This window comes from Canis lupus, chromosome 19, assembly GCF_011100685.1.
Source record: "Canis lupus familiaris isolate Mischka breed German Shepherd chromosome 19, alternate assembly UU_Cfam_GSD_1.0, whole genome shotgun sequence".
Lineage (NCBI taxonomy): Eukaryota > Metazoa > Chordata > Mammalia > Carnivora > Canidae > Canis > Canis lupus.
Window position 1 is genome coordinate 31,703,650 of NC_049240.1, and position 576,716 is coordinate 32,280,365.

A 576,716-nucleotide genomic window follows, 5' to 3' on the forward strand; every position below is an offset into this window, starting at 1 on the left:
GGGGCTCTGGATGGCTCAGTGGTTGAGCCTTTGGCTCAGGGAGTGATCTCGGGGTCCTGGGATCGAGTCCAGCATCGGGCTCCCCGCAGGGAGCCTGCTTCTCCCTCTGCCTGTGTCTCTGCCTCTCTCTCTGTCTCTCATGAATAAAGTCTCCAAAAAATTGAATTAATTCATTCTAATAACGTGTATAAATGTAATGTTATCACGTGAGGGTTTTTAGCCAGGTGCACTCATATTTTACTGATGGTACAAACTCATTTGTGATAAGACAGATGCATCCGGGCTGGGTGATCTCAGCTGAAATGATGGGAGGAGGGACTTGGGAGCGGCACCTCTTTTTGTGATCATTTTTGCCAAGTGCCCTCTCCTGTAGCCTAGTGCCTTTTTGCCCTTCCTCGCTCTTAGTTAGCTTCAGTACCCACCAGGGCCGAATTCATACAAGCGTTCTTTCAAGTATCGCTTTTTCTCCAAGCCAACAAAACGCCTATTTATTAATCAGGGCTGATTTTTACAAGATGAAATCCTGCAAATTTATACAAATCTGTGAAAGACAGTCATTTCCACTGACTCGTCTCCTTTGCACGCCCGCTCAGTTTTTCCATTTTTTAAAAAGGCAACTTGTCAGTCCACGTTTTTCCTGCTTTAACTCTTCAACTCACTTTCCATCCCAGAACTTCGTTCCCCCGAGTGCTCAATCATCCTTTCCTAAATAATGCTTTTCGGTTGCTAGCTTTCCATCTTCCATACCTCTGTTCAGACTGTTACCCTACTAAAATGCTCTTCACTTCGTCTCTGCCTATCAACATCCATTCATCCTCCAACCGAAGATCAAGTGGGACTTCCACCAGAAATAAGAATTCCTTCCTCCTTTGACATTTAGAGTTCGTGGCTTATATACCACCCCACCCCACCCCCCACTTTTTTTTAAACAATGCTTATCCCTATATGGGTCTTATCATCACTACTACCTGGTAAACCATTGAGAGCAATCATCTTTGTATCAGACTTCTAATATAAATACAGCTGGAGTTTCAACATTGGAGAGGCTGGAGGGGGACACCCTTTGTTTTGGGAAACTCCACAGGATGAGCTCGTTATATAAACAAATGTAAGCCTCATATCCATCTACTGTTCTTTAGGAAAACTATGAAGTCACTTTTTAAAAATTGATATTAAAAGAATCTCACAGACATCATTTACCTAGGAGAGGATATAAACACTCCCCACCACCAAAAAAAAAAAAAAAGTTTTTTATATATAATTCACTTACTATAAAATTCATCCTATACAAAGTTGTGCAGCATCACCACTATCTACTTCCAGAACATCACCCCAAAAAACTCTCTTAGCCATTAGCAGTTGCTCTCCACTCTTTCCTCCCCCAGCCCAATAACCACTACTTTCTATCTTTATAGACTTGCTAATCTGGACATTTCATATAAATGGAATCATACATATTGTAAATTCACTACAAAAGTATGTAAATTGGGCAGCCAGGGTGGCTGAGCAGTTTAGCACCTGCCTTCCGCCCATGGCATGATCCTGGAGACCCGGGATCTGGATGGAGTCCCACGTCGGGCTCTCAGCGTGGAGCTTGCTTCTCCCTCTGCCTGCGTCTCTGCCTCTCTCTCTCTCTCTCTCTCTCTCTCTCTCTCTCTGTGTGTGTCATGAATAAATAAATAAAATCTTTTTTAAAAAAGTATATAAATTTTTGCTCTTCTTTAAATTATGATCTTTCAGAACTAATATATGCCTATTCTAGGTCATTTTGATGACCACCTTATATCCAAACACTGCCCCTTGACTTTGATTTGGCACCAAGAACTGTAACTTTAATTTTCTTGGGCGAATGAGAAAAAAATGGACTTCTTGTGGAAATGACAGCATTCTGGCTAAGTGAAGATTAAGAGTCCTCAGGGCACACCATACAAAGTATCACAGAAATTCAAACACAATGTCATGATAAGTTGATTATAAATACGTCTTTTAAAACCCATTACAGGGCAGCCCCGGTGGCGCAGTGGTTTAGCGCCGCCTACAGCCCAGGGCGTGATCCTGGAGATCCTGGATCGAGTCCCACATGGGGGTCTCTGCATGGAGCCTACTTCTGTCTCTGCCTCTCTCTCTCTCTCTCTCTGTCTCTATGAATAAATCAATGAAATCTTAAATAAAATTTTTTAAAAAGGACTGTCTCAGTGGTTGAATATCTGCCGTTGTGGGATCAAGTGATCCGTTGTGGGATCAAGTCCAGTGTTGTGCCCCTGTGGGGAGCCTGCTTCTTCTCCCCTTGTGTCTCTGCCTCTGTCTCTCATGAATAAATAAATAAAATCTTAAGAAAATAAGAACTATACCATAGAAGTGAGTTCCATATTCTTATCACAAGGGATACTTTAATTTCAGCAAAACAACATCATCTACTACATTACATACATAATATTAATTGAATTTTTAATTTTGTTAATTTGCAAAATTGTTTTAATTTATAGGGGTAGAAAAGCTGTGAGAATAGGATTTTATGCCTAATCTTATGTTTACAAGTGATAAAGAAACAGAATTTAAATAATTTAATTTTACATTTGATTGTTAGATTTTTCTTTTCATTTAAAAGCAACCCACTAGGCAGCCCAGGTGGCTCAGCAGTTTAGCGCCGCCTTTGACCCAGGGTGTGATCCTGGAGCCCGGGATCGAGTCCGGCGTTGGGTCCCTGCATGGAGCCTGCTTGTCCCTCTGCCTGTGTCTCTGCCTCTCTCTGTGTGTGCCTGTCATGAATAAATAAATAAAATCTTAAAAAAAAAAAAAAGCGGCCCCCAAAAAAATTAAAACGAAAATTTAAACATAGCCCCAAACATTGCTAGATATTGGCAGACACTGCTATTGACTGTAATTTTTTTTCCTTTGTCTACAGCGTGCCCTTGGCTGTGCTTTGGGAGAGTAAGAGCAAGGGTTGTGTCCACACTTGGAGAGTGTTGGCAGGAGAGGACTAGCATTTCTAATCCTGGGTAGCCACAGCCAGGAAGGAACAGGCATTTGTTCTAGCCTATGCAGCCAAGCCATGCTGCTTGGGCCTAGGCGGTGACCTCTGGCAGCCACAAGGCAACAGAGAGTAAGGTTTAACCAGGCATTGTGGCTGGCTGAGAGCAGTCACCCAGCCATCAGCAACTTGGGAAGATCTCTTTGGAAGATATGAGTGACCCTTACGTCAATGGAGATATCTAGGGAGGAGAACTCCAAGGGAAACCTGGATGCGGCTTGCTAAGTAGACCTCAGAGTATTGTGAATTTTAACATTAAAAACACACACACACACACACACACACACACACACATGACTTGGGGCCTCTGGGTGGCTTAGTTGGTCGAGTGTTTGCCTTTGGCTCAGGTCATGATCTCAGGGTCCTGGGATCCAGTCCTGTATCGGGTTCTTCGAGCAACAGGCAGTCTGCTTCTCTTTCTCCCTCTTTTAAAACATATGCTTTTTGTTAATTACTTATTTTTTGAAATTAGATAGCATGTATCTCTGAAACAGTTGGCCCAGATTTGGTCACTCTGTCAACACAGCCCTCTCTTCTTCACTTGCCAGCAGTACTTCCATCTTTCCTTTCTTTCTTTCCCTTCTAAATTAGTAATTTCTACCCAAATTAGTAATCCCTGGAATCAAGAACTATATAGAAAAAATGTAAAACTTTAAAAATCAAAGACTTCTTCCAATCCCACTCTCTAAAGATAAGCACTATTAACAGCTTCTTGTGTATACTTCTAGAATTTTCTCCACATCTGTGGGCCAATTGTAGCTTACAGATGTGTAGATCCTTACACAAAAAGGATTATACTATACATATTATATTTCACTTACAAATATCCCTAACAAAACAGATAGATATGTCACTCTTCCTAAGGGCTGTGCCATAGTATATTTAATCTTGTCTAATAAATTGGCACTTAGACCATTCCAGTTCTCTGCTATTACATACAATGCTGTAAAGAACATTTTCACCATAAGCTTTGTACGCATAACAAAGTGTTTCTTTAAGATGAATTCCTGGAAATGCAATTGCTGGGTTGAAGTGTATGGGCATGTTTAATTTTGAGAAATGCTGCCAAGTTGCACCCATCAACTCTGTGTGAGCTACTATTATCCACCTCTTATTGTTTCTGGGTTTTGTATTTTCCTCAATCAAAAACAAAAACATATTTTCTTTGAATACTTTCAGTTGTTTTTCTTTTTTCTAATACTTAAATCTATGACCATCTGGAAATAATTCTGGTGAAAGGAAATAGGAATCAGCTTTATTCTTTTTAATAGATATTCACTTGTCCTAGTATCAATCTTATTGAAAAATCCATTAACAAACTACCACAACTTTAATGGCTTACAACAGTATGCACTTAACTGTATTATGCTTCCAGACATATGAAGTCCAAAATGGATTGATAGACTATATTCTTTCAGGAGGAGAATCTCTTGTCTTTTCCAGCTCTTTGAGGCCATGATGTTCCTTGGCTGGTGGCCCCTTCCTCCATCTTCGAATCCAGGAGACTGTGTCTTCAGATTTCTGTCTCATCACTTCTGTATGTTCCATGACCCTCCTGCCCCCTTCAGATAAGTACTCTTGTGATTCCACTGAGTGTCTGATATATTCAGACAGTTCAGGATAATCTTCCCATTTCAAGATCCTTATTTTAATGACATCCATAAAGTCTCTTTTGCCACGCAAGCTACCCTATTCACATTATCATTCTGTGCCAGACTGTGAACATCTTTGGAGGCCATTATTCTGTGTGCCTTGATACAGAGAACACAGACAAAAGAAATGTAGAAAAAATCAAATTTCCTTACAACTTGCATCCCATTAACAAGTCCTTGAGACAGAGTGACCTTCCTCCAGGAGCAATGTTAATACTTTGCTAGAGGCAAAAGGCAACTTTAGTTTGAAGTTAGCCGACTTCCTGGATCCTATAAGTCTTCTTTAACATATAAAAATCCCTTTGGAAGCCTTCTTTATCTCTACCTCCCCCTAAGATGTATATTAGCAATCATCCTCCAAGCATTTGGCCCACTGATAGACATCTGAAAGGCCTTATGACTCCGGTTTTCCCAGACAGTAGTAAATGACTTTAACAGCAGCTAGCCCCTCAAGGTCCTGAAAACCTTGCTTCCAAATTCCCTTAGAGATATATTCTATCTCTAACTTCCTCCCAACTTAAAAGTATATAATCAGGCACCCCTCACAACCCCAGTGTAGTTCTTTTTGCCCATGGGTCCTATCCCTATGCTTTAATAAAACTACTTTTTTTTTTTTTTTCAAGGAAGAAATCCTGACAATTCTTTCTTGACTGTTCCCTCCTGGACCCCAAAACACATCACATCATGTTGCAGCCTCTGATGCCAAGCTTTTTAACCATTAGGATTTCTAATCAGTTTTAATATCTGAAAAAAAAAAGTTAATTTCTCCTCATAACTTCTTTTTCCAAGATGAATATGTTTTTAACAAGATGAATTTAAAACGTGTGAGCCCTGGATTGTGACTTAAAATATTAAATGACATTGACAGTATATATGGTGTGCCTAGTGTATAATCTGTATATTATCTGAAAAAAAATATAGACATATATGAACAGAATCCGTGTAAATGAGTACATTCTTAGGACTTACCCATATTATCCCTATTACAGGCACTTAACCAGTATCTAAATTGTCTTAATTTATTTAATATTGATGCAAATTAGTTCTCATAATATTCATTTATTTAAAAAAAATATGTATTGCTCACTCACTATATGCCGGGCATCTAGAACATGGGTAAGAGGTGGCCTTTGTCCTCAAGGCAACTATTTTTCATTCTTGTGACTTATTAATGTGTGGAGAAATCAGTGTGGTAGACTGTAACTTGATTCTTAAAATAAAGGAAATGAATTAGACTAGCCTGGAAAATAGAGTACGCACAAAGTGAAGGTAAACCTGGTACTATGAAATTTTAATATTAGTTGCATGTTTGTGTGTTTTGTGTGTATGTGGGTAGTGATGTAAAGTGTCTTTCTTCCTTTCCATGTGGTGACCAGAAAGTTTGAGAACCTCTGGTCTGAGGGAGAATTAGTAAGTAAATAAACAATACCAATTTGTATAAGTGCTTTCATATATTAAATTCCATGAAGGCAGGACCTACGGCTCTCCATTATTTCATTATAGCCCAACGTAATGTCTTATAATTAGCCCTCAATTATTATTCTCAAATAAATGAAGGAATACAGGGGGCCTAGGATGCTAGGGAAAGCAGTGGAAGGAGACCAGACAGCTAACACATGTTGTACATTCAATTTAGCGTGGCTTCCACTGGGAGTGTGGATTGCAGGGACAAGATTTGGAGATGAAAATTATCTTATAGGGGTGCCTGGGTGGCTCATTGGTTGAGCATCTGCCTTCAGCTCAGGGCATGATCCCAGGGTCCTGGAATCGAGTCCTGCATCGGGCTACTGACAGGGAGCCTGCTTTTCCTTCTGCCTATGTCTCTACCTCTCTCTGTGTGTCTCTCATGAATAAATAAATAAAATCCTTTAAAAAAAAGAAAAAGAAAGAAAGAAAGAAAAAATGATCTGATAGAGAACTGATGGCAGGGCAGAGCCTTGAGAGGGAAGCCTGAGGGACCTTGAGTGACATCTAGTGGCTTTTTTTTGACCAAATGGGAAGCACTAGTGAGGAATCTCCCATCAGGTGGAATATTATTGGATGTGCTGTCTGTTTAAAAAAAAAAAAAAAGAAAGAAAGAAATGTGCTCCATCCATCCCTGCAGAGTATATAAATATTCCTTTATCTATAGATGAATACTATGGTTTTAATGGTCTCTACTCTTCTTTATGTGTTGGCTTTGTCTATAGGAGCTTTAACGTCAGACTAGAAAATCCTGATTAGGGGCACCTGGGTAGCATAGTCGGTTAAGCAACCAACTCTTGGTTTTGGCTCAGGTCATGATCTCAGGGTCGTGAGATCAAGTGACGAGCCCCCCATGGAACCCCATGTGGAGCCCCACCTCCCGCCCCACTTTGAGTCCTGAGTCAGGCTCCATACTCAGCCTGGAGTCTGCTTAAGACTCTTTCTCCCTTTCCCTCTGCACCCCTTCCACCCCACACACATGCACATTCTTCCTCTCTCTCTAAAATAAATAAATTATTTTTACAATCTTGATTAATCTTCACGACTTTGTAGCATGTTACTCAGCACCTGGTTCGGCAATTTTCGGTATGCTTCAGGTGAGTAAGAAACATCTGCTTCTAGCTGCCTAACATGTTTTGGTTATTCATTATTCACCCTGTGGTCATCAACCGGCTACTGTCCACATTAATATTCTCATTCCTGGCCACCTATTAGAAACAACAAGAGAGTTTTTAGTAAGTACAGAAGACTTTGCCCCTTTCTGATCCCACCTCTATTCTCAATTGGCCTAAGTGGAGCCCAGGCTTCTCTTACAGGTGTGGATATAGATAAAGAATTTTTTCAGTTCCCAAGGTAATTCTACTGTGCAACAGGGTTGAGACCCACAGCTCCCATTTGGCCAGGCAGCAAATATAATACAGAATCCATGCAAAATGAGGATCTCTGCCCTTTCAATCAGTGCTTGTCAAACTGCCTGGAGTGAAAGATCAACCTGTTGTGGCCCAATATTTTTGTAAAATATAAATAAAAATAAATTACTTAAAAGGTAAATGAGAAGACAAACATAGAATACAAATGTCAATTTTTATTAGATTCAATAGAAATCAATTTCTTTATTAAATTTCTCTAAAAGGAGGGCACTTGGGTGGCTCAGTGGTTGAGCGTCTGCGTTCGGCTCAGGGTGTAATCCTGGTGTCCTGGAATTGAATCCCACATCAGGCTTCCCTCAGAGCCTGCTTCTAACTCTGCCTGTGTCTCTGCCTCTCTCTGTGTCACTCAGGAATAAATAAAATCTTTTAAACAAATAAATAAACTTCTCTAAAAGGTTCTATCTTGGGGTCCCTGGGTGGCTCAGTGGTTTAGCGCCTGTCTTTGGCCCAGGGCGTGATCCTGGAGTCCCGGGATCGAGTCCCATGTCGGGTTCCTGGCATGGAACCTGCTTCTCCCTCCTCCTGTGTCTCTGCCTGTCTCTCTCTCTCTGTCTATCGTAAGTAAATAAATAAATCTTAAAAAAAAAAAAAGGTTTTATCTTGATCTGCATTTTTGGATTTATCTTACTGTGAACTGGTGACAAGCCATCTGCAGGGAGGCACTTTGAGTCATACCGTTCTAGATTATATTCTGGATGGAGGTGGGGGCAAGGTGAAAACAGCATACATGTAAAATACACAATAGTAGCAGATACACAGGTTGTTTTTGTTTGAAGAGGAGGCCCATTGACTCCTCAGAGCTCCCAAGGCATCAGAACCCAGTGGGGCCACCAGGTCTGAGGGCCCCACCCTCAGCTTTGTAGAGTCAAACTTTACTCTTACCAGAACACCCACGTGATGGGGCACTTAGTACTGTACTAGTACTGCTCAAAATTTTTTAGGAACTGATTATAAACCAATGTCATTTTTTTTAAGATTTTATTTATTCATGAGAGAGAGAAGCAGAGATACAAGCAGAGGGAGAAGCAGGCTCCTCTTCCTTTCTCTCTCTGTGTCTCTCATAAATGAATAAATAAAATCTTTAAAAAAAATACCCTCTTTCTAGTATGAAGGTCTGCAGGCATGAGAAAGTTATTTAGGGAACTGAGAATGAAGATCTCTCCCTACAAAAGAGCATTCCTCCCTAATCATGCAGCACTCATGCCCACTCTGTGCATTTGTCTCCCCCTTGAATAATGCTTAATTAATACTGACAGCCGTTGACAGCCTCTCACACTTCTAAGATGTCCTCTGTCCATCACTGCCTGCAGCAAGCAGGTTCAATACACCAGATTAAGTTACCACGTTCTGTTTTTACATCACTTCTGAGAATATTCCAAGTCACCTTGATTGGACTTGAGTAATCCCTGGTTTTCAATGGCATTATACTTATCAACTATCCCCAGCACATGTTTCATCCATAGATGACTCATTTTTATCATAAGGCAATTAATTACTCCTCCTCCTCTCATTATGTGCAGTCTTTCCCTTCTGCCTATAATGCCCTGCCTTTCCTTTCTTTGCCAAACTCCTACTCATCTTTTAGGTTTCAGCTCTCTGGTTGACTCCTCTCAGAAGCCTTCCTTGATCTTCCTCCCCCCACCCAGGGTGCAACTCTTTGCATCCCCAGGAAAGCGCATGATGCTGCAACAGGTCAGTTCCTCTCTTCTCCCCAGTTGACTTTTAAGCTTCGGAGAACATCTATCCTGGCTTTCATTTATTTTTGGATTCTCGAAAGCCATACACAGTAAAGACTCCCCCAAAAAATATTTGGTGAAATATAGTGAGTTTCTGGTTCCATTCTCAGAGAGTGGTGTTATGGCAAGGGACTATAGGATATATGATTAACTTCTAATCTCATAAAGCCTTGGTGGTAGGGGTGGAGGTGGGGGAATTGTTTCTTGAAAGTCAAGCTGGAGAATATGAACATTAAGTGGTAGATGATAAAAGTGTTTAAGGAGGGATGCCTGGGTAGCTCAGTGGTTGATTGTCTGCCTTTGTCACGGGTTGTAATCCTGAGGTCCTGGAATTGAGTCCCACATCAGGCTCCCCAAGGGGAGCCTGCTTCTCCCTCTCCCTATGTCTATGCCTCTCTCTGTGTCTCTCATGAATAAATAAGTAAAATCTTTTTTTTTAAGTGTTTAAGGAGTATGATGATGTAATCAGCTATTTAAGAAAAATTAATTTTATGCACTGAGGAAGGAGAGATTTGGTTTGGGCAGACTGAATCTAGAAGACCAGTGAACACAGTAACAATATTTCCCCATGAGGGGCATGTCCGAATCACCTGAGCTGCTGTGTCAGTACAGTCTGTCTCTCATCCTCCCTTCTCCCCACCCAGTTCTGATATGGCACCCACACCCTCCCGAGGCCCTATCCCTGATCAACAATCACAGCTGTGGGGAACCTTGATATTGAGAGGAGTCTATCCTATACCTCAGATGCAAGGAAAGGAAATTCAAAAGTCTGTTGTAATAGCCTAGATATGAAATACTAGAAATTGAGGTATGATTGGTATATATTTAACCCAAATGATGATTCCTATGTTATATCTAAACTTTTGATGGAGACAAGGCAAAACATCTAATGGAAGGCAGCAAATGGTTTTCTTAAAGCTCCTTATTAGTCACCTAGGTTTGTATTAATTTCTAGTAAGGGCAGTGAACCCCTGGATTGGATTTATTATATACAGTGATCTTTGATGGATTGTTTGATAAATAACACAGTATGTTACTAATGGTTTGGTAATTTTCATTAGAAAAACTGTCTATACTGCTCTGGTAGGAATTCCGCAGGTTATGCTTTTTTTTTTTTCCTTCAATCTCAACATCTAGTAATATATTAAACCCAAAATTAAGGTCATGCTTTGTTGTCTTCAACTCTCTAGGCTGAACTCAGAAATGAAAACAACTACCTACCATGAGTGAGACAAAGAATGTTTCTTTGACCCAAATCAATCAAGTATAAAGTCCTATAATTGCCAATCCAGGTATGCCAGTCCTAGTTCTTTAAAAAAATATTTTTTTTTTTACATTTTTAAGTAGTCTCTACACCTACTGTGGGTCTTGAATTCACAACCCAGAGATTAAGAGTCACAGGCTCTACTGACTGAGCCAGCCAGGAGCCCCTTTAGATACTGCTAAGCCACCCAGGCATCCCTGTTCCTTCCTTTTATTTTTTATTTATTTTTATTAAAGATTTTATTTATTTATTCATGAGAGACAGAGGGAGAGAGAAGCAGAGACACAGGCAGAGGGAGAAGCAGGCTCCATGCAGGGAGCCCGATGCGGGACTTGATCCCCGGTCTCCAGGATCAATCCCTGGGCCGAAGGCAGGCGCTAAACCGCTGAGCCATCCAGGGATCCCTGTTCCTTCCTTTTAAAGGCAATCTGTCTAATGGGCCAGTCCAAGTGGTTCTGTGTATCTTCCTGAAATACAGACTGAGGTGTCCCCTGGTATGTAAAAAGGACCCTCTAGTAAGAAGATCACATGTAAAGAGAATTTGCAATGAGATGAATTTGAGTGTCGCCTGGGTGGCTCATCGGTTGAGCATTTGCCTTCAGCTCAGGGCATGATCCCAGGGGATCCAGGAATCAAGTCCCACATCAGGCTTCCTGCCCGGAGCCTACATCTCCCTCTGCTTGTGTCTCTGCCTCTCCCTCTGTGTCTCTCATGAATAAATAAATAAAATATTTTTTAAAAACTATTTAAAAAGAGAGGAATTTGAAAGTTTTGATGAGCTATAATGATTAATCCAATAAGAATCTATAGTTTGTCAAAATCAAATTTAGGGCAGCCCCAGTGGCCTAGCGGTTTAGTGCCACCTTCAGCCCCGGCCTGATCCTGGAGACCCGGGATCGAGTCCCACGTTGGGCTCCCTGCATGGAGCCTGCTTCTCCCTCTGCCTGTGTCTCTGCCTCTCTCTCTCTCTTTCTCGTGTGTGTGTGTGTGTGTGTGTGTGTGTGCTTCTCATGAATAAATAAAAATTTTAAATTTTTTTTAAAAACTCAAATTTAAAATTAAATGAAGGACTATGGAAATGGGCGAAAAAAATACAGAATATTTGACCAATCAGTCTCAGAGGGTATCATTTGCCTTGAGTGGGCCTCTGGAAAGGCGTCAGTGGTATCAGCCTGTGTCTGACATGGGAAGTAAGGTGTGAAGAAGTTTGTGGGCATTTCCTATTTGCAATGATTCATTTTTTGAGAACAGAAGAAAACTTAGTCTAAAAGCCAAGTTGGGAGTTGAGGTTAAGAGGAACACAGGTGGGGAAGAGGGTAGAACAAGTATACTCATAGGCTAGAAATAACTTACAGATACAAGAGTTTCCAAGTATCTAACAGAGAATGTTAAAAATCACAGCCATTTTACCTACTTGTGGAAGCTGACACACATCCTTGGATAAATGCACCCTTAAGTTAAGGATGCTGGATTGAGTTTCAAGAGTCCCTTAGCCCCATCCCAGGACTTAAAAAGACCAACCTTCATGCTCAATAACAGGGGATAGGTTAGTTATGGTTCATCCATGCACACATGGAATATTATCCAAGCATTAAAAACTGTGTTTATTTAAAAATTTGTGTTTATAAATAAATTTTACTGACATAGAAAAATGCTTATTGTGTAATATTAATTAAAGAAAAATAGGATGCAAAATTAATATATGTAGTATGAGTTCCACTTAAGAATGACATGCATCAGGAGCTACCTGGGTCACTCAGTTGGTTAAGCAGCTGCCTTCAGGTCAGTTCATGATTTCAAGGTCCTGGGATGGAGCTTACATTGGGCTCTCTACTCAGTGGAACATCTGCTTCTCCCTCTCCCCATGCCCTTCCCGTGCTTGTGGGGAAGCGCTTTCTCTCTATCTCTCTGTCTCTCTCTCTCAAATAAATAAATAAATCATCAGGAGGGGTGAATAGATGGAGCACGGAGGCTTTGTAGGGCCAGTGAAGCTATTCTGTATGATATTGTAATAGTGGATACATGTCAGTATACATTTGTCAAAACCCATAGAACATACTATATTTTTATAGAATATATTATATTTTTCTGTAAACCTAAAACTGATCTAGAAAACAGTCTGTTAATTTAAAAAAAAAAAATGTATGCATAGAAAAAAGACTGGAGGGAAATACAATAAAATATCAGCCAGGGGATCCCTGGGTGGTGCAGCTGTTTAGCGCCTGCCTTTGGCCCAGGGTGCGATCCTGGAGACCTGGGATTGAATCCCACATCGGGCTCCTGATGCATGGAGCCTGCTTCTCCCTCTGCCTGTGTCTCTGCCTCTCTCTCTCTCTCTCTGTGACTATCATAAATTAAAAAAAAAATTAAAATATCAGCCAGACTGTGTAATCCCATAAGACAATGATCAAATAAATACTCAGGTTGTAAGACTCAGATTGCCTGGAATCAAATTCTGTCTCCCCTGCTTATTGCTTAGGCAAGTTACTTCAATTCTTTTTGTTTCAGTTTCCCCAACCATTAGAATGGAGATTAGAGGATCACTGACCTGATAAGATTTGTTGTGAGCATTAAATCAGTGAACATACATATCGTGCTTCAAACATAGCATTATCATCGCTGCAGGGGGGGAAATTGTGGTGATCTTAATTTACTATCTATATTCACTAACATTTTTCCAATAAATACATATTATTTTGATGCTATGGAATATCTTATATTTTGTGTATAAGATCTATCCATGGAGGGCAGTCCGGGTGGCTCAGCGGTTTAGCGCCACCTTCAGCCCAGGGCGTGATCCTGGAGACCCGGGATTGAGTCCCACGTCAGGCTCCACGCAAGGAGCCTCACTCTGCCTGTGTCTCTGTTTCTCTCTCTCTCCTTTCTGTGTTTCTCATGAATAAATAAATGAAATCTTAAAAAAAAAAAAAAAAAGATCTATCCATGGAAAATATGTATTTATTTTGTATTCGTTACTATTGTTGCCTGACATAGAACAACAGCAAATATTTATTATCTCACAGCTTCTACAAGTCAGGCATCTGAGAGTAAGTAGGCTGCTGTTGTCTGAAGCTGAAGACTTGAGTGGGGCTGGAAAATCTAATTCCAAGATGGCTCATTTGCATGACTGGCTGGCTGGCATGAACTATTGACAGGATGCCTCAGTTCCTCACTAAGTGTGAAACTCCCCATGGTGCTGCTTGAGTGTATTAATGACCTGAGAGCTGGCTTCCCCCAGAATGAGTGATCTCAGAGAGAGCAATGCAGAAGCCTCCATGATTTTTACAGCCCAGTCTTAGAAGTCACTCACCATCATTTTGCATATCCTATGGCCCGCACGGGTCACTCTGTTTGGTGTAGGAAGGAATGGCGTATGGTTGTAAACACCAAGGGGAAAGGACTAGGGCCCATCTTGGAGGCTGGCCGTCCCATATATGTATATGTGTATGTGTGTATATGTATGCGTGTCTGTACTTAGTATTTTTCTGTCAGCTGAAGCATTACCCCATTGTTCCACATGCACATTCTTGTCTCACATATTTTATTGAAGTAACCTGTGGTTCTCGACTCTTTCATGGCTGCCTATTACTTGGAATTCGAAATCTCTTCCTTTCCTTTCCTTTCCTTTCCTTTCCTTTCCTTTCCTTTCCTTTCCTTTCCTTCTTCCTCCTTCCCTCTTTCCTTCCTTATCTCCCCAACCCCTCCTCTCCTTACCTCCCTCCTGTTCTTCCTTCCCTCTCCTCCTCCTTACCTTCCTTCCTTCCCCCCTCCCTCTTCCTTTCTCTCCTTCCTTCCTTCCACTCCCTTTTTTTCTCTTTCCTTTCTCGCTGTCCTGTCTCCTTCCACCCTTCCTTTCTTCAGGAGATACTTATACCTATTATATGCTAGTGAATCACCTTTATCGACCCCTCTGACCCTATATTCCTCTCTTTCTCCCTAGTCTCCTTTAGGGTCCCCAACACCAGAACCTGAGGACCGGCCAGTTCAGCTTTCACAAGAGCATCCAAAGCTTCCATCTCCAAGTCTGCCTATTCTGAGATGTCCCCAAGCTCCTTTATTTTTTTTTTAAGATTTTACTTATTATCCTTAAAAAAAGGATTTAATTTATTTGTTCATGAGAGACACAGAGAGAGGCAGAGACATAAGGCAATTGGAGAAGCAGGCTCTCTATGGGGAGCCCAATGTGTGACTCGATCCCAGGATCCCGGGATCATGACCTGAGCCGAAGGCAGATGCTCAACCACTGAGACACTCGGGTGCCCTAGTTTGTGCACTGTTGACATCTGGGCACACTCAGTACAGAGTTGTAGGTTCTGGGAAAGTGTCCCCCAGGCTGCTGGTGGGTTTTTTGTTTTTGTTTTTGGTTTTGGGTTTTTTTGGAGGGGTTGGGGTGGGGGAGGGACAGGGAGGAGAACGTGTATGATTGTTGTTTGGTTGAGGAGATGAAGGAAAGAGTATATTGCTGCTTTAAAAATATTTGAAACAACTGATGTGGATGTTGGCTTAGGTGTCTTCAATTTTTTTTTAAAGATTTTATTTATTGGGCAGCCCAGGTGGCTCAGCGGCTTAGCGCCGCCTTCAGCCCAGGGCGTGACCCTGGAGACCTGGGATCGAGTCCCACGTCGGGCTCCCGCGGGGAGTCTGCTTCTCCCTCTGCCTGTGTCTCTGCCTCTCTTTCTCTCTGTGTCTCTCATGAATAAATAAATAAAATCTTTTAAAATTTTTTATTTACTTATTCATTTATGAGAGACACACAGAGAGAGGGAGAGAGAGAGAGAGAGAGAGAGAGAGATTGAGGCACAGACACAGGCAGAGGAAGAAGCAGGCTCCATGCAAGGAGCCCGACATGTGACTCGATCCGAGGTCTCCAGGATCACGCCCTAGGCGGAAGGCAGACGCTAAACCGCTGAGCCACCCGGGGATCCCCAGCTTAGGTGTCTTCTAAACTCAGCCTAGAATATACAGGAGGGAGATGGGTTCGAGAGGGTTGAATGGCACAGACAGGTGAGGGTGCCTTGTAGGATGCTCTGCACACAGTAGGCCCTCAGTAGGGGGAACCTGGAACAGAAAGGGAGAATAAAAGGGATATCTTTGACAGAAAAATCAAAATATAGTGGCTTTTATAAGGAAGGGTTCATTTCCCTCTCCTATGAAAGACTGAAGAGAGTCTGGCAGTCTTGGGGTGGCATGGTAGCCCTGCTCTGTTAAGTCCTCAGGGACCCAGGCTCTTCCCAGCTCCCTGGTCAGCCATCCCTGGGATATGGCTCTCATCTTTATGGTCCAAATTGGTGATTAGAGGGACGCTTGGATGGCTCAGTAGTTAATGACTAGAGCTCCAACATATCCATATTTCAGACCGCCATTGGATAAAGGGACAAAGAAAACAGGGCAAAGCCAGTTGCCTGCCACTAGAGGAAGGTTCCCCAAATCTGACACACATCTCTACGTCACTGCCTTGTGCTTAGTTTTGTGGCCATACCTAGATGTGAGGGAGCCTAGGAAATGGGGTCTTTATTCCACGGCTGCCATGTTCCCAGCTCAAATATGGTATGCCTTCTATGCTAATGCTGAGGGTTAAGGAGAGCCTGAGGGATCCCTAGGTGGCTCAGTGGTCGAGGATCTGCCTTCAGCTCAGGTTGTGATCCTGAGGTCCCAGGATTGAGTCCTGCATTGGGCTCCCCATAGGGAGTCTGCATGTCTCTCTGCCTGTGTCTCTACCTCTCTCTGTTTCTCATGAATAAATAAAATAAAATAAAATAAAATAAAATAAAATAAAATAAAATAAAAAGAAGGGGAGACTGGGACCTGGAAGATATGCAGCAGCATCTGCCACTGTGGAGAATGACAGATTGCCTGTAACACAAGCATCAGGGTCCCACTTTCTCCTATGCTTCTCCTTCTCTGTCAAGTATATTTACATTGTGTGTTACAATTGACAAAAAACTTTTACACACATGATCCATTTTTAAACTATTGCATTCTGGTTATCTCAGTATTAAAAAAATGCTCCCTGTTAAAAAAGACATTGTAGTGCATATAGGGCATATATCTCTGTTGATGGCCGGGCCCAGCTTTGGCCTTCCCCAGCTCTCAAGACTTGACTACTGTCATCAGACTGACATGCATTCTGCCAAGTGTCCTTCCATCAGGGACACCTTGAGGAGCTGCTGCTAGCCTTGGGAAGATGCCTGCAGTTCCTATAAAACGGGCTTTCCACCATGTGCCTGGCATTCAAAGAGTTACCCAAACCATCAGATGACCTTTCCCCCATGCCTGCTCCTCACTGCCTCCCCCAACCCTCCTGGTCTTTGTTGGATACCCACGTGGGCCCACCAGTCTCCACTGGCCCCACCACCTCGGATCCCTGGACCAGTTGCTCGGGTTGGAACAGGTTTTTATTCTGGTTTTTGCTTCTCCTTTCTGGAGCAGGTCTTTGAGAAGACAACTGTCAGGACAGCACATGCCCCATGGCCCCATATTAACCTGTGCTCTGAACCTCCTTTTCTGAGCACCACACCCACTCCAGGACAAACTGAATTGTCTCCTTCCATAAGAAGAATGTCTGCAAAAAGCAGCAAAAGTTCTTGAGTGTTTGCCACACACTCTGCAAGCACTGGCCTCTGTGCTTCAGACGTCTTGAGTCATTTGCTCTTCTTAACTCCGTAGCTAATAAGCACAGCTTTCCTGAAAATGCCAAACCCTTTTCCTGTCTGGGAAATATCAGCTCTGTGGAAGGAAGCTGGGCTTTGGATTATGCAAACCTACTGGTTGTATATGCTTAGGCAAATGTCTCAACCTCTAGGAGGATTGTGGACCCCTCCAAAGTTGTGAACATGAAAAGAGGTACTATGAACAAAGCACTTAGCCCAGTGCCTGGCACACACTGCTATAAAATAATGATAATTCTACCTATATAGATAAGAAGTAATTCCGTCCTGCCTGATGGAGAGTATGTCCAAGGCTTAACCCAACAATGACGAAGTGACTGGGGTGGGGAGGAGCTACCCCTCCAGGCGATGGCTCTTCAACTGCCTGTTTTACTTGCTTCTACACTTGGGTCTTTGCCTTAAGCTTGGTTGCTTGCTTATTTATTTGCTTGTTTATTTATTTATTTTCTTTAAGGTATTCCTGATTTAATTGTGGCAGTAAATTGAGAGTTTTTTCAAGGCTGTGCTTTGTTTCTGTTTTAGACTTGCAGCATTTGGAATGATCATACAGATATGAATCTTTCCATATATGGATGTTTGATACATTTAGGTAGTAAGGAAGGGTTTTACAGAATCACAGATCTAGTCTTAATAGGAAAAGAGTAGAAGAAACATTAACTGAAAGAGGAGAGAATTGGAATTGTACCTCCTTTTGATTTACAGGGAAAAGGAAGCATGTGTTATTATAAATTTTATGTGTGATAACTATAAAACATTTCTTTTTTCTTTAACTGAGCATATCAATAGCCTGTACATGTTGAATTTCCAGTCTTCCAATGTAGTCATTTCGGGAAGCTAGATGTTTTCCCAACAACTTGACTCTTACTCAAATACTGTCCACTCCCATTTAATTTCATGTCTACCGCTCAGGTTCCTGTATGGGAGGATGCTCTCTGTCCCTTGTCAGTGCTCTGCCACCCCAACCCATATTCTGAACCAATCTCAGTTGAAGCAGGAGGCAAACTAAGACCTCTAACCCCAGCAGCAGGATTGAGCATCTGGCTTGATGGAGTGCCGTCTCTGTGCCCAGCACCATGCTAGGATCTGGGTTTGCAGGGATGAATACAACACAGCACCTGTCCCCAAAGGACTTTGTAGACCAGTGGAGAAGGAGTTGATCTAAAATCCTGAATCAGTATTATCCTTTTCTTTACAAGGGATGAAATTGTCAGTGTTCATGGAGTCGAGGCCAAATACTGGGGAACCTGTTTGTATTGACGTAAGGCACATACTCCAGTTCCTGCGATACACCATTAAAGTCATCTTGTGAGTGTATTTGGACATTGAGTCTTTAATTTAATCCTGAATCAGTATTATCCTTTTCTTTACAAGGGATGAAATTGTCAGTGTTCATGGAGTCGAGGCCAAATACTGGGGAACCTGTTTGTATTGACGTAAGGCACATACTCCAGTTCCTGCGATACACCATTAAAGTCATCTTGGAGCACCGCTGTTGAAAGTTTGGTTAAAATCCAACACAAGAGAAACTAGGTAAATATTGTGGAGCACTTTGCTCTAGCTAATAGTCAAGTTAACCCAAATGAGCAAGAACAAGTACCCTTGTTTTAGAGCTCCTGCAAAATGAAGAATATGAAATGGCAATTTGGAAAAGAGCTAATATGTCAAAGTCTCTTTGAAGCAATTTCCAAATGACTTTCTTTACACAATAATAGATTTAACTTTGGTCTGAATTATTTTAGTATCAATGATATCAAACCAATGAGTTGTTGGATCAATTCAGTGGACAAGAAGAGCTTTTCAAATTATTGAGAAGTTGGTTTTTTGTGGCTGAGGACAACTGATTAGCTTTATAATAACATTCCAGAAATTAGTCCTTAGATATGTGTGTTCTTCCTCAGATAAGTTATAATACACTCATTAGGAACTCCAGTGCACGACACCTGAGTGGCTCAGTAGTTGAGCATCTGCCTTCGGCTCAGGTCGTGGGGTCTTGGGATTGAATCTCACATCAGAGCCTGCTTCTCCCTCTGGCCATGTCTCTACCTCTCTTTCTCTGTATGTCTCATGAAAAATAAATACATAAAATCTTAAAACAAAACAAAACAAAAAAAGAAACTCCAGTGCATATAGCTAAAGCCAATGGATTAATTGAAGTGGTCTCCAGTCATGATGACGTAGAGTTGCATAGTGTTTAAGTGCACAGTGCTTGGTGCTGTGCTGCCAGGATTCATATCCAATCTCTGAAATTCACCATTGTGGGGTATTGAGCAAGCTACTTGTAATGAGTTGAACTTGGTCCTCCCCACTCAATTCATATGTTGAAGTCCTAATCCACAGTATCTCAGACTGTGAGTGTATTTGGACATTGAGTCTTTAAAGAAGTAATTAAGTTCAAATGAGATCATTAGGGCCCTACTCTAGTATGATTGGTGTCCTAATAAGAGGAGAAAATTAAGACACACACACACACACACACACACACACACACAGAGGACCATGTAAACACACAGCAAGAAGGTGGCCGTCTGTAATCCAAGGAGAGAGACCTCAGGAGAAAACAAACTGCCACACCTTGATCATGGATTTCCAGCCTCTGGAACTGTGGAAATACATTTCTGTTGTTTAAACCCCTGCTCTGTGATACTTTGTTCTGGCAGCCCTAGCAAAGGAATTCACTACTCAAATTCTCTGTACTTGTTTCTCCATCCATAAAATGAGAATAATGCTACTAACCTCAAAGGACCATTATGAAGATCAAGAGAACCAACACAAATAAAGCACCCAGAACAGTCCTGATACAGAGTAGAACGGCTCCATGAGTAGTAGTAGCTGTTATCACTAATTGGACACTTACCATGTGCCATGCCTACTGTACACACTGCTGAATTTATACCTCCAGCTCTTCTCTGAGTATGTATTAGTGTCCCCATTTTGCAGGTAAGGAAACTAATGTGGAGGTTTCAGGAAGCCTAATCATATTTATTTATTTTTTTTTTAATTTTTATTTATTTATGATAATCACAGAGAGAGAGAGAGAGAGAGGCAGAGACACAGGCAGAGGGAGAAGCAGGCTCCATGCACCGGGAGCCCGACGTGGGATTCGATCCCGGGTCTCCAGGATCGCGCCCTGGGCCAAAGGCAGGCGCCAAACCGCTGCGCCACCCAGGGATCCCGCCTAATCATATTTAATATTGACTTCCCACAAAGAAGCTGTAAAATCCAAAAAGCGCTATACATAAATGCAAGCAGCTCAAGTCACTAAAGGTATAACAGTGTGATGTCAGCAGCCAGCACAGAGAGAGCATAAGCCAAGAAGAGAAAAGGACAGGAATAAGGATGGAGAGGTAAACAATCTTTGCATTTATAAGCCATAAATCTTGTGTTGGCAGCAGTGAAGAGCCGCAGAAGGAGATATGTTCATCTGCATATTTTATAAAGACCGTTATGAAGATAATGGAAGCATAGCCTGGGGGGTAGGGTAAACATAAAGTTAGGGAAATCAGCTTCAGATCCTCATAATAACCCAGCAGATTATGATAATTGTTCAACCAGGATGGAAATTGTGGATGTAAAGGAGAACAGAGATACTCAGAGATATTAACTAAATAGAAACAAGATGACTTGATCATTTATTATATGATTCAAGTGGGATCCAGGTTTCTGGCTTGACCAAGTGGCTGGATGGACAGTAGTGCCAGTCACCAGGATCAGGAGCACAATATAAAACAGAGGAGGTTTAAAAGACATGATGATGAATCCAATTTAAAAGAAATTGACCTCAAGGTACTTAAAAGATTCTAGGTAGAACCATCCAAAAGTCCATTAAACTTACATGTCTGGAGCTTAGGTCTTTAGTCTGCATTGGAGCTAGATACTGGATGTGGCAGTGCATGTCATAAGGACAGTGTCTGAAGAAAGAAGAGAAGGACAGGAAAGAATCCTGGGGAGTGAGCCCCATCATTTAGGAATAGTCCCCTTAGTAGACCTGTCAGGGTGAGGACAGAATAGGGTCACAGGCCTCAAGGGAGGAGAGCTTGTCAAGACCGTCGGAAGGGTTAATTGTGCCATGTGCCACAGGGCTGCGTAAACCGTGGATGGAAAAGTGTGCTGGGGATTGGGAGTTGAATATTCATTCATGACCTTTGCCAGACAGTTTCAAGGAAGAGGTGGGGGTGGAAGGCAGATGACAATGAATTAAAGAGGGAGTGGGAAGTAGAGACAGAATGAAGATAGGTCACAAGGAGTTTAGGTGATTAAGGAAAATGAAAGAAATGGAGGCTGTAGTAGGGGGGAAGCTTTTGTTAGAACACGGTACTAATTATACTATGTCATGGGATTCAAGTCTCCATAAAAGTCCATTAATGACCTCTTTTTTTTTTTAAAGATTTTATTTATTTATTCATGAGAGACACACAGAGAGAAGCAGAGACACAGGCAGAAGGAGAAGCAGGCTCCATGCAGGGAGCCTGATGCGGGACTCAGTCCCGGGACTCCAGGATCACACCCTGAGCCAAAGGCAGACGCCCAACCGCTGAGGCACCCAGGCATCCCAATGATCTCTTTTTAAAAATGATAGTTGATAAACTCTAATCCAAGGCAACCATTTGGTGCATGAATGATCCATGCTTCACTAGCTCCCCAGTGATACTGGAGCATCTTAAAGTGTTGTGATAGCTCCACTGATTACATACTCAACAGCCGTTGTCCCCTTCTTCTTGCTGACAGAACCCAATCTTATGGTGTGGCAATCTGCCAAGCCTCATAGTATAAATTGTGATTATTTTAAGACAGCTAATGCAATGCTGATTCCCTTTACCAGTAGCTAATCTGGGGTGTGTATGTGTGACCCTGTCCCAGTCAAAAGAATGTTGGAGGAAGTTTGCTGAGGGCTCATAGAAAAGGTTTCCTTCTCTCCACTCTCCCCCTAAAATGGAGAGGAAAATGGGAAGAAAGTCATTTTTCTACCCTTCCCCTTTTCATTCCATTTAAGACATCAAAATAATTGTAAGGAAGTCCAACAAAGTTCTGATTTTTCCAACAATGATTGCTTTTATGCATTCTTAGAAAATTCAAATTGACAATTTATTTATTAAGATTTTATTTATTCATTCATGAAAGACACACACAGAGAGAGAGAGACAGGAAGAGACACAGGCAGAGGGAGAAGCAGGCTCCATGCAGGGAGCCCAATGTGGGACTCGATCCTGGGACTCCAGGATCACACCCTTGGTCAAATGCAGGAGCCAAACCGCTGAGCCACCCAGGGATCCCCAAATTGACAATTTTTTAAAAGAGTTTTAAATATTCGTGCTTTAGATCTTAAGCAGACTTTTAGTTAGCTTATTTGACAATCTAACACTGACTTTCAGCATTATTATTTGACTTGTATGAGCCTCAATTTCCTCCCTGGTGTCCTGGAGGTGGGACTAGCATGTGGTGAGAACCAAGATAGCATGCATAAAGGGCCTAGGGTAAAAGTGATAGAGTCTAGCTCCTGTTTTCATGTAGGTTCTTTACACATGCCCTTACCTCTCACTTCTACCCCCTCACGAGGAGAGACTAGGAATGACCAGAGCCATGGGTAAATTACTGAGAGTCAGCCCCTCCCCAGGATTCCCTAGGAGACCCAGATCCCACTCTGTATGGCTTCAGGACGTCCATTGGCTGGCAGCTACATTGGTTTTCTTTCAGCTCAACCATAGCATGCTGACTCGCACACAAACCCCTACAGCCCGTCTGCCTGACCCCATCGTCCATACTGTCCTGGACTGGTAGCCTATTGAGCCCACAGACATATTGCCTAGGCCTTTACCCACACCTGCACCAGGCCTGTGGTAGTTCAGTTGCCCCAGCCCTTGCCAGCCTATTCCCAGCTTCCAACCCTGCCCAGCACCCAGTCAGCCAAATTTTCTGAGCATTACAGCAGGTTCCAGAGAGCCAGCCCCACCTTCTGACCAGTAAGACACAAAATCAACCAACCAACCAACCAACCAACCAACCAACCAACCAACCTCTGGTCAGAAGGTGACATTGACCAAATCCATACCCTTAGATACTTTGATCCCCCTTAAGAGGAAAGGATGTCTTTCTATCTTTCATCCTCAGCTTAGAAAGAGTGCTGAGTAATGAGGAGAATGTATTTTGGACTAAGAAAGTGATGAAAATCCAGCATTAGCCCTGAGTAACAATTTTAATTTGAGGAAGCTGCTTAACTTATTTAACTATGGGGGATCCCTGGGTGGCGCAGGGGTTTGGCGCCTGCCTTTGGCCCAGGGCGCGATCCTGGAGACCCGGGATCGAGTCCCACGTCGGGCTCCCGGTGCATGGAGCCTGCTTATGTCTCTGCCTCTCTCTCTCTGTGTGTGACTATCATAAATAAATTTAAAAAAAAAAAACTTATTTAACTATAACAATAATAACAGTACTTACGGGATGCCTGTGTGGCTCAGCGTGGGATCCTGGGGTTCTGGAATCGAGTCCCACAACAGACTCCCTGCAAGGAGCTTGCTTCTCCCTCTGCCTATGTTTCTGCCTCTCTCTGTGTCTCATGAATAGATAAATAAAATCTTTAAAAAAAAATAACCGTACTTAATATTTATTAATACTAAACACTTTGCAAAATATTCTCTCCATCCTCTCAGGGGGATTTTCTTGTTCTTCCCATTTTACAGATGAAGAACTCAGAACATATAGAGGTAAGTAACTTGTCAAAAGTCACAACTATTGGGTCAAGAGCTAGATCTTCTTTATTTGGAGTCTAGACTCTCTGGGACTCAGCTCCCTTATCTGTGAAATGTGCACAATAACAACCTCATAGAACTGATCAAGAGTAAGTGACATAGGGATGCCTGGGTGGCTCAGCAATTGAATATCTGCCTTTGGCTCAGGGTGGGATTCCACGGTGCCAGGATCCAGTCGCACATCGGGCTCCCTACATGAAGCCTGCTCCTCCCTCTGCCTACATCTCTGCATCTCTCTCTGTGTCTCTCACGAATTAAAAAATAAAATAAAATAAAAAAGTGACATAACTTCCATAAGGCACTTAATAAATGCCCAGCCATACTAGTTCCCTCTACTGTCTTCTCTTCTAAAGGAATCAGCATAAACCATTAGGACAGTGGGCTTTCAGTAAAGATTTGTCCCCAAGGCAGCTATTTCCAGAGATGAACTGATTTGCAATGAGGTATTGCTATTGTCATATTCATGGGCAATATTCAACAGCAAGAGCTTCATGAGCTCTTTTGAGAGTTCTTGCAGATGTAAACCCATTTTAACTCAGTAAGTTGGACAAGCAGAAACATAGGCTGTTTTTACATTCTAACATTTCTGACACCAGAAGTGTGGATTTTCCCTCCCAGCACCACCCTATTATCTACCTCTTCAGATACCAACTGGGTACCCCACAGTTTAAGTCAATTCTGACATTGACTACCTAGAGTGAGTATCAGATCCCACAGGTTAAAGGCTTAGTCCCACAAGACTGCCCTGGCTTCAGATGCCCATTGCAAGTCACCAGCCTCCTGCAGTTCTGGCTGACTGGCTACAATTAGGAGTTCCCATTACTCCATTCTTGGGTTTCACAATATACTAGAATAGCTCACAGAACTCAGGAAAACAGCTTACTTACTATTAATGACTTATTATAAAGCTACAAATGAGGAATTGCCAAATGGAAGAGATGCATTGGATAAGGTATTAGTGGGGCTTGGGCCTTCCATGCCCTCTTTGGGCACACCACCCTCCCGGCACCTCAGTATGTTCACTGATCCAGAAGCTCTCTGAACATTGTGGCTTAGGAGCTTTTTATGAAAGTTTTACTATGTAGGAACAAGTGATTAAATCATGGGTCAGGGATGATTAACTTAATCTCCAGCTGTCTCCCTGCTCACCTCCAGGAGTGGTGCCAAAAGTTCCCAGCCCTCCAGTTCAAGCTATGGAGGAGCCCCTCAGCCAAAAGTCATCATATCAGTATTCCAAAGGTTTTCGAAGCTCTTTGTGATAGGAATCAGGGGCAAAGATCAAATATATATTCCTTATTATACCACATCACACAGCAACATTGTTGTTGAAAATGATTTCTGGGGACACCTGGGAGGCTCAGTGGTTGAGCATCTGCCTTTGGCTCAGGTCATGATCCTGGGGTCCTGGGGTCGAGTGCTGCGTGGGGCTTCCCACAGGGAGCCTGCTTCTACCTCTGTCTATGTCTCTGCCTCTCTTTCTGTGTCTCTCATGAATAATAAACAAAATCTTAAAAAAAAAAGAAAGAAAATGATGTCGGTCGGAAACGCACTTACTCTTGGAAGACAACCCATACTAGTGGGGACAGGACACAGACTGTTTAGCCAGGTCTGTGGAAAGGAAGGGAATTTAGAGATTAATCTTGTGGGAAGTTCTTCAGAGTTGACTCAAGTCTATAATTTAAACCACACATAAAATTTACTTGAAAAAGACTCAAAATTCCTTCAGTGAAATTTCTTTCTTTCCATAATGTGAGAGCAAAGTGCACACAGACCCACCCACGCTCTGGTTTCCTCTACCTTCTCCTACAGTCATTTAGGGGTTTGTTCCCTCCCTGCTCATTCATGTCTTCCCGGCATGGTTAAGAATAGTATAATTAGGAATGGGGTTTTTTCCCTTTCTCTTTTGGTCTCTGTAAATTGTCTGCAGATTTATTTCATTCTAGATGCTTTTCCCCAACCTGCCTTTTGAAAAAAAAAAAAACAAAAACAAAAAAAACACAAACAAACAAAAAAACCCAACATTATTTTTAAACATAATTTGGGGGCTTCCAAATAAAACAAATATCCTAATTGCCTGTGGGTTCTTGAGTTAAAGTCCTCACTTAGTGGTGAGGAGAACAGAACATGAAGGCCAGCGGGACAAAGTGTGGCCTCTGAGGCTACCCTGTCTTCCCCTTCTCTCTTTTCCACATTTTGGGTTCTGTCATGGACTAATGTTTGCCCCCCCTCCTCCATTTCACTTGTTGAAGCCCCAATCTCCCATGTGGCTATGTTTGGATATAGAGCCTCTAAAGAGGTAATACAGGCAAAATTAGGTCATAAGAATGGGGCCCTGATCCCATAGGATTAGTGTCCTTATAAGGAGAGACACCAGAGAGCTCACTCTCTCTCCATGCACACTTAGAGGAAAGGGCATGTGAGGACAAAGTGGTCATCTGCAAGCAAGAAAGGAAGCTCTCTCAGAAACGGAACCCAGCTGGACCTTGGTCTGGGACGTCCAGCCTCCAGAAATGTGAGAAAATAAGTTTTGTTGGTTTAAGCCACACAATCTGTGGTATTTTGTTATGGTGGCCTGAGCTGACTGAGAGACAGATCAGAGTCCTCCAGCTGTCCTGGTGTGCCCTAATGGTGTCCCACAAAACACACCTCACAGTCTTTTGCTGAATTTCATCAGCATCCCTTGTCCCTAGGAGCTGATCTGAGAGAGTGATTCACACTTAGATAAAACCAAATCACCACCTCTCCCAGGTAATACATTATTGGGGACCGTTAATGCCTCAACCCAGTGGTTCCAAGTCTGGCTGCATGTGGCAATTGTCTGAAGAACTTATTAAAACAGATTTGCAGGGATCCCTGGGTGGCGCAGCGGTTTAGCGCCTGCCTTTGGCCCAGGGCGTGATCCTGGAGACCCGGGATCGAATCCCACGTCGGGCTCCCGGTGCATGGAGCCTGCTTCTCCCTCTGCCTGTGTCTCTGCCTTTCTCTCTCTCTCTGTGTGACTGTAATAAATAAATTTAAAAAAAAAATAAAAAAAAAATAAAAAAAAATAAAACAGATTTGCAAGCCTTCCTCACTCTGGATCTGCAGGTAATGCCCTGGAACCTGTATTTAAAAAAAAAAAAAGTTTCATTTTTTGTTATAAAGGTAACACATGCTCATAATTTTTGTTGTAATTTTATCAACATCACAGATATGTTTTAAGAAAAAAGTGAAAAATTTCCCTCCTTGCCATCCCACTCCCACTCCTTGGGAGAAAATGTTGTTAACTGTTTTACATGTCTCCTTTCGGAAGGTATCTCTGTGTGTTTTGCTAAATCGCACACGTTTATTTTTCACAAAATATTTTTTTACAAGATTTTTACTTTTTTTTCCCCAAGAATGTGATAAAATTGTTGCACTTGCTGATTTCATTTCCAATAAATCTTGGAGAACTTTCACATCGCTACAAACTAAGTGACCTCATTCTTCTTAAGATTTTCACTATGTTTTTAAAAAAAGATTTTATTTATTTATTTAAGAAAGAGAGTGAGCATGAACAGGGGTGGAGGGGGAGAGGGAGAAGCAGACTTCCCACTGAGCAGGGAGCCAGTCATGGAGCTCCATCTCAGGACCCTGAGATCATGACCTGATCCAAAGGCAGATGCTTAATTGACTGAGCCACCTAGGTGCTCGAGATTTTCACTACATTGCACCATGTGGATGGGCCTCACACCTCACTGGAGGGTAAAGCTCAGGTGGTTGAGGAGGGCCTGTGGATAGTGGGGGAACTGGATCAATGTTGTCTGGGACATCTTCTAACTTCAAGATCCTCTTAAGGAAATGTATTGGGCAGCCCCGTGGCTCAGCGGTTTAGCGCCACCTTACAGCCCAGGGTGTGATCCTGGGGACCTGGGATCAAGTCCCACATCAGGCTCCCTGCATGGAGCCTGCTTCTCCCTCTGCCTGTGTCTCTGCCTCTCTCTCTCTCTCTCTCTCTGTCTCTCATGAATAAATAAAATCTTTAAAAAAAAAAAAAAAAAGGAAATGTATCATTTGGAAGGGAAGTTTTTCCTTAAATTATACTGTGAGTGGCTGCCTGCTTGTGTGAGACCTTAGGTTTTCTTTTCTTTCTTAAAAAAATTAATCTCTACACTCAATGTGGGACTCAAACTCACAACCGCAAGATCAAGAGTCACATGCTCTACCAAATGAGCCAGCCAAGTACCCCAAGACCTTAAGTTTTCTGCTGCATTTCTTGAGCATCTTTCTTCCTTGGAAACTAATCTAAATGATTATCTAAAAGGTAACACCATAAGGCAATGGGGACACCAGGGTGGCTCAGCGGTTTAGTGCCACCTTCAACCCAGTGTGTGATCCAGGAGACCAGGGATCGAGTCCCATGTTGGGCTCCCTGCATGGAGCCTGCTTCTCCCTCTGCCTGAGTCTCTGCCTCTGTGTGTGTGTGTGTCTCTCATGAATAAACAAAATCTTTAAAAAATAATAATAATAAAAATAAAAGGTAACACCATAGCACCAAGATAACACCAGAGTGTAACATTCCTCCCAGGTAACATATTGAAGACAGCCTTTGTAAATTGGAGGAAGATATATACAGTTGACCCTTGGACAACATAGATTTGAATTGTGTGGGTCCACTTCGTTTTTTTATTTTTTTATTTAAAAAAATTTTTTTAAAATTTATTTATGATAGTCATACAGAGAGAGAGAGAGAGAGGCAGACATAGGCAGAGGGAGAAGCAGGCTCCATGCACCGGGAGCCCGATGTGGGATTCGATCCCAGGTCTCCAGGATCGCGCCCTGGGCCAAAGGCAGGCGCCAAACTGCTGCGCCACCCAGGGATCCCCACTTCATTTTTTTTAATGAAGGTTTTATTTACTTATTTATTTACTATTTATTGAGAGAGTGTGAGAGCAGAAAGATCATGGCTTGTTCATTTGAGTATAGTCCTCAGGACACGGTAGCAGACTGTGGGAGGTGAGGTTTACCTGGACAGTTCCTCAGCAGGAACAGAGGAAAGAGTGAGTGCATCTCAAGGGGGACTGTCTTGAGAATGAACCGGTGACTTCACAGAGACAAGAAGACTAGAGGAAGTGTGTGATTCCATTTCTTAGATAATTAAACTAATAATGTGGTTCTCCCTTGGGTTAGTAGGATTACCCTCTGGATTTTTGGACTCTTTTTCCTCCTTTCCCTTGGGAGAGAAAAGGTCCCTCTAGCTCTCACTCTGTCACTACTTTGGTGTGTGATATTAAATAAGTCTTTTAACCTAACTGGGTACCAGTTTCCTGATCTATGAAACAAGATGAGAAAATTAGATGATTTATTTTATTATTATCATTATTATTTTAAAGATTTTATTTATTTATTCAGGAGAGACACAGAGAAAGAGGCAGAGACATAGGTAGAGGGAGGAGAAGCAGGCCCCATGAAGGAGCCCTATGTGGGACTCGAACCCAGGACTCCAGGATCATGCCCTTATCTGAAGACAGACGCTCAACCGCTGAGCCAGCCAGGCATACCTTTTTTTTTTTTTTTTAAGTAGGCTCCACACCCAGCATGGAGCCCAATGTGGTGCTTGAACTCACGACCCTGAGATCAAGACCTGAGCTGAGATCAAGAATCAGAAGCTTAACCAACTGAGCCGCCCAAGCGTCCCAAAAATTAGATGATTTTAAGGTCCTTTCTGGCTTTAAAACTCTGCATTTTAGAATTATGACCATATACAAACCATATAGGGTTTCTTTTTTAAACTGCAGCTGAATTCAGTTATTTGAAGAACAGGTGGTGGGATCCCATTACTCAGATGGTGCTTCCTATTTACACTGTTGTTTTCCTGACTTGCACTTTTCCTCTCAAAATCTTTCTGTAAGTATGGAGATGTAGAGCATTTGACCTTCATGGCTCAAGCTTGCTTTCTTCTGGAATTGCCACCTCCCTGTCACTTACTTCATGAGGATATTGTCCAATTTATTGTATTGTAATAATATTCATGTCTTATATGCATATAAGCTTTATTTTTATTTTTATTTTTTTTTGCATATAAGCTTTAACGGTGCACTGTGAACGGTATGTTAGAAAGCACATGGGTGTTTCTGGAAGAGATACCTGGGTTTGAATTTCGCTTCTAGCAGCCAGGGATTGGTTTGCAAATAGAAACTGCTTAAGCAGAACAGAAATTTATATGCGGAGCAGCGGGTAATTCAGAGAATTACTGGGTGGTGGGAGAGCCTGGCTGGGGCAGGACCCAAAGGAAGTGAGGCACAGTTGAGAGGCTGCCTGGGGAGACACCAGCTGGATGAGCTGGGAGGAGCTCTTGTCACTGTACTTCAGGGCCACCTCAAATAATTCCTAACTGACCTGTGCCTTGGCTTGTCTGCCTCAAGAGTCAAAGTTTTGAGCAACCAGAGAATGGAAAGAGGGAATGTCTTCTTCCCCTTCAGCTTGGTTTCCATTGTGGCTGCTAAAACCCTCCTCCCACTCACCTTGTTCTTCCCCCCCCCCCAAAAAAATATCTTCAATTGGACATCCAGATGCAAAAGAAAAGAACCTTGCGGTTGCTCCTGAGTGACTATCGGTTAGGCATCTGCCTTGGGCTCGGGTTGTGCTGCCAGGGTCCGGGATTGAGCCCCACATGGGGCTCCCTGCTCAATGGAGAGTCTGCTTCTCCCTCTGCCTCTGCTCCTTCCCACCCACCCCCCAGTTCGTGCTCTCTCGCTTTCTCTATCTCTCAAATAATTAAATAAAATCTTTTTTTAAAAAAAAGGAAAAGAACTTTGATTTTCACCTGATATATACAAAAATTGAGATGGACCTTCCACATAATTATAAGTTTTAAAACCACAAAACTTCTAGAAGAATGCAGAGAATAAAGATACTTGGATGCTAGGCAGCCAAAATGACAAACGTTCACCCTATGGCACTACCACCTACTACTACCAGCTGAGTGACCTTGGTGAAATGAGGAAGGGGACAATGTTCACCTCTGGGGTAGCCGTGTAGATTCGATGGGAACTTGTGTGAGACCTCAGCCCAGGCTCTGATGCTCCCCGGCCCCTCTGTGTAGTGTTCTCCTGAGCCTAACCTGAAGCTTGGGCCTTTCTGGATTCCGGGGCACGTCTGGAGTGTTAGCTACACTCCCGGCTACTCTGACACAAAGAGGGTCCGAGATGTCTAAGAGGGAACAGATCATTTTGATACTTCTTGGGTTTTGCAGTTTTGAGAGCCCTGAAATTCATCTGCCCTGGGGATATGGGTAGTTGTACAGAGGGCCTCTCAGGCATTCGAAAAGTGTATGTGGGGGTCCTCTGGGACACCCCCAGGAGCTCCTGAAAATATCTCTGGTGAAATTTAGATGGAGAAGTGCTGGATGCTCTGTGTCAGCGAGTGGGAGGCATGAGCTGTGACATCTGTTAATGTGGATTCATCTGTCCAGTTGGCTGCTGGGGCCTAAGGGAGAGTAGGCTACACAAACACCCACTCTCTGGATTCTCGTTACAACCCTTTGAGGTCCCCAGAGCAAATACTAGTAGGCTCAGTTTTTCCCCTTGGAAGAATCTGAGGCTAACAAAGTAAAAGATACTCGAGGCCCCTCTGCTGCTCGGGCCACGGGGGCTTGTTTTCCTGATCCTGAGCTCAGCATCCTTTGTACCATTCGAAACTTTTTCCTGTGTCGGTACCTCCATTATTAGAACACCTGGATATTCTTAGCTAACAATGGGTGACATAAATAAACGCATGGCCATTTCCCCACATTTCCGCACAGATCCATGCAGATGGCAGAGGCTTTTCAGTGAATTCACTGCATGGAAAGGCGCTCTGCTGAGCTCAGAGAGAGCTTCGGCATTAATCATCGTGAAGCAGCGGAAACTGGCTCCTGGGGAGCGGGGGGGATGGAATGGACTTCAGGAAAGATGGGCATCCCGCGCTTGTTGTCAGGGAACCCCAAGTGATGAAAAGCCGGGGCTGCCATTCCAGGGCCTGGGAGGAGGGCTTCTGCTCCCCTCCCCCACTACCCAGAACAGGCGTTTGCACTCGATCCCCCAGGGAGAGCGCCTTCTGGACTGTACCCTGTAGAAACCAGACTGCAGCTCTGAGAGCTTTATTAGTAGGCCAGGATCCTGCCCTGGCCTTGAGGCCAAGGCCAGCCAGCTGGGGGTGTGGGGGGTGTGGAGGCGGAGGAGTGGCCGACTGGAATTCTCCATGCATTTTACTGGGCCAAGGAGGAGGATGCAAAATAGACCCTGGAAGAAAGCAGAGGTCAGAGGCTGAGAGAGGCCGCTTTTCGTGTCAGGCTAGAAGCTCAAAGTAGAATTGGGGTACGGGGCGCCTGGGTGGCTCAGTGGTGGAGCGTCTGCCTTTGGCTCAGGTTGTGATCCTGGGTTCCTGGGATTGAGTCCGGCATCAGGATCCCTGCATGGAGCCTGCTTCTCCTTCTGCCTGTGTCTCTGCCTCTCTCTGTGTGTCTCTCATGAATAAATAAATAAAATCTTAAATAAAATAAGAAAAGAACTAGGGCACAGAGAGAAGGTGTGAAGAGCTGATAAGGATGCATGCAGATCCAAGTGAAAAGCCCCTCTTTCCTAGGACTCTTGTGTCTAGCAGACAGTAGATGATCAATGACTGTTGACGGAATTACTTGAAGAGTTCAGCAACCACAGAGTCTTTTGGGGTGAAGGCAGTTCCTGAAAAGGCTGCAGGAGACAGGGTGGGCAGGAATGTCTACATGGCTGAGGCCCTTTGTAGCCCTTAAACCCTGGTATGGAGTGACCTCCCCATCCACTGGTTTTCACTCTGCCCTAGGGAAGTCGGGCCTCCCACGAAGTGTATAACCTTGTGGAGGAGGGGACCCAAGCAAGCCTTCATTTCTCAGCCAAAAAGGGAAAGTAGGCCTTGATCTAATGCTGTGAAATTTTAACTCAACAGCCTAGAAAGCACGTTTCAAATGGAGAGAGGAGAAAGAAAGTTGAATTCGCTCCATCACTCAGGAAATTAGCAGGTTGACCTTAATTGATGTGTTCAGTTGTTGATCTTTAGAGAACAATCCGTACCTGTAGAAACTGTGTGTACATTTAGTAACTCTGAACACGTTTACAATCATGGCATTTGATGGCTATTTTGGCAGAATGACGTGTGCTCACTCAGTCTGAGGTCCAGGCAGCTCTGTTTATCTGATGTGTGACCTTAGTCATGTGGTCCCTTTGCAGGGGGGTGACAGAAGCCGACTGCAGTACCAGCTCCAGCACTCCCATCTTGGCTGCTTGGCGCTCAGGCCCCTGATGGATACTGGGTGCTGATGGCTTTATTGGCCCTTGGGGACACCCTCTTGGCAGACTGGGCCCAGTGTCCTTTAGCTCTTAGCTCTTGCTGCCTCCTTAATTCCACTGTCATGCCATCCTTTGGAATCCTGTTGGCCAGACCCCCTGGAAGATGGGTTCTCTGGCAGTGGGGTTCATTTCCTTCTTTCCCTCCTTCCATGTAAAATGACATGGTGGGACTGGACTGGTTCCACATCCCTTCCTGCCCTAACCACCCTACAGGGCCAAGAAGGAGCCACTGAGATATCTGGGCAGAGAACCTCTTAGAAACCAGTGGGGCAGGTGTGTGGTGAATCCCCATGCTATGTCCATACAGCTTTTCTCTACAAGAGTTGAGGTGGCTTTCTGGATAAAGTTACACCAAATGAGCCAGCCAGGGAGCCATGGAAAATAAAGGAGGGAAAGAAGGCAAGTATTCAAGGACCAACTTGCCATCAGAAGGCATGCCTGTCCGACTCAGGCTGTTTGCAAAGTAGATTTGTCATCCTATTCTCTTTGGCTGACAAGCAATTCATTGTTCTCAGAAAACAGCAGCTGTTTCTGGGGACCTTCCAGCACTTGGGTGTGACAACCTAGGGAGGCTAGTTTTTAGCACCAGGCTCTAGCCCTTCCTCTGACAAGGAAGGGGGAGGTCCTTCTTGGCAGGGTATTCGTTTTTTGTTGCTGCTGTAACAAATCACTACAGATAGAGCAGCTTGAAATAATGCAATTTATTATCACGGGGTTCCACAGGTCATAAAGTCCCACACGGGTCCCCACATGGCTGCGAGGTCACGTACCTCTCTGGAGACTCTAGGGGAGGAAACTTTTGCTGGTTCACAGTTGGCAGAACCCCACTCCGTGTGGTTTGGGACTGAAGTCTCCACCTCCTTGCTGAAGACTCTCTCTGGTCAGTGGCCATGGCCCCCACATCTCTGAACCAGCAACAGCCCTTCTGACTTTTCTTCCACTGTCATATGGCTCCATCGGACCACAGTTGGGAATGGTGGGTTCTTACTCATGTGGTTACCCAGATAACCCAGGATAATCTCCTCATCTCAAAATCCTTGACTCAATCCCACCTGCAAAATCCTTTTTGCCAGGTGAGGTAATATTCATAAATTCTGGGGATTAGGACGTTGACATCTTTAGGGGACCATTATTCTGCCTCCCACATTCAAAGTTAGGCTATGTGGGTTGAGTTGCTTGGTGGGACCGTCAGCTTGGTGTCACACTGGGGAAACAGACCTTTATCATGTGACTCACACCTTTTATGAATGTTGAGAGACACAGAGTTGTGTGACCTACAACAAGATGGTGCCAGCTGGGCATTGTGCAAAGTAAGACTTGAATGTATCTGTCCCAGGCAGTTTGTGGTCAAGCCGTCAGATTCACTCAGTAATTAACGTTCACAGGGCTTTGTGAAATGCAATTATATAGACTAGCTCATAAAGTGCTTTTTTGTGTGTGTGGTGTTTTTTTTGTTGTTGTTTTTCTACAAGATTTGACAAAATGAAGCCCACTCAGCTTGCTTTTCTTGTTCTAGCTTTGCAGTCGTAGTCGGGACCCTTCTGGAACTTCTTTTTTTTTTTTTTTTTTTTTTTTAGATTTTATTTATTTATTCATGAGAGACACAGAGAGGCAGAGACAGAGGCAGAGGGAGAAGCGATGTGGGACTGGATCCCAGGATCCTGGGATCACGACCTGAGCCAAAAGCAGATGCTCAACCACTGAGCCACCCAGGTGCTCCCCCCTTCTAGAACTTCTACTGCCAACTCCTTATCCCCCTTCCACCAGTGTGGTTTGGTCTCTTTTAGCCTCTGACCTACAGACTGAACCCACAAATGCAGTGTTGACATGACCTGGACTCCTCTGCATTCACAATCACAGTTCTCTTGCTTGTAATGCCCAACGCAGCCACCTCCCCCTTCCCCCAAGGGCCTTAGCAACTCCTCCTACGCATCTTTCTAGCCCCTCATGGTTCAAAGTGAATGTGAGGACATCCTCTGGGAGCCGTGGGAAATGCAGAATATCAAGCCCCACCCAGACACGCTAAAGCCAAATCTGCTGTTTAATTCAATCCCAGAGGATCATGGGCATTGTAAAGTTTGAGCAGCACTGGGTGAGGGTAGGTGGCTCCTCTTCTGGGAGGCCCTGCTTGCCTGCCCCAGACCCAGCTAAAAAGGCTCCTCCCACAGCTCACATTGTGCCCCACTTGGAGGGAGTATAACTGGATGTTAAAAGAGACTTTTCCTGTCATCCAGAAATTTCAGAGACCTCAAAGCAGAGAACAAAATAGTTGGTGCCAAGAAACTCTACATCCACACAGAGTGCTGAGACCCCATGTAGGACAAGCTCAGAGAATGTGCAACTTCGTCTGTTGGCCTTACTAACCCTTCCCCACTTCCCGCCTATGAATGGCAGGCAGGGTGGTTTCTATTGAAAAGGGTGATTGGGGGTAGGGTTTGGGGGGGGTGGGGGAGGATATACTATATGTTCCCACCACCCCCAGTGCCCTTCCATGGGGCAGGGGAGACAGCGTGAGGAGGGTGTCAGGGGGAGATTTCCTTATACTTTTAAGTGTTTGGGGAAAGGTGAGGTCTGGTCCCAGGGGGGTGGATGGCACTGGACAGCGTTGCCCTGGCCCGGAGGGCAATGAGGCAAAGGTGCGTGGTTGCTGTGGACTGGATGTGGCTCAAGATGCAGCAAGAGTGCCTGGAACCTTCCTGAAAGGAACTTTACCCAGGGTGCTTGGCTGGCTCAGTCAGTAGAGCATGTGACTCTTAATCTCAGGGTTGTCAATTTGAGCCCCACGTTGGGTGTAGAGATCACTTTAAAAATACTTTTTAAGATAAATAAAGCAGAAAGGGATCTTACCCAAGAGGGCTGCCTGGGGTGGAAGTGGGGACATAGGGACCCAGCAGAGAGAGGGATCAATGGAAAACCAGAGGCTGAAGGGTTACTGCAATCCCTGTCCCCAACACACACACACCCCAACCTCATAATGAAAACTGTAGTTGGGATGGGGTTGCCAGAGTTAACAAATGAAAATATAAGATGGCCATTTATTTTTTATTTTTCTTTTAAGATTTTATTTATTTGAGAGAGTGTATGTGTGAGAGAACATGAGCAGGGGGAGGGGCAAAGAGAGAGGAAGAAACAGACTCCCCACTGAGCAGGAAGCCCAACGCACACAAGAATTGACCCTGGGATCATGAGCTGAGCCAAAGGCAGACACTTAACTGACAGCCAACCAGGCGCTCCAAATGGCCATTTAAACTCAAATTTCCGGCAGCCTGCAGCCCAGGGCGTGATCCTGGAGACCCGGAATCAAGTCCCATGTCAGGCTCTCTGCATGGAGCCTGCTTCTCCCTCTGCCTGTGTCTCTGCCTCTCTCTCTCTCTCTCTCTCTGTGTGTGTGTGTCTCTATGAATAAATAAATAAAATCTTTTTAAAAAATAAAATAAACTCAAATTTCATGGGATTCCTGGGTGGCTCAGTGGTTGAGCATCCATCTTTGGCTCAGGTTGAGATCCTGGGGTCCTGGGATCAAGTCCTGCATCAGGCTCAGGCTACCTGCTGGGAGCCTGTTTTTCCTTCAGCCTGTGCCTCTGCCTTTCTCACTCTGTGCCTCTCTCTTCGTGCCTCTCTCTCTCACGAATAAATCAATAAAATCTTTAAGAAAAAATTTAAAAACTCGAATCTCAGATAAGCAAAGGAGGAGTTTTTAGTATGTCACATGAAATACTTGAAATATACTAAAAAGTTGCATGTTGTTTATCTGAGCTTCTAATTAGCTGGGCATTCTGTATTTTATCTGGCAACCCAAAGTTGGAAGCTTTGCAGCAGAAGTTCTTGTGGCTTCTCCAAGAAATCCACAGAAATGCCCTAAATAGGTGTTAGTTATCAAATCCCATATGTTAGGTCACTGCTGATGCAATCAAGTAAGGTCCTTTCTGCTTCTTTATCCTTGTTCATTTCCCCTTCTCTCCCTCAACCCTCACCAATAAGTCTGACTAGTGAGGGGAAAATGAAAAAAGGGAAGGTGCCTGGGGGAGGTGGCCATACCCACACCTTTCCATCACTGCCGGCTCCCCAGCTGGAGGAAAGAGACACTTGACCATTAGGTGAAATTGAGCATTTTGATTATTACCTGAGCCAGAGTACTGAACAACTATTGTTCTTGTGACTTAAATGGACCTATGCATGATGCCTGTCTAAGATGTCATCCTGGGGTGGGGAAAGAGGAAACCCTGGAGCCAGGTTGAAAGACATAGTGGAAATAGAGTTGCTTTAAGATCACACCCTGCTGAGTGTCATTGGTTCACAAACTGACTTCTAGTTTGCATATCCATCTCTTTCACTGGAGTCCTAGTGTTCATCTCTGTCCACACTGCCTGGTGTATATGGTAGATGCTCAGTAAATGTTTGAGTGTTGAATGTCAAAAGCTGAGTGAATTGACCCTTTTTTTTTTCACCTATAGAACCTCTGGAGGGTTTTTTTTCTGGCATCTTACAGTCCTTCCTGAAGGAACTGGCTGTTGTAGGTTTTCTTTGTTGTTGTTGTTGTCGTTGTTGTTGTTGTAGGTTTTCTTGTTACAAAATATGCCAGGTATGATGGTAAAGATAACTGAAACTGGATTTGGAATCTTCTCTAAGTACATGTATATGCACTATATTCACAGAAGGGGGCATATCTAGGTTTTTTTTTTATTATTATTTATTCATGAGAGACACAGAGAGGCTGAGACACAGGCAGAGGGAGAAGCAGGCTCCATGCAAGGAACCCGACGTGAGACTTGATCCTGGGTCCCCAGGATCACACCCTGGGCTGCAGGCGGTGCTAAACCACTGTGCCACCAGGGCTGCCCCATATCTAGGTTTTTAAGAACCTGAAACCTGGGACCCTTTCTAAGAAAAAGATCAAACTCTGTAGATAAAATTAGGCATAAATGTCAATACTCATTTAGGGGACATCACAACAAATTTTAAGAACCTGACAAATACCACAAACATTACAAAATCCAGGGGGAAAAAAGCAAAATATTTGTAGTGGTTAATTAACTATTAGACATATCACTATAAGACATTTCTCTACATTTTTTGGCTGTATTTTTTTTTTTTTACATTTTTTGATCAGTATCTTAGTAGTAGTTGTCTATTATGAGTCTATGCTATCCTTGTTGATGTCAGTATTTTGTGGCCGAATCACTGAGAATGCCAATTTTTAAAATATATTCCTCTGATTCACTCTTCTTCATTAAATTGGGCAATTCAAAGAATTCATGCTTAAAGTGTATCTCCTACACTTAATGAAGTACTGCTTTTGGCATGTTCTAATTCTTTTTTTTTAAGATTTAATTATTTTATTTATTTCAGAGAGAGAGAGAGGGAGAGAAAGCACCCACATGCAAGAAGGGAATGAGAAAAAAAAAATAGAAAGAAAAAGAAAGAAGGGGATGAGCAGAGGGGGAGGGAGACAGAGGAGAAAGAATCTTTAGCAGACTCTCTTCTGATCAGAGAGCCCACATGGGACTTGATCTCACAATCCTGAGATTGTGACCTGAACCAAAACCAAGAGCCCGAAGCTTAACAGACAGAGCCACTCAGGCGCCCCTGGCATGTTCTATTTCTTATCGTCTTTCTTCTGTCATCATTTTCATTATTTTTTTCTTAGTAGTGACTGTTTTATTGATTATTTTCCTTAACGTCATGCTTTTGTCTATCAGACTTTTTAGACTGTTGTTATGATAGACCAAGAGAATGTTTAACATTTTGAAGCTTCTCCTCGTCTTTCATCTACTAGTTTGAGGCTTCCACTAAGATGCTTCTTTCTTAATACATTTGAATTTTGTGTAACCAGTAATTCTAAATAAAATATACAAAAATCAGAAATAAGACATGCTTAAGAACAATCATTCAAGTGCACTTAGAAATTACCAAATGGGGGATCTCTGGGTGGCTCAGCTGTTTGGCCTTCGGTCCAGGGCGTGATCCTGGAGTCCTGGGATCGAATCCCATGTCAGGCTCCCTGCATAGAGCCTGCTTCTCCCTCTGCCTGTGTCTCTGCCTCTCTCTCTCTCTCTCTCTCTCTGTCTCTCATGAATAAATAAATAAAATCTTTAAAAAAAAAAAAAAGATATTGCCAAAATGCTGTACTGAGAAGTTGCATAATCAAATTACCTGTCTGCCCTATAAACCGATCTATTGGTGAGTATGTATAGCGAGTTGGTAACTGTAGGATGCTTTTCTCCTCTCTCTCTCTCGTTTTAAAGATTTTATTTAAAAAAATAAAGATTTTATTTTATTTTATTTTATTTTAATTTTTATTTTTTTTAAGATTTTATTTTAAAGTAATCTCTATATCCAACATGGAACTTGAACTCACAATGTCAAGAGTTGTGTGCTTCACTGACTGAGCTAGCTAGGCACCTTTTTTTTTTTTTTTTTTGTCCTGTATCACTGGTAATTTGCGCAGTCTTGCCTGGAACCAGCAGATTTCATCATAATAGGAAGATAAGATACTCTAAAAGTGATCTGTTCATCTAGGACAGTAAACCTAAGGAAAGATATCACATGAGCAATATGATCTCCTTTCTTTGCAGAGAAAAGTGAACAAGCACTGATTCCAGACTGAGTTTCAACGTGTATAGCTATAACTTTGTTGGAAAGTAGTATGTGCTGAAAGCCTTAAAATATTTATATCCCTCTCAAACACACACACACACACACACACCTTCCTATACTTTGATCTAGTAATTTGACTTTAATTACTAGAATTAACAATTAATCTTAAGGAAATACTCCAAATATGGGGAAAAAAGTATTATGTACTAAGATGTTAATGCTATATTTCTAGTAAAAATCCACTTGGTATAACCTTTTTGACCAATAAATGATTGGTTATCTAAATCTTGAAACAGGGCAGCCCAGGTGGCTCAGCAGTTTAGTGCCGCCTTCAGCCCAGGGCATGATCCTGGAGACCTGGGATCGAGTCCCACATTGGGCTCCCTGCACGGAGCCTGCTTCTCCCTCTGCCTATGTCTCTGCTCCCCTCTCTCTCTCTCTCTCTGTGTCTCTCATGAATAAATAAAATCCTTTAAAAAATGTATACTTTCTAAATATGTACATCTTTCATAACATGAACAACCAAGTCAAAAAATGCAGATTATGATTTCATTCTTTTTTCTTTTTTTTTTTAAGATTTTATTTATTTATTCATGAGAGACACAGAGAGAGAGGCAGAGACATAGGCAGAGGGAGAAGCAGGCTCTCTGAGGGGAGCCCGACAAGGGACTCTATCCCAGGACACTTGGATCAGGCCATGAGCTGAAGGAAGACAGACACTTAACCACTGAGCCACCCAAGCGCCCCTCATTCTTTTTTCTTTAGAAAGATTTTATTTATTTATTTGCGATGGAGAGACAGAGATAGCAAGAAGAAGAGGGAAAAGCAGGGAGCCCCATGCAGGGCTCCATCCCAGGACCCAGGGATCATGACCTGAGCCAAAGGCAGATGCTTAACAGACTGAGCCACCCAGGTGCCCCTATGATTTCATTCTTAATTAGTTGCATGTTATTCCATTGTATATAGAAATAAACATTTAACTGATTTCCTATTTTAAGATCTTTAGATTTTCCTCTTTTTCTGTTCTCAGAAAAATTTTATTATTATTGCAATGAGTAATCTTGTACATTACTCTTTAGCCAGTTCTCTAATTATTTCCTCAGGATAAATTCCTAGAAGTGGAATTGCTGGGTCAAAGGCATTTTGAGGGCTTTTGAAACTTATTGCTAAATGACCTTCCAGAGAGACTATAAATTTATGTTCTCACCAGCAGTGTATGAGTGTCTGACTTTTCCCTGGAGCCTTTGCAACATTGACTCATTAATTTGCTTTAAAACTGAGAAAATAACTTGAAAAAATATGCCTGCAACAGATTTAAAACTTCATTAAAGTTTTTCTTACACCATTCCAGTTTGCTATACTAATGCTGATAGCAGCTAGCATTCATTGTGCCCTTACCAGGTCCCAGGCACTGTTTCATGAGTTAACTTTTATAATCCTCTGGATAATTCTATGAAGTAGGTACCATTATCAACCTATTTCACATGTGAGGAAATTGAGGCACATAGATGCTCAATAACCTGCTCAAGGTAACACAGCCCAAGGTAATGAAAGGATGAGCTAAGATTTGATCCCAGGCCATGACCTACACCAAGCTGCCCAGTTTCTCTTTGAGGGTCCCTGTTGAGATGTTTTAACACTCAGGGGGACCACTGAGTTCAGGGTTCACCAAGGCATTAGAAATTCCTCAAGTTCCTATTTGAGGATGAGTTTCAGCTTAGACAGAGGTCTCAAAGAGATTTCTGGCATTAGGAGATGCCAGAAATCTATGACATCTTAGAGCCGAGTGGACCCTCTAAGCAGGACCTACTACGAGAGCATCCAGTTGGCCTACCAGTTCTCCCCACTGGTCGCTCCAGGTCCAAGAGTCTCCAAAAAATTATTGCTTTGGAGGGAGCCAGGTAGAATGATGTGCCTGGGTAAGGTTTGCCTGGAGCTGCCCCAGTTTTAGCATTGAAAGCCCTGTGTCCTGGAAAATCCCACAGTTCTGGGCAAACTGGAACAGATCCACTCTGGAGCCAGAGGTCTGGACAGAAGTAGTGCTCGTGCATCAGACACCCAGAGGACCTAGTACCAGGTCATGGGGCTCTGCTTTCCTTCATCCTCTCTCTCTGTCTCTGGGAGTCTGACCTCAAGGGGATTGGGGGCAGAGCTGCCAGAGAAGCCAATCATACAGACCCCCAGCCCTCCCCTCTGTCACTTCTAAGCCCAAAGTAGGCCTCAGCCTGGGGGAGGAGGGAACAGAAGCTTAAAATCTAACACAGTTTAGAGTTTGATTGTTACACTGCCTTGGATATTTTAGTCACTGAAATGAGACTTGAAAGGGCCCAGAAGCATGGTGGGAGGTTGGGGAGATGGTCCCCGGGGACGGCTAAAGATGATTGCAGAGGGCGTCTGCTTTATGATTGCACGCTGCTGAATCTAGCCTTTCAATAACAGGGTAACACAGAGCAGTGCTGTGGGCCCCGCCTAGGGCCTCCCTCCTGTCCCTGGGGCTGGAACTACAGAGCAGCTGCCACTTCTACTGCCTGAGGGGCAGGGGTGGGGACCAAGAACCCGAGTCCCCTCCAGTCTCCTGTCCCTGAGGCGGGGGCAGGAGCCTTCCTCCACCCCAGAGTCAGCCCTCCTGTTCCCAGCTCTCTGAACGGCCAGAGCCCATCCTTCCACTTCCCCAAGCAGCTAGAGTAAGAAGTGATGGCTTGTTATGTATGCAGGACACTCTCATGAGTCCTTTTAGTGCATTGTCTTCTTTTGTCCTGATAACTTACCTGTGAGGTACAATAATCGTCCTGACTTTTCAGAGGCTCAGAGAGGCTAAAGAACTAGCCCAACTCTCATCTAGTGGCTGTGACTCAAAACTATTCCATCTCCATGCAAAGCTCATGGCCACTTCCTGGCCCTGTTGGGACTCCCCTATAGCTCAACTGGGAAGCATACCTTCCTGCTGGGGCAGTGGGGCACTGGCTGTGTTTCCACTACTCCCTCCTGGAACTCGGATAGTGCTCTGCTTGGAAATCCTTTGATGAAGAGTTGCTTGGACTTCAGTGTGGTTACTTACTGGTTAACTCGGCCTTTGTGACCTGGCTTGGGGTTGTACCCACACTTGATCATGTGATTTCCCGGGAAGAACACACATCCTGCGTTCTAAATAGCAAATTCCAAACGCACTGTTAGAACGTAGCTTATTTGTGAGTTAGGGAATGTCTGCCTGTAAACTATTTTATTCTGTATGACAAGAAAAATAAGCTGGGCTCTTGAATTTTACTATCTGGGTTGTTGGTTTAAAATAATATAGGAGGGGCGCCTGAGTGTCTCAGTTGGTTAAGCATCTGCCTTCCGCTCAGGTCAGGATCTCAGGGTCCGGGGATCAAGCCCCACGTTGAGCTCCTTGCTCAGTGGGGAGTCTGCTTCTCCCTGTCCTTTTGCCCCTCATCCTACTCATGCTCTCTCTCCCTGTCTCTCTCTCAAAATAAATCAATAAAATCTAAAAAAAAATAAAAATAACATAGAAGCACTGGGGCTATTCCCCTGCAAGAGCATCATCTATCTGAATTATTCAATCTCTTACAAGAATTTGTAGAAATGGTTTGATGAAAAAGTCTATCGTGTAGTGAGCAAAGACTGAATTAGGAGTCAGGAGATGTGTGTCAGGTCCTGCCCTCGCCCTGAACTAGCTGCGTGATCTTGGGTGAGTCCCTCTACCTCTCCAGGCAACTACTTCTCAATCTGTGAAACAGGAGGGTTTCCATTAGAGTATTCCCAAATTCCCTTTCTGTTCTCAGATTCCATGAAATAGAGCCCCTCAGGAGCAGAATTACAAATGAGGAGTCTGTTCCCCAATCTTGTTTCTTTATTTCCTTTTGCAGTTTTTTTTTTTTATCCCTTGGTGGTGGTGTTCTCCTCAAGCTACCGCAGAAGAGAAAAAGGGGAAGTCAGGTTCTTTTGTGTTAAATGGGGCATTTAATGATGGATAAGCAAAAAGATGCATGATGGGTCTTTTTCTCACGTTGGGTGTTTGGCTAATAGATCAGAAGATCCTGGCATCCGAGTGACAACCTGCATTGAAAAGGGCAGAACTTGGCTCTCCTGCCCTTCCAGCTGTGAGGGCTTGAAAGGGAAGCTATAGGGGGAATGCCTTTCATTTCTCCCTGGAAGCTGGGAGAACGTTCAGCTTAGCATTGCCAACTGTGTAATGTGGGCTCGCCTCTAAATGAAGCCTTTTTCCTTGGATGTCTTTCGCGCCGCAGCATTCCTTTCGGCGCTCCCACCCCCTTGGAACAAAGCCTAATATAAAGTCTGGGTGCTACTCAGACCAGCCTAGGAAAGAATTCACTTAATAATGGCAGAAAGTTCCCCATTTCTTTAGGGGCTTTTTTTTTTTTTTTAAGCTAGGATTTGGTTTGTCTATTTGTTTGTTTCTGCTTTATCTCTTTCAACGAAAATGGCTTAGGGCAAAGACACTTACAACAAAATGCTTCTGGGAAAAGAAACAAAAACAGAGGCAAACATTCAGGCCCAAGGAAAACAGAAATAGAAAATTAAGATCAAGTCAAAGAAGAGCTCAGAGGTGTCGACTCCAAAGGCCAACTAGTTATTACAGCTTCAGTTCAAATTTAGCCAGCTAAAATTTCTTAGTGTCAAAGCAAAAATGGGCTCCATGGTTAGTTGCATAATTCTTTGTATTAGGGAAGAGAAAAAGTTCCAGTTACTCAGCAGAACGTTCTTTTTTGTCTTTTCATCTAGCTAACATCTATTGAATGCCCACCAGGTCCTGGGAGCTCGTCAAGGTAATCAAAGAAAAAAGGTTACATTCAGCCCCCAGGAGCCCAGTGGCTAAAGGAGGCTGGATGGAGGAAAGGTATTTGTGGGCCTACTACACATCAGATACTGCGCATGTAATTATGTATGTACTAAATGTCAGGTACCATGCAAATAATTATGCACTAATATATGTCACACGCTGTGCATTTTTTGTTTAATGCAATGCCATTTACAAACAACTCATTCGGGTAGATATTTTATCTCCATTTTAAAGATAAGAAAACAGACTCTTGAAGTCAGTTCCCACAACTGGTAAAGATTGAAGATAAGATTCAAATCAAAATCCATTCTCGGGATCCCTGGGTGGCGCAGCGGTTTGGTGCCTGCCTTTGGCCCAGGGCGCGATCCTGGAGACCCAGGATCGAATCCCGCATCGGGCTCCCGGTGCATGGAGCCTGCTTCTCACTCTGCCTGTGTCTCTGCCTCTCTCTCTCTCTCTCTCTGTGACTATCATAAATAAATAAAAATTGAAAAAAAAATATTAAAAAAAAAAAAACAAAACAAAACAAAAAAAAAACAAAATCCATTCTCTTTTTTTCATATGATGCTATACTGTTGGTGGTCTCCCTGACATCCAGTATGGATTGGGCCTTCTCTTACCTAACAGAACCTCAACTTTGTTTGATTATTTACCACTCCTGAAAAAAACAGCTTATGTGGGCTAAGGGACGATGACTCCATTTCTTTTCTTTTTTTTTTTTTTAAGAAATTTTACAATTTTTTTTAAAAGATTTTATTTATTTATTCATGATAGTCACACAGAGAGAGACAGAGAGGCAGAGACACAGGCAGAGGGAGAAGCAGGCTCCATGCAGGGAGCCCAACGTGGGATTCGATTCCGGGTCTCCAGGATCACTTTTTCTTCTTAAAGATTTTATTTTTAAGTAATCTCTATACCCAACGTGGGACTTGAACCTACAATTCTGAGATCAAGAGTCGCATGCTTCATCAACTGAGCCAGTCAGGTGTACCACCCTGTTTTCAATTCTGGGTCGCAGGAGGGAAGATTTATTAATCTAAACCAATCACAGCAACCCTGTATGCTTGCCAGTGATTGCTTTAAGAAGTTGGGCTTAGGGACGAGGCACCTGGGTGACCCAGTCACACCTGGGGCTCCATTCTCAGCATGGGGTTTGCTTGAGATTCTCTCTCTCCCTCTGCCTCTGTCCTTTGTCCCTACTCTCACTTTCTCTCTCAAAATAAATGAATAAAATCTGAAAAAAAAAAAAAGAAAGAAAGAAGCTGGGCTTAAACCAATCAAACTGTGACATTCTCCTGGTGACTCTCTCAGGTCTAGTGTGATGTAAGTGGGCACAGTAAAATTGATGGGAAGATGATCTATTCCATGTTTGGGGAATAAATTTTTCCCTCCTTGCTAGAGATAAACTAGTAGGTATATTGCTATCAGCAGCCTTTTTGTGACTCTGGGGGAGGCTGACTACCCTGATACTGACTATTCTGACATCAACTGGTGTACTACAATACAATCCTCCAGATAGAAATACAAATCCCACCTGGAGTCAGTATGGACCTCACAAGTTAAAAAGCACAGTGTCCGGCAAGACTTTCCCTACTTCAGATGCCAGCTGCAAGTGGGGTCCCAGCCATTCATGCTTCTAACCAACTGGCTATAGATCTGTGGGTTCCCAGTTTTAATAACTTTCTAGAATGACTAATGGAAGTTGGGAAAGTACTATCCTTATGGTTATAGTTTTATATAAAGGATAAAAATCAGGAACATGGGGTAAGGTCTGGGAGGGTCCCGAACATGGAGGACCTGTCTCCCTCAACCTCCCCGCCCCTCTCCCCATCCCCATCCCCATTTGAATCGGAGTGCTTCAGTCTCCTTGTGAGTCAGTGTGTTCACCAACCAGGAAGTTCCACTGAACTTGAACTTCTGCATCTCTGGATTTCTCTTGGTGTTTCATTCTGTAGGCAAGATTTATTAAACATTGGCCACATTGGTTAAACTCAGTCTTCAGCTCCCTTCCCCTTCTTGGAGGTGGGACTGGCTCAAAACCCTAACTCTCTTATCACATGGGTGGTCTTTCTGGTGACCAGCCCCAGTCTAGGGCCACCTTGTTAGCGTAAACTCAGGTGGGATCCAAGCGGCTTGTGAAAGACAAAGACAGGGACACCTGGATGGCTCAGCGGTTGAGCGTTTGGCTCAAGGCGTGATCCCAGGGTCCTGGCATCAAGTCCCACATCGGGTTCCCTGTGTGGAGCCTGCTTCTCCCTCTGCCTGTGTCTCTACCTGTGTCTCTGCCTCTCTCTTTGTGTGTGTCTCTCATGAATAAATAAATAAAATCTTTAAAAAAAGAAAAGAAAAAGAAAAGAAGGACAAAGACAATCCAATCACCCAAGAAATCACAAGTTTTAGAAAGCCTTTGCCAGGAACCTAGGACAAAGACCAGATATATTCTTTATTATATGACACTGACCTGCATATAAACCTCTTGGAAGAAAGCATTGATAGGAGAACAGGAGAGACACAAAGCTGGAGCTCTGGTTAAACTGCATCCGGAGTCCACTGTAATTTGGACTCTATGAAATTTGAGACAGTGCCTTTCTCACTGTTTTAGGCAGTATCAGTTTTTTTCATTTGCAGCTAATTGATCTTGTATTTGTTATTACACTTTGAGCTGCAGTAAACAGACAACCTATCTAAAAATAGCATTTTATGATTCCACATAATAAAAAGTCTGCAGGTAAAACACATTTAGAGTTTTTCTTTCTAAGATTTTATTTCTTTATTTGAGAGAGAGAGGGAGCATGAGCGAGGCGAGAGGCAGAGGGAGAAGCAGACTCCCCACTGAGCAGAGAGCAGTGGATCCCAGGCTGCTGAGATCATGGCCTGACCCGAAGACAGCTGTTTAACCAACTGAACCACCCAGGTGCCCCTAGAGTTTTGTTTTTTTTTTTTCAGTTTATTTATTTATTTAAGTAATCTCTACATTCAGTGTGGGGCTTAAACCCATGATCCTGAGATCAAAAGTCACATGCTGGGGAACACCTGAGTGGCTCAGTGGTTGAGTATCTGCCTTTGGCTCAGGGTGTGTTTCTGGAGACCCAGGATTGAGTCCCACATCAGGCTCCCTGCAGGGAGCCTGCTTCTCCCTCTGCCTATGTCTCTGCCTTTGTCTCTCATGAATAAATAAAATCTTAAAAAAAAAAAAAAAAGTCACATGCTCTTCCAGCTGAGCCAGCTAGGTGCCCCTAGAGTTTTCATTTTAAGGTTGGTACTAGGTGAGATGAGTGAGGTACCTGCCTTGGCATAAAGTTTAAGGGGGTGCAAAAAATTCAGTAACAAAAATAAATAGTATTTAATGCAATATTTTTAGAAATGAAAATACACACACTCATGATGGAAAAACTATGAAGTTTTAAATAATAGCAGAATCAGCACTACTGATTTTTCCTCTTGCCTCAGGATTTCCTATTGCTTCATATGGTATTGTTACTTTCCTGTCTATTTCATATTTTGGTATTTTGTTCATTGTAGATTTTTTTTAAAGACTTTGTTTATTTATTTAAGAGAAAGAGAACACGACCCCAGAGGGAAGGGCGGAGGAAGAAACAGACTCTCTGCTGAATGTGAAGCCCAGTGTGGGGCTTGATCCCAGGACCTTACCAATCATGACCAAAGTAGAAGGCAGACGCTTAACCAACTGAGCCACCCAAACCCCACCTCATTGTGGATTTTTTAAAAAGACTTTATTTATTTATTCATGAGAGACACAGAGAGAGGCAGAGACATAGGCAAAGGGAGGAGCAGGGTCCATGCAGGGAGCCCAATGTGGGACTCGATCCTGGCACTCCAGGATCATGCCCTGAGCTGAAGACAGACACTTAACCGCTGAGCCACCCAGGTGGGGCTCATTCCACAATTCCTCATTGCAGATTTCTTGCATTAACTTTCATTTTCAAAATATTGCACTAAACCCTGTTTATCTTGATCACTGAGATTTTTGACACCCCCTTAAATTTTGCACCTGAGATAAACGCTTCCCTTACCTCACCCTTGTCTCAGCCGCATTTTCACTATTTCATCCTCAGAATGTGGTTTTAGACCTCAGATATTTCCCTTCATTATTGTAAAGCAACTGCTCCAAGAACAAAAGCATCAAATAGAAACAAAGGAATGTTTTTGTCTGTGCATCTTTTTCAGAAAAAAAGACTTTCCCAGAAGCCCCTTCTGGGAAAGCCTTCTTTCCCAGAAGAAGAATAAGGAAAGAAGTAGTCTTTCCTTATTGGCCAGAATGTTATCCACATGCCCACATCCATACCTATCATCAACAGGGCTGTGGAAGGCCCGAGCTTGGCTTGGAGCAATTAGGGTCTGGGCCTGGGGAGAGTGTCACTGGGCCTGGGGAGAGCATCATGGTCCCTGAGCACATGGCCTTGTGGTGTTGGATGCCTAATCAAGCTCAGGGCTTGACCTCAAAGAACACACTCTGTGTTAGTTAGTTAGCTTGGGCTGCCATAACAAAATACCACAGACTGGCTGGCTTAAACAGCAGAAGTTAATTTTCCCACAATCCCAGAAGCTGGAAGTCCAGTAGCAAAGTTCTGACTGATTTGGTTTCGGGGCAGACTCTCTTTCTTGCTTTTAGACAGCCACATTTCTCTATGTCATCATATGGTCTTTCCTAAGTGTGTTGCTGGAGGGTGGAGGAAAATCTTTCCCTGCCACTTGTCTCTTCTTACCAGGACACTAATCCTATGGGACCCAGGGCCCACCCATATGACATCATTTAACCTTAATTACTTCCCTAGAGGGTCCATCTCCAAATACAGCCAGCACTGTGGATTAACATTTCAACATACTCATTTGAGGGAGACACATTCTGTCCATAACACATGCTATATAAAGTTCAAACACAAGCCTCACTAACCGATGGTGTTAGAAGTTGGGAGAGGTGTCACCTTTGTTCTTATGGGGGTGGAGAGGGAAGCAGTGATTGGAAGGAAGCACAAGGCAGCTTCTGGCATACAAGTTATGTTCCATTTCTTTTCTTTTCTTTTTTTAGATTTCATTTATTTATTCATGAGAGACACACAGAGAGAGACAGAGACATAGGCAGAGGGAAAAGCAGGCTCCCTATGGGGAGCTCAATCCCAAGACCCCAGGATCACAACCTGAGCCAAAGGCAGACACTCAACCACTGAGGCACCCAGGTGTGCCCAAGTTATGCTCCATTTCTTAATCTGGGTTTTCTCTACAGGGATACGCTCACCATCAAGCCGAATGTGATGGTTTGCGCATTTTTCTGCATGTAGATTATAGCCGTGCTCCTTGAAGTGTGGTCCCCAGCCAAGCAGCATCCATGTCACCCGGGAGCTTGTGAGAGCTACAGAATCTCATGTTCCACCTACTGAATCAGAAATCGCATTTTAATAAGATCGCCGGGTGATGCACACATGTATTAAAGTTTGGGAGACACGATGTTAAATGTCAGTTTTTATTTATTTATTTATTTATTTATTTATTTATTTATTTATTTATTTATTTATTTTAATTTTTTCTTTTATTTATTCATGATAGTCACAGAGAGAGAGAGAGAGAGGCAGAGACACAGGCAGAGGGAGAAGCAGGCTCCATGCAGGGAGCCCAACATGGGATTCGATCCCGGGTCTCCAGGATCGTGCCCTGGGCCAAAGGCAAGCACCAAACCGCTGCGCCACCCAGGGATCCCAAATGTCAGTTTTTAAACTGCTTTTATAGGGACACCTGAAGGGTTCAGTCGGTTGAGCGTCTCACTCTTGCTTTCAGCTCAGGTCATGATCTCATGAGTTGTGGGACTGAGCCCTGTGTCACACTCCTCACTTAGTGGAAAATTCTCTCCCTCTACCCCTTCCCCCATTCTCTCTCTTTCTCAGTGAATAGATGAATCTTAAACACACACACACACACACACACGTGCACACACACGCACATACGTGCGCACACATACATACACACAAACCTGCTTTTACAGAAAACACCAGAGCTCTGCCAGCAGTGAAGAAGGTGGGAGGGAATGGGTTTGGGCAGAAAACAAACAGCAATGGCTTTCTGTCTGACACATGCATGTGCTGACTCTCAGGCCAAGTGATCCACTCTTGACAGCAATGAACTGTGTCCAGTTCCTTTTTGACCCTCCATGGGGCTCACCAAGAGGTGCTTACCATTCCCTATCCACTGGCAATTTTCCCTACTATTTCTCTCCCTATGTTTACCTTTTCTTCACTTCCCTTCTGTCTTAGCCCATCCGGGCTGCTATAACAAATAGACCTCAGATGAGATGACTTAAACAGCCGACTTGTATTCCTCACCTGGAAGTCCAAGATCAAGGTGCTGGTAGACTCTGCGTCCAAGGAGAGCCTGCTCTCTGATTCATAAAGGCCTGTCCTCTCCCTGTGTCTTCCCGTGGTGGAAGGGGCAAGGTAGCTCTCTGGGGTCTTTTTTACATGGGCACTAATCTCGTGTATGAGGGCTCTATCCTCATGACCTAATCACTGCCAACACCCCCCCCAACTCTTAATACCATCATACTTAGGATTAGGTTTCAGTGTGTGGATTTTGGGGCCGGTGGAGGGGGAGACAAACATTGAGTCTATAGCACCTTCCTCTTCCCTCACAATCAGTTTTTCTGTACCCTTTCAGGGGCTCACACAGCCACCACAGGCTCAAGACATCATGGATGCTAACCTGTTCTTGTGGCAAGGACAGTGAGGAAGTAGGTAGTCAGAGGGCAATTCCTTTGAAATGTGACCCTCATTCCTTTGATGATAGTAAAGAATCCTCCAGGGACTTTGGGGGAACTGGTAAGAAAATCTTTCCCTCAGTGAGAAACATGGAAGCAAAGGCCCCAAGTAACTTGTCTTATTGACAATAACCAAGCACTTGCCCACCTCAGCAAAGCCGTCAGATTGAAACCAGAGTCCTGGTCCCTGGTTAAATTGCTCATTTCAGGGCCAGTGGGGGTAGGGGTGGGGGGTGAGAGGAGGTGTCTGGAGGTGGGTGTATGGTGCCACACATGGCTAAATCTTTCACCCATGTGAATGGGGGGTGGGTGGTAGCATCTACATCCACCTAACATTCCAGAAACACTACTTTGTAAGGGATATTGGTTCTGCAAAAATATATGTTTTGCCAGAAGAAACATAAACTGGGAATTGAAACTCCAGAAACATGGGAATCATAGGAACTGTACAGTTTATTGCTTTTGCTCTGATTTAAAATAAAAATTCTGCTTATGACTCCTGCCTACAGTTTGAGCTCTCTCAGACCCATTTGGGACATTCCCCCCCTCACCTGCCATGTTGATGCTAAAGAGTCTGTAGCAACAGCAGAAGGAAATACTCAGATTTAGCCAAGCAGGCAGGCAGGAGCACAGAAAGGGGCTTCCAGTAATATGCATCAGGCACATCCTCCTTTTAAAGTCTTAGGTCAGGGGATCCCTCGGTGGCTCAGCGGTTTGGCGCCTGCCTTCAGCCCAGGGCATGATCCTGGAGTCTGGAGATCCAGTCCCATGTCGGGCTCCCTGCATGGAGCCTGCTTCTCCCTCTGCCTGTGTCTCTGCCTCTCTATGTGTGTGTCTCATGAATAAATAAATAAAATCTTTAAAAAATAAAATAAAATAAATAAAGTCTTAGGTCAGGGGTAAAGGTGGACAATGTGGTCAGTGAAAGAGGTTCCAGACAAAAAGGAGCATCACCAGTCAGGGTCCAAGTAAAGGTTCCTGAGTAACTCAGGACTCCTTCAGGGAGGCAACAGCCTGCCCCACACCCCCGGTAATCATAAGCTGTAGCATCTTCATGGGCATGTGACCTGTGTAGTCACACAGGGCTCCAGGCTCAGAAGAGCCCTGTCAGTGTCTCAAAACTCTTCCTAAGTTTGAAGGGCCCAATATTTTCACTTTGCACTGGGCTACACACAGTGTAGCCAATATCCCACATGAGAATAGCCAGCAAAGGGAGCCGTCTTATCCCCTCACTCTGAGGTCCATGGTGTCCCATGAAGAACCCAACTCAACTTATCCTGTGTCTTCCTGTCCCCAGAACTAACTGCCTTCTTGTTCTCCGGCTGACTGCTTCATGCCTTCTCCGAGTCTTGTTTCCAATCTTCTGCTGTACATCCCTACAGCATTTGTTTCTTGCTGCTGTAACAAGTTACTATAAGGTTGGCAGCTTAAACAACACAAATTTATTATCTTATAGTTCTGCAGATTAGAAATCCCATATGGGGGGCGGGCACCTGGGTGGCTCAGTGGTTGAGCATCTGCCTTTGGAGTCCGGGGATCAAGTCCTGCATTGGGCTCCCCACAGGGAGCCTGCTTCTCCCTCTGCCTGTGTCTCTGCCTCTCTCTCTATGTCTCCCATAAATAAATAAATAAAATCTTTAAAAAAAAAAAGAGAAAAAGAAGTCCCAAATGGGTCTCACTGGGTTAAAATCCAGGTGTCTTCTCGATATTATGAAAGGAGAATCCATTTCTTGCATTGTCGAACTTCTTGAGGCTCCTTTTTTTCTGGTTGATAGAGCCGCCCTCCATCTTCAACGCCAGCAAGAGTGGGTGGAGTCCCTCCCTCTTTGGAACACCCTGGCCTCCCTCCTCTACTACTTTCAAGGACCTTGGCACTCCAGTGGGCTCTCCTGCATAATCCCCCTATGTCAACTGGTTAGTGATCTTAATTCCCCTTTGCCATGCAACCTAATGCACTCACAGTTCTGGGTATTAGGATGTGGACATCTGGTCACTATTCTGCCCACATCACTATCTTCATCCTTTTTTCTCCAACCTGGAGTCCCAGTTTATCTTGTCCCTTGGAGTGCTTTTTGCCCAGGGTGCTTTTTTCGTTTTTTTAAAGCGCCTTCATGCTAGCCATAAAGAGAAACAGATGAAATAAAGAAGGAGAGGGAAAAAAAAGGAGAGAGAAAAAAGGGCACATGGAAGGGAAGGGACAGGTAAACATTCTAGCAGCCTCTCAGCTTGTGATTTTACATTTTACAATTTTTTCAGTACCTTCATTTATTTCTTCTTCTTTTCTTTTTTCAGTAGACTCCATACCCAACGTGGGGCTTGAACTCACAGTCCTGAGATGGAGAGTCATGTGCCTCACTGACTGAGCCAGCCAGGGAGCTACGATGGTCAGTGGCTGAACCTCTGCCTTTGGCTCAGTTCGCGATCTTGGGGTCTGGGATCGAGTCCCACATCAGGCTCCCGTCAGGGAGCCTGCTTCTCCCTCTGCCTGTGTCTCTGCCTCTCTCTGTGTCTCTCATGAATAAATAAGTTTTTTAAAAATCTTAAAACCAAACAAACAAAAAAGAGAAGGAAACTATAAGAGAGACTCTTATTAACTGCATTGTCCTCTTCCACTCCTGGATGGGAAATCTATGCTCTGGACCAGATGAATGACCCAAGACCATTAAGTTCCCTGGAAAAGTCTTTATTCAGTCCCTCCTTTCAAGATCAGGATCCCTCTTCCTTTGAGGGGTCCGGGGGTAATTTGTGAATTAGTGCGAATGTGCCCCTGTGTATTCCTTATACTGCATCTTCCCCCAGCTGGGTTTTGAGCGTTGCAAACAAGAACTCTTGGGCAGATTGCAGAAAGAGGATCCTGGCTTGGAAAATGTTGCCAGCTGGTCTCGTACCCACATCTTTTCAGTAAATTTCTCTCAAGCATATGTACACATACAAATACGCCTTCTGTTGAAGGCAATGAAATAATCTTTCACCATGGAGGCTGGAGAAAATATGCTGAACCATGAAACTGAGACAGGGCTTTGGGTCTGGGCATGTTTTTCATGGAGCAAAGACTGTTGCCACCGCCTCTGACCAGTGCCGGACTTGGATATTCAGCAGGCTGGAGTGGCCCCTAGAAGCATTATTCTGAGTGTGGAAGCCCCCCTGGGACGTGCTCATCTCCTTCCCCGCTGCCCTGGCTAAGGAGGCCCCACACTCAGCCCCGCACCGTCCCCGTTCACTACTCTCAGGGCGCAGACCATGGTTTGTGTGTTGTCTGTCTCCCCATAGGAATGTACGCACCACGATCTGCTTCATGCACGGATGAATCCCCAGCACGGAGATCTCGATGCTCAGTCATCCTGTCTTTGTTCAGGCTCATCGGTTATTGAGTCTGTCCTGCCCACAGGGATAGCGCCTGCTGGTCCAGTTGGATCACCCTGGCCCCCGGGCCCTGGGCAGTGGCTTCTGACCTGTAGGCTCCTTCTCTTGGGAATCTGACCTAAGACACAGGGAAAGGCTGTGCTGGTGAGAGGCCACCCTGCAGGAGACCTGGGGTGACCCTGAGTCCCAGGGGAGCAGGGGAAGCCGGCGCTGCCAGGGCTGGGAGAGAGCAAGGAGGAAGCCAAGAGTTTGCTCCAAGGGCATGTGCCATCCAGGCAGAGACAAGGAGCAATGAGCCTCTTAGAACGCAGCTCCGAGGGTGCTCTCCAAGGAGTCATTGGGGCTGCGGGGAAACACAGAGGAGCAAACTTGTCTTCACTCTGGGGCAGGCCAGGAAGGCTGCCAGAGGAGAGGCCCTTGTGTAGAAACTTGGAGAATGAGTGAGAGTCTCCCAGGAGCAAGGGGATTACTTTAAAGGGGTCTGGGTTCTCAATCCCAACACTAGCACTGTGGGAGACACTTACTCTTGGTTTCTTCCTCTAGGGCAAGGGCGATAATAGCCTCCACGCCTTAGGCTTGCAGAATTACAACCGAGAGCCAAAGGCCGCCTTCCGGACATTCAGTGGCAGGTAGCTCTCATTCAAGGGTAGGGGGGCATACGCTTCCTATCGTCTCTCTGCCCTCATTCTCTTCCTATTGCCTTGTCTGGGTTCAAAGCCTCTCCCCGCCTCCCAAGCTTGCACCTTGACTCTTGCCTTTGCCAACTTCATGGTCAAATCCCCGGGGCCTCAGCTAGGGCCCTACCCAGACCTTCTCCCAGCACCGCCCATGAACAGCAGCCTAAGCTTGCCTTTATCACCTGGACCTGGGGCTTCACTTGCAGCGGCCCACCCCGCTGCTGGCATGGTTCGTTCAGCTCTGCCTGGCCCCTGGGTACCCCCTTGTCCCCAACCTGCCACCTTGCCGCCACACATCTGAGTCCTTGAGCAGGCTGGGTCTCAGGCACAGGGAGGAGAAGCAGCTCAAAAAAGTGAACAGTCAAGTGGCATCCCATGATAAAAAAAATCTTCAGCTGCTGGTTTTGCTACTTTGGGGAAGTCAGCCACACTTTGTCCCCACCTTTCTTCTTGCCTATATTTCTCTCAGGGCTCTGGAAGGAGGATTCATGACCTCATGTCTCAGAAATGCTTTGAAGATGAGAAGCACTGAGCATTTTCCCAACAGCCCTCAATTTACTTTTTCAGCATTCTCTCTGGGTTGTCAAGCCTTTGTAGTTATTTTTATAAATAGCAATCGCTGGCTGCTTCCATTTTTACCCAGGGAAACTCCACCTCCAGCTGGAACTGGCTACCATCCTGCAGCAGACCAGCCACGGGGCTGGATTTGCCCCCATTTCTCCTGCCAATGTCTTCTTTCCATGTCCCTTTCAATACTGCAGACCCCCCCTCTCCTGTCTCTTTTGTGCTTCCAACGTCACCTGTCTCCCTGTGGCTAAGCTCCTGATCCATCACAATTACTCCCCTCTCCACAACAAAGGTCAAGTTCTCCAGTATGGCACCCAGCATCCTCCATGATCTGGCCCAGGCTCACCTGCTTGACCACATCTCTTGCCTTTACCTTACCATGCCCAGGGCTCAAACATCCTGAGCTACCCTGCTCTTCAGGAAAGTGTCAGGATCAGTCACACCCCCGGGTGAGGAGAGAAGCCAGTTCCCAGAACAAAGAATCTGGTGGCAGGCTTGCCCCAGCAGGGAAGGACAGTGGGCTTCTTGATAGACTGATGTGCCTTTTTTAATAAAATATTTAAACCCTACTAATTGTATGAAGGATCATATAATGAACCACCTGGCTTACGTAATGAAATGTTACCTTTATTGTCTAGTAAACTCTTTTTTTCTTTCCAACTTTCCCCACCAGAGAAAACTTCTATCTTAAATCTGGTGTCTGATATTCTTTGAAAATGTCCCTTTTCTACAGGTTTTCAAAGGGGAACGTGTTGGTATCAGTGGCATACCAAGGGGTGAGAGTAGGGGCAATGATCTGCCCTGATGTAGGCAAGAAGGGGTGTGTTGTCTATAGAAAATTATAAAACCAACAATAAAACCATTTGCCATGCACTGAATTGTATCCCCTGCCCAGATTTATATGTTGAAGTGCTAATTCCCAGTGGGCTGGTATTAGAGATTTAGAGGTGGAGTCTTTGGGAGGCTGTTAGGTGTTTTTGTTTGTTTATTTTAAAGATTCTAATTCTTTTTTTTTTTAATTTTTATTTATTTATGATAGTTACAGAGAGAGAGAGAGGCAGAGACACAGGCATAGGGAGAAGCAGGCTCCATGCATCGGGAGCCCGATGTGGGATTCGATCCTGGGTCTCCAGGATCACGCCCTGGGCCAAAGGCAGGCGCCAAACCGCTGCGCCACCCAGGGATCCCAGATTCTAATTCTTTATTTGAGAGAGAGAGAGAGAGAGCATGAAGGAGCAGCAGCAGAGGGAGAAGCAGACTCCCCTTTGAGCAGGGAGCCCAACATGGTGTTCGATCCCAGGACCCTGGGATCATGACCTGAGCTGAAGCCAGACGCTTAACCGACTGAGCCACCCAGGCTCCCCAGAGGTCATTAGGTTTCGATGAGACCCCCAGGATGGGGATGGGGTCAGAGAGCTGTCCTCTCTCCTCTCTCTCCCTCTCTCTCAGCCATGTGAGGACACAGCAAGAAGGCACCATCTGCAAGACAGTAGAGGGCTCTCACCAGGAACCAAATCTACCATCACCTTGATCTTGGACTTCTAGCCTCTAGCTGTGTGAGAAATAAATATCTGTTGCTTAAGCCACTTGGTCTATGGCATTTTGTTGCTTCAGCCTGAGTTGAACTAAGACTTCAGTAAAAGTAAGTCGGCTTTTTAGTACCAGCATATATGGGCAATTCTGAAGAATGTCAGTGATACAATAGTCCTCTGCAGCTGAGGCCACTCCGACCACTCCCCTCCTGGGTACATCGTGGGTTGAGGTGAGTCTTGCTAAGATGGTGATGAACTTGAATCAGCAAGAAAGCAAGGGTTAGTTTGTTGGGAAGGTGACTAAAATATTGGTGGGTAAATCTCATAAGGATATGTACAGTAACTTAACATTGATATAAAGTCTGAAGGCACACAAAACAACACTATATATTATTTAGATATATACACAGACATATATAACCAAAGCGTAAACATTTTCCTAGAAATCACCTAGAGCGCAGATAGTGACTGAACTTCGATGACTGTCAGCCCATCATATATTTATGTATGTAACTCCAAAGTAAGACAACTGTTTCTTTTAAAAATCATTGCTAATCCAGATTCCTCACTGCCATCATTATCCTCAGTGAATCCATATTCTGTAGCCACTGCTCCAAGAATGCCACTGGTTAACTCTGTACCCCACAGTTTGACTGTGTAAGGCTTGATTTCTTTGCTAAAAAAATCATACGATTGTCTTACCTTTGTATAGTCTTTTCATTTATTACATATTTTATTCTCACAGTAGATCCATGAGGGTGTTTCTTTGTTAGCGTCTTCATTAGACCTGAATGGTATAGGACAGCAAGTATGCACTTCTTTTGAATGGGCCTGTAGTAGCTATAAGGTGTCTGATCCAGGCCAGGCTCAGGCGTGGACTCTGGGCTCTGAACTCAGGGCTGACGCTGCCCCTTGGGTTGATATATGCTCCACATTTTTCCATTCCCTCCTGGGCCAGTGGGTATCCAGGGCCACTTCCTGTCATGGTGAATGTCAGGAGCACAAGAGCATGAGCAGAAATGCATGATGCCTTTCCAGGGCCTGGCTGGTGGCTGTCACTCTGTCACTGTGATCTGCATTCCATGCGACAAACAAGTCTAGACTATGTTAGTCAGCCCGGGGTGCCATAACAAAATACCACAGATCGGTGGCTTAAACAACAGAAATGTATTTCCTCATGGTTCTAGAGGCTGGAAGTCCAAGATCAAAGTGTCAGCAGGGTTTGTTTCTCCTGAGGCCCCTCTCCTGGGCTTGCAGATGGCCTCCTTCTATGTCCTCACATGGTCTTCCCTCTGTGCAGCTTTTCAATTAGTGAAGGAGACTGCCCTCAGGAAAAAAAAAAAAAAAAAAAAAAAGCCTATCCATGTTTAAAATCCCAGGGGACAAGAAAATCTGAGCCTTGTTCAAGAGCATCAGCATCCCCAGGATATGCGTGTTTCTGCCCAGAAGAGCTGCTTGCTTTCTGAAAGCTGCTGTTCCATTCCACATTTTATGGACTGCCTGTGTGCCAGGTGTTCTAGGAATATTACTCCATTGAACATTTGCAACCACCCAGCATGAAGGCATTATTACCCTCATCTTACAGATGAGAAAACGGGAAACTAGATGAAGCAACCGACTTCACATTTGGAACTCCGTGGGGGACAAACATGAAATGGGTTTTTTTCCCCCTTCAAATCTTCTAAAAATGTATATCAAATCTCCTTTCATAATCCTTTTTTTTTAAAGATTTTATTTATTTATTCATGAGACACACACAGAGAGAGGCAGAGACACAGGCAGGAGAAGCAGGCTCTCTGTGGGGAACCGGATGTGGGACTTGATCCCTGGTCTCCAGGATCACGCCCCAGGCTGAAGGTGGTGCTAAACTGCTGAGCCACCTGGGCTGCCCTCCTTTCATAATCTTTAGTAGAATCAGGCTAATCCCATGCTCCTAGCTTTGTGGTTGCTTTCAGGTATTAAACATAATCCTCCTGTCCTAGCTCGTTCCTTCTTAAAATCTTAAATGGTGACTCTGATGTCATGCTCCCTGCCTGCCCTTCTTGCAGCACCAGTCTGCTGGTAGCTGGGAGCCTGGGAGTGCAGGGGTGGGGGGTGGCAGATTGCTCTTCACACCTCTCCTCACTGCCCCCCATACCTCAGAGACTTGAAGAAGGGGTGGCCTCCTTCTATGGATAAGAGTCTTTTTTGCCTCACTGGGCCTCAAGTGCAACCTCTTCTTCTGTGGGTTTTGTGGCTTCTCTATTGCTGTTCTGAGGATGGCAGGTGTCCAAAAGCCATCTCTCAACAGGAATAACTGTGGGCCCCTCCCTCTGCCTCTTCTCAGAGGAAGTGCTGGTAGGACAGCTCAAGGAACCCATGGCCCCAACGAAACTCATGGGTCCCTCTTGGGCACACAAGCCACTACACTGTGACCTCTCTGTCTTGCCCCAAAGCCTCCCTCCAACCCAGGAACATGCTGCTTGCAGGCACCCCGCATCTCAAAGGGCAATTCTCTTGTAGGGCCTCCCTTAACTGAGGAGGAGCAGAGCAAAACATTCCTCAGCACGGAGCCTCCTGCAGCTCACTAGTTGTGCTCCACTCACACAGTCTGAGGTGGTGGGAAGGCTTAGATGTGGCTGGGACCCTCAGGGCTGAGTGGTGACATTTAACCCATTAAGTGTCATGTATTTATTTTTATTGCTGTGCAATTCACATAACATCACAGTGGAGCAGCTCAGTGGCATTTAGTACATTCACAATGTAGTGCAACCACCTTATCAATCTGGTTTCCAAACATTTACACCGCCCCAAAATAAAACCCTATACCACTAACGGGTTATTCCCCATTCCTCCCTCTCTCCCCCAGCCCCTGGCAACCACCAGTCTGCCTTCTGTCTCTACGGGTTTACAGGTCTAGTGTATTTTGACATTTTCTTTTGGGGACTGCTTTCCCTAAGACTAGCAGGCTGACTCCAGCAGTCATCACCAAATGGCTCCTGGTACCCAGTGGATCAGACTCCCTGAAAATTCAAAGGGATAGTGGTATGGGGTGGGATTTTTAGCCAATTGTTTGCTTTCAACAACCTTCTCTCAATGGCCACAACTGCACTCTCCTCAAGCGGTTAAAAATCAGATTCATAGCTGTAACAACCTGGGAGGCAACAGCCACTTTGGGGAGCATTTCCTGTGTTTTACAGTGTTAGATGCTGTCAGAGAATGGAAAGACAGAGGTGTGTGATCTCGTAGAAAATCCACCACAAGTGGGTGCCTGTCTGTTGGCAGCTTGCTGCATGTCCTCACATAAATTATTTAGTTTCCCCGAGTCTCAGTTTTCTCATCTGTGAAATGGGTGGTGACATACTACTGACTCAAGTTGTAAAGCTATCCAAAAGAAACACCAAGGCTTAGAATGAGATGACCTTTAAGATCCCTGTGTGGTTGGAAGCCATTAAGAGGTTTAGGTTTTGCTTCCATCTGTTTGGTTTTTTTGTTTTTTGTTTTTTTTTTAGATTTTATTTATTTATTCATGAGAGACACAGAAAGAAAGAGGCAAAGACACCGGCAGAGGGAGAAGCAGGCTCCCTGCAGGGAGCCTGATGTGGGAGTTGATCCTGGAACTCTAGGATCACGCCCTGGGCTGAAGGCAGCCACTCAACTGCTGAGCCACCCAGGGATCCCTCCATCTGATTTTAAACACTATTAGGGAAACAAAACAAACAAATGTAGAGGCCATTACAAAAAGTCAAGTACCAAGCTGAGTCATGTTGACTCCGACTCTGTGGTGGTCCAGAGAAGGGACCAGAGAGTCTGTGCCTGGGAGAGAAGGGGACCAAGCTGAAGAAGCAGTTTGTCTAGGGGGCTCTGTGAGAGGCGGGCACAAGCAGGGAGACCCAGGGGCTCTGTGCTGCTGTGCTAGCAATCCCAAGTATGTATGTGTGTGTGTGTGTGTTGTGCACATGCATGCACTCACGTGCAACCACATACCTAAGACACCCTGTATGAGGACTGTTCAAGATTAAAAGACAGTCAGAAAAAAAAAAAAAGACACTTAGGAAACATATCTACCAGATGCAATGTGTGGACCTTATTTAAATCCTAATTCGAGGGGCGCCTGGGTGGCTCCATGGTTGAGTGGCTGCCTTTGGTTCACGTCATGATCCTAGAGTCCTGGATCTAGTCCCGCATTAGGTTCCCCGCAGGGAGCTTGCTTCTCCCTCTGCCTGTGTCTCCTACCTCTCTCTGTATCTTTCATGAATAAATAAATTAAATCTTAAAAAAAAAATCCTAATTTGAACAAACCAACTGTAAAATAGACATCTTTGGAACAATTGGGAGAATTTGAATGTGAATTGGGTGTTAGATGTCCATAAGGAACTTTTGCTCATTTTGTTAGGTGTGCTAATGTGTGAACATAGGTGAGAACTATTTAAATATGCTTGTTATGTCCTTAATTGTTTTGAGATACATGCTGAAATCATTTAACAACATCAAGATGTCTGGGATTTTTTTTTTTTCCCACAAAGATAAAAATAGATGAAGGAAGGACGGCAGAGTGGTAATTACTGTTAAATATAAGTGATGGCTGTTCAGTGTTTACTGTATGGCTTCTCTAAGTCGGGCTCTAAGCAGAATGCAAACAGCACCTGATCATGTAAAACACAGGGACTTGAGGCCGACTATTGGCTACAAAGTAGATGGGAGACTGGGGAGCCCAGCTGAGGACCCAGAGATTAGTGTCGGCCACCAGCCCGGGGTTGGAGGGACAACACAAGAAGGTGCTACCTCTGGAACTGCTTAGCAAAGTGGGGTCACTTAGCCAAGTAGAAACTACAGCAGCCCTTTCATGGGGAAAGGGCACCAGAGGCATGGGGGGAGCTACCCCTACTGCGGGGACACTCTCCAAGGCAGAAAGGGAAAGAAACACCCTCTTTGTCCCTTCAACTCGCTCTCCAGTCTCCCATTGGTGCTCCCTCTCAGTCAAGCCCACGGTACGATCAAAATGAAGATGAGGGTCAGCCCCCTGCAACACAGAGAGGAGTAGGGTGAGGACAAGTGGCATGCATCTGAGGGCAGACAGGTCCAAGGCCTGTGCATTATTCCCTCTACATCTGTGCACATTTTTAAGAACAGAAGGATAAGAGACCTCTACCCTAAAACATTATTTGCACAATATCTCATTGAGGCTTGCCATGAAGACCCCTTGCTATCCTCTTACCAGAGCCCTGGACAGTAGGACTTTTGGGGAAGAAAAATCATTAGTTCCATTTTTTAAAAAGATTTTTAAATTTATTCATGAGTGACACAGAGAGAGATGTAGAGACATAGGCAGAGGGAGAAGCAGGCTCCCAGCTGGGAGCTGGATTCCACCCTGGATCATGACCTAATTCAAAGGCAGATGCTCAACCACTGAGCCACTGAAGTGTCCCCATTGGTTCCACTTTAAGGCAGCCTCTGGTTGCTCAGATAATGCCTTTCTGGCAAATAAACCAAGCCTGTTGACAAAGATCCAGAAAGAATCAACTGTTGTCATTTGGAAAACCATCAGCTTTGAGAAGCCATGAAGATTTGGCCTAAGACCCCACAGTAGCCCTGCTGGTGACCTACTCCAAATACATTTTGCATCTTCCTTTCTTTAAATATTTTATTTATTCATTTATTTTAGAGAGAGAGTATGAGTGGGTGGAGGGGCAGAGGGGGTTGGTTGAGGGAGACAGAATCTAAAGTAGACTCTGGGCTGAGCATGGAGCCGATGTGGGGCTTGATCCCATGACTACTTGGAGATCATGAGCTGAGCCAAAAACAAGAGTCAGACACTCAACCGACTAAGCCACCCAGGTGCCCCAACATTTCCCATCTTTCTACTAACAGTGCCTAGATTTTGTTCCTCCTGACAATGTGCTCCCAAATGAATTTCTCTAGCTCTCTTGGAGTTATTGCTAACTGTGTGATTACATTTTGCCCAATACGATATAGGTGGAAATCCTTGGGGAAGGCCATCTTTCCAGAATAAAAATGCAAGTCTCTTTGCTCTGCCTGCCTCTCCTTGTGTGGGATGCGGATGCAATGCTGGTGACATAGCAGCAGTCCTGTGACCATCAGGACTAAAGTTAGATGCTGGAGGAACAGCTGTACTAGCCATGGACTGCCTAGCCCCAGGCTTCTTGTTAGATGATTAGAAGAAATGACTTACCTGTTCAAGTCACTGGTTGCTGGATCTTGTGTGACTTGCAGTTGAAGACATACCTTGACTAAAGCAAGAAATATGCTCTGACTCAAGAAAAGTGAGTAAATTGGTTACCAAGGCAGAGATTAGCACGCACGCGCACACACACACACACACACACACACACAGGGCTCTGAGCAGACTGGAGTGAGAGAGTTTCTTTTATGCTGACTTTGAAGGAGGAAGAGGGCCACTTGGCAAGGAACCGTGGGTAGCCTCCAAGAGCTGAGAGGGGTTCTTTCCGACAGCCAGCCAGAAAACAAGGACCTAAGTCTACATCCGAGGAGATGGATCCTGCCCACGACCTGAATGAGTCTGTGAGATCTCCAGGATGGGCAACAGTGTGTGCCCAGGCTCTGAGGCCAGCCCCAGTGAAGCCTCCAGAGAAGAAGGTGGCCCACCAGCACCTCGGGCATCATCTGTGAGTACCCAGACAGCAGATGCAGTGGGTCTGTGCCCAGAAACTCTGAGGTGATAAATGCGCACGGTTTCAGGCCACTGGGTTTTTAGGGATTTCTTACACAGCAATAACCGATATGCTGGGATAGAGAATAAAGATACTGCGGTGAAAGAGGGGAGCTGGTGATGAGTCTTCCCAGGACCCAGCTAGGGGAGGGTCGATCTGGGCAGAACGTTCATTTGTTCATTCACTGATTTGCCAACCACTTATTAAGGGCCACTGCTATGTGCCAGGCGTGAGGCAACAGTATGAAGCTGTTGCGTCTCACGTCCCATTTCGTACTGTGCAGGCCTAGCAGGAGCTACCCACTGCGGCCGCGGTGGAAGGGATGAAACGGGACTCACAGGCGTGCAGTTCCCATGACGACCTGGGCCTGGGGCCAGATCCTTTACATATACTGACTCATCATCGATCACCACAACGGCTCGTAAGACAGGCATTAATATAATCATTTTACAGATTAAAAAAACTGAGGTCACACCGCGTAGCGCTGGGAGCCTAGGAAGGGAAGCCGGCTCCTCCCATTCTAAGTTGGGGTGGAATTTGCCGTAGGGAAAAATCAGGTCATCTGAGCGCCTGTGGCCTACTTTACCAAGCAGCCTCCTCCTCCTCCTCCTCCACTCGCTCTTCTTCTCAGAAGCGTATCCTTCAAGAGTTACAGTATCCTGCATTCACAAACTACAATCTGGGAATAGCTTCTGGAAATGCTTGAACGGAACAAATATCTGGTGGGCCCTCTTCACTTTTTCTTTGTCAGCATGTTCTTCCCCTTCCATAAAGACATTATTAGAATGTCCCTTTCAAATGCTTTCTAAATTTGAATCCAGTGTCAACCCATCTCTCCATTTCATTCCACCGCATTGCTGTGAGCGCTGTGAAATAGGAGGATAAAGCGCTGGGGCCTTTTTTTTTTTCTTCCTATATAAAGCTTTGTGTTCTTCTCTTTTCACTTAACGTGTGTATTAGTCAGGATCCTGGCAGGAAACAGCATTCACTCTGATGGTTCAAATGAAGAGCCATTTAGTGAGGGATGATTTACAGAGATGCAGGTCCATGTAAGGGAACTGGCAAGAGATGCTGGGCCCCCAGGAGCGGGCCAGAGCAGGAAGCTCTTCCTGCCATCAGAGCCAAAAGGGCCAGGGGAGAAATTGATGGGAAGAGAGCCCAGAGAGGGTGGCAGGCTGAGCAGGGAGTCCTAGAGGAGCAGAGGTGAGGAAAACAGGAGAAGACACATCCCAGCCTGTCTCTCCTCCTGCCCTTCCATCTCCTGCTGGTGTCTCCCCTTGGCTGAACCCAGCCTGCTGTCAGAGGGCAAAGGGACAGGGACGAAGCATTGCACTGGGCAGTTGTGGGGTACAGAAAATGATTCTGGAAGGACAAGTGGAGAAGAATTAGCATATTATATTATGAACACTATCCCATGGCATTAAATATCCTTTGAAGACAGTGTGGGGTTTTTTTTTTTTGGTTCTTTTCTTTTAAAGTAGGTTCCAGGCCCAGTGTGGAGCCCAACACGGGGCTCAAACTCATGACCCTAAGATCATGACCTGAGTTGAGACCAAGAATCGGATGAGCCACCCAAGCACCCCTGAAAGACTACATATTTCATCATGGGGTGAGTCTATAATTTATTATTAGAAGTATCAATATTAGTAGAAGTAGGGGCGCCTGGCCGGCTCTGTCTGTAGAGCATGCAACTCTTTCAGGTCGTGAGTTCAAGCCCCACATTGGACGTAGAGCCTACTTAAAAAAAGAAAATTAGTAGTGGAGGTAATAGCAGTAAATCAGAGGGTACTAAGATTGGTCTCTGTCCAATTACTGCAATGGTGCCTTTGCTCATCATTTAAGTTTCCATACCTGCCATTGTAAGTGACAGAATTCAGGGAGGTGTCTCCACAGTTGGAAGGCTTGCAGAGTCCATGGGAGAAGCTCCAGCTCTGCCTCCCTCCCCAGAAGCCACGTTGGGCCAGCAGATCTGACCTCTCTTTGGCTACTTGCATGCACAGGAGAAAGCTCCGGTGCCACCTGAAAGGACTGTTCTGAGAAATTGCAGGGTCGAGGGAGGGTGGATGGATGCCCAGGGGTGGGTCCGATGCTCAGAAAGGAGCCCACTCCCTAGGAGACAATTAAATATGGGGAGACTCAGCATTTGGGTTTCCCCCCATCCTCCTCCAGGGCTCCTGGTCCTCAGGTTGTGGCAGTCTTGCTCCCCCTGCTGGCCAGCCAGGGCACCTACAGGAAACTGCGCCTGGCCAGGCTCCTGCAGGTCCTGAGCAGTAGTGGCCACGCTGCGCGGTGCCCAGTTTGTACCCAGCCTCTGGGACTAGCCCCTGGAAAAGTTCCCACAGGGTTTCGAGCACCTGAGGGATGCTTTGGACTCACCTTCCTGGAACAGATAATTGTTTTGGCTACAACAGGATCTCTTGGACACTGGTGAAAATTTAAACCAGCACACATACGGAGAAACCTCAATTTTTTGCTTCAGCCTCACCTCCTCCAGGAAGCCTTCCATGACCACATCCACCAGCCTCCCAGTGTAATCGGCATGCTCCTTTCCCCCTCTTCCTGTAGCACTTTTGTTTGCCTCTGACTCAGGTGAACAAGAAAGGTACATTTCTCTTTTGAAGTCCAGTTCCTCCATGAGATCCCAGTAACTTGATTTCAATCACTTCAAAGTGTTGAAAAAAAAAACAAACCCAGAGGCCCAAAATTGTGTCACTTGGGCCAGGCGAAGTCACCAAACCAGGCTTAATACCTAACCTGATTGCAGTTTCAACCTCCCCCCAAACTAAGTTTGAAGCTTTCAATCAGGAATTTTCACCTGCAAAAGATGACCCTCTGCCCTTCCTCCTAAGGAAAAGTGACCTTGCCTCAAACGATCCTTTCTTTTGCTAAGAACTTTCTTGCCCCGCCCTCCTTCCTATAAACACCTCTCATTTTGTACAGCTTCTGGGAACTCCCCTCTAGGAGCTAGATGGGATGATGCCTGTTGGTTTTATTTTTTTTTTTAATTTTTATTTATTTATGATAGTCACACAGAGAGAGAGAAGCAGAGACATAGGCAGAGGGAGAAGCAGGCTCCATGCACCAGGAGCCCGACGTGGGATTCGATCCCGGGTCTCCAGGATCACGCCCCGGGCCAAAGGCAGGCGCTAAACCGCTGCGCCACCCAGGGATCCCGATGCCTGTTGGTTTTAATAAAGCCAATTAGAACTTCAAATTTACTTGATTGAGCTTTGTTTTTACTTTTCTTTTTTTAAAGATTTTATTTATTTATTTGTTTATTTATTTATTTATTCATTCATTCATTCATTCATTCATTCATGAGACACGCAGAGAGAGACAGAGACACAGGCAGAAGAAGAAGCAGGCTCCCTGCGGGGAGCTCGATGCAGGACTCGATCCCAGGACCCCGGGATCACAACCGGAGCCAAAGGCAGACGCTCAACCACTGAGCCCCCCAGGTGCCCCTGGTGAGATGCTCCTTGTCCGCGGTCATAGTGTCCTGACTTCGGGCTCCTTCACTGCTTGGCTTTGGACCCCTGGGACCCCCTTCTGTGCCCCCGTCACTTGGCAGGGGCACCGGCTTTTCTGCAAGAACCACCGAGGGCAAGATAAAGCCAAGCTCTTTCAGTTGGTCCCTCCCCCACCTGGGGCCTCCCGGGGCAGCAACCCCCCCCCCCCCCCCCACATCCCGTCGCTCCACCTGGTCCCGCCACACCCCTGCGCTCAGGGGCTCCGCTCAGGAAGCCGGGCCCAGCGCGCCTCCCTCCCCCCCCCCCCCCCCTGCATCGCGTCCCCTTGACCCCGCGGCCCAGCCGGGGAATCGAAGCGGGGCCGGAAACCTTGCTCTAATTCCGGGTGGTTTACCCCCCGGTCTTTTGTCCAAGCCCGAGGGACTCAGCCCCAACGGTCCGGGAGGGCTGTGGAAAACAAAAGCCAGGAAGTGACTGCTTTTATTCTGCTCTCGGCTCTCCCAGGAGCTGCAGCGGGAGCTGGTTAAATGGGGGAGGTGAAAGGAAGCCGGGAAAGGGGGTGGCGAATGTTAGAGAAATCACCAAACGGCCCAAAAGTGTCCTGCCACCCCGCCTTCTGGCACTTGATCTTGCCTCACCTGCCCTCGCCCATCCTGTCCCCAAGAGGGGGAGGGTGGGGCGGGGGTGGGAGTGGTCAGGGCCTGCCTTCTCAGGGAGAGGAGGCCGGGAACCCTTGGGGTCGCACCCCTGCATCTCCCGCACAAGCCTGGCCTGCAGCTCCTCCACCAATGGCTGTCCTCATAGAGCATCTTTTTTTTTTTTTTTTTAATTTTTTATTTATTTATGATAGTCACAGAGAGAGAGAGGCAGAGACATAGGCAGAGGGAGAAGCAGGCTCCATGCACCGGGAGCCCGACGTGGGATTCGATCCCGGGTCTCCGGGATCACGCCCTGGGCCAAAGGCAGGCACCAAACCGCTGCGCCATCCAGGGATCCCTCATAGAGCATCTTAAGGAGGCCGGGAGCCCTGGGTGGCGCAGCGGTTTAGCGCTGCCTTCCGCCGGGGGTGTGATTTGGAGACCCGGGTTCGAGTCCCACTTCGGGCTCCCTGCATGGAGCCTGCTTCTCCCTCTGCCTCTGTCTCTCTCTGTGTGTCTCTCATGAATAAATAAATAAAATCTTAAAAAAAAAAAAAGGGATCTTAAGGAGGCCAAAGTTAAGTGACTCTGAAGTGACTCCATTTGAGACACGGTCCATCTCTGCTGCTTTTCTGCTGGGCCTCATCGACTCATGTTCCACATTTTGCTTCTGAATAAGCCGAAGAGCTATGTTTCTGCTTCAAGGGGGAAGCGAGAAAGTGAATCATTTTTTGAGTTTTGTCCCAGGCCCCAAACACCTGATAACACCCAGATCCCAAACATGTTCAGGATGTTAGTACCAAACAAATCTCAGCTGATGCTGGCATCAGTAGCGCCACAGCAAAAGGAAACCGGATTTCATGCTGAATTTTCTTTTCTTTTCTTTCTTTCTTTTTTTTTTTTTTTTTAAGGAAATAGAGAGGGGCAGGGGCAGGGGCAGAGGAAGAGAGTCTCAAGCAGGCTCCATGCCCAATGCAGAGGCCAACGCAGGGCTTGATCTCACAACTCTGAGATATTCAACTCTCGAGAAATCAAGAGCCCGATGCTTAACCGACTGAGCCACCCAGGGGGCCCCGATTTTTGGTGATTTGTGGAGTAACACCTATTGTTCACCTGACACTCGCCTTTGATGGGACCGACCCTGGATTCCTGGAGGAATGCGTACCCTAGACCTTTTCTAATATAAATCTCTAGCCCCAAGCAGTGACAAGACTCCCTCTCCTTTCCTTTCCAAGTCTCCCAGACACTCCATCTGCTCTTCCCTACCTGTCACAGTATTCAATAAAGTCTGTTTTCTGTTTTGATCTCTATTCTGCATGAAGCCAAGGAGTCTCTCGGCTGGTCCTGGGGGACCTTCCCCTGGGGCCTCTGACCCAGCCTCACTACATCAGTTCAAATGTCTGGCAAAGCCAGGGATAGTGCTGCCAGAAGTCTCAGGCTCCCAACACAGGTAAACTGAGGACTCTCTGCTTCCGCTTGGAAGTCTGCAGACTCCCACCACGTACAGCTCCTTCTTTCCCTGTCCTCCTTCCTGGCTGGATGATGATCAGAGAAAAACTCTCTAAAGGCCATTTTAGCTTTCTTTCTAAGTTAACATGACTGTGTATAAACTTTGTTTAAACCCAAAGCCTGATTTACCACCCACCACCCAAGCGTCCTGCATCTGCTTTGTGAATGAGTAGCCTAAAGGAGAACCATCTTGTCCTTGAGAGAGCCATCAATGCTCCCACTACCTGCATTCTTTTATGGTCAAACTCAAGATCCCTGCCTACATGTGAATCTGTAACCTTCTGAGTTTTCGCAAGAGGGAAAAAGTATAGAAGTATCTAAAAAAGTATATAAGCCTGTCATAACTGCTCATTCTCCAGAGACTTTCTTCCCTGGTGAAGAGCCTGTTTCCCTGGGCAGCTGTCCTACGTTGGGCTTCCATAAAACTCTCCTTCTTACTTTTAGAGATTCTAAAAGGTGTGTTCATTTTGCATCAACAATGTACACTGGCTTCCTGTCCCATCTCCTGTTTCACTTCCACCCCTGGCTCTTCTCCGTGCTGAAGTCCGATTTCCCCTTTGCTGTTCAAGCAGAATTTCCTGAGCTCTTCTCATGCGGTGACAATGATGCTAGATGCTCTTGAACAGGGGACTGGGGTAGACATGTTGGGAGGAGAAAGCAGGGAGCTAGGAAACCACCCGACAGATGACCCAACAAAATGACTGAAGCAGGGGACTGTGGGGGGTGGCGTGGATAGGGGGGTGCTGGTGCCCAGGCAAGGGAGAGGAGCCAGGGTGAGGAATCAGGCTGGATTTCCTGGGGTGGTAGGACCGTGCAGGAGCCACACAGAGAGGAGCACTCTCCTGGGCCCACATGCTCTTGAACAGCTGGGATTTCTATACAACACCCTCGTCCAGGCTGCCCAGCCCTCACTCATGTATTTATTCACCGCATGCTTCCTCAGCTGGGCCTTGTAGGATGCTCTGCAGCCACAGAAAGGAGGTGCTGCAGGCCTCCAGCCTCTCTTCCTGGTCCCACCGGCCTCCAGGCCTGAGCCTGCCCCCAGCCTCGGGGCACCTGCACACCTTCTGTGCAGTCCCAGGTTTCAGGCCAAGCCAGGGCACTGCAGGACGGCTGTGGCTGCAAAGCCAGTCCTTTCCTTTCCTAAGCCAGGAGGAAGCTGAAGCTTCCCAAGGTTGCATGCAGGTTGGGGACAAAGCCAAGACTCAAAACAACAATGCATGGCCCAAGGTGGCTCCCCTTTTTGCTATACTGAAGTGGGAGAGCTTGGTTCTTGTCTCATGGAGTCGAAGAATGAAGCTCACAGATGAAGGAAAGCCATAGAATTTTATTAAGTGAAGATGCTGAGAAAGCTCTCAGGAGTGAGAGGGGTCCTGACAAGGTTGCCACTGGGGGCTTGTAGGATTGGTGTCTCACTGAAAGCCAACCAGGGAACCCAAATCTTTTAATATATTTATTGATATCACCATTGAGTAGGGACTAGTGATAACACTTTCAATGACTTACTTCCTTTTTAGGGTCCAGTAATTCTTTGTTGGTCACAAGTAGCTGTTATATGGGACGCCTGGGTGGCTCAGCTGTTGGTGCATCTGCCTTGGGCTCAGGGTGTGATCCGCAGCTGAGTCGTGCATCGGGCTCCCTGCATGGAGCCTGCTTCTCCCTCTGCCTCTGTCTATGCCTCTCTCTTTTTATTTTTAAATAAAAATCTTATAGAAAAAAAAAATCTTAAAACAAAATAAAACAAGTAGCCGTTATAACAAGACTCCACCTCTGGCACCTGAGTGAGACAGGATGGTCTGGTCTGTTTCTTTACCTCTGGTTTCCTTTCATCTCCACACTTTGGGGAATTTCTGTGAGGCTGATCCCATAGCCCCCTTCTTATCTCTCCCTACCTAGCCCTGCCTGCCCCTTACTCAATACCACCTATAAACTCTGCAAACTCACACCCTTCTAAAGTAAGACAGGATGACTTCTGTACAAGTTCCCTCATCAGTTTGCTGTGGAGTCAAAAAAATAATGCATATGAAAGTTTGTAAATGGGGCAGCTTGGGTGGCTCGGCGGTTTAGCGCCTCCTTCAGCCCAGGGTGTGATCCTGGAGTCCGGGGATCAAGTCCCATGTCGGGCTCCCTGCATGGAGCCTGCTTCTCCCTCTGCCTGTGTCTCTGCCTCTCTCTGTGTCTCTCATGAATAAATAAATGGAATCTTAAAAAAAAAAAAAAAGTTTGTAAACTGGTTAATGTTTCTTAGGAATCTTGACTTTTCCCCAAAGCCTTGCCGGGTGACTGCACACACAGTGGCGCTCAGTAGATGCTTTTGGATTGAGTTGCTGTCGGGGCCACAGGGTCTCCCCTCCGGGTGCTCCCCCCTCCTCCCCTCCCCAACCCCTAGAGGTAGGTGTTCAGCCGGGTGGCCAGGAGGCAGGAAGGGAGGCACCACCCTGCCCGCCAGGCATTCACAGCGCAGTTGGGGAGCCTGACAAGGAAGCAGACACAACGCCCAGTGTGAAGAGTGCGTGGTGGAGAGCGCCAGGCTGCCATGGGAACAGAGAGGGGCTTGTAACCGCAAGAATGAAAACAGCTCCTCGCATCTGTGCATTGCTTTCAGCTTTTCAAAGAGCTGGGTGTGAAGGGGAGGGGGGCTGGGGAATGAAGACTGGGAGCCTTCCCGGCCGGCTTTGTTGGAGCTGCAGGGCTGTCACCTTGGTTGAGCTTATGCTCTTTCGATGGGGAGAAAAAAAGAAGGACACCCAGCTGCTCGTGCCACCCCATTAACAAGGCATTTGTAGCAGCTCCGTGTTAGCAAGACCATTTCTTTCCTTCTTCACATGATCATTTTTTTGAGGTTTATTTTTCAGAAAGGCATTGCTGCATCAGTGGACACCAGGCTGGGAAGGAAGAACTGGAAGGATCACTTCCAGTGAGCAGGATTCGCACCTCCTACTAATGAGCCACTCCACAACCCGCTTCTAGTTTAGTGCCCAATAATGGGGCTTGTCTAAGCAGAGTGGATTTAACTCTTGTGGTTCTGTGTCTCTCAAGTGTAGTATAGCATTGGAAGGGGTAAGTAATGTGATGGAGCAAATGACCCCAAATCAATGCCTTCAAACCCCAAAGGTTTACTTTTTGCTCTCACTACACGTAGGTCCTGGGTTGCTGGGGTCTCTGTTCCATGTTGTCCTCACTTGGGGACACAACATCTGGAGGCCCATTGGGAGAAGGAAAAATGGAGACGCCCTGGCTCTCAAATGCCTTCTTGTGTAAGGGACCCCTATCACCTACCAAATCCACTGGCCCGAGAGGGTCATGTGACTATGGCTACCTTCAAAGTGGGAGTGGGAACAGAACCAGGTCACCAATGGTACTTGTGGCAGAGATCATAACACTCACAGCACGGACTCTGTCACTGCTAATCTCTGAGGGTCATCAGGCTTCTTCGGGTTCCACTGTGAACTCTGACCTTGCACCCCGGGTTTAACCATCCAAGAGAGAATGTGATGGGGCCTGTGAACTAACAGCACCTTTATTTGGGCTGGACTTCCAAATGTTTCCTGGGGCATGGTGTGTGTGTGTGTGTGTGTGTGTGTTGGGGTGAGTATGGCATGTATCTGTGTGTGTGATGTGTGTGTGGGTATGTGGTATGTGGTGGGTGAGGCTTTTGTGTGTGTGGTGTGGTGTAGTGCAGATGTCTGGGTGTGTGTGTGAGGATTTGGAGTGTTTGTGTGTGTGTCTGGGTGTATGTGTGGTATGTAGTCAGTGAGGATTTGGTTGTGTTTGTGTGTGCGGTGTGTGAGGGTTTGGGGTTCGTGTGGTGTGTAGTGAGGTGGTTATGGAATGTGTCTGCGTGTGTGATGTGTGTGGCTGGTTGTAGCTCCAGCCAGTGGGCAGAAGTCAAGGAGGCACATGGTTCCTGCAGGACACCTTTGCTTCAGGTGTGGCTGAGGCCTTTTCCCTCAGAAGGGGTTGCATGCCCTTGAGAGGGTCCATTCCTCAGGTATTTGAAGAACAGTAATCTAAATATTGGCTTATCCAAAGCAGTCATTCTCACACTTTAGGGTTCACACAGATGACCCTAGGGAGAAGCTTCCTGTGTCCTGTCCACAGACAGTCTAATCTGGTAGTGCTCAGGTGGGTCTGGGGATCTGCATTTAATGAGTACCTCAGGTGGTTGGGAAGTTTCCCTTCTTTCTTTTTTTTTTTAAAGATTTTATTCATTCATGAGAGACACACAAAGAAAAGCAGATCCATAGGCAGAGGGAGAAGCAGGCTCCCTGCAGGGAGCCCAATGCAGGACTGGATCCCAGGACCCCAGGATCACACCCTGAGCTGAAGGCAGATGCTCAACCACTGAGCCACCCAGGCATCCCCAGAAGCTTCCTTTCTGACAGTGGATTTAATCTCACTCTACCTGGAGAAAGTTTTACCAAGAGCCCACTTTTCAGAAGAGTCCGCAGGCCAGCATCCTATCCCCACAGGCCAAAGCATTGAGTCAGCGACTAAGACGTTCCAGTCGGGGCTCCAAGGTGCCCCACATGCTCCAAATCCATTCACCAAGAATGTGCCAACAGGGAGCGGGTCTCCCCGGGGTCTCCAGGAGGTTTTGCTGTTGTCCCAGATGTAGAAACCCCAGGTGACCCTACTTCTCCAGTGAGGCTGCAGCTTTGCTGCGAACACTGTGCAGACTTCTCCTTGGTGCTCCGGGGATCCCGTCCTGGCCCCACCGGCAACAGCTGTGTGTCTGTGGACAAGTTACACCACCTCTCTGAGCTGCTGCTTCCCACTGGACCAGAGGCTAATACCTGCCTCCCTTTAAGGGGTCCTGTGGTGAAATGAGGTGATGGGGGGAAGCAGCGTGCTCCGAGCAGCTGCTGCCCCCGTGGGAGCCCTAATACTATTCCTTGGAGGCAGTTCCATGTGGGGCAGCACAGAACAAGCTGAGGGGAAGAGTCCTTGAGGGCCTGGGGGAACTCGGGAGCTCTGCTCACCTTGCTGGGCTCCAAAAGCCATGGCCATCTCTGCTGAGGTGGCCCAGGGTTGGGCCAGTCAGGGGGACACGAGCCTGGTACTACCGTGAGGCGCCACGAGCCTGGAGCCACAGTGCCAGAGGGGCTTCCTCCTGAGGCCACAGGCCCTCCTGCTTGCTGGGCCTCCGTAGCCATCTCTAGGCTTCCTGCCCCTGCCCTTCCCTTGAGATGTCAGTCTCCCCTTCGTCAGGCTGATGTGACCACTGAGTAATTTAGCAAATCTCCCTTTGCTCAACTGAAGATCTTATCGTGAGGCCAAACAAAATTGATTTATATGTATGCAAGCACTTCCCCTGGCAGCTGCCACTGGCTCAGGCAACAGATGGCTCCTGACATCCATTTGGCTGGCAGGCGGCGCCTGAGGTACCAGATCCAAAGTGGGTCAGACAGGAGTTAGGAGGTAGAAGGAGCCGTGGGTCTGCAGTGAGAAGGAGGCACCGGTAGGCCAGGGCCGGGGAGGGGGGGTCTGCTGGGGCCCTTCTCCCACGGGGGGAGAGGGGTATGTCTCCAAGAGCCTGGGCTTCTCCACAGCCTGGGACAGCCACACCTGCTTCCTCTGCTGGGGCTGAGTTCAGACCTCAAGGCAGGGTCACCTTTCCCCTCCAGGGACCAGCCCAGGACAGTCGGCGTGCCAATTGGCCAGGTCAGGATCTGGGGATAGAGGCCCGAGGGTGGCCCCACTGCTGCAGGGAGCCCCTCTTGAGGTGACTTATCTAGGGGGACAAGAGACAGGACAGGGGTTTATTTTTTATTTCTTAAAGATTTCATTTATTTGACAGAGAAAGAGAGAGACAGAGAGAGCACAAGCAGGGGGAGGGGCAGCGGGAGAGGGAGAAGCAGACTCCCCGCTCAGCAGGGATCCTGATGATGCAGAGCTCAAACCCAGGCCCGGGATCACGACCGGAGCTGAACGAAGGCAGACACTCAACCACTGAGCCACCCAGGGGCCCTGACCTTGGTCTTTTCTTCTTTTTTTTTTGTTTTAAGATTTTATTTATTCATTCATTCATTCATTCATTCATTCATGAGAGACAGAGAGAGAGAGAGGCAGAGACACAGGCAGAGGGAGAAGCAGGCCCCATGCAGGGAGCCCGATGTGGACCCGATCCTGGGTCTCCAGGATCATGCCCTGACCCAATGGCAGGTGCTAAACCACTGACACACTCAGGTGCCCTGACCTTGGTCTTTACACATGCGGATGACCTTAGGGTAAATTCAAACCTGACAGTGATTTGAGGTCTTGGAAAACAGGGCTGGTGAGCACACAGTGCCTACTGATAGTGCTGTGTGATAGCAAGCATGACTCTGGCCAAGCCGTGAACCGGCCCAGCCTAACTGGCTGACCAGCTGGTCCGTGTCCAGGTGTCAGACTCTGGCAGGACTTGTTTGACGACAACAGTGAGGTCTATAAACAGAGAAGGTCTGATGATAAGGCAGTGAGATGCTGTCCTGTGGTGTGTGGATGCTCGTCCAGCCTGCAGGCACCAGCCACAGACCTCCACTGGCCTTTGCACTGAATAATCTGTGGGTGCTTTTTTCTTTTTAAAGATTTCTTTATGCATTTGAGAAAGATAGAGAGTCAGAGATAGTGACAGAGAGAGAGAGAGAGAAAAGCAGGCTCCTGGCTGAGCAGGAAGCCTGATGCAGGGCTTGATCCCAGGACCCCGGGATTGAGACCTGAGCTGAAGGCAGATGCTTAACCCATGGAGCCACCCAGCGCCCCATCTGTGGATACTTTAGAGAACCTTGTTCAGGTCTTCTCACTCAGGCTGCCTCAATCTGGGAGCTCTTCAATCACCACCACCACCACCACCACCAAAACTGTCTTTCCATGGAGGCATAGTCAGGAAGGAGGAGGGACATCCCAGGAGACAGAAAGGCAGTGGGACTTAGCATCTGTGGGCCCTGCACCTGAGAGAGAAAAGGCAGAGGGGACAGCCAGACACCCAGATGCCAAGCTGGAACCGGGGGACACTGCCTCCTCGACCTCTGACATTCCTCTCACACATCCCCAGACCCAGCCTGCCACCAGACCACCTCAATGCTCCCTCCTAAATATAGCCTGAGTCCTGCTTCTCTCCATCTCCACGGCCACTGCCCAGTTCAGGTCACCACCATCCTTCTTCGTTGCTAAATGGCCCCTCCCCCACCTGCTCTCTCTGCCTCCTGTCTGGCCCCCTCAACCCACTGTCCACACCAAAGTCACCTTCTAAGATCCAAGCATGATCATGTCCTCTCCTGCTGTAACATGATCCAAGGCTCCCGACTGCTGCCAGAATAAAGTTTAAATACCTCCCCGCAGCCCATGACACTCACGGACCCTGGTCCCCGCCAAGCCCTTCAGCCTCATCTCCCCCGACACCCTTGCTTGCACTCTGTGCCAGCCAAGCCGGGTTTTGCTCTTTGACCCTGGACCAGTTCTCTATTTATTGCCTCTAATACACCCTTCGCTGCCTGCTTTGAGAAAACAGAGGGGGACCCTTTAAATGTTTCTCCCCAGTGGGCACAGTTGAGTCCTGTCAGTAGGGGCACTGGAGGGGCGCTGGAGGACAGGATTCTTCTCGGCCTGCTGTACAGTGCCAGGGCAGTTTCTCCACCAGCTCCAGGGCTCCAGGGCTCCTCCAGAACGCGGCCTCCCCAGTGTCCAGCTCCTGGGGCTGCCCTGCCCCGGCAGCTGGTGGCCCCTCCTAGCTCTGCAGCAGGATGCTACTTAATGAAGCCCTCTCCACCGGCCGCCTCCCACACGTCCCCTCAGGGGGCGCCGCCTTGAGAACCCTGGTCTGAAACAGGATTCTGAGCTTCACGTGAATCACAGCTTCCTGTGGAACCCAGAAGTCTGTTTGAAAGTTATGACCACCCAGGTGCCCTGCGGTTATACAGGTGCTCAGGTACATGTTCCTGACTACACAGAGGCTTCTGAGTTCTGTTATGTTGAAATACAAGAAGTAACAGTGACAGCAGGAATGAAGGTCACAGAGAACATTAGGTAAATGGAGACCAATGATGAGGTCTGCGTAATTTTCTCGTAATACAGTGAGCTGATGGGAAGAAGGAATTCGGTTATTTACCAGAGTGTGTATGTGTGCACGCATGTTCGAATAGCACACACATGTATATGCAATCCATTCCTTTTTCCTTGAAACTCATAAGATTAAAATAGAGAAGGAGTGCTATATGTTGCAATGATAGATTTTTTTGAATATTTAGGAAATCAAAAATTCTCTAGGCTTTCCATCTTTTTAAAAAATATTTATTTATTTAAAGTAATCTCTATACCCAATATGGGGCTTGAACTCATAACTCTGAGATCGAGAGCTTCATTCTCTTGGACCAAGCCAGCCAGGTGCCCCTGGGCTCTCCATCTTCATTTACGCTTGATATATTATGTGCCATATTTGCTTTGAAATCTTTGATTCTCAGAAGTTTTACTAAAATTCTAAAGGAAAAAAACCCATTTTCATCAGCTCTCTAGATGTCTTAATATCAGTTCATAAAACAGAGCGTGTTGACAGCATGGTGGCCTAAATGCTGCAAATTTGCAGCCATTACCACTTCAAAGAGGGTTGAGTGAGGGATTATTTTTCCATGTCCAAATAGTTCCTGCTTTTTTTTTTTTTAAGATTTTATTTATTTATTCCTGAGAGACACACACACACACACAGAGAGAGAGGTAGAGACACAGGCAGAGGGAGAAGCAGGCTCCATGCAGGGAGCCCAACGTGGGATTCGATCCCGGTCCCCAGGATCACGCCCTGGGCTGAAGGTGGCACTAAACTGCTGAGTCACCTGGGCTGCCCTAGTTCCTGCTTCTGTAAAAACTTCATTTTTAGATTAATCTCTGAGGGATGAGCTATCATAATTCAAGTTAACTGTTCTTTGTTCTATCAATTGTCCACTGTTCACTGTCAGGCAATAGTAGTAGAGGCATTCAAGATGCAGCAAACTTGTACTATTTTCTAAGAGAAATTGGAGGCATTTTCTTTTTTTTTCTTTTTCATTTTCTTCTTTATTATTGTACTTTTGATTAAGCAGTTTGATGATATAAAAGTTTATGTTCCCTATAAATCTAGTCAGAAATCATTTTTCATTATGTTGGTTAAGTTAAATAGCCTCTGGCAGGGTAGAGTACTGGGTACAAAGTAAGCTAAAGACTACAATAAAATGCTAGCTGTTAAAAGAAAACTAGTTTATGCACTAAACATTTTGTGCCTTGGTATAACATTAACATGACATGTCTCTAAAATGCCAAAAAAAACACAAAAAACAAAAAACCCAGCGTTGAATCACATCATATTTTCCATTATGTCAGATTGCTAATTGTGCTCTACGAAGTTTGATTGAATCTGCGTCCACACTTACTGTCACAGGTGACAGTTTGTCATTGTTAGAGATTTCAGTAATTAAAACAGGAAACAGAAGCTTAAGTTTGTTTTTTCGTTTTTCTTTTTAGTAGGCTCCATCCAGCGTGGGGCTTGAACTCCCAGCCCTGAGGTTAAGACCTGGGCTGACATCAGGAGTCAGATGCTTAACTCACTGAGCCACCTAGGCGCCCAAAGTTATTTTTCTGTATAAAAATTATGTTCCTTGGAACCACATTGTGATTGTTTTTGTGCTCTTATGCACTGGATGTCTGAACCTGAGTGCAGTTCAGGGGACCCTTTCTAATTACAGGAAGGCACTTCTTTCCTCAATGCTGTGATCTGACCCGTGACACGTCTGTACTACACACTGGCCAATGAGTCAGTTGCAAACCAATTGAATGTACGAATCTTAGGCTAGTGGTGAAATCTTTTCAGAATAGTCCCCACGATTTGAAAGTTTGTTTTGAAATTTTCGAGCATCGAGTGTCAATCAGGACTGAAGATGAAACATCAATGAATGTTGAATCCTCATGCTTTATGTGTACTCCCTTTTCAGATTTTTCAAAGTCTCTGCTATTTTTACCATACTGTCGCATTTAAATTGCCTACACACTAACTTGGCACAATTAAAATAAGATGGTGCTACACATATGAAAAGATGAGTGGGCACCAAGTGGTCCTCATGCCTTCACTGCACCGATTTCACCATTACTTGTCAGTCTCCTCCGCAGGACTGCAAGCTCCCCAGGACCTCACAGCGCACCTGACCAGGAGCCAGCTGGTTAGTTCCCGGTCCTCTGAGAAGTAGACACAGGGGACACCTGGGTGGCTCAGTGGTTGGGGGCCTGCCTTCAGCTCGGGCGTGATCCTGGGGTCCCAGGATCGAGTCCCACATTGGGCTCCCTGCAAGGAGCCTGCTTCTCCCTCTGCCTGTGTCTCTGCCTCTCTCTCCCTCTCTGTATTATTGTGTAAATAAATAGAATCTTTAAAAAAATTAAAAAATTAAAAAAAAGAAAAAATAAATGAATAAAATCTTTAAAAAAAAATAAAGAAATAGACATGGAGATGACAAGTACTGGGGGAAACGCCTCCGAAGGGCAAAGGGCTTGGGAATAGGAGGTGGGGAGAGGCTTCGGACCACTTCGCAGGTCGAACACCTGGAAAGGAGTGGGGCATGCAGGAGGATCGGGTAGGCAGGGTCTCAGGCTTCAGAGCAGCTCTGAGAAAAAACCTGCTGGGCTCCTGGGGGGCCCCGGAGCCACAGCCACCCAGTGGAGGAGTCCCCCAGTTCACTGGAATGGGCCTTAGGCCTGCCACCAGGCCAGCCACTGGCTGAAAGCAGCCCGTGAGAGGCCCAGCTCAGGGAGAACGTGGTGGGGGATCTGGAGAAACGACAGCTGTGGCCGTCAGTCAATTCCGGTCCCCGCAGATCCGAGCGGCACATTTTCATGCCGGCCACAGCCACTGACAGAAGGTTGGCCACACCCCAAGGATACGGAGCCAAAAGCAGCGATGCCAGGATCTGTCACCTTGATGCCGGGAGAGGGGGTGGGCCCACGGCCCCTCGGAGTGAGGCTTCATACATATGCAGGAATAATAGAGCAGGGGGCCTTTACGTACACCCAATGCATAGTCATTCAAAGCTCCACCATCACAGATTTACTTTCAAGCTTGTGATTTCTTTCTCTTTTTAAATATTGTATTTATTTATTTGAGAGAGAGAGAGAGAACAAGCAGGAGGAGTGGCAGGCAGAGGGAGAGGGAGAAGCCGGCTTCCTGCTGAGCAGGGAGCCAAATGTGGGGCTCGATCCCAGGACCTTGGCCAATATCATGACCCGAGCCAAAGGCAGCCACTTAACCCATTGAGCCACCTAGGCACCCCTCAAATTTGTGAAGTTCCTTCCAAGTCTTACCATGGCTACATTATTGCAATTGTCATACAAGTAGTACTTCACCATTTTCTAAAGATTTGATATTTATAACTAATGTTTCTACCTTTCTGTCAGAATCTTAATAATTCTACTTTTTGGTGACCAAACAATATTCCACAGAGGGACATACCACATTTCCTAAGTCATGGCTGTTCAACATTTCCTGTTTTGATTTTTTTTTTTAAATTACCATAGCAAATGCTCTTCTGTACATCTTTGGACATATACTATTTGGTTTCCATTGGGTTATAGCTCCAACATAAGTTTCTAGGTTTCAAGTTACTGGCTCAAAAGATAAAGCTTTGCGATTCTATTAAGTTTTGCCCAATTGCTTTCTTTTTTTTTTTTAAGATTTTCTTTATTTATTCATGAGAGATACACACACACACAAAGAGAGAGAGAGAGGCAGAGACCCAGGCAGAGGGAGAAGCAGGCTCCATGCAGGGAGCCTAATGTGGGACTCGATCCCAGGTCTCCAGGATCACACCCTGGGCTGTAGGCTGTGCTAAACCACTGAGCCACCAGGGCTGCCCACCCAATTGCTTTCTAAACACATTATATCCATTACTTATCTGTTGCTATACAAAAAAATTACTGTAAAACTAAGTGATTAGTGCAGCTCACTGCTTTATCGTCTTACTGCTTCTTTTTTTTTTTTTAAGATTTTATTTATTTATTCATAAGAGACACACAGAAAGAGAGGCAGAGACAGAGGCAGAGGAAGAAGCAGGCTCCATGCAGGGAGCCTGGCGTGGGACTAGATCCCGGGACTCCAGGATCATGCTCTGGGCCAAAGGCAGGCACTCAACCGCTGAGCCACCCAGGTTTCCCAAGTCTTGCTGCTTCTGTGGGTCATGGATCCAAGCACAGCTTAGCTGTGTCCTCCACTTAAGGGTCTGTCACAGGTTACAATGAAGGTGTTGGCTGAGGTTGGGGTCTCTTCTAAAAGCTTGACTAGGGATGGATTATCTTCCAAGCTCACTCAGTTGTTGTCAGGATTCAGTTCCTTGTGGGCAATTGGACTGGGGGCCTCAGTTGTTAGCTGGCTGTTGGTTGGAGGCTGCCCTTAGTTCCTTGCTATGTGGGCCTCTCCAATATGGCCACTTGCTTTATCAAAGCATGCATCTAAGAAGACAACAGAGTCTACTAGCAAGACAGTCATCACAGAAGTGATAACCCTTGCTGTATTCTATTGTTTTGAACCCCGAGGGCAAGGGAAGAGGATGACAGGTCTTGCAAGGCCAAGTGCTCCCGAAGTGGGGACCGTTGGGGGCCATCTTGGAGGCTGTCTACTACTACAAATGTTACTAAGAGCATATGCTTGTACCAATTTTCCCACAGACACTCTAGCACTGAATGTTCTAGTATTTTAAAATTACCAGTAGGGAAGGTGTAAAGGACTATCTCCCATTTTAATGCCCTCTTCTCTGGCCTGGTATCTACCCCAAGGGTCCCTCTGCTCTCAGATGCTGCCAAGTAATTTCCCAAGAATTGTCAGCCAGTAGCAACTAAGACAGCTGAGGAACTGCCCTAATTGGGACATGGAAAAGCTGTAAATGCAGATGCGTAGTAGGCAGCGAGTCCCTGGGGAGGGTTCCGGTATCAAGGAATTGCTGGTATTTGGGCAGCAACTCCAAGGTCTGAATACCCTGGTCAGTACCTGTTCTACTTAAAAGCACAGAAAGTTAGGAGACCAATCTTCTTTTAAATCTTACTATATAGAGGTGCCTGGTGGCTCAGTAGGTTGGGTGTCCAAATCTTAAATTTGGCTGGATCTTATCTCAGCTTTGAGCGATCTCTTGGATTGGGCCCACCTGGGCTCTGCACTCAGCAAAGTCTGCTTGTCCCACTCTCTCTACCTCTGCTGTTTCCCCACCCATACTCTCTCTCTCTTAAATAAATGAATAAATAAATAAAACATTTATTTCAACAAAAGCTTACTATATAGGCTGGGCTCCAGCTTCCCATCAGCAGAGGACAAGGTGGTATGGACAGCAGCCCAGCATCCTGTGCCCTGTCCACCTGCCTGCCATGGCCCGATGAGCAGCCTCCATGCAAGTCATCAGGTGTGAAGCAGTTGGAGATGGAGCTGTACTTAAAACCTGCCTACTGGGACGCCTGGGTGGCTTAGCGATTGAACGCCTGCCTTTGGCCCAGGGCATGATCCTGGGGACCTGGGATTGAGTCCCGCAACAGGCTCCTGTGTGGAGCCTGCTTCTCCCTCGGTCTGTGTCTCTGCCTCTCTCTCTCTGTCTCCCACGAATAAATAAATAAAATCTTAAAAAAAAAAAAAAAAAAAAAAAAAAAAAGAAACGCTGCCTACAGTTACAAAACCAAAGCATTTCCTGGGGAATATATCCCCACTGTCTTTGACAACTACTTTGTCAGTGTGATGGTAGATGGAAAACTGGTGAATGTGGGCTTATGGGATACAGCTGGACAAGAAGATTATGTCAGATTAAGTCCCTTATCCAATCCATAAACAGATGTATTCTTTTTTTTTCTATTTTTTATTATTTTTTTTTTAATTTTTATTTATTTATGATAGTCACAGAGAGAGAGCGAGAGAGGCAGAGACATAGGCAGAGGGAGAAGCAGGCTCCAGGCACCGGGAGCCTGACGTGGGATTCGATCCCGGGTCTCCAGGATGGCGCCCTGGGCCAAAGGCAGGCGCCAAACCGCTGCGCCACCTAAGGATCCCAACAGATGTATTCTTAATTTGCTTTTCTCTTGTGAGTTCCGCATCATTTGAAAATGTTGGAGCATAATGGTATGCTAAAGTGTGACACCACTGTCTCAACACCTGCATCATCTTAGTTGGGACTAAACTTGATCTCAGAGATGACAAAGACATGATTGAGAAACTGAAGAAGAAGCTGACTCCCGGGCAGCCCCAGTGGCTCAGTGGTTTAGTGCTGCCTTCAGCCCAGGGAGTGATCCTGGAGACCCGGGATCAAGTCCCACATCGGGCTCCCTGCAGACCCGGGATCAAGTCCCACATCGGGCTCCCTGCATGGAGCCTTCTTCTCCCTCTGCCTGTGTCTCTGCCTCTCTCTCTCCATGTCTCTCATGAATAAATAAAATCTTAAAAAAGAAAAAAAAAAAAAAAAAAAAAAAAGAAGAAGCTGACTCCCATCAGCTACCTTCAGGGTTTGGCCATGACTAAGGAGATTGGTGCTGTAAAATACTTGGCACGAGTGCCTGGCTCTCATGCAGCGAGGCCTCCATACAGTGTTTGATGAAGCTATTTGAATGGTTCTCTACTCCACTCCTGTCAAGAAGAGGAAGTGCCTGTCCTTGGAAATGTCTGAGCTCCTCTACTGCCCTGTTTCCTTCAGAGCCTTTGTGTGTTTTGCTCAAAAATGGCAGTGGCTTTGCACTCATTGCCAAGTTTTTGTTACAGATTTTGTTACTTTTCCCATAAAACCATTTTGAGCCAATCAGTAATTTTTACATTTTTTAAAAAAGATTTATTTGAGAGAGAGAGAGTGCATGCATGAGAGAGCATGAGCAAGGGGGAGGGGCAGAGAGAGAAGCTGACTCCCCACTGAGCAGGGAGCCCAAGGCTTGGGACTGGATCCCAGGTCCCGAAGATCCAGACCTGAGCTAGAAGCAGATGCTTAACCGACTGAGCCTTCTAGTTAGCTATCTTAAAGCCTTCTTTTTCAACAGCCCCTATTCTTGTTCAGATTAAGAGTTGCCAAAATATCTTGTGAACTAAGTTGCATTGTGCTGAGAAAAACTATTCAAGATCTTTGTCTTTTCTTTAAGAAGAGATTGTAGGGGCAGCCCCAGTGGCTCAGCTGTTTGAATGCCGCCTTCAGCCCAGGGAGATCCTGGAGACCCGGGATGGAGTCCCACATCGGGCTCCCTGCATGGAGCCTGCTTCTCCCTCTACCTGTGTCTCTGCCTCTCTCTCTGTGTCTCTCATGAAAAAAAAAAAAAAAAAAGAAAAAAAAAAAAAAGAAATACCTGGATGGCTCAGTTGGATTGCACCTCCAACACTTGGTTTCAGCTCAGGTCATGATCTCAGGATCATGAGATGCAGCCTTAAATTGGGCTCCATGCTCAGTGGGGAGTCTGCTCTTTGTTCTCTGCCCACCCCCTTAACCCCCCACAGCCGAGCTCTCTCTCAAATAAATCTTTAAAAAAAAAAAAGTGCCTGGGTGGCTCTGTCAGTTGAGCATCCAACTCTTAGCTTGGCTCCCGTCATGAGCTCAGGGTCAACTGATTGAGCTCTGAGTTGGCTTCCCTGCTGCTAATGTTTCTCCCTCTCCATCTACCCCTCCCTGCCTTGTACTCTCTCTCTCAAATATATATATATAATTTTTTAAAAGGACTTCAGCGCCTCAAGCTGGAAATGGAGACCCTTCCTAGCTACTTTCTGATAGGTAAGCAGCACAGCCTTCATGAAATGCTGCCCTCTAATGCACCTGTAATTTATCGGCCTGTGTCCATTTCCCTAAGACTGTACTGTAGGTCAGAATGTAATGAGTAGAATGCCTCAACTCTTTGGATCAATCTTTTTTGATTTTGTAGTGCGGCTTTTAAAAAAAGTTAGTGCATTCACCTTTCCTGAGATTTTGAGCAGACCTCTTATTCAATGTCCCTCTGATGGAGTATCTGCTCTAGCTGTGGGTGTATGGGAGTGTGTGTGCAGCATGGGACGTGATCAAACAATGAGGACAGTATTTTGACAAAATATGGAGGTTAAGTTACAGTACATTGTAATGTCATAATTAAAAAAATTTTTTAAAAAGATTTTATTTATTTATTTGACAGACAGAGCATGGGTAAGAGGAGTGGCAGACAGAGGGAGAGGGAGAAGCAGGCTCCCCTCTGAGCAGGGAGCCTGATGCGGGGCTTGAACCCAAGATCCTGGGATCATGACCTGAGCAGAAGGCAGGCACTCAACCAACCGAGCCACCCTGGTGCCCCCATAATTAAAATTGAGTAAAAGTGTCACAGGTAAATTTTTAAAAGGTTAATTTCTGTCAAATACAGTAAATGATAAAGGTCATTATCACCAAAAATAAAATAAAACTTACTATATACTCTTGTTGGGCTTCACATTTTGCAGACTTTATTTTCCTTTCGTTATCAAAACAATGCTGTAAGCTACATGTTAATATCTCCATTTAATAGAGAACTTGGGGGCAGCCCCGGGGGCTCAGCGGTTTAGTGCCGCCTTCAGTCCAGGGCATGATCCTGGAGACCCGGGATCAAATCCCACGTGGGGCTCCCTGTGTGGAGCCTGCTTCTCCCTCTGCCTGTGTCTCTCCCTCTCTGTCTCTCATGAATAAATAAATAAAATCTTTAAAAAAAAAAAAAAAAGAACTTGAGGACAGAGATGTGAAATCACTTGGTCAAGGCCCCTCTGCTAAAGTGGTAGGACAGCATTTGAACTCACAGCTGGCTGCCCAGTCTGTTCTGCTTCCTAAGGTAAGCTATCCCCAGCTGGGCCCTCCCAGGGCTCTGTAACACTTGACCCTTCCACCCCATTCCCACCAAATCTGATACATTGGGTGTCTCTTTCCTTTTCAGTTAGCTGAAAGGGTCTCCTCTGGAAGTTCTAGAAAGGTCTCCTTGGTGACCATTTTTCCTGATGAGAGGTGAGGCCGGAAAGTCACCTTTAACCAGCAAGGGAGAAAGGCTGTAGAGGCCACAGTACAAATTTCCATGATAAAAACCCTCAGGATAGGGACACCTGGGTGGCTCAGTGGTTGAGCGGCTGCCTTTGGTTCAGGCCCTGATCCCGGGTCCGGGATGAAGTCCCACATCGGGCTCCCTGCATGGAGCCTGCTTCTCCCTCCGCCTATCTCTCAGGAATAAATACATAAAATCTTAAAAAAAAAAAAAAAAAAACAAAAAAACCCTTAGGATAAACAGGACAATGTAAATCAAAGCTTTGTAAGGGGATCAGGAACCAGGGTGCTGGCTTCAAATCCTTGTTCTGTCACTTTCAGAGCTTCATGGTTTGGGGCCCATTTCTTCACATTTCTGTGCAACTTCCTTGCCTGTAAAATTGAAATAACATTACCAGCTACCCGTTCCAATTTGGGGATAAATGAAAAAAGGTTTTAGGAATCTAGCATATGTCTGGTGCATAATAAAGGCCCTATGGACACTGCTGTAGGGATGTAGTTAGTGGGCAGGAGGCCTTACTGGGTAGGGTCTCCACTTGTGTTTCAGCCCCAGCTTGTGATACACACTCGCCTGGGGATGGGGGTTCCACACATATGCGCCAACTACAGGCAAGGGCTGCCTGGGGTGCAGCACTGTGGATACTGGATGGGGCCTGCTAGGTTCGGGAATGGGCAGAGCCAGGGATGGCATGATGACTCTGAGACTCCCTTTCCTGTATTGCAGCTGTGTCTGCGCATGTGCATGCATGGGGTGGGGGTGGGGGTGGGCATCTGAACCTGTTGATGCAGCCCTCTATCAGCCTATTTTGGAGTTGTCTGTAAGATTGTTCTGGGATGTTGGGTACCTTTGCATAATCACACTCAGAGAACTAGAGTCACGTCTGGGGGTGGGGGGGGAACGACTTAGTACAACGTTCTCCTGGGACTCAGCGCAAGGTGCTGACTCCCGGGGCACACCACAGACATCTGAGAAGATGCAGTGCAGCACGTATAGGGGAACTGCCTGCCACCTGGCCCATCTATGAAGCCATGGAGCAGGTTTTTGAATCTTTCTGGGATCAACCCCCGAATCTGCGTGTGGGGGTGCCACCAAAGATCATAAAACTTGAGGGAGTCCCCTTTCTCCTCCTTGGGGGCCCTGGTGGCCTAAGTGGTAATCTGTGCCCTACAGGATCCTGATTTCCCCTATCAGAACAGCAATCCCAGATCCCACCCGGGCCCTGCCCTTGGAAAGTCCCAAGTTGGGAAGACAGGACCAGGTCCCATAGGATTCAGATGGCCTCACCATGTGTGCAGCCAGCCTGACCATAATGGCTCAAGATCTAGGGAGCCAGGCCTGCCTGCCATAGCTTTAGGGCCTTGTTCATTTATTCAAAAGTGATATGAAAGCCTCCGTTCAGAGTGGCAAACAAGACAGACACACCCCTGCCCTTTCATTTCAGCAGAGGAGTGCTAAGCACTAACTGCAGGCTAACTTATTTACAGTTAGCACAAAAGGCTGGGGAGAGATACAAGCTGTGAAGTGGTGTGAACGGGGAAGGTTCCAGAAGTCAGGCTGCTGGGTTCTCCTGCAGGAGGAGCTCTAGGTCCCTAAGACAGGGCAAGCCAGGAGAGAGCACCCTAGACTGAAGCAGTGTGTGGGGATGGTGGTGGTGATGGGGGGACAGCAGCAAAGGAACCAAGGTGCTCCTGAGGTTACATCCATACAGTCCGGGGTCGGGGTGGGACACCAGGGCAGTTGCAGAGGCCATTCGGCCCAGGCTCAGAGATGTGGCTCTAGCCAGAAAACAAGTGGGTGCCCTCAGAGGGTTTAGAGGACAGAACCCAGTCAGACCCGTTCTTCCAAGAGCTGGGGAGGGCAAGGACTGAGCTGAGGGTTGCCAGGGCATGGGGGAAGTGCAGAATGCAGCAGGGAGGAAGGGGAGGGGCAGCTCACAGGGTGGGGGCCCTGGGCTGAGGTTTGGGGTGGGGCCACTTGAAGAGTGTGTGTGGAGACTGGGAGCAGCTCTTGAGTAGTTTGAGGATCACTCCCCTTACCACTGCGGCTCCCTTTCCTAATCTTTTGGGCAGGCCAGCCTGATGCCACTGTCCTGCTCCCACAGGACTGAGTAGTTTGGGCGGGGAGTGGTAAGTAGGTGAAGCTCACCAAACCCAAACCCCAAACTACACTTCTCCAGCCAAGATCAGACAGCAACACATGGTGGTGGCAGCTGGGGGGACAACCTGGGAGGCCCCCCTGAGCTGGTACTTCCCACAGTGGAGACTTGCTCACCTGCTCACTAACTCCTGCAACCACCTACGCGTTCATCAGGCATCCTGGGACCTGAGATGGGGTGTCTGCCCAGGCCTGACCTGGGAACCACAGGCTAGTCAAGTCGAGCCAGAGCATGACCTCTAGCCACTGCGAAGGACCCAGCAGGAAGACCTGCCACCCACCCTGCCCACGCCCCATTCAGTCTCTTGCAGGAACCGTCTGCCGCCGCTGGTCCTGGCTTTGTGGACCTGGGTGTGGCCTCATCACTGTGCCCTGAAGTACACTGGCGCCAGGCCTGAATTCTTCCATTCTTCCATGGAAAACATAATCAACAATAAATATACATGAATGGCCAAGTGAGCCTGGCTTGCTGGCCACAACTGTCCTCACCTTTCCTGGGAAGGGGTCTCCTGTCCAAGGATCAAAAGTGGGGTCTGCTCTACCTGCCACCAGAAAGCTTGAGGGAAACAAACAGGGCAAGGGTGCAGCATTCCGCTGGGCCCCGGGCATGACACTAGGCCCAGTCCACCTCGCCCACCTCCATCCTGCTTCTTCCCTGCCCCGAGAACCAAAGCTCCCCCTACTTCTTCCCCTCTTCCCCAGTGCCTCTTCTCTCCAGGCACTGACCATGCTCTGGATTACATCAGCAGGCTCCTTCCCTGCAGGGCCTTGGTTTTGCAAATAGATTGTTCCTTCTATCTTTGGCCAGAGCTCCTGCCAAGTCTCCCACGCCACAAGTCTCATCAGGGTCCAGTAACACTTTCTCTCTCCTTCCGGCCCCAGGGCTCTGAGCATGCCATCTGCACTGGATACACCACCCTTGAAGCACCCCCTCAACTCCCATCTCCCAACCTCTTAGGGCCACACTAGCTTCTCACCTGGGCCCTTAAAGCTTTTCCTGCCAGTGCAAGTTGAGATTAGACCACCAGGTGAACTACAGTGGTTCTTCAGTGTAGGAAAAGTGTCCACATCCTGTAAGCACCTCCAGTGGTGAGATGTGGCCTGATTCCCCCAGCCTGCTGGTATTCAAAGACCATGGAGGAATATCCCATTTATTTAACAGCACGTCCTCTTGGCCAGGCCCTTTTGTTCATAGCTCACGCAACCCCCAAATCCTGCCAGGTAATTTAAGCATCCCCATTTTACACCTGAGGAAACCAAGGCTCAGCTTTAAAAGGGACTTGCTCAAGGTCACTGGGACGATGGGCTGGGGTAAAATCTAGGCTGTTTAATTCCAAAGTCTATGATTCACTGACATGTGGCCATGGGTCCAGAGGCACCGAGAGCCCCCAGAGTCAACATCAGGGTGGTGCTTGCAGGAGCTGCATCTGTCCTTGTGATGAGTCCCTCAGGAGTGGCCTGGGTTGAGTGTTGCCCTCCACATCTGCAGCACAGAATCCCGGCGGGTTGTGTAGGGTAAATGTTTGATGCGAAACCAGTGTCTGGGAACGATGTTCCCACTGGGCGTATACAGCTGCTCTCCACGCTTGCCCAAGAGACTGCGCAGGGCTATGTTGCCCGACAAAATCTTCTCATAGAACTCCACTCCACCCTGGGCATAGGCTGCAGACAGTGCAGCTGTGCGGCGGTCGAGCCAGGCTTCCAGCGCATGAGTGAGAGAGTCCGTGGAGAAGGCATAGGCCACAAAGCCCGCCACTGCTGCTGCCAGGTTGAAGGCAGCCCGTAAATTCATGGGGCCTCCATAGAGCCCCAGTGCATGCTTGGCACCCACGCCCAGCGCCCAGGTGCCTGCCAGGCAAGCTGGGGCCAACAGGGCCTGTAGGGCGGCTGTACTGCTCTCCAGGTATACCACTTCCTTGGCCAAGGCAAACTTCTGGGCGTCGCGGGACAGGGTCAGGGCATCTCTCAGCCGGGTGCCTGCTGGGCTCTGCCAGTTGACTCTTTGCCCGTGTACAACTACTGGGTGATCACTGTCGATCAATGTGCCACCCAGGAAGGTGGCTGGGATGCCCACTATCGCCCCAGCAGGGAGTCGCGGGAAGCCAGCACTCACAGGCTGGAAGGTGAATGAGGTGAAAGCCTCATAGCTATGGCCCGAGGGGATACCCACGTCCTGGAGCACCTCTTGGAAGAGGCTCTGCAGCTCTGGGGAGAGCGGAGCTGGCTGGCCCTGAGGCCAGTACTGGTACAGCCACCGGATCACAGGATCTGGGAAGAGGTGGTATGAGATCTGGGCCCCGAACAGGCCGGCACAGGAACCCACCAACAGGCCTGCTCTGTGTCTCTGCACGAATGCTGCGGCCCGCCACAGGGGACCTGCCATGAGTGTGGCCACCGATGTGAACCTGGGTCAAGAAAAAGAGAAGACAGCCAATAGTTCCCTGGGTCGGCCTGCACACTGAACATATCCGAAGATCACATTCTTTTTAGTGGGGGCAATACAGCAAGGTGGTTAAGAACATGAGCTCTAGGGATGCCTGGGTGGCTCAGCGGTTGGGCGTCTGCCTTTGGCTCAGGTCATGATCCTGGAGACCCGGGATTGGGTCCCGCATCGGGCTCCCTGCATGGAGCCTGCTTCTCCCTGTCTGTCTCTGCCTCTCTCTCTCTGTGTCTCTCATGTATAAATAAAATCTTGAAAAAAAAAAAAAAAAAGAACATGAGCTCTAGAGCCAGAGTTCAAATCTAACCTCCATCTCTGTGCATCACCTTCTCCATCTGCCCAACAGGCTTCCGACAATGGCATCATGAGAGTGGCTGTGAGGAGTATACGACTGAACACACATAAAGTAACTAGTGTGGCACAGCAGCACACACCCCTTGTGATGATGCTGTGATTATTCCCATGGCTAGGCACAGCACGAAGTACCCAACTGCCTCACTCCGCTATTCATCCCATAGAGAAGCCCCCTATGATTGCTAATTTATAGGTGAAACCTAAGTTCAACTTACTGATTACTTCCTATATGCTAAACACAATTCTGAGAGCTTTATATATACTGTCTAATGACTGAATCCTCACAACTCCATAACCTAATTACTACTATTGCCCCTATTTTAAAGCCCTGGAAACCGAGGCACGGATAAGCTAAGCAAGTTGGAAACCCCAAAATCGCAAAGTGACAGTGCTGCAGGCTGAGTCGTGTCCCCTTCAAATTCATATGCTGAAGCCTTAACTCTCCGTCTCTCACAATGTAACTGTATTTAGAGATGGGGTTTTTATTTATTTTTTTTTATTTTTTAATATTTTATTTATTTATGACAGATACAGAGAGAGAGAGAGGCAGAGACACAGGCAGAGGGAGAAGCAGGCTCCATGCACCAGGAGCCCGATGTGGGATTCGATCCCGGGTCTCCAGGATCACGCCCTGGGCCAAAGGCAGGCGCCAAACCGCTGCGCCACCCAGGGATCCCTAGAGATGGGGTTTTTAAAGAGATAATTAAGTTAAAGTGAGGTCATTAGGTAGGTCCTCTTCTGACCGGTGTCCCTAAGGGAACAGATTAGGACACAGACACGTAGGGGGCAGCCCACGAAGGGACACAAGCCAGAAGGTGGCTGTCTACAAGCCAACGGGAGCGCTCTCGGGACCTTCATCTCGGACTTTGAGCCTCCAGACCTGAGAAAACAAGTTTCCGCCACCCAGTACTTGCCCGCAGCCTGGCTGGCTAACACTGGTCCAGTATGGGAACACAGGTTATCAAGGGTTCACAGCAAACTTCATTTCCGAAAAAACTTTGAATGCTAAATCACAAATATACACAAAGCAGACAAAATAGCACATTAGCCAGCTTCAACCAACTCGTGGCCAATCTTGTTTCCTCTTCTCCCACCCACATTCCTCTTCCAACTGGTTTATTTGGAAACACATCCCAGGCGTCCTCTCCCCTCATCCGTAAATATTGCAGCAAGAATTCGCAACTCTTTTACTCTGGCTGAAGCCTATGGTCTTCCTGCCTGCGACACGCGTTTCATTGGCAAGCAAGTTGCCGCCAACAAGAACGCGGGGCACCCCTGGCCTGTTTTTTTTTTTTTTTTTTTAAGATTTTATTTATTTATTCATAGAGATGCAAAGAGAGAGAGAGAGAGAGAGAGAGAGACAGGCAGAGGCACAGGCAGAGGGAGGAGCAGGCTCCATGCAGGGAGCCCGACGCGGGACTCGACCCCGGGTCTCCAGATCACACCCCGGGCTGCAGGCGGCGCCAAACCGCTGCGCCACCGGGGCTGCCCCACCCCTGCCTGTTTTAACAAAAACTCCCGGAAGGACACATCGCTTGGGGCTACCTTCCCGAGAGACAGGCGAGGACCGCAAGGGTCCTGGACAGAGCCCCAAGGCCCCCAGCGCCGAGGCCGCCATCCAGGCTGGGCGACGAGGGGCTGCGGCGCCCCTCCCGGGCCCCGAGGCTGCGCCCCGCAGTTCGAGCCGGCGGCCGGAGGCGATGCTGGGGCGGGGGCCCGGGCGGCTCCGCGAACTCCGCCGCCCACCGGGGACTCACCTCCGCCGCCGCAGCCCGGGACCCGGCGGCACGTGCGCCCGCGGGAGGGGGGGGCGTGCGCGGCGTACGTCGGCCCGCGCTCGGGGGGCGGGGACCATGGGGGCGGGGCGTGCGCGGCGTACGTCGGCCCGCGCTCGGGGGGCGGGGACCATGGGGGCGGGGCGTGCGCGGCGTACGTCGGCCCGCGCTCGGGGGGCGGGGACTATAGGGGGCGGGACCTGCATGGTGCACGTCAGCCCGAGCTCTGGGGGCGGGGACCATAGGGGCGGGGCGTGCGCGGTGCACGTCGGCTCGGCCCTGGGGGCGGGGACTATGGGGGGCGGGGATTCGGGGGCGGGGCGGGAGCCGGGGCGCGGGTACTAGCCCGCCGGCGACTGGGGCGGGCGCGGGAGCAGGGGGTTCCTCTGCTACTGCACCTTGGAGCGGGGCTGCAATATGCGACTTCTCGCGTCGGGATGAGCGAAGCGGGCTGGGTCACCCGAAACAGCGGCCCTGCGTGGGTCAGGAGGTGGCCTACGGCTGAGCCCCCATCGGAGCCCATGCCCACCTGACTGCCGGGTCCGTGGCCTTTTCTGTCTGGGCTGGTCTGGGATTTATTCTGTTAACAGTTGTAAATAAATTTTTTTAAAAAGATTTTATTTATTTATGATAGAGAAAGAGAGAGAGAAAGGCAGAGACACAGGAGAGAGAAGCAGGCTCCATGCCCGGAGCCTGACGCGGGACTCGATCCCGGGACTCCAGGATCGCGCCCTGGGCCAAAGGCAGGCGCCAAACCGCTGAGCCACCCAGGGATCCCTGTAAATAAAGTTTTATTGGGAAGACAGCCATGTCTGTTTCTTTAAAGTCACCTATGGCTGCTTTCCTCCAGAAGGGCAGAGTTGAGTAGCCAGGACAGAGACAGTCTGACCTAGAAAGCCTACACTTTTGACTATCTGGCTCTTAGGGAAAAGGTCTGTGGACACAGGAAGTCCATTATTCCCATTTTACAGATGAAGAAACGGAAGCATTTAGCTTGAGCAGGGTGCCCAGAGCACATGCACCTAGCATGCACCCGAGTGGCACAGGACTCCTGTCCCTGTACATTTCCCATGACATCACCTGCCTCCAGACAAATTCAGTCTAGTGGGTCTTGTGAATTCTCCCAAGAGGGCCTGGCCTCTGTCTCTGACTCTCTCTTCCATCCAAGCCCTGGGGTAAAGGGTGGGGAGGTCTTAGCTCCTGGGTGGAAAGATGAGGCTGCAAGGGAAGGTGAGGATGTATGGAGACCCAGAAGCCTATGGGCATTGGGATGGGGCTTTGGACAGTTAGCAAGCAGGCTGTGGACTCTTGTGTGTCCAGACAAGCCACCAGCTCAGCCCTCTCTGCAGGGCTTTTGACCACAAAAGGACCAGCTGCGATGATCAGTTGGGACCATACCTGATTCCCAGCTAACCCTCTGTGTGTAGCATCCCATGGCGTTTCCTGTCTCAGGTGTGGCCCAGCAGCCCCTTTTTGGAGCTATAAGCTGGCCTGGCAGAGATAACCCTGCTGATACTAGAGAAGAACGGAGAGGGTGGTCCTGGCTGGTCCCTCAGCCCAGAAGCAGTTCTTAGGGAGACTGCAGCCTAGGGAAAGAGACCTTTCTTAAGAGGCAGGGGGCTCTTGTGTAAAGGACATCACCCGTCTGGACCTTGGTTTCCTCATCTCATGCTTCATCCCACCTAACAAAATAAGTAGTGAAGATAATATCAGTTTCAAAGGACCTTATTACATCCAATCCTAGAAGTTTCCTAGATACTCTCATCTGTATAACTAAAGTGGGGAGGCAACTTCAAATCGCATGCACTTGAACCTCCCTTCAATCTTGGCCTTGAAAGGCTGTCATAAAGCATTCTGTGACCAGATGTAAATCCAGTACAGCTGCTGAAGCCAAAGTATTTGGGTTAGATCCTGGCTCCACCTCTTCCTAGCTGTGTGACTTTTGGAAAGTTAACCTCTCTGGGCCTAGTATTCTCATCAATAAGATGAGATGAGAGTACCACCTACCCCCGGGGTTATTATGGGGATTCAATGAGTTCATTTATGTATAATGCCCAGCACAGCGTGTACCATATAGCTATTAGCTAGGATTACTGAGAACTGTTCTGGTTCTGAGACTCCACCTCTGGCTGCCCATTTGTATGTAAATGTTGCTATAACATGCTTTCATATGTGATCTCAGCTAGATTTGGAATGTGGGATAGTCTACAGGGCAAATGATGTGGTTTCTCTAACAAATCAATGGCTTAAAAAACAATGGAAGGAGACATCAAATAAGATATGAAAGATGCAGCAGTTAAATGGAATACATGGCTTTTGCTGGGATCCTGAATCAATAGTTTACTTACTATAAAAGAGACACTTTTGAGACAACCAAATAGATCTGAATATGGATTGAATATCAGGTGATGTTAATGAATTGCTTATTTTGTTAGGTTGGATGATGTATATTTATGGAAACCAAAAAGTTCTTATCAGTTAGAGATGCATATTGAAGTATTTATAGGTGCAATGACATGATGTTTGCTATTTAGTTCAAAATATTACAGGGATCCCTGGGTGGCGCAGCGGTTTGGCGCCTGCCTTTGGACCAGGGCGCGATCCTGGAGACCCGGGATCGAATCCCACGTCAGGCTCCCGGCATGGAGCCTGCTTCTCCCTCTGCCTATGTCTCTGCCTCTCTCTCTCTCTCTGTGACTATCATAAGTAAAAAAAAAATATTACAGTCAAAACAAAACCACTACCACCACCATGAATACCAGGGGCATGGATGAAACAACATCAACACAATGTTGGAAGTTGTTTAAGCTTTGTGTCAAGTTTGGGGGATTCATTATACTGTGCTCTATGTATGTTTGCAAATTTCCATAATCAAATGTTATTTTTTTTAAAGATTTATTTATTCAGAGAGAGAGAGAGGCAGAGACACAGGCAGAGGGAGAATCAGGCTCCATGCAGGGAGCCCGACGTGGGACTCGATCCTGGGTCTCCAGGATCACACCCCGGGCTGCAGGCAGCACTAAACCACTGTGCCACTGGGGTTGCCCTCAAATGTTATTTCTTTAATGTATGTTTAAAAGTACGCTGACCAATTTGACTTCATCTATTTAAAAACTTTTGAGCATCAAAGAACATTATCAAGAAATGAAAAGATAGTTCACAGAATGGGAGAAAATATTTGCAAGTCATAGATACCATAAGGGCCTAGTTTCCAGAATATATAAGAACTCAACAACTCAACAACAAAAAGACAATTGACCCAATTTAAAAACGAGCAAATGACTTGAAGAGACACTCCTTCAAAGAAGATAGATAAACAGATGGCCAACAAGCACATAAAAAGATGCTCAGCATCCCTAGTCATTAGGAGAATACAAGTCAAATTCATAGGAGATACTTCTTCACTCATTGAGACAGCCATAAAAAAACAAAAGCAAAAACAAAAAACAACAGACAAGGGCGAGGATGTGCAGAAACTGAAGCTCTCATACGTTGGGAGAGCTCTTGTACAGTAAGAATGTGAAATGGCTCAGCCACTGTAGAACACAGTTCGGCAGCTCCTCGTAAAGTTAAACATAGAATTACCATATGATCTGGCAATTCTACTCCTATGAATACAGACAACCCTCTTAACTGTGAAGGATGGAGTCAAAGAAAGGGTTTGTTCTGTTTTGTTTGGCATGTTTACACGGATAATGATCTTACTGAGAAATATTATGCTGAGATTATCTCATTGAGAGAGACAAATTGATGATACCAGAGAGAGGGGATCCTTCAAGGAAAGGATTCTTTAGGTAGGTGAGAGGGGATGGGGTCCAGGGCATGAGTAGGAGGAGAAGTGGGATAAGGAGCAATTCTTCGCAGTAATAAGAGGAAAGTTGCCATCATATTACTATGCTGTAACCTTAAACTTACACAATATTATATGTCTATTGTATCTCAATAACGCTGAAAAAAGGGGGGGGAAGCTGTGGTTAGTGCACCCAGGCTAGTGATTTCAGGGTGGGAAGATAAAGATGAGGCTGTTCTTACCTGATTGCTACTTTGTTTTCTCAGTGACACATCGGGGAAACTCAGCTAAAAGCATAGTGGGTGGGGTGATGAAAGTATGAAGAAAGCAGAAAAGATGTGTAATTACCACATGAAGAGAAGGAAAGAACCCACCAGGAAACTGTAATGATTGTTGGATAGCATTGAGTGCCCATTTAAAATCTGGATCAAAAACACAGTATGAGACTGCAGTGCCTGGGTGGCTCAGTCAGTTAAGCATCCAACTCTTGGTTTTGGCTCAGGTCATGTTCTCAGGGTTGTGGGATTGAGCCCCACGTCGGGCTCCATGCTGAACATGGAAGCTGCTTGGGATTTTTTCTCTCCCTTTCCCCTACCCCCAATGCTTGAATGTGTGTCCTCACTCTCTGTCTCTCTCAAAAGCAATACAAAACATAGTGTGAGACAGTTATTGTGATTTTTTTGTGATTTTTTTCCAACAATGTTCAGGTGCTCAGGTGCAGGGAGGGGTGGATGGATAGTTGAAGGGTTTAGGCAGAGGTAGAGTTTGCCAGTCAAGCACAGGGTGGGGAAAAATAGACAAGGGAGGTGAGGGTGTTTGCAAAGAAGTGGTTATATAATGATGGACCATGAACACTAAGCTAGAGAAGAGGACAGTGAGGGCCCCTGAGGGTGATTTATGTGCTTAACACTTTAATTGTGGACACCATGTGGCCAACACTGTTTCTAAGCCCTTTGCAGAAGGAAGAAGTAACACGATCATTGTCCCGGTGGAATTTAAGGATTGTTGGAATTGGGCCACCATAGTAAGGCACATAGAAGTGTAAGGAGGTGGTGATTAGAAGGTGGGAGGCTGGGGATCCCTAGGTGGCTCAGTGGTTTGGCATCTGCCTTTGGCCCAGGGCACAATCCTGGAGTCCCGGGATCGAGTCCTGTGTCGGGCTCCCTGCATGGAGCCTGCTTCTCCCTCTGCCTGTGTCTCTGCCTCTCTCTCTCTGTCTATCATGAACAAATAAATAAATAAATCTTAAAAAAAAAAAGAAGTTGGGAGGCTGGAAATGTCCATTTCAGAGGTGGTGTCAGTATTGTGATGGCAAGGTCAAGAGTATGACTATAGGAGTCAATGACTATGGTGGGGTGGAAGAGATTACTGAAAATTAAGGAGATGTATGAATCATGTTTTTAAATTTTTTTCATATTTTATGATGTTTTGACAATTTAGGGACCTTGCTAATCCTGGAAAAACTCTTGGGACTAGCTAATTCCTAGAGAAACAAATGACTCCTCTCACTTCTACTGCAAGAGTACCTTTCATATGACAAACCAACCAATCCAGAGACCTTATCCCTACCCACCTCCTTCAAGTCTCACATGCCAAGCCAATATTTCCCCTGCTTTAAATGATCTGGACGACTGGAGACCACCTCTATAAGCCCAGAACCCACCAAAATTACTGAAACTATCCAATCCTAAACTTCTTCAAACTTCCCTATCCTGCCTTACCATTCCTTCCCATGGAAACCTCAGTAGAGGCTCTGGGCCATGCTTTCTGCTTCCCCCTTCTGCTTCCTGACTGACCCTAGTACCTCCCATGTGGCCCCACATGGCATGGTGTGCTTGCTCCCTTCTCTCAGGAAAAGTAAATAATAAATACTTCCTTCAGTGGCATTTACCTTTCCATGTTATCCCTCGGTTACTTCCAGAAATTATGTCTCAAGTACCATCAAAACCAGAGGCTCAGCTACAAAAGGCCAAGATGTTGGGTGGATTGTCTCTGCCAATGTTGAAATTGGCAAGAATGGTGAAAAGGAAAGTGGTGAAGAACACAAAGTCTAGGTGCTAAAATAATTCAGGAAGGAGGTAGAGTGATGAGGGGGTTGGTGGATCACTGTAGCAAGGCTGGAATAGTTTGATGGCACGTGTTTCACAGGAGTTGAGGTTTGTGAAGGAAATGGCCATGGGGGCAAAGAGGACACCAACTCTATCCTGATTTCCAGAGAGCATGGGGAAGAAGAAAGAAAAAAAGAAGAAATAAAAGAAGAAAATGATTTCACTTGAGAGAGCTAGGGTGTCCTCATGGAAGAGAGCCAAGCTTTGGTGAAAACAAGCAAGAGAAGCAAATGTTCAGAGAAGGAGGTGAAGGTATGTGGAATTTGCTGATGGTAGACCAAGCGTCCTAGAGGATGCAGTGAAGCTTGAGAGTCCCAATCATGCAAGGGGTGCATGATTGGGAGTAGATTAGGGTATAAAAAGGAAATAAATATAGGGATAGGGAATTTGGTGGTTGTTTTTTTTTTTCCCATTGTGGTAAAAACACGTATTTATCATCCTATTTTTAAGTGTATACAGTTCAGTGGTCTTTGTATATACATTCCTAATGCTGTATAACTATCACTACCAGACAACTCTATAATTCTTTTCAAATTGTAAAATTGAAGCTCTGTACTTAATAGCTCCCCATGTTTCCTGCCCCCTAAACCTTGACAACCACTGTTGTACTTTTTGTGTCTATAATTTTGACTAAGTATCTCATATAAGTGGAAACATACAGTATTTGTCTTTTTTGTGACTGGGTAATTTAACTTAGCATAATGTCCTCAAGTTTTATCCATGTTATAGCATGTGACAGGATTTCCTTTGTTTTTAAGGCTGAAAAATATTCCATTGTATGTATGCACCATATTTTGTTTATCCATTCATCAGTTGATAGACATTGAATTTCTTCCACCTTTTGGCTATTGTGAATAGTGCTGTTATGAGTATGGGTATTTAAATATCTCCTTGAGACCTTGCTTTCAAATCTTTTAAATTAGACCGAGAAATGAAATGGTAATGCCTTTTTTTTTTTTTTTTGAGGAATTGCCATTCCTCAAAAAAAAAAAAAAAAAAAAGCTATACCATTTACATTCTCATTGACAGTGCACCAGGGCTCCAATTTCTCTATATCCTCACCAACACTTGCTGTTTTCTGGGATTTTTTGATAGCAGCCATCCTCCTAGTGGGTGTGAGATAGTATCTCATAGTTTCGATTTCCAATTTCTTAAAGATTAGTGATATTGTGCTTCTTTTCATGTGCTTATTGATCATCATATATCTTTTTTGGAGAAATGTCTATTCAAGTACTTTGCCCATTTTTAATTGTTTTTGTTGTTGAGTTTTAAGAGTTCTCAAGAGACTCTGGATATTGATCCCTTATGAGATATGTGATTTGCAAATATTTTCTCTCATTCTATTGGTTATCTTTTTACTTGGTGGACATTGTTATTTGATTTTTTTTTTTACAAAGTTTAAAAAATTTTCATGAAGTCCAATTTGTCTCTTTCCTCTTGTTGCTTATGCCTTTGGTGTCATATCCAAAAAATCATTGCCAAATCCCACATCATGAAGCCCTATCACAATACAGCAATTATGTTTTCTTCTAAGAGTTTTACAGTTTTAGGTCTTACATTTAGGTCTTTGATCCATTTTGAGTTAATTTTTTTATACAGTGTTAAGTAAGGGTTCAATTTTGTTCTTTTGCATGTGGATATCCAGTTTGCCCAGCTGTATTTGTTGAAAAGACTGTCCTGTCCTCATTGAATGGTTTTGGCACCCTTGCAAAAATCATTTGGCTATATAGACAAAGATTTGCTTCTGGACTCTGTATTCTGTTCTATTCATGTCATGCTGGTACCATACTGTTTTGATTACTGTAGCTTCATAGTAAGCTTTGAAATCAGGATGTGTGAGTCCTTCAACTTTGTTTTTCTTTTGCAAGATTGTTTTGGCTGTCTCAGATTCCTTGAGATTCCCTATGAATTTAAGGATGGGTTTTTCTATTTCTGTTAAAAAATATCATTGGGATTTTGTTAGGGATTCACTGGATCTGTAGATTGCTTTTTTTTTAAAAAAAAAAGATTTTATTTATTTATTCAGGAGAGACACACAGAGAGAGGCAGAGACAGACGCAGAGGGAGAAGCAGGCTCCATGCAAGGAGCCTGATGCAGGACTCGATCCCGGGACTCCAGGATGACGCCCTGGGCTGAAGCAGGCACTAAACTGCTGAGCCACCCAGGGATCCTTGTAGATTGCTTTGGGTAGTACTGACATTTTAACAATATGAAATCTTTCAATTCATGAACATGGGATGTGTTCCCATTTATTTATGTCTTCTTTAATTTCTTTCAGCAATGTTTTGTAGTTTTCATTATGTCTTTCATCTTTTTAGTTAGTTCCTAATATTTTGTTTTTCTTGTTGCTATTATAAATGGAATTATTTTCATAATTTACTTTTCAGATCGTTTATTGTTAGTGTACAGTGCCTGAATTTTTGTGTTGACTTTGTTTCCTGCTACTTTGCTAAGTTCAATTATTAACTCTGACAGTTTTTGTGTGTGGGGAATTTTTAGGGTTTTCTATGTATAATATCTGTGAGCAGAGCTAATTTTACTTCTTCATTTCCAATTGGATGTCTTTTCCTTTTTTTCCTTGCCTAACTGAATTGTTCTGGCTAGAACTTCTAGTACTATGTTAAATAGAATCCAGGAAAGCAGGCATCTTTGTTTTGTTCTGGATTTTAGAGGAGAAGCTTTCAGTCTCTTGCCATCAAGTATGATGTTTGGTGTGGGTTTTTCATATGGCAGTTTACTTTAATTCCTAGTTTGTTGAGTGTAGGAGTGCTGGCAACACTGACTCCATCTTTGTTTGGCCCTCCATCTTGGCACAGATGATGCCACTTTAGACAACCAGTAGAGGGCCAGTGAGGCACACAGGTGGCACCACTTTAGATAGCAACCTTAGGACCTCACCACCATACCCCTCGTTTTATAAAAGCTACGTGTTGCAGTCAGGGCCTGGCAGAGGTTGGGTGGAGAATAACAGCTCAGTGCCACCTGGATTGGCTGTGGTGGCCAACCCTCTGGATTGCCCTTGTCAGTAAGTTATCCTAAATAAAGGTGTGTAAATGATATGGAGTGGCTTGCTTTGCATTTTGGTATTAAAGTGCCTTCTCAGTTTGGGGGATATGTTACTGACTCTCCTTCACCTTGTAACAGTTGAGTGTCTTTTTCAGGCAAGAGTGTTGAATTTTGTCAAATTTTGCTTCAGTTGAGATGATCAATTGGGGTTTTTGTTGTATTTTTTTAGTATGGTGTATTATTTATTTTTATTTATTTATTTTATTTTTATTTTATTTATTTATTTATTTATTTATTTATTTATTTATTTATTTATTCATGAGAAACAGAGAGAGAGAGAGAGAGAGAGAGAGAGGCAGAGACACAGGCAGAGGGAGAAGCAGGCTCCATGTAGGGAGCCCAACGTGGGACTCGATCCCAGGTCTCTAGGATCATGCCCTGGGCCTAAGGCGGCACTAAACTGCTAAGCCACCCAGGCTGCCCTGTTGGTCTATTTTCATATGTTGAGCTGTCCTTGCATTGCAGGAATAAATCCTACTCAGTCATGGTGTATAATCCTTTTAATGTGCTGCTGAATTTAGTTTACTAGTATTCCATTGAGGGCTTTTGCATCAGTGTTCATAAGGGATATTTGCTGAATTTTCCTTGTAGTATTTTTGTCCGGCCTTGGTATTAGGGTAATGCTGACCCACAGAATGAGTTAGGAAGTGTTCCTCCTTCTTAAGTCTTTGGCAAAAGTTTGAGAAAGATTAGTATTATCTCTTCTTTAAATATCTGATAAAATTCACCATCAGCTCTGGAGATATTTTTGTGGGGAGATTTTAAATCACTGATTTAATCTCCTTACTTGTTATTGGTCTACTTAGCTTCTCTCTTTCTTCATAAAAAAAGATGTCTGGGGGCCTTTTGGGCATGATAGGAATACTTAAAAGTGATTTGTGTTTTAATTATTATTTAGTTGATTAAAGCTTAACTATCCCATGTCTCTTTTTTTTTATCCCATGTCTCTTAAACCTAGAACCTCAATTTACAGTATTATCTTATTATTAATAAATCTAGTACTTTTTTTAAAATTAGGAATTTTTTCTACTTGTTCTTTCATTAACTTTCAATTAACCATGGGCTTTACAGATAAAATCTTCCTTAATTATACCATACCACTCCTGTACTTAATTGATCAAATTCCCTTAGACATTTCAAACCAAAAAAAAAAAAAAAAAAATTTCAAACCACACTTACAAATTTAATTTAGCTGATTCTTTAAATATATTACCCCCAAATGTAGCCTATCAAATCTAATAAGCAAAATCTTCCTAAACCCTTAAGCAACTCTTGTAAATCTAATAAAATTGTCACATAAATGTAACAGATTCTCTTACATGTTTAAACATCTGTAATTGAACTACATATAAAACCGTGGAATGAAGCTTGTTATTACAGATAACCTAACCAGCACCAAAATATCAATTCAGGTAGCTTCTTTTATTCATCCTGATATTACAAATGTAGTCTCCCAACCCTGAGGCACAGAACCATCCTGTTAAGGAACTGCACACTGTAGCGTTCTGGGTTGAACTTTGAGTGGTATATTCTTGACCAGGTTGGGGTCCAGAATGACTTCCAGGACAATTCATCCTGAGTTTGCGTTTATTAGGTTAAGTCTCTGTGGAGATAATTGGACTTTCCAAACCTATGTGGTTTTAAAAAATATTAGAGAGAGAGAGAGAGAGAGAGAGAGAGAGAAGGGCAGAGGGATAGGGAGAGGAAGGGAAAGAGAGATTCTCAAGCAGACATCCTGCTGAGCTGGGAGCCTGATGTGAGGCCTGATCCCATAACCCTGAGCTCATGACCCGAGGTGAAACCAAGAGTCAAATGTTTAACCAACCGAGCCACCCAGGGGCCCTTGTAGTGTTTTCTTAAAAATAGTAAATATTCCATAATTTTTCATTGCCTGAGTAGAATTGATGAGATTTTGCATCCTCTGCCAGGATTGCAATTAATCTTTTAGCTATTTGATTTGCAATGATGAAATTTTGATGTTGATCAAAACTTGAATATAGTATACATATAGTTTGGCTTTGTCAGCATTATACTATAAACATCATTAAAAATTGTATGTGCCTTTTTTTCTCTTTTCCTTTTTATAGTGTGCCTCATAGGGTTGTGCAGAGAACTATTGATTTCTTTCTAATGCCATAATTGTGACAATTTGCTCAAGAGGAGCCCTTTTAACCAGCTCCTGTATCCCTTAATTGCCCTGGATCATTTTGGAGGCATACTTTCTGGCAACAAAGTGATGCTCCAGACCCATTTGAATTATCCTTGCTCCAAGACATAGAATCAGAAACTTTCCAAGACTCCTTGGTGTCTACTGGGGAATTGTATTGGAGACCAAAATCTAGGTGCTTTGGGTACATGTTAGACTATTCTGTTGATATTGGGGGTGGGCTATAGCACAGAGACTACTTCAGGGGCAGACCCAGAAAAAATATCATAGAATTGTATTATTTTCAATTTAACTCTACCCTGAAGATGTCGATATTATTTTATTTTATTTTATTTTATTTTTAATTTTTATTTACTTATGATAGGCACACAGTGAGAGAGAGAGAGAGGCAGAGACACAGGCAGAGGGAGAAGCAGGCTCCATGCACCAGGAGCCCGACGTGGGATTCGATCCTGGGTCTCCAGGATCGCGCCCTGGGCCAAAGGCAGGCGCTAAACCGCTGCGCCACCCAGGGATCCCTCGATATTATTTTATTTTATTTTACTTTTTATTTATTTTTTTTCGATATTATTTTAATATAAAATATTTTCTTGGGGATCTCTGGGTGGCTCAGTGGTTTAGCGCCTGCCTTCAGCCCAGGGCGTGATCCTGGAGTCCTGGGATCGAGTCCCACGTCAGGTTCCTTGCAGGGAGCCTGCTTTTCCCCCTGCCTGTGTCTCTGCCTCTCTCTCTCTCTCTCTCTCTCTCTGTGTGTCTCTCATGAATAAATAAATAAAATCTTTTAAAAAAATATTTTCTTTTCAGAGGTACCAGCTTCCCTTATTGCCACAATAGACAACATGCTTTTTCAAAACTTTAACATGGCAAGCTGTATATTGTAATTCTGACCCACAGAGACCAAATTAGATCCTGGAACCCTCTCCTAGGGTGCACTGAGCACCCCCGTTTTTCACTTTCAGGATCCTATTTGTCCACTGACTATCATTCTGTTTGAGTCAGAAGTTGGGATTTCTGGTGTTGACTATAATGTGGATAGTTTGAGTAGTATCAGCTCATCGAGGGATAAATGAAATGAATTTATTTTCCCAGTAATTGCTACGAACTGTATTTAAACCATCTGATTTCCTGCCTACTAGTGAGCGCCCCTAATGATGCACAGTCCAAATCTATAATTTGTCAGTCAATATCAGTTACAAGTATCATTTTGGTTAAGACTCAGTTTCATTGTGTGTTTTATTTTTTTAAAAGGTTTTATTTATTTGTTTATTTAACACAGAGAGAGAGCATAAGCAGACAGAGTGGCAAGCAGAGGGAGAGGGAGAAGCAGGCTACCCACCAAGCAGAGAGCCAGATACAGGGTGCTCAATCCCAGGACCCTGGGATCATGACCTGAGCCAAAGGCAGACACTCAACCGACTGAGCTGCACCTGAGGGCCAGGTGCCCCTCATTTTGTGTCTTAAAACTTCAATCCCATATTTGACACAAGGTTACCTCTACCATGTCAGCATGCCATCCCCAGTGTAGACTAGACTTCTGTCTCCAACAGCTTGGAGTGGGGATGTGTGGTCTGCTCTCTTTCCTATAGCTTTCTCTTTTCCTCAGGCTTTCTCTTTTGGTAGGAAGGATGGAAAGAGAAACAAAGATGTTTGCTTGTATGTCTGTCCGTTGGTGGTCCTCCTACTTGTGGTCATAATGTGAACAGCTGATGTAGGTAGTAACCAAGTCACCTTTTGTTAGCCTCTCTGCTGGTCTAGCTTGATTTGTGGTGGAGGTAAACAGCACTGTGAGTCAAGATGAGATTTATCGGGCAGCCTTGGGTGCCTCAGCGGTTTAGTGCTGCCTTCAGCCCCAGGGCCTGATCCTGGAGTCCCAGGATTGAGTCCCACACTGGGCTCCCTGCATGGAGCCTGCTTCTCCCTCTGCCTGTGTCTCTGTGTATGTGTGTGTGTAAGGGCTTATACTGTTGGTTACTGGAGGAGTAAGCATCATCTGACAGCCTTCTGCATACATCTCAAGATCTTTGTTTTTGCACTGCTTCCTCTAAAGTCTTGTTATGGGGCACCCGGGTGGCTCAGCAGTTGAGCATCTACCTTTGGCTCAGGTCATGGTTCTGGGGTCCTGGGATCAAGGGGGCTTCCCGTGAGAAGCCTGCTTCTCCCTCTGCCTATGCCTCTGCCTCTCTCTCTCTGTGTCTCTCATGAATAAATAAAATCTTAAAAAAAAAAAGTCTTCTCACAATGGCTTTAACACACTTTTTTTTTTTTTTTAAGATTTATTTATTTATTCATTCAGAGAGAGCGAAGAGAGAGGCAGAGACACAGGCAGAGGGAGAAGCAGGCTCCATGCAGGGAGCCTGATGTGGGACTCGATCCTGGGTCTCCAGGATCACACCCCGGGCCAGGCTGCAGGCGGTGCTAAACCACTGCGCCACCGGGGCTGCCCACTTTAACACACTTCTTGCAAACGGAGCATCTGAAATGAAACATTTTTTTTTGAAGCCACTGCTATTGAGGAACGTGACACCAGACCTCTCTGCCCATGCCTTGGCCAAGTCTTGAGGTCTGATTAGGCTCTTTGGTATTAGGGAACAGATTCTCTTCTTAAGAAAAAGGGGTTATAGGAGGGCCCCCACTATTGAGACTGGCTGGGATTGGGGCAGCTCAGGGAAAAGCATGCTTGTGTTCTGTCCTGACTTGCCTCTTGTTGTCTCTGCTTTACTTCTTGTGTTTTCCAAACACCATAACCCACATCTTTTTTTTTTTTTTTAATTTTATTTATTTATTTCTTCATGAAGGATACAGAAGGAGAGAGAGGCAGAGACACAGGAGGAGGGAGAAGCAGGCTCCATGCAGGGAGCCTGACGTGGGACTCGATCCCGGGTCTCCAGGATCACACCCGGGGCTGAAGGTGGCGCTAAACCGCTGAGTTACCGGAGCTGCCCTATAACCCACATCTTCACTGCTTTCTAAGTTCAGTTGCTCAGGATCCATCACTACTGTCCCATACAACTTCTCTGTTTCATAACCATCCAGCTTCTTCTTTTTTTTTTTTAAGATGAGACACACACACACACACAAGAGAGGCAGAGACACAGGCAGAAGGAGAAGCAGGATCCATGCAGGGAGCCCGATGTGGGACTCGATCCCGGGTCTCCAGGATCATGCCTTGGGCCGAAGGCAGGCGCTAAACCACTGAGCACCCAGTGATCCCCACCATCCAGCTTCTGTTGCTAAGTAGTTCAGTATCTTTTTAACTTCCTGGTTCAGATTAGCTCAGCCTTTTTTTTTTTTTTTTAAAGTGGCTTCATATCCAGCATGGAGCCCAATGCAGGGCTTGAACTCATGACCCTGAGATCAAGACTTGAGTTGAGATCAAGAGTTGGATACTTAATCTACTGAACCACCCAGGTACCCCAGCTTGGTTTATCTTTTAAAAGACAAACTATTGGTCCCTGGTCTCCTGTTGACCAATAGCCTTTGGGTAAGGTGTTTACTTGCTCTGACTGGATTTAGGGGAGAGGTGTCATGGGCTCTCCACCTTGGAAGTGGCTGCCTCTTGGTTAAAGGGACCTTCTGGATGTCCTCTAGAAGAGGTAGTTCTCCTTGCCTTCAAAATGAACCCCTCTCTGTGATGCCATTTACTAGGAGGAGGGGAAATGGCCTATGATTTGACCAGGAAGGGGAAGGCTGCAAAATCTGGACAGAGACCCAAGATGAAGTACTCCATCTTTGGAAGGGACATGAGAGACCAATAGGCAATCAGTCCATTCCCCACTTTCAAGGAGGCCCACATCCCAACCATTCACATTCTTTAAATATTAACCTAAACTCATATTCCCAAACCCTGCTTGAAGAGGGAGACTTAGTGTTCTTTAGTGCAATGTTTCATCCTCCTCACCATCTGGAAGATTCTCTTCTATGTGCAGTTCTCAGCTTAGCCACTGGAGCATCAGAGATGATAGTAGATGGTGGCAAGGGGAATTGAGGAAGGTGGGGTAGTAGGTAAGGACTCAACTTCATTCCCTCAACAAATAAATACTAAGATGCTAATAATAGCTAATATTTACTGTGGACTCACTGACAGTATCATCTCATTTAACCCCACAACCACCCCATAAAGTTAATATTGTTATTTCCACCTGTTTAATAAAGGGCAAGGAGATTACATAGACTTGCTATTTGCAGACACATACCCATATTTACCAGGGTAGGATTAGATGATGTTCTATATCCTTCTATCTCTTATGTTCTAGATTCTAAATTCATCTATTATATTCAACTCCTACTTTTTTTCTATAGCAAATGCACTCTATAAACCTACACATCTGTGAGAATGTAAATGGATATTAGACACTTTTCATATTTCCTTCATATTATTTGATTCAACAAACATTTATTGAGAGCCTGTGTTGTACCAAACATCTTGTTGTATGCTGGGGACACATAAAAGTAGCTACTGTCCTTGTGGGGTAAACATACTGTCTGATTTCTTTAGATCCAAACTGATTGATTTTAGGGCCAGGAAATTTTCTCATTTTTGCTTTTTCCACATTACAAATTTTAAAGAACAAATAATTAAGTAAAATATAAATATCATTATGTGATGCTCAGAAACCCCAAATCTGAACATTTAAATAAAAAATAAAGAAATATTAAAACTGTAGGACATCTGGGTGGCTCAGTGGTTTAGTGTCTGCCTTTGGCTCAGGGCATGATCCCAGGGTCCTGGGATTGAGTCCGACATCAGGCTCCCTGCAGGGGGCTGCTTCTCCCAATGCCTCTGTCTCTGCCTCTCTCTGTCTCTCATGAATAAATAAATAAAATCTAAAAAAAATATAAAACTGTAAAACTCCCATTGATTTTCATGTGGTATAGAAAACACTGGATTCAGAATCAGGCAGTCCCAGTTCTGTCCAAACCTGGCTCTTCTGTTAATTGGGCAAGTCCATGAACCTCTTTGGGCCTCAGTTTCCCCATATATGTCTCCATAATAACAGGCAGTCTATGTCTCAGAACATTGTGAGGATCATTGAGAAAATACTTCAGAAACCGAAATCCCTAAAGAAGGAAGCAATTATAATTACTTGTAAAATGAAGCAATGGTAGTGACTTACCCTAAGGTTCTGTGGTTTTCTATTTCTCTGGCTTCAGAGGGAAAAGCTGAGATAATCCGAGTAAACACAAGAGAGAAGGAGCTGGCAGGTCTTGAGAGACCACTGTTTAACCCTGAGCTCCTCATTCACGCAGCCAACCTTTGACTATATCCATAATCCCTGTAGAACCTGGCTAACTGATCTGATAGGAAGTCCCCAAACTTCATGATGTCAGTGATTCTACTGAAGAAACTTTTTCTAATGGGGTTGATGGTGGAAAACAATACATATAAGGTTTCCTTGCCTTTTCCTATCTAAAGGTGGTCTGAAAAAGGAAGCAAAGCATAGAGAGACTACTATCTTTGGAAGTTGGTTTGTTTCATGGTGGGAATCTCGGGCTACAGAGTATTTGGGAAGCAGATGAGGCCTTTCTTGTGGCATCCACCAGGTGGCACCAGGTCCCCAACACAGGCATGCAATCTTTCAGAAGGCCCACCGCCATCGGATAGAGCCTGGGAAGGCAGGGGGAGAAGCAGAAGAAACTGTCCCTTATTTATAGATGGGGAAACTGAGATGGATATAAATATATACACTGACAGGAGCCCAGGTTCAGAGCCACATAACTAGCCCTGAGCCTGGGGCCCCTGGGTGGCTCAGTGGTTGACCATCTACCTTTGGCTCAGTTCTTGATCCGGGAGTTCTGGCATCAAGTCCCACGTTGGTTCCCCACAGGAAGCCTGCTTCTCCCTCTGTCTATGACTATGCCTCTCTCTGTGTGTGTCTCTCATGAATAAATAAAAAGTTAAAAAAAAAAAAAAGAAATGGGTTTTACAGACTGAAGCACACTTGTGTATCTATTATACTGACAATGACCAAATGGTCATTAACAACATTTAATTATCTAATGCAAGTAATTGCCTCAAACATACCGTAGCTGGAGTCCTGTCCCTAAAGGGTTTTGGTTTTATGATGGAAAAAAAATCCCAGAAAAAAATGTCAGAATCAATGAGTTAAAGAGGAGCTCTTTTAAAACTGTGCATATAGTCTGCTATCGGCTACTTAAATGTATGCACACACACACACACACAAAAAAAAGGGATGAAGAGAATACATCCTAATGTCCTTGGATAGTTATAGGTTGTCATATAACCCTAGTGCCATCAGTCTTTCCAGCTTGTACAAATGGAGTCCTGTTAACATACACAATCGAAATGCCTGGTTTTCACTGATGTGTTCACAGAGACTCCTGACCCCTTGGCAATGACCTTCTGCCTCAAGTGTTTCTGAGAGTTTCCAGAGGGATATTTTCCAGTTACTTCCAAATGGATCTGCAAGCTTGAGTCACCTGTAGTAGTGTCCCCCTCCATTTCCAGTCCATGCTCATGAGTGTGTGCTGTCACATACATGCCTGGGGAGCCAGTGTCCTCACGAGGGCTCTGATGCTCAGGGGCTGAGGGGCTGCTTCTATGCAGAAGGGAGAGAGCAGCCCCTCTCTGGCTCCTCCTACCTCTGCCCCCCCCCCCCCCCCACCTCGTATGTACCGCACCTACAAAAGGCTCTCAGGGATGCTGGTCAGCACTGGCTCTTGGCTCTTGGTCTCTCCACACAGTGGGTGGCTGGAAGCTTGTTCCAGAAGTCTCTGTGACAGCACTGAACCTTGGACCAAGAAGCTTCAAACACTGCTGTCACACTAGGGACATTTTATTTTTAAAAAGAAAAATTATCACTTAAAAATATATACATTATCTACATTTCAGGTTGATCCTCTAGGAAGTTTAATTCTGAAAATGGCTGGAATGTAAATGAACTCAGAGGACCACAGCGATTGGCGGAAAGCCAACAAGAGGAATGGACACTGGAGATTTTTATTCTAGAATCAGGTAGGAGTTGAGAGCTTTGCCCCGCAGAGTCTTCATCTCCTCCAGCACCTTTTCTCCTGCCTTCTCCATTGGCTGTGCTTGTTCTTTGGCCTCTCTGCATATCAAACACCCAACAAGGACACATTAGGGTACTTGGTGACAGCTCGGGTCACCCATCCACACCCAGATGCTGGTTTAGGATTGCAAGGGTTCAGTGAAAGGCTGGAGGACTTGTTTTATGTTTTTATATATGATTGGTATCATACATATATATATTTAAACAATATTTAGTGATAATTTAGTTTCCAGTGAAAACACTTGGCTGTTGTGATTCAAACCTGGCTTCTGATCTTAGCTATACGAATTCTTTTCTTAATTTTTTTAAAATTTAAATTCAATTTGTCAACATATCGTATAACACTCAGTGCTCATACCATCAAGTGCCCCCCTTAATGCCTGTCACTCAGTCACCCCATCCCCCCACCCACGTCCCCTTCTACAACCCTTTGTTTCCCAGTTAGGAGTGTCTCAGGGTATATCTTCCTCTCTAATTTTTCCCCACTCAGTTTCCCTCCTTTCCCTTATAGTCTCTTACACTATTTCTTATATTCCACATATGACGATTGTCTTTCTCTGATTGACTTATTTCACTCAGCATAATAGCCTCCAGTTCCATCCATTGCTACAAGAATTACTTAGCATGACCAAGTTCCCTAACTCGGGTTCTGTTTCCTGATGGACAGACAGTGGTCATTCCCTCTCTCCATGTTGTCAAAAAGATGACATGAGAAACTACTCATAGACATCTTAGCATGATGTCTTCTAAACGTTCAGTCAGTACTAGTTGCTTCTTCATGTCTGCAAATAACGTAGACCTGTAATAACTGTGAGTCTGACAGTGGCTCCAGAAGTGGGGGAATCAAGAGCAAGTGTTCTGTACCTGGACTGAGTGGTGCCTGGACCTTTGCTGGGTGTGGCAAGGGGGTTGCTGGGTAGAACTTTCCAGATATCTGGGAAGGAACTGAGGGGTGCATTTGGCTGAAAGGACAGATGTCTGAAGATTGTGAGCTCAGCTATATCATCTGCCTAGATGGGAGAATATTATATAATCTCAAGTACTTCTGGAACGTTTTCTAAACGGGGTGAAATGTAAAGTGCCGGCAAATGCCTGGCAGTTTTGAACAAGCAGAAATATCTGAAAATGAAGAATTAAAATGTCCCCTGATGCGTGTCATAAAAATATTAATTGGTGTCATTCAATGGAAGCAACTTTAAACATATATGGGTCATGTCTCCCTTTAAAGATACTAATGGATGAGTGATCCTGTGGAAATCGTCACTCTCGCAGTTTCTTGGATATTTTACATGATTCGCTTTAGTGGGTCTTGAGGTGCCTGAGATCACCACCAGGACAGAAAAGAATCTCTTGAGTTAATTACACAGGCATGGAGGGATGATTCTTTGCATCCACGAAAACAGAATTTTCCAAAGACCAAATAGCCTTCATGGGAAATGAAACATCACTGATATGTTCTTTTTGTTCTATCCAAGCTCTGGTTGTATGTGTGTCTGACAGCAAGGATGCTGGTGGCTTCTGGCTGAGGCTGAGAAGGTGAGGAAAGGGAATGAATATGGACACAGAAGACAAAACTGAGCATCAGATAATGCTTGATATGAGCTGAAGAGAATTTCTGAACCAATGGAACTTTCCAAAACCATCCAGTGGCTATCAACCTGTTGGAATATTCTTCAGCCAAGAAAATGATAATTATGTTGATAATTTTGACCTGAAAAAATGTACATAAAATAATTTAAACTGAAAAGTGGGTGAATTGAAAATGCCATGATATGTCTATTGAAAGTGGGTAGAACGTATCTGTGTTTTGAAAAAATTAGAAGCTAATTTGTCGTGCAGGTAATGCTTAGAGTTCACTATTAGTTTATTTTTGTGGGAAATACATAAAAAATACCATTTGGGTGAATACATAAAGTAATAACTTCTTTCATTTAGTAATAATTTGAGGGACGCCTGGGTGGCTCAGTGGTTTAGCATCTGCCTTCAGCCCAGGGTGTGATCTTGGAGTCCCGGGATTGAGTCCCATGTCAGGCTCCCTGCATGGAGCCTGGTTCTCCCCCTGCCTGTGTCTCTGCCTCTCTCTCTGCCTCTCTTATGACTAAATAAATAAATAAAGTCTTTAAAAAAATAATAAGTTTATAATCAAGTGGCGTTCAACATTTGCTCTGTAGTATAAAGGGTGAAAGCCACATTAAAGAGCACGTGTGAGCAGAGAGGGTATTGGACATTACTCCATTCACGTGGCAAGCATTATTTTGGGGGGGGGTAAGTTTTGAAATAGAAAAAAAAAGGTTTTTATTTAAAAGTCTCAGTCTATTGTTTGAAATCTAAAACAAAATGCAATGCAAAGTGCATCTAGCTGTTGAGGCCTATGGGGGTTTATGTGTTACGTATTATAACATGATATTTTATTGGTAATTACCTGATCAAAGCACACAGAGGCTCACTGAAATTCTATTTAATGTTTTTATTTCCTAAATTTTCTTTTCCTAGAAACCACTAATCAGTTTTCTGAGAAGTGCTGGTTCCTGAAGGCCTCTAAAACCATCACAAACAAGCCAAAGGAAGCCCATACTACTTTAAGATATGTGGGGAGAATCCCTTTCAGAAAAGGAAGGGCCTCCCCAAACTACTCCAAAGTTATAAGACAAACTGAGATATTTATAACATATCTAAGAAAGGGTAATTATCCTTAAGGTATGAGAGACTCATAAATGAATAAGAAATAGATAAATGCTTCCTACAGAAAAGGCAAAGTAAGTCCTTCATTAAAGAAAAAAAGTAATTGGTAAGCACAGGAAAATTTGTAATTTCTTTTTTTTAAGATTGTATTTATTTATTCATGAGAAACAGAGAGGCAGAGAGGTAGAGACACAGGCAGAGGGAGAAGCAGGCTCCCTGAAGGGAGCCCGATGTGGAACTCTATCTCGGGACCCCAGGATCACGCCCTGCGCTGAAGGAAGAGCTAAACTACTGAGCCACCTGGGCTGCCCAAATTTATAATTTCATTTGTAAACACAGAAGTTAAAGTTAAAATAATGAGAAGGTCCTTTTTAAATCAATCCTATTGCTAAAGAAGAAAAAAATGATAGTTTTCCACATTATTTAGGGCATTTGAATGTGGACAGTCATGACCTCTGCTGGTAGGAGGTATGTTGATGTACACTGAATGGCAATTAAACCATATACAATAAAATCTTAATATGCACATTGATCTAGCATTTATGTTTCTAGAAATTTATCTTGAGGAAATAGTTCCTAATAAGTATGCAAGGAATTATGGCACTATTGGTAACAACAAAACACTGAAAAGAGTTTACATGTTCATCAGAAAAGGGTTGGTTAAATAAATTATGGTGAAATATAAGGATATATAGCTATATATACCTATATTTATAAATATGTCCATAGTATATTGCTAGATAAAAGTGCAGAAGATAAAACAATATGAATAACATGATTAAATTTTGTCAAAACATGTAATAATATGTAATTAATATAATTGTATTAACATTAATATACATTATCATATTATATATATTAAATATATATATCAAATAAGTAAATATTTGGAAGACTTAGCATCAGAATATACAAGTTATTGCCTCTGGGTGGCATTATTGTTTTTATTTTTAAATTTTTAATTAAAAAAATTTTTTTAAGGGGAGCCTGCCTGGCTCAGTCGGTTAAGTATCTGCCTTTGGCTCAGGTCATGACCTTGGGGTCCTGGGATCCAGCCCTGTGTCAGGCTCCCTGCTCAGCAAGGAGTCTGCTTCTCCCTCTCCTTTGCTGGCCACTTCCCCTGCTTGTGCTCTCTCATTCTCTCTCTCTCAAATAAATACATAAATAAATAAACAAAATCTTTGCAAAAATCTTTAAAAGATAAAATCTTAGACTTTTTAAAATCTCTACACCCAATGTGGGGTTCAAACTTAGAATCTTGAGAACAAAAGTCACATGCTCTACAACTGAGCAGCCAAGCAACCTTTTTAAATATTTTTCTGTATTTCTGATTTTTTAGTAATAAAAAAGGCATTTTTTTTTCAAAGAAAAAGAAGTTTTATTTATTTTTTTTTTTAATTTTTTTTATTTATTTATGATAGTCACAGAGAGAGAGAGAGAGAGGCAGAGACACAGGCAGAGGGAGAAGCAGGCTCCATGCACCAGGAGCCTGACGTGGGATTCGATCCCGGGTCTCCAGGATCGCACCCTGGGCCAAAGGCAGGCGCCAAACCACTGCACCACCCAGGGATCCCAAGAAAAAGAAGTTTTAAAAGCCTATCTGGAATTTCAAACTTATAAGCCATTGGAACTATAATGTGGTTATTTCCATTACAACCATATTCATTGAAACCAATTTTTTGAGGGATGATGACGATGTGTTTGCTTAGCTCTTTGGCCCTTGATGGAGAGGGGGAGGGGAAGCATATATGTTTGCTGAGCATCTATTTCACATCAAGCAACTGGCTGGACATCCTTGCACTAATATCTCATTTAAACCTCACACCGCCTGTGAGGGAGACTATTTTGTGTAGGGCATAAATGAAGACTCTGAAGCTCAGTTAGTGAGGGAAGCAACTTGGCTGGAGATCTCACAGGTCATAAATGGTGGGGCTGAGACTTGGCCGCAGGTCTCCTCTGGCTCCAGAGCCCAGGTTCCTTATACCGGATGAAACTTATTCAGTTATCAATAACAAACACACCTCTGAAATTAGATGATAAGCAAGTGGGAAAACTAGGTTCAGGTTTTAAATATTTACTTGCCAACCACATTTGAGAGAACGTAATAGTGCATAAAATAAGATACACACAAACCTCTCCTTTTTTTAAGCCTGAGATATTTAGATTTAGACAACATGACAATTCTCTACTTCATGTAGGACAAATTCTATCAAAAGGCTGCCTTTGCCTAAGGCATAGACTTACTTCTCCTTTTTGGTGTCCTTGTGATCCAACATGGGGAATTCTGCTTCAATTATTTCTGGAGTCAACATAACTTCTATATTCTGTTCGCAGAGCTCACTGAAAAGGAAGAAGATGCTTAGCTGGAACGGGTTTTCCTTCCCAAAATAAAATAGAGTAATATTGTGATCATTTAAGAGTTCTGCAATTCTTGTGACTTCCTTTATTTTTAAGATTTTATTTATTCATTCATGAGAGACACAGAGAGAGGCAGAGGCTTAGGAAGAGGGAGAAGCAGGCTCCCCACAGGAACCCAATGCAGAACTCAATCCTGGACCCCGGGATCATGTCCCAAGTCAAAGGCCACCCAGGAGTCCCAATTCTTATGGCTTCCAATGTTAGTTCTCCCCACTTTTGTTGAGTCTATGTTAAGAGAAGCAATAAGGCTGATAAACTGCTTTCCACCAACAATGGTGGGAAGCATTATAAACAGAATAAAAAACAATTTTTATTTTATTAAAGATTTTATTTATTCATGAGAGACACACACACACACACACAGAGAGAGAGAGAGAGAGAGAGAAGCAGAGACACAGGCAGAGGGAGAAGCAGGCTCCACGCAGGGAGCCTGACGCGGGACTCGATCCTGGGCCAAAGGCAGGTGCCAAACTGTTGAGCCACCCAGTGATCCCCTAAAAAATAATTTTTAAAGTGGGGTTATAGAATGCATATTCTTTTCAAGTGCACATGATATATTTACCAATACTGGCCAAATCTTGGACTGTAAAGGAAACCTGAATGATTTCAATTTCTTGAAATCATTCACAGTATGTTCTCTGACCCCGGTGGAATTTTTTTTTTTGAAGAATTTATTTATTGTTCATGAGAGACACAGAGAGAGAGGCAGAGACATAGGCAGAGGGGGAGAGGGCTCTTCACAGGGAGCTTGATGCAGGACTCGATCCCGGGACCTGGGATCACACCCTGAGCCAAAGGCAGACGCTCAACCACTGAGCCACCCAGGCACCCCTGGCCCCAGTGGAATTTAAATAGAAATCAATAGTGAAGAAGACAATTACAAAAAAATCCACAACTGCTTTAAAAATGAAATAATATATTTCTTTTTTTTAAAAAAAAGATTTTATTTATTCACGAGATACACAGAGAGAGGCAGAGACACAGACAGAGGGAGAAGCAAACTCCTCGCAGGGAGCCCAACATGGGACTTGATCCCGGGACCAGGATTGCGCCCTGAGCCAAAGGATGCTCAACCACTGAGCCACCCAGGCATCCCTAAAAAATGAAATAATATATTTCTAAATAACTTGGTAAGGGAAGAAATTAAAGAGATCGAGGTGACTTTTATCCTGTGGTCTGCTATCTGCTAGAGCAGGGGTCAGCAAACTTTTTTGTAAAGCACTTTGCAGGTCATACAGTCTCTTTTACAACTCTGCTTTTGTAGCATGAAAGGAATAAAAAAAATTCATACACGAATGGGTATGGTTATGTTACAATAAAACTTTATTTACAAAAACAAGTGGTGGCCAGAGTTGGCCATGGGCCATAATTTGCTGACTCCTGACCTGTAGCTTTGTTGTCTGATGGTTAAAGCTTGTTTGCTGCAGGTATGGGTTCCAGCTGGAGGAAAGTGGAGAGAGAGAGAGAAAGAGAGAGAGAGAGAGACTGAGACCATGGAGGAGATACAGTCACTCCTCCAAGGGTCCTGATAAGAGTGGAATATCTCTCATCTCACATTCCTTGGATCAGGGCCTTGTCAAATGGATTACTTTCTTGCAAGGGAAATAACATTTTAGTTTCAACAACTCTACTATTTTAGAAGAGAATGGATATTTTGATAGTGGCTCAGCTAAGAGAAATGCTTCCAAGATCAACAAAGGTGTCAAAATTTGGAATTAAAAGCAGGAACACAGGGGTGCCTGGGTGGCCCAGTTGGTTGAGCATCTGCCCTTGGCTCAGGTCATGATCCCAGGGTCTTGGGATCAAGCCCCTTGTCAGGCTCCCTACTCAGGGGGAGTCTGCTTCTCCCCCTCTCTCTGCTGCTCCCCCTGCTTGTGTTCTTTTTCTCTCTGTCAATCAATTAATCAATAAAATCTTAAAAAATAAAAGCAGAAGACCATTCAGCCATGATACACAGAAGTGGCATAGCAAGGTTCTGTTATGGAAAGTACCCTTGGAAGACACAAGAGCTGTTCCAGTCCCATACGATTGAAAACTAATGACTGCTAAGCAGCCGCATGATGGTGCTTGGCAAGCATTAATTTTCCGTGAATAGTTTCCTGTCTCTAAGGTGGGGATAACAGCAAGACCTCACTGTGGGGGATAAATGAGACTGCATGCAAAGCATTGTGCTGGACACACAGATATTGCTTGGTAAATGTTTGTTATAATTACCACCCTTGTCATCAGAGTCAGCATGATCTCCTGTAACTCTGACAACTTGCAAGAAATAGGTTCTATTATTCTCATTTCAAAGATGGGGAAACTGGGTCATGATAGGCCCCACATCAGTGCTGAGTGGAAGAAAGGTTAGCTACGTTTTGGCTTCCTGGTCATCTCCCCATTGCCCCATTAGACTGGACTTGTTCCTCTGAACCTCATGCAGATGTGTACCATCCAGCACCCTCAAGGTGTCCTCGTATAATGGTTTCACTAGAAGGCACTTGAACCTTCCTGGTTTGGAGCTTCAAACACTCAGGGTAGGTATTGCCAAGTGTTGGTGTGCATAGGCAAGTCTTAGAACTGGATATATGCCTCAGATATTTAGGATTTCACTAATTATTTACATGTAAAAATGTTGGAATGGGCACAGCAACAGGAGATCCAAGGCTGTTGGATGCTCACCAGTAAAATGAAACATAAGCTGTTTGGCTTGAAGCCTATAGTTTTTTTGCTTCTCTAAATCCCATCTTCTTTCAAGTACTAACCCAAGTCCATTGAGCACCAGCTCTGCCCTTCCCTCCCTTGAGCTCCTGGAGTACCTAAGGATCGGCAAACGTGAGGCTGCAGAGATCGACTATTCCCCACCAAGAACTTAGCATGCTATTCCGTAGCTAGGGGTAGGGGTCAGTGTTGGCTTCAGCTCATTTGTGTTGCAGACTTGCACTGTGTGCTCTTTGGAAATCCCTCACAGCAGCTAGTGCATTTTTGTGGAACGGACCACTTTAGAAACCAAACATGGGGGCACCTGGGTAGCTCAGTCAGTTAAGCATCTGCCTTTGGCTTGGGTCATGATCCCGAGGTCCTGGGATCGAGTTCTGCATCAGGCTCCCTGCTCAGCGGGGGTCTGCTTCTCCCTCTCCCTGCTCTTGTGCTTTCAGTCGTTCATTCTCTCTCTCTTTCTCCCCCATCAAATAAATAAATAAAATCTTAAAAAGAAAAGGAAGGAAAGAAAAAGTAACCAAAGGTAAAAAAGTACCGTTCAGCTGTTTCCAATCTGTCTTCTTCTGGTAGGGCGTCAAGAAGGGCAGGGACATTTTTAGGAAGCATGGCTAAATTGAAGGAATCACAGCTGTAGAAAAATCACACAGGCAAGGATAAATGCTCACATCTGCATTCTTGGGATCTTCACACAATTTGCTAAAGCACTTTTGCTTTACCTCTGGAGAGGACTTTACCATTCCACCCCTCGCTCCTGAAAAGCTGCTCATGTTTCCCTACAAAGGCAAGGGTCTCATAGGTACCAGGCAAATCCTAGAGAATGTGGCCAAAGAAGCTATTTTTTTGAGTCTGGAAACAGAACTTTCAGGCTGGTAGTGTCTAAAATAATATTATTTCCGGAGGACACAGGATTATATTTGGATAGTTCACTTTTCTTAATATTTTCCCCCATCTTTACAGTCTTCCTTAGTTGTTTTATTCAATTTCAAACCCTCCTCCCCACCCTCTGATGTATTATTTGGTATTATATATTTAGAGCTTTATATAAAAATTCCTGGGTATTGAGCACATTAAAAGCATTAAAATATAGAGAAAAAAATATTATCCTAGAAGTTTGCAGAAGACTGTTTCAAGATGGTAGAACAACCATTTGCTTTTTTTTTTGTCTCAGCTACTTATAAACTTCTATTATTTAAAAAAATTTAAATTACTTATTTTTAAATTTGAAAAAAAATTTTTAGAGAAAGTGAGAGAGTGAGCAAGTGTGAGCCGAGAGGGGCAGAGGGAGAGTAAGAGAGAGCATCTTAAGCAGGTTCTGTGCTAAGCGTGGAGACTGATGCAGGGCTTGATCTCACAACCTTTAGATCATGACTTTGAGATCATGACCTGAGCTGAAATCAAGAGTTGGATGCTTAACTGACTGAGACACCCAGGTGTCTCTACTTAAAAACCTTCTAAAGGAATAAAAATGGAACACACAACAAAGAGAACAGGAGAAGAAATACACATAGATAAAAGTTTTCAACAGTATGCTGGAATAAATTTCTGGCAGCTGGGAAGAGTGTTGTCTTGTGAAAAAGAGTACACAGTGACAGCGTAGAACACACAGGAAGGAAACCAACCTCCTCATGGACTGTAGAAAGATTGCAAGCTGAGGGTAAGGTAGGAGGCAGACATGGAAAAACAGGAGGATTAACTGAAGTCTCTTTGGCATGTGCATATATGTCTCTGGGATAAGTTTTTTTCTCTGTTTTTTTCTTGTGCAAAAATGCACGGGCTTGTCAAGTACAGAGTATGAATAAAACAACGACGAGTAGTTTTGTAGCTGTACAAAAGAGTGAGAAAGAGAGCTATAAATTAATATCCAGTGATTTTCAGGAGATGTAATAAGTAAAAAAAGCAAAGTGCAGAAGAGCATATCTAGTGTGGTACTTTTTGTATAAGAAAGAAGGGGAGGGGCGCCTTGCTGGCTCAGTTGGAGGAGCGTGTTACTCTTGATCTCAGGGTAGTGAGTTCGAGTTCTACGTTGGGTATAGAGTGACTTAAATAAATACTTTAAAAAAATGAAGAAGGGAAGTAAGAAAAATAAATATATTCTGCTCAGCATTATGAAAACTGGAAAAATAAGTTAGGAGACTCAGTCAGCTATCGACAAGGATGGGAGGGAGGTGGGCAGCACTGACACCTCTTTGAGTATGCCTTTTTGTGTAGTTCTGATTTGGAGAGCATGTTATTGTTCTACGTATTAAAAAAAAAGATTAAAAAGATAACAGAGGGGCTGGAAAAACTCCAGAATGAAAGTAAACTGAAGCAAATACTATTTCATGTGGATTCCATCATTATGGTGAAGGGGAAGAAAGAGAGAAAGAAAAAGGAAGAGAGAAGGAAAAAGAGAAAAAAGAAAGAAGGAAAGGAAGGAATGGAGGGAGGAAGGAAAGAAAGAAAAAGAAAAAGAAAAAGAAAGAACTAATTCAAGAAACTTACAGTATTTGACTAGTCATAGATTTTTGTTGTTGTTGTTGTTGTTGTTATCTAGTCATAGTTTTGGTGGGATGTGGGTACAGGGGAACTGCAAATAAGCCTGAACTCTGTTTATCATGTTTATTAAAGTGGTTATAGGTGAAGCAGTTGTGAAACTATTTTGGACGTTCTATGAAACTGATTAATGAGTAAATGTGTTAGGAGCCAGGGATCTCACAGTGGAAGAGGGGACATACAAATACAGATTGGAGGAAAGCAGGCCATAGCTTCATGGATATGGACTGGAACCGTAAGCATTGGTGTGAAATTCATAATTTGTAAACTGCGTGCGTATGTGTGCTTGTGTGCACACTATAGGTACGTGTGTGTGTGTGTGTGTGTGTGTGTGTGGCTTGTCTGCTGTGGAGGCCAAGAAACAAACCCTCCCAGTGGCACTGTGTACACCTAGCAGCCAGGTTTTGGTTTTAAATTTTTTTTAAATTTTTATTTATTTATGACAGTCACAGAGAGAGAGAGAGAGGCGCAGAGACAGGCAGAGGGAGAAGCAGGCTCCATGCACCGGGAGCCCGATGTGGGATTCGATCCCGGGTCTCCAGGATCGCGCCCTGGGCCAAAGGCAGGCGCCAAACTGCTGCGCCACCCAGGGATCCCTGGGTTTTGGTTTTAATACTGTCCCTCGCTAAGGGGAGCTGGGTGCCACCACCCTGACTTCATGACAAAGCATGCACGTCCTACCAGACAAGGCCACCGCCAGTTTAGAGCAGGGTGGTCAGAGGGGAATCCGGCCGAGCAGTTACTGGGAAGTGGAGAGTCCGGACCACTCCCCGGGGGAGCAGGCTGGTCTGGGAAGCCAGCCTGGCCACCACCAAGCTCTTTTCATGAGACCAAACTTATCCAAGTTTTACATTCTGAGACCACGTTCCTCTTTCTTTTGAGTGTGTGTTAATACATTCTTCTGAAATTGAAATGGGGAAGACAGTAGATGGAGGTTGGGTACTTTGTTTTGCTTTCCTTTGTTTTAATGCTTTTCTTGGCAAAGCAAAACTCTGATAGCCCTAAAATGGTTCTCAAAATTCTTCTGGACAGGACTCTATGTTAATTAATTGAATTTAAAAAAAAGAAAATCAAAAAAATTCTTTTGGACATTTCACTCATCCATAAAATCCAGAAGTCAGGGTGCTACTGGATTAGATAATTTCTTCTGTTGGCTGCTGACTCTCAAGATTTTTATGGAAGTCCTGGAGAGACTTAGCAAGTTCTCACAGAATTTATTAAGGAGCAAAAAAGCAAAGTGGGCTGTTTTGCTTATTATGAATACAAAAAGGACTTGGAATAAATAAGCAGTAAATAACTACACCACGTGGTTTGACAACACATGGATAATTCTCAGGGGCAAAAGAAACATCTCATAACTAATAGGTAATTTATTCAAGCAAAATGACTGCGAGGTTGAAGTATCACTAATGGATTTATAGGAATAAACAAGAATACCATTATTATTTCATAACTGTTTTTTTAAAAACAAAGACATGGTCTAGAATCTTACATCATGGAAATCTATGATAAGGAAATGTAGCCTCCTCTCTTGAATTTATCATCTGTTATGCAATTATGGTTTATTTTGAAACGAATTGGCCCAACCGAGCACTCAGGCACAGAAGTTGAAAGTAACAACTCATAGTTGGAGAGTTTTCTTTAATTCACGTAGAATTCATGTTTAATTCATGGTTAATTCCAGCCCAGGTAAGTGCATGCTGACTGCTTTTTGAAAGAACAGCCTCAGGAGGTTTTTCCAAGGACATTGCTTTGGGAAAAAAAAATAGGATTTTTTTCCCCCTTAATTCTTGAGACTTGTGTGTGCCGACGGCTGGTGGCCACTTTTCGCCATTTATCCATTGTTCATTTTGCTTATTCAGTTTCCTGACAGCATCCCATAGACAGCTCCGCCTGGTTTACTGAGTATGTGGGTGAAGCCAGTAAAGTGTCCTCACCCCACAGGGAAGGCAGGCAGGGTGGCAGACTGTCGCCATCTGGTGGCAGCAGAGGCACCGCAAGGTTTAGTGGCTGGGGGCGGTGGGGGTGGGGGGCAAGGGGACACGCAGTTATTAAGGATGGTGCTGGATGCTCCATATCATCATTTCACTCTGATCCCCACAAGGGCCTGGTGAAGATGCCATCACCGTCTCTGCCTCACCGATCAGGGAGGGACTGTCCACAGGGCTTCCGTAATAAGTAACTTGCCCAAGGACCCAGAGCAGGTGACTCAGCTAGTGAGAAGCAGAGGCCGACTCCAAGGTCCCTCCAAGATATGCATTCTCTCTGCAGTGCCACTGTTTCCTCTGATTCTGGAGATTTCAGACTGTAGAAATACGCTCAAGGGAAGGGCAAAGATGCTGAACTTTTTCTAGATGGTTCCAGGATGGATGAAGCATGGATGAACCCACAGAAAAGAAACTTATATTTTTTGAGCCCCTACCAGGTCCCACACCCCAGGTTGGGTGATTTTTGGTATGTCTTCTGTTCATCTCCAGGCAGAGGATAGTAGCTTAGATGCGCTAACAGAAATAACCTGAAAGGGACAGTGTGTGCAAATGCCTAGGGGAGGGAGGCTGAATGTTGCTTAATTCAGGAGGGGCTTTTCCTCCAGCAATGAAGAAGTTAAATTCAATGTCCTAGAGTCACAGACTGGCTTTTCAGGGACCCCTCCAATACCTGGGGAGGGTGGAGAGACAGGTAGTATATACAGGGTCATGGCACATCCAGAGAGCTCTCTTACTCCTATAAAATGAAAATGTTGATCCCCTTGTTCTGACAGACAAGAGGACTGGGAGAAGAGACCGAGGAGCATGGCTGATGTCACACAGCTCCTGAAGGCCAGCGCACTCTGGGGAGGGATGGGCTTGAGTTCCTGCCTCAGAGGATCGAGGGGATGCTGCTGGGAGTCAGGGCGTGGGAGTGAGGGTGTGGGAGTAAGGGGGTGGGTGGTGGAGTGGTATCTTGCTCACCTGCTGATCCTGCATAGTGGCAGAGCTCAAGCTTCTTGGGGTAGGCTCATTTTGGATCAAAGGACTTGAACGAAAGGTGACTGCTGATGGCCATCATTTTGGACACTAGTGACACCCACTCGCCAATAACCTATTTAACTATGTTTGTAAGGACAATGGGCTAAATAAGCAAATTCAGAGGCTTAGGAGTGGATAACTAACCAACCAAAGTCCCAAAGAAAAGGTGTTAGACTTCTTGTTTGAGATCTTAGGGTTTGAAGAGGTGCTAAATGAGTAAACTAGCAAAAAATGTGTTTTCTCTAGATTTTTTCTTTGTTTCGTTCAACAATATTCTTGCCTGCCTGTTCCGTTTCTGCAGCTGAGCTCTGTCTGTGTATGACAGTAGTTGTGGGAACTCACAGAAAATGCCAGGCTGTAGAGGAGAGAGAAGTACCTCCTCTGGAATTGGATATAGAGGGTGTAGAAAGCTAATTTTGGCAATTCAAAAATGTTAAAAATTGACCATGAGTATTTCAACTGAATTACATGGATTGGTTGTCCACGTTTATCAAAATATAGACGATCAACCACTTGTGACATTAATTTTTTTTAAAAGTATATCTCAATTAAGATAATTCAAAATATGTGAATCAGTTATACATCATCATATCTCCCCAGCTAGCAAACTTCCCTCATGCACCTATAGTAGGATTTGACACAATATTGGCAGTTAACTTTGAGGGTCACGGCCTCTGTAATCTGTGGGGCAAACATATCTCTGGGAGACGAATAGTTGGGCTGTGGCTTACCTCTGTGTTGTGTCTATCTTCGAGGTTTCAGGCAGGGATGAGAGAGCCAGGGGCTGGAACTTCTTCCAGTGCATTATCCCCGGAATGATGTCCTGTAGTGAGAGTCAGGCATAGAGTCCCACATATAAGGGAACTGGCTGGTGAGGTCAGGTCTAGGAAGGACTTTCATTTCATGCAACTGACTTTTTGGCAGTCTTGAAAGCTTAGCTACAAAATTTATCATTTCATTAAATTCGACTGAATTTTTCTGAGGCTAAAAGACAACGTCTCTAGCAGAAGACATTAAACAAAGCTACATGGCACTTGTGTCAAGGGAAGATTTCCAGGGAGGGCCCACTGCACAGTGATGACTCACGGGGTGAAGTGGGAGATTTGCTTGCCCCTCTGTGTGTGGGGCAGACTGGGGGATCCAGTGATGGGTAGGTGTGAGGGATGCAGGAGACGGTAGGATTAAGGGCCACATGGGTCCCTGCACAAGAACATGTAGATCAGAAAGGGAAGTGGGGAGCCCAGGAAGAGGAGGTGGTATGAGGTGTGGTTGGCAGCAGCAGGGCAGATAGTGATCTGAGTTCGGGGACGTATTGAGTTTACATGGCCTGAGGGCCACCTCTAAGAGATGTCTCTGGCCATTTGGGCCAGGTTGGTCATCTAAGGGGAGAAGGAATTCTCTGGAGCCTCTTCCATACTGTGCATTGGTCACATCACCACCTCATCCATTCTGATGTTATACTCGCTGGAGCCAAAGAAAGAGGAGGTCAGACTAAGGGGTTTCGCCTGGCACGTGACCAGTTTTTACATGATTGAACTAGGACTAAAATGAATATTAGGCACAGCTTTCAAGTGCAAAATAGAGTAATAAAGATGGAAAGGAGGGCCACAGACAGCCCTTGGGAGGTGGGTATGGACAGGATGAGAGCAGAGCCGTGGCCGGCCAGTATGAGAGTGTTCTCTTTCTGCTCTGCAGCTCTGGCTGCAAATCTTTTTCTCAACTCCAGCTGTATCCCTGCATCCCTGCCCCCCTGCCCTTCCCTGAAGCCCAGGGCCAGCTCAGCCGCTGAGCCTGCCGCTGGAATTACCGTGTGATGGAGAAATTGCTTTTGGGTGAGAGGAATGCTGGACCCCCTGTGGGACTCCTTGATGAACTTGTACTTGGGGTGAGGGCACAGATGGTAATCTATCAGGGTTTCTGCGTAGGTCAGGGGGTGCATCACAGCAAATAATCCTGGGCTGGGATTCTGCAGGAGAGAGGGAGAAAGAAAGAGAGAGAGAGAGATAAAAAAAAATCTCTTTTGTTTACCAGTTTCTAAGCCAGGCCAGGCCAGGCGGGCGACGGCAAATGTCGTCCATGGCTCCTGCTAGCACTAACACTCTGCGTCCCTGTCAGTTTGTCTGGGAAAGAGAAGCAGCTACAGAGAGCGTCCTCAAACTGGCAGCAGTCACAGTTATTCATAACTGTCACTCTTCCTGGTTTAAGAGCTTCAGTGCATGCCATGTGGCTTTACTAAGTTCTCATGGAAACAACTAGAACTGAAGCCAGGACTTAGAAGACTTAAAACAGCTTAAAGTTCTGTATTTATTCTAAATTTGATGAATCGGGGAATTTATTAAATAAGCAAACTGGTTCTAAAAAGCAAATGAGCTTCTGGTTTTGAAAACAAAAATAGCTTCTTAAAAACTACTTTAAAGACAAGAAGAGGATGACATTTGATAGATCAGGAAATGTCAACATTTAATGTTGTTTTGGTAATGTTTTTGGTTCAGGAAGGCTCCATTTGGATGCAGTATCTGGTTTTAAGGGAGATCCTGTTTTTTCCCCTAATTTTCCAACAGAACTGATGGAAGCCCAGAGCAATTCTATCAAAATATGAAAATAGAGAGCCTTTCAATTTCGTGTCCTTTCTGGGGTTGGTCTAACAAATCCTACCTACTCTTGTCCCACACAACAACGGAGCTTTTGCCCCTCATGGCTGTTTCATATCAGATGTTTAAGAACAGCTAGGTTGCCATTTTGTTCTTTTTGTCCATTCTTATGATTTTTTGTGACTTTTTTTTTTCTCAAAACGACGAACTCCACATAGCTTATGTAAATCCCATCTCACTGCCAAGAACCAACAGTCTCCCTCGATGAATACAGCTAGACTGGGAGGGGTGTGGGCACCAGAGCACCCAGATGTGAGGGAAGGGAGAGCCTCACTGTGGCATAGGAATCAGGTGTGGCCCAGGCAGGAACACTGCAAGAGGGACACCTAGGTGGTCTACAGTTGAGCCTCTGCCTTCAGTTCAGGTCATGATCCCAGGGTCCTGGGATCGAGTTCCTCATTGGGCTCCCTGCATGGGGCCTGCTTCTCCCTTTGCCTATGACTTTGCCTCTCTCTGTGTGTCTCTCATGAATAAATAAATAAAATCTTTAAAAAAAAAAAAAAAAGGAACACTGCAAGAGTGTCCACTCTTGGTGCAGACAGGCTGACCTGTGGCTAGAGCTAGAGAGGAAGGTGGGGAGAGGACCCTTGCCTGAATTTGAGAATACAAAGGAAGCCAGAGGGCAGAGAGAGGAGGATGCCCACCTATAGGGGTCTGCATCACCCATAGCAATGGAGAAACAAGCAAAACTTTCAGGGAGCACTTGTGGTTGGAGGAAGAGTTAGGGTACATATCTACATATCTATGTTTGACAGCAGCAGATTCTTTGTGGGTTCCTCAAAGCACCGCCTGGGGACAGAGACAGAAGAGCATGTAACATTGGGTTCCACCCTCTGGAGCTCAAGGGAAGAACCCTTACCCAGAAGGGGGTTGGGGGGCTGGAAGGGAACCAGGTGAAAGGTGGGGGCCCTAGTGGGACAAATCTGAGAACAGATGGGAAGGTGGGTGGGGTGGAAAGAGGACAAGGAGGGTGGTGGCAGGGGAAGTAGGGGACATTTCCTGTTCCAGTGTATTATGGAAGAAGAACTCAAGGACAGAAGACAGAGAAAGCCCCCTCCCATCCTCTCTGGGTGGGCCAGGTCCTTTGCATAATTATACCCCAGAGATATCCAGAAGAAGAACAAGGAGAACTTTGGCCACCCCCTGGCCAGGAAGTGGGGGAGACCAGTGGGTCTGAGGAAGGGAAAAAGGAGTACAACTCCACTTCCTGGGTAGGGGGAGCCACTGGAGCATAACAGGCTAATAACTGCTGACTCTTGCTGCCAGGGAATCACCCCACCCCACCCCAGGTGATGAAAGGCCAATCAGGAACATGCCTGGGAAGGAACTCCAGAGGGAATAGGGTAAGAGTGATCGAGAACCCCCTGGGGAGGGGAGCTTAGCGCGTGACCTTCAGCAGTATCCCTTATACTGCTTGACTGAGGGTGTGTGTGAAGTTGCTATGTGGCCAACTCTCTCAATCTGTCCTGGGGGCCAAGCAGATTGAATGACATATTTTTGGAAATGGCAGTATCACTGTCTTTAGTGGTTGTCATATTTCACATTCCCCAGGCATGGCCTCTCTTACCAGAGCAAGTGGTCTGAGTGGTCATCCCATAATGGTTTTAATTTTTCTCAAACTGATGCGTGCATGTGGTAACAACTCACTCAGCCTGGAAAGATTTATGAAGAAAAGCAATGGGGATCCCGAGGACCCTTCCTGTCCCCTGGCCCATATCCCAGAGGCTGTTCCTTCCCATTATTTCTGAGTTTTGTGTCTCTAATGGTCACTACTCTAAACATTATACTTATTCTTCCATTTCTCTATTATTAACCTCAGACAGAGAGTATCCATTGACTCATTGCTATGCAAGATAAAGATTTTGTTCATGTACACAAATGCTCCTTCCAAACGTATTCCTTCCAATTTTGAAAATCATATTGTTATATTTAGTTCTCCTGTGAGTTACCTTTGAGACATGAAATGATCCTGATGTGGGACTTGATCCTGGGTCTCCAGGATCACACCCTCTGCTGAAGGTAGTGCTAAACCGCTGCGCCACCGGGGCTGCCATTTTTTTTTTTAAGATTTTATTTATTTATTCATAGAGACATAGCTAGAGAGAGAGAGGCAGAGACACAGGCAGAGGGAGTCTTTTTTTTTTTTGTCTGATTTATTTTACTTAGCATAATTATTCTGAGAATCATCCATGTTGTTACATGTATCAAGAGTTCACTTCTTTCTAGGTCCCTCAAAAAAATTAAAAATAGAAATATCATATGATCCAGCAATTCTACTTCTGAGTATTTACCTAAAGAAAATGAATATATTAATTTGAAAAGATATATACATCCCTATGTTCACTGCAGCTTTATTCACAATAGCCCTGATATTGGAAGCAACCCAAGTCAAGTGTCCATCAATAGATGAATGGATAAAGAAGATATATAAAATGAAATATTACTCAACTCTAAAAACACTGAAATATTGCCATTTGCAACAATATGGATGGACCTGGAGGATATTATGCTAAGTAAGTCAGATAGAGAAAGACAAACACTGAATGATTTCATTTACATGGAATCTACAACAAAACAAAACAAAACAAACAAGAAATGAGACTCTACAGAGAATGCACTGGTAGTGCATTAGAGGGGAGATGGATAGGGGGATGGGTGAAATAGATGAAGATTAAGAGGCATAAACTTCCAGTTATAAAATAAATAAGTTATGGGGATAAAAAGTACAGCATTGGAAATATAGTCATAACACTGTGATAACACTGTATGGTGACTACACTTACTGTGGTGAGCACTGAGTAATGCATATCAATGTTGAATCACTACATTATACACCAGATATTAATATCGCATGTCAAATGTACTTCAATTTTATTTTATTATTATTCTTTTTGGAGAGAGTGTGAAAGCAGGGGGGTGAGGGGCAGAGGGAGAGGAGAGAGGGAGAATCCCAAGCAGGCTCTATGCTCACCACAGAGTCTGACATGGGGCTGGATCCCATGACTCTGAGATCATGACCTGACCCAAAATCAAACTGACTGAGCCACCCAGGTGCCCCTATACTTCAATTTTAAAAAGAGGAATTCATTGCTTTCTATTACTGAAGAGTATTCCATTGTATAGTAATACTACAGCTTGTTTATCCATTTACCTGTTGGTAGATACTTGTTTCCAGGCTGGGGAACATATAAAGCTGCTATGAGCATTTTTGCATAAGTTTCATTCTTCTGTTTATCTTGAGTAAATACCTAGGACCAGAATAGCTGGATCATATGATAGGTACATGTTTAGTACTAACTTTTTAACTTTGTTAAAAAGAAGCTGTCAAACTGGTTTTCAAAGTAGTTGTACCATTTTACATTCCCACCAGCAATCTTAATTTTAGATATTCTAATGAGATCTATCTCACTGTGGTTTTAATTTGTATTTTGCTAATGATGCATTATTTTGAGTATTTTTTCAGTGTGTATTTGTCATCTGTGTATCTCTGGTGGAGATATTTTTCCAATTCTAAAATTGGGTTATTTTCTCAGTATTGAGTTTTGAGAGTTTTCTGTATTCTGGATACAAATCTTTTACCAGGTATAAAATTTCCAAGTATTTTCTCCAAATATGAGATTTATCTTCTCCTTTTCATATTTTTAAAAGATTTTATTTATTTATTCATGAGAGACACACAGAGAGAGGCAGAGACACAGGCAGAGGGAGAAACAGGCTCCCCACGGGGACCCTGATGCAGGACTTGATTCCAGGACCCTGGGATCATCACCTGAGCTGAAGGCAGATGCTCAACCCCTGAGCCACCCAGGTACACCTTTTCCTTTTCTTAGCAGTGTCTTTAGAAAAGCAGGAATTCTTACTTTGGACCAAGTCCAATTAGTCCAGTCCCCCCCCCATTCATGGATTGTGGTTTTGGTGTTGTATCTAAGAAATCTTTGTCTAATCCAAGGTCACAAAGATGTCCTCCTGTGTGTTTTCTAGTTTTCAGTTTTGTATTTAGGTCTATGATCAACTGACTTTTGTAAATGGTATGGGTTTCAGATTGAAGTTCTTTTATTTTCATTTTTGGTAAATGTATATCCAAATGTTCCAGCACTATTAATGAGGGATAGTCAGAAGGAAGGCAGGCAGGGACGGGGCCCCTGTCCTAAGATGAAATTACCCTTAAAAGGAAAAAGACCCCTTCCTGTTATTCTAAGGTTTACTCAGTGCCTCAGTTTTAAGTCTTCCTACCGGGAGGACTTATAACTTGTATGTGACAGGAAGGGAATAGCCTTGGGTGTCCTAACCCAGGCCTGGGGCCAGCTTACTAGCCAGTGGAATATTCAAAGAGCTTGATCTGGTGGCCTGTGCTGGCCAGCATGCTTTCAGGCAGTGCCTTTCCCAAATAGATGGATGAGTGTGCTGACAAAAACCTGATTGGGTGACAGGCACATGGAGCGCTAATCAGGTTAAAATAGCCCACACCAAAGAGCCCATAAAAGCTCCTAGATTTAAATGCCAAATTGGCAACTCGAGTCCCTTCCCTCAGTCCCTTCCCTTCCCTTTCCTTTGTATTATCACTCAATAAACTTTGCTTTCCTATCGCTCAATAAATTATGCTTTGCTCTCTACCACTCTTCGTCTGGTCTACCTCTTCATTCTTTGATGCAGAGTGACCAAGATTGCAAGCACCAAGAGAAATGAAATCCTGACACTATTTTTTCAAAAGACTATCTTTTCTCCCATGAATGTCCGACCTTTGTCAAAAATCAACTGGCTACGTATGTATGGATGCATATATTTCTGAATTCTCTATTCTGTTCCACTGATCTGTTTGTCTGTTTTTATGCCAATATACTGTCTTGATCACTGTAGCTTTATAGAAAGCTTTGAAGTATTTGTGCTTCAAAGTTGTTTTGATGTTTTTGCATTCCAAATAAATTTTAGAATAAGCCTGTCAATATCTACCAGAAAAAAAGGTGAGGGGGGGCTGCTGGTTTTTTACTGGGTTTGGTTTGGTTTTGATTAGTTTGGAGATAATTGACACCTTAACTGTATTAAATCTCCCAATTCACCAACATGGTGTATTTCTCCTTTTCTTTAGGTCTTCTTTGATTACTGTCAGCAACATTTCTTAATCTTCAGTGTATTAGTCTTATATGTTTTTGTCAGATTTATACCTAAGTGGTTCATATTTTTTGGTGCTGTTCAGTGAAATGGCTTTTTAAAATTTTGATTTTGGATTGTTTGTTGTTGTGTATAGAAATATAGTTGATCCTTGTGTCTTGAGCCTTTATCCTGCAATCTTGGTAAATTCACTCATTGGTTTTATCAGATTTTTGGATAGATTTCATTGTATTTTCTATGTAGACAATAATTTTGTTTGTGAATTTTTGTTTTGCTTCTTCCTTTCAAAACTGGATGCCTTTTATTTCTTTTTCTTGCTGTGTTACACTGGCTATAGTTCGATTTTTAATAATATATTCTTAGTAAGAGCAGACATCCTTGCTTTATTCCTAATCTCAGGGGGAAAATATTCAGTTGATTACCATTCAGTATGATGTTAGCTCCAGGTTGGTTTGTTGGGTTGTTTGGTGATAAATACATTTATTGTAAAAATATGGAATGCTTCAGGAGTTTGTGTGTCACCCTTGTGCAGGGGCCATGCTAATCATCTCTGTATTATTCCACTTATAGTATATGTGCTGCTGAAGTAAGCACCACTCCAGGTTTTTAATGGATGCTCTTTATCAGGTTAAGAAAGTTCCTTTCTGTACCTCATTTGCTGAGAACATTCATTAGGAATGACAGATCACTTCTCTGTACCTATTGCGATGATCATATGTTTTTTTTTTTATTTTAGCTTGTCAAAGTGGTGAAGTACAGTGAGGTTTCTTTTTTCGATTTGTCAACATATAGCATAACACCCAGTGCTCATCCCATCAAGTGCCCTCCTCAGTGCCTGTCACCCAGTTACCCCAACCCCCTGCACACCTCCCCTTCTGCAACCCTTTGTTTGTTTCCCAGAGTTAGGAGTCTCTCATGGTTTGTCACTCTCTAATTTTTCCCACAAAGTTCCTCTCCTTTTCCCTTATAATCCCTTTCACTATTTCTTATATTCCCCGTATGAATGAAACCATATGATGACTGTCCTTCTCCAATTGACTTACTTCACTCAGCATGATACCCTCCAGTTTCATCCACGTCGAAGCAAATGGTGGGTATTCGTCCTTTCTGATGGTTGAGTAATATTCCATCGTATACACAGACCACATCTTCTTTATCCATTCATCTGCCAATGGACACCGAGGCTTCTTCCACAGTTTGGCTATTGTGGACATTGCTGCTATAAACATTGGGGTGCAGGTGTCCCGGCGTTTCACTACATCTGTATCTTTGGGGTAAATACCCAGTAGTGCAAGTGCTGGGTCATAGGGTAGCCCTATTTTTAAGTTTTTGAGGAACAGCCACACAGTTTTCCAGAGTGGCTGTACCAGTGCACATTCCCACCAACAGTGCATGAGGGGTTCCCTTTCTCCACATCTTCTCCAACATTTTCCTGTCTTCTTAATTTTTGCCATTCTCATGGTTGTGAGGTAGTATCTCATTGTGGTTTTGATTTGTATTTCCCAGATGGCAAGTGATGCAGAGCATTTTCTCATGTGCTTGTTGATGTGTATGTATTCTTTGGTGAAATTTCTGTTCATGTATTCTGCCCATTTCATGATTAGATTGTTTGTTTCTTCGCTGTTGAGTTTAATAAGTCCTTTTAGATCTTGGATACTAGCCCTTTATCTGATACATCATTTGCAAATATCTTCTCCCATTCTGTAGATTCTCTTTTAGTTTTGGTGACTGTTTCTTTTGCTGTGCAGAAGCTTTTTATCTTGATTAAGTCCCAATAATTCATTTTTGCTTTTGTTTCCCTTGCCTTCATAGATGTATCTTGCAAGAAGTTGTGGTGGCCAAGTTCAAAAAGAATATTGCTTGTGTTCTCCTCTAGGATTTTGATGGATTCCTGTCTCACATTTAGATCTTTCATCCATTTTGAGTTTATCTTTGTGTATGGTGTAAAAGAATGGTCTAGTTTCATTCTTCTGCACATGGCTGTCCAATTTTCCCAGCACCATTTATTGAAGAGACTGTCCTTTTTCCAGTGGATATTCTTTCCTGCTTTGTCGAATATTAGTTGACCATAGAGTTGAGGGCCCATTTCTGGGTTCTCTATTCTGTTCTATTTTTCTATGTGTCTGTATTTGTGCCAATGCTCATTCCCCCTGAAAGTTATTAATGTCAGATATGAAATGAGATTTTTTATTTCACCTGCTTACTAATCCACAAAAGCTGTTTTGAGTGATGCAGGCTTAAACGCCAAAATTCGAAATGATATATTGCTATATCTGATAACATGCAAATATGTTCATTAGACATAATTTAGCAGGAGAGAATAGTAACACTTTTATAACAAGTCTAGGTCAAAAATGGTTGTTAATTAAACAAGTCATGAAAAATGGCATTACAAGGAGACTGTCCAGCAGACACCAGACTTTCTGATGTTCACAGCTTTGTAATACAAAAAGCAATGTGAAATCTGTCATTGTGATGCCCAGCATTGGTTTTGTTTTTCAATATTCCCCTGGCTATTCGGGGTCTTTTCTGATTCCATACAAATCTTAGGATTATTTGTTCCAATTCTGTGAAAAAAGTCCATGGTATTTTGATAAGGATTGCTTTGAATGTGTAAATTGCCCTGGCTAGCATAGACATTTTCACAATATTCATTCTTCCAATCCATGAGCATGGAATGTTTTTCCTTCTCTTTGTGTCTTCCTCAATTTCTTTCAGAAGGGTTCTGTAGTTTTTAGAGTATAGATCCTTTACTTCTTTGGTTAGGTTTATTCCTAGGTATCTTATGCTTTTGGGTGCAGCTCTAAATGGGATTGATTCCTTAATTTCTCTTTCTTTAGTCCCATTGTTAGTGTATATATACACTATAGTGTATATAGTGATTTCTGTGCATTGATCTTGTATCCTGCCACTCTGCCGAATTGCTGTATGAGTTCTCGCAATCTTGGGGTGGGGTCCTTTGGGTTTTCTATATACAGTATCATGTCATCTGCAAAGAGAGAGAGTTTGGCTTCTTCTTTGCCAATTTGAATGCCTTTTATTTCTTTCTGTTGTCTGATTGCTGAAGCTAGGACTTCTAGTACTATGTTGAATAACAGTGGTAAAAGTGGACATCCTGTTGTGTTCCTGATCTTAGGGAAAGGTTCTCAGTTTTTCCCCATTGAGAATGGTATTCCCTGTGGGCTTTTCATAAATTGCTTTTAAGATATTGAGGAATGTTCTCTCTATCCCTACGCTTTGAAGAGTTTTAATCAGGAATGGATGCTGTATTTTGTCAAATGTTTTCTCTGCATCTGTTGAGAGGATCACACGGTTCTTGTTTCTTCTCCTGTTGATGTGATCTATCATGTTGATTGTTTTAGGAGTGTTGAACCAGTCTTGCATCCTGGGGATAAATCCCACTTGGTCATGGTGAATAATGCTCTTAATGTACTGTTGGATCCTATTGGCTAGTATCTTATTGAGAATTTTTGCCGGTGTTCATCAGGGATATTGGTCTATAATTCTCCTTTTGGTGGGGGTCTTAGTCTGGTTTTGGAATCAAGGTGATGCTGTCCTCATAAAATGAGTTTGGAAGTATGCTGTCCCTTTCTATCCTTCAAAACAGCTTTAATAGAATAGGTATTATTTCTTCTTTAAATGTTTGATATAATTCCCTTGGGAAGCCATCTGGCCCTGGACTTTTGTGTCTTGGGAGGTTTTTTGATGACTGCTTCAATTTCCTCACTGGTTATTGGCCTCTTCAGGTTTTCTATTTCTTCCTGTTCTAGTTTTGGTAATTTGTGGTTTTCCAGAAATGCATCAATTTCTCCTAGACAGCCTAATTTGTTGGAATATAGCTGCTCATAATATGTTTTAAAAATCATTTGTAGGGCAGCCCAGGTTGCTCAGTGGTTTAGTGCTGCCTTCAGCCCAGGGCGTGATCCTGGAGTCCCAGGATCGAGTCCTGTGTCGGGCTCCCTGCATGGAGCCTGCTTCTTCCTCTGCCTGTGTCTCTGCCTCTCTCTCTCTCTCTCTCTCTCTCTGTCTCTCATGAATAAATAAATAAAATCTTTAAAAAAAATAAAAATCGTTTGTATTTCCTTGGTATTGGTTGTGATCTCTCCTCTTCAATTCATGATTTTATCAATTTGAGTCTTTTTTCTTTTTAATAAGACTGGATAGGGGTTTATCTATCTTATTAATTCTTTCAAAGAACCAACTCCTGGTTTTGTTGATATGTTCTACAGTTTTTCTGGTCTCTATTTCATTGAGTTCTGCTTGAATCTTTATTAACTCTCTTCTTCTACTTGGTGTAGGTTTTATTTACTGTTCTTTCTCCTGTTCCTTTAGGTGTGAAGTTAGCTTGTGCATTTGAGTTTTTTCCAATTTTTTGAGGGATGCTTGCATTGCTATGTATTTCCCTCTTAGGACAGCTTTTGCTGTATCCCAAAGACTTTGAACAGTTGTATCTTCATTTTCATTAGTTTCCATGAATCTTTTTAATTCTTCTCTAATTTCCTGGTTGATCCACTCATCTTTTAGTACGATGCTCTTTAACCTCCACATGTTTGAGTTTCTTCCAAATTTCTTCTTATGATTGAGTTCTAGTTTCAAAGCACTGTGGTCTGAAAATATGCAGGGGACAATCCCAATCTTTTAGTATTGGTTGAGACCTGATTTGTGACCCAGTATGTGGTCTATTCTGGAGAAAGTTCCATGTGCTTTTGAGAAGAATGTGTATTCAGTTGCATTTGGATGGAAAGTTCTGTATATATCTGTGAAATCTATTTGGTCCAGTGTATCATTTAAGGCCCTTGTTTCTTTGGTGATGTTCTGCTTAGAATATCTGTCATTTGCTGAAAGTGCTGTGTTGAAGTCTCCTACTATTAGTGTATTATTATCTAAGTATCTGTTTACTTTGGTTAATAATTGATGTACTTGGCGGCTCCCACATTAGGGGCATAAATATTCATGATTGTTAGGTCCTCTTGTTGGATAGACCCTTTAAGTATGACATAGTGTTCCTCTTCATCTCTTACTACAGTCTTTAGTATATACTTTAATTTATCTCATATGAGGATTGCCACTCCAGTTTGGTTTTAAGGACCATTTGAATGGTAAATTTTTCTCCACCCCTTTATTTTCAGGCTGGAGGTGTCCTTAGGTCTAAAATGAGTCTCTTGTAGACAGAATATAGATGGATCTTGTTTTTTTTTATCCAGTCCAATACCCTGTGTCTTTTGATGGGATCATTTAGCCCATTTATGTTCAGAGTAACTATTGTAAGATATGAATTTAGTGTTATTGTAATACCTATTCAGTGCCTGTTTTTGTGGATTGTTTCTTTGGACTTCTTCTGTCTTTTACAGCATCCCCCTTAATATTTCTTGCAGAGCCAGTTTTGTGGTCATATATTCTTTCAGTTTCTGCCTATCTTTGAAGCTCATTATCTCTCCTATTCTGAATGAGAGCCTTGATGGATAAAGTATTCTTGGCTGCATGTTCTTCTCATTTAGTACCTGGAATATATCCTGCCAGCCCTTTCTGACCTGCCAGTTCTCTGTGGAGAGGTCTTCTGTTAATCTCATATTTTTCCCCATATAAGTTAAGAATCTCTTGCCTTGCACTGCTTTAAGAATTTTTTCTTTATCTTTGAAATTTGCAAGTTTCACTATTAAATGTCGAGATGTTGAATGGTTTTTATTGATTTTTTTGGGGGGACCTCTCTATCTCCTGGATCTGAATGCCTGTTTCCTTCCCCAGATTTGGGAAGTTCTCAGCTATAATTTGTTTGACTATACTTTGTGGTCCTCTCTCTCTCTCTCTCTCTCTCTCTCTCTCAGCTTCTTCTGGAATCCCAATTAGATGTATATTCTTCCTTGTCAAGCTATCATTTCCCTAAGCCTTTCCTCATGGGCTCTTACTTGTTTTTCTCTTTTTTCCTCAGCTTCCTTCCTTACCATCAACTTGTCTTCTATGTCACTCACTCTTTCTTCTATCTCATTAACTCTCACAGTTAGAACATCCAATTTGGATCACATCTCATTTAATCTATTTTTAATTTTGGCCTGATTAGGTCTCAATTCTGCAGTAACGAAGTCTCTAGAGTCTTTTATGCTTTTTTCCAGGGCCACAAGTGGCTTTATAATTGGACTTCCAAATTGAATTTCTGACGTCGTATTGAAATCCAAATTCTGTAACTCTGTGGCAGAGAGTACTGTATCCAGTTCTTTCTTTTGTGGTGAATTCTTCCTTCTAGTCATTTTGTCCAGTGCAGAGTGGCTGTATGAGCGGGCTAAGTCAAAAATATCAACCATGACCTAAGTAAAATACACCCTAGATGATTCTGAAGAGGTTAGAGACCAGGAAAAATAAATAAAAAAATAAAAAAATAAAACAAAAGGACCATTAATGTGAAAAACAAATTTTAAAACAAAGTAGTAAAAATAAAAAGCCAAAACCTAAAAACAAAGAAGAAAAGAGAAAAAGAAAAAGAAATAAAGAAAAGAGGAAAAAGAAAAAATAAAGGGAGGAGATGGTGGTGGTGAGGAAGTGGTAGTGGAGAGAGAATGTAGTCTACCTGAGGAGTCCTAGAGGGTGATCCTCTTGGTTCTGAGTGTATTTTGTCTGTTAGAAGATGCTTAATCTCACATTTATATAAACCAGCAATACTTATATAAAGCCCCAACTTTGACAAAAACATAAACAAGATAAAAGAGGGGGGCAGAATGGGAAGGAAGAGAGAATATAATCTCACAGATTGCAACAGAGCAGTATTCCACTTGGTTCTGGGTGTATGTTGGTCGTGTTTTAGAAGGTGCTAACTTCAACCATTGTAAACCAAAACGAGGCAGAAAAAGCAGAAAACAAAAGAACAAAAACCCCTGTCTCATATATCTACCAAAATTAAATTGAATATGTTGAAGGGAATCCAGAAGTGAAAAATATATGTAACACATGTAATTGCAGAAATATTAAAGTCAAAAGGAAAAAACTTAAAAATGAAGAGCTGGTAAAATATTGTAGTTAAGATGGGAAAGGAGAAAAAATATTGGAAGTTCTTAGTTTGATATAAAAATGAGTCATAATGGAAAAGGGGAAAAAAAGGACCTTCTAGTTCTATATACTATTTTCCCTCAGTCCTGGAGCTATCCAGCACTGCTTGGTCAAGAACTTGCTCTTCCCCTGTCCTTCTAGCTGGTCTTCTGGGGGAGGGGCCTACTGTGCTGATTCTCAGGTGTGTGTACCTGGGGGAGATGCCCCACCCCCTTCCGGGTGCCGGGCTCAGTGGGAGCTGTTTACCCCCTGAGGACTCTGTTCCCTGGTGGCCTTGCCTCTCCCAGGCACAAGGCACAAAGAGGAAAAACAGCACTGGCAGCAGCCAGATTTCCAGCTCTGGAGTCAGCTCATCCCGTGTAACCAACTGCAGTCTCCCAGTCCGCACTGGCCTAGGTGCTCCTGGGGCCAGTGTGGTTCACTGATCTGCACAGCTTGGGGGCGCCCAGCGGCAGGAGAGTCCTCGCCATCCTGTGCCCTTCCTGCCTCCACCCTGGTCCAGGGAGAGTGCAGGATTGCCGGCTTTGTCCGCTGGGCGCCCTGGGATCCGGGGCTCTGTGCTGTTGGGCCCGCAGTCCCGGGCCGCCTCTCCCGAAGGGAATGGGGCACAGCCACCTCCGTCTGGAGCACCCCCCCTCCCCGCCGTGCACCACAAATTCAATTTTTAAATAGATATGGAGTTAGTAGAGTTATCAATCCCCTCTTGAATAAGATTTAATAGTTTGTGCCTTTTAAGAAATTTGTTCATTTAACCTGTTGAACCTACTGGCATAAAGTTTTTTATAATATGAACTTATTATCTTTTTAATATCTGTAGACTCTTTCATTCCTGATAGTGGTAGTTCATGTCTTTTATCTTTTTCCCCCTAATCTGTTAGATTATAGGTTTATCCATTTTATTGATCTTCTCAAAGAACTAGCTTCTCTCTGTTGTTTTTCTTTTTTCTATTTCATTGGTTTTCAGATTAAAGATTCTATTCATTTTTTATGAGAGACACACACAGAGAGAGGCAGAGACACAGGCAGAGGGAGAAGCAGGCTCCATGCAGGGAGCCCGAGATGGGACTTGATCCTGGGTCTCCAGGCTCACACCCTGGGCGGAAGGCAGCACTAAACGGCTGAGCCACCAGGGCTGCCCTCAATCTAATCTTTATTATTTCTCTTCTCTGCTTAGTTTGGATTTCATCTGTTGTTCTTTTTTGAGTTTAAAGGGGAGGCTGAGGACATTAAGTTCTACCCTCATTTTCTAATGTAGGTGTATAGCATTATAAATTTCGCACAAATTTTTTTGTGCTCTCATTTTCATTAAGTTAAAAATACTTTCCAGTTTTTCTTTTGACGTCTTCCTTGGACAATAGGCTATTTTAAAATATTTAAAATATTTAATTCAGGGTCCAAATTTTGGGGGGATTTTCTAGAATCTTTATGCTTTTCATTTTTTATTAAATTTCTTCAAAGTCAGAAAAAAATACTTTATATGATCTGGATATTTACAATTTTATTGAGCCTTGTTTAATGGTTCCAAATATGGTCTATCTTGGCAAACCTTCTGTCTATACTTGAAGAGAATCTGCATTCTATTGTTTTGGGGGATAGTGTTCTAGCAATGCCAATTAGGTCAAGTTGATTGATAATGGTATTTAAATCTTTTATATCCTTACTGATTTTCTATTTACTTGTTCTATCAATTATTGAGAGGGAAGTGTTGAAATCACCAACCATAATTGCAGATTTGTCTGTGTTTTTTTCCCCCTTTGCAATTCAATTAGTTTTTGTTTCACATATTTTGAAGCTCTGGCATTAGGTGCATAAATATTTGGAATTGTTGTGTCCCTTTGATGAACTGCCCCTAACCTTAGGTTCCTAACCTAAGGCATGCTCTAAGTATTTGTGGAATTAATGAATTAATAAATAACTGCTGATATTTTCTAAGGAAGTATGAGTGTGACTGTGGAAAATTCCTGTAACTCCTCTAGACCAGTTTCCTTACTTTTAGAATGGTAAGGGAGTGGTAATAGATGAATCTGGGGGTGGTGGTGGTAGATAGGAGATTGAAGAGTGTTTTTTAAACCTTGCTGTGCAGAACCCCATGGTTTAGCATGGACATCGTCCTCAGGAGAGCCCCCTACCCCACTGCCATCCCAGCAAGTAAGTGGGACTCTAGGTATTTTATATATTGACTTCCTATGTCAAGTTTCAGGTGACTGGAGGGCTCTTGTACTAAAGGAAGTTTGAAAAGCACAGAGTTAAACATCCTGTGAGGTTTTCCCAGCTCCAAGATTCTAAGTCTCCAAGGCCACTCCTCTCAACCAACAGGACTATGAGAAAATGCCTCATGATACCCAATGCAAACATTACAGCTCTCAATAGGAAGGCAGCAAAATTCAGAGGAAGAGCTCCTGAGGGAAGCAGCCACGAAACAGGCAGCTTTCTGTCCATGGCTCCTGCACTGACTGGCTGAGTGACTTTGAGTATGACCACCAGCATCTCTGTCCACACTAGAGATACAGATTCTCATTTGGAGAGTCTCAAAAAGAGACTTTCTCAATTAGTATTTAAGATTCTCCAGAACGGTGTGTATGTGTGTGTCTGTCTTTAAAAACAGGTATGCCTGGGTGGCTCAGTGGTTGATTGTCTGCCTTTGGCTCAGGGTGTGATCCTGGGGTCCCTGGATCAAGTCCCGCATTGGGCTTCCCACAGGGAGCCTGCTTCTCCCTCTGCCTCTCTCCCTGTGTCTCTCATGAATAAATAAAATCTTTAAAAAAATAAAATAAAAACATAGACCGTAACTTGGGCAACGACTATGGCATTTCACTGGTGATCTCACTGTTACATACAAGCTCATCAGATTTCCTGTCTGGGTTTCATTCATTTGGGACTTGGGTAACAGGAAATATAAGGGTTGGAGGGGGTGTCCCATGAGGGCAGGCTGGCATAAGTGAAGGCCTGGAGGAGGAGGGAGGTGTGTGATGTTTGGCAGAGACTTATGCAGGGGTGCAGAGAAGGGGGGGTGGTTCTGTTGTTGGCCTCACGCAGGCTTGGATTTAATTTAGAAGGAGATGGGGAGTTAGTGAATGTGGAGCAGGATGATGGCATGGTTAGGAGGTGCTTCAGGGAAGTTAATTGAGTGTGGCTACAGAAACGAAGTGGAACAGAAAATCTATAAGGCAGAAGCATAAGTATGGAAGGGACACACTGCCAAGGATAGAATCAGGGATCAATATAGCTCTGAGTGATGAGGTTTGGGCTGATTTTACTTTCTATTGTGTTTTCTTTTTTCTTTCTTATTTTTTTTAACACTCCATATATATATGTATGTGTCTATATGCATATATACACACATATATCATATATATAATTATATGACATTAGAAAAGGTCATAAAGCTATTGTCATAAACATTAATAAATGCTGAGATTGTTAAAAGGCTAAGGCATTGATATTCTTCAAACAATAAATGCTGGCAAGCAACTTCAAAGGTGAGATACCGTTGAATGTTTGTAATTCCAAAAACAGAAATATATTCCTAATTCATGCTTCTGTTTTCTTATAAAGTAAGTCCTGAAACAGGGGAACATAGAACATGAGACTTGCTGAGTGGTCACTTACGAATATATAAAGCGGGTCATAATTTGGAGACATGGCTAAGGCGTCAGGTGGTCTCATGCCCAAGACCGAGGTCTTGCCAGGGAGCTGGGGTGTAGAGTCCTGCTTGGGTAGAGTAATGATGGTGGCCTCATCCTGTGAAGGGACCAAGCATTGTGTTAGTCTTGATGTTAGGACAAGAGGGGAAATGTGAGGGCAATTCTTACAGGTGGGGATATATTACCTCTGCCCCTTGCTTCAGAACTCGAGCAAGCTTTTGAGGTTTGTAGCTTGTTGATGACTTCTGGACACAGAATGGCTGATACCCTTTAATTTTGTACTGTTGAGGAACCTGAGGTCAGAGAAGACAACTGATTGAATGTTCTTAAACACTCATCACCAATTAATGGGATTTAATTCTCAATAGCCACATTTTTGAGTTGCCTGATGATGATAAAAGGAAAATGACCACCATGTTGTAAACATCACATTGTGGGAACTATTAGTATGCCCAGCACTGGAGGGATGTTAGTACAAGTCCCAGACCTGCTCCAGGTCCCTGGTCTGGGTCCCAGCACACGTGTTGTATATTTGCAATTACTCTCGTGTACCATAGGGCTTCCCTGTAGAAATACATGGAACACTGATTTGTGAATTTGCAATATTGATATTTTCAAAACCAGGAGTGGCTATATACATCAAGAAAGGCTGACTAACTTTTGTTCAATTCACCTTGTGTTTTTTCTTAAAATCGCTAATAAATGTAGTTCAGATAGCTTCATGTATGCATAATACATCGTATATCCAGAGTAAAGATCCTGGTTTCCATAAATCACGTGTGTTATACTTTGCACATACATAAAATAACAGCAGAAAAATACATGTAGTATGCTATGGTGTATAATCTATAATAGAACAAAACTAATAAAATGATATAAGTTCAAGAATATTTCGTTTACTTCATAAGAAATCCATTAATTAATATCATATGACAAGTCTGACCTGCAGACTGAGGAAGGAATAACTCTGCTTGATTTGAGTTTCTGAAGATTTAATTGGAACTGGTCCAAGGCCATCAGGAGCCTAAAATGTGGAAATTCAAAAACATTGACACATAATCAATGAGGAGCAAAAGTAGCTGTGTTTCTATTGCCATACATCCTGTAACTTTCCCGTGACCACAGTTTCTACTTGATGTGTAGGGCATGGAGGCAGCATTGACCAACCTCTCCTCCTTGTCTCGTGGTGTATGTGATCCCTTTTTATTTTCTACTATTGTGGTTACTGCCACTGACACCCAGAATCCCCTTCAGGCTTAAAGGATTCAGTTCCGCTACTTGGAGGAGTCCTGTTAATGAAAACAATTTTCAAGGATCAGTCCTCTTCAGGAGTTGCCTTGGCTGAAGGGAGCTGCCTCACTGAGGTTATGTGTTCTTCCTAGGGCAGCCTGCCTTCAATCACAAGTTGAAACAAAGGTATAAATATCAGGTCCTCTGACTTCATTCCAGCTTTGGAGCTCCTCATGCGTCCAGCTGAGGCTTTTGTCCAGAATAGCCGTGCTCCTTCTCCCTGTCCACACTGGTTCCCACTGCTTCCCTTCCATAGGAACTAATCTCCAAAGCACTATTTTCCTGCATGCTGTTTGCTTTAGTCATCCAGAGAACCTGGAACAGTGCCTGACATACTATGGATACTCCATAAATACTCTACTTCACCTAATCTAGGACACCATCATTTTAAAAAAAAGATTTTATGTATTTATTCATTCATGAGAGACACACAGAAAGAGAGAGGCAGAGACACAGGCAGAGGGAGAAGCAGGCTCCACACAGGGAGCCAGACGTGGGACTCGATCCCGGGGCTCCAGGATCACACCCTGGGCTGAAGGCAGCGCTAAACCGCTGAGCTACCCGGGCTGCCCAAGGACACCATCATTAAAGTAATATGATATATTGCTAGTATGCGGTTGCTTATATGACATTTCCCAAATTCAAAGCCACTAAATATAAAAAGAATTGATGAAATAAAGTATCTATGGAGTGAACTACAAATCTTTATAGATGGGAGTGCTGAGCGTTCTTTCATCAACCCTAAGTTGATGAAGAGAAGTCTTTGTAGAACTAAGGCACCAAATGAAACGTGTAAGATGGGAACTCCTCAAAAATAATGAGGTGGGCAGTATTGTGCCCATAGGCAAGAAAATGAACTGTCACACCTCTTGCCAGAGAAAGACAGAATTGTGAGTCTCTTGGGTTGAGCATCAGATCTGGGGGCCACTCTTCTCTGGCATCTCCATTTGCCTATAAAGCAGGAGGGCCCAGCTGAGCAGGACCTGCCTGCCTAGGCCAGGCCCTCTTAGATTCTCCATCTGCCCTTTGTTTCTCAGGCCCTGTTCCTGGTCTATCAGGAGGGGACTCTTGTTGGGTTCCAGGCTGGAAAGCACCCAGCCCAGGTTACCAGGGAGCTCTGCACAGGTGTATCAGGTGCCAGGTAGGTGGCAGTAAATGATCTCTGGTTTCCCACTGATCATGAGTCCCTGGGCAAAGATGTCCCCTGGGAGCTTCTCAGGAGGAAGTGGAAGGACAGAGACTAAGGTAGGTCTCTTGCTTTGATATCTGCCTAACAACCATTTGATGGTTCCCGATCCCTACCCCACAGCCTAACAGCACCCACCAACTCATTGGAGCTCTGAGGAGGACTGTAGGATGGGAAGGCGAAGGGGAGCACTTCCTTAGGTGACACAGAGAACCTGCTGGAGTAATCATCTTGACTGATCTGACCCAGGAGGTATCTGGAAGCATTTTTGTCTGTGGGTGAAAACAAAAGAGCACTTTTAGGGGAGCTCATGGGGAGTATTTGTATGTGAAACCATCATCTTTATTTGCCACACACCAATCAGTGGGCACTTGTCTCACGCCATTTGGAGAAGAATATATATATATGTGTGCATGCATACGGTCCCATTTCTAGTTTTCTTTTGTTCTTTACCCCACCCTTTCTCCAGTTTTTTTTTTAAAGAAGATTTTATTTATTTATTCATTAGAGACACAGAGACACAGGCAGAGGGAGAAGTAGCTCCCTGCAGGGAGCCCAATGTGGGACTCGATCCCAGGACCCCAGGATCATGACCTGAGCCAAAGGAAGACACTCAATCACTGAGCTACCCAGGTGCCCTTCTTCTCTAGTTTTTAAAGACTTATTTACTTCCAAAAGCTACAATTCCTAACGAAAGCGTCTCTGATGAATATTCTTTGTCCTTGTCAGTAAAGAAAAAGATGATGTGAGAAAAAGCTCATGAAGACATTTTACAGGGGTCCTTACATAATTTCACAGATGAACATTACAATATTTTAAACAAGAATTTCTTCTTTAGAGACATCAATAATGGACATCAAAATAACATAGGAGGAATTTTTAAAAAGCATAATTAAAGAGCAAAAAAAAATGGCTCTGAAAAACAAAATACCCATCTAGATCTTGCAAGGGAGGAAGAAGAGGAACAGGTGCTCAGGGTCTGAGCCTGGGCACCAGAGCTCCTCCTTCCCTTGGAGCTGTGTGGATCCTGTGCCCTGGACATGGTTTGGGGGCACTGTTTATGAGGAGGGACAGGGTCCCACTGTATGTCATGCTCAGTGGCTGCTGGGTATGTTCACAGTGAAGGACTAGACAGGCTGCTTGTCTTCTATAGGACTCTAAGCCCTGCACCTGCTGCCCCCCAGCCCACTCCTTTGGTCCACCCTTCCATGGTGAAGACCAGCCCGCCCCTTTTTGTGATGAATGGCAAGTCTTTTTTTGCCTCTCATGATGGACTCAATAAACAGTACTGGATCAGGCTGAAAAACACCCCAACAGCATTAAAATACAATAAAATGTTTTGAAAAAAGTACCCATCTAGCTCTTGAAAGAGAGGAAGAATGAAGAGCCAGGCTCAGGGGTTCAGGCTAGGGAGGGCAGGAAGGGCTTGGAAGGACTGGTGCCAGCCTGTGGGTCTGCATACGAGCTGCAATCGCTTCTTGGCCTTTTGGCTAAGATCAAGTGCATACGAGCTGCAGGGTAAAGAAGATGGTGATGGGAGCCCAAACAAAAGCCATTGAGAGTGTGCCTCCAACGGCTTAGTCAACCCAGGGCATCCAAGGACTGGAATTCCTTTAAGTAGTGAAGATAAAATGAGATAAGAAGCTTTACATGCAGGACACCTCCATGGCTCAACTGGTTGAGTGGCCAACTCTTGATATCAGGGCTGAGAGTTCAAGCCCTGTGTCGGGCTCCATGCTGGTCATGAAGCCTACTTTAAAAAAATAAAAATAAAGCTTTACGTGCAAGTGCTAAATTGTGACAACACTCAATGCAGCCAGTCAGTCAACAAGTATGAATGTCGACCATCCTGGTCTCTCTGGTGTTGAGAACTGAGGGCACGAAACAAGAGGTCAAACCACAGCCAAACTTCACAGATTTCACAACTTGGCTGTGTCAGCTGGCCTAGCTAACTATCGGTTGGGCAGGCATTTCAGCCAAACCTGGCATGGAGGTCTGAATCATGTCCTGGGCGGTAGGCTTGATGGCAGCCCCCCTCCCAAGAGGTACACATTCTGTCCCCTGGAAGCTGTGACTTTGTTACCTTCCACGATCAAAGGGATCTTGCAGGTGTGAGTAAATTAAGGATCTTGAGATTGGGAGATTGTCTTGGGTCATCCGGGTGGGCCCAATGTTGTCACAGAATCCTTGTGAGGGGAAGGCAGGAGTGTCAGGGTCAGAGGAGATGTGACAAATGAAGCAAGAGGTCAGAGTGATGTGAGGAACGGGCCTCCAGAAGCTGGGAAGGCCAGGAACAGACCTCCAGAAGGAGCCAGCCCTGCTGGCAGCTTGATTTTTAGACTTCTGACCTCCAACAATATAAGATCATACATTTGTACTGTCTTAAGTCATGAAGTTTATGGTGATTCATTACAGTGGCCACTAAAAAAAAACCCAACAAGGACCTAATAGATGTGATTTACGAAAATGTTTTACGTCTATGCAGCTAACTTTATTATACAGAAAAGTTATGCTCAGAGGACTTAGGGTCAAAGCTTTGCTGCCCTTGGCAGCCGTGCTCTACCTGTTACTATAGACTGTCTTCCTTTGCTCAGCTTTCTGATTATGGTCTCTTTGTCTATATTATGAATAGCAGTCAGCATACTGAGTAATCTTCGATGAACCATGATCTGGAATTAGAAGAGATGATTTCAAATTACTAATTGGCACATGTTCAGTTTGACATTCAGTTTGATTCACGTTCCCCAGCCACGGCTGAGCCCCCTGCTCTAAGTGAGAATTCACAGGGGCAGTGGCACACTGCCCTAAACTGAGGCCATGGGGACTTCAAGGTCTTGGCAATGTTGACCGGCCTGGATACAAAAAAAGACGGAGTTGTCATCTGGCCTTGTCCCGCCCAATTTATGAGCCCCATTTTTCTATTTCCAGAGTGGAAAGACTGACTAGTTCCACATTCCTTCTTTTCAGTGTATCTGAATTATAATGCTCCCACCGTGTTATTTTCAAAGTGGAGGGACCAAATAAATGGATGATTCCATAGGACTAGGGCTGTGGATCATGGGCGATGCTAACTGTATACCACTGGGCTTTGCACTCTGAATGCATGCTGCTGGAAGGGACTGCTATCTGTGCACGAAGCTGTGGCTGAAAGGACCACACAATTAAAGGACTTCCACAATTAATACCACTTTCCATCCTCTCAGGGACTCTCATTTAACAAATAGATAGTATGAATTGCCAATGCTATGACCAGTTCTGTTCAAGGCATTACAGATACAGTGAGATCAAACAATTGCCCTGCTGTACCCAACTGGGGTGTGTGTGTATGTGTGTGTGTGTGTGTGTGTGTGTGTGTGTGTGTGTGTGTTGGTGAGGGGTGGTCGTGGTTTACAATAAACATTTAAATGAATCAACAAGATAACTACCATGAAGAAAAGAAAAAAGAGTAAATGCATGAGGGCATGCCAGAGGGGCTGGAAAGGGGGGGTGGTCTGGCCACTGATGCAAGGGTAATTAGTGAAGACCTCACTGAGGACATGAGGTTTGATCTAAGACTTGAATGATGAGGAGAGAATGATCTAGGGAAGAGAATTCAGAGCAGAGGGGGAGCAGCAAGGATGAAGATTCTGTTTCAGGAAGAAATGAGATATGTCTAAGGGACAGAGAGAAGTCCAGAGTGGCCTGTGCCCTTGAAAGGAGCTGTGCACTTCATTCCAATTGCAATGGGAAGGCTTTGGATGGTTTTACCTGGGAGGGGTATCATGGCCTTTCAGCCCTGGGAATACTGCTCCAGCTGCCGTGTGGGGACTGGAAGCAGAGAGAGCCATTGCACTGGCTTTGTGCCACCTCTCTCCACCACTTTCTTCCCCATGCTGAGCATCTTGTGACCACCTCTGTTCTACACATGCAGCCCATGCAGACAGGGCCTCAGCAGGGACATGGTCCTACAGGGCAGGTCACACTGAACAGCAAGTTCTGCCTCTCTTCCCCTTAGACTGTCCTCAGTCCAGACCGAAAACACTGCTTGAAGGATAACTTGTTACATAAAATTTGGAGTCCCTTGTACATATTCACCCAGTTAATCTTCACAACAACTCTGTGGGACAGGTCTTATTGTGCTCCCCAGTTACAGAGGAGGAAACTAATAGAGGTTATATAACTTGTCCAAGACCAGAAAGTTCATAAGTGGCATCAAGAATTAGGGGCAGGCAGCCTGGCTCCAGAGTCCAGATCTCAACCACTCTTCTCCCCGGCTTGAGGTGTGGCTTTCCTCCTCATTTGGCCACATTCCAGTGGCCGGGACAAGAGATCTACAAGCAGTATAAGATACAAGAAGCACCACAGGGATCTCTGGGAGCTAACACTTAGAGGGGCTATTTCTTAGAAGAAAATAAACTTCCACTGGTCCAAAGAACAAGTGTGCACTGATGAAGGGGAGATGGAGTGGCTTCTCAGTTGAAGGGTGAGGAGCAGAGACACGGGTTTGTAGCAGGGAATAGGCTTGTGTGTTTGGAAGAAGATGAGGACTGGGATAACACAAAGGGTGGAGGTGAGGAGTTGCGGGGTGTAGCACGTGTAGCTGAAGCCAGACCAGGGAGTCATTTGACACCTTTCATTTTTTATGCCCATTGCAGGAAGCCATTGGAAGCTCTAACAGGCTGGGGGTAAAAAAACCAATGTGAAAGTGAAAAAGGCATGGTAGTGAAATCACATGACTTGAAGCCTTAAGACTGGATGAGACACGATCCCACAGGAATTCTCAAGTACTCTAGAACTAACTGATCAAAATCCAATTATGCTAGAGTTTCCATATGACCCAGCAATTCTACTCCTATGTATGTCCCCAAGAGAATTGAAAACACATGTCCAGAAACATGTACATGAATGTTCATAGCATTATTATTCATAATGGCCAACAAGTGAGAACACCACAAATGTTTCAGCTGATAACAGATACGATATGGTGTAATCACACCTGATGGGATCCAACCATAAAAAGAAATGAAGTTACAACATGGATGAACCTTGAAAACAAGCCAAGTGGAAAGAGCCAGTTACAAAAGGCAATGTACTGTATGATTCCATGCATATGAAATGTCCAGAAGAGGCGACTCCATAGAGATAAAAAGCAGATGAGTGGTTGCCAGGGACTGGAGGATGGAGAGGACCTGCTAATGGGAACTAGCTTTCTCTTTGCGGTGATAAAAAATGTTCTAAGATTAATTGCTGAATCTCTGTGTTGTATATGCCTGAAACTGATATAACAGCATAGGTCAATGACAGACACTTCAATAAAATTTTTTTGAATGTTCTAAAGTGAGATCATGGTGATGGCTGTACAACTCTGTAAATATATTAAGAACCGCCAAATTGTGTGCTTTACAACAGTGAATTTTATGGTAAGTGAATTATATCTCGATAGAGCTATTAAGATTCATTTCTTGATTCCTTGTGAAGAGGACCAAACAAATTATAATTTCTGTCTGGTGCTGGGACTCACCTTGCGTGCTGCTTGTTGAAACCGCCTCTGCGCTCTAAACCTGTTGACCCAAGTATTATTAATGAGTGGGTCAAAATTAGGATGGAATTCCTTGATTTTCTGTGAAAATGGAACACAGGCACATCTTAGATTTAAATTTTAACTCCAGGTATGAGCACTTAACAAAAATGTTTTAGAGTCTGATCCTAAATCAAGTTATTATTTATTTGTTCTGACATGCATGGAATGAGCATTTATTCATCACTTTTGGTGTACATAGCAGTATAGGGAATCCTTCTTGTGTGGGGGTACCAAAAGTGGGATTTGAGAGCTGGGTTTTAAGAAATGGACAGTGTGGTTAGAGAAGCTCAAACAAACACATGCAGCCCTGAAGAAGAAGAAGGAAGTCATAGTGAAATCAGTCCTACGTGGTGGGTGCTGGCACTGCCTACATAAGCGAGAGGAGCAGACCCTATGGTCCCCACTTCGCCCACCCCTGCCTGGGATCACCACCTTGTGCCTGCGTATTGTGGCACTGAGTGCATACACTGTGGAGCCACCGGTGCCTGTGGGTACACTAGGACCAGCCAGAGCCTCAGGCACTGTAGGTGCTTCGGAGAGAAGCCATATGAAGAAAAAGCCATCAAAAGTGAATTAGGGGCACCTTGGTGACTCAGCTGGTCAAGTGTCTGCCTTTGGCTTAGGTCATGATTCCAGGGTCCTGGAATCGAGCCCAGAGTCGGACTCCCTGCTCAGCTGGGAATCTGCTTCTCTCTCCCTTTGCCCCTCCTCCTGCTTGTGCCCTGTCTCTTGCTTTCTCTCAAAATAAATAAATAAAATCTTAAAAAAAAAAAAAAAAAGCAAATTAGTCTTTTGAGATGCTTGGGTGGCTCCATTGCTGAGCATCCAACTCTTGATTTCAGTTTAGGTCATAATCATTGGGGTTGTGGGATTGAGCCCTGCATGCATCAGGCTCCACACTCAGTGGGGAGTCTGCTGGAGATTCTCTCTCTATCCCTCTTCCTCTGCTCATGTGCACACACTCTCTCTCTAATAAATAAATAAATAACCTTAAAAAAAAAGGAATTAATCTCACATTGGCACATGCAGTGGGCTAGAGGGGAGAGGGAGAAGGGGCAGATACATGAATAAACAATCTGTCCGATTAGTTGAGGGCAAGACATGAAGGCTGGACTCAGGTGTGGCTTTGTGCAATAGCTACAGGCAAGACTTTGTGGCCAGATTAAACGTGGGAGAGAAGAAAAGAGGTAAAAAAAATTCAGATGTGACAATCCCAGAGATGAAAATTGAGAATGATGGGGTCAGGGGGACATCAGGAAGAATTTTGTCACTGTTACAATTAATGATTGGGGTTTTAACCAGATATTATCACATGATAGAGGACTCTGATGAAGGGGCCACTGTTCCCATTTTATGTTTGGGACACTGGGTTTTTCCCAGGTCCCAAATCTGTAGGAGAGCTAGGTCTCTGCTTCTGGCTTCCTGTTGTATATCCTGCCCTCCAAGCCAGGGGACGAGAAACAGAGGCCCAAGGACCCACCAGGAGGACCTGCAGACAGAGGCTTGGAGAGCAAAGGAAAACAAGGAGACCAAGAAGGAGAAAGTATACAGGTGGAAAGGAGAAGCCAAAGAATTTAATGCTATTGATTTCAGGGGAAACATTAATAATGACTTTTGATGCCTCACTTGCAAATATATAGTAAAAAACATTCTGAAAATACAAATGAAAATGTAAATGCAAATTAAAACTTAGTAAACATCTCTTGGTAAAAGCATGTCTATAAAATTGTTTAGTGTTTTAAAAATAAGCACATAAAGGGTTGCCAATAATTAGCTCCCAAATAAAGGAAAGTTACTTACTTCTTCTAGGTTGTGAACAACACGTTTGTGGTGGACTTCCGTCGTGAGGCGCTGAAATTCCTCATCCAAAACAGGATCTCCCCTATCTAGCTGGGGTTTTTAATCATTGAAAATATTAAAATTGCATACAAATACACACAACTGTTTATCTCTTTAAAACTGATAGAAACCCATTAAAGGATTGGTCACATCCACCCATGAGGTCTGGTTGGGAGTGGGTGACAAGGTTAAAGTGACCTCTGTAATTAAATTCACTGTTTATATATAGGGGATTGTTGCAGACACATGGATTCAGCACTTTATTTTCATAACCAGGGGACAGTGGCTCTAGAAATCATTTCCAAGCCATTAAAAATTCACAGAAAAGATTTTAAGAAACTGAGTAACCATGGGAGTGGATTGATTTCATTTAAAAGAAACTTCTCAGTAAAGTTTCAAGCTCTTCAGAGCTGATTATCCCAGGATGGGGTTTAACAAAGGCGCGTAATTCCTGCCCTCTCCTGGGTGATGTAGCTGGATCAGGGTCTGCCCCTTCTCTGGAGTAAGTGTCCTCTCATAGGCTGCTCCCCTTCCCCACCTCTGGCTTCCCCGTGCCTCCTCTCCCACCCCCCAGCTCTCTCTTATTCCCCCAGAGCCACGAGCCATGGGACACTCCCCTCCAGGCTGGCTGGCTGGGCTTGGATTGGTGTCTACGTACACCTGCCTCCATGGAAAAGGGGACCCTATATGCTGCAATAGCTTGGTTTGTTTTTAACCTGTGGTTTTTATTACTTGTTTGTTAAATTACTTCCAAATATAGCTTGGCTTGTATGTATGCTGTTCATGGTCCATTTTTAAAACACTTAACTGGAAGAAATCTATTCTGGTCAGTACATTAACAAGAGAAGAGAGTTCTATTATGGTCACCAGGTGGTGAGCTGTCTAGGTCTGATTAGCACACTTCAGGGAGTTGAGTCTGAGACCGTGGACTTTTGCCTCAAAGTGTAGATTTTGTGGGGAGAGACTCAGACATCCACCACCACTGAAAATTAAACAACTTAGAAAAGGGATTGGGGGACGTCCGGGTGGCTGAGCCATTGAGCATCTGCCTTTGGCCCAGGGCGTGATCCTGGAGTCAAGGGATCGAGTCCCACATCGGGCTCCCTGCAGGGAGCCTGCTTCTCTCTCTGCCTATGTCTCTGCCTCTCTCTCTCTCTCTCTGTGTCTCTCATGAATAAATAAATAAAATCTTAAAAAATCATTACAACAAAATACTTAAATCCTCTGTCTATAACAAAACAGTTAAAAAAAAAGGGATTGGCAAGGTAGTTAACTAGAAGAGAGAGGAGGGTGGGGGAGGTCTTATATCTTTATCAAGGCTCTATTTATTTATGATGAATGTTCTAGAATTTACCATCACTGGTCATTTCCTGAGTGAAAGCCCATCATCCCACTGTAACGCCCACACCTGCCACTTCTTCCACATGCCCTGGGCCTCCAGGTGTTCCTTGCCACTGGGTCACCTGCCAGGATTCAGATGCCTGATGAAATCTCCCAGGCACACAGAATACAGTCTCTGTAACACTTGCTATCCATCTGCACTGGGGTTCGTCCTTTCCTGCTTCCCGTGGGCACCTCTGCAAATGCTCACTCCTCTCTGCAGGCCTCTCTCCAGCCCCTGCTCCTGGCTATCTCTGCAGCTGGGTTGGCTTCCTGGGCCACCCAGAAGGACAAGGCCACATGCAGCCTTCAACAGCTTCCTCTCTGCATGCAAATCTGACTACACCATGGTCCCTTCTCCTGGTCAGTGTCAACCTTTCTCTCCAACCACGGCCTACTCCCAAACTTCTTTAGCCTTTTCCTCTGTGATTGCTCTTTGCCCTCAGCATACAAATATTCTCAAGTTTTCCAACTTAGAAACCCCCTCCTTGACACCTTAGCCCCCTCTAATGGTCCACGTCCTGACTCTTCACCCCTAGTCATCTCAACTTCTCAAGAAACCATCTATTCACTTCCATGCATTCCGAGCCATGGCAGTTTGGCTTTTTACCTTCCCCTGTTTCCCAGGATTGGTATTGCCAAGGCAAACAAGGGCTTTCAAGAGGCCAAACACATCATGTGCTTCTCAGGCCTTGCCATCCTGGATCCCTCCCCATCTGCTTTTTCAGTGTCATCCAGTTCTCCTGACACCCCCTCCTCTGACCATTTCTCTCCTGTCTCCTTCATTGTCTGCTGCTCTCCCCTCAAATCATGAAGTTCTCTGGCTTTCCCACCTTCAGCAACCCCTCCTTGTGGCATTCACTTTCCCCAGGTCATGGCACTGTTTTGTGGTCTACTGTCTATGTCTCTGCTGAGGTAGACTTGATCCTGTGGCTGCCACCTGGATGCCCTCCAGTCCCCCCAGATGTAATATGTCCCACATTGAACTTTTCGTCTTCCCCTGTCTTGTTTTTAAGATTGTATTTATTTATTTGAGAGAGAGAGAGAGCAGAGCAAGAGAGAGAGCACAAGTGGGAGAAGGAGCAGAGGGAGAAGCAGACGCCCTGCTGAGCAGGGAACCCGATGTGGGGCTCTATCCAAGGACTCTGGGATCATGACCTGAGCAGAAGGTAGAGGCTTAACAAACTGAGCCACCCAGGTGCCCCCGCCCTTCTTTGATATTAGGAATCTCATTTAAAATCACCAGCATGGACCCAAGCTGGACACCTAGGAATCATCCTATCCTCTCCCTTTCTTTACTCCTCAGTCACTGCACTTGGCACATTTTAAATTGTCTCTTAATGTTTCTGTGCCCCTTCTGGACTGTGGCTTCTTGAGGGCAGGGATGGTGGTTTATTCACTAGCACAGAGTCTTACAGACAAAGACCCCTCATTAAATACACTTGCGAAATAAACACACAGTTGGGTTTGCCTGTCGACCAAATGCTGGCAATTACAGCCTTCACTGTCACATTGACCTGGTTGTCCCATGTTTGTGTCACCTTCGTCTTTAAAACAGCTAGAAAATATCGTCCCATTGTGGGGTAGACAGAAGACTTAATATTTTGTTTTAAAAAGTCAAATGCCAGGAAATGGCACTACAATCAAACTAAATTTAAATGCCAATCTAACAGGTGCCTTCCCTAAATGCTAAGATATACTAATGTAATCATCCTATATTCTTTCTTTTGTCTCTTACAAAAAATAAAGAAATGCAAGATAAATTTATTCAAATATCTGATTTGGACTCAGAAAGAAAATCTTGAGGGGGCATCTGGATGGCTCAGTCCGTTAAGCATGTGCCTTCAGCCATTAGCTCAGGTCAGGATATCAGGGTCCTGGGATTGAGCCCTGCATTGGGCTCCCTGCTCAGCAGGGAGTTTCCTTCTCCCTCTGCTTCTGCCCCCGGCTCTTGTACTCTTTTCTTCTCAAATAAACAAATATTTTTTTTAAAAGAAAAAATTTGGGAAGAAAAGGGTATTCTATATGAGAAATATATTCATATCCAACAAGATCCCTATTTTCCCCCAATCTCTCCTACCCAATGCCGCCTCTGTTTGTAGCTTACACACAGCTTACACTCTCAAGCTTAAATATGTGTATTATGGTTGAATTATGTCCCTCTGAAATTCATATGTTGAAACCTTAACTCCTAGTCACATCTTTGAAAATAGTTTTCGAAAATGTAATCAAGTTAAAAGGAGGTCATAGGGTGGACCCTCTTCCAATGTGACTGGTGTCCTATAATTTATAAGTGGAAATTTGGAAAAGACAATGTGAAGGCACAGGGAAAAGATGGTCTACAAGTCAGATTTGGTCTACAAGAAGACAGATCAGTCCCTTATACCTCTTGGAAGGAACCAACTCTATCAGCACCTTGATCTTAAGCTTCTAGAGTGGTAAGAAAATATATTTCTGTTGTTTACACCACCCAGTCTATGGTACACTTTGTTATGGCTGCCTGAGCGGACTAATATGATATGGGATGATTCTGCAAGTCCTACCCTGCAAGTTCTACAAAGGCTAAACCCCTGAGACAGGAAGCCCAAGCCAAGCCCTATCTCCTCTGGCCCATGTGTGTCCTGTGCTCCAGTGACTATGGGCCTGTCCCCAGTGTCCCCTGCCACCTGCCCTCAGGGAACAAGGTCTCTCACACCGTGGTGAGGTTGGGAGTGTGGCACCACTCTACCTACCATTACCATCTCCACCCTCCCCTCTCTGAGCCCACAGTTACTGCCTTGGGAACCCTGCCATGGTCCCTTCCCCTCAATCAGTTTCCAACCCCTTGCTCAGCCCTCTTGTGTGTCTCTGACTTAGAACTTTTGTCTGGCTCTGGCATCACTCCTGGTCACTGTCTTTGGGTCTCTCTTACTTTCATGCCCTGCAGATCATGGGATAGGTGTACATCATGGCCAAAATTCCAGCCTGAATTTGAGGCATTCCCCTCCCTCTGAATTGAATGCCTTTGTCCTTTTACTACCTTTCAAAATCATACCATGTCTTCCAGGAAGTTTTCCACTCAGATGAGCTCTCTCTCTTCTCTGGCTTTTGACACCCCACAATACTTAGTACAGGTCTCTTGTGACATCTACAGCCAGCCTTGATTTACAGTTAACAATTGTCATCAGCCTCCTTCCCTCCCAACCGAACTATGTTTTCTTTCTTCTGATGTGGCATGTTGCATATAGCAGGAATTCAAACTATTTAGTGCAATCAATATCATTGAATTGGCAGTGATTCTGACCTTATATTTGGCGTTTTCTCTTTGCCGTTGTTCAGTGAGGTCTTTTCTAAATTTAAAAGACATATGATCTTTACCAAGGTGCACCTGCCTGGAGAGAAAAAAAAAAAAACTTCCAGCTTCCAGAACCCGTAAGAATACCATGGTCAATTTGGAGATGGAGTATCTTGTTGATTCTCCACAAAGGGTGCTGAGGAAGGGTGCTGAGATTCTGGAGGAGGGCCATGGGGCAGAGAAGATGTAGAGACTACAGCAGCATAACTGACATGAAGACTGTTCTACAAAAGGAAGCTTCTCTTCTAGCCATGCATACTAAATATGTATAAGTTAAAAAAATCTGGATTATCAACATCACTAGTCATTAGGGAAATGCAACTCAAAACCACAATGACTGATGTGCTACATTACACCCACTAGGATGGTGATGATGATGATAAGAGTGAAGGAAAAAAACAGGCCTTGCCAAGGATGTGGGCAAATTGGAACCCTTGTACATTGCTGATGGGAACATAAAAGGGTGCAGCCGCAGTGGAAAACAGTCTGGTAGTTTCTTTAAAAGTTAAACATATAGTTACCATATGACCAAGAAATTCCTCTCCTAGGTATATACGCCAGAGAACTGAAAAGATATGTTCACACAGGAACTTGTATGTAAATGTTCACAGCAGCATTATTCATACTAGTCACAAAGTGAAAACCACCCAAATGTCCATCAACTGATAAATGGGTAAACAAAATGTAATATGGCCGTGCAATGGAATAGTATGCGGTCATAAAAAGGAATGAAGTCTTGATAGATGCTATGATGTAGATAAACCTTCATATCACATTAAAGAAGCCAGTTACAAAAAGGCCTCCTAGGTATATATGATTCCATTTATTTGAAATGTCTGGCATAGGCAAATCTATGGAGATATAAATCAGATTGGCAGTCATCAAGGGCTGAGAGGGGAGAGAGGAACTGGGAGTGACTTTAATGGATGTGGGGTTTCCTTCTGGAGTAATGCAAATGTTTGAGAGTCGAGTGGTGGCAATGGTTGCACAATCCTGTGAATAACTTCTGCATTGTACACTCTAAAACGGTTAACATGGTGAATTTTGTGCTTGGTGAATTTGACCACAGTTTAGACAACTCTAATATATAATATATCAATCATGAAGCCTGGCACATGTTCAAAATAAATAGTAGCTATGGTTTTAAAAGGGGAGAAGTTGTCTGGAGAACTGTTTGACCGAAGCAAACTAGAGAGACTTGGAAGCTAAATACAAATTGTCTGACCTTTGTTTGGATGCTGGATTCTTCTCCAAAAACAAACCAGCCAAAAGTACAGATAGAAAGGGCATTATTGAGACAATCAGGTAAATCTGCATATAGGCTGGTGATTATAATGTCATGGCATCAACACTCGATTTCTTAGCAGTGATTATGGTAATGTTGGAGCATGTCCTAGTCTTAGGAGTACGTGCTAATGTGTCTAAGAGCGAAGCTTCATGATGTCAGCAACTTACTTTCAAATGCTTCAAAAGCAGGTGTGTGTGAAGTGTGCATTTGTGCGTGTGTGTGTGTGTGTGTGTAGACAGGGGAAGTATATTTGGCATAATGTCAACAACTGGTGAACCTCTGTAAGTGTATATGGGTGTTACTGGCAGGTTTAAAAAGTTTTCAACAAAAAAAAGTCGGGGGAGAAAATATTCAGTGAATAACCCAGCAATCAAAACTGAATTTAGGCTGTGATTTCAGGTGTGTTACAAAGAAGCACAGGAGGAAGGAAATACACCAGTGTTAAAGTGGTCATTGCGTTACAGCAGATTTTTTTCCCCTTATCTCCACTTAAAAATATTTTTTTCAGGTTTCCTACAATGACATTGTGGCCATTTTTTTTTTTTTAATAATAGGGAAAGAGTATTTTAAGAAATGATCTGCAGTTACTTGGGATACTTCCCATTTACCCAGGGCCAGACCATGAATAGAGGCTGTTGTGGAAGGAGAAGGTACTTCTATGAGGAACAAAGGCCACTGTCCTGTGCTAGCAGGGTGGCTGGGGGACACCTGTGAAGGCCTGGGAGGTCGGTGCATATTCTTTCTGTGCAGAAATGTAGAGGTGGGGCATGGGCAAGGGGCCTCTCAAAGACTCCTTCTAAGAGTCTCTTTTTCAGCTCACGAGTTTCTAAAGTTTACTTCAGTGAAATCTCTGTGTGTGGATGCATCTGGTATGATCCAGTAGGACACTGTGGATAGGGCTGCCTTTGACTGCAGGAACACAGGACAGAGAGGTCTCACGGCTGAGTTTTGGAACATCCCCCGGGAGCCTCGCCCACCCCAGCCTGCACCGCTGGGCTCCCCAGAGACACTGGGGGCACACAGCCCAGGGCACAGGGGGCTGGGGCAGGATTTGGGACACCTGGGGAGAGACGGGGTGCTGGTGGCAGTGGCCAGCAGGGAGCAGTGTCCTGGTGTCTCCCACAGTTCACTCTGGTTATGCGACTGTCTGGTGTCACTTAGGCAAGAACATAGCTTGGTCACAGTGATTTATGCCCAATGGAAACTTCTAAGGTCCATTGGAGGAGAGGGAATAATCAAACTTTTCAAAGGGCATAAAAAGCTATTATGTTTCATCATGTCTCATGTATAACAAGCCATTACTAAAAACACTGTACTGTCCCTTGGTATAAATAATTGCTCAATATTTACCACTTAAGGTGATTTTCAATCTCTTCATAAGTGTCGTGTCTGACTTTCTGTTCAAAGAGTGCTTCCTTCATCTGTCTTGTTTTTGAAATCTCGTGGCCTTGGTCCAAGACTGAGGGCAGGAGCAAACAATGATTATACTAGTAATCAAATCAGAATCATTTGCTGAGAGAAAAACACATTTCTAATGGCAAAACATAACAGCAGTCTAACTCAGTTTTGCTGTTGTTGTTCATAAATAGTAAATGTGACAAGCAATAATTCTTTCCTGTTCTGCCAGCGGCTGATTTATAATGGATCAACTAGTTACCTTCTCTTAATTCTTTAATCTTCAATTTTCCTGGTTCTTGGTTTAAAACAGTTGCGACAGCAAATGGATTCGATAAATCTACTGGAAATCTCAGGTTCTGATAGTCAATTTCCTGAGACCAAAATCAGGAGGGAAAATTCATTATTTTGCTTCTCTATTCTTCCTTCCATCATGCTGAGAATAATGCCCAGGTTACCTTAATCTTTGGAGGCTTTAGTTTTTGTGGCATTCGCTGAAAATGTATCTGTGTCATCGCCTTTTCTGGAGGAACGTCCACTCTTTTAGAAAGAGCATTTAATCTTTCAAATTCTTCTAATCTATAGTTTAAAATAGGTATTAAATTACTATATGTTCCAATAACTCAAGGTTCCTATTTTTTAAGGCTTTTTATTTTTAAGCAATCTCTGCACCTAACATGGGGCTCGAATTTACAATCCTGAGATCAAGATTCGCATGCTCTACTGAATGAGCCAGGCAGGTGTCCCACAAGGTTCCTATTTTTATGTTCCTTCTGATAATATCATAACTTTCGGTCTGTTAATGACTATATCTAAATGAAAAATAAATCTGTGTGTTAAAACAGTGGTCTACTAAAATCAATGTAATGTCTATACCAGAGTGTAATCCTCTATGTCAAAATAGTGTACCAGCGGCTGCTATTCCTCACCTTCTCAAAGAACATAACAAGTGGACAATGTGACATGCTGAAAAATGCTCTCCTGGTCTAGTGTTATTCATTTCTAGGCTGTTGGTTTTCAATAGCTAAATCTACTACATTGAAAAAATCTTATAATGATTTATGCTCCTAGTAAAAGCATGATTATGCCCACTGTTTATAGTAAGATCTTTTTAAAAAGTGGTGCAGATTAATGAAAACTGACTTTGGACATATGGAGGTATAGACAGTGCTACTACCATGCCTAGAGAAATTCCTGGAGTTATTTATTATGAGCTGTAGTAGAACTACATCATGTTCAATGCCATGAAGCACTTTTTTTTTTTTTTTTTTTTTAGTTTTTATTTATTTATGATAGTCACAGAGAGAGAGAGAGAGGCAGAGACACAGGCAGAGGGAAAAGCAGGCTCCATGCACTGGGAGCCCGAAGTGGGATTCGATCCCGGGTCTCCAGGATCGCGCCCTGGGCCAAAGGCAGGCGCCAAACCGCTGCGCCACCCAGGGATCCCCATGAAGCACTTTCTTAAAGGAGAATGTGCGAACACTTGTTTTGCAGGATTACATATGTCCATTATATTACAGAAATAAGAATACACCAACATTCATTCATTCTGATGAATGAACATTCGCTGAGCACCTACTGAACAGGCTCCACTGCACAACATAGGAGACATGCCAGCAATCTCAAACTTAAGGTCGCCTATGTAAGAGTACCCTGAATGCTCAATGCCCGAGAGAACGTGTCCTTTGATGAGATACATACTGACCAATAGGCTATGATGTGCAGGGCAGAGACACTGGGTTATGGAAGTGGCTGTGGCCCAGCATCCACACCTCATCAGAGCTTACTTACATCACCTCTGCTATAAATATTGGGAAATTACAAAAATTTTTTGAAGGTGTTAAAAAATTAAGTTCCTTAGGCACCTGCATGGCTTAGTCGGTTAAGGGTCTGCCCTCAGCTCAGGTCATGATCTCGGGGTCCTGGGATCAAGCCCCACATAGGGCTCCCTGCTCAGCGGGGAGTCTGCTTGTCCCTCTTCCTCTGCCCCTTCCCTCGCTCACACTATCTCTCTCAAATAAATAAATAAAAATATTTTTAAAAATTAGATTAAGGAATCTAATTGCTGATAATGGAAATGAAGGGGTCTAAGAAAGTGATAAATTGTAATAAGGAGTTACTCATGGAACTTGAGTAGGTCCCTCACACACCATATTCTGAAACAACAACAAAAAGCAACCTGTGAAACTTTCAGAGAACACCGTGGCTAGGATAATTTTTTTCCTTCATGGTGCAATTCATATGTTACAGTACTATGCACAGTCTGGGGAGACATGCAGGTCTTGAGATGTAGTCCTTGCAAACATTAAGACTGTACTAAATGAGATGAACTGAACTCCAGCTGGGTGACCAAAACATAATAGTTTAGAGATAGTGTATGTCTGCATTTGCAGGGGGCTTCTTCCAGCTTCTACCAGACAACGCTCTCGTATATTTAAGAACATGTCTGTGGGAAGCAAAAATCCCACTCAAGTGATGTCCTTAAGAAAGCCATTTGTATATTGCAGCATATGATGTGACATGGTAAATAGCATTTTCTTGGCCAGTTATCTAATACCAGAAAAATTACTACTGTCTTTTATTTATATCCAATGCTGCTTGTTTATTGCCAGAATTAGTTTATATCTACCAAGGTTACTTGCAGGATTTGGGTTCAGCAGGTCACACTAACATCCTATAGTTGATTTAGGCTGCTTTGAATTTTTAGAAACAAAATCATAATATAAATATATAATAACATTGGGTGTTATACTATATGCTGGCAAATTGAATTTAAATTAAAAAACATATAATAAATCATGAGGTTAGTTCATATTTTGATATAAGAATGTTACTCTACTTTTTAAAAAGATTTTATTTATTCATGAGACACACAGAAAGGCAGAGACATAGGCAGAGGGAGAAGCAGGCTTCCTGTGGGGAGCCTGATGCGGGACTCGATCCCAGGCCCCCAGGACAAGACCTGAGCCAAATGCAGATGCTTAACTACTGAGCCACCCAGGTGCCCCTGTAACTCTACTTTTAATACACATAATGATGTTAAAATATGATGTGTATCTATATGTGAGGGGAGAGAAGCAATATCCAGCTATTTATCATTTTCAAAAATCTGTAAGGATTTCCCAAGGTTAGAATTTATACTGTGACAAGTTTTCCTTTAGCTTTTATAAAAATCATGCATACTAGGAGAAGCTTATCATTTTGACCAAGTACATTGGGATATAAAAATACAAGCTCACATTCAAAAGGAAGTAGAAGTTCAGAAAAAATTTGTTATGAAATAAAACTTAATCCCATTTCACACCTTTACTCTGACCTGAATGCTTATGATTCTTAAAAAAACAACACCCCCTCTCTGCCAAAATCCAACAAAACCTCCCATGTGGCACGTTTTCATTTTTGCCTTACACTGAAATCACTTGTTAAACATGACTTATTTTGGCTTCTCTGCTGTAAGCATCTTCAGAATGTGGACTGCGTCCCATGAGGCTTTGCAATGGACACCGCACACAACAGGTACTCAATTAATTATAATGTTGGGACGCCTGGGTAGCTCAGTGGTTGAGTGTCTGCCTTGGCTCAGGGCGTGATCCCTGGGTCCAGGATAAAGTCCCGCATTGGGCTTCCTGTGAGGAGCCTGTTTCTCCCTCTGCTTGTGTCTCTGCCTCTCTCTGTGTCTCTCATGAATAAATGAATAAAATCTTTAAAAAAATTAATTATAGTGTTATACTGGCATTTCAAAAATGGTTATGTTCTTCCTGTCTTATGATTTAAATTTGAAAGAGTGGGGTGCCTGGGTGGTTCAGTCAGTTAAATGTCTGGCACTTGATTTCGGCTCAGGTCGTAATTCAAGGGTCGTGGTATCAAGCCCCTTGTCGGGCTTTGTGCTCAGTGTGGAGTCTGCTTAAGATTCCCTCTCCCTCTGCCTCAGGCTCTCCCACTTGTACATACATGCACTCTCTTTCTCAAATGAATAAATAAATCTTTAAAAAATAAAATCGAAGGAGTGCAATACATATGGTCATATATATACATATATGTAACATACATATATATAATACATACATATGGTCAAAAGTTGACCAGCACAGTAGCAGTAATCAAGGAAAGCAAGTATCCCTCCATCCACCTCTTCCTGATCATCTTTTCCCCTCTTGGCAGAAATGACTGCGACAAGCCTAGAGCTATTCTATGCATTACTGTTATATTTTAAAGAGTATTTTCTGAAAGCTCAACATTTTAAGTACAGTTTTGATGGCATTCTGTTATAAGAAAGACAGAATGCAAGAAATAGAGATTTGGATTCTTTTTATAACAAAGTTTTAGGAAGAAACAAAGACATTCCAAAGCTGCCATACGGTAAAGCCACGTTGGGATGGCACGTTCCGGTGAAGACACATTCATATGGCTGAGAGTTGAACTGTGAGATCCACAGCTGCATTTTTATCTGTGCAATCCCATACTGAAATGGTGTGAATTTGACAGTCACGTTCATCTTCCCATTAGCTGGGATTATTCCTGAGGGGAAAGAAATGAGACAACAGGATTCTTTCTCTTGTGAAGCCCTGTCAAAGAGGCTCACACATGCACATACAGACACGTTCTTCCCGTGGCAAGCACAAGTATTTCTATTTTCTTTATATATAGTCTTTTCATTAAATCCATGTGAATCAACCTCTGCATGTTTGCATTGATCTTATTTGCCAATTGCTGTGTTAATTATTTATAATAATTATTTGACTGTCAGTTATATAAATACACATCCATTAGTGTGAGTCAGATACATGCTCCTAGAACTATAATGTTTAAGCCAATTACCAGATGTTGGTGTTTGGTGGTTTTTTTTTTTTTTAAGATTTTATTTATTTATTTTGGGGGGGGAGAAAACAAACAGTGGGGTGGGGCAGAGGGAGACAGAGAGAGAGCAGCAGATTCCCCACTGAGCAGGAAGCCTGATATGGGGCTCGATCCCAGGACCCTGGGATCATGACCTGAGCCCCAAAGGCAGAATGCTTAACCGACAGAGCTACCCAGGTGCCCCCAGATGTCAGTGTTAATGCTGTAACAAGGAAAGCTAGGAACATACATACAAGTTTCTGTCCAAATAATCCAGTTCCCAACATTTTGGTGTCATTTGAATCTCTCCTTCCAAATCTTTGGGATGAACCACCGCTCCCTCTGAAGTCCAATATCCCACCATGCCTTATTCCTCTTTTGCATCTCTAGTATCAACAGGGCTTGGAACATAGTAAGTGCTCAACAAGCATGAGAAGAAAGATAAAAGGGAGAAAGGGAAGGAGCGAGAGAGAGGGAAGAAAAGAGTAGTAGACACAAGACAGGCTAATGTTCTCTCTGATTGCCACTGAAGGCTCTTTGGTTTGCCTTCTAGATAATTCCTTATGCCCCTCCTGTATCTTGCCTTTACACGGTCCCTGTAGGGGCTCTACACAATTCCCTCATATTTACTTGGCATACCCTCCTTCCTATGTAGGCACTTCTCCAAATCTTGTACCACTGTCTCCTTTGTTCTCTATGCTCAACCACTTGAGCCTTTCATTTGGCTATCTAAGTATTCACTAAGCACTTACTGTGTGCCAGGCAATGTGTTAGGCACCTGAGAAACAGGAATAAACAGAACAAAGTCCCAGATCTCACAGGGTTTACATTCTAGCTGGAGACAGCAAACAAGCAAACACAAAATGAATATAAAATATAAAGTCATGTCATGAATACCAACAAGAAAAATAAAGCAGGGTATGAGGGAGGCAGGCAAAACATGTCATGCTATTTAAGAGGGGATGAACAAAAGGCTTCTCTGGTGAGAAGATGTTGCAGCCAAGACCTGAAGGAGGAAAAGGACCCAGGCACTCACCATCCCACAGTGAGCTCCTGCTGCCTCAGGGCCTTGGTGTTTGCTATTTCCTCAGCCTGGAAAGCCCTTTGTCCAGATCTTCTTTTAGTTTTTTTAATCCTACTCTCTTAAATCACTGTTTTGCCATCTTCCCTCCCCTAGGCTCAAATACAGTTTTACAAAAGCAAGGTACCTGCCTGTTACTATGTTCCCAGCCCAATAAACACTTGTTGAATGAGTGAATGAACCAAGTTTCACAGGAAACTCCTCCTGATTCTCCATCCTTAGGAGTCTTCACCCCACCACACACTTCTGTCAGCCCTGTGGTACCCAGGTGACACCTAGTCTGTTACCTTCTCAAGTTCATAACTCTCCCACTAGACTGCAAGGCCCTAAAGCTGACACTGGGCCCCAAAGCCCTGGATTCCTAGTGCAGTGCTTCAGAAATAGCTATTTGTCAACTTCCTGAAGTACCAGTCCAAATCTTTTTTTTTTTTATTCAATATGTTATTTATTTATCTGAGGCAGAGAGAGAGAGAATGAGAGAGCACAAACAGGGGGTGGAGAGAGGGAGAAACAGACTTCCCGCTGAGTAGGGAGTCCAATGTGAGGCTTGATCCCGAGACCCTGAGATCATGACCTGAACTGAAGGCAGATGCTTAACCAACTGAGCCACCCAGGTGCCCCCAGAAGTCCAGATCTTTAAATGACATCCATTAGTGACCCAAGAGCTCACTGCAGGGGTGAGTGAATCAGCAGAAAGGCAATGTTCCATAGGCCAACCTAGGATCAGCTGAACAGAAACTCCAAGGTGTGCTGTTCAGTACCTTGACCACCTACTAGGTCAGAAAATACACTATCTGACCTGTAGTTCACTGGGGGCTTTAGATGAAGAACATTCTATTGCTTCTGTTCTAGCTCATTAACTTACAAAAAAAAATAACAAGCTCTGGAGCAAGGATTAATGTTTGCCTTGACCCGGCTGATTTATTTTTAAGTGCTTTCAGCCCACACCTAATACATAAAGCACACTGGAGGTGTAGCCCGGGCAACCAGAGTACACTGCTTTTTTCTATTAGCAGGGATACCAGTTAGCACAGCTCTGTTAACGGAACTTGGCTGCAGCTGATTGTCAGATGTTAATAGCTCTTAGCGGTGTGCCTACCTAGCAGAGGCAGCCTACTACTTGGTGAAAACTAATGGTGGGAGAAGGGACTTGCTAGTCTCCTGTTTTGTTTTGTTTTTTAAAGCTTTTTTTTTTTTTAAAGATTTATTTATTTATGATAGAGAGAGAGAGAGAGAGAGAGGCAGAGACATGGGAGGAGGGAGAAGCAGGCTCCATGCTGGGAGCCCAACATGGATCTCAATCCCAGGACTCCAGGATTGCTCCCTGGGCCAAAGGCAGGCGCTAAACCGCTGAGCCACCCAGGGATCCCCAAGTCTCCCGTTTTTAAAGTGAAAAGGCTTCCCCTGTCCCCGAATTACAATTCTGTTTTAAAAAACCCAAACCTCGATTTAATGGCTTCAGTCCAATTTCAGATCACCACCCTTAACATCAGCAGGGATAATGTTAAATCACAGGGCAGGGAGGCTGGTAAGGCAGAGGGAGAGAGGAAAGGAAAATTAAGAAATAAACTAAAGGCTAAGAAAATCCTAGTCTATCAATAAAATGGGTATCATGAAGAAAATGTAGCAACCTGAAAAATGCCGTAATGATTAACGAAGTGACCAGAAATTATCACTGGATCTTTGCCTTGATGATAATTATGTAAAGTATGCATAAATACAGCCAATCACTAAAAGGAGATAGGAAAATAAAAGTATGTTATTTGCTAGGGCGGTTAGGCCCAGGATGGGGATCATTTTTTAAACATTTTTCTTTCATGTCCATACAGCATCATTACAATATTGTTATACTTTTAAAATAACTTTTTCTTCAAAATCCTCAGAAAGCACAGATTATCCTTCCTAAATTATCACAGAGTCATGTAAGCCACATGCTTGAAGTGTTAGTAAGTATTGGTTTTAATCTTCCAGGATTTAGGGTTTTACGAGCTGTGTGATTTGGGGTAAATTTCTTAATCTCTCTAAGCTTTGGGTGGGAATTTAATAGCTGTGTAGTTTAAAAATCGTCCATGAACAAGCTGTTGATGAACTCTGTTTTGAATTCACTGGGCTACAGAAGGGGGGGCTTCAAGAGTGTTCCTCCCATCTGACTCACCCCTATGAATCACATGCCATGCACTGGGACACTTGCAGGCCACCATCACTGCCCAGGGCGTAGGGACAACACTGACTCTGACTCGTTGGGCCCTGTATGAGCTCTGTGGCTTGGCTTGCTACTTCACCCAAGCCTCAGTTTTCTCATCAGCAAAATGGGACAAGGTTTAAAGGAGAAAAGAATGTACAAGGTCTGGGATAATGCTAATTACTCAGTACACAGTGTGTGTCCTATAAATGTGTCCTTCCCAACATTTGTGCCAAACAAAATGAGTAATAATTTATTGTGTCAGGAAGAGCTCCTGGCTGGTCAGTTGGTGGAATGTGTGACTCTTGATATTGGGGCTGTGAATTGGAGTCCCACATTGGGCGTGGAGCCTATTAAAGAAAAAAGTTACAAAATATAAAATGTCAGGAGGCTCTGGGTAACTCGGTTAAACAGCCAGCTCTTGATTTTGGCTCAGGTTGTGATCTCAAGCTCCCTGGATGGAGCCCCACTTCAGGCCCCACATTGGGCCCCATCCTCAGCAGGAAGTCTGCCAGAGATTCCCTCTCCCCCTGCCCCTCTCCTGTGTGCTCTCTCTCTCTCAAATAAATAAATAAATTTTTAAAAAATAAATAAAATAGGGAATCCCTGGGTGGTTCAGCGGTTTAGTGCCTGCCTGCAGCCCAGGACATGATCCTGGAGTCCTGGGATCGAGTCCCACATCAGGCTCCCTGCAGGAAGAGGAAATATTTCTTGGAAAAAGTTATATAGTTGACTATGAATCATGACAGCGAGGGGCACTGACGCCCTGTGAAACTGAACACCCATATATAACTTTTGCCTCCCCCAAAACAACAAATAGCCTACTGTTGACCCAAAGTCTTATCAATGACATGAACAATTAATACATATTTGTATGTATGTTCTGTGTATTATAGGTAATATGCTTACCATAAAGCAAGTCAGAGAAAAGAAGATATTAAAAGAATCATAAGGAAGAGAAGATACATTTGCAATTGTGCTGTACTTATTGAAAAAAAATCTGCATAGAAGTGGACCTGCGCAATTCAAACATGTATGATCAAAGGTTAACTGTACCTGACTCATTTGAGTTCTAAAGAAGGAAGACGCAATTGCCTCATGATGCCAAGCCACGGATGAGTTTCCCAAAGCACTAGGTCTTTCTTTTTGCAGCACAAAAGTGCCAAATGCAGGAGATTCTACTAGTCAAAACAAGGGCTGGGCTGCCTCTGGGAAGGTCTATTTTAAAATTTAGGCCCAGGGGAGCCTGGGTGTCTCAGTCGGTTAAGTGTCTCCCCTCACCCTCTCATCCCCAAACCCCAACCCTGCTCATAAGTATGCGCTCTCTCGGAAGAAAAAAAAAATTTAGGCCTGGGGACTTTCTGTAAAGGGGTGAAATATGAGCGCTGAGGCTTTCAGTTACCAGTGTTCACTTCTAAGTTTCCCTGGGGAAGAAACAACTTGCTCAGCTGATGCAGAAGTGGGACAGATACTGCTAATTACCCCAGGACTTATTTTATTTATTTATTTATTTATTTATTTATTTATTTATTTATTTATTTATGAGAGAGAGTGAGAGAGCAAGGGAGAGAAAGTGCACACACACAGATGAGAGTAGGATAGAGAGAGAGAATCTCCAGCAGACTCAGTGCTAAGTCCCCCTTCAATCTCACAACCTTGAGATCGTGACCTGATCCTAAAGCAAGAGTCAGATGCCTAACTGATTGAGCCACCCAGGCACCCCTCCTAGCACTTATTTTAATCTTTAATTCCCTTCTCTCTCCAGCAAACCTTGGTGACTGAAACCAGAAACAATCAGTAAAATGGAGTCTTTGGGGATCTTTTCCTCCCTGACCATCAAATGGCCAAAATGCAGACACTGGGAGCAGGAGCAGGACAGCCTGGGGGCCCTGCCCATGCTAATGGAAGCTGAGGAGCAGTCTGAGTAGACGGATGCTAGGGAGAGCCAAGTCAGGCCAGTAATTCATTTGCTGTCAAGCTGTAACCTGCAGGCAGGGAGCAGTGAGTGCAGCACACATGTATTACATGGCCACCGTCCTGGGCGCTGTCCAGCACACAAAGAGTTCTGGGAGGCCAGAGAAGCTGTATGGGTTGCTTATCACTGAATTTAAGAGCTGCATGAGGCATCATGCACAGCGCCTGTATTTCCCCATCACCTAGAGGGATGCCAGGAGCTATGTCCCCTGTCCCCAGCCTCACCAACCCTTCAGTAAAGCCTGATTATGCTACCATTTGCCATCCAGGCCAAGCTGGGCTTCCTTCCTAAGGCACAGTCTGTGTCTCATTGGTGCTACTTCAACCCACTATCCCCTTAGGAGCACAATGAGGCCATGCCACACCCCCTGCTGAAAACCCTCTCCTGGATTCCCTCCCAGCTCAGAACCAAACCCTAACTCTTACCCTTCTCAGGTCCCTGAGGCCTCTCCAGCTTGGTCTCCCTCCACCTTCTTCCCCTTGGGTGCACTGTCCACACACTTTGGGCTTTGGGGCTTCCCTCAAATGTGACCCTGCTAAGCCTGTTCCAACCTGATGGCATTGGGAGCTTCCTCCATTTGAAACCATCTTCTCTGGGTCCTGACCACCAGATAAGAGCAGTCACTTGGTCACATCCCTGTGTATTGTTTTTCTTCACAACCATTTCTACCCTGGGCACTATCCTCTTGGTGTGCCTGTCTCTCTTCTCCATACTGGGACCTCAGAGCCGGGAGCAGGTCTGTCTTGTTCCTGGGGCAGCCCAGCGCCTACCACAGCACCAAATGCACAGCAGGCCCAGAGTGCTTAGTTCTAGAATGAATGCAAATGTAGGGCCACAGGGCAGGATTAAACCCATCCACAGGGACAAACAAGCCCAGCAGCATTTCTGGTACAAGACAGTGAAGTGGAGCTATTTGAACTTGACTACCCTCCTGTAAAACTCAACAAAACAACAAGAAAAAAATGTTTAAAATGAAAGAGAAAGAAAATCTTCTGTTAAATGAGGGAAATGACTATACTTCCAAACCCTTGTACAGTAAGGTGTAGGAGAGAGATGAGAGCCGAGAAGGCAACAGATTTCCCCAAGGGTAAGAGGAATGGCCCTGAAAACAAACACCTACCTACTCTTTGTTTTTTTGTTTTTTATTTTTATTTATTTATGATAGTCACACACACACACACACACAGAGGCAGAGACATAGGCAGAGGGAGAAGCAGGCTCCATGCACCGGGAGCCCGACGTGGGATTCGATCCCGGGTCTCCAGGGTTGCGCCCTGGGCCAAAGGCAGGCGCTAAACCACTGCACCACCCAGGGATCCCCCTACCTACTCTTTGATTAAAGTGACAAAATAGGGAATGTGGCTGGACTCTGGAAAAGTGGGGATTAGGACAGAAGAGATGTGACCTCAGCATCCTGGAAGAACAGGGAGACAGCTTTAGAAGTAACTATGTTGACCTGACATTTCTATTGTTTTAGACCTGGGACTGGAAGGCTGGAGGTGACATCATGGGGACAGAAGGGAGGAACTGACCACACAACGGCAGCACACAACACTCATGATGACTCACCTGGCCCTTGTGAGCCTGGGGGTGGGGGGGCGGGCAGCAATGGGAGATATTCTCCCAGGATTCAGGAGACCCCAGACTATGTGCCAGACCCTGGCTTCCAATCCCAGCTCTGCCCTTGGACAACTTATCTAAACACCCCATGCCTTGGGTTCCTCATCTACAAAGTGGACACACTAATAGCATAGACTCATAAATACTGTTGGGAGTATGAAATGAGTGGTGCTGATGCTTGGCACATTGTAAGTGCCATGTAAGCATCAGCTACTATGATAATTATTATCACCATCATCATTCCTTTCCCATGTTATTCTTCTGCTGGCAGCAGGTCCTACTCAAAGGTGAGTAAGATGCTGAGTAGAACCAGTACCAAAAAAAAGGTATTTTTTAAAGATTTTATTTATTTGAGAGAGTGAAAGAGAGAGACTGAGAGAGACTGAGAGACAGAGAGAGAGAGAGAAAGAGAGAGAGAGAAACAGACTCCCTGCTGACTGGAAGCCCCATGTGGGGCTCAAACCTGGGACCCAGAGATCATGACCTGAGCCAAAGGCAGACGCTTAACCAACTGAGCCACCAAGGTGCCGCTAACACAGTTATTATGCATAAAAACTGCAAATTCAAAAATTAATACACTTTGAAGGAGGAAAAGGACATGAGTAAAAGCAGGTGAAGAACACACAGCACAAGAGGGATGACCTCAGAACTCAGAGGGTTCACCAGAGTCTTGAAAAAATTATAGACAGCCTGATCTTGCCACAGTGAGAGTCACCAGTTTCAAGGAAGCAACAGTAGAACACACTAAAAGGAGTGGCACTTTTGGTGGCACTTAGGAATCATGCAGAAAAAAGAAAAGGAACAGTCACTGAGGTAGACACTGTATTAGACAGAACTACAAAACCCCCACACACATACATATATGCACATGTATGGAAACACAGGCAGAGCCATGGCAGGCAGGAATGAGGAATCCACACAAAGTTAAAAAGTTAAATTAATTTAAAGAAGGTAACAGGGGCACCTGGGATGCTCAGTGATTGAGCATCTGCCTTAGGTTGTGATCCCAGGGTCCTGGGATCAAGTCCCATATCGGGCTCCCCACAGGGAGCCTGCTTCTCCCTCTGCCTGTGTCTCTGCTTCTCTCTCTCTCTGTGTGTATCTCTCATGAATAAATAAATAAAATCTTAAAAAAAAAAAACAAGGAAGATAACAGATACCAAGGGCAAGGGTAGCCAACACCTACATATAATTTATATTCCTGAGCAAGAGAACAAAGCAAATAGAAGATTGAAATATTCCTAATTTTAATTAGTTGAAAAATTTCCTCAAATAAAGAAAGTCCTTTTTCTCCACATCACATGCACATGCCATGGTCAAGGAAAACAAATGATACAGAGCAACACCAATATGTATCCTGGCAAAGTACTTAACTTCAAGACTGAAACAAAAACAAAAACAAAAAGAATTCTAAGGGCATCCAGAATTCACCTTGGGTGGGTAAAGATTCCAGGCAGCCTCTGAATTCCTAGCACATTCAAAGTAAAGAGCAGTTGAGCGATGTCTACCAAGTTCTGAGGGGAACAGAATTGTAAATCAAGACAAGTCAAGTTGTCCTTCAAGATGACAGACGGCAGAGACATGGTCAAACATGTAAGCATCCTCGGTATGTAGCCTCCGGGAATTTATGGTTAACAAGCTGCTGGATTACACAATCCAGACAAGCCAGGAACGGAATAGACAAAAAACTTAGAATGGAGAAAATGTGTATCAAAGAATGGAGGTGACACCCAGGTTCTACTGAAATAGAAACTAAGTAACTGTGGCATTTCTGGTCATAAGACAGATGCAAATGCTGTAAACCCAGATAAGGTTAGATAATCTCACGGAACACAAAGCCATTAGGAGGGAGGGAGGGACAGTGTGTGGATGCTACCTCTCTCCTTTCTGCACTGCCAAGTTTCTAGCTGAACTTCAAGTGTGCAGCTGAAGACAACAGTGGTTCTGTCCTCTTAATGTCTTTATAATCTCTTTTCTTAATTTGAGCAGTAAATTTTAAGAATATCACACATACCAAGGAAGTTCATCAATTCCTTTGGCTTCACCATTTTTTAAAACCACATCAAGTAACACATATTTTTATAACAAACATACTTGATTTTTACAAAGCCACTTCTTAAAGAACTATTTATGTTTGCTCAACCCACTATCTCCCACACTTATTTACACCCAGAGCTTTTCTCTTCTTTCTTTCTTTTTTTTTTTTTTTAAACTTTGTTGTTGCTATTACCCGGTTTTAGGTATATCATCTTTTTCAGACCAGCCCTGTGGGACCCACAGAAAGGCCTGCTCTCCTGCAAGCAAAGCTGGCATTCCCTTTCAGTGTCCTGGAAGATAGGATTTTCCAGCAGGATTTTCAAGCCATCCCTGAGCCTCAGTGGGACTGGCACTTCTGGATGAGCAGCAGAGGTACTGAGTTTGGTCAAGGTACAGGAATTGGTCTCTGGGTGAGGTTCACTGAACCCTGCTGGCCAACTGAACTCAAACCAGGCCAGACAAATGGTCATCTTGAACAAGAGATACCTAGGGACTCTGAAGGCAAGAACACACAAGGCCTGGTTGAGAGCTATTTTTAATCTCCTAAATTTCCTCTCACAAAATAGAATTTTCCTAAACTCTTAGTCTGTAATAAAGTTCTATTTGTTGTCCTCTCCTGTATCAAGGTGTCCTAGCATCGTTACTCTTCCAGTTTAGGGGAGAAGGTGAGATCTTGAGTCTGGAGTCAGACAGACCCTGTTGCCTTGAGCATGTCATCTGGCTCCCTGAGTCTTGGTGTTGATGGCTGTAAAAGGCAATGCTACTATCTCCTTCCTCATAGGGTTGTGGGATGCAATGGGGAGGTGCATGCAATATACTTAGCACAGCGACCGTCACGTGGTTAACAATTAGTAAATGGGAGCAATTATTAGCATTAGGCCAGCACCCTGTGTATAACCACTGCCACACTCAAGGAACACAGAGTATCAGGGAAAATACGGCATTGCTACCCATGTGACAGAGTCGTTCAGAGCCTGTGCATAAAGAATTACCACCTGCCTGTCTAGCTTTTCCTGCTTTTTTCAGAATGCTGCAATAAATCAATTATATATGTCCTTAAATAAGAGGCTTAGGGAACTCATTTGCATTTGATGTATTAACTGTCCCTAATTGTTCTCACTTACTCACTATTAAATTTTGTGCTTTAAAAAGTCATAAAAACATCTGATCTCTTGATTTTACTTCTCATAAGCATTCTATTCCAACTTGGCATATCGCTTCTGGCTCTTCTCTGGTTTGCTGAACTAGAAGGTGATCAGAAGCACTTTGCTGGTATATTTTACTCATTTCTATCACTTGCCAAAGATATAGCTGTATGTCTCCATTTCTCTATGTAGCCATATGATCAGTATTCTTTTCTGGGATGAAGCTATCCATGATGGTCCTAGCCACCAACAAGAAACATTTTATGGGGGCTTCTTTTGTGTGCTGAAGATCCAAAGACTGTACCATCGTCTCGACAATCCTGGTCTGTCCCCTGCACTTATACAACACAGGTGCATAGTGAGGTGGGTAGAAGAAGCAGGGGCAACCTTCCCTATTCATATTATGGGTTTGCTCATAGATTCCCAAAGGCTTCTGGAACCTGCTGGTAAGGCTTATAATATGATAGAATACCTCAGTCTGGGGATGGGGGAGGGATGGGGAAGAGGGCCCTTGGGAGAAAAAAGAGGCAAAAAAGAAATGAGTTAACACTCACTTCCTTTTTTTTAATATTTCATTTATTTATTCATGAGAGACACAGAGAGAGAGGCAGAGACACAGGCAGAGGGAGAAGCAGGCTCCACCTGCAGGGAGCCCGACGTGGAACTCGATCCTGGGTCCCCAGGATCAGGAGCTGGGCTGAAGTCTGCGCTAAACCGCTGAGCCACCAGAGCTGCCCAACACTCACTTCCTTTTGAAACCAGTAAATGCTGGGGTATGAGGAGCATCTTGGAAGGTATTGCAGGAGTATGAATGAATCGACTGGGATCACATGATTGGACTAGGAGTCAAGTCTTTATGCTCCTCCCGCAAGAGTAGGTATACAGAGGTGCCTTGGACTTTGACAGGTCAGCTGCAGTGTTTATGGCATTCTAGTGCTCATCCCAGGGGAAGGGAAGCTGTTCTTTGTCAAGATGTGCTGTCAGATGGGCCTATAGGTAACACTTACAAACAAAAAGTAGTGTAGGTCCAAAGAAGGGGAAGAGGTACTGGGATTATGCCCAAATCAATATAAAATTGTCATAAATTTGCATTTCATAAGAAAATGCAAAATATAAAATTACTTATGATGGCTGATGTATTCCTTGGTAACGAGAAAAAAGATAACAAAAGTATTAAAACTTTCTATAAGAACTCCACGCAAAAGTCCTCAGGGACTCTTGCTTAACTAGCCATTTTATGCTACAATTTGCTATTTATATGAATTGTATGCATTCCTCCTGGTGTATGTGACACCAAGCAAATGTCCAGGATCTCAAAGTGGTCCAAAGTAAACAAGTCCAATTTTGTGTGGCATTTGGCTGTTCTCCAACACTAATAAGATCTTGGCCAAAGTCATGTAGTGCTGGCTCTTCCAAAATGATCAACAGAGTGTTCTTGATGTTTTAATTGCATGTGATTTCTTGTCAGCCATATAAAGAAGGTCACAAAATCCTGTACCTCTTGTCCCCAATCAAGAAGATCTTGGCACCATCAGCAGATCCAGCTTCTGACAGCTGTAGTGCACTCATGCATCTTAAGGATGCCCGGTGGGCAAATGGCCAGTTGAGTTAAAGTCGGGGGGGGTACTATGTCAGATTCACAGCTTGTAAATGGAATTAGCTTAATTCAAATTTTTTCATTTGGCAAGCCTGAGCACAAAATGCCTGGGAGGCATGGATAAATGATGTTTCTCATTCCTAGAGAAGATGTTGCTTTATAACCCCATGGACCACAGATGTCTCCATGGGGTGTAGACAATCAGTTACGAAAATATGCCCAAGAGTATGTATATTTATACATCCTAACTGGGTAAAATCTGCCCATGGTGCTTTGTCTATCAGGGCCCAATGTGTAAAATGGGGGCAATAAGGAGTTACTGGCCAAAAAATGATCCATGACTGTCCAACTGTATAAAATCTATGAGTCAAGTCAGATGCCTGGCAAGTTGCAAAAGCCCAGAATCTGCCTGGGCCACATACCAGCCGAACTGCATTCACTGTCCTTGCAGTCAGAGCTTTTTACTGCAGGTGGGTAAAAGTCATTGTAAATCCCATAGCCTCAAAAAAAAAAATTCCCATAGCCTCAAAGATGTATAACAGGTGTATATAGAGACCTCAACAAAAGGAAACCAAAGCAAGAAAGTGCCTGAGAGACCAGTGGACCAAGGAATGCACTAAGCCTCATAAAATGACTCCTGAGAAGGCTGAAGGATCCAGCTTAGACCAGCTTGTAAAGCCACATCAGCAATGCCATCCACATGATGCAGAACATTTAATATCATAAAGATGGGGTCTCCATTGTTAAAGAGCCCTGGCTTGTTCTCATTTGTTCGTTCATTCATTCACTTGCTTGCTCACTTACTGTCTTCCTCCTTCCCTCTCTCCCTCACTCATGCCTTCACTTGCATCACACTCTTCTGATTTTCCTCCTAGGTCTCTGTCCCAGACCCACTTCTCCTTGGTGTCCTCTGAGGGCCAGTGTGTCCAGGGCTTGGTTCTCCATCCACTCCTCTTCTCTAGCTAAACCCACGCCTTGGGCAACCTCATCTCTATCCCACAGCTGTACATTCCATCAGTACCTAGGTGACACTGAAATTTATGCCCCTATCTCACACCTCTCTCCTGTCTCCAAACTGGTATATTCAATTTAATTTCACTTAAAGGAGGAATTTAAAAGACATGCAACAAACCAATCACTGGGAACAACCAGAAAGCCTATCAGATGGATCAAAGTGCTCATGGATCACCCATTTGTCTGAATCATGTGGCTGTGCAATTTATAATCTGAGGGCTCAGAGAAACGCCTGTATGATTTTGAAGTGTTTTGTGTATAGTTGTCATCCATCTATGTTCAACACTGTATTTGTTTATTGTGTATGCAGTCTTCAGATTTTGAATTGGCTGTGTTTCAAACGCTTTTAGTAGATTAATACTCTGTATCCTGGGACATAATTCTTTGTAGAAGTACAGCTTGGCCATAAGAATCTCTAGCTTGCTTTCAAAATCTCCCTGCCTTTTCCTTGTCATTGACACCAGCTCAGTTCAGGCTCTCAAAGTCTATGTGATTTCATTCCCAACACACTGGTTTCCTGGTCTCTTGCCTGTATTCACTTCAGTCACCCCTGCACACTGCAGCTGTGCTGACCTTCCCAAACAACAGGTGGTTCCCTTCTGCCTATGGAGCTTAACAGAATTATAGACCATCAAGTGGGGCAGGATCATTTAGATGAACCTAGTCCAGTGATTGCCAAACACCACTCCAAGGAATGTCCCCATCAGGATCACTGGGGGAGGGGGGGATGCTTGTTACTGGCACAGAAAACCAGACTCATAAATCACTGGGGATGGGTTTTTTTGGCTTCATCACTGTCTTAAGTGTTCAGCATCTTGGGGTAGTGTCCAACTCTAAGCCCCATCTGCTGACTCTCCTCTGCAACACCCACCAGTCTTCACTGATGGTGAACTAGCTACTGAATAAAACATCAATTCCATATTTGGGCATCTTTGATGATGCACCAGGAGCTGCCAGGCCCAAGGCTTTTCCTTTCTACACCATAGGGATTCTTCTTACTGACACATCTGGCCTGCCTCCAGTACCTTTCTCTTCTCTACGTTCCTACAGTGACCTGATACCCTTTTACCAGGGTTTATCTGGATATGCTTAGTGTGTCTTTCAGGGACAGTCCCAGGGGGCCAGGGTAGTCTGATGGCCTAGAGTGGGCCAGGAGTCTCTTCTGTCTTGCTATCATCTCTTAAGTCGAGTCTAGACTAAGATCACAGGAGATAGCTCACTTTACCAACTTACCTCCTAGGTCAAATTCTTACAAGATCTTCAGAGTTAAGGTAAAAATTCAATTTTATTTTATGAGGCAGTACACAGACTTTGGAACCAGAATGTCCAGTTTCAAATCCTACCCCTGACACTTAACTGCTGAGTGTCCCTGGACAAGTCATTTAATCCCTTGGTGCCTCATTTCTAGGTCTATAAAATGGAAAGAATAATTATACCAATCTTACATAATTTTGGTATGGATTAAATATACATGTACTTATATAAAATGTATCTATATCTGTCACTTGGAATAGTACCTGCACATAATAGTCACTAAGTAAGGGCTACTATTATGATTCTACCAAAAGACAGTGAGAACACCAACTATAATTAAAAGTAGAAATATAATCTTGTTTAGTATAATTCTGGTAACTACTTATTCTCTCTTTTTAAAGCCTAGAAATAATAGAGCTTCTCTCTGGAAAGAGAATTGAGTCTTGCTTTTACAATATAAATAGTAAGCTAGCTATATTGTATTTCAAAAATCTCAGAATGGCTCCTGGTTCTCTAATAAATAATCTACATACATCTCATAATTTAGAAGTAATTCAAAATTTCTGCTTTGAACACTCATAGATGTACTTGGAATCAGGATATTAATGGCTACCTACCCAGACATTCAAAAACAAAACTATTTTTGTGTTCATAATAGAACACTGTAGACAGATATTTCAAGCCCAAACCCAAACATCAAGAGACAGATACTGGGAAGCAGAAATCACTTCAGATGGAGATTTTGTTTTCAAAAGTTCTGAGCGCATTAGGATCTATGCCTTTTGGGGCAGGCAAAGACAGACTGCATGCATGCAGTAAATTCATGACAGCTTCAATTATATTGAAAGTTTAGTTAGAGATAGTATTCCCATTTTATCTGAAATTGAATAAAATGGATACACCAAAAAAAAAAAATAAAATAAAAAAATAAAAAAAAAATGGATACACCAAGGATACACCAAGAGCCAAAATTAGAATAGGAATGGTTAACTTCAGATTTCAAGTTTTGGTCTTAGAAGAAATTTATCTGGACACTATTATAAATTATCTGCATGATACAAATGATCTCAAAGTGTCCTCACTCTCAAGTGTCCAATCCCAATTTACAATATGTCAGACACATCAAATTTGTTATTGTTACACATGTGAAAATATCATATTGAAATGTAGTTTACTCTCTTTAATAACTTGAGGCCTACTCTCCAAATCCTCTTTGATCTGAGAATTCTAAGGAAATTGGAAACTTGAAATCTTGACTGTCCTTACCTGATACTGGGTCAATAGTAAAGGCTTCATGAGACTGAACCAAAGTGATATGAAACTCGAAGTCTACAGGGCAGTTGCACTGCAAAGGGAGAACATATTTTTTGCTGCAAAAAAAAAAAAAAAAAAAAAGGAAAAAATTTCTTTATAACTAGTTCTTTTGATATCAAGTAATAGAGACTCAAGCTACATAAAAACAACCACAACAGGGATTACAATCAATGCAGGTATAATAATTCCTGGGTGCCACCTATCACACATGTGTCCTAGATATTAACTCTTCTGATCCCATGATCATCCCCACTTACAGACAAGGCAAATGAAGCACAAAAGAGGGTAAGTGTTGTGCCCAAGGTGACTCGGCTAGTTAGTGGCAGAACTGGGATTCAAGGCAGGTCAACTGTGCCCAGTTTCTAACACTCCAAGTACTTCTGTCCACACTGCCTCTTGTGTACTGTCAGGTTTATCCTGTGGATACTGTGAGTGACAGGGAAAGGGCTTCTCTGCCACACAATGGGCTCCAGGAAACCTAGGGAATGCTGAATGAGCAGGCTTTACACAAAGAAGCCTGAGAAGCCCCTGGCCTTTGCAGAGCTTGGACCTAGACGGTGTTAAAGAAACCACACTTCCAGTTGTATTTGACCGCAATGTACCAGAGACTCCTTGTTTGATAGGAAGGCCAACAAGCAGTAGAGGACCTGGACAGCTCCCTCTCCCAAGACAAGTCCGACTTCCAAGTGTGCTTGAAGTTGTCCCTTATGGCACTGTAGGAGTTGCTATGGCTGTGGCATTTCTCAGAGAGCCCTGAGTTTCTCCTCATGTCTTCTCCTTCTATCTAGGGGGCCAGAGTTTGCAGGATGAGTGAGGTATGGAGAAGCTGAGTTCTCTAGTTGTCACTTGGCATCCCACAGACGCAGAGCTGGGACAGGTGACCAGAACTCCTTTCAGCAGCTGGGCACTGAACTCCTCCCCTAACAGACTCAGCCCTGCCCTCCATCCCTGCCTTTCCTTCTGCCTCCTCCCTTATCTACCTCATAACTCCTGTGCCCCTGCAGTCCATCTTGCCCTCCTGCCCATGGTTGGTCCCTACCTCTTAACATTTTGATGAAAGCCTTCCTGCCAAATGCCCTTCTCCCTCTCATTTTCCAGTCCATGTGGAAGAACGTGACTGTGATTAGGTTCAGCAGAGCTGCCAGGCCAGCTAGCATGCTGCCTTCTGGGTGGTGCCCATCCCGACTTAGTCTACCTGGAAACTTCTCCTGTCAGGACACACTTCCTTACCTACCTGTCTAGTAGGAGAGTCTAAGTCCTATGAAGACAGAGCTGAGCCTACTTGCTTCTCCAGCATAACCTCAACAAAATTCCAGAGTCCTGCACAGGCCAAGTACTCAATGAATATTTGTTGGAGCAAAGTAAAATAACTCTTTTTCAGTAGTAATTCTGGGGATACGGTATAGTTTAGATGTGGTTTTAAAAATTATGCCAAGAACATTTTTATTTGGCTTTAAATTCATTATCTTTAAAAAATTTATGGACTATTCCAAATGTAAAGAAAAATATAGAGAATAATGTAATAGAGATCCCTTTACTCACTGCCAAGCTCTTGAATCTTCTGCTTTGAGCAAATCAGTGTTTTATTTTTAAGGTTTTTTTTTTTTTATTTGAGAAAGAGAGAAAAAGTGAGAAAGAGAATAAACAGAGGGGAGGGGTAGAGGGAGAAGAAGAAGCAGATTCTCTGCTAAGCAGGCAGCTGGACATGGGGCTTGATCTCAGAACCCTGAGATCATGACCTGAGCCTGTCAGAGGCTTAACCAATTGAGCCACCCAGGTGCCCCCTGTGTTTTATTTTTAAAGAAATAAAACATTACAGAACACTTGAAACTCCCTGTACACCTCTCCCCATCTTCTACTTCATCCTTCCCCAAGGGTAGGGGAAAGGATGTCTCATGCCCATGCATTTTATAACACCACAACATATGTAGGTACTCACAAAATACATAATATTGTATTATTTGTTTTCAACAATATCGCTCTAAAACTTGCTAATGCTGCTTAATGCTATCTTTCTGAGATTTATCCACAATAATCAATTTTTATCTACGACACATGAAGTATTGTTCATTCATTTTACTAGTGAAGAGTATTCTATTCCATGACTATATCATTCTTACTTACCTACTCTTTTTTTGTTTAAATATTTTATTTTTTTAATTTATTTATGATAGTCACACACACACACACACACAGAGAGAGAGAGGCAGAGACATAGGCAGAGGGAGAAGCAGGCTCCATGCACCGGGAGCCCGACGTGGGATTCGATCCCGGGTCTCCAGGATCACGCCCTGGGCCAAAGGCAGGCACCAAACCGCTGCACCACCCAGGGATCCCATTACTTACCTACTCTTGCTGAAGGGCATTTAGATTGGACTTTTCCACTATTGCAATGGCCATTCTTGTGTGTGACTCCTTATGGCTCTGTACCAGAGCTACCTTAGGTGTACCCGAGAAATGGAATTGCTGGGTATTAGTAAAGTAAAATGATCAGTTTTACTAGATATGGCCCAAATGCTCTCCAAAGCCCTTTTACCGATGTATACGTCTATTAGCAGCCTACGAGAGTGCTTGTTGCTAACTAACACAGGATTTTCAGACATTTTAACTTCTACTGACCCAATGAGGGTGAAATGGTATCTCATTTTATTTTCATATTCATTTTTCTGAGGTTGAACTTCTATTCATATGGATCCATTTGGGTTCTCTCCTTTATCAATTACCTGTACAGATCCTTTACCTATTTTTCTATGAACTTGTTCTGTTTTCTTATTATTTTGTAAATTTTAGATATTAATTTTGTCAATTATATCCAGTGATATAAATTCAAGATAAGGGTCATTATATAGAGTAATCTCTTCAGCCAACAGTGAGATGAGCCCTCCATAGGCTTTTTAACCAAGCTCATAAATCCTGTGCTCAGTCAGGCTCTCTAGAAGTACCTAGTCCATTTTAACTCACTGAGATGCTTCCTAATTCTGAAACACAGAATTAATGAATGAAGGTCATTACATTTTCAAGCCAATTTACCCTAATAGACTCTCGGGCCCCACTGAACATCAGCTATGCCACAGCACTGGGGAGATAAAACTAACAGTACAAGTTACAGATGCCCGCCAAGAAGTGAGTCTTGGGCAGTGGTCAATGTGAAGTCTAAACTGCTCAGACATGATCTCTGAAGATCAGGCCAGTAACTCTCATAGCCACCAGAGCCAGATAGCGCTTGGGTTGGTAACCCCAGTGATCTACTCAGAGCTGCCCATGGGGGTAAAGCCAGCTACTCAAGAATGTTTTTGCTAAGAGCTGAATATTTGCATTTTCCTGAACTAAAACAAAAAAAGACTACTGGGCTTTTTATATATCCCCAATTTTAAACTAATTTGAGCTCTGATAATTCCCATAGAAAAGGTGTCAAGGTGTTTGTTTAGTGATGATTACATGAAGCCAAGTTCCTGATGCAGTAACTAGTCTGGAAAAACAAACAATTCCTTAAGGGTACAGAATTCCAAGTAACCTGATTCAGAATGAGACATGGCAATGTAAATAACACAGATTTGCTTTCATTACTGCAGCTCATATTATGGAAGTTGAATAAGCATAGATGATCACCATAATCATAAATCACCATAAATCATAAATCACAGTCTAGATGAATTTGGGTCGCAAGGAATTTTGACAAATATATGGTTTGATTAGAAAATTTTCATATTTGAAAAAACCAGGATCCTGTTAGAATCTAAGAGGACTTAGAAATTCTAAACTAGGAACGCCTAGGTGGCTTAGTGGTTGAGCATCTGCCTTTGGCTCAGGGCATGATCCCGGGGTCTTGGGATTGAGTCCCACATCAGGTTGCCTACAGGGAGCCTGCTTCTCCCTCTGCCTATATCTCTGCCTCTCTCCTGTGTCTCTCATGAATAAATAAATAAATAATATTATAAAAAAGAAATTCTAAACTAAATACCCATCCTAAATACCATTAAAACTGATCCACACTGAAGAAACATGAATAAATACATATATCTTATGCCTATGGTTCCTCAGGCACAAACAGGACCCTGAGTTCTCCTAACTTTGAGGAAGCAGCCAGTTAAAATATCAAAGCAGATATAAGCAGGTACTTTTGAAGTTAACCACAATTTTTATCCCCGTTACCTTATCATTTAAACATTTTATCAGTTATGCTAAGGCTACATATAAAGTACTTTTAAATGATGTATAAAAATATACCAAGTTCTGGGCAGCTCTGGTGGCTGAGCGGTTTGGCGCCGCCTTCAGCCCAGGGCCTGATCCTGGAGATCCAGGATCGAGTCCCTGCATGGAGCCTGCTTCTCCCTCTGCCTGTGTCTCTGCCTCTCTCTCTGTGTCTCTCATGAATGAATAAATACAATCTTAAAAAAAAATATGCCAAGTTCTATAAAAGAATTATTCCCTATTTTGAATAAAATTCAACACAAACCACTTATTTTTTTTACTATCTTTAAAATTTAAACTCAATTAATTAATATAGAGTGTATTATTAGTTTCAGGAGGTAGATAGAGTTCAGTGATTCATTAGTCTTATATAACACCCATTGCTCATTACATCACATTTATTTTTTTAAATATTTTTAAAATCTCTACACCCAATGTGGGGCTCGAACATGCAATCCTGAGATCAAGAGCTGCAGATTCCACTGAATGAGCAAACCTGATGCTTCCCAACCCAAACCTTTTAAATACTATACTTACATCATAATTACATACAAGTTGTGTGCCTATTTTTTTTAAAATTTTTTAAAATTTATTTATGATAGTCACAGAGAGAGAGAGAGAGGCAGAGACACAGGCAGAGGGAGAAGCTGCACTGGGAGCCCGACGTGGGATTCGATCCCGGGTCTCCAGGATCGCGCCCTGGGCCAAAGGCAGGCGCCAAACCGCTGCGCCACCCAGGGATCCCCAAGTTGTGTGCCTATTAAAAGAGGAGAGTGTACATTTTCCTTATGGAAATTGGATATTTCAAAATAACAATATAAATTCAAATTTCTTCCTTCTTCCTTCTCTAAATAAGTACTAATAAAGGGCCAAACATCACACTGATTTCCAGTTAATTATATAACATTCATTTTTACCTTAGTCTTATTTTCATCATTTACCCTAAAATTTAACATTGTATTTGTTGAGGAAGTAATCAAGGCTTTTTTTGAGAGAAGGAATGATCTTGTGAATTTGTAGACAACATAAAATCAAATTTTCTCCCTAATTCCAAAATCTCAGTATGCAGAAAGTGGAATAAGCACCTTGCCATACATAGGATTTAACTTCTTTTTGAAGAACGAAGGTTAACTGGCAACAGCATGACAAATGCTAACTTATGACAAGATTTTGGACTCAGATGGCACAATAAATTAACCATTAGCTATGATGCCTGTATAAAATCTGAGGGTAATATCCTCAAGATAAAGAAAGGCATCCCTACAAAGACGTATGGAGAATTTAAACTATAACATTGACTATTGCTTGTCAATTTTGTAAGACTTTTTCTTTGTCAACTACTCATTGATGAAGGATCCTGAATAGATCAAAAGACATGTGTGGTAACGATGTATTGATGTCACATTCCTTCCCTTGGAGATGTACAGGAGACTCATGAAAAAATCAGATCTGGGCAAGCTTTGGGATCATACACTGTGGCAGCTTTAAAACAACTCTATAAACTCTTTCCAAACTCCTTCCATTGACAGGGGGATCCTAGGCCTTCTTGCCTGAAATCTGGGCTCTATGACTACTTAATTGCCAGAATGCCATGGAAGTGATGCTGTACTGCTTTCCTGAGACCAAGCCTAAGAAACAGGTACCTCTAGCTGCTCTTGAGATACTCACTCTGCAACATACTGACCATGTTGTAAGAAAGTTCAAGCACCTGTGGAGAGAACCAAGGCTCCCAGCCCTCAGCCCAGCTGAGTACCCAGCATGTGAGTGGAGCATCTTGCAAAGTGGAACTCTCAGCCCCCAGGTGAGCAGCCCCAACTGACTCCACATGGAGTGATGATCTTCTCCACTGAGCCTTGCCCACATTGTATACCCACAAGCAAAGCAAGTGATTGTTGTTCTTTTAAGCCACTACTTCTAGGGTGCCTGGGTGGCTTAGTCAGTTAGGCATCTGACTTCAGCTCAGGCCATGATCCCAGAAGCCTGGGATCAAGCCCCACATCAGGCTCCCTGCTCAGGGGGGAGCCTGCTTCTCCTTCTCCCTCTGCCTGCTGTTCCCCTGCTTGTGCTCTCTCTCTCTCTCTCTGTCAAATAAATAAATAAAATCTTAAAAAATAAATCACTACTTCTAGGGTGGTTCATTACAAAGCAATGGAAAATAGACACAAATGGCATTCCCTCTTTCTTGTTTCTTCTTTAGTGAATGATTACCCTCATTTCTGATTATGGTCTTAATTTGGCAATTTTAAGGTTTGTTTGTTTTTTTTTTGTATTAGCCCTTATACATACCAATCACTATACTCGTATTTTGATTAACTCTCCTAACAACTTGCTAAGTACAATTACTACGCTCATTTTATGGACAAATGAGCTGACCTATAGGCTAGTCCAAAGGCACGCACTTCATAAGAGATGAGTATAAATTAAACGAAGGACCACAGAACCTGAGCTGTTCATTGCTATGCTACATTACCTATCTGTGGGCTCTAATATCAAGGAATAGCTAATGACATACCATTGTTTGCACTGTAGTCCTCTTCTCTATTGACATTCTCTATGAAACTGAGCCCTCTGTGCTTTATTTATTGAAATTTTTAGAAGGTGTTTCCTTTAATTATCCTGTCAGCAAGAAAAGCCTAGAAAATCCCAAGACCTCTTCTCAAATGTTACAACCTCCTCTCAAGCACTGTATGCAATATAGAGTCAAAGGAAGAAATTTGAGGACTGGCTAGTTATTTTCCTTGAAGTTTTAGATGTCAATTGTTGTACCCAGAATACAATCCAAAACCAGAAAGAAATCAGATAAAGTGATTAGTTGCCTGATGAGCCAGACCCATCCCCCCACCCTCCCAAATAGGCAACGATTTGAAAAGATATAAAGAGCTGAGGGTAAATTATGTTTCAAATTTCAAAGTATGCCCTTTTATCGAAGATAATTTATGTTCTTATGAACTTTCATGTGCTGCTTATCTTATTTTCAAAGACACAATTAATCTCACCGGGATTGGAGCCTCAAACCAGAAGCAGAGTGGGCCCATGATACTTAATGATAGAGTCAAATAAAGACAAACATAAAGAAATATTCAAGTAGCAGGCATTTAATTATTTTTTATACCTGGAGAATGAACATCACCCTCATTTGAGCCTATGCCTAGGCCAATATGGGAGGCAAAGAGCAAGAAGGTGGAGAATCAGGGAGGTTTGATGTCTTTCTCTTGCTGACCTGGGCTTTGCGCTCTTTTCTTGCCTTTGGTTCAACTCTTTCCTTGACCTACTTACTTAGTCCTCCCTGTTGGTAAACCCCCCCGCCCCCCCCCCCCCACTCCCTGCCTTTACTCACGCCTCTGTAGTTTAGGAAAACTGCTCCTAAGGAGCAACCAGAATTAAATGAGGTCACTTCTGCATTTTTGGTAAAAGAAGCTAAGGCATTTCTCTAGGGGCTGTAATAGAACTGACTTCAGAAAAAGTTAGAGGTGGCCATGACGTGTTATCCACTTTTTGCAGAGATAATCTATGCCTTATTCATACTTTAAAACACACACACACACACACACACACACACACACACACACTTTAGCAAAATATGATAAAACAGGGCACCTGGGTGGCTTATTCGGTTAAGCACCTGCCTTCACCTCAGGACTTGATCCTGGGATCAAGTCCTGCATTGGGGTCCAGCTCAGCAGGGAGCCTGCTTCTCCCTCTGCCTCTCTCTCTGACTCTCATGAATAAACAAATAAAATCTTTAAAAAATATATGGTAAAACATCTATAACCTAAAGTTTACCATTTTAACTATTTTTAGGTATACAGTTTAGCACATTTGCATTGTTGTACAACTATCACTTCCATCCTTCTCCAGAGCTCTTTTCATCACACAAAACTGAAACTCTGTCCCCAGTAAACACTAACTGCCCCTTGCCCCACTCCCCAGTCCCCGGCAATTGCCATCTCTTCTATTTTCTATCTTTGAATTTGACAACTCCAAGTACCTCATATAAGTGGTTTCATACAACATAAAATAGCTTTTAAGAGTTAAACATTAACTTCACTAAAAAGTTAAAGTATTCATATAAATAATAAATACTAGAGAAAACAGCCATTACAACTCACTGGAGTTGCAGATAATGTGGAATAAGATGGGGTAAGGAGCAAAAATCAGGGGTGGCTCCTCTGAGTCAGTGCAGGGCCCCTGGCCGAGACCACAGAACACAGGGGCATCTGGCATCAGGAAGGAAGTCAAACTCAAGGGAAAGGAAGCAACTGAGCTGTGATGTGAAGGGAGATGAAAAGCCTCCTGCAGGCTGATTTCTTCTTTTATTGAGAAAAATATAGCATTTATTCAGAGAAGATAAAAAGATACACTAAAGACTACTGTTAGGCCTTTTCTTCATTTAGAATAGAGGGCACAAGAAACCGCATGCTGACTGCCTTCAAAACATACCCCCTCAGAGCTCTGTGACTTACAACGTTGGGCCTGACACAGTCGGCAGGGCACCCAGCTGCTGGCTTATGGTCTTGCGGCTTACCCATCAGCAATTATTAGAACAAAAAGCTCACTTGGAAGAGGAGTCAGAGATGAATTTTTAAAGCAAAGAAACTTAGGTGCAAATAAGTTTGGTCTTGAAATGATAGTATATAAGGATTTTTTGTGAGAAAGATGGGGCCTATTTAAGAAAAAAGAGGCAATTCAGTTGACTGGTTGCTAGTTACCCTTAAGTATTCTTACAAGCATTAGATAATCACATTCTAGAAACTGTATTCTGTTTTGTTTTTAAATTTTATTTATTTGTTTGAGATTGATTGATTGATTGATTGATTTATGTATTTGAGGGAGAGTGAACATGTGGGAAGGGACAGAGGGAGAGGGAAAGAATATCCAAGCAGACTCCCCACTGAGCATGGAACTCAACTGGGGCCTTGATCTTACGACCCCGAGTTCAGGACCTGAGCAAAAACTGAGTCAGATGGAAAAAAAATGACAATAACAACAAAAAACTGAGATGCTTAACTGAGTATGTCATCCAGGTGCCCCTCTAGAAACCATGTTAAAAGCACCTATGTGTATGCAGGTATCACAAACCTGTGGAGCACAGAAGCAGTGGTGACCAGATGTGGCTGCTCAGTGTTTGGTATGAGATTTGACAGCTGCATAAACCAAACAAGGACAAGGGGTGCCCAGAAAACACTTTCCCCTTAAGAGCGTCTCTCTAGCATTGAAAACAATCCCATGTTTGTCTTTGCTTCTTCCACAAATGTGCTTTGGGTAGATATGGAAACTCCTCGTGTTTTTTTTTTTTTTTTTTTTTTAAGATTTTATTTATATATTCATGAGAGACACACAGAGAGAGGCAGAGACATAGGCAGAGGGAGAAGCAAGTTCCCTGTGGGGAGCCTGATGAGGGACTTGACCCCAGGACTCCAGGATCATGACCTGAGCTGAAGGGAGACGCTCAACCACTGAGCCATCCAGGTGTACCCTCATGTTGTATTCTTAAATATCAGAATTAGGAACTGACCCTGAATATTTGTTGTAGAATTTAAAATGTAGAACATTTTAAAGTTCTTACAGCTTAGTCCATGACACCAGCTTGGTAGTTTCACATAAATCACAAAATATATGTGCTATGGAATTTAAGGAATCATTCCAAGAACGTATACAAAGCCTAGAGGACCCTCAGCAACAGAAATACCCCACCTTTAATTACTGTCACTGATACACACACTCATTTGCTCAAGATGCTGGCCAAACATTGGTGTCACTCTGTCCCTTAACCCCATGCAAACCAAGTGAGTAATTTTCCAAATCAGATTTGTACAAAATCAAAGGGAGAAAAGCAGAGTATTATAGTCTCCTAGGCGGGCTTTAATAAAGGTCAGTATTGCCTACCCCATTTTCAGTTTTCTATCCTTTCCATCACTTTTCCCAGGAGCCAAAAATTTAGAATTCAACATTTTGTAAGAAAAACTTTAAAAAGACATAATTCAGGCCTTCCATGGAAAGTTCCCTTTGTTGACCGTCTCAAGTTGGCAGTCACTTCTGCTGAATGAAAGGGGGATACATTTATGCCCTTTCATTATTAACATAAACCCCTATGGTATAGGGGATAATTTTCTTTTCCTGCTAAAATTCACTAAAAGAGGCTGGGTCAAGATAGTAGGTCAGCAAAGGGTTATTAAATCAAAGCAATTTTAACTATAAAATATAGTAGAATTTTTCATATAGGAGAAATTCAGGCTATTGGTAAGTGACAGTGATTTTTTTTCTCTGAATACCAATTTTGAAGCAATTTGGAAATATAAGTTCACTATTGCTCAATAAACTCAAGTAGGAACTGGAATAAAGCACAAGTGTGTCAATGACCTCAAGTCACCATTGTCAGAATATTTCCATAAATTGCTGCTGCTCCTTCAAGTCAACTTTGGCTTAGGGACATAAGAAATGAGTCCCTAGTGTAAGGAGTGTGTTTCCCTGGATGAGTCAAAAAATGTGAACTTACTCTCTTTGAGTAGGAAGGGCTTCATAAAATCCTTCTGAATATTGATGTTGTAGTCATTCTGACCCCTTCATTCTAACCCAGTTAGAGCTGGTTCATGGGCCCTTCACACAGAGGCTCTTTACTGGCACAGTTCAAAACGGGACCTGGTAGCTGTCTATGTCCATCACCCTCACTGTCGACCCTTCCCTCCCAGTGCTAGTTTGAGGATATACATCCTCTTGTGATCCACATGCTTTCAATTCTAGGCGAGTGAGAGAACTAGGTTTCATTTAGACATCTTATCCTGACCTTGACTACCACATTTTCTGAAATGAGCCATGAAGTTCGCTGCCTAAGGAAAAACATCCTTTGGTAAGTTCTTAAACTTATAATATAGAAGTTCCAGAGATAAAAACATTCTGACTTGGGAATGGTGTAGCCAAGAACCTGCTCTGCCAGTATTGTTAATGTGACCCTGTGGTTTACACAGCATCTGTAGCCCTGAGATGAACTCACAGTACCATGTGCTTTGGAGCCATAGGACTGCCTGACCCATGGCACCAACCAGGTCCAGAGTGGAAAATGGGGAAATGACAGGGAATCCAGGAGAGGACCCACGTGACTTTCATGTAAGCTTGTCTATAGCACACTAATTAACAAACAGGTTAATAGTCAGCTTTGGTGCGAGGAAGATCAGTTGATGCCCCATGGAGAGAACTGGTCAACTGACTGTGTTTGTTATAGATTTTGACCAGTTATTTGGTACCAGGTAGACACTGCTAGGGACACTACAGGGCTTGATGAATCTATACAAATCTTTTTGAAAAGATACCAAATTTCAGCACCTAATAGAAGCATGTTCTTACTTACTTGCATCTATAGGAAGGAGAAAATTAAAAAAAAAAAAGGAAGGAGAAAATTGTATTTTATCTGCAGTATAGATATGAAGTGATTATGAAATTTAATCAGCCATGGTGGTTAGACTACTTATAAAGCAGAATTTCAACCTACAAAAGGGAAAGAGAGCCAAAAGTCTTCTGCACTCTACAGTGTTTAGTTTAGAGATGTTGGACAGAAACTGGAATGCAACTCTTTGTTATTTACAGAAGCTGTCAAAATACATTTTGCCAGATCTTAAGCCACCATGGTTGTTTATAGGTAGCTGGCAAATGTCCATGTGGAATTTACTTTTAGCAAGGAAAATTTACAACCAATCCAGCCAATGAAAATGTAGTTGATGAATGTATACAAGTCTACTTCATGATCTTGTAGGAAAGGTACTGAAGGCTATTCAGTCCTCTAAGAGGCACTACCCAGACCATGGCTGCCTCTCCCCAAAGCAACATCAAAGTAAGAAAGCAGACTTGGTGTATTAAATGCAGATCCTATAACTTCTGGAAGTTTTGTCTGAATGGGTTCGGCATGCAAGGAGAAAGCACATTCTCTGAATCTATCTTCTGTTAGATTTGTTTTCCTATAACCTTTGTCTTTTCCCATAACGCACAGTAATTTTTCTTTAGTTATAGACATGGTTGCTTTCCTCTAACGTTTACAAATATAAGTGCCATTGGAACTCATACATTGCTGGTAGAAATTGTAGCATGCAGTTACTTTGTAAAGTGGTCTGGCAGTTCCTCAAAATGTTACACGTAGAGTTCTCCTATAACCTAGTGGTTCTACTTCTAGGTATATACCCAACACAAATGAACACATATCTCCAAATAAAAACATACACACAAATGTTTACAGTGGTATTATTCAAAGTAGCCAAAAGTGTGGTATATGCACAGATTGGAATATTAAATGGCAATAAAAAAGGGACGCCTGGGTGGCTCAGCGGTTGTGCGTCTGTCTGCCTTTGGCTCAGGGCGTGATCCTGGAGTCCTGGGATCAAGTCCCACATCAGGCTTCCTGCATGGAGCCTGCTTCTCCCTCTGCCCATGTCTCTGCCTCTCTCTCGTTCTGTCTCTCATGAATAAATAAATAAATAAAATATTTTTTAAATAGCAATAAAAAGGATGAAGTACTGATAGAGGCTGTAAGTTACATGAACCTAGAACATTATGCTAAGTGAAAGGGGTCAGTCACAAAAGCTCTTCTAATGTATGCTTCCACTTGTATGAAGGTCCAGGACAGGCAAGTTTATAGAGATAGAAAGTAAATTAGAGTTTGCTTGGGACTAGGAAGTTTGAAGGAGGAATGAGAAATGGGTAATGCGTTTCCTTTTGGGGTAATGAAATGTTCTAAAAATTGATTGTGGTGACGGCTGCCTATACTAAAAACCACTGAGCTGGACATGTTAAATTAGTGAATTTTATGATATGTGATTTGTATCTCAGTAAAACTTTTTTTTTTTTTTTTTTTTTTTTAAGTATAAAGGCCAAGAAAAAGAGAACCTCCTCCTGGACTTGCAGCCACACTCTCCTCCCTGCCCTGCCCCTCTGAGGACCTGCTAGTGGGCTGGCTGCTCTCCTCAGCTGGAGCACAGTCCTTGACTGGCTGTTCTGGAGCTTGCCCCTCGGCTATCAGCCCCATCACTCAGTGTTGGAAGCTTACCTTCAACTTGGCCACTGGCCTTCCCATTCCAAGCTTCTCATTGCAATTTCTCTATATATTGTCTACCTTTGCTGAAGTGTGAGCCAACCTGTCTGGGTCTCACTTGTGTGTTACTTAGGGAAAAATCTCTTTGGTGATGATGATGGTGATAGCTACCACAAATCAGTAGCTACATGCTAAGTGCTGTTTTTACTACTATTATGTATTAAAATTTTTCAAATATTGTTAACTATTGATATGTTCTATTTTAACCTGTTTAATCCTCAGAGCAATTCTACAGGTAGGTACTCTTTTTAAAAAAGATTTATTTATTTTAGAGAGAAAGGAAAAGAGAGAGTGTGCACAAGTGTAGGGGAGGGGTAGAAGGAGAGAGAGAATCTCAAGCAGATTCCATGTTGAGCACGGAACCCAAAGTGGGGCTCAATCTCATGACCCTGAGATCATAACCTGAGCCAAAATCAAGAGTCAGATGCTGAATCAACTGAGCCATGCAGGCGCCCCTACTAGGAACGTACTCTGATTTTTTTTAAGGTTACTTATTTGGTTGACCACTTCTTCCTTGTCTTCCAACAATCTAAAACTTCCCTAGAAAACCATGCTGGGCTTTAGGTTTCCCATGAGGAGGTACAAATGGAAAGGCTAAGGCTGAACAGCTATGATGGGAACAGGAACAGCCAGAAGCCAGATGGCAAGCAGCCAGGGGTCCCATCTCTGAAAGACATGGTGATGCATGGGTGAGAGTAACAAAGCAGAAGGAGCTGCTCACTGGATTTGCCCCAGGGTGGGGTGGGGTGGGGAGGAAAAATGGGTGAGATGGGACACAGAAGCCGCCAGGCAGCTGGGACAAGTGTAGGGCACAGCATGGGCAATGCATCTACTTCTGCCCACGTCCACCCCCCACAATCTGATCTCACAAGCAGCCCCTGCAGAAATGAATGGAGCCATGTTGGGGGTGTTCATGGGCACAGGGGGTAGGGCCTCATGCTGAGGCACAGGAAGAACAGGAGCCCACTGCATTCAGTACCGCTGGAGATGGTCTAATGGGCCCCCTGGAGGGGGGCGTGGAAACACTGTGATAAGAACAAAAATGAGGCCTCAGGGAGACCAGAGATCACAAATGAGGTGATTGCTTCTTCCCGTGTGTCTGGGCGGTGGCTGGGAGCAAGTCTGCCCTTTAGGGAGGAGTATTTCATCACCGGTAATATTTAGAGTTGTTGGTGCATGGTGATATTCAAAAGCAGACCGATTACTAGAAGGTTTTGTTGTCTTTAAATTTTTTTTGCAGGGGCACTTGGTGGCTCAGCAGTTGAGCATCTGTCTTTGGCTCGGGTTGTGATTTTGGGGTCCTGGGATTGAGTCCCACATCGGGCTCCCAGCATGGAGCCTTCTTCTCCCTCTGCTTTTGTCTCTGCCTCTCTCTGTGTGTCTCTCATGAATGCATAAATAAAATCCTAAAAAAAAAATTTTTTTTTCTACAGACAATGATCTCATATTATTGCTTATGTGTGGTGAGACCACTCCCGCGACCTGCCTCTTGCTGTGCCATATAGAGAAACCTCCTCCCTAGGCCCTGTCCTGTCCTGGGGAGGGAAGGCAACCCGGAGACAGCTAACCTGGTGCACTACCCAGTTACAGCACAGTCCACCAGGAGATTGTCACCTGGTACAGCTCATATCAGCTTAACTGGTTATGGAATCCACACCATCAGTCAGAAGTACAGCTTCAGAGCTAGATGAAACCAGATGGAGTACTGATGAGGGGACATCTAAGTCAAGGACCAGTTTGCTTACTGTAGGTTTCTAGTAGATGCTGTTGGCACACTCCTTCCCCAGCTGGTGTACTCATCACCCAGCTCTGGAACTGCTGTTGCTTGACCTTTCACCAGTGAAATACCCTTGGCTGGGATCTGGGCAACCCCCATCCCTATCCTTCACTCATTTGTAGGTAACACCTTAATATGTCATATGCAAGGAATCCTTGTTTCTGCTTCTAAGAAAACTGGCCTGAGGGATCCCTGGGTGGCGCAGCAGTTTGGCGCTTGCCTTTGGCCCAGGGTGCGATCCTGGAGACCCTGGATCGAATCCCACGTCGGGCTCCCGGTGCATGGAGCCTGCTTCTCCCTCTGCCTGTGTCTCTGCCTCTCTCTCTCTCTCTCTCTGTGACTATCATAAATAAATTTAAAAAAATAAAAAAAAAAAAAGAAAACTGGCCTGAGACCCTCCTGCTACATATACATATTTGCAACTAATGGCTATGTTTAAACTGTCCCAGGTGTCCTGGGGGAGTAGGGGGGTGGGGATGGTCCTGGCCAAGCCCCCTCAATTCCCTGCATGCGCCCAGTCACCAGAGTGAGGTTTCTGAAAAGTGGATCTGACCATGCTTAAATATTTCAGTAGTAAAAATCTAAAATTTCCCACCAAAGCCTATGAGGCCCTTCTTGCTTAGCCCCTGCCCTGCTTCCCCTGCCATGGATCTTGCAACTCAAATCCAGTTGCACGAATGTTTTGGACAGGCCTAAATGTGCTGTGCCATTTCACACCTCTGACTTTGTGCAAGCTAGTCCTGCCTGGAACACCCTTCTTTTCTCCTATTCTGTTCCCTTCTTCTGCTGGCTGATTTCTGGTTGTCCTTCAAAAACTCAGCTCAGACATGTTCTCCTCTAGGAAGTCGTGTCTGAGCTCCTCCATCCTGACTGCCCCCGACTCACTTCCCACTGCACTGGGTTAGGTGTCCTTCCTCTGAATACACCACATTAGATGTTAGTATTGTCTGCTTAGTCATGGTATCAGCTCTCAAGCATCTCTGCATACTCAATACCTAATGTGGTGCCTGGCACATACTAGCATTCAGTAAACCTCTGAAGAGTGATTGAATACTGAATAAGGAACCAAATCAGGTGATACCTTCAGCCTTCAAAGTAGCCCACAAAGAACTGAGAACATTTCAGGTGAAAGCCCTTTCAAATGCTTTCCTTCCATCCTGCTACCCAACATTTTAAGAGTGAATGCAGCAGAGGACAGTTTGGATGGTTAACAGTTGGTAAAAAGCCATTAAGTAAAGTGCATTAAGTCTTGGGAAGACATTGCCTGCTGCCAGAATGTTTATAGGAAAAGAGGAGCATGCTTATCTTTTGAAGGATTTTTAAAAATCTCATACTACTATATACAATAACTTAGTTTAATAAACTGTTTGGCTGAGATTTTCATTCGATTATAAATGAAGGGCATTATGTTCAGAATAGTTTGGGAGAAGTTTCTAGGGAAGTTGGTAGATTTATGTATTAATAACGAAGACTAATGTTTGCATTACAAGCCACATCGTTTCCACCAGCTTATTAGATCATTGTACTCAACTCCTAAGCCTACTTTATTACCCAAACAAAACATAATGTGAAATTTGTGGAGGTGAGAAAGAAAAGAAGGAAGGAAGAAGGAATGGAGGGAGGAAGGAAGGAATCATGAACTAGGAAGCTATTTGTTTCCTTCCACTTGGGTTTTTGTAAAAGTTGCTATGTTTGCTCATTTAAAGGAAACAGCTATGTTTGGCCTCAAAACACATAGAGTGAGTGGGTCCTGCCAGGAGGGATTCACCTTTGCAGACCACTTAGTACTAACAGGCCTGGGTGAAGACGGGAAGGTTGAGGAGGGAGAGGGAGAAAACAGTAGGATAGAGTTCTGGCAGAAAATGTCAGGGGAAAATAAATAGAGGAATGGGAGAGCAAGAGGCCAAGAATATGTGTCAGTGAACATGTCAAAGTTGATAATACCCATTGTTGGCAGTGATGCAGGAAATCAGGAATTCTCATGCACTGAAGGTGGGCCTGTGAATGGGTACAACCATTATGAAAAACAATTTGGCATTACACAGTAACACGGAACTTGTGCTAGACCTACAATTCCACTTCTGGATGTATACACTGGAGAAAATCTAGAATACGTGCCCCAGACCACAAACAGGAATATATAACCACTGTGCTGGTCATGGCCAAAAAAAAAAAAAAAAAAGTGTTAACAACCCATAGGTTCATTTGAACTAAAGCAGATAAAAAAAAAACTATGGTCAGTCCATTCAGTGGACACCCCAGTAGTGGTGAGTTAACATGGCGAAATCACAAAACCACAATGTTGAATTAAAAAAAGCAACTTACAGAAGAACTTACATACAGTATGGTTCCATTTATATAAAGAACACACACTGGTAATGTGAAACAATGTGTTATTTAGAGCTGCTTAGGTATGTGTCGAAACTATTAAATCAAAGAAATGATTATCACAAAATTCTGAGTAGAAGCTGCAAAGTTACTGGTCATGTTTTATGTCTTAAAGCCAGTGTTCATTATATTATTACCATTCAAACCTTACAGATGATTAGACATCTTTTTGTAGGTATTATTTATTTATGGAGGGAGGAGAGCTCAGGACATTATATATTTCCCAACCAGTATAGAAGTATTAACAACTGGCATGGTCATTATATATCTTTATCTAACAGTTCAATATCCATCTTTTTAGATCTCGAGAGACAGGTAGTAGGTATTTAATAAATATTTACTGAAAAAACAAACCCAAGACATATCTTTTTTTTTTCCCAAGACATATCTTAAATTACAATTGGAATCTTTAACTATTTTTCCAATAAGACAGAGGTGAGGAATCTGAGATTTCGCTTGAATAATGACTTTCTATTCTCTCTGCTTTCTCATTCAAAACAGAGATTGGTTAATGAACGGGCATGTGATCCAAGTTAGTCTAATAAGACTTAATCCTGGGACTTCTGCTTGAACACCCCCAACCCCTTTAGCCCCTACCACCCCCATTGCCAATAGTATTTGAAACTTCTGGCAGCTTTCTTACCCCTGATAGGGGAGTCTTTTGTGAAAGGTGACTGCACAGAGAGAAGCAGAACCAAGAAATGAAGAGAGTCAGGTTCCCGCAAGCTGATTTAAACCCTTAGATCCAGCCATGCCTGAAGATACACCTCTTGGTTATATGGCCCAGTGTATTCCCTTTCTATTTAGATAGGGCTTTTGTTTTTGTCTTGCCTTTTCAACTATAAGTCCAGTCTAACTCAGCCACAAGCATAACCTGGCATTAGGAAAAATACAAATCTAAGTTTCGATATGCATGTCTCTTAACTTTTCATGACCTATGACATTTTGGTAGTTCATGTTTGTAACTCACCTTTCACCAAGGAGAACGTTGGATAGATTTATAAATGAGGGAAAGTCCAGTGTGTTGGTGACAGGATAGGCATGGATGGGAATAAGCAGAGTCTCATCTCCCTAAAATTAATGGGGGAAAAGAAGGTGAAGTTTACCATACTGGAGGCTATAATTTTCAAAGATGAACTTGTAGATACTTTATTTCTTATGTTTTCTATCACTAAAAAATATTTCCTGAAGAACCCTGAGTGCTTACTTATAACATTAGAAATACTGAACTTTCCTAGCTATAAACCAAGTGTAGGAAATTTTAAGTACATTTCCTCCAAGCAGTATTCATTATTACCCAGGAAAGCTAAAGATAATGATGCCTTCATGTAGATACAAAGACAGTAATCTACCTGCTTCTATTTGAGAAAATTATAAGCAAACACAATCTTTAGTAGCCTGAGACATAGAAACCATCACAGAGTTAGCTGATCCAGACAACACCCGTTGGTCAACAAGGAACTGACATTGGGTACAGAGGGCTGCTGGCTGTCCTGGTTAATATATGACCTTGAACAAGACCTCTCCAGCCTTGTTTCTTCCTTTGCAAAATGGGAATATTTCTGCCTTCACTTGAAAGGTATTCTTAGGAATTGAAGCAGATGATGGCCTGAAAGAGTTAAGAGCACTGTGTAAGTGCAGATAGGTATGATTAGCATTACCATTGAGTAGCAGGAGATGTGCCCTGGCACTCTGTACCATACTTGTCCCTGAGATTCATCTTCTTGGTACAAATACTCCTTCTGAAAGAGAACTCTAATATTGTTTTTATTTTTTTATTTTTTAAAAAGATTTTATTTATTTATTCATGAGAGATACAGAGAGAGAGGCAGAGACATAGACAGAGGGAGAAGCAGAAAGCCCTATGTAGGATTCGATCCTGGGACTCCGGGATCATGCCCTGAGCCAAAGGCAGATGCTCAACTGTCTCTCAAGATATAAAAAGATGGATATTGAGCTGTTAGTTGTCCCATCTAATTTTGTTTTTAGTTTAGCTTTTTAATTTTCTTTTTAAAGACTGAAACTCATTGGTTACTAAAAGATAATCTTCTACTTTAGTTCTAAAAATTTAAGTTTAGTTCATCTTAAGGCTTCTTGACTTGTAAGAGCTGGACCTAGGAGAGCAAAGGGAAGCAAAGGGAAGTAGGGGGTATTGTCTGGAGAAAGGGATTGACAGCATGCAGAGCTGGCTCTGGCTGGAGGCCACAGGATGAACTGGGCAACCTAGAAAAGTCTCATAGGGACTCACATGGCACAGCCATCTGGGGTCAGGCCACACAGGCTCCTATCTCCCTGCAGACCCCAGAATTGCTTCTGAGGATATTCTTACATGACACCATCTAGTCCCTAGAGTTTATCATCACAATTCGGGGGTGTTGCTAATTTGGTAGCCTAGCACTTAAAGGAGTTTATTTAAGCTCTTTGAAAAAGACTTTCTCAACTCCTAGCACTACATGATAAATAAGGTTTCTGGGCCAGGGCAGACAGAAAACCTGAAGCAAATGATATCTTATGGCTCTGTCCTTGTTCTTGGTGGCTTTTGTACCTGGAACCCATGTCACTGGACAAGGACCCTCTATGCCACTCACACTGGCTGCCCAAGGAACCCATGCACTGGGCGAGAAACCAGAGAAAAACTACACAAAGTTCTCATTCCATTCCTCTTTGTTCTTCCCTCAGGATATAAGTTTTGACATCCTCCCCCTCCCTTAACCCCCCAAAAAACAATTTTAAGAAAACTTACCTGACAGTGAACCCGAATACAGTCATAATAGTATCGCCACTCATCTGGAGAAAATGTAATGGTGATTGTGAGGGACAAGCCGGGGACAAGGCAGTGTTCCTAGAAGACAAGTGGGTTCAGGGCACACAGCAGGGCTGTGGATGCAGCACACTACATGCTCCCCTCTTCCCAAGTAGATCCACCACACAGAAAGCCACAACTCAACAAAGAACACCACAGAGAAGAGGCAACTGGATGTGCTTACCTTTTTCACATACTTGATCTGAAAGTATTTGGTTTGAGGGGGTAAGATATGCACATGTATGTCTCCGTTGGAAATATTGACCAGATTCTACAAGAGAAAGAAGCACTCAGAGAAAACATTGTTTTATCTATCTGCATATTCACTTCATTTATTTATACCTCCTCTTGTTTCTAAAGGGATTTGAGGAGATAGAACTTGTTTAACTTTTTAAAAGATTTGAAATGCACTATACACCATTTAAAGAACAATGAACACAACACTATTTACAATTTCTTAAAAGTAGGCTCCCGCAATGTGGGGCTTGAACTCATGACCCTGAGATCAAGAGTTGCATGGTCTACCAACTGGGCCAGCCAGGCGCCCTGAAAAGAACACCCTGTAAAGGATAACAAAGTATACTCAAGTGACTTCTGCCTAGATTAGGGCATTTACCAGAGCCTCAGTCCCCAGGCATGTATCCTACTTATGTACCTATCATCTCCAATCCTGACCAGTTACCATGTGTGCCTTTTTGTTGAGCTCTGCTAACCTCAACAATAAAACTTCCAGTTATCTTGCCAGCAAAAGTGAGTTTATTCAGGAATAGCAGAGAATTGTAAACCAGAACAAGTAGGATACTAAAAAAATCATACACAAGTCCCCAGACCAAGGGAGAGGAATGGTCTTTTATTGGGGGGGCAGGCAGTATTGTTATAAACACAAAGTCCATTGGAGTAAACTGGGAGTTTGAAGTATAGGGGCTTAGTTGTGACCATCCCTCATTGGCTGGGCTGTTGCTGGGGAAGAAGGAAAACTTTCCTTCTTCCTGCTAGGATAGTCAAGCAATACCTAACGTATGGACTTGCAAGTAACATCTCTTCCTATTGGGTCTGTAATCACAGAGGAGTGATGGGGCATGACAGCTCTCCCTGCTAGCCTCCTACCTCCACTATGAACCATGTTGTCTTTCATTAATGAATTTTCACAACTCCATTTCATTCTGTGATTCAACTAAGAAGCCAGCCACCCACCAACTTCCACAATTTCTCAAATTATATGCCACTGATCCTGAGGGCCCTGCAACACTTAGGTGGTCAAAAAAAAAAAAAAAAAAAAAAATCAGGAAAAAGCATGTGGCTAGCGTAGCCTCCAATCCATCCCTGGGGCAAATGGAAAAGAAGTTGGAAGTCAGGAGTTCTCTGATGGTGGCAGGAGAGGGCCACTCCTGTGAGGCAGGACAACCTGCTGCATAAATTAACTGGGTCTCTCAGTAGAAGTGTTTCCCCCCTTTGCTTGAGATGGGATCAAGAACCGTGGGATCTGGGGATTTGAGCTTCACCTGGGCCAGGGGACAGTTAAGAGGCCTTTGGTTTCCAAAGTCCAGGCCAGAGGACGGGCCTGTCACGGGGCCCATTGCCCAAGGCCTCATGTTCATTGAATCCATAAATTAAAATTCAGACATTATTCCTGGATGAGGTTACAGTGGTGTTTGCATTTGTTAAAAGTTATTTGTCACCTGTAAACATTCCTAAAGTGACCCTGTTCTGTACCCTGTTTTGGCATAGCTTTTCTTTTTTTTAATATGCTAAAAGTTAAAAAAAAAAAAAGTTCTCCAGGCTGCTCTGGACCTCCAAAGTGCCCTGCACAGGGGCAGTGTTGGGGAAGGTGTGGGCTCTTGGGGCCCTACCCACAAGATGGTCCTTCCAAGAGAGACTGGGGAGACAGGTATGCTGGGACCCAGGATGTCCGGGGCCTGTGCCCATCACACCTAGAATCTTGGGGTGGTGGGACCTGTCTGGGGATGGAGAAGTAGCCATGCAGTCCCACAGCCTGGATGTCTTGACAGAGAACTCTGTCCCCATGCTTGTCATCAAGGGAGGCCCTCAAGTTGGAGACCTTGAGCCAGAGTCCAGGAAGAACTGGGAGCAAAGGAGGTTATATTGGCTGTCACTTAAAAAAAAATCCAATAAGGACAGGGAAACAAACAAGGGTATAGGGATTGCTTTTAAATGCATCTCAAGGGTGGTTAACCTTAGAAGAAATCAGTAATCCACACTCTGGGAGTGCTTAGTACACACTGCAAGATCCTAATCTAGAGTCCTTACTCCAGAGGTGGCTACTAAGAGCATGTCAGTCCTGCTCACCTGAACTGACACTGGAAGGTCTACAATATTAGCATAGGGGATGTTCGGGATATACGTACTAACTAGAACTTTCCCATACAGGCATTCCTGCTCTTAAATAAAAGAGATCTGAGAATCTGATGAGCCCAGAGCCCAGTATTCTTTAGAGTGACTTCAAAGACCCAGAAATCCCTTTTTTGCACAGCACAAAAAATTCTGTCAGCCAGTCGGAAGGCTGGCCAACCCTACCAATGGATGATACTACATGTGTTGCTAGCAAAGCTTCCTTGCAAGGAACAGTGGCTGGGCTTTCCTGGAGCTTGCAAGTATGGCCATTCTTTTTTGCCTGCTTGCTCGCAAGTGTCATATGCATGCAGAATTTCTTCTCAGACCTGTTTTCATTGCAGTAGATGTACCTAGTAGCAAGGTTGGTGGGAGGTTACGTATGGCTCCCACCTCTGGTCAGAGTTGGATTCTCATTATCTATCTGACAATGAGAAATAACTTCATAGGTTTAGGTCAATTTGCAACAAGCAGCATCATAGTCTAAAGACCAGAGGTCTGTGCTCTAAGCTGCTGAGCCAGCTCAGCTGTTCCAATATTCCTGGATGGTCCCAAGGGAGGAGACAGGTGCTGGCTCTCCTGAGACTGGAGATGCAGCCAGCACCTGTGGGTGATGGCTGAGCCACATCTTGATTTAAAAAAATACAGAAACCTCAAGCTTCTTCCAACCTGACTGTGGCAGAGCAAATTGAAACACGCCCAACTACTCATTTGTATGTGAAGGCTGAGCATTGGAATTTAGTATAAATATCTACATTGTCAAATGAATACAAAATTAGCAATAAGAAAATATTGAATTAATTTCTTAAAGATTTAAACAACATAAGGGTACCTGGGTGGCTCAGTCAGTTAAGAACCCAACTTTTGATTTCAGCTCAGGTCATGATCTTGGGGTTAAAGATCCAGAGCCCCAAGTTGGGCTCCACACTGGGCATGGAGCCTACTTAAAATTTTTGCTCCCCATCTCCCTCTCCCACCACCTTCTCCTCACACCCCACCCCTGCTTGTGCATTCTCATTCTCTCTCAAAAAAAGAAATTTAAAACTTAAAAATTAAATGGGTGCCTCAGTGGCTCAATTGGTCAATCCTCCGACTCCTGATTTCAGCTCAGGTCATGATCTTGGGGTCCTGGGATAAAGCCCCACATCCAGCTCCACACTTAGGGGGGGCATCTGCTTGGGATTCTCTATCTTCTCTCCTTCTGCTCCTCCCCACAACTGGCTTGTGTGCAAGCACTCTCTTTTTCTCTAAAATGAATAGATGTATCTTTAGAAAAATTTTTACAAAGAATTAAAACAACATAGATCCCATTCATGATAATAAAAGATGTATTTGGCTATGTATTGAGGGAGTGGTGTTAAAGGCTGCAATAGGGAATTGAAAACTAATATCATTATTTCAGAACAGATCAGCCTAAGGAATTGTTAATTTATGTGAGATGAGGCTGTATAGGCTAACAACTTTGTTTTGGGTTGGCAACATCAACACCGGTTGTCTCATGAGAAAACTAATTATTTACTTACTAAATACAGTTTTCCAGACAAACAAAATCTTTCTACAGAGGGGAGAAAAACAATTTAAGAGATCTTGTTTTGAGAAAATTGCAAAACATTCTTTCAAATTTTAAAGTAAGTCAAAGCATTGATCTCAATAAGAATCCAAATAAAACACTTTAAATCCTTTAACCATCTGGATCAATCTCAAATGTTAATGAACAATTTATTGTGGTTTTAACCCCACATTCAATCATTCCATTCTTGGGCAATTTGCATAGTTTCCTGTAGCAAAACCAAGATAAAAGCAGAGCTGGATTTTCCCTCTTGTTTGGCAAGAATCTCAAGGTAATTGCCTTAGCCTTCCGCTTAATTTTGCTGGTGGAAATAGGAGGCTGGCCCTCCCAAGATTTCCCAGAATGTTATAAAGATGAAATCATTTTGTACTTTTATCTATGCCTGTTTGTTTTAATGTCTGATAGAAGCAGTATGATTATTTAGACTTTACACTGCATTTACTTGGAGTGAGTCTTCACCAAGTCACTCTCTTCCAGTAAAGTGAATTCAGTGTCATTCACAAGTGTTTACTGAGTGCCTCCTATGTGTTAGGCATTGTGCTGTATAAAAGAGATGGTGTCTGCTCTACAACAGAATGAAGCTTTTATTTTCCTCCCCAAACCCTGCAATCCAGGTAAACCAGATGGTATACTAGTGCCCAAATATGCAGCATGCACCATGAACCTCTCTCAACATCCTCCTTTATGCCCTGAATATCTCCTTCCCACTTCTCTTTCCTTTTAGGCTATCTCTTAGGTTTCTCTTCTATAAGCTTTCTTTTCTTTTTTTTAAGGTTTTATTTTTAAGTAATCTCTACATCCAATGTGGGGCTGGAACCTATACCCCGAGATCAAGAGTCACACGCTCTACTGACTGAGCCAGCCAGAAGCCCTCACAAGCTTTTTTTTACATCATGACCAGTAAGCTCCTGGTCTAAAGATGTTCAACATCATTAGTCATTAGAGTAATGCAAATGAAATGTACAAGTAAAAAAATACAAATAGCGAGTTGAGCAGACAGCATCTGCTCTGCTGTCCTGTCTGCTGCTCCCTTGTGGTGTATTCAGTAAGCTTTTATTTCTTAAAAGAAAAATAAAAATTATATATATATATATATAAAATGAGTTGAATGGTGGCCTCAAGAAAGTATGTTCACATTCTAATACCTGGAACCTGTGAATGTGAACTTATTTGGGAAAAGGATCACTGCAGATTTTAAGTTAAGGACCTTGAGGTGAAATCATCCTGAATTACCTGGGTAGGCCCAATCTAGTGATGTATCCTTTTAAGAGAAGAGAAGACAGAGAATTAGAGGAAGCCATGTGAAGGTAGAGGTAGAGAATGGAGTTATGTAGCCACAAGCCAAGGAACATCTGCCAGAAACTGCCAGAGGTGAAACAAGATTCTCCCCAAGAGGCTCTGGAGGGAGCACAGCTCTGCTGACACCTTGATTTTGGACTCTGTCCTCCAGAATAAATTTCTGTTTTTTTTAAGATCCTCAATTTGTGGTAATGATAGCAGCCACAGAAAGCTAACATATTATACAACCCAATAATTCTATTCTTTGGTATATATCCAAATCTAATTCTACTGAAAATATGTCCACACAAAAACACATGCACGAATGTCCAGATAGTGTTATTCATAATAGCCTCAAAGTTGAAACCCAAATGTCCATCAATTGTTGAATGAATAAACAAAATGTGGTAGAGCAATATAATGGAATAGCATTTGGTCATGAAAAGGAACAAAGTACTGATAGATGCTATAAGCTGGATGAGCCTGAGAAACGTTATGCTAACTGAAAGAAGTCCCACAAGATTACATGTTATATGATTCCATTTGAAATGTCCTGAACAGTTAAATCCATACCAACCAAAAGCAGATTCATGGTTGCCTATAGTAGGAGTAGACTGGGTGGGGGGAATAAGGAGATTGAGGGAACTGGGGGGTGGGGAGTGAATTGTGTATTCATTACATTCATTATTTATTATAAACAGTGAGCAATTACAAAAGATAATGATTTTAGATATACCCTATCGCCATTGAGATGGCAAACCTAATACCAGGAAAAATAGGCTCCAAAATGAATTATTAACCTTCATCTTTGAGGCTGTATTCTAAGAAATACATCCTTGTAGGCTGATGGGTGGATTTCATAAATCGCTGTTTTAAATTGTAACCCTTTAAAAAATAAGTAACCCTTTTCCTTAGGGGAAACACTTGGCACCTAACAGGTTTGTCTCTGGATTTATTCTCTCTCTACCCACTTCAATGCACAAAAATGGCATCCTCTGTTTGTTGGGAACTGCCTGATAGAAACCTAACTTCACTTCCTGACAGCTTTAGCATTTGTCAGCTTCTTCCTCTTGCTCAGAGAAATCTAGCACAAGAGTTAGAATTCTTTCTTAAAATGATCCACTTTAAGACATGGCTTCTAAGAATGCATTACATCTAAAAGTAGAGACTCTCGTGGTGTCTGGAGACAGAGCCAGAGGGAGTACATCGTGTACAGAGCCAGAGTCTCAGAGGGCTCATGTGAAGGGAGCCTGCCTCTGCCCCGCTCCAACCACACACAGAGGTCATTTTACTCAGATCCAGAGCCCAGTGGGAGTAGTTCTGAGATGTCCTGCTCAGTGTGACCTTAGGGGATCGATGTGAGGTCACCAAGGTTGTAGAGCTGACTTAAATCTTCAGGTCTTGGGGCACCTGGGTGGTTCAGTCGGTTAAGCATCTGACTTTTGATTTCAGCTCAGGTCATGATCTCAGGGTTGTGAGATCAAATCCTGCATCAGGCTATGGGCTGGGTATGGAGCCTGCTTAAGATTCTCTCTCTCTTTCTCCTTCTGTCCCTCCCTACTCTCTCTCTTAAAAACAAACAAACAAACAAAAAAACAACTGTTCAGGTCCCTATAAGCAAAGAGGTTAGGAATGTTATAGCCACCCAGAACCCACCCAGTCTGAACATGCAGGTCAATGAAGGGGACCCAGGAAGCTCTGTGGTGGACTGCAGCCCATCCTTTTAAATGTCCCTTCTGGAACCTGTTCAGTAGAGCTGACCCTTGCCACCCAGACATGGCTAAAATCTATCTGATTTCTAGACCTGACCAGAATGGCTGATTTAGGCATGGGCATTGGACCTGAGCAGGTGAAACAGAAAGCTGACTGGAGCCTCCTAGAAGAGGAATACCCCTTTCCCTGGTGGTGTAGGCCTTGACCAAGCAGGCACTAGTTTGGAAGAGGGCAGCTTAAGAGTCAGTTGGTCTCTATCACTTACGAGCTGTGTATTCTCGAGCCAACTATCTAACCTTCTGGAATCCTGGTTTCCTCGCATATATAATGAGAATAATAGAACAACCTCCACAGAGCTGGTATAAAGGATGAAATTGCATCATGTGAGACATAAAGCATAGTTCCTAGTTCCTAGCCTCTAAGAGTCAGTTAGCCATGACACCTCTTGGGAAAGAATGCTTTGAGGAGCCTTTGGAAGGGGGAAAGTAGCTTCTCCAAGGACACTGGTGTTACTTAAGAATTTCTCATCCTAGAACCCCCTTTCTGGACCAATTTAACATCTGCACTTCTGCAGATGCTGCTGTTCTTTAAATGAATGAGTAATATAAATGCAGAACATTCATGTCATTTCATTACTATGATTAATTATCCCACTTAAAAAATACCTACCAGAATCTGTTGGTGTTGTTTGTCTACTTGATAGCCTCCAAAATGCAATATGCCAGGTTTTGCCTGTATGACCTTATTTTTCAGAAGTTTTGCATAAACCTCTATAAAAACAATGTAGATAAGTACACCATGAGATGAGACATAAAAGAAAATATTAAATAAATGAAGATCCTATTAATGTGGGCTCTCTTTAATTTAGGATATTTTAAGCATATGAAAGTTTCAAACAGAGGATACAGCTGTCAACAAGATTAATGACCTATTCCAAATGAACTGTACTGCTTCTCCCTCTATTTTTACACATCATTTGGGAGATGTTATCATCACAATGCAAATTCTCATGTATTGTTTATTACCTACTAAAATAATCAGCTCTTCACATTTTGTACAAGTCTTCATAATAAAACACGAGCTTGTAAGAGCACGCACCCTATCTTTGCTGCTCCATATAACACTGAGATTACTTATTATGTAATGAATGCACAGTTCAAAGAATCCAAACACCAACTGCTTAGTTTTGTTACTGTGTATTTACCGGTTATCATTTGATTTCCTCTGAATAGAATTACAATGTGATAGAATAATTGTAAAGCTCTGAATAATTATCGCTCTGGACAGTAAAGTCTCAAATTGGATTAGTGTAATGTGAATGTCTTTCTTTTTTTCTTCAGTTTTGAGAACAAGGTTAAAACAGCCGATCTCACAAGAGTGTCCAGATCTAACTTGGACTTTTCCCAGCTCTTTATTTAGGCAGGAGCAGGGGCGGCACTGAGAACCCACTACACAACTGTCTCTGTGCTTCCGCTGCTTATGCCGGGCATTTGTTCTTAATCCTCACTCCAGCGCTATGCAGTAGGTACTATTTCCATTGTGCAGGTGAAGGTGCTGAGATGCAGTGAGATTAATCAACTTGCCCATAGCTGGTAGTTTAAAAATTAAGCCTCAGTCTGTTGGATTCCAACCACTAAACTGCCTTCCTTAACACCAATGCATTGTCTGGTTTCTTACAAGTCATGACCTTTCACCTTTGGCTATCACCAAACCCTATGAGCCACACACACCCTCCCCCATTGTTTAGCCTACTGTGATTCTTGTAAACATCTGGAGTGCATTGGTGTTCTTGCTCCTTACCAGGTGAGCTGACACTGTCATGGCTTTGGGCCAGAACAAAAGGCTGGAATGGGGTAAAGATGATGTTTCTGGGGGATGGGTAATTTCTGTAGGTTATTTGATCATTTTGTAAGTATTGAAATGAACATTATTTGGTAAATTTTTTAAATGCTGAACATTTTCCTTCGGTTTTTAGGGCTGCAAAATAGACATCAAACAGGTATTTTTCTGTTAATGCCCAGAAGTAGTCAAATATACTAATTTGCACTCAATAGGTTCTACAGTGACAAAAGCCACACCAAAATATTACATTTCCAGAATTTTCAAAGGGCCTGGAAAGATGTGAGAAGTAACCTAGTGTGATGGTAGAGAGGTGGACTTGGGCTACTGTGATTGAACACCACCTCTCCATCCAGCTGTGCCACCTTGGGGAATTCCTTTGACCTTTCTGAGTTTCGACTTCCCCAACAGTAAAATAAAAACGGAGGTTGATGTGTGTGTGGATTAAGTGAGAATAATGTAGGCAAAATGATTTTTTTTTTTTTATGTAGGCAAAATGATTAACCTCTTATATAAAAGCTAGAGGATTTTACTAGGCTTTCCAGATGCATGGAATGGAAGGGGTGCACATGGGAAAAGGCGAGGTGGTATAAGGTGGGTGTTGTCTTGAAAGAGGAGGAGTAATGGTGTGGTTGGAGCTGTGGATGAGAGGAGCCGGAGCATGAGGATAGTGCTGGGTAGGCAGTCTTACAGCCACAGCAGAGGGAGCCAAATGTCAAGTGAAGGGAATGCAACTCTCTTCCATATGCATGGGGAACTGCTGAGAGTACCTGAGCAAGATAGGGACAGAGCCAGCCATGATTCCATAAAGGAAACTGACAGGGTGTGAAGGGTGATCTAGAGGAGAGCACTATGATATCCTAGTGACCTGCTGAGGATGAGGAACAAGGCGATGGGGACAGATAGGTATGATGTTTGAGGAAGTGGAAGCAACAGAACTTGGTGACTCATTTACACCACAAAACTCTACCACCTGAGTAGATGGACCTAAATAGAACCATTGTTCTTAATAATAAAAGCTATTGTGAGCCTATCAAACAATATAGAGAAATCAGCACCAAAAATCCCATTATACTTTCTGGACTTTGGGTCCTCTGGGAAGATGTAAATTGTAAAGCAAATCTCTCTTCTACTCACTTACTTGATTCTAGAAGGTGATTAGGTACTTCTGTTCTTTTCTTGGGCTCCTCCACTAGGCTCTTCAGAAGGAGGGGGGATATGTTAGTAAAAGGTTCTTCCGCACTGTTTAGTTCTCTGCTGGGGGTTTTCACCACTGCCATTTTATCATGAAAAACGAGTCTTCTTTTTAGAGCCAAAGGTCATTTCCTGGGGAAAAAAAAACAGAGGCAGTATGAGAAAGCACACACATATTTTTTTTCTCAGTCTTTGACAAATGTACCTCTGTGACTGCATGATTTACTGTGAACCAGACCCTCTCTACCTCCCTACCTCTCCTGCTACTCCGTTCCCACACAGGGATGTCCTATTAATCTTGTGTCACACATCATGACCCAATAACATGCCATTGCTCAAAACCCACCCATGGTCCTTAATTCTCCTCAAGAGCTTTTCCCAATGGGACAGCCCGGGTGGCTCAGCGGTTTAGCGCCGCCTTCAGCCCAGGGTGTGATCCTGGAGACCCGGGTGGGATTGAGTCCCACGTTGGGATCCCTGCGTGGAGCCTCCCTCTCCCTCTGCCTCTTCCTCTGCCTCTGTGTCTCTCCCTCTCTCTCTCCTCTGTTTTCTCGTGAATAAATAAGTAAAATCTTAGGAAAAAAAAAGAGCTTTTCCCAAAATGTAGTCCTGAGATGCTCTCGAGATATGAGGAGCAGCAAACTGAAGGGAAAAATAAAGGCACTCATAGTCAAATAAAATTGGGAAATGCTGAAGTAAATCATTCAACAGGCCTCTTCTGAGATTTCTCCAAATTGGTTTCTTCATTGCATGTGATCATGAAACCCTTTAATATTTGGAGACACTGGCATTTTGTTGTTGTTTTTATTTTATATATACACTTCTTAATTTAAATCGAAATAGCCAACACAGTACATCATTAGTTTCAGATGTAGAGTTCACTGATTCATCAGTTGCATACAACACCAAGTGCTCATCCCATCATGTGTCCTCCTTAATGCCCATCCCCCAGTACCCCATCTCCCCCAGCCACATCCCTCCAGCGACCCTCCCTTTGTTTTCTAAAGAGTCCCTCATGGTTTGTCTCCCTCTCTGATTTCAGAAATCAGACACTGGCATTTTTGAGCTACCTTCATGTGCCTGTCTCTGGAGTGATGAGGAGGTGGAGTAGCCAATCCACCTCCTCTAGCACCAACAGAGGGGATTTCTAGGACTTCTGTCACAGGATCTAGGGTTCCCTTCATGTGGACCCTTTGTCAGACTTTCTTTTCCTTAACATTCACGTTAAACTCTACCCTCTTCATAAAGTCCCCACCGACCTCAACACTCTTCAACACTCTTTAGCAACTACTGCCTCTACTATTCATCGGTACTAATGATTCATTGCCGTGTACATGGCACTTTACAGAGCCCACACATCTTGCTATCTTCCATAGCTAAGTCTCTAAACTTGGGGTCCTTGTACATGCTTGGGAGTGCAATTCTGTGATGCCACTGAGATTGAACGTGAATCCTATGTGGATCTTTATGTGTCTGGTTTTTGTTTTGTTTTTTTCTGGAGAAGGTCATAGCTTTAGATTCCCCACGGTCCACAACATCAAGCAGAATACACTGAGTACACTGAAGAAAGTACTTAACAACCATTTTGTGAAAGTTTCTCCTTTCCCCTTACTCCCACTCCCTCTCCCTAGCATCTCTGAAAATTCCCCACTCCTCAGCACAGCCTCCACACCTGCTTGGTTCCCCTCCATCCGGCCAACACCTGCCTCAAGTTCACTTCCCAGCTCCCTCTCCTCGGGTCCCTCAAATTCCCTGCAGGTACTTCGGGCAGGAACCACTAGAGGCTAAACCATTTTCACCAGAGCTCCTATCCCAGTTCACTCACTCCAGGGTGATGCCTTGTCTCTTTTCACACCCCCCACCCTTGGTCCCCTCGCTCCATCCTCTACTCGGCAGCCCTCTCACCCCAGCCAAACGCCTGCTCCCCTCAGCGCCCCTTTACTCCATCACCTGCTGGGGGTAGGGGTCGACCCCAGACCCACGCACCATCCCAATCCTCACTTAACCTCTCCTCTGACCCCAGCTCAGGCTGACCGGAGGCTGGACACCCGCCCGGGGTTCCGGCTGCTTCAGCTGCAGCCCAGGGGGGCCCCTGGGCCCCAGGTCCCAGGCTGCTCTCACGGGAGATGGTTCCCGGGCGGGATTCCGCGGGCGCCGGCGGCCGCCGGGAGCGTCGCCATGACGACGCGGACGCGCTCCGGGGAGGGGGTGTGGCCTGCGGTCGGACGCTACCAAAGCCCCGGGCCGTGGGGCGGAGGGGAGCGGGCGGCAGCGGCTCCAGGTCCGGAGGCCGCGGGCGACTTCTGGGGACTCGGAGCAGTCTGTGGGGCCTGGGGAAGAACAGAGAGAGCGACTTAGGGGTGCGAGGGCAGTGGGTGCCCGAGGAGAGGTGAGAAAGTCGGGAGACACCATAAACTGGCTCCCCGCGAGAGCGGACGGCGGGAGGGGGCGGGGCCGGGGCGGGGCCTCCCCGGGCAGGGGGCGGGGCTTCCCGATCACCTCCCTTCACCGGATCCCCGAGCACCTCAATAAGCTTTGCTGTACGCTTTCTGTTAGGGTAAATTTCAAACATACGCGAAGGTAGGCCGAGTATTATGATGAACCTTCAACAGCCATCTGTAACAAGGCTCAAATCACCATCTTGTTTTGTCTATACCTTTCCCCTACTCCCTGTATTAGTATTATTTTTATTTTAAGATTTTGTTTATTTATTGATGAGGCGCAGAGAGATCGATGTGGGACTCGATCCTGCACACCGGGATCACGCCCTGCCGCTCAACCGCTGAGCCACCCAGGCGTCCCCAGATCTTTGTTTATAGTGATCACCCAGTAACTGTTGGTCAAGTGGGTGAAAAAATCCATTTGCCTATGTTAGTAGGTTGTTTTAGTTCTGTTTTGTTGACCCAACAAGGTTGTAGATTTTAGAATAAGTACTTTGTTTCCCACAGCCCCAGACTTTTCCACTGCAGCTTAAATCATCTAATGCTTGTGTCCGTATACTGGTTAATGGGCATTGGGTAACACTTTTTAATTTGTCCTAATTTTTTTTTCTTAGAAAAAGTGCCACATTTCCTATTTTATATGTAAACATAGACATAAAAATAGATACATAGGTATGGATCTAGATATAACATGTAGATCTCTGTGCAATTCACCAAATTGAGTATGACAGTGTAGTGGACACTGCTGGTTGTCTACTCCCACCCTCCAGCTTTGCTCAGACTTCTTCCCAGTCCCAGTTCCCCAGACCCCACTTCCAGCAGTACAGACTGATCATTCTACACCAGTCATGGAACTCCCCATCCTCTTGCCTACAACTGATTTACTGTTGAGTAAATAACCAATTCTGGCCACAGAGACATTAGGGAAAGGCTTCTGAGGAACCTCTGGAAAAGCCTTCCTCTCTCCTAAGAAAGAGACATAAATAAATACATTGTAATATCCTGAAGTGATTCTTTGGAAGTGCAGAAGCCATCAGAAGCCAGAATGGACCTGAGTGTGAAGGTGACACTGGTGAGGAGGATTGGCAGAGCAAGGAGACAGGAAGAAGATTCTGGACCTGGATGACATAATCTCACCTTTGCTTGCCTGGTACCTGCATCCGTTCTTTCTTTCTTTGAACTGAAAACATTCTGGCACACAATGATTTCTAAACAGTAACTACTCAAAACGTGAACTGTGTGCACAGGATCTTGTCAGAAATGCAGAATTTCAGATCACCCCAGACCTACTGAATCATAACCTGCATATTGATAAGATCCCCCAGAGATTCACAGACATATTAAAGTTTGAGAATCACTAAGCTGATGCCCTGCAATCACAGCTGTCTTCGATGAGCAATTATTTAACCAATTCATTTATGTATTTCTTACTTATTTTACCAAGAGTTTGCAGTGAGCAGAATACAAAGGTATCCTAGCCTCTGCCAAACTAAGTCAATGAAATGGTGTGAAAACAGGCAGAGAAGCTATAAACTAGAAGTTTCAGCAGCACAGGAGGAACAGTTAATTTCCTTGCTTAAAACTCCTCAATGTCTTCATGTCGAATGGAAAAGAAAATGTAAAATTCTTAACACAATTTTTAAGGCTCTACAGGAAGTTACTTAGGGCCTTCTCCCTCCACCTTCTTCTCACCAAACCCCCTGCCTGTGCTCCACCCCCCTCCCACATCCCCTTTGCCTGGTGTAATGGGTAAAAGCTGGCTAAAAATTCTGACGCCCCTCTCATGGGGTCCTTTTGCTCTCCCTTTGAATGTAGGTGGGTCTGTGACTGCTTTAACTCCCAATCCTGTCCTGCCTGAATTTCTGACCCCAGCAATCATGAGAAATAATAAAATGGTTATCGTTTCAAGCCTGCAAGCTTTGGGATTGCTGCAATGATAAACAGAAACTTGGCTAATTTCCACTCAGCTGAAGAAGGATTTCTTTCTTGGGCTTTCCATGGCTTCTTTTTTTTTTTTTTTTTTTTTTTAAGATTTTATTTATTTATTCATGAGAGGCCCAGAGAGGGGCCCAAAAGGAGCACCAAGGGCAGGCCACTCCAAGATGGGCCACTTTGGCATGAAGATTATTTTGAGTTAAAAAGCAATAAATACCCAGCAGATTGAAGAAAAGCTCTTTATCTCCTCTTCAACTGCCTGAAAAGAATGTAGATGGAGGAATTACTCTGGGAAGGGAGCTATCACCATAGGCAACTATGTTATACTATGAACTAGGCATGGCAGACAGGGAGGGACCTAGCAAGGCCTGTTTGATCAAAGTCCTCCAACTCCCCTTGGTCCTGAGGGGCCCAGCAAACATTTGTTTACCAAACATTTACTCATTTTCATCTTCCTGTGAATTGCTTTGCTTCCCTTTGAAGTCCCAGATCCCTACCCCCTTCTCCTTGGTCCAGAATTACATATGTAATTTATTTTGCCTGTCTTTGGAATGTCTTGTCTGTGTGGATTCCCTGGATGTATGATATTAAATTTGATTTTCTCCTGTTATTCTGTCTCATGCCCATTAGATTCTTAGTGTAGCTAGAAGGACATCGACAGGTAGAGTAACTCTTCCTCCCCAACAGATTCCGCCTTTCAACGGAGAAGTGTCAGTATCTTAAGAGAGTACCACATTCTCTGTTGCTCGGGCATTGACTAGATGGTGGGGTACAGAACTGCTGTAGTCATCTTACGACCAGCCTTAGCTTATGCAACTCAGAGGAGGGCAGAACCACGAGAACCATGCACAAACAGAACCTGAACCATGCGTGAGTCCACCCTGAAGTGTGTTCGGTCTCTGGACACTCAATCATATGAGCCAGTACTCATCCTTATTGCTATTTCAGCCAATTTGAGTTGGTTTGTCTGTTATATGGAGCCAAATGCCTCTCAATTTGTACATGCAGACCATTTAATTGCACTGATTTTTTTTTCAACCTCATGATAATGCTGAAAAATCAGGATTATTTGCCCCATTACACAGATGAGGATTTTAGCCCTGGAGGGCTAAAGTGACTGCCCAAGGTCACATGGCTAATTGATGCCTAAATCAGGATTTGAACCCAGGTTTGTTTGTTGCCGGCTTCTTTTCTGTATGCCAAGCTAAACTGCCTAATTAGGCAGAAATGTGGGGAGCTCTGGGAGGTCAGGGTACCCCCTGATCTTTCTTTGTTCCTTCCAGTGAAGATAAGGCCTTGGGAACACTGGCAACATTGTCTTTCAGATATGGTTTTATTTGCTCTCTTTTATTTGACCTGTTTTAATGATAATATTTCATATAAATATTTAAAAGGATGCTGACAAATGGAGAGGGAAAATAAGAAAAGTAAAGGAAAACTGCTTTCCTGAGAAAGCCAGCCCACATTTCCAGAGTGTAAACAGTGAGCCTGGACTATAAAAACCTCATTAAAATGTCAGTGTTATACCTTTGTACTTGAGCACTGAATAGAAAATCATCCTTGCCCCATTATTTATGGCTCATCAATAATACATTAGCTCGGCTCCAGAAAAGCTCACATTCAAGAGAGGACAGACCTCTTTGTTTGGTTTATTGAGCAGCTGAAGGGGCGGAACAAGTTCATTTCATTGGTGTGGTCATTTGGTGAAGGCCTTAAACCCAGACATCCGGGGACAGCTAATTTCTCACGCCTTCCCAATGCTCTCCTCATCCCTTACCCCCAAACCAATCCCTTCTGCTCAAATGTCACTTTTCCGGGACGCCTTCCTTAAGCATATACCAGAGGAAATTGTTACAGGTGACAGAAATGGATCTAAGTGACAGAAATGGATTACAAGCAACAGAATGAACTCAAAAGTAAAAAAAAGTTAAAAATCTTTTTATCTACCTATCTCTCTTCTATCAAGAGAGACTTCAGTCACAGCTACATCTAGATGCCAGAGGATGGTGTTAGGATCTTGTCTTTCTGTCTCTTGGTTCTCTACTCCATGTTGGCTTCCTTCTCAACCAGGACTCTTCATCACGTGAGAGGGCTGCCATCTTGCTATGAGTTTTGAGAATAATGCTAATGCATAGGTCTTGGTGATGCCCCTCTTATTGGCCCAGCATCAATCATGTGTCCATTCCTGAACAAGCTACTGTGGCAATTTGGTGGAGGTGCCTCTCCTCGCATAGGTCTGGGTCATGTGCTCACCCCTGGGCTGCTGTTGGTGAAAGCCCCACTGAAGCCACAAGGTCTGAGAGTGGGAGAGAGGAAGGGAGATCCTTGTACCAGAAGAAGGGAGAATGGAGGCTAGCCAGACACACCATCCAATGTCTATTAGATTGAACCTTTTTTTAAAATGCTTTATTTATTCGTGAGAGACACACAGAGAGAGGCAGAGACATAGGCAGAAGGAGAAGCAGGCTCCTCACAGGAAGCCTGACATGGGACTCAATCCCAGGACTCCAGGATCATGCTCTGAGCCAAAGGCAGACACTCAATTGCTGAGCCACTCAGGAGTCCCTATATGGTTCAATCTAGGGACTCCTCAGTGGCTCAGAGGTTGAGTGTCTGCTTTTGGCTCAGGTTGTGATCCCAGGGTTCTGGGATCAAGTCCCACATTGCGCTCCCTGCATGGAGCCTGCTTCTCCCTCTGCCTCTGTCTCTGCCTCTCTCTCTGTCTCTCACAAACAAATAAATAAAACCCTTTAAAAAAAGCCTGATTTAACCTTATAAAATCATTGATATTCAACTACATTTTACCTATAAGAATGGTGACTGATATGGCTCAGCCTCATACGTTAACCCACAAGGTTTGGTCTGGTCCCTTGGTACATGCTGCTATAGCATGTATCATAGTTTACGGTATCATCCCACCATACATTCTGCAGTTGCTTACTTCAGCTGACCAATCAGATTGTTCACTATGTGGTTATGCAAGTCTCTGAAGTCTTGCAAACCAGCTTCCATCATCTTGCTTGGCCTCCTGGGAGGGGGTGCAATTGTAGTATCACAGGCTTTGTGCACTAGGCCTCTATCATTCTGGCACAGTCACCTGGAACAGAGTAAGTACTCAAGGAATATTCATTGAATGAATGTGCTTAATTAGTTCTCCAACAAGTGTTTATTGCTCCTGGAAAAAAATGCAAAAAAAAGCAACCTAATTTCTTGTTGGAGAAGTTATTTATTTATTTATTTATTTATTTATTTATTTATTTATTTTAATGGAGAAGTAATTTAAAATAAAATCTCTAGTCAACCAAGTGAACCCTCTTCACAAAATGAAGAAAAGAATGAATCAGTTTTATTATTAAGCATTAAACCAGACTGAGATGTGCATCATTGACAATCCACAAAGAGATGGCAAAGACAAATAAAAATCTTACCGTTTGATAGAGCCTGGCACAAACAATCCCTTACACACAAGTTAATTGTCTTTATCCAAAGGAAAAATGAAGCTCCTCATATCTTTTTGACAAGCAGGAAATTACAACTTGGAGCCAAATGTCTGAGCTAACCTCCCACAGTGACAGGGAGCTGGGGCATCACCGTGCCTTATATCCACATTTCACAGAGATGGATCCAACGCCTTCAAGAAAAACATTTCCTGACACAAAGCTGGCAATAGGCTTATTTCACTTTTTAAAAGATTTACATACATTTCAGAAAGATGGAGGAGATTTCTAATTACAAGTTTTATAAAGGAAATACTAAAAGAGAAGGAAGAGGAGAAAAGATCTCTTTCCCTTCGGGCACCAGAGATTTTTAAAATCTAGCTTTTGGGGGGTTGTATAGAAGGGGAGGAAAAATCTTTTATCCCTACCCTCCCGGGTTCAATTGCAAATCAATTTGTTAGAAGACAGATGAACAAGAGCAAAACAGTTGTAATGACCTGCAGATGCACTGACGTTTCATAAGGAAATGAGATTCAGAAAGGTGGTCAGATGATTGTAGTGTATTTATCATTTTAGGCTAAGCAAAAGAAAAGGGGGCTTGGGAGCTTCTGGGCTGGGGAGGCAAGTATAGGAAGAGGAGGCGAGAAAATGTATGATAAATAAGATTTGTCCTGTTATGTGGCTAAGAGTCTCTCAGGTAATACGAGTAGTCTTGGGTGCATAGCTCTCTTCCTGGTATAGACTTTTTTTTTTTTTTAACAAATGGAAATTTCCATTATAAGTGTAAATTTCCTTTACAAAAAGGCATATTTATACTTTATAATTTAGGCAAAGGGGAGGGGAAGTGGGTAAAGAGTTTTTCCCGTGGCTGCTAGTTCTCAATTGCTTTTGGCTCAAAATAATCCTTACGACCAAAGTGGCATGTTTCGGGTCCCATATTCTGGTTACCCTTCAGTATTTACCCTTACATTCTGTCTCACTGGGATAAGAATATTTGTATGAAACCAATGGAGAACTAGTTATCTTAGAATCAAATATAAGAACTTCCATCATCAGGGTAACTTCTAAACTACTGTTACAAGAACATGAACTTCTAGAGTTTGGGGTGGTCACGACTTAGGTTTGTATGCCCCACTCTTCCTGTGGGGGTACTAGGAGAAAAGGATTAGAATCAAGATCTAGATAGAAAATCATCAAAATCAGAGAGATGGAAAAAAAAAATCAAAGAGATGGGTGCTTGGGTGGCTCAGTTGGTTAAGCTCCTGACTCTTGATTTCAGATCAGGTCATGATCTCACAGTTGGGAAATTGAGCCCTGCACTGGGCTCCACACTCAGCAGGGAGTCTGTTTGAGATTCTCTCACTCCCTCTTCCTCTGCCTCTCTCCCTTTTATTGGTAAATAAATCTTTACAAGAAAAAAGAGAGATAGCCCCTCTTCATCACTCATGGGGATTATAATGCAGTTTAGAGGGTGTATAGTATGGCATTTCCCCACAATGGCCATAATATTTGTGGTTTCACAAGTTCTTCTAGAATCTTCTCATTCTCTCATCAAGAGGTGAGTGTATGGTGCCTTCCCTTGAACCTGGGCAGGCTTTTCTGATTGTCTGGATGTCAGTGAGCCCTCTTGCTCAACTATAGACCCCCAACAGTTATAACCAGAAATAGTAAAGACCCCTTAATTCAGCTCTAACTTAAACCTATTGTGCTTATTTCTTATCACACTTTCTTGAGGCATTGACAAGACATTTTGCAATGACCTCATTCCAACTGCCAGACCAGAAAAGCCTTCATAGCAATGGAATGCCTAGAAGACCACACCCCAATGTCTCCTTCCCCACCATGATCAAGTGCTGAACACATACTGACCCCCATCCATGACCAGGTGCTCTCTACCTGTTTTCTTGCACACACACCCCAACCTCTCTCTATAAACTCTAGATGTCCATCTTGATGTGGAGAACAAAGACAAAAGAAATGTAGATAAAATTAAATTTCCTAATAACCTGCAGCCCATTGACAAATACTTGAGACAGGCAGAGTTTGACATTCCTCCAGGAACTCCCAACTGTCTTAATATTAATGCCTTGCTAGAGGAAAAAACAACCTTAGCTTGACAATAGCCAGGCCTCCAGGATCCTGAGAGTCTTCTTTAACATATGAAAGTCCTTTTGGAAACTTCCTTTGTCTCATAACTTAAAAGTGTATAATCAATTGCTCCTCACAATCCCAGGGCAACTCTTTGTGCCCACAGGTCCTGTCCCTGTGCTTTAATAAATACAACTTTCTTGCACTGAAAATGTCTCAAGAATTCTTTCTTGGCCATTTGCTCCTGTACTGAAACATCAAATCACATCACATCTTGAGGGCTGGAAAGGTTGGTTGAGCCTGCTACCTCCCTGCTGCTGCAGGCACCCAAAATAAATTTCTCCCTTTCTTTTTTCCGAACTCTTGTCTCCTGAGTTATTGGCTTCTCTTGCCACGAGTTTATCGGAGTTTGTTGAACAATAATGCTAGCAAACCCAGCCAGGAGCTCTCCTTTCAATTTGTCCGCCCGTCTTGGGATCCCCACCCTACCAACCAGTTGGCTGAGGAGCGTGCCAGGGCTCACCAGTACCTTTTCTGAGTTAGCAACTATGATAGATCAATTGGTAATATGGACAATTCAAAGCAACAGAAGCAGCACTGTGTGATTCCCAAAGCTGCATCATCAATCACAATACAGTTTCCACATGCTCTTTCTTGGGATGCACACTTTTGTGATCATGAGCCACTCTCGAAGCTCCCTGTCACCAAGATCACGTGGAGAAAGCACACAGACAGTGGGAGATGCATGAGGAGCCCCCGTTGCTCCAGCCCCAGACATTTGACCAAGCACATCTTAGGATGACTCTGGTCCTAGCCACTGTCTGACTGCAACCCTGGGAGACTTTTTTTTTTTTTTTTAGATTTGTTTATTTATTTGAGAGCATGGGGAAAGGGGCAAAGGGAGAGGGAGAAAGAGTCCCAAGCAGATTCCCCACTGAGCTTGTAGCCCAATCCGGGGCTCAAGCCCATGACCCTGAGATCATGATCTGAACCACCTGAGTCAGCGCTTTACCAACTGAGCCACCCAGGTGCCCTGGGGAGAGACTTTGAATGAGAACTGCCTGGTTGAGGTCAACCCTAGAACTGTGAAATGATAAAAAATAATTGCTGAGGTTTTCCATCACTAGAGTTGAGTGTAAGGGGTGTGGGATGGAAACAGTTCAAGGCTGGGGACCCAAAGTCCAGAGTTCTGGTACCAGCGAGCCTACCTCCCAAATGTGTGATTGTTGAGCTACAGTCTCATCACATCTCTTTTTCTTCATCTGTTAAATGGATGTAAGATTTCCAAGTGGGGCTATCCTTTCTCCTTTTGCCTCCTCCCTCCCAAATCCATTTTCTCCCTTCTCCATCCAGCAGGTAGACTGTATGGATAGTTTCTCTATCTCTCATATGCCTGTCTTGTCTCTGGCACTGGGTTGTGTTCAGCTAATGGAGACATCACCAGGAGATCAGTGGACAGGAGAAGAGAAGTCAGGGTATTTATCTGACCACCTAACCCCCTTCCAGGGCTGCAGTTTTAACAGTGGCCACATTCCTTTCTGGTTAAGTTCCTAGCGTGACTCTAGGACAGCTCTTGCCAACTTCTGGGACACTGCTTTTTCTCCTTGCCCCTTATTAAAGAAAACATTTTAACACTTGTTAAAATGGTTAGAAAGACTTTATTCAAGACAGTTAGTAAAGGGGTATTGCAATAGGGGAGAGAGACCCAGCTCAATTTGGAACACAATAAGGACAAGTGGGGATTTATGGCCTAGGAGCAGGATGAGGGGGCAGTGGATGGAAGATCACTAAGAGGAGACATCAAGAGTGGGGGATTCTTGCTAGCAGGACTTAACAGGATCCTTGCTGAAGGCAGGCCAGGATTGAGACAGCAGAGGTGGGGAATGAGGAACTTGACCAGATATCAAAGATGGTCAGCTATCAAGAGTTGGAGGGGGGAAAAAGAGTTGGAGGGATTCTTACTAAGCTGAGGACGGTGGGACTCTTGCTGAGACCGGGCTGGGCAGGCCAGAGACAGAGGGGGCCAAGATCCAGGCCTAGGTGAGAATAGGAGAATTCTATTTAGGAATTGGCCAAGGTCCTGTCCCTGTGCTTTAATAAATACAACTTTCTAAATTCTATTTAGGGGCCAAGATCCAGGCCTAGGTGAGAATAGGAGAATTCAGAGAATAGGGCTCTGAGGAGTTAAGCTCAAGTTTTGTCAAGGGGAGAGTCTTTGCCCTCTACTTGCTAGTTGCTAGTCCCTGCTATCTCACTGTCCCTCACTGGCTCCCTTAACCTTGCCCACAGCACTACACCTCCATTGTCCTTTCATTAAACACTCTTTAGTGAAACCACCCATGCTTTCGGTTCTCCATCTTCTGCCAGGCATGGCTGTTATCTTGCCAACCCCATAGGGCTGTTTTAAGGGACAAATGAGATGATGCATACAAAAGCACTTTGGAAGCCCAAGAGTAAGGAAGTCATCTTCATGACGGACAAGAACCCTAGTACAGTACAAAAGGTAAAGGCAGAAGCTTTGAGCTCAGTCCTGGGTTCAAATCCTGCCCCTGCCCCTTGTTAGCTAGTCCCATCTCATTGATCAAAGAAAGTAAATATCTCTCATATAGTCCTGGAGGATTGGCTATGGTAACACACTCCAAATGCCTAAAAAGGGTCTCTAGCACATGGCAGGTATTAAAAACATTGTTAGTTCCCAACCTCTTTCCTTCCACCCCTGTTATGAAATCATTTTCTCAGGCAGGTTTTACAAAGCCACTAACTGCATCCATGACTTGAAAATGGGCTTCTCATGGAGCACCTCAGACCCTTTTCTCAATACTCAGAGAGGCAGAACCTCCCATTTAAGGAAGAATGGCTTGCCACAGGCCAGAAATTTATTAAGTTGCACAGAACCAATGTGGTTCTGCTATTTTCCTGGAGATCATGAGGCTCTGATATAGAGCACAGATTCTGTTTTTGTACTGTTTTCTTGAAATTTCTTCCCATCAAAGAACCAATGCATACAGTGGTTACAGAAAACACAACACAGAGGTCTATACAGTAAAAATGGCAAGTCCTTACGGCATGGTTTTTCTGATGTACGTTTAGGGTGTTGGGGCTTAAGGGGCCAGGGAAGCAACATTCTTTCCAGCCTGAATTTTGACCCATTTAATAAATAAGATTAAGACAGATGAGGTCAAGTAGCACTTTCATGAGTGATAACTGGGAGACTGCGTTTATACTTGAGGGCAAGTGGGTTTTCTGACTTTGAACTGCAGAATTACCACTGTCCCTGGTGACACTGGTTCCACACAGGCAGAGCCTTGACCAGCAATGAGTCCGCTGGGACAATCCACTTACAGGCTCTCTGCAGATGAGGGAGCTGTCAAAGGGAGGCAGGAGTGCAGAACCTCATGCAAGTCCTTACCACATATGTGTGAATCACATAGAGCTCTCTCTACCTGTGTGTGTGTGTGTGTGTGTGTGTGTGTGTGTGTATGTGTGTCTGTGTGTTAGGGGGAGAGCCTTAATGAGGGAGTAGAGAAAGGTCAGGAGGATTATACTAATGGATGCACTCCGGGAGGAAGGAAATCAAGGGTGGGGTTGAGTGTTCCCCTTCCACATACATTATCTCCTGTTCTCCACTACTGTACTAGTGTTTCTACAAACATCCTTGCACATATTTCATTGAATCTTTGGGTGAGTATTTCCGTAGGAAAAGTTCTTAAAAAAGGAATTCATGTGGGGCACCTGGGTGGCTCAGTGGTAAAGCATCTGCCTTTGGCTCAGTGATCCCAGGGTCCTGGGATTGAGTCCTGCATTGGGCTCCCTGCAGGGAGCCTGCTTCTCTTTCTGCCTAAGTCTCTGCCTCTCTCCCTGTGTCTCTCATGAATAAATAAATAAAATCTTTAAAAAAAAAAAAAACTGAATGCATGTTTCTGTATACTTTAGGCTGATATACCCTGGGTATTGACTGTGGACCTGAGAGCTGAAAGTTCTTTCTCCCTTTTATTTTTACTCTGATTTACCAGCTTTGCCCTATCAATAGCTTCTTCAGGTGAGGAAGGCCGCTAAGGACTAGCATATGCTGCCTTAAGAGCAGGTTAGCTAAACAAACAAAAAAAAGCAGGTTAGCCATCTGACCAGAGGCCAGTCACAGAAAATCAGGGTACCAGGGTTAGGCAGGCTTTCTGATCTGACCTTCTGAGTCGCAGGTACCCAGCAGCATGGTTGATCCTCCTGCACCCTCAATACCCTTCTCTATCAAATGGGCATATTATGACTAAAGGGCTTGGGGGGGAATTCAAGGAGCTGATGTGTACTTAAAGTGCTGGGAGAAAGGTCAAGATAGGAGAACCAAGAGAAGAGGAGTGGAAACAAAAACAGAGAAAGAGAAAACTGGGCCTGTAAGAGCCATTTGAGGGTACCCAGTACTGAGAGGCTAAAAGCCCACCTCCAGGTCGTCTAGGCACTCACTCTGGTTGAGCAGCTACTGGGGAGACCTGCCTGGTGCTTAAATAGCTTCACAGGGACACCAGGAAGCACAAAGCCTCCAGGGGTTCATCTTCAGCGCAGCCCCCATAACACCTTGGGTGTACCACGGGGTCCTTTCCCGTCTCACCTGATCATCCGAACTTCCTCATGTGATGGTGCTCAGGGGAATGAAATTCCCTAGAAATGAGCGTTATGACTTATTTATTTATTTTAGAATGACTTTATTTTTTTTAAAAAAGATTTTATTTATTTGACAGAGCACAAACAGAGCAGCAGAGGGAGAGGGAGAAGCAGGCTCCCTCTCTGGGCAGAAAGCCCGATGTGGGGCTCCGTCCCAGGACCCTGGGATCATGACCTGAGCCAACGGCGGACGCTCAACAGACTGAGCACCCAGGGGCCCCTCAATAATGAGGAAATATAAAGTGAAAAATCAGAAAGGAAGTGCCAAGTAGCTACCCCCCCCCCCCCCCCCCCAACAGATGCGATCTGCATCCAGGAGCAGCCGCTCAACCTCCCTTCAACCCGAGGGCGGGGATCAACCGATGCGAGACGCAGAAGGGGGCGCACGGTGCCCTCCGCGGCAAAGCCAGGGAGCGCGCCCTCGGGACTCGGGGGGCGGGGGGCTGCCTCTCCCGGGGCCTCCGCCCCCCCCACCCCCACCCCCACCCCCGGCCCGGGCCCCCCTCCGCCTGCTCGGCCGCGGCCAGTCGGGGCCGGCTGGAGGAGCGCGGGCGCCCGCGCCTTATCCATGGGCTGGGCGGCGTAGCGGGCGGCCACCTCCGGGAGGAGGAGCAGTCCCGGGGCCGCGGCGGGAGGGCCGCCCCGCAGGGCTCCTCCGCACGCGGCGGCCGGCCGGGGCGCGGGCCCCTGCGCAGGGCGCTGAGCCCCCGGGCCGCGGGGCGCACACGGGCGGCCGTCGAGGCGCCCCCGGGGGCGCGCCGGGCACCATGCGTCCCCGCCTGCTGCTGCTGCTCGCCTGCGCCGCGCACGCCGTGAGTACGCTCCGCTCGTGGGCCCCGTCCCACGCCAGGGGGGCCTGCGGGGTCCCCAGATCTTCCGCGGAGAGGGGGAAATCTGACACCCCGTACCCCGCCCCCATCCCCCCAGAATGAAAAGAGCAGGTGCGCCTGGCGAAGGCGGGCTTGGCCCCCCTCCCGTCTGCACACCGACCCCTTCCTCCGGGCTGTGCCTCGACGGAAGCCCTGCCGCGCCCCTGGCAGGGCCCACTGTGTGCCGGGCACGCCGCCTCCAGTTTTTCATTGAAACCTCACGATCGGCTTTCCAGGTCGATATTGTCACCCTCGATTTTAGGGACTGGGAAACAGGGACTCTAAGTAAGGCCAAAAATCTTGCCCCAGGAAAAGATGCTTGGAACCCACATCCTTCGGTCCCAAAGCCTTGACATTTTAACACACACACACACACACACACACACACACTCCGAGGGAAACCTCAGAAAGTTCTGGCTGGAGCTTCTGGGTCTGTCTGTGGTGGGACGGTTCACAGCTCCCTCCCTCTCTTTGGGATTTGGCTCCCTGAAGTCTGTACATCTGAGGGGTCCTGGGAGTAACTGGTCCCGGCCAACCCTATCCAGGGAGGAGCTGGAAAAGAAAAGAGAAAGGCAAAGTGGGTGGCTTGTTTTCCTTTCCCACAGAAACTCCTTGGACTCCAGAGCCTCTCCCACTGGGATTTGTGAATGAGTGGCTGCACCCAGATAGCCTGGATGGAAGGAATGGTGGTGGTGGGGGGGTTGGGGGGTAGGGTGGGAGGAGGGCCCAGGGGGTGCAGATTTCCAAAACCACTTCTTCCCACCAGCATTCCAAACTGGCCTTCAAGGCCCCTGTCCTAAGAAACTCCCCAGGAAAAGTGCTTGGGGACCTAATTCTGCGTCTCCAGTCTCCATCCTGGGTGAGTCCTTTCTGATGTCCAAATGACCTTGCCTTCCAGGAGTCCTCTCCTGTTTGATTATAAGAAAAACCTTCACCGCCAGAGCTGATGGGAGTGTTCATACTCAGGGGATGCCCCTTGGGCAGCTCTGTGACATTCCAGCAGCAGTAGTTTGGAAGAGTGGGATGTGAGACTCTCATTCCCAGCTCCCTTGTAACCCTGGAGTCTCTTCTCATCCGTGGCAGTGCTGGTGTCAGAAAGTGCTAGAGCAATAGTACCCCCTCACTAATCTGAACTCCCAACTTGGGGAAATACCACTCAGGACACTGGGGACAATTCAACGCCTCTAGGTATGTTGCTATTCAGTGCCCAGGATGAGAGAGGCAGTAGCTTCTTCCTATGACCTTCCCCACCTACTTCTTAACCCTGAGGTGGTCGGAAGAAACCAACGTGTGGCTGAGCTTCAGGACTGAGGTTCAACCTACATTTTTAATCTCAAGGGGATCCCCAGGTTACGTCAGGAATAAGCAGAGGGGGCAATGAAAGCTTCCACTTGGCTTGAATCTTCAGTGTGCCTTGGAAGGCTTTTCATGATGCTCTGGTCCAATTCCCTTATTTTACAGATGAACAAACTGAGAACCACAGAAAAAAAGAGACCAGCCCCAAATCAGCAAGTTAGCGGTGGAGCTGGGACTAGAACCCAGCTCTCTCGATCTCAGTCACCCATAGCAATGCTTCCTTATGTCCTTTGTCTTTACATGTCATTTTCATACACTCATGTCCTGCTTTGTATTATCCCAAGATGGTTTCCTGTGTATAAGTTTCGGTCCTCTGGGCGTTTTATGGGCTTATCTGGACCTGAGGTCTCATACGTCTTGGCAAGAACTCCTTTAATAAATAAGAATGGAACTGACCTACTTTGGTTGGAGTATTTCCCAGCCTTTGAAACCCTGCTTACCTTCTGTTTCTTTGACTCTGAATGGTCAGACATTTGATTTGGAGATTTAGGGCATTTAAACAATTTTTTAAAGTTATTTTTAAATTTTATTTATTTATTCATGAGAGACACAGAGAGAGAGGCAGAGACACAGGCAGAGGGAGAAGCAGGCTCCACGTGGGAAGCCCGATGTGGGACTCAATCCCAGGTCTCCAGGACTATGACCTGAGCCAAAGGCAGACACTCAGCCACTGAGCCACCCTGTTGCCCCTAAAGTTATTATTTTTTAAAGATTTCATTTACTCATGAGCAACACACACACACCCACAGAGAGAGAGAGAGAGAGAGAGAGAGAGAGAGGGAGAGAGAGAGAGAGACAGACATAGGCAGAGCTGGCTCCCTACGGGGAGCCCATACTGGACTTGATCCCAGAACCCTGGGATCATGCCCTGAGCCGAAAGCAGATGCTCAACCACTGAGCCTCCCAAGCATCCCAACAAATTTTTATTCATTTTGGGGACCCCCCATTGAGTAAGATCACGGATATCTTCCTAATGGGACATCATTAAGCCAAATTGCTTATTACTGCTGCCTGCCCTGTCCCCTCGCCTTTCCATATAGGGAAGCGTCAGGAGGGTCCCTTGCAAATTGAAACCAGAAAGTGATGATGACTGAAGGGGCCAGTTTTCTGAGACCTCCATAGAAACATGGTCTTACCTCCCTTTGCTATCCCACCCCCTTGAAGCTCATGAGGACTTTTCCCTGGAACGATATTGAGATTATTCACTAGCATATCTGTACTCCTCCTCCTCCCCAATACACACACTTTGAGATGTTGTCTTATTCATCTTCTATCCCTAGAGCCTGCCACAGTGTAAGGAGGAGCTCAATGAGTGTGTTGGTTGAGTGAAAGAGTGAATGAGTGAATGAATGAGTGTCATAAGCTGTGGCACTTTCCTGTAGCACCAAGTAATAAACAATGACATCCTGAAGGCAATCATTACTTACAAAATTGTACATAACTGTGTCAAGTAAATGAAAAACAGTCATTCAAGGAAGGGCTTTTTAATCTGTGGCATCTGGCAAACTGCCAACTTCATGACCTTAGTGAGTTAAATGGGGTGTAGAGAGCTACTTTCTCCTTCGAGTGGGGTTTCTTCACTTTGACACACTGTAACCCTGGATATTAAATCTGGGCTTTCAGCAAAGGGTGCCAGGAAGGGAGTGAGCCCCTCTCTCAGCTTGGAGGAAGTGATAGGGTAGGAAGAGTGGGGACACGGTGGAGAGAGGAGAGTCACAGAATTCTTTGTTATGGGGGATCCTGTACATCGTGTGCCATCTAGCACCATCCCTGGCCTTTACCCACCAGAAGCCAGTAGCACCTCTCTGCGTTGTGCCAACAGAAATATGTCTCCAGACATTGCCAAATGTTGTCCGAGAGGCAGGGAGGGAAGAACTGCTCCTGGTCAAGAATTGCTGCCTCGAAGCTTGTCCTGTTTCAGGGGAAATGCATTAGCAGAACTAACAATAGGGGTTTGTTGCATATGGGATTCAACACGGTGGGATTGGTGACAGGGAATCGGAGCCGAAGACAGAACATGTGTACCTGAAGAACACACACTTCCAGACAAAATGACTGGTGCCAAGAATGGGCTTAATCTTCTCCGGCCTCCCTCCTCTCTCCATCCTGTCTCAGTGGACAGCTCAGAAACAGAAAAAGTCTTGGCACAGCCGTCTGGCACATGGTGCTACTGCCTCCAGGGCGCTGACAGGCTCTGTGGCAACCCGGGGGAGCAGGATTTTAGGAAGACCTGCAAGGGTCACCTGAGGGGCTGGCTCTGGACAACTCTTCAGAGGAGGCTCACTGGGATTTTTTTTATCTACCAGAAAAATCACCTTCTCATTTTCTGGGGGAAATATTTGTGGATTCCTTTTGAAAACTGTTGCTCTCTCTAAAATTAATGTGGATGATGATGATAATGATGATGAAGGCTTCCTTTATCGAGCACTCACTTCATACCAGATACCCTGCCAGAGCCTTGCCAGCACCATCCGACTTTATTCTCATAACCCTCATCGTGCAGAGAAAGAAGCCCAGGCTCCAAGAGGGGTGAAGCCATTTGTCAGGGCCACTCACCCAGACATGGTGTGAGGACCCAACCCTGGGATTCCTAACGAGCACCCACATCTGCTCCTAGAAAGAGGCCTGCATTGGTTTCTGGTGCCCAAGGGGGCTGTCACAAAATTTTCTCCCAAATCTCAAAGTGACATTAATTTCAGTTTAATCTAATCACTTTATAAGACATACAACAATTACTGAATTACACATACCATTTTATTATGGGCCCCAGAGATGATCTTGAGAAGTCATAAAATCAATCACCTGGAGGTTACACCTCCCAAACTCTTTAAGAGGCTCTTTCTCTTAGCTTTGACCCACCTTTCTATGCTCCCATGGGGCCTTTCTCCATGCACCCTGTTCCCATTATCCCTGCCCTACAGCTTCCTCCATGCCCGGGGAGGACGAAGGGTGCCCCACTTGGAAGCCTAGACTTCATAACCAGGATTAGAGTTTCACTATCACAACAAGCGCCCTCCAATGTCCCCTGACTTGCTCCTCACTTTCCTGCCTTTAGCAAGCTGAGCTTTCTCACCACTGACCTTCACTCAGGCATTGGGACAACCTGCAGGGTAAAACCCACAACACTCAGATCCTATCTATGTGCTTACATTACAAACAGAGGGCTACTCGGCATTCATGTGGACTCCAGAAAATAATAATATCCTGGGGCCCACTCAACCTCAATGTTCTGTGTCCGGCAGATTCCAGGGGGCATTTGGGGCAAAAACGTCTTTTCTTGGCCATGTGCTATAGTCCCAGCCCACCCTGCTGCCAGGGTTCCTGTTTTCCTGTCTTCTCCAGAATCCCCACATGTCCAACATCCTCACCTGTGGGCTCTCCCTGATGTCTGTGTTCCTGACCTTCCTGGCCCTTCTTTCATTGTCATAGACAAGCTTGTCTCCTATTTCCTGACAGCCATGAATGAACTTCCTCCGACCAGCATTGGGCTCTTCTAGACGTATCTAAATTGTATCCACCTGTTCCCTTCCTTCGCATGTACGTCAGTCAGCTCTGGCTGCTGTAAGAAAGTACCACAGTCTGGGTAGGCTCAAACAACAGAAATGTATTTTCTCACAGTTCTGGAGGCTTGATGGCCCAGATCAAGGGCCGGTGGGGCTGGGCCTTGTGAGAGCTCCCTTGCTGCTTTGTCCTCACATGGTCTTTCCTCTGAGTGGGTGTAGAGAGGCAGATAGAGAAGGAGCTCTTTGGAGTCTCTTCTTATAAGGACACTAATCCTATCATATTAGGGCCCCACTCGTATGATCCTGTTTAACTTTCATTACCTCCCTACAGACCCTATCTTCAAATATAGTCACTCTGGGGGAATAGGGTTTCAACATGAATTTGGGCAGGATAACATGGATATTGAGTCCATAGCACCATCTGAGTGGGAAGAGAGCCTCCTCTCCTGCTTGTGAGGCCAGTCCCTGCCCCTGCGCTCTCAGTCCTCCCACCCCAATCCACTTCCATCCTGAGAGGACACAGTGAAGCCACTGTGCCCTGTCTTTATCTTTCTTCCTCTTAACTGGCCTTCCCCATCGGCTGGTCTGTCTGGGTCTTGCCCGGGTCTGGCCAGCCCAGATGGTCAAGAGCCCTCCCTCTGCACTCGAGGCCTTCCAGATGCAGTTCCACCTCTGCCCCCTGATGGCCAGCTTCTTGGAAGAGGCATCCACAATGATTGCCTCCACTTGCAATGATTTCTCAGCCCGCCACAACCTGCTCCCACCCCACCACCCACTGAAACCAATCTCTTACATGGCCTTCGTTTTGCTGTCTTCATTTCACACCTTTTGGCCTTGGTCCCACCTAGAGTGACCACATGACTTAGAGAGATGGGAGGTTGTAAGTAATGATGTCGAGACAGCAGGCATACACCTGACTGTCTTGGGCAAAGTGGGGACAGGACCCTGGCCTCTCAAGGCATCCAGTGGAGGACCCTCCTTCCTTTCCACTCCCCACTCCCTTGGCTTCTGCTCTTTCCAGGCTTCCGGTCCCCATCCTTGTGCCCTGTCTTCTCAGGCCTATAAGGATCTCTTGCCCAGGCTCCCTCTTGCTCTCCTCACTCTGCCCACTCTTACTGTATGATCCTCTTTAGCAGTCCTTTTTTTTTTTTTTTTTTTAAATTTTTATTTATTTATGACAGTCACAGAGAGAGAGAGAGAGAGAGAGAGAGGCAGAGACACAGGCAGAAGAAGAAGCAGGCTCCATGCACCGGGAGCCCGATGTGGGATTCGATCCCGGGTCTCCAGGATCGCGCCCTGGGCCAAAGGCAGGCGCCAAACCGCTGCGCCACCTAGGGATCCCTCTCTTTAGCAGTCCTACCACGTCAGAGATCCAGTCTTCCAAACTCATCTTACCGCGCCCCCCCACCTCCCATGCCTTCTTCTTCTTTCCTCATTTTTCCTATTCTTGAGGCAGCCTTGTGGGAGTCTCACTGTCCCCCATCCTCACCCTGACATTCAATCCACTGTCTGCCGCTGCAGAACCTACCTGCTCACTGTCACTCTGGGCCCTACTCTTCCTGGGATGTTCAGGTGTTGCTGTTCTGGGTCTAACAATTCTCACTTCCTCCCTAAGTGGTGGGGCCACCTCCTGGAGGGTCCCAGGCCTCCACTTTTGGTCCATTATGGCTGTTGCCTTCACTGTGTACTGCAGCTGTTGGCCTCTCTGGACCCCTTAGACCACGAGCTTGAAGAACAGGAGCTATGTCCCATGCACCTTTGTGTCCCCAGTGACGAATCAATTGCTGGGCAGAGAAGAGGTGCCCAATAAATATTTGATGAAATTTTGCATTTTGAACTGGTTGCTTGATAATGAGTTTCCTCTTCTTAGCTCTCATTGTATAAACTGGCTGGTATCATATCTCCATTTATTTCCCCCTTGAAAAAATTTCTTTCAGCCTAAGTTGGAAGGCAAGTAATTATATCATAAGGTGTGATTGGCAGAGCGATATTGAGTCTCTTCACCTTCTTTAGAATCCCGTAGATTTTTACTTCATCTCCTCCCAGATACTACCTTTTCAGATGCAAGAGTCCAGAGTTAAACTAGCAGAACTCGCTCTCAACATCTTTCTCCTCTTTTTTTTTTCCATCGTTCTCCTCTTATTTTGCTTTAGTTATTCTCTCTGTAGACTAGAGTTTCCTGTTGCTTTCTGAAGGCTAGAATGTGGCTGCCCCCTAGCTTTCCAAGATTACATGCTTTAGAAATGGGAGAGATTGACCTTACTCCTCCTTCTAATACCACATATCCAAGAGAGGAAAGCACATTGTCCCAAAATGGGTTAGGTTTTCTCCAAAGGTCTGATCATTGCAATGGGACCTCATGGCATACCTCAGGGTGAAAGGGTCTTCCCAGGGAAGGGTTAATGGCTAACAGGTTGAACAGATACCTCAAAATATGCCCACCATCTGAGAAAACCCTGTGAAAGGGACAGTGGAAGCTAATCAGACAGTCACAAAGCAACAGGTATGAACTTGTACATGGTAGTAGACCAGCCATGACTAGATGCTGAGGTCAATGCTGGAGTATCAAAGAGTGATACTTGTACAGAGACACTACTAGATACTCAGTCTTAAAAAGGATACTACTTAAGTGCCTTTCTTTAAAAAAAAATTACTGTGGGTTATGCCCAGCAAAACCAAAACTGCATCTAAAATATAGGACACAGGGGCACTTGGCTGGCTCAGTTGGTAGAGCATATGACTCTTGATCTCAGGGTTGTGAGTTTAAGACCCATGTTGGGCATGGAGCTGACTTAGAAAAAAAAATTAAAATAAAATAAAATATAGGATGCAAAAAAGTGGAATTTATCCAGGATGGCAATGGGCAGATCAGTTCCACAGTTCTGAAACACAGAGGATTTAGTCCAGAAAGTCAAAGGACTCCTTGAAGTCAGTTCCAGAGAGGCTTGTTGGCAGAGCTGCTCTATTTAGAAACTTAGAATGCAGCTATGCTATGCAGTTGATAAAGTGAAGGACTACAGATTTTGTGATCAACAAGAAAAAAGAAAGTGAATTTAAATTTCCAGCGAAAGACAAAAGTTATATGAAAACTTTCATGGTGCAAGTATTAAAAAAGCCAAAGTTTGACATGATTGCAGCAATATTTTTCAAACTCCAGATGTAAAAGTGGCCTGGACTCAAAGTCTGAAAATGAAGAGGAAAGTAATGTAATGTTTCTCTTTGGCTAATTAAAATAATAAAGAAAAGTACCATTTAGTAAATTTTTTTCTGACAATACTTTAGTGAATTTATGAGGAATACATATATTTAAGTGTACTTAGGTTGGAAGTGCCTTTTTAAAATACCAACTAGCATCCCATTCTTGGTACCAACTATTCTGGGATTTTTCTGTTCAAAATATTTTGCTTATGATGCTAAATATATAGGGTTTTTCCTCACATTGACAACCAATTCTCCAACTGGCCCAGCACCAGCTGACTATTCTAAAATTTAATTCAGTTCTGACTCTAACCATCTGGAATCAGCACAGATCCACAGACTATGGGTTAAGGACATAGTCCACAAGACCGCTCCTACTTTAGATGCCAATCCCAAGTCAGGGCCCGTACTTCTGGCTGATTGACTGTATACTGGAGGTTCCCATGACCTCCTCCTTTGATTTGATCATTTGCCAGAAGCATTCACAGAACTCAGGAAAGTACTTTACTAGCCATTACTGGTTTATTATAAAGGATACAATTCAGACAGCTGAGTGGAAGAGATGCAGAGGGTGAGGAAGGGGACACGTGGAGCTCCCAGCACCTCCATGTCTTCACCAACCTGGAAGCTCTCCAAACTCTCTTGTTTAGAGTATTTACGTAGGTTTCATCACATAGGCATGATTGACAAAATCACTGACCATTGGTGACTCCATCACTGCCCTCCCTCTCATCTCCTGTGATCAAAGGGCAGCTGGAAGTTCCAATCTCTAACTACATGGTTGGTCTTTCTGGTGACCAGCCCTGATACTGTAGTTATCTAGGGGGCCCCAGTCATCTTATCAGCATATACAAAGTCACTTCCCATCACTTCGGAGATTCCAAGGGTCTTAGAAACTTTTGTATTATTAGGAACTGAGGAGTAAGACCCAATATTAAGATGCTTCTCTCACCCTTGATGCTCAGGAAGTTACAAGGATTTTAGGCACATGATGCCAGGAACCAGAGATGAACACCAAATCTATATTTCTATTATATCATAATATTGCATTAGACATCCAGTTTCAAATGGCAAATTAATCACAGGTGTTTATCTACTCTGCCCCTGGTAGTGTCCTTAAAATGATAGTAGAGGAATCACAAAGGTATAAACCCAAAAATCAAAGGGAACAAGATGAGACAACAATGAAGCAGAGGTTTCAAGAAATCTTTGGAGATGGAAAATGAATGAAATAGTGGTAGCAGTGTGGGAAAATACCAACCTATGTGCTTGCACCAGGTAGAGTGAGATTGATGACAAATGGTCTGATGGGCCTGCAGTGCCCTAGAAGGGATCCGAGCATGGAGGAGAAACATAGATCCTGTCTTGGGAATCCTGATTATTTATTTTATAGCAAAAGCCACAAACTGTTCAGACCCACAGTGGTTCCAAGGACCCCATTAGTGAGTGCTTCAAGCTTAACTATGTCATAGTACACAGCACAGTGACTATAGCCAATGGTATTGCCATAGTGTTCTGTGGGGACACATGGGAGCTACTCTAGCTACACTTGTGAGCACAACAATAATGTATAGATCTGTAGAATCATGTTGTGTACCAGAAACTAATGTAACAGTGTGTGTCAACCATACTTCTAATAACATACATGCATATATATGTATATGTAATAATATACATGTATGTGTGTATGCATATATATATATAATTGAGGAAGGCCTCCAATGTGAAAGCAATGAACAGGAGAAAAGAAGGAAGATATATCCACCATGCAGAGAGGAGCAAAGGTCACATGACTACAATTAATTTCCTAAAAAACAGTTCTTTATTTTTTTTAAAGATTTTACTTATTTATTCATGAGAGACAGAGAGAGAGAGAGAGAGAGAGAGAGGCAGAGACACAAGCAGAGGGAGAAGCAGGCTCCTTGTGGGGAGCCTGATGTGGGACCCGACGTGGGACCTGATCCCAGGGCTCCAGGATCAGGCCCTGGACTGAAGGTGGCACTAAACCGCTGAGCCACCCAGGCTGCCCTAAAAAAAGTTCTTTAAAAAGATCTAAGGGTGCCTGGTAACTCAGTTGGTTAAGCATCTAACTCTTGATTTCAGCTCAGGTCATGATCTCAGGGTCCTGGGATTCAGCCCCACATGAGACTTTGCACTCCGTGTCTGCTTGAGGATTCTCTCTCCCTCTCTCTCCCTACCCTACTCATTCTCTCTCTTGGTCTGTCTCTCTCTCATCAATCAATCAATCAATCAATCAATCAATCAATCTTTAAAACAGAAAAGATGCCAGGTCTAAGAAGGAGGAGTATGGGAAAGAAGGTGCTGAAGAAAAGGAGTCACCAGAGAATTAGCCTGCCTGGAAATTAAGTGTACGATGACAAAGCATTTATTAGGATGCTCAACAGATGATGTCAAGGAAATGCCTCAGAAAGAAGAGCATCTGACACAATGGTGGAAGAGTAGAGAAAGGTGAAAGACTAGAGAGTCCATCTGAGTTGTCCATTAATCAAATAATATGAATTTTAGGAAGACAGAATAGAGAAGATGAAGGTAGGAAATAATAAAATAAATCACATAGCATTTAAAAAATTCCCAGACATGAAGAACATAAGTCTTCAAATAGAAGTGTCCCCTGAGTATCTAACCAATGAATAAAAAAAGAAACGTTTCCTCTAGGAATTTAAAAGCAACTAAAAACAAGAAAAATTCTAAATATTTCTACAGAGAAAACAAGTCACATGAGAAAGGTTTGGAAGTACAACTGGATTTCTTTTTGATCCAGAAAGAGAGGAGAAAGGCCTTCAAAATTGGGAAGGAAACTTATTTTCAACCCAGAATTCTCTGCCTGAATGATTAACTTGATAATTCATCAAATTCATAAAAGCCTTTTCACTTCTGCAAAGATTTTGAAGTTTACCTCCTACATACACTTTCACAAGAAGCGGCTAGAGAATGTGCTAGAGAACAAGGAAGTGAAGCAAGAAAAAGACGTCAGATCTATGAAATCAAAGTCTAGTCAGAAGAGCTGAAGAGAGGGTACCCAAAACCACAGCTAGGAATCAGGCCCACATTAGAGCAAGAGGAACAAGGACCAGCAGAGAGGTCTCCAGAGGTAAAACAAATACAACTGTTGATGGATGTCTCACAGAGCTGTTGGAGCACTTAGAAAAATTAACCATATGTACACAGAACACTAATCAAATGAAAAAAACAAAGTAATTATTGACCTCAGGAAAAACAAAATGTACGAGAAGAGACATAATCATTTTACATGGCTAGACTTAGCAATGAACAATATTTCATAGTCAAAACAAGACATTATAGACCATTTATTTAACAAAAAATTAAGTCAAGAGAAGTATATATAATATATGAGGGACAGAAGTATATATAGGGAGGTTTAAAAACATCTAAATCTTTATCTTCCATAACAGAGTTTGGAATAGTGTTTCAAATTAATAATCTAAGAATTAGCAGTAGAAGAATATAATTTTTAAATATGGAAGGGGGCTTGGCTGGCTCAATCAGAGAAGCATGTGACTCTTGATCTTGGGATCATGAGTTTGAGCTCCGCATTGGGTGTAGAGAGACTTTAAAAATCCTTGAAAAAATATGGAGATAAAACCAAAAATGAACAGCTAAAAAGAATTGAAATAGTTGCCTCTGAAGAGCAGGTAAAGATTAGGGAAGGGAACTGCTACTTTTGGTGGCAAACCCCTTGGCACTAGTACAAGTAAAAGAGAAAAAAAATCCACGTACATACACAAATTCAATTTTTAAAAAATGTTTAAAGAGACTTTTTAAGGACTAATAATTCTTGTTTTGAGGACAGTTTTAGAAGTTCTTTCATCTTCATCTGTCTGTTTCTCCTGTGAACTTTATTTATATATTTATTTTTAAAGATTTTATTTATTTTAGAGAGAGAGAGGATGGCAAGGAGGAGCAGAAGGAGAGGGAGAGAGAGTCTTAAGCAGACTCCATATAGAGCATGGAGCCCAAATTTGGGCTCGATCTCATGACCCTGAGATCATGACCTGAACCAAAGCCAAGAATTGGAGGCTTTAACCGACTGGGCCACCTAGATGACCCTCTTCTGTGAATTTTAAGTAAAATTATATTTAATAATTATATATAAATATAAATATACATGTAGCTTCTCCTCCCCTTCTCTAGGTTAATTTAGCTAATAAGGGGGCTTGTTTCCCACTTATTTTCCTTCCGATGCTTCTACCACATGGTTGCTCCATTGACCACACTCCTCTCAGCCACTCCCAGCAACCTGAAGGGCCACTTTTCTTCACTGCTGGTCACCATCTGGAGCCACAAGCTCAGTCCTTTCAGCAGAATGCTTCTGCTGTCTTTAGTTGGCATGCCACCACAATACAAAATTATTTTGGTTTATTAAATTTTAATGGAAGGACTAAGGGTAAAAAATGTGGAATGAACCACTTCACATCCATCAAGATGGCTGCTATTAAAGCAAAATACAAAAATAGGGGCTCCTGGCTGACTCAGTTGGTAGAGTGTGTGACTCTTGATTTCAGGGTCCTGAGTTTGAGCCTTACATTGGGTGTAGAGTCTACTTAAATATATATATATAAAGTAAAATAGGGGTACTTGGGTGGCTCAGTTGGTTAAGCCTCTGACTTGATTTTGGCTTAAGTCATGATCTCAGGATCATGAGATCGAGCCTCTTGTTGGGCTCCACATTCAGCAAAGAATCTGCTTGAGATTCTTTCCCCTCCCTCTGCACCTCCTCTCTCTCTCTCTCTTAAATAAATTAATAAATAAATAAAATATTTAAAAATATATACAGTAAAATAAAAAATAACAAAAGTTGATGAGGATGTTGAGAAAATGGAACCTCTGTGCATTGCTAGTGGGAATGTAAAACTGTGCAGCTGTTGTGGAAAACCATTTGGTGGTTCCTAAAAAAGTAAACATAGAATTACCATATGATTCAGCAATTCTATATCTGGGTATACACCCAAAAGAATCGAAAGCAGGTACTCAGATATTTGCACACCCATGTTCATTAGCAGCATTATTTACAATAGCCAAGAGGTGGAAGCAACCCAGGTGTCCATCAACAGAAGAATGAAAGAACAAAACGTGGTGTATATGCACAATGGAATATTATTCAGCCTTACAAAGGAATGAAATTGTGCTAGATGCTACAAGGTGGATGTGCCTTGAAAACACACTAAGTGAAATAAGCCAGATATAGAACAAATATAGTGTGATTCCATTTATACCTACAAAAGCCAAATTTGTAGAGTCAGAAACTAGACTAGAAGTCATTAGAGGATGTGGAAGGAGGGAAATGGATATTTATTGCTTAATGGGTACAAGGTTTCTGTTGTGATGCTGAAAAAGTTCTGGAAATAGTAATGATTGTTGCACAACATTGTGAGTGTACTTAATGCCACTGAATTGTACACTTAAACATAGTTAAAGCCCTAAATTTTATGTTATGTATATCTTACAAGATTTTTTAAAAAAAGAAATTATAGGATAAGAAGAAAAGGTTACTATCTTCTATTTTTTCTGTAGTCCAAGGGAAAAGCACCAAAGAGGTTGACATTGTCTTGGAGGGACAGTCCTAGTACAGGGGTTCTCTCATTTCTAACCTTGCTCCATCTTTTTCTCAAGAGTCCTCTCTGGGGGAGGACCCCTTTCTTGAATCCCACAGTGCAAATTGCCACCTCTTGGGGGAAACTTCACTCCCTAAATTACACACATTGGTACTGCCCTAGAATCTCTTCCCTACCCTGTGTCAGTCAGTTATGCTGTATAACAATCACAAAAAAATCTCGGTGGTATACAGCAGTAAGTGTTTATTTGTAAACTCTCTTTGTTTGTAAGTGAGCTGGGGTTTAATTGATCCAGGCCACGCTCAGCTGGCTTGGCTCCAGCCCCTGGGTTAGGTTCAAGTCTGCTGTGTGTGTTATTCATTCTTTCAAGACCGGCAGGATACCCCAGGTGGCAAAAATGCAAGAGAGCAAGCACAGCTGTGCAAACATATTTCAAGCTTCTTTTCATATCGGATCTACCTAATAGCCCGGTGATCAGTCACATGGCCAAGCCCAGTGAGAAAATATACTCCACCCACCATGAAGTCATTTGTATAAACTCCTATAGGAAATTGAGACCAATAATTCTAATTATGATAATTCCTCTTTCCCTGTCCTTGGCAGTAAAACTCCTAAGTCTGTTATGAGTTACATTGTCTATATTAATACCCAAAGGATACTACAGAATGTGGAAGCTGGCAAGTACAGTCCAGGATAGATTTTGTCCTCTGAATCTGGCAGCATAATCAAGCCTGAAATGTTGCCCTCATCCCCATAATTGAATATGGCACATCACTATATCCACACATGAAAGAGAGAAGCGTGTTTCTTTCCTTTTAAGGGCGTAAGATACCACTTGCACATGTGTGTTTTGCTCTAATCCATTGCTAGAACCAAGTCACGCGGACACACGTTAGTTGCAGGGAGATGGAAAATTCTAGTCTCCAGATGGGCAACCATATATGCCCAGTTAAATTCTGATTGTAGTAGAGGAAGGGAAGAATAATTATAGAAACAAAGAGTAATCTCTGCCAGAGAGGTTATAACTGCAGATAGGAATGGGAACAGAGACATGGAATGAAGTATCTACCTTCCTCTATGTATTTACATAATATTTTTAAAGTTTCATATAATTTTCATAATACTGCCATGTATTCTCTTCCAGATTTTCTTCTGAAAATATGGTACATTCTACATCCTTACAATCATACAGTGTATACAACTTTGTGTCATGCTCTTCTCATTTAATATCATGGTGTTACCATTAACAATCTGTACTGCTGAATAGTCTTCTGAATTATCACAGGTAATGGCTGAAACTATCATGTTGAATGTAATTTCAAGATTTTAAAAAATATATTTCATTATTTATTTGAGAGAGAGAGAGCATGAACAGGGTGAGGGGCAGAGGGAGAAGCAGACTGCCTGCTGAGCAGGGAACCCGACATGGGGCTTAATCTAGGACTCTGAGATCATGACCTGAACCGAAGACAGATGTCTAACCAGTTGAGCCACCCAGGAGCCCCTAATTTCAAGATTATAGTATTATATATTATGTTGAATGTTAGCTGAGTGTTCCCTTAGATGTTTAAATTGTCTCTTTTTAATATTTAAACTTTATTTTGAGATCATCGTAGACTGTATGAAATAATACAAAAAGCCCATAGCCTTTTGCCAGCTTCTCCCAGTGATAAAATCTTGCAAAACTATAGGTAGTACAGTATTACAATTCCAGCATTGACATTGACACAGTGAAGATACAGAACTTTTCTACCACCCCAAGAATCACAGTGCCCTGTTACAGTCACAACCACTTCCCTCCCACTCCTAACCCTTCCTTAATTCCTGACAACCACTAATCTGCTCTCTATTTCTGTAATTTTGTCATTTCAAGAGCTATATGGATAGAATCATATAATATGTAACCTTTTGGGATTGACTTTTTTTCATTCAGCATACTTCTCTGGAGATTCATCTAGGTTGGCATATGTATCAATAGTTTGTTCCTTTTTATTGCTGAATGGAGTTTTATAGTATGGATGCATCATAGTCTATTTAATCATCCACCCATTGGAAGACACCTGGATTGTTTGAGTCTAGGGCTGTTATGAATAAAGCTGCTATAAATATTCACGTACAGGTTTTTGCATAAATAGAAGTTTTCACTTCTGTGGGATAAAGGCCTAGGAGTGCAATTGCTGGATCATATAATAGTTGTGTATTTAGCTTTTGTAAAAACACTGCCAATCTGTTTTCCAGAGTGGCTATATCAAATTACATTCCCAGCCGCGATGTATGAGTATTCTAGTTTCTACACAACCTCGCCAACACCTGTTGTTACTATTCTTTTTAATTTTAACTATTATGATGGGAGTATAGTGAAAACACATTGGGGTTTCAATTTGCATTCACTTAATAGCTAATGATTTTGAGAACCATTTCACATGCTTATTTGCCATCTGCATATCTTCTGTGAAATGTCTTTTCATGTATTTTACCTATGGTTCTAACTAAATTTTTTGTTTGTTTACTGGTGAGTTTTGAATGTTCTTTATAAATTCTAGATACCAGACGTTTCTTGAATATGTGACTGCAAATATTTTCTCTTTCTTTCTGCAACTTGTCTTTTCATCCACTTAATATGGTTTTTCATAAAGCAAAACTTTAAAAAATTTTTCTGAAGTCCAGTTTACCTAGTTTTCCTTTTATGGATTGTGCTTCTATTGTCACATGTGACCCTGAAAGTCTGCTCATTTTTTGGATCCTTGGGACTCCAGGATCATGCCCTGGGCCAAAGGCAGGCACTCAACCGCTGAGCCACCCAGGCCTCCCTACTTTTAATTTTTTTAATGAAAAAAATATTTTAAGCTCCAACGAGGGGCTTGAACTCACAACCCTGAAAGCAAGAGTCACATGCTCTACAAGCTGAGCCAGCCACATGTCCCAAAGTCTGTTCAATTTTATTTTCAGTTTATTTTTTCTCTGTGTTGTACAGATAGAGTCATTTCTACTGTCCTGTCTTCTGGCTCAGTGACTCTTTCTTCTGTCCCTCCCCATGCCACCACCATTCTCCTGTTGAACCCTTCCACTGAGCTTTTTCCTTCAGTTATTGTCTTTTTCAGTTCTAGCATTTACATTTGATTTCTTTGTATCTTCTATTTCTTTGCTGAGACTTTCGCTTATTGCCGAGGTTTATATCCCTACATTTGTTTTGAGTGTACTTATAATTGCTCATTGAAGCATTTTTATGATGGCTGCTTTAAATGAAGGTCTTTGTCAAATAGGTCTAGATCTCTCCACCTCAGTGTAGGCATCAATTAATCATCTTGTCTCATTCAGTTTGATGTCTTCCTGGTTCTTAACATGATGAGTGATCTTTTATTGAAAGTGAGACATTCTGTATTGCTGTAAGACTGCATCTTACTTAAATCTCTCTTAGTTGGCTTTTCCTGATGGGAGAAGGGGATGGGTGCTGCCTCATTTCTGCCAGGTCCAAGTAGAAGTCCAGCTTCCCCACTCTGCCTTTTTTGACAATAGCAAAGGAGAGAGTTTCTCCCCTTACTGATGAGTGGAAGGTGGGAGTATCAGCTCCCTATCTGGTCTTATAACATTGCAGTGGGTGAGATCTCATCATCACTGGTGCTGATGAAAGTTGTGAGTGTCCATTAGGCCCCCTCCATGTTTAGAGAACCTTTTTTTAGCCATTCTTTTAGGATAGGAGGCTGGCAACGAGTTCCTTCAGTCTTTCTTATCTGAGAGTGTCCTGATTTCCCTTTCATTTCCAGAGATATCTTCTCCTGAGTATAGGATTCTAGGTTAACTCTTTTTCTTAAGTACCTATGACACCACCCCAGTGGGGAGATGGAGGAGCACCTCATTACTTCTGGATTGGGATGGAAGTCCCGTCTCCAAAGACATCATAGGCTGGGGGGACCTCTGTTAGCACATAGCAGGGAGAAAGCACCAGCTCGCTACTTGGCCATCTCTGTCACCACCCTGGCAGGGATGCTGAGGCCATATGTCACAGCCTGGGGAAGGCAGAAGTCCTAGTTCCCCAGCTGACCACAGTTTTTTCTGTGGTATTTGGCTGGAGTAGGGCAGTTGTTGTCTATACATTTTCTGCCTTGCTAGACTTCCTCTTTCCTGATCCTTGGCTAGAGAGAGCAGGCTTTTATTGGGGCTATTTTTGTTGCATATGGCTACATTTCCTTACTGCTGACTTCTTCAGCTCTGGTAATAGGATCTAGGAAGTGAAAAGAAACTTCAGAGACATTACGGCTTCCTTGGGTCATGAGGTCTTCAGCTACTTTGCCTTCTCTCCACCTTCCAGAATCTTCCTAACCTTGCTTTGTAAATAGTGTCCAGGATTTCTTGTTGTACTTAACAGGAGTAATAGGGAAAAGCTTTGTGTACTATATCTTCCTGAAGTCCATCTCTTTGTTGCTATAAGACGTAAAGCTGCAACAGAATCCTTCCATAAAAAGCTTTTTACACATAGATTACTAGAAGTAAAGTCAGTTGGCCAAAAGGTATGAACATTTTTGTGACATTTAATGCATGATGACATCACTTAAAAGATTGTACCTGTTTGCACTACCTCCAGCAGTTTCTCACCTTTTAAGAGTGATGTTAGTCTCAAGGTAGCACTGAACAGAATGTGTGTCTACTTGAGATCTTTGGTGAACTAAAGGCAGCTTGCCAACCTGCAGGTGGATTTTTCCACTCAAGCTCTTCTACTGGCTCTGCTGAAAAGCTAGAGGGTGCTGGTGTTGATGGACTTCAGCAAGGACTGGGAGGGAATCCCATGAGAGGATAAAGGCATAAGTATGTGAGGTTGCATGCCTGTTCTCCCAACAATGACTACATTCTTAGAGAAACTTGTTTTAATATGAGAATCTAAATATAAGAGTCATCACAAGCAATGTGATGAAGTCGTTTTGCTATATTGTCAGGTATGAGATGGAAATTCAGGGGAGATGAATGGGGAAAGAATGACCATAGCGTGATTTTTTTAAAAAAGATTTTATTTATTTATTTATGAGACACAGAGAGAGAGAGAGATAGAGAGAGAGAGAGAGAGAGAGAGAGAGAGAGGCAGAGACACAGGCAGAGACACAGGCAGAGGGAGAAGCAGGCTCCATGCAGGGAGCCTGACGTGGGACTTGATCCCGGGATTTCAGGATCATGCCCTGGGCTGAAGGCGAGACTAAACCGCTGGGCCACTGAGGCTGCCCAACCATAGTATGATTTTAATGCTGGACTGGCACAGGCATTCCTGCAGCAGCTCTGTTGTGGCTGATCACAGGCTCTGGGCCAGGGGATGTGATGTGTGTGTTTCATGGGGATCATGGGCCCAGTTGCTTGGTATTGGGGAGTAGTTGGAGAAGAGCAGTTGCTGACAGCTAATATATTCCTTTTTATTTTGAAAGAGAGAGAGAGCGAGAGAGATTGAGGGTAGGGGTAGGGGCAGAGGGAGAGAGAGAGAATCTCATGCAAACTCCATGCTTACCGCATGGAACCCTACAAAGGGCTTGATCTCACAACCCTGAGATCATGACCTGAGCTGAAATTTAGAGTTGGATGTTTAACTGACTGAGCGACCCAGGCACCCTGTGGATAGATACTTTCTGACTGTAATAGCGAAGGGTCATAAGATGTGGAGGATCCAAAATAAGAGATAACCAGATAATTTATGTTTGGTTTGCAATCATTTGAATACTGTACTACCTTAGCTGCCCTTCTCTGGCCCAGAGCTTTTGTTTATTTGGGCCATTTTGGAGCATGGCTTTGTCCCTAGGGACTTCTCCCCCTCTCCATTATGTTGACATTTTCATCTACAACACAGTAGTGCAGGATTGACAAGAGGATATGAAACCTAGCCCTTGACCTCTTGGAAGGCTGGTCTCTGAAATCAGGAATCCTGGGTGTCAGACCTTGGTCTCATGCCCAAACCACTATGGGCATCAGTTTCCTTTTCTGTGTCTCTTTACAGGGTTATTTTGGGATTAAACAAGGTATTATATGTGAAAAGTCTCGAATATTAAAATTCATTACTCTGTAAAAGGTAAAGAAGAAATCCAATTCATTTATCTTTTCAGTTGTTCATTCATTTACTCATTCGTTCACTCATTTACTCACATATTTATCAAGTGTCAGGCACAAATAAAAGAAGGGAGCCGTGCTCTGGAAATCTACTCTAGGAAGAGCTAGGAAGTCAGGACTATATGCTAATTCTTCCTGTCTAGCTCTTTCCTCAGTTGCTCTTTGCATGGGGTGAACATGTGCTCTCTTCTGGGGAACTGGGAGATAGTTAAGTATAGGTTTCAAAGACCTTTGAACCAAAACTAAGCTTGCCAAACCTGGGAAATAAACACTGTTGGAATAAATGAAGTCCTACTGACTAATAATGGTGAGATGTCCAGAAAGCAAGTAACTCACTGGGCTCGGGAGTCTTGGTAAACTTAAGAGCATGATTTGCAGTGGACAAGCTACAGATTGAGTGTCCTGGCTGTCCCAGCTGTGTCCTGAATTCTCTCTCAGGAGTGGCTGCCTCCACCTCTCTGTGAGGAGCTCCTTGGTGGCATGGATTTTCCCCTCCTTATTTTGAATCCCACTGTCTAGTCCCACTCTTGCTCACAGAAAGTCTTTTTGTGATACACTGGAGTTAGTGGCCAACATGAGCATTCTGGGTTTTGGACTTGCAGGTGGGCGCCCTCCCCAGACTGTGTGATGTGCTGCAGGTGCTGCGGGAAGAACGGGACCAGTGCCTCCAGGAACTCTCCAAAGAGAAACCAGGAGACCTGGGCATGGAGCAACCAGCCCCAGGTATGTGGCCCACTTTAGTCCACTCATGGATGTGGATTGTGCCCAGTCCCACTGGGGTAAGGCGGGCTGGGCCAGTTGAGGATGTAAGGTACTGGACTAGCTGTATTCATTCAGATAATCAAGGGTGGAGGTGGGGAGGGTCTGGAGTGATCCCAGTGAGCAGTTGACACACACTCAAGAAGTCAGATCATCACCACTCACTGTTTCTCTGGGCTTCTGGATACAAGTCTGTGTTTTCAAACCACCAACTTGTGCATGATGACTTCACCAAGGTAAGAGTTTGGTGAGAATGACTAGTCAAGGCAGTGTACCTCTTATCCATTCTCTCACCTCCTCTGCCAGTTTAATGAGTGAGGTAGCCAGAAAGGCAGCAAGGGGTCAGAAGAACCGGGGTCCAATGTTGGCTTACACTCACTGGCTGCGTAACCATGAACAAGTTCTCTGAGCCTCAGTTTCTTGATCTACATAATGGAGATGATAATGCCTACTTTGGGACTATAGTGATAAATAGGATAAAGTATGTTCAATACTATGATTCTCAGGGCACCTGGGTGGACCAGTTAGTTAAGCATTTCCTTCACCTCAGGTCATGAACCCAGGGGCCTGGGATCAAGCCCCGTCTAGAGTTCCCTGCTCAGAGGAGAGTCTGCTTCTCTCTCTGCCCCTCCCCTTGTCCATGCGCGGGCTCTCTCTCTCTCAAGTAAATAAATAAATAAATAAATAAATACTAAAGAAAAAAACAAAATAAATACTGGTGATTCTTAAATGTCATTATTTTAAGTATTACTATTATTCACTTTAAAATACCATTAATTTGACATTTAAATGTTAATTTTATTTCTATTCTACTTTTTTAACTTCCTCTCATTTAAGGATTAGGAGGCATGTAGCATTAAGAAAAGAATCCATTACAGGTATTCAAACAAAAACTTGTACACACATATTCACTAGTCTCAGTAGCAAGAGGCAGAAACAGCCCAAGTGTCCATCATCTGATGCATGGGTAAGGAAATGTGGTCTATACACACAATAGAACATTATTCAGTCTTAAAAAGAAATGAAATACTGGTACACGCTACAACATAGATGAGTCTTGAAAACATGGTAAGTGAAGAAAGCCAGTTACAAAAGGCCATGTGTTGTATGATTCCATGTATATAAAATGTCCAGATCTGGCAACTCCATACAGACAGAAATTAGATCGGTAACTGCAGGGGCTAGGGGAGGGGGGAGGGGGAGTAACTGCTTAGCGGTTCCCTTTTGGTGCTGGTGAGAATATCTTAGCTCCAGATAGAGGCGATGAATGCATGATGCTGTAACTACTAAATTCCACTGAATTGTACACTTTAGAATGGATAATGGTTAATTGTATGTTATATGAACTTTTAAATAGACTCTTTTTTTTTACAGCAATTTACTGCAAAATTGAGCAGAAAGTGCTGGGTTCCTATATACTCTCTGCTCCCCACCCAAGCATAATCTCCTCCCCCATGAACATCCTATAACAGAGCGATTCACTTGTTATAATCGATGAACCTGCATTGATACAACATTACTACTCAAAGTCCAGAGTTCATATTAGGGTTCACTCTTGGTATACATTCTCTGGGTTTTGACAAATGTATAAGGACATGTGTTCACCATTATAGTATCGTACAGAGCAGTTTCTGTGCCCTAAAAATCCTCTGTCCTCTACCTATTCATCCCTCTCTCTTTTCCCTAATCCTTGGCAACCACCGATGTTACTGTCTCCATAGTTTTGCCTTTTCTGGAACCTCATATGGGTAAAATCATACAATATGTAGTCTTTTCAGATTGGCTTCCTTCACATTGATATGTATTTAAGGTTTTCTCCTTGATAGCTTGATAGCACATTCTTCATAGAGCAAAATAATATCCCATTGTCTGGATTCACCACAGTTTACCCATTCACCTACTGAAGGACATCTTAGTTGCTTCCACATTTCGATAATTATAAATAAAGCTGCTATGTGTGGACATAGGTTTTCAACTCATTTGGGTAAAATACCAAAGAGCTTGATTGCTGGATCATATACATGGTAAAAGTATGTTCAGTTTTGTGAGAAGCTACCAAACGGTCATCCAAAGTGGGCGTGTAATTTTGCATTCCACAAGCAGTGAATGAGAGTTCTTGTTGCTCCACAGTCTTCACCAGCATTTGCTGTTGTCAGGGTTTTTTTTTTTTTTCAATTTAATTTGTTAAAATGCATGTAACATAAAATGTACTATCTTAATCATTTATAAATTTAAAAAATTTTAATTTTAAGAAAAATTGCATAACATAAAATTTACCATCTTAGCCATTCTCAATGTACAGTGCAGTAGTGTTAAGTACATTCACCTTGTTGGGCACTTGGTCTCCAACACTCTTCATCTTGAGAAACTGAAACTCTGTATCATTAAAACAACTTCCTTGGGGTGCCTGGGTGGCTCAGTTGGTTAAACGTACAACTCTTGATCTCAGGGTTGTGGAACCTCCTGAAAAACAAACACCCAACAGCTCCCTTTTTTTCCCTTAACCCATCGCCTGGCAACCACCATTCTACTTTCTGTTTCTATGAATTTGACAATTCTATTAAAAAAAATTTTTTTTAATTTGACAATTCTAGATACCGCATGTAAGTGGAATCATACAGCGTTTGTCTTTTTGTGATTGGCTTAGCATAATGTCCTCAAAATTCATCAATGTTGTGGCATAGAGCAGAACTTTCACATTTTGTTTATCCATTCATTCGTGAAAGGACACTTGAGTTATTGTCACCTCTTATCTGTTGTGAATAATGCTGCCATGAACATGAGTGTGCAAGTATCTCTTCAAGTTTCTGCTTTCAATTCTTTCAGATATATAACTGGAAGTGAAATTGTGGGATTATATAGTAATTCTATTTTTAATTTTTTCAGGATCTGGCATACTGTTTTTTTTTTCATAGTAGCTGTAATATTTCACATTCTCACCAGCAGTGCATATGAATTCAAATTTCTCCATATCTTCACCAATATTTGCTACTTTATTTTTTTATAGTAGTTATTCTAATGGGTATGAGGTGATGTATCATTGTTTTGATCTGCATTTTCATGATGATGAATGATGTTGAGCATCTTTTCATGTGTTTGCTGGTTATTTGTATGTCTTCTTTGGAGAAGTGTCTATTCAAGTCCTTTGCCCATTTAAAAATAGGGTTGTTTGTTTTTTTGCTGTTGTATCATAGGAGTTCTTTATGTATTTTGGGTCTTAACCTGTTATCAACTCTATGATTTGTAAATAATCTTGCCTATTGTGTAGGTTGCCTTTTCATTCTGTTGGTTGTGTCCTTTGAAGAACAGAAGTTTTTAAGTTTGATATAGTTCAATGCATCTATTTTTTACTTTTGTTGTCTGTGCTTTTGAAGTCATATCTAATAAATCATTGCTAAATTGAATCTCACAAAGCTCTTCCTGTATGTTTTATCTTAAGATTTTTATAGTATTAACTCTTATATTTAGGTTCTTGGTCCATTTTGAGTTAATTTTTGTATATGGTGTCCAACTTCATTCTTTTTCATGTGGATATCCAGTTTCTCCAACAGCTTTCATTGAGAAATGTCTTCCCATTGAATGGTTTTGGCACTCTTCTCAAAAATCATTTGACTATATACGTGAAGGTTTATTTTTGGGTTCGCTAGTCTATACTATTGGTCTGCACAGCTGTCTTTCTGCCAGTGCCATGCTGTTTTGATTACTGTAGCTTTGTAGTAAGTTTTGAAATCAGAAAGTGTGAGACTTCCAACTTTGTTCTTTCAAGGTTGATTTGGCTATTTTCAGGTCCCTTGAGATTCCATATGAATTTTAGGATGGATTTTTCTATATCTGCAAGTAATGCCATTGGGATTTTGATAGGGATTGCATTGAATCTATAGATTGTGTTGGATAGTATCAACATCTTAACAATATCAAGTGATCTGATCCGTGAACACAGGATGTCTTTCCATTTAGTTGTGTCTTTAATTTCTTTTAGCAATATTTTGTCATTTTCAGCATGCAAGTCTTTAACCTTGTTGGTTGGGTATTCCTAAGTGTTTTATTTTTTTATGCTATTGTAGATTGCTTCATTTCCTAATTTCCTTTCCAGGTTGTTCCTCATTAGTGTACAGGAATACAACTGATTTTTGTGTGTTAATTTTATATCTATCCTGCAACTTTGCTGAGTCCATGTATTAGTTCAATAGTTTTTTTTTGTGGAATATTGAGGATTTTCTACATATAACATTATGTTGTCTGTGAACAGAGATAATTTACTCCTTCCTTTCCAATTCAGATGCCTCTTATTTCCTTTTCTTGCCTAATTGCTATGGCAAGGACTTCCAGTACTACTCTGAATACACCTGGTGATAGCAGGCATCCTTGTCTTGTTCTTGATCTTACAGGAAAAGCTTTCAGTCTTTTACCAGTGAGTATGATATTCACTGTGGGCTTTTCACATATGGCTTTTATTATGTTGAGGTAGTTTCCTTGTCTTCCTAGTTTGTTAAGCGTTTTTATCATGAAAGGGTGCTGAACCTTGTTGTATGCTTTTTCTACATCAACTGAGATAATCATGTGGTTTTTGTTCTTTACTCTGTGAACGTGGTATATTACATTGACCGATTTTCATATGTTGAGCCATTCCTGTGTTACAGGGATAGATCCCACTTGGTCATGGTACATAGTCCTATTAATGGATTATCCTCTTCAATTAAGTTTCCTGGTATTTTGTTTAAAATTTTTTGCAATAATGTTCATCGGGGATATTAGTCTGTAGTTTTCTTGTCTGGCTTTCTGTCTTTGTCTGGCTTTCGTAGCAGGATAATACTGACCTCGTAGAATGATTTACCCCCTTTTCCCCTTTTTTAGAAGCATTTGAGGAGGGCCAGTGTTAATTCTTTTTTATTTTATTTATTTATTTATTTTTTTAATGTTGATTCCTCTTTAAAGGTTTGGCAGGATTCACCAACAGGGCCCTCTGGGCTTTTCTTTGTTGGGAAATAAAAGTTTTTTTTATTATTATTATTGACTCGATGTCTTTACTAATTAGAGGTCTGCTCAGACTTTCTGTTTGTTTGTCTCAGTAGATTGTGTGTTTCTAGGAACTTACCCATTTCATCTAGGCTATGCAGTTTGCTGGTGTATAGGCCATGCATACATATCCTTTTGCAACAGTCTTCCCTCCAAGTCATGGCCTTTGTTCTTGAAATTCTTGATCTGTTGGTTATCCAGTTTCTCACTGTGTACCACGGCTGGGTCGGGGGCTCCTTCCCCTGCTCCAGCACCATGCAGCATAGATACTCCCTGGATCTCAGCTGGCACTCCAGCAGCTCTGCCTGGTGCACACTGCTTTTTCGCTCCTCTCGTCTCCTCCGCCTCCACCTCCTCCTCCTCTCTCTAACTTTCCCACTTCACATGGTGCCTGACTACTGGTGGCAATGATGGTGGAATGTGCTGTGAGCTAGAAGAGGAGGCAGCCTCTATCTCTGTTTTGTGAATTTTACCTCAATTTTTAAAAAGGAAGAGGAAGAGGATGAGAGTGGAGGAGAGAGACCCAGACTTTTAAATTAGACAGTCTGGGGGCACCTGGGTTGCTCAGTTGGTTAAACATCTGACTCTTGATTTCAGCTCAGGTCATGATCTCAAGATCATGAGATAAAGCCCTGCATCAGCTCCGTGCTCAGCGTGGAAACTGTTTAAGATTCTCTCCCTCTCCTTGTGCCCCTCTCCCTGCTCACTCTCTCTCTCTAAAAAGATAAAATAAAAATAAGTTAATAAGTTAGACAGGCTGTGTGACCTTGGACAAGTTACTTAGTGTCTCTGGGCCTCAATTCCCAATTTTTTTTATGGAGTGGTGTGAAATTACAAGCATTCATTTACAAAATATAGCACTTACTGTTATGAGGTGGGAATGGTGAGAACAAAGTATACAGTGATGAGAAAAAGGAACACAGATTCCTCTCTAATCACAGAGGGATCTATTTTTCCACATGTAGTAGAAGTTTGGTAGCCTAGTTTCATCAAATAGGAGTTGGCTTTTTTAGCACATTATAGGAAGTCCAGAACTGGACTTTTTGTGCTGTTTGCCTCATGGTCATAAAAAGGCTGCCATACCTCCAGGCAGGAGGGGGAGAGTACCTGTCTCTGGCAGGAAGAATAGAATCACCAGTAGAAAGGGTGAGATGTACTGGGAAGTCCTGAAGTTCTCTAAGTGACTTCTGCTTATATACCTCATCTGCCAGAACTGGACTGCATGGCTACCTCTGGCTGCAGATGAGGCTGGAGATTGATTTTTAGCTGTGCCTGTGGCCACCTTGAACACAATCACGCTCTGTCAGTGAGCAAGGTAGACAGTCTCTGCTACAGCCGTTATGACTAGCTGATGAGGGAGACATTACTCAAATATCACAAATTATTGTAAAACGGAAACAAGATGAGTAGAGTGTGATGTTCGGCTCTGTGTAAGTATGAAGTGAGGGACTCTGACCTGGTCTGCAAACCCTGGGAAAGCTCCCTGAGGAAGCCATGTTTGAGCCCAGACTAGGGATGAGTAAACTTTCCTATGCAAAAAGGAGAAAGAGCAATCAGGGCTGGGGGAACAGTGGAGAGCACACCTGTGGTGGGAGGAAGGCCGAGGTGGCCAGAACGCAGCCTAGGGAGGAGAGCGAGCTTGTCACAAAATGGGCTCGAGAGGCAGCAGGGCCATGGCCATGCACAGGAGCACACTGGTCACATAGAGGATTTTTAGCCTGATCTTATGAGCACTGGAAAGCCCTGAAGAGTCTTCAGAGGGGAGCTATGAGATCCTCTGTTTATGCAAAGATCACCTTTGCTGCAGCATGGAAGGTGCATTGGAGAAGGACAAGAGGAGGTTCCCAGACCCCCCCTGGAAAGCTAGTGGTCTGGGCAATGGATAATGGTCCTCTGGACTAGCAGGGTTCCTGGGAAGCAGGTGCCGGGAAGAGGGTTCAAACGCAAGTAGCTAATTTGGCAGCTATCCCAGGAACGCCCAGTATGGGGAGCTGAGGGAAAGGAAGGAGCCCCTAAATGTGGCATTCTTTTCATTCACTTTTTTTTTTTTTTTTTGGCATTCAGAACAGGGAGGGAGCTGGACGTGGGTTCCAGCGGCTGGAGAAAGCCTTCAGATAATGGGATTCAGGGGCTGGCATTTGAAAATGAGGTTGGTGTGTGCAGAAAGGGGAAAGAGCAAGGCCACACGAGAAAGGTCTGCTCCTGAGGGTAGGTGGAGGTGGAGAGGAGCGGACACAAGTAAGCAGGTTCAATGCCAATGCAGGCAAGACGTGGTGGAGATTCGACTCAGGGGCTAGGTGGGAGAGGGCACGTCCAGGATGGCTCCCAGGTGTTCCACTTGAGCAACAGGAAGATAGGGCAGAGGAAGACCGGGTGTGCAGAGGGAGGAGCGACACAGATCAGGAGGTGTCAGCCATGCAGAGGAGGGGTCAGGCTGGGGAGCCCCTCTGTACAGGTGACAAAGGGGTTGAGGCTGAAGGAGGTGAGGGTGTGAGGGGGGAAGAGTGCCCAGGAGCCAGCCTCAAGCTGCCCAGCAGGCATTGTCAGGAGCAGCCAGAGGCAGGAGGAAGATCAGGATGTGGTGGGCAGCCTGGACGTTGCTATGTGCTTTCAGCGATTTGCCCATCCTCTGCATCAGGGACAGGGACAGGATGACCTTCACCCCCAGCCCAGCCTTTCCTTCCTCTGCCAGCTGTGAAAGCCACTTGCCGGAGGCAGACCGTGGTCTTACAGTGCTCACTGGGGGGCACCATTGAGCCTGAGCCTCTTGATTTCCCGGAGCCCCTCCTGCTACCCTAGAAACTGTGTCTGGAAGGGCAGAAAATGAGCCACCAACTCAGCCAGCCTTGGGTGCTGCAGTGTTGGCAGCTGACCTCTGCCTGCATGTCCCCAACACGAATGCCTACAATTCCAATGACAGGGCATGGGCTTTTCATTAGCCCTAGGAGAAAGGCCTAAAATGCCAGGCCTCTGGGCAAGAGACAGTGAACTTCAGCTCCTACTGAGAAGTAAGGGGCACTTATCTTGAGAATTAGTGCCTGATGTGTTTGGAATGTTCCATTGCTCTTCAGTGGGTCCAGGATGAGGTCCAGCTCCTGACTGGGCTCTCGTCCATGCCTCCATCCCAAACATTTCCCCATGGCTCAACCAAATTGCTTACAGTTTTACGATTGTGTCAGTTTCTCTGGGCCTCCAGGCCTTTGCACATGCTGATCCCTCTGCTACAGCACCATTCCCTCTTCCTCACTCTGCCAACTACCCTACTTTTTAGACACTTCCCAAAACAATTTCCTGAATGCCCACAGCTCCGCTGGTTAGGTGGCCACCCTGACCCCTACAGGGAGCCTGCTTGTCTCCCTCCTGGCACCTCGGCACTGCACTACAGAGATGTATTTGCTAGACTGTGTTAACTTTCCTCCCCTTCCCTGATGCATGGCACAGGGCTTGCACAGACCAAGTACTCATTGTGTGTTTGTTGACTGACTTACCAAGTGAATGAGTGAGTACAGATACTGACTGAGAGCAAGGAGAGAGGAGAAAACAAAAGAGCTGGCCCTGAGTGGACAGTGGGAGATGAAGCAGAGCCATCCACGAGCCAAGGCCCCTGCAGGCCTGACCTGTCACAAACTAGCTAAGGTGGGGAGTGTGGCCCATGCCACCCATGGAGGGATGCAGAGAGCCTGACCCAGGAGCAGAGACACAAGCCCTTTGTCCTCAGGGAATGCCCATAACAAGCATCGAGCTGCTCTGCTAGCCCCATTCAGCCTCCAAGTGACCCACATCGTTGGCTGGGCCCCCTGCTTGGCCTTCTGGATGCCCCAGTGCTCCTGTTGGCTCCCGCACCATGAGGGCACATGTGCTCCTGTAACCGTGGGGGGTTGTGAGCTGAGCACCAGGGGTGCACACCAGGCCGCAGGACAGACAGAGCCAGCCAGAGTCTCAGTGCTGTTGCTTCCTCTCCGTGATCTTGGGCCAGATCTCTCCAACTTGCCCATTTAAAAATGAGGATATCATGGGGACCTCACGACACCGTTGGCCATATATAGAGGCAGGGGTCTCATGGTGGCAAGGGGCTTCTCTTATGGCCCCTCTGCTAGGTCCACAGAGACCAGGCTGGCCTCTGCTGTGGATGCCTAGGCTCCACCTGGGCCTGCTGTCCACCTGCATGCTCAGCCCTGCCCGGGGAGGCTCCACTATCTGGAACTGCTACCCAGATGCTACGGACGCCGACCTCACGCACACAATGCTTGGGGTGGCTGTGAACGTGCCCACACCGGGTTCTGGGTTGACTGATCTGGAGCAAGTCTGCTCATCCTTTCTCCTTAAGGCTCCCACGTGGTCCTAATGGTGCCTCCAGGTCCGAGAAAGCTCATTAGGAGCTCCTGCCCTGGTTCTGCCTCTAACTCCCTTGGAAGGCCCTGAGCATACCCTCCTTCTGGACCCACTCTCTCCGTATGAGAAAGGGACTATGCTGGATTTGTGGTGTTCAAGAATGTTTGGTGAGGCCAGGGCAGGTGAGTGAGAAGGTGGCCAGGCTCCTCTCCTCGACCCCCCCCCCCCACCCTCCAACACACACACAGGGCCCTGTGGGATCTGTTTGGCATGTCGGTCTTCTGCGATTTTCATTTGGGAAAGCGGATCCGTGGCGTGGAAAGCCTAGTTTAAAAGCCCTGGAGGCGCAGGATGTCCGAGCGCCTGGCCTGCTGGAAAAGTCTTCAGGCTCGCTCTGCCGAGAGGTTGGGAAGACAGAGCAGAACATGCAAGCTGGCCCAGGCCTTGCTCTCGAGACTGCCCGGTCCCCGGGCCACCCAGGCCACAGGCCCACAGGCCCTCCGTCCCCAGCAAGGATCCGTCTCCTCTCGGTGCCTGAGGCAGGAGGGGCTGGCCGACTCTCGGTTGGGGGCGTGGGGTTAATGGTTAAGCTGTCCAGTCCTCCCTGGGGAGGAGGTTAATGTTTGATCACCAGACGAGTCACAGGAAATGCCACTCACGGAGCTGTCCCCGAGCCTGGCACACTTATCACAAATAAAAAATTAACTCTTCAGCTATTCCGGGTTAGGTGGCCAAGGCCTTCCCAGCATTTTGTGGGAACATTTCAGGGTCACCCTAATAGCTGCATGAACCACTCTACCAGGCTATTTATTGCTCTGTTTACAGAAGCTGATACCCCCTTGGAGCTGGCTGGTGGAAGGGCTTTGACTCCATGGGGAAGAATGTTCCAGAGAGTTGGTATGGTGGCAGGAAAGGTGTGCGCTTGGCAATCACAAAGACATGTGCATTCCTCTGTCACGTAGGGGCTGTGTGACCTTGAGCAAGACACTAATCCTCTCTGGGACTTCATGTCCTTGCCTTCAAAGTGGGGACTTGCCATTCATTCCTTCCCTCTTTCTTCTTGTCTCTGCTAGCTGGTTGCCCTGTCCTGAAGAACATGAGCAGGAGGGGACAGGCTGACTTCTTTTTGGGGGGCGGGGAAAGGGGAAGGAGTGAATGAGGTGAAATTCACATAACTTAACCAAACTGAACCAGTATAGAGTGAACAGTTGATCGGCATTCAGGGCACACAGTGCCGTGCAGCCAGCATCCCTCCAGTTCCAAAACATTTTCATTGCCCCAAAATAAAACCCCATCTCCAGTAAACAAACCCTGCTCACTGCCCCCATCCCCTGCCCCTGGCAACCACAAATCTTCTTCCTGTCTCAACGGATTTGCTGACCCTAAATTCCTTTTTTTTGTTGTTTTTTTACCGATTTTATTTATTTATTCATGAGAGACACAGAGAGAGAAGCAGAGACACAGGCAGAGGGAGAAGCAGGCTCCCCATGGGGAGCCCGATGTGGGACTCTATCCCAGGACCCGGGGTCACGACCTGAGCTGAAGGCAGACACTCAACCACTGAGCCACCCAGGTGCTCCTGACGTTGGATTTCTAAACGGAATCCTACAGTATGTGACCTGTGTCTGCCTTCTTCCACTGAGCATGTTTTCGAGGTTCATTCACACTGTAGTCTACACCAGTATTTCAGACATGCTGCTTTTAACAGTTTTTTTCTAGCAAACATTCCCAGCTCCTTTTCTGGATTCTCCTCCTGAAGGGTTCCAGAAGCCAACTGTCTCCCCCCAGTGCCTGACACGCCCACCCTGCCCACAGCTCACTTCCCCTCTCCTTTGCTCGGCACAACAAATCTTGGCTCATTTTTCAGAAATAAGTAACTTATGTTTGTGTAACATTTCAGACTTCTTCTTTTTTTTTCTTTCTTTTTTATTTTTTTTATTTTTATTTTTTTTAGTTTTTACCCTATATAGTAAGTACTGTGATTAACCCCAATTCACAGATGAGGAAAATAGAGGCCCCAAGAGACTCAGGATCACCCAGAGCTGAAATAGGACTCTATCTCACATGTCTTGACTCTAAATCCAGAGAATTTTGTAGTTTGCAACCCTGCCTGAGCTGTGAATGATTGATACCCTCACACTCCCAAGAAGGGATTTAGAAGTTAGAAAAAAAAAAAAGAAAAAGACAGACTGTTGATGCCAATTAATCTTTAATTCATGGGAGAGGCAGCATGAAACAAAGAGCTTTAGGCCAGGTGAGAAAGAGCTATTGGGGTGGATGAGAGGATTCTGCAGGGCAATGTACAGTTTGCCCAGTGCCTGAGAGGGGACGGGCTCAGCGCACAGTGCTCAGGAGCTCACCTTAAGGAAAGCAGCCTTCAGCCTCAGGCTTGAAGCGTCCTTCCTCGTATCTCTCGAAGCCTCCATGCAACATCTAAGGTATTTCCCAGTCTGCTAATTCCGTGCCCTGCTTGAATACTTTTAGTGATGGGGAACTCACTACTCCCAATGCAGTGTATTCTGTGGAACAGCTTGTGCTTCCTGGTTTTGGGGTTTTTTAAAAAAGATTTTAGTTATCTATTCATGAGAGACACAGAGAGAGGCAGAGACATAGGCAAAGGGAGAAAGCAGGCTCCCTGCAGGGAGCCTGATTGCAGGACTCGATCCCAGGATCATGCCCTGAGCCGAAGGAAGATCCTCAACCACTGAGCCACCCAGGTGCCCCATGCTTCCTGGTTTAAAGAGAACTGCCCCCCGACCTCCAGGCTGTTTAGCTGTTCCTCCCATGCTCTGCTTTGAAATGTCTTTTTCACCTGGGACTTTAGTTCCCTTGACCCCATCCTGACCACTCCTGTGTGTGGTCCAGCCATCACCTAGAGGGCAACACCTTTCCTGACCCAGATACTGGATACTGTAGATCAGCTCATTAGCAAAGCCCAGGAGGCCTCACCGAGTTGCCCAGTGGATGGCCTAGGGATGGGGCTGGGGTAGCTGAGAAAGGTAAAGAGAGACGCGATGAAGCCGAGGAACAGGCGGGTGGCAGTGGCAGGACACAGGGTGGGTGGCAGTGAGCAGGGTCAGGAGGCACCTGGAAGATGGCTACGGCAGCTCTAGTGGGAGGAGAGAGTTAACACTGATGCAGGCAGAAGCTAGGGGAGGACCCGAAGGGCGAGGCCAGGGGGAACTTGGGTCCTCGTGACCTCCCTTAGCTGGCCCAGCAAGCAGCAGGGGTGGTGTGGGGGGCTTGGAGGGCCGGAGGACCCACTGCCCCCACCCAGCACATCCCCGGGGGCCTGGCTTGGTCCTGGCCCCATGGCACTGCCGCCTGACACAAGGCTCCGGAAATGCTCCCAGGTTATCGTCAGGCCATCTGAGCTCATTTATAAATAAATCAAGGCCTGGAAGATGGATGCTCCCCTCTGGGTGGATGCAGGGCAGACATGCAGTTGGCAGAAGGCTGGCTGTTTGTCAGGCACTGGGCTGGGTGGGGATGTAGAGATGCCCAGGCACTGTGCTGCCCTCTCTTGGATCACCTTTACCTGTAATCCAGGCCCTCCCCGTTGCCAGACCTGCCCGTGGGCCACCCCTCTCTACAGGGGCAGGGGGTGAGGCAGGACAGCAGGACTGCAGGACAGAAGGAGGCTATGTCACCGAGCCTCGGCTGGCCCAGTGCCAGGGGCTTCACAAGTGCAAAGGAGACCGATGTCTGTCCATCAACTCCAGTGGGCAAAAAGAGAACTTTCTCAGTTTTCTGTAACTTTAATTCTGACTCCATTCTCCTGGGGTGAAGAAACCTAACCTAAGCCTTGGGATTTTGTGGCTCTTCCCCACATCTTGCCCAGGGTATCAGAGATCCACAGGGCACCCTGGTATCTGGGGGAGCCCACGTGGTCCTGAGCTTGGTGGCCAAGAGAGTGGTCTTGAGAGCGGTGGCCAACAGATTTCTGTGCTTCGCTGGGAGGCATGGGCTCTGCAAGGCTTGTCTGTGGTCCTGCTGGTCTAGACGGTCCCTACAGCCTCTCCTCTCCAGGGCTGGCTGGACGGCAGGGCTCTCACACCTCTTTCTGGAACCTTGTACGTCCCACTCATCACTTGCCTTCCTTTTCTTCCCAGTCTGAGGGAAGTCTTGCTCCTTTTCTGTTTTCTCCCAAGCATGTTGTTCACACCAGAATTCTTGTTTACCACAAGTCACAAGTGGGAGGATTTCTTTAGTTTTTAAGGCTGAGTAATGCGCCATTGTAATCTTCCTTATCCAGTCATGGTTCGGTGAACACGTGGGCTGCTTCCACAACTTGGCTATTGTGAACAATGCTGCAGTGGACACGGGAGTGCAGAGATCTCTTTGAGGTCCTGATTTCACTTTTGGGGGGATATACCCAGAAGTGTGATTGCTGGATCATGCGGTAGTACTATTTTTATTTTTTGAGGCGCCTCCATACTGTTTTCCATGGTGGTTGTACCAGTTTACATTCCCCCAACAGCGTATGAGCGTCCCTCTTATGTTTTTTTTCCTCCTACGTTCTTGAAAAGATGTATTTACTTATTTTGGAGAAAGAGAGAGAGAATGTGAGTGGGGAGAGGGGCAGAGGGAGACGGAGAATCTCAAGCAGACCCTGTGCTCAGCCTAGAGCCCGATGCCGGGCTCAATCTCCAGACCCTGAGATCATGACCTGAGCCAAAAACAAGAGTCAGATGCCCAAATGACTGAGCCACCCAGGTGCCCCAAGGATTCCCTTTTCTTCAATAGACTTTTACTTTTTAACTTAGCCTCATCCTAAATAATAACAGGTATAAAATCACAGCTGTGACATGCTAGTTCTATAACTTTTTAATGCATATTAAATCCTCTTTAAAAAAAAAAAAACGAGTAACCTATTAAAATGGAAAGCATTTAGCCATGTACCAGCTAGAAGAGCATGCCACTGGGGATGTGCTCCTCATACTGGGAACACTAGGTCTGTTCCAACGCCCTCTGAGTTGAGGCTGGGAGAGAGAGTGTGGCTGCATCATAGCACATCACAGTGCTCAAGACACGAGCAATGCCCCGTGGAGGTAGTAGCATCAGGTCTGCTGCCACCAAGCAGCCTGGAGGGTGGGATTCCGGCTCCACCAGGATTAGCTCTGTCCTCTTGCTCATGTCATTTTGCCTTTTGGAGCTTGGGCTCCTCATCTCCATCACCCATGCTGTGGGGCAGTGACCTTACCCAACCCCTACGGGCTCCACAGGGTCTGATGCATGTGCAGCGCTGATCTGGGTTGGCCCCATCCCCAGGCTTTTCTCCTGCAGGGCTGATATGAGCCAGCTGTCAGGGGGACCCTACTCATGTGGAGGGGAGCCTGCTCCCACCTCACCACCAGCCGCTCCTCTGCTGCCATCTGCACCAGGGCAGTGTCCCCATGGGCCCAGCCTGATGACCCAGGTCAGGAATCCTGCCAGATGCCCTGGCACCCTCTCCATCTGTCTGGCCAACTGGACGTGGGTTGTCTGACCTCCTGGGCAGGAGCCGTGGGCCCATGCCTTGGCTGACCTGGCCAGGCCCAGCCCTGAATTCATTTCTCCCAAAGTGAGGAAAGAGGCCCTTGAATTTTTCCACAGCTGGAAAATGCCCCAACTGCTTCGAATACAAGAGATGTGGCTCATTGTAAATGAGGCATCCTGCAGTCATATATGGAGACTTCTGGAGAAGAGAAAGGACATGGGTCAGCCCCATCTTCCAGACTCCAGAGGCTAGAATAACTCACGTAGACACAGCGGATCACCTGTTACGGGCCTTCCCAGCGCAGTGTCGCCGTCCCAGGGGCAGCTGGGGAGGCCAGAGTCACTGGGAGCCCGCAAGCTCTGGCAGTCTCTGCTCTGGTCTGGTGAGCAGTGTCCACAGCTGGAACCTGGCTGACCAGATCCTGGAATTCAGGAGTCAGTGCGCAGATGCAAGCCTGTTTTCCAAGGGATGCACACCGGGAAGGGCACAGGAGCCTGTGGTAATGCAGTGTCATGCCTGGGCCCCTCCCCAGACCGGTTAAATCAGGATCCCTGGGTGTTTTTAAGGCTCCTTAGATGTAAAGCTTTAAAGGTGTATGTTTTTAAAGCTCCTTAGATGGTGAAACTACGCAGCCAGGCTAGAGATCCCCCGCTCCCCAGTCTAATGCAAGCTGCCACCAAGAGGTATTCGCTCTTCTGTTCTAGAGAAATCCAGACCTGCCCTTGTAAGGCTGATATCAGATAATATGTGTTCTTTCCTTCCTTCGTGCCTTCAGCGTGAGTGCTTACTGTGTAGATGGCCCCAGAGATACAAAGGCACATCAGACAGCCTTTGGTTCCTGACCCGGAGAGTCACTGCCTAATGGGAACTCTGAGCAGGCCCCGGAGCGCTGGGGACGGTGACAGGTGGTGGGGGAGGCCCTCGGCCCATGCTCCATCCTGTCTAATGCTGCGGCTCCTCTTGGCAGGTTGCGAGGGGCTGTGGGACAACATGAGCTGCTGGCCCTCCTCCTTTCTGGGACAGACTGTGGAAGTGGGGTGCCCGCAATTCCTCCGGATGCTCACTGGCAGAAACGGTAACCACTCAGTGCAGGGGGTGCTGGCTGTGAGGCAGGAGGTGGCCCTCTTGTGGGGGCGCGCACTGGCCTGGAGGCCCAGGAACCTCTGGGGACAAGTGGTGGATGGAATGGTGGGAGGTGGTCCCTGCTGGGGATTGGAGGCCTTGCTTGGGGGTATGGGGTGGGCTCGATTGCAGGGTCCTAAGGGAGGGGGCCAGGAGGCCTTTACTAGGACATGATAAAGGAGACTGGGCTTGCTTCTCTCTGTCCCGTACCCCCATATAGGCTCCCCCATTTCCTTCCATGCTTCTGTCCCCTTAGCAACCAGACCGATTGTTCCAGGCCCTGGGTCTGGGTCCCACCCCGGCACAACCAAACTTTCCAGAACACTTCCTTCCTATCTGTCCATTCTACTAGGTCCTGCTGATAAACTTGCCCTCTCTGAAAGCCCCTGGCCTCCTGGGGATCTCTTGCCCCGGGGAATACTGCAGTTTACAAGGTTTTTTTTTTTTTTTTTTTTTTTTTTAAGATTTTGTTTATTTACTCATGAGAGACACACAGAGAGAGAGAGAGAGAGGCAGAGACATAAGCAGAAGGAGAAGCAGGCTCCATGCAGGGAGCCTGACATGGGAATCGATCCCAGGTCTTCAGGATCAGGCCCTGGACTGAAGGCGGCGCTAAACCGCTGAGCCACCCAGATTGCCCAAGGATTTTCTTAATTTGAGGCAGGGAGGTGGGACTGTCTCCGACAGGGAATATTCAGGGACTGACATGGTCTAAAGCCCCAGTCCTTGCTGGGCATTTTCATAAACATGGGCTCATTTTACTGTCACAACTGCCCTGTACATCAGAGACCTTGCCTCTTCCCCTTGACCCAATAATGAGCAAAAATAACAGAGACTACGAGAACTTTAGCACTTTGCCTAAGGTTCAGAGCTAGAAGGTGGAGAAACTAAGATTCAAACCCAGATTTCTCCAACTTCAAAACCAATGCTCTGTCCTTGAAGCCATGGTCAAGGTGGGACTCCAACCTCGAGATGGGGGTGACGCTGGCTGGAAGCAAGGTAGTTTCATGGCCTTTGCCCCTGCCCTCCATGAGGTCATTTAAAGCCTAAAGCCTGGCCTGGCCCTGCTGTCCTTTTTCCCTGACCAACGAGGACCTTAATGAGAATGAACCAGAAAAGATGGTCTAACACTGAAACCCACCAGCATCCCAAAGCCAGGTAAGGAAAGGATGAGGGATCCCTGGGTGGCGCAGCGGTTTGGTGCCTGCCTTTGGCCCAGGGCGCGATCCTGGAGACCCGGGATCGAATCCCACATCAGGCTCCCGGTGCATGGAGCCTGCTTCTCCCTCTGCCTGTGTCTCTGCCTCTCTCTCTCTCTGTGACTATCATAAATAAATAAAAAAAAATAAAAAAATTTTAAAAAAAGGAAAGGATGACTGGGGGTGGGGGACCAAGACCATGAAGTGTGGGAGAGGAGTGTAAATTCCTCACCGTGTAATTCTCCAGTATGCAGGTGCACACACATGTGCACATAACCCCTACCCACCCCCCCCAGATCTGAGGAGCACACTCTCCCGCTCAGCCATTGATGCCCAGCAGACGGGAACTGCAGGGGACCAGGAGACAGGTTTGAGTCCCCCTTCTCCACTTACGGCTTGGATAATGCCAGCTGCTGACACAGGTGTCCCAAATCTCAAAGCCTTCATACAGACACTACCTGCCTGCCTGACGTCCACACCAGCTGTCCCTGATTAGCACCAGGCCTGCACATGATCCTGCTTCTGCCCACACTGCCTTTGCCAGAACTCAGTTGGGTGGTGACACCGACCTGCGAGGGACATGGGAAAGCATGGTCCAGCCAGGTGTCAATCTCCGCCCGAGAGCCCAAGTTATTCATTCTCAGCCTTGATTTTCTCCTCTGTAAAATGGGGAGAATAAACAAGACCAATCTATAAGTCTGGGCTTGGAAATTAATTTTAAATATCTTTCTTTTCTTAAAAAAAAGATTTTATTTATTTATTTGCAAGAGAGAGAGAACGAGCAGTGGGGAGGGATGGGGGAGAGAAAGAGAGGGAGAGAGAGAGAGAGAGAGAGAGAGAGCAGACTCCCTGCCGAGCAGGAAGCCCTGACTCACAGCTGGATCCCAGGACCTGGAGACCACGACCAGAGCTGAAGGCAGATGCTTAGCTGACTGAGCCACCCAGGCGCCCCTAAATATCTTCCTTTGTCCTTTCTCTCCCTCTCTTTTCCCTTCTTGCCCTCCCACAACCTCCATCCTGCACACACAAGCCTGCAGGCTTACCAACAGTCTTTTCCTCCCAGCATCACCGTTCCAAGTATGTGTCGGGGGTCCCTAGAGCTCGCAACACACAAGATTGATCCACACATGGTTGACCTGGAGCAATGTGCTGGTCAGATGCAAGGCCAGGACCAGATCCTGGACTCCCTGTCCAGTGCTCCTTCCTCGCTGACCAAGTTCTCCTGTTGGAGGGACTTGAAGCTCTCCTCCTCTCCCAGCCTCTCCCTCACGGTGCTCGCAGCACCTCTGCCTCCCCCACCATCATCCCTCCTACCTTCCTGCAGCCGGGCCAGTTAGAGCCGTGCTCATGGCCAAATCCTTCCAGATCACTTGCTAGAACGCCTGCCTGCCTCATTAACTAGTAGCCCACTGACTCCTTCTGGAGGATCCCCTACGCTTTAATTGCTCAAGACCCACTGGAGAGAAAATGAGTGGGAAATATCAGAGAGGGAGACAGAACATGAGAGACTCCTAACTCCGGGAAACGGAGTAGGGGTGGTGGAAAGGGAGGTGGGCGGAGGGTGGGGGTGACTGGGTGGCAGGTACTGAGGGGGGCCCTTGATAGGATGAGCACTGGGTGTTATGCTATATGTTGGCAAACTGAACTCCAATTAAAAAAAATACTTAAAAAAAAAAGACCCACCGGAGTTCACCGGGGGTGCAGGTCCAGGTCTGCTCCCTGCGGGTGAGGAAGCTGGGGTCCCGCCCCTACCTCTGCTGCAGTTTCTTCTTGCTGCCACGCGGTGTCGCTGCGGGGCCGCAGGAACCACCCGTCTCGGCGTCCACGGGGAGGCCCAGCCCGCTGAGAGCCCTGCGCCTGTTGGGGGGCAGTGTCGTCTCACCCTCCCCCGCAACCCCCCAGCCCCAGGCCCAGGGTACCAGCCAGTCCAGGGGCGCGGGTCAGCACTAGTCTGGGCTCAGCCACCAAGAACCATCTTCTTAGCACCTCCTTCCCTCCCCAGAGATCCCAGATCCGCCTACCCCAGTCAGGAAGGAAAGCTTCCCTCAGTCCCGCAGGATTCCAGGGGCCCCCAGCGCAACGCACGGAGGAGCACCCAGTGAGGACATGAGGACAGTCGGGTGTTTTGGACCAACCCTTCCTTTTGAAAGAAGAAAATAATAATCATAAGTTTAACTATTTCTCAGGGCACCCACTACAGGGGCCCAGGGGTTGGCTGTGCATGTGACTGAGGAAACTGCCGGCCGGAATCTGCCCCCAGATATTTTTCTGTATGTGCCAAGGTCTAGAATGTTCCCTCCAGGATGCATTCCTGTGATTCTTAATGGAGCACCGGTCTTCGGAGTTCCTAGTTAGAAAACACACCTCCCGGGCAGGGGCAGGCTTTGGCCTTTCCCTTCTGTCTTGGGATTGGAGTCTTAAAGCAGTAGAGGTTCCTAGCCTGATTAGGGTCCTGGAGCCTTTTGAGAATTGGATCAAAGCTGCGGACGGGCTCTTCTCCAAACTGCACATATGTATATGCACAAAAATACTGACTGTACCTGCAAGGAACCTCAAGGTATACAGTGTCCTGAACCTGGTAATGACCCCTGACCTATTAGAAATTAACTCCAGAGGAAGTGGGTGGGGTTGAAGGGACTCTAGAGAGAGCCCAACCCTTGTCTCTGCCACAGTTCTGCAAAGAGCCCTGTCAGCAAAGGGCACTGCCTTGTTAGCCACACCAGGGCCTAGCCTGGATCACATGCAGCCTCTGTCTGGGGCATCCCACTGGGTCAGTGAGGAGGAGACCCTCAAACAGGCAGCCCAGGCCAGCCTCTAGGCACACACTGATACGATACCTAGTTCTGGGCTCCAGGGAGTTTGTGTTCTCTTAATTCAACTTCCCATCCAGCCGGCCTAAATCTGACCACCATTCTTTCCTGTTGCACAGCCTCACTCCCTTGACTTAACTGTGGAAATCTCCCACCCCCTCCTAAATTCCATGACTCCAAGCCCTACCACCCCTGGTCTATTTTGGAAAAGCTAAAAGGAGGAGGGAGTCACACTCTGGTGTTCACTTGTGCCTGGCACCAGCCTGGGCCCTTTCCGCATGCTATCATGTTTCCTGCCCAGTCTTGCAGAGTGAGTGGTTATTCTCACTGGCACAGAGAAGTGATGCCCCTAAGGTCACACCCAGATGGCCAAGAGGCAGTGCCGGGTTTCAGACTCAGATCTGGCTAGTTGGAAACCCGTCCTCCAGGTCTCAGGAGCCCTCATGGACTGGCATTCCCTAGATCCAGAAGTCCGTGGTCTCCTGGTGCTAGAAGCTTCCCCGGGACTGCAGAGTCACATCCTGGCTGGGGACTGTTGCTCAATTCTGGGGCTCGGTTTTCTTGTCTGTAGAATAAGCTAGTGGTACCTCCCTCACTGGGTGCTATGACGATTCGATCAGAATCTGTACATTAGCATCGTGGCTGGTTCTAGAAATGCCAGCCAGATTTCTCTAGTTCAGTGGAACCTGTTTGACCCTGAGCCCTGTGAACCATTCAGTCAATGGAAGGCACCTCCTCCTGGTGGCTTCCCAAGGCTTCCTTCTCAGCTGGCAGCTCCCCTTCCCATGTCTTCAGGCTGCTGTTCTAAAAGGTCCTTGTAGGCAAACTTCCCTGTTCTCTTATAGAAGAGTTTAGAGAGGGCGCTTCATCTGCACTCAGTGGCTCTTCTGGCCAGCTAGTCAGCAAACAGATGAGCAAGGGGTCTGGGTAGGCACCTGGAGCCCTCAGGAACTCATCCTCTGCCAGGGGAGGCGGGAAAGCCAGCCACCACTGTGTGTGGGGCTCTGGACTTGGCTTTGGCCCTGTGCTGGAGAAGGGCAGTGAGCTCTGCGGGAAGACTGCAGTTATCCTGTGATTCACAATGCAGAGAAATGCAGACGTGTGGCCTGAAGGACTGAGAAGACCCTCCTTTCCATGAGGGGTGGCCCCCTGGGAGGTTGACCTCAGTGCCGCTGCTCTGGTGGTGGTTTTCAGGTGTTGGTTAGCAGGTTGTGGACTTAGATTTGAAACGGAACTTCCTTGGTGCAGCAGTAGCACCAGGAGCCAGAGGAAATTTCACCATGGGTGTGGCCAGATCCTTTCCAAGGGTGCCAGATTCTCGGGGAAGCCACCCATGAAACGACAGTGCAGACCTGGGATCAGGATAACCAGGAGAAAGAAAGGGGGCCAGTACATAGTGTGTGGCTAAGATTAAGGGTTGGAGACCTGGGGTCAAATCTCATTTCCCCCACATCCTATGCTGTGATCTTAAGCAGATTATTTAACTGCTTTTGCCTCAGTTTCCCCAACTGTAAAATGGATGCAGTATTTACATGTTATAATTTATTTTACAGGAAAAGTAACTGCCTAGCTCATAGTCTTGCTAGGATTATGAGTTGCTACCTGCCATAGGCTTAGAACGGTGTCTGGCACATAGTAATCACCATGTGTTATTATAGTAGAGCTCAGAATTTTATAATTGAGTAAATAAATCATCATTAGTGAGGTGAATGGGTTTTTTTTGGTTAGGGTTGTATAATCAAAATTGCTTGAGGCTGTTGTCCTTGAGCACGACACTTGGCCTCTTGAATCTTATGGGACGCTGCAATCCCTTGAAAGAGTACTGGTGTCCTCCCAGCGTGAAGGTTTATTATTCACCTCCTGTGAACACCCAGCGGATTGGGGAGCAGCCCCTGTTTTGGGAAAACCCTCAAAAAGCCAGAAGTGGCACCCCAGCCAGTAGGGGTGGAGTATGGGGAAGTCCCTCCTGGAGCGCCAAGGGACCTTGGAGCTGAGATTGGAGCCTGGGAAGGGAAGGTGAGGGGTGGGGTGGGGGTGGGAATGGAGGTGAGGGATGGGGTGACCTCAAGTCCTATGGGGGGCTTGGGGTCCAGCGGAGGAAAGCTGCTGGGACCATAGGGTGCTGCTCACCTGCAGGATGCTTGGCCCCCATAGGTTCCATGTTTCGAAACTGCACGCAGGATGGCTGGTCGGAGACCTTCCCCAGGCCGGACCTGGCCTGTGGGGTTAACGTGAATGATTCGTCCAATGAGAAGCGGGTAAGCCTGTCTGCCCCTCTTTTCCAGGTGGGGGCCTGTAGGGTGAGAAGCCCTCTGGGAGAGGACAGAGTAGGGCCAGCCCTGGGTCAAGATCAGGGGACTGGGAGCTGCTCCTGTTACCCCCCATGTCCCCTGCTCATCACCTGGGGTTCACAGGGCCTGCCTCGCTGCCCTGGTCTGGTGTTCATGACGGAGATGGCGTTCCCGAAGACCCAGACACGGTGAGAACTGCCCTGTGCCACCACGAGACGGGGGGTGATTTAGTCATGAAAGCGAAAGAGAAGCAACATGGTGGCTAAATGCCTGGACCCAGACTGGAGAGTCTGAACCCTGACTGTGACCTTGGTCGGGGAGGGAAGGACTTAACTTCTCTGTGCTTCAGTTTCTCCATCGAGGAAATGTGGCTAATAATGGTTGTGACCTCACAGACTTGTCAAGAGAACCAAATGAGGTAACCCAGGGAAGTGCTGAGCAGGGTGCCTGGCTACAGTAAGTGCTCAATAAATGTTTGCTCTCGGGGTGTCTTGGGCTCTGATGGGAAGAAACGAGCAGACTGGTATAGGGCTGGCCCATTTAAGAGGGGATGCTGACCAGTGGGCTGAGCTTCTCCGGGTGCCTGGAGTGCCCAGGAGTTTCAGAGAGCCCCTCATCCTTACTTTTCCTGCCTGATTTGTACACATCCTTCAAGACTCCACTCCTGCCCATCAACTCCAGAAAGCCCTTTCTTCCCACCTCCCCACCCCAGGATGGGCTCCCTTAATATGTTTCATTGGCCCCCACCTACTACCTACTACGTTAAATGAAATTGTCAGCATGTGCCATGGGCATCCATCTCTCTCACTAAAATGCGAGCTCTTCAAAGGCTTTAATTCACTTAACCAACATTTATTAAGCACCTACTATGAGCCAGACTTGGGTCTAGGTGTAGGGATATTACAGGGACAAATCAGTAGCTTGTTCACTTCCAGGCCTCCAGACCCCAGCACAATGCCTGGCACCTACCAGGTGCCCAATGAATGTTTGTTGTTGTAGTGACCACCTACCGTGAGCTGGCTGCTTGATACAGTTACACGAAATCCTCAGAAAGATTCATTGTAAAATTGTCCCTATTTTGCAGATGAAGAAACCGAGGCTCAGAGGGGTTAAGGAACATGCTCAGAAACTAGTGGAGGCAAGAGTCAAACCAAGTTAATTCCAAAAAGAGCCTGTGTTCTTTCCTCTAGTTTCTTTTTTTTTTTTTTTTAAGATTTTATTTATTTATTCATGAGAAATACAGAGAGAGGCAGAGACACAGTGAGGGGGAGAAACAGGCTCCCTGTGGGGAACCCAATGCAGGACTCGATCCTGGGACCCCAGGATCACGACCTGAGCCAAAGGCAGATGCTCAACCACTGAGCCACCCAGGCGTCCTATCCTTCCTCTAGCTTCTGCTACCTCCCTAGTACAGTGCATGCCCCCTGTGAGATGCTCTTTTGTAGCCCCGTGGGCTAAACTCCCCAGTGGGAGTCCAGATGGACAGGTTTACTGGTCCCTTGGAGGATGGGGTGAGGGTGTTAGAGAAGCATGGGTGGGGAGGAGAGAGCAGCAGAGTGAAGGGAGAAAGGATGAGGTCTTGAGACAGACTATACCCACTTCTGAATTTATTCTAAGACTCTTACCTCTGGCCAGTTCTGCTCTGTATGGAGACCAATTGGGGAACCAGAGTGGAGACTTGAGTTTCTTCCCTCCCAGGGCTTGTCATCCTGTTTGGGGAAACACACGAGGTCTTCAGATCTGGCCAGAGCAGGGTGCTTTAATAACGAGACCAACAAGCATTGATCAGTGGGTACCGATGGTTTTGAAGGACCCCTGCAGGTTACCACTTCTATCATTGAGTATCTGAGGACAGGAAGTTTATGTGATCACATTGTCAAAAGCCATAAAATTAAGAAAGAACCGTCTTATGATGGATGGCATCTTAAGGTTCAAAAGGATGCTCTGGGCTGCAAGAAATAGAAATTTCCAACTTGCCTAATAAACAAATGTGGCTCGTAACTGGGGGTGCAGAAAACAGGCTTCAGAATTCTTTAACAAAGCAGCCCTAAGAAGCTGCCGAAGGATGAGTTCTTTCCATTTCTCCACCTGCTATCCTGATGGCTTCTTCTTGAGGCTGGCACCTCTCTTGATGGAAGGTGACTGCCATTGGTGATGACAGCCACAGACTCCTCGATGCCTGCTTGTCCAGGAGGAGGGACAGCCTGATTTTCTATGGCTCTTTCCTAAAAGTAGGAAAACTTCTTTACCCAAACCCCCGCAAGCTTGTCCTCATATGACTTGAGGCCCCAAATGACTTGAGCCTGTCCACCCCTGGACCATCCTTGGCAAAGGGATGGGACACAGGATTGACCTAGGCCAGTGGTTCTCAAACCTTTTGGCCTTGGAACCCTTTTACACACTTAAAAATTATTGAGGACCCCAGGGAGCTTTTGTTTTTGTGAGTTATCTCTATTGAAACCACATCTGAGACACTGTTGGCTTAGACCAGTCAGCTGGGAAAGGACAAAGCCCAGGGCCTTAACCATGATATTCATCCAGGATTGAAACTAAAATAACCGGGAGCTAAAATTTAACAAAGATAAGTGCAAAGTTTGGACTTAACTCAGAATTTTAATTGACCAAAAATAGTGGAAAGGAGACCTACCTTGGCTTCAATGCCCATAAAAAAATTTAAAAAAAAATTAAAATCCCTAAGATCAGAAGGGTTTCCAGACTGTGTGATTTACTGGAGCCTAGATTCTGGTCCATGCTTTGTCTTTTACTCTGAGATCTGAATCATCCTATTGACTGAAAAAGAAATGTCTTTTTTCTTTTAATCAAATGATGATGGAAATGTGCATTTGTTGGTTGTCTTTTTTTCAATTTCCTTACTTGGCACATGCCACTCTACTTATTGACAAATGCCCATAGTGGACTCCAATTGGCAGAAAGACCAGGCTGCCGCTTGAGTGAATAAAATGGGTTTGCTTACCTACAGCAGAGGTTGCCACAGCCTTTGCAAGTAAAGTTTTATTGAGACATAGCTACGGCCATTTGCACTACAAGAGCAGAGCTGAGCAGCGGCAAGACACCAAATGGCATCCAAAGTCTAAAACATTTATTATCTATCCTTTTACAGAAAAAGTCTGCTGACCCCTGATCTAGAGGATGCAGAAGGAATTTGGCCCAGTCAGGAAATACAGCAGAGAGACACGCAGCTTGATCTAGGACAGACAGCAGTGAGGCTTCTGGATCCCAAGCCCCCTGGGGGGTGGCACCCACTGCAGATGTGGAGGGCTGGCATACTGAGGACACAGCAGGCCCAGCTCTTTCTGGGTCAGAACTTAAACACACAATGCAGGAGCAAGTGGGGTTGGCTGGCGTCCTGAGGGTTCCCTGGCAGACAAAAAACCCGACCTCAGGACAGTGCAGAATATTCAGGCCAAACACCCCATACTTGTCACCCCCTGCCTCCTCATGCTGTCACAGACTGGCCCAAATCTGCTTCTGAACTGGGAGCTGCCAAACCATAGTTCCTAGGAGTGAGGCTCATGCCCTCAGGTATGGGGCTCATCCTGCCCATGGCAAGATTATAGGCTGACATTTATTGGTCCTCTGATTTCTTAACATCTGACTGCTCCTCGATGTCCCAAAGTCCAGGCACGGTTAATTTAGCAAAGGCAGCTTACTGCCTTTTTGGCTCTCTTCCTCATTCCTGGGAGGTGGCTCCTGGTTTCTGGGATCATAGTCACCTCAGCGGGGAAGCTCAATGTCACATGGCAACCATCCCATCAAACACTACCTCTTGCTCTCAGAAAATTTTTGGTCACCCTGAGTCAGATTTCTTTTTGGTAACTTCCTCACCCTGGAGCTCACACACTGGGTCTTATGCATCTACCTGTCAGTCATTCTAATACTTTTCTCCCCCAAGTTTGTTTGTTTCCTTGGGGCGTAATATACCCAGTTTTTTCACGCACTCTTCCCTTCTCCTGAAATGTTCCAGTTTATCAATGTGCCTCTTAAAATACCATGCCCAGAATTGGACATAACATTCTAAACACCCCCAATGTTTCCTGCTGTCCCACAGCACTCCATTATTGTAACTGAGATTGGCCTAATTTTTTTAGCAGCTCTCTCATACTCATACTTCCTATGACCGATGACTTGTGTTGAAGGGTGGAAGGATGATGGGGGTGGAGGTGGAGGTGGGGAAAAATTAACACGCTCCAAGTGTCTTCTAAGTGCCAGGCATTGTCTAGATACCCCACCTGATACCTTATTTGTTCCTACAAGCCTGCAAAGTAGATATTATCTACATTTTGCAGATGAGGAATCTGAGGCTCAGAGAAGTTAAGTAATTTGCCCAAGGTCACACGGCTGGTGAGTAACAGCCCTGGGTTTGGAAACCTTGTCTCTGGGCTCTGAAGCCGCATTCTTTCTCTGCAATATTAACACCACGGAGCTTGGGCCATTTGAACTTCAAGGTCATTTTCATATGAACAGCTGTCAGCAAGGTTTCCCCAAAACTATCCTTGTGCCTGTTTTTTCTTTTCTTTTCTTTTCTTTTTTAAATTAATTACCCTTTTCTTCTGGCTATAAAATAGTACTTACCCACTGGAGAGAAATGAAAAGTGTGGAAAAAATACAAATAAAAATAACAACTATGTCCACAAACTTACCACCCCAAGTTAACCATTATTAACATCTAATACATCTTTTTACAATCTTGTGATCTATGCATGTATGAGATTGAACCACATGAAATGACCAGTATTCAATCATTTGACCTACAAAAAAAAAGGGCATTTTCATGTCATTCAACTTACCACTTTTTTAAAACAGATGGCAAGAATCACACTGTACATGTAAAATTTGAATTCTGCTTTTTCGCTTAATGTTACATTCTTAGCATGTGCTGACATCTTTTAAAACTCTTGGTGAGCATCATCTTAATGGTGGCATACATTAAAATAATTTAATTTAAAATAATTTTGTTAATTGTTCTTCTATTGTTGGACATTTGAGTGTTTTTCATCACAATGATTCTGTGATAAATATCTTGTGATGTATAAATATGCTTTTCCTTTTGTGTTTATTTCTTCTTGTGTGTGTGTGCTCATTTCTTAGAACTAATTGTTAGAGGTAGAAGGGAGGTCAAAAGGAGAACACTTTTTTTTTTGGAATACACTTTTTAAAAAAGATTTTATTTATTCATTCATGAGAGACGCAGAAAGAGAGGCAGAGACACAGGCAGAGGAAGAAGCAGACTCCCTGCAGGGAGCCTGGTGTGGGACTCGATCCCAGGATCCTGGGATCAGGACCTGAGCCAAAGGCAGACTCTCAACCACTGAGCCACCCAGGCATCCCGGAATGCATATTTCAAAGGTTCTTGATACATGATACTTTCCAGAGAGATTGAAGCAATTTTTACTCCCACTATACCATCACCTGCATAGGATATTATTGCCTTTAAATATTTGTTAATTTGGTTGGGAACAAATGGTATATAACATTATTTGTTTAATTTTCATTTCTCTGATTTCTTTTTAAGACTGTCATACTAGTTTTTTTTTATCTAAAAGATGCAAAGTTTATATTTATATTTATATGTCACATTTTTCCATCCCATTGAGATCTTTCTGAATCAAAGAAGAGTCAGTAGTGTGAGGTGGTGGTTGGCTGCATTAATAGGCGTGCGGTGTACAGGTCAGGGGAAGTGATGATCCTCCTTCCTGGTCAGAGAATACATTGGAGCTTTCCAGCTACCAGTTCTGGGTGTCTTATTTAGGAAGGATGTTGACAATAGAGCATATCAATTGAACAGAAGGATGAAGGATTGTGGCAAGAGATTGAAGACACAGGAAAAATGTCATTCTGAGAATGTATGTGAGAGATGAGTGAGTAGAATAGCAGTATTAAGAAATGACAGATCTCTGTACGATATTTGCAACTCTTCTATAAGTCCAAAACGATCTCAAAATGACACGTTTATTTTTAAAAATAACGATAGGCCTTAGGTACGGACAAATTCAATTTATTTCAAGTGGCTCCAGGAGTGGGTCCAGAAGAAGAACCAATAAGTACAATTGAAAAGTAATAGATTTTAGCTTCACAGGAGAAAAAAACGATCTAATATTTTTGCACTGCTGTATAGCAGCTGACTTCCTAAAAGGCAGTGAGCCTGTATTCCTGGAGGTGTTCAAGCAAAAGGCTTGAATTCAGGGTGGTGGTAAGGGGCGCTATACATGGAGTAGAAGCTTGAGTTTGGCAGCAGATGATCCCCGAGGCTTTCTCCAAAGCCAAGATGTTCCCAGTCTATGAATTGAGGCCCATGGAGTGATCAGTGTAGCAGTCCCTATTGAAAGGTTCAAGTGGCCCCAGCAGGTATCTCTGAGGCAGAAAACAGCACAGGCGGCCGGGTGGGCGGGTGGGTGGGGCTGACACACGCCTCTCTCTGCAGCACGAGTACCTGATGAAGCTGAAGGTCATGTACACCGTGGGCTATAGCTCCTCCCTGGTGATGCTCCTGGTCGCCCTCAGCATCCTCTGTGCTTTCCGGTGAGAACACATTGCCAGCCCTCTGTCTCCCCAGCCTTCTCCAGGCACAGAACTTGGGTCTCTTTAAATTACTTGGGCCAGAAAAATGAAGGTATGGGTGGGCCACCTTGTGGCCTCTTGCTCTCGATCTTACCTGTGGCAAAACACTAATATCCCTGTGGCCTTATTCATATTTCTATTCATTTAGCATTTCCTGACCATATCTAGGAACTTACTGCACCACTTGCTTTACATGTGCTATTTGTAATTTTCACACAACGCTGTAAGATAGGTATCATGAGCCCCATTTCATAGGGATGTTAGCCAGACTCTTGGTTGCAAGAAATAGAAATCCACCTTAAAACAGTTTAAGGAAACAAAGGTGACCTGACCTACATAATTGACAAAGTCGGGAGTATCTTCCCGGCTTTAGGAATGGCTGGATCTAGGTGCTCAAAGGTATCAGCAGAACTAGATTGTCTCCCTCCCTTTCTCAACTCTGCATTGGCCTCATCCCTAGGCAGGCTCTCTGCAGGGGTGGCAGAGACAACCACCAGCAGCCCCAGGGGTACATTCCACGGGCTCAGCCACATCAGGACAAGGAGAGCCGCTTGCCCATTAGTTGCAGTGAAAGTCCTGGGGTGGGGTGGGGGGAGGTTCTCATAGGTCGCGCTTGGGTCGCACACCCAGCCTGAGCCAATCACTGCAGCCAGGGGTTGGAGTACTCTGATTGGTCAGGTCTATCAACAGGGTAGGGGGTTTGGAGCCACCCCCACCCAGCGCTGGGATGGGTTCCCCATAAGAAAGCCTACTTCTGGTACCAGAAGACTGAACGAGTATCCGACTTTGACCCTTTCTGCAGAGGAGGAGGCTCAGGCTCTGGCAGGTGAAAAGGTTTGCTCAAGGTTGTAGAGCTAATGTGTGGCAGAGTGCCTGTGGCTCTGGCCCCACACCCTTGCATTCTTTCCCTCCAGGAGGCTCCACTGCACCCGAAACTACATCCATATGCACCTTTTCGTGTCCTTCATCCTGCGTGCCCTGTCCAACTTCATCAAGGACGCGGTGCTCTTCTCCTCGGACGATGTTGCTCACTGTGATGCCCACAGGGTAACACACCTGCAGGCCCCAGCGTGTGGCCAGGCCTGCCCGCCTTCCCCAGCCTAATTTTTGAAAGGGTGGCGGCCCCATTGCCCCGCCCCCAAGTACCTACTTTGGCTGCACTTCATGCCTAGAGCAGAGGGGCCGGTGCTGGACTAGACCTGGGGATGGGGGGAGAGTCCTGAGTCTCCAGTGCACAGTCTGGGTCATGTCTGTGAGCAGTTTGTCAGGAAGCTGCTGGAGGCTGCCCTTTGACTCCCAGCATCTAGGAGTGGATTAGCCACTGGAGCAATGAGATAGGTAGCGAGGCTTTCCCTCCACCTGCCAAGTCCCAGCTGTGGACAGATGGCCAAGTCTAAAGAGGATTGAGGTTGGTTGTAGAAAGCAAAATGGGAGCACACGCCTGTGTGTCCACATCTGCAGGTCTGTAGTAAAACTATTGTTTTGTTAAATCTAACCCCCTTCCTCCTTCTGCAGGCTCAGATGACGACTCTTAATTCTTTGCAATATCACTCTGTGTATCAGTTGGGAATTCCTTTTGCCGCATATAACAGAAAACTATGCATCAGTGGCTTAGACAGATGGGGGTTTCCCACATAAACAGTCCGCAGATGGGAAATCTGGAGGTGGCACAGGGGCTCCATGATGCCATGGTGGACACAATCATTTTCCTTCTTTATGCTCCACCGTGCTTGATTCCGTGCTTTACACCACATGTTTACAATATGGCTGCTGCAGCCCCAGGCCTCACATCCATGTTCCAGCCAAGCAAGACAGTCAAGGTTAAACAGCTTTTGTCTTTGGGCAGCTTTGCCTTTTGTGGATGGGAAAGAATGTCTGCCCCCAAGACACCTGTCTACATTTCATTGGCTAGAACTGTGTCATGTTTCCATAGTTAACTGCAAAGGAAGCTGGGAGATTGAGGTTTTTACTATCATAATCTCCACAGCAGAGGCAAACAAAGGAGAAAGGGATTGGAGATTGAGATTGGTTTGATCAACCTGCCTGTCACTCCCCTTCCCTCCCTGGCTCGTATCTGTAATTCCTTACAGATCTGTTAAGGTTTATAATTCTGTGTGTGTGTGTGTGTGTGTGTGTGTGTGTGTGTGTGTGTTTTCCGACTCAAACGGAATCTCCCAGGGAGATTGGCAGGATGAAGGAAGAGTACCAGAGTGAGAGTCAGAAGACTTAAATTCGGGCAGCCCAGGTGGCACAGCGGTTTAGCGCTGCCTGCAGCCCAGGGCGTGATCCTGGAGACCCTGGATCAAGTCCCACATCAGGCTCTCTGCATGGAGCCTGCTTCTCCCTGTGTCTCTGCCTCTCTCTCTCTCTGTCTCTATGAATAAATAAATAAAATCTTAAAAAAAAAAAAAAAGACTTAAATTCAGGCCCCCCACCTCAACTAGCCAGAAGTCTAGCAGTGCCAGCAGGGAACCTCCTTGGGGCCCACTAAACAGCAGACTCACAGGCCAAGCATGAGCCCTGCCTAGAATCAGAATCTATGGGTGGCTGTAGGCCAGGAACCACAGCTGGCCAGCAGGGCAGCACTGGGCGCTCCTCCTCTGTGGATGTGACCTCGAAGCAGTCCATGTAGCAGCCCTTGGGCTATCCCAGAAGCTGTCTTCTCCCCAGGGAACAGCTCAGTGAAAGCAAAGGAGACCCTTGTAGTGTCGGAAGGGTTGCCTTGCTGGCAAGGGAGCCTTGTGCCCCATAAGTCCCCAGGCATGGCTTCTGGTGATCCCTGTAAGAGACATGCCCATAACCAGGCACAGGCAACACCCATCCCCATCCAGTAGTTAGAGGTCTCCAGAACAGACATAGTGTGCCAATGAGGGGCTGTTTTCACTATAATCAATGTTGCCTCCTGACATAATTGGTACGTCCCTTCTTTTCATCTGTTTCTGTGGAAATAGCTTGGAAAGGATTTTGTTAGGCCATTGCTCAGAAATCCCTTTCCTTCTCCAGATGTGTTCTCAACTGCAAATGAGGAATGTGGGATTTGGGCCCTACCTGACACAGGTTTACAACTGGCAGCCAGTTCCAGGGTTTGAATACAACTCCTGCTTCTGTGATGGCCCATTAGCCTTCTTGTCTGAGCCTGTTGGCATGTGGACTTCCGCCCTCTAGACACCTCTGTAGGCCTGGTCTTTTGAGAGTGGAAGGTCACAGCGGATGGCCATGAGCCCCAGAGACTCCCTCTGTGACCTGACCCTTACCACACCCTGTCACTTCCTTTGGGGGTGGCCACTAGAGGGAGGCCCACTGTCACCTAGCCTGGGGCTCACCTGCCTCTCTCTGTCCAGGTGGGCTGTAAGCTGGTCATGGCTTTCTTCCAGTACTGCATCATGGCCAACTACGCCTGGCTGCTGGTAGAAGGCCTCTACCTTCACACACTCCTCGTCATCTCTTTCTTCTCGGAAAGGAAGTGCCTCCAGGGATTTGTTGCCCTCGGATGGGGTATGTTTCTCCATGGGTATAACGGCTGTGGTATAAGGGGAAAGGTACTGAATTAAAGAATTTGGTTTCTAGTTCCAGCCACACGCTTAGTTAGCCAACTTGTGGAATCAGGCAGGTTGCTTCTTATTTAGCGCCCTGGTTCTAGTTTATTTGTATGTCAAATGGGAATTAAAAGCTAAAATATATCCCCAATTTTGGCTACCCAAAGTCTCTTACCATTCAATACCACCCAACACTTGTCTTCCTTAGACATTCTACTGACATATTTTCATTCTTGCTTCCTTTCTATATCAGTTAGGGTATTTTTGACTGTAGGTATCAGAAAACCTGGCTTAGATCAGCTTTAAACATAAATCAATTGGCTCCTATATCTGAAAAGCTCAGGGACTGCCAACTTCAGATGAGGCTGGATCCAGCAGCTCAATCACGTTTCTTTGCGTCTGTCTTTCTACTTTGCCTTCTCTAACATTGGCTTTATCATTAGACCAACAGCTTCTGGTCTGCCAGATTCCTTGTTATATCCAATGAGAGAAAAAGGCTGTGTCCGAGCATTCCCAGCAAATACTCTGAGGTTCACTCTGATGAGACCGGCTTATCTCATATACATCCTTGAACCAATCACAGAGGCCAGAGTGAGGGAAATACACTGATTGGCTTAAGCTACTCAAACCACATAGTTTCCCAAAGGAAATTCAGGGTTTGTTTGTGGGAAGGAGGGGAAATAGTAGTAAGAGAGCCAACTACGGGCCCCATTCCTTCTCTTCCCCCTTTCATTTCTAATCAATGAAGATGATAACTTCCATTTCTTGAGCAATTACTATGAGTACAGTGCTTTACATGCTTATTTAATTGCCACAACAACCTCCAGAGGCCTCTCAAAGAAACCTGCTCAAAGAAAGGATGTAATATGCTCAGCTCACACTGCAGACAAGAGCAGACCCAGGATTCAAACCAAGGCTTGTGTATTTCCAAAGCCCCTAAATTCTTATTCTGCCATTAACAAACATCCATCCATCCATCCATCCATCCATCCATCCATCTATCCATCCACCCATTCATCTATACATCGAATCATCCACCCATCCATCTATGTACCCATCCATCCATCCATCCATCCACCCACCCATTCATCTATAAATCGAACCATCCACCCATCCATATATGTACCCATCCATCCATCTGTACATCCATCCATCCATCCATCCATCCATCCATCCATCCATCCATCCATCTGTATTCATTTGATGAACATATGTAAGTTACCCACTGGGCTCTAGAAAGATAGCCAGGTTCCTTTGAGTGACTCATATGCTAACAGGGATAGTCATGTGTACCAGCCATTAATTTCACTTGCTTTCTTCTTAGTGTCTTTAATTAAGAAGTGCCCTTGCCAGGAATGTCCTGTCTTTTCTGCTTGTCTGAATCCTTACATTGCAAGGGCCCTATCTTCTCACATCAGGAAAGTCACCTGAGGTGCCAGAGCTCACTGAGCCCTCCTGTAGACTTTGGCAGCCTGATTAGCACATGACCCTTGGCCAGTGGGAGCTGTGGGGCTCTGCAGATCTTTGGATTTCTGCATAGGACAATAGTCCCAGAGTGCTGGGAAACCAGGGACTTGCTTTATGCAGGTGACCCCAAAAAAGCACCCAGTTTCTAACCTCATTCACTGACTTTGGCTCCCAAATCTGCCAGGATCTCACCATATGAACATGGGCAGTTTCATTATCTGTAATACCAGGATCACAATTTATTTGGCTTCCTTCGAGTATTTCTTTGTGCTAGGAGGGGCTTCTAGAGATTACAGAAACAAAACCAAAAACAATTCCAGCTTCAAAGGTGTCGTAGTCTAGCAATGAGACAAAATTGGATTGTGACGTCCCCATCACAGATTTTTTAGGAGGGTTTATTTTATTTTATTTTATTTTATTTTATTTTATTTTTTAAAGATTTTGTGTATTCACTTGAAAGAAAGAGAACACAAGCTGGTGGGGAGGAGCACCTGCTCAGGGCTCAATCCCAGGGTTTAAATGAGTTTTTAAAAGAGTTTAAATGAGATCATGAGAGCCATCCTTTCTTCCTTAAATATTTACTGAGCATCTACTATATGCCAGGCCCTCAGGGTAGAACAGCACATAAAACAGCAGTTAAAACAGCGGTTCCTCCTCTCTGCTGGCATAGTCCCGAGGAGACCGTGAAGGGACTCAGGAAGATCTAAGGTGTTTTGTCTGGGTGAAGCCGTTCTCTTGCAAAAGCAGGGGCCCCTCCTAAGTTTATATGCAACTTGTTTCCCCAGAGATAGGTTGCTTAAATGAGTCCATGCTCACTGTAAAAGTGAAAAAACATTTTTTTAGTAGAAAAAAAATTACCCTGGTCTCATCTAATGAAAAATTTTTTTTGGTTTCCCTCCAGACTATTTTTCCTATTCAGTTTTTCTCTGCAATTTTGTGGTCATTCCATATGTAGAATTCTGAATCTTGCTTCTTTCCATTAACACACAAGCGTACTCTGTATTTTTCTACCCTTTCCATAAACATTTTTAACTAGTCCATGGACATATTTAACCAAATACCTATTATATGGATATTTAAGTTGTTTCTAATTTTCCACTATTATAAATAGCACAGTGACAAATATTTCTGTGAGCTAAGCTTATTTCCATGTAATATGGAATCCTAGAATTGGGATCGCTGAAATCAGGAGTGAGCACTTTTAAGGTTTTTTTTTTTTAAGATTTTATTTATTTATTCATGAGAGACAGAGAGAGAGAGAGAGAGAGAGAGAGAGAGGCAGAGACACAGGCAGAGGGAGAAGCAGGCTCCATGCAAGGAGCCCGATGTGGGACTCCATCCTGGGTCTCCAGGATCACACCCCGGGCTCTGGGCGGTGCTAAACCGCTGCGCCACTGGGGCTGCCCACTTTTAAGGTTTTTAATACTTATCCAACACTTACACTTTTTCAAGGTGGCTGGGGTGTCAGCCTGTACCCAGAAAATGGTGATACCTTTGGCTTTTAGAAAGATGAACCAAGCTCCCACTCACTGAGTTGGGAGCCAGCATCAGAGTCACGTGGAGGGTGTGTCAAACCCGGCTGGCTGGACCCCATGTCCTGTGCCTCTGAGCCAGTTGGCCTTGGGTGTAGCCAGAAACTTTTCCTTTCTACTAAGGCCCCAGTGACTCTGATACTGATAGTTTGGAGACCACGCTGAGAAACCCTAACTCAAGCCATTATCGGTTCTCCCACTTTCTACCCACTCTGTTGAAGATGGAAGACAATGAATAGGTGGCCCTTCAGAACCTATGTTCTTTGCCCAAAGCACCCAAAAATAAGGCAGGGAATTTTTGGAAAAATGTTATTTGTATTAAAGTCATGCACATACTTGGTTTAAAGAATTAAATAGGACCACAAGACTTAGGATGACAAAATGCAGTCTCTTGCCCCACTGCCCAGAGGTGACACCATACAACTCCTTAGCTGGTCCTTCTAATGTTCTCTCTTGTGTTTCTAAATAAGATTCTACTATTCCCTGATTTGTCCATCTGAGGCACTATTGGTTGACTCTAAATGATGGACAGTAAGAATGTAAAATTCTCCATCCACTACCTCCATCCTATCACTAGTTTTTCCACTTTTGGTTAAGTCCTATTCGATGTATATATCAGTATGTCTATGTAAATGTTTACTGCCGAGCCGAGTTGTGTACAATGATTTTACTTCCAATGTCTAACCTTTTGTTTTTTATGGAGTCACTTTTAATTGACTTACTTGTTTTATGCTCCTGTACTTAATTCCCCCAAATTCTCCCACAGAACTAGAAGACGCTCCGATGGCTGTTTTCCAAATCATCCAATGTCAACAGGAAATCTATTAGTTCCTATTTGTTTGGTTTCTTCCTGCTGTCTTAGTTTCCTATGGGCTGTGTAAACAAATTGCCACAAACTTGGTGCCTCAAAACAACAGAAATTTATTCTCTCACAGTTCTGGTGACCAGAAGTTCAAAATCAAGATTCGAGCAGGGTTGATTCCTTCTGGAATGCCCCATGCCTCTCTCTCTTCTAGCTTCTGGTCATTGCTGGCAGTCCTTGGTGGTTTTTGGCTTAGGGATGCATCCTTCGATTTCTGCCTTTGTCTTTATGTGGCCTTCTTCCCTCTGTGAGTCCTTTCTCTCTGTGTCTCTCATGGCCTTCTTTTTTTTTTTTTTTTTTTTTTAAATTTTTTTATTTATTTATGATAGCCACAGAGAGAGAGAGAGAGAGGCAGAGACACAGGCAGAGGGAGAAGCAGGCTCCATGCACCGGGAGCCCGACGTGGGATTCGATCCCGGGTCTCCAGGATCGCACCCTGGGCCAAAGGCAGGCGCCAAACTGCTGCGCCACCCAGGGATCCCTCTCATGGCCTTCTTATAAGAATGCCAGCCATATTGGATTAGGGCCCCCATATGACTGGCTTCCTTATAAATATGACCTATGACCTCCTTTTACCTAATTACATGTGCAAAGACCTTTCCAAATCAGGTCATGCTCTAAGGTTCTGGGTAGATATGAACTTAGGGAAGATGCTATTTAACCAAATAGACCCAACAATGGTCTTTTAAGAGACTTCTGCCTTCCTGCTCTATTTGAGCTGGTTGTTCTCTAGACTTGCTCAATTCCCTTACCCTTCATGCTGAGAATTTCTTTCGTTTTCCTCTACATAGCCTATTCCTTTATTTCTTATCTCCTCTGTGGTTTGCTCCTGGTGGTGTTGGAGCACACACTCTAGTCCTTGTCTAACAAAGAGTACATGGAAGGTACATGTTTTTGCATTGCATTATCTGAAAATATCTTTTTCAACTTTCACACCAAATTCATAGTTTTCCTGGGCATAGAAATTAGGTTGAAAAACTCGTTTTCTCCTAGAATCTTGGAGGCTTTCTGTTTGGGCATCTGATGTTACAGGATGTGCTGTGTTATTCTGTTTTGTTTTGTTTTTTTAAGATTTTATTTATTTATTTGAGAAAGAGAGGGAGAGAGGAGAGAGCATGTGTAAGCAGGGGTTGAGGGGTAAGGGGCAGAGTGAGAGGGAGAAGCAGGCTTCCAGCTGAGCAGGGAGCCTGACACAGGACTTCATCCCAGGACCCCAAGATCATGATTTGAGCCAAAGGAGGATGCTTAACCTGCTGAGCCACCCAGGCACCCCTGCTGTGTTATTCTTCCCCCCACCCCCATGAGCATTTTTATTCATCTTTTTCTACGTAAGCTGGAGGGTCTTCTCTCTGTGCCCTGTGTTTTGAAATGCCCTAGGGATGTGCCCCCATGCGAGCTGATTTCATCCTTTTCGCTGACATCCGGTGGTCCTTTCATCTGGAAACTCACATCCTTCATTTTCTTAGACAATGTTCTTACATCACCTATTTGATTTCTTTCCCCTTGGTTTTTATCCTCTCTTTCTAAAACTTTTCATCAGATGGCGCACATCCTGGAATTGACCTCTGATTTTTTTCCTGTCTTTCCTCCTACTTTTCATTATCCTCTTTGTGTTCTGCTTTCCGGGCAATTCCTGGTCTCTATCCTCCAACCCATCTATAGAGTCTTTTATCTTGGTTATCATATATTCAATTTCTAAGACCTCTTCCTGGTTCTCCGACTGCTCCCTATTTTCAGCATCCTGTTTGGGTCTTGCAGATGTAATCTTTCCTCTTATCTCTCTGATGATACTCCTTAGAGTTGTTTTGTTCAAGTGCCTCCTGCAGCCTGCATGGTCTGCTTCCTTTGAGTTCCTTCTCTCTGATTATTTTGGTCCTTGTCTTTTATGTAATCAGCTTTCCTCAGATGTCCGTGACCTTGACTGTCTGTTCGTGTTTAAGAATGAGTCATTTCAGTGCTGACTGAACATCTTGTGTGTGGGGTAGAGGGGTGTGTGTGTGTGTGTGTGTCATGTGTCTTGAGGGAGACGGGGCTGGAGGTGGCCACTGTGTTGGGGGGTCCCCAGCCTCATGATCACTAGACCCTTTGTCTGGGGCTGTTTGATTCTTCCAGAGAAAAATCCTTTAATTCTCTGCCTGGGGATGAGGGGCTAGGGTGTAAACCTGGCTGCCGGAGGTCTGAAAACTGAGCAGCCCAGGGGCAGGGCTGTTACTGTGCAGGTGCACGTGAGCATGGCCATTAGAAACAGAATGAGCCATGTATAACCTAAAATCTTCTAGTAGCCACAGCAAACACAGTAAAAAGAAGCAGGTAAAATCAATCTCAATAACATATTTTAGGGCACCTGGGTGGCTCAGTGGTTGAGCATCTGCCTTTGGCTCAGGCTGTAATCCTGGGGTGTTGCTGGCGAGTCCCACATCAAGCTTCTCACAGGGAGCCTGCTTCTCCCTCTGCCTGTGTCTCTGCCTCTCTCTCTGTGTCTCTCATGAATAAATAAATAAAATCTCTAAATAATAATAATAATATATTTGCTTTAGCCTGGTGTAAAAATATTATCATTTCAACATATAATTAATATAAAATTAGCATATTACACATTCTCTTATTCCTACTAAATCTTCAAAATCTGGCATCTTGCACTTACAGCACATCTCCACTGGGACCAGCCACGTAGCAAGTACTCGATGGCTACGCGTGGCGAGGAGCCACTGCCCAGGACAGTGCAGGTGTAGATCATCACTGTCCTCTTCTCTCCCTGCAGTGGGCCGGCCGGGTCTGGCCCAGGCTCCCAGGACACCCTGGGCCCACTGTGGTGTTCAAGATCCTTCTGATTCTGCCTCAGTTGCCAGGGTGTGCCTAGTACCCTAGAAGCAGGAGTCTACCCATTTGCACAGGATTTCCAAGGGGGTTTCTGTGACACCTGCTCACTCCTAGGCCGGGCTCACCGCCCTGTTGCTGTATGGGTGTTGAAAATTGAGTCCCCTCTCTCCCACCCCTCCCTTTATTTTTAATCCTCAGGTTCCCCGGCCATTTTTGTTGCTTCGTGGGCTATCAGCAGGCACTTTCTGGAAGATGTCGGGTAAGCTGTTTGAAGGAGAGGTAACAAGAGTGTATTTTATGTTGTCCAGCTCTTCAAGCAGGATGGACACTTCTAGGAATGGCCTGTTTTTCAAACTGGGGGCTACAGGCGAGTACCCCGGAGTGCTGGGCTAGTGGTGTGGGTCGTGGCCTTCACCACGCCCGCACCCTCCTGGGCCTGCCTCCCTTCCTGCCCACCCCATCAGCTCCTGCAGGTGCCTGGCAGGAGCCGTGAAACTCCAGGCAGGTGCTGCTCAGAGAAGGAGCTCTGGGCCAACCCGGCTTTTCCTTCCTCCTGGGGTATCTCTCCTCTGCTCCTCCCTACACCCCGGTGTTTGAGAGTCCAACAGAGGCGGGCACAGTTGTATTCCTGTAACCCCTGATGGGGATAAAGAGATCTAACTTTGTTCTCTGAGGATGGAGGTAAACCCAGGTGGGGCTGCTGGGAAGTAGGCACGCAGAGAGAAGCTTGAAAGAAAGCCGGAGAGGGACGTCTGGCTGGCTCAGTGGTTGAGCGTCTGCCTTCGGCTCAGGGCGTGATCCTGGGGTCCTGGGATCGAGTCCCACATCGGGCTCCCTGCATGGAGCCTGCTTCTCCCGCTGCCTATGTCTCTGCCTCTCTCTCTGTCTCTCATGAATGAATAAATAAATAAAGAAAATCTTTAAAAAGAAAGAAAGCCGGGGACAAAGTGAGGCAGTGTGACAGAACAGAGGCAGTTGCTCATCAGCACACTGATGCACCCGAGCCAGTATGAGGCTCTTGCAGTCCAAATGTGCCTCCCAAATAATTGTTTCAAAGTAATTATTTTCATTGGGTGAATTAGATTTTTTTTTAAATCGGGATTTTTAGCTTCTCTGGAAAACATGAGACGTTCTACCAACATCTCTCATTTTCCCTTGAGGCAAAAATCAGCGGGAGCAGAGTCGGGGTTGCCTTAGGCCACACTCATGCTCTCCAGTTTGCCAAGTACTCCCTTCACCTGGTGTCCCAGGGTCCTGAGGTCACATGGCAGTCACCCAGCCCCTTCACTCACTGATGTCACCTGCCTGGCCATTCTTGGCAGTTTGTCACTGTGCTGGCTTTGGGCTCTGGGATCTTCTGGCTCTCAGGTTCCATGTACTATCTACTGCCCCAGACACTCACTGGACATGCACGGGGACAGGGAGCTGCTCCAGTGGCCTCAGAAACGCTCCTGGGCAGCAGAACAGGGTCAGTTAGAACAGTCCTGGGCACACACCCACAGGGTTCAGGGCCACCAGCGTGGGGAACTGGTCTTTCCTGGTCACCTTGGCTCTCCACTCCTAACCATGCCTGGCCACCCCTCTACAGGTGCTGGGATGTCAATGCCAATGAGTCCATCTGGTGGGTCATTCGGGGGCCCGTGATCCTCTCCATCCTGGTGAGTAGCCATCCTCCAGGGGGAGAGATGGAAAGGGTGACTGACCTGGACAGAAGGCCAAAGGATAGGGCTAGCATCACTCCCTCCAGGAGCTGGGAGGGACAAACCACAGAGCTTCCCGAGATTGGCCAGTGCCTTGAGGGTCTAGATGATGGATGGGAGAATGGTGGGTGGTGGATAGGAGTGAGATGAGGTGTACTTAGGAAGCAAAAGTTGATATAACTCTCTTTGGTCTGTGAGTAGCCACTAAAATGTGGTGAGCAGAGCTCCTTGCCCTAAACTGGCCTGAAATCCCTCCTTCAGGTCTTTGGGTCCTGATCTTTTTTCCAGGCAGGCTCTTGTTAAACAGAAAAATCACTGGGGCTGAGGAAAGCCAAGTGAAACTTGGTCTTGGGTCTTTGGGATGCTGTTGTGGGGGAGGGGGGCAGGCCTTGAGGGGTGGCTTCCAGGGAGGAGATACAGGAGTGAGTCTCATGGACGGGGAGCTCAGAGTGTCTTAACTGAGCTGGCCTTCAGAATCACCTGGGAGCTGTTTAAAAATTCTGATAGATTTGGGCTTTTTTTTTGTTCTGGGGTGGGGCCTGAGCACTCATTGGATGTCAAAGTTCTCAGGAGCTTCTGCTCTGCAGTCAGAGTTGGGAGGCCTGGAGCTGAGCCTGTGGGAAGGGATAGGAAATAGGTGGGCAGAAGATGGGGACACCCTGGGGTTATCCCCTGGAAGGAATTAGCCCCTCAGCTGTGTGCAAGGCTCCAAGGGACACCAGGCACGGCTGCAGGACCATTTGACAGGAGGAGTCCTTCATGGGCTCACTGGAGGGGGAAAGCGTGCAGCACAGGGCAGTGGCCACCTCCACACCCCCCCTACCCCACTTCCACTGGCTGGCTGTGACCTTCCAGGGGCAGTTGGAAGGAGGGGGCCATTCTGGGACCCCTTCTTTTTACTTTACTTTTTTTTTTTTTCCAAAATAGAATTCATGTAAAAAAATTTGGAAGATACAAAATGTACCTTTTTTCAAAAAGGGAATAAAACCACATGAACTTTTAGCACCGAGACACACTGGAATACACATGTACTTTTCCTTCCTCTCTTTTTTTTTTTTTTTTTTTTTTTTTTGAGCACACATACTTTTTTTCCAAATGCTCAATATAGTTTTGCATACTAGTTTTCAGTTGCCAACCTTAGCAATAGATGTGAGCTATCCCATGTTCTTTGAAATTATTTGACCAGCCAATGTGCTCTGGCTGCATAATGTTCCCATAGGAGGTCTTTCCTCATTCAGTTAGGCCAGTTTCCCTACCATCATTGTGGGCATCTGACAGCCCAGCCCATGAGAACTCCGGCTGAGGGGTGATGGGCCCCGTGCCCTGGCGGGTTTCACCAGACTAGTGATGTTTGGTGGGCACTTCTGATGCAAAATATCTCCCAACAGAGGCCCCTGGCTGGCTCAATTAGAAGAGCATGCAACTAGGTCTCAGGTCATGAGTTCAAGCCCCATGTTGGGGGTAGAGATGACTTAAATTAATAAATAAGAACTTAAAAAAAAAAAAATCTCCTAACCAGTAGGTCAAGGGCATCAACTTTCACTATTTAAGACTCATTCTTGGGCTCTTAAAGATGTTTTTCTTTTTCTTTTCTTTTCTTTCTTTCTTTCTTTCTTTTTTTTTTTTTTTTTTTTTTGCCTTTCAGTGCTAGGGAGCACTGAAAATCAAAAAAATCAAAATGCACCTCTAAGACAAAACAAATAAATGAAAGTAAAATAACCTTTATTCGTTTAGGCCACGCATAATCAGCTGCGAGCAAGATGCATAAACAAACAACAAGCTGAGAAGCAATGTTGCTGAAGAGGCAGCTGGGCTAGAAGTCCTGGACAGGCCACTAATCCTTGTCTTTTGGCCAGCATTCCCAGGCCCCAGGCTGGTTGTGTGAACAATGAGGGTGCCTGGCTGGGCGATTCCATGGATCCCTGCTTCTGCAAATGGTGCTGTAGCCGGTGGGTGGGTGAGAGAGGTGGAGAGGTGCCGGCTGGCTGCCACGTGGGCACTTTTATAACATTCTGGCACTGGGCTTGGGGAAAAGGACACACAAAAAATAATGAGACTACATTCTTGTCCTTGAGGAAGTTATGATTGAATTGGCAGATAAGTAGATACATGTCCAAGTTTGACAGATGGATGCGTTTAGCCTCCCTCAAATATTTCAAGTGCTTGCACACCAACATGCCCCCTTAACTGCAATGTATCAGGAAAGAGAGGTAATCAAGGGTGGCTTCCTGGAGTTGGTAATTAAACTCCAAAGTGATTCTAGAAGACTCTGAGGCAGTGGTACTCAAAGTGTGGTCCCCAGACTGGCAGCTTCAGCATCACCTGGAAGCTTGTTAAAAATGCAAATTCTTGGGCCCCACCCCAGATTTGTTGACCTGTATCCCCTGATGGAGGGAGCCCCCCCACCCCCGACTTGCCCCCAGAACTTTAAGAGTCTCTGCTGGAAGAAAGCCTTGCTACTCAAAGTGTAGTCAGGGACTGGTTTGGGCATTATTTGGAGCTTAATAGAAATGCAGACTCTCAGGGATGCCTGGGTGGCTCAGTCAGTTAAGGGTCTGCCCTTGGCTCAGGTCATGATCCCAGGGTGCTGGGATTGAGCCCCACATATGGTTCCCTGCTCAACAGGGAGCCTGTGTCTCTGTCTGCTCTGCCTACTGGTCCTCCTGCTGTGCTCTCTCTCTGTCAAATAAATAAAATCTTAAAAAATTTTTTAAAAAGAAAGAAATGCAGATTCTCAGGTCACCTGTGACCTGCCTTTTAACAAGGTCCCCGAGGGAGTCCAATGCACTCCCGGTGTGAGCCATCGCTGCCCCAAATGAGCAGACCTCAGACCTCCTGCAGCCAGTGCCAGGAGCAGGCGCTGTGTCAGTCAACATCTCCAGACAGTTTGTTCTTCCGGGCCCATGGGGATGCCTGGAGGGCAGGGTGGTGCAGTGATATGCACCCTGGGTGTGGTCTGCAATGCCTTCTCCGAACTTCTCCCAGGGGCCAGGGCCAGGAGAGGTGGCAATCACCTTCAGCCCCATGTCCCTCTTGTGTTTTCCAGATTAACTTCATCCTTTTTATAAACATTCTAAGAATCCTGATGAGAAAACTTAGAACCCAAGAAACAAGAGGAAAAGAAATGAACCATTATAAGTAAGTAGAGGGCAAAGGCTGTCACTCAGCCAGTCAGCAGATATTTACAGAGCACCTATGGTTTTACCCAACTGGCCCTGATTCCAAGGTTACAATGTTCTTGGGAATAGAGGTGGGGAGGGATGGGCCCACTGGGAAGCCTTAGACATTGCCCAATGGTGGGAAGATGGAAATCTCTCAGGATCCCAGGAGACAGATATCTATGTTTGGGGAAACGCTAGGGCTTCAGAGGCCCAAATTCAGAGAAATTTGTACAGGTATGTGTATTTTTCAGGGGAGAAAGGCTCTAGGTTTCATCAGATTTTCAAGATGTGGGATCCAACAATACTTTAAAACCTTTAAAAGATGTTAAAGGGAGATGCCGTATTAGTTTGCTAGGGCCACCGTAACAAAATAACCACACACTGGATGATGTAAAGAAGAGACATTTATTTTCTCTGAGTGCTGGAGGCTGGAAACCCAAGATTCAGGTGTTCACAGGTTTGGTTTCTTCTAAGGCTTCCTTCCTGGCCTTGTAGATGGCTGCCTTCTCCCCTGTGTCCTTACTGGACCTTTTGTCTGTGTGTGGGCATCTTTGGTGTCACCTCCTCTTCTTACAAGGACACCAGTTGATTGGACTAAGGTCCCACCCTAATGACCTTATTTTAGCTCAATCACCTTTTATGGGCCCTACGTGCTTGTACAGGTAGGTATTTCTGAGGTCTTGCACCTAGGACTTCAATTTGTATATTTGGCTAGAGGAGACATAATTCAAAACAGAATAGTTAAAGATAAATCAGTGTCCAACCAAGACTTTCTCTGTGATGTTCTGAGCTTTGAGAATCTGGCAGTGACGCGATTACTTGGTGACAGATTCTCCAGGACACCTTTAGGGCAGTGGGCTCCACAGTAGGGTAGAGCTGGGGATCCAGGATAAAGTTGCCCAATAGAGGATGCCCAGTTCAGTTTGAATTTTGGATAAACAACAAATAGTGTCTTAGCACTTTGTCCAAAAAAACTATTATCCATTGTTTATCTGAAATTCAAATTGAACTGGGCATCCTGTATTTTTTATCTCTAAATTTAGCAACCATAATCTGGGAAGAAAATAAAAGAATGTCTCCTTATAGATAGTTATTATCAAAAAATTAAGAATGCTGGCTTTGTGAATAACAGGTTTGATGACTTATGCATGTAATTAATAAATAATAAAGTTATTTGGGTGGCTATGTGTTCAAATTTTTCTTTTCCTGATGGGTGCACGATCAGAAAGCTTAGGGGACTGGCCCTGGGGGATGGGTACGTGGGAGTTGGACATTCTCCAAAATGAAAGATAAAACCACAAAGATTGGGGGGCACCACTCCAGGCCTCCTACAATGAGGTAGGTTGGGGTGTGCGGAGCTGTGCCTGTGGGGAGAAGACGGGACACGACAGCGGGTCTCTGTCTGCAGGCGCCTGGCCAAGTCCACCCTCCTGCTGATCCCGCTCTTTGGAGTCCACTACATCATCTTCGCCTTTTCCCCAGAGGACGCCATGGAGGTCCAGTTGTTCTTTGAATTGGCCCTTGGCTCCTTCCAGGTAAGCTTCAAGGACTGTGACTCTTGGGGGTTCTCTCTTTCAAGAGCATTGTGGGAATGGGGGGCGGGGGAGGGCATCTGAAGGAGAATAAACTCTTTATTCTGGGAAGTCCATGAAATGCCCCAAACTGAAAAATCCAGAAGGAGCAGCATCAGCATATTATTCAGAAGCTGCAAAGAGAATTCCAAGTAGCTGCCTCTGAGGAACAGGAAATGGGGGCAGGGGTGTTGGGAGGCTGCCCTTGTTTTGATGAGAATCATTTGACTCCTTGAAACTATGTGCACACACAATGTATCAAAAAGAAAAACCAACTTTAAAAAAAAGGAAGGAAAGTGAAGGGGGAAATCACCTACCCCCAACTCATAAGATGTTGTGAGGCTAAAAAAAAAATGAATAGTCAAAAACAAAAAACTCCAACAACAAAAAGCAAATAATAAACACCTTCAGACAGAAGGACTCTTCACATGAATCCCAAACTTCAGAATGTTATTTGTTTACACTCTCATAGCTGTCTCCTTCCAAAAATAATATGATGTAGCTTTCAGGAAAACCACACAGAGGATTAAAAAAATAATAAGTAGATGAAGGATCAGCGAAAAAATAATATAAAAACCCAAACTGAGTTCATACAGAGAAGCAAATCCAATAGAGTGCCACGAAGGTGGGAGAGATGGGTCATACATTTGGTTTGGAGCTCCCCAGTAGCCAAAGCAATCGGTTCCAAAATTTGTAATATCCATAGATGGAAACAAGCCAATTCTCAGGAAAAGCCTAGACATTAAAGACTTGGGGGCCTGAGAAAAATTTCTCCCAGTGGCTGTTCCTCAAGAAGCCAAGCTGTCCTCAACAGCACTGATTATCCTGAACAGTCCTCCTTATGGCAGACGCTTTGGTCTCGAGAAGGGACCCTGAGTCTCCCTCGGTCCCTGAGTTCAGTTCAGGGCGAGTGGGTGAGTCAGGGTCATCCTCCTGTCACTTTCAGGTTTCAGGCAGGACACATCACTGGAGACACATTATTGAGCAGTTAGGTCTTGCCCTAGCCCTGCCTTCAGACCCCACCCAGGGGCTGTCTCCTCTGCCCTCCCTGAGCTTCTCTCCTCTGCCTGGAGCTCCCTGCCAGTGCCCCAGGCCTCCAGGGAACCCAGCCTCTTGCATAATCCGTATTCTTTGTTTCTAGACCAGGGAGTTTTCATGCCCACCTGCTCTTGTAACATGCAAGGAGGCCTGGGTCACGATGGCCCATTAGCAGGTAGGGGATTCCAGGTCCACAAGGATGGAAGGCCTTGGCCTGGCTTCCAGAAATCGGTAGTGACCACACTGCGAGCAAGGAGACCCAGGTCAGCCTCCCAGCCGAGAAAGGGAACCGACTTCCTGTCCCCTGGAGCTGGGGCTTGTGGTTGGGGCTGAGGACTGTCAGCGGAAGGCCATTCGGCTTCTAAGGAAATGGCTTGTCGAGAGAAAACCAAAAGCACTTTCCTAATGTGTCCATAGAAATGTTTATGCAGAAAAGAGATCTTTGAGGTTTTTTAAACCCTTGTTCACAAACATATTATCAGTTTATTATATATTACACATATATATTCTCTATGTGTCTATTTTTAAAAGTCTGTATTGTAGAGAATGTCTTCACATATGAAAGTGAAGAGAATAGTAGACAGTGAACCCCCATGTGACCACTGCCCGCTCAAGGTGCAGCATGTTCCAGCTCTGTCCCCATCTGTTCCCTCCATCCCATCCCCCATCATTTTAAGCCAATCAAAGGGATGATTCTTCTCAAATGTAAATATGCAAGTATGTATCTCTAAAAGACCGGGCTTAAGGAAAAACATACCCAGAACCACAATACATTATCACCATCCTGTTCTTTTAGAGACGCAAGTTGATTAGCTTTTTTTCCGATTGTAGAAATGATACTTAATATAGGAAATTTGGAAAATAAGGAATAGTTAAGAAAGGAAATCATCCACAATCTCATGACTGCAGAAATAACCTGTTAAAATGACAGTGGGTTTACTTGTAGTCTCTTTTCTCTGCAGGAAGACACATACACATGTATACACGTCCCGTAAAATTGAGGTCATGCTGCATGTGGTTTTTTTTATCTTGCTTGTCCCAATATCTCTATCTTACCTGTGGTGAACATTTCCCTATGTCATTAATTCTTCCAAGACTTCATTTTTAATGATTGTATAAACACTGTGGAATTTCTTTAACTTGTCAGCTGTGGGAGACAGCTCTAGATACCTGGGGTACAACTAGCTTTCCCTCACCCAGGACTCCTGCTGTCACCTGAACTGTGAAAATGTGTCCCAGGATCTTGGCAGCGCAGGCACTCCTGGGCCCAGGGAGAGGGTCCGCACCTGCAGCCAGCAGCCTGACTTCCAGCTCGGGCTTTGGCAAGGATTCAGTGATACACCTGGAAACCAGAGCCCCACAAGTATGCAAGCCAGGTGGCACACCACATCCTGTTCCATTTCATCCCAAAGCCTTTCACACCCTCTGATGGTGGTTTCCAATTGGGAATACCTGTTAGAACCATCTGCGATTTTTCAAAGCTGCTGGGGCTTCCATCCTCAGACATTTGGACTTGGGTATGGAGTGCAACATAGGCAAACCCTCCCACGTGATGCTAACATGCTACAGACTTTAGAGATTGGTACCTTGTGTAAGTGTTCCTGCTGCCCACCTCCCCCATATAGTCCTTGTTCTGCAGTGGTTCTCGATGCCTGATAATTCTTTGAGGTCTGTCACTAACTCTTGTTAAAAATGACCTTAGCCCTGAGCAATGGTACATATTAAGCCCACCATAGTCAGGCTGGCTCATCATTCTTTTGGGTCCTTTCCAATGTAGTAAGTAGGTGAGGGCAGGCTTGGATGGGACTGGGAAGTGTGTGTGTGGGGGGGAGGGTGCAGTTTAGGGCCCCCTGAGGTCAGAGCTATGACACCCAGGCCTCTGAGGGCGAGGGTGCTCACCAGCTAGGGAAGCCTCAGGGCAGAAGCAAGGGCAGGTTGGCTGGAGGTGTGTCCCTGAGATGAGCATAAGCACTGTGGTGACCCCCCCCCCCCCATAGCTTATGGCCCCAAGCAGGCCTCTTGGCCTCAATCCTGCATCTTGAGACTGGAGTCCCTGCCCTGGCAAAGCTCCAAGCCACGACTGGGGGTAGGGGGAGGCGCCACTGGGAAACAGGAACCCCAGAGACTAGGGAGCGAGGGTCCTGATAGGTACACACCCCCACCACACCAAGGAACGTAAAGTATATATAGCCCCAAGGTCCCTAACCAAGGTGACATAAACAGGAAGTCATACCTCACTGGCCCGGACCTACATGTGGGTTTTGTTCTGACATCATGCTCACGTGCTCGTGTTTCAGTTTGAATAGTTGCCTGTGTTGGAACATCTCCAGGTTTCCAGTTTATCTTGAAAATGAGCCCACACAGGGCCCAGGGGGTCTCACATGGGCTGTCCCCACCCCCTACCTGAGGGACAGGTGCACTTCAAGTGCCACCACTCCTTGCTTCTCCCAGACGGCCTGCCTTACTAATTCCGGTGACTTGCTGGGTCTCCACAGGCCCAGGTTAGCCGCTTCTGCGCTGAAATCACATGCATGCAATGCCCCATGCTGGACCCTGCCCCTGCCCCAAGGAGCTGAGCCTGTGCCAGATGATGCCAGCACAGCCAGGGGCACTGTGGGCTCCCCACCCAAGAGGTAGCCCCAGTCCCCCTTGGAGTGAGAGGTGTGGGAAGGCTCTGGGGCACTCTCTGGGGAGAAGTGAGCCTGGGGCTGGCAATTTTAAGGACATAGGGAAGAGGTTAAAGGAAGGAGGCCGGGTGCCCTAGCACCTGCACTGATCCCCTGCTGCCTCTGCCCCCTCTGCAGGGCCTGGTGGTGGCCGTCCTCTACTGCTTCCTCAATGGGGAGGTGAGTGTTCTCTGGGTGCCCAGATGGAGGAGCTCCCTAGCCACCGGATTCCTGCTCAGAAGCTCCCTGGAAAACCAGGGTGGTGGGGAGAGATGGGTGGTCTGGGAGGGGGAGGTCTCCTGAGCCCACTTCATGGAAGCACTGAAGCACCAGGTCTCATTAAAACAATTGCTTGGCCCTACCCGACCCACACCACATCCCTCCCCCCTTCTAATTCGACAAAAGGATTGTTATGTCTGGGTAAGAGCCTGAAAATGTTTAACAAGCATTCCAGGTAATTCTTATCCTTGAGCAAGTCCTGAGACTAGAGCAAAAGTTGCAGGCACCCCAACAAGAACTCTGGTTCCCAATGGCTCTGATGCTTGCCTGATGGGTGATCCAGGTCACTGCCCTCCTCTAGGCCTCAGTCTCCCCATTTGTAAAATGAGTGACTCGATGATGCAATCCCTAAAGCTCAGTGCTCACTGACCTCCAAATAATCGTTGACTCTTCGGAGGGCTGCACACTTAACCTTGCTGTCTCTCTGCTCCCTGCCCAGAGCATTTGGGGGGGGGACACACACAAGCCATGCAACCAACAGTTGAATACAGTATTCCACCCAAGTCGGGCCTTCCTGTGACTGTTGACCATTTATCTGGTTCACCACACTTGAAGGGGAATAACCTGTTTTCCAGAACTCAAGCCCTGAAGCCTGGCTTCAAAGGTTTGGGCTGCTACAGCTTGGGGACCGTGAAATTAATATCCAAAGAGCCACTCTAAGGTCCCCAGATTTAAGTTCTGAGCTAGGCTGGCTTTATGGGAATGGGTCCGGTGGTCCCAGGTCATGATCTGGATGTCATTCTGCAATTCGTAAAATAACCCCAAGCCCCTTCTTCAGGACACATGCAGTAAGGTGGCAGGTGAAAGTGTCCAGGTAAGGTGAGGGGGTTCGATCCCTACTGGATATTGGAGCTGGAAGGGGTCCATCTGAGTGGCCTGCAGGAAAGGCAGGGCCTGTACTGAGGGGGCAGTGAATGGGGCTCTGGGGACAAGGTGAGTTGTCTTCCCCAACTGATGGCTGGTCTCTGGGCCAGGTGCAGCTGGAGGTGCAGAAGAAGTGGCAGCAGTGGCATCTCCGCGAGCTCCTCCTGCGCCCCGTGGCCCTCAGCACCTCCTTCAGCAATGGCACCAGCGGCCTCACTGGCTTTACCCACAGCACCAAGGCCAGCACCTCAGAGCAGAGCCGGGCCGCCTACAGGGCCAGTGTCATTTGAGGGTCTGGAGCAGGGCCAGTCACAGGACAGACAGATGCCAAGACAGGTCGTGAGAAGGCCAGACACTGCTGCAGGACAGTTCTCTGCAGACATCATCTGTTCCTCCTGGGACCCATCTGTTCCTCCTGGGACCCATCAACCCTCCTCTGGGCCTTGGGTTGGAGCCCAAGGTGATATGTTCCTCAAAACTGAAGACAATGAGGGACCACGGGGCAGGAAGAGAGGGCCTGGGTCTGTTGTATTTGGGAAGGGCAGTTCGGGCGCCCCGGAAGAGGGCAGGGAAATAAATGGTAGTGGGGATGGGTTTGGTCCGTAACTGACCACTCTTTTTGCCCTTGAGACACCAGGTGGAGGAGGACCCTCCCACTCGCTTCCCTACCCCTTCCTGGAGTTTTCAGGGATAAGTTCAACACACAGGAAATGGGAGAAATGGAGACCCTTGGCTCTAGGTGGACCCTCCCTACCCTTCACTACAAGTCACCTCTCTGGTAGCTCTTCCCCTACAGCGTCAAGGCAGCTGGATTAATCTGTCCCAAGTCAGCACGGCTGACAGTCCTAAGATTCCTAGCTTCCTTAGTAACCCTAGTGTGGTGCAAGCATCCCTCTGGGAATGGGGTGTGATTCCGCTGGACAGAAAAGAAACAGGTTCACTAAGGTCCTGTGACTTGCCTGAGATACCCAGCAAGAAGGGACAGAAGTTCCATTGAGGGCTTTGGTGTCAAATCCCTGTGCTCCGAGCCTATATCTGTTTCTTCAGTCCTGGGCAGGGGACAGGGGGTCTTCTGGGGGATGTCTCCCCTTTATTCTCTGGATCTCAGTTCCCCTTGACTATCAGCACTCCCTCACCACCAGCCACATGAGGATGAAAGTGAACTGAACATTTGAGCCCTTTTACAAAACAAAGCCTACCAGTGTTCAGGGGAAAGCGTGGTGTACAGGAGCTCAAACGTAGAGGAGACATCTTGTTGCTGGGTGACCCCGGACAAGTGCCATCCCCCTCTGGACCCTGGCTTCCCACCTTTGCACCTCCCCATTGCAGAGACAAGGTCACCCGTTTGCGCCTGGTGAACGGCTCTTGAAATGAAAGGTCAGGTGCTTCTTTGCCAGGGCTAAAAACCCAGCCCATAGGGTTGATGAGCTCTGCTCTCTGAAAAACTGATTGGCCCGTGACACCTTTCTTCAGTGATCTCCATGGACTCCATTGGAAAAGCTTTGAAGAACCCCAAGAGATAGATAAACGCACCCAGCCCAGGCCAGGAAGGGGACCTGCAGTGACAAGGATGGGGCAGAGACCCAAACCCATGCCAGGAGCAGCAGTAGTGTGGCCCAGGTGGAGAGGGAAGGGGGGAATGAAGTGGCGGCTGAGGGGCGAAACCCCAGCTATGGGGCAGAGAAGAGACTGGAAAGGGGGCAATTGGCACAGAAATGCACATCTGTGGGCAAGGATGGAAATCTCCACTGGTTCCTGGTCCCCTTCACCCGCACTCATCCCCCGGGCCGGCTGTTAATCATTACTCAAGGCCCTGCAAGTCCTCTTTACCCCTTGGAATTTAGCAGGTCCAGATCTGTGCTCTTTGGAAATGTGCTCTAAGATCAGAAGTGGTACCCTGAGGCTGTCCTGACACATCAGAAGCAGACACGCAGGCACGCTGGCCTCAGGGAGGACTGCCTTGGAGGGCTGGCGGCCACCCTGGGAAGCTTGCTGGAAGGGTTCAGGGCAGGGTCCCCACAGACAGGACAGCTGGCTGCTGGAGTCCACAGTTATTCAAAGATTACGCCCTCCTCACCCCTGCCCCAAAGGGCAGGGTTCAAAGAGAGTCAAATGGTTTGAAAACCTAGTATGTACAAAAAAAAAAAAAAAAAAAAATCAAGGGAATCCTGAATTCTGCTTCCAAGCGTGACTGAAGCTACGGCAGGGCGATGGGCCCAAAGGCCCTTTGAGCTGGTGGAAGAGAAGTCTGAGGCACTGGCTGGATATGCTTAGCTGGAGGCATGATCCACTCTGGTCAACCCCAGGAGACCCCGGGGACCCGACAGCCCCCATCCTGGCACACAGTCAATAAAACAAGTGTCAGCTGGGCAGCCAGCCGGGCACCAGTTACCCACGCTGCTTCCCAATCTATTCCCATCCCAAGAAGAAGGATTCAAGGAAAAGGTTTTAAAATATGTTACTTCTTCTAAAATCAACATCCTAACAACTTGGCTAAGCCTGTGCAGCTGGTGGCACTGAGGCACCCTGGCCTCTGGCCCTGCAGGCCAGCTGCAAAGGCCACTGGGCTGATTGTGGCCAACCACCCAAAGGTTATTGGCTAAGCAGCAGCAGTTTCAAGGTCATTGTTCCGCCTTTACCCCCACCAGAGGTCACATGTTGGAAAAGTCGAATCTTGCCCACACTTTCATGTAGAACCTGATGTCCTCGGATGTAAGCAAGAGGCCTAAAATTTCCTTGGTTGGCCCCAGGGATGGGTGATGCTGTTGATGTGAAGCCCACTGATGGCATTCAGAAAGAAGAGGAAGGAGGCTGTGAACTCGCACCAGAACATCAGGGTGAAGCCAATGAGCGTAACGTGGTTCCAGAGGAGGATCACAAAACCCAGGAGCCCTCCAGAGGAGAGGACGAAAGAGACGAGGAGGAGGACGGAGCCCATGGCCCACTTGCGCCGCGAGTGGAGGTCCTCACACACCTGGGACACCATGAGGAGCTCTAGGCCCAAAATGGCGACCACCACGGCCAAGGCGCCCACGCTGCGGGCCAGGACCATGCCCACCACCAGCCCAGGCACACGGGCTTGACTCAGGTCTCTGAAGCAGTGTGGCCCCGTCTGGTTGGAAGACGTGCAGAAGTGCCAGAGCCCAAAGAGGCGGTCTTCAGCCAGCAGCCAGTGGCCATCGCAGATGGAGACGGAGGAGAGGACCAAGGCCAGAGCAGCACACACAATGATGAGGGCCCGGATGAAGGATTCCAAGAAGGGCCGCTGGGGCCTCCTCTGGGCCAGGAGCCTCTGGGCCTGGAAGACACCAGACAGCATGTCAGGGAGGGCCCGGCTCTACCCCTCCAACCTCTGCAGGGAAAACCCTTGACCATGTCCCCGTCTTCCCAAAGCCTCATTTTCAGCTGCAGTCTCCTTGCCCACCTTTGCAGGCAGCTTCTTTCCCAACTCCTCACCTTTCAGCCGACTCACCTTTCTTGGGGAGTCCTTCCCCTATTCCACCTGCTGCGTCCTCCATTCAAGACCTAGAAGCACTGCCTGTCCAACTATTCACCAGGCACGAAAGGTTCCCTGACCTTTCTTTCTTCAATGATCTTCATGAATAAGAAATCCAAATTCTACTGACCAGCAGGTTGGCAGATCCTAGTCTGTTCTGAATTCAGAAAACTTGTCAGGCCTGGCTCGTGTGACCTTGAGCTTGCAGTACCCCCTGGGTTTCTTTGTACACACGGCAAGAATCCCAGCACTGGATTATTAGTATTCTTTTTTTTTTTTTTAAATTAGCATTCTAATACAAGGCTACATTCCCAGTACACTTCAGTTTTACCCTCATCTCCACCCAGCGGCTTCTGCATGTTCCAGACTCCATGTTATTACCTTGTTTTCCTTGGTACTGAAAGTGGTGTTTGCACTTTGCCCTTCAGTCTTGAACCTGCACCCCTCCCAGAGTTGGCCAATCAAGATGTCTGTCTAGAAGCTTCTGGGTGTGGGGAGGCCGCTGAGCCTCTAGTTTCAGCCCTGAAGGGTGCACCTGCCCCTTTCTTCTGCCAAGCTGGGCCAGACATCCAATGAGGTGTCCCTTATCTCATAGCTGCAGGACGCCACCCAGGCATGAGTTCTATCCCCAACCATAAAGCAAAAAAAAGAAAAGCATGTCAAAGAATCAAACTCCTTACCACTACCCACAAGCCCTGCACCTTCTGCCCTGCCTCGCTCTCCAACTTCACCCCCAGCACACTCTTCCTGGCCCCCTTGCTCTGACACAGCAGCCCTCTTTCCAGACCTAAGGATAAGCCTAGAACTTTCTTCCTCAGACCTACTGGCTCCTCCACCTGAAAACTTCTTCTCCAGGTTACCTCCTTTTCTCCATTCTTCATGTCTTAATGGAAATGTCCCTTTCTCACAGAGATCTTGCCTGCCTCCCTGACCCAAACCAAACCAGGACTCCTCCCGTCAGGCGCCGTTTTCTTCACTGTTCTGACCATAGTTGTACTTAGGAGGGCACGGCCTCCCAAGTAGGCACTGCTGCATCCCTGGTACATGGCACAGGTACTTGACCTGGGCATTCAGTGAGGCCCAGCGAGAGCTTGAGAAGCCACAGGAAAAATGGTCATTGCAAGCACTGTCACTTCCATCAGAAGCTCCCTTTAAATGAGTCTCCTACCTGGTCATAAATTACCCTTTACAGTGTATACAGAAGCAGCCCAGGTTACACTTCAGTTTGGGAGGCAAGCAAAGCAGGCAGCTCATGCGCAGCTCTCACTGCTGGGAAACTGAACAGGGACTATGAGGTGCACCTTATACCATGTGCAAATGGAAGCTTCCAGAGGCAAGTCGGTAACACCTCTCAGTGAGGGACAGAAAGCAAAGCCATGCTCCTGGGAGACTCCTGTGGTCAGAGCCCCAGCAGGAACATCAGGGCGCCTGCTAACCTGTCCATCGGAGCAGAAGCTACTGCTAAATCTCAGCCCCCCTACCCTCACCCCGCCCCATACACGAATAAGGACCTGGTTTGTTTTCAGCACTTCTGCCTAAGCAGGGACCTGTTTTACTCAAACCTGTGAGGTGGGGAGAGCAGGGAGCTCCACAGGGGGTGTGTAAAGAGGGAAACTATGTCATGCAGAGGTCAGATGACTTCCCCCAAGATCACTCACCTAAATCACAAAGCTTGTTCCGGCTTCCTGGACAACTGAATAATGTGCAGGGTGCGGGATGCATTCAGCCAATAAAAACTGACTAGGGCCTTCCAAGTATGGGGCATTCCTATCAGGGGCTCATTACTACTGGTGGGGAAAAGGAGTAGAGAGTACAGAGGGATGGATGCCGAGGCGGGATCAGGGCCCCAGCTCACATCCCCAGACAAAAGTAGCCCAGGACCTTAGAAAGAACACTGTGGTGGAGTCGGCTGGGGTTCTCAAACTGTGACCCCCTGTTTGCTAAGCGGCCTCCAGGTGCTAAGTAGGGGGAGCAGGAGAAGCTGGGCTGGCCAGCTAGGATCACTTCCCTACTTCAACCACAACAGGTACTTCTTACCTGCTGGAGACACCGGTAGCCTAGGTGTCTGTGCTGGCTTTCATCAGAAAAAAACGGTTTTACTGCTAAGAAGCAAACTAAGGAAACCTTTGTCTACAAACCATTCAAGGCCTTTGTCTTTGGGTGGCTTCTGAACCTCTGTGGCCCTGGGTTTCCCATCTACAAAATGAGAGTTAGCGACCCCTGCAGGAGAGTGGGAGCCACGAAGTTACCTGGCCAGGTTACAAGGCTCCTAGAAGTTGGTTGGTAAGGTCCTGGAATAGGAGAGCCCCAGAGGCAAGGCCCCAGTCAAGTCACAAAACACCAGAGGACCCAGGAACTAGAGAACAGGTATGCACTGTCCCTCACTCGGCCCCACCTGCCCTGGGCACAGACTGGACTTTGGCCTCCAGTCCTTCAGACATCACACTGGGATCAAAGAGGAGCCAGTTCATGTCAGTTCATTTCTTCCCCCTCCCAACTTCAAAGCTGGCTTCATTTAAACTCTCTCTAATCAGCAAGAAAGCTCCCAAGGATTAAGTGAGATCATGTACGGAAAGGTGCTTGGGGGCCTACTGATAATATGACAACAATAATAACGCAGACTGGAGTCTTCATTCCTAACTACGCTGCACTACACTGGAGCTGCTCTGCTGGCTGTCAGTGACAGGGCCTGAACCACCTCCTGGAGGGGCGCGGGCGGCAGTGTGGTCAGTGGAAGGCCAATGCACAAGAGGAATCAAGACTGTCTAGTCCTGCCCCTGCCTGAGGGCCTCGGGCTTGGGGACCCGGGCCAAGACACTAATCTCTTCTCCATGAAAAAAATGTTTCTCTTTTCCATCTCTAACCCCGAATGATTTCTATGAGCTGTAGGACAGGGTCACTTGACACTCCTGGGCCACTGAGTCCAATCCCAAGGTCTTCTTTTTCTCTACACTCCTGGACCCCACCTGCTCCCCTCAACCCCCAGAGGCCCTGCTCACTATTCCTTCCTCACATCCCCAGCCCTCCCTCCCATACTTGCCTCTAGAATCACTGCCCACTCCGTGCAGGCCCAGGTCAGGCCCCTATCATGATCAACCAGAAGTATCTTTTTTTTTTTTTTTAAGATTATTTATTCACCAGAAAGACAGAGGCAGAGACACAGGCAGAGGCTCCATGTAGGGAGCCCAATGTGGGACTCCATCGCGGGACTCCAGGGTCAGCCCTGGGCTGAAGGGAGGCGCCCAACCGCTGAGCCACCGGGGCGTCCCAACTAGAAATATCTTGGCCAGCTTCCTGCCACCATCCCTGGAACCATAGCCCACGCCTGCCTGCACCCCCCAGCCAGCCTGCTCTTGGCTATGCGTCCTCTGGCATGCAGGTATCCCCTTTCACTGGGTTTCCTCGCCTATACATGAAGATAGGGCATCTCCCTCCCAGTGGTGGTGGGTGGGTGGGTGGGGCTGGAATGAGTTATCACAAGAGCCTAGAACAGCCCCTGGCAGGGCTTTAAGGCGCTTCTGAAGAGCAGCAACCGCAGTCAGGCAGGGACAGCCTGGGGCGCGCCCCACCCCTGGGGCAGAGCCTCGGGGCCCCGCTCGCCCCTGCCCCCTCCCGCTCCGCCACCACCGAGGCCCCCCACCTGCTGCCAGTCTTCCAGGCCCCGCACACAACGCCCCGCCCGTTAACCCAGCCTGCAGCTTTTGCACCTCTTAATTTAGCCCCCACTTCCCGACTGGTCTTCTAAATCCTTGTTTACAAGCCTCTCCGCAGCTGGACCGCGGGCTCCGGGAGGAGAGCGACCACACCCGGTCCCACCCTCCTCCCTCCCGGTCCCCTTCTCCCCAGGGGCTGTCCCGGACGCTCGCTCCTCGAGACTCCGCATTCTGGTCCCGAACAAAGAGGAGGGGCTCGCTGCGACCCGCCCCTGCTCCCCGAGCGGCCGCGCCCTGAGATGGGGTCTGGGGGTGCCCGGCGGGGAGGGTTTCTTGTTAGTAAAGAGTAGAAAGGGCAAGTAGGACTTGGAGTAAGAAGCCGAGCGCCGGACCTCGATTCTGTCGCTTGGCTGCCTGCGGTGGGCGGGCTACTTCCCTCCGAGCCTCAGTTATTTTGTCCATAAACTGGGTGAAAGCGCACGTAGGGGGGTCGGTGTTGGGGCAGGGGTGGAGGCTGGGCGTTTGCACCCAGAGTCAGCGCGCCTCTCTGGGCCTCTCTGGGCCTCTCTGGTCGTTAGGACGGTGGGGCCAGGAGACTCGGACCGGGCGGGCCGGGAACCGCCTCCTCGGGGAAGCGGCTGGCTCGCAGGGGACCCGGCGGTCCCGCCACCAAGTTGCCTTTGGACGGCAGCGCGCCCAGGGGACGCGGCAGGAACCGGCAGCTTTCTCCGCCAACAAAAACATCTTCTCCCAGTCTGAGACCTCGAGCCTTCGGGGGGATGCGGCTCCCTTGCCTCCCGGCAGCTTTTCTCTTAAGCATCCGCGCGCCCCGCGAGTGGGTCCCCGCCCCGGCACCCCAGAAGCGTCTGGGAGACGGTGTTTCTAGCCCCTGCCCAGAAAGTTCTTCTGGCAAATCCTCACCTTACATAAGACAAGCCTCCCTTTTGCAAGTGGACTGTGTCCATCCTCCACCCCGGACGCGCCTCTCCTTCTTAAAAAGGAGGGACCCCCCATGGTTACTGGGGACCCCAAAGAGAAGCAGAAAAATGTCCCCTAAGAAGCTTGGGAGCCACGGCCGCGAGCAGAGGCCCTAGGAGACCGCGCGCAGGGGGCCCTGGGGTCGGGGAGCGGGCTCCCCCAAGTTGCTTCCCGCCCACTTTCCTCCGCACCCCGCAAGCTTGCAACCGAGGGCGGGCACCACGGGGCACTGGGCCCCCGCGCGCCCACCCCGCCGCGGCTGGGCCGGGCTCCGCGCGCAAAGTCCGCTCCCGCCTCCCGAGGGGCGCAGCCCGCGCGGCGCCGCGGGGCCCCGGGTTACCTGCACGGCGATGGCCGTCATGCTGCGCCCGCCCCGGCCGCGCTCCGGCCCGCGCCCTCCAGCGGCTCTGCGGCGGCCGCGCCAGCTCCGGGCCCGGACCTCTCCCCGGGGGCGGGGCGGGGAGGCGGGGGGCGGGGCGGGGCGGGGCGGGGCGGGGGGCGACCCGAGCGGAGCCGGGGAGCCCGGGAGCCCGGGGCGGGCGCGGCTCGCTTTACGCTGAGTCAGCGCGGGCGGCGCGGAGGAGCCCCGGGCAGGGGCGGGGAGGGAGGGCGCGGGACGGGGTGGGGGGGCAGGGTCCCCCGGGGCCGAGGGCGGAGGACCCGCGGGGACCACCTCCCCGGGGCCCGGATTCCTCGAGGGAGGGCGGGCCGGCGCCGGGGGAGTCGGTTCCGGGCCCGGCTTGTCGGGAAGAGGCCGTGAGGTCCGGAGGGTCTAGGCCCGGGCCCGGTTCTGCTGCCTTCGGCACCCGCTGTGTGGCCTTGGGCTGCTCGTTTAACGTCTCTGAGCCAGGGGCAAGGAAGAAAGTATCTGTGAAAGGTCGGGGTCTTGCAGGCCCTCAGTAAGTGTAAAGGGGAGGGGACCTTCACAGGGCAACCCTGGCCACCCTTTTTCTCTGCCCTGAAGGGGGGTTGTACAAACCGGCCCCATTCCTGGCTTCAGGGATCACCGAAAAGGCAAATAGGACGAAACAGAGGTCGTTGTGCTTCCTTGACTTTTGATGGGGACTGAGTTCGAGAGGAGACCGCCCTAAGTCCCCACCCCCAAAAGAAGTGGGAGGCGGGAGAGGGTCCAAGGGCAACAGATGCCAACTAAGACCTTTCTTTCTCTCCTCAGGTGTAGGGGGGTGTTGATGAGGAGGGAGACCTCTGCTTGGGGAAAAGCAAGATCCTCTTTCCCCTTAACCAAATGGAGAAATTAAATTATTTGGCTCAATTAGGCAGGCAGCTTCCCTGTGACTTTACCCGAGGACCTTCAAAATAGCTACACTTCTTCCGGACCAGAGACTTTTCCAGCTGCTGAGAAGGAAACAAAACAAAACGAAAAGAAAAAAAAAAAAAACCAACCACTAACAAAACCAGGGCACTTCTCTCTTTTCTAAGAGCCATGTTTTGAGAAAGGGGGAGAGTTATCACAGGTAGTCTGCATCTCCCAGTTAGATGTTGATTTGACTTCATTACTGCCAGAGAGACCTCATAAAATTCTTTATTTAACCCAGTGGACAGCCAGGACTGGACTTAACTGCCCATCCCCATCCGGTTTCACCTGTCCCACCATTCTGTACCAAAATCACCCAGAGGGTTTATTAAAACACAGATTGCTGGGCCTCGTCCCTCCAAATTTTCTTTTTTTAAAAGGTTATTTATTTATCAGAGACACAGATTGAGAGGCAGAGACATAGGCAGAGGGAGAAGCAGGCTCCCCGCAGGGAGCCTGACGCAAGACTTGATCCCAGGACCGCGGGATCATGACCTGAGCTGAAGGCAGCCGCTCAACCACTGAGCCCCCCAGGTGCCCCCTGTGTGTTTCTAACAGGGGGGCTGCTGCTGCTCCTGGTCTGGGAGCCGTGCTTGGAGGACTATTGAGCCAAGGCGAAGGGCAGCTGGCCAGGCCCAGCCATGTCAGCCCCTCTCTGCGGGGCGCCTTCCCTGCATGGCTCTCTCCTGCCTTCTCCCCCACTCACAGGTCCCAGAAGCCAGGTTCTCCTTCCTCCACAGCCCCGGGCTCTAGACAAGGGGCTCACACAGGGAAAGAGGAGCTGCCCTGTTAGGGATTCCCTTGCAAGACCCTAGGATGCTCTGTGGGAGGGACCTTCTGGGTTTCTGGGGCCTGAAGAATCTCACATGACCAGGAGGGGCGTGCCTGGCTGAGAATCAGGAACAATTGGCAGGTTGGGTGATCCCTGCCCATCGTGTGCCTCCGCGTGCCTTCTAAGGTTCCATGTGTGGTCAGGCATGTTTGGGGATATATTGCTGTTATACTTTCCTGGTAAGAATAGAAAGTCTTGAATCAGTGGAATTTAGAACATGTCTCGTCAGCAAGATTGCTGGAGAAGCAGAAATGGTTTAGGAATCATAAGGAGGAAGTGACTGTCATTTTGCTGTCATAGGAAGGCCCGGACACAGCCAGGAGTCTGGGTGCAGTACCAGCCATCAAGTCTGGGCTGGTCCTTTGCATTCTAGAATCCCAGATTTTCCTAGGTATCTCCTTGGTGGCCAGAGGTTGGGGCCGAGTAGCGGACACCCTCTTGGCATATCCTTAGTCCCTGGGGAGATGATGAGTGAGGCAAATGACTCGCAAGCAGATGGCTGTCTGGAGAGGTAAGGGGTTCCCCCTGACATGGGGGCCATGTCGGGGGCAGAGCAGAAGGGCCAGGTGACAGGGTGGGGTCCCCAAAAATAGCATGGGAGTGAGTGGTGGCCTCTGGGATAGCACAGAACCAGCCCTCTTCCTTGACTTTCTCTGCCTTTCCTCCAGGCAGTGTGACAGCTTCAGTATCTGTCCATCCCACTTCCCCTGCTTCTAGGCCTGGTCAGTGCTGGGAAAAGAGGGACAGCATTAAAAAAAGGAAGGAATTGGCTCCCATTCCACCCTTCTGACCAGTCTTGTTCACTGGGAAAGACCCAGGCATTGTTCTCAGAGGCTTCCAAAGCAGAGACACAGGTACTGATTAATGAATCAACAAGTAAGAGATCTGCTGGTCGGTCAACAAGCACTCCGCCACCTCTGGGCCTTTGTACCTGCTGTTCTGTTTGAAATGTACTTCCTCAAGATACATGTAAGTCTCCCCACCTCACTCTTTTGAGATCTAGGCTTAGAGATCGCCTCGTCAGGGAAGCTTGCTGTGACCACCACATTTAAAACAACCTCCCCCCCTCAACTGAGGCCCCTTTCCCTTCTCTTATCACCAATCACACACGTGTGCACACACATGTACCCTCTCCCTCTATAGTATAAGCTCTGAGGGGGCCAAGGACTTTGCCTGGTTCACTGGTATATCCCTGGGGCCTAGGACAAAACCAGGCACACAGTAAGTGCTCAATAAATATTCACCGAATACGTGCATGAGTTGATTGACTACCTACTATGTGCCTGCCACTGTCATGGCCAATGAGGGCCAAGGAAGAAAAAAAGTCACTGTCAGTGGTAAAATGTTTGGGCTTTATTTATTTGTTTTTTAAAAAAATACTTTATTTATTTATTCATGAGAGACACAGAGAGAGAGAAGCAGAGACATAGGCAGAAAGAGAAGCAGGCTCCATGCAGGGAGCCTGATGTAGGACTAGATCCCGGATCCTGAGATCCCACCCTGAGCAGAAGGCAGACAAACGCTCAACCACTGAGCCACCCAGGCATCCCAAAATGCTTGAGTATTTATTTATTTATTTATTTATTTATTTATTTATTTATTTATTTATTTTTAATGCTTGGGTTTTAGGGTCAAAATCCTCCCTACCATGGGCCCCATCATCTCTGAGCCAGATGCCCTATGGAATAGCCACTCACTTGGCCTCCCTGCCTCCAATCCCACCTCTTCTAACCCTTCTTGCAGCTTCCCATCCTCTTTTGCCCAAAGCCTGAAGATACCCAACTCCTGCCTACCCCCCTTCAATGTCAGATCCAGTTCTGCTTGCCCACTTGCCACTTGGGCAGGAAGGGCATGGCAGGAAGCTCCATCTGGTCTCAGGGCTTCCATGCTCACCCTTCTCTCTGTATGGGAGCTATCCCACTTCCCTACTTCTAGAGTGTCTGCTGAGCAGGGGTGTCTGCTGGGCAGGGGCCTCCCTCGGCTTCCCAGCCTGAGGAGCAGCCCCCACATGCTTGCCCCTCTCTATTTGCTTTGTATGTCCTTCATCATTAGCTCAACCTCTCCATTTGCTTCTTGGATTTTTTGTCTTCCCCTGTAAAAAAATACCAGAAGCCCCCTGAGAGCTGGGGGGCTGTCTCTCACTGCTGCATTCCCAGTCCCCAAAGCAGGGACTCTCAGTAAAGCTCACAGAGCGATGCACCAGGCTTCAGATGTGTTCTGGCCCAATTATTTCCCCTCTGGAAGCCTCTCTTTGATGTCAAATGGGGAAACTCTCCCTCCTGGTGTCATAAAGGTCACGGTGGGGGGTGGGGTGGGCGGGGCAACTGTAGTGAAGTGTCCTGCAGACTGCTTGGCATACGAGTGCCCGACAACCTATGGTCTGGACCATCCAGTGTCCCAGTCCCCCAGGGAGCCCCAGATGGGAGAATGACCCCATGCCTGTTAGGGAGCTTTGGCCCCAAAGACGGAGATCCCTACCCTGGAGTTTCTCCCTTGAGGGGTTGGGGTTGGGGCTGGTGGCGGGGGGGGGCGGGCTCCTGGTCTCAGGGGCAAGGCCCGAAGACACTCTGGAGACCCGGAGGCACTGAGGGAGTCTGCCCGGAACGCCGCAGTTGACTGAGCAGCTTGAAAGCCAGTGACTAAGCCTGCCAGCCCCTTCCCTTGTACTTTGGACTTCTCCGACTTTTGCCTGCTTTCGCCTTAGAGACAAGCAGCATCCCCCCCAACCCTCCCCCTCCTGCGCCTCCTCCCCACTGTCCTGCCTTCGCCTACCACCCACCAGATCTTCCTCTTCTCCCAGCTCTGTCCACCCTCCTCCCTGCCAGTCCCACTCCCTTCCACACCAGGCCTCCTCCTGCCCTTTGCCTCCACCGCTCCACACCCCGGCCCTGCATTCTGACCTTGTCGCAGGCGCCTGGATTGCAACACAGACCTTGTTTACCTCATTCTAGTGCAGCTGGGGGGCAAGGGGCTCCTTCTGTCTCTCCTTCCTTCCAGCCAGGCTGCAGGTGTAACATTTACTCTGCAGTTGAGCAAGCGCCCTGGCACCAGGAGGACTGGCTGTGGTTGAAGCCATGAATGAATGAAGCAGGAACCCCCTCCCCGCCCAACACACACACACACACACACACACACACACACACACACAGAGGCACACAGAGGTGCATGCGTTTTGAAGGTGGTGGGGTATCTGTGGGTGGGACCTCTGAGGGTGACCTTTCTATGGGGTCTCTGTTTCTAAAGCAAGTCCTTCCTTGAGATGGGAAGCCTCTACGGTCCTGGGATCTAGGGATTCCCAGGCAGACCTCCCACCTGTGCTGGGGATACTTCTAGCACCTTCTTTTCAGAACTGGACACTGGACTTGTCAGCATCCTCTGAGGCACCCAATCCCTTGGGGACGGTCCCCTATTAACCAAATACACTCAGAGGTTGTATGGAGCAGGATTGCCAGCCCAGTCCTGTGTAAAGGGTGGGGTTCTTCCCTAATCAGGGGACCCCATTGAGACCAAAGTGCCCAGGAATCAAGATTAGGCAGCAGGAATGGTTGGTGAGCACAGACCATGATGAGGGGGATTAAATGGTTTAGACAGGGCTTTGCCTAAGCTCTGGGGAAGCCCAAGAAATACCCCTCCGCCCAGGTTTTTAGATTCTATGTTTACAAGGAAAGCAGCCTGGGTCAAAGGATCTGGGATGAGTGACAAAAGACACAGAAATCTCTAGGGAATTCACCAGGGGAAGATCATCTCCCCAGCAGAAGGGCAGTGGCCTCTGCGTGCTGGCTGCTTACCATCCTCCGTCCGTGGACACGTTTTGTCCACAGTGTTTTCTTGTTTTGTTTTGTTTTTAAAATTTTATTTATTTCAGAGAAAGAGCACAAGTGGCCCGGTGGGGGGCGGGGAACAGAGGGAGGGAGAAACAGACTCCCTGCCTAGCAGCGAGCCCCGCAAGGTCTCAATCCCAGGACCCTGGGATCATGACCCAGGGTCTGGCTTAACTGAGCCACCCAGGTGCCCCATCCACAGTGTTTTTTAATTAAAAGCAAAAAAATGTCAATTCAAGAATTAAGGAGCTTTCAGCTAAATTCTTGATTTCTGGCTTTTCTAGAAAATGCAACAACCTGGAACCCTGAGGGTCCTTTTCCCACGTAGGAATGATGTCCACTTTGGGGGGATGTTGTTAGGACGGTGTGTGCTCTGCGGGCCCCACTGATCTTACCCCAGGGTCTGTCCATTCTGTGTTGCCTGCCTCGCCCTCATAAGATTTCAGTTTGCAAGCCCAGCTCCGGGTTGTGCTGGTAAAGTAACCCAGCCATGTTTCCAGTGTCTGCCTATTTCTACCCCACCACCGCTGCCTTCTCTTGCTTGACCCTGGTTTCTGTTCCCTTTAACCCTGACACCCACCCCAGGCTCTCCGGCCCAAATTCATGACCGCCCTGCAGCAGCTCTCACAGTGAGGTCTCCCTTCCTTGTTCAGGGTCTAGAGACAGAACCACCCCCCCCACCCCCCGAGTCCAGGAGAGCCAACCTGCTCGGTTTAAAGGGAACCTGACAGCCTAGTGTTGGTTACTCTGGGGCTCGAGGTCAACCCAGCGCAGAAAAGCTGTGACCAAGGGCTGGGCACAGGGTCACACAGTATAAAATACGCCTCCTGGGCAGCAGAAGCTGTAGGCAAGAAAGGGTTGGGAGCAAAGCAGGATATATACTGACCAGTCATATCTCCGATTTTCCTTTTTGCAAGTTTCCAAGCCCACTGCCTCCTTTTCAGGTGGCCTCTCCTTGTTGATGGTGAAGGGACCCTATTCCCTCTCTTCTAAGTGAGCCCTGGATAACATTTTGTCTCTGACCCTTATAAACTGATTTTATTAATGCATTTCAAGAATTCTAAATGTGGCATTCTCCAGCTTCTACGTATTTCTGGAGATTTATGTGATTCTCAAACTTTTCCAGCAAGAAATTCATCCCCATCCCATCTCTGTTTTGTCAGACCCCAGTTTAGGACACAGTCAACCATTCTGCTCTGAGCGTGGCACAGTGGCATGATCCTTGCACTCAAGATCTTCCGGCCATTTACTTTCTTTTTTTTTTTTTTTTCATTTCCCCATTGGCACTCCCTTTAATATATTTGCTATATCTCCTTAACTATGCAGGTCCGTGTGTGTGCAGAAGCGTGCTTTTGGCTTTAAGTGGCACTGACATAAATCTTATGTTTCCCATTTTTTTTTTCACCCAGCAGCTTGATTGAAGACCATCGCTGTTAATGTATAGAGATCTAATTCACTGTTTTCCAAATGGTAAGTTGGATTCCAATAGTGGCAACTGGAAACAATTTGGCAGAGGCATAACCAGAATGTATAAGAAATGAATAGGACTTAACAGAAGTTATCAGAGTGCCTTGAACATAATTAGGGCAGATATTATCTCATGATTTTTTTTTTTTTTCAAAAATAGACAGACTGGAGCGTCTGGGTGGTTCAGTGGCTTTAGCACCTGCCTTCAGCTCAGGTCATGATCTCTGGGTCCTGGGATTGAGGCCCAGCCTCTACCGCATTGGCGGCATTGGCATCCCTGCTCAGCGGGGAGCCTGCTTCTCCCTCTGCCTCTGCTCCTCCCTGCCTCCCCTGCTCTTGCTCGCTCTTGCTCTTGCTCTCTCAAATAAATAAATAAAATCTTAAAAACAACAACAACAAAAATAGACAGACAGATAGCTATAAATTACAATGGGAAAAGTATTTCTTACTGTGGGTCCCAGTAAGAAAAGCTTGAAAGCTCCTGGTCTAGCTCACTGCTTCTTACGGCTGCAGGGTCCTCTGCTCCTCCATTACTTAGGGTCACTTCGGAGTCCCCACCCCATGTCAATCACACTGATGAATATCTTGATTCATGTTTTGTCATGTGGGGAATTACTTTTATGCTACGAAAACCTCCAAGTACACTACCAAGCATGTTGATCCAAAGATCATACAATGGAGAGGTTCACAGACCAAATTAGGATGCCTGAATCATAGGGAGTATTAAGTCAATGTAAAGCCACAAAGGGAAGATGGGAAGAGATGGAGGGGGTTAACATACCTAGGACAGGTGCAAGAAATCTGGAAGGCAGGTATTACCTGGATCCTGAGTATGTAATCAATGCTTGTTTGTCTTATCTCTCTCTCTCTCCCTGACCTTAGCCTTTTCTATTGAAGGTGAATTATACTGTCTAGAGTTGAGGCTTGAGCAAAGGGCCCAGCAGACAGAGGTACTCTAGGGCAAACACATACCCTTGCTCTTTTGAGTCAAAGGAATCGTGGGCCTGACCCAGCTGTAACTCACCACAAATCTGCTGCACAGCCCTGGGCTTTCTCTGGCAGGAGACCCCTGGGGCAGAATGGGTCACCAGTGAGAAGCCACATCAAGATCATGAGTATCAGGTACCTTGTATGCTTTGTGTATATCTAGTGTTTTAGAAATAGTCTGTGCCCCCTGGAAAATGTTAACATACCAGGAATAGTTAGCATCTCCTGCTCCTTCCACCCCTTTCTGTCTATATTCACAGTATGATCTTCTGGTCTGTTATGTCCAGAAGATGTCTGTCTGTTATGTCCAACCTGTCTCTACTCAACACCTTCTAAGTTTCATCCTTCCCATTTTTCTGGCAAAATTGAATGTTCTTAAATTATTTTAGTAGATGCACATGACCTGTTCCCAGGATGCCGGGCCACAAAGCACATGTATGGATTTGAATTTGTTAAATGCACCTGTTGCTCCCCAGAATGAGTCCTCAGTGCATACCAGCACCAGAAGCTGTGCCAGCTTCCGTTTCCCCACATCATTGTTGACATTTGATTTTATCCTCTTTGTTAAAGTTTGCTATTTCAATGGGTATAAAACAGGGTATTTTTATAATTTCAAAAACTTTTCAGAGTCCTACATGATGGTTTCTTTTTTTTTTTAATGATTCTTTTTTTCTAAGATTTTATATATCTATTTGACAGAGAGAGAGAGGGAGAGAGAGGGCACAAGCAGAGGGGTGGCAGGCAGAGGGAGAGGGAGAAGCAGGCTCCCCACTGAGCAGAAAGCCTGACATGCTTATGGATCCCAGGATCCTGGGATCATGACCTGAACCAAAGGCAGACGCTTAACTGATTGAGTCACCCAGGTGCTCATAAATGATTCCTTTTCTTCTTCTTTTTTTTAAAGATTTTATTTATTTATTTATTTATTTATTTATTTATTTATTTATTTAAGAGAGAAATAGTGAGAGAGCACAAGCAGGGAGGAGAGGGAGAAGCAGGCTCCCTGTGAGCCTGGCGCCTGACACAGGGCTCGATCCCAGGGCCCTCAGATCATGTATGACCTGAGCCAAAGGCAGATGCTTAACCAACTGAGCCACCCAGGAGCCCTTACATAATAGTTTCTTTTTTTTTTAATTTTAAAGAATTTTTAAAAAAGATTTTATTTATTTATTCATGAGAGAGAGAGAGAGAGAGAGAGAGAGACAGGCAGAGGGACAAGCAGGCTCCATGCAGGGAGCCTGACGTGGGACTCGACCCCAGGTCTCCAGGATCACACCCCGGGCTACAGGCGGCACCAAACCGCTGCGCCACTGGGGCTGCCCAATTTTAAAGAATTTTAATACAAACTTAATACATAATAGTTTCTTGATTGAGAAAAGTATGTGTTTGCATGTGGATTCCTAGACTCCTCCTTGCAAAAGGCTCCTCCAGTTCTCCCTCCCATGATTGCTGACCACTGGTCTGAACTATTGACACTATCAAAAAACCACTGTTCTCAATTTTTAGGGGTCTGAAGACCTGTTGTTATGCTCTGTGGGGGTGGTGGGGTGACAAGAACATGTAGGGACTGAGAAGGCCCTCCCTGCACTCCAACTTCCAAATGGACTAGAATTCATGCTTTAGGTGTATATTACACATTTACACATTTATTTGTAGGTACAAAAAGTTTCCCTAACCATGGAGGTGGTATGTTCCAAACTTTCTCTCCCCTTATGTTTTCCAAGCTTTTTTGGGGGAAAGTTTCTTGCTTTGACTTGGGTGTGCCTCTGCCAGAAGTTGGGTAGACGTAGTGGTGAGGTGAACGGGCTTGGCCCACTAGAGCTGTATAATGGCCCCAGGACTGCCATCTTAGGGGACTGGGGTACAGGAGGGGAAGAAGAAATTTTCTATCATTTCCCCTGAACACACACTCAGGTCTCAAAGAGGTTAAGAGTTTCGTATTGAAGGGATGCAGAATTCACCACCAGGACATAAAACCTATTTTGAGCTGGAGTTGTTTGAGAATGGGTTGTTCCATTTGTTTGTTTTTCTGAACTGCCTTATCCACCTAAAAGCTGAGCCCCAAAATAACTTGAAAGGAAGGAAAAACTGTTTTCCCTCTCCCCATCTTTAGTTCACTGTCTGGGGCTTCACCAGTTGGACTGACAAAAGACAGATCAAGAAGAGAATAAACAAACATAAGTTAGTTAGCATGAGTATCACCCACACACACTGGGGGGCACTCAGTGATTAGTAACTCAAAGGGGTACCTTGGAACTTGGCTATGCAGCATTTTAATAAAAGAATAATACATTTTTATTTCATTTTACTATTATTTATTATTGTAGTATAACTGATGTACAATGTTATGCTAGTTCAGGTGTATAACGTAGAGATTCGACAGTTCTATGCATTCATTGTGCAGAGCTCACTGTGTTAGGTGTAGTCACCATCCGTCACCACATGACATTTTTTTTTATAAGATTTTGTGACATCCCAGGAGCTTTTTTTTTTTTTTTAAGGATTCATCTATTTATTCATGAAAGACACAGAGAGAGAGAGAAAGGCAGAGACTCAGGCAGAGGGAGAAGCAGGCTCCATGCAGGGAGCCTGATGCGGGACTCGATCCCAGGACTCCAGGATTATGCCCTGGGCCGAAGGCAGGCGCCAAACCGCTGAGCCACCCAGGGGTCCCCACCACATGACATTATTACAATATTATTGGCTCCATTCCCTATGCTGTGCTTTTCATTTTCATGACTTATTTATTTGACAACTGGACATTTGTACCACTGAATCCCCTTTGCCTAGTTCATTGATGTCCCCTCTCCCAACTACCAGCTTGTTCTCTGTGTTTGAGTCTGTATTTGTTTATCCTTTTCTCTCCCTCTCTTTTTAGCTTCCACATTCAAGTGAAATAAAAAATGACAAGACAGGGTGCTTGGGTCCTGGGATCGAGTCCTGCTTTGGGCTTCCGGCTCAGCAGGGAGTCTGCTTCTCTCTCTCCCTCTGCCCCACCCCCTGCTTGTACTGTCTCTCTCTCTCTCTCTCACTCTCTCATACTCTCCCTCACAAATAAATAAATAAAATCTAAAAAACAAGACAAAGGAAAAAGGCTGAGTTTCCAGGGCAGCAAGTTGTGAGGAGGCAAATCCATGGGAGACATTTGTGGAAGGTAAGGGCTAGTCAGTAAGTTTGGAATGTAGCTGTAGCTGGGCTGCTAAGATGGTCTACAGTTGTCTCCTGTGCTGCGATTCTGTCCTTCAAGGGGGCAAGGGGAGGAGGGACACCTTTGTAAATTTGTGTTTGCTTTTAGTAAAGGGACAGAGAGCTTTTCTTGTCTCTGCTTTTTCTCAGGTTCCTTCAGCTCAAAATAGTCCTTATTATTCTGGGATGGCATCTTCTACTACCCCTCTAACCTAATCGTCATGAATCCCCTCCCTAGGAGCCATGAGGGAGGATGGACTCTTATCACTAGAACTAAAAATCTGCATCCCACACAAACAGACATTGTCACAGGACTATCACATCTCCCATCTGCTCTCCTAAGAGCCTGTTTATCTTTCCCCAAAGTCATTTGTTTTCCCATAAGTACTCTCTCTCTTTCCTTTCTTCTTTCCCTATTAAGAAATCATTTGGGTTTTTTTTCCAAGAGTACCTTCCTCCTCTCTCCCTTCTCTATTTGGGTGGTATATAAGCACCAAATTCCAAATACCTCTTTTAGTCATGTTTTGTGTGTGTGTGTGTGTGTGTGTGTGTGTGAATTTTTGTTTGTATATGGTTAAACTCTGTCTTTTCTGTTGCTAAGCTGTCATTTGTCTGTTTCATTCACAGGCCTCCATGGCAACATGGGAAAAGTTTTTTGTCCTTCAACAATATCTTTTTTCTTTTTTAAAGATTTTTATTTATTTATTTGAGAGTAAGAGTGAGTAAGAGAGAGAGAGAGAATGAACAAAGGGAGAGGGAGAAGCAGACTCCTTGCTGAGCAGGGAGCCCGACTTGGGGACTTGATCCCAGGACCCCAAGATCATGACCTGAGCCAAAGGCAGAAGCTCAACAGACTGAGCCACCCAGGTACCCCTTCAATAATATCTGCTTTCTTGGACTGGTCTGCTTCCTGGTGACTTTCTCCTCCTAAACCAGTGGGCCCTAACTTTGGCTGCTTAATGGATGGAAATTCAGATTTCATGGTCTGGGCTGGCCTGTTGACGACATTGTCCTAGTCTCTAGAGTTGTGACTGGGGCACACCCAGCCCAAGTACCCTCTCTAACTTCCCTTTCCTCAACTTCCTTCCTTCATTGACCTAGAACTCAACTGGGTGTGAGGAACTGATTAATATTAAGTGGAAAATGGTCAATTGACTTCCCTTAAGGAAGTAAACTTTTAACATGAAGATACTGGTTTATGGAGACAGATCCATAATTCAAACATGACTGGGCAGTTGTAGAAAAGTGGAATTACAGAGAGTTTTAGGCTGATGTTAGACCCTAATCCAGGATTATCAACCCTACGCGCATACAAGGATCACTAGGGGAACTTGTGAAAAGACATTCAAGGCCAGCCCCCACAGGAGACCCATCAACTCTGTGTCTCTGTGGGGCTGGGCATGGGTGCCCAGATGATCTTTTTAAATTTTTTTTTTTAAACAGATTTTATTTATTCATGAGACACACACACACAGAGGCAGAGCCACCCCAGGGGCCCGCTCCAGATGATCTTAATATGCAATTGAGATTGAAAATCTCTGTCCTACGGGCTTTCTGCTTTCCTTAGTTTCTCGCCTAATTTATTCTCTTCTGGGTTCACAGAAGATGTTTTGACCTGGGAGTTTTGCTTGTTTGTCTGTTACCACTGCTCACAGAGCAATGTGGGCTCAGAGGTGCAGGTGGGGGGCATCTGGGTGGCTCAGTGGTTGAGCATCTGCCTTTGGCTCAGGTCATGATCCTGGGGTCCTAGGATTGAGTCTCTCTTTGGGCTCCCTGCAGGGAGCCTGCTTCTCCCTCTGCCTCTGTCTCTGCCTTTCTCTGTGTCTCTCATGAATAAATACATGAAATCTTAAAAAAAAAAAAATGTGCAGGGTGGGTGTTGGCTCTTCATTTCAATAAATGCTGTAAGTCAGGGACTGTGCGTGTGCATGTGCAATGTGGATCTATATAGCTGTACCTGTTTACACATTTCTCGGGAGAGACAAAAGTCCTTGCTTATCCACAATGTCATTTACTTGGCAGTGTCACATGTCTCAAACACTAGTGAGACCAGGAAATAAGCCCGCCAAAAGTTCCTCAACAGTCAGACAGAGTCCCTGAAATCATTACTGAATCAACTTGCACTGATTGGCATTCCTGTGTCCTCAGGTCAATGGGAAAAGTTGCTTGAGAGGACAGGGAGCCCACAGGGGACTTAAAGGCACTGGTGCCTGACAAGGCCAGCTGCAAATATTTGGAAGACTGATTTATATGCACTCAGATAAACAAGGTGTTAATGTATGGTTTGTGTTAGAGGCCCAATAATATAGCAATATTTGTTGAGCACTTATTATGTCCTAGGAACCATGCCAAGCTTGCCAAAAGATATTGTTTCACTTATTACTCATATTGCCCTTTTAAGGCAGGTACTGCTGTTATATCCGTTTGGAGAGAGGAAACAAGCACAGAGAGGTTAAGCAACAGACTTAGGCACACACAGCCAGTACTGGCATTTTGGGCGATTTAGATCCAGGCCTCTCTGCAAAGTCCGCACTCTCAACCTTAGCATGACACACACAACCCGGACTCACTGCTCACATCCTGGGTGCTCTGAAAGAGGGTTTATTTAGAAAATCTCCCAAGTCTGCCACAGACATTTTCTAGAGCTTTTCCAGAATGCCCAGCTACCAAGATGGTGAGCAGAGAACCAGGAAGCACTTCTCTCTGGGGCAAAATGTAATGGAAAACTGGACCAGGCTGGAGAATTATGGGGCTCTGGCTCTCTATCTGCTCACCCCACACCCCCGGGCAGGGTGGCTGGGCTAGGCTGTTCCACCACTTACCCCAGCTCACCACTGTTGGGGGTCAGAACGAGTCGCCCCAAGATGTACCACTTTGGTTTACAGATTATTTCGAGCTAAAACTAATCAAGGTACAAAAAGACTTAGGAAGAAATTAGGCCCTTCCCCCTAACTGCCTAAAAGTATTTAGGTAGAGGACCTGCTGCAGGAAGGGAGCTATCACCCTAGATACCTACAGAATGATATGACCCGGGGGGTGACAGGGAGAATTTAACAACTTGTTTGTTGAAATTCCTCTCTCTGTCTCATGGTTCCTGAGGGGGCCCAGCAAACATTTGTTTAACAAATGTTTACTCTTTTTCATCTTCCTGTGAATTGTCTTCCTTCTCTTTGAAGTCCCAGACCCCTACCCACTTCTCCTTAGTTGAGAATGACATGTATAACTCATTTCTGCCTCTTTGGGGTCTTGTGTTCCTGTGGGCTCCCCATATATACATACTTATATTTGATTTTTTCCTGTTAACCTGTCAGTTTGATTCTTGGGCCACTAGAACCTTGAAGGGTAGATGAAAATGTTTCCAGCCTAACACCACCAACAAATTCGTCCCAGCCAGGCAAGAGACTTGGCTTCCCAAGTCTTGGCTCTGGGCAGAGAGGACCCCAAAAATCCCAGAAAATCACAACATCTCCCTCTGCTGACCTCTGCCTGAGGTTACAGTCAAGGGATTAATGTTTCATCCCCCCACCAAAGCATGGCACCCTATATACACATACCTCCTGGTAACAGTTCTCTTCGTGGGAGATTGGCTCTCTCCCATTTCCATGTCCCTCGATTTCAATAGAGCCACAATCATGGAATCCCATGTGTCCCCCCCCCCCCCCCCCAGCCAGGCAGTGGGCATGCAGCCCAAGGCGGTGAAGGGCCTTAAGGGCAGGCACATAACCCAAATTTCTTCCTTTTTCCTTCTTTCTTCCTGGGGCATTATAGGCCTATGCTGTGCAGGACCCCCCCCTTCTGCTGGGGTCTCCCTGGGAGATGCTGAGAGCCTGGGCTCCCTGTGGCTTGGCTCTCTTTCCACATAAAGAAAGCCTGCCCACCCCTGTAAGGCCCATACACAGAGAAAGCCACTGGAGATGGAGCAGGAGCCTCATGGGAGTTCTTAGATGCAGAGAGGGCTGGTTCCTTAAATAGAGTGCAGGCTTTGCTGTGGGAATTGAAACCAGTGGAAGATAAGGCCCCAAAGGAAGAAGTTGGGGTTCCTTGGAAGGCTTCCCATCTTCCAACTTCCCTGGGATATGGCTGAACCAACTGGCCACGTGTTCCCAGGATGCCCTTGGTCAGTGAGTACATTACTTGTTAGCATTCACTGAATTTGTGTTTTTCAAAGATTTCTCATATTATATCCTTTTATCCACCCCTCGCTGAAAGCCCCGAGCTTTCTCTCTCTCTAATGAGCTGGGGAAGATACTTTTCTGGCTTCTAGTGGTTTTGGTCCTGTGTTTTTAGATTGGGAGGGCCTCATGTGAAGCCTCAGTGTATGCAGTATGTGGCCGAGGGCCCGATGGCAGGAGCACACCTCTCCCTCCTGTGTCCACACAGCTGCTGGCTGCAGTGACTTGGGAACCCACAGAGGCAGGATGTCCTGCAAAGGGCAAAGGTTTGGCTTTCCTCTCCCTGCCCTTAGAGCTGGGGTCCCAAATGCAGTCAGGCCTAACAAGAGTGCAGATTTTAAGGCCTGCATCATTTCTGCATTCCCGGGTTGCCAGGCAACCCGGGGTTGCCTCTTCTACAGGAGATTTCTTTCTTTTTCTTCCTTCCTCCCTTCTTCCTTCCTCTCTTTCTTTCTTTCTTTTCTTTCTTTCTTTTTCTTTCTTTCTTTCTTTCTTTCTTTCTTTCTTTCTTTCTTTCTTTCTTTCTTTCTTTCTTTCTTCCTTCCTTCCTTCCTTCCTTCCTTTCTTTCTTTTTCTTCCTTTCTTTTTCTTTCTTCTTTCTTTCTTTCTTTCTTTCTTTCTTTCTTTCTTTCTTTCTTTCTTTCTTTCTTTCTTTTCTTTCTTTCTTTTTCCTTCTTTCTTCCTTAAAAATAAATTGTCCTTTACTGCAGAGGGTGAGCCAATGATAAGTGACTGAATTTCTGCAGTCATCTAACCTTAACTTTCTTGTTTTCCTCTCCTAATTTTCTCCAAAAGGTTTGGAATAAGGATTGTTAGGGCAAGACACATCAGAACAGGACCAAAATGGAACCTCCCATTGGTGGGCCCAACAGCAATTTCTACAATGGAATGTAGACATATGGTGTGGCTTTTTTCTCTTTTCTTTCTATCTCTTTGTTTCTTTGTTTTCCTTCCTTCCTTCCTTCCTTCCTTCCTTCCTTCCTTCCTTCCTTCCTTCCTTTCTTTTTTCTTTAATAATTAGAAACCTATTTTTCCCTCACACATCAAAGAAGCTGATGTTGGGGCATCCACGTTTGATATGGCATCTCCATGTTGCCACTGGGGGCTCAAACTCCATCTTTCTGCTCGGCCATCTTTAGCAAGTACATTTTGGTCACAAGCTTATTATCTCTTTGTGAGCTCACAGTAGATGCTCCACCTTCAACATGGTGTTTCCATTCTGGACAGAAAGGAGGGGCAGAGCTAAGAGCAAAAGGCATACACCAGCCCGGTCTCAAAGGATTTTCCAGATGCCTCATCTAACAACGTTGGCTTTTCCTTAGCCAGGACTGGCCATTTCTAGCTGTGAATGGGACTGAAATTTATAGTTTTTCACTGCACTCTGCTTTCCCATACAAAATTGGTGTCCTATTGTAAGATGGAAAGGGTGAATGGATATCAGGTGGTGACAGGCAGTGTCTGCCTCTGGATCACACTTGGTCTGTACTGGAATGTTCTGAGATAGCATTGCTTCTTGAGTTTCTACTTAATGGCTCCTCTCAGTTATTTCTGTACCTGATTGGAGTCTCAAATACAGAATTTTATGCAGGTGGCTGGATGCCATTACTGATCTAAGTAACTTACACAAGACAGACACATGTACAAGCTATTCATCTGTAGCTCACATCCATTAGGATAGCTACTATCAAAAATGTAGAAAGTGGGGTGCCTGGGTGGTTCAGTTGGTTAAGTGTCTGCCTTCTGCTTAAGTCATGATCTCAGTCCTGGGACTGAGCCTCCTGTGGACCTCCCTGCTTAGCGGGGAGTCAGCTTCTCCTTTTCCTCCCTGCTCATGTTCTCTCGGGCTATCTCTCTCTCTCTGTCTCTCTCAAATGTAAAATAAAATCTTTTATTTTTTTTATAAATAAAATATTTTTTAAAAATGCAGAAAGAAACAAGTGTTGGTGAGGATATGGAAAAATTGCAACCCTCGTGCACTATTACTAGGAATGTAAAATGGTGCAGCTTCCATGGAAAACAACATGGTGGCTCTTCAAACAATTTAAAATAGAATTACCATATGATCCAGCAATCCCACTTCTGGGTACACACCCCAAACAATTGAAAGCAAAGTCTCAAAGAGATATTTGCATACCCATGTTCACAGAAGCATTATTCACAATAATGGAAAGATGGAAGCAACCCAAGTGTCCATCAATAGATGAACACGTAAACAAAATGTGATGTACATATACAGTGGAATGTTATTCAGCCTTTTAAAGGAAAACATTCTGACACATGCTACAACATGGATGAAACTTGAGGACATTATGCTAAGTGAAAAAAATTAATCATAGAGAGACTAATACTACATGATTCCACTAATATGGGGTATCTAAATTAGTAAAATTCCTAGAATCAGGGACGCCTGGGTGGCTCAGCAGTTGAGCATCTGGCTTGGGCTCAGGGCATGATCCCAGGATCCAGGATTGAGTCCCGCATCAGGCTTCCTGCATGGAGCCTGCTTCTCCCTCTGCCTGTGTCTCTGCCTCTCTTTGTGTGTCTCTCATGGATAAATAAATCTTAAAAAAAAAAAATCCTAGAATCAAAGAGTGGAATGATGGTTGCCAGGGGCTAGGGGAAGGTGAAATGGGGAGTTAGTGCTTAATGGGTATAGTTTTGCAAGACGAGAAAGTTCCAGAGGTGGTTGGTGGTGATGGTTGCATGACGCTGGGAATATACTGCAGTCTGTACTTAAAAATGGTTAGGGTGGTAAATTTCATGTTATGTATATCTTACTATAATTGATCTGATTTGAGGAAATCTCAGAACTGTTCAGACCTGCCTTGGCAACTGGCTATTCCTGAGCTTGTGTCTCTGGCACTCCAGCCACCATGGAATTGTCCATATGGTGTGGAAGTCCAGGGGCAAAAGACCACTTCCTTTGCTTACTACTCTCAGATATTGTGTCAGTGCTCTGATCGGGGACAGGAACTAATCACTATTTCTTGGTAAGAACTTTCCTGTCAAGGGACACCTGGGTGGCTCAGTGGTTGAGTGTCTGCCTTCGGCTCAGGTCATGATCCTGGAGCCCTAGGATGAGTCCCACATCAGGCTCCCTATGGGGAGCCTGCTTCCCTCTTCCCCTCTATGTTTCTGCCTCTTTGTGTCTCTCATGAATAAATAAATAAAATCTAAAAACAAACAAACAAACAAAAAACTTTCCAGTCTAAACATTGTACCAAACATTTGTCAAAGCTAGCATTCTGTTATGTCAAGGGACCATTTTAGGACCAGTAACCTGGCAGTGTATTCCATGAGCCCTTCTTGGGTGAATGAATTTATTTGCTTTACAATTCTTGGAAGAGTCTGTCTGTCTTTCTAGGTGTTCTCCATCCTCAGTCACCCACAACACTGAATCTGTACCACCGTCACGAGCACCTTAGGAAGGCACCCACAAGAGCTGCATCTTTCCACAGCATCAGCTTTATTCGGTCATACAGCAGGGTTAATGTAAGTGTAAAGCAGATTCAGGATTCCAGAGTCAATGACATTTCACTACCCATTTAACTTGGCTTCACGCAGGCCACACAAAGCAAGCACAGGACAAAGTCACACAACAAACAAGATATGATAAGGGGTAAGAAGGTAATGATCCAAACGTGCAGGGAGTCCGTGAGCATGTGAGGTGGAGGCAAGGACTGGATCAGGTGCAGTCGGGCTCGGCTCTCAGCCCGCAGCGGAGGAGCTCTGCTCTGTTCAGAGGTCAGTGCCTCTGGTGGCAGCTGCCTTTCCAATGCAGTCATATGGGGTCAGGTCAGCCTCTGGAGAGTCTGACAACTGGCTGCAACTCCCTTTTTGAAGGAGTTCCGTTAGCCTTGGGCCTTTGCAGACCTCCTCTGGTGGTCATGATTGCCAGCTCCTGGTTCTTCCAGGCTTTCTTGGCTTTCCTGGTTATTGGTCGAGGGTGCTGGCAGCCTCTGCTGATCTTGCTGATATCTGGTCTTAACTGCAACACCCTCGGCTGCTTACATCACTGCTTGACATAAGTCATTGTTTGACGTGAGTGATTCCATCTTGCTCTCTACAACCATCTTCAAGGAATCTTCTCTGATGCTCTGGAGGCCGCAGCACCTGGCTTGAAATAGCTTCCTGAGCATTCCTTCAAACCCCAGAAAGAACCTCTAACCTAGGAGAAAAGTGCAAGAGTTGGAGAGGTTTGAAGGAGTTGGGAAGATTTGAGTAACTCAAGAACATTTATTCTTTACCTCTCTTGCTAACCAGAGTCTCAAGAAACCTGTTGTGACGTTATGATTTATAATAAGAAATGTATATTTGATCTTTGTTTCCATTCTGGCACAGAGCTCCTAAAACTCTTGGAACTTTCTAAGTGATGAGGGTGATAAAGGTGTCTTTTGTTAGATTAATAAGTGAATTTTGGGTGCTCCTAAGGATGGGCGCTGGTTGTCAGGAGAACCAACTGCGTGATTGGAGGGTGGGAACCTTCAGTCTCCCACTCCTGCCTCCCGCCTGGGGTGGGGTGGGGGAGCTGGAGGTTGAACAGGTGTCAATAGCCAATGATTTAATCAATCATGCCTATGTAATGAAGCCCCGGTAAAAGTCCAAAAGGACAGGGCCAGAGAGTTTCTGTGTTGCTGAACAGAAGGAGGTGACGGAGAGTGGCGAGGCTGGAGAGAGCACGCAGTGCCCTGCCTTTCCCCGACCTTGCCCTGTGCATCTCCTCAATTTGGCTGTTCCTGACTTACATCTTTTCACAGTAGGCGGGTGATCTAGTAAGTAACATGTTTCTCTGAGTTTGCTGTGCAGCTCTAGCAAATGAATCGAACCCAAGGAGGAAGTTGTGGGAACATCTGATTTAAATAGCCAGTGGTCAGAAGCACAGGTGACAACCTGGCTGTGACTGGCATCTGAAGTGTGTGTGGGGGAACGGGTGGTCTTGTGGGATCGAGCCCTTAGGCTGTGGAATTGAGGCTGCCTCTGGGTAGGTAGTGTCAGAACTGAGTTGAATTGTTGTGCTGGTGTCAGAGAATTGCTTTGGAGGTGAACCTCCTCTGTCCTTCCGCACATTGCAATTGGATGCAGAACCCCAAATACCCGAGTACCCTCTGGTCAGATTAAGACACAAGAGCTGGTTGTGCATTTTAATGTGTCCTTCTAGGGGAGTCCTAGGTCCAGTTAAGCCCAGCTTAAGGGCTTGGGCTCCAACTTCTAAACAAATGTTGCAGACAGAAAGTGTGTTTGTTTCTCCTCTATCTCAGGGAAGTGAATTAAGGAAGAGAACCAAAGGGTCATCAGGAAAGGGCGAACAAGAGATTAGGGAGAGTGGGGGGGGGGGAGGAGATCCTGCCGTGACTGGCTGGTCTGCTGGCCCTGCTGCTACCGAGGTGGTGGTGACCTAGCCCTCTGAGTCAGGGGTCACTCCGGCTCCTCCTCCTCCTCCTTCTCCAGCTCACATTCTGCCTTTGAGGGACTGGAATGTCGCTGTTGAAAGATGGGCAGCGATAGAAAGAAAACCACAGGTCCAAATGCTGTCACTTAGGCTGAGTTACCACATCTGGCTAAATAGCGAACCTAAATGCAGTTTTCACCTCTCCCCAAAAGCTAAACCTTAACCTGTCAATCAGGAATCTTCTGATAAGCACCCAGGAAGTAATCTGTCACTTGGGCCCTCTCTATCCCCTGAAAGAAGATGAGGTAATCTGTGTAAGACCCTGTGGCCCTTCCCCCTAAAATGTAGAGGGCTTGGTGTCTTTGCTAACACCAATTTTAAACTTACCCCATTCCTACATTATAAATGCCTTCAGATCATAAGGTTTACTGCCCATTCAAACTCAGGAGCAGTCTGGAGACGGGAGAGACCACCTCCTATCAACAAGTGCGATACAGCAGAAGGCACCAGAAAAACCCATAGTGGCTTAAAGACTGGTTATAAGGATCAGAGAAGGCGAAGTCTCTCCCACAAACCCCAGGAGAATACAGGGCCACACTTGAGTCCTGTGTTTGGTGTAGGCCAACTGTGAGTCCTGGCCTGGGCCTGGGCCTGGGCCTGGGCACCCACCAGCAATCACGGAGTAAGGAATGGCTCCTAACTTGGCTACTGTCCTTGTCAGCCACAGGGCTCCAGAGGCAGAGCTTCCTGTCTTCCAGGCACCCCGATAGCATGAGGTAAGGCATGAGCTCCACACAGGGAGTGCTCACTGTGTGACACCTTGCTCTTCACTGGGGTGGCCGGATTCTGTGAGATGCCACTGGACCAGAGCTGGCCCACGCAGCCACAAGGCACCCTATGCTCAGAGGGCTCGTGCTTGCTTCAGTGCTGTCACACACGTCCTGAAATTCTCAATAGCAGCTGAAAAGAAGCTCCGCATTTCCATTTTGCTCCAGGCCCACGGCTTAGGCAGCCTCCTGCTCTCATTGGAGGTGCAGACCCTGGCGCAGAGCAGGATGGGAAGCCAGGACTGCAGGGCTGGGGGATCAAAATCCTTCCTACCCCTTCCTTTTGCAGAGGAGGAAACAGAGGGGCGGGGGTGCGGGGTAGGAGGGGTGGAGGAGGGCAGGAAGAGGCACAAAGGAGTTTGGTTAGGTGCAAAAGCAAGGCTCTTCATTTCCACACCAGAGTCCTCATAGCAGAAGTAGTTCCTGGGGATGTTATGCAGGCAAAGGCCCAGTGTCCTCTTCCCGCAGCCCAGCCCAGAGCAAGGGGCCTCCCAGTAGTGGTGCAGTGCAGATGGGCTGGAATCCAGTGCTTAGCTGTGGAATCTTGGGCGACACTCTGGGCCCTCCCGAGTCCTCATGGGAAAAATGGGAATAGCACTGCAGGGACTCTGTGAGGCATGGAAGGCGCCGATCACACCCTATGGGCCATTTTATAAGTGTTAGTTTGCCTTGCTTGTTCCTCCTCCTGAGGACAAGCCACTGTGTGCAGAGGTTGGATGGCTGCTGGGCCCAGAGCATTCCGTGGGGGCTCTTGGACTCTCAGGGTCGGGGCTGAGTGGCCTCTGCCGGGGGCTAGCCCTGTCCCTGCTCTGCAGGGTCTATTTGCTTGTGTCTCCCCTAGCATCTCGTGTCCAATAAGGGAGACAACTGCATGGACCGGGCATCATGGAGGTGGGCCCTGGGGCTTTGTCACTGGGCTGGCCTTTATGCTCTGTCCCTGGGTGTTGAGGGGCCTTCAAGAGGGAGGCTGCAAGGGCAGGGGCCAGGGGGATCACCACCGGATGACCTTGTACTAAAAGCAGCTGATCCATCTGGGCTCAGTACACACAGCAGCAATCAGCAAATGCTTGATGGGTTGAATGAATGGAGACCTGAATAATCCCTGGAAGGAGCAAAAGCTCCTTCCAAATGCTTTCAGGCTGTACTATGGTTTGGGGTCTGTATTTTCAGATGCTGAGCAGAAATTCCCTGGAGGCCCTGTATGGGGCAGCTGGAGGGGTCAGGAACCAGGAACCTTTGCCCAGCACCGTGGGTGTTCTCCAGACTCCGGCAAGTCGGCAACCTTTAGTGCTGAGGAAAGCACAACCTTATCACTCCTGCCCTCTCTGCCCCCGGCCGCCGCCGGGGAGTTCCAGCTCCAAGCTGCTTGGTTTCTTCCTTCTTCTTCCTTCCTACCAAGTGGATGCTGCAGGACAGGTCAGAAAGAGGCAGTGGAGTGTAGAGCAGCGATTCTCAAACTAGTAGAAAATCTGACTCCATGAGGCCAATATATAGACGAATGTATATGGAGAGGCCACGAGTATATGAAGCCCACTCAGAAAAATGGGCCGTCAGACTAACATTCATCACTGGTGACAGAATGGAGGCCAGCTGAGGACAAAACAGAAGCTGACACTCCACAACCCACCCCCACCCCCCCCGTGTGAGGTTCCTCAGACATCCTGGCTGCCCTAAAGCTAAGGAAAGGAAAAACAAATAGCTAACTTAGAGATCACGATCCTGAAAGACTGGAGTCTCCCTCAGTTTACAAATGTCTTACTAATTTACAAGAACAAAACATGTTTATCAATAACCCAGCTTCTAGAAAGAAATGTAGATACAATGAAATGTCCCTATAACCTGCAGCCCACTGACAGATACTTGAAGGGGGTAGAGTGTCACGTTCCCTGGGAAGCTCCCAGCTGTCTTATTGTTAGTGCTTTGCTTAGAGGGAAGAAGAACCTCAACTAGGCAAAGGCAAGGCCTCCAAGTACCCTAGGAGTCTTCTTTAACATATGAAAATCCTATTGAAACCTCCTTTGTCCTTACCTCCCCCAACGTCTGAGTTATACAATCAGCCACCCCTCACATTCCTGGGGCAGCAGCTCTTCCTGCCCATGGGTCCTGTCCCTAGGCTTTCATAAAACTATCATTTTGCACCAAAGATGTCTCAAGAATTCTTTCTTGGCCGTTAGCTTTGGACCTCACTCTACCCAACTTCACTTACATTCCAAAAGAACAATCACTATTTTCTCAGTTTTCTATTAATATTAATTTCTTCATTTAATTTTAATTGGTTGCCACTAAAAAAAGGGGGGGGGGGGTTAAGGGAAAAGCACTTGGCATTGGGAACATTCTACCCAAAGGGGAGGTGGGTGGGGGAATGGGGTAACTGGGTGACAGGCACTTGACGGGATGAGCACTGGGTGTTATACTACATGTTGGCAAATAGAATTTAAATTTAAAACGGGGTGGGGGGTGCACCTGGGTGGCTCAGTTGTTGGGTACCTGCCTTCAGCTGGCGTCATGGGATCAAGTCCCGTGTGGGGCTCCCTGCTTGGCGGGGAGTCTGCTTCTCCTTCTCCTCCCCACTCATGCTCTCTCTCTCTCTCTCTCACTGTCTCTCTCAAATAAATAAAAATAATTTTAAAAAGAAAAAAGAACATTCTACCCATCAACTTGGGAAACTTGGGAAAACCATGTTTCATGGTGGAAAGACCATGAGCCCCTCAGGAGTTGGCTCCGGGTGACCAACTGTCCAGGTGTGCCCAGGGCTGAAGAGAGTTTGTTTTTTAGGATGCGGGACTCTCATTGCTAATACCAGGACAGTTCTGAGCAAACTGGATGAATGGCTTGCCCTACACTAGCTGCTTCTGTCTTCCAGGCCCGAATGTGCTTCCCTGGAGAATCACTGTGAGTGCTCAGTGACCACAGAGCCAGGCAGGTGCAGAGCACTCAGCAAGTGCTCACTGTTAGGAACCAGCGGGCGGGGTGGTACATGGGTTTGGCCTCTGCAGCGCTCAGGCAATGTCACTGTTCAGTGTAGTCCAAGAGCGACCGGGTTAAAGAATTCTAGAGTTTTGGCTCCTCAGGAAGTCAGGGGGCTAGTCCAGGGTGTTGGGAGATGCAGAAGCTCCCTGGCTTCCCCACAAGAGGCAGGAATTTAGAGAAAACTGAGCTCCTGATTGTGAGGGAGGCCTAATTCCACAGATGGAGGATTCAAGCCCAAAGACTGGGCTGCAAGTAGGGTCATTGATTCTTTACATGCCTGTGCCCTTAGCCTTCTATTTCACATGTCAATTTTTTGAAATTTCTTTTTTTTTTTTTTTTTCTTTTTTGAGCAGCTCACTCTTTATTAATGGAAGGTCCTGGGTCACTTGGAGCTGGTGAACTTGGTGGCAGCCTTGGTGCCCTCAGATATAGTGTGCCTGGCTAGATCCCCAGGCAGCAGCAGATGCACTGCCCTCTGGACTTCCTGGGTTGTCAGTGTGGTTCGGTCTGAGTACTGGGCCAGCCGGGCAGCCTCGCTAGGCAGCCATTCAAACACATCATTCACAAACAAGTTCCTGATGCTCATGGCCTTGGAAGAGACACTGATGTCATGGTGCACCTGCTTTAGCACCTTATAAACATACATTGATTAGGTTTCCTTGTGCCGGCTATGCTTTTTGGACTTCTTATTCACCAGAACTATGGCACCTGTGGCCCTCGAACAGAGGCAGAGATAAAACCCCATGCACCTATCAGCTCCTTTCAACAACTATTAATTCATGGCCATTCTTGTTTTATCTATATGTTACTATCTACTCTCCTTCCCCAGTGATTTTTAAGCGACTATGTCATATGTCATATATAAATACTTCTGTGTGTATTGGTAAATGTAAACATAAGAGTTCTTATATAAAAAAATGCATAGCCCACTATCATTATCATGCTCCCCCCAAAATAGTAATTCCTTATACCATCCAATCCATCAGTATTCAGATTTCCAAATTATCTCATAACTTTTTAAAAAGATTTTATTTATGAGAGAGAGAGAGACATGGGGAGTGCGAGCACAAGCAGGTGGGGGGCGGGCGGAGGGAGAGGGAGCAGCAGATTCCCCGCTGAGCAGGGAGCCCACTTGGGGCTCCATCCCAGGACCTGAGATCTTGACCTGAGCCCAAGGCAGATGCTTAACTGACAGCCACCCAGGCGCCCCACATCACTTTTTAAAAAAGAGTTATTTTATTCACATCAGGATCCATCAATTGGATGGATCCAATTGATCCAAGCACAGTCCATCAATTGCACTCGATGGAATGATCTCGTAAGGGGTCTCCCTCCCTCCTTATTTTTCCCCTGTAGCATTTTTTGGACAAAGTTGGGTTTTTGCCTGGTAGCATTTGTCTGGATTTTGCTGGTTGCCTGCCTCTGGGGTTGCTTACCACATTCTTCCTCTGTCTCCTATACTCCTTGTAAGCTGATAGTAGGATCTGGAGGCTTGATCAGATCGAGGGGAGATAGTTTGCAAGAACCAGAGGTGGAGCTGTGGTTCCATTTGCATCATCCCCTGGTGACTGAGAACTCTTGAAGACAAGGATGAATCAGATTTAGCAGTGTGTGGCAGGACCTCCACACAGCTGTGTGTCCAAAGACCAGGAGTCTCAGCAGCTGCTGCTCACAAGGTAAGAAGAGCCTGGCCTCCTTTTGCTGTACACCCCTGTGCCCATCACCGGCCAAGGGCACTCGAATCCCCTCTCCAGGTGGTTGAGTGGGCTCCAGGGCAGCTCTTTCCCAGAGTCTCCCTGCCCCCAGGACCGACTGAGGTAGGGACAGGAGGCAGTGTAGAGGCACCATCGCTATCTCTTGCCCAGGAGGAGGCCAGAAGGAGGCTGGGAGGAGGCCAAGCAGAGTATCAGGGGAGGGCTCTGGGGCCAGACACCTAGGGCCAGAGCCACTCTGCCCCTTATTGTGCACCTTGTGTAACTTACAGAACTTTCTGGGTCCCAGTTTCAGAGCCTGTCTCATGGGGATAATAGAATCTCCTCTGCATAAGGGCTCAGAGAAGGCCTTCCTGGGACACAGCTGCTAAACGCTCCCAAGGTTGGTGATCCTTCTTGTGATCAGCTTACTCCATCTGCCTGAATACCCAGGCGAACCCCTCAGATGGTGCAGGTGGGAGAGGCCGTGGCTGGCCTGGGTTGGGAGGGGCCCCGGGAAGGTGACATCACGCAGGCACCACTTCCCTGGCTCTCTGATGCCTGCACGAGGAGTGAGTCACCTCTTGGAGTTAACCATGGCTTTGTTCCTCATTTCTCCTTTTGAAAAGCAAATATTCCAAGGTAGCATTAAATTTCTGGAGAAGGCCTGAGAGGAGGGGGGAAAGTCCAGAAAATGGAGATAGGGCAGGGAGTGTCCATAAAGGCAGGTCCCCTCCGGCCTTGGGGCAGTGGCTCACTGGCCAGAGGCTCTGCATAAACTGAGCTCAGAAATGAGCTCGGCTGGCCCACGCTGTCCCAGAACGTCCCGGGACGCCCGGGGGAATGGCCGTTTTGGGGTCAGGCCTTCCAGAGTCACTCTCAAAGGCCTGTGCACGCGCGCAGGGTTAGGAGAATCTCCAGGGTGGCAGGGGACGCCCGCGTCTGGACTCCACATCAAGGGGGCTGGCAAGTTGCGCGGCCTGGAGGCCTCGGCGCGCCCTCTAGAGGCCCGGAGCCCAAAGCACAGCGCAGGCCGCTGCCCGAGCGCCCCGCGTCCCTGCTCCGGCCCGGCCCGGCCTCCAGGAGCCTCCGACGGCGCGGGCGGGCCCAGCAGGCAGGCAAGACCCACGCGCGACACAAGGCTCGGGGGACGAGGTATTGGCGCAGGCAGTTGTTCGTCTTGCCTCACCTCGCTATGCCCCCGGCCCACCGCGGGTGGGAATCGAGTGATGGGAGCTGGCAACTGGCAGATCAAAGGGACTGAGTCTCTCTAGGTCTGCAAGAGCTTTTGCAAACGCTTAGTTTTCAGATTTAAGCCTCCCTATCAGGCCTCTTCTCTGAGGGAGGCTTCCCTCCCACCCTTCCTAAGAGGTCAGAGGCAGAGGATGAGCTGTGGCCTGGGCCTGTGTCTGGGGCAGCCCTGAGTCCCTTACTGGTGTGTGGGGTGGCTCGGGGAACTCAGGACTTGCTGCTGCCTTTTGTCCCAAGCCCTGCCCCTGCCCCCAGCTCGCCTGCCCTCACCTGGTGCTTGCTGACATTGTCATCCTTGAGACCTGGTGGTGGCCTGGCTTACAAGTTCTGCCTGTGTCCCTTTTTCTCAGATCCCCTTTGTGCCTTACTGAGGCAATCAGCACCAGGTTATCCTCCTGGGACCACAGGGAGTCTGGGTCCTGGAGCTGTCCTATCCTGGCTCTCAACATGGGCACACTGTTTTCCTTGGTAGAGGTCTTCAAACTTTCCCAAGATCTACCCATGTGTCATGGGCAATGACACATTCAAAAGACACTTATAGGGCTCTAACTTCAAAAATGAAGATTATTATTTTGCTTAATTTCTAAGTAGTCAGGTTTGGTACTTTCGTATAATTTTGCACTAAAGGGAATCAGGGCTCCATTAGAAGGTAATGAATTCCATATCCAGGGAGGAGAAAAAGATAGGAATGGGCCTAAACTGTCTTGCTGCTGGCCTCCAACAATAGAAGATTGCAGAGGTGTGGGGTGGGCCAAGGGGGCAGCAGGTAGTGTTAACAGGACAAATGGTCTGCTTGGTCAAACAAACACCCATTTATCACAGTTTGAGTGTCAAAGTTGAATAATAATTGTAGTTGTTAAGAGCAAGTCGGGTCTAAAAAGACCCTAGAGGAAATGGTAGTTGGCAATGTTTACATGAAGTATACAAAAAGGCAGTATTTTAAATGCATTTCAATGGTGAGAAGAATCTTATGTATGGCTTTCTTATTTCTTAAGGTTCTGTTTATAACACTATGTGTTCTTTATGTTTGGAATGGGTGAATATGGGATATGTGAGCAGGCGAGAGGTAACCCGGAAGAGTAGTGTTGATAGTCACACAGTCACACAGTAGAAAGAAGCCTGAGAGTGTGTTGCAAGTTGGAGGATGAGGTAAGTCTCCAGAAGGAGAGAATTAACTGGCTAGATGTTATTCATCTGGGAAATGAAACCTCTAGTTGTCCAACTTAATTTTTTTTTTTTTAAAGATTTTATTTATTTATTCATGATAGTCACAGAGAGAGAGAGAGGCAGAGACATAGGCAGAGGGAGAAGCAGGCTCCATGCAGGGAGCCCGATGTGGGATTCGATCCAAGGTCTCCAGGATCATGCCCTGGGCCAAAGGCAGGCACCAAACCGCTGCGCCACCCAGGGATCCCAACTTAATTAAAATGAGTCCCCAGAAAGCAAGAGTGTTTCCCCCCTCCCTCCTTCCCCCCCTTTTCTGGTTCTTCCCCTTTCCATTGCCTCCCCCTCATTTTTCAAGGTATTTTGCTATATTCCTAGAAGGTATCAAAATAAGGACCGCCATGATTGTAAAAGAACAAGTGTAATGGTGATGATTATAAGATAAATCCCATGGTGCTGATATTTTAAAACACATTTCAATGTAAATGTAGTAGATAGTTTCGTAGTCATTGGGTTTGTGGATATTTTACATCAGTATAGATCTTTTTTTTTTTAAGATTTTATTTATTTGAGAGAGAATGAGAGAGAGAGAGAGCAGGAGCAGGAGGGTGGGGCAGAGAGAGAAGGAGAAACAGGCTCCCTGCTGAGCAGGAAGCCTGACATGGAGCCCAGTCCTGGGACTCTGGGATCATGACCTGAGCCGAGGGTAGATGCTTAACCGGCTGAGCCACCTGGTGCTCCTCTTTTAATTTTTAAAAAGGTTTTCTTTTTAAGTAATCTCTACACTCAATATGGGGCTAGAACTTACAAGCCCAAGATCAAGAGTTGCATGCTCTACTGATTGAGCCAGCCAGATGCCCCTATATCTTTTACTTTATATTTATATTTAAAATTTTAATTATTTATTTATTTGAGAGAGAGTGCACACATATGCATGTGCAAGCACTACCAAGTGAGCTGGGGGCGGGCCAGGGGAATGGAAGGGGATAAGCAGACTGCACTGAGCACAGAGCCAGCCAGATACATGACCAGATTCACAGAGCCAGATACCCATGGCCCCAAGATCATGACCTGAGTCAGATGTTCAACTGACTAGGCCATCTTGACACCCCTATCCTTAGATCTTTTTCTTAAGGGGATAGATAGTAAATGTTTTCAGCTTTGTGGGCCTGTGTTGCAACAAATCAACTTTGCTGTTATAGAGCAAAAGGAGCCATAGACAATTTCCAAATGAAGGGCATGGCTGTTGGCCATGAGAACCAGCTTTATTTGTGTGCAAATAAAACTTGATTTATAAAAGCAGCCAATGGGCCGTAGTTTGCTAATTCCTGGACTAGAGTATTTATTTTCTATTTATTTTTATTTATTTATTTATATTTTTTGAAGTTTTTTTTGTTTTGTTTTTATATGTATATTTTTTATTGGAGATCGATTTGCCAACATATGGTATAATACCCAGTGCTCATCCCATCAAGTTATTTTTTAAAAAAGATTTATTTATTTCTTTTAAAAAGTGAGGGACAGGGAGGAGCAGAGGGAGAGAGAGACAATTCCTCAAGCATACTCCCCACAGAGCACAGAGCCTGATGTAGGACTCCATTCCAGGACCGTGAGAACATGACCTGAGCCAAAATCAAGAATTGGACCTTAACCGACTAAGGCACCCAGGTGCCCCCAGATTAGAATCTTTAAAGCTTCAGATAATCAGTTTGTGATAAGACTATAATTTTAGTGTTAGCCATTTAGGATATTTATTGAATTGCCTTTGTAATGACTGTTCAAATGTTTATGAAAAATTGTTCTTCAGATGTGGTTTATTAAAATTGTGTTGTTTAATAGAAGTATGAATTCCTATACAAGTGATGGGAAGAGTTCCTCTCTACTCAAAAAAGTCTGTCTTTTAAAAGACTTCATTTATTTATTTGAGAGAGAGAGCAAGCACAAATGGCAAGAGGGATGGAGGGAGATGGAAAAGGAGATGGGGAGAGAGAAGCAGACTTCCTACTGAGGAGATAGCCTGATGTGGGGCTCCATCTAAGGTCCCTGGGATTATGATCTGAGCCAAAGGCAGACACCCCAAAAAAGTGATACTAAAATTTTCCACCCTGGTAAATGACAGAATCTAAATCTCCACATCTTTCCATTAGTAAAAGAATTCCTGGGGCACCTGGATGGCTCAGTGGTTGAGCATCTGCCTTTGGCTCAGATTGTGATCCTGGGGTCCTGGAATCAGGTCCTCACATTGGGCTTCCTGCAGGGAGCCTACTTATCCCTCTGCCCATGCCTCTGCTTCTCTTTCTGTGTCTCTCATGAATAAAATAAGTAAAATCTTAGAGGAAAAAAGAAAAAGAATTCCCATTAAGGTGGTGTGGCAGAGATGGGCTGGGTACCAAGATCCCCTTATCTCTGAACACACATAGCCAGACTACATCTCCCCGCCTCACCTACAGTTAGGGTCCTGTGAGGCTGAATTCTAGCGAATGGATTATCAGCACAAGTGATGCATGTCAATTCCAGAGCTGGCCCATAAAAGCCTCCACATTTTTTCCTAGTCCACACATTGACTGTGGACAACTCTAGGCTGGGGAAAGGAGGGCAGAGCCAGGACCAGACACTGAGTGGGAAGTCTGCTTTGGGCTTCCCATTAGTGAGCAATAAAATTCTATAGTACTGAGCCACTGAGAGTTTTGGTTTAGCTGTCACAGCCAATAACGTATCTTAATTATGTTAATGGTGGGTAGCAATGGAGATTTATGAATTTATTTTGGAATATCTTTGAAGGGCGTGGGGTGGAGGAAGGAGGGAAGAAGATGGAATTTTATATCTATCCGTCCATTCATTTAACAAGTACTTATTGAGGATTTACTTGACTAAGCTCTGAGGGTACAAGACAGAGAAGACACAGTACCTGTCTTCGAGGGCCTTGTATGGCAGGAAGCTGGCAGTTGTGCTAACAAATAGTCCTACGGCACTTAGAGTGTCCTGTGATAGAAATACATGATGTGAGTGGGTGGGATAGAGGAGGGAATTCCCATTTCTGGGGGAAGGAGGGAGCTACTTCTTTCAAGGGCATACAAAGCCACCACAGCCTGGGGCCAGCTGGATCTATAGTTGGCTGAGGGGAGGTTGGGGAGGGCAAGAGTACCAGGAGGTGGGCTGGAGAAACAGTCATCCCTTATGTCCTACCAGGCGGTGGCAAGAGGCAGGTGGTGGGGTCCAGGATTGAGTTCTGCATAAAAAGGATTTTCTGCTGAGGATTCAGCAGAAATCTACTGTCACAGTTTTACCATAAGAAGAGGCTGCCCGGTGAGCTGAGCTAGGGGTTTATGGGATTCTTAACAAAGCTAGTTGGGGACTCTCACAAAGTTAGCACAGTCATAATTCTTTTTTTGGCCTCCAGAGGGTGCACCAGTGCTACCTATAAAGATTCACTCTTGGAATACAGTAGTCTCCACTTAGACTAAGTTTTTCTGTGGTTTTGTTTACCCTCAGTCAACTGCCAGCAGATGAACCTGTTTCTGATGAATAATCAGAAGGCCAACAGCAGCCCAATGCTACGTCACGATGGCTGCGTCATTCCCATCACTTCGTCTCATCGCCAAGCATCACAAGAAGAAGGGTGAGGACAGAACAATAAGGTATCTTGAGAGAGAGGGAGAGACCACATTCACACAACTTTAAAAACAGTATATTGTTCTAATTATTCTATTTTATTAGTTATTGCTTGGTAGTCTCTTATTGTGCCTAACTGATAAATTACACTTTATCAGGGGTATGTCTGTATGTATAGGGAAAAAAACACAGTATACATTGGGTTTAGTACTATCTCTGGTTTTCAGGCATCCACTGGGGACCTTGGGATGTATCCGCCATGGATAGGGAGGAATTGCCGTATACACAGAATGTGTACCGTGTGTCAGGAACTGCTCCGATCCCACAGTCTAGTAGGCAGTGGGAGCCACAGACACAAACAGATCCTTTAGATGCCCTGCCTGTGATTACTCCACCAAGTGACACACATGTAAGATATCTAAGGAGCTCAGAGAAGGGCTTGGCTATGTATCCATAATAAGTAAGGACTCCTTGTCCTCACCTTCTGGAATGTGTATACCGAGTCCTTGTTCCCTCCACACAATAAAAATTGCCTGATTTATGGAGCAGATACTGGATGCCAAGCACTGCATACATCTAAACACATCTGATTTTGTTGAATTCTAATAACAACTCTCTTTCCAGATAAGTAAATGGAATCATGGAGACGTTAACTAGTAGGTGGCAGAGCTAGGGTTTGAATTCAAACCTGCTCACCCTGAAATAAATTTCATGCTTTAGGCTTTCTGCTCTAGGGCACCCCAGGAACTGCACATTTTGCTCCTCTGGCCCCTAGGCCTTCTTTGCAGATCAGGGCCCATTCCACCCAGAGATCAGTGATGCCCTCTCTCTGCGTGTCCCTTGGAGAACCGTGGTTGGCTCTCTGCACTGTCTCCATCCCTACCTCACCTTCCTATGCAACAGTGGGGAGATCTGCCCAGCCTTTGCTTGGGACGCTGGGCAGTCAGGTCTCCTTCTGACAGCCCGGCCTTCTCCTACTATGGGTGTATCATGGCCACTGTCATCTACACGGCTTTAGGCTTGGGGTTTCTCCCCACTCCAATGCTGTCTGCCTCAAATTCTGCCTTCTTCAGGGTGATAACTTGCTGGCTCACAAGACCTCTACCTGTTATCTTCATTTCTGAAACACCAATTAAATGGATTTATCAAATGTTGCCACAAGACATATCTCTCCTATAATAATTTATTTTAGGGTAGTTGTCATATATATGATAACTTTTCCTACTACTGAAAGACTGGAAGGGTATCCAAATTTGAATAGGCTTAAAATACAAAATGTAATTAAAGTACAACTTTATATTTGCCTCTAATAGTGAGTTTTTGTAACTTTAAAAAATATTAACTTTATTGAGATATACTTTAATACTATAGATGCACTCAGGTATATATTTTGATGAATTTTGACAAATTTATATAACCACATTAGACCACTGTAATCAAGATAGAGGACATTCATATCATCCAAAAGAATTTCCATGTGTCCCTTCTCAATCAACCATTCCCAGCTTCCATTTTGGCCCAAGGTAATCACTGGTCTGGTTTCTGACCCTACATATTAGATTTGTCTTTTCAGAGTTTCATATAAGTGAAATATAAAGTATGTATTCTTCTGTCTGACTTACTCCAGCATAATGTATTGGCTATTCATCTGTGGACCAGTATTTCTGTATTATTTTTGAATAGTAGTTTCAGGGCAGCCCTGGTAGCTCAGCAGTTTTGCACCGCCTTCGGCCCGAGGTGTGATCCTGGAGACCCGGAATCGAGTCCCATGTCGGGCTCCCCATAGGGAAACCTGCTTTTCCCTCTGCCTCTGTGTGTGTGTGTGTGTGTGTGTGTGTGTGTGTCTGTCATGAATAAATAAATAAAATATTTTTTAAAAAGAATAACGTTTTCATTGTATCAATACACCACAATTTGCTTTTCCATTCTTCTGTTATGGACAGTGGAGTTCTTTCTTGGTCACTGAGAATAAAACTGCTAAGATAGAGAGGTGCCTGGGTGACTCAGTTGGTTAAGCATCTGACTTTTGATTTCAGCTCAGGTCATAATCTCAGGGTTCTGGGATTGAGAATCTTGTGTTGGGCTCAGCATAGAGTCAGCTTGGGATCCTCTCTGTCCCTCTGCCCCTCCCTCCACTCGTCCTCTCCATGCCTCTCTAAAATAAATAAATAAAATCTTTAAAAAAACTGTTATGAACGTTTGTGTACTAGGTTTTTTTTTAAGGGTTTTTAAAAAAAGATTTTATTTATTTATTCATGAGAGACACACAGAGAGAGTGGCAGACATAGGCAGAGGCAGAAGCAGGCTCCATGCAGGGAGCCCAACGTGGGACTCTATCCCAGGTCTCCAAGATTAGGCCCTGGGCTGAAGGTGGCACTAAACCACTGAGCCACCGGGGCTGCCCTGTCCTGCCCTGTACTAGGTTTTGTGTGGACATACGTTTTCATTTGTCTTTAGTCAATACCTAACTTTATAAGAAACTACTACATTTTTAATGGTTGCACCATTTTACATTCCCATGAGCAATGTATGAGAATTCCAATTGCTCCACATCTTTATCACGTAGTACTATGAATCTTTTATAATCTGAGCCGTTTAGTGAATATGTAATGTTATCTCATTGTGGTTTTAACACAACTCACTAACTCTGGTGACTAATGATGCGGTTAAGCAGCTGCCTTTGGCTCAGGTCGTGATCCTAAGGTCCTGGGATTGAGCTCCATTTGAGGCTCCCTGTCAGTGGAGTGTCTGCTTCTCCCTCTCTCTCTGCTCACCCCACCCTCACCCCAAGTCATGCTTTCTCTCTCTCACTCAAATAAATAACATCTTTTAAAAAATCTTAAAAAAAGAAAAAGGTTCTTCTTAAAAAAAGAAAAGAGATTAATCCTCTTAATCTCAGGATTGTGAGTTCAAGCCCCACACTGAGTATAGAGATTACTTAAATAAAGAAAACTTTATGAAAATAAATTAGAAAATGAAAAGAGGGCAAAAGAGCTGAAAAGACACCTCATCGAAGAAGGTGAGCAGATGACAAATAAATATATGAAAAGATGCTCAACATCCTAAGGCATTAGGGTATTGCAAATTAATACAACAAAATACCACCATACACTTATTAGAGCAGCTAAAATCCAAACACAGACAATACCAAATGCTGACAAGGATGTAGAGCAACATGAACTCTCATTCATTGCTGTTAGGAATGCAAAAATGTTATAGCTACTTTGGAAGACAGTTTGGCAGTTTCTTACAAAGCTAAAGATACTCTTATAATATGATCCAGCAAATGCTCTGTTTAATATTTACCCAAATGAGGTGAAAACTTAGCTCCACACAAAGCCCTGCACATGGATATTTATAGCAGGTTTATTCATAATTGCTAAAATGTGGAAGCAACCAAGATGTCCTTTCGTAGATGATGGGATAAATAAACTGTGGTACATTTATATAATGGAATATTATTCAGTGGTAAAAAGAGATGAGCTATCAAGCCAGGAAGACATGGAGGAAACTTAAATGCATATTACTAAGTGAAAGAAGCCAGTCTGAAAAGGTTACATCCCAAATGATTTCAACTGTATGATGTTCTGGAAGGGCAAAACAGTAAAAAGATTGGTTGTTGTCAGGAAGCAGGGGCTGGGGAGAGGAATGAATAGTTAGGGACCAGCATATTTTTAGATCTGTGAAACCGTATTGTCTGATACTGTAATGGTGAATACATGACGTTACGCATTTGGTGAAACCCATAGAACCGTACAACATTAAGAGTGAACCCTAATGTAAACTAGGATTTTAGTTAATAACAGTGTATCAATTTTGGTTTATCAACTGTAACAAGCTACCACACTAATGCAAGATGTTAATAATAGAGTGAACCAGGGCTGGGTGTATGGAAGGATAGGCATATTTGGGAGCTCTTTGTATTTTCGGTGTAATTTTTCTGTACATCTAAAAATGTTCTAAAAATTAAATAATACTTTAAAAGGACTATACACCATGATCAAGTGGAATTTACTCCAGGATGCAAGGATGGTTCAACATATGTAAATCAATCAATGTGATGTATCACATAAACAAGATGAAGGATAACAAAATGATCATCTTGGGATGCCTGAGTGGCTCAGTGGTTGAGTGTCTGCCTTTGGCTTGGGGTATGATCCCATGATCCCGGAGTCCCAGGATTGAGTCCCGCATCAGGCTCCCTGCATGAAGCCTGCTTCTCTTCCCTCTGCCTGTGTCTCTGCCTCTCTCTGTGTCTTTCGTGAATGAATAAATAAATAAATAAATAAATAAATAAATAAATAAATAAATTCTTTAAAAAACAAAACAAAAAACCCATTATGATCATCTCAATAGATAGCCTGAATATGACAAGCCCACAGCTAACATTGTAATTGACAGTGAAAAGCTCAAGGCTTTTCTTATAAGTTGAAGAACAAGACAAAGATATTCATTCTTACCAACTTTATTCATAATGTTGGAATAGTATTGGAAGTTCTTGCCTCAGCAATGAGGTAAGAAAAAGAAATATAAAGCATCGATACTGTAATGGAGCAAGTAAAACTGCCATTATTTGCAGCTGGTGTGATATTATATGCAGAAAACCTGAAAGACCCCACCAAAATACTACTAGAACTAATAAACAATTTCTTTAAAGTTGCAGGATACAAAATTAACATACAAAAATCATTTGCATTTCTATATACTAATAATAAACTATCACAAGAAGAACTAAGAATACAATCTGATTTACAATTAAATAAAAAAATACCCAGGAATAAATTTAACCAAGGAAGTAAAAAGCCTGTACACTGACTATAATGCATTGATGAAAGAAATTGAATATGACACAAATAAATGGAAAGATATTCTGTGCTCATGAATTGGAAGAATTAAAACTGTTAAAATGTCTGTATTACCCAAGCAATCTACAGTTTTGGTGTAACCCATATCAAAAAAAAGTTTTTAAAGATCTTATTTTTAAGTAATCTCTACACCCAATGTGGGGCTCAAACTTACAACCCTGAGATCATGAGCCAGTGAGGGAGGAACCCCGCTATCAAATATCTAATGACATTTTTCATAGAAATAGAATAAACGATCCTAAAACTTGTATGGAACTACAAAGGACCCCAATTAGCCCAAGCAATCTTGGGCAAGAAGAACAAAGCTGAGGGTATAATGCTGGATTTCAAAGTATTTTATAAAGCTGTAATAATTAAAACAGTTATGGTATTGGCATAAAAACAGACACATAGATCAATGGAACAAATAGAGTCTAGAAATGAACTTACATATAAGAGTATACAACAAGGTAGTCTCTACAACAAATGGTGCTGGGGAAACTGGACAGTCACATGCAAAAGAGTGGAACTGAATTACTATTTTACACCATATGCAGAAAATGAACTCAAAATGGATCACATATTTGAATGTGAAACTTAAAACTCTAAAATTGCCAGAAGGTAGTAAACTCCCTGACATCAGTCTTGGTGATGACTTTATGAATTCGGCATCAAAAGCAAAGGCAACAAGAGCAGAAATAAACAAATGGGACTCCATCAAACTAAAAAAACTCTGCACAGCAGAGGCAACCATCAACAAAATGAAAAGCCAACATATTAAATGGGAGACGATATTTTCAAATCATGTATCTGATAAAGGGTTTAATATCCAAAATATATGCAGAATTCATACAACCCAATAACAAAAGCCAAAACAACACCCTAAAACCCCCAAACCCCCAAATCCAATTAAAATATTGGTGGAGGATCTGAATAGGCATTTCCCAAAGAAGACATACAAATGGTGCAACAGGTAAATGAAAAGGTGTTCACCATCGCTGATTATCAGAGAAATTCAAATCAAAACAATAATGAGATATCTCCTCACACTTGTTAGAATGGCTAGTATCAAAAGATGAGAAATAACAAGTGTTGGCAAAGATGCGGAGAACAAGGAGCCCTTGGGCATGGTTGGTGGGAATGTAAATTGGTGCAACTATTACAGCAAATAGTATGGATATTTCTCACAAAAATTTAAAAAGTACCATATGATCTAGCATTCCGTATAAAAGTATTTATTCAAAGGAAATGAAACACTAACTTGAAAATATATATGCACCCTATGTTCACTGTAGCATTATCTATAATAGCCAAGAAATGGAAGCAAGCTAAGTGTTCTTCAATGGATGAATGGATAAAGAAACTGTGGTACATATGCACAACAGAATATTACTCAGGCATAAAAAGAAGGAAATCTTGTCATTTGTGACAACATGGATAGACCTCAAGGGCATTATGATAAGTGATACAAGTCAGAGAAGAAAAATTCTATGTGGTCTCATATTTGGATCTAGAAAACAAAAACAAAAAGCATACTCATGGATACAGAAAGCACTTATGTGCTTTATGTGCTTTTTTGTTATCAAAATGGTAGTTGCTAGAGAGGAGTAGAGATGGATGAAATGGGTGAAGGTGGTCAAAAGGTACAAACTTCCAATCATAAAATAAAGAAGTCCTGGGGATATAGTATACAGCATGGTGACTATAATTAATAATACTGTTTTGTATATTTGAAAGTCTGGTTGCCAGAAGCAGGGGGTGATAGGTGGGTGAAGTGGGCCAAGGGAGTAAAAATGTACAAACTTCTAGTTATAAAATAAGTAAGATAAGGGATATAATGTGCATTACGGTGACTATAGTTAATAATACTGTGCTGTATAATTGAAAAGTGATAAAAGAGTAAATCTTAAAAGTTCTCATCACCACTAGCAAAATTTTGTAACTGTGTAGTGATGGACGTTAACTAGACTTATTGTGATGATCATTTTGCAACCTATACAAACACCAAATCATGCTGTACACCTGAAACTAATATAATGTTATTTGTCACTTATATCTCAATGAAAAAGATAAAAAAACTTCATTGATTATATAAGTGTAGCTCAATTTCTGGACTCTCTATTCTCTTCCATTGGTGTATCTGTCTACCCTGATGCTAACACTACTCACTACTGTAGCTTTACAATAAATCTTAAGTAAGTAGAGCAAGTCCTTTAATACCTTTTCCCCCAAGATTTGAATTTCCATGTGAATTTATTAATTTATTTATTCATTCATTCATTCATTTTTCCCAACACCACCTCCTCCCCCCCACCATGTAAGTTTTAAAATCAGCTTGTAAAGCCCGATGAAATTTTGGTTGGAATATATTGATTCTATAGATTAATCTGGGGAGAACTGACATTTTAACATTGAGTTTTCTGATCCATTAATATTGTATATCTCTTTATTTGAGTTTTATTTCATTTAACTTGCAATGCTTGGATATTTTCATTGTACAAGTTTTGCAGAAAATTTCTTTAAATCCATCCCTAATTATATCATATTTTTGGATGCTACTGTAAAGTTTCTTTTTATTTTGATTTTCACTTGTTCATTGCTAATCCTTAGAAATAGAATTGATTTTTTAATACTGACCTTGTATCCTATGATATTGCAGAACTCAATTACTAGTTCTTGAAGATTTTGGTAGATTCTTTAGGTTTTTCTTTGTACATCATTTCATCCACAAATAAAGACTTTTATTTCTCTCTTTCCAATATAGATGCATATTTTAGTTTCTATTTCCTTACCACATGGCTTTGCTAGAAGCTACAGGACGCTGTTGAACAGAAGCGGTTAGAGTGGACATCTGTGCTGTGTCCCTGTCCTCAGAGGGAAAACCTTTAGTCTTTTTCCATTAAGTACGTATGATATTAGATCGAGTTTTACCATCAGCGCCCTTCATCAAGTTGGAGGAAATTTCCTTATGGTGTTAGTTTGTTCAAAGTGTGCATCATGGATGGGGAATGACATTTGTTAAATGCTTTTTCTGCATCTACTGAGGTGATTACGTTTTGTTTTTTCAATCTTTCAGTATGGTGAATTGCAGTGATTTGTTTCTGAATGTTAGGCCAACCTTATATTTCTGTAATAAATCTCACTTTATCCTTTTTATATATTGCTGGATTTGATTTGCTAATATTTTATTAAAGATTTTTGCATTTACATTATGTTTTGTGTCTATTCCCCCCACTCACTGTAATATTTGTGAGATTCATCTATATTGTTGTATGAGGTTGTAGTGTGTCCATTCATTACTGTGTATTATTCCATTGCATGAAAATTCCATATTACTTCCCCCTTCTCCTGTTGATGGACATGTGGGTTATTTTCAGTTTTGGCTATTACGAATAGTGCTGTTACGAACATTTAAAAAAAGATTTTATTTATTTATTCATGAGAGACAGAGAGAGAGAGAGAGAGGCAGAGACACAGGCAAAGAGAGAAGCAGGCTTCATGCAGGGAGCCCGATGTGGGACTTGATTCTGGGACTATAGGATCACACCCTGAGTTGAAGGCAGATGCTCAACCACGGAGCCACCCAGGTGTCCCTATGAACATTTTTATACAAGTATTTTTATGATGCATTTCAGCTGTGTGTATACTCAGGAATCGATTGCTGGGCCCTATGATATACATATGTTTAGCCTTAGTAGATATTATCAAATAGTTATAAAAGATATTTGAGGTGAAATATTTGAGCTAATGGAACATCAACAGTATCTTGTCTTATTTGACATGTGACTTTTTTTTTTTCAGTTTTGCTATTCTGGTGGCTGTGTACTTGTATCATACTGTGGTTTTAAATTTTTCTGATGACTTGAGCACCTTTTTGTGTATTATTAGCCATTTACATAGCCTCTTTCGAGAAGTTCAAGTCCTTTGCTCTTTTTTTCCCTTTGGATTATCTGTCTTTTTATTATTGATTTGTGAGAGTTCTTTATATATTCTGGATATGAATATTTTGTAGGATAGATGTATTGCAAAAATTTTTCCCAAAATGTTTACCATTATCCAAACTCTGTGGTTTACCTTTAGATTCTCTCTCTTTTTTTTAAAAAAATGATTTTATTTATTTATTCATAGAGACAGAGAGAGAGAGAGGTAGAGACACAGGCAGAGGGAGAAGCAGGCTCCATGCAGCGAGCCTGACATGGGACTCGATCCCAGGTCTCCAGGATCACGCCCTGGCTGTAGGCAGTGCTAAACCGCTGCACCACTGGGGCTGCCACCTTTAGATTCCTTTAATGGTGCTTTCCACTGGTTTCTTCTTTTTAAAGATTTATTTATTTATTTATTTATTTATTTATTTATTTATTTATTTATTTGAGAGAGAGAGAGAGAGGAAGAGAGAGAGCAAGGGGAGGGACAGAGGGAGAGAGAGAGAATCTTGAGCAGATTCTGCACTGAGTGGGGAGCCCAGCCTGGGGCTTGATCTCACTACCCTGAGATCATGACCTGAGCTAAAACCAAGAGTTGAATGCTTAACTGACTGCACCACCCAGGTGCCCCTTTACTGTTGTTTTAAATTCTATAAATGGAAAACTTTTTTTCATGTTTGTCCCACAGCTGGGTTCTCAGTAGGCCCTATAGTTTGCTAGTTTTTTCCTACATTACAAAGTGTTCTTAGCTAAGGTGGAAGAAACCTCCCACAAAGAGTACAAATGTATGAATTCACCTATATGAAGTTGTAGAATACATAAAGCTAATCTAGGGTAAAAAGAAATGAGAGCGTTTGTCTCTAGGAGGATGATGACTATTGACCAGGAAGGGGCATGAAGGAACTTTCCGGATTATAGTAGTGTTCTGTATTTTGACAGGGATCTGGGTTGTACAAGTATGTGCATTTGTGATATATCAAGTGGCATGTTTAAGATGCTTGCTTTTTATTGTAGATACATTTTACCATAAAGAAATAATAAAACTGTAACAACTGTTGAACTCAAGTTAATAACATACCCGTTTAAGTACTTAGGGGGAAACAGATTAATGTCTGCAACTTACTTTGAAATGCATAAAATATTTCAGGTTATAGGATAAAGGGGTAGGTGGGTTACTATATGAGAAAGTGACTGGAATAAAATGCTGTGGTGAAAATCTAGGTAGCAGCTACGTGGGTGCTCACTGCAAAAGTCTTTTGCCTTTTCTGTATGTTGGAAAAGTTTCCTAACAAAACGGAGAGAAATAAGATAAATAAGATGAAAGCACTCAAAGTCCTTTAATGTCTGGTGAGGCTGGAAGGAGGCCAGCTTTTCTTGCTTCCTGTCACCAGATTCTGCAGAAGTGTCCCCCCGCCCCCATTTGTGAGTCTGTGTCACGCTGTTCTGTCCTGTGGCTGTCTGTGCTGGAAAGCAGCATCTTCCCTCAGAGCCCCCAACACATTTCTCTCTGTCCACGCAGGCACTCAAATTCCTTTGTGAGCATTTGAGTCTTGATCATGTGCACCATTCAGGAGGGTGACTTTATCACTACAGTGAAGCCAAAGAAGGCTTTGCATTTGGTCCCCCCTGTGTGTAGCATCTGGCCTGAGAGGCTGGATGGGGATGCCTCAACCCCACTAAGCTTCCTGGACACCCCTGCATCAGGGCTTCCCTGGTTAACCCTTTAACACACACAACCTTGGTTCATGGAAGATGTCAGATCTGCTCCCTGGCGGAACTGGACTTTGCGGAGCAGAGCTGAAACTGAGAAAGAGCCTCAAACTGCAAGACACCATGTTTTACACTCCAATTTATAAAAACAAAAAACTTTTTGAGATGGTAATACTCAGGGCTGGCAAGGATGTGATGATGACAGGGCACTTATATGCATGACCAGTAAGAGCTTTTTATGGAAATAATTTATATATGTATGAAAAAATTCTGTGTTTTGAATCAATAAATTATATCCAAGATTTAAGTATAAGTGAAAAATCAAAGTGTTTTCAAAGATCTAAATATGAAGATATTTTATAAGTTATTATAATAGTAGCAAAAACTGGATATTGCTTATCAGGATACTAATTCAATGGCAGCTCAACAACGTGATACAAATATTACCCAGACATTTTTCATGATATACTTTTAGGGGGGAGAAATGAGGTTATAGAACTTTATACACAATGTGAGCCTCATGATATGCTAAAAGACTATGAGACATTATTTGTTCTTTTTTTAATAGTTTCTGGTATTTTCCAAGTTAGCTGTAATCCATGTACATTGTTTTTCAAATTAGAAAAAAAATTTAAAGATTTTATTTATTTATTCGTGAGAGACAGAGAGGCAGAGACATAGGCAGAGGGAGACACAGGCTCCCTGCAGGGAAACCAATGGGGGACTCAATCCCAGGACCCCAGGATCACACCCTGAGCTGAAGGCAGACTCTAACCACTGAGCAACCCAGGTGCCCCTAGAAAAAAAAATTTCAAGGTGGCAGTTTGGAGCTGGAATATGAAGGAGAAGTCTACTGGGGATTCATGGTATGATGCATTTAAAGAGACCGTAACTTAAAAGGTTTAAGAACTCTTAAGATCAGGTTGCAAAATCTTTTGCTTACAAAATGAAGACAGGGCAGGTCCCCACTGAGGATCAAATTGTTGGAAATGTTAAGTCAGTGGGTGGAAGGAAGACGAACCACAGCTGAAGAGTGGAACTTTGTCTGCATTAGGCTGGAGAAAATGCATTACAAAATTCCCAAGAGTGTAATTGCAAGCAAGGGGTGTGAACTGTCCATGGTGGTAAAGGTTGCTGCCATTGCTGCCAGTTCCTACCATCCACAGGGATGTGAAGGGTCACTGGAAAGGAAGGAACAGGGGGAAGGAAACTTTCACTTAGGGAGTCCCTAGAATGTGCGTTGTGCTGTGAATTTTGCAAGCATTACCAATCATCTTATCTTAGAGTGGCCCTGTGAGATGGGCATTATAATGCTGTATCCAGGAAGTGACGGAAACCCGCACCAGACCAGCTCAAGCAGAAAGGGGATGTGAGCGTTGAGTTATCTAGGAAGGACAGCTTGATGGAGGCCTCATGTGATAAGGTCATGAACCTTGGGCAGGTTGTACTCCACCCCGCCAAATGACTGCAACAGTGTCCTCCATCTCACAGGCCTTTCCAACGATGGGACTTTGATGCTTCTCCCATTAAAAAAAGGTTCCCTGTGGGCAGCCCCGGTGGCCCAGCAGTTTGGCGCCGCCTTCAGCCTGGGGTGGGATCCTGGGGACCTGGGATTGAGTCTCGTGTCGGGCTCACTGCAGGGAGCCTGCTTCTCCCTCTGCCTGTGTCTCTCTCTTTATGTCTTTCATGCATAAATAAATAAAATATTAAAAAGAAAGAAAGAAGAAAGAAAGAAAGAAAGAAAGAAAGAAAGAAAGAAAGAAAGAAAGAAAGAAAGAAAGAAAGAAAGAAAGAAATAGAGCCTGTGTTCTCTCTCCCTGAATTTGGGTTAGCTTATGACGATGGCAGAGGTGATGCTATGTGGCATGGGAGGTGAGCTGATACAGATTCTGACAGGGTCTTTTCGGACACCCACTCGGGAACTCATGCTGTTAGGAAGCCTACCCCACATAGAGAGCCCTGTGTAGGGTCCTGGCTGACAACCAGCGTCGACCACCAGGCACTAGCATGAGTGACAAGGCTCTCAGAGGACTCTACCCTTGTTATATCTAGCAGCAACCACGTGAGCCATTCTGGGCAACAGCCATCCAATGGAGCTGGGCAAGTCCAGAGCCATGAGAATGATAATGAAATTATTGTTTTTTTAAGCCACTGATTTTGGGGGTGACTGTTTTTTGTCCAGTGTCCAGTCTTCCTCTTCTGAGAAAGAGCTAGTCTGTTGAGTCATGACCATGCTGGATAATCACTGTGGCCCAAGGAATGGGGTTCTGTGACCTAGGTTGCCATCTGTATACTCACTCTCCCCTTCACCTGTGAATGACATCATAATTGTATTTGGGTTGACAAGGTGCCCAGTCTGTCTCATAGCTAAGTACAACTACATGGTTAAATCTGGCCAATGAGCAGAGGTTTTTTTTAAAGATTTTATTTATTTATTCATGAGAGACACACAGAGAGAGGCAGAGACAGAGGGAGAAGCAGGCTCCTCACAGGGAGCCCAATGTGGGACTCGATCCCAGGACCAAGGGATTATGCCTTGAGCCAAAGGCAGACACTCAATGACTGAGCCACCCAGATGTCTCTGTATGTGGTTCTTTAAGGATAGATCCTGTATTTATTTCCTATAATCCTGCCTAGTCACCTGTTGCTCTAAGATTATTATAAATTTAGTAGCTTTAAAGAACACAGACTTATGGCCTTACAAGTTCTGGAGGTCAAAAATCTGACATGGATCTCACTGGGCTAAAGTCAGGGTGTGAGGGAGGCTGCATTCCTTCTGGAGGCTGTAGAGGAGTCTCTCCTTCCTTGTCGTTTTCAGTCTAGAGGCTGCTGCATGCCTCGGCTCATGACTCCTTCCATATTCAAAGTCAGCAATATCACATCATTCTGACATTGACTGTTCTTGATTTTTCCACATGTAAGAACCTTGAGATTACATTGTACACAGCTAGATAATCCAGGATCATCTATTTTAAGGTCAGCTAAAGGTCACATAGAGTGAGGGACACGTAGGTGCCTCAGTGGTTGAGTGCCTGCCTTCTGCCCGGGGTGTGATCCTGGGGTCCCGGGATTGAACATTACTGTAATTAACAACTTTACTTCCATCTGCGACCTTAATTGCCCTTTGCCATGTAACCTAACATATTCACGGATTCTGGAGATCAGAACATGGACACCCTTGAGACATCATTATCCTGCCTACCACAGATCTTTAGATGGGAAGGGGTGTCTTTTTTGTCCTTTCCTCCTCCTTCCTGCTATCTTTTGTTTTGTTTTGTTTTTTTAAGATTTATTTATTTATTTGAGAAAGAGAGTGTGAGAGGAGGGGCAGGGGGAGAGAATCTCAAGCAGACTCCCCACTGAGTGCCAAGCTTGAAGTGGGGCTTGATCTCACAACCCTGAGATCATGACCTGAGTTGACACCAAGAGATAGATGCTCAACCGACCGAACCACCCAGGTGGCCCATTCCCACTGTCTTGAATGGACTCAGATATGTCCACTTCTGGGATGAGGTATTGTGGTTGGCAGCCTTCCAGAACCACCTTTCAACAGTTGCTCAAATAAGACAGGGAGGAGATGCTGGACAGAAAAAAAACATCAAATGTCCTCTGAACATCTGCTACAAAAATGCTGCATAACCAACAACCCCAAGACTCAGGACCTTATAACAACATTTATCATCAGTATGTAGTAGCTCATAGATCTTCAGTTGATGGTGGCTCTGTGGCTTCTCTGCAACCAACTGGATTTAACTTTAGGCTCTGGGTTAGGTTCAGGTATGTTCTACCTGTCTCTCACATCCACCTGGGACAGTTGTTCCTCAGGAATATTCTTCTCATGGTAGATGCAAAGTATATGAGGGCAAACCAAGCCAAGTAAGCACAATTACAAGTCTTGCTTGCATCACATCTGAACGTATTTCATTGGCTAAAGCAAGTCACATGACCACACCCAATATCAATGGAGTGGAAATGAAAATTTTGCCCATTCTAGTGAGAGGGTCTCCAAAGTGATGCACAAAGTTGTGTAGATATGTACTTCTATTATATGAAGGATGTAAAGGATTGGGAGCCATCATCCACTATTTAAAAAAAATACTTAAAACATATAGAAAAGACTAATATATCACATATTGAAATATGTATTCATAACCCAAATCTAAGAAGTCTTTTTTACTTGAAAGAACCCCCTAAATTCCTATTCTATTTTTATATATGTATAATTTAGGATATATATTTTATATATTAATATATACTTATAATGTATATAATATATATTTTGTTTATATTTATGCAATATAATTATATTTACATAATAAATTTATAAATAAATTATATATAACATATTTAGATATAATTTAGGATATATATTTTATATACTTATAAATAATATGTATAATATAGATATTTTTAAGTAGTCTCCACATGTAATGCGGTGCTTAAACTCATGACCCTGAAACCCAGAGTTGCATGCTCTACTAACTGAGCCAGTCAGCTGCCTCTTATTCTTTTTCCACTCTTTTTGAGAACCCCAGATAAACTATAAATGCATCAGTTTTTGTTCCAGAATCCTAGGTCCCTTACACTAGGTTATTACCATACCTATATGGAACACAGTCCTGACTATTCACAGTACCTGTATCACTTAGGAATTGCATTTGGCTGCAAGTAAGAGTGCCCTGAAAAAAAGGGTGTTTAAACACACAAGGGAGCAATGCCTGGGTGGCTCAGGGGTTGAGCGTCTGCCTTTGGCTCAGAATGTGATCCCGGGATCCCGGGATCCCGGGATCGAGTCCCACATCGGGCTTCCTGCAGGGAGCCTGCTTCTCCCTCTGCCTGTGTCTCTGCCTCTCTCTCTCTGCATCTCTCATGAATAAATAAAATCTTAAAAACAAAAAATAAAACAAAACAACAACAACAAAAAAACACACAAGGGATTATTCTCTGACAGAAGGAAGTCTTCAAGTAAGCAGCCCAAGGATAATCCAACACTTCTTCAGAGTCATCAGGAATCAGGATCCTTCTATCTTTCTGTGTCCATTTTCAAGTTTTCCTTATGGTTCGATATGGCTGCTGGAATTCCATCTATCATATCTGCTTGTGCGTCCTTTTTTTCCCTCATCATTCCACGTGTATCCTTTTTTTTTTTTAAGATTTTATTTATTTATTATTTATTCATGAGAGACACAGGCAGAGGGAGAAGCAGGCTCCATGCAGGGAGCCCAATGTGGGGTTCAATCCCGGGACCCCAGGATCACACCCCGGGCAGAAGGCAGGCACTCAACCACTGAGGCACCTAGGTGTCCCTCACTCTATGTGCACTCTATGTGTATTCTTCTAAAATTAGGTACTTGGTTGGAGAGGATGATCTCTGTGGACCCAGGAGAATGTCTTTTGGTCAAATATATTAGCAGAGGAGTATGTTTGTCACATAGGACTTCCAGGTCTCAAACCTATTCTCTAACTTATTGTTCCCACTTTTTCTCTTCCTCCCTGTAACAGAATTTTATGTCCATGCTCTTTGCCATAAAACTCTGTAGCGCCTCCCACTGTAGTAAACAGAATGAATATCCTTTTCCTGTTGACTTTGGACTGCCATGAGACTTGTTTTGATTCATGAAAAGTGAGCAGCTGTGATCCAAGTGGAGTCTTTGAATGTGATTGCACAATTTGGTTCAGCCCCAGCAGAAGAACATGCTCCCAACACTTGCTAGTTCAAGAATAAGGAGATATATGTGGAACAGATCCAACTCACCTCAACCTGGATTCAGGTTCAGTTGATCTCAGAAGTCCAACAGTAGACCCATAAATGAGAAGTATATGCTTATTTTTATAAGGCAGAGTTTGAGGAATTATATGTTACAGAGCATTATGATGGTAAAAAAAAAAATTGAGTAATATACCCTCCAGGCTGGTCAACTCCAGAGAGAGTTAAGGATACTATTTTATATTCTGTTGAAAACGACAAGAAGTCAAGGAATGTATGGGTCACATTTCTTAAAAGCTCAGGGGCAGGTCTGGCATCTTGAACAGCTGAATACAGAACCCAGAAGATGTTGTAGGGCTTTGTGTTTCTTTCTACCTATCCCTTGCTTCTGCTTCTCTCTCTCTCTCTCTTTCTCTCTCCATGCAGGGAGCCTGATATGGGACTCTGTCCCGGGCCTCCAGGATCACGCCCTGAGCCAAAGGCAGACACTCAACCGCTGAGCCACCCACGTGTCCCACTCCTGCTTCTCTTTGAATATTAACTTCATTCTTTGCTATGGTAAACCACTTCTTTCGTGCTGCCGGGAATGTGGCAGCAAGCAGCTCAAGCTTAGAATGTCCCTGCAACTAGGATTCCTATGGATGGGGAACATTGCTTTGAGGCCTGGCCAAAGTGCTCCATGTTCCCAGCCATGGAATTGGTTCAGCCATGGCCAGGAAGCCCAAGCAATCATTCTTCCCTATGATTTTCATGCTAGGTTCCTCAGGAAAAAGTATCCCTTTTTCCTAGGGTTCTGATGGGCCAATTCCTCAGGAATAGGGAGGGGAGGTATTTCCTTGAAAGAAGGGATGCTGGTCCAAGTTCACAGGAGCACAAAAGATATACAATTTAAGATTGGAGAAGAGTCTGGGCTACTTTAGCCAAACCTCTCAAGTCTTAAAACCCTGGAAAAGGTTAATTCATTCTTTATTTAACTCTTGTGTTGACTAATAATAACTATCATGTATTAATTTTTCTTCTGTGTATTAGGCATTTATTCAATCTTCCCTCATAGAGATTATCCTTTTTTATATAAAAAAATCTCAGGCTCAGGGAAGATGAAAAATTTGCTCAAGATCACGAAGAACAAAAGTGGTCAAGCTGTGATTCAAATTCAAATCTACCTGCAAAGCCCATGCTCTTTCCACCCCAACGAATCACCTGATGAATTGGCAGCAACCCTCAGGGTCAACTTAGGCAAAACTATGTTAAGGGGGGGCGATAATTGCCTCCCTCAAACCCCTCCCACTTTGCAGTCCCCTTCTTTTGACACCTCTCCTACTCAACGGTGATGCCCTGGGATTGCTGTGTGATTTCTCAGTGTGATGATTTCCATCAAAAAAAAAACCCTGCCAACTCCCATGCTTTTAATGCCCCAGATCTCTAACACAGATGAACCCAATCATGTTCACAGGAGAGTACTCCAGGTAATGGTGTCACATTTGTACGTGACAAAGACCCTCAGGGTTTTACTTCTAAAGAAGGGCAACTGGTGGAAGGGACTAGACCATGTGCAGCCACACAGGAGTTGGCAGGCACATGGGTTTCCTGGGGTTCCTGCAACAAAGCACATAAACTGGGTAACTTAAAACAATAGAAATGTATTCTCTCACAATTCTGGATGCCAGGAGTTCAGAGGTCAGTTCCTTTTTGAGGACTCTGAGGGAGAATCCATGCCTCTCTCTCTTAGGTTCTGGTGTTGCTGGAGAACCCTTGGCATTCCTGGGCTTATGGCTCTTCACTTCAATCTCTGTCCCCATGTTCACAGGGCCTTTCTCCCTGTGGACCCCTGAGTCTCAAATTTCCCTCTTTTCCCTCTTAAAAGGACACCAGGCATTGGTTTATAGCCCTAGATCACCCAGGATAATCTTTTCTTGAGATTATAAAAAAAAAAATTTCCCCCAAGGGTAGGAATGTCTTTAGTTGAAGAGGGATACTGGGACATACGGGAAGGAGACTCTCAAAGGCCCAGTGCTCTCCCAGTACCCAGCTGCATGTTCGTTCCACTGTGGCTGGCTTGTCCAAGTGGCTGAGATAGCCAGTGTCAAGGGCCCCAGAGATGACCCCTTCCCCAAGTGCAGTGGCCTGTGCTTGCGATCTCCCAAGTTTCCCTGGAAAGGCTTTATGGGGCTCCTAAAAAAGGAAAATATTTGCAGTCTAGAATTATGTTCATCATTACTTAGAAAAACCACGAAACAGGGATGCCTGTTTCAAACAGGGTGGCTCAGTGGGTTAAGTGTCTGACTTTGGCTCAGGTCATGATCCTGGGGTCCTGCGATGGTGCCCCTCGTCAGGTTCCCTGCTCAGTGGGGAGCCTGCTTCTCCCTCTCCCCCCATCCTTGTGCTCTCTCTCACTCTCTCAAATAAAAAAAGAAAAGAAAGAAAGAAAAATCATAAAACATAAGAAAAAGCTATTGGTTAACTAATTTCTGGTCTTCCAGGGGTTGAGTTGTATCCATGCCAGGGATGTTGTAAAGCAGAGAGGACGGATTCTCTGTTTGGATGACTGCAGAGAGAGCATTCTGTTGCCCTACAGTTTGCAGTTTCCAGCCCTTTCAGGGCAAAGGTGGCATCTGAATGATCATCAAACCCTAGGCTCCTGAAAGAGTTTTGCTTATTTTGCGGTCTGTTCTTAGCTATTCTGTGTTCTTTCAAAAGAGATGTCATGTACAACTGTACAAATAAATAAGAGGAAACATTCTGATATCTTCCTTGGGAGCTGCCAAGGGCAGAGGCGTCTTGCCTTGACCCAGGCCCCCAAGGCACAGCTCTGTGAAAGGCAGCCTCTGCTGGTTATTTTTCCTGGCTTGTCCTCAACTCCTGACATCTGTAATCTAAGTTTAAATACCTTTAGTCATCTGGCTACTTAAACCACCCCCTCACAACTTCCCAGACTGGCTCCCATCAAGTCGGCCATTTCTGGGGACTTCATATTCCCCTCCTCTGGCTTTCCTTCCTCCCTACCCTGGGCAATGGCCTTTAGCTCAACCTCATTTTACTGATGAAGAAACTGAGGCTTACAGAGATGACCTATGTAACTCAGGCAGGGGCTGAGCCAAGTCCCCTACTGGCTCTGATCTACAGCAGTGGTTCTCCAAAGCTTTTGGTTCTTGGAGTTACTCTTGTGCAGAGAGAACATTCTATGACAACCCACACTTATTTGTACAGCTGACTTCTTTCCTATTGAAGCATGGTCAAGGTGGGCAGCAGCAGGCCAGGACCTGTTTGGATGGCGGGGAAGGAAGTATCAAGAGTGAGGATGCACACTAGGGAAGGCCCCCGGGCCTCTAGAAATTGTTTGCCAGGCATCAGGTGAAGTTCTTTACCCATTTTATCAACCATTTTCTAGATGAAGAAAGTGTGTCTCCAAGAAAATCTGTGATCCAGCCCCTGAGAGACCACAGTGGGATTCACAGGGAGGTCCATCACCAAAGGCAGATTGAAGGTAAGCAGTACGACAGGGGGTACTGCGGCTGCCTCACAGGGGAGAGGGTGAAGCCTGGTGTCCTGCCCTGCTCCCCACTGCCTGTCTCATTGGTTTCCGAATGACAGCCTGCATGTGAAGCGTACGTGGACTTCTGCAGCAGCCCGCGGAGCAGGCCCGGCCCGAGGCTACTGGTGACGTGTTCTCAGAACACCACAGCTTCTTACTTTCGGAGAAACCAGTACTACTGCTTTATAGTATGTGTATGTGGAGGCGGGGGAGGTGCTTACAAACCCAGCAGAGGCTCAGAATCACCTGAGAGGACTAGAAAAGTATTGGCTCATTGGTCCCCCTGCACCTCCTCCCCAGCCTGGGAGATGTGATCTGCTTCCCTGAGCCCCTCCTCAGGAAGACTTGCACCATGGGTAGGGGGTTTCCCAGCACCTTCTGTGAGCCTGGTGAGACAAGTGAGGCAAGGGTCATCCTTGTCATTGGATGGGCAGGGGCAATGCAAAGCTGAGTGGCAGCCAGTGGTCATGAGAGACCATGTGATAGAAGGGGACAAGCAGGGCCTTCCTGGACAGAGAGCCCTGGGTCTGGATCCATTCACATCACCTAAGTCTTAATCCCCCCATCTGAATAACAGGTCCAGGAATTCCCATCACAGAGCCTACTGAGGTGTAGTACCTACTTCAAAGCACTGCAGGACTCAATTCACCGAGCAAAGCAATGAACCTGAGAGGGAGGCTCACCCTGCAGGTTCTCAGCAACTGACATCTAAAAACCGGAGGCCGTGCCAATTGTGGGCAGATGGGCCTCTCTGGTCCCATGGTGGTTGTCCCATCTGTATCCACACCTGCATCCACGGGAGGAGAAGGAACATGGAGTAGTAACCTGTAACTGTAGACGGCCAGGCTGTACAGGCTCTATCAGGGCTTCCTGAGGCTGAGGCCCATTCTCTGATGCTGCCCAGCAGCTGTGCAGCCCAAGCACACATCTGCCAGGGCCCGGCTTCCTTTCACAAGCTAGAGTACCGGGTGGGCTCTTGTCCTGCCCACACCCCCTCCAGTGCCACCACAGGGATGATCATTTGCTTCTGGGCTCTGTCCTAGACTCTGACAGACATGGCAAGGGATGTTGCCAGGGACAAGAGTTGGTTTAGAATTGCGGGAGAAAAATCCTGATGGAAGGGTCATGCACCAGGGACCCACTCTGTGGCAGGACTTTCTCAGTGTCATTTCACACTGACCACCGCTGTCCCATGAGTTGTCCTAGGCCTGATCCCGGAGCCAGGTCTGTTTGGAGGAGAACCACGCCCTGGACTCACTGAAGGTGGTTTTTCCTTTGGCTTACCCCTGAAGCAGCCAGAAACTGATCAAAGGGGAGAATCCAGATATGAATATAGGTGAGTGACTCTGGTCTCTACTGCCTCCCTTGGGCTCAGAGGTGCCTGGGAGTTCTGCGGCCTTGGCAGGCTGGTGCTGTGGAGGGGTGGGGGAAGAGCAGAACGGAGGGCCTTCTGCCTCGTATGCCCGCTCACATTAGTGTCTGGGGAAGGCTAACTCCCATCAAATGACATCACTATTCAAGAAGTCACTTTACTTGGGTCACATGTCTCAGTTTTGAACTTTGACCCCATTGGGAGCACCCCCCCACCATCTACACCAGAACTTCTGGGCATCATTTTCCATGTGCAGGCTGGGCTGGCACTGGGCTATCACCATTCTCAGAATCCACTGACACAGATCAATTCTCTGAATGCCTTTGACCATGTCTACTTCCCAGCAGCCACCAGCACCTTTGAGGACTGCCAAATTCTGTACTCTTCATTGGCAAGACTTCTCACTATCCAGTGCCACTTTCCATCAAAGGTATGCTGCCGCCACCCATACCAAACAGTTGCCCTTCCCTGCCGTTCCGGTTTCTCCCATTCCAGCACGGAGCACGCCTGAGGCTGCCTTGTGTGGTGCAGGCACTGAGCCAGGAAGATGTGCGTGTGAATGCTAGCTCTTAGGTTACTCACCAGCTGAGTGGCCTTGGCCAAGTCACTGCACTCTGATGCATCCCTGCACTCTGATGTTCTTCTGGCTGAACTAGGTCTAAGACCAGGACATGGGCTTCGGAGAGAAGAGAGAGCTGGCTGGCCTCAAGGAGCTTCTCCCTTGACCCCTTTTCAGCCTTGCATCCTTACCTGCATAATGGGAACAGCATCTCCTTCCTCACCAAGACTGTGGGAGTGATTGGAGTAGAACATCTAGCAGGGAGGGCCTGCCAATTGTCTTTTTTTTTTTTTTTTTAAGATTTTATTTATTCATGGAAGACAGAGAGAGAGAGAGAGAGAGAGGAGAGAGAGAGATGTAGGCCAAGAGAGAAGCAGACTCCGTGCAGGGAGCCCAATGTGGGACTTGATCCCAGGACTCCAGGATCACGCCATGGGCTGAAGGGAGGTGCCCAACCGCTGAGCCACCCAGGCATCCCTCTTTATTACTTTCCAACAACCTACACCCAACACAGGGGTCAAGCTCTAGCCTCTCTTCGTGTGACCTTAAACCCTTGCCTTCTGGGTCCTGGTCTCCCCTCTCCCTGCTGAGCACCTGTCTCCCCACTCGGTTTTGTCTGCTGAGCTGCCTAGGGTCTGGCTGCCCATGGGCCTGGGACTGTGGGAATGCTCTTTGGCAGATGCACAGTTTATTCCTGCCTGGGGCTTCTAGCCTTGCTCCTTTGCTCTGGAACTGTGGACTAGAGGGGCTTCAGACAAACCTCAAATACTTGCCAACTTTGCTTTCCTCAGAGCTTGAGGTCAGCAATGTCCCCAGCAGAGGGCTGGCAGTCCTTTGGCCTAAAGTCTCAGCCAGCCCACCTGGTCAGTGTGGCTGGAAGGGGGAGGAAGGGGAAGGAAGGAAGAAGGAAGGCTAGTTCTGTAATCCTTTTCCTCCCCACCAAAGGTATGCTTCAGGCTTGGAAGAGGCAGGCCACCTGCCTTGCACCCCAGCAGAGTAGAGGGCGAGCTCAAACACTTCCAGACACCATCTTTAGAAGAAGGAAGTGAGGAAGAGCGATCAGAACAGAGTAAACTATTTCAAGGACCCAGACTACCAAAGACTTAAAGTAACAAATGCAACTTTAATTGATTTCTGGATAAAAACTACTCAGTGCAGGTCAGTAACCATGGCAGCCCCTACTCTGTTGGAGCCATGTCCTGCATGGTCTTCAGGACCTAGGTTAACGGGCTATTTGCATGATTTCATGTCATCTACAGTATTAGAAAAACAAGGCATTAGATCAGTTTAGACAAAATGCACTGCTGGCAGCCAAATCCAGTTGTTATATTCCGTATTTTTTCTTTAGATCTTCTACTTTGTTGACGTAAGCTTTCATGGCATCTTCCTTGGAAGTCCCTGTAAGAGATCAACAGGATTATTTATAGAGGAGCAACATGGTAGAAAAACAGCAGACTTAAAGCCCAGTTTCTCACCTGTCAAGTAGGGTTTCTATTCCCTGCACCTCACAGACTTGGCCAGAATTCAACTTGAAATACTTAAGGAGTTCAGCCCACAGTGGATGCTCCATAAAGCACTGAACCCGTTACTGTGTCCAGCTGTCCTGAGGACTGTCATTGGTCTACTGGCCACATGAGTCTCCTAATCTGAGTGAGTGTCAACCTGAGCCCTGGAAGAAAGGCTGGACAATCCAGACAGGTAGGAAAGCTTAAAAGTGGGGAGCGGCAGTGATTTTACTGGTCCTGTGGACTCTTGTGGTTGGCTCTGACCTCTCTCTCTTCGGGGCTGATTTTCTATCAGAGATTTAAGCTGGTGGTGAAAAAGAAAAGCCAGGAACCCTATTCTCCCTGGAGAGAAGTTGTGAGAAAAGTTTTGAGAACTCTGAGCAAAAGCAGCTGGCTTGTGCAGGAAAAGGAGGCAGATCTTCACTTTTACACTGCAGTCCAAAGGGCACAGACCATGTCCCTCAGAGGCAGTAATACCCAGTTTCCTGGATTCTGCAGTGGAGGAGAGACACTGGGGATCGGAGAGCTTTCTGAAGCACTGCAGAGTGCCTGGACGCTGATGTACGAATGGCCAGTGACAATGGGCAGTCAGATGGGCATTCCTGTTCTAGTTACTTGCAAATCCTAGGAGTGTATTTATTGTATTCTGGCCTTTTTTGAATCCCAGGGTTTTTCATTTGCAGGAAGACAGAGGACTTATTCAGAAACTAGCTAGTGAGAACACAAAAGCTGGCAGGCACTTCAGTGCCAACTTTTGGGTCTTGCTGCCGCAGGTGGCACGTGATGAAGTCGGAGCTGGGATACTTCTTGGCTGCTGTTGCTTAGCATATAATAGCTCCATTCATGGGGCCTACGATGTGCCAGCAGCTTGCCACACATTAGCTCATTCCTTTCCTTTATGTGCCTTTCTGGTTGCAAAGGAGCTGGGGAGGGCTGCTTGAGCTGGGGGGGTGGGGGTGGGGATGGGGTCACTGCCTGGCCTTGTGAAGAAGAGGAAGGTATGGGCAGGAAACCACTCCTTCTTGTGAATACATATAAAGCCCAGGCCAACTATTTCACCCCCACTCCACCCCAGTCTGTTTTTAAGTAACCTGGTCCCCAGCCCCTCCTCTCCAGATGATACCACTGCTCAGAGATGGTGTTCTTGGAGAAGGTAGACATGATATTAGGAGAAAAAGTAGGTGGCCCAGTTTTTTTTCCTACTCTGGCCGGGTCAGGCTGGTTTCTAGCATGTGCCTTCATCCACTCTGTTTTCTCTCCTCATCCCTTACACTCCATAAGGGAGAATATTTTATCCCTGGGCTTCACAGACTAGGGAAATGGATTAGGAACAATTACCTTTCAGCTGATTCCAGGCATCCCACTTGGCCTTGCCTCTGAGATCCAACAGCCCAGGCCGTTCTGAAACAAGAGAAGGAAAAGACATTAGATCTGCTTCAAGGTCTAATGGAGAACATTATTGTTCCCTGGCTCTGTTAAGTGGGTCTAACATAGCGGGTTCTGCCTTCAGAAACCCAGATGTACAGAAATCCAAATTTAAGCTCTAGAGAAAACAGGGAGAAAACTGTTCTCATTACTAGGCAGTCTTTGTCTTAAAAGTTAAATAACACCGGGGATCCCTGGGTGGCTCAGCGGTTTAGCACCTGCCTTTGGCCCAGAGCACGATCCTGGAGTCCCGGGATTGAGTCCCACATCAGGCTCCCAGCATGGAGCCTGCTTCTCCCTCTGCCTCTCTCTCTCTCTCTATGTCTACCATGAATAAATAAATAAAAATCTTAAAAAAAAAAAAAGTTAAATAACTCCAAAATTTCTCCTTTTAAACAAATACTACAACCTTCATAAGGCTTAAACTTCAAATGCTAAAAAGGGAATACCATAAAGCTTCCCTCCCACCCATGCTCTCAGCCACCCAATTTCTCTCCTTCAGTTGTTACTGCTATCAGTTTTCTGGTGACTCTTTCTGTGAACAGTCTGTTCATATCCTGGCCCCATTTTTCTACCAAATTGTTAGTCTAATTCTTGTTAATTTGTGGGCGTCCCCTCACCCCGCCCCAAAGGCAAAGTATTCTTTAGGTTATATCATGATTTTATGCTTCCAGACCTGTCATCAGCGGCACCTGGGAACATACTCACTACTTCCCTGCTGACCTATTTTACTGCCATGCTGAGAAAAAAAGGCAAGAGGAGCAATCTCAGTGCCTGAGGCCTGGACCACGGTGTCTGAGAAACATCAAGGCTCCCCAGGTGCTTTCAGAGAAGCATTCCCAGGGATGCTTGAAAAGGCACCTACAGAGTCATCATGTAGGAAGAGTGAGCACACTCCAACCGCCCTTTTTGTGATGATGGAAATATGCACATTTGCACTAATTCAGGGTCACTGGCCACTTGTGGCACTTGATATGTGGCTTGTACAACTGAGGACTGAGCTCTGGATTTTACTTAACTATTTTCAATTTAAATTTAGATAGCCACACGTAGTAGTGACTATATTGGACAGTGCAGCCCTAGAATGAGCTGATGCCTTCCCAGTCAGGAAGCGACAGATTTCCCGAAGCCAGTCCACATACTCATCATGTAAAAGCAGGGCAGAGGCCAGTGTCTGGGAAAATCTTGTTTGGCAGAAAAGCATCTCAGCCCCTCTGGTCACCCTCACTTCATAGGAGACCTAATGGCCTCCTCCTCCTTAGGAGAATATAGAGTTTATAAACCCAACATAGAACTCACCCTTGCCCCAAAGCCTCTCTCAGCTAAGCCCTTTCTGGTAACTTTGATTTGGCACTGCTCATAATCCTTAGCTCTGGGCACCATTTCCTGCTTCCAGATGGCTGGCAGGCACCCACATGCTCCATCCACTGCCCACCCCAAGTATAGTGGAATTGGCCATACTCACCCTCCTCCTGAACAGAGGAGTGGAGTGACCTCCTTCTAGGCTGCCACGGCCACTGCCTCTGAGTCCCTGCATAGATTGCATCATGCTGTTGCCTCAGTACACACCTGAGCTTCAGGCATTTAGGAGGCAGAATAAAAACTGTCCAAAGCAGGAAAGACTGTATTCAGAATACGGTAGTCTAAACTACGCATCAAAATCTGCACCAAGAGTTTTCAATATGGAAGAAACAGTCAGGAGGAACCATGGTCAGCAAAAACGCTTCTGATCTGCCACAGGAAGCCAGCTGCTTCTCTGCTCCTGATATCTGAACTTGGCCCAGCTGCCAAGTGCTCTGATTTTGATCCTGCCTATCTGGGGTGGAAGTAGTATGGTTCAACAGAGCTGCTACTTGCTGCTACAACAGAGCTGCTACAAAGCTCTGTCTAGTAACAGAGCTGCTACAGAGTTGACAGCTTGGACCACATCTCTTCCAGGCTGGGGTCTCTGCTTCCTCCCAAGCTGATAGAAAATGCTGGTGGTAACTGGTAAAGCCCTTCCAAAACTAGGATTTGAATTCTGGTACCTGAGCCACCAAGAACAGTGCAGGGTCTATGAGCCCCATTCAGGAACATGATCTTTGGGGGAGGACCCCATGGGCCATTACCATGTCCCACCTGAAGAGTCGGACTCTGGGTGGTTTTGAGTGTGCAGTCCCCACAGATTAAGAGTACTAGCACTCATCAAGGCTGCTGAGCCTGCTTTGATGAGTAGGGGCCTTCCCAAGCTCATCTCAGCATACCTGTGTTTATGTCACCTACAGTTGCTTGTTTGTAGTGGCTGTAGATGTACAACATCTCATCATCTGCTGGCTTGGTCTTGAGGTGCTTAACATCCTCGGCAGCTTTGTCAAACTCAGCCTAAACATGAGGGAGAGGAGAGGGCTAAATAGAGCTCAGTAACGGGGAGAGACGCGTTGGAAAGGCAGCGCTCCTGCCATGCCCGTGAGGAAAAGCAGGGTCTTATCTTCCCAACAGGGCAGGCAGAAAGACCCAGCAGAACGAGGAGGGGAAGCACATCGGTTCACTCGTTTGATGGACAATAGGTACTGGACGCTCTCACCGCACCATGTGCCAGGTGCTAGGAACGCAGTGGTGAAGGAAGCATGTACTTCCCTGAAAAAACCAGCGTGGTCACTGCCTGACCACTCCTGGGTCAGGGCGGGGTCCCTAGAAAGCCCTGCTCTGTGGATAGGGCTAGCACCGCGGGTTCGAATCGGGTGAGAAGGGCACGGGCCTGAGGGCGGCGGTGTCAGCAGCCCCCGGGACTGGGCGCTCAGCGCTGACCTCTATCCCACTGTTGGGACTGGAAGGAGGTGGGACGAATCGGAGGTCAGGCCTCACAACCCCATCTCCGAAAAGCGGCTGTACTGGAAGAAGGGAAAAGGCCTCTGGGTTATCTGTCCCCAAGCCCTCCCCTTCCTGCCCGCTGCACGCTGAGCCCCTACGTGCCCTGACCTCCAAGCGGTCAGCCGGGACTTCCTTACTTCTCCGCTCCGCATGGCGTCCCTCCTGCTGCCCTGACCTCCCGGATGGAGAACTTCGTCCCCTCGCTCCTTCAGTCCACGGAGCCCTGCGACCTACCGTCTTTCCACCTAGGACCCTCCCCTCCGACCCCTGACCCGGCTTCCCCGCCGAGTCCGCCCCCCGGCAACTTGGCAGCAGCTGCGGGTGCGCAGCGGCGTCCGCGTCCCTAAGTTCCGCTCCCCGGGCCCCGTGCAGGGAGTCGGAGCTGGGCGGGGGCCAGCAGGCGCGGCGGGGCCGGGGGGCGGAGAGCCCGCGGAGCCGTGCCCGGAGGTGCCTCGTCCCCCGCGGCCCCCGGGCGAGGCAAGCCCTCTACCTGAGACATGCTGGCGGGTCGCGAGCCCTCGGGACGGCGGGCGGGGCGGCGAAGAGCAGGAAGCGGCGGCGCAGCGCTCGGCTGGCAGCGCCTTTAGAGGCGCAGCCGCAGGCGGCTCCCGGGCGGCTCCCGGGCCGGCGCCGAGCAGCCAATCAGCAGCCAGCTCCGGCCGGGGGGCGTGCCCAGCGCCGCCGCGCCGCCCGACTCGCCCCAACCCACGTGGGTTTGCTCGCTCGCGCGCTCGCAGTGCGGAGCCGAACGGGACGCCGGGAGCAGGTGGGGGGCGGGGAGGCCGGGCGCCGGGTGGGCGGGGGCCGGAGGGGCCGGAGGGCCGGCGGGCAGGAGCCGGGTCGGGGGCAGGAGCCGGGTCGGGGGCCGGGGGCCGGGGGCCGGGGAGGGCCGGGGGCGGGGTGGAGCGGGCGGCGGCCGAAGGGCAGAGACTTCTACGGGTCTCGTGTCTCCCGGAAGTCGCGCCTCCGGACGGGTCGCCCCGCGGGCCCGGGGAGGGTCCGGAGATGCCCCGGGGCGGCGCCTGCGGCCTGCGCGGTCGGGGGATGCGGGAGCCGAGGCCTGCTCCGCCCGAGCTTGGGGCGCGCTGCGACCGGCCCGCGCGTTTGACCGTGAATTGCTCTACCGGGTGCCGTAGAGCCCGTGCCCCTGTCTTGTCTTAGCAAACGTGACCTGGAGCCGGTTCCCAGCAAGTCTCTGTTGAGCGAGTGGCTCTCCTTCGTTCGTAAATGTTTACTGAGCTCTTTGCTGCCGGACTTGCCCTCGTTTAGACCGTGAGGTCACAGCAGTTAAGGAAACCTACATTCCTGCCACTTACGTTGGGGACGAGAGTGAAATAAGTAGAAACATTGTTAGGGGGTTAGGGAGTTGGAAGTTTACAGTTTTCCACGGGAGGTGGAGGGTTAAGGGAAGACAACACTTGGGAAAAAAAAAAAAAAAAAAAACCCTCGAGGAGGGGAAGGAGGGTTCCAGGCAGAAAATAAGGGTAGAAGTGTGAGCGAGGAGTGGAGTCAAAGGGTAAAAGAGATGAGACCGCGGAGTTAAAGGGGCGCAGGCCGGCTAGACGATGCAGAGCTTGCGCTTTATAGGAACTTTGGGGATTTTGACTTTTATTTTGAGATGGGAAGCCAGAGGCTGGTAGGCACAGAATGATGAGACTGAGGGGAAGCTCATCTTTGCAAAGCTGTCACGGAGGCTGATGTTCTCTATGGGGACAGAAAGAGCAGCACAGGTGGATGCCAGAATTTGAGGTTGATGAGAATTTTCTGGTGGTTCCAGAGCTGGGTGAAGGGAGGAAATGGATGGAAAATTCTCTGGAGGTCATTCCTCCAATTTGCATCAAGAGGACTAGACTATAAATCCTCTTCCCCTCCCCTCATTTACAGTGACAGGTGTTTAGAAAGAAAGGCCTGGCGGAAGCTTTCAGATACAACTTCCTAACTAGTGGTAGTCCAGCCTTTATAAAATGGGAAGAAGTGGAGATGCAGTAGCAGACAGCAGATCTGGAGGCTTCAGTCTGTGAATAATTTTGGTAGAGAAAGCAAAGCCAAACAAGTATCAACAAAAAGTTTGGAGTTAAATTTGGGGAGATTACATTTAAATCTTAAGGAATGTAGCCGCCCCCCCCCCCCCCCCCCCCCCCCCCCCCCCCCCCCCGCAAAGTGACAATTCAAAGCTGTTCTTTTCCCCCTCTGAGGTACAGATGAAATCTGGATTCTTTTTTTGTTCCATCATTTAGTGCTTACAGATTTCTTGATGGAAATTCAGATTATTGTCTGTGTGGGTCAGATGTATAGTCAAATGTACCTTAAAGTCCATAGGTTTTAACATTAGGTTATTGTGTTTAGCACACTTGAGAAGATTAGGTAACTCCAACAATGTACTTTATATTCCTCAAATATTGGTTGATGTGATGTAGTTTTGTCTGGACACCGCAGAAAGCAAGGCTAGTGTTTTAACTTGGCAATCGCCGGTTTAAGTGGAGTTGATTTGTTGCTTACTTGTTTGGAATATACTCCACTTTCCTAAAAACAACACCACCAACAACAAACCCATAACCAATTTTCCACATGGTGTTTCTGTGCTGGGGTGAGTCCACAAAAGTTCCTTAATGCAACTTAAGTATGTAGCTAGTAAGGATTGTGGGTCCCAGGGAGCAGGGTGCTAAGTGATTTTCCTTGCTTGCATGGGGCTCATCTTAGGCCAGGTTTTATTTTTTTTATTTTTTAATTTAATTTTATTATTATTTTTTTTAGGCCAGGTTTTGAAATAGCTGAGCATATTCTTCAGCCCACGTCCTGCTTCCTTCCCTCATTCCTCAGGGACTCATTTTGGGTAATTTCCACTTACAGAAATGCTCCCTTAAGGCCTCCATTTACTGTTTCTATTCTAGGCAATTGGAATGACATTTGGCTTTTAAAATAAAGAGATGATAATAAGCCACCGTCTTGAGATTTATTTTCTAAGGTAAATTTTAGAGCATATTGAGGGGTCAATAAATTACGAATTTTTAAAAAAGATTTATTTATTTATTCATGATAGAGAGAGAGAGAGAGAGAGAGAGGCAGAGACACAGGAGGAGGGAGAAGCAGGCTCCATGCTGGTAGCCCGACATGGGACTCGATCCCGGGACTCCAGGATTGCACCCTAGGCCAAAGGCAGGCGCTAAACCGCTGAGCCACCCAGGGATCCCCTAAATTATGAATTTTTATTCCTACATTTCCATAGCATTGGAAAGGAAATTGCTCTTCACATCCTCAGAAAATGCAGGTTCCTCAGCTGTGTTTATATCCTTGCTAGCAATTAGCACACTTTGCAATAATTTTATTTATAATCATTTTTATTCATTTATTCTTCTGTCTGATCTTTCTCCCCTATATGAGCAGGGAAAATAGGGATCACCTTGTATTGGTCAGTACTCTGTCTCAAAGTCCCTGGAACTCGTTAGGCACTGAGCAAATAGCAGGTGATGAATAGAGTTCTTTGCTTTCTCTGAAATGTAGTCATTCTGATTAGCCATGAACTTGGAAACTAAGTTTATTAGAACTGAGGGCAGCCTAGTTGGCTCAGCGGTTTAGCGCTGCCTTCAGCCCAGGGCGGGATCCTGGAGACCCGGGATCAAGTCCCATGTCAGGCTCCCTGCATGGAGCCTGCTTCGTCCTCTGCCTGTGTTTCTGCCTCTCTCTCTCTCTCTCTCTCTCTCTGTCTCTCATGAATAAATGAATAAAATCTAAAAAAAAACTGAATGTGCAACTATAGGCTATGGTAAATAGCCTTTAGCCTATTTTAGTAGATGAATTCTGGTGCAGAGACCATGTAATCTCTTTGTGTCACTCCCAGCTGGAAACAGAACACCTGAAATATTAAGGGAAGATGGGGAACCTGATGAGCCCCTATGCAGCCTAATTACTGTCCCCATTCATAGAGATGCTCTTGTCATTGTTGCAACCTGTCCTCACATCCTTGGGATGCCTATTTCAACTACTCACAGCTACTGGGTCTCAATGTAAAGCTAGATGGGCAAAGTATGTTAACAAGTGAAAGCTGTTCATGCCCAGTGGGTGTGAATAGTAGTTTAATATTAAGTTTCTTGATATAAGCTAAACCTCTAATTTCTAAAAGCAACCTAATCATTAAAAAAAAAAAAAAAGGACTACAGTTACAGTAAAGCTTTACTAGAAGGCAAGGGCTGGAGTACTCACAAATGATGAATTACATCCATTTGGTATTTATTTTCACTTCTTGAAATGTGATTCCTGAGGCAAGACTCAAGCAAAGGTGGGAGGAAATTAGTATGTTTTAAAGGAAAGGAAGCACTTGGAAATACTTCTGGGGTAGGAGGTGGGCAGAGTTGGGGGCGTTTGTTTTGTGAAGGCAGAGTGAGGTAAGAGCTGAGATGGGATGAGAATGCAGCTTGGCTTTTCTCTCCTTTCCCTCTTTTTATTATTTTCCCCCATTTTCTCTTCCTCTGTCTCTTTAACTTTTCTGATGGCATAACTCCTTTTCTGGGGGCCAGGCATCTGCACATCTTAACCAGCCCTTACCCTCTGCCGTTCTTTTGTTCCTTTTGGGTGTTTATATTGGGAGGGCTTGTAGCAAGCTGGGTGTGAGTGAAGCGTGTGTGTGACTTATTTGTGTATAAGCCACTCCTTTCCTGAGTCCTGTTTCTGTCCAGTTAACGTGGTTTGAGCTGAGCTGAGACTTGGAGACCAGGGCTTAGGAGCAGGGGGTTGTGGAGAAGTGTCCTATTCTAGCTGGGAGTAGAGGAGAGAAGACTTACTTAAACTTAAGTAAACATAAACGCTGCTGAGACTCCTGTATCTTGTTTAGAAATACTTAGGATTATGGATAGGAGTAATGAAGCATCTTAGGAAGATATCTTGAGTTCAGTACTGTAGTTCTTATTCAACCTCATTAGAAGTATAAACTCTTCTACATCTACATTTTCATTTTGCCTGTTTCCCTAGCTCCTACTTGTACATGACAGACCCTTGATTAATGCGTTGAAACTAGGTTGTCAGGTGAATTTTCTATTAAGCTTTTTTTTTTTTTTTTAAGATTTTATTTATTTATTCACAAGAGACACACAGAAAGAGGCAGAGACACAGGCAGAGGGAAAAGCAGGCACCCTGGGGAGAACCTGATGGCAGAACTCAATCTCAGGACCCCAGGACCATGCCCTGAGCTGACGGCAGGAGCTTAGCCACTGAGCAACCCAGGAGCCCCTCCAGTGAGCTTTTTTATTGCCTTTCAACAAGAAAATTAGAAATATTAAAATCTGATGACAGGTATTTTGGCCGATAATACTTTTGGAGATAATGCCATTTTTAAAAACATTATTTTGAGATAATGCACTAAAAACAAACAAACAAAAACAAACAAACAAACGTGGATCCCTGGGTGGCTCAGCAGTTTAGCACCCGCCTTCTGACCAGGACGTGATCCTGGAGTCTCGGGATTGAGTCCCATGTTGGGCTCCCTGCGTGGAGCCTGCTTCTCCCTCTGCCTGTGTCTCTGCCTCTCTCTCTCTGTGTCTCTTATGAATAAATAAATAAAATCTTTAAAAAAAAAAAGAGCTTTTGCAGCTTTATTACTGGTTACATAAACTTGGCCATTATTATGTGGAAGCAAATGGAAAAAAAGTCAAGTAAATACTTGTTTTTCATAGCAGTTCTCAATAAAAATGTTTATATGATGTCTATAAACAGCATCACTTTGATTATAGTGGATGTAGCGTTGTGATAAATTGTTTAATGGGGGGAAAAGCTTTTTATTATTATATTAACTGTGGGTTTATTATATATGGCCTTTATTGTGTCTCCCCACTTCATTGAGAGTTTTTGTTATAAAGAGATGTTGAATTTTGTTAAATGCTTTTCCTACATCTATCAAGATGATCATGATTTTTATCTTTCAATTTGTGGATTTGCTGTATCACATTGATTGATTTGTATAAACTCTTCAAAGTGAGTTAAAGAGACAGAGGAAGAGAAAATGGGGAAAAATAATGTTAAACTATCCTTGCATGCCTAAAATAAATCCCACTTGATTGTGTGTATGGTCTTTTAAGGTATTGTTGAATTGGGTTTGTTAATATTTTGCTTGGGATTTTTGCATGATGCATGTTCATCAAGGATATTGACCTGTAATTTTCCTTTTTTGTAGTATCTATCTGGTTTTGTTATCATAGCAATGCTGAATTTCATTAAGTGATTTTAGAAATATGTCATCCTTTTCAATTTTTTGGAATAATTTGCAAAGGGTGGGTACTAACTCTTCCTTAAATGTTGGTAGAATTCATCTGTGAAGTGATCTGTTTGAGAATTTTTGGTTTTTTGAGAGTTTTAAAGTTACTCGTTCAATTTCATTACATATAATCAGTTTATTCATATTTTCTATTTCTTTGTGAGTCAGCCTTGGAAGGTTGTATGTTTCTTAGAATTTATCCATTTCTTCTAGGTTTTCCAATTTGTTGGCATATAATTGTTCAAAGTACTCTCTTTGATCCTTTGTATTTCTTTTTTATTTTTTTAAAAGATTTTATTTATTTATTCAGGAGAGATGCAGAGAGAGAGAGGCAGAGACACAAGCAGAGGGAGAAGCAGGCTCCTCACAGGAAGCCTGATGTGGGACTTGATCCTGGAACCCCTGGGATGATGCCCTGAGCCGATGGCAGATGCTCAATTGCTGAGCCTCCCGGGTGTCCCAATCCTTTGTATTTCTGTGTTATCAGTTGTAAGTTCTCTTTCATTTCTGAATTTATTTGGATCCTTTCTTTGTTTTGTTTTTTTTGGATGAATTAGTCTCACTAAAAGCTTGATTTTGTTTATCTTTTCAAATAACCCGCTTTTAGTTTTGTTCATCTTTTTCTTTTTTTGTTGCTATTTTTAAATTCTGCTCTGATTTTTATTCTTCTACTGAATTTGGACTTTGTTTCTTCTTTTTCTAGTTCTCTTCAGTTTAGACTGTTTGTTTGGGATTTTTCTTCTTTATTGATATAGGCCTGCATTGCTATGAAGTTCCCTTTTAGAACTGCCTTTGCTGCATCCCATAGATTTTGGAAAATTATGTTACCATTTTCATTTGTTTCAGGTATCTTTTGATTTCCTTGTTTGACTTATTGGTTATTTAGTCTCCATGTGTTTGTGTTTTTTCCAATTTTCTTATAATTGATTTTTAGTTTCATACCGTTGTGGTCAGAAAAGATTCTTGATAGGATTTTCTTTTTTTTTTTTTTTTTAAAGATTTTATTTATTTGAGAGAGAGAGAACAGAGTGAAAGCTAGAGTTTGAGTGGTGGGGAGGAGCAGAGGGAGAGGGAGAAGCAGCCCCCCCCCCCAACCCCCCCACTGCTGAGCAGGGAGGCCAATGTGGGACTCTATCCCGGAACTCTGAGATCATGACCTGAGCCGAAGGCAGACACCTAACCTACTGAGCCACCCCAGGCATCCCTGGGTTTTCATCTTCTTGAATTTATTGTGACTTATTTTATAGGTCAACATGTGATCTATCCTAGAGAATGTTTCATATGCACTTGAAAAGAACGTATTCTCTGCCTTTGGATGAAATGGTATATCTGTATAGTCCATCTGGCCTAATGTGTTGTTTAAGGCCAATGTTTTCTGATTGATTTTTCTCTTTGGATGATATATTCATTAATGTAAGTAGGGTATTGAAGTCTCCTACTATTATGGTATTATTATCAATTTCTCCCTTTGTTAATATTTGCTTTATATGTTTAGGGGCTCCTATGTTGGGCCCATAAATATTTATGAATGTTATATCCTATGTTGGATTGACCCCTTCATCATTATGTAATATTCCTCTTTGTCTTTTGTTACATTTTTTGTTTTAAATTCTCTTTTGTCTGATATGTGTATTGCTACTCCAGCTTTTCATTTCCATTTACATGGACTATCTTCTTCTATTCCTTCACTTTCATTCTGTGTGTCTTTGAAACTGATGTGAGTCTCTTGTAGGTCATATATAGATGGGTATAGTTTTTTTTTTTTTTTTTTTTAATCCATTCAGTCACCCTGTCTTGATTGGTGCATTTAGTCTGTCTGCTGAAGGACATTTATATTGTTTCCACTTTTTGGCCATTACCAATAAAGCTGCCACTTGTCATTCATATACATATTTTTTGTGAAAAAAATCTTTTTACTAGCAATGAATGAGAGATCCAATTTTTCCACATCCTTGCCAGCCTTTGATGTTATTACTTTCTTTCATTTTAGGGATTTTGATTTGTAGCTGTATCTCATTGTGATTTTAACTTGCATTTCCTAATGGCTAATGATGTTGAGCCTATTTTCATGTGCTTTTTGCCATCTGTATATCTCTTCTGTAAAATGTCTCTTTGTGTTGTTGTACATGTTTTAGTTGTATTTTTTCAATGTTGAGTTTTGAGAGTTCTTTATGTATTCTGGGTACTAGTTCTTTGTTGTATCTATGGTTGGCAAATATTTTCTCACTGTTTTTAGCTTGTCTTTTCATCCTTTTTTTTTTTTAAGATTTTATTTATTTGTTCATGAAAGACAGAGAGAGAGAGAGAGAGAGAGAGATTGAAATTGAGAGGCAGAAACATAGGCAGAGGGAGAAACAGGGCCCATGCAGGGAGCCCGATGTGGGACTCAATCCCGGGACTCCAGGATCATGCCCCAAGCCAAAGGCAGACGCTTAACCACTGAGCCACCCAGGCATCCCTCTTTTCATCCTTTTATAGAGTCTTTCATAGAGCACAAGTTTTTAAAAATTTTGAGTGAAATCCAGCTTACCAATTTTTCCTTTTATGGATCACACTTCTGGCATCTAATAACTCTTTGCCTAGTCCTACATCCTGAAAATTCCCCCCTCTTTTTTTGGTAAGTTTTATGGTTTTGCATTTATAAATGCAAATAATACAAATAACATAATTTTTGTATATGGTGTAAGATTTGGATTGAGGTTCTTTTTTTTCAAGTTTTTATTTAAATTCCAGTTAACACACAGTGTATTTATTAGTCAGATTTAGAATTTGATTCATTACTTACATATGACACCCAGTGCTCATCACAGCAAATGCATCCCCTTAACCCATCTCCCCCACTCACTTGAGGTTCTTTTTTTTTTTTTTTTCCAAAACTTTGATGTCTAATTGCTTCAGCACCATGTTGAAAAAATATCTTTCCTCTACTGCTTTTCACCTTTATCAGTACTCTGTTGTGCATATTTATGTGGTCTTTTACTGGGTTTTCTCTCTGTTTTGTTGGTATCTGCATCTGTTCCTCCATTAATACCACATAGACCTGATTACCATAGCTATATAAGAAGTCTTGAAAGTGGGTAAACAGATTCCTCCAACTTTATTCCTCTTTTTCAAAATTGTTCTAGCTATTCTGGTTCCTTTATCTTTTCATATAAATTTTGCAATAGTGTGTATGTCTACAAAAAAATCATTTTGTGATTTTGATAGGAATTGTATTAAATTCGTATATCAGCGTTGGGAGAATTGATATATTTATTCTCAAGTTTTCTAATGTATGAACTCCTTATGTTTTAACATTTATTTTGACCTTTTTTATTTAATCAGTACTTTGTATTTTTTAGCATATAAGTCCTGTACATGTTTTGTTAGATTTGTACTTATTTTTTTAAAAAGATTTTATTTACTTATTCATGAGAGACACACACAGAGAGAGAGAGGCAGAGACATAGGCAGAGGCAGGCCATGCAGGGAGCCTGATGTGGGACCCAATCCCGGCACTCCAGGATCATGCCCTGAGCTGAAGGCAGACGCTCAACTGCTGAGCCACCCAGGTGTCCCATGTTAGATTTATACTGAAATATTTGCTTTTGAGTGATTGCAAATGGTATAGTATTTTTAATTGTATGCATGTGTTCATTGCTAGTGTGTAGAAATACAGTTGGTTTTTGTAGGTTTATCTTGTATCTGTGACTTTGCTGAACTCACTTTTTCTAGAAGTATTTTTTTCTTGTAGATTCCTTTGGATTTTCTCTATAGATAGTCATGTTAAAAATCTGCAAATAGGTACAGTTTTATTTCTGATTTATGTGTTTTTTATTTGCTTTTTTTGTCATATTGCATTGGCTAGAACTTCCAGTATTGTGTTGAATAAGAGTGATGAGAGTAAAAACAAAATTAAAAGAGTGATGAGAGTAGATATCCTTGCATTGTTCCTCATCTTGAGGGGAAGGCAGTTAGTCTTTCACCATTAAGTATAATGTTAGCTATGGGTTTGTTTTTTGTGGATGTGCTTTATCAAGTTGAGATAGTCCCCTCTATTCCTATTTTTTGGAGAGTTCTTATCATGACTGGATGTAGACATTTGTCATATGGGTTTTTTTTTTTTTTTGCATTAATTGATGTGATTTTTCTTCTTTAAACTTTTGTTTTAAAATTTTTTAAAAAATATTTTATTTATTTGAGAGGCAGGGTGAGTGAGAGAGCATGAACAGGGTGAGGGGCAGGGAGAAGCAGATTTCCCACTGAGCAGGTAGTCTAGTGTAAGGCTCTATCCCAGCACTTTGGGATCATGACTTGAGCCAAAGGCAGGTGCTTGACCTACTGAGGCACCCATGCACCTCATCTCTAGCCTTTTAATGTGGTAGATTACATTGATTACTTTTTGAGTATTGAACTAGCTTTTCTTCCTTGGAAGAAACTTCACTTGGTCATGACCTATAATTCTTTGTATATATTGCTGAATTCTATTTGCTCTATCTTAAGGATGTTTATATCTATATTCGTTTTTTTTTTTTTAATTTTTTTTTATTTATTTATGACAGTCACACAGAGAGAGAGTGAGAGAGAGAGAGAGAGGCAGAGACATAGGCAGAGGGAGAAGCAGGCTCCATGCACCGGGAGCCCGACGTGGGATTCGATCCTGGGTCTCCAGGATCGTGCCCTGGGCCAAAGGCAGGCGCTAAACCACTGCGCCACCCAGGGATCCCTATATCTATATTCGTAAGGCATGTAGTTCTGTAGTCTAGAATGATTCTGTCATCCATAACAAGCCTGGCTGATAAGTGATCCTGACCTGAATGCCCTGTACTGCAAAGCAGTTTTACTGATGACTTTAGCTAAAACTGGGGACAGATTTAATACCCCCATTTTTCTAATTAGAAAACTCATTGTAGGGTACACTTAATGAATCAGGTAATCTTCCTGGAAGCTCCTCCTGTGTAAGATTAGTTTTGGAGTGATTGCTACTGTTGGTCTGCTTGTTGGTTACCTGAGAGCTTGCTCATGGTGTTTTAAAAAGCACCTGCAGGTCTAAGATGGAAATAACAGTGTTTTGGGGAGGAAGTCGAGTTAATAATACTGACTTCTCCAAAAATCATAGGCCTGGGGGTGCACATGTATCCTTGGAAAGAAATTCCTTTACAGTTTATGACTAGGACCCTTGTGGCTCAGAGAATACAAAGCGTCGAGGCCTCCAGTGTAACCTTTTGGCCAGCTAGTAAGCATTAGGTTTTTCACTTGAGTACACACCATTGCATTTGGAACTTGTTTTTGGAGGGACTGCCTGAGGGCAGTCTGATCTGTCTTGTTTGTCTATGCTACCAGCTGAGTGGCATTTGTCCCACGGGATGGCTCGGGGGGGGGGGGGGGCAGGTGGAGAAGACACCTAGAAATGTTGACAGGTATTTAGCATGGGAGGCATAGAGCTGAGATAGGTTTCTGATAGACCGTTCTGGTGACGGTGATCATATCGTGGTCAGAGCCATCTTTCAGGAGTCGGCAGATTCAGGTACCAGTAAATGGAGGTGCTTAGAATAATTTGAGAGAAACTCGGCAGGTGGTTTTGATTCATGAGGACTTTCGTAGGGGCAGGTAGTTCTGAAAGACAAAAGATCTCTAATGAGTGATCCTCTCCACCTGTATTTCCTGGGGTATAGTTGTTTTGTGTGTAAGTGCTGAGGTTATTTCTCTCCCTTCACCTCTACAAAAATTGTTATGTCTCATTCCAGTAGCTGTAATTTTACTTTTCTTCTAATCAGCTCCCTGAAGGGACTTTTTTTTTTAAGATTTTATTTTTAAGTAATCTTTACACCCAATGTGGTTGGTTCAAACTCGCAACCCCAAGATCAAGAGTCGCACATTCCATCAGCTGAGCCAGCCAGGCACCCCCCTGAAGGGAGTTTTTATAAAACCCACAGAGAGACATTATGTTCCCCACTGTGACCTATAGTGTATTCAAGTGATCCTTATTCTTGTGATTTAGAGTCTGGTCAGCTGAGCAAGAGAATCCAGGTAGCTGAACCAGAATTCAAATCCCTTAAGCCCCATTGTCTACTTGTCTCATGGAGGATATACCAGTTAGGCTGGCAGGGGGGTTTCTGTAGATGAAAGAAAGAAGCATTATACAAGGGAATGACCAGGGTGGAATCACAGGATTTCACGTTGGTCTGTATATGCGCCCCCACTCCTGCTGTCCCTACCCCAGTCCTGTTGGCTCTGGTCATTACCCAGGAAATGGCTGCGAGAAGATGGTACTTTTCTGGGGGCAGCCACGTTCAGTGAACGGACTGCTGTGCTACGTTATGTGCTCCAGGAGGTTAAGCAAAGACGGTTAAAAAATATATATATATATATATTATATTTTTTTAAGATTTTATTTATCCATGAGAGACACAGAGAGAGGCAGAGACATAGGCAGAGGGAGAAGCAGGCTCCGCACTGAGCAGAGAGCCCAATGTGGGACTCGATCCCAGGACCCCAGGATCACGACCTGAGCTGAAGGCAGACACTCAGCCACTGAGCCACCCAGGTGCCTGAGAAATCTTTTTGAGTTGATTTTTTTCAGGACGCTTTTTCAGGGCGTCATGATACCAGATGGCTGTGGATGGTAGAGAGGAGTGGGAAGTCTATGGAATACTTCGACTTTGAGCCCATCGTTCCTCAGTGTTTGTCATAAAAGATGAACCATGATCAGGCTGCAAATAGGATGGGAAACCAAACACACAGGATGGGTTCATTTCAAGGGTTGAGGTGGTATGACCAGAGTCAGTCAGGTGATTTGGAATGTTAACACTGAAATCCAGACAAAAAATGTTCCCGGGAGTGTGGAGTCCTGAGAGAAGGTCAAGGTTGAAAGTAGTCCATCTGCCAGGAGTGGGTTGGGGCAGCAGTCTCTGTGATGTGGCTTCTCTCACCACGGGACCAACGTGTCACCTTCTGGTTGGAGTCACAAGTTTGGTGGTGACTCCGCTTCAGAGGTGGAGTTCTTTTTGCTGTGTCCGTGCACCAGGATGGACCAAGGCAGCAGCAGTGGTCGGGGTGGTGCAGGCTCCAGCAGCAGCTGGAGTCCAGGGGTCTCATCAGAGAGCATCTGGATGTGTGGACATCTGGATGAGTTGCCCAGAGGCAAGTCAAACCACTAGGCCTTGAGCGACACCTCAAGGGTCAGTAAAAATATAAGATCCATTTGTGGGAACATGAGCCAAAGCTATGGGGAATGGCCTTGAGTTTTGCCCACTGAGCAGAGTGACTGCTTCCATTTTTCGTTCTTCACAGGGAAGGCAGGGGAGCTTGTCATGGTGGTATTTCTCTACCTGTAGCTCTTCCTGATGGGGGGAGAATCTCCTCTGGCACTCTCTAAGTTTGGGGAAGTGTAAGTAAATGTAACATGCACATTCATACATTCAAATGTCAAAACAACAGTACTTTGAATTGGCCTGAAGGGCTCTATCCATTGGGTGGCATCTATCTCTTTCTCACTGTGGATCCTGTTCAAATCCCATTGGCTGATCTGATACTTCCTCCCAGCACAGGACCAGGTATGATGGTACCTAGGTGCCTGTATCCAGAGCCGTAAAAGTTGGAGTCCCTTCCCTCCCTGAAGCTCCCCAGCATAATTGGGTGCATAAGGCCTTTAGTCTCTCTTGGGGACTGGGGGACCTCAGCCTACCCATAATATAATCATCCTCCTTCTTAAAGCAGATGTCTGGGTAGAGGGTGAGGGGGAGGATTGGAGATGCACAGCAGGAGAGCAGCTCTATGCCAGTAAGCAAGGCACACTTTTAGTTCCAAGTGGCCTGCTGGCTATTCATGGCTCAACTTAATGAACTATTCAGTCACCCAAAGCTCTAGATCCTCATTGCCGACTTCATTTGTTTAGGCTCTGGGGACTCCTTTACTGTGCCACAGCCACATTGCCTCTCATCAGAGAGGTGAGGTGATGTGCAGCATCGCCAGGCAGAGTGATTGATAGCCAGAGCACCACTGGACAGCTTGTTTCAGTCCTGGCCTTCCTGCTCATCCTCTAAAAGTTTAATTAACCCCTTTTCCTCCACACCCACCACTTGGACAAGAGCATATGCTATCAGATCCCAGGGGATCTTCTTATAGCCCCTAAGCCCTTTTTGATCCAAAAAGTACAAAAGTCTGTGCCAGCATCCATTCTTGTCAGCAACAACTGCCAAGAACTGTGAAGAATCTGAGATTTTACCCTACTTGAAAGCTGACAGCCCATCACAGTCTGCCAGACATTGGCAGAAGACATGGCACTCTGGGGTCAGAGACAGAGGACTGTCGCTATAGCACAGCCAGCAGCATGAGTTGCATGTTTGTGTCACTGCCTCTTGCCCCACAGATCCCATGGGGGCCATGTGAAGTGGCTCAGAAGAATGCTGCCCATGCATGGGTTTGAGTCAGGCTGTAGAGCCCTGAGTTTAGGAAATCCCAATCTCAGTGCTGGCAGAAGACTCGAGACTCTTGGATCAAAGAGGACTGTAGTACAGCACAGCCAACAGCATGAGCACCATGTGTGTGTATTTCCTTTTGCCCTATGAGTCTGCAGCTGTACAACCCTGAGTGTAGGTAATCCTGATCTCTCATAAAGTGCTGCAAAGAAACCTGCCCAACCTCAGCCTGGAGGGAGACACTACTTTTTTTATACTGGACAGTAAACAATCCTGCCTTTGCCTCTGGAGGGAGAGGATATCTCTGTGTTTCTAGCTTGTTTGCTAGACACACACCCTTGCAGAGATAGTTCAGAACTGAAGCAGCCAGTTCCTCATAAGAACTGCAGAAGTGGGAAAGATCTGTGGAGAATCACCTCCCAACACACAGTACGAGGATTAACATTCTCACTGATGATTGTGAATCAAGAAAAAGAGAACTTGTATTTGGTATACCTTGTTTAAGAAGGGAAGCGTGTGAACTATTCTTTCCAAAAAGGTAAGTGTCCAGGAGTGTCAGTTCCCTGGGAGTCTTACTTGCATTGGGCAGAGAACACAAATTGTGATTTTGTGTATTTGCCCCACCTTGAGGGTCACAAAGGCAAGTCTATGGAATTATAGGTGTTGGTTTTTCAGGGGTCATAAACTCAGAGTGAACAGCTTTCAACAGTTTGTTGATTAGAATTGCTTATGACCCTTCTTCAGGAAAGGGCAGCTTTGATGGCATTATGCAATGAAGTACTTACAACACTGAAGCATTTTGGTAGCCATCAGATTTAGCTAATATTTATTTTGTATGCACTGTGTTATGTAAACACTTAAGGAGGAAGGCTGTTTTTCTTAACCTACCTAAAAAAAAGAAAAGGTTGAGGTTAAAGACTTTAAAAATCATTCATAAGTTAGGGGCACCTGAGTGGCTCAGTGGTTGAGCATCTATCTGCCTTTGGCTCAGGGCATGATCCCGCATCAGGATCCATAGAGGGAGCCTGCCTCTCCCTCTCCTCATTATGTCTCTACCTCTCTCTCTGTGTCTTTCATAAATAAATAGATAAAAATCTTAAAAAAAGTAATAAAAATGTTTCCCCCCCCTCCCCTGGTCTTAAACAATTTTTTTTTTTTTTTTTTTGGTGAAATGACCTATTTAAGATGATATTTAGCAATACATACGATTATTTACTCCACAAATAGTAAGGTGCAATTTTAGGATCATTTGTGTTCCAGTGATTGTCATCTTAACAGAATTCCTTCGTTATCCTGGTTTTATACCTAATTGTCTATGCCACTTAAGTTACCTCACATAAAAGAACAATAAGCTGTATTTCCTATCCTCTTTTTATTGATTTGTTTTAAAAGGAAGGCAAATAGGCTTTTTGCCCTGTAGTATTAGTTCCTAACTCTAGGGGAAAACTAGGCATTTAGTGCAATATGCATATATATTTTTTGTATTTGGTTAGAACAGTACTTTTTTGAAAGTTGTACCTTTTTCATGTGCGCAACGCAAGCTTTTTTATTTTTATTATTATTTTTTTAATTTTACTTTTAAGTAACCTCTACACCCAACGTGGAGCTTTAACTTACAACCCTGAGGTCAAGAGTCACATGCTTATGGACTGAGCCAGCCAGGCCCCATGTGAATAAGACAAGCTTTAAAGCAAACTTCTTACATGAAAATTTTGGTTTTATAATACTTTGATTTGGGAAGGAGATACAACTTTATAAAGATTTTTAGTTTTTCCTAAATGATTCACCATTGGAGTTCTGTTAAAATTCAAGTCCTATACACTACTTCTCAGAAACCTGCAGGTTGCAGAAGGGAAGGTCACCTGGTGCCCTCTTCTGTCTGGTGGTTATAGAATTTCCTCCATGTTAGCTGCTTGAATGTTGAGTGCTTTCATACTCTTAAAACTTCTAATACTTAACTCATTTTGGATTCCATTCTCTTATAAAAAGGTCAAGAATATGCTTCCTTCAAATGCTTTCAAAGGCTCATGTCCTTTTTGGGGGGGGAAATAAAGTCAGTCTTCATTATTTGCATATTCTTTGTGAATTTGCCTACTCAACCAAAATTTATTTATAACCCTGAAAGCAATACTCAAAGTATGTTTTTGGTTGAAGTAACATGTGTAGAACAGTGAAAATTTTAAGTTACTTATCAATGTTCCCAGCTGAGGTCAAACCAGGGGACCTTTTTGTTTCAGCTTTCATGTTGTAAATAAGTGTCTGGTTTGTGTTCTATTTAGTGCCATGCTTTTCACATTTTTGTACTTTTTGTCAGTGACCCCGCTATTTAAAATGGCCCCCACCTGCAGTGCCCAGAAGGCAATGATGTGCCCGAATGAGAAAAAAAAAAAAAGTGCATTAGGTAAACTTTTTTTCACACTCGATTTATAATGCTGTTAGCTGTGAGTTAAATGTTAATAATGAATCAACAATATAAAATAAGGCATCTTTAAACATAAACACACGTAAAACAAGGTTATGTACTGATCGGTTGATGAAAGTGTTGCTACCAGATGTACCAGAGACTTATGAGAACCCTAACCCTATTTCCCTAGGAGCAGTGTTTCAGTATTCACTAATTCAGTGTTCGAGACCATTTTATAGATCTTATCCACTGCGAATAACCAGAATTGGCTGTAGTTAGTTTTTCATTTATTTCCTTTGAGCTGATGGAGGTCAGCCTAATTCAACAACCGAGTATTCTGTGGGTATGCATGTTTTGTAATGGTCACAATACTAGGCTCTGAGCTTTTATGTACTGTGCCTATTTTTTCACTTCAGGAGCTTATGCCAACCGGTTTAGAGTCCTTTGGCTCAGAATTTTGCCATGAGGAGAGGAGCCAGCTTAGAATGAGAGTAGCTGGGCCTTTAGGGAGGCTGCCATGCTGTGTGGCTTGCCTTTCCCTGTCCATTCCACGCTGAATTTCCACCTTTGCTATTTATTCATGATGCTGGAGCCTGGGCCATAAAACAAAACAAAACAAAACAAAACAAAACAAAACAAAAAAACCACAAAACAAACAAACAAACAAACAAAAAAAAACAGCTACAACCTGTCCTGTAAGGACCAGAGAGAATTAGTTCAGGAGAGGAGGCTGCTGGGCTGCATCCATCCTTGGCTCTGATGAGACACTGGTTACCTGTCAGGATCCTGGGAGCTCCCTGAGAGAGGTTCCTAAGCAGATCTTGTGTTTGTTTTATTTATTTGTTAGTTTTGAAGAGTTTAGTTTACTTTGGATAGGGATGCTTCTTCTTCATTATCTCAAACCAGCTGGGTAAGTATCAGCCAGAACAGGTTTTTTATTTTCTTTTTTAAGGCAAGGAGGTTTAAAGACCTTCCTAAGCTCTAGGCACTGTCACTTTGTTTTTTCTCTCTTTTTTTTTCTTTTACGTTCCTCACCCCTAGTACTGTTTCTTTTCAAATCTCCCCCCTAAATCATATAAAATATATCCATATCCTATATTAAACCTAACATATAATTATGAATAAAGTTGAGTTGGTTGTTGAAATGTTATATGTTGTAGGTATTTAATTGTTAATTTTGGTTTTGAAAAGTTTTCATGATCTGAAGCAATATGTCTTTTTTTTTTTTTTTTTTTTTTTAAGATCTCAAATATTTTCATGGACCGTGACAAAGCTCATAGACCTGAGGTACTACGACTACAGTGTAGGAAAGGGTTCAGACTTTCCTCAGCCCCTTGGCTGCACTCAGTTCTGCTGATGTTGTTGGAGGCTCTGATGTGCCTCAGGCCGCACATGTTGCTGGGTATCAAAAAGAAGCCAAATAGTATTCTTTCCCTCAAGGGGCTGATAGGCCAGACCCTTTCAATGCTGTCTTCATTGTGGCATGACCAGGTGCTGTGGGCAGCCAGAGGGGCTGGTAGCTGAGCCTGGGGCAGAGGAGGAGCTGATAGCAAGGGTGTTGTGGAGCAGATGGTACCCACTGAGTATTGAAGGATGCCTGCTTGGTGATGCAAAGAGGTGCAGGACAGAGGGAGTTTGGGGAAAGCTGGAGGCAGAAGGGTATGGCCGAGGCTTGGAAACAGAGTGGTATGTGTGGGAAACTATGGGCTGTATTTGATGCTGGAGTGATATATGGAAGGTAGATTGTGGTTGTGACAGATAGCATCAAGAGGAGGGAGGGACTGGGTATGGAGGGCCTTTGTGCCCTCTTAGACAAGATTAGACTCATCCTGGGTGTGTGACCTACTTCTGGGACCTCTGACTACTGCATGCATTTGAGATTTATTGGTATCCCTTACTGCATGTCAGTTGCATAACTAAGTTTCTCGCTGTCTCTATCCTTGATAGTATTGAGAAGTTCTGTGTTGTTTGCTTTTGTTCTGTTATCCCTTCTAAAAATGGCTTAATTTAAAAAAATAACTTTTTGTTGATGCATAACACACCAGAGAAGCACAATTGTAAGTATACAGGGAAACAGAGTAACCTAAAAATGCTTACTCATTATTAACACATCAATCAATACTAAAAATATAAAACAGATGAGTCTTTTCTATTTCTACCATTCAGAGATAGCCACTGTCAATATTTTGGTAAATGCTACTCTGGACCTCTCTGTGTGCTCATGGAGGTACTACATCCCTGGGGTTTTCTGTCTTGTGTTTTCATTCACTAATGTGTCCTAGCCATCTTTCAAAGTAGTATCTATGGATCCGTATTGCCTTTTAATGGCAGAAGAGGATTTTATCTTATGGTGACCGTGTGACAGAGTTTACTTAACCATTTTTTCGTTGATGGGCATCTAGATGGATTCTAATTTTTGTTAACTATTAGAAACACTTCAGTGAAAACCAAGTTCCTTGAATGTACATGTTTGTGTGCTTTTCTTAAAATGTTTTTATTGTGAGAAATTTTAAACATATAAAAAATCGAATAGTATGATGAGGTCCCATATATGCCCAGCTTAAGGAGTTAATAATGTTATACCATTCTTTCTTTTAATCTGTGCTCTCATACTGTTCTTCCTCTGCTAGGGCATTTGAAAGCAAGTAATTTATACCATTTCACTTATATATGCCTTACTCTTCTAAGACAAGAACTCAAAAACATAATAAAATCGAATAAAAAGAACTAATAGTTACTAATATCTAATATTATGAAATCAGAATCCATCTAAAATGATGCTTTGGTTGATCTCTTTAAGTCTCTTTTAATTTATAATCTTCTTCCCCTTCTTTATTTCTTGTGTTACTTATTTATTGAAAAAACAAGTCATTTACTGAGCAGAATTTTCCAGTCTGAACTTGGCTACTGGCCTCTCTGGTGTCATTTGACATGTTCTTCCACACGTCGTCATAGCCCATAAACTGGGGATTAGATCTGGAGACTTGCATCATTTCATAAGGTTGATGAGTAAGTTCATGGGCTATCAACTCCAGTGTATCTATTCTAACATTTCCTATCAGTCTTGTACCTAATGGTTTTGGCACCCCTTTACAATCTTTGCTTACATGTATGACTTCATTAGAATTTTCAAAATGATGATTTTTAGGAACTTTAAATTTTGAGATAATTGTAGATTCACATGCAGTTGCAAGAAATAGTGTAGAGGGCTCCTTTATGCCCTTCACCCAGTTTCCCCCAGTGGTAATCTCTTGCTTAAGTATAGTCCAGCATCACAACCAGGGAACTGACATTGATATAATCCACAGACAGTATACAGATTTTGCTAGTTCTATATGCACATGCAATTTTATCACCAGTATTGATAAATGTGGATTAATACTGCAGTCAAGAATCAGAGCATTTCTGAGGCACCTAGTTGGCTCAGGTGATTAAGTGTCTGACTCTTGATTTTGGTTCAGATCATGATTTTGTGATTGTGGGATTGAGCCCTGCATCAGGTTCTGTGCTCAGTGCAGAGTCTGCTTTAGATTCTCTCTTCCTCTCACTCCCTCTCTCTCTGTCTCTCAAATAAACAAAATCTTAGAAATGCTGTGATTCTTTTTCTTTTTTTTTAATCATAAGGCTCTCTCATGCTACCCTCTTAAAGGCATAGCCAATCCCTTCTCTCCTCTCCTAACCCTGGCAACACTAATCAGTTCTCCATTTCTATAATTTTGTCTTTCCAAGAATGACTTATAAATGGAATTATGCAGTATGATATTTTTGTGGTTGGCTTTTTTCATTCAGCTTGATTTCCTTGAGATCCATCAAGATTGTTGCATGTATTAATAGTTTATTCCTTTTTATTACTGAGTAATATTTCATGATATGGATATACTAGTTTATTTAAGCATTTACAAGTTGAAGAATGTTTGGGTTGTTTCCACTTTTGGGGTATTAAATATGAATATGTTATGAGCATTCATATTCAGGTTTCTGTGCAGACATAAGTATTCATTTTTCTGGCATAAATGCCCAATAGTGCAGTTGACGGGTTATATGCTTAATTTTGTAAGAAACTGCTATATTCTTTTCCAGAGTGGCTATACCATTTTACATTCCCACTAGCAATGAATAAGAAATCTAGTTTCTCTGCATCCTTACCAACTTTTGGTGTTATCACTACGTTTTATTTTAGCCATTCTGATAGGTATGTAAATCATGATTTTAAAATTCTGTCATTCTTTCTGTGCTTTTTGGCTATAATTCTTCTAGAAAAAAACAATAACTTTTCTTCATCGGCTGTTTGGTAACCTTAAAATAGTCTGTATAAGAAGAGCATAAAATATTTTATTATTTTTTTCATTTGTATGTCCCACTCCACCTTGTTAAATCAGTTTAAAAAAAAAATAAGTGCCCTGTTAGCTTCTTGAGTGACTAATTGGCCTTTTAAAAAGTATCATTATGAACTCTTGGATTTTTAAAATATTTGATATGACTATCTTCTCAGGGTAAGTTAATAGAAGAGAAACTGCCATGTAAAAGGGTGTGCAAACTAAAAATTTTAATTACCTCACTCCTCTCCAGAAAGGCCATACTCGTTTTAGGTTCTTAGCAATAGCATATAAAAATATTTTTCCATGTTCTTGCTGACACTGGTTTGGCCACTTTTTAAGCTTTTAAACATTTTACCAATCTGATGGCAAAATTGATATCTTACTATTTGCAGTTCTTCACTTACGAGTAAAGTTGATCAACTTTTCACATTATTGACTTTTTTTAAGATAGCCAATTACCTTTTTTAAAAAAGATTTTATTGATTTATTATATATAGAGAGGGCACAGACAGGGGGAAAGGCAGAGAGAGAGAGAGAGAGAGAGAGAGAAGCAGACTCCCTACTAAGCAGGGAGCCTTATGTGAGGCTTGATTCCAGGACCTGGAGATGATGATCTGAGCCAATGACAACACTTAAGCACCCAGGAACCCCTAAAGATAGCCAATTACCTTTAGCCATGTTTCTACTAAGGTACTGATTGATCTTTTCTTACATATTTTTGTTTTACCTATCAGCACTTTTCTGGATGGTTGCTGATTTTTATTCACTTAGGAATAGGCCTTTCTTACCTTAAGATTATAGAAATATGTACCCATTTTTCTGATGCCTCTCTGTGATTTTATAGTTAAATGTAAATATTTGTTCCACATATAATTTATTTTTGTATAAGGGATGAGATAAAGATATTTCTCTGAATATATGACCAGTTTTCTCAATGCCATGTATTAAATATTAAATTATCTTTTCCCCACTTTTATACCAAATTCCCTAATCTTGAGTCTGAGTTTCCTGTTGTGTTCCACTGATTTGCTAGTTTTTCCTGCTTCATTGTCACAGTTTGAATTACTACAGCTTAATTGTCCTTTAAAATTTTTATTGCTGACTTTAGTGAATGTATGAATCATACCAGCTTACTCATGTCTATTATATGTCTGGCTATTGCTTTATAATGTGTTTTAATAATTGGTGCTGCCTCGTTTTTTATGATTTTGCTGACTAAGCTCACAAATTTATTCTTCCAGATAGATTTTAGAAATATTTGTGACAGGTCCTCCAACGCACACTTTTACATTTTGATCAAGATTTTATTCAGTTTATAGATTAATTTAGAGGAGAATTGATTTCTTTACACTTTAAGCCTTCATAGTTAACAACATGGTCATGGTCATTTATTCAAGTCTTTTGTCCATCTTTGAATATATTTTATTAATTTCTTCCAAAGTTTTTATTGGTTTTGGCTTCTCTGTTGCTTCAGTAGGACGCCTTTTAAATTTGGCCAGATCCTTTTTTTTTCAGTAGGTTGAACTGCTGGGAAAATGTCACGTTTTATAATCTGTAATATTAGCTTTTTAAACTACCTCTTCAGTATGTCCACCTCCCTAAACTAACAAGCTGCAATTCCTTTTTCTAAAAGAAAAATATTTTATTTATTTGAGAGAGAGAGAATACAAGAGAGTGAGCACTAGTTGGGGGGTTAAGTGGGGGGTTGGGTGGGAGGCAGAGGGTGAAGCTGATGCATGGAGCCTGATGTGACTGGGGGCTTGATCCCAGGACCCTGAGATCAAGATCTGAGCTGAAGGCAGACCCTTAACAGACTGAGCCATCCAGGTGCCCCTACAAGCTGTAATTCCTGCAGTCCTTAAGACAGATCAAAAGATGGTTGCCGGGGATCCCTGGGTGGCGCAGCGGTTTGGCGCCTGCCTTTGGCCCAGGGCGCGATCCTGGAGACCCGGGATCGAATCCCACATCAGGCTCCCGGTGCATGGAGCCTGCTTCTCCCTCTGCCTGTGTCTCTGCCTCTCTCTCTCTCTCTGTGACTATCATAAATAAAAAAAAAAAAAAAAAAAATGGTTGCCTTCTGACAGTAGCTATAATTCTTTAGGGACTAAGTATGAATTATAACAAATTTCTGATGAAGATGACAATGCATTGCTGACCAAAATTAGATATTAAAGCAAATTCAAACTTTCAACTATTTATGACATTTGGGCAGCTTTTCATTAAGTGAAAGGAACAAACCTCTCATTAAAAAAGTTTCATTAGGCAGGCATGTGCCAGTCTGCCCGGCTTCTTAGACCATTTTTATGACTTATTTATTGCACCTGAGAATCTAGCATCTTCTCCTGCCTACATGAGCTGTTCCCAAGTTGACTGTTGCTAAAAGCGGCTACTATTAATTGAGATTCTATATGAAGTCCAAATATGTGTTGCAGCAAACACGTGGAGTTGATTTTGAGGTAGATCTGTTCATGTCTAAACTCTTTAGGGACTTGGACTACACTATAGGCTTCCTGGCATGTGTGGTTGGATGTGTGTACCTATGTTTTGGAGGGCTTCTTTGTTGTTGTGGGAGCTCGATGACAGGAGGAAGAAGTCATGATTTCAGTTAACACTGCTTCTAAAATCTTTTACACTATGCCTTTTTCAAGAACTATATTCAGTACTTCAATATATTTTATATCATAATTTTGTAGATGTCTGCTGAACTGCTTTTTAGTAGATTCTAGGATCAGAATTTTTTAAGAGATTTTATTTATTTATTCAGGAGAGATGCAGAAGGAGAGGCAGAGACATAGGCAGAGGGAGAAGCAAGCTCCCCAAGGGGAGTCCGATGTGGGACTTGATCCTGGAAATCTGGGATCATGACCTGAGCCAAAGGCAGAAGGTCAACCACTGAGCCCTCCAGGTGTCCCTAGGATCAGAATTTTGGGGGAGCATCATAATCCAGATTTAGGAAGAAATAGTGTCATAGCTAATACTGGAATTATCTATTCCAATTATTAATTTGAGGTCATTAAGCACTAAGCGTGATTATAAGGTGAACCCTTACCTAATATTTTAGAGGGAGAAAATAATTTTCAGTTTATTAAGAACCATTCATTTAAATACAATATAAATAATTTTTAATACAGTATAAATTATAATTATAAATTTATGCATTTAGACAGTTTGAACCTTTGCTTTTCACACATAATGTGCTATATATTCTTTGAAATATTATATAGCATTATAGCATTATATAAGCATTGTATGATACAGAGAGACTTTCTAGGCCAAATTAGTGTGGCTTTTTTGTGTATATTATGAAATAGTTCAGACACACTAAAAGCCACAAAGAATAATACACTATCCATATACCTAACGTCTTGCTCAAGATATGAAATTCTACCGATATAATTGGCCCTTGTACTTCTCTCTAATTGCATAATCCTTCCTTCACCTCAGAAATAATAATTGTCTCCTTTTATACATAATAAAAGCTATGTTTTTTAACTTTGTATAAGTGGTGAGATCTCTGACTCTTCTGCCACTTTTTTTTTCATTTGCCATAATATTTCTGAGATTCATTTTTGTTGATTATAGGTCCATTCATTTTTACTGCTTGTGTTCTTTCACTGTATGCCATAAGTTCCTTATCTCTTCTGTTGACAGAGATGTTGTTTTCACAGGGTTTTTTTTGCAATTAAGTGCTTTTCTTGTACACGTATTTCAGTTTCCCTAGGGTACCTTTGGGGATCCCTGGGTGGCGCAGCGGTTTGGCGCCTGCCTTTGGCCCAGGGCGTGATCCTGGAGACCCGGGATCGAATCCCACATCGGGCCCCCGGTGCATGGAGCCTGCTTCTCCCTCTGCCTGTGTCTCTGCGCCTCTCTCTCTCTCTCTGTCTGTGACTATCATAAATAAATAAAAATAATAAAAAAAAAACCTAGGGTACCTTTGAATGAAATTCCTGGATCAAAAGGTATCTGTTGGGGATGCCTACCTTCCCTGATTAAATTCTCATGGTTCTACACCCTTCTTTGCCAACACTAGGTACTATCAGATTTTTTTTTTTTTAGTTTGTTACTTCAGTGAGTGTTATGTCTCATAATTTTGAATTTCTCTGATTACTAGGGAGGTTGGATGTCCTTTCTTATGTGTAGCATTAGAGGTGTTTTTTCCCTAGTATAGTTGTATATTATGGCAGAAAATTATTTGTAAAGTTGAAGGTAGCATGAAGTACTTCTACTAGATAGGAATGTACCATAATCGTATCCTTAGAACATTGGCAACTTTGTAGATTTTTTGAGAGGAAATAATATGGCATGATTTTCCAATAGTACATTAGAGCATGGACTTGGGAATCAAACTGATGCTTGAAACCTGGCTGCATCATCTTTTTTTTTTTTTCCTGATTTTGTTTTGTTTTGTGTTTAGAGGGGATGGGAGGGGCAGACAAAGAAAGAGGGAGAGAATCTTAAGCAGGCTCTCCGCCCATAAAACCCTGACATCATGACCTAAGCCAAAATCGAGAGTTAGGATGCTTAATGGACTGAGCCACCCAGGCACCCTAGGCTCCATTGTTCATCCACATTATGACCTTAGACGATTTGTACAATCTCTCTGAGTCTGTTTCCTCACCTTTTTTTTTTTTTTAAGATTTTATTAAGTAATCTCTACACCTGACATGGGGCTTGAACTTAAAACTCCAAGATCAAGAGTTGCATACTCTACTGACTGATCCAATCAAGGCACACCTGTTTCTTCATCTGTAAGGTGAGTATAATACCTCGTGGTTTGGTGATAGAATGAAGGAAGATAACATAAACAGCGAGCACATAGCACTAGCATATGGTTTTAGGATGAAATAAATGTGCTTCTACAGTAGTGTGGAAGATGGATAATACCATGGCAGAAAATGAAGTTGACACTGAAATCTGGCACTATTTGTGAGTACAAAATGTGATCTGTTGATAATCTGTTGTTAGTTTACTCTAAGGCAAATGTACTCCAAATCAGGAACAAGCAAGAAGACACCTGGCATGGCAAATCCAGATGAGTCATGTCTATGCCATGTATCTGTGTTTGACAATCCCACATCTCCCCACACACAAACACCCACCCACACCACTTGTGTTCATCTTCTGGGCCCTGTCAGTTAGTTTCGTTTTTCTTTTCTTTTCTTTTCTTTGGATGTAGTTATGGTATTTTCTGTTGGGGGGGTCGTTTGTGGGGTGTTGAGTTTGGTGATTTGTAGTTCTGTTTTGCTTGATGTGTCTCTTTCTTTTTCTTTCTTTTTCTTTAGTTGTCTTTTTCGTTCTTTCTTTCTTTCTTTCTTTCTTTTCATTTCTTTTCTTTTCTTTCTTTCTTCTTTCTAAGATTTTATTTGTTTATTCATGAGAGACACAGAGAGAGAGGCAGAGACACAGGCAGAGGGAGAAGCAGGCTCCCTGCGGGGAGCTTGATTCAGGACTTGATCCCAGGACCCTGGGATCACCCCAGGATCACTCCCCAAAGAGGAACACTCAACCACTGAGCCACCTAGGCATCCCTGCCTTGTCAGTTTCATGCCAGTCAGGACATCAGTGACTGTGACAAGGCTGTCCAGGGTCACAGTGGATAGGTAGGAGTAACCTTGGGATCCTTGTGGGTGGAAATGTAGACTTTTAGATAATTGTGAATTGATGTTACTTAGACTCTTCTCATGTCCCTTGCCACAGGAATTTCTCCACATGGCTTCCAAAGAAGTGACCATTACAGTTCGCCTCATTCGTTCATTTGAGCATCGCAATTTCAAGCCTATAGTATATCATGGAGTTAATTTGGACCAAACTACAAAGGAATTTATAGTCTTTCTAAAGCAAGGTATGAGATGTCTTAGTCGTTTTGCTTTATTAGTATTTTGAAAAATGTAGATGACTATTACATTGATGGTAATCATTTATTTTTTTAGAATTTATTTATTTGAGAGAGACAGAGATAATGACAGAGCACAAGCCAGGAGGAGAGGGAAAAGCGGGCACCCCACTGAGCAGAGCACCTGCCTAGGGACTCAGTACCAGAACCTTGGGATTATGACCTGAGCCAAAGGCTGATGCTGATGGTAATCTTTTAAAAATACTCTGAAAGATGCTAATCTAGGTTCTCAGCCAGGTGCTATGTCAGCTCTTATTCTGGGCCTTGTTATCAGTTGGAAGTATCTTCCTGAGGCTCATTTAGCTTTGTGTGTGCCTTCCTTAGGAATTATTACCATCGTGTTTGGCTTCTCCCTTTTTTCCCTGCCTTTTTTTTTTTATTAAAGAAATATTTAGATTTGCTTCTAATGGGCTTATGTATTTGGAGGTTGATTAACAAGGGAATGCAATGTAGCTAACTGTATTACCTGGCTGAGTATACAGAGGACCTCACAAGAAGTACAGTAGGAAAGTGGCAGGTCTCTGTCTGTACAGCCAGAAAATCATGAGAGCTATTGGTCATTGTGATTATAGAAATAACAACCAGACCAACTGGTGGTAGTTTATCATTTTTAGCTTAAAATTCAATAGGCATGTAGTCAGCAAAGGCTTTTGATAAGACTTTGATGGGTTTCTAACCTCCATTTTTAATTATTGACATGTTCTAATCACCAGCATTTGATAAAACATCTAGAATGAGCTTTTATTATTTTAATTGAAATGTAATTTACATATGGTGTAATGTACAGATCATAGTTTTGACAAATATATCACTTTATTTTTTAAAAAAGATTTTATTTATTTGAGAGAGGGCAACAGAGCATGAGTAGGGGGAGGGGCAGAAGAAGAAGGAGAAGCAGACTCCCTGATGAGCCTGATTCAGGGCTCGATCCCAGGACCCTGGTATTACAGCCCAAGCTGAAGGCAGATGCTCAACCAGCTGAGCCACCCAGTCACACTACATGTATCACTTGATATGTCTTAATCTTTTCTTTTTTTCAACTTTGACAAAGTTTCAGACACAGAAAAGTTGCAAAAATAGGATAGAATTCCTGGATGCTCTTACACAGGTTCCTGAACTGTCAGTATTTTGTTACATTTATTTTAACCTGCCCCCCTACCTCTTTTTTCCCTTTTTCTCTCTTATTCTCTTTACCCCCTCATTGTTTTCTTTCTGAATTTAGAAGTACATTGCTGCCATGATTCTCCTTCCTTTCTAAATATTTAAGTGTTTATTTCCTAAAAGCAAGGAATTATCTTACCTAATTACAGTACAGTGATTAAAATCAGGAATTTAACATTGAAACAATATTATTACCTATTCTGTAGACCTTTTTGATATTATCATTATTCCAATAAGGCCTTTTGTAACCCCCCCCCCCAAAAAAAAAATTCCAAGGTCGCATGTTACATTCAGTTCCTTTAATCTGAAATGAATTTCTTTAATCTGGAGTCTTTATTTTGTGTTGGCAGTTTTGAACAGCACAGGTCAGATGTTTTGTAGAATGCAACTCAGGTAGATTTTTCTGTTTTCTCACAGTTAGATTTAGGTTAAATGTTTTGGCAGAGAAATCATAGCAGTGATGCTAACTTCTCTGTGCATCACCCCAGGAGGATCTACCACTCGCCAACTCTGTTACTGGCAAATGGTAACTTTCATCAGTTGGTGAAAGTGAGGTCTGTCAAGTTTCTCCACTGTAAATATTAATTGTAATGGACAAGTGATTTGTAGGAACATATCCTGAGACCATCCTGTAACTATCCAACTTACACCACCAGTTTAGCATTCTTTTATGATTCTTGCCTGGATACAATGATAATGATGATAATGGGCAAAATGGTAATTTTTCTTAATCTGTCATTGCTTCTGCATATGATACCTGTTTTCCTACACTAAGGAAGAGGTTTCACACCCCTATTCCCACCATCCCATGTATTTAATCATTTGTTCATAGCATTGTGGACTTGTGGATTCTTACTTTATTCAAAGGATTATAATTCTTTACTATCAAGATTTATTTGGATGCTCCAGTTATCCCTATTTTAGCCAGTGGTAGCCACTTTAATCTTTCCCCACGTCCTTCTATAACATGCCCCCATAATTCTTTGAGTGCTTCTTTATTTTTGGTACAAGATGTTCCAGACTTATTCTATTTGTTCCCTCCGTCAGCCTTGGGATCAGCTGTTTCTCTGAGGAACTCTGATTTCATTCCTGGAGAATGATCTTGGAAAACCAGTATCCTGATCTATATATATGCAATACAAATGTATATAGCTAAATTTTTAAAATGTGAATTCTTGACATTTTACTTTTTGATTGACTTTGTAAATTTCTAAACTCTTCTCTTTTATCTTCCCACCTACTCACCAACTTTGGGTGGTTTTACTTTACTCAGTATTACCTAAGTAAGGAGTAGGCAAGGTAGGAAACCTACACAGAAGATAGACCAGGCTTTACTTTGTAGTGACTGTAAAATATTTCATAAGAACAACATAATTACTCCTTAAAGTAACTATAAGCTGACATATGGAGCATATGTTGTTATTGCTATGTTCTTAATTATTAGGGGGAAATTGAGAGTTGGTACTAAGATATTGCCAATTACAGAGTGTCTTGCTTTTGAAAAGATAACACCAGAAGCATATTTGGATTTTGAAATAAAAACAAATCCCCATGTTTCTTTTTTTTTTTTTTTTTAAATTTTATTTATTTATGATACTCACAGAGAGAGAGAGAGAGAGGCAGAGACACAGGAAGAGGGAGAAGCAGGCTCCATGCACCGGGAGCCTGACGTGGGATTCGATCCCGGGTCTCCAGGATCGCGCCCTGGGCCAAAGGCAGGCGCCAAACCGCTGCGCCACCCAGGGATCCCCCCATGTTTCTTATTTTGAAATCTTTATGCATATTATGGATTATAGTGCTCTTAGTGTTGTGGTAGTAAGTGCCATGATGTCCTTGGTACAGTACAGGATAGGTTCTTCTCATAGTCCTTCAGAATGAAGTATAATCTTCAGGCTGCTGCAGTGGCAGGGGAAGATGTTACCTCCCCACACCACCACCACCACCTGGGTTACTGTGTTCTTCCCTTCCAGGGTACCATAGATGCCTTCTCTGTTAGAGTAGTTGTACGGATCACGGTTAGATGCTCAGCCCTGCCTGCCCACATCTTTCACCTGTGTTAGTAATAACATAACTCCTTGTTTCAATTGTGCATGTGGGAAATGTGTCCCACTGACTAAAAGGTGAACTTTTGGGGTGCAGACTCTTTTCATTTGTGGGCTCTGTGCCCAAGCCTATCTGATTAGAGGCACTGTGGAGCTTCTCTGAAAGGTTAGGGAGCCATATATCTACCTTTTATAATTTTGTACATAACAAAGACCAAAGAGTTTATTTCTGGCATTTTTTCAAGTAATAATAACAGCAAACATTACTGTATGTCTGGTACTTTACTGAAAACTTAAATTAGATGATCTCATTTCATCCTCACAGAATCCTTCTAAAGTAGGAACTGTTGTATCCCCATTTGACAGGTGAAGAAACTAAGGAACAGAGAGGTTAAGAAACTTGCCTGAAGTTACATGGCTAATAAAAGGCAAAGCTGCAATTCAACCCTGGCAGTTTAACTGTAACATGTACTCTTTTTTTTTTTAATTTAAATTCAGTTATCATATGGTGTATTATTTCAGGGGTAGAATTTAGTGATTTATCAGTTGCACACAATACCTAGTGCTCATTTCATCATGTGCCCTCCTAAATGCCCATCATCCAGTTACCCCACCCCCCACCTTCCTCCTCTCCAGCAACCCTCAGTTTGTTTCCTGGAGTTCAGAGTCTCTTACGGTTTGTCCCCGTCTGTTTTTATGTTATTTTATTTTTTCTTCCCTTCCCTTATGTTCATTTGTTTTGTTTCTTAAATTCCACATATATGTGAACTTGTATGGTATTTGTCTTTCTCTGACTGACTTCGCTTAGCATATGTACTGTTAAACACCACACTAAGTTGTCTCTCTTCTGTTCTGCCTCACTTACTGAAGTGGGATCTCCAAAGTAAATGGATTCACTCAGTGTCAGAAGAGTCGTTGCATTAAGTTCCCTTTGCTCTAGTGTTTTGAACACTGAAAGCTGAAAGCTGGAAGAGTGATTTGACACTGTGGCATAGTGAATTTTGCATACAGCCAGAAATGGTCATTGTGATGAGATCTTTTGGGGTTATTTTATTCTTTGAAGAGAGGGGTTATTTTAGATTCCTTCTTGCTTTTCTAACTGTTCTTCACCTTTTGCCATCCTTACTCTGGTCTCCTGTCATAACTGTCTGTTTCTCCCTTAGCAAAAGAACTTTGGTTAAATTGGATTCATTCTCTATTGAGAAGCACTGTTCTTCAACAACATGCTATTAAAACCTAAAGTTGTATAATAAATATAAACACATATTTATAAAAAGTATAAATATAAACATATAGGATTATTTATATGTAGGTTTATAAATATAATAAACCTGTTATTAACATATGGGGAATGGATGTTAATCAGATATTCTGATCACAGACGTACTGTATTACTACTACCTTACATAGATGGCTAATTTTCTAGATTTAGAATAGTGTACCAACCAATTATCTGGATAATATAAGACCTTTCACTTATTCTTTGATTTGAAAACATTTCAATATTTTGTAATCTTCCAGGTCTTGCTTCTGAACATAAAATCACTCCACTGGTGAAACAGAAAAAAAACCTAGAGGATTTGCCCAACCTACTAGTTCAGAACTCCTCTTTATCCCGCCTTACTCATGGTGGTATGTTGCTCTGTAAAGCCGCTGTTCCATTGGGTGACTCCTAGAAGAGTTAGGGTTTCTTTGTCTTCATATGTTTCTTTGTATCTGATGTTTCTGTCCAGTTTCCCATTTGTAACATTTTATATTACTACTCTGCTACATTTGTTGGAATGAATGAGCCAACATTGATGCCTCATTAACTAAAGTCCATGGTTTCTTATGGTCTCCTTAGTGTTTATCTAACATCTTTTTTGTGTTCCAGGATCTCTTCTAGAACTCCACACTACATTCAATTATCACATCGCCCTAGGTTCCTGGGGCATCTGCAGGTTCTTGTCACATCTAACCTGCTTGATGGCTTTCACAGTTTTAAGAAGCGCGGGTCAAGCCTTTTGTAGGACAGCCCCCTAGTGGAATTTGCTTGATACCTTTCTTGTCATTAGCCTGGGGTTATGGGTTTTTGAGAGGAAGGTCTTGAAGGTAGAATGTCACTTATTCCATCCTATCAGAGGTATGTGCTTTGTACATCATTATGATCGTTGCCATCAGATCATCTGGCTGTGGTGGTGTTAGGTGAAGTTACTCTCCCCTCTTTTCATATCACACTGTTTGGAATAACAGCTCAGACACAATTCAAGAGTGGGGAGTTATGTTCTCCCTCCTTAAGTGGGGTAATATCTATATCATTTATTTGGAATTTTTATGCAGGGGGGAATTTTATTTTGTTGTGTAAATTCTTCTGGCTTTGGCCCCTGAGAACTTTAGTTGTATTCTGTGCCCCTTTGACATATGCCATCTCTGTGTGTGTGTGTGTGTGTGTGTGTGTGTGTATTGAGTACTTAGTCACTTTCTGGTACTATAAGATGCTTCAGGCTCATTAAGTGTATTTCCTGTCCCAGTCCCAGAATCAGCCATTTCTCAAAGGAATTCTGGTTCCTGAAAGTCAGATCTGGGTGCTAGGGGTGCTCACTACTCCTAGTGTATTGTTCTTTAAAGCTCTCTCAGTTGAAAGAGTGAAGAAATGTATCAGCCTGTGTATATACACATATCTATCAGTATTTTCATGTCACCATCTGTATCTGTATGTTAAACATGTGTCCTTCCTGATATTTTCCAATCCATTCCAACATGTACCTCCTGGCTTCCACCCGTGCGCCCTTCCCCCACCCCACTGCCTCTTTGTATTCTCACTCCAAGAATGAGAATCTGGCTCCTGTCATCTGCCATCCATGGATTTAATTTTCGAATTCCCTTATCCATGGCTAGCAGTATCAGAGTTGTTAATCTGTATCCTTTGGGAAGCAACTTGTTATTAACTAGAGTACAGTGCTTCTGTGCAGTTCCTTTTGCCTCAGTCTTAAAAAAAAATCTCTTCATTGCTACAGTCACTGAGGTCAGCAGCTTTTCTTCCAGCATCTTCAGGAAATTTGTTTCATACATTTGCAATACTCCTGGATTCTCTTGTCACCATCTGCATTCTTTCCTGGGATCCTCTGTCCTCCTAAACGGTGGTTTGTTTGTTTGTTTTATACTTTGCATACATTGAAGTTCACTCTTTGTGCTATAAAAAGTTCTATGGGTTTCAACAAATGAATAATGTTGTGTAGCCACTATTACACTGTCATACAGAATAGTTTCACTGCCATGAAAATCCCCCATGCTTCACTTATTTATCCTCTCCTGCAAGCCCCAGGTAATCCCTGATCTCTTTACTGTCTCTAGTTTTACTTTTTCCAGGCTATCATGTGCTTGGATTTATGTAATACGTAGCCTTTGCAGACTGGTTTCTTTCAATTAGAAACATGTATTTAAGCTTCCACTGTGTCTTTTCATGGCACATTATATCATCTTAATTTCCTTTAATCTGAAACAGGCCCCATCTTTTGTGAATATGAAAGCCTTTTTTTCTTATTTTATAATTTTTCTGCAAATATATTTCACCATGTAAAGAAAAACAGTAACAATATGTTTTGGGGTTTATGTAAATAGATGACAGCACTAGCACAAAGGCTAGGAGGGAGAAATGGAAGCACAAGATTTTTTCACAATCTATAAAATGATACAGTATTGCTTGGAGATAGAACAATAAGTTAAAGATATTTACTGCGGACTTGAAAACAACCATGTGCATGCACAAACACATCACCTAAGAGTTATAGGTAATATGCCAACAAAAGAGTTAAAATGGAATCATAAATTGTCAAATAGGTCAATCCAAAGGGAGATAGAAGAGGAAATAACAGATGGACAGAACAAAACAGAACCCAGATAACAAAGTGGTAGATTTAAATTCAATCATATTAATAATCACAATAAATGTAAATGGTCTGAACACCCTAATTAAAAGACAGACCTATAACAGGAAGTTCTAAATTATATGTTGCCTATAAGAAATGCTCTTTAAGTATAAAGATAAAAATCAGTTAAAAGTAAAAGGATGAAAAAGTTTCACCATGCTAATACCAATCAAAAGAAAACTGGAGTGACTACAGTAACATCAGATAAAGTAGATTTCAGAGTAAAGTTTATTACTAGGGATAAAGACTATTATTTTATAATGGTAAGGCATCAATTAATCAAGACAACATAATGATTCTAAATGCTTATGCACCTGACACAACACAACTTCAGAAATATGAGGTCAAAACGAATAACCTACAAAGAAAAATAGATGAATTTGCAATCACTGTGGGAGATTTCAGCATTGCTCCTTCAATAATTGATGGGACAAGTAGATAGAAAATCAGTAAGGGTACAGAAAACTTGAGTAATGCTATTGGACTAAATTGGCCCAAGTGACATTTATAGAACACTCCACCAAATAACAGAATATTCATTCCTCTCAAGTGCACACAGAACGTTTACCAAGAGACTATATTTCAAGCTGTAAAATAAGTCATGACAAATGTAAAAGGATTAAAGTCCTACAGTGTATGTTTTCTGACAGTGGAGTTAGATTAGAAATCAATGACGAAAGAATCTCTGGAAAATTCTGAAATATTTGGAAACCAAATAGCATACTTCAAAATAACCTGTGAGAATATGAGAGACTCCTAACTCTGGGAAATGAACTAGGGGTTGTAGAAAGGGAGGTGGGCGGGGGGTGGGGGTGACTGGGTAACAGGCACTGAGGGGGGCACTTGATGGAATGAGCACTGGTGTTATTCTATATGTTGGCAAATTGAACACCAATAAAAAAATAAATTTATATAAAAAATAACCTGTGAGTAAAAGCAGAGATCAAAAGACAGGGTATTATGAATTGAATTAAGATGAATATACAACTTTTCAAAATTTGTGGGAAGCAGGTAAAATAGTACTTGGAGGAATATTTATAGGACTAGAAATGCCTAAATTAAAAAGATGAAAAGGTCTCAAATCACTTCAGCTTCTATGTTAAGAAATGAGAAAAAGGTAAGTAAATTAAATCCAAAGTAAGCAGAATAAAAGAAATAATACAGATTGGAGTAGAAAATAGGAAGCACAGAAAAAAATCAATAATCAACCAAAGTCGATTCTTTGAAATACATGAAACTGATAAAGCTTTAGCTGGAGTGATTGGGAAAAAAATGAGAGAAAACACAAGTTATCAGTATCAGCAGCAAGAGTTGTTGCACTACTACAGAATCTCTATAGATATTAAAAGAATAATAAAGGAATAAGTTAAACAACTTGATGCCAAAACAAAACAAAACAAAACAAAACTTGATGCCACAAATATGTTATCCCAGGAAAGTGGAGAAGTTCCTTGAAAGGCTCAAACTACCAAAGCCCACTAATAAGCAGATAACCTGAATAATACTGTATCTTAAAATGAACAACGGTTAAAACACATTTCCACACAGAAAACTCTAGTCCCAATTTTAGTCGCTGGTAAATTCTACTATATGCTGAAGGAAAAAAAGATTCCCAATTCCACAGAAACACTTGCATAAAGTTCCAGAGGAGGAAATATTTATCACTTGATTTTCTGAGGCTATCCTTACCCTGCTGTCAAAACCAGAGAATGTAATCAGAAAAAAAAAAAAAAAACCACTACCAACCAATATCTTTCACACAAAAGAGATAGAAAAAATTCATAACCAAAGTTTAGCAAATCAAATCAACAGTATTTAAAGAGGAATAATAAATTTATCTTAGGAATGCAAGGATGATTTACTATCAAAAAATCAATGTAAAAAAGGCAACAAAAAGCAGTCAATGAAAAAAAAAACAAAAAAAAAAGACAAAAAGCAGTCAATGTAATTCATTATATGCATAGATTAAGGGAGAAAAACCATATGAATATCTCAGTAGATAAAGACAAAATTCAGCATCCATTCCTGTTAGAAACTCTCAGCAAAGTAGGAATAGAAGGGAACTTATTCTACTGATTAAGGATATCTATGAAAAATGGGTCTCCAACATCATACTTAACGGTGGAAGTCTGAGTGTTTTCCTCCTCAGATTAGGAACCAGGCAGGGTTATCTGCTCATGATCACTTCTATTCAACACTGAGCTGGAAGTTCTAGCCAATCTGTTTAGGCAAGGAAAAGAAATAAAAGGCTTCGCTATTGGGAAGAAGTAAAATTGCCATTATTCACTGGTGACATGATTATCTATATAATAATCTATTATGATTTTGTTATGAATCTTATAAAAATCCTGCAGAGTCTATAAAAACACTACTAGAATAAGTGGAGCTTAAGCAGGTTGTAGGTACAAGACCGATACGCAAAAATCAATTGTTATTATTGATATATGGCTGGAAACTTACAAAAAACTTTTTGTAATAGCATCACAAAATATGAAATAGGATACATTTGCTAGAGGATACGACTTTTGCACCGAAGACTCTTAAAACATCAGTGAGGAGTCCAGACTGAACGAAAGACAATGATTTGATTTTTTTCAAATGTAGGCACCTCTGAGTGTGAGCCATTTCATGGAGCCCTCTGTTCTTACCTCGTGCCTTCACAGTGTTTCATTGTCTTGTTCAGGAACTATAAGTGGTAATAAATTAAACAGATCTAATTCCCCTTTCTAATGTTTCATTAACACTTCTTTGGCTCAGGAATTATAAGTGAGAAATACAAAAGGAGAAAATGAAACTTCTGTTTTCTGGCAAGCCTAAGCTAAGAGGTTTCAAGTGTCTGCCAGGTGGATCCTGGCTCTAGAGAGGTTTGCTTGGACCTACAGGGTTTTATTTTTTTTATTATTATTATTTTTTTACAGGGTTTTAAAAGTCAGAGAATTTCACCTAAAACCTCAGAGTTTTGTTTTTAGTGTTTTCATTTAAATGTTTAGGCAACCAATAAGAATGGCATGGCAACAGCCCCTTTAATAGGATGCATGCTCCCAGATTTCACAGCACCCCTCACCCCGTTTGACCTGTCTGCTCACTCAGGTCAATTGGCTGGCCCATGTGAATGTGTTTGGCTAAGAATCATTTTAGTTTTTTGTTTTATGTTTGAACATCTGTGCCTGGGACCAGCCCGCTGAGTCTGAGCCATTCATGCTGGACTGGGGGCTTCTATTGTGTAGCAGAAGAGCACCACACTAGTAAGACCTAGCCCTGGCTGTGAACATACCTTCGTTAAAGGTGTGACATGGAATATGTGCTCTCAAGAGTGGGGACTTGTCTTGGTAACTTCTTATTTACCTTGTCCCCAGAATGCTTGGTAGTAGGTATTTTAAATGCATGTAACATAAATGAATAAATGATATTTTAATTTTTGTATATATTCGGCCCTCTAAAAGGTAAATGTGCCTAGAAAAAAACACTCCCTAATTCCGATGTGTGGGTTTTGTCAAGTTTTCTTTATAAATAACACATGCATGCAGTTTTAAGGTCAGAACATAAAAGGAAATCAGTAAAAAAAAATCTCCTTCCCACTTCTCTTCTACCAGTACACCATGCTCTCCCCAACCCCAAGAATATAAAAACAAATACAAACATATATTCTTACTTTTCCCCTATTTTACTTGAAAGGTGGCTTACTTTAAAAATAATGGTCTGGGGAGTACCTGGGTGGCTCAGGTGGTTAAGCATCTGCCTTCAGCTCAGCTCATGATCCCAGGATTCTGGGAGCAAGCCCCACATCATGCTTCCTGATCAGCAGAGAGCCTGCTTCTCCCTTTCCCTCTGCCTGCTGCTTCTCCTGCTTGTGCCCTCACTTGCACACTCTGTCAAATAAATAAAATCCTTAAAAAAAATTGTCTGCCTTATGCTTTCTTTTATCTTTAACATATATTGAAGATCTCATTAATAGAGCATTTCCTTTGCATCTTTTTTTTTTTAGTTGAAAAATATATTTCCTTTTTGGGGCATATTATAATTTAATAAGTCTCCCCAGTGGAGGACATTTGGATTTTTATGAGCATTTGCTATTGTAAACAGTACTACAGTTAGTACCTTTGTATGTATGTCTTATTACACACAGGTGTGAGAGTGTGCAAAGTGTATCTCTGTGATCCATTCTTGAAGTGGAATTGCTAGATCGAAGGATATATGCATATGTAATTTTGATCTATATCAAATTGCCCTCTGCCATACACACCCTCTCAGGCATTTGAAATTCTATTTTAAAAAGAATATTTAATTTGTTTTTGTTTTCTTTTCTTTGAGGAGTTAGAGTAGTTACATTGTAGGTTATCTGAATTTTGGTAAGAGTAATAACATTTGTCTTGATCCTTGGTTTCTATACTGGCCTGACCAATTCTCAGATTCATATGCTAAATGAATGTCACCATATGGAAAATAGTATCTCACCCAGGAATGCTATGTATAGCAAATGCTATTGTATTTAATAAAATGACAATTCATTTAATAATGTGACTGAATTCTTAGTTCAACTAATAACAGCTCAGCATCTCCTCAATGCTTCCATTGTTTTAGATGACCTTTGGGTTTTGATGGCATGTTAGCTTCATTTTGTGTTCTGTCAAATTTTTGAAGTGGGCTTAGTCTGGAGATCTAGAAGAACATAAAAGACTATGCATATACCGCAAGTGTCTATATGAATATGATAAAAATAATATTTCTCTTACAGATATTCCTTTAAGGACCAGCCTGCCACCACCATTCAGAAATTATAAATATGGTAACTAATTTTACTTTTTAAAAACATATTAATATAATTTCACATTAGTTTCATGTTGATAGCAATTTGAATTGGGTTTTCAAAAATGAAGCTACTGGAATGCCTGGGTGGCTCAGTGATTGAGCTTTGCCTTCGGCTCAGGGCGTGATCCCGGAATCCCGGGATCAAGTCCTGTGTCCGGCTCCTTGCGTGGAGCGTGCTTCTCCCTCTGCCTGTGTCTCTGCCTCTCTCTCTTTCTCTGTCTCTCATGAATAAATAAATAAAAATAAAATCTTAAAAAAAATGAATCTACTATCTATAAATAAAAACCAACAGGAAAACTTATGTAGAAGTATAGGAATTCTGGTGTATCCCTGAAGTGAATTGTAATAGTATATGAAAGTGGCCTATTTGTGAGCAACAAATAACATGTTTGGCAAATGATGTCTAAAATGAATTTGTCAGGTAACCGGGAAAGGAAAATGATTTAAGACTAAGAATTAAGAGGTTAAACATTTTAAATATCACTAACTTGGGCACAGTATATAGTAATTTTGTTGTAGTAGTTGATTTAAAAAAATGCAGTAATTAGGCAGGTAGTTTGGTTTCATTATTTGATATAAAGATGGTACAGTTATTAACCTTCAGCACAGTGACACTCACCAAACTTTGAGACCTCACTTGAAAATTATGACGCATCTAATAAATATTTCTGTTAATTGGTACAGGGACATTTTTTGAAGTATAAATTTTTTATTACCTCGGATCATTTTTTGGAGTGCCTTTTAATTCTGTTCCCATTTGGTGGAGCAACTTATGACCTAAAATACTTTGAAATCACAATCTTCACCGTGTGTATGCATTCTAATATCCAGAGACTAATTGTGAGGTCATAAGGGGTAGTCAAGCAGAAGTTGAAGGCACTAAGCGGAAAGTACTTTGATTTATTGGGCTTAAAGAATTTACATACTAAATATTGAATAAGAGAAAGGAATAAAAAGCACGATTAAGTAAATATGAAACTTCTCAATTCTGGCTTTCAGAGTATAATGACTTGCAATATAATCTTAAACTTGAATCAACCTACAGATGCCATTTCCTTTTCTGCATGAGGAGTGTGTGTGCATGTGTGTGTGCGTATATATGCATACATATTCAAACTTGTGTTCCATGTAAACTATTTGAAAGATAAATTTTAGATACCTACAGCATTAGAGTATCTGACTGTTACTCATCATGGTGATAGATCATGTACCTTTTATATCTTCCCACCTTATGAACAGTTTTGTCCTAGGAGTTGAATACTATTCAGGTGAATTGGCAGAAGAAGTAAATACATTTATCTCTGACATTAGAAACTAGACAACCACCAGGGTTTTGATAGACTTCCAGTGACTCAGTCTGAGTTGGGTTTGGCTCTGTAACAATCTGTTGCTTTGTGTCCAGCGAGAAAGGCCAAACGTCACTTTCTCACATGTCATTGTCCTCCAGTATTGCCACCTGCTCTGTGGAAATAGAACACATTGGGTGTTGAGGAGTAGAAAGGGTGCAGAGTCAGATTTCTGCTTTTCTGGTTGCGGTCTCTGTGCCCTTGGGCAAAGGGCGGGCTTGCTGTCCAGGCCAGGGGGAGTCTGAGATTTCTCAGGGCCCCTCCTCCTATTTAATTGGCATCTATATCTATGATTGGTATATCCCGACCAGACTGTGTTCTAAAGCACATTGGATGCTGTCTTATTTTTAAATCCTTATTACCTAGACACTGTGCATGTGTGCAGTAAATACTGGTGGCTGTGCAGTGCGGGGCCACTGATACTGTTTATTTCATAAGGCCGTATGAGATTAAACCATGCTTGTGTGAACACATCAAATGCCCCACAAATATATTATTTTTATTTTTAGGAGATTACTTTCCTCAAGGAATTTGTATTTAGGGTACAATACCCACAGATGTTGTTTCTGTTAACAATGAAATTTTTTTTAAAAAAGAAGTAAAAACAAGTGAAAGATTATTCAACAAGGAAAGGCGCATTATTAGTACAGTATCTTTTGCCAGCTTGTAGTTTCTCTGACCCTCTTTTTTTTTTTTTTAAGATCTTATTTATTTATTCATGAGAGACACACCGAGAGAGGCAGAGACACAGGCAGAGGGAGAAGCAGGCTCCATGCAGGGAGCCTGACGTGGGACTTGATCCTGGGACTCCAGAATCATGCCCTGGGCTGAAGGCAGACACTAAACCGCTGAGCCACCCAGGGATCCCTTTCTCTGACCCTCTTAACAAGTCTTACCAGTTTCTGTTGGAGACAAAAATCTGAAAATTTCTGTTCAAGTCATTTCTTCTTCTGCTTAAAAAAAATGTGGCTTTCTTTTTTTTTTTTTTTAATTTTTATTTATTTCTGATAGAGAGAGAGAGAGAGAGAGGCAGAGACACAGGCAGAGGGAGAAGCAGGCTCCATGCACCGGGAGCCCGACGCAGGACTCGATCCCGGGTCTCCAGGATCGCGCCCTGGGCCAAAGGCAGGCGCCAAACCGCTGCGCCACCCAGGGATCCCCAAAATGTGGCTTTCTTATTGTGGGTTTGCAGGACCCATAGAGCAAGGATTTATCTAATTTAAAGGCTCTTTAGCAAAATATATAAAACATGATTAATACTTGGGAAGGTCAAACTACAGTTTTGCATTTTGGTTGTAACAGACTTTAAGCAGAATTCTTTTACTTAAAAAACTGTTACTGGCTTTACTAACTTGTCTTTAATAATAAACCGATACCCATCTATAGTGAGAAAAAGATAATAGGTAACTCAGAATAATAGACAATCCAAAAGCCAACTTGTTTATTTTCTTGTGTACGTTCTGAGCTTATTTTTAACAATTGTGGTATATTTACATTCCATATATGCATTTTTCACTTAGATTTAGTTTTAGTTCTCAACTATATGTAGTTACAGTCCTAGGATTAGGCAGATATTGTGTTAACAATTGCAATAAAGGGTGATGGGCACTAAGGAGGGCACTTGATGAAATGAGCACTGGGTGTTATATGTTGGCAAATTGAATTAAATATTTAAAAAATTGCAATAGATAATTGAAAGTTGACCTTTTAAAATCATGGGTAATTCAGAGTGCTAGAGCTCTTAAGTGGATTGCAATCCTATTCTCTTGTATTATTAGAACAGTTAAGGCCTGTTTTTTAAGTAGATCCTGTCACTTCATTTTACTGTTGGACTTCTTTATTGAATTGAATGGTATGATTGCTAGAAATGAATTTTAGTTTAGGTTATGAGTTTATGCAGAGAGAATAGTATATGTTTTCATAATACATTAATTAGCTGGTTAAATAAAACTGAGTGAAGAATTGGAAACTTTCTGACTTGAAACCCGTTGAATGCTCAGCCCTGGCTATAATTAAGAGCTCACTGTTGCAGAGTCAGACTTTACCCAGTGTAGAGAAATGACTTATTAGAAAAGCACAGTGTAGCCTGACTTCAAGATAAACAGATTAAGGAGTGAAGGAGGATTGAATAAAGCAGATTAGGTGGTGTGAACCTGTGCAACATTTCAAAACCAGGAGGCAAATACTGATATTCTTTGGGCCTTAGCAGTCCTGCTCAGATTACCAGTGAGCCTGAACTCTGAGAGTGGTAATAATTTGTCAGGATGATAATTTGACCTCCTGTCACTGTATGTATTCTGAGAGATTGGTAGGATTTTTTCAACTATTTACATTAATGTCCGACATGTTTTATATTATTTGCTAATCATAGCCTTTTGTGACTCCAAAAAAAACCAGGATAGAGTAATATCCACCCTCTTCTAAGGGAAAATGTGCTGAATTCACTGCAGGTTATGGCACACAGTTGCATGTGTCAAAGACCAAGGCTTTTTTTTTTTTTTTTTTAAGACCAAGGCTTTCAAATATCTTTATATATCAGTCACCTTTAACATGATGCTATATAAAAGTATTTTTCTTTTACTGTATTCTAGATTTTTAAATGGAGCTGATCATAAGGCAAGGACTTAAGTTTCTCAATTTCACAGCTGTAGCCTCCCATTTCAGATTATTCAAATGAAGTTTTAAAATAATCTTTTACAAAGACTTCTTTTTTCCTTTCAGATAAACTCAAGATTGTTCATCAAGCACATAAAGCAAAGGTATGTTTCATATGTACTGTATCTGGCACATAGCAAGTAATCATTGTTGGCTTTCTCAGTGAATAAGTGAATGAACACACATACTTCTAAATTATTTTCCATTATAATAGCATTTTAAAAATTTTGCAAATATGCTTTCTACAGCCATTAAGGGAAAAAAAAACCCACTAAGTCCCTGTGAGTAGGAGATCCTTTTAAAAAATGTTAATTTTTTGAAAAGCAAAAACAAGCACAAGCACAAAACTTGGTAAATTGAGGTTACAGATAAAGCCATTCATTGTCTGGCAGTCTGATCCACTTAATTTACTTAATTCTGTACCAGAAGGAAAGAGCCAAAAACAGTTAGAAATAATCTGCTTTTTCTGACCTAACTCTTCGTGTGTGTAAGAGAAGATCCAGCACTGTGACTCTTGGGAACAAACCTACTTGCAGAGAGGTCATGGCCTGCAGTCCTAACAGTATCTTACCTGCCCCAAACAGAACTGTTTGTTTTTCATGTATTTACATTTCTGTTTTCTCATTCTTTTTAGAGGAATATATTTATAAAGCCACAGTCGAAGGTTTGCTTCTCATACAGACTAGAGCAATCTTTTTTCTTGAATCTCAGTGACTTTGCATTGACTCCTCATTAAAGCCATTATCTTATCCTGTAATTCTGTAATACAAACTACTCAAGAGCAAGGGTCCGTAATTATTCTTCGTATCTCCAATAGCTGGCATAATGCCTCATTCATAGGAGTGTTTCTGTAACAATTTTTGAATTAAGTGTTTCCTGATTGATTATTTATTAGAGAGAAAGAGAGAGAGAGCGCACACATGCACACATAGAAGGAGAGGGAGAAACAGACTCCTCTCTGAACAGGGAGCCTGATGAGGGGCTCCATCCCAGGATCCTGGGATCATGACCTGAGTTAAAGGTAGCTGCTTAACTGACTGAACCACCCAGGTGCCCCAAGTATTTATTTTTGAATTCACTTAATTTCATTGTTTTCTCTAGTCCTGGATACCCACCATAAACTCATTCAGCTCTCTCAAATAACTGTATACCAGGGTACAAAGAAAATGGCATGAGGGTATGGCTGTCGACTCTGACTTAGAAACTTCAAAAAACATTTTTTTCCTTGTAGCTTAAAACAACACATGTTTATTCTCATAGTTTTTGAAGGCCAGAAGTCCAAAATCATTTTCACTAGGCTAAAATCAAGGGCAGGACTGGTTCTTTCTAGTAACTTTATTTTTTTATACCAAGGTTGTATGTACAAACTTGACAATGCTTTAAAATTTAGTGTTCACATGTGTCGGGAGTTGTGGTGTGGAATCTGCACTTTGTATGGGTACTAGAATGTCCACTGTGTCTGGCCATAGACATCATTCTTTTTCTCTTTTCTCGGCCAGGTGGGTTTATAATTTTGTCTCTAAAGTGTGGAGAATAGGAAGTGTGGGTTTGTCATAGGGGGAAAATACACACACACACATACACGAAATAAAGTTATAATGAAACAATATGCTCTTTGAAAAAGTTGTAGAATATTTCATGTCATTCTCTACTTAATGTTGCATTTTTACATTGTTGGGCTTGTTCATATGCTCATATTTTCCAAATGAAAACCTAATTCTGTAGTATTCAAATAATTGATATTATGATACTTAAATCAAGTATCATTTCCTCATGTATTTGGAAATCTCTTAGAATGGTTTCTTATATTATAAACACATGTTCCAACCTGGCATGTTAGAGTTATAGAATTAGGGCTTATCTTTCCAGTTGAGCAATGTATTAAAAGAGGGATTCCCAAAACAAATTAAGTTGCTTAGAATGTTTCTAGAACCTGGCTTTATAAATTTTCATCTAAACCATAACAATTCTAGTTAAGTACAGACTATATACCTCCTGGGGATGATTCTTCACATTTTTTCTTTAGCTTTTATAAGGAAAGGGGTTGTTATATTTTTAAAGATACAGTTTTAAAACTTCAGAAAAATTTTACCCAAAAGCCCTCGTTGTGCTTTATCCAGCTTCCAGACATTTTTCTCATTTCCCCATCTGCTTCTACTTCCCATTCTCTGTTCTGCATCTGTAGGGCTTGTCAGCATCCGTGGGACCAGCCCATCAGTTTTCCAACCCAGCTGTGATTTTAGTTCCCTTTCTCAGCCAAAGGAAGAGACTTCCAAATGACTCCCATATCTTCATGAACTTAATCACGAAAGGCATATTCCCCATTCCCCTAATATTCTACATTTAGAGGCTTTCTTAATTACCAGATATCCACAGAAATTTCTTCCCATTATTGCAATAAAAAGCTGCCTGGATACCTTCTCACGAGAGCCTCCTATTTGGACTATGAGCTCGGTTTTTATTGAATAGATGAATCAATAGTACAGTGCAAGTAATTACCATAATATGATTTATGGTTATCAAGAAAATGTACTTGTGTATGTATTATGGATTATAATCAGTGGGCTGTTTGCAGAGTCAGAATAATTCCTATTAAAATGATTTAAAATAAAAACTCTAATTTCTTTGTGAGTTTGGAAAGCAGATAGCTACTCTTGTTAAAAGTTTATGAAAGGAAGAAGTCATATCCTAGAATAAATTTTATAAGAAATGTCCAAGATCTTTAAGAAAACTTTGGAATGTTAGTGAAGATCATTCAGTTGTCCACACTCATTGAACTGAACTCCCCTTAAGATCTGTGCATTTTATTTATTTATTTATTATTTATGTATTTCTTATTTTTATTTATTTATTTATGATCTTAGTCCTGGGATTGAGCCCCACTTGTGAGTCTGCTTCTCCCTCTGCCTGTCCCCCTGCTCATGTGTGTGCACTCTTGCTCTCTCTGTCTTGCAAAAATAAATAAAAATCTTAAAAAACAAAACAAATAACTCCCCCCCCCCCCCCTTAATTTCTGTGCTCTGGAGGTCAAAGCCCTGTACTTTCCAGTGGGTGAAGTTATGGTCTGTGGAGCATGGCTTCTGGGCCTTCTATTTTGGCTACTGGAGTGGCCTTTCTGTTCTCTTTTAGCCATCTAGAAATAGACTATGTTGCTAAGCAGCTACATTCTGGCTGACAGGTGGTTTGTCTAACTAGTGGTCACCTCTATGCTTTTTAGGGGCAGATATCAACTCAAAATCTTCTCCTATAGTTATAATGTTTAACTGGATTTGTAAATTTCATTGGAGGGCAAACTCATCCACCGCCATCCCAAACCTCATAGAGAAAGGTTACTGTCAGTATGACACAGGATCAAGTTAATATGACATCGGATCAGGTTTTTACTAGGTAGGGCAAAGTTTTGAGATGCATAGACTTTTGGCCATCAAGGTAAACTTGCTTGTCTCCAAAGTCATACTGATCAGAGCTCAGGCCTCAGTTCCATATACTCTTGGGTCTGGTTTTTGTTTGTTTGTTTTAAGATTTTACCTATTTATTTTACTTATTTAGTTATTTTTTTCCTATTTATTTGAGAAAGAATGTGTGCGTGTGCACACAAGTGGGGGTGGGGTGGGGGGTAAGAGGGTGAGAGAGTAGAGAGTGGGAGAAAGGAAGGAAGGAGAAGGAGAAGCAGACTTCCCACTGAGCAGGGAGCCCAATGAGGAGAAGCTGGATCCCAGGACCTTGGGATCATGACCTGAGCCAAAGGCAGACGCTTAACCTACTGAGCCACCCAGGCACACCCTCTGGGTCTGTTTCTCAACTTCTCTGACTCCTAGTGTGTTGTGAGGATGAGATGAGGAGGAGGAGGAGGATGACAGCCACAGAAGAGCAGCAGCTAACATGGAGAGGCCTTGCTCTGTGGCTGACACTCCCTTACGGTTTTCTGTACATCATTTCATTTCATGCTTACCCCAGGGCAAAAGAGAAGATTCATTCCCCCCCACCCCGCCCCTTTTTAGAGCTAGAGATTGAGGAGCATGGTTTGGGAAGGGGGACAGGGAGAGAAAGAATCTTAAGTAAGCTCCATGCTGGGCCAGTTTGTAACCTGATATGGGGCTCCATCTCACGACCCTGAGATTATGACCTGAGCCAAAATCAAGTTGGGCTCTTAACCAACTGACCCACCCAGGGCCCCCTTCCTTTTTTTTACAGAGGAAGAAACTGAGTCTCAGAGAGGCTGTGTAGTTTGTTTAGAACATATAGGGGGGCATGAGTGGAACCCAGATTTTTGTCCAGCCCCAGCCCCAAAGCTCTATGCCAGGGTGCTGTCTCCTCAGTGCTTATGGAGTTGTGCACATAGTAGGCACTCACATCCATTTGCTTCTGCCCTGACAGTGATGGGAACAGCATGTGACTTTGGTTATTGCTGTGATCCAGAGTAACATTATTCTGTGTCTTCGAGAAGTCTTACCAAATATGAAGCACCTACGAGTACTGATAAGATGCAGGTTTTCTTTCTAGACAAATGAGCTTGTTTTGAGTCTGGAAGATGATGACACACTCATGCTGAAAGAAGACAGCACGCTGCAAGCCGCTGGAATCGGTGAGAAAGAACATGGTATGGTGCTGGAGGGGTGCTCGCTTCCCCTCTCTGCTGATGCTGGGCTGATGATGTTTGGATAACTCACCGCAAAGTAAATGCTACCCTTGGTGCTCTTTACACTCCCTGATAATTATTCAGAGGAGGAGGATGTGAATGATGTACATTCAGATCATTTGACTGAGGGCAGGAGATATCTGCTTTCCAAATGTGCAGAATGCAAATAAGTTCATTTCTGCAGGTATGCTCAGAATTCTGCTGAGGGTTATTTTAAGTGATTGACAGATTATTACTCACTTAATAGCCTACTTACTCTTATCAGCATCATGTGAACTGATGGTTTGAGAGAAATGGACCTGGTAAAACTAATATGGAATAATGAAGTGAGATGTTGTTTGTATAACATGCAGCATGACTTCTAATAGTCCTGTAGTTCACTCAGGGCCCTCTGAGTCACGGAATTTCAAATTGGAGCCCCGTGTGTGCAGTTAGAAGGGGGCCCGAGTTAGCTTTTCAACCTACAGTGTGCAAGTAGTTCTGTTTTAAAGAAACGCCATGTGCCATGTTTTGTCACCATTAGATGTCACTCTAATTCTGTGTATGTACGTCTAAAGATTATCTGGCAATAGGAGTAAAGATTTACGAAGACCGTGAGCTGTTGAAGATGCTATGCCCCTGACATACCTTTGTGGTTGGCGACTCTAATGAAACAGCACAGATCACACTTACTTTATAATTATACACACTGGCTAAGGGGCACTCTAGAGTGAGGTTCATGTTAGGAAGCCTTACAGTTTTTTTTGACAGGTGTTCTATTGAGTTATTTTAGTGACATATGTCAGGAATTCAGTTTTTTTTTTTTTAGGAATTCAGTTTTGAGTGATGTGTGGCTAAAGTGGGTTCCTGACAAGTCTTCTAATTTAAATAGGATTTTTGTTTTGCTTTGTTTTGTTTTTAATTAGGATTTTAAATAACATGCTACAAAGTCTTAGACTTACTTTCCTTGTTTGTCTACCATGAGCTACCTTTAGTGTCTTTTCATATTATAAATATGTAAGATTGCTGTTATTTGAAAACAGTTTTTATTTTAGCATTTATTTCTTCCAATGCTACTATTTTACTATAGCAAGTGACACCTAGAAGTTAGGCCTGCTTGTTGTTAAAGCATAAAGATATAATTATTATAACAGACTGGTTTGGTATTGATGTAGGGATTGAAAACTCCATGGAAAAGATCAGAAACAAACTTAAAAAAAGTTAAGATTTCACAAAATGATAAAGTTTTTACCTCTCAAAGAAGGGGGGTAAGAATGAATTAGCTAGAAAATGGCCCATTTGCCAAAGCATTTGGGAAAATAAAATTTAAATTATATCTCAACCTTTATCTCAAAATAAATTGTAGATGGATTATATGTCATAATGTAAAAAAAAAAAAAAGAATTTTAAATAAAATGTAGCTTAGTAGTTTCCTGATCTTGGGGAGAAGAGCTCTCCAAGCATGACCTTGAAGGCAGAGTAATAAAGTGGGGAGAAATGATAGATTTGCCTACATAAAAACTAAAAAAATGTAAACAGAGTTAAAAGGAGAAGCACTAAACTATACAATAATATACTTCACATATGACAGTCATTAGCCTGAATTTATAAAAAGCTCTTACAATTAGCTTGAAAAAAGATCAGAAATCCTACTGATGGAAGAAATAGCTAACATGAAAAATAGGTCAGCCTTATTAGTCCGGAGAGAAATGCACATGAAGATAGATGTTATTTTATGTAGTATCCTAGTCTCGTAGTTAAGAATTAGAGACCAGAGCCAGAGTGCGTGGGGTTTACAGCCTGATTCTGCTGTGTACGGGCTGGGTGACCTTGGACAGGCAGTAATTTTAAGCCTTGCAGACATGAAGAAAAGTGATGGTATCCAAGAGAGTGTTGGGAAGTGGATACTCTCTTGTACCACTGTTGGGAACGTATATTTCCTCTAACTTCCTGTAGGTCAAGTTGGCCAATAAGACTTTGTCACTCTTAACTTTCTGTTGCAACTGTTAACCAGGCCAACAGGAATATGCTTCCTCAACCTCTGTGTCTCCCCTGAGGTTGAGATGTGCATTCAGAGGGGTGGCGGGCTTCTCTCACCTTCCTCATTTGTGAATCACCAACGTAGAGCTTTCTTTACTGAATGGAAATAGAATGTGTTGTGTGATACCGTTGTTGTTTAAGAAGGTATATATTTACACATCTATAGGCATATATGAAGAAAAGATTATGTAACAAAATTGTAGAAATAGTTCTCTGGGCAGTGGCATGGCAAGCGATTTTTTTTCCTTCTTGCTATTATCTAGTTGTTCTTGTAATTTAAAATTTTTCTACAGTACACTTGTACTATTTGTAAATTAAGGACCCAATTTCAAAGAATAGACTCCTAAAGTTGGAGAAAATTGATTTGAGTGAGGCTTGCACATTTTACTTATTTTGTGACCTTTCATAAGGCATTTAGTATTTTTGAACTTCTGTTTTGATTTCTGTAAAACAAAACAGAAGCAATTAAACCTGTTTCAAAGTGTTGTCCTAAGAGATGAGTGGGAAAAAAACATGACATGAAAACATCTGGAACAATGCACATGGAGACCCTCAGAAATACGTATTTGGAAACCATTTTAGAGAAGGCGATCAGCAAATGTTTTGAATTTATTAAAAACTTGAGTTGTTGAATTCACTGTCGTTAATTTCAGACTCGTGTAATGAGCCCCCTGTAGAGGTAAGAATCAAACTCATCGTCATTCTTGTTTTAAGGCCACGGATCTTTGATGAGAATCTGATTCTTTTCCCGAGTTCCCTATTGGTTTGAGGGTGGTGTGAGAACCTTACCTTGCCTTTCCGCCCTGGCAAGCCCACAGCCCCAGTGGCTTTCTGTTGTGCGTGTCCCTCCGTGTTGCCTGAAGCCAGTGTGGCTATGCCCTGAAGAAGCTTCGCTTACACACGGGGAAGGAGGCGATGGCCCTTGGAGAGGAACAAAAAATTCTGACTGGGAGTCAAGTTGTAAAAATGACGCTCGAAGTGTATGATTTTTTTCTAGGGAAATTTCCCCTCCCTTGGTGCTGTGTCAGGTTAGGTTTTTAAGTGGTTAAAGGGAAAAATTCTAAGTTATCACTCTCCCTTTTTACCACTTGATCCTTCGGTAGAGCTGTCACTCTGCCATCACAGCCAGTTGCCATGGGAATGATGCCAATGTAACAAATTTATCATTTGACTTTCCTGCAGAATTCATGAAAGGAAGAGAAGGACTGTGTGTGTTGGAGGGCAGGGGAAATTAGGGGAACAAACTTGTTTGAAGATCTCTTTTCTCACAAGGAAATTCTCCAGTTCCTGCTCTGGCCTTTTATCTGCATTGCAGATCCCAATTGTATATTCTGCGCCTGACGTCGGGGCACATTTTTGCTTGTGGACTCAGAGCTAAAGGACATAAATAAAAAGATTTGCTTTTTGGAAGGAAGAAGAAAAAGCTTTACTCAGAGTTGTTATTTGTAATTTAAAGATTTTTTTACCTTGTCATTAATGATTGTAGTTTTGTGGACTAATTCCCCTAAGTGGTAAATTTGCATGTAAGTATTTTGGAGATGTCGTTTCATCTCATTCTACTACTGTTATCTCCTAAGGAAAATGGTGGCAGGGTAACTCTTTTCAAGCCAGCTGTGTTTTACTGGAAAGATTTTAAAACAAGATACCATGGACCAAACCATAAGTGCTTATCCGAGGGAAGAGTTTTGTGCATTAAGCCTGCTCCTGTAATCATGCCGAAGCTCCCCTGTGGTCTGTTTTCATTTTGCGTGTCAACTCTTGTCGTCTGCCCACAACCATAACCCTGACTTTGTGACCCGCACCTTTTGATTATCTCAGATGTATAGCTAATATTGTAGGATTCTTTGGCTCTCACTTCATCAAGATCGTGTTTGATTTGTGTTTCCTGAACGTTCAGGTCTCTCCCATTCTCTTTGGAGTAGTAATATCTTAGGGCCCACATGCTTTCCTCACTTCATGGCGTGTTACAGGGGCTGTTCTTTACCTTAAACACCAAAACAACAGTACTCAGGAAGGTAGGTGAATTTGGGATTCCAGAACAAGGGGTCTGGACTGTCCTTCCTTTTTACCGTTCTCTCATCATTGTGGGAATCACAGGGCAGTGTCCAGTCTATCAGAGGTTAGATTTATTTTACTATCTGTTTTCTTCAAACTTGTTTGAAATCCTCTCTGCCTGCTGATCAAACAAAACAAAACAAAACAAAACAAAGCAAAACAAAACAAATGCTTGAAGCAAATATAAAATGAAACACTGTGATTGGGAACTCTTGGCCAGATCACTTTGGTGCAAACTTAAGAACAACTCAGCTGTAAAAAAAAAAAGAAAAAAAAAAAAACTCAGCTGTGAGTGTAGTTTTGAATAATTTGTAGATTAGGATTTTATGATCCTTGGAAGGATGGGACATACTCCTGGACCAGGAGAAAGGGTGAAACTTTGTTATTTTGGTCTCAAATTGCTGCAGAAACCAGACCTCACTCTTTCTGTATTTTTTTTTTCTTTTTTGGCCAATAACCTGCAATTATTATCACATTACAGCCTGGCCTGATCATTAATTGTCTGTACCACAGAATCCATGCACATGTATAGGTCTCTCTTCTCAGATAACAGTTACTGTGGCTTTCATGCCTACTAGTACAGGCTAGGGAGTTTGAAACTATGCAATAAATCCTCATTGATAGGTGATTTTTTTTGGAATAAATAGTTAAGAGCTTAAGTATATTGCCTTGAATTTTTCTTGAGATTTACCATTTAACATTGTTTTTTTTTTACATCCTTTTATTTAAAGTCATTATTATTTTCTTGTTAAAGATGAATGAAAAAAATGAAAAGAATGAAAAAAATGAAGAATGAAAAAAGAAAGATGTGTATGTATGGGGTTGACCTATTTGAACACATTATAAAATTATTCATTTCATTTTCCAAGTTTGAATGTCCTGGCTTGCATTCATTTCATTAAACTTGTAAGTCAGTATGAAAAGGGTACATAGTATTTGGAGACTTCTTACTTGATTTCATTTGATAGTAAGACAAAGGGATGAATCCAGCACTGTATTTATTGGATTTTAGATTTTACATTCATTTCAGATTCACTTGCCAGGGCACTATACACCTGAGTGCCCTGCAGCACATTTAATTTAAAATCAGGTGCCCTAGGGGACTGGCACACAGTAGACTTCCTGAGGGTTCTTCTGGAGCCATTTTAAATAGAATCGAGGAAGCAAGAATTTAAGGGATAATGGCCGAAGGGGTGATTATGCAGAGGTGTTGAAAATCTTCTGTAATTTGTTTTCACTTTAATTGGCAAGTAAATTTGTGGTATAATTACAGGAAATCATCCTCAAGCATTTTCAACAGAATTTTACAAATTTTCAAAAGCATTCTGTTTGTTTGAGGACCACATTACTAAAGTTTAAAATACATTTTAGGCCTTACTTTTGACTGTTCAGAGTAACCCACTTTGAATTTGTGTGCTGTTTTCCAATTTTTGAAGGGTTTAAGTTTTATCAGCCTTTGTGAAGTATTGGAGTTTAATCCATTTGTCAGTCTTGTTTGCTTTTTTTTTTTTTCTGAAAAAAAAGATATTCATCTGAAAATCTTTATCTTGGGGGATTCCATTTTGAGCATGTATTGTGAGAGATGGCATATAAAAACTTTAGATAAGCAAGGAATTGACCTATAAGTTAATTAGACCCAAGAAAACCTACATGTCAAAACAAAAAAATGCTTTGTCAGTCCTTTCTTCAGCTTATTCTGAACCTATTATTACCATCCCGAGGAACTATATGATGCATTCGTTTCTCAAAAGGGGTACAGATAAATGTCAACTGCTGTAAGTGAAAATTGTAATTACAGTTAGTGTGTATTGAGCAAAGTGCTGCGTGGGCAAAGCACTATGTAAAGTTCTGTATGTAAATAGCAACTTCGTAGATAAAACCTTGCATTATGATTATGAAGAACAGAGTGCTTTCTTAGCTTGTTCTCCATTTGGAGGATGATTAGCAGCACTTGGAAATGACATAGGTCTACCTTTGGGATGGCTTCCCTTCAAAAAAGGAAACCCCAGGAGCTTTTATATAAGGGAATAAATCTCGAAATATCTTCTCTTTGAATATTGAATTTTCTGAAGCCCCCTTTTCAGCATTTTACTGATTCCAAGTGTGGATCCTCTTAGCTGTCTTTCAAATGCGCTTTTCTTGTAAAATTCAGCTGTACATGAACTTCCTGTTTGCCTAGGGTTCATCTGTCTCCAGCCCCTCCTTACCGATTCTCTGTCTCAGCTCGGCCCCCATCCCACCCCTAGGCTCACTGTGCCGAGAGTTTGCAATCTGATTTTCATCAAGATTAATCTTCATTTAATCTTGAAGATGCACTGGGACTGGAATGAGGATCTGAGACAATGGGTGACTTTATTCTTTCAACACGTCTGTATTTTCTGTAATGAGCATGGGTCACTCATGATTGAGAAACAATAAATCGATATTCTTAAAATCAGCAAAGCCATTTTTTTTTACCTGAAATGTCATGCTAAGCTCCTTCATTTCATTCTTTTGTGATAAATTCTAGTGATGAGATGAGTTTGGTAAACTAAGAAACCAGTGGTAATCCTTGGCATCTTTCCCTAGTATTCTATTTATTTGGCTTGAAGAGTTTTACTTGGCTGTTTTTAGAGGATATGTTAATTGAGTGATCGGTATTCATTACAAATAATCTTGTCTGTTTTCTTGTCGAGAGTCTGCAGGCCCTTTTGCTCTTTCTGTAAAAGCTAAGCAGACTGTATTAACTTCTGGTTTAATTTAGAAAAAAAAATGAATGTGGAACTTGTTGGCACACACCTTCAAGAATTGCATGTTTAATAATTGGAAGGCTCTCCATCAGATTTGTCTCCAGTCTGAATTAATAATGTTGCTGACTTATTGTTTTAGAAGACGGAGTCCTTGACCTGCTAGGTTGAAAGAATTGTGACTGCTCTGCTCCTTTGCGGGTCCTTTAGCTGTGCCATATCCCCTGTGAATAATTAGAGGTGTTTGAAGGTATTGCGGGAGAAGCCAATTTGTGTCTTTCACTTTGCATATTGTTGAAGCCTCATGAATTAGGCATAAGCAGGCAAAAAATTAACTTCTTCAGACACATATTTTGATGGGTCATGAGGGAGAATGTAAAGTGATCTGTAAAGTATTCTACTGATCCTCTAAGTATTAAATTATTATACCTACAGGCTAATTTCAGAGGGGAAAAAAAAAAGCATTTTCCCTCCTCCTTCTGTAACTGAGCAGCACATTTGGAAAAAAATAAGCGATTATTTTCTAGGATTGTTAAGGGGACTATAGCATGAGTAATTTTATGGTTTCCTGGAAACCAGCGTCTTGTACTCATTCTTGTTTTTAATTTTTTAATTTTTCTTTTTACTTTTAAATTATTTGAATTCTAAATTCATATATAGACAGCTGATGCCTCTTGTTGATTTGGTGAAATGTGAAACCAAACAAGTAGCTCATCTTTCTCACCTTAGGCATCTGAAACACTGAATCAGAGTAATATGGATTTCAATACTTGCTTAAGATCTAGTTTTACATTAAAATTTTTCCATTGTCTTTTTTTTTTTCAGCTCATGAAACTGAAATTGCATTCTTCCGTGAAGAAGATTATAAGAACTACAAAGCTAATCCCATTTCATCCTGGTGAAAACCTCTTGGGGTCTTCCTTTTTGCATACCTGTATTAAGCTCTTTATTCCACTAGTGAGTTTTTGAAATTGACAAATACACTAAAAATTAATCTCAGGCTCTGCTGTTTGAGCTGAAGTCTGTTGTGTTTTCTCCTTCTGCAGGTCTGCCCTTTTTCTTTCTTGTTGGAAAATAGTATATTTATGAGAAAAACACTTTAAAAAAAAAAAGTAGAAGAAATAGTTATCCAAAAATCACCATGGAGGGGTCCCTAGGTGGCTCTGTTGGTTAAGTGTCTGCCTTTGGCTCAAGTCATGATCTTAAGGTTCTGGGATCGAGTTCTGCGTCACGCTGGGCTCCCTGCTCAGTGAGGAGTCTGCTTCTCCCTCTGCCCCTCCCCCTGTTCTTTCTCTCTCTCTCTCTCTTTCTCTGTATCAAATAAAGAAAAATATCATGGAATATTGGTTCTTTTAGTCATAACTTATTTTTCTGAAATTAGGGGTTATTTGGATGGCTTGCATGTTGGGTTCTTTAAAAAGATTATAAGACTAAGGTCATTCTGTTCATTTTGTATTTTTCTCATAGTTTTATCAGAACCACTGTACACTGTTACTGTCTTTGGTTAGCAGAGATTAGGAGTCTCTCATGACCACCAGTGCTACCTTTTGCTCATGATGATACACCACCATGCATGAATTGAATTGTGTGCATTTTATTTTATTTTATTTTTTTTTTTAAAATGATGTCTATCTTCCTTATTTATTTATTTATTTATTTATTTATTTATTTATTTATGATAGTCACAGAGAGAGAGAGAGAGAGAGGCAGAGACACAGGCAGAGGGAGAAGCAGGCTCCATGCACCGGGAGCCTGATGTGGGATTCAATCCCGGGTCTCCAGGATCACGCCCTGGGCCAAAGGCAGGCGCCAAACTGCTGCGCCACCCAGGGATCCCAATTGTGTGCATTTTAGAGAGGTTTTCTGATATAAGAGGGTTTCTTCTTCTTTTTCATATTTCATCCCACACAAATAACATGGCTGAATTTTTTTTCCTCCCTGAGTTATGTTTCCTTACTTTAAGAGCAGCTATAATAGAACCAAACTCATTTCTTTGGAGAGAGAAGGTAGCAGGATGTTTGCACTTCTGGAAGAAAATTGTTCATTGAGAACAAGTCTAAGTCATGGAAGATACATTCTTTCAAAATAATGCAATACTCTCTCTGATAATGGCTACTAGCAGTACCTGAAGAGTAGGGATTTCAAAAGGGGCCTCTCAGCCAGCATGTATATCTAATCAGAACTCCACGGGGTTACTTGGCTCTAGAATTATTCTAAGAACCTTAAAATTGCTGGTAGGGCAGATTGATTTCATTGTGGTAGAGGCTAACTTAAGAAAAAAATCAGCTTTGAAAGTCTGGTTAAGATAATAAGAATATGTTTTTTTTTTTTTACTTTGCTGAGAGACTTAGTAGAGCCATGTTTATTTATTTATTTATTTTTTAAAAACAACAGAAGTTTTTATTTTATTTTTTATGATAGTCACACAGAGAGAGAGAGAGAGAGAGGCAGAGACATAGGCAGAGGGAGAAGCAGGCTCCATGCACCGGGAGCCCGACGTGGGATTCGATCCCGGGTCTCCAGGATTGCGCCCTGGGCCAAAGGCAGGCGCCAAACCGCTGCGCCACCCAGGGATCCCTAGAGCCATGTTTAAAACAGAAACTTTATTTGTTGTTTCATTCATTATAAAAGGACCAGTGACCCACGCTTCTGGAGAGTTAATAAAGAATTAAATAAGACACAGCTTTTGCCTCAGTGAGTAAAGAAAGATATTTAAGGAAGTAATTTTAATAGAATAGCAGTGAGAAATGCTATGGGAGCATCGATGGGGTAGTTAATTCTGTGTGGGGTTATTTTTTTTATTTTAAGAAGTATTCAGTTGAGCTTTTTATTAAAAAATTGAATAAGAATTTTTGCTTAGTAGAAAATAAGAGAAAGGCTTTTAGGAAAAGGGACCAACATATGCAGAGGCAGAGCACTGTGAGAGAGCTTGTGATTTTCTGTAGAAAGTACAGATTTCAGTGTACTGGAGTATAAAGCCCTTAGACCGGAGTGGAGGAAGGGAGGGCTAGAAGGGAGATTGATGTAGGCCTCATCCATCATGCTAAGGAGTTGGTCCTTTATCAAGTAGATAGTGGGAAGCCAGTGGAAAGATTTAAACAGATAAATTACATGGCTAGATTTGTGTTTTAGAAAGGGAGCTTTGGCAGCCATGTCCAGATGGCAGAAGGACAGTTGTCATGGACCAGATGAAGACTGGAGGGTCTGACCAAGGGCATGACCCAGGGGAAGAAGAGGGGAGGAGACTTCTGTGAGATAGTGTTAACATTTGGTCATGCATTTCACTGTAAGCATCATGTCAGGTACTTTACGTGTATTATCTCATTTTAATTTTTACCACAGCTCTTAAGTCTTGGTAATTAATATCCTGTCTATTCATACATCAAAAGATTGAAGTCCAGAGAGGTAAAGTAGTTCACTCAAAACAGCAACCATGTGCAGTGGGATTGGAGCTGGGTGTGTCTTTAAAGTCCTTACCTTGCCCATTCTGCCCTGTGGCCTCCCGTTAGAGGCATGGGGTGGAGTGACTGATGGGATCCTGGGACCTAGTGAATGCTGTATGTGGAAGGTGTAGCAGAAGGAGGAGTGGAGGCTCGGTGATTCTTACTAGAGTGAGTGTCCTGATGGTGACAATGTAAACCCAAATAGGGAATTTAGTGCATAGAACAGGTTAAAGCACACTCCATTTGCTCATTTACATACAAGTTTCTCTTTTCTAAGAAAACTTAAGCCTATATCTACCTTATATTTTCTTTTTAAATATATGCATTTATAATCCTTCATTCTGGTGTATATTTTCCTAATTAGACAGTTACATATAGTTATAGACAGAGGTATGAAAATCAAACAGATCTATATTATAACTGAAACGGGCTCTTACCAGGAATGGAAGATAGGTTTTCTATAGTTTTGAGCCAATCAAAGTAATTCACAAAACCTACAGGTTAAAGGAGAAATAAATTATGCTTATCTCAATAGATGCCAAGAAACATTTGATGATCTGCAACCTCAGGCATGAATAAAAACTAAGACTAGAATAGGATGCCTCTCACTTGACAAAAGTTACCCACAGAAAACCTGCTTAATGGAGAAGTGTTTTAAGCAGGCCTATTAGAGAAATTACAGGACCAAGATGACCACTGTTGCTAAGACTATTCAGAATTGTTCTGCAGGTCTTATTGTAGCTAATACAATAAGAAAAGTCATAAGAAGCATAGATACTGGAAAGGAGGAGGTAAACCATTCATTTGCAGACAAAAGGATTGCAAGAGGATCAACTGACACATTATGAGAAGTAATAAAAGACTTCCAGAGCACTTGATAACGAACCATGTGCACAAAAGCTACAGAAATGTTACTAGAGGATGTAAAAGGCCTAAATAAAGAAAGATCACATGTTCATAGATGGAAGCTTTGGTATAGCAAAGACATAGATTTATACTGAATCTGTAATTTAGTGTAACCTCCATCAAAATCCCAAAGGATTTATATTGTAATTTGACAAACTGAAAGATTCATATGCAAAAGGAACCAAGATCAATTGGAAAACCAAAAAGGCAAGGGGGATTGGCTACCAGATGTCAAAATATATTTTATAAGTATAGTAATTAAAACAGCTGGGGGATGATATAGAAATAGACCCCTCCAAAATCAAAGGAGTAGAATAGCAAATAAAGCTGACTAATTTATATGACAACTTGTATAATAAAAGTACTTGAAAGAAAAGAAGGATATTTAGCACCTGGCTAGGCATTAAAAAAAAAAAAAAAAAGATTAAGGGTCCTATTTCCTATCATTCACTGAAATTTCAGATGGATTAAATAACTTGACATGAAAGATGAAATGAGCTTATTAGAAAAAAATGTGGATTATATTTATGACCATGGGATAGAGAAATTCTCCCTAAAACACAAAGTGCAAACACTCTAATTTGTTAACTTTAATGTATCTGTATGAAAAACTAGCTCTCCCCTCCCCCCAAAATCAAAGATTGAAGGACAAAGATGGAAAGAAACTGTTTGCATTTATAAAGTAGACTAAGGATTAGCTTCCAGAATTTGTGAATGACTTATATAATAAGTCTATGAGAAGAGGACAAACATGCAGCAGAAAAACAGACACATTTTATAGAGAAGTAGCTCATTAAAAAGGAAGCCTATGTGGCTTATAAACATGTGAAAAGATGCACATCCTGTTATTCAAGGAAATTCAAAACAACAGGATACATTTTCATTTGTCAAGTTGGCAAAGAGTGTAAAGGGTTTGGTAATAAGTATTGGCAGTGATGTGTGCCCACGCTGCCAGTGGGAATATAAATTCGTGTACAGTCACTTAGGCAAGCAATATGGTGTGATATCTATTAAAATAACAAATGTGCAGATTCCACTGACCCAGAAGTTCCACTTCTTAGAATCTGCCCCAAGAAAACCCTCTCATACCTACAGAAGGAGGCATTTTATAAGGGAATCTACTGCAGTGTTATTTGCAATAGAAAAACACTGTGCACATCTTAATTGAAGTCAGTAACAGAGTAGCCAAACAAACTATGATGTATCTATGTTCTTGACTTCTTAATCTGAAACAGTGAGAGATGTATGTATTACTTATGGACATGGGGCCATCTTTGGGACATCCTGATGGATTACAGAGAGATTCAAACTGTGATGTCATTTGTTTAAAAGCACAAAATATTTATAGGGGCGCTTGGGTGTCTCAGTCTGTTAAGCATTTGACTCGAGCTCAGCTCACGTTTTGATCTCAGGGTTGTGAGTACAAGCCCTGAGTTGGGCTCCATGTGAGGTGTGGAGCCTACTTAAAAAAAAACTATACTATGTATATATGTGTACATGTATATGAATATGCACATGTGTATACCTCTATACATGTGTACAAAAGCACATACACCAAATTGATCACACTGATTACCTCTGGGGAGAGGACTAGTGTTAGAGGGTGACGGTGTTAAAAGCCTCATCTGTAATATTTACCTGGAGAATATATTTGTGTTAAGAATTAGAAAAAAGTAATACCTGTATAGAAATTAAAAGAAGCAAGGAAAAAACCCATTAGGCAACATTTTGGCATATTCTATCTCCTAGGTTTTTCAGTGTTTCTGATATTTTTGGTGTATTTTTAAGTTATACAGGTAATATCTGCTTTTTAAAAACAGCCAACTCTAAGGTAAGTAAAAATTCCTTTCTTCAAAGGTCACTCTTTTGCATAGCCTTATGTTCCATACTTTTTTTGTACATATATCAGTATTTAAATGTGCATTTTAGGGCAGCCCGGGTGGCTCAGCGGTTTAGAGCTGCCTTCGGCCCAGGGTGGGATCCTGGAGACCCGGGATTGAGCCCCATGTCAGGCTTCCTGTGTGGAGCCTGCTTCTCCCTCTGCTTGTGTCTCTGCCTCTCTCTCTCTCTCTGTCTCTCAATGTATAAATAAATAAATAAATAAATTTTTAAAAAATGTGCATTCTAAAGCGCTGCCATTGAATATTTAAAATGTTATAATTCTCTTAAATGAAGTGTCTCATTTTCCTTTCGAATCATCACTGTGGGAGGGACACTGCATGTGTTTTAAATATTATCCCATCTAAGTCCTCTCATTGGAAAGAACTGTGAGTAGTCCCATCTGTAAAATGGAGAAGATAATACCCACCTCACAGAGTTTTGGGGATCAAGCGAGACATTGCCTATAGGGCACCTAGTAGACAGGGCCTAGCACGGAGTTATGTGCTCAGTAAGTGTCTTATGATGCTTATGAGCAGTGCGGCAGCGTCACCTTTATTTTGAAACCAAGAACCTTGATGCTCTCAGACATAAAGTCCTTGCCCAAGACCTACAATCAGATGAAGTCCACGAGCAGGTTTCTTCTGGCTTCAGATCCCACATTCTGCCACTCTTTGAAAACAAGGGGTGTCAGGCCCTTGGAGAAACAGGGCAGGAAGGATGCTAATCACAGGCCAAGAGACAGTGTCCCACTCTTGGTGGTTGGCACTCCTGCCTGATTTTTTGCCCTTTTCGTTGGAAGAGAACTTACTTTCTCTTCTTGTGCCACAAGAACATACAGGCCCTGTTCCCACTAAAGAGCCAAACCTAGTTGTATGTGAGTTTACAAAGATGTTTTATTTGCCTTGTCTTTTTGCCTATTCCAAATGCAAGCAGAAGAGGTGATGATGTTCATGCCTACTTGGGACACCCAAAGAGGTGGCCTTGCCTAGGCCCCTTTGGAAACCTGTAGCTGCATGTGGAGGCAAAGAAGGGGCATCTGAGGTCATAGAGCCACATCCCTAGTGGAAAGAGAAGTCCAAGTATGACAGTGTCTGAGGCCCCAAGTCTTGTCATCTTTTTCCCATGGTGTTTGTGTGTGCACACATGTTGGGGGCAGGGCTCTGATTATCGGGTGCTTGTAGTTTCCCTTGGTTTTACTCAAAACTCTTCTGATTCATCAGATTAGCAAAGGTGATAGAATTAAGCATAATAGTTCCTTAATTGGTTTGAGGTTAGTATTTTGAACTCCACCATCAAGAGAGTGGAACTTGGGTTCTGCAGGCCTGGGGAGCTCCCATCTCTCATGTTGGACCCAAAGCATGAAACTCTTTGCCACTTTCCACTGCCAGTGCTTATGTGTGGGAGGGGAGTTGGTGGTAGAGGAGAGCACAGCTTTTGTGATTTCCTTCCATTATAGGAAATCTATTTATCCAATGAATCAGACCTGAGACCCTTCCCCTCCTTACCCAAATGTGCATTTTGGGTTATAATAACTAACGTTGACTTTAGATAATGGCCTTTGGAGACTTGTTTTTTTTTTATTATTTGTTGGTGAGAGGATTATATCATATGTAATGATTTAGAAGAAACATATAGGATGTGTGTCATGCTGCTCTACGGTGTGGTTCTTAGAGAGCAGTGACCTTGCTCTGTTGGGTGCTTCTGGTACTTCACCAGAGTATTCGGTAAGTAATATCACTCATTAGGTAGTGAGGTTCAAGATGGAGAAAATCCATTTCAGGTCCCAGATAATGTCATACGACTCATGAGATAAATGAAGGCAGGTCGTTTTGAGAATGCTGCTTAGAGACTCAAGATTTTGTTTTGGTTTTTAAAGATTTTTAAAATTTATTTATTCATGAGACATAGAGAGGCCTATGCAGAAGGAGAAGCAGGCTGCCCACGGGGAGCCTGATGCAGGACTCAATCCCAGGACCCGGATCATGACCTGAGCCAAAGGCAGACGCTTAACCACTGAGCCACCCAGGTGCCCCTCAAACTTCTGGTTTTAGCCTCATTCCTGTTAAGTCCAATACGCAGGGAAAGATGCTGCTGCCAATGAAATGCTCTTGTGCTGAGAGAAGTGGCCAGAGTACTCTGAAGTTTCCATTTCTTCAACAGGACTAAGGTAAGTGGTGAGGATCAGGGTCATGACGACTTCTTCCCCCTGCATTTCTCACCTTTTGGGAAGTGAGAGCCAAAAATATCAAGAGCTGTCTCCTATCCTTTCAGTGTTAAATTCTACTTAGCAAAAAAAAAATCATTTAATTTCTTAATCATTGCCCTTCCTCCTCCCTGTACCCCCAGCTTTGTTCCTTATGCCATCACACTCAGCATTGTCTACCTCCCCACCTGCTATTGCAGACACCTGTAGGCCCCCAGGCCACTCCGCCTCATTCCTTCACCATCTTCACTCCTGGCTCACCATCACCTCTCCAGCCTTGCCACACCTGGAGTTGATGTCTCCCTACCACCTTCTCCCTGCCCTCTGCCTAACCTGAGGTCCTCTGGTCCTCATCCTCATCCCCACCTCTACCCCAGGCACCTGGGTAAAATCCCACTGTGCGCCTGGATTAACTGCACATGGCTAGGTAAAAGCATGTGGGCTGACTGGAGCTCTGGTTCATGACCGCGAGGCTCAAGTAAGTTCTGAACATTGCCCTGCAGCTCCACACTTCCCTGCTCCCCTTCATCCTCCAGCTTCTCTTTGGCCATCAACTCCTGACACCTCCTCTTCCTCATTCTGGGCTGTTAACCTTGCCTCATTTCACTGAGGAAACAGGCCATTGGTAGATGGCAGTGCTGAGCCAGCAGTCCATGTCCAACCTCCATCTCGGCATCCTGCCAAGAGCATCACTGCAGTGCGGTCCTCCCCATCTCTTCTGGGTCATTCCCACCCACATGTGAACATGCTGTGGTGTCTCCTAGCAAACCCTGGCAGAGTTGTCCACACCTTCCTTTTCCTGCTTTCTTCTCATTTTCTCTTGAACTCGCTCCCGTTGGCTTTCTGTCCCCATCTCCCGAAATAGCTCTGGTCAGGGTCACCAGTGGTTCCCCTACTGCCAAAGCGGTATGATTCCCTGTCTTCAAATTAACCTGTCAGAAGCATTCGACATAGAACCAATGGACACTTTCCTTCTTGCAAACTAACTTTTCTTTTCTTTTCTTTTCTTTTTTCTTTTCTTTTCTTTTCTTTTCTTTTCTTTCTTTTCTTTTCTTTTCTTTCTTTTTTCTTTTCTTTTCTTTCTTTTCCTTTTCTTTCTTTTCTTCTTTCTTTCTTTCTTTCTTCTTTCTTTCTTTTTCTTCCTTCCTTCCTTCCTTCCTTCCTTCCTTCCTTCCTTCCTTCCTTCCTTCCTTAAGAGAGAGAGCATGAGCATGAGAGGGAGAGAGAATCCCAAACAGACTCTGTGCTGAGTGCAGAGCCCAACATGGGGCTTGATCTCATGACCCTGGGAACAAATATTTTCTTTATGTAGCTTCCTCATGCTCCACTGGCCACTCATTCTCATCTCCTTTGCTGGTTCTTCCTCATCTCCTCCAGCATCAGAAAGTCCAGGGTTCAGTCCTTGGGCTTCTCTAATTGCATCAACCCTCTTGATGAGCTCATGCATCTCACAGCTTTAAATAATAACAACATGCTGCAAGCTCCTAATTTTATCCCACAGCCCAGATACCCCCTGGAACCCAGCACTCATATATCTAACTGGCCACTATACATCTCCATTTAGGTGGCTTATCAACTAATAGATATCTCAGACTTTAAAATGTCAGAAAACAAGCTTCTGCTCTTTCTCCCGTGACCTGGTCACTCTTTCAGTCTTTGCCACCAAAGGAAGGAACTCTCATCTGTTTGTGTAGGCCAAAAGCATTGGAGTCATTTCTCTTTCCTTAGACCCCCTCATCCAGTCCATGGGTCAACCCTGTTTGTTCCATCTTTGAAGTATAGCCAGAATTCAGCCTTGGCTCACTTTCTTCACCGCTACACCTTGTCCAAGGTACCACTGTCCCCCATTGGGATTACTGCAATATCCCAACCAGGCTCCCTGCTCCTACTCCTGCCCTACTACCGTTTTCCACCCAGCAGCCAGAGTGATTGTTCTAGAACATAAAGTCTGTCATGCTTAACTCAGGAAAAAAGCCAGTCTCTTGCTGAGGCTTGCAGGGTCTTATGTGATCAGCCTCTGCCACCTCTGTGACTTCATCCAGGATCTCTCCTCTCTCTCCGTATAGCCACTGTGGCCTGTTTCCCTTCCTGGTGTATGCCAAAGACATTCAAACCTCAGGGCCTTTGCACTTGCTATTCCCTCTTCCTGCAGTGCCTTTCTCCTAGTTATTTTTGGGAGTTTCCCTCATTTCTGTCAGGTGTCTGCATAAATGCCATTAAGGAAGACCTCTCTGGTCATACTATATAAAATAACAAATGCCTGCCTTCTGCAGCACTCCCTACCCCTCTAACTCTAAAAAAAATTCTTTTTCTGGTCTCCTGCCATTAGAATGCCCCCAGTGTATGGAACAGTCTCTGGAATGTAATAGGCCAGCCTAAATCTTTCTTGAGTGAATGAGTGACTTTGAGATTGTATTTGATTCTTGAAAACCCATTTCATGGCAAAGTAGACCTGTGTAGATTGGATGAACACTAGAAGCTTCTGCACTTGAAGAATAGTCATCTAGGTTTATATGTGATCGTAGACTAGGCTCGAGTCATTGGTCGGGAGTCCTGAGTGCATACGTGTTTCAAATGGAATTGAGGAAATGAGATTAACAATCTCATCAACAGCTTGTCCTTATTGGTCTGAAGCTGGTTGCTGCTGTACCTGTGCATCCATGCAGCTGACAGTCCTGTGCAGCGCAGTTGCTGTGTATGCCTGGAGACAATCCTGCGCCTCATGTTGAGGGCTTTTCACCAGGTGGAAAAAGCACCCTGGTGGTTATTCACAACAGGCAAGGTAAGTGTCCTAGATTGTCATTTGTTTCTGTTTCCCTGGACAGCCGAGAAGAAAACTGAACAGTGGATTCTACAGCTGTGCAAATTACAGCAGATTCCCCCCCGCCCTCCACCTGCCACAAAGCAAAGCTGCTTGTTTTAAAAGTGACCTAGAAGCGAACTTGTGGTGACATTTAAATTTACACAAATTGAAAAAAGCAAGCGATGCTCTTTGGGATGTATTGGAATCCTTTCTCCCTTGGTGTTTGGTTTTGGTGAGCACGAGGAGGGAGAGAGGGGATGGGTTTTGAAGTCATACAGCCTTGGGTTGGAAGACTGCACACACTGTCCCTAGTTTGGAGGTGTGACCTTGGGCCAGCCACCCAGTCTCTGCATCTCCATTTCTTTACCTGTTAAATAGGGGTAACTTTCACAGAAGTGCTCTGAGGTTTCAGTCAGATGGCTGGGCTCAGTGCCTGGCACACACACATTTTTATTTTGGGGAAATCTGTTGTGTTGCTGTTGCACAAAGGAGATGACTCCCACTGCACACAGGGAAGGTTCAGGCACAGAATGAGACATTGGGAAGGCATATCAAAAACTGGGAAGTCAAGCCGGGTTTTTTCCTACAAGTTAGGTATTTCCCACTGCTCGTCTGTTTTCTCCCATCCAGCTATACCTGTCAGCTCCCAGGCCTGCTTCTGGGACCCAGGGAAGGACTCACTTCTCATTTTCCAAGAAATCTTCCCTCCCCATCCCTTGCCTTGAGTGCCTTGCCCTTGGATGCAGTTCACCCTTAGCACATTACCTATCAAATGTATCCTGTACACGTCCTCTTTCTTCCGGTTGGAATGTTTTTCAGTTAGGGCCGAGTTCATTAACAACAGCAGAATAATTTAAATTTCCTTTTCATAAGAATAAGGCCATCCGAGGACACCTGGGTGGCTCAGCGGTTGAGCATCTGTCTTTGGCCCAGGGTGTGATCCTGGGGTCCTGGGATCAAGTCCCACATCAGCCTCCCTGCATGGATCCTGCTTCTCCCTCTGCCTGTGTCTCTGCCTTTCTCTCTGTCTCTCTGTCTCTCATGAATAAATAAATACAATCTTTTTTTTAAAAAAAAGAATAAGGCCATCCCTTTTTCTGTTCTCTGGGCATGGGATAGAGGTGAGAGAGTGAATGGATCCTGAGGTAGATCAGAGGTCATTCAAACAGATACAGTCTTTGGGAAGAACAGTCTTGCAAAAGGCAGGCTTTGCAGTGTGAGCATTCTCCACGTCTGCCCAGACTTCTTCAGTGGTGCTAATGCCCGGCCATTAATCTTTAGATCTTGTAGAACAGCTCTTCCTCCAAGATAATATCTTCCCTGCTGTTTTAGGCAATATTCATTACACAGACTAGAAATCCAGGCAGCAGGTCAGGTGGAGGGAGATCTGCATTGGACTCAGCCCTGCCTGCCTGCTGTCTGCCACCAGGTGTCAGCAGAGTCTGCCTGGGCCCCAAAGTCTCAAGGGCGAGAGGGCTGGGCATTCGTTAGTGACTGTGCTTAGTGGATGTTTGTCTACCTGTCAGATCAGCCTCGGACTCCGTTAGCTGAAAGTCAGAGCTTTCAGCCTGTAAATGGTATGGAATTCTGTACTCTTGTTCAAAGGTCATCCTATGGTTGCATCTGCTTAAAATTCAAATTTATTTCAAAAGTCAGTGCCTAATTATTTTAAAGCCAATACCTACCTTTAATCAGACCTCAATAATCTTACTTATTTCTAAAAAGAATACCATAATGGGTTTACGCTTTGCTAAATGCCCTGCTTATTTGTCAAGCATTATTTTTTAAAACTGAAGACTGAAAAGCAATAAGCAAGTTTTAAGAGATCCTTTGTTAAAGCTTCCAAGGATACTCCATTATGTGCAACTTCTTTTGTTTAGCTGAGCTTAGATGCTTAAACAAATCCCTTTCCAAACCAGTGATATTAGAGAAGACATTCTGCTCAGTGGAAGGGCCTGGAAGCGATCCTTCTCCACGTGTAAAGGTGAGTTTACACAGAGCCCAGAGCTTTGGAAGCAGAGTAACTTCCACCTCAGGACATGGCAATTGTTTGCACGAGGTGCTGTCTCTTCCCTTCTTAAGGCTGGACATGCTCACATGTGGCATCCTATATATGCTTTGAATAGTTTACAAAAAGCCTTGTGTTTATTTCTAGGTTATCAAATAAATTAAGAAATACAGCTTTGGGGCACCTGGGTGGCTCAGTGGTTGAGCATCTGCTTTCAGCTCAGGTCATGATCCTGGGGTCCTAGGATCAAGCCCCTCATCAGGCTCCTTGCAGCGAGCCTGCTTCTCCCTCTGCCTATGTCTCTGCCTCTGTCATGAATAAATAAATATATAATCTAAAAAAAAAAAAAAAAACAAGAAAAAGAAATGCAGCTTTAAGGTTGTGAACACAATCAAAAACCAATCTGCCAGAGTTCAGAACTGCCTCCACAGGTTTTCTTCATGATTCAACTCAAGTCTGGCCAATGGAAGAAAACTGTAGGATGGAGAGCTGGATTGCCACGGGAGCAGGGCCCAAGATGGTGAGATCTCTCTATAGCTTTGGGAACTCTAGGAGTCTAATTTCAGTCCCCAGGCTAGAGTCTTTCAGTGCCAATCTCAGTGCCGCTTAGCTCTTTAATGCACGTACCATAGCTGGGAGGGCTTGTAGGCTAAGATGCTGTGGAGAGACTTGGTCACACTTGAGATGAGACATAGGAGCTAGAAAGGAGAGAGGACCATCCTAGGAAGGCCTGCATCAGGTGGGAGCTTCCCAACTCCTCCCCAGCTCTCCTTTTTCCAAACTGTTGCAGCCCCGAGTGGAATGCTGAGCCCTAAGACCATAGAATGCTCTCCTGACCTCACAAGCATTCTATGGTCTTAGGTCTCCCATAGGTGATGGACACTTGTTGAGACCCATGTCCAAAGGTTCTCCTAACTGGCCTTCCTCAGATCTCCAGGCCAAGGAGTCAGCGTGGTTTATTGAGATGGGAGTTTGTATGCCATTCCCTGTATTCTTTTCTCCTCTCATTCTGAGGTAGTCAAGGCTCTTGGTGTTTCAACCCCGGGGTACTTGAAGTGTGAAAGCAGAAGCAGATCAAAGACAGATTCTTCTGGTCTTTCCTGGAGCCTTAGCTGGTCAGGCAGGTTTTGCTGAGGCTTGGGGTGGAGGGGAAGGAGGAGTGGGCTGGAGGGGTGGAATGATTCCACAAGGCATGTTCTACCTCTGGCAGGTGTCTGTGTTCTAGAGAGGAAATAGCTACCCTGAAAGGGACGGGCCCTCCCACTCTGCCCACAACTCTGGACCTCCACTCTGCACAGGAGCCAGCAGGTTGCTCAGCTTCTCAGGACCACATGGATAGAGACAACAGGCACCTCTGGGAAAACCAGCATGAACTGAAGACTAAAGGAGTCTTCTGGAATACTTTGCCCCAGGACCTTTACATAACCTATAGGTAGAGCATAAGGAAGCTCAATAATGACTGAGATTGAATTTCAGACCAGATGGGGACCCGAAATCAGACTTAAGAAAATAAAGAAATAGGATGTACACTTGAATCTAATAGTATACCATGTTAACTAACTGAAATTTAAATAAAAACTAAAGAAAAAAAGACATAGATTTCTTTCACATGTGTTTGTAATCACAAATTCATGTACAACATACTAGTGTTGGCCCAACTTAATATATATATTTTAAAGACTTTATTTATTTATTCATGAGAGACAGAGAGAGAGAGAGAGAGAGGCACAGACACAGGCAGAGGGAGAAGCAGGCAGAGGGAGAAGCATGTAGGGAGCCTGACATGGGACTCAATCCAGGTCTCCAGGATCACACCCTGGCTGAAGGTGGCACTAAACCGCTGACCGGGGCTGCCCACAACTTAATATTTAAGGAAGGACAGTGTAGCCTCTTGGTTTCTGTTACCAATCAAAAGGATAAAAATGGAGAACAGAATGAAACTCTGTCTAAATTATCAAATGAACCCTCTCTTCTTTTTTGAGAATTAAAAAATATGTGTAACTTTTTACCAAGTTAAAAAAAAGTCAATCCTACTAAAAGACTTCTATCACAGTTTTCTGAGATAACTCCTCTCTCTTTGGTGAAAGAGAAAGTACTTTGGAGTACCTTGGTGGATATTTTTAATTTGGAAACTCAAGTCTTTCAGTTTGGGGAAGTTTTCTTGTGTAGGTTCTCTGATGACTTTCTATTTTTAAGACTTTATTTATTTATTTAACAGCACAAGTGGGGGGAATGGCAGAGGCAGAGGGATAAGCAGATTCCGCACTGAGCAGGGAGCCCGATGTGGGGTTCTATCCCAGTACCCCAGGACCTGAACCAAGGGCAGATGCTTAACTGACTGAACCACCCAGGTGCCCCTGATTATTTCTTTCTTCTGTTTCCTCTGTTCTATCTGGCATTTCTATTAGCCAGATATTGGACTCCCAAGATTGTTCCTCTGGGCCTTTAGCTTTTGTCTTTTGGTTTTCCTTCCTGGGAAGTTTACTAAGTTTTATCTTCCTATTTTTCTATTTTTAAATATTTCTGGTATCATATTTTCAATGTTTTTTTCTAGTTCTCTATTTACTTTCTGTAGTATCCTTTCCTGATTTTATGGGTGTAATATCTTCTCTTTTCTTTCTTTTTTTTTTTTTTGATTTTTTTTCTCTTTTTTTTTTCTCTTTTCTTTCTAAAGATACTATTAATTACCATTTTAGCTAAATGTTTTATTCCACTGCTTATATTGTGTCTGTTTCTTCTATGTTCCTTTTCCCAGTGGTTTGTTTTCAGTTCTTTCTTACACGGTAAAGGCATTCCCTAAATGTTTGTCCACTTGTATTTAAGCTTCAGGTGCTAAAAAGCTCCGTAATTTGGCTCTACCTCTGAGGGGGGCCTGTTTCTTCATGGTGTTCCAGGCCTCAGAGCCCAGACAATAAACCTCCAGAGTGGCCTGGGGCTCCCGGGAAGGATAAATGAGCCAGCTTCTTAGGAACATCACTTTCTGTGAGCACTTCAGTCAGAGCTTCCTCCAACTCAACTATACCTTGTCAAGTCTCTGTCCACTTTCCATCTCCAAAATGGGATGAACTCTGTTGTCCTTTTATCTTCTGGTCTTTCTGTTTTCAAGGGCTTAGTATACCTATATTATCCTTTTACTCAATTTTAGTAGGGTTTTCAAAAATGATATGGTGAATATGGTCATTCTATCATGTTTAACTGGAAATCTCCCTTCCTTCCTTTAAAAAAAAATTGAAGTATAATTTCCATGTATTAATCCGTGAAGATCTTAAATGTATAGTTCCAAGAGTTGTGACAAATGTGTACCCTGCAGTCCAATATGTATCTTTACAGAGCATGCCTGTCACCTCAGACATTTCCTTTGTGCTCTTTCCCTATTCTCCCTGCCTATCTGCCACCAGCAGCCACTGTTCTGATTTCTATCCCCATAGATTAGTTTGTGGGGCTTCATTTTGGGATGTTTGATTGAAATATGTATACAGTCTAAATTACTCTCCCAACTTAACTCACTGAAGTGAGTTAATTTCTATTACAAGAAATTGGAATTGAAGAGAGAATGATGCCATTTGATTTTTTTAAAAAAGCACAAAATTTGGCCAATGCTAACCATGTTTTTCAGGAGTGAAGAAAGATTTATTCTCTCCTGCATGGGCTTTTGGGGAAATCTGTTTCCTCCATAACCAACAGAACTTCCTATCATATATTTAGTTAAAAACTCTAGTAATCAGAAAAGATCCTTAATGTCTTTGAACAAACATCATGCCCCCTTTACAGATTTTCAAGGTCATATTCTTTTTTTGTTCTTCCGAACAAAAAATGAGATTTCCCTTGTTTTCAAATGTGTATCTGACCTCTTATCAAAATAATATATGTTTAGCCATCCTTCTGTTTAGTACCTTCTGAAGTGTGTGCACTCAAGGGTACAGGGCCCTCACAGCAGGGGTGGCAATGAGGTGTAGATCTTGGGGAGTGCCATGTGCATAGAGGGGGCCTGTAGTATTGAAGTGTTAAGAACTGGGGTGTGGGGATGCCTGGGTGGCTTAGTCAGTTAAACATCTGCCTTCAGCTCAGGTCATGATCCCAGGGTCCTGGGATGGAGCTCTGCATCGGGCTCCTTGCTCAGTGGGGAGTCTGCTTCTCCCTCTCCCTCTGCCCCTCCTCCTGCTTGTGGTCTTATGCCCTCTCTTGTTCCCTCTCTGTCAAATAAATAAAATCTTAAAAAAAAAAAAAAAAGGAAGAACTGGGGTGTGCTAGTTGCTTGGCTTCTGGTTTGTGGTTGCTCCCTTTATGGAGAACTCCCGTGAATGACAGGAGCCATAGTTAAAAATGCCATGCCTGAGTATCTTTCCCCCAACTAGGTTCAGCAACCTCTGTAGGACAAGCCAAGCCATGAGAAGGGAGACCTCACGCTATAGTACAGTAACAGTATTTAGTGAGTGTGTAGTCTGTGTGGGGCCTCACCAGAGCACTTTATATAGGTTTACTCATTCATTTACCCTGCTTGTAAATGATGGAGGGGGACTTTAGAGCCTGCTCATAACCAAGTATCACACTATCTTTGTAAGGAAGGCAGGAGGGACTCTAGGGGTAAAAGGAAGGCTCCTTATACTCAATGAGTATGCTAGAAAAAAATTCCTAACTGTAGCTACCGTGACTGATCTCTCCTTTGCTTCTCAGTACTTTCAGATGACTCCTCAGGGTGAGTCAGCTCAGACTTCCTAGAATTAACACTGCACAAGAACACCCTTTCTTCTCTTTCTACTATTCCTGTCCTGGTTTGGGCCCTCATCATTTCTCATCTCGACACTCTCCTGTGACATCAAGACACTCTCCTATCTGGTGTCCTTACCTACAGACTCTCATCCATCGGGTCCATCTGTCAGGCTTGTTGCCAGAGTGATCCTTTAAAAATGCAAGTCTGACTGTGTCACTCCCTGATCCTTCCCATTTCCTCCAGGATGAAGTGCATACTCTAGCATGGCATCAGGGACTTCTTGGTTTAATCTCAAGGCACATCTCCTGCCTTTTGCTAGTGATTTGGAAGCTGCCTCATCTTTCCCATAGCCATCTTCTGTCCCTACCCTGTATTCTCTCTGGACACACCATGCTTCCACCTACCTCAAGTTTCTCACACTGTTCTCTGGAATGCTCTGTCCCTTCTCCACCAGACTACCATTCATCTTGGGAGACAGTCAAGGATGACCTTGACTCAAAGGTCTCCTTTGACCTAATTGTCCCACCACCTCACAACCAGTAGACTCAATTATGCTCTCCTTTGGGTCCTCACCATGTCCTGGCCCCTGGCCCCCTGGTCTTTTATAACACTTAGAACACACTGTTGCCTTGTTTTTTTTATATGTTGATCTTGCCCACAAATGGGGCTCTTTCCAAGTTTGGGGATCAAGTCTTATTCATGGTTGTAGCTCCACGGCTTGGCACATATCAGGACTTAATAAATGTACAGGTCTATTTATTTACATATGAATGAATGGGCTCACTTTCCCTATTGCATCTGTAATCTTCTAAAAGCTCCTGGGCTTTCTGGAACTTATATTAAGGAATTCACATACCAGCAATAACATGCAGATAACTCAGCCTGTGCCCAAATTGCCTGACGAGATTATTTGTGTCTCACAGCTAGGACCCCAATTTCTGCTTCTTTTGTATTCTCTCCATGTCCTGACACAGTGTTGGGTATGCACTATCTGCTTAAAATGTGTTTGTTGATGAGTTGGCTAGGTTAAGGGATACAAAAGAGAGATAAAATGTGGTTCCCACCATTGAGGACCTGACACATAAAAAGGGAGACAGGATAGGTCCTGTGAGGGAGAAAAGCCTCATTAAAACCAATTACTGAGTCTTTCCTCCAAAGTCCCCAAAGATGCCAGTACATATCCCCAAAGAAGCCCTTTCGAATTACATGACCCTGCTGAAGGTCTTCCTTCACGATATGATTTGTTACTGGAAAAATAAGGAAGGAATTTCGAAGCGGTTAAGGTCACTTTGTACTAAGACAGTGGCACTCTATCATGTTAAATAAAATGTCAGGTGATAGTTACTGTGTCATTCTTTTCACATGATTTTATGCACAGTGGATAATTTTATTATATATAGGTGTATATGTACATGAATTGGGTTTGACTAAATTATTGATTTTTAAGAATTTAGTAAGAATATGCCAACAAATGTGTATCCCTTCTTTAAGGAACCTGAGAAGGAAATGACAAGATACTGATGTATTGTGAGGACTGTGGTGGGCTTTTTGTATACGAATATCTGATCTTGTGCACAACCTTGGGACAAGATATTGTGTCCTCTCCCTACAGATGAGAAGACCGAGGCCCAGACATACTAATTTGCCTCAGGCCAAATTTTAGAGGTTTTCACGTTATGGTACTTACAGACACTCAAATCTAAATTCATTCACATGAAATTCTGTGTTAAATCCTTGAGCAAACTGTCAGCCATAAGATCCTATTGGTGAATACCTGTGGTATATATATATTTTAAGATTTATTTATTTATTTATTTATTTATTTATTTATTTATTTATTTAATAGAGTGCATGTGCACCCACACATGTGTGTGTGATGTAGGGGAGGGGAGAGAGGGAGAGAGAATCCTCAAGCAGATTCCCCACTGAGCATGGGGCCTGACTCAGGGTTTGATCCCACAACCCTGAGATCATGACTTAAACTGAAATCAAGAGTCCAACACGGAACACCTGGGTGGCTTAATGCTAGAGCATCTGCCTTCGGCTCAGGGTGTGATCCTGGGGTCCTGGGATCGAGTCCCACATCGGGCTCCCCACAGGGAGTCTGCTTCTCCCTCTGCCTATGTCTCTGCCTGTCTCTCTCTCTCTCTCATGAATAAATAAATAAATAAAATCTTAAATAAATAATTTTTTAAAAATAGAGTCCAAGGTTTAACTGACTGGACCACCCAAGCATCCCTGTATATTTATTTCTTATCTATATACATGTGTTTAAGTTTTAAGCATGAAAAATATTTTAGCTGTTAGATTGCCAAAAAAAGAAAAAGACACATAGCATACAAAATGAACACAGCTTGATGTACCTCAGTATTTCTGCATAGTAACAGCAGGAGGAAACCTGAAATAGTATTTTCAGGGTGGAGGAAATTTGACGATATACCTAAATCAGTATCACACAAACCCAGTGGCTCATTGAAATCTCTCAGGTTCTGGGGTCTGTATGACTGTGGGCAGTTTACTTTGAGCTCCATTTTCTTTGTCTGTAACACTAGGCCAAATATGGCTACTGCAAGAGGTGTCATCAGGATTCAATATCAGGATGTCTGTCAGATGCTTAGCAGCTGCCTGCTCACAATATGGCTCAGTGACGGTAGGTAGTTCTTGTCACTGGCTGGTTATGTACACTCCTTAGCTACCACCTAAAATCATCCCCTAGTATATGCACTTGGAGTGAGCTGTACATATGCTGGAAAATTCTGGAAAGGCCAAGAAGATATGAGTGAGATGCACTCTCCTGGTCACGAAGATTGAGAGGACATTGGGACACTGATATTGGGTTCTGGTTAATCATGGGAGGCTTCTAAGAACCGTAGTGTTTGGAGGGAGAAAAGGATGTGGCAGGGAGGAGGAGTCAGCACGATATCTGAAACTGTTTTCATATCATGGTGAGCAGGGTAAACAAAGCTGGATACAACCACGTAGCCAACTTTGAATGTCTCCACTGCGATCTTGAATGTCTGTGGGCATTTCGTCATGCAGTCTGAGAGAGCTTGTATTCTGGACCTTCTGGGAAGTCTCAGTTTCCAAGACTCAGTCTTATTGTCAAAGCCCAATTTCTGATTTTTGGATTTGGCGGTATGGAACCCAGAAATGGGAAAACCCTCCAATCTCAGTCTTTTTTTTTTTTTTAAGATTTTATTTATTTATTCATGAGAGACAGAGAGAGAGAAGCAGAGACACAGGCAGAGGTAGAAGCAGGCTTCTCAAGGGAGAGACTCAATACCTGGACCCAGGATCACACCTTGAGCCAAAGGCAGACACTCAACTGTGGAGCCACCCAGGCGTCCCCAGTCTCAGTCTTTAAACACTAAAGTAGAAACGAGGCACGGAGATACCTGGATGGCTCAGTCGGTTAAGTGTCTGCCTTCGGCTCAGGTCACTATCTCAGGATTCTGGGATGGAGCCCCCTATCAGGCCCTCTGCTTAGTGGGGAGTCTGCTTTCCTTCCTCTCTGCCCCTCCCCACTGCTTATACTCTCTCCCACTTTCAAATAAATAAATAAAATCTTAAAAAACAGAAATAGGGCATGGAGAAAAGAAAGGGGACCAAGAGGAAGAGGAGGGAGGCATGGGAGGATAGAGGGAGGAGAAAGAACCAATGCAAACCTGGGGGCTCACACCCTGGCAGCAGGGCCGGGCAAGCACATTCCATAGAGCAGAGCATGAGAGGGCTGGGGAGATGCTGGGCGTGAAACCCCTGTGCATGCCTGACCCCCACTTGCCCATGCTGCCCCTTGGTGCCGCCCTTGGCACCCCACCTAAAGCCTGGAGGGAGATGGTTGCCAGCATCTTGCAGGAGTCCTGGGCCTCCCACCAGGGGCCGCATGGAGAGATCTCCCAACTTTGCCCTCCACTGAGAACAGCCCAGTGAATTATTCCTGACACTAACCTGAGGTGGCCAGACTCCATAATGTCGCCACAAAGAGAGGAGTTCAGAAGTGGGCACTCTTTCAGAGGGACTTAAGATAATTCTCCCAAGGGCAAAAATGTTGTTTCCTACCTTAGCCTTGAGGTTTTAAAAGACTCAGATGTGAGTGTTTTGTGATTCTGGGTTTAATGCTTTCACCCGATTTCCCATTCCATCACACCCCTCAGGGCTATGAAATTTGGATTATTTTTTAATCTTCCCTTCCCATTTCTGTTGTTCTGGTGTTGAACTGATTATGCAGAACTGTGTGTTGATGGCTCTGTGGCACCTTTCCTCTGGGGATGGAGCTCTGCTTTCTGAACATCACCCTTAATCCTTTTATGGGGGTGGGTGGCTGCACCGGGGTGCTCACCCCATCCATCAGGGCCCACAGACACTTGAGTCTGACATGCGCTGGGAACATGCACCACACAGAACAGGAGGTTCTGAGGTGCCAGGATCCCACATCTCTTGCCTACCCCTCCAGCCACCCTTTCAGGTGACACTGGTGGTTAAAAGCATACATAGATGACAATTGAGCCAATTCTGCCCACGGAAGAGAAGAGGAGGCATGTCGGCTGGGAGCTGTCACCTAGAGTCATCTACTGGAGTCACTAACTGCTGAGTCACCCCCAGATGAAGGTCAGAGAGGAGGATATAGGTGAGTGACAGTCCCACTCTCAGCGCCTTGTACAACAACACCAGTTTAAAGTGAAAACAGATTCTTTGCCTCAGATCCAGCCTAGCAGTGTGAGATATTTTGCTCTCAACTCAGGGATGTTCGCGATTGATAGAGCGACACAGGGGTGCCTGCTTTCATTTTTCATTTAGATGTGCTACGTGGGGTACCTCTCACTTTCTCAGCTTTTTACCTCTGATAGGCCTTTCTAGAACTTTCCGGAGTGGATGCAGCCTCCTCCTAGCACACCTGGGAATGATTTCAGGTGGTAGTACCCCGAGAAAGTTATTCTTGTTTCACTTCTCCCCCAGGTTTTCTGGCTGAGGGGAGGAGGAGGCCTCGGTTTGCCATTGGCAAGTCTTAAAGATTTCCTTAGCTTCATGCCGTCCTCTCTGTTTTACATTTTTAAGAAGACACCAGGGCTACCCTGCTAAGTATTTAGCAGGCAAATATCTAGCTAGAATTTAATAGCACCGTTTTGTTTTTATCTTTAAAGTTTAATTTGTGTTAAGAAGCAAGTGATCCTGGTTTCTCATTGATGTTAGAGATCTCATTTAGCAAACTTATATAGCACTTACTCTGGAAGGCTCGTTTTAAATGCTTATAAAGGGAAATCGCTGATTCTCATAATCATATTATAAACCTCTGTGACAAGAACTGTAATTGCTTTCATTTTATAGATGGGAAACTGAGGCACGAGGGAGTAAAATCAGGTTCAGAAGTGGGGGAGGCAATGTTGAAATCCTGACAGCTTGGCTTTAGACTTTGTTCTTAACCTCTGTGCTATGCTGCTTCTCCACAGGAACGCTTTAAAAATTAATGTATTCAAGGAAAAAAAGTGAGTCGATTTGAAGGAAACGTTGATATAAAGACAATAAGGCTCCTGCACTCTCAGGAATGGCAGAAATGGTGAAGGGAACTAACAGGAGTGCAGTTGCTGGCTACGCTGGCCAACAGAATCAAGAAGTGCCTAGCCAATTAAGCACTTGGAATGGACACAGCACACTCCACCCAGAGGATCCCTGGAGGTTCAGGTACAACTTCTTGCAGGCTGATTCTGTAATAGAGACATCTTGCAGGACTGGCTGTATTTGTAATGATATGCACATGCATACATGATGTGTGCATATACACTCATGTGTAAGCACACACACTGGTGCTCTTAGGTGCCAGGACTTAAGCCAGCCAGCGCTCTCATTACATGCATTCTCTTCTTTGCCATCCATGTATTATCCCCTTTAATTGTTGCAACAGCCTGTGTGGTGGCTTTTATCCCCTCTGCTGGATGAAGAAGCTGAGTCAGGAGAAGCTGCTGAACTTGCCCACTCTGCTGGGTTATGCTGGGAGGTCAGCCCCAGTGGCTCCCGAACCCAGGCAAGTTCTCTCCCACCACCTGACACGGCCAGTTACTTGGGATTAAAGAGAGAGCCTGGGACTCCTGAGTGGCTCAGTGGTTAAGCATCTGCCTTTGGCTCAGGTTGTGATCGCGGGGTCCTGGGATCAAGTCCTGCATCGGGCTCCCTGCAGGGAGCCTGCTTCTCCCTCTGCCTGTGTCTCTGCCTCTCTCATGAATAAATAAATAAAATCTTAAAAAATAAATAGATAAAGAGGGAACCCACTTTCCTGACATTCTCTTTCAAAAAAAAAAAAAAAAAGCTTGGAGTTCAAATATGGCTCTGGATGACAATTCTCAGACTCTGAGATTTAAATAATAAATAGCTTAAATCTTAGAGATTGATTTGGAATTCCCAGCTCTCTATTCTATCACGTAAGGACATTCAAAACAAAATGGGACTTCCCTAGAATGTAACAAAGCTTGGCCACCGTGAATCATCACCTTGAATACATAACTAAAAGGAGATCCTAACACAGCAACAGAGGGAGAACATAAACTCGGAACAACCTGGATGTGTGAGCACATGTGTGCGCACACGTGTATACGTGTATGTGTATGCATGCATGTATGTGTATTCTATTTTTAAGAAAATTAAAACTTCCTCATGGAACCGAATCGGCAGTGCTGGGGGACCGTGGCCTTGGAGTGCCAGTCTGCCCTTTCTGCTATTTCCTGTTGGCTGTTTAATTGCCTTAATTTAAAAATCAGCTCCTCCGACGGATACAAGACCATGTCCCCCACTCACCCTGACACTGATAGTGCTGAGTGTGGATGCTCTTGGCTCTGACCTGCGGCTGTGGGAAAGCCACTTCACACTGGGCACCGTCTTCAGTCCTTGGAGCTTGGTGCGCTCCCAGAGGGCAGCAGTGGCATCTGTTCATTCACTGCTCTGCCCTAGAGCCTTGCCCAGTGCCTGGCATACAATAGGCACACAGCAGCTATCTTTTGAGCCACTGAGTAAGGGAGTGGCTGGTTGATAAAAGGGAGAATGCCATTTTCACGTTATCCCCTCTCTGTGTGCAGATCTGATTAAACTCTTCATGATTTGTAAATTATGAAATAGTAATGGGAAGTACACTGCTTACCCCCCACATCACATAAGAAGAAAGTTTATGAGCACCTTCCTTGTCTCGTCCTCCTTGAAAACCATCCTGAATTCTGGGTTTCTCATTCTATTCCCTTTCGCATGTAGTTTTTAAAATCCCACAAGTACGTATTCCATCCTAAATTATGTATTTACCATCCTTGCTTCCCTAAAATAGTTTTTAAAATTGCATTTGTATGCAGATTCTCAACAATGTATTGTATAACTTTTGTTGGGTTTCTAAAGTTTATAAAAATGGTATTCTATAGCTTTTTGTAAAATTTTCTTTTTTTTTTTTTTTGGCTTTTTTTCTGTCTATATTTTGTTTCTAAGTTTCACTGGAGGAATGGGAGGTTTATTTTCATCGCTGGATAATCAGCCATCCTCTGAATAGTACAATTTATTTGTGTGTTCCCCTGTCAATGGGATTGGGGCTCCTTCCATTTTGAAGCAATTATGAACAATACTTCTGTAAACATTCTTTTTAAAAAAGAAGTTTAGTTGTTAAAATAATATTACATGCACACACATACACATGTATATAGAGTGTAAAATAAAATGAAAATTAATGAATTAACAAGGGAATGCATTTAAACACCTCTGTGGCAAGGAGATGGACCCCATCAGCCTGAAATGCTCCCATTTCCAAAAACAGTAGCTCTCACTCCTCCAGCTGGATTTTTGTGCTGATCACCTCTGTTCATGCTGTACTGTGGCCAGTCCTAAATGCTACAGTTCAGCTTTTTGTGTTTTCTTTTTTAAAGTGTCTTTTAAATCTCCCTTAATCTGTAGGCTCTCATTCCATCTCCTCCCCATCTTTTTGCCATTTTGAAATATTAGGCTACAGTTTTCATCTGTGCGTTTCTCTGACCTGCTTCCCTTGTCTGCAGGGATGCTATTCTGTTCCTTACTTTTTCCTTGATAACAGTATGGGATTTGACTTTAATTTTTTTTTTTCTGTAACATGTGTTATATAACATTAGATTTTCTGAAGTTTATTTTATTTTTAAATATTTTATTTATTGTTTATTCATGAGAGACATGGAGAGAGAGGCAGAGATATAGGCAGAGGGAGAAGCAGGCACCCTGTGGGGAGCCGGATGTGGGACTCGATCCCAGGACCCCGGGATCATGTCCTGAGCTGAAGGCATATGCTCAACCACTGAGCCACCCAGGTGCCCCAGATTTCCTGAACTTTTAGAAAGGAGGTATAAGAGTTGTTCCAATTTCACAATTTTAGAGCATCTTCTTCTGTCGTTTTTATTAAGTAGCAAAGAACTATGGCACCTTCCTTCCTGAGATCTCCTGACTCTGTTTTCCTCCCCTACTTTTATCTGGGCCTTTTTTTCTTTTCTCTATTTTCCTGACGTGCTCCCTTTGGATTTTGTTCCTAGCAGTTACTTCTCATTTGGGGTTTGTCCTGGTTGGGAGCCTGGCCTGGTCAGTTCTGAGTATTTCTTGGTCCCAGTCTTCTCCAGGACCTTCAGACTTTGCCCCTGGCACCCACCTAATGTCAGAGTAAGCAGATCCCTTCTCCAGTTGGCCCACTGGCTTCCTCATGCTTGCCTGTCAGTTATTTTGAAGTTTTTAAGTCTATCACACACTCTGTCGCCTCCTCTGATTCAGCTGCTGTGCCGTGCAGGTCTCATAGGTGTGTCTCCACCCATTCAGTTTTAGGGTTTACAGTTTTAGGGTTTACATTTTAGGGTTTATCAGACTATCTGGGTGATAGTCTGTCATAGTTACTGCCCATGAGACTTTAGTTTTGCAGTCCTGGCTGCCCTATATTATTGTGGGAGATCTGGAGAGATTACACACCCACAACGCCAAGGTTGTTGCCTTCCCAGAAGACCCAGGAATACTTTACTGTTGTACACCTACAGGAATGTTTCTAAGTATCTCTAGGGGAAATTAGGGCAAATATTTGACATTACAAGATAGTGCTAAGTTGTTTTCTAAAGTTGTTGCATCAGTTTATACTGTCATTGGTAGAATATGAAAGCCCTCTCGGATCCACACGGGTCCAGTACTTGTCAGACTTCTTAATTTTCCACATCTGCTTGGTGGAAATGGTTTGCTCTTTGTGATCTTCATTTGCATTTTCCTTTATTTTCATTTTTTCTTTGTATGCTTACATTTCCCCCATATGTCCTTTTCTATGAATTGCCTATTCATATCTTTTCTCTAATTTTCTTTTGGGGTGTAGTTTTTTGAAAATTGATTTTTGTTCTTACAAATTTTTTTCTCTGTTTTTTTTTTTTTAAGATTTTATTTATTTATTCATGAGCAACACAGGCAGAGGGAGAAGCGGGCTCCTCATAGGGAGCCCCATGTGGGACTCAGTCCCAGGATCTTGGGATCATGTCCTGAGCCAAAGGCAGATGCTCAACCATTGAGCCACCCAGCTGTCCCTCTCTGTTCTTTTTTTTTAAATGAGACTTTAATTAATTAACATTAAGTTTTAAATTTTAATTCCAGTATAGTTACTATTTCATATTACTTAAAGTGTCTTTTGATAAACAAGAGTTTTTAATATTTTTACTGAGGTGAAATTCATGTAACATCAAATTTAGCACTTTAATATGTACCATTCAGTGACTTTAAAATTTTTAATATAGTTGAGTTTTTTTTTTTATATTATGCTTAGTGCCTTTTGTGTCTTGTTAAAGAATCTTTCTCTGCCCCTTTGTCATAAAGATGTTCTCTACTTTCTCCTTTAAGTGTTAATGTTTTACCTTTGAAATTTGAGTCTTTATCTGGAATTACTTTTAGTAAATGTTGTAAGGTGGGATTTGATTTTTTCCCCACGTATGTAATTGATTATCCAAGAACCATGTATTGATTACCTCCTTTCCCCTAGTAACCTGCAATGCCAGATCTGTCATGCCCTATTTCATTGATTTGAAGAAGCTATCTATGTAAGATGTAACATTATTTTGGTGTAACAATAAAAGAAAAATTACTGTCAATTTAAAAATTACATAATGTTTTCTAATTACTTCACATTTTGTATTTCTTTGAAAAATATTTTCATCATAAATCACTTCTGAATCCACATCAGGAGAATATATTTGAATTAAATTGGTTAAGATATTCTTAGAAAAAAGATATTCTTAAAATGTCTTCACATTTACTTCTGCATCACTGTCTTTTTTAATTTATTTTTATTCATGAGAGACACACACATACACACACATACACACACACACACACACACACACACACACACACAGAGGGGCAGAGACACAGGCAGAGGGAGAAGCAGGCTCTATGCAAGGAGCCTGACGTGGGACTCGACCCCAAGTCTCCAGGATCACACCCTGGGCAGGCAGTGCTAAACCGCTGAGCCACCCGGGCTGCCCTCACTGTCTTTTTTTTAATTGGAATATAATTCACATATCATAAAACTTACCTATGAAGAATATAATCTGGTGGTCTTTAGCATATAATCAGGTATCTTTTTATTGTTGGGTTGTAAGAGCTCTTTATATATTCTGGAGACAAGTTCCTCATTAGATAAAGGATTTCAAATATTTTCTCCCATTCTGTGAGTTGTTTTTTCATTTCTTGGTGCTGTCCTTTGAAGCACGAGAATTTTCAGTTTTGATGAAGTCTGTTTCATCCATTTGTCTTTCGTTTCCTGTGCTTTACATGCCATGTCTAAGAAATCACTGCCTAATCTATAGTCATGAAGATTCACATCTATGTTTTGTTGCACAAGTTTTATACTTTTAGCTTTTACATTAGGTTGTGTATCCATCTGAGTTAATCTTTATATGGTGTGAGATAGAGGTCCAGCTTCTTTCTTTCGTGTGAGACCGCCAGTTGTGTCGGCACCATTTGTTGAAAAGACCATTCCTTAGCCATTCAGTTGGCACCCTTTTTGAAAATCAATTGACCATAGTTGTGTGGGTTTATTTCTAGACTCTAAAGTCTATTTCATTGATATACCTGGCTATCCTTAGGCCAGTCTTGTTTACTTATAGCTTTGTGTAAGTTTTGAAATTGGGAAGTTTGAGTCCTCCAACTTTGTTCTTTTTCAAAATTGTTTTGGCTATTCTCTGTCCTTTGCATTTCCATATGAATTTTAGGATCTGTTTATCAATTTCTCCAAAAAGAGACCAGATGGAATTTTGATAGAGATTACACTGAATCTGTAGATCAATTTGGGGAATGTTGTCATCTTAACAATATTGAATCTTCCAATCTATGAAGGTGGAGTGTCTTTCTGGTTGTTTAAGTCTTCTTTGATTTTTTTTCAATGATGTTATATAGGTTTCAGTGTATTTCAGTATATTTAGACCTTCTTGTTAAATTTATTCTTTTTATTTTACATTTTACTTATTTATGTATTTTTAATTTTTTCACTTGACTAGAGTTGACACACAACATTACATTAGTTTCAGGTGTGCAACATAATGACTCAACCTCTCTATACATTATCCTGTGCTCATCACAAGTGTATCTGTCACCATATAATGCTATTATATCATTGACTATATTCCCTATGTTGTATCTTCTATTTGTGCCGTAGTATGGGGCATGTGCTCTGAACCCAATATGTTTCTTTGGTCTCCCCTCTTTACCTCCCTTCACCATTCCACACTCATGAGTTAGAAAACACCCCATGTGATTTTGCTTTTTTTCCTTTTACTTTTTTGTTTCATTTTTAAATCACTGAGTTCTAATAAACGGTAAGTTAATCTACAAAAACGCCAGGTAGCAACCTGTCAGTACTTACTGAGCTCATTTTGACCAGTTGTTTGAAGAGAAATGTGAGTGTGTGCACAGGGGAAACCCTAGAATGCATATACCTGGATAAAGCTGGAAATACATGCATGCACACACCCCTCCTGTGAATATAATGTTTGTCATCATAATCCAAGTGACATGACTGCACACACACACACACACACACACACACACATTTGTTGGTCCTTGTCAATGTGGTGTGTGACAGTGTTCATGGCTGGATGTCTGCCCCCAAATTGCATTGTGCTGGACTTTAATTTTTGGAGGATGCTGAAAGCTGTGAGTCCCATCTGAGAGACAATTACACCTCCTGCCTTGAGTACTGTCACTGTTGCTATTCCTCTTTATGCTCTTATTTTGTTTGAATGTTTTATTGTCATTCACTTGAATATTAGTGATGATTGCATCTGCTTTGAGTCCAGGGATAAAGTGTTCGAAGAGACCTGCACACACACACACACACACACACACACACACACACACACCACCATCTGTCCAGTTCCAGACCCAAACGGAACCCATTTCCCACCCTACCCTACCCTATCCCCCTCATTGTGGAGCTCAAACCCAGCAGGTGTAAGATGATATCTCATTGTGGTTTTGATTTGTATTTCCCTGATGATTAGTGATGTTGAGCATCTTTTCATGCATCTATTGGTCATTTGTATGTCTCCTTTGGGAAAATGTCTATTCAGGTCTTCTGCCCTTTTCTTTAATTGGATTTTTTTGTGTTGAATTATATAAATTTTTAATATATTTTGTATATTAACTCCTTATCAGATATATCATTTGCAAGTATCTTTTCCCATCTAGGAGGTTGCCTTTTTGTTTTGTTGATTTCCTTAAAACGTTTATATTGGTGTAGTCCCAATAGTTTATATTTACTTTTGTTCCCTTGTTTTAGCAGATATATTCAGAAAAACGTTGCTATGGCCAACGTCAGAGAAATTGCTGCTTGTGTTCTCTTCTAGGACTTTTATGTTTTGGGTCTCACATTTAGATCTTTAATCCATTTTGAGCTTATTTTTTTGTGTACGGTGTTAGAAAATGGTGCAGTTTCATTCTTTTTTTACATGTAGCTGTCCAGTTTTCCTTGCACCATTTATTGAAGAGAGTATCTTTTCCCTATTGTAAATTCTTGCCTCCTTTCTCATTAATTAATTGACTATATAAGTGTGAGTTTATTTATGGGCTTTCTATTCTGTCCCATTGATTTATGTGTCCTTTTCTTTTGTATTAGTTCATTGTTGTTGTTACTTGTTTTTTTTGTGCCAGGATTATCCTGTTTTGATTACTGCAACTTTGTAGTATATCTTGAAGCCTGGAATTGTGATAATTCCATATTTACTTTTCTTTCTCAAGATGGCTTTGCTAATTTGGGGTCTTTTGTGGTTCCATATAAATTTTAGTATTGTTCTAATTTTGTAAAAATTCTGTTGGTATTTTGATAGGGATTGCATAGATCTGTAAATCGCTTTGTGTAGAATGGTCACTTTAACAGTATTAATTCTTTTAATCCATGAGCATAAATATATTTCTGTTTGGGTGGTCTTCAATTGTTTTCATCAATGTTTTATAATTTTTAGAGTACAGATCTTTCACCTGCTTGGTTAAGTTTATTCCTAGGTATTATTATTTTTTTGTTGCAATTGTAAATGGAATTGTTTTCTTAATTTCTCTTTCTGCTACTTCCTTATTAGTATGTAAAAACTATTGATTTCTGGGTATTTTGTATCCTACAACTTTATTGAATTCATTTATTACTTCTAGTAGATTTTTGGTAGAGTCTTCAGGATTTTCTATGTATAGTATCATGCCACCTCCAAACAGTAATAGTTTAATTTCTTCCTTACCAATTTAGATGCCTTTAACTCCTTTTTCTTGTCTGATTGCCATAGCTAGGACTTACAGTATCAGTTGAATAAAAGTGGTGAGAGTGAGCATCCTTGTCTTGTTCCTGACCTTAGAGGAAAAGCTCTCTCTCTCTCTCTCTTTTTTTTTTTTTTTTTTTTTACCATTTTTACCATCATATTGTTTGAATATGATGTTAGCCCTGAGCATTTCATAGATGGCCTTTATTATGTTTAGGTATGTTCCCTCTAAACCTGCTTTGTTGAGGGTTTTTATCATGAATGGATGTTGAGTTTTGTCAAGTGCTTTTCTGCATCTATTGAGATGATCATATGATTTTTTTTATCCTTTATTTTGCAGACATCATGTATTACATTGATTTGCAAATAGTGAACCATCTTTGAAGTCCTGGAATAAATCCCACTTTATTGTGGTGAATGATCCTTTTAATGTATTATTGAATGCAGTTTGCTAATATTTTGCTGAGGATTTTTTGTACATCTGTGTTCATCAGGGATATTGGCCTGTAGTTTTCTTCTTTTGTAGTGTCTGGTTTTGGTATCAGGGTAATGCTTGTCTCATAGAATGTATTTTAAAGCTTTCCTTCTTCTTTATTGAAATGTTTGAGGAGAATAGGTATTAACTCCTCTTCAAATGTTTGGTAGAATTCACTCAGGAATCCATCTGGTCCTGGACTTTATTTTTTGGTAGTTTTTGATTGCCAATTTAATTTCACTACTAGGAATCAGTCTGTTCAGACTTTCTATTTCTTCCTGATTCAATTTTGAAAGATTGCACATTTCTAGGAATTTATCCATTTCTTCTAGGTTGTCCAATTTTTTGGCAGATAATTTTTTCTAATACTTTTTATAATCCTTTTTAATTCTTCGTAATCCTTTATAATTCAATTGTTACTTCTCTTTCATTTCTGATTTTATTTATTTGGGTTCTTTTTTTTTATGAGTCTGGCTAAAGATTTATCAATTTCATTTATCTTTTCAAGGAACCAAATACCGGTTTCATTGATTTTTTCCCCTCCCTCCCACTCTCCCTCCCTTCATTCCTTCCTTCCTTCCTCTCTTTCTATTTTTCTTTCATTCTTGTCTCTATGTCATTTATTTCTGCTCTGATCTTTGTCCTCTATCATTCAGGATCCCCCCTCTCTTTTTCCCCCTTCTCGTATGTTCATCTGTTTTGTTTCTTAAATTCCACGTATGAGTGAAATCATATGGTATTTGTCTTTCTCTGACTGACTTAATTCACTTAGCATAATACACCCTAGCTCCATCCACGTCATTGCAAATAGCAAGATTTCATTCTTTGTGATGGCTGAGTAATATTTATACACACACACACACACACACATACCACATCTTCTTTATCCATTCATCAGCTGATGACACCTGGGATCTTTCCATAGTTTGGCTATTGTTAATAATGCTGCAATAAACATCGGGATGCATGCACCCCTTTGAATCTGTATTTTTGTATCATTTGCTTTTTTTTTTTTTTTTGTATTTCAGTAGTGTTATTGCTAAATCAAAGTGTAGTTTTATTTTTAACTTTTTGAGGCACTTCCATACTGTTTTCCAGAGTGGCTGGCTGTACCAGTTTGCATTCCACCAACAGTGTAAGAGGGTTCCCCTTTCTCTGCATCCTTAGGAACATCTGTTGTTTCCTGTGTTAATTTTAGCCATTCTGACAGGTGTGAGGTGATATCTCATTGTAGCTTTGATTTGTATTTCTGTGATGAAGATTTGTATTTCCATGTGTCTGTTAGCCACACTTCTTTGGAGAAGCGTCTATTAATGTCTTCTGTACATTTCATAACTGGATTGTTTGTTTTTTGGGTGTTGAGTTTGATCAAGTTCTGTATAGACTTTGGACCAGATATGTTATTTGCAAATATCTTCTCTTATTCCGTAGGTTGCCTTTTAGTTTTGTCGATTGTTTCCTTCACTGTGCAGAAGCTTTTTATCTTGATGAAGTCCCAATAGTTCATTTTTGCTTTTGTTTCTCTTGCCTCTGGTGACATGTTTAGTAAGAAGTTACTCCAGTTGAGGTCAGAGAAGTTGCTGCCTGTGTTCTCCTCTGGGATTTTGGTGGATTCCTATCTCACATTTAGGTCTTTCATCCATTTTGGGTTTATTTTTGTGTATGGTGTAAGAAAGTGATCCAGTTTCATTTTTCTGCATGTTGCTGTCCAGTTTTCCCAGCACCATTGCTAAAGAGATGTCTTTTTTCCATTGGATATTCTTTCCTGCTTTGTAAAAGATTAGTTGATCATATAGTTGTTGGTCTATTTCTGAGTTTTCTATTTTGTTCCATTGATCTATGTGTCTATTTTTTTGACAGTACCATACTGTCTTGCTGACTGACTACAGCTTTATAATATAGCTTGAAGTACAGAATTGTGATGCCTTCAGCTTTTCTTTTCTTTGTCAGGATTGCTTTGGCTATTCATGGTCTTTTGTGGTTCCAGACAAATTTTAGGATTATTTGTTCTAGCTCTGTGAAAAATGCTGGTGGTATTTTTCTTTAAGATTTTATTTATTCATTCATGAGAGACACAGAGAAAGAGAGAGGCAGAGACATAGGCAGAGGGAGAAGCAGGCTTACTGCAGGAAGCCCAACGTGGGACTCGATCCAAGGACCTGGGATCATGACCTGAGCCAAAGGCAGACGCTCAACCACTGAGCCACCCAGGTGTCTCAATGCTGGTGGTATTTTGATAGGGATTGCTTTAGATATATAGATTGCTTTGGTTTGTATAGACATTTTAACCATGTTTGTTTGTTCTTCCAATCAATGTCTTCTCTGATCTTTACTATTTCTTTTCTTCTTCTCAGTTTGGGCTTTCTTTGTTCTTCCTTTCAGTTTAATGTTAGATTGTTTATTTGAAACTTTTCTTGTTTATTGAGTTAATTTATTCTTTTTTTTTCAAAGATTCATTTATTATTTTAGGGAGAGAGAGAGCAAGAGTAGGAGGGGCAGAGGGAGAGGGAGAGAGAATCTCAAGCAGAGTCCATGCAGCATGCAGAGACCAACGTGGGGCTTGATCTCATGACCTTAAGATCACGACCTGAGCCAAAACCAAGAGTCAGATGCCTAACTAACTGCACCACCCACACACCCAGAGTTAAATTTATTCTTAAGTATTTTAGTATTTTTGATGGTATTATTAATGGAATTGTTTTCTTAATATAATTTTTGTATTGTTCATTGCTTGGATATAGAAATGCAACTGATTTTTATATATTGATCTTCTATCCTGAAACCTTGCTGAATTCACTTATTAGCTCTAATCTTTTAGTAGCTTCCTTAGGATTTTCTGTATATAAGATCATGTCACCTATAAACAGAAATAATTTACTTCTTCCTTTCCACTGCCTTTTATTTATTTTCTTACCCAATTTCCCAGGATAAGACTCCAATACAGTTTGGTGAGAATGATTATCCTTCTCTTCCTTTGATCTTAGGAAAAAGACACTCAGCTCTCACCATTAATTATGATATTAGTTAGAGGTACTTCATATATACCCTTTATCAGGTTGAAGAAGTTTCCTTCTATACTTAATTTATCATGTATTTCTTATCATGAAAAGGTGTTAGTTTTTCTCACATGCTTTTTTTCCCCCACATCTAGTGAGATGGTTATGCGGTTTTTGTCCTTTCTTCTATTAATATGGCATTTTACATTGATTTTCTACTTGGTCATGATGTATAACATTTTAAAATATGTTACTGGGTTCAATTTTCTAGTATTTTATAAAGGATTTTTTTTTTTTGGTGTGTCTTTATCTACAAGGGATATTGATCTGTGGTTTTCTTGTGATGTCTTTCTCTGGTTTCATTATAAGGATGATAATGGCTGCATAGAGTTTGCTATGGCTGATGTAACAAAGTACTACAATCTTGGAGGCTTAAACAATAAAAATGTACTACCTCATATTTCTTGATTCATATTGTCTCATAGTTCTCATACATCTGGAAGTCTAAAATCAAGGTGGCAGCAGGGTTGGCTCCTTCTGAGACTGCCAGGGAGTGATCAATTCCAGACCTGTGTCCTTGGATTATAGATGATCATCTTCTCTCTGTGAGCCTTCACATCATTTTCCTTTTATGTGTACATTTGTCCAAATTTCCCCTTTTTATAAGGACATAAGCTATATTAAATTAGGGCCCACCTTAATACCTCATTTTAACTTACTTCCTCTGTAAAGACCCCATCACTTCATAAGGTCACATTCTGAGGTACTGAGGAATAGAACTGAATTTGGGTGGGTGGGCAGTGGAGAAGACCTAATTCAACCCATAACAGGAAATGTCTTATATTTCCTATGTCTTGAAAATGTTTGTAAAGACCTATCATTAATTGTTTTTTTTAATTAGGTAGAATTTACCAATGAAGCCTTCTTGTCTAGGGCTAAAGTTTTTTTGATCACTAATTCAGTCTTTTTTTACTTGGTATAGGTCCATTCAGATTTTCTTCTTGGTGTCAATAGTTTGTGATTTTTCTAGGAATTTTCCCTAGAAATCTATCTAGTTTGTTGACAGGCAATTGCTCATGGTATTCTCTTATAATCTATTTTACTTCTGGAAGGTCAGTGGTAAAGTGCCCACTTTTATTCCTGATTTTAGTCATTTAAGGTTTCTTTCTGTTTTTCTTGATCAGTCTAGATTTATCAATTTTGTTGATCTTTTCAAAAAACCAACTTTTTGCTTTGTGAATTCCCTCTATTGTTTTTCTCTTCTCTGTTTTCCTTATTTCCACTCTAGTCTCCATTATTTCCTTTCTTCTGGTTTTTATGGGTTTCATTTGCTTTTGCTTTTTTAGTTTCTTCAGGTTATTGATTTGAGATGTTTTTTTCTTTTTAAATATAAGTATTTACAGCTATAATTTTTGTCTAAGCACTGCTTTAGCTGTATCTTATAAGCTTTGGTATATCATGTTTTTGTTTTAGTTCATCTCAAAATATTATCTGATTTCCTTTGTTATTTCTTCTTTTACTAACTGGCGTGTTAATTTCCACATATTTGTGAATTCCCAAAATGTATTTCTGCTATTTTCCAGCTTTCCACTGCAGTTGGAGAACATACCTGGTGTGATTTCAATCTTTTAAAACATATAGGGACTGGTTTTATAGTCTACTGTATGGTCTCTCCTGGAGAATGTTCTATGTGTACTTAAGAATGTATATTCTGCTGTTGTTGGATGGGGTGTTCTATAGATGTGTGTTTAGTGGTTTTATAATGTTGTTCAAATCTTTGATTTGTTGATCTTTCATCAAGCTTTTTACCTGTCATGGAAAATGGGCTGTTGAAGTCTCCAACTATTATTGTTGAGTGGCCTATTTCTCTCTTCAATTGCAACAGTTTTTTACTTCATGTATTTTTGTTGTTAGGTTCAAATATGTTTATAACTGTTATATGTTCTTGATAAGTTGACACTTTTATTGTTCTAAAATGTTGTCTCTAGTAACAAATATTATCTTGTAGTCTATTAGTCTTTTATTACATAGTCTTTTATGACATAGTTCTCTTTTGTTACTGTTTGCACAGTATGTTTTTTTCCATTCTTTTACTTTCAACCTATTTGTGACTTTGAATCTACATTGTGTTTCTGCAGCCAACACATAGTTAGGTATGTAAAAAAAAAAAAAAAAAAATCCATCCTGCTAATCTCTGCCTTTTAACTGGATGTTAAATATTTTCACATTTAATGCAATTATTGATAAGGTAGGACTTATGACTGCCATCCTATTTGTTTTTTTTTAATTATTTAATTAATCTATTTATTTGAGAGAAATAAAGATAGCGAGAGAGAACATGAGCAGAGAGGAGAGGGCGAAGCAGGCTCCATGCTGAGCAGGGAGCCCAATGTGGGGCTCAATCTCAGGACCCTGGGATCATGACTTGAGCCAAAAGCAGATACTTAACAGACTGAGCCACCAAGGTGCCCCATTCCTATTTGTTTTCTATGTCTTTTTCTTCTCTTTCCTGTTGAAGAGATGAAGTAGGGAGGGGCAGAGGAAGAGAGAATCTTAAATAGGCTCCATGCCCCGTGCAGAGCTGGATGGGGGGCTTGATCTCACAACTCTGAGATCATGACTTGAGCTGAAGTTGAGTTGGGCACTTAATTGAGTAAGCCACCCAGGCACCCCATATCTTCTTTTATTTCTCAATTTCTTCATTACTTCTTTCCTTTGTGTTGAAGACATTTTCTAGTATGGCATTTCAATTCCCTTGTCATTTCTTTTACTATATATCTTAACTCATTTTCTTATTGTGTTGGGACTTATAATTGATATGTTAACTGACAACAATTTAGTTTGGGCTAATAAAAACTTAATTTCAGTAACTTTGCTCCCGTTTATTCCATTCTCCTCTTTTGTGATGTTATTGTACAAATTACATCATCATACACTGTGTGCCCATCCACACAGATATGTAATTATTGCTTTGTGTTGTCTTTTAGATTGTAATCAAACTGAGTTCACTCCTTGATGAGTCACAGGTAGAAACTATATCAGATGAGTTGTTGCATAAAAGGGACTTTATGTGCAGCAAATAAGAAGATGTTGGGGAATAATATCCAAAGCCATGAATCCTTGAACAGGATTCCTTTTATTTAGAGTTAGGATGAATATGTAGCTAGGGGAGTTTGTCTTCATATATACAGGCAGGCTTAAGTTGTGCATGCACCTTAAGGCCTATGCATACACTGCATGTTATGTAAACGTGGCTTGTGCTCCTCCTTGGGTGGTGATTTTAATATTATAATGGGTAAAGATGACTATTGGTTACTCCATGGATCAATCCCTGGTCCAACTGCACTGACATAAATTGGGGGTTAAGTGCAGTGAGTGGTCTGGGCCACAGAGCTCTACCTCTGAATAGTCATTATTGCTTGAGGGGTAGTTTTGATTTCCATCACTGGGATGTTATGCCTTTAGGGTCTTTTGCTTGAGTTAAGAGACAAGCTGGAAAGAAGAGCTAGAGGAAAAATGTGGGACAGAGGTCAATGGGTACAAGCAGGTGAGCAGTAAAAGTCAGGTCTAGGGGTCTAACTGGTGACAAGATGGGAGAAAGAGTTATAAATAAAAAATATATTTATATATTTACCTCTATAGTTACCTTTACCAGTGTTCTTTATTTCTTCATGGGGATTTGAGTTACTGTCTAGTGTCCTATTAATTCAGCCTGGAGACTCCCTTTCGTGTATCTTGTAAAAGCAGGCTTGCTAGTGATGAATTATCTCTAGTTATATTATGTATAATTAATATTATATATAAACTAATCGTATTAGGTTTTTGTTTACCTGTGTCTTCATTTCTCTTTCATAGTTAAACATATTTATAATGGGTATTTGGAAACCTTTTTTTTTTTAAGATTTTATGTATTTATTCATGAGAGACACAGAGAGAGAGGCAGAGACATAAGCAGGGGGAGAAGCAGGCTCCCTGCAGGAGCCCGATGTGGGACTCGATCTGGGGGGCTGCAGGATCACACCCTGAGTGAAAGGCAGAGGCTCAACCGCTGAGCCACTCAGGCATCCCTTGAAGCCTTTTTCTGTGAAATCTTATATCTTGTCATTTCCACAGTCAGTTTTGTTGTCGTATTTTTTTCTCAGTATATGGGTTATATTTTCCTGTTTCTTGCATGCCTTAGAATTTTTTTTGTTGGGGATGTCTGGATGGCTCAGCAGTTGAGCGTCTGCTTTCAGCTCAGCTCCTGATCCCAGGATCTGGAATTGAGTCCCACATCAGGCTTCTTGCAGGGAGCCTGCTTCTCCTTCTGTCTATGTCTCTGCCTCTCTCTGTGTGTCTCTCATGAATAAATAAAATTAAAATAAAATTTTTTTTTGTTGAAAAGTAGACATTTTAGATAATATATTGTAGGGACTATGGCTACTGCCTCACCCCCACACACAAGGGTTTATTTTTATTTGCTTGTTTGTTTTTTGTGACTGGATTATCCTTCCTCCCATACAGTGTTAAGCCTCTAATTCACTGCTCCTCAGGGATCCAACTTGGAAATACCCATAGTTCCTTGGGATGACAGTGGTATTGGTAGAGTTCTCTTTTCCTGAACACACCTAACTGTTAAACTCCACTAATTGCTAGCTGATTGCTCTATTGTTTCCAGTGGTGCCCTCAGGCACAAATTGTTCTACAGACTAATCCAATCAAAGTGTGGCTCCTTTGAAGGAATAGCTTCTTGGGTCTGTGTTTGATATTTGTTCTGACCCCAGGGTGGGTCTTTCCAGCCCCAACCATCTTACTCCATGGTTCTCTTGTAAACCAGCCAGCTGACATTCTAGGCTATGTTATCTTAAAATCCATAAAACTCCCCTTTGCCTTTCTATAAAACCTTGAGTGTTCTTGACAGTGCCCTTAGGTTTGAACTTCCCCACGCTCTGTTGAAAGTGAAGTCAGGTCCTTGAGAAGAGATTAGGAGCTATCTATTTTATAGCCTGCTTCATTTACACTAATCTCTGAGCCAAGGCTCTGGAGCTGCAGGTGGGAACTAGGGCAAGCTTCTGAGTCATACCTCTGCTCCAGGAGGTGAATGTTAGAGTAGTGGCAGTAGCCTGAAGTCCCTTTGGTTTGTAACCATTACCTGATGAGCTGAAACAAGGGTAATTGGGGCCTCAGTATTCTTAGCATGCCACACCCAAGGTAGGGCCTCTATTCTAAAGTAGGGGCTGGGCAGTAGAAAGGAGCCTATATCTTTCAACGATACTTGCTTGGAATTAGCTTCAGCAGTAGGAAGCTGGGGGTGCAATGAGAAACACTGAAGTTCTGCTTCTCCTAAGAAAGCTCTTCAACTGGTGGTTTGGGGAGAGGGAACTCTGGGTTCTTTGCTGGAGTCTTTCTGGAACATTCTGGAGTCTTTTTACCTCAATGAGCTGGAAGAAGGAGGAAAGGAATGGTCTTAGTTCAAATACCACACACTCTTGCCTTTCTTACCAATTTTTTGGGGGTAGATTTTCTTAAATATATCTTTTGTCATTTGCTATTTGCCACTAAAACCATTTTTAGAGGCTTTAAATGCTGTTTTAAAAACTAATTTTCACCAGTTTCACTAGGGAGCTCAATGGAGCTCAATGGAGCTCCTCTCGCTGTCACGTTGGAAGTGGATCTTCCTTGTCTCTCATTTTGCAAGTATAGTTTTGCAGGATTTAGAGTTCTTGGTTGAATCTCTTTATTTTTTTGGCAGTTAAAATATGTCATCTTTCTGTCTCTGGTCTCCGTGGTTGAAGATTTTACTTACTTACTTACTCACTTATTTTTTTATTTGAGAGAGAGAACATGAGCAGTGGGGAGGAGCAGAGGCAGAAGCAGATCCCAGGACCCTGGGATCATGACCGAGCTGAAGGTAGCTGCTTAACTGAGTCACTCAGGTGCACTCATATTTGTCCATGATTTTAGGTGAACTGCTAACATTTCACCATTAAGAGTAATATTTTCTGTAAATTTTTTTCTGTGAATTTTTAATAGGTTATCAGATTAAGGAAGCTCCCTTCTATTCCTGTTTTGCTATGAGATCTTTAAAAAATTAAATTATGAATAGGTATTAAATTTTACCATGTCTGTTTCTGTATCTATTGAGATATTAAAATGTTGGGGGGTGCCTGGGAGGCGCAGTTAAGCATCCAACTCTTGGTTTCGGCTCAGGTCGTGATCTCAGAGTCAAGAGATGGAGCCTGGGTTAGGCTATGCACTCAGTGTGGAGTCTTCTCTCTTTCCCTGTGCCCCTCCTGCTCATGCTTCCTCTCTCTCTAAAATAAATAAATCTTCAAAAAATGTTTTTAAAAATGTAGTGAATATTTATAGAGTTTCTTATGTTAAATTATACTTGTATTCCTGGAATATGTCAAACTTAGTCATGGTATTCAATCTTTTTATATATCCAAGATTAAATTTGCTGATATCTTTATTTGGGATTTTTGCATTTATGTTCATGAGTGAGATTGGCTTATAATTTTCCTTTCTCATATAGTTCTTGTCTATTTTTGTTATCACTCATTGCCTCCTAGAATAAGTTGGAGAATAGTTTATCTTTTTGTAATTTTTAGAAGTTTATATAAGATGGAATGGTTTGTTCTTTAAAAGTTTAGTAAAAATTTTTCTGCTAAACCATCTGGGCCTTGGGTTTTTTGGGGGAATTTTTTGGAGGGTGGGGGTGGAAAAATTTTAAACTACTGATAGTTTTTTTTTAATAACTTAGGAATATTCAGACTTTCTTTTTTGGAATCCATTTTCGTAAGTTATATTTTTGTCCATTCTAAGTTGTCCAATTTAATCACATAAATTCATGTGTAGTATTCTCTTACTATCTTTTTAATTTGCTTCATCTGTAGTTTTGTCTTCTTTTTATACTAAGATTATTTCTGAGTCTTTTCTTTCTTTTTCTCATGCCTAGACTTATCAAAGACTGATCAATTTGATTAGTCTTACCATAAAACCAGGCTTTGACTTGGTCAGTCCTTTCTAGTGACTATTTCATCAATTTCTGATCCTCCATTTAGTATGCCTTTCTTTTTACTTTTACTGGGTCGATTCTTAGTGTATTCATTCTTAGTGAATAGGGTAGCCCCGGTGGCGCAGCGGTTTAGCGCCGCCTGCAGCCCGGGGTGTGATCCTGGAGATCGGGGATCGAGTCCCATGTCGTCCCATGTCAGGTTCCCTGCATGGAGCCTGCTTCTCTCTCTGCCTCTCTCTCTCTCTGTGTCTCATTAAATAAGTAAAATCTTAAAAAAAAAATTCTTAGTGAATAATTGAGACTATTGGTTTCCTTCTAAGTAATATTTTTGCTGCATCCTCAAATTTTTGATAAGGAGATATTTGATTACCATTCCATTTTAAATTTTGGAAAAAATCATTATAATTTTCTTTTTGATTAATGGTTTGGAAATTTATATTTTAAATTTCAAAATGTATGGGCATTTAAAATATAGCCTTTTATTCTTGATTTTTAACTTTTTTGTGCCAAGTTTGGAAAATATATCTGTATGACATTTATTCTTTGAATTTTTTGAGATTTGCCCAGGTCTAATATATTTTCATTCTGTTTTCTTGAGAAAAATGTAATTTCCTTATACCTTATGATTTTAAGATTATGTTGTTATAGACACACATACACCCACACACAATTTTTGTTGCGATTTCCCAGTATAACAATGAATTTGTCATTTTTTTGCTTTATGTATTTTGAAGCTGCATTATTAAATGCATGCAATTTTAAAATATTTAAATCTTTATCATTATATATAGTGACTCTATCTTTAATAATGTCTTTTGCCATAAAGTATACTTTGTATAATAATCTAGCTACCTCAACTTTCATTTGGTTTGTTTTTGCCTAACACATTTTTTACTATTGCTTTATCTTTAGTTTTCAGGTGTGCCACTTGTAAATAGTAAATAATTGTATTGAAAAATCCAATCTGGTAATCTCTGTCTTTTAATTCAGGAATTTAATCTGTTTATATTATTGTGATTATTGATATATGTGGATTTTTTTCTAACATCTACTTTTGTTTTTATTTTTTTATTCTTTCTTTATTTAAAGATTCTATTTATTTATTCATGAGAGGGAAAGAGAGAGAGAGAGAGAGAGAGAGAGAGAGAGAGGCAGACACAGGCAGAAGGAGAAGCAGGCTCCATGCAGGGAGCCCAACATGGGACTCAATCCCCGGTCTCCAGGATCAGGCCCTGGGCTGAGGGCGGCGCTGAACCGCTGAGCTACCCGGCTGCCCTCTACTTTTGTTTTTAATGTCTCCTGCTGTTTTATGCTATTTCTCTCTTTTATTGCTTTTTAAGAATTGACATTTTTGTTTATTTGCTTTATTTCATTTTTTCCTCTCCTAAGGATTTGGATGTTATATTTTTAGTTTTTAGTGGTCACCCTTAGCATTTTTCCAGACTTACTTAACAAAACCTTAATTAGTCCATAATTTCTTCTACCCCCGAACAAATACAAGTGTCTCAGAACATTTTAACTCACTCATTTACTCAGTCACCTTACATGTCATTGTTGTCCAGTCTTTCGGTACCCTTTAGAAGAAACTCACATATGTAGACATTATTATTATTTTATATAGACATGGCTTATTTAGATTTGCCTTCATGGTCACTATTTCTTTTACTATTCCTTCTTGTTTTTTGCCTCTCCCCTGGGATTATTTTTTCCTTCTATCCAAAGTATACTTTTTAGAAGTTCTTTAGATAAGAACTATTGGTAAACTCTCTAATTTTTGCATATCTGAAATGTCCTTTTTTTCCTTCTTTCTTAACATCAATTTTGCTAGATTTATAATTGTAAATTGATAATTATTTCCTCTCTGTACTTTCAAGATATGAGATCACTATTTTCTGATTTCCATGGATTAAGTTTATTATTATAATTTCACAATTGTAAATAATCTGTCATTTTTCTCCAGCTGCTTTTTGAGCTTCCTAATGTTTCTAGGTGTGGTTTCAGTTTTCAGATATGCTTTCCTGCTCAGAGGTACGCACTGTGCTTTCTGCTTTGTAGAGTCTAGTCTTTTATTACTTTTAAAAAATCCTCACCCTTTATCTCTTTAACATTTGCCTTTCTACCATTTTTTTCTTTCTGGAGCTCTGCTTATTTGTACGTTAGACTTTTTCATTTTAACCTCTATCTCTTTTAGCATTCCTTTTATATTTTCTGTCCATTTGTCTTTTATCTCTCTCTCTCTCTCTCTTTTTTGCATCCTGGGTAATTTCTTCAGCTCCATTTTAAAATTCACTAATTTTCTCCAATTGGCCATTAAATCCATCAAATTAGGTTTGTTTCCAATGATATTTCATTTCTGAATTTTCTATTTTTTGTCATACCTGGTTGATAATGTTGAGTATCATTGTATTTCTCCTAAAACCAATTACTGTAAGATTATCACTTGTAATAATTACTATTATTAGTGTTATAGATATTATTTCTACTTTATATTTCAATTAAGACCTTATATTGATTTTAAAAAGGATAGGTAGGTTATATTTCTGAATTTAATTTTAGGTTAGTAGAAAGGGTTTTCAAATAATATGTTAGAATAAGTTGATGCCGGTCTGGTGGGATTGAGAGTTTCTGCTCTACTGCTGCCGGCTTCCTCTTTTGACAAAGACCAGGGCAGTGACCCAGTAGAAGCAAGCTTCTGTGCTTCCAGGGGCCCACGTCATTGCTTTTGGAAAAGATTCAGCTTGTCAAATAGCCAAGTGACAAATCTTCTCTTAAACTTGTATGAGTTATTTTGGTTGTTCCTTAGTTCTTGCGTGAACCACCTTAATAATGGACATTCTTTCATCATTTCTTTTAAAGCTTAACTCTCTCAGCATTATGTGTGGGAGGACACAGAGTAAAAAAACAAAACTCCAAGCATGAGATTTTTTTGTTGCTGTTGAAAATTATTTGAAGTGAAGTTGTTTTCTGACCATGGTTCTTTCTTTGGAAAACTCTTCTCATGGGCTCAAGGCCACCTTTTGGTTATTGTTCCCAAGAAATGGTTTTTAGGTATTAGACTACTTTGTGCACATGGATTTCTTTTTTCTCTTTTTCCCCCTATAGAGTAAGACAGTTTTGCTTTAGTAGAAAAGCTTGACTGCATAATAGGTTGGTGTTCTGCCTTTCAGAGAACAGGGGCTGCAGCCACATCTGCAGCGTGCAGTGGCATATCTCTCCAGCATGGCCAGGGAACCCATGTCCTGGGGAAGGTTAATAGAGCAGCAATGCAGCACAGCAGGGACAAAGGAAGATATCTAAGCCCTTGTTACTCAGAGTGTCTGAGGATCAAACACCATCCATGTTACTTGGGAGTTTATTAGAAATGCACAGGGTCAGCCTCATCCTAGATCAGGACTTAAGAGCCTGTGTGTGAACAAGATCCATATGTGACTCCTGTGTACATTCTAGTTTGAGAAGCAGGTGCTCTCACCTACATTTTGAGCTGTAGCCTTCTGACCACAGCAGACACTGCTCCCTCCAGGAAGCCTTTCCCCAACTCTACTGGCTTTGGGTGCTCCTTTCACACCACAAACAAGTCCCCCCCAACACACACATACATACCACCACCACCACATCATCACCTGGATCTTGTCTGTCCTTCCCTGCCTATTGCTGTGGGTCTGCGTGCCTGCCCTTCCTAGGAGGTAAGCTCTAGCCCAGATCATCCTGTGCTCACCTTGTACATTGCCTGATGATGAGCAAAGGTCAATCAGAAGGCTCATTGAGCCAATGAATGAATGAATGAGTGGGCAGGTAGGTGATCAGCAGGACAGAAATAAAAGCCTGAAATTCACAGGTTAGGTGTTTATTTTTGCTGCTTCTTTGACAAGCTCTACGAGGTAAACACAAAATACACAAACTGTTTCAATGGCATTGATTTTGAACATCAACCTCAGACCATGGCATTTAGGGTTTCTGGAGCATGTTGGTTCAGGCACTTTTGTACCCAGAGGCACATAGAATTTACCAGGCTGAAAGGGAGTGACTTGCTTTCATGGGGATGCTGTTGCCAGCTGCCCGGTGAGGTAGGGAAGAGCAGCAAACACCAGATCAAGGCCAAGCACACAGTCCACCCTGCTTTTCATGAGTTGATTGTCCAGCTGGTGGGTGGCCAGGTCCTCTGCTGCACCAGTTCCCTCCCCTGGGAGCACCTGCAGCAGGAGGTGGGGAGGAGGGGAGGGAGCATAATGGATTTTGCTGTATGTCAGCATCTTTGGTATAAGGAAATTCCCTGGGCCCAGGGAGGGCTGGAGAAGGAAGGCAGCCAATACTGACTGGGACTGGGGTTGAAGACCTGGTGGATCTCAGTTGCCCCTGTTCTCCATGCTTCCAATCAGCAGGAAATTGACGGGCCCTCATTTCATTAAGCAAATGCCAGGATCTGTGCTTTGCCCACCTCCTTTTTCAGCCAGCTTCTCTGAGGATCTCAGTGGCCGCTCCATCAGGTCCCATTTGGAAGAAAAGATTCTGCTGCTCAGCCTTGAAGCAGCAGATGGAAAACATCTGCAGGAAGCAAAGTTTTGCCTGCATTGCCTTCCCTCCATCACTCACTGGCCTAATGAGATATTCTTACACTTGGCTTTCTTTTTCTCCCCCCCTCCTTACTAAAGGACGCTAATGTGCTCTACAGACATGAGCTCATGAAGCCTCCCTGGGGGGAAGCAGGGGCATCCTTGTAGCACAGTCTTGTCAGCCTTTGCTGGCTCAACCCTCTATTCCTAAGATCCCCTCTGGCCCAGAAGACCTAAGACATAACAAGTGTGACCAGTGCTCCCCATTCAGAGCAGAGTACAGTGTCAGCCTCACTTGTGTCTTCCACTGGGACTTCACCCCCAGTGGGTAAAGCACCCAAAGGTGCTTTTTCTGTGAACATGACAGATCATCCTGGTTCTAGAGCTGGCAGGGGGGCTCAGCCAAAAATAGCTGTTTCTCCACAGGGGAAATAAAAGTGGTTTCAGTCTGAACAAGCAAGGGATGGCATGGGATTTGAGGACACATGTCCTATGGCCCTGACTGTGGTCCAGCCTCTTGTGCTTTAGGGTAGCAGCACTTCAAGTTTGTAGCTTTGGTAGAAAAGACCCTCCCAACTATTTTGAAGTATGACCACCTGGGGTTGGTGATTCTTGTTGGGGCCTGTTGCCCACGTTCTCCCTGTCTCCCTGGAGCAGTGGGGGAGCTTGGTGCCAGTACAGTTTTCTGGCAGTTTCTCTGCCCGGGAGGAGCAGAGGACATTGGACGAGGTCCCCAGTGTTTTTGCACAGGACCAGTTAGGTGGAGACCATCAGTCCCTCAGTGCCCTGGGTAGGGCCTGGGGAAGGCACCCCTGGGATGCTAAGCGCCAGTCTGCCTTGTTTTCCCCTCCCCCTCAAACTGACTTTCAAAGGGCCTGCTCTGGGCCTTTGTAAGAGATATCCAAACTAATGATCTGAAAGGTGAGAAGGCACAGTGGTTTAAAGAACGGTCATCACCAACTTAAAGGAAGGAAAGAAATTACACTTGTTCTCAAGATGGTTCATTAGTGGCTCCTGTGCGGAGGTGACTTCACACTCCCACAAGAGATCAATGTGCCGCCGTTGTGGTGACTTCTGGCTTTCAGGGGAAAAAAAAAATCTCCCCGGCTCAGAGAGGGTTGGGGAGATCAGCCTGGCCCACACCCCCTACCCCCTTCTACCTAGCAAAGCACCCATCTACAGGCAGCAGGCTCACTCCCCAAAGGCCCTGGCTCCCGCCTGACCTCCTGCTAGGCTGGAGGTGAATGAGGGAGGAGACCCACCCCCTCTGCCCTGCTCACTAGCCACTATTTCGCCCTGTGCACTGAATCCAGCTCCAGGCAGAGCTCTCATCTGCCCCCCTTAAAGCCCCGGCTCTGCGAAAGCTTTGGGAAAGCAGCAAAAAGGGTGTGAGGACACAAATGGATCAAATCCACCAAGAGACAAGCCTCTCACTGCCTTTTCTGTGCAGAGAGTATATGTCAGTCTTGGCAGATATCCCACTATCATGAGCTCCTGTTCTCCTAACATCTGGCACTGGCTTTTAAATCTACAAGTTGAGATCTCAGGGACTCAGCTTTTTTAACTAAGTAAGTATAAATGCAAATCCTGTTATAGATATGAAATATATGTGAACATATATAGCGCACACGCATGTGTGCCATTCGGAATATCACTGCATACATTGGTGTCCTGGGAGTTCAGACCAGAGACCTAGCAGTTTGTGCACAATTTCACCGTACCAGGCGATCCAGAGAAGCGGCCCTGACAGGCCCAGGGCGCTATCCTGCCTGTGTCTGCTTTCTGGGGCCAGAGGCAGGCAGCTCACACGTGGCTCGTCTTCTGGGCCAGGGCATGGTCCATTGGCAGGGTAAACTTGATGGCACCATCCTTCTCCCAGCCCCTCCGGATCTTGGAGAGCCTGTGGCGGAAACAGGGCAGCAGGAACAGACCTTTGGCAAGGATCACGACACAGGGCACCAGCAACGTGAGCGTGAAGGTAGGCGGCAGATAGAACTTGTAATGGCTGTCTTCGAAGGCGCGGGTCCAGCCGTAGGTGAGTGTATGCAGGGTGCTCAGCACCAGGGCTACGAAGCCCAGCGTGGACTGTGAAAGAAAGGAGAGATGGAGTTATGGCCAGTGGTGGTGGGGGTGGTTGGTGACACACAGGGATCCCACCTGTGGCTCATCTGCTTGCCTGGCCCAGGGGGAGGAAGGAGGGCTGCTTTGATAGTCAAGAGTCTGGGTGCCAATCCCAGTCCTGTCACTCCCTCTCTGCAGGATCTTCATCATACCTAAACTCTTGGAGCCTCAGTTTCCCCTACAGAAAAGATGAGAATAATGTCTCTACCCTGCAGGTGTGTAAGGGCTGACTGCATCATGAGGACTTGACAAAGTAATGCTGCCCCCATCCCCGCCCCACTGCATTATTCGTGCCTCTGGTGGCTGCCGGAGGACTTCAGATGCAATGAAGTTCAAAGTTTAAAAACATTTTACTGGTTCTGTGTATATTTTAATGTATATTTGAGTAAGGAGTGTCTGCCAGCATACCAAAGCCCTAATTTTGCTAATAATATTTGGCCTAAGATGAGGCCAGATAAAAAAGTGGTTTTAAGCTGACTTACACATAAACACAAAGTAACAAGTGTACTTGGCATGTGGATTTGGCACCGGTAGTGAGGGTGGCTCCAAGGGCATGTGGGCTGAGTGACCTGACACTATCTGTGAAGCCCGAGGCTTGAGAGCATCACATAGATGCTCTTGGTGGGTGCTGGCCCTTCCCCTCCCACCTACACCCTGACTCATGAACACCTCAGCTGAAAACCCCGCCAGGTTACTCTCTTACCTGGAAGGGAATGGGTACTATGTGGAGATCGGGACAGTCACAAACCCAAACAGAAGCAGTTTAGGCCATTTTACAGGGAAGGGGAGCATCCCAGCCCTCGAGCCATGGGTGGCTCTTATGCACCACCTCCAGCCAAGAGCAGTTCTTCGTCATCCCAAGGGCTATACAATCCTGACTTTCTCTGGGAGCTGTGGCATGTAAATAGCTGGGAAGTGCTGATCTGTAGCTCTAGCCTCGGAATCTTTGGCAGGTCAGGTTTCTTGTGGACATCAAATGAGGCATTCTAGGGTCCACTTGTGGGGGCTAGAGTCTTGAATGACACTGTGGCCCTGGGCAAGCCACTAAATCAGCCTCAGTGAGAAGTCAGTGGTCCCCAAAGTTAAAGCTGGGAGATGTGAGGGAAGTGCTGTATGGCTGGGCATTCTGCGGCCCCTAGACGAGGTAGGGATGATGGAGAGCACAGGGTACCAAGGAGCAGGGCTGTGTGGCAGGCATGGAGGAGAGGCACTGGGCAGTTCTGATTGCATTCTATAAGCACTGAGGAACCATTGAGATTTTGGGCAGGAGAGCCCTGTGTTTCTTACATAAGGAATGAAAATAGCAGTGACTCATCAAGCCATGAACACATATGCATTTTCTCTAAGGAGACACTGTAAGGGTTCAATGGAAATGTGGCAGTATGAGGGTACCTCGGGGTACTCTCTATAGGGTGGTTTTGAGCTTTCCACAGAGAAGCCACAATTGGGCCTCCTGGATTTCCTTCCAGCCCCGTTTGTCAGCATCGATCCAGGGGCTGGGTTGAGAGACACTGTCTTGCTTGTACTCCCCTCAGGCATGGTTCTAAGTGGGTCTGATTCTGCTACCAGGCCTTATTCTAGTTCCTCCCTAGTGTGGGGGACACCTTGCTTATACCCACTCTAGTACAGACACCAAGACAGTGAACCTCAGTATGTGGAGGAACATTGTTTGGAAGAATTGCTTGCAATACTTTTATGAAAAAACAAAGCATTTTCTAATGGCTATATTCTATATGTTCCTAAACAGGTTGCCAAGTATAGCATTTTTGAACCCTAAAAAATACTATTTGCCAAAAGATCCCCAGTGTCTATCATTCCTGGCCACCACTGTTTTCTTCTTGGCTTTTAGTAACTTCAAAGATGTTTTTATCTCATCTTTAACAACCTCCTGGGTCAACACAGCCTGGTGGGAAAAGCCACGGTTGGTTCTGTGCTACTACCCACAGGTATGCCATATTAAAATGATCAGCCCCCAAATGGAAGGCTCCCTGACTGCGAGTCACAACCAGATCCGTGTCACTTGCAGATGTATCTATCAAGAACTCCAAACCTCCTGGCAACTTCTGAACCACCCCAAATTTTTCTAAGTTCTGATCTATTGATATTGAAGATGGATTAAAAAGGTCTGAGCACTGAGAAAATATTTGGGGTTAATATCCAGACTATAGAGAGGACTCCCAAACTCAGCAACAGAAAACCAAACACCTCAATTCAAACATAGGCAAAGCACTTAAATAGAACTATCTCCAAAAGAAGACCTACGGATGGCTAATAAACACATGAAGAGAAGCTCCACATCACTCATCATTGGGGAAATGCAGATCCAAACCATAATGAGATGTCCCCTCACACCCATTAGGATGGCTAGCTGTCAGAAAAACCCAGAAAACAAGTGTTGAAAGGATGTGGAGAAATCGGAAACCTTGCACACTGGGTGGGCACAGCTGCTGGGGAAGATGGGTTGGGGGGGAGGTTCCTCAATAAATAAAAATACAATTACCACGCACTCCAGCCCACCCGCTTCTGATATACACCCAAAAGAATGGAAAGCAGGGTCCCGAAGAGATACATGTATACCCCGTATTCTCAGTGGCATTATTCACAGGAGCCAAAGCATGGAGGCAACCCAAGTGTCCACCGGCAGAAGAATGGATAAGCAAAATGGGATATTCCTAAACAGTAGACTATTACTCAGCTTTATAAAGGAAGGCAGTTCTGACACATGGTGTGACACAGATGGACCTTGAGAACATTATGCACATGAAATCAGCCAGGCACAAAAAGACAAATACTGTATGATCGCGTTTCTATGAGGCAGTCAGGTCACAGACACGGAAAGTGGAATGGTGTTTGTCAGGGGCTGGGGGAGGGGATGGTGGGGGGTTAGTGATTACTGGGGACAGGGTGTCAGTGTTGCAAGATAAAAAGAGCTCTGGAGATGGAAGGTGGGGACAGTTGCACAACAGTATGGATGTGCTTAATATCACTGAGTCATACACTTAATGGTTAAGAGAGTAAATTTTGTGTTATTTTACTACAATAAAAAAAAATTGAGGGAGGAAGAAAAGGTCCCCAGCACCAACCATCAGGAATCAATCTTTGAACAAGCTGGACAACTATGCTGATGCTCCCCAACTGGCTGCCTGGCCTCAAATCCTTGCTTCCCCTTCCTCACGTGGATATACTCGGCTTTGCTCAGATGGCTGGGAAGTGCGTTTTACCCCTAAGTCTGAGACTGTGGTTTGCAAACCTGGCTACATGGTAAAATCATGGGGAGCTTAGGAAAAATATGAAATGCCCTAGCCTGGGCCAGAAATGCAGATGAGGTTGGCTTGGGGTGGGGCTCGGGTATCATGAGCTTTTAGAAATTCAGTGACGATGCTAATATGCAGTGAGGACTAAGAACAAAAATTTAGGAGACTCTCATCACCCAAGTCTGAAGTTGAGGTCACGGTGAGAAGCCCGCATGTGCCGCTCTGCCCAGGCTATTTGATTAGGATGGACCTGATCTTATATGTGCCTTCCACAAAGATCCACTGAGGCCTCAAAGGGCCCACAACCTGCATGGTGGGGCTTCCCCAGATGCTGCAGCAATGAGAACCCACCCAGGCCTAGAGATCCAGCCCTGGTGGCCCCCAGGAGGCCTCAGCATTTCCCTCAGGGACATGCCCTGGAGCTCCAGTGTTTGACTCACGTGGCCCACCATCCCCAGCCCCTAATTTGGAGTGCTGGATTGTGGTAGGAATGTGGACGAGCCCTGGGAGGGCAAAGAGATGCTGCTCCCATTCCTGCATCCCCATCCTTTTGCCATCCCAAATTCCATGATGACAGATGGCAGGAAGCCCCAGTCCCAGGTTAATGGTTTACAGAGAGGGCTGACAGCCAAACATCAGCCAGTAATGAAGGGCCTTTGGACTTTCCAGTGCCAATGGGACACCTGGATGATTCCAGGGAGTTTGATTTCCTCAAGCTCTTTCTCCTTGGGAACGTTTTGAAAATCCCATCCCCACCCCAACACACACCCACACTCCCCAAACGAAGGCCATTTATATTGTACGTAAGCTTGTTAGCAAAAAAGAAACAGCCAGGTTGTCTGTGGCTCTTGCTCCTGCTCAATTACTGTGGCGTAGAGGGGCCGTGGACAATCGCTCATGAAGCTGCCGTCAGAGCCGGTCTGTGTCTTATTTCAGGCAGGTGGCCGGAGTGGCCAAGGTCACGGGAAGTCCCTCTAACTCTGAGGCAGAACTGAGTTGCTAGAGCAGAACCCTAATTTCTCTGTCCAGGTGAGCGGCCCCGACCTGGCTATTCTGCAACCTAACAATGTTTAACTGGCTTACTTTGAGCAGTTAGCACAGCCAAGGCCAAACCAAAGCCGTAATCACAAAACCCAGAATTTAAACCTTTGCAAACCACCTTAGGAACAAAAGGATAAAGATAAACACAAGTCACCACTATAGAGTCAACACACTGTTTTGATGGCTTTCAGCTCCAGAAATCATCACAGACCCAGGAGTCAGGCCAAGCCCCTGGAGAACTGCAGCTCTCCCGGCCAGCTGCTGAGCCCTGGTGACCTGTCGTGGTTGTGTGTGGCAGCGGGAGGAAGTGGGGCCCGGGTAGCTCCTTGCTGGCAGTGCTAACCTCAAAAAATCATCCAGCTACTATCGGGTGCATGTATGGTGCGTCTGACATGCCCTCGGCTCACACCTCCCTGAGGACCACAGGACATAAATGGGGACACTGGTGCTCCAGCAGGCTAGGAAAACTTGGGACTGAAACCCAGATCTGCTCACTCCACACCCTGTGTCAGCCACCCCAACGGTTACCACACACACAACAAAAACAGACTTCTCGGGCATCTGAGTCCACAGGTCGGGGGTGGGTCTGGGTATCTGTGTTTCTCCAAAAGAGCTCTGTGACTTCAAACTTCGTGATGGTGGCTCGCAGGAAGAAACATACTTTTCATTACTGCCCAGGACATACCACATATGTAAATATAACTACCGAATCAATATAACTGCAAAAACTATCCTTAGGACATGCAAAGCACTCTGAATTTTTGTAACATCCTATCCTACTTCATTTTTTTAAAAGCTGGTTATGATCCACCAAATTGATTTCACGACCCACCAGTGGGTATCGGCTATAGTTTGGAAACACCACCCTGGATCATTCTGATCCCCAAAGTTGGAGTCTCCCAGTGTCTTGTGAGCTCAGAAATGGGTGATTGGTATCTTAGGAGTAATGGAAATGTGGCCACATATGCTAAGAATAATGCAAAATGCTTTTTACTTTCTTCCACCTGTCGTCTCTCACCTCTGTAGGCATTACCTCCATCTTACAAGAGTGTAAAGTGAGGTTCAGGGGGTGTTCGTCACCTGCCCACGATTCCAGAGCTGGGACAGGGGGAGGCAGAGCTGGACCTGGGCTCTGGGCGCTGACAGTTCCTTCTCCCTTTTAGCACCCTTGGGAGATAGAGCATTTGTTTTCGTGGACAGAATGTGGGCGTTTGACTTCTGTAAGTAAAACCCTGCCTTTCTACCCATCCCCTGGCCTTGCAACCCCCCTGCTCTTGCAGTGGGAGAGGGACTTCCATATTTACATTTCAGCTCTTCAATATGTAAAGTCAAGCGTGGCTCCTGAGGTTCCAGTCAGCCTTCGCTAACAAAATCAAATCCTCTGGCTTTCTCCGGCAGCCAGAGCCAGGGCTTGTAATCTACAGCTGCTTAACGGAGCAGCTTTCTGGTTAGGGGAGCGGCCTGCAGTCTGTTTTAATTGTGGATAAACCATGCACCCCAGGATACTCCAAGCAGGAAGAGGAAAATCCGAGATTTGGGTGTGCGACACATGGGGATTAATGGCAGATAAATAAAATTCTGTTTTTCCCCCTCTGCTGCTGGCGTGTGTCAGCCCTGAGCACTCCCCCCGAGACGGTCCGAGATGAGCAGAGCCACTGAGATTCAGAAACAAGACATATTTAAAAAACAAAATAGCAAAAAACAAAAAACCCCAAATAACTACAACTGTGTTTTGTTCTAGGGTATGTAAGCATCCCCAATCAGGGACAATTAATTTGGATTACATAAGAGCACTGCGGCGCCTCGGCGTCCCCCTGTGAATCCCGTACTGTGTCCTCACCACACAGGGAGGATATGTGACAGATTTTTGTTGATACTGGGGGTGGAAATGAGAGCTGTTCCCTGCCCTGATACAGTATCAATGCAGAAACCAGTATTAGTCAGCACCTATCCATGGAGGGGATGAGTTAATCCGCCAACATTTGGGGGCTGACCGCGTACTCTGTATGGAGAACGGTGGGAAATGCCAAAGCAATGTAAAAAAATGTGCCTGTCTCAGATGTCCTTGTGACTGAAATGTGGCTATGCCTGTTTTGTTCCCTATCCCATCGGAGGCCTAACATGATGCCGGGCATGCCTTAAGTGTGCAAAAAACACATACTGAATGAATGAATACATGTGTGAAGACCCTGTGCCTGGGGCACCTGGGTGGCTCAGTTGATGAAGCATCTGACTCTTGATTTTGGCTCATGTCATAATCTTAGGGTCATGAGATAGAGCTCCAAGCTGAGCATGGAGCCTGCTTGAGATTCTCTCTCCCTCTGCCCTCTGCCCCTCCCCATCCCCTCTAAAATAAATAAATAAATCTTTACAAAAAAAAACCCCTGAAAAACAAAAAACCCTGGGCCATTAACAGCATTTCCTAAACTGTATTTGGTGGAATGTTATCTGCAAGACAAAAAACAAACCCAACAAAGTGGGGAGAGGTAGGGTGTTAATGCTCAAGTAGGTCTGGGTAACAGGTTGGTTGTAGACATTACTAGAATTTTTTAAAAGATTTTATTTATTTATCCATGAGAGACACAGAGAGAGAGAGAGGCAGAGACACAGGCAGAGGGAGAAGCAGGCTCCATGCAGGGAGCCCGATGTGGGACTCAATCCCAGGATCGCACCCTGGGCCGAAGGCAGGCACCAAACCACTGAGCCACCCGGCTGCCCCATTACTAGAATTTTGATGTGCCAGAGGGCATTGTGAATCTCTTAGGGAAGGCAAATCTTTTCTCAGATTTATTCAACTACGGACCTCCTTTTCTCTGAATATCTCATAGGCATGGTGTCCTTTGGGACATGCCATGTCTTATCCCCTATAAACTGGTGATCCTAATGCTTACCTCCTCTTCGCCCCATAAGAACCAACAGGTTAAAGGGGACACAACAGAGCCAGTTGAGATGAGGTTGCTGAGTGGTCGGCGAGGCTCCCTCACCGGCTCGCTGGCTCTCAGCTAGACCAGTGAGATATGCAGTGACTGCACATCATGGAATTTTGTCTGAGAAGCACAAGAACCATAGACACTGAGAATGTTTAGTCCAGGGTTCAGTGTTCCATCGTCTAATTTTTTTTCCCATATCTACATCTGGCTTCCCTAGACATCATGAGGTCGAGCTTATCCCACAGCCTCTTCATCAGGTGTGGCCGAGCTCTCAAGGCTCCAGAAGGCCCTGGCGTCTGACCGAGCCATCCTGCTGCAAAGATTACGTAAGCCAAGGTGGTTGATGGAGGGGAAGGTGCTGTACATGAGAGTCAGGGCCAACACTGAGCTAGCGGAGTCTTACCAGCAGAGGTAGAAGAAGTACTTTACCTGAACGAAGCTGAACTCCCTCCAGTTAAGTGAATTTGCAATGGACGGCAGTGATGTGACAGCCAGCAGGGACAGCGTGCCAAGGGCCAGCACGCCCAGCGACAGGTATATCTCCATCCGCCAGACTTCCTCCTCGATCCACAGGTGACTCTTGTTGGCCAAGACCTGAAGTGGATGGAAGAAAATCCATGGGCACAGTGGCCGAGGTTGGGGCCCTGGGGTATCAGTGAGAGGAGATATTCGGCCTGGAGAAATACCGCAATGGTGAACATTCCCACCACGTTTGACATGCACCTAGTCCTGCTCTAAGTCTCTAAGTGCTTTTTAGACATCAGCTCATCTTTTTTTTTTTTTTTTAAGATTTTATTTATTCACGAGAGACACAGAAAGAGAGAGAGGCAGAGACACAGGCAGAGGGAGAAGCAGGCTCCATGCAGGGAGCCCGAGGTGGGACCTGATCCCGGGTCTCCAGGATCACACCCTGGGCTGAAGGTGGCGCTAAACCGCTGAGCCACCGGGGCTGCCCGGCATCAGCTCATCTAATCCTCACAACAACCCTGTGAGGTAGGGTGCACTATTATCCCCATTTCACAGATGAGGGAAATGAGGCATGAGGATCAAGTAACTTTCCTAAGGTCACACGCAAGGTAGTAGATGGCAGGGCTGGGATTGGGACCCAGGCAGTCTGGGTCTCAGCTTTCTCAAATCCTTCTGGGGCCAGTCAACCAGCACAGTCCCCTGAGCTAACAGTAAGGAGTCAGAGAGGACGGGGTGCCCCCCTCATTTGTCCTCGCTCTCTCTTTCAAATAAATGGATAAAATCTTAAAAAAAAAAAAAAAGGAGTAAGAGAAGTCAATAAGACATACAGACCCTTCAAATATGACCATATCACATGGTTTTCTGGTCCCCAAATCCCCAAAAGGAGGGAAGAGCTCTCCTAGCTCGGAATCCCTTCAACCAGATGGGCTCATGCCTCTGTGACCAGGCTCCCTATGGGCCTGTCTTATCCTGGACACTTTGCCTTCCTGGTCCTCCAAGCTGCCCCAACCATAGGCTTCCATTCAGGACACAAAAAGACACACATAGACACTAAACCCCTCAACATTTGCTGACCCAAAGCCACCAGCTCCCATCTTCCCATGCAGTTCCCTATTTCTGCCTGAGGAATATAGTTTTGGCTCAGCCATTGCCAGGCAACAGAGATTGACAGCCATCACCAAGTTGTGAGCACTTAAGAAGCACCTGCTGCGTGCGGTGCCCCAGGCTGCAGGGAGCAAGGGCACCTGCCCTCACAGAGCTCTGGGATAACCCAATGAGCTCGAGGCACACACCATCAGGGAGCCCCTGTGAGCCCAGAGATCTTGGCCCCCGCCTCCCCACTCCGTGCCCTCTCGGCTCCCACTCCCTGCCCATACTCCTTTGTATGGTGCACACACGAGGAAACTTTTATTAAGGTCCTTCCATTGGAACCATCACTGCCAACTGGACTAGGTAGCAGAGTTCCTGGAAGTTAGTGTCCGCTGAAGAAACACCATGGTACTTTCATTCTAGCAGCAGATCAAGGAACAGTATTTTCTATTAGGAAATGTGACTTTGCTTTAGCAGGCAGGTCTTTGCAAAACAGAATGACTCATACAAGTTTTTGAGAAACTATTTCATCAGGGAAAAAAAGGGGGGTGGGGGCCCCTGGGTGGCTCAGTGGTTGAGTGTCTGCCTTTGGCTCAGAGCGTGATCCCGGGGTCCTGGCACCAAGTACCAAATCAGGCTCCCCGCACAGAAGCAGGGAGCCTGCTTCTCCCTCTATGTCTCTGCCTCTCTCTGTCTCTCATGAATAAATAAATAAAATCTTAAAAAAAAAATAACCCAGGCCCAGTTACCAGCTCCACTATTAAAAATGAATCTAGTGGGCTGAGCAAAATTGTTGAAAAGCTGATGAGACAAAGTTTAAAGAAACTGAGAAAATGCCATCCACTGGGTGCTTTTCTTGCAATTTGAGAAACACGACCCCCCAGTTCTCTTTTAGGGCAGGTGGCTCACGTCGCTGTCCTTAAGCCACAAAAGGACCAGGAGCCTGGGGACTTGAGTTCTCATCCTGGCTGTAGGGTGTATGTGACTCTGGGCAGCTCCGGCCCTGGGCCTCTGTTTCCCCACTGCGGGCTAGAAGAGGTAACGTCTCAGGTCGCATGACTGGGCCTGTGTACCAAGCATGTGTCTGCATTAGCCGGAAGGCTGTGACCAACACAGCCCTGCAGAGGGTGGAGGGGTCTTCTGCGTAATGCGGCTCCAAGTCTTACTCACACCTTCGCCGTGTTGACAACTGCCACTAAGTAAGTCATCTCACTGCAAATTGTTTGTTCTTCAGATAGACTTCATTAGTCATTCCTCTCCGTGTTTTGGTAAGACCAGGCAGTTAATGTCACAAGTCAGAGTCTGGATGATTACACACACATACCATACTTCCTTGCAAAATGTCTTGTTTTTTTCCTCCAATATTTCCACTCTGCAATGACTCTGGGAAGCGGCGGGGTGAGGTGGGCAGGGGAGCAATGGGTGGCGCGGACCCAGGTGAGGATCTGCAGCCCGGCCGCCTGCAGTAGCCCGTGGGATTCTTAACCCACTGACCGGACCACTGTGCTGTACTCAGGGCTCCCCAGGGACCTGCGTCACACACGGCTACCTGGAATGTCGATGCGACAGCTCTTCACTCCCCTGGTAATTCTCCCAAGTTCACAGCTAACCCAGGTGGCCACCAAGAGAACCAGGGTAGCGCTCGCCAACAGGAGCCGGAATAGTGGCATTCACAAGTAGGATTTCCGTTCCCTGGGGTTGGCCGGCTACATGGTGAAGAACCCAGGGGCCGGAGGACCAGTGAGGCTGTATCATTGGCCCCTGTCCTTGTCCCAAGAGTGTTCAGAGGGTGGGGCTGACACCCAGATGAGGAGCAGCCTTGCCTAGTAGAGACTGGCTTCAGGCTCAGGGCGGGGCTCCTTCTGATGCTGCCACTAGGGGGCAGTCAGGAGACCCTGGGCAGTCCCTTCTCTGGCTAAGAGCGCCACCTCCCCTCTCTGGCTGTGTTACCCCAGGGGGAAAAAGGATGTTTGTGAAACAAGTCGCATGTGACTGGCACACAGTAGGTGATTAGCACAATAAATGGTTGGCGCTGTTGCTTTTAATGGCAGCTAGGAAGCTGGACTAGTTCTTGCCCTAAGCCCTACATGTACTCCTCCTAGGAGATGCCTGCCACTGGCTTCATGTTGGCCAACTTAACAGCCGCTCCATGGACACGCACTGGGAATCTGTGTCCGGAACCATGGACCTCAAGGGGTGGAAGGACCAGTCACGGAACTGAGTGGGGGCAGAAGACAGGCCCGTCCAGGAGTGATTACAACGTGATGCCCAATAAACGTCACAGAAGCATGGACAAAATACAACAGATTACAGAGGTGGGTATGGGCAATGGGCGAGATAGGCAGGAGAGCTTAGAGGCAGGGGCTTTTTTAGTTTTTGTTTTTTAGGATTTTATTTATTTATTTGACAGAGTGCACACACAAGCAGAGGAAGGGGCAGAGGGAAAGGAAGAAGGAGATTCCCCATGCAGAGCAGGGAGCCCAAAGCAGGCTTGATCCCAGGACACTGGGATCATGACCTGAGCTGAAGGCAGACGCTTAGCTGACTGAGCCACCCAGGTGACCCACAGAGATAGGGTTTTAAAAGAGAAATACAGGGACCCCTGGGTGCTTCTGCGGTTGAACGTCTGCCTTCGGCTCAGGGTGTGATCCTGGGGTCCCGGGATCGAGTCCCACATTGGGCTCTCTGCATGAAGCCTGCTTCTCCCTTTGCCTCTCTCTGTGTATCTCTCATGAATAAATAAATAAAATCTGTAAAAATAAATAAAAGAGAAATACAAGTATGTTAGACAGGGTGTCCCAGGGTGGGGAGTCCAGGCCAGGAGGAATGAGCTGTGGCCACTCAGAGGACAACATGGGACTCGAGCGTCACAGGAGCAGTGGGGAGAGAGTGCAGCTGCTCCGGGAAGGGTCTGCCATTACCCTGAGGACAGTGGGGGATCACTGGGCGCTCTTCAGCAGGGACAGGGTAAGATGCAAATTTTAGACTCTCCAACAGCCTGGGCGAGGGTTGAGGCAAGGGGAAGAAGAAAACAGGGTGTGGGTTAAACATTTTCTTTGATTTCGATCTTTGATTTTGATCTTGAGATGCATTTCTGGGCAGCCAGACAAGCAAATCAGAAAGCGCTGTACAAATAGTAGTTATTGTAGGTGATACTACTGGCAATACACACGGTCTCAGAGACTCCCTCTGTGGCTGGGATGCAGCTCTGTCCAAATCTGTGGACTCGGGATTGAGGGGAACTGTGCTGTCCCTTCTCCCTAAGGCCCAGCAGGCCAGCTAGGGTGGTGGGCACCTGCCTGCCTGCCTGGAGGCCACAGGAGGACGGCCAGAGGGCAGGCTGGAAAAGTCATCAGGCAGGAGCCTGATGTTACAGCGCTGAATGAGGAACGCCTCTGCCACCCAGTCTTGGGGCCTGAGGGCGTGGCTGACCCCCAGACTATCCAGCATCTACTCCAACACCTGCAGGTGTAGGAGACACCACTGTAGGGTTGGCCTGGCCTGCCCTGCCCCGTGTTAGCCTCCCTCACCCCCTCCCACCTCTCTCTAACCACTCTTCCCCAACAGACTTCTTCAGCCCTGGCTCTACCCTCCAGAACTCTACAGGACAAGTTAAAGCCCCTTTTGCATGAGAAGCCTTCACTGTCTCCAAGTGATCCTGTCCTATGGGAGTGATGGTTGCCTGGCAACCTCCATGGGGTGGGCGTGGGGGAGCCTGCAGCCCCAAAGGGCTTAGGAACTTGGCAAAATTACCTTGCACCAGCCCCTCCTCGCTCTAGTATTTTGCATCGTGGCGAAACTGGGTTAACATAATATCAAGCAGAGCCTTGGCATTGGCTGGAGAATTCAGAGGATGGCGATCAGAGGGTGGATGAGGGAAGGAAGGGTGCAGGGGCTTGCCTTGTGCTCTGGGGAGGGGAGGAGGCATTACCTTCTTCTCCACCCACTGTGTAAAACACCTGCCACCCAGATCTGCCACCTTCTGGGCAGCAAACATTGTGCCAGTCCCTGAGGAGCCACGCAGAGCCTCCTGCTGAGCAGGCTGGCTCATTTTAGAAGTAGGAAAATATCATCAAAGAGCATCAGAAACATTAGCAGTGGGAGAGGCCTCCTCTGCATGAGAGCCTTCAGGGCAAACCAAGGGCTGGGACTGGTCCAAGGTCAAGGTCTTGTTCTAATCAGGAATGGTGGAGGATAAGAGTTTAGGGCTCTGGCCTTCAGGCCTCCACGCCACCCCCACTCCCACCCCAACACCAGCTATAGCAGGAGATGAGACTGTCTTATTCCATTCTGGGGCCCCAAGACTGAGAGAGCAGGTGCTCAGTGAAGGAATGACCTGGGTCCTGGGATCATGTACTCAGCTGTTACTTTGGATTCATTTTCCCTATAGAAAGCGATAAGGATAGGAGCATGGATCTGGAGTAGAATGGCGGGATCAGACTCCCAGCTCAGCCACTCACTGGCTGTGTGACTTTGGTCAAGTTACTTCACTGCTCTGTGCCTCAATTTTCTCATATTTAAAATAAGGCTGGTATAGCACGTGCCTTAGAGGAATAAGGGTGAGATGGATTCATGGGGAGTATGTGAAGCACTTAGAATGGTACCTGGCACACAGCATGTTCTTTTTAAGGGTTTGTGCCTATTATTTTTCCCTTCTTCTCATTTCCAGTGGGCGTCTTGCTCCTCCGCCTGAAGTCTGGGGTTCTTCCTTTCTCTCAGAAAAGCCTAAGCCTACAGACACAATATGCCAGGTGTCTGTGGGGAGGGAAGGACGAGGGCATTTGAGAAGCTGCCAGCAGGGAAGCAGGGGCCCTGGTTCGTGGTTCCCTAGAAGCGGCCCAGCCTTGACTCCAGGTCCTGCTGTGGGAGGTGGCCTGGCTTCCGAGGGAATGGCTGCATGGTGGGTACACCTGCGGAGGGCCCAGCCTCCCAAGCAAGAACAGAAACTGCAGAGGTCACCTGGGCTGGAATGAGGGGCTCACTGGCACCTGGGCCAAACTCTTGGCTGACTTGTCCTGCAGGGGAAAGGACCCATGTACCTGCCTGGGGACTGGAGGTAGGATGAAGCATGTGGGGGGGAAAAGACAGGCAGCGTTGCTTATAGACCTGAGCCTGGGCATCAGGATCAGACCCTGTGAACTTTGTAAACCAGAAGGGAGCATCGGGGAGCCCTTTTCTGTGGGTACGGGTGCCTGCTGGTCTGCCTATGCTACTACCTGGCTTGGCCTGTAGGCCCTCCATTGCCCAGGAAGCCTGGTAGCAAAAGAACACCACATGGGTTTCCCAGACGAATGAATAATTAACGCCGCCCCCCAGTCCCCTGCCAAAATACCTTGCTTCTGGGGCCTTCCCCACCTCGGCTGAGGGCGACTGCTTCTGTCATCCTTGACTACCTGGCATACCCTCTGTCTATTTCAAAATTCTGTGTCCTCTGGCTTCAAAACATGCCTTCAATACTCTCTTGCCCCCTGCGGCTCCCACCTCACTCCAGGCCCCTGTGGCCTCTCGTCTTGAGTTCCTCTGGAGGAACCCATCCCAGTACGTGCCTTTGACCCCTCCTGCCTGTTATCCACGCAGCAGCCAGAGCGAGCCAGCTGAAGGGGCAGGCACAGCATCTCCCCTCCTTGAAACCCTTCACTGGCTCCCTGTTTCACTCAGAGTCTAAGGCCAAAGCCCTTCCCCTGCCTTCAGGGCCTCCCTGGCCTGGCTTCAACATCTCAGGCCTGGTCCACCACCCCTTGCTGGGGTCCTGGAGGCTCCTGGAATGTGCCTCAGAGTCTCTGCCCTTGCCGCTCCCTGGGCTGGCTGCCACAGGCCATTCTCACCTTTTCCCGCCTCTGCCCACCCATCACCCCCTCAGCCAGGCCTCCCCTGACCATATTCCAGGGGCACCTGGGTGGCTCCGTTGGTTGGGCGTCTGCCTTTGGCTTGGGTCATGATCCTGGGGTCCTGGGATCCAGCCTCACATTGGGCTCCCTGCTCAGCGGGAAGCCTGCTTCTCCCTCTGCCCCTCCCCCTGCTTGTGCTCTCTCTTTCTCTTTCATGCTGTCTCTGTCTCTCTCTCAAATTAAAAAAAAAACAAAAAAAAAAAACTTAAAAAAACTCCAAAAAACAAAAAACCGTATTCCACCACAAGGAGCTGCTTGGCTTTTCTCCTTAGCCCTCGGGACCTCGCAGCTGGCTTGGTTTGTCCCCCCTACCCCCGCTCCCACCCCGGGCCGTGCCCATGTGCGTCGTATCTCCCCGTCTGGGTCACTGGTGCTCAGCATCCGGGGTGGCGGCGGGCCCGGGCGCCTGGAGAGCAGCTGGTGGGTGGCACCCACAGGCCGTACCTGTTTGATGGCGAGGTTGACCACCTCGTAGCGGCTCACGCGGCCCAGGGGCAGACAGAAGCTGTAGAGCGCGTGCAGGGCGGCGCAGAAGAAGCTGAGCAGGCCTATCTGCTTGCGGTGCTGCAGCCAGTGGTCCAGCCAGTCGGGGAAGCGGCGGTACTTGGTGCCGCGGTGCAGCTGCAGGGCGGCTGCCAGCACCCCGGGCAGGTACACCAGCGACAGCAGCACGTAGGCCACGCACGGCAGCGTCGTGTTGACCACGGACACGGGGAGCTTGTAGAACTTGCTCTTGCCATCGCGCACGTAGGGCTGCAGGACGTCCCGGACGAAGTTGTAGACATAGAAGAAGATGAAGAGCCCCAGGGCCAGGAGGGCAGGCACCTTCCAGCCTGGGAGGAGGCGCAGGGGCATGGCCTCCACCTCCCGGGCCGAGACCAGGGACCCCATGTCCATGGGCATGAAGCCCATGGCCTGTACCATCTCCGAGACGGCCCGCTTGGCTTCCGGATGGTCACTGCAGATGGGCACCTGGGGGGAGGTAGGGGGAAGCAGATGGGGTCACAGGGGTGGGCAAGGTCTCAGACAGTGGCTAGGCCAAACCCCTCACCAAGCGGTGGAGGAAGCTGAGGCCAGGGAACCCCAGAGCAGAAGGTGGCTCTGACTCCCAGGCAGGCTCTCCCCTCAGCCCGCTACAGCCTCCCAGGCCCTGGTCCAGCATGCCCGTAATGCAAAGAGAGGACCTGGGGCTCACCCGACAGGGAGTGTTTTGTCCAGTTCATTGCCATAGGCAACCACAAGCAATGAGCCCACCTAGGCAGCTCCCAGGAGCCCCAAGAATAGATGCTTTGAGAATGGTGGTCTGCTCTGGGGGTCACTCAGTAATTGGGCTTTGCATATGGCCCAGAACATGCAGTGGTGGGTGCAGTTCCATCCCTCAGGCCACAAGTGTCCTCTGCGATGGTGTCCCTTGGCCCCCTATGGCCCTCAGCCAACACAGAAGCCAGCCCCAGCCTCACAGCCCGCTGCTTCCCACCATGAGCTCCACGCAGGCATATTAGTCTCCTCAGATCTCTGGACACTGTGGCCTCACCCACGCTGCTATGGTCAGTCTGGTCCACCGACACTGACGGGGCACCTACTACGTGCTAGGCTTTAAGCACACAGTCCTTCAGCCTTGCCTCAAGTCCACAGGTGGGTACATCCCCATTTCTCAGGTGAGGAGATTGAGGTCCAGGAGCATCATTTCTCACCTCTGTACCTGTGCAGGTTGTCCCCATGGCCTGGGATGTCCTCCCCGCTCCCTGTACCTGACGATATGATAAGCTGACCTGGAAGTCAGCTCTGCCACTGGGCCCTCACACACTGGTCCCTGCCTGTCCACACACGGGAGTCCTATGACACAGGCTGTGGGACTTGGTGTGAGTCAGGTGGGTAACGTCAGGGAGCCTCAGTTTCCCACTCTGTGAAATGGAACTCGGCAGTGACGTGAGACGAACCTGGCACACCGAGGGCCCGCAACAAAAGTTAGTCATTTCCACTTATTGTTTTGACGGCCGCTGGTTGCCCCCACCAACACCCTGGTACCCACCTGCCTGTTCCCATCCCTAGGGCCGGACTGCAGGGTCCAGGCGGAGATGACATTGAAGGCCTTGACCACCGTGCAGGTGGGGAAGAGTGAAGCCAGGTACTCGGCGTTGGACTCGCGGCGCCGAAGATGCTCCTGCTCCGTGGGGTTGCTCACGTCCACGAGGATCTTGCCAGCTAGCTGGTCGCTGAGACCGCACAGGGAGGAGTAATGTTCCCGGAACATGGCCACGAAGATGACATCAGGGGAGTCCACTGCCTCCGCCTGGAAGGTCACTTGTGCAGCTGAGGGGAACAGCCCAGCCGTGCGTTTGGGGTTGCGGCTCCCCACAACCACGCTAAAGCCAGAGCCCAGCAAGCGTGTGACCAGGGAGCGGGCAAAGTCCCCGCTGCCCAGGACGCCGACTTTGGGGGCCTCGCTGGGGGCCTCGGCGAGGCTCCCATCACTGTCCACCAGCCGGCGGCTGATCAGCGGCTTGTCCATCTCTCCTGACATCTGAGTGGCTGGAAAGAAAACAGGAACTTGATCATTGGAGAGCTCCCAGACTGTCCTTCATACCACCTTCCTCTTTCTTGTCCACTGTAACCACATGGTGGCCCAACATGAGTTGACCTCCATGAGTGTTGGCATGTGCCAGCACAGGGGGGCTAAGCTGAGTGAGACCTAGCGCCCCAGGAAGAGGGGGAAGGACCTCTGCCCTCCACCCTCTGTCCTTTGTCCTGAATTATGTCCTTGGGACAAATTTGCAAGAGTGCTGAGAAAGAAGTGTATGGAACCTTCATGATGAGTGCTATGTGGTGCCATACTTCTTGTCAAAGGTGTGTGTCATAGATGGATGGTGGTACTGCCAGCAGTCACTCTGACCTTCTCACCATTGGGTGTTATTTGGTTACCAGGAAGGGTGATGTGTGCCTGTGCTTGGTCACCTTGTGCATTTGGGGAAGGTACTTCTGTACTCTTCCTTTAGTAGACGATGAGCAGCTTGAAGGCAAGGACTTTTTTTTTTTTAATTTTATTTATTTATTTGAGAGAGAGAGAGAGAGAGAGCATGAGTGAGGACAGGGGCAGAGGAAGAGAGAGAAGCAGACTCCCAGCTGAGCAGGGAGCCCAACACGGTGCTCAATCCCAGGATCCTGGGATCATGACCTGAGCTGAAGGCAGATGTTTAACTGACTGACCACCCAGGCACCCCACAGGGACCTCATCTTATTTGACTTTGGGTCTCACCATTTGTCACAGGGCCTAGAACACCACTGGTGTTCAATGTTTGCTTAGTGAATGAAGGAACACTGATGCCCTATTCTATGAGGGTAGGGTTGGAGTGGGACATGACAGTGAGTAGGACCCTGAGATTGGGTGGGTGCCCTGGGATCTCCTTTACTGAGCCTAACATAGGAGCAAACATGGTGGAAAACCTGGGCTTAGGCCAGGAGTTCAGAGTGAACTTGGATGGAAAAAATTCTGCTGGCCTTGTTAGTAGCTTTGAACTGAAATTTGCCATTTCCTTCAAGTATGAATGTAAGCAGAAGACCATAAAAGTACTGGTAGTCAACACAATAGTACTGGTAGTCAGTGCTGATCATATCACAAGTTTAATTGTGAAACAGTTCTTCAAATGCTATTTAAACTTATCACTCACTTAAAATTATGGTAGAGGGAACCCTGGGTGGCTCAGTGGTTTAGTGCCTGCCTTTGGTCCGGGGCACGATCCTGGAGTCCCAGGATCGAGTCCCATATCAGGCTCCCTGCATGGAGCCTTCTTCTTCCTCTGCCTGTGTCTCTGCCTCTCTCTGTGTCTCTCATGAATAAATAAATAAAATCTTTTTAAAAAATTATGGTAGATAGGATAAATATATAATAAATATATAAACCAAACATTAACAGATGTGAAGAGAGAGATGGCAACACAGTAACATAGGGGACTTCTCTGCCCAGCTCTCAACAATGGATGGATCATCCAGACAGAAGATCAGCACAAAAACACTGGACTTGAACTATACTTGAGACCAAACAAACCTAACAGACACAGAACATCCGATCCAACGGCAGCAGAATACAGGTTCTCCTTATGCATCCACAGAACATCCTCCAGGATAGATCGTATGTTAAGTCATAAAATAAGCCTTACAAATTTAAGATTGAAGTTATATAAAGTATCTTTTCTGACCATAATGGCATAGAACTGGAATACGGGAAAATTCACAGATATGTGGAAATTAAGTAATACATTTTTATTTCTTCTCAAATTTTTATTTAAATTTTAGTGAGTCATCATAAAGTGCAATATTGGTTTCAGGAGTAGAATTCAGTGATTCATCACTTACGTACAACACCCAGTGCTCATTATGACAAGTGCCCTCCTTAATACCCATCACCCATCTAGTTCATCCCCCACCCACGTTTCTCCAGCAACTGTCAGTTTATTCATTATCTTTAAGAGTTGAGTCTCTTATGGTTTGTTTCCCTCTCTCTCTCTTTTTTCCCCTTCCCCACCCCCCTCCCATGTGTTCATCTGTTTTGTTTCTTAAATTCTATATATGTGTGAAATAGCTTGGTATTTATCTTTCTCTGACTGACTTATTTTGCTTAGCATAATACATTCTGGCTCCTAAAACAGACACATAGTTCAATGGAACAGAATGGAAAATCCAGAAGTGGGCTCACAACTCAATGGTTAACTAATCTTTGACAAAGCAGGAAAGAATATTCAATGGAAAAAAGACAGTCTCTTCAACAAATGGCTTTGGGGTCACTGGAAAATGCATGCAGAAAAATGAAACTGGACCATTTCCTCACACCATACACAAACATGAATTCAACATGGATGAAAGACCTAAATGTGAGATAGGAATCCATCAAAACCCTAGAGGAGAATGCACGTAGCAACCTCTCTGACCTCAGCTGGAGCAACTTCTTAGACATATCTCTAAAGGCAAGGGAAACAGAAGCAAAAATGAACTACCGGGATTTCATCAAGATAAAAGGCTTCTGCACAGCAAAGGAAATAGTCAACAAAACTAAAAGGCAGCCTACGGAATGGGAGAAGACATTTGCAAATGACATATTTGATAAAGAGTTAGTATCCAAAATCCATAAAGAACTTATTAAACTCAATACCCAAAAAAGTAACACTCTTGGACAACCATTGAGCCAAAGAAGAAATCAAAAGGGAAAACCAAAAAATAAAAAATCTTAGAAAGTAAGTGGAAATGGAAAACTCAACATACCAAAACTTATGGGATATAGGAAAAGCAGCTCTAAGAGGGATGTTTATAGCTTAATGCCTACCTTATAAAAAAGGATAAATCTCAAACAACATACCTTTACACCTCAACTAGAAACAGAACAAGTCAAAGTTCTAGCAGAAGGAAGGAAATAACATATATCAGTGTAGAAACAAATGAAATGGAGGCTAAAAAAAAATATAAAAGATCAATGAAACTAAGACCTGTGTTTTTAAAGATAAACAAAATTGACAAAACTTTAGCTAGACTAAGAAAAAATAGACTCCAAATAAAAAATGAAAGGTAAAATACCACAGAAATACTAAAGATCATAAGAGACAGCTATGAATATTTATATGGCAACAAATTGGACAACCCAGAGAAAATGGATAAATTCCTAAGAACTTAAAATCTACCAAGACTGAATCATGAAGAAATAGAAAATCTGAACAAGCCAATAATGAGTAAGGTGACTGAATCAGTAATAAGAAATCTTCCACCAAACATTTCAAGATTTAATGCTAGCCTCTCTCCAACTGTTCCAAAAAATCAAAGGAAGGGAACACTTTCAGCCTCATTTTATGAGGTTAGTGTTACCCTGATACCAAAGCCAGATAAGGACACTACACGAAAAGAAAATTACAGGCTAATATCCTTAATGAACACAGATGAAAAAATCTTTGACAAACTACTACCAAACTAAATTCAACAGCACATTAAAAAGATTCTATACCATGATCAAGTGAGATTCATTCCTGGGATGCAAAGATGGTTCAACATACACAAACCAATAAATAAAAGAGATGCACATCAACAGAATGAGGGATGAAAATCATGTGATCATATCAACCCATGAAAAAAAAGCATTTGACAAAACTAAACAGACTTTCATGATAGAAACTCAAAAATATTGATATTGAAGGAGTATACTCCACACAATAAAGATCATATATGGCAACCCCACACCTAACATCATACTCAATGGTGAGAAGTGGAAAGCTTTTCTTCTAGGATCAGGAACAAGACAAGGATGTCCCTCTTGCCACTTCTATTCAACATAGTACAAGTCGTCTTAGCCAGAGCTGTTACACAGGAAAAAGGAAGAAAAGGCATACACAATAAAAAGGAAAATGTAAAATTTATGTTTGCAGATGATATGATCTCACATATAGAAAACTCTAAAGACCCCACCAAAAAAACCCCAAACCACATCTGTTAAAACTAAGAAACTAATTCAGTAAAGTTGCAAGATACAAAACCAACATACAAAAATCAGTTGTGTTTCTAAGCACTGAAGATGAACTATCCGAAAAAGAAATTAAGACAATCCCATTTACAGTACCATTGAAAAGAATAAAATATTTACAAATAAATTTAGCTAAAAAGGTGAAAGAGCTGTATACTGAGAACTATAAAACACTGATGAAAGAAATTCAAGTACTTAATTCACAAATAATAGAAAGATATCCCATGTTCATGGATTGAAAGAATTAATGTTAAGATATCCATAGTACCCAAAATGATCTATAGATTTAAAAACAATCTCTAACAAAATTCCAATGGCATTTTGCACAGATATAGAAAAATAATCCTAAGATTTGTATCAAACTGCAGAAGACCCCAAATAGCTAAAGCAATCTTGAGCAGAAGAACAAAGCTGGAGTAATCACACTTCCTGATTTCAAATTATATTACAGAGCTACAGTAATCAAAACAGTACAGTATTGGCATAAAAATAGGCCAATGGAATGAAATAGTCCAGAAATAAACCCATGCATATAAGATCAACTAATCTTCAACGGGAGTGCCAAGAATACTCAATAGGGAAAGGACAGTCTCTTCAATAAATGGTGCTGGGAAAACTAGATATACTCATGCAAAAGAGTGAAACTGGACCCTTATCTCACACCAGGCACAAAAACCAAACTGAAATGGATTAAAGACTTACTCAAAAAGAATGTAAAACCTGAAACTGTATAACTCCTAGAAGAAAACATGGGGAAAAGCTTGTCATGGGTCTAGGCAATGATTTTTTTGTTTGTTTTTTGATTTGACACCAAATGCTCAGGCAACAAAAGTAAAAACAAGTAAGTGGACTACATCAAACTAAAACGGTTTTGAACAGGGCAGCCCCGGTGGCTCAGCGGTTTAGCGCCGCCTTCAGCCCAGGGCTGTGATCCTGGAGACCCGGGACTGAGTCCCATGTTGGGCTCCCTGTGTGGAGCCTGCTTCTCCCTCTGCCTGTGTCTCTGCCTCTCTCTGTGTGTCTCTCATGAATAAATAAATAAAATCTTTAAAAAAAAAAGGTTTTGAACAGTAAAGGATACAATAAACAAAATGAAAAGGCAACCTATTGAATGGAATAAAATAGTTGTAAACCATCTATCCAATAAAGGATTAATTTCCAAAATATGTAAAGGACTCCCTAACTCATACAACTCAATAGTAAACAAATCAAGACAATCCCCCCAAAATAAATAATTCCATTAAAAAATGGGCAAAGGATCTGAATAAACATTTCTCCAAAGACGACATACAAATGGCCAACAAGTATATGAAAAGATGCTCAACATCACTAATCATTAGGGAAATGTAAATCTAAGCCACAGTGATATATCTTCTCAAACCTGTTACGATGGCTATTATCAAAAAATCAAAAGATAATAAGTGTTGGAGAGGATGTGGAGAAAAGAGGAAATATAAATTGGTGCAGCTATTATAGAAAACAGCATGAAGACTCCTCAAAATATTAAAAATAGAAATACCTCATGATCCAGCAATCCATCTTCTGGGTATGTATCCAAAGGAAACAGAACCACCATCTTATGGATATACTCAGTGGAGAAGGGGTAAGAACCACTGCTACAATCAATGGAGCAGTAGGAATGGCTTCTCACCCCCTCTTCCCACTTTCCACAGCAGCCTCTCAGGTGAGAGCTGTGTGTATGTGTGTATGGTGGGTTCAGGGTCTAATGCAAGGGGGACCAGGGGAGCAGGAGGCTGTTCCCCAGCTCTGTCACAGACCAGTTGTGTCCTTGGAAAAGCCCCTGTGCCTCTCTGGGTCCCCAGCTTCCACCCTTGTAAACGCAGGTCATGACCTCAGCTCTAAGATGACATATGATACAATCTTAAAAGGTTTTGAAAACTGTGACCGGACATTGGACAAGGCAGCAACATGCCCACCATGTACTGGACACTGCTCTAAAGCCTTTCCACAAGGGACAGTCATTTAGGCTTCACGGGACCCCACGATGTAGGTCCCATTATTATCTCCAACTTAAAGGGGAGGAAACTGAGCTCACAGAGGTTGAGGACCTTGCTCCAGGTGGCACAGAGGGTCATGGGGAAAGTAGAATGGGGTGCAGGTCTGTCAGCCTCAGCAGCTGAGCTTCACCAACAGTCTTACTGCCCAGACAGAAGACCTGCCCAGAGATTCCCCAGTGAGTGGCAGAGCCAGTGACCATGCAGCTGAGAAGGAGTCAGGGTAGAAGGGGATGCACTGACCATCCATTCCAAGAGTCAGGGGACACGTGTTGCACCCAGGACCCCCATCCTGCTCATGTGGGACTCGACTGAATGCTCTGATGGCAACAGTCCCTCCCTGCAAAATGGGAGAGCGTTTTCTGCCTGGTTTTGAGGACAAGGATATTTTTCCAAATGGTGATGCACTAGCCTTTGTAGATGGAAGTGGGGCTCCGGATGATCCCTAGAGTACAGACCTGGAGTCGTGCATCCACGGAAGGCTGCCCTGGGCACCCAACTTGGCCTGGTTTCTAATTCTGACTACTACTTGCTAGCTGTGGCTGTGGTGCCTCAGTCTCCCCAGCTATAAAAGGGAGACGATCATAGCACCTTCCTTAAGGGGAGATTATAGGAATAAGTCTCTCTCTCTATATATAAAGCACTTAGAGCAGCTCGGCACTCGGCAGGTGTCAGTCAAACCTAAGCAAATAAGCGGTGCCAGCACTTTACCAGTGGCAGGGACAAGGCAAAGGGAAGATGCAGAAGCCCCTGCCAACCCTCTTTAGCCCTGGGAAAACGGAGAGAGTCAGGACAGGGGCTGTGCTGGTGGCCTGGGGCTGCCAGGCCTCCATGGTGGATTTGGGCTGAGATGAATATAAACTCCCCCCACTGGGACCCCAGTATCCTTGTGGTCAGTCAAGGCTGGGACAGATACACAGGGGCCTTTCTGGGTAACTGCATCAGCCACCTGGAGACACCAACTCTGGGGTTAGTCTTGCATTTATAGGGAGACACGGAAGCCATCAGACCACCTTCTCCATGTCTGTTAGCAATTTGGAAGGTCCCAAGTAGGTCCCTCCTGGCCAGAAGCCTCTCCTTTGCTCTCTCCTCCCTTCCTCCCATCACTGCAGTAACTGCCAGGTGCTAAGAGAATAAAGATGAGAAAGACGTGGCCCCCACTCCTGGATGGTTTACAATCGTGTGTATGTTTGCATGTAACATGCTGGGGACACCTTAGCTAGGACATGTCCACCCATAACTGGACACAGAGCACCAGGGGATGGAGCCCAGGAATAGACACCAGGGAAGGCTTTGTGGCACATGTGGCATCAGCTGGCTCTTAAAGATGCCCCCACCAACTGAGCCATAGGGAGGGAGTCAGTGACACCTAGACTTTGAATCTTGTCCACCTTCAACCCCAGACTGAGCATCCCAAGGTGGAGGCAGGGGAGGACTTATTTGGGGCTGGCTCCCAAGAGGCTCTTTGCTCAGAACCTGACTCAGTACTGGCTTCCCTTCAGGGAGCCGCAGGCAGCGACTGAGAGGACCTGGGCTGGGCCTGGAACTGGCTATGGGACACAGGAGCGTCGCTGAGCCTCTCTGGGCGGCTTCTCTAATCCAGCTGCTGTACCAAATCACCTGCGAGCTCCTGCAGCCCCAGCGGCCTCCCAGTGTGGGTTTTTTTTTTTTTTTTTTTAAGATTTAATTTATTGGGGATCCCTGGGTGGCTCAGCGGTTTGGCGCCTGCCTTCGGCCCAGGGCATGATCCTGGAGTCCCAGGATCGAGTCCCACATCGGGCTCCCTGCATGGAGCCTGCTTCTCCCTCTGCCTGTGTCTCTGCCTCTCTCTCTATGTCTATCATAAATAAATAAATCTTAAAAAAAAAGATTTCATTTATTTATTCATGAGAGACAGAGAGAAAGAGAGAGAGGCAGAGACACAGGCAGAGGGAGAAGCAGGCTCCATGCAGGAAGCCCGATGTGGGACTCGATCCCGGGACTCTAGGATCTCGCCCTGGGCCGAAGGCAGGCGCCAAACCGCTGAGCCACCCAGGGATCCCCGGCCTCCCAGTGTGCTAATGGTCCCACACCCAGGGGACTGCTTTCAGCCATAGGCCAAATGGAAATTAAGCACAAAGCACCCTGAAGTGCTTCTTGCCATCAAGATTCGGTCCCGGGACAGGAAAATGCTAGGTTATAATGCCACCTTGTGAGACCCCCATCCCAGGGGCAGCTCCTTCTTCTACAGTTTTGATGGCAGGGACAGAGCCACCAGGCCAAGAGGGGGTGCTGGGGTCAAATCAGGGCCCTGCGTCACTTACTGGGCATGCCTCAGGCCCCCTCCTTTATATATATATATTTTTTAAAGACTGTATTTACTTGAGAGAAGGAGAGGGTACAGAGGGAGACGGAGAGGGAGAAGCAGACTCCCTGCTGAGCAGGGAGCCCGATGCGGGGCTCAATCCCGGTACTCCGGGATCACGACCTGAGCCAAAAGCAGATGCTTAACCGGCTGAGCCACCTGGGAGCCCCAGTCCCCTTCCTTAAAATGGGGACACTACTTGTACTTTCCCACAAGGGTTGCTCTGAGGAGGAAATGAGGTCCTACGTGCAGGAGCTCAGAGCCAGGTTTTCTGACGGATGCCTGTGCCTCTGTGTATCGGTGCACAAGTGTATGAAACCGTTCTCTGGGTGCTTCATGGGCCAGGGTCGCCTCTCAAAATTCTGCCCTCCCAGGGCCCAGCACAAGGTCTGCTGCTGGCATGAAGGCCAGAGAAGGGAGGACAGGTGGCACAAGTTCTAGAGGCCCTGGGGGGCCCAGGAGCCCCTGCTGCCTGTCCACATGGCCTAAAGGTGAGACAGTGACTGATCCAGGCTGGGCCCTGGCTTCTGGTTGTTTGGGTTGTTCTATTTACAGACCTGGACGGTGGAGGAGGGTGTGGATCAAATTACAGCTGGAGTCCGAGTGGCAGGCTGGGCCCCGCAGGCCACACACAGACCTGCCCACCTGCCCCCACCCTCGGACCAAGCTGCGGACAAAACAGCACTGAGGCTAGTGGGGCAGGAACTGGCACAAACCACAGGTCCTGGTCCTCTCTGGGTGTTTGCCCAGGCTTGCCTGGGCCCTCCCACTTCCCAGCAAGGTCATGACACGGGCTGTGTTCGTGGCTGGGAGCCATGTGGGGCCCACTGGCCGGCCTGTCCACTCCTGCCCGCTGCTACTCGCGTTCAGGCAGGCCACTAATGGTGGCCAGTCGCGACACAGATGGCTTTACAGCCTCTTCTGTGAGGGCAGCCGGCCACCAACCCTCAGACTCAAGTGGCTAGGGCAGTTGATGTCCGTGAAGGGGTCAGAGTAGAATCATAAGTGTGTGTGTGGGGTGGGGGGGCTGTGGCACATTGCAGCTGGATGGAGGAGGGGTGGCTTCCACCCCCTTCCCATGCAGAGGCTGACTTGCCCTAATATTTCTGGCCCTGCCTGGCCTTGGGGATGGAGAGAAGGCTCTACGGCAAAGCTCTTAGCCGCAAGTGGCCCATAGTTATCTTCTAACTTGAAGTTTTATCTAGTCGATAAAATTAAGTTGGGGCGGGGACACATTCCTATTACTGCTATTTTTATTTATAAGTTAAATTTATTTCAAATGTTGTAATTTGTGCTGTATAATGTTACACACAGAATAAATAGTCCATTAACATAAACATCAACGTAGATAAATGTTAAAGGATAAAGCTAAAATTTATAGAAGCTCTAAGTTTTCTTCCTGGCCCCAGGGAATGATCCTTTACAATCCCTGGGAGGTCCATACCCATCCTGGAGACCTGAGCCCAAAGGGACCAGTATCTGCCCAGCTTCCCTCATGAGACAGTTGGGGGCCAGATGTGCCTGGAGCCTTGCTCGGTGGTTGGGACTTCTCTGAGAGTCTTTGCCTGGTGGCTCCTGTGCTCAGTGAGCCTACCCTCCTGTCAGCTTTGGCAAGGTAGAGACTGCCATGTTCTGTTGCATGGCTGTAACCCTGAAACCCAGCCCCAGGCTGGGCACAGCATAGAGGTTTCATGGATATTTCCGACCACAGGCAAACATCCTGGATCTTCAGCTTCAAAACTTACTCTGTTTATTCTTGGGGACCAAAAATCCTTCCAAAATGCAGTGCATGTTTCAAGAGAAGCCGTCAGATCCTCACTGAAAACCTCAGCATCACCCCAAACTGCAAGAGGGGATGTCCTTGGGTCTTGCCCTTGTTTTTATAAGTTTATAGGTTTAAATCCTCCCTCATTGTGAGAACATTTATCACAGCTCTCTCTCTCTGCCTGCTTGCCTCTCAAAGCTCGCCCAGGTCCTGCTGTGGACAAGAAACACAGGCCACACACCACTGAGAAAGCACAAAGCCCACAGAATGGGAGATAAATTTTGCAAATCATTTATCTGATAAGGGGCTTTGCTCCCAGGTATATAAAGAACTCTTTGCTCAGTATTAAAACTCTCACAACTCAGTATTAAAAAGACAAATAACCTATATAAACATGAGCAAAGGATCTGAGTCGACATTTCTCCACAGAAAATACACAAGTCATCATGAAGAACACACAAAGATGCTCCACGTCATTAACCCCTCGGGGGAAACAAATTAAAATCATGACATGCAATTTTACAGTCACTTGGATGGCTTAATCCAAAAAGGCAGACAGAGTAAGTATCGGTGAGGATGTAGAGACGCTGGAACCCACATCCAACGTTGACGTAACAATGATATAAAATGTGTACCCACTGGGAAAGAGTCTGGAAGTTCCTCAAAATGTTGAACAGGGAGTTTAGTTTCTTTTTTTTTTTTTTTTAATTTTTATTTATTTATGATAGTCACAGAGAGAGAGAGGCAGAGACACAGGCAGAAGGAGAAGCAGGCTCCATGCACTGGGAACCCGATGTGGGATTCGATCCCGGGTCTCCGGGATCGTGCCCTGGGCCAAAGGCAGGCGCCAAACCGCTGCGCCACCCAGGGATCCCGGGAGTTTAGTTTCTATATGACGTAGCGATCCCACTCCTAGGTATACACCTGGAAGAACTGAAAACACATTGTCCACACAAAAACACACAAAAATGTGTACAGCAACATTTCTCGTAGCATTACTCATAATACCCCAAATGTAGAAACCACCCAACGTCCACCAACTGGTGAATGGGCAAACCAAATGTACTCTCTCCATACGATGCAGCATCGTTCAGCAACAAAGAGCAAGGAAGTGCCCCTACGGGGCCACAGCACCATGAATCTTGGAACTACTACGTTAAATGAAAGAAGCCAATCACAAAAGGCCACATGTTGTGTGACTCCATTTTTTCTGAAATGCCTGCAATAGGCAAGTCTACAAAAACAGAAAGTAGATTAGTGGTTGCCAAGAAGGGGGATGGCATGGTGGTGAGGGCAGGGGAAATGGAAAGTGCTCATTGGTACAGGGTTCTTTTCTGAGGTGAGGACACTATTCTAAAATGGACCGTGGTGATGGCCACACAACTCCATGAATATACTAAAGACCACTGGGTTGTATACTTTAAATGAGGGCGTTGTATGGTATGTGAATTACAGCTCAATAAAGTTGCTATTAAAGAAAAAAAAAAAGAAATTGTGGGATGCCTGAGTGGCTCAGCGGTTGAGTGTCTGCCTCCAGCTCAGGGTGTGATCCCGGGATCCTGGATCGAGTCCCACATCAGGCTCCTTGCATGGAGCCTGCTTCTCCCTCTGCCTGTGTCTCTGCCTCTCTCTGTGTGTCTCTCATGAATAAATAAATAAAATCTTGAAGAAAAGAAAAAAAAAAAAAAGAAATTGAGACAGCACCGCCTGATGTGTGAACGAAGAGTAAACGCTTTGGGTGAGAGTCCAAGGCCTCCTCATGAGCTTAAAGCATGGAACCTGTGACATCATCATTGGTGGCTCTAAATTATTCTCTAGCCTGTTTCCCATATATCTGAGTTTCTAAGCCACACGACCTCTAGAAAAGCGTGTAGTGTGTAGTCAACATGATTAACAACTGTTAAAGGGGAGATGGTACTAGAGGTTAGTCCTCCTCTTAGCTTCTGCATGGACTCTGCAGCTTTTGCTCATGCAGCTCCTGCCCTGCACTCCAGCCCAAGCAGACAGCCAAGGGCCTTGGTACACAGAATGCAAGGAAGGTGCTGGGGTATGAGGCCCACCCTTCCAGCTCCCAGGGCAGGTCAATGAACAAGGCAGAGGTGTTCCAATGAGAGGGGGTAAGGAAGCATCATCCACTACTCTCTCAAGTGGTAGAAGGTTTATATAAGGACATGCAGCTGGAAACCAGCACATAGCTGCTAATCTGCTAACATTAGGTCTGATTTGTTTCCCTTTCCCAACCAAACCCATCCCGTCCTTAATTAGGCAGAGGATCAGCCCGTGAGAGCCATCATGGTCATCGGGAGCTTGTCCGGCCAGGCTAGGCTGGTTCCTGAGTGCAGCCATCAGAACATGAGCTCGAAGACATCTGGATATTCCAAATTTATTGAGGTTTGGTAAACTGCAAGGTAGGCCAGTGAGAACACAGGCTTGGAGACAGCTGGGGTTAGATTTCAGCCCTACCCCTTATTAGTGGGGTGGCCTTAGCAAGTCACTTGACCTCTCTGAGCCTCGGTTTCCTTATCTGTATTGCAGAGTAATGTTACCTACTTAAATGAGATGTAGTAAGGATTATATAGGATCAGCAAAGTGCCCCGATCTGAGCCTGTTAAGTTCACTCCCTTTTCATTTTGTTCCTCTCTGTCTAGGACTTTTAAAAACCTTCTGTCTGTGTAAAGCAGAAATAGATGCACCTAAATCAATACATGGTACAGCAGAGAACTCTGCTGAATGGAGAAATTTAGTCTAAAATTTTCTAAAAATGTGCTCTGAGATAATGGCCTGGAGGAATGCACACATTTCCCACCAAGGCAATTGCAGGGAGAAACCTGTGGCTCTGTGGGGCTCGGGGAGTGAGGAGGAGAGGGGGCGGTGGAATGGGGATGAGGGAATAGTAGGATGAGGCTCGTGGTCAGGAGTGGGGCACCAGGGTGGTTTGGGACTGCACAGTGGGCCCTCTGAGCTCTCTATGGACTCTTAGTCCTAACATTCGGCTCCCTGTAAAGGATAATCCTCATGTCACTGGTGTCCCCAGGCCACCCTTCCTCACCAGGACCCCCAGCTCCTGGATAAACTCACACCAGCTGCCTCCCTGCCTCCACAGCCCTGAGAGCAGCCCCTTTCCCACTGACAGCATTGCTTTCTCTCCTGTCTGTCTTCTACCCAGACTCTAAGTTCCTCAGGTATGGGAATAGACCTAAACTTTTTGTAAGCCCAGCACTTGGCCTGGCACCAGACGCATATCAGGTCAAACCTGAGCCTCCCTGGGGTCATCTGGAGGGCTTGTTGAAACATACTGTTGGGCTCTAGCCCCAGAATTTCTGATGCTGCTGCTCCCAGGACCACACTTTGAAAACCACTGCGGGAAATGCTCGCAAAAGGTGCTGTGCGGGGGGTGGGGGGGGGGTGGGGGGGGGGACACGGTGCTGTGCGAGGGATGAACAACTCCAGACGTGACTTCTTTCCTGGGTTTTTACAGTCAGGCCCAGCTCTTCGCCTGCCTCTTCCCTAAGTCCTCCCCGCCCTCTGGGACCTCTGGTATCCATGCTCTCTCCCTCTGCTCCTCTCAGCCTCGGGGGTCAGATGAATGTGCCCCATCTCTGAATACCTCTTGGCAGCCCAGGGCTGGGTCCTTCCGGTGAGAAGGGGGTCGGGGCCATGGTGCTGTTGCTCCCTGAGCCCGTGAGGCAAACTCCCCAGGAGGTGCTCCCATGGCCCCTCCCCCTTCCCTCACATGTGTCACCAGGCCCGCTGCAGGCCAAGGGAAAAGAGAAGGGTAGCACTGGGCTGTCTCCACACAGATTCTGGGGACTCAGGAGTCCCCAACACCCTGACTTGGAACATCTTCCAAGAGGACCGAGTTTCCTGGATGGCCAGGGATTCATATGACCTGACTCTGCATCTGGGGCTCTTCTGCTACCACAGTCTGACAGCGAGGCCAGGAAGAAGTGTTCACTGGGCCAGTTCATCACCACTCGCTGCCAGCACAGCGCCAGGATGGTGGTCAGTGCCGGGGAGGAGGTGGAAGGGGAAGTCTCCGTGGTCAGCACCAAGGCCAGCGGCTTGAAGTAGGGAAGATGCTCAAGATGCTCAAGCCCTTAGGGTCCTTCCGCTGCACAACCCCAGAGGGGACCATTCACGCTGTAATCCACGTGAATAGCAAGCTCTGGAGTTGTGCAGTGCACACTCTGTACCGGGTTATGCAATAGCTGGTCCTACCAATCCTAGTCTGAAAAGTTTCCTCATTTGTTATTCCTTGAATACCTACTATGTACCCGGTAGGCATTCTGGCAACTACCCAGAAGATGGATCTATCCTCTTGGGGCTCTTTGGAGAAAGGCCAGCTACACCCTACGGTAAGGAGCTAAGTGCTCATGTGAGGGTCTGCCAGGTGCTGTGGGAGCCAGAGAGTGGCTTATCTCTGCCCAGTGAGCTCAGGGCGCTGGCATGTGGGGGCAGCCAGCTCCCTATGGCCTGGTTAATCCAGCCAGGCTGGAGGCTATCAGGTGGCAGCCACTGAATCTGTAGTCTCAGCGTCTGGGCTTGGGTGGCTTCTTGCTTTCTAGAGACACCTAGAGCTGCGAAGCCCCGGGCCAGATGGGTCTTGTGGGCTGTGGCTGCCCCTGACCCCCTCCCCTAGCCATGGTGTAGGTTTGCAGCATAAGGGATCAGAGCCCCCTTATTCCTAGGCAGAAGGAGGTGTGGGGGCAGGGAAAGCAGCAGAAGCAGCCAAGACAAACGAGGGCTGCTCCAGGGGCTTTTGCCAAGGAACTCAGCCTACCTCACTGGCAGGGTTCCTGGGCCTGCTTGGGGATGCATGCTTCCCCGGCTTTGCCCAGTTGATGGGCCACTTTTTCAAAGAAGCTTCTGAGAGGCCTCCCTGGACCCTTTGGGCTCCCAAGGACACTGAAAGTCAGCCTCCACTCTCCAAATGCTTGTGTGGGTAGGATCGTGCAATTACTTCCCACCCACCCACCTACCCACCAGGGGCTGGCTCCATGCAGATCTCTGACTTTTACAAGAATCCCTGAGAGCTCAAAGGCTGGTCCAGGCAGCCCTGGGAGCCCTCCTGATTTCTGCTTAGACCCTTAAAACAGAGAGGATCTCGCATTCTGGGCCTCACTTTGCATTTGGCATGTTACCATTGACTGCACATGCTGATTTGCTTTTCTGTTCATAGGGGCTTCTTCATACTCATTTCTAGGTGTCTAGCACCTAGCCTGGGGCCTGGCACCAACTAGGTACCCAATCAATTAATGTTTGAGGCTTGAGTAACCTACCTGCTAGTTTCTATGCCTAAGGGCAGAGCATACTTAGGAGTCCTGGCTGTTCTCCATGGAACCTTAGGGGCCCTCCTGTACCCAGTGGTGATTAAATACTACCAGGACTCTCTAGTCCCTTCCACAGCCTGATCATGTTGTTAGACCTGGCCAGGCATTTCACTATTTGCTAAACTTAATCACGTAGAAGACTTATGCACAGAGGAGTTTAAATGTTGAAAATAAACAGAAAAACACAAATAGACTCATGCAGCCCTGGCCAAAGTGGAAAATCAAACATCAGATGTGAGGCCTATCGGGGTACAGCCTGGTATGTGGGTGCCCAGAAGAGGGCTTCAGGGATGCTGGGTCAATGGCTCTAGGGCCCGCGGGCTCCTGAGCCTGAGGCAGAGTGGGTACAGGGAGGGTGGCAGACAATCATTCAAAATGGTCTGCCCGGGCTCCAGGAGGCTGGGAGGGGTGTCCAGGGGCAGGTGAGGCCCAGCTGTGGTCACCTGACTCAGACTGCATGCTTTGTCTCTGCCCCAGTCATGGATTCAATCTGTTTGCCTAGAAAGGCCCTTCCCCTCAAATGACAAAATTCAAGGTGCAGCAGAAAGGCTACCTTTTCTGTGAAGCCCTCACAGTACCTCCTCTTCCAGACAGAATCAATCCCTCCTCTGGTCCTCTTGGCTCTCTGCAGCACAGGTACCAGGATAGGACCAGCGAACAAAGGTGGGCACTGTCCATGAGAGGTCCAAGGGGTGGACAGTGGGGAGGTCCCTGACCCTCTCACCACCACCCTGCCCCATGTGCTGCTAATGTTGACATTAAAACTAATCCCCTTTGATATAAATAATTCACATTTCCCAGCCAGGTAAAATGAATAACAGCTTCTGTAAAACCTTTCTCATTGTATGAATGTGAAACAATCTAAGTAAAAAGCTGGCTGCTTGCTATGCAAAGAGAAGCAGCTGAAGGGAAGTCTCCTAGTTCCCCCTTCCCTCCACATGACTGCCCCTAAAGCCACATCATGTAGAAATTCTGGGCCTCCCCAGGGCTGCGAGGTCCACTCACTCCTACAGGGGCAGCTGAGCAGTCACATCACACCACCGAGCCAGAGCCTGGCACAGGGCACATCTGCAATCATCAGGAGCCAAACGAAGAGCAGTCACTGGGAGGTGTGGCCAGGCTCACACTGTGGAAAGATCCTGACCGTGGACTTGCACGCTCAGGCTTATGATTACTTCCACTTTATGGACAAGAAAACAGGTCCAGTGAGGATTCCCGTAAGGTCCCAAAGTTGGCTCTCACCCTAGTCCCATCCAGGTCCAGCATTCCAGCCGCCTCCAGGGTAGTGAGGGCGGGCAGCTCATTGCTGTGGGTATGAGTAAGAGCCAGTCACCTGGTCTGCATGGGGCTCTGGGGTGGTCTGCTCCCTTCCACCCGGCTCTCTCTCTGCCCTGCTGAGCTGCCCAAACTCAGACTTTCCAGCCTCTCATTCTCAGCTGTTTCTGCAAATCCGGGGCCGCCCTCTATCCTAGATTCCAAACAATGGCAGCACAGGTCCCAGGCCCTCCCTCTCTTTCTCTCCAGGCGAGGTGGTAAGAAGTTTCCACCTGAGTCCAGGCACCCCCTCTGATCCCTCACAGCTGACCTGAGGGGGGACAGGATAGAGGACGCCAGGTTTAAAAGCTGGGTTAGAGCCACACACATCTTAATTGGTGCGTTTCTATTTTCTCTGTGGGCATTTCTTCCTTTCTGATGGACTCTTACAAACATTTTACTGCTATATTTCTTGTAATACTGCCTGGAATCGTTATTTAGACATCATAAAAAAATCATTATATCTTTAAAAGAAAGGCTGAGAATTCCTACAAAAGAGAATACAAAAAGCTCGTGCACACACACACAAACAACACACACAAGCCGGTCCACACACAAGTATACATATGTGCCAGCTTAGTGTGACAGCAAAGAGAGGTTTATCATTATGCCACTTTGCAAAATAGAAGTGAATGAGAATAATTTATAGGACTTTTTACAAACATCTAGATTTTTTAATCATTCTAGAAAAATCCGGTTTGATTACTTATAGCAGCAGTTCTGAGCTAAACCAACCCAGAAATGGTGACCAAGAAGTAAAATTTATAATTCCCAATGGGCTAGCCTTCCACAGACCTGCATCATAAACATTAACATCTTTTTTTTTTAAATACACCAGAACCCACAAAACCATTGCTCTCACTAACCAAAGGCACCGTGTGTGATAAATCCTTAAACCCTTTACTTTGAAAAAGGTTCCTGACTTAATGTACAGATGATAACATTTCCCACTTTCCTTTGGCAAGAGCTCCATCACACTGCGCCCTTTGCTGCCAGTTCCAAATAAGGGGTGCCTGCCCTGAGGCCACAAAGCTCTGGTTCTTTGGACTCCCCGGGATGCTGGGGTGCACACGGAGGCAGGCCTGGGGTTGGAAGCACGGAAGGAGGAAGCCCACACACCACCCATGCCACGGTGGATCTGTGTGCCCTAACCAGACTTACCAATGGCAGGGCTGCTGCGACATCAGGCCAATGCCAGTGTTTGAAGCATGAGGTCCCTTGCCAGCCCCACTGTGATCCCGGCCACTGCTTCTTGCTCGGATCCTCCTCTGATGTGTGGGCAGCCTGACTTTGTCTTTGAAGTCAGGCCTCAAGCTGACCCTCAAAGGCGGGGGACCCGCCGGGCTCAGACAGCTGGGCTGCTGCCCCCTCAGCCTACGCTCCAGCTCCTGGCCACAGGGACCAGCTCCCGGACCGGGAGTGGTGGCTGATGCTCGGTTGCAGAGTGCACTGCGAGAGAGCACTTCTGACTGATACTTCCTGTTTGGGAAGGAAACGTCACTGGTGATAATTAGTGGCTCAGACTCAAGTGTCTCTGCCACAGGAACTGAGGTAGGATAGCCAGCAAAACCCAGGATGCATAAAGTGAGTAAATGTCATCCAGTGCAGGGTGGAGGCTGCCTCCCTGTGTGTGTGTGTGTGGGGGGCGGTATGGGGGGGGTGTTTACTCTTCGGGTTACGAAGCCAAACATAATGGCTGCAGAAAGTGGCAATTTATCAACCGCTCTGGGGGTGATTTACTGCCATCAGTGTGGCTGTCATTGGCTTAGGGATCACTTTCTCAGCATTTTTGTGCCAACAAAGGCTTCATGGTCATCTTTTTTGCTAGTCGGTGCCCATAGTAGGGGAGACAGACAGACAGAAGGACCCACAGGCAGAAGGCAGCACTGTCACACGGGCAAAGCATGGATGGGCATGCGCCTGCCTGCTGCCCATGGCTCTCCTAGTGACCCTGGAGGCAACACAAAGGGAGGCCAGAGGTTTGGAGGTTTTTTTCATCGTTGAAGTTAATTATGCCAAGTCCCGTCTTAGAACAAGTATATTCAACTGCTTTCCACGTGTTTGCACACTGATGGTTTTGGAAAATGGTAGTTTTGAGTAACCCTGTTCATTCTCATAACCAGAATACACACCTCCAGGCTCGGCAGGTTGTTCCAAAGTTGCAAGCAGCAGAACAGAGCCTGTGCTGCGGTCAGACCACAGCATGGTGTCTTGTCTCTTCTGCCAGAGAGAAACCTCCTGTGGGCAAGGGTATTCTCGAATCTCCCGAGTCCAGCAGAGGTGAGCACGCAGACCGACCTCCCCTCCACTCAGCTCCCACTCCCCTCTTTCCATTCCCTGCCACTCCCCACTTGCCAATGCTTATCCCTCTTGACATCCCCCTGGCCAGCCAAATCCCTTCCTCGGGCCCTGAAGACACCTCCCAGCCCCCAGAGCCTCGCAACCATTTCTCCTGGGACCAAGTTCACCTTGGCTGCTGTTTGTCACACCTTGGCAGCACCCCAGCAGTGTGACCTTGCACGGATTCCTGTCCTTCTCTGTGATTCAGCTAAATGGTGAACGTGAAAGCCCCCCCAAACCGCATCATCGGACTGCTTTGGTTCACACATTTCCTGTGCTTTGCTGTGAGCCACCCACTGCATGATGTCCTGGAATCTTCTTCCTCTGCTGCCTGGTGGTACCTTACATTGTCCCTCAGCTTCCCAATGAGACTGCAAGCTCACTGAGGGCAGGGACCTGGTGCCCCCCACCCCTCTGCATCCACAAGGCCCTGCTCATGGTACTCTGCTCACCGTGAGGCCGCAGGTGCCTGTTGGGCCCATGGGGGCTCAGGCAGTGCTCTCAAACGGTAGCGAACACGGGATTATGGGGGAGTTCAGACCCCAGGTTTCCAGGCAGCCAGAGCCCTCCATTCAGTAGCTGGGGTGGGCTCAGCATTCTCTGTCCCTATCAAAGCTTCTGGGCAGTCTCCCATCCCCTTGAAGAAGCTGTACTGTGAGGACCTCACCTTCTGTAAGAATGCAAACCCTCCAGGTGTGAGCTGACAAGAGTACGCCCATGGATCCGAGAGGGGTCCAGGTCGGCTATGATTCCCGGTTTCCTGGGGTTTTCAATGGGCCCTCGGCTGTGCCCTGAGCTCCCCCTCTACCTTCACCACACACAGCCATGCTAGATCAGAACATTCAAGAAGAACTGTAGCAAAGGTTAGAGGAAGACAAACAGGTCCAACAGGCAACACACAACAGAGCATTGTCAGCCCTCCAATCCAGGAACACCGGGAGGGCAGGGCTTTCCTGGACAGAAGTCCCCAACCCCCAACACAATCCTTGGCTGCCCCACCCGGCACAGGCCCTTTCCCTTTCCTTCCAGCTCCAGGCACCACTTTATTTCTGGCCAGCCTGAAGCCATCTGCACGGACCAACCACAAGGGGCTTTGGCCCACCTCTTTTAGCTGCTCGGTCCCACGCCCAGGTCGTGGCTGATTCACTGGACAGTGGTCACTGGCTCCCCCTCCCTGCCCCAGTGTCCCATGCACAGAGCTCGCTGGTCACCCTGCCCCAGCACAGGCCCCTTGGATCCCAAAAAGCCTACCCTGGCGATGTAGCAGGTCACCCTATCTTCACACAGACCCCACCTGTAGGGCCCATGTCACAGCCAACACCCACCCCCCCACCGTGTGTCCTGAATGATTCACCTTTAGCGGGACCCTCAGCACTACTGCTGGGCATGTTGGCACCTCCCGAGCCCACCCTCCTCACAGCCTGACAGCCTTAGGACAAACAGCGGATGTTATAGTAACAGGAAGGGTCACCCAGCACAAAGCCCAGCACATGGGCTTTGGGAGACCTGCTGTCCCCCAGGGCACCGAGATGGCCTGCAAATTCCTTTATGTTTACCTGTGAATGAGTTTATCATCTGGGGCCTGTAGCTTCTCCAGTTTCATCTCCTAATCTGATAGCTCTGGAAGGCTTAAGAATTGTTTGCTTACATCCCACCTGGCTCGCATTAGGCGGAAGTGGGAGGTAGGAAGTTACTGCCTGGTTGCAGGACAATTAGCGCCCACCTGTTGCACTTTCTGCCAAGGGACTGTGGTGAGTTATGAGGACAGGCTGATTGGGAAGAGCTGGTGCCAGTAATTCCCAGGCGACTGCGGTCCACATCTGAGGGGGAGGGAAACCTTCTGCCCTGGGATGAAGTGACAATGCAGGCCACAACCCTGATATCCCTGATATCAGCAGTCATCGATCCCGCCCTGACAGCCCCACGCATGCACACACCTGCCCTGGCTCCCACTAGCTGAGGAACCTGGGCCTCAGTGCTGCTGAATTCCCTTACTTCTCTTCAGAAGTGAGTGGAGGCTGTGGGTTTGCACAAGCTTAAAAATGACAATGGAGGGCAGCCTGGGTGGCTCAGCGGTTTAGCGCAGCCTTCCACCAGGGCGTGATCCTGGAGCTCTGGGATCGAGTCTCATGTCGGGCTCCCTGCATGGATCCTGCTTCTCCCTCTGCCTGGGTCTCTGCCCCTCTCTCTCTCTCTCTCTCTCTCTGTCTTTCTCTCTCTGTGTCTCTCATGAATAAATAAATAAAATAATTTTCAAAAAATGACAATGGACCCTCATCCCACCAGCAGTGGGACTCGGTCTTGAGTACTTGGCGCCTGACTGATGTTCCCTAGATGTTTGTTGAATGAGTAAATGAGGCAGAATTTGGACAAGCGTTTGGAGTTAGTGGTTAGGAGCCTCCAGTTTGGTGGGAAGAATGGATTGAAGCCTCATGTTTACTTGGAAAAGTCCTATGGTTGGGAGAACAATATTATCTACCTCCTAAGGGGGTTGAAGTTTCAGATGTGCTCACAGGCTTAACGTGCTCAGCCCAGGGCCTGGCATGTGGGGAACTAAACGTTCAGGGACGATAACTGTCATATCAGGTGTGATCCATGAGGTGCCTGTGGCATGCCAAGGATGTGAAGGGCTGATGTGCAGAGGTCTGGGTAGGTTAGACAGCTGGTAGGCCCAGCTGCAGAGGACAGAGAGAGAAAAAGAGAATTCTGTAGTCGAATGTTTGAAAACCACATTAGAGTGGCCTATCCCCACCCCTTCATTCCTCTCTCCAAGTCCTATAATTTCCACAGCCCCCTGGATTGGGACTGGGCTGGCAACGTCAGAATATGAGTAGAAAAAGAGGCACACACCCCTCCAGCCCCTAGGAGGGAGGGAAAGAACCAGCTTGATCTTAAGTTTTAATAACTGCTTATAAAGGCAAGCTTCCTTGTTTTAAATTGAGAGGCCCATTCTCAGTCCAGATGCTAGAAAGCAATTTCATGGGGCGCCCATTTGAGGCCCAGCTTGGAATGTCCAGCCAAGGAAGTCGTGGCCACTATACTGGTGGGGAGGGCAGGAAGGGGTAGATCCAGCCTCAGGGAGCCTGGACATCACTGCATAACCTGCTTCCCTGGCCTGTCCCAACATGCCTGAAAATCACTCCGGCCCCTGAGGTGTTTTTTGCAGACTGGCCAGGGAATAAAGCAGGAGCACAGACTTTTCTCCCAGTCTGGAAGGCACTGGCCAGGACAACAAGCAGGGAGCCTCGAGGCCTGGGCCCATGGCCAGCTCTGCAACAGAGAAGAGGGCAGTGGAAGCCACTCCCTGGGCCTTAGCTACCTACCTTCTCTAGGGAACTGAGGAGCTTGGACTAGAAGAGCAATGAACCTAGAAGGTCCCCAGCTGATTAATGTTCAAATCCTGGGGGAAGAGAGAGGGCTCTGATATTTAATTTATTGCACTCTTAAAACTCAGCACTTCACACAGCTAATTCCCCAGGCAGGCATTACTGTCACTGTTTGATAGAGATATCAGGTGCAGCGTCCTTAGCAAGGTTTTACAGATGAAGAAGCAAGTGCGAGAGTTGAGGACTTGGTCAAGGTCACATGGTAAAAGCTGAGATTCCACTTGGTTGCATCTGACTGCAAAGCCGGGGGCTCTCACCTACAGTCAGGCAGCTCCATTGCTCGGGTATGCGGCTTTGCACTAGAGTCCCTAACTCTCACTTTTTACTATCTGGAGCCCTGCCCAATACTCTGATGAGCGCAAGGAGGGAAGGGCCATGGGGCAAGGACAGGAGACATGAGCTGGAGAGTAATTTACCTGTTTGGCATCTCTAGGCTGGAGGGGGCACACCTGTGGTCCCAGAGTGACCACAGGTCCTGGGGAACTCAGCAGGCTTGGGACCAGCTGTCTGACCCTCTAGTGAACAGGTGGCCTGGGCTGAACTCCCTGATAGTGAACAGGTGGCCTGGGCTGAGCTCCCTGTGGGCTCTGAGGCCAGCGTCACCCCATGCCGACTCCAGGCCTTCCTCTTAGGTTGCCTGGCGGAGGCCACCTGCCCATCATTCAAGGCCTCCTTCAGGAAACCTTTTGTACCCAGTGGTGCCCCCTGCCCTACTAAGGTAGGTCATTTCTCCATCAGACCATGATCAAACACCTGCTCCAAGCTGCCCCTCCCACCCCTCCCCCCATCCCCGTATGCCAGGATGGACAGACACAGGCTTAGTCCTCCAGCCCTCCTGGCTGGGTGTTGGGCGGGGGTTCACGCAGACTCAGATTCAGTCAGCCACGGGTAGGCTTTAAAGGCATCTCTACTTTTAACAAGCCATGCAGGTGACTGAAGGGGCACACCCACGTGAGACCCTTTGGTCCTGTGGATATCCTGGCCCCCAACACTGCATTCTCTAGGCTGCCACCTCTGAGAACATGTCCTTTCTGTCCCATCAGCTGGCTCCTCTGGGCTCCCGAGTCGGATAAATCTGGATACAAATCCCTATTTCTGCAACTTGCTACTTGTGTATCTTTGCCAACTACCCATGCTTTCTGAGGCTCAGTTTCCCCATCTGTCACGAGATGACAGCCGTTCCTTCCTGCCCTGAGGGTTAACCAGGGCAGTGTGTGCAAAGCAAGCTGCCTGGCACAGATAAGTGCACAATAAATGTCTGCTATTAATTATATCATCACGGCGCTCTGATGGACAGAAATACTTCCCTGGGGCTACTTCCAGAGCCCCACTTCTAGAGCCTGTTTCAGACGCGGCCCTGGACACCTGGGAGGCCTTTGGGTGACCTCCGTCAGGGCTCCAGCAGGACGGGCCCGCATTTCCTCCCCGGTTGTGGCCCCTTGGCCCCCGGAGGACATTAGTACCTTCCCCTTCCTCCACCCAGAGCGCCCAAAGTTCCAACCGCACCCCTGTGGGCGGCCTGCCCCAGAGTTCGGGGAAAACGGTCAAGAGGGTTAAGGCAACAGCTCGGCGGGCAGTGGCAGTGGCAGTGGCAGTGGCAGTGGCAGTGGCAGTGGCGGGCAGGGGTCGGCCCGGCCTCCTGCGCTCAAGGTCGGCGCCCCCGGCCCGGCCCGGCCCGCCCGGCGGGGGCTGCGAGGCTCGGGGAGGCCTGACCGGCAGGTCCCGCCCCCGCCCGCCCCGCCCCGCGCGGCCCCGGGCCCGGCCTCCCCTCGGCGCACGCGGCCGGCGTCCCCGGGGCAGGCGGGCGCGGGGTCGGGGGGCCGGGGAGCCGGGGGCCGGGGAGCCGGGGGAGCGGGGAGCCGGGGGCCGGGGAGCCGGGGGTGCCGGGGGGAGCCGGGGGCCGGGGGAGCCGGGAGCACGTGGCTCGGCCCCCGCGGTCCGGGCGGCTGCGGCCGCGGGGCGCGGGGTCCGGGCGGGGCGCGGCGGGCGGCGGCCGGGTTGGGGGTCACTCACCGAGGCGGCCCGCAGCTCGGAGCCGCGGCGGCGGCAGGTCCGCGCTGGAGGCGGTCGCAGGGCCGCAGGCCCCTCCTCCCGCCGCGCCCCGCCCCGCCCCGCCCGCGGGGACCGCCCTGCGGGCACGTGGCCGCCCGCCCGCACCCCCCGCCCCCGCGCAATCGGGGAGCCGCAGCGCCCCCCGCCCACGCTCCGAGCGCGCCCGCCCACGTCCCGACCGGTGTCGGCTCCTCCCCGCCCCGCCCCGCCCCGCCGCGCCCCGCCCCAGCGTGCGGGCTCCGGGGCCGCCACCGAGCCGGGACGAGGGCGTGCAGGCCGGTGACTTCCTTCATCCGAGGGACACCCCAGATCCGCTGCCATTTTATGACCGAGGCTAAGTGGCGGCGACACGTGCACAGGTGGTAAGAGGCCAAGCTGTCAGGCTGAAAACGGCTTCTTTCTTTTCCTGCCGCGGAAGTGGGGGCGACACGAGGCAGCATCCAGGCAGTGTGGTCCTGGTCCTCTGCTGTCCCTTGTCCACGCACAGGGAGGACCTTTGGTCCCTGCCCAGAGCCTCAGGTTCCAAGGCCTGGAAGCTGGTGGGGAGCCCTTGGGAGGAACTGCTGAGGACGTTGGAGGTCGCCTTCCTGTGTAGGCCTCCTAGGCCCCCAGACACTACCCTGCCCCCGGGAAAGGTGGCCCCCAACACTGACTGCTGCCCCCCACCCCCATGTGGATGGCATCACAGCACAGCAGTGAGGTGGCTCTAAGGTGAGCATGTTTGGGGTGTCTCTCTAGAGGGGTGTATGCCCATCTGAAGCCCTTTCTCACATGCAGCCTCACAACAGGTGCTGAGTTATTCCCCTCCCTTTACAGGTGAGGAGGTAGGGGCTCTGGTTAGGTGAGGTGCTGTTGGTGTTAAGGTCCCTCATCTTCTGGGAGACTGACTGGGGGTTCCCAGACCCTTGGGACTCCATCTAGAAAATGCCCTGGGGGGCATATTCCAGCAGCCCTCGATAAAGAGCTTCAGATTACCCCAGGGAGCCTAACTGGGCAGGGGAGATAAGCCCTAGGGAGGTTTATCTGAGCCCTGAGGCCAGACTCAGGGGACTGGGCCCTACTAAATGGACCCCAAAGAGCACAACAGCGGGGTGGGATTGCTGCTGTGAAGGGCCTCTTCTCCCCACTCCCCCTGCCCCCCACCAGGGGATCCACCCATGAGCACCTGTGCTTGCTCACCTCCATAGGTTTCCTCCTGCCTAGAATACCCTCTGTCCCCAGCTCTCCACTGCCTGTCCCCAAGGCCCAGATCCTCTTCTGCCTCCTTTAGCTCCACCCTGCCCCACGGGCAACACCCTCTCTGAGTTCCCATGGCAGTTCTCATGGGTCCTTTTTCCATTCCATGCTCAGGGAATACCACACAACGTTCTGGGTGCCAAGGAGCAAGGGGCCCAATGCCTGGTCCCTGTCCTTGGATGGTGGGTTGCTGCTGCAGTGGGTTATAAACTGTAGGAAGACAGAACCAGTTCCTAGCTCCCTTTGGCGCCCCCCACCGACTCTCTCACACACGCGTGTGCGCGCACACACACACACACACACACACTAGGTGCTCTTTGAATGTCTCTGGCTGATGGTGATCTCTGAGCTTCCTTCCTGCCATGCCAGCAAGCAGCACAAGGAGCCTGAGCTTGAAAAATGGAGGCACTCAGAGATCTTGTGGCATTCTTGGAAGGACCCTTGGATGCATCCAGCAGCCTTCCATAGAGACCTGGAGGGCCTCTCTGTGGGGCTCCCCATGAACTGAAGAGAGATGAAGGCTGACCTGACCAAAGACTATAGTGGGAAGAATATTCTAAAGGGAGCATGAACTTCTGCAAGAGAACATCGGAGCCCTCATGGGGACAGGGAAGTAGGCAGGTGAATGCCCTGCTGAAGTCCAAGAGGCCCACCGGCTCTGTTGGCCTCGGTGGCTTGCTGGTCTGTCTCCCCCTGGATTGGGAGTGCCTTGAGTGGAAGCTTATCTGGCAAGGGGTCTCGTGGGGGTGAGGGCTCAAAAAATGTCTCCTGAATACTCTGGGGGCCAAACTTTTGGAAGCAGATGGGCCCCGTCCTGATCTAGGGGAGAGGATGATGTGTTGACATTGGCTCAGTGCCTTCTCTTTGCCAGCCTCGTGTCTGATCAGGCCAAGGGCAGAGCAGTGAGAACCATCCTTTAAGAGATTTGGCAGATCGTGTTACTTCTCTGCTCAGCATGCCACCCCACCGCCATTCTCCCCTGGTGGCCTCCTCTCTTCCCCTCAAAGAGATTAGGCGGGGTCCTCAGGCCAGCTGGCCGGCCGTCCTTGCTGTTCCCTCTGCCTGGACCCTGGGCATCCCTGTGGCCCTCCCAGCCTCCCTCAGGTACTTGCTGAATACCATCATCTCTGTGAGACCCACCCCATCATCCCTCATCCCTCATCCATGCACCATGTCCTATTTCTTTTCTGTTTTTTTAGAAGTGTTTCTCTCCTAACATGCCGTAAACCCACTTTCCTGTTTATTGCATATTAACTGTCCGCTCCCACAGAAATGTGAGCCCCCCTGTGGCAAGGACTGTCCCCCTTGGCCTAGGTCTGTCTCATTCATTGCTGTATTCTCAGTGCCTAGAGCAGTGTCTGGCACACAGTTGAGTGAACGCACTCTCATTCTTACCCTTCATCACCAACTTCAGCCTCTCCGGGAAGCTTCCCCCATGGCTCTTGACCATCTCTGCTATCCTTGCCTGCCCCAGAGCTGGCGTGGTGCTGGGACAGAGGATGTGCCTGGTGCATGCACTGCTGGATGTCTGGGCCTAGGGTTGCCAAATATTCTCTTTATGGAGCCGCTGGTGTCAGCCTCCTGAGATTGCCCCTTTTTCTGGAGACAAGGCTAGCCCTTTGGCGAAGAAGACAAGAGTATCCAGGAAGAAAATATAGGTTCATCTCCTCCTTGGGCCAGAGAGGAGAGGAACCGTTGTGCACTCTCAGTTTCTTGGATTGATCCGACATTTATAGGCTAGGACAGAACACATCCATTTCCAGAATAAACACCCTCATTGACTATGAGGAGATGGCCACGAGAAGCCATGTGCCCATGCACTCTGACAGCTGGGAGCCAGGCCGCCTGGATCTAGTGCTGCTGAGGCCCTGGAGGGTGCACCGGTAACGAGGCTGCAGTCCCGCAGGTGATCCTGGTGCGGCAAATGGAGGAGTTTCCCTGCCACTGTGGTGACCTCGTGGGTAAAAGCCTGTCGGAACCACCCAGAGCTGAGGTGGCAGCGGACTGTGGGAATGGTCTGTGGGGACGAGCCACCGAGTGGGGAGGCAGGCTGGCAAAAGTGTGATTGGGGCCTGGGATTGGAGTTGCAAACTCTGTCTCCACTTGGCACCTTATTTTGAACCAGTGTTGTATGATGTGATAAGGTTTGGCTAAGCGGGCACTGGGCCCCCTGCACCCCAGAGCTCGGTACTCTGGCATAAGGCTGCCCTTCTTTCAGTCCTCTGTTGAAACTCTGAGGAATCTCTGGGTGGCTCAGCGGTTTAGCACCTGCCTTCGGCTCAGGGCGTAATCCTGGAGTCTAGGGCTCCAGTCCCACATCGGGCTCCCTGCATGGAGCCTGCTTCGCCCTCTGCCTGCACCTCTGCCTGTGTGTGTGTATCTCATGAATAAATAAATAAAATCTTAAAAAAAAAAAGAGAGAGAGAGAAAGAAAAGAAACATGAGCTCTCCCAAGAGGAAGAACTCTCTGAGCTCATTGGAATGAACTGTGGATCCACAGGAGATTTAACCGTGACCAGCACAACAGTGCGGAGAAGGTTCTAAAGGCAAGTGCTAAAAGGTGGGTGTGGATAAGGGACTGGGGATGGGGTGGGCAGGAGCAACCATTCCCCTAAGGGAGCTCACTAGCACATAGCAGGTACTTAACTCTGTGTAAGATCCGGTGTCTCGGCTTGTGACTAGACCACCGGTGGCCAATGAGAATGTAGGAAGCTGGCCCAGTACCTCCAGGGAGCATTTAATGAGCCCAGAAGCAGGTCTTCCCTGTAGGTCCATGGTAGCATCACATCGTCTTTAAGTTGGGGGAGTTTGCAAAGGCACACAACTAGAGAAGTCTGGGTTTCAGGACCTTGCTCCAACTGTGGTGCATGTGATGGCCTCAGGGGGTGGTTTAGGATTGCAGTCTCTCCTGCCCCAGCCAGCCTTAATGAATCAGAAGTGCATGTTAACAAGAATCCACAAGAAATAATGTGCACATTCTAGTTCGAGAAGCACTGGTCTGAGGTCCAAATGAAACCAGCAACTCCTTGAGCACCTGGGCCACGGCTGATGATCAGAAGTCTGTACAGGACTACACTCACCCTACTGGGGTGGCATTTTAACACTCTACCCTTTGCTTTCTCAGAGGTTCTTATGAGCCAAACAGCCTGACTCGATCTGCATCTGAATTTTTATGAATAGGAAGTCACTGTCCTTCACGACACTCCATGCCTGTTCTACAGAGCTCTGAGAAGAAAAATGTTAGTGTGCTTACTCCTTTGCAGGAACTAACCTTATTTCTCTTCTTACCGTGGTGACTCGGATACTCAGACCCATATTCATGACTATATTATCCTCCCTGAATATATTTAAGTTCTACTTTATTTCCCTCCAGTCCGTGATCTTATGTGTGTCAGGTTTACAATTAGCGTTGTCGCTCAACTTTTCACTATAAGCTATCTTAAGTTGCTTTTGGAAAAAGCCAATTGTGTAAGCAAACTAAATAGGAAACATCGGTGTGCGACAGTGGCCAATCCTCTCTTCCCCCTCGGCGGCCATCGCCCTTTCATGGCAAGAGCAGGGTCGTGGCATATCCTCTGCTGGAATTTTAAGAAGACCGAGGGGTAGGGAGAAGGACATGCCCTTGCACTCCAGCAGGCATTGTGGAGGAAGGGAAATCCAACCAGCTAGGGGTAACCAGGGGGGAAATCATGATGGGGTGCTCACACCCTGCCCCTCCCAGCTTCCCCTATGTCTATCTGCATGTCTCACCTGATCCGGTGTGCAAGGTATTATCCTTCATGCCGGGGGACTCTCCGCAGGCTGGGGTGGAGGGATCCTGCTCACCAGAGGCCTCCGCTGCCATCTCAGCATGCGCTGCTCCTTCTGCTGGGTCCCCAGGCGGGTGGTCTGTGCCCAGCTCACTTGGTGCAGGGTGTGGGCGGAGGAGACAGTCAGCTGAGGCGGCCCCGGGACAGAGGAGTCACAGTTCCGCAGGGCAGAGGTGGGGTCACTGACCTCAGGCACGTCTACAAACAGGCTGGTCAGCAGCTGAGATAAGCCCTGCCGGCCCCCCCCCCCCCCCCCCCCATGTGTTTCAACCTGCTTGGTTCTGTTCCGGGAGCCTTGGCTCTCAGGGAAGGGTCGGGGAAGGGAAGTGACATTTGTTAAGGTCCCACCTTGAGGCCAGCACTGTGCCACATTTAAATCAGCCCCCTGGGACGCCTGGGGGGCTCAGTGGTTGAGCATCTGCCTTCAGGTCAGGGCCTGATCCTGGAGACCCGGGATGGAGTCCCGCATCGGGCTCCCTGCGAGGAGTCTGTTTCCTCCTCTGCCTGTGTCTCTGCCTCTCTCTGTGGGTCTCATGAATAAATAAATAAAACCTTTAAAAAAATTAAAAAATAAATCAGCCCCCCCACCCCCCCAAGCCTCCCTGGCCCCTGCCAGGTAAATGGGATCAGCTCCATTTTTCAGATGGGGAAAGTGACCTGCTTGGCCTCATGCACGGAGCAAGTGGCAGAGCTGGGATTTGAACCAGGCCTGCCTGGCTCCTAGGCCTTTCTGCTGGGGTTGCCTCGCTAATGGAAGGCTCCTGTGACCCCCGTTAGTGCCAAGGACTGGGGCCGGCGTGATGCAAGGGAGGAACAGAGGCAGTCTGCGTGGTGTGACCAGAGGGGACGCGAGCTGGGGAGCGGGGTTCCCTCCCCAGCACTCCTCACAGTGCCTGCCTGCCGAGCCTAGTGAGGTTCCGGCTGTCCGCAGCCTCCACGTCAGTGGCAGCCCCACGACTCTGTTCACTTGAGATTTGCCTCGTCCTGTCCGGAGCAGGTCTGTGGACTGCCAGGTAGGCCTCTAAGAGCCTGCTTGTATCTGAAGTAGGGTCGGTTTCACCGACCTGCCAGCCAGTGTGCTGTCATCCTCAGAGCTACCTTCAAAGGTTTGCTGGGCCCTGGTGGCGTGCAAAAAGCAGGGTCCCTGCAGAAAAGGATAACCTTATGGTGGATAATGGTGCAAGAGCTGTGATCTGTGCCAAGGGCCAGGAGCCACGGTCAGCGGGGCACGGGGTCTCCCGGGAGGAGGAGGGGGCCCTGCTGGGGCTCTGGAGGCATCCATAGGCTAAAGAAACACACTGACCTGGGTTCAGCTGTGGTCTCCCCACAGAACCTGGATCCCCTCAGCTATAATCTGAGAGAATATACTGCCTCAGGTAATGTGAGAATTAAGTGACAAATTGCCAGGAAGTGCCTGGCACTTAGTAGGTGTTCATTAAAATACTGCCAGCCAATCTGAGAGGAAAAGGGTTCAGGGGGAGGAAGACAGACCACTGAGAAAAGCCAGTTCCATAAGTCTTCCCCCTTGGAAAAGTCTTCTTTGTTGTCCTGTGTCCTCCTTCCCCGAGAAACACTTAGGAAACTCTTTCTGCTCTGACCAGTGGGCAATGAATGCCCGCCACCCCTCCCCTGTCCCCTGTCCCAGAGGTCTGCGGGTGCCATGGCACCCTAGTCTGGGAGTCAAGAGACTTGGCCATGGAGCTGACCATCAAATTTCTGCCTTGCTGGGCCTCCTACACCTTTCAGCTCAACATTTCTGTGAAATGGGATGATGAAGCAAGAGCAGAAGTGCAGATGGTACAATGAGACTTGAACTCATGTTAACCCCCTGCCTCCCCTCATTCAGATTCCCCTGGCTCCTTGTCCTTTGCCACAATCAATCCCCTAGGCCTAGGCCAACAGTGGGACTGCCACCTGCAGGCCCTACCTACCCCTATCTAGAAGCAGTATACAAGGTGGGTTGGAAAGAGTCCTAGGACCCTGGGTGCGCTCTGTCCTTTGGACTGGCCCCGGGCTGGAGGGCCTGATTTGGTGGCTGCCAGGCCCAGTCTCTCCTGCATTCTCCCATTCAGGATCACAGTCTTCCTGAAGTTCCAGAAACCCTCATTCTCCCTGGGTGGAAGGGAGTATGGGACCCCTGTCTCTCTACTTCTCCTCCAGGCCCATCTGGCTGCTCTGATTCTGGAAGTTGCTCTGTGAGGCCTGCAGCCTCCTGGGCATGTTCTCCACTCTTGCTGCGTGCATGAGGATCCCAGCTCCCCTGGGTTCTGGTCCTTGCTCTGCTGCAGCCACTGTGACCTTGGCTGAGACCTTTCCTCTCGTCAGACCTCCATTTTCCCAGAGGTGAAATGCAGTGGGTTACAAACGCCTTTGTGAGGGCCTAGATCAAGGGTGGGCCTCCATGCCCCCCTCCCCTTATCCAGAGCAGCTGCCCTCTTAACTATCTGTAGGTGGGATCAAGTTGACCATCCCTGTGTCAGATATTCCAAAAGTCCCCTCCACATCTAAGATTCCTGATTGGTTAAATTAGGGCCACTGAAGAGTAGGGGAGGATTGGAGGTGTCAAGGCTCAGCCTTCCCCAGGAAACTGGAATTTCGGGTGGCCACAGCCAGAGGCAGGAGACAGTAGCTCCTGAGAAGGGTTCAGGGTCAGCAGGTGATGGGGGAGGGAAGGTGCAGGCCCACCGGAGACATTTTGTGCGGGAGGGGGGCTGGGGATGGAGCAGGGACTTTGGGTGCCCTTTTGACATGAAGCCCACAGGGCCACATCTCTCCTGGTGCCCTTTCCTGGAATGCAGAGACGCCTGAATGAAATAATTGGCTACAAGATACACGTTTGTGGTGCTTATGCAAATTTATGTAAATAGAATGCAAATACAGCTGGCCTTAGGCTGGGGGCCCTGGGATAGAGGCTGGTGGGGGATGGGGTGCCCTTGTCACTTCTGACTTTGCCTAAGGCTCCTGAGGACTTCACAGGGAGCAGCCCACCGCTTTCCCTCTGCTCTGCAGGGTATGCAGGAGACCAGCAGGGATCGGCTGTCCCCATGCCCAGGCCCCACTGTGCAGGAAGACACCAGGGGGAACTGAGGGGACACAGAGACGTAGGTTCCAGGAACAGACGGCCTGGTCTGGGTCAGTGTCCTCGCTCCATAGGAAGGGACAGAATTCAGCCAGCCCAATGCTGACTCCATGCCTCTCCCCACGACGACGGCCAGCTCCAGTGCTGCACCCCCACCGCCAGAACTAAATGCCCTGCTGTGTGTGTTTGTGGGGGCTTGCGGCCGCGTGGACCCTCCCGACCCCTGCAGCGGGACCCAGGCCCACTTAACATGCAAGCCCCAGGGCACTCGTCCATTCCCAGACGCAGTGCCTGGTGTGGCAGGTGCTCTGCAACTGTTCTCACAGAGGCCTGAAAGTTACCTTTAAGGTTGGGTACTTGAAGTTTACGTCAGCTACCTGGGTACTTACTGTTCTTAAGTCAGCCAGTGTCCAGGCCAGACCACACCCTGGAGGTTTCTTGCTGTAGAGCATGGATGTTCTAGTAGCTGCTCATTCCCCTCGGGTGGGAAATGAGGCGGCCTCAGAACTGGGCACAGAGATCCCCTCTGGACCTGGAGAGCATTGGCCTGAAAACTCAGAGTTCCCACAGCTTGAGCTGCAACACCCCACCCCTCACCCTGATCCACCCTTACATTCCAGGGAATCACGTTGGCACAGGCATGACCAGTGGAGTGGCACGGTCAGACCGAGGTGTGTGTGAGCCCAGAGGGCTGGACTTGGGTTAATTACAAGCTTTGTGGGGCATTTTGCCCAGGGATGCTTGGGCCTGGTTATGCTGTGGGCCATTGGGGATCCTGTTCCCCCTCAAGTGGAGGCATCAGAGGTTTCTGTGGAGAGAGCCAGACCTGCACAAGTGGGCATATGGCCACCTCATGTGGTCATTGCAACATGGTGGCAAGACCAGACACTGGAGGAGGGGCCTTAGTCGGGAGCCCTTGCAGGTGGTCTCCTGGGAAACCCTTTAAAAAAACAGTGGTAGGGGTGGGACAGGTACCTTTGGGTAGATGGCGGTAGGGACTTATACTATAATGATTGCAGCCAAGAAACCAAGGGTGCTCTCTTTTGGGGGTCACAGGACAATAGGCTTGGAGACCTACATACTCCAGCCTGGTCTCTGGCCTGGGGCCTGGCCAGTCACAGTATGGTGACCCCGACTGAGGCCAGTGTGGTGGCGGCAGAAGAAATAGCCAGAGCTGTCAGGGGCCAGGCATCCTGATGGCACTGGTGACAGTGCAGAGTCTCTAGACCCGGGAAGCCAGTTTCCTTTTCCCATCAACCTGGGAGCCCTGGGATTTCTTCCCACGCAGCCGTTACTTCCGAATGTGACTGGTTCTCCAGGTGAAATTAAGACACAACTTTTCACTCTCCCAGGCTTATCATGCAGGGACTAGGTAAAATTTCCGGTAAAATATGATGCCAGGCCCCACAGCAGAGGCTCAAGTCCTTGGTAGAGGACAAAGGGGAGCCGGTGGCGGTGTGGTGAGCCTGGCTGCAGGGCAGCGCCAGGCTTCCTGCCCAATCAGGGCCGGGGTGGGGGAGGCCTGGGCACTTAGGCAGCAGGGGAGGCCCAGTTGGTTTCCTAGACCATTAGCGAGGCAAGCAGCTACTGAAAAATTAACCACAGGGCTCGGTAATGCACTTTGGAGAGGAGCATCCCCTCAGGTGCTCAAATGCGTGCTGTTGACCCGAGAGGTGGCCTGGAGGCAGGCAGGGCATTTTGGAAAAAAGGAGAAGAGCGAGGCATGGAGCCTGCCCCACACATTCCTCCTTCAGTGTGTTTGAGGCAGTGACCCCCATGAGGTGTCTCTTGCACGGTCCCCACTTGGGGTTCCCACCATTGACTCTACTCCAAGGCTTTGCCCTCTCTCCTTGAGGGGTCTCACTGTTGCACCTGCTCAGAGCAGGACCTCATTTCCCTATCAGTCCCAAAGGCACTTTCTTGTAACAGAAGTCTGGTCTCAAACACTGCTGCACAGAGGTCCTGCTTGAGCCTGGGCAGGAGACCTTGCTGGACCAAGAAGACTCCCGAGTTCCTTCTGCCTGACTTGGGCCTGCTCCCCTGCCAGCTGCTATCCTGTTGTGGAACACGGGCTGGTTGCAGGCTCTCCACTTCCATTGCCTCTGACTTCCTTGGTCTTCCATCTGCCTGTGTCTCTGATGAGAACACTGATCCTCTAACAAGAGGAATCAAACCAAGTTGTGCGGTGGACAGTGTTTTAGGGGCAACTCAGCTCAGTGTAGTGGGAGTGGGAGTCTGGCCCCCATCCCTTTCTTGCTTCGGTGATGGCACTTGAGTAGATTTCTCCCAGGCTCACAGTGTCTCCTTTCGGTTGGCAAATACTCATTTTTGAAAGCTTTTATTGGGTGTCTGATTTGTCAGATGGCTACAATGCAAAGGCTTTCCAGCATTTGTGCAGGGTTGTACAGCCTGACCCAGTACATACACACTTAAATATAGATCATCGATCCGTAACTGAAACAGAAGCGTTAAGAGACAGGACTTACCTTTGTGACACGTGGTAATATCTGATATTTTAAATTTAATTCTATTCCATTTCATTAAAGGAAAAAAAGCTTGTTGGCCCAATTCTCTAATAAAGCTGTAAACTGAAATTTGCAAACGCTGGCTGGCGGCCACATGTGCAGGGTCAGGATGTGGTGCCGCCAGTGCATGGTGGTTGCAATCTGGTGGGTTGTGGCCTCTGGGGATCTGTACACTGAGGCCCCAGTAAGTGAGAAACACGTGGAGGATGGTCCCAGCCACACACCCTCTGGAGCAAGGACTAGAGGGCGATGCTGGGGTCAGAGATCTACTCTGCATCCAGCAGGGACCAGACTTCCCTAATCCCTCCCCCACCCCATGTGCCCTTGATTTAGTCATCTCCATCTCCCTGCTCCCATTTCCTTCTCCTAGCACTGAGCTTACAGCTGAAAACATTCACGGAGCTTTGCAGCTTGGACATTCTGGGACGGCCCCTACTTACACTTGGCTTCCCAGTCTGTAAAATCCTGCTTCTTAGAGACCAAAGCCAGGGAGAGTTGAGCCACCAGAGGCCCAGTGAGATGCAGCAGGGCTGGGGGGTTGGGTGGGGTGGGAGGAGGAGGACAGGGAAGGAAGGTGGTGGGAGAGGGGAGGGGCCTGAGGCTTCTTCCTGTTGCTCTGAGCACTCTAGGAAGCTTTGCAGGTGTAAAACCTGCCTGCTGGGGAGGGGTCTCCATGCTACTAGCGCTGCTCCTTTTTGCCAGGTCTTCTGCAGCCCTTTAGACGTCGACCTCCAGGATGCAGGAATGCAGAAGCCAGTTATGTCCCTAAATCATAAGCTGGGGCCTGAGCTTCAGATCAGCTCACCCTGCTCTTCTGAAAGCTCTTCACCACTTAGAGATCCATCTCTTTTCTATTGGTACATGAGAATGTTTCTTTAATGAGAAGAATTACCTTATTTTTAGAGACAGGCAATAATTTGAACCACCTGGGCTAGGAGGAAGCAAAACTTCTCTAAGAGAGAGAGAGGGGGGAGAGAGAGAGAGAGAGAGAGAGAGAGAGAGAGAGAGAGAGAGAGAGAGAGATCTGCTCCTTTGGGACCTAGTTTGCCACAAAAGGCAAACTCCCCTCTAACCCTACCCCCCACCCCCACCAGGGGCAGAGGGACCAGACTCATGGGAGATAAATTGTCCCATCTTTTATTTAAAAGGGATTTTTGTGTGTGTGTGTTTTTTAAAGATTTTATTTATTTATTCATGAGAGACACAGAGAGAGGCAGAGACACAGGCAGAGGGAGAAGCAGGCTCCACACAGGGAGCCCGATATGGGACTTGATCCTGGGACTCCGGGATCACGCCCAGGCCCAAAGGGAGGCATTCAACCACTGAGCCACCCAGGTGTCCTTTAAAAGGGATTTTGAATTTCAGGCAACCTGGAAGGGAAGGGTGAGAAGTCAGCGCTCCAAGCTGGATAGGAGGAAGATCTGGAAAGAAAGGGATCCCTGAAACAAGGTGGGACCTAGGAGCTTCTTTCTACAGAGTGCACTGTGAGACATTCTGCTACAAGTTTTTCCAGCCCCACATGTCGGTAATGCACCAGTGTTCCCAGACCTCACTGAGTGCCTGTCTGGAATGCCTGCCTTTGGAGCTACTTTTGGGGGGCAGGTTTTTTGGAGGCTCAGAAAAGAGAGCAGGCTATGTGTGTCCCTGGGGCCTGAGGACACAGAAACTGAGGCGAATAGCCCCAGTGATGGCTGGGGGCAGGCTGTTGGGTGGACTGGCCAGGAAAACATGAGCCTCTAAACATCCAAGAAGCCCTGGTCCCTGAACAATCAGGTGGCCCACCTCTGGCTTTGTGGCTGTCTCTCTAGTCAGACTTTTAAAGTGACCGTGCCTCTTGCTGCCTCCCACAGAATAGCCTGCCATCGTTCTTTGCTCACTGTTTGCTAACTCTGCCTACGTGTTTTCTTTCTTTAAAAAATGTATTTATTTATTGGAGAGAGAGACAAAGTACAGTGTAAGGGTCAGAGGGAAAGGAGAGAGGATTCCCTGCTGAGCACGGAGCCCATACAGGGGCCAATGTCATGACCCTGAGATCACGACCTGAGCCGAAACTAAGAGTTGGGTGCTCAACCAACTGCACCACCCTGGTTCCCCTGCCTCCGTGTTTCCTTTAGGCTGGGAAATCAGTAAGGAGAAAGCAAGATCTCCCTGCAAGAAGCTCCCACTCCTGTTTTGCCTTAGGGTCCTTTCTCCTTGAAAGACAGACAAATAATGAGAGGTCCACGACCCTTACATGTACCAGACTCTGTCATGTGTGTCCTAATATATATAAAGGGTCTCATCAAAGTCTACTGGCCAACTCATGAGCTAGGTCCATTACTATCACCCTCATTTTGTAGTTGAAGAAAACAAGGCATTCCAGAATGCATGGGCTTACCCACTCTCCCTAGTAAATAGCTCTCAAATTGCCCCCTGGAGTGTGTTTCTTGAATCATTTCTGATTAACCCAGTGGTTCTCATTCCCCGCCCCCCCACCCCCCCACTGGTGTGTGTGTGTGTGTGTGTGTGTGTATTTGGCAATGTCTGGAGATAATTTTGGTTGTCTTGACTGGGAGGGTGTTACCAGTGTCTGGTGGGTAGAGGCCAGAGATGCTGCAATGCCCAGGACAGACCCTCCACAACAAAGATATGTCCTCTTATAGACATCCATGGGTGGTGAAACCCTGGATTAACCAAAGCCCCCCTACTGCTGTCTGAGATAATTCCTCGTTCAATTGTTTCTGCTTTAGTGTTTCTCCTCACTCCATGGCAGGTTCCCTCTCTCCTGCCTGAGATTCTACTCAGCACCCCGGAAGCCCTCCTTGGTGGCAGCACACTGCCCTCCCGCCTTCTCTTGGCTCTCCTCGGATCCCCAGGGCTTGTTTCTCAGCCTGGAGTCTCCACTAAGGGCAGAGCCTCAGGCCTACTGTGTATGCATGTGTTATTTGGGAAGGGAGCCCAGGGAGCTGAGTGGGGGTATGAGGAGGAAAAGCCAAATCAAGGGTACATTGTTGACTTGGTCTCCCGTCTGTTGGAAGCCCCTGAGGAGTATGTCTGCTTGTGCCCTGCCACCCCCATGCTATGGCCCAGGGCTGCTCTGAGGATCCCTAAGTGCCCTGTGCCTCTGGACTGTGCATGCCTGCTTGTGGGGCAGGCTCTCCTGGTGACTCATGTCATGGTGTCAGGGAAGCCCTGAGAGAGGAGAGGGAGTGAACACCTGCAGGGTGTAGGCCAGCACAGCTGTGCTCCAAGGAGAGGCTGAGCGGCTATGAGATGGGCACTAGAGGTACAGCAAGGGACAGACCCTGTGGGCCAGCGCTGGGACCCCCACCACACAATTCCCAGACACTGAAGCAGGCCTACACACCCTCCCTGCCCTTAGGCACATCATTACCTAGCTGAGGGAAAAGATAAAATTGTTCTAAAGAGTTGGTAAGGCCAGAAGACCCTGCATAAACCAGTTTCACAGCCACTTATCAATGGTGATAATGTTAGAGCCAGAAGGAATTTCAAGGAGTCTTATTTTAGTCTAACCTTCTCATTTAGAGATGAAAAGATTGAGGTTCATTTGTTCATTCAGTCAACAGCTATGCCATCTTTGTTATAGAGGAGTTAAGTGACCTCTGAAGGTGGCCTATGTGTTCAGTGATTCACCGTGAGGTCCTGGAGGGGTCCAATGAGGGGGTCCCAGAGGACGGGCTGGGAGAGCGACAGCCCCTCTGCTGGACAGTGATTCCCTGCTATTTTGGACACAGCCAGGGAGACCTGGGGCCCTTGTTAGAGTCTTTGCCCATCTCCCCCAGTTGTTAATGGGTATTGATCTGCAAACAAATGCTTAAGTGCAAGAGAAGAGGGCTCTGTTTACAGAACAGGCATCAATTCTTATAGAATTTAGAGTCCTAAGGTAATATGAATACTCTGGTCTGCACTTCTGGTTCTGTTTAACCTTGGATGATTTGTTTTTCCTCTCTCTGGGGAGTTTCCCCAAGTTTTTAACCCAGCCAGAGTCTTCCAGGAGAGCTGATTGGTTGAATGCATGAACCAACCCATAAAATGATCGGTGGAAGCAGCCTTGGGGTTAATGCTCTCCACTCTCTTGTTTAAAGATGGGAAACCTAGGCCAAGGGAGGGGGAGAACAAAATGCCCTCCAAACACCCACAAGCAAATAAAGGTGGCTGATGTTTAACCAGTATGAGGTGATGAATGTTAGGACAGACATGTGTGCCAGGAACGCAAGCAGTAAGAGGCGTGATGCAATTTGTCCAGGCTGCTTGGGACGGGGTGGTGGTGGGAAACTGGGCAAAAAACAGCCTTAAATCTCCCCAGATGCCACAGAGGGATCTGCCCCACCATATTTCCTTCTTCCTTCCCTCCATGCACCTCCCCACTCCCCGCCCCTATCATGGTTCTACACTGCCTACAATAGACCTGGGCTCTGAACATCTAGAGCAGAATATGGGCCCTCACAGCATCTAGGGAAGCTGAAGAAAAAGGCAGGGACCATGGGCTGCCAGGAAGAGAGCTAAGGTCATGTGACAGGACACTGTGGTCATCAGTGTGGACACCAGGTGCCACCACTGGCCCACTTCTGCTGTTGGGGGCAGCGATGCCACCTCAGGCAGTAGGCCTTCTGCCCTGACCTGCTTCTGGGTGTCATTCACTCTAGGCCTAAATTGCTGGTAGGAGCATCCATTGTCTGAACTTGAGGCACCTGCTGCTGTCCAGCTGCCCAGGCTAAGGAGAGCACATTCAGACCCCTGAAGCTCTTCTGCAGGAGGTAGGGCCACCCCTCCCCAGGACTCACCCAGCAGCCGATTCCTGGCACATGGGGAAGTGGTCCAGATACGAGGTCCATCCTACTGTGCATTCTGTCCATTCCTGGCCTCCCTATCCCCACCTATGTGGGCCGTGATCCAGGCCTCACAGAGCTCACAGACCATGATAAGGCAGTTTGAGACTGAGTCCCCAGGAGACACCAGCGTGGTCACTGGGCTGGTCTCTTTCATTCTGGAAGCACTGGAGAGGGGAGGGTGGCTCAGTGCATCTCCAGAGAGTGTCTCAATGGGCGCTCTCACCTTGGTGCTCTGAAGCATCCAGAAGAGGCCAGGACCAAAAAGAACTTCGTGAGGAAAGAAGGACATGCTACAAAGTAGGGGAGAGCTCACTCCACCCACAAACCCTCCAATGAACCTTTGAGGAACCCTAGATCACTGGAGGGCCTGAAAAATCATACAGTGCCTTCTCTTCCTCTGTGCTGAATAAGACCATCACAAATGTTGTCGAATGATGTGTATGGATTTGCACCTTGCTTTCCCCCTCTTAGCACTGAGTACTGGAGATAGCTCCATATATTAGGGCAGTAAAACTCTCACTCTTTGTGATGGCTGCAAAATATGCCTTATTTATTTATCTCCTTTTTGATGGAAAGTTCAATGATTTCCATCCTTTGCTTTTACAAACAATGTTTATGGTTTCTTGGGTTTTGTTTGTTTGTTTTATACCTATATGTGACTCTATCTGCAGGATGAATTCCTAGGAATAGATTGCATGGATCAAGTGGTATGCACATTTGAAATGTTGCTAGATATAGTCAAATTGCTCTTGAGTAGAGGTATCAGTGTGCATGCCCGAGAGCAACACACAAGAATGAGAGCACTTGTCCCACACCAGGGGTATTTGGAATGTGGGTGAGGTAGGGAAGGTAGAGTAAGTTTGCTAGTGCTCCTCAGACCCTACCAAAATGGCATTGTCCTGTGTTTGCCTGGGGAAATATTTCATAATTCTTTGGCTGCATTATAAATGCTAATTTTCTGAATGCAAGCTGTTTTGTCAGGGCTTTTCCTTCCCGATGTCAGAATTGGTCTGGAGGGCCTCTGTTAGCCCTCAAGGTGAAGGCTGTCAGGGTGATGGAGAGAAAGCAGAACTTTCCTCTGGCCATCCAGGTCTTGTATTTAAAGTTGATTGGCCCTGTGGCAAGCTTATTGCTCAGCCAACAGGAAATAGCAGTAGAAATAGGCAGGTGATGCCACAACCGGCGTTCCTCCCCTTGCTCACTAGCTCCATCTGCCAATCCATGTAGCCACATATGCACATATGCATCATGCACCCTTACATGCATCCAGCCATGCATGCCTGCAGCCACACATGCAACCATGCAGCACCTGGTCTGGGTTAAGCACTGTCCTGTGTGCTTGGAGAGCCAGGAGGGGAGGGGAAGAGGAGAGGAGATAGAAATGCAAATGCAAACAACGCTGTCATGTCTTCATGGAGGAAAGTTGGTTCCAATAGATCCCACTTATTGAAGATCCACAGTATGCTGGGCCCTTGCTAGGTACACGGGATGCAGAAATGGTGAAAAAGTTGCCATCTCTCTCCTAAGGAGAGATCAGGGTCTCCTAGGAAGGAAGGACAGTCATCTAAAGACCATTATCAGGGAAATGTACTCCATGCTGTGGGAGCACTAAAGAAAGGAATAAGTTCTTGCTGGTGGCGAAAGAATGTCATATTATTTTATCTGCCTTAAATCAGACTAAACTGGCTGCAAGTCCCCATTTATCAGGATAGATGAGAAATCCCATCTGTCGTGTTTGGGGCAGGCCTCAGCCAGGGTGGAGACTCAGGAGAAAGCCTTCTGGTCTTACACTCCCGTTGGTTACTCTGCTAAATTCCCATTCCAGCAGGTGTGGTCCCTCTGCTTCCATGCAGGCTGAAGCTGGAGGTCTTTACCAAGGTCGGGAGCCTCAGGATTTAAGCTCAGCCTCCCTCGGCATCTCCTATGTGAGGCTTGCCTGTCTTACCTGACCTTGGGCAGGTAATTTTACCTCTTTAAGCTCCACTTTCTGTTTATGTAAGTGAAGGGCAATAACCATACTCATCTCTAGGGTATTGTAAAGATTAAGTAAGCTATGCAAGTGAAGAGCTTAGCATAGGATCTGACACGTCATACATGCAGAGGAAACACTAGCCATTATTAATGTATTTCTATGAGGCAGGTGGGGGTGGGTGGAAAGAACTGATGATGTTTGAACGTCTACTTTACAAAAACCTAATGTGTAATTCAGGACCCAGACCAAATGGGAAGATCTCCTGTTGATCCCTTATTTCGTTTTAGCTTAGACTTGGCCTACCCCTCTATAGGCATCTTATACCCTGGAATGGATGCTGTGGCAGGGGTGGGGGTGGGGGTGGTTGTACCCTTCGGACAGAGGCACTTGCTTCCTCAGCCACCATGAGTAGGGGCTGCAATGGTACAGTGGAGCAGCTCTCTCTGGCAATTGCCTTCAGTGAGAGGCAGCTGCCTTGCCCAAGCCCACACCCTCACTGGGAGCAGCCCACGTTCTAGGGGATGAAAGTGGGCCAGTCCTCTTGCCTCAGTCTAGAAAACTGGAGAACATGCCCACAGAAGAGGATTGCCTTCCAGGGGGTGGCATTTTCTGAGCTGAGTCCAGTGCCAACCTCATGTGTACCAACTTGACTAGCCAGCTAAGTACAGAGGATTCAGCTCAGGTGAGGAGCTCCAGGAATGGTACCCATTGGGTGCTGCAGGTTCCTGAAGAGGGTGGTGATTCCAAGCTCCTGGTGCCTTCTAAGCTGCAACATGGTAGATGAGAATTCACAGGTCAAGAAGCATGGACAGTCGATTCCACAGTGAAAAGTTTGGTCATGTGGAGGGAGGCAGGCTGACCCTAGGGTGTCCCACCTTTTAAGTGGGAAGATCGGCACGTGGTTATCTCCAGTGCAGCTTCTGGTAGAGGATGTGTGGGACAGTGGGTGAAGCCTTTGCAAACACACCTTTGGAGCTGAGGAGAAGTTCGGGAACAGTTGGACTCACAGATTGAACGGGCATAGGGGTAGAGATAAAAGCCAAAACTCAGGAAGCCAACTGGATAAATCCAAGTGAGGGGAGAAGCCTGAAGATCCAACCTGGGGTGAGGAGATGGAGGAAGAGTGTGATGTTGGCCAAGAAGGGAGGGCTGAGGAGAAGAGGGACAGAGGAGGACAGCCAAAGGGGTGTCCAAAGTAAGAAGGGTCAAACTTTGCTTGTATGTCAAGGGGCTGAAGCCAAGGAGAGCAGGGGTTTGATTTGGGGAGGCCTCCGGTGGCCTTTGGAAGGCTGGCTAGGGCAGTGATTGAGAGCACGGGGTTTTAAAATCAGAGCTGGGTTCAGCTTGTATCTTCTTTACTTGCTGCCTGTGTGACCTGAGCAAATCATCTAACCTCTCTGCTCTCCGTTCGAGACCAATGCACTCACGCAGAGTAAAGGACCCAGAGCTGAGAGAGCAGTTGGCACAGAACCTTGCTGTGGGGAGTGGCAGTCACTGGCAGGTGGCATTACTGCAGGTAGAGCAGCTTCTGGAGAGTGTAGGGGTGGGGAGTGAGGATACTTTAAAGGGGACCAGGGTGAGAATGGCTGGAGGCTTTGTTTACACCGAGGGAGGGGCCCAGGAGAGGGTAGAGCTGAAGAATCAAAGGTGGGAAGGGGCAGCTGATCCTTGAGGGGTGGCAAAGGCACAGGTGCAGTGAAGGGAGAGCCTGGAAGCATCCCTGGGTTCCTCTGGGCTCGGAGGAAGCAGGGCCCCTTGTTGGCAGTGGCACGAAGCCATTTCCCCTCATCATGGGTCTGCTCATAGCCATAAAATATGGGATGACACTGGATTTGGTCATTAAGTAAATGGGATAAAGAAATAATTGGAAAATGGATCCCTGCCCGGAAGGAGTAGAATTGTTCTCTGTGCTATTGTTGTCTGTGCCCTCTGAGTAATCTGCAAAGCCAGGCAAGTAAGGACGTCAGGCTTAGGTGTGATGAGAAACTCCGCCTCGAAAAGAGCCTGAAATTACCCGTGACAATGGAAGAGCCTTTGTCTCCTGCACAGAATGAAGGGGGAAGAAAAAAACCCAAACAAACCTGAGTGTTTCCTGGAGTGAGAAGAAAGGGAAGGGAGGACAGGATGGCCATAAGGAGTGCTTGAATGTGAAACCGAAACCCCACAACTTCTCCCAGTCGGGGCAAGGCAGTGCTCACCACCCCACCTGGGGGGGTGGCCAGGGGGCTGGGATGAGGGGGGCACTCAGGCCATGGGGGCGGGGTGGGGCTGGAGGAGGTGGCTCAGGCTTCTCGGCCCACAAGTCAATGTACCTGTCTCTCGGCCCCTGAAACTTTGATCCCCGTGCTCTGCTCTCGGCACACGCACCAAACCAGAGCTACTCCTTGGGCACTGTGGACAGAAAGTTGGCATTATGATTATCCACAACACAGCCCTCGGAGGAAGAACTGGTTTCCTTGCCGAGGGGGTGCTCGGAAGGTAGATGGGAACCCTTCCCTTTCCAGGACCCCAAATCCTATATGAGGAACCCTTCCTGTTGTAAGAGAATAACCACTCTGGTGTGCCTCTCTGCTCCCACCTCCAATTGTTAAAGGCCTTCGTGTCAGCAAGGGCTGAATATTTAAAATAAATTTAAATATTTAAATATTTTCATATTTTCTGTTTAAATCTTTAAAATATTTTCTGTTTAAATTTTTAAAATATTTTCTGTTCCTCCCTCTAGATAAAGTCAGGGGCTGCCCCCAGCAGAGCTTTCCAACTTTAGTCAAACACGCAGTACTACACCTCAGTCTTTCTTTCTTTCTTTCCTTTTTAAGATTTTATTTATTTATTCATGAGAGACAGAGAGAGAAGCAGAGAAACAGGCAGAGGGAGAAGCAGGCTCCATGCAGGGAGCCCGATGTGGGACTCGATCCCGGGTCCACCAGGATTACACCCTGGGCTGAAGGCGGCGCTAAACCACTGTGCCACCCGGGCTGCCCTACCTCAGTCTTTCCATCTCTAGATTAGACCAGCACGTCCCTCGGGCTCATGGGCCTCTGCAGCATCAGGCTCACTTCATGTACACGTGTTCAAAATGCAGATTACTAGGCCTCCCCCAGGGCCAAGAGCTGGAACCCCAGAACCAGAACTGTCGCTAAATAACTATATGCCTGACTTAAGGGGAAAGTCTCTGCTTAGAGGGTTGTGTCCCCTCCTAAAGACACACCCTACAGGAAACAGCCCCACGCACAAAAAGGGGCGAAATCGTCGCTGGCTTTGTGGAAGAAGTGAAAAACATTGAAACTCTCCAAATATGATATGCAAGGGTCCGCTCTTGGTAAACAGCAGGAGCAAAAACAGTTTACTGAAAAATAAAGATAAAAGCAGGACGAGCCAGCCAGTAACAGTTTTTCCCCGCCCGTGTCCGTTCGATGTCCATCCAAACAAATCGCTGGCCACGTAGCAAAAAGGAAAAAGCGCAGTGCGCTTGTGCAAGTGCATTACTGGCTTTCGGTACCGCACAGGAAGTGGAGGGGCAGAGAGCACATGGCAGGGGCATCAGCGTGTGGCAGACAGCTCCTGCCTGTGGCTGGGATGTCGCAGTTCTGCGCACACCCTCCCTGGGCAGCTGGGTGAGCTGGGCCTCTTCCACCTCCTTTATCCGTCTGAGCCTGAACCCAGGCTCAGTAAAGCTCTTAACTGAGAACCTCGTGCCTCTTAACTAAAAGCCTCACTGTAGAACCTCCTGCCCCTTTCACACTGTCCCTGTCCTCAGGGACTGTGGCCTGCGCTGGGACCTCCTCCTCTGCACCAGGGGAGCACCCGAGCAACATCGCCTGCTTCTGTCTCTCTAATGGGCTCTCCAGCTGGTTCTGAGACACATCAAGTTGGGGAAGCCGTGGACGTGACGTGTGAGATCTGTCTCAGGCTTTGAGGTTGTCTTTCCGGCGGAGCCCCGATGAGTCCTTTTGCCTAGTCCTCGCCCAGCCTGAGCCCCCCTGCTACAGCTGCTCCGTATGGTGGGCCTGAACTGTCACCCTAACCCTCCTAAGTCCTGCTGACCCAACTCCTGCCCCTTTGCTCCCAGGCTCCACATTCCTTTTATTCATCTTTGTGTTCAACATTTATCTACATACAGGAAAATCCACACTTTTCATGGCTCAGGAATTTTGACAAATGCATGTAGGTGTGTATTCACCCCCAAAATCAATTTATAGGACAGCCCTTTCCTCCCCTAGCCTCCAGTCCCTGACAACCGAGGATTTGTTCCTATAATTTTGTCTTTTCCAGAATGTCATAAAATGTCCATGACATTTCCTGGAACGTCATGGAATCATACAATATGCAGCCCTCCGAGTCTGGCTTCTTTTATTCAGTGTAAGGCGTTGGAGAGTGATTGTGTTGCTGCTTGGGCATCACAGTTCGCTCCTTTGTATTACTGAGCAGGAATTTCTTGTCTGCCTGGACTACCGTTCGCTTATCCATCCACCATTGGAAGGACATGGTGGGTAGTTTCCAGCTTTGGGTGATTATGAATACAGCCACTATAAACACTTGTATACAGGTTTTTGTGTGAACATATGTTTTATTTCTCTTGGATAAGTCCCAAGGAGTGGGATTGCTGGGCCATGTGATGAGTTATGCTTAACACTGTAAGACACTGCCAAGCTCTTTCCCACAGTGGCTGAACCATTTTGAATGGTTCACAAGACATGAGTGAGAGTTTGTGTGTATTGCATATATAGAGGTACACACGTATTTGTATTTGTATGCATGTACACATAAGTAATGTGTGAGAATATTTCTGTATATACACACGTATTTGTATGTATACATATATATATAAGCAGAGTATGAGAGTATGTACGTGCATATGTATGCACGTTTGCATTTGTGTGTACATACACACAAGAAATGTGTGAGAGTATGTATGTATATAGACACACATATTTGAATTTGTATGTCTGTATACACAAGCAATTGGATTGGCTAGGAACGCCAAAACAGTGTTCAGTGGGAGTGGTGAGTAGACAATCTTTCCTTGCTCTTGAATTCAGGGTCTTCACTTGCGGTCTTTCACTGTTAGGCATGATGTTAGTTGTATGTTTCTCATAGATGCCTTTAATCAAGTTAAAGACATCCCTTTCTGTTCCTAGTTGGCTGAGAGTTTTCTTTTCTCTCTCCCTCTCTTAGGTTTTTAAAGATTTTATTTATTTATTCATGAGAGACACAGAAAGAGAGGCAGAGACATAGGTAGAGGGAGAAGCAGGACCCCCATGGTGAGCCCATTGTGGAACTTGATCCTAGGACCGGGGATCACAACCTGAGCCAAAGGCAGATGCTCAGCCACTGAGCCACCCAGGTGATCCCCCACTTCTTTTGAGAGTTTTCTTTTTATCATGAGTAAGTGTTGAAATTTGTGATATGCTTGTCCTGCATCTATTTTGATTAACATACATGTTTTCTTCTTTAGTCTTTTACTTGGTAAATTACTTTGATTTTGAATGTGGAACAAGTCTTGTGTTCCTGTGATATATGCCATGTGGTCATGTTTGTCCTTTCTATATTGTGTTGGATTTAATTTGCTAATGTTTCATAGATTTTTTTTTCTTTTTTTTTTTTTTTTTAAATTTTTTTAATTTATTCATGATAGTCACAGAGAGAGGGAGAGGCAGAGACACAGGCAGAGGGAGAAGCAGGCTCCATGCACCGGGAGCCCGACGTGGGATTCGATCCCGGGTCTCCAGGATCACGCCCTGGGCCAAAGGCAGGCGCCAAACCGCTGCGCCACCCAGGGATCCCAGATTTTTTTTTTTTCATCTATGCTTTCATTCTTTCATTCCTGATATTAGAAATTTTTGTTCTCTCTCTCTCTTTTCTTTTTTGGTCAACCTGGTTACAGATTTATCAATTTTATTGATCTTCTCAAAGAAATAGCTTTTGGTTTCATTGATTGTATTGTTTTTAACATATTGCTTCAGTGAAATAATTTGGTTTTTGGTCTGATTTTTATTATTTCCTTCCTTCTGCTTGCTTTCAATTTAATTAGTCCTCATTTTTCTAGTTTAAGCTGGAAACTAAGATTACTGATTTGAGATCTTTTTTTTTCTCCCTAGTATGACCACTTAAGGCTATGAACTTCCCTAGAAGTGTTACGTTAGCTGCATCTCCTAAGTTTTGATGTGTTGCTTTCTTCAATGCAAAACATTTTCAAATTTCCCTAGTGCTGTCATCTACAATGCAGGAAAAACTTTAGAAGTCTGTTGCTTAATTTCCAAATATTTGGGGGATTTCCCAGACATTATTTTGATACTGATTTTTAAGTCTGTATCAAAAGGTCAAAGAAGATACTTTGATGTTTTCAATTCCCTTAGACTGTTTAAGATTTTTTTCCTCCCAGATGGACCAGAATATGTTTTATTGTGGTGAGTGTTCTGTGTGCACATGCAAAGAATGTATTCTGTTATTGTTGGGTTAATAGGGTCAAGCTTGCTAATAATGCTGTCACTCCTTCTATATCCTTACTAATTGTCTATTTTTTCTCTTAATTACTATCAAGTCTCTGAATATAATTGTGCATTTGTGTATTTCTGTATTTAGTTTGATTAGTTTTCCTTGCATGTGTTTTAAAACTTTGTTTTTAGGTGCATGCACACTCCAGATTAAATGACCTTTTTTTTATCATTATATAATGTCATGTTTTGTACCTGATAATATTCCTTGTTCTGAAGACTACTTTGATATGAATATAGTCACTCCAGTTTCTTTTGATTAATATTTGCATGACATATCTTTTTCCATCCTTTTGCTTCCAACTTATTTATATATTTATATCTAAATTTTCTTTTTTTGAAGACAGTATGTGGCTGGGTCTTTAATGAGAAAATCCAAGTTTGCTATTTGATTAGGGTTTAGGTCATTTACATTTATTTTTCTTTTAGATTTTTATTTATTTATTCATGAGAGAGACAGAGAGAGGCAGAGATATAGGTAGATAGAGAAGCAGGCTCCCTGTGGGGAGCCTGATGAGGGATACCAGGACCCTGGGTTTACCACCTGAGCCAAAGGCAGACGCTCAACCACTGAGCCATCCAGGTGCCCCTAGGTCATTTATGTTTAATGTTATTTTTGATATGGTTAGATTTAGTTCAAGACTTTTTTTTTTAAGAGAGAGAGAGAGAGAGAGAGAGCACATGTGAATGGAGGAAGGGGCATAGGGAAAGAGAGAGAGTCTTCACTCCCAGTGCAGAGCCAGATGCAGGGCTCAATCTCACAATCTCACAACCCTGAGATCACCACCTGAGCTGAGATCAACAGTCACTTAACCGACAGAGCCACCCAGGTAACCCTAGTTCAACCATTTTATGATTTCTTTTCTGTTTATTCCTCTATTTTTTCCCTCTGCTTTCTGCCATTTTTTGATATATTTAATTTTTTTTTTTTAGTATTTCATTTTAGTTTGTTGGCTTTTTACCCATATCTATTTTTATTTTTTAATGACTGTGCTACCGAATCTAATATATGTAACTATTATTTCTTTGGGCTGCTGTAACAAGATACCATAAACTGGGTGCTTTACAGAGATTTATTCTGGAGTCCAGAAGTCCAAGATCAAGGTGTGGCAGGGCCATGCTCCATCTGAAAGCAATAGTGAAGGATCTATTTCACACCTTTCTCCAAGCTTCTGGTAGTTCCTTGGCTTGTAGCTGCATAACTCCAATCTTTACATGGTGTTCTCTCTGTGTCTGTGTCTTTGTGTTCAAATTTCCCCTTTTTATAAGGAAACAGTCATATTGGATTAGGGCCCAACCTAATGACCTAATTTTAACTTGATTACCTTGGCACATACCCTATCTCCAAATAAGGTCACATTCTGAGGTCTTCAGCGTTTGAATTTAAGGGGAGACACTCTTCAACCCATAACAATAATTAACTTTTACAGTCTATTTAGAGTTAATATTTTACCATTTCATTTTTTAAGATTTTTTATTTTTAAATAATCTCTACACCCAACATGGAACGTAGATTCACAACCCCAAGAGCAAGAGTTGTATGCTCTACTGACTGTCAGCCAGGTGCCCCAAAATTTTACCACTTCAAATCAAATGTGGAAGTAACTATATAGGTCTCTTTACCCTCCCCCACCAGACTTTATCTAATAGTTGTCATATGTATTACATGTAGTAATACACATCTTACATGAAAACTATTCCAGACACCATTATAATTTTTGCTTTGAACAGTCATAAATAAAGAACTTAAGAAAAGTATTTTATATTTACATAGATATTTGCATTTTCGTTGTTCTTCCTTCATTCCTGACATTTCCAGTTTTCCTTTGGTATTATTTACTTCAGCCTGCAGAACTTCCTTTATCATTTCTTTCAAAGCAGATCTACTGGTGATGAATTCTCTTAGACTTTTTATTTTCTGCACCCTGTATTTGTTCCCCATAGTTTGTCAGACCTAGATCTCCTGGTCCAGATGTCCAGAGAAGGGAAGGCAGTTAGTTCAGGCCCATAACATAGTTCTGTGATTCAGCTGGCTAGAGAGTCTCAATCTTCCTTCTTGTCTCAAACTCACGCCCTTAAATGTGGACACCCTAGAGCATCTGGATCCAAATCCTTCTGCATAATTTGGATGTTGAGAATCCAAGTGAAGAGAGTGAATGGTGGTGGGAAGGGATTGTGAGAGGGAAAATGGGGAGGGGCTTATATATAGAAACACCTTACAATCACTTGGCCAGTCCCCACTGGGACTATCTCAGGCTACGTGGATATTCTGGCCCTGAGAATCAGAGAGTGGATTACAGAGTCTAGAGGTTGCCAGAGAGTCCCAGGGGCTTAGTCCATGCCTGGCTGCTATCTCAAAGAAACATAGGCAGCCAAAAGGCAGCTTGTGAAGTTAGTACTCACAAGAGCCTAGTCATCTATGCAGAAGCTGGGAGCTGTGCTTGGGCTCTGATTCAAATACAGCCAATCAGGGCTTCTAGCCATCACTATATAGCTGGTATTAGCTCTCTAAATTGATACCTTACCAGACAGGAACAAAGAACTTGACCTTTGGTTACCTTTGATATTTTATTGTGGGCATGGTTTCCATTTATCTTCCTGAAATGTTAGAAATAATTTGTGGATATTCCCTCACTGTCTTCTTGGAACTATGGCATTGGGAACTACTATTGTAAGGGATGAGTCAAGGATGACTCCAAGATTCATAGTCTAGAAGAAGGAATGGTTCTCCTGAGAGACTGGCATAGGTTATAAGCAGGACTGGGGAAAGGTTGAGATTAGTTTTATTTTTTTAAATATTTCATTTATTTATTCATAGAGACAGAGCTAGAGAGAGAGAGGCAGAGACACAGGCAGAGGGTGAAGCAGGCACCGTGCAGGGAGCCCGATGTGGGACTCGATTCCGGGTCTTCAGGATCACGCCCTGGGCTGCAGGCTGTGCTAAACCGCTGGGCCACCAGGGCTGCCCCAAGATTAGTTTTAAACATGGAAAGATTGAGACGAAGAGGGAACCTTCAGAAAGAAGCATATAGGAGGTAGGCAATTGGATTAGATTTTTATCTTCCAAATTTTAAGCAGCTAGATTTGCAAGATAAGTTCAGGCCTGGAAATAGAAGTTGGGGAGCCATTGCTTACAGGTGGAGAAAAAAGTGAACTCCCAAGGGAATTTCCAGGAATTTCCAGGAATTTATGATGCTGGGAAGGGATGCCAATGTCTGAAAAGAAAGAGTTGTTAGTGTTCTCAGTCCAGGCCCCCATCCAAATTCACCTTATTGTAACAATCTGAGTGCCAAGAAGATAAATATTTTAAAAATTGGAGGGTATTATGGATTGATTTGTGTCCCCCCAAAAGATAAGTTGAAGCTCTAAACCCTGGTATCTGTTAGTGTGATCTTATTTGGAGAGTCTTTGCAGATGTAATCAAGTTAGGATGAGGTCATGAGGATAGTTCTTAATTCAATATGTCCTTATAGGAAGAGAGAAATTTGGATGTAGATGCACAGGGAGAATGGCACGGGACAACAGAGGCAGAGATGGGAGAGACGCTGCCACACTGAAGGCTACATACAGCCAGCAAGGCAGGATTCTCCTCTACCAGGTTCAGAAGGAATATATCTTGCCCACACTTTGATTTGGGAATTCTAGCCTTCAGAATTGTGAGACAATAAATTTTCGGATGGTTTAAGCCATCTAGATTGTGGTACTTTTTAATGACAACCCTAGAAAACTAATCTAGGTGGGAGACTTCCTTTTTCTGAGAAATGTTCTGGTCTCCTCCTGTGCAGAGTGAAATAATAATGGACAACATTTATTGATCACTTACAATGTACTGGGCGCTGTTCTGAGCACTTCACATGATTAACTCAGTCTTGTAACGAGATTATTCTCGTTATCCTCACTTTATAAATGTTAAATTTGATGGTAAGTGGTTTGTCTACAGTCCCCTTGCTGGTACTTGGCAGAGCTGGAACTTGAACCCAGTTCCCTGTGGTTCCAAATCCTTGCTATTTTTAGACCATCTTGACATTTTTCTCTCAGTGCTAAGCTGCTTTTAATCCCTGGACATTCTGCTCAACCCTATACCAGTTTAGCCCTGCTCTGTGGACACCCCTGGGCAGACAGGAGAATAAAAGCCAGAGCAGAGATGGGGCAAGATAGCAGTAAAGGGAAGATGAAGAAGAAAGAGAACGGAAAGAGAACTTTATACTCAGCTTCCTAAGAATCAGGAAAATAAACATCAAGGAGTGGTTGGACACTGAATTGGGGAAACAAAACTTCAACAAAACTGCATGATGGTGAATACCTAAGAATCCTGCAGCAGATGCAGGGAAAAGGCAAAGCAGAGAAGTAACTCAGCAGGGAAGGGCATAGGAAGAAGAAAGACCTAAGGTGATGTAGAAAGGGGCAAGGGCTGTGCCCAAATCCTCATCCTCTCTGGATATTTTGAAATGTCTGCTGGTCTTTAGGAGCAGCTAGTCATCTTCTCCATAAGGTCCAGTAACCATTCACTGATTTACTCAATAAATATCTGCATTTCTTGTTCCGGAGACCTCAGATTAGTCCACAAAATAAGAACAGATTTCACACTGGTCTCCTCAAGTCTCTCCAGGGTAGGAATCTCCAAGAGGTAAACTGTGCCATTTACTTCCTTCCTCTTTAGCTGCAAACTCCTGAGCCAATGGCCCCAGTGTTGCTAATGCTCAGAATGGATATCTGGGTCTCAGTTCACTGAAGGCACTTCCTGATGAAGAGCCCTGTTGGTCCTAGGGACTCTAGTGACCAAGCTGAAGGCATTCATTCTCCCCTGCCTGGACCACTATCATTGTTAACATTGACCATTGCACCTTTGCATCCTTACCAGTTATAGTGAACTAGCTCATCTGGTGTTTATACACTGTTTTCTTGCTTCACATTTATTGAATGCTTTCTAGCATCAGATCCTGTGTTAGGCACTAGGAATTCATGGGTGTGTAAGACTCAACTTTTGTCCTCATGGAGGACAGGGGATTAGATTGGAAAAGAACTTCCAGATTATTCAAGCTGTGTTCTGAACAATAGACATGGACTCTAAAGCCTTGTTACAAACTGTGATATGGGTGTTAATGTCCCCCATTTTCCAATAGATGAGGTCCACAAGGGTTGGATGTCTTGTCCAAGGTCACACAGCTGGTGAGCAGCAGAGAGGGTGTGTCTGGCCACTGGATGTGCACCCACCCAGGCAAGACAATCAATACCCCCAATGTCATTACACTCTTGCGGAGCTGAACAAATGGATTGTGCCCTTGCCTTCTCTTTCTCATTGATGGCAGAGGTAGCTTGATTTCTATTTTGTCATTAACTGTCTCCTATCACCACTTTAAAAGTAGAAGTTCTGCCATCTTTTGTGCCCTCCTGAGCTACCATCACCTTTTCATCCTTCACCTGCAGTTGGCCTCCATCCTCCATCCCCTACATGCAGGACCTGTTTCCTCCAAGTGGTTTAAAGCAGAGTGGCTAGGACAGCGACAGGCACAAAGTGCTCCATGACTACTAGACATGACAGAAGAGCTTTGTCCTTGAGCTAGAGAGTCTGAAAATCAATTGTTTCAAGATGGTAAAGTGAACATGGGCAGACATCTTTTTTTGGGCCTAAGCAGAAAAAAAAATAACAGAAAAATATAAAAGATGATGACTGTATGACTAGGCTTGAAAAAAAGAGAATTTTCTTGGTTCAGTGCATGTCCAGTGTCTCCATCAAAAGAAGTACATGGTAGGCCTCAGGAGCAAGCTCGATAGTATTTACAATTCCCTCTGCTTTTGGGGAATGTGTATGAAATTGATATACATTTTTTTCAAACACATAGGGAATATTTACTAACATTGACTATACACAAGGTTCCAAATCCAGTTACCCCAAACATGCAAATAAACTCAACACCAATAACATACAGACATGTTTACTGACCACACAAACACTGGAAGCTAGATATTAATAAAAAAATCCATTATCCTCACACCTCCATATATAAGTAAAACCACACTTTTAATCTCAACTAGAAAAAAATCCAGAATTTTAGAACTAAAGAGGAAAAATATAATTTTGGAGTTGAAGAGCTATAAAAGCCTTTGCATTCTAAAATCTGTGGGTTGTACCCACATAAATATTTGCAGACTTAAAAACATTTATTAGGAACGAGAAAAATTGAACATTGACTTCAACTTTCAGACAAAGAATCTAGAATTGCACTGTTCAGTATAGCAAGTTACTAGCCACATGTAGCCATTTAAATTAAAATAAATTAAAATTAAATAAAATTAAAAATTCAATTCTTTGGTCACACCAGCCAGACCTTGAGGGCTCAATAAACACACGTGTCTAGTGGCAGATAGAGAATTTTTCCATTATGGCAGAAAGTACTGTTGGAGAGTACTGATCTAGAAAAAAAGGAAAACATGATGAAGGAGAGAAGAGGAAAGTAACAGACATAAAAAGTAAAATTCAGCATAAAAACAAAACAATGGAGTTGCTTGATAAATCCAAAGGTTTGATCCTTAAAAGAGACCCAAATAGAAAAACCTGGAGAAAATACTATCAAAAAAAATTAAGAAGTCACAGATAAATGAAAGGAATGGAAAAGAAGGCATAACAAATACAGAAGAGATTTAAATACTAGAGTATGATGAATAACTTGGTGCCAATAAAATTGAAGCCTAAATAAAATGATTTTGAGAAGAATAAAAGTTATCAGTTATCAATATTGTCCTAAAAGAAAAGAAAAACTAAAAACATACCAATAACAGTGAAAGGAATTTGGATTAGATTCAGCCCTACCCTGCTAAAAGTTAGGTCATTAGGTTAATATCATTTATGGATAAATTCCTTTAAATGTCCAAGGAACAAGCAGTTTCCCAGAGTATGCAGAATCTATGGAAAGCTACCCAACTCATTTCAACCTGTTAATATACCAGACTTGATTAGGATAGAACAAAAAGAGAAAATTATAGATTAAGTTATAATCATTGATGTAAACATTAAAAACCAAAATATTTCTACACTGAAACAAGCAACTCGTTAAAGTATTACTACATCATAATCAAGAAAGGTTTATCCCAGTAATATAAAAATGGTCCAATATTAGATTATTTGTCAAAGAAATTCAACATGTAATAGATTTAAAGTCAGGATAACGATATCCTCTATCACTACTACTACTGGATACTGTGCTAAATGGTGCAATAAGACAAGAAAAAGAAATACAGGAATAAAGAAATAAAAAGAAAAAGACAAAGTATCATAAGTATGGGTGATAGTATCACTTACACAGAATTCACAACAAAAGAGCTGACAAACTGTTTAAACAAGTACAGGGTTTAAGATTAAAAGAGTAACCAGATATAAAACCAGCATACAAAGGGGCACATGGATAGCTCAGTTGGTTAAGAGTCTGACTCTTGATCTCAGCTCAGGTCTCAGTCTCATGGTCGTGAGTCCAAGCCCAGAATCAGGATACATGCTGGGCATGGAGCTTACTTAAAAACAAAAACAAAAACAAAAACCAACATATAAAAACCTATATAAATATATCTCTATATCTATCTATCTATCTATCTATCTATCTATCTATCATCTATCTATCATCTATCTATCTCCACACATACACACCAACAATAATCAATCAGTAATACACTAGTAAAAAAGACCATCAGAACTATAATGCAAAAAATAATAAAAGCAAACAGCACCAAACAAACAAAAACCTATAATGTTCTTTGGAATTAACCTAGTGAAAAATATATAATACCTTATGTAAAAAATTATAAAATTTTTTGAAGAAATTTTTTTTTAATTTTTTTCTTTTTTTTTATTTATTATTTATGATAGTCACAGAGAGAGAGAGAGAGGCAGAGACACAGGCAGAGGGAGAAGCAGGCTCCAAGCACCGGGAGCCCGATGTGGGATTCGATCCCGGGTTTCCAGGATCGCGCCCTGGGACAAAGGCAGGCGCCAAACCGCTGCGCCACCCAGGGATCCCAATTTTTTGAAGAAATTGAAAGAAGACTCAGGTAAATGAATTGGAAAGCTTAATATTATAAAAAATAATTTTTCCTAAATTAATTTGTAAATTTAGGAAACGTAATCCTAATGAGACTGTCAACAAAATTCTTAATGCAACCCAGGCAAATGATTTTAAAATTAACCCAGAAAGTTAAATGGACAAGAACTATGAAGATAATTCTGAAAAAGAATAATAATAAGTTAAAATAACTATCATATAAGAAGACATGCATTAAAGTTATGGTAATTCCAACAGTGAGGGTAAGGTAAATAAAAATATGGAGAGCCTATGTCAATAACAGGTACTTGTTAGATGAAGGAACTTGATGTCATAAATCAATGAGGTAAAGAGAGACTATTTAATCAATAGTACTGGGATAATTGGCTAGTCATCTGGAAAAATTAAATTAGATCTTTACTTCATATTGTAAACAAACAAACAAAAATTCCAAGTAGATTAAAAACTTAATTGTAGAATAATAACAGTAAAAAGTCTTAGAAGATAATATGGGGAAATATTTTTATGGGAGTAGGAAGGATTTAAAAAAAACACATGAAGAAAAACATACAGCAATAAATTGATAAATCTGGTATCAGAAGGAACAACTTGGACATGACAAAAGAAAACATGTAGTTAAAAGATGTGTAATAGAATATAATAGAATGAATTGGCCATAGATGTAACAGAGGTTTAATATACAGAGTATATGGAGGGCTCCTACAAATCAAAAAGAAAAAGGCACAATCCAGTAGAAAAAATGAACACAGGATATTAACAATCAATTCATAAGATAGGACATACAAATGGCCAATAATCATGTAAAAAAAATGACCAACCTCACTAGTAATCAGGGAAACCCAAAAACAAATAGTGGTCAGAGGATTCTACTGTGATTATTGTATTGGTTAAAATCAAAGTTGGGCAGTATAAAATGTTGGTGACAAGTACTTTGTATCCTAATACAGGAAATGTAAATTGTGTAGGCAATTACAGAGGACAGTTTTACTTTTATAATGAAAAATGCTTATACCCGGAGACCCAGCATTCCATTTCTAGTAATCGAACTAAGAAGCATCGGCATTCATGAACAAGAAGCATTAATAGGGCACATATACTGATAGAATGAATTCATTGGGCCAGAAGTGAAAGCACTGAACCAGATCAGGGATTCTCAAACTTTTTGGTCTCCGAGCCCATTTGCCATCTTAAAAATTATGGAGGATCTCAAAAAACTTTTTAAAAAATGTGTGTATAACACACATAGATATTATCTACCAATATTTATAGCATTATAAATTACAAGGCTGAGGAAGTTTAGAAGTATTTATTAATTCATTAAAAAAAACCCATTATAGTTGACACTTCAACAGGGCAGGGGTTAGGGGCACTGTTCCCCTGCACATTTGAAAATCCCCATATAACTTTGACCCCCCCAGAAACTTAACTACTAATAGTCCGCTGTTGATGGAAAGCTTTACTGCTAAAATAAACAGCCAATTAACACATATTTTGTATGCCATATGTATTATATTCTGTATTCTTACAATAAAGTAATCTAGAGAAAAGAAAAAAATATTAAGAAAATCATAAATTTGGGCACCTGGGTGGCTCAATCGGTTAAGCATCTGACTCTTGATTCCAGCTCAGTCATGATCTCAGGGTAGGAAAATGGAGCCCTGTGCAGGGCTGGGCACTGGGCGTGGAGCCTGCTTAAGATTCTCTCTCTCTCATTCCCTATACCACATATTAACATAATATATATATTAATACAAATAATATTTTAATGAAAAACATACCTCCGTTTTCCAAAACAAAAATATTTTAGTGATGAGAACAGTATTTTGCATCTTTTTGCAAATATCTTTTAACTTCTGGCTTGCTAGAAGAGAGCTGGATTCTCACATCTGCTTCTGCATATTACACTCCCACATATAATGTAGTTTCTTGAAAACTCCACTGTAAACTCATGAGAGAGTAAGAGTGAAAAAGACTAACTTCACTGTGATTCTGGAAATGGTTTAACTCTAGAAATGGTCTCAGGCACTGAGTCCCCAGATCACATTTTGAGAAGCACTCAAATAGATCAATACAGATTTGTTTTTAAATATATATATATATAACTATATATATATAACTATAGATATATAACTATATATAGTTATATAGTTATATAACTATATATATAGGTTGCGCTTATATATATTTTTTAGTGTTTGAGCTTGGGTTCCACCAAAGGCCTGAGACAAGGGATTGCATTCAGATAATGTATTTTGGTAAGTGATTTCTGGGATCAGGCATTGGAGATCTGACAAGAATAAAATGGGGAGGCAGGGAAAGCCAGTTGGGGTGTGTGTTATTAAGCCAATAACTGCTGTGGGCAACTGGGACTGTTTAATCGGGGACCCCTGAGAAACTATGTAGAATATACCATAGAATTATATGCCTGAGACCTGTGAAGTGTGGAATATATTGATTAATGTGTTCCCACCTCCCATTGGTCCAGGATTGCCCCAAGGAGGGTGAACTCCTTGGCACTTCTGGGTTTACCAGTGCAACAGAGTGCCTGGGGCGGGGGGGGGGGGGAAGACATGCAAGGTGCAGCTGAAGTGAAGCCATCAGTCTCCACCAGGGAGCAGTTGGTTACCACAGCAACTATGTGTAAGACAGGACAGGAGACTCTGAGATGGGGTGTAGTAGATATCCAACACACGATGTGGGGGGAACAAGCTGCAGAATAACACAGCAAAATGCCATCTACATAAATAACAAAAGACCCATGTAATAGTATATATTTTGTTTCTTTTTTTAAAGATTTTATTTATTAATTTTTATTTTATTTGAGAGAGAGAGAGCCCAAGCAGGAGGAGGACCAGAGGGAGAGGGACAAGCAGACTCCATGCTGAGTGCAGAGCCCGTCGAGGGGCTCAATCTTAGGATGCTGAGCTCATGACCCAAGCAGAAATCAAGAGTCAGATGCTTAACCAACTGAACCACCCATGAACCCCTATATTTTCTAAGCACACACATATAAATCGATAAGAAACTATTGGATTTATACACAGGATTGCAAGGGAAGAGATCTGGGTTGCAAGGGGAGTCATCTAAGAGAATGTTAGTTTTTTTTCTGTGATTTTTCTACCTTTACTTTCTTCCCCAAGCTTTAAAACAAAAGATTAGAAACTCAAAAACAGAGTCACTGAACTTAATTTATAGAGTTTGTCTGTTCACTGCCTTTCTCCAGGCAGGACAAGATTCGAGGTTCACGCTCAAGCTAAGGAAAGAGAGAGGGGCACCTGGGTGGCTCAGTGGTTGAGTCTGCCTTCAGCTCAGGGCATGATCCCGGGTTCTGGGATCGAGTTCCTCATCAAGCTCCCCGCAGGGAGCCTACTTCTCCCTCTGCCTGTGTCTCTGCCTCTCTCTCTGTGTCTCTCATGAAAAAATAAATAAAATCTGAGAGAGAGAGAGAGAGAGAGAGAGAGAGAGAGAAGCTCATGGAGTATGGGATTTCTACAGGAGGGAGAGAATGGCATTTCTTCCATAGCTGAATGCTTGTCCCCTGGGGTGCCTGAGTGGTTGGCTAGTGAAGAAATTTAGGGGACTGTGTGGCCACAGTCCATGACAGTTTGAGACTGAGGATAAGCAGAAAAGGGCTTTTGCTTCCTCTCTGGAGAACTCTCCAGGTGGGAGACAGATCTGGAGCTGTGATGTCAGTTAAGGAGGGAGAGTCATGTGCTGAGATGGGCTTCCACTCTTGGGCAAGTCAAAGAGGCACATGTTTTCTAGGAACCAAAGGGACCCCCCAGAGGTTGGGCTTAAACTGTCTTGAAAGAAACCCACTCAAGAGACCTGCCTTCTGTAGGGGAGAAAGTCCCCCAAGGAAAAGGCTATGAAGAATCAACCACTGCGGGGCAGCCCAGGTGGCTCAGCGGTTTAGCACAGCCTTCAGCCCAGGGCATGATCCTGGAGACCCGCGATCGAGTTCCACATCAGGCTCCCTGCATGGAGCCTGCTTCTCCCTCTGCCTGTGTCTCTGCCTCTCTCTCTCTCATGTTTCTCATGAATAAATAAATAAAATCTTTAAAAAAAAATCAACCACTGGGAGCTGGACAGAGGGTATCACAAACCATCAGTGCATCACTCACATTGAGAAACTCCTTGGGGAGGCAACAGGTCCATCCTTCATCCTGTGCCGGGGGTGGGTCTGAGCAGGAGGAAGGAAGAAGCTCATGCTAGATGGAGTCTCGCTCGGTGTAGACAAGGCTTTCATTGATTGAAAATGCCACTGGGGTTAGGATAGCTCAAAGTGACAGAAAAGCCACAGGACTGCCTGAACTGTCCTCTGGGACTAGGAGGGTGACACTGACAGAGCCAAACCAAGGAATAGCCAGGTGATTAAAAACAGAGCCATTTCTCATTTATTCCTAATGAGCTCTGCCCATCAGTCAATGGGATATTCTTTGTGTTTTAAAATAGGTATACTGTTGAAAACTCTAGAAACAAATATGTCCAAACGTTACCTGTGATTAGCAGACTGCTGATTGTGTATTTAACCTCAGTTACCTTGCGTGTTTCCTATGAAAACGCAGTTTTGTTCAGGCACCAAGCTCTGTGAAGTCACGTGGGTCAGGAGCACTGGATAGTCTAAGCCCAGTCTCAAAGGGGCTGGTGCCATTCCCTAAGTGTGTTCTGGAAACTGGTGGAGGCTTTGCAGGGAGGGCCCCTGCTACATGCACTGAAATGAGAGGGAACTATAAAATGCTAAATATCCCACCATATATGGGACAGTCCTTCTTGAGAAAAGGTTCCCATGTCCCATGTGACTTTTGATGTGCATGAGACATTCATACAGGTTAGAAAAGAACCAGTCATTTCCAAGCCTAGAGCTTCATTGTATTTGACATTAAACTCCAAGTATCTTTTTGCACATTTTTGGTACACCCTGACTTCCTTAGCGATGTAACTGCCATGTAAGTCAAGGGAAGATTGCATAGTGTATTGCTTGAAACTTTATCAAGAGTTCTTCACCGTTCTGGAAAATCGTGCTGTTCTGTGGCAATGGCCTTGTGCTAGTTGAGTCATCTCCTGCATCTGTCTGCATTTGTGGCTGTCACAGCCTTGGCATTTCCATGTGTCGCTGCAAGCCGCTCATGACTCCATTCACTCTTAGATGGTATGCAGCCTGGGCATTGGCTTATTAAAAGGTATATTCATTTATTATAAGTTATGTTTAATTTCTCCTTTATGTTATAGTTAAAGCATACTTTGGTTCTTTTTTGAAATGTGTATTTACAGGTAAATTATGTCATCTATGAATTTTGTTTCTGGATCGAAGGGGGGTTGTTTTAAAAATAATTATTTTCAAGATGGCTAGTTGGGTCTGATGGGTTGAGGCCCACTGCTTGCTTTAGGATGACCAGAGTGGTCCTTTCCCCTGCCGGCACCTGGCTCAGGCATGGACATGTCATGTAATTCTGGCCTGAGGAGATATGTGGGCTATGTTTGTAAAAGGGCTTTGGGAAAGGTTTCTTTACTTCTAAAAATATACCCCAAGAAGAAATGGCCTCTTTTCCACCTCTGGGCACTGTCCTATTTTATCATTTGTCTGACTCTTGTCGCCATGAGCTTAGGAATCCTGAGGACCAAGAAAGATGGAGAGGACTTGGTCTTTGGTCATATTGTTGAGCTGCTCAATAACCAGCCCTAAGGCCACTCCCCTATTTGCATTTAATCTGCATGTATATCAGTTGATATGAGGTGGCACTGTGGCTAAATGTCATTGTCATTTTTTTAATTGATAAAATTTGCTTCCTCAGACAAAACAAAACAAAAACAAGCTCCCCGTCCAGAGGAAAAAAAGTAATAATGCACATGATAGGAAATGAAAGCGGTATGAAAGTATTTATCATGAAACATCAGCCTCCTTCTGCCCCGCTCCCCCTGCCTCCATCATCTGCTCAGCCCTTTCCCGGGGGCAACGCTTTACCAGTTCTTGCATAGCCTTCCAGAAATACCCTGTGCATACACGAGCGCACTTCATTTTCAAACGTATCATCATATATTGTAGGTTCTTCCCTTCTTCTTCTTTTTCTTGTCAAATGATGATAGAACTAAGAAAGCAAGTATCTGATATTTCCCTACAAGGAGGCTAATTAGGAAAGTGTTCTTCTTGGCATGGTAAAGTGGAAAACTGTGTAAATAATTCCTTCAACCCATTTTGACTTTTATTTATTTTCTTATGCTGTCATCTTACTTTCAAAATTTGAGTATGTAATGCCCTTTATATAAAATATAAGCCAGAGCTTTTAAGAATATAAAGTTAAACTTCTTGGCAGAGGGGGAGGTGAGCAGTACTGTGGTTGGGAGCACCAGGCAGCCTGGAATGAACAACCTCCTGTGGGTGCCTCTACCCTAACCTGAGGCACCCAGAGGGTCTGCAGGGGGCAGGTGGGTGTGAGGAGAGCCCTGGGTGAAGAGCTGCTTCACCCCTCAGAGCCTCAGTGTCTCCCTCTGTGGATCTCTAATAGACTCTTCCCCCCCACCGTCAACTCTCCCATTTAAATAAATAAAAAAAAAGATTGTTTATTTATTTATTTCAGAGAGAGAGAGAAGGAGAGGGAGAGAGAGAGAGAGAGAGATCCTAGGACCCTGAGATCATGATGTGAGTTGAAGGCAGATATTTAACTGAGCCACCCAGGCACCCCTCTATACTCCCATTTTATTTTTTTATTTTTATTTATTTTATTTAATTTATTTATTCATGAGAGACACACACACACAGAGAGGCAGAGACACAGGCAGAGGGAGAAGCAGGCTCCATGCAGAGAGCCTGACATGGGACTCGATCCCGGGTCTCCAGGATCACACCCTAGACTGAAGGTGGCACTAAACCTCTGAGCCACCCAGGCTGCCCTCTCCTCCCATTTTAAATAAAATCAAGCAACACATTTTGCTTTGCTTACTGACCTTCTCTCTAGCCTTCCCTAACCCGCCAAGTCTCTTGAAACATCTCCACTTTCTGTCTTGCCAACCATTTCAACCCTCCATTAGGAGACTGCCTGGGCTGCCTCTCTGGGGCTCGGGGCAGATGGGCCAGCCATATGGGGAGGGGGGGCAGTTACAACTGGGCTACTGAGGCTGGCCATGGGAGACTCTGTAGCCTTGCTTAGAACCGAGGCAGCATTAGTCTGGGATCGCCCAGGGTCCAGCTGGTGACAGGACACCAGCCCTGGTCTCAACCACCACCCCCTCCAAATCCAGGGACCACATCTTTTGACGGATTTCAGGGGCAAGAGGAATTGGTACAGTAACAACTCATGTGGCGCAGTTACCACCCATGGCAAGGTCCCAGGGAAAGGGGACCTCAGAAAATTCACAGAGAATAATGCTGCTGGAGAGTGTTCCATTTTTGTGGTGGTTGTCATTTGACACACACATAACATGAAGTTTACCATCTTGACTGTTTTTAGGTGTACAATTCAGTGGTGGTAATTACATTCACCTTGTTACAACAATAGATCTCTAGAGCTCTTCATCTAGCAACACTGAAACTCTGTACCCACTAAATACCTCTATCTGCCTCCCCCAGCCCCTGGGAACCAGAGGATCTCTATAGCCTCCTCCCCCTTTATGTTTCGGTTTCTCCAATTTTGACTACTCAGGTGACATATGTAAGTGGAATCATACAGTATTTCTCTTTCTGTGTCTAGCTTATCTCACCTAGCACAATGTCTCCCACTTTCATCCACGTCGTCGCAAATGACAATCTCTTTCTTTTTTAAAGGCAGAATAATATTCCATCTATCTATCTTTCTTTTTTTATCTATCTATCTTTCTATCTCACATTTTCTTTATCCATGTATTCATTGACAGACAAGTTGTTTCTATATCTCGGCTCTTGTGAATAATTCTGCTGTGAGGATGGGAGTACAGATATCTCTTCAAGGTACTGATTTCATTTCCTTTAAATATATACCCAGATGAGGCATTGCTGGATCATGTGATTGTGCTATTTTTCATGTAGTTGTGCTATTTTTCATTTTTTTGAGGAACCTCCATATCCATAGTGGCTGCCCCAATTTGCATTCCCACCAACAGTGCACAAGTCTTCCCTTTTCTCCACATCCTTGCCAACCCTTGTTATCTCTTGTCTTTTTGATGGTAGCCATCCTAACAGGTATGAGGTGATATCTCGTTGTGGCTTTGATTTGCATTTCCCTGATGGATTAATGATGTTGAGCATCTTTTTATGTGTCTCCTTTGGAAAAATGCCTTTTCAGTTTCTCTGTCTACTTTGGAAAAATGCCTTTTCAGTTTCTCTGCCAATTGTTTAATCAGATTGTTTATATTCTTGATATTTAGTTGTATGTGTTCTTTATATATTTTGGGTATTAACACATTACCAGATACATGGTTTACAAATATTTTCCCCTAATCTGTAGGTTATCTTTCCATTTTGTTTGTTTCTTTTTTTGTGCAGAAGCTTTTAAGTTTGGTGCAGTTATGCTTGTCTGTTTTTGTTTGCCTCTGCTTTATTATTTTTTTTAAAGTAGGCTCCATGCCCAGTGTGGAACCCAATGTGGGGCTTGAACTTGCAACCCTGAGATCAATACCTGAGCTGAGATCAAGAGGCGGATGTTTAACCGACTGAGCCACCCAGGTGTCCCTTTGCTTCTGCTTTCTGTGTCATATCCATGAAGTCATTGCCAAACTCAGTCTCCTGGAACTTTTCTTCTGTGTTTTCTCCTAGGAGATTTTTAGTTTTTGGTGTAACATTTAGGTCTTTAATCCGTATGAGTTAATTTTTGTATATGGTATGGAGTAAAGGTCCAACTTCATTCTTTTGCATATGAATATCCAGTTTCCCCAGCACCTTTTGTTAAAGAGACTGTGCTTTCTTCATTGTCTGGTCTTGGCAGCCTTGTTGAAGATGATCTGACCATATATGCAAAGGTTTATTCCTGGACTTTCTATTCTATTCCATTGGTACATATGTCTGTCTTTATGCCAGTACCACACTATCTTGATTACTTTTGCTTTGCACTCGGAAAGTATGAGGTCTCAAATTTTGTTCTTTTTCAGGGCTGCTTTGACTATTTGGTTATCTCTTTAGATTCCCTATGATTTTTAGGATGTTTAAAAATTCCTGTAAAAATTGCCATTGGGATTTTGGTAGGGATTATGCTAAATCCGTAGATCACTTAGGTGGTTTGAGCCTTTTATAATATTAATATTATAACCTAATATCAATACTAGTGCTAATATTAATGTTAATACTCAGTAATATTAATATTGAGTCTTCTAATCCAGGAGAGGGTGTTCAGTTTTTCAATCTAATCTCCCAAGTGTGGTATGGGGGATAGTATTGTGGGTTGCTGGTTCCCCCATATGGGTGTCCATGGTGACATGTCTTTGCTCAAAAACAGTCTTAGAGGGAGTGGGCAATTCAGCTAGTTAGACCAGGAAGGTATTACAGTGCTGCCTGTAACCTCCAAATGGACCAAAAATGGGGCAGAGCACGGGTGTGGAATTCTCTTCTATTCCAGTTCTATGGAACACCAGGGAACCTGCCCTGACAGAGGCTTACCTGTCTTGCTTCATGGTGCTCCTATGATCTGGGAGCTGGTGGGGAGCAAGAATAGGGCCATCTATATGGGTTCCCCCCACCCAAGCCCAGCAGTGTCCCCAGCACAGAGCAGAGTGCCTGCTGCATGGCAGGTTCTCAGAATGTTTTTGACTAACTGGCTGGGGATAGAAGCCTGGTGCTGGGGGTAGGAAGTTTGGTGGGGTGCTGACCCATATACCCCTTCTCACTCCCTGCCAAAGTGGGGAAGCCAGACATTGGCCATACCCTGGCACCTGATCCAGCTTTTTTCAGGGCTTGAGAATGCTCACAAGTCATGTGAGCAGGTTACCTGTTGCCTCAGTCTTCTTATCCTCCAGCGCTTCCCCTGGTAGCCTCGACAGGAGGAATGGCCTTGCTCAGTTTTCTTCCCAGAACAGTGGCTCAGCCTGTTCTGGGTGCATTCCTGTCGAGGCAGAAATCTGGGCAGGCCAGTGGGTCCCCTGCACAGACGAGCAGAACAAGAGAAGGAAAGATGAAAGTCAGGTGTGGACAGGGCCTGAAGACATCTACCTGGGTGATGGTGGCCAGAGACGAGACTTAAGGGTGGCAAAAGCCAATGTCAGAGATTATGCCATTGAGCGTGAGAGCACAGTTCCCAGAGAGACAAGAGCTGGACCCAACAAATGAAGGAGTGACAAGGCGGAGGACCCAGAGACTAGAAGACAGGGAGACTCCAGTGGGGGCAGCCACAGAGAGAGAAGAGGACTTAAAACCAGATCAACCGTGGGGGTCACTCTGAACTGCCGTCTCACTGGATAGGCCAGAAGGTATATCAGCAGCTTAGAGGACAGTGGAGTTGGCATTTATGTGAGGAGTGGATGGAGGCCAACGGTGCCGCAAAGAGATGGTGAGATGGGCAGCCCCATAATGGGGGCAGGAATTTGGAAGAAGGGAAGAGTGAGGATCCTGCCAAGTAATCCAAAGGACTTAGGAAATCTCTGTTCCAGGTGTGGCAGATGGAAGCATACTGTGGGTGTGCAGGTGGGGGCTACGAGGTGTGGAAGGCTGATCTCTGTCTCTGAGAAAGTCTGAGTAGTCTATATCCCAATGCATGACACTCCCTTATGCTCTACTATGAGATAAACAATCATGATGCAAAGATATTTAGATGTCCAGAGAGATATGTGGGAGATCTTTGTGTGTAGAGGGTACAAGAGACAGCTAGGAGCCTGGGACAGCTTATCAGATCACAAAACAAAGACATTTTTAAACACTACTTGACCCTATCCCAAGGGCTTAGGAGCCAGCCCTATCTTGGAGGCTCCCCTGACCAAATGTGGGATTAATTTGAGCATAATTAATCCTAATAACTACAATGAATTGAAAACCACCTGATATACGTAACTCCACGTGTTTAAAATGAGACTTCTGAAACAAAACCGAACTCCCAAGAAACCCAGATCTATTTGATCACTGCAGAGGATGCCAGTAAATGAATATATTGCATTGAAAACTGGTAGATAAAGGGAGAGAATGAACCACCCTGCCTCTCCATATAAATCATACCACCTGGTGACCAAACAGTAGATGAAGAAAGTATCTCTTCATAAAAGCACATGAGGCAGAAACAGTAGAATTGGAATATCGCCATGCGGCAACCTCTGGTGAAATAGAGATCTAAGCACTGAGCATCAATCACTTCTATCACCATAGTTAGGTACAACGTGCCTCCCTGTGGGAGAGCACCATGCCACCTTTGGAATAGTCTTGCCAAGAATTCCAACCCTAACCTGATTAAGATCCAACTGGTAATTTGCAGAAATGCAGAAGACAGGAATGAGTAATCTTCACCGGGTATGAGGGAGGGTGGGGTGAGGGATTTGCAATCAGCAAGATTCAGACTCTGGGAAATTTAAGAGGAAAATCAATCCAGTTTTTTCAGCAGTTAAATGACAGCACTGAGAAAGGGAGAGAAACAGAGACAGAGACAGAAAGAATCGAGAGTTGAGGGAACCCATAGACTAATAGAAGCTTAAAAAATATAAATCCAACAGCCGTGCATGGATCTAATTTCTATTTTGATTCAAACACACTGTGATAAGAATATGGCATTTGTGAAACAATTGGAAGTTTGAACAGTGATTAAATATTTGACGACATTTAGCAACTATGGTTAATTTTTTAAGGCAAGATAATGGTATCGTGGCTATTTTTTTTTTAAAAGAGTTCTTATCTTTTAGGAAATTTTCCTGAAATATTCACGAATGAAATCATATAATGTCTGCAATTTACTTCAAAATAATACAAGAGGAGTAAAGTGGGTGCCAGTATATATGAAACAAAATTGTCCACGAGTTGATCATTGTCGGAGCTGAGTGAAGGGCACAGGAGGTTTTATTATATTGTTCCATTTTTGTGTATATTTGGATTTTTTTTCCTTTAGAAAAATCAAGAAATTCAAAAAGGGTGAGCTTGGGACCAAACTCATGCCCTAGTTCATAATCCTGCTTCTGTCACACCAGTCATGCGACTTCGGGCAAGTTTCTTAACCTTTCTGAACTTCCATTTTCTCATCCATAAGACAGGGATGTGTTATTGGTGAAAATTAAGTAAGTCAATTTTTAGAAAGCATGTGGAAGTGTGTGGAACATAGCAGGCACTTAATGTTAGCTGTTTTGTTGCTATTTTGTTTCTCTAGGAGCTTTTAGTGGAGACATTAGTGTTTTTGTTTTTTTTTAATATTTTATATAAATTCAATTTGCGAACATATAGTATAACACCCAGTGCTCATCCCATCAAATGCCCTCCTTAGTGCCCATCACCCAGTTACCCCATCCCTACACCCACCTCCCCTTCTGCAACCCTTTGTTTCGCAGAGTTAAGAGTCTCTCATGGTTTGTCTTCCTCTCTAGTTTTACCCCTCTCAGTTTCCCAGTGGAGACTTAATTGAGTGCAGGAAGGTCGTAGCATCCTGGCTTGGGTCACCCTGTCAGGGAAAAGCACCCCCCACCCCTTGACCCTATGGTCTTATCAGCAGGAATCAGCAGGGGTGGGGGAGGAAGAGTCAACTACAGCTTGGGGTTGACGGGTCCAGCTGCCCCTCCTCAGTGGGAGCCTCCCCTCTACCTATCATCAGAATCAATTCCTCTTTCTTGTACCACAGTGGGCCTGTGCACACTATGCTGGCATCATCCCCCTGCATCCTTTACCTCTGCGGGTCTCCACCTCACCTGGAGCTCCTTGAGACAGGGCCCGAATGTTCTCCATGGTCCTGCGCCTACTGCCCAGGGCAATGTGTTTAAGTCTGCAGGGGAGCAGAGGGGGTGACCTAGGGACTGAAGGTTGTGGGGCGGGGAGGAGGGGATACCTGTGCATGGACACCTGTGTGTAGAGGGAAGAGTGTAAAGGCCCTGGGGACAGCGACATCAAGTGGTCACAGAGCGAGAGCATCCTCCCCTGATCCTTCACACCAGGACCCAGGCATGGGCAGGCAGCTCCAGGCAGTGGGACTTGGCCTGTTACCTTGGAAATGGGACTTCTGTGAGTAGAAGCTGGGTAACAGGGCTACCTAGTGCTCTACTTTACACAGAACAGAAAATTATGGGGCAGTCAGAACCAATCCAGGGTTTATTAACAAGGTGACGCACTTGTCAAACACACTCTCCCGGACTTTGTAAGCAGAGATGGAGCTAGAGACAGGGCAGGTAGAGAGTGGCTGATCTGGGACAAAGTCATCCTTCATCCTGGAGAGGATCCCGTCATCCCTGCTATCCTCCTGTGGCAAGGAAGTGGGTCTTGGCCTCTCTGAAGCCAAGGAGGGGCCCAGGAGAAGACATCTCAGCCAGTGAGGAACCTGCAAGCAGGGCAGGCCAGCGCCTCATTCCTGGTGGGAGACAGGCGGGCGGCAAGGAGCTGGCTGAGGTGTCCTCTCTGGGATGGAGTGTGGGAGGGGCAGCAGAAGGGGCTCCACGGTAGGAATCATCCATGTCAGAGGATTCTGCAGCCATGCAGTTCTTAGAAAACCCATCAAAGGATCTGCTCATGCCCCAGAGAGTGGCATTAGGGCATCCAACACACAGGATGTGCTCACCCTACTGGCAGTACCTGGTCAGGAGGGGACAACCACTCTTCTTTTCACTCCATCCTCTCAGCCCAACTCCCTGAAGGAGAAAGGGGAGGAGGAGCAGAGGGGAGATTGGGGAGTAACAGGCAGATCCGATGTCCCCACCTCCCACCTTGCTGTAGGACCCAGAGGCCTGGCCTGGACAATGGCAGGAAACAAGTGATTGACTAGAGGTGAGGGCAAAGTTATAAAGAGAACTGGACTGGACATTGGCCTAGAATGTCCTCCAGGGACAGCATCCGGGTGAAAAGTGACCAGGAGGGAGAAAGTAAGGCCATTTATGCTTTAGTGCAGTTTAGTCTGCTTAATAAACGAGTTCCAGTTATCATCTCCTTCATTTTGTAGACAAGGCAACAGAGCACAGAGCCACATAGACACCTCCCTGAGCTCACACAGCTGCCATAGGCTCCAAGACAGCCCCACTGACCTTTGCCTCCTGTACTCACCCATACCTGGGTCTCGTCCCACAGCTGGCCCTTGTGGCCGACATAGTGTAGCAAAAGTGAGCAGAAGTGAGAGTGTGCGGCCTCCCAGGCTAGGTCAGGACAGGCCTTGCCTCTTGTATCCCTTGCTCTGGCGGAAGCCATCGCCATGCCATAAGTTCTCTCAAATAGCCTATGGTAAGGAAACAAGATGGTCCCCCCAAGCCTAGGGCCAGCACCAGCTTGCCAGCCAGATCATATATATATATGAAATATGTTTTACTTGAGTATAGATGGCATGCAATGTTACATTAATTTCAGGTGTACAACATGGGGATTCAACTCCTCTATACATTACGCTGTGCTCATCATGAGTGTACCTACCATCTGTCACCATACAATGCTTTTACAATACCGTTGACTATACTCTCTATGTTGTCTTTTATTCCTATGACTTATTCATTTCATAACCATTTACAAAAATAAGCTCAAAATAGATTAAAGACCTAAATGTGAGACCTGAAACCATAAAAATCCTAGAAGAGAGCACAGGCAGTAATTTCTCCGACATCGGCCATAGCAACATTTTTCTAGATGTGTCTCCTGAGGCAAGGGAAACAAAAGCAAAAATAAACTATTGCGGCTACATTGAAATAAAAAGCTTTTGTACAGAGAAAGGAACCATCAACAAAACAAAAAGGCAACCTATGGAATGGGAGATGTTTGCAAATGACATATCTGATAAAGGGTTAGTATCCAAAATACATAAATAACATACAACTCAACACCAAAAAACCCCAAAGAGTTCGATTAAAACATAGGCAGAAGACCTGAATAGACATTTTCCCAAAGACGATGTCCAGATGGCCAATAGGCACATGAAAAGATGCCCAACATCACTAATCATCAGAGTAACACAAATCAAAACCACAATGAGATATCCCCCTCACATTTGTCAGAATGGCTAAAATCAAAAACAGAAGAAATAACAGATGTTGGTGAGGATGCAGAGAAATGGGAATCTTCGTGTACTGCTGGTAGGAATGCAAACAGCTGGTGTAGCTACTGTGGAAAATAGTATGGAGGATCCTCAAACAAAACCAGAATTACCCTATGATCCAGCAATTCCACTACAGGGTATTGACCACAAAGGAAACAAAAACTCTAGATCAAAAAGATATACACACCCTGATGTTTACTGCAGGATTATTCACAATAGCCAAGATATGAAAGCTGTTTAAGTGTCTACAGATAGATGAGTGGATAAGGAAGATGTGGTATATTGTCTACACAAATGGAATATTATGAAGCCATATTAGAGGATGAGATCTTGCCATTTGTGGTAACATGGATGGACCTAGAGGGTATTATGCTAAATGAAATAAGTCTGTATGTTTTTTAAACCGAAATAAGAAATCGGCTAAAAAATCTAGCTGATCAGAACGCTTGCAGTTTCACACACTCAGGTAGATCCATTCACCAAACAAACCTCCCAGTGTAAGCACAGACTTAGAAAGATGTCTGCAAAGTCACCAAGGACTGACCAGGGTCCTGACCAGGAGAGCACACACGAACAAAACGAAGGTGGCAGAGCTGACATTCCGCTCCTGGGAGGAACTCCATCAGATACAAGAAGGGGGAAAAGATGTGACCTACTAATCAGATCTGACATTTTCAATCACCTTGCTCTCACTGTGTTATTACTAGTATCTTTTAGTGAGAACATGAAAGGGCTTTTACTGAGTGCTATTAATGAGTAAAATGAAAACATTTGCCGGGAAATATTTATCTTATCAACATATCTTCCTCTTTAGTGTATAATTTTGCTTGTGCTTTCTAAGCGTATCTATGTATTTATTGATGATCTACTTCCTATATAGAAAAATAAGCAAGTATGCATATCTTGAGGGTGACCAGAAACATGCATAATTGTGAAAGGTGGGAACTCATGACATCATTCTGCCTCCCTTGAAAAGGGCAGAAGCACAAGGACACCACCATCCCAAAGAGAAGCACTTCAAGGGTGAAGGGGGGTAACTGGAATGTTGCCGAGCAGAGCTTCCCACTGGGTGCCCCAGTATTGCTGATAGGCCCTGATGGGTGGGATGTTGGTCCCCTGTGACCTTGGAGGAGGAGCTGGGGCAGGTAACCTCCAGGAGAGAGCAGCCTCGTCATTTGATCCTGGTGTGCTGTGACTTGTGACAGGTGGGTGCACCATTCAGAGAACTTGAGAGTCTGGATGTGTGCACTGGGCTTCCTTTACCTGCAAGTCTGATGGCCTTGGTGGGAGCCATGGTTATGTGTCAAGGGGCAGGAGCCACGTGGTGGGCTGAGACCAGAGCAGGAGGTGAAAATGAGACCAGCCCCTGCTCTCTGTGAGTTGGAGGTGAGTGTCAGGTGGGAGATGCATCAGGTCAGGGCTGGGCTGGGGGCAGTCCCCAACAGGAGCCTCACAGAGGGCCATTGTCCCCAGTCTAACAGGAGTAAAACATTGCTCACAGATTTAGATGTCCATTCTCGCCCCCGCCCCCCGGATGGCTGAACACTTAGGTGGGTCCAATTTCTCATAATTATGTACAAGGTTGCAAGGAACTGCTTTAACAGATGTGGCTTTAAAAACATTTTAATCTCTTTTTTTAAAGACAATTTCTGCTGGCCTTCTTAGTATCCAATCCTCTGCCCTTCCCCCTGATTTTTTTTTTTTGTTTTTTTTTTTTTGCTTCTTTTCTTGAACCTGCCTCTCCTTCTCCCTTCTCCTACAGGTGGGATTTGCCATGTCCTAGTTATACAGCTCTCAGACAAGTCACTTGATCTTCCTACATCTTGTTTTATTTCTATCTTTAAAAATAAGAAAAATATAGTCAAAGCATGAAAGATTTTTAGGGCAGTGAAAATAGTTTGTGTGATACTATAACAATGGATATCGGTCATTAAACATCTGTCCAAACCTATAGAATGTATGACACCAACAGTAAACCCTAATGTAAATATGGACTTTGGGTGATAATGATGTGTCAGCATAGGTTCATTGACTGTAACAAATGTACCACTCTGGTGGGGGATGTTGATAACGGGGGAGGCTGAGCATGTGTGGAGACAAGGAACATATGAGAAATCTCTGTACCTTCCTCTCCATTTTGCTATGAACTTAAAACTGCTCTAAAAAATAAATTCTTTAAAAATATGCAAGAAAATACCAAATCTAAATGTCTCCACAGGTTCATTGACAAGGGTTAAATTTTAGAAATAAGCCCCAAATCCATCAAAACAAGATTATATAAATCAAGTGGTAAATATAAGTAAAACCCATGTAAGCCAATTCATACGCTGGAGTGTGGTGCTTTTGCTCAAATAATAAGGGTAGAGGGACGTCTGGGTGACTCAGTGGTTGAGGATCTGCCTTTGGCTCAGGGCGTGATCCCAAGATCCTGGAATCGAGTCCTACATTGGGCTCCCTATAGGGAGCCTGCTTCTCCCTCTGCCTGTGTCTCTGCCTCTCTGTGTCTCTCATGAATCAATCAATAAAATTGTAAAAAAAATATAAGGGTGGAAAAATGCACATGTGATGGTGCATGTAACTGATAATTAGCAAGAAAGTTGCCAAATCACATACATAGTACAATTCCCCTTTTTAATAATCATTTCCCTGAATATTAATGCACTGAAAATGGATATACAACATGGTGTACTTGGGTGGCACAACTGGTTAAGCTTCTGACTCTTGATTTCGACTTTCATGATCTCAGGGTGGTGAGATCAAGCCCCGGGTTGGACTCTGCACCCAGCGGGGAGTCTGCTTGTCCTTCTCCCTGCTTGCACTCTCCCTTCTCTCTCTCTCTCTTCCTAAAATGAATATATAAGTCTTACGAAACAAAAGGATGCACAATAAAAGGATAAACTATTAAATAATCCCCTGGGGACTGAGGGGGAGAAATATTTGGGGGTGTTTTTTCACTTCATATTCCTTTTTTTTTTTTTTTAAGATTTTACTTATTTATTCATGAGAGACACACAGAGAGAGAGAGAGGCAGAAACATAGGCAGAGGGAGAAGCAGGCTCCCTGCGGGGACCCTGATGCGGGCCTTGATCCTGGGACCCCGGTTTCACGCCCTGAGGTGAAGGCAGATGCTCAACTCCTGAGCCATGCAGGCGTCCCTCACTTCATATTCTTACTTAAATGTTTTTAAATCAATATGTAATATAAATAATTTGGGGGAGGAAAAACCTCGCTTGTCCTCTTCCCCAAGTGCTGAAACTCTGGTGACATGCTGTACGTGAAAGCTCTCGGGATACCATTTCTATCATACATAAATATGGTAGGATAATTTTTGTTTTTTTCTTTTTCCTTTTTCATAGTTTTCCTGTGTGGAGTTTTTAATTTCTACCCTGTACCATGATTTCTGTCTCTGAGCCCCTGTGCCTTGTCTCCTTCCTCTGTAGTTCCCGTTACCCTTCCCAGCCTGTCCCTTCTTGCAGATAATATGTGACAGAGATGACAGTTTGGAGGAGGATGAGTCTCTACCCATTGCAGTTCTCTGCTCCCCACTCCCCCCTCAGCTTCACATTCGGCCCAGAGAAGGACTTGGCTAAAGACACAGACACAGACCCCCCGTGGCTGCCCTTACCGCCCCTCATTCCCCCCCCCGCCCCCAGGGGGCCCCATAGGCAGGTCTCTGGATGCTCCTGGCCTGCGGTGCATGGACTCCAGAGCCAGGACGCCCAGGACCAGAGCCCCCCACCCCCCAGCTGCCACCGAGAGCCCGCTTCCCCAGAGCAGGGCAGGAGCAGTGCCTGGCGCGGCCAATGCGGCCGAAGCCCTCAGGATTTGCTAGGAGGCGTTGTGCTCAGAGCTGACAGATGGAGTCATATGGGCAAACTAATTATATTTTTCTTTTTTTTTTTTTCCTGGGCGGTTGTGAGTCTGCAGGAGCTTAATTTATGTATTAATTACACCTCAGAGCTAAATGAGGGGGCTGGAGTGCCTCAGACAGCCTTTGCATTCATTAGGAAACCTTGCACACACATTTGGCTTCGCTTGGAAACAGCTGCTAAAGCTTCCTTCTGGGGAGTGTGCACGGGGGTCCTTGGGGGAGCGGAACTCTTTGGGCAGCGCAGGTGGGTGGCCCAGGTGGAGAAGTTCTAGGCCGAGCTTCCATCCAGCCTTGTGACCCTCTGATTAACCTCGCTCACCTCTCCACTGTGCCTTCTCCACTGAAGGGGGACAGATCCTTGCTGCGCTGCGTGGCCCAGCTGCCCTGGCTGCTGCGTGGGTTCCTCTGATTGGGTTTGGGGTGGTTGTGTTGCACTGAGTCACTGTCTCCCTGTTGTGGCCCTACAGTGAGGCCATCAACCTGTTGACAGAGGCTGGAAGGGAGCTGCTTCCAGCAGAGTGCCCCCCCGCCCAACCTTCGTGAGCCGCATGCCTAAGGATGGGCCTCAGGTAGGTAGGTGAGAGGAGATGGATGGGGCTGGCTTTCTCTTCTTGAATCTGTACTTGGTGGCATCCGGTAGACTTGGTGTGGGGGCTCAGCCAGTGCCCAGTGGGGGCACTGGGTGAGACAGGGCCCTTGCAGTGGCCAAGAAGGTGGCAGGGAGCAAGCCATAATTTTTGTAGCTGGATTTTAAGGACTCGGGGCTCCTTAACTACCCCACCCCCCAGGCCCCCAGTTCTTTCTCAAATCTTGCTGCAGGATCCCTGTGTTGCTATCTCATGTCGTGGGTGGGGATTTGTGGGAAAAGTTCTGAGCCTACTTTTTGGCCAGTTTTCATGGAGCAAGCAGCACTTAAGGCCTCATGGGGCACGGTTGGGGATTGTTGATATTAAGGTAACCAAGCAGAGGAAAGGATGGAAGCCCTTGGGGTGGGGACAGCACCCTCCCGCCTCTGAGATGTTCTCAGGGCTAACCTTGGAGGGTCTGCATCTGGAGGAAGTATTTTTTAAAAGGGCTCAAGAAAGGCACCAAGTAGGACGCTTGGGTGGCTCAGCAGTTGAGTTTGCCTTCAGCCCAGGGCGTAATCCTGGAGTCCTGGGATCAAGTCCCACATCGGGCTCCGTGCATGGAGCCTGCTTCTCCTTCTGTCTTTGTCTCTGCTCTCTCTGTGTCTTTCATGAATAAATAAATAAGATCTTAAAAAAAAAAAGGCCCCAAGTCTCTAGCGCCAATGGGCTCATGGCAGGTGCCATCCCTGAACACTGAGTTAAGGGGTCAGATTGGCATGTCCTGCCGCTGGCCTGAGGGTGCACCTGCCATCTGTATCCACCTCCCACCGCTGGTATGAGAACATACTGCCTGGCTCTTTCACAAGTCAGCACAGGGCTAGCCTGCTTTAAGCAGCTCCCATGCACTTGTGGGATTTCTCACACCGAGATATTCAATATTTGTGAATGCCTTAGGAAGAGAAAGGTACGTGTGTGTGTGTGTGTGTGTGTGTGTGTGTGTGTGTGTAAGAGAGAGAGAGAGAGAGAGAGAGAGACATCTGCTCCCAGATGACTTCTCTGAGGACAGGAACTCTTGTCTGCTTTGTTTGGTGTATTCCAAGAACCTAGAAAAACACCAGGCACCCAGCGGTGGTCATTAAATGAGCATCTAGGAGGTGCTCTTAGGAAGGTTGGCTACAGCAGCTCCTAAATCATCTTTTGGGCAAAACAGACAAATAGGAGGCAGGCGAGTCTCAGAGAGGCTCCAGCACCTGCCCGAAGTCACACAGCCAGTTAGAGGCCAGGCTAGGAGAATCATGGCCAGAAACAATTCTAATGATAGCCTAACTTTCATGCTTTAACCTGTTGGCCTAGCTTGGGCTACAATAACAAATACCACAAACTGGGTGGCTTATAAGCAACAAAATACATTTTTTCATGGTTTTAGAGATGGCGAGGTCAGGGTGCTGGCACATCCGGGGTCTGGCAAGAGCTCTTCTGTGTTGTAAATGGCCATTTTCTCCTTATATCCTCACGTGGCAGAGAGCAAAGGGGAAGCCAGCTCTCTGGTGACTCTTAATAAGGGTTTGCTAATCCCATTCCTGGGGATCCACCCTCATGACCTCACCCAACCCCAGGCACCTCCCAGAGGCCCTTCCTCCTAGTACCATCACCTTGGGGTAGGGTACCCACACATGGATTTGGGGGGACACATTCAGTTCACAACAGCTGCCAATGCTATTCAGACCCTGTGGCCACCATGTACATACATGGCTGCAGCCTCCAACCAGCTGAACTCATTGACAAGAAATCTGCTTTTCCCCAATGCTGTGGGGTGATGCTCAGATCTTCTGGGGCCTCAAAATGCCCCAATGCATGGAAATTCTAGCTTTGTGAAACTGTCCACTGCAAGCTCATGCTGGGGAAGGGCCATTCCAGCCCACTCTGTCCAGCCGGCTTGCTGGCCACTGCCACGCCAGTTGGTCTGGGCAGGAAGCGTGTAGGGGTCTGAGAGGGGGCAGGGAGGGCAGGAGTGTCCTCGGGAAGCGAACTAGAGCCCTCTCACAGAGAGGCCTGTCATGTTCACCCAGTCATCACCCTTCTTTCGTCCACTCAACCAGGGGCAGCATGTCGGGTGGAGCGAAAGCCAGGTGGGGCTGGCACTACCAGGCACCCAGCGGTGGTCATTAAATGAGCATCTAGGAGGTGCTCTTAGGAAGGTTGGCTGCTCTAACCATATCCTGGAATCAGATGCCCACCGGTGTCCACCTGGGCAGGGAGAAGGCGCTAGCTTTTGGCTTCTCTACAGGGGCCTAGACACAGTGGTCCTGACACCTTCCCCCAAGGATCCTGGGCTTGTAGACACCTGCTTCTTCCCATCTCCTCAGGCCCTGGCATCAGCCTTCTCAAGACAGGATGGATGGGAGCCTGCTTGACCTTTCTGGGGAGTGTGCTGCCTGCCGGAGAGGTGGCCAGCATGTTTGACAGATACTGCTCTGGATCCAGGCTGTCCAAATGCATTTGTCTCATCCCCCTGAATCCAGCCAGCCCGGGAGACAAGTCTAACCCTTCCTGACAGAATCAGTTCAGCCTTGTTCTCTGAGCAGGGCCCAGGGTGGGCAGGGGGCTGGCTGGGGCTGGCCGGGCTCTCTGACCACTGCTGCCAGGGGCCTGCGGGCCAGGGGAAGATGCAAAGGAGCCGTGGTGGGCCCAGCAAACAGGATCCAGCCCCGTGGGCAGAGCTAGAGCTGTTAGAGGGAGAGAGGGGTCCCCGCCTCCGTGGCTTCTTCCAACCCCAAGGCCAAAGTAGAAGGTGGTTAGGGAGAGGGGCCTGCTTTTTCTTCCACCCTCATCCCTATCCCTGTTCTGGGGAAAAGCTCACGGTTTTTGGACTCGGACCAGCCTGAGTTTGAATCCAGGATGTAACAGTGTGGAGGAGAGGGAAGAGGGATTGTCTGGAATTGGAGAGCATGCATGTGGACTCCCCACTGCAAGTCTGACCTGCCCACCCCACTAGGCCTGCCTTTGGGCCGAATATGATTCCTTCTGCATTTGAATGTGTCACCCTGCAGCCAGTGCTGGAGAGCCCACCTTGCGGGGCTTGTCCCCTTTGCCTCAGCTTTGCTGTCTCTGGCCTCTTTAAGAATCGGCGGAGTCTCAATGTTTATGAAAGCTCACCTTTTCTAGGCAGGAACTGCAGACTGTAGACGTCACTTGGGGGTAGGGTGGGGTGAATGGGGGTCTGGGCTGAAAGTTGCGAGTGCGGTCCTGCAGCTGCAGAGAAGGCTGTCTGGAAGGGAAGGCAGGCTTATGTCCAGGAGTGTTGGCATTGCCAGCCCATCCGGTTTCTAGACTGCTGAAAGGGGAATAAAAAGGGCCATGGAAGAGCTCATCTCTGGGTCTTTCCAGATGTCAGATGGCAGGACCAGGCAGCTGATATGTGAACAGAATCCTAATCAGAAGCCATGCCAGCAGCACTGGGTGGCTCAGCAGTCGTCTGCCTTCAGCTCAGGGCATGATTCCGGGGTCCTGGGATCGAGTCCCGTACCAGGCTCCCCACACGGAGCCTGCTTCTTCCTCGGCCTATGTCTCTGTCTCTCTCTGTGTCTCTCATGAATGGATAAATAAAATCTTAAAAAAAAAAAAAAAAGGAGCCATGGTCAGCTATGTTTCCTGCCCCCAACCTCACAGAAGCCAGTGACAGACTGGATTGTCGGGTAAGGGCTGGAGTTCTGCTCCTGGTCATTCATCGGAGAAACAGAAGCCCTGCTGGGGGTGCTGCAGAGCCTGAGACACTTCAAGAGAGGCAGGTAGAAGCCCAGGACCTGCCATATTCTTGGGGATCAGAAGACAGAGGAGATATAAACTCCTGCCCTCAAAGTATTATCAATGCAATGTCCCCTTCACCGCGCACAAAGCAGCAAGCGATGAGGGCGCAAGCCCAATCTCATGTGGCTCTCCTACGCCGCAAGGGAGCCGAGCCTGAGACCGGAGGGCAAATACCAGGGTTCATTTGGGAGGTGAGGCCAGGAGACACCAGGGGGAGTGGAGAAGCAAGGTGAGGCTGGGCTGGGCGAGGGGTGCCACATGCATCTCGGAATTGTCTCTCTAGAAGGAGTGCTTCTGTACCAGCTCCCACCGTCTGCTGGCTAGGGGCTGGTCCAACTCCACGCTTCTTCTCTCTTCCCTGGAAAAGGAGCAGAGCAGGTCCTGGCAGCCACTCAGCATTTTCTGCATCTTGGACACAAAGATGCAGGTGCTGGCAGTTGGAAGGGTGGCCCTCTGTGCACAGAGGTGGCATGGACCCGAGGTGTCTACAGCATGCCGCTAGTCCCATTGTCCAGATGATGAAACTAAGGCTCACCGAGGTGCCTTGTACAGGGTCCCCTGGCTGATGACAGCTCTCTTTTTGAGGCCCCAGTCTTACCATGTGTCAAACGGAACTCATGATACCTAGGATCATAACCATGAGGGCTGTGCCCTCCCCCTGCCAGGGGCCTTGTGAGAGTGGGCCATGATGGCTTTGCAGACTTGCTTCTAATGTCCAAAGCTTTGTGGAAGGTGGCAAAAAAGATGTGAGGCTACACATAGAACTGGGTTCAGATGCCACTGGTGCTACCCGATTGCACTGTGACCTTGGGGAAGTTGCTTAACCTCTCTGAGCTTCTGCTTCCTCATCTATAAATGGGGCAACTAGCCTATTTCTGGAGGAGCTGTTATGAGGATTACATAAGAAAACAGACGACAAAGGGCTGCATACATGCCTTGCAACCTGCTCCCCTGCCCTCCCCCGCTTCAAACTTCATCATAATTCTGTAGAAAGGTGTGATGTTTAAACTCTCTGGTTCTTCTCTAGGTGGTAGGTAGTGCTGGTGGGGTGGAGGCCTCCCCATCACTGGGAATGGGCCTGAGCTAGATGCGGGTGGTGGTTCCCTGCTTAGTTCCCTTCTGGTCCCAGGAGCTCTCTTGTTACTGGTGAGCTGTTTCTTTCTGCCGGAAGGCTACTTTATGAGTCACATAAACAGGGACTTGACAGGGGTTCTTTAGAACAAAAATTTCCACTGTCTTTAGAGAATCTGACTCTCCGGTTTCCAAATTAATGAGGGCTCAGATTGACCCAGGGTCTGGCAATGGTTCGTTCCCACTTTCAGCATTCCCGACAGGCTCTCTCATTCCCCTCCTCTCTCCTGCTTTATTTCTACCGACTGAAAGTAACCCCCCTCCTCTCGCGGCCTGCTCATATTTTACCAGGCTGTGGGGTTCAAGATGCCCTCTCCTGAATGCCCTTTGCCTTTGCATGTGGCCCCCAAAGCCATTCTTTTCTTTGTTTTTAAAGATTGTATTTATTTATTTGACAGAGAGAGCATTAGCAGGGGGGAGAGGCAGAGGGAGAAGGAGAAGCAGACTCCCAGCTAAGCAGGGTGCCTGATGTGGCGTTTGATCCCAGGACCCTGGGATCATGACCTGAGCAGGAGGTAGGCGCTTAACCGACTGAGCCACCCAAGCGCCCCCAAGCCCTTCTTTTCTCATCCTCTGGTTTATAAAACCCGGATCAGCTGTCCCCCTGTTTTCCGGGAACCCTCCCCTGGCCTCCCCAGTCAGAACCAACCGGTCCTGCGGCTGAGGCCTTACCTGGATGAATCCCAGCGGGGGACTGGGCGGTAATAACCGCCCGCTGCCACCAGGGGGCGCCTAACAGAAAGCGTCGAGGGGCCGCATACCTCTCGGTCTCCTTTCAGTTTGGACCCCAAGTAGGAAGTGACCCTTGCTTCGGTGTGCAAAGGACACCGGGCCATGGGGACAAGGATGTCTGCAGACACTGTCCTCAGAGAGACAGGAGCTGTGGCCCCACCTGCATGCACCTGTACCTGTTCATGGAATAGTTGAGAAAGAGGGCTTCCCATTGCCCTTCCCAGAAGGAGGGCTGGAGCAGAAACCTGCCAACTCAGGGCTCAACTAAGATTCTCAGCAGAGACGTTGGATCAGTGATGCTTAAAATACGTATGCTCCCTCAAAAAGCCCCTGGCTTATGAGGCCAAGAGTCAAGTCTACCTGGCAGTTAGCATCAAGATTCCAGTCCAGAGTGGGTCAGACAAGCCCAGGAGATCCCTGCCCAGATTCTACCCTGAGGAGGCTCTTATTTCTCTGGGTGAAGGCTGCACCTGATGTGTACTTCTGAGGGGCTCTGGTCACCTTCCTGTCTTTTATCCCCTCCAGACGAGGGGACCCTCAAACCATGTCTGGTTCACCATGGTGTCTGGGGTGAGGCCTGGTCCAAGTCTATGGGGGCACGTTGGAGGGTCCCAGATGTCTCACACGAAAAAGGTGGCAGTGCCCTGAGCAAGGATCCAGATGAAAAGCCTCATGGAGTAATGGTGAGTTAAGGGAGTGGGTCCACTCTTACCCCTCCCACCAAGTCCCCTCCCTCCACGTGAACCTCTCCGGACTTCCCTGTCTTCTCTTGGGTGTGCTGGTCAGTCGTCTGTGTCAACCTGGGGAGGCTACGGTTCCCAGTTAATCAGACACTAATCTAGGGTTGCTGTGAAAGTATTTTATAGATGTGATTAGTGTCTGTATAATCAGTTGACTCAAAATAGGGATTACCTCAACAATCTGGGTGGGCCTGAGTCAATCAGTTGAGAGACTTTCAAGAGCAGAGGTAAGGCTTCCCTGAGAAGAAATCCCCCGGTGGACAGACAGCAGCTTCAGCCCATGCCAGAAAGTTCCAGCTTGCCCTTCTGGTAGCCTACTTTATAATTTTTTTATTTGCCTAGCTGGCCTTCACAGTCACTTAAGCCAATTCGTTCCACCAAATCCCTTAACATATATGCCCTGTTGGTTCTGTTTCTCTGGTGGAATCCTACCTGTTGCAGATGGGCTGGGCAGGCTCCCTGTGCCCAGGAAGGGACGATGAATCAGAATGACAGACACTTGATATCAGGGCACTCACTGTATAGCAGGCAGTGTGCTGAGACTTTGATCACATTGAACCCTCCAAGCATCATATGTCACAAGTAGTACTAGTATCCCCATTTTATAGATAGGCAATGGGGGCACAGAGGAGTTAAGTTCTGTGCTCAAGGCCACACAGCATGGTGCAGGCCAGGATCAGAAACTCTCAGCCCCAGAGGACAAGTTCCTAACCTTTACTATACTAACGACCCCTTTTGCAGCCTGGTGAGGCCATGGAGCCCTCTTCTGAAAGATTCTTTCCTATGCATAAAGTAAAATGCACAAGTTAAAAAGAAAACAATCTTTAAAAATTATCAAAATATGTTAAAGCACAAATTTATGATGCAATGCTGGGTGTGCTTTTTCTATTAATGCTTTCTGTTAACTAGACTGCAGAAGGTCTATATGTCATGTGAGTCTATGTCCTAATATCTGTAATTTCTGTTCTCTGCTGTGAGAATATCTGAGATGCTTCTCGGTGGTAAGCTTACAAGTACTGCTAACACTTCTTGTGGTTCTTTGCTTCCTTTCCTAATGGAAGAAAATGCTAAATTCCAATTAGGGTGATAATAAAGATGTGTTTCTTCCCCATCAAAATTCACAGATTCCCCTAATAATCTCAGATTGGAGGGCACATTTTACCACCCCCTGGGGGCCTGTTTGGCAGAGTTTTCAATGGAACAAGTTCATGATCACAAGCCGAAGCCTGGGTACACAGCAGGCACACAGCAGAGACATCTTCCCCTTTCTCCACTCCAGGACTCAGAGAGGCACAAGGAGTGAGGGTGCCATAGGATGACACAGTCACCTGGAATGACTCTTGGGCCGAGCTCAGCCCCTGTAAGCCCTGAGGGCTGGCTCACGCTTGCTCTGGCGCTGGTGACCCCGGGCCTGTCTGCTTGCATTCCCCACACATCCATGGTGTCATGGGGACACCTGGTCCGGAAGCTCCCTTGCTATTCCTCTTGGAGACAGAGGTCATGGCCACCCATGTTTCCCGCAAACCCTTCCCGTGTTTGTGTCAACATGGGCCACACTCAGCCAGCTGGCTTAGCCCCTTGCATGTAGAGTAGCTTTGCTGACTGGTGGCTGAGGAGGGCCAGGCAAAGAGTTTCCAGGCAGGCAGCAAAGAAGGGACCAAGGGTGAGAGGTAGGCTAGGCCCCCTTCCCTGTCTCTGCTAGAAAGGGAGCCCATGAATAGCATCCCCACATCTACCCCCCGCCCCCTGAAACCATTAGGCCAGCGGTGATGAAAAATAAATCTCCCAGCAGGACCACATGATCTTGGCCTCAGCCTGGCTCCCACCTCTACCCCGTCCCCTGTTTCATGACACTTCTCTCACTGGGAGAAGGGCAGAGAGAATGAACTAAAATGCTCTGAGTGCTCATTACCCTCCAGCACTTTGAATACATGATCTTATCTGCTCCTCTTCACACCTGTGAAGTGGACGTGCTGCCATGACACAGATTTGACAGGTGAGGAAGTGCTGCTTGGAAAGGGTGTCACCCTGCAGTAAGAGGCCAGGATCTAAACCTGGCACCAGCACCAGGGTCCATTGTCTTTCACCTCACATGCTGCTTTCCTCTTGCCAGCCTTTACCCATTTCTGATAGCCAGCTCTCAGGCCGCACAGGTGTTTCATCATTCAGAAATTCTCTATCATATTAATTCAGACTAAAGTGTTAGTAACACAATAGGTTACTCTCTTCTGGTAGCTATGCTCACTTTCAGAGAATGACTTTGTTGTATGGCACAGAGGCTGAGCAGGATTCTTCAGGGTCTCGTAGGACAAGAAAGGTATGAGGCCTGGGTTGCAGTGGGTTGGAGCTGAGAGCTTAGAGACCAGTGTTGGCAGCTGGGGTGGGAGAAGACCACCATGCCCAACTCCACTTGAAACACTATTTGCACTGAGCGGTCCTCACCGGTTCCACAGGTTCTTGTGAGTGAATTGCACTAGCCTCTGGGGGAGTCCCCTTCTCTTGGGAGGGCCAGTAAACTCCAACCCATAGCTATGATTCCATTTTTGCTCTCACTGGAAGGAAGAGGAGAGAAGAGCAAGAGCAGGGGAGGCATCTCTGCTCTATGAGTTGGGGACTGGCTGAGTGCCTGGGGGACAGGAGCTAGGGCCCAGAGAGAATGTCCCTGCTCCTGGTCTGCCTCCTAGGGCTTGTCCAGGGAGATGCTCACTCCACTCGCCTTCTCCCATCTTGAGCTCTAGTGATTGTCTAACAGAGGGAGAATCAGGCTGGGAGAGAGAGTGACTGTAGATTCTTGGGAGGGCCTGGACTTGTAGGAGGGAGGCTTCCTTTAGTGATATTAATTCCTTGCCCTCAGTTTGTTTTAATTGAAATATAATTGCCATACAACGTTATTTAGTTTTAGGTGCACAGCATATTGATCTGACAATTCTATACATTACGCAGTGCTTGCCAGGATAAGTGTAGTCACCATCTGTCACCACACGATAGTATTACAATATTATTGTGTATATTCTCTATGCTGTACTTTTCATCCTCGTGGCTTATTTATTTTATTTATTTTATAGCCAGAAATTTATATCTCTTAGTCCCCTTCACCTATTTTGCCCACCCGCCTCCCCTCTGGCAACTACTAGTTTGTTCTCAGAATTTATGAGTCTGCTTCTGCTTTTGTTTGTTCATTTTTGTTGTTTAGATTCCACACATACATGAAATCATATGGAATTTGTCTTTGTCTGAATTATTTCACTTAGCATAAGTGAAGGTCCAGCCATGTCATTGTGAATTCCTGCTTTCATTTTTGTGAGATGTAAGCTTCTGGAAGTTTCCCTCCTCTCAATGCATGCTCCAGAATCTTGCATGAAGTTAACAGACCAGTCAGGTTATGTGTGCTTAGGGGGCAAGTATCAGGGTACTTGAAATTGGATTGTTACCACACTTGCCTCTCCCTGCACCTCCTCCTGCGTATCCCTTGATCCTGCTTTCCTTTTCCTCTCTTTTCTTCACCCCATATGTGTGTGCACGTATGGTGTAGAGGGGAGAACAATGGGCAGAGTTGACATTTACCTCCAGTCCTCCTTCAAACCCCAAGAGAGAAGGAGCATTGTTAACTTTTTAAGAGGAGGAATAGGTTCGGGGAAGAGAAGTGACTTGCTCAATGTCACACAGCTGGTAAGTGGAGGGAAGGAAGGGACATGAGCCACTCATACTTTGCATCTCATCATGCTAGTGAACAGCAGAGGACTTCATGTGTCACTCTCCCTGGCAATGTGCAAGCATGAACAATGAATTAGTTGATTAATTATGCCCATGATGAGCACCATGGATGTCCCAGGTGTTATGCCATGCACTGGGGTACTAGGGATAAATAGATTGTAGTTCTTGCTCTCAAAGAGCTCATAGTACATTGGGGGAGGTATATAATGTAATGATTGCAATTGATTGTGGCAAATTCTCTAATCAAAGGTGGATGACAAGCCAAGATGTTGCTCCAAGATTATAGAGCAACTAACTACTAACTTCTGCTTCAGAGATTCATGGAAGGCTACTCCTAGGAGGAGACTTGAGAATTGGGTTTTGAAGGCTAAAAGAAATTCATCAGGAGTTTGAAGTAGTAAGAGGAATGTTCCACGTGGAGAAAATGAAACAGCTTGTGCAAAGGCTGTGTGACATTTCTGTGAAAGCCTTCCGGAGATAATGCCTTAACCCAGCATTTCCTGGACTGGGTTTCACACATATTAGTGCCCTTGCAAATAATAGTATCAGGCAACAGTAGGGCTTACTCCATGCTGGGCACTCTTCTAAGAACTCTCAATGTATTAACTCATTTAATTTTTACAGCAGCCCTCTGAGGTAGGCTCTATTGTTATTCACATTTCACAGAGGAGACAGCAGCACAGAGAGGCTAAGGACCTTGCCGAAGGCAAGACAGCTATTCAGTGGCAGAGCCAAGATTGGAACTCAAGCAAAAATGTTCTAGAATCCATGTTCTGATTAGTACATAAAATGTGGCCGAATATGTCAGAGAAAAATAGCACAGTGACCTTCGGCCTAGTAAAGACTCTGGAAAATACATCAGCAAAACAGACACACACATGCACATTTTTTGACCAAGAGTTCTCCAAACCAGTTTTTTTTTTTTTAAGCAATACACTTTTTTTTTCCTTTCAAGAATGAGCACATGGAAAACCCTTTGGGAATTGCAGTCTTGTCCCTGAATGTGACTCCTGTGGAAGCTGGACCCCTTGTTTGGGGGCTGGAGGACTTCTCTAGTTCCTGATGATCCTGGTGCCACCTTCTCCCAGAGCTGCAGCACCCCCCCACCAAAAGAATCTACCAAGACCATGTGCTCCTTCCACACACTTTACAAGGCAGGGAAACAAAAAGCATTCAAGTTTGAAGGAAGCCCTTTTGGTGTTGTCACAGCTGAACTTTTAGCCTTGTGCTTCATTTCTCTCTCCTGACTGGGTGGAGAAGGGTCTGCTGGAGAGGGTTCGTGGTTGCCTCATTATAGCTGAGTTTCATGGTGTGTGTGTGTGTGTGTGTGTGTGTGTGTGTGTGTGTGTGTGTGTGTGAATGGATACAACATTGGGCAAGAAGCCAAGAGGAAGGGAAGGTGGGAGGCAGAGAGGGAGGACCAGTTCTTCTCCTACCCCAACCTCTAGCCCAGCTAGCAAGGGAAGTCTCTTGGGTAGGGGTGAGGCTTGGAGAGGGAGGGCATATGTACAGTGTCCAGTGTTTCCACAAAGAGCTGTGGCTTCACATTAAAGCCTGGGAACATGAGTTAGTTCTTGGATTTCTGAAACCTGATCCTTCCTGCCAAAGGAAGTAAGGCAGCCACAGCCATTAGCACCACGGACAGCGACAGGCCTGCCAGGTGAGCCCTGGGGAAAGGCTGAACTTGCTCAAGAAGCAGACAGACATCGGTAGGACTGGGTTTTAATAGAATCATTGGATATTTTTGTACTGCATAGATGGGATCTTAGCTGTACTCACTGGCATCTATACCCTGCTCTGCTCATCTCTCATCAAATGCACACAGGGTCCCAAAGGAAAAAGAAAATTGCTTGCTAGTGACCCAGAAGACAGTACCAAAGGGAGGGTGATGGAACCAGGAGATATACCCACGTGCTCCAAGGGTGCACAGAGATGACTGAGGTCCAGGAGCACTGTGGCACTGTATCAGATTCCCTGCCTTGTCCGTATCTCGAGAATTAGCCTGGAGTAGCTGCCCATAAATGGTGCAGTGGTAGAGTGCCCTGCTCCAGGGCTAAGTTCCACATCTGCCTGACAAAGGGCTGAGTCTCCCTCTAGGGGAAATCCTTCTGGTCTCAGATGAACTTTTGAATCTAAAACCTTCTTCTGCAATCAATAGGTATGTTTTCAGGACGTGGAAACTTTATTAACAGCACAAGAGAAGCACAAGCCTGCGAGGAAAAAAACAAATAAGCCTCCGGTGGCCTCTGGAGCTACTGGCAGCTTGCTGTGCTGCCCAGGGGGAAAAAGACACCCAGCACTGGGCTCTCCTGTCTCATTCTGCTCTTTCATAAATGCATGTTGAGTGTTCAGTCCCAGGGCTAGCCCTGTGGGGATGAGGAAACCAAATGGCAGGGTCTTTGCTTGAAGAACATCCAGCCTCCTAAAGGAGAAAAGTCACTCAGAGAAAGCAAGATGATGCAAGAGCCATCTGAGATTATCACTTTTTTTTTGTTTGAGATTATCACTTGTCACATGTGTCCCCCCAGCCCTGGAGCATAAGTGGGTCACATGTTGGTGAATCTTACCAGGGAGGCAAAAGAGGAGGATGAAAGGTAATCTGTATAGGCTTGCTCAACTAGCAAGGAGCAGAATGTTTCTGCTTTCAGCTAGATTTCCCCCTTATCTTGTGCACAGTAGGCACTCAATAAATATTTGCTTCATGGATGAATAATTAAACTGTACCACCTTGCCTGCTAGAATACTGGCTGGCACACTGTGGGAATGAGGCTGGCTCAGTGGGGTGCCTCAGCTTGACTCACTGTCACCTGGGGTTTCTGTCTCAGCTGTCTTTGGCAGCTGGGGATGTTATGGGGCACTTGGCATCTGGAGAAAGCAGACCAGGGGCAGCTATAGATCACAGCCCCATAAAGACCCAGCCAGGGCAAGCTCCTCAGAGGAAAGATAATTAAGGCCCCAGTCACAGTCTCTGAGAGGGCCGGGTGAGGGCTTTCAGGGGCTGGCTGACCCTCTTGATTCAAACGTGTTGCTGCTGCTTCTGGGCTAATGGGCCTGGCAGGTGCTTCCTCATTGGTCTGAGTAGGGCTGCCTGGATATCTTCAGGGGCTGAAGCTGGAGGGCTATTCCCCACCCCCTTCAGCTGTGAGCATCCAGAGCTAGTGCTTGAAATGAGAAGGAGCCCTTGGGTCACAGTGGCCCAGCTTCATGGAACGGTGGGAGCTTGTGTACTCAGCTTCACCCACCCTCTAGCCCACGACTCAGGGGCACTCGTTCCTCCCTGAAAGAACTGGGTATTGGTACTCATACCCCTGGTGTAGTGCCCAGCATCTTCCCTTCAAGCGATCACTTAGTAAACACACTGGAAGCCTGAGGAGCTAGGGGCTGGATACAGAGGGCAAGGCTCATTATAATATCTCCAGATAATATTATATATTATATCATTATAATATCTTCAGAAGCGGTGCATCAAGAAGATGGAGAGGCATCTGACTTCAGCTCAGGTCATGATCCCAGGGCCCTAGGATCTAGTCCATCAACTTTGGGCTCCCTGATCAGGGGAGAGTCAGCTTATCCCTCTCCCTCAGCCCCACCCCACCCCTCATATGTGCTCTGTCTCTCTCAAATAAATAAATAAAATCTTAAAAAAATAGCCGAAGGGCATAGTGATTAATATTTGTGGGGACTAGAGGCTTGAGAGGAAAGGTGGTACCTACAACTTACTGTCTATACCAGCCCTGCACAGATCCCTTTGCTTTTAATAGCTCAGTCTCCTCACCTTGCCCCCAGTCACCCTTTGGAGGGCTCCACCCCCATTCTCCACCCAGATCTCTTGACAGTTCAAATCTTACCCGTCCTTTAAAGTTATGCTTTGTCTCTTTATCTTTGGACAGACTTCCTAAATGCTGTGGCCATGGTGACTTGATTTTGGCAGCCTCTTCCTTTCCTATCTATTCTCCTTGTCTACACCATCTAAATAGATATCTTACATGGATGTTTGGGTGCTTTCTATTTTTTATTTAGTCTTGTCCCTCCAACTGGACTATACGCTCTTTAGCAAGGCCATCATCTTGAATCCTCTCTCTCCTGCTCCTAGTCACTGCACCCCATCCCACCCCTGCACAGCAGTGTTCTGCATATGGTAGGTGCTTAATAAAATTCTTACTGAGAGAATGAATGAGCAAATAAATGAATGCATAAGAAAGGAAGGAAAGAAAGATGAGAAGAAAGGTGGGGTGGGGGGAGGAGGGAGGGAGAGAACAAAAAATCATTTTGGTTTTTGCAAAAGCTAGCAGGAACTTGCATGGCTGTTAAAGTTAGTGCCCCATCCTTACTCTCCTTTCTTATTCTTCTACCATACAAAGTGTCTTTTTGAGCAA

The 576,716-nt window shown here is 44.9% G+C and overlaps 6 protein-coding genes, 1 long non-coding RNA gene and 1 other non-coding gene across 35 annotated transcripts; 3 read left to right on the forward strand and 5 right to left on the reverse strand.

Annotated features, from left to right (window-relative positions):
* Positions 1-90,147: 90,147 nt before the first annotated feature.
* On the reverse strand, positions 90,148-213,220 carry CFAP221 (cilia and flagella associated protein 221). 20 transcript variants are annotated; one of them, XM_038564942.1, is made up of 25 exons: positions 213,066-213,220; positions 210,979-211,163; positions 208,668-208,768; positions 201,273-201,359; positions 201,029-201,127; positions 199,947-200,027; positions 199,256-199,356; positions 180,806-180,909; positions 165,157-165,316; positions 161,257-161,377; positions 161,061-161,172; positions 160,754-160,862; positions 158,065-158,152; positions 153,363-153,452; positions 151,503-151,601; positions 148,566-148,671; positions 146,141-146,274; positions 144,470-144,550; positions 143,712-143,819; positions 143,492-143,623; positions 126,892-127,050; positions 125,816-125,907; positions 120,080-120,172; positions 116,668-116,763; positions 90,148-91,417 (listed from the first exon to the last, which is right to left on the reverse strand). In XM_038564942.1, exons 2-25 carry the CDS (start codon positions 211,115-211,117, stop codon positions 90,460-90,462), a joined length of 3,450 nt encoding a protein of 1,149 aa, XP_038420870.1. In that variant the 5' UTR covers positions 211,118-211,163; positions 213,066-213,220; the 3' UTR covers positions 90,148-90,459. The 20 variants fall into 20 exon arrangements, with proteins under 20 accessions (XP_038420870.1, XP_038420872.1, XP_038420871.1 ...); XM_038564944.1 differs by having other exon boundaries at positions 213,038-213,206; XM_038564943.1 differs by having other exon boundaries at positions 213,033-213,206.
* Positions 133,332-133,438, reverse strand: LOC119864532. The gene has a single exon (XR_005374359.1). It is a non-coding gene; the product is annotated as a U6 spliceosomal RNA (small nuclear RNA).
* Positions 213,221-226,306: 13,086 nt separating the features above from the next.
* On the forward strand, positions 226,307-297,674 carry SCTR (secretin receptor). 4 transcript variants are annotated; one of them, XM_038564964.1, is made up of 13 exons: positions 226,307-226,400; positions 246,792-246,912; positions 262,743-262,850; positions 269,061-269,164; positions 275,640-275,737; positions 276,691-276,823; positions 279,118-279,271; positions 286,192-286,252; positions 287,582-287,651; positions 290,740-290,831; positions 292,263-292,389; positions 296,268-296,309; positions 297,383-297,674. In XM_038564964.1, exons 1-13 carry the CDS (start codon positions 226,356-226,358, stop codon positions 297,560-297,562), a joined length of 1,335 nt encoding a protein of 444 aa, XP_038420892.1. In that variant the 5' UTR covers positions 226,307-226,355; the 3' UTR covers positions 297,563-297,674. The 4 variants fall into 4 exon arrangements, with proteins under 4 accessions (XP_038420892.1, XP_038420893.1, XP_038420894.1 ...); XM_038564965.1 differs by having other exon boundaries at positions 297,389-297,674; XM_038564966.1 differs by lacking the exons at positions 226,307-226,400; positions 246,792-246,912 and adding an exon at positions 256,379-256,478.
* A 2,039-nt stretch (positions 297,675-299,713) lies between these two features.
* Positions 299,714-305,823, reverse strand: TMEM37 (transmembrane protein 37). Its single transcript, XM_038564968.1, has 2 exons — positions 305,740-305,823; positions 299,714-300,570 (listed from the first exon to the last, which is right to left on the reverse strand). Exons 1-2 carry the CDS (start codon positions 305,758-305,760, stop codon positions 299,998-300,000), a joined length of 594 nt encoding a protein of 197 aa, XP_038420896.1. The 5' UTR covers positions 305,761-305,823; the 3' UTR covers positions 299,714-299,997.
* Positions 305,824-360,833: 55,010 nt separating this feature from the next.
* DBI (diazepam binding inhibitor, acyl-CoA binding protein) lies at positions 360,834-366,086 on the reverse strand. Its single transcript, NM_001197047.1, has 4 exons — positions 366,001-366,086; positions 364,904-365,021; positions 362,574-362,636; positions 360,834-361,128 (listed from the first exon to the last, which is right to left on the reverse strand). Exons 1-4 carry the CDS (start codon positions 366,007-366,009, stop codon positions 361,055-361,057), a joined length of 264 nt encoding a protein of 87 aa, NP_001183976.1. The 5' UTR covers positions 366,010-366,086; the 3' UTR covers positions 360,834-361,054.
* A 128-nt stretch (positions 366,087-366,214) lies between these two features.
* C19H2orf76 (chromosome 19 C2orf76 homolog) lies at positions 366,215-421,276 on the forward strand. 4 transcript variants are annotated; one of them, XM_038564969.1, is made up of 8 exons: positions 366,215-366,276; positions 379,027-379,123; positions 391,513-391,629; positions 392,574-392,718; positions 404,616-404,666; positions 408,757-408,794; positions 413,194-413,290; positions 420,955-421,276. In XM_038564969.1, the coding sequence occupies exons 4-8, from the start codon at positions 392,586-392,588 to the stop codon at positions 421,029-421,031; spliced, it is 396 nt and encodes a 131-aa protein (XP_038420897.1). In that variant the 5' UTR covers positions 366,215-366,276; positions 379,027-379,123; positions 391,513-391,629; positions 392,574-392,585; the 3' UTR covers positions 421,032-421,276. The 4 variants fall into 4 exon arrangements, with proteins under 4 accessions (XP_038420897.1, XP_038420898.1, XP_038420900.1 ...); XM_038564970.1 differs by lacking the exons at positions 366,215-366,276; positions 379,027-379,123 and having other exon boundaries at positions 413,194-413,275; XM_038564972.1 differs by lacking the exons at positions 366,215-366,276; positions 379,027-379,123; positions 404,616-404,666 and having other exon boundaries at positions 391,568-391,629.
* A 44,852-nt stretch (positions 421,277-466,128) lies between these two features.
* STEAP3 (STEAP3 metalloreductase) lies at positions 466,129-510,727 on the reverse strand. Of its 3 annotated transcripts, none has more exons than XM_038564975.1 (7): positions 505,916-506,076; positions 505,041-505,128; positions 504,070-504,387; positions 485,674-486,173; positions 484,086-484,613; positions 476,626-476,790; positions 466,129-468,935 (listed from the first exon to the last, which is right to left on the reverse strand). In XM_038564975.1, the coding sequence occupies exons 4-7, from the start codon at positions 486,163-486,165 to the stop codon at positions 468,654-468,656; spliced, it is 1,467 nt and encodes a 488-aa protein (XP_038420903.1). In that variant the 5' UTR covers positions 486,166-486,173; positions 504,070-504,387; positions 505,041-505,128; positions 505,916-506,076; the 3' UTR covers positions 466,129-468,653. The 3 variants fall into 3 exon arrangements, with proteins under 3 accessions (XP_038420903.1, XP_038420904.1, XP_038420902.1); XM_038564976.1 differs by having other exon boundaries at positions 505,041-505,146; XM_038564974.1 differs by lacking the exons at positions 504,070-504,387; positions 505,041-505,128; positions 505,916-506,076 and adding an exon at positions 510,648-510,727.
* Positions 510,728-510,910: 183 nt separating this feature from the next.
* LOC111091151 lies at positions 510,911-515,284 on the forward strand. Its single transcript, XR_005374083.1, has 2 exons — positions 510,911-514,482; positions 515,047-515,284. It is a non-coding gene; the product is annotated as an uncharacterized LOC111091151 (long non-coding RNA).
* The last annotated feature ends 61,432 nt before the right edge of the window (positions 515,285-576,716 follow it).

What these genes read in the sequence shown, in the direction of transcription:
- CFAP221 (XM_038564942.1), bottom strand. Translation starts at nt 211,117, where the DNA reads ATGGCAGTGGTGAAAACCCCCAGCAGAGAACTAAACAGTGCGGAAGAA. An exon ending in TTGTTCACAACCTAGAAGAA is followed by an intron (nt 151,602 to 153,362) that starts GTAAGTAACTTT and finishes CCATTTTCACAG; the next exon opens with AAAATCAAGGAATTCCATCC. An exon ending in AAGGACACCAAAAAGGAGAA is followed by an intron (nt 91,418 to 116,667) that starts GTAAGTCTATGC and finishes TTCTTGACCCAG; the next exon opens with GTTCACATCGGTGGCCACAC.
- SCTR (XM_038564964.1), top strand. Translation starts at nt 226,356, where the DNA reads ATGCGTCCCCGCCTGCTGCTGCTGCTCGCCTGCGCCGCGCACGCC. An exon ending in CATGGAGCAACCAGCCCCAG is followed by an intron (nt 246,913 to 262,742) that starts GTATGTGGCCCA and finishes TCCTCTTGGCAG; the next exon opens with GTTGCGAGGGGCTGTGGGAC. An exon ending in CACTTTCTGGAAGATGTCGG is followed by an intron (nt 286,253 to 287,581) that starts GTAAGCTGTTTG and finishes ACCCCTCTACAG; the next exon opens with GTGCTGGGATGTCAATGCCA.
- TMEM37 (XM_038564968.1), bottom strand. Translation starts at nt 305,760, where the DNA reads ATGACGGCCATCGCCGTGCAG. An exon ending in TGACGGCCATCGCCGTGCAG is followed by an intron (nt 300,571 to 305,739) that starts GTAACCCGGGGC and finishes GGTGTCTTCCAG; the next exon opens with GCCCAGAGGCTCCTGGCCCA.
- DBI (NM_001197047.1), bottom strand. An exon ending in TGTAGGTGACATAAACACAG is followed by an intron (nt 362,637 to 364,903) that starts GTATGCTGAGAT and finishes CTCTTGTTTCAG; the next exon opens with AACGGCCTGGGCTGTTGGAT. An exon ending in TGCCTGGAATCAGCTGAAAG is followed by an intron (nt 361,129 to 362,573) that starts GTAATTGTTCCT and finishes GATCTCTTACAG; the next exon opens with GGACTTCCAAGGAAGATGCC.
- C19H2orf76 (XM_038564969.1), top strand. Translation starts at nt 392,586, where the DNA reads ATGGCTTCCAAAGAAGTGACCATTACAGTTCGCCTCATTCGTTCATTT. An exon ending in ATTCAGAAATTATAAATATG is followed by an intron (nt 404,667 to 408,756) that starts GTAACTAATTTT and finishes TTTTCCTTTCAG; the next exon opens with ATAAACTCAAGATTGTTCAT. An exon ending in AATCGGTGAGAAAGAACATG is followed by an intron (nt 413,291 to 420,954) that starts GTATGGTGCTGG and finishes TTTTTTTTTCAG; the next exon opens with CTCATGAAACTGAAATTGCA.
- STEAP3 (XM_038564974.1), bottom strand. Translation starts at nt 486,165, where the DNA reads ATGTCAGGAGAGATGGACAAGCCGCTGATCAGCCGCCGGCTGGTGGAC. An exon ending in CTAGGGATGGGAACAGGCAG is followed by an intron (nt 484,614 to 485,673) that starts GTGGGTACCAGG and finishes ACCTCCCCCCAG; the next exon opens with GTGCCCATCTGCAGTGACCA. An exon ending in TCAACCTCGCCATCAAACAG is followed by an intron (nt 476,791 to 484,085) that starts GTACGGCCTGTG and finishes CATCCACTTCAG; the next exon opens with GTCTTGGCCAACAAGAGTCA.